General features: G+C 35.6%; 1 protein-coding gene and 2 non-coding genes across 3 annotated transcripts; 2 read left to right on the top strand and 1 right to left on the bottom strand.

Annotated features, from left to right (window-relative positions):
* Positions 1 to 75,453: 75,453 nt before the first annotated feature.
* On the top strand, positions 75,454 to 394,290 carry BAZ2B (bromodomain adjacent to zinc finger domain 2B). Its single transcript, XM_065931616.1, is given in 38 exon segments — positions 75,454 to 75,586; positions 148,840 to 148,882; positions 237,687 to 237,833; positions 259,444 to 259,611; positions 260,528 to 260,721; positions 270,538 to 270,738; positions 271,055 to 271,450; positions 276,702 to 277,305; positions 278,875 to 279,168; positions 280,355 to 280,415; positions 281,203 to 281,311; positions 281,578 to 281,679; positions 293,112 to 293,322; positions 299,607 to 299,699; positions 299,815 to 299,876; positions 309,342 to 309,407; positions 311,145 to 311,210; positions 314,387 to 314,431; positions 314,651 to 314,677; positions 315,914 to 315,979; positions 343,505 to 343,645; positions 346,962 to 347,216; positions 348,178 to 348,392; positions 349,249 to 349,323; positions 350,120 to 350,363; positions 357,520 to 357,582; positions 358,599 to 358,743; positions 365,226 to 365,878; positions 366,288 to 366,561; positions 366,725 to 366,880; positions 367,388 to 367,548; positions 373,682 to 373,992; positions 374,379 to 374,514; positions 377,667 to 377,813; positions 389,020 to 389,282; positions 389,528 to 389,671; positions 392,810 to 392,930; positions 392,932 to 394,290. Coding segments are annotated over 36 exon segments (6,447 nt in total). The 5' UTR covers positions 75,454 to 75,586; positions 148,840 to 148,882; positions 237,687 to 237,688; the 3' UTR covers positions 392,965 to 394,290.
* On the bottom strand, positions 113,822 to 113,928 carry LOC136165609 (U6 spliceosomal RNA). The gene has a single exon (XR_010662616.1). It is a non-coding gene; the product is annotated as a U6 spliceosomal RNA (small nuclear RNA).
* On the top strand, positions 207,671 to 207,742 carry TRNAY-AUA (transfer RNA tyrosine (anticodon AUA)). The gene has a single exon. It is a non-coding gene; the product is annotated as a tRNA-Tyr (tRNA).
* Positions 394,291 to 408,848: the final 14,558 nt, after the last annotated feature.

Genomic DNA, 408,848 nt, shown 5'->3' with positions numbered 1-408,848 from the left:
CAACCCTATGAACCTCATCACTCCAGACTTCCCTAACCATCACCAACTCCCAGAGTTTACCCAAACTCATGTCCATGGAGTCGGTGATGCCATCCAACCATCTCATCCTCAGTAATCCCCTTCTCCTCCTGCCTTCAATCTTTCCCAACATCAAGATCTTTTGAAATGAGTCAGCTCTTCACATCAGGTGGCCAAGATATTGGAGTTTCAGCTTCAGCATCCATCCTTCCAATGAACAGCCAGGACTGATTTCCTTTAGGATTGACTGGTTGGATCTCCTTGCCATCCAAGGGACTCTTAAGAGTCTTCTCCAACACCACAGTTCAAAAGCATCAATTCTTCTATGCTCAGCTTTATTTATAGTCCAACTCTCACATCCGTACATGACTACTGGAAAAACCATGGCCTTGACTAGATGAACCTTTGTTGACAAAGTAATGTCTTTGCTTTTTAATATGCTGTCTAGATTGGTCATAACTTTCCTTCCAAGGAGTAAGCGTCTTTTAATTTTGTGGCTGCAATCACCATCTGCAGTGATTTTGGAGCCCAGAAAGATAAAGTCAGTCACTGTTTCCACTGTTTCCCCATCTATTTGCCATGAAGCGATGGAACCAGATGCCATGATCTTAGTTTTCTGAAGGTTGAGCTTTAAGCCAACTTTTTCACTCTCTTCTTTCACTTTCATCAAGAGGCTCTTTAGTTCTTCACTTTCTGCCCTAAGGGAGGTGTCATCTGCATATCTGAGGTTATTGATATTTCTCCCAGCAGTCTTGATTCCAGATTGTGCTTCCTCCAGCCCAGCGTTTCTTATGATGTACTCTGCATATAAGTTAAATATGCAGGGTACAATATGCAGCCTTGACGTACCACTTTTCCTATTTGGAATCAGTCTGTTGTTTCATGTCCAGTTCTAACTGTTGCTTCCTGACGTGCATACAGGTTTCTCAAGAGGCAGGCCGGGTGGTCTGGTATTCCCATCTTTTGAAGAATTTTCCACATTATGTTGTGATCCACACAGTCAAAGGCTTTGACGTAGTCAATAAAGCAGAAATGTTTTTCTGGAACTCTCTTGCTCTTTTGATGATCCAGTGGATGTTGGCAATTTGATCTCTGGTTCCTCTGCCTTTTCTAAAAGCAGCTTGAACATCTGGAAGTTCACAGTTCACGTATTACTGAAGCCTGGCTTGGAGAATTTTGTGTATTACTTTACTAGCATGTGAGATGAGTGCAAGTGTGCGGTAGTTTGAGCATTCTTTAGCATTGCTTTTCTTTGGGATTGGAATGAAAACTGACCTTTTCCAGTCCTGTGACCACTGCTGAGTTTTCCGAATTTGCTGGCATATTGAGTGCAACACTTTCACAGCATCATCTTTTAGGATTTGAAATAGCTCAACTGGAATTCCATCACCTCCACTAGCTTTGTTCATAGTGATACTTCCTAAGATCCACTTGACTTCCCATTCCAGGATGTCTGGCTCTAGGTGAGTGATCATACCAACGTGATTATCTGGGTTGTGAAGATCTTTTTTGTATAGTTCTTCTGTGTATTCTTGCCACCTCTTAATATCTTCTGCTTCTGTTAGGTCCATACCATTTCTGTCCTTTATTGTGCCCATCTTTGCATGAAATGTTCCCTTGGTATCTTAATTTTCTTGAAGAGATCTTTAGTCTTTCCTAATCTATTGTTTTCCTCTAATTCTTTACATTGATTGCTGAGAAAGACTTTCTTATCTCTCCTTGCTGTTTGGAACTCTGCATTCAAATGGGTATGGAAGATAAAAATAGGAACAAAGAACAAGGACAACAAATATAAAACAGTAACAGATATGGTAGATATTAATATAAATATATCAGTAGTCATGTTAAATGTCAGTGGTTGAAATGCACCAGTTGAAAGACATGGAGATCATCATGGTGGATCAACAAATAAGACCCAGATATAACTTGTCTACAAGAAAATACTTAATGAAATGTAGATTAAAAGGAAATGGATAGAGGGTTTCCCTTGTGGCTCAGTGGTAAAGAATCCTTCTGCCTGGTCCCTAGTTGGGTTTGGGTTTGGTCCCTAATCTGGGAAAATCCCGCATGCCAAGGAGCAATTAAGGCCATGCTCCACAACTATTGAGGGTATGCTCTAGAATCTGGGGACTGCAACTACTGAGTCTATGTGCCACAACTGCTGAAGCTTGTGTGCCCCAGAGCCTGTGCTCCACAACGGGAAATCACAACAATGAAAAGCCTGCAAACTGCAATTAGAGAGTAGCCCCTGCTCACCACAACTAGAGAAAAGCCCACCCATGCAGCAACAAAGACCCGGCACAGCCAAAACAGTAAATACATAAAATTATTTTAAAAAGTAAATGGATAGAGAAAAATATACCATAAAGCAGGAGTTAGCTATTTTAATTTCAGACAAAGCAGACTTCAAAATAAGCAAAGTTAAAGAAGAGGATTACATAATAATAAAGGGCTCAGTTCTTCAAGAAGATACAACAGTTTTTAATGTATACGCATCTATTAACTCAACATCAGACGAGGCAAATGCTGATAGTACTGAGGGAAAAATAGATTAATTCCCTGTTACAGTCAATGATCTCCACACATCTCGCTCAGAAATGAACAATCCAGTCAGCTGAAAATCAGTAAAGACTATTTGAACTCAACAACACTTTCACTCAACTGGATATAATTGACATTGATAGATCGTTTCATTCAAAACAATAGAATTTACATTTACCTCAAGCTTAAGTGGAATATCTACCACTTTCTGGGACATAAAACACACCTTAGAATTTTTTAAAGACTAGAAATCATAGAGTGCTTTGGTCTCGACCATAGTGGAATAAACTAGGAGTCAATCATGGAAAGACAGTTGGGAAATTCCAAAACATATGGAGATTAAGCAATAAACTTCTACATAATATGTGGATCAAAGAAGAAATCTCAAAAGAAGTTTAGAATTTTAAACTTAAGGAATTTAGAATTATTTTAAACGTAATGAAAATGAAAATACAGCATTAAATTTGCAGATGCAGTGAAAACTTTTCTTAGAAGGAAATTTATAGTGTTGAAAGCAAATGCTAGAAAAGAAAAAAAATCTAAAATTAATATTTCCACCTTAGAAATCTAGAAAAAAAAAAGCAAATTAAATTCCAAGCAAAACTAAATAAATGGAGATAGATTCCATAGTTAGAAGTAGTCAATATTGTCAGAAAGTCAGTTTTTCCCAACTTGATCTATTAATACAATACTATCTCAGTTAAAATCGCAGCAAGTTATTTGGAATGTGAGCAAGCTAATTCTTAAGTTTATAAGGAGATGGAAAAAAACTCAGAATAGCAAACTCAGTATTGAAGGAGAAAAACAAAGTTGGAGGACTGCTGCTATTTAAACTTCAAAACTTATTCTAAAGCCACAGTAATAAGAAGAGTGTTGTATCGGTGAAACAACAGACAAATAGATCAATTGAACAGAATGGAGAACTCAGAAATAGATCTTCATAAATATAGTCCACTGACTTTTGACAAAGGAATAAAGCAATACGATGGAACAAAGTCCCATCAACAAATGGATATCTATTAATACATGCAAAAAAATAAATCTTGACACAAACTAAAATTCTTCACCTAAGAATGAACTCAAAATAGATCACATACCTATATGTAAAACGCAAGATTGTAAAACTATAGAAGATGAAGTAGGAAAAAACTTACATGATCTTTAGCATGGTAATGCCTTATTAGGTGTAACATCAAAGACATAACCCAGGAAATAAATAATTGATAAAGCAGGACTTCAATAACATTTAAAACTTCTGCTCTATGAAAGAACAATCACAAGATAATGATGGATGCCCCTGGTGGTCCCATGGTTAAGAATCTGTCTTCCAGTGGTTAAGAATCTGCCTTCCAATGCAGGGGATGTGGGTTCAATCCCTAGCCAGGGAACTAAGATTCCCACATGCCCGGGGCAACTAAGTCTGCAGGCTGCCCCTACTACTAAGTCCAGGCTCGAGTGCTGCAATGAAGATACAGCACAGCCAAAATTTAAAAAAAATTTTTAATTACAAACAAAAAAACAAGAGAATAAGAAGTCAAGCCATAAACAGGGAAAAAATAATTGCAAAAGACATTTGATGAAGATCTGTTATCTGAAATATACAAAGTATACTTAAACCTCGACAGTAAGAAACAACTTGATTTTTAAAATGGGCCAAAATCCTTAACAGACACTTCACTCAAGAAGGTATACAGATAACAATCATATGAAAAGATGTTCCACATCATATAGAAAGAATTTGTACATGTCATCAGGGAAATGCAAATTAAAACACCAGTAAAGTGAAAGTGAAGTTGTGTCCGACTCTTTGTGATCCCATGGACTGTAGCCTACCAGGCTCCTCAGTCCATGGAATTTTCCAGGTAAGAGTACTGGAGTGGGTTGCCATTTCCTTCTCCAGGGTAAGATACCACTGTATACCTATTAGAATGGTCCAAATCTAGAATACTGACACCACCAAATGCTGGCAAGTGTGTGGAGCCACAGTCACTGTCATACAGTGCTGGTGGGAATAAATGTTGCAGCTACATTGGATGATAGTTTTCTTACAAGATGAAAATGATTTCTTACAAAATGCAGTATATTCTTGTGATGCAATATATTCATGTGATCCAGCAATCACACTACTTTTTATTTACCCAAAGGAGTCCACAGGAAAACTGCATGTGAATGCTTATAGCAGTTTTATTCCTAATTGCCAAATCTTTAAAGCAACCAAGATGTCATTTAGTAGGTGAATAGAGGAATAAACTGGCACAACTAGGTAGTAGAATATTATTCAGAACTAAAACAAAATGATCAAGCCATGAAAAGACATGAAGAAAACTGTAATGCTTATTGCTATATAAAAGAAGCCAATCTGGAAAGTCTACATACCATATGAATCCAAGTATATGACATTTTGTAAAAGGTAAAACTGGAGACAATAAAGATTAGTGATTCTGTGAAGTAGGGAGTGGGGAGGGTTGAATAAGCATACCGCTGAGAAGTTTTAGGGCAGTGGAAGTATCTATATGATACTATTATGATGTATATATGTCATTATGGTGCTAAGTCTCTTCAGTCATGTATGATTTTTGTGACCCTATGGACCATAACCCGCCTGGCTCCTCTGCCCATGGGACTCTCCCGGCAAGAATACTGGAGTGGGTTGCCATTTTCTTCTCCAGGGATCTTCCCAACCCAGGGATTGAATCTGCCTTTGTACAAATCCATAGAATAAACAACACCAAGATTGTAAACAATGGACTTTGGGTGATGACGATGTAGGCTCATCCTTGGTTAAAAAAAAAAAAAGATGTGCCATTTGGTGAATGAGGTTGGTGATGGGGGGAAGCTCTGCATGTGTGAATGGTGTGTGGTGTATAGGAAATGTTTATACCTTCCTCTCAATTTCAATCCTAAATTGCTTAAACCATGAAGTCTTTTTTTTTTAATCAAGAAGTGTATTAGAATAACCATCATTACTTACCGAAAAATTTGTTACTTAGAGAAAAAGAATTAAGAATCAGCAGATTCTGTGTATCTAGAATAGTCAGATATATTCAGTTATATATGTAACTAAATTCCACTTTAATATTTGCTCTGTAAGATTTATATATATATTTACTTTACGATGGCTGTCTTTTTCTTGGTGGCTGATGACCCAGATTAATTACAATTAGTTTAATTTATAGAATACTTTATAATAATCATTCCATTAGTTATAGACTGAATGCTTATATTGCCCCCAAATTCATATGTTGAATCCCTAACCCCCTAATGTGATGATATTTGGAGGTGATACCTTTGGAAGATAGCTAGGTTTAGAATATGTCATGGAAAAATCAGATTGATTATATTCTTTGTAGATGAAAATGGAGAAGTGCTATATAGTCAACAAAGACAAGATATGGAGCTGACTGTGGCTCAGATCATCAGCTCTTTATTGCAAAGTTCAGCTTAAATTGAAGAAAGTAGGGAAAAGCACTACATCATTCAGGTATGACCTAAATCAAATCCCTTATGATTATACAGTAGAGGTCCTGAATATATTCAAGGAACTAGATTTGGTAGGGTACCTAAAGAACTATGGATGGAGATTTGTAACATTGTACAGGAAGTGGTGACCAAAACCATCCCCACAAAAAAGAAATGCAAGAAGGCAAAGTGGTTGTCTGAGGAGACCTTACAAATAGCTGAGCAAAGAGAAGTGAAAGGCAGAGGAGTAAGGGAAAGACATACCCAACTGAATACAGAGTTCCAGAGAATAGCAAGGAGAGACATTGAGTGAACAATGCAAAGAAATAGAGGGAAACAATAGAATGAGAAAGACTAGGGATCTCTTTAAGAAAATTGGAGATACCAAGGGAACATTTCATGCAAAGATGGGCACAATAAAGGGAAGAAACAGCAAAGACCTAACAGAAGCAGAAGAGATTAATAAGAGGTGACAAGGATATACAGAAAACTATACAAAAAAGTTCTTAATGACCCAGATAACTATGATGGTGTGGTCATTCATTTAGAGCCAAGCATCCTAGAGTATCAAGTCAAGTGAGCCTTAGGAAGTATTACTAAGAGCAAAGCTAGAGGAGGTGATGAAATTCCAGGTGAGCTATTTCAAATCCTAAAAGATGGTGCTGTGAAAGTGCTGCACTCAATGTACAAACAAATTTGGAAAACTCAGGAATGGCCACAGGACTGGAAAAGTTCAGTTTTCATTTCAGTGCTAAAGAAGGTCAATGCTAAAGAATGTTCAAACTGCCATACAGTTGTGCTCATTCACATGCTAGCAAGGTAATGCTCTAGGCTTTAGCAGTATGTGAACCAAGAACTTCCAGATGTACCAGCTGGATTTAGAAAAGGTAGACAAATCAGAGGTCAAATTGGCAACATCCATTAGATCATAAAGAAAGCTAGGAAATTGCAAAAAAACATCTGCTTCATTGACTACGCTAAAGCCTGTGCCTATGTAGATCACAGCAAACTGAAAAATTCTTCAAGAGATGGGAATAGCAGACCGGCTTACCTGTCTCCTAAGAAATCTGTATGCAGGACAAGAATGAACAGTTAAAACTGGACATTGAACAACGGACTGGTTCCAGATTGGGAAAGGAGTACATCAAGGCTATATATTGTCACCCTGCTTATTTAACTTATATGCAGAGTACATCATGCAAAATGCCAGGCTGGATGAAGCACACACTGGAATCAGGATTGCTGGGAGAAATATCAATAGCCTCAGATATGCAGATGATGTCATTCTACTGTCAGAAAGTTGAAGAGGAACTAAAGAGCCTCTTAATAGGGGTGAAAGAGGAGAGTGGAAAAACCTGGTTTAAAACTCAACATTCAAAGAGCTATAGTCGTGGCAACTGGTTCCATCACTTCATGGCAAATAGAAGGGGAAAAAGTGGAAACAGTTACAGATTTTATTTTCTTGGGCTCTAAAATCTCTGTGGATGGTGACTGCAACCAGGAAAGAATGTTTGTTCCTTGGCAGAAAAGCTATGACAAACCTAGACACCGTGATATTATCTATGGTGAAACACATCACCAGCCCAGATGGGATGCATGAGTCAAGTGCTCGGGCCTGGTGGGCTGGGAAGACCCAGAGAAATCGGGTGGAGAGGGAGGTGGGAGGGGGGATCGGGATGGGGAATACGTGTAACTCTATGGCTGATTCATATCAATGTATGACAAAACCCACTGAAAAATAAAAAAATAAAAAAACAAACAAACAAACAAAAAAACAGAGACATCACTTTGCTGACAAAGGTCTGTGCTGTCAAAGCTATAGTTTTACCAGTAGTCATGTACAGATGTGAGGTTTGAACCATAAAGAAGGCCGAGCACCAGAAAATTGATGCTTTCCAATAGTGATGCTGGGGAGGACTCTCGAGAGTCCCTTGGACTGCAAGGAAATCAACCCTAAATATTCACTGGAAGGACTGATTGCTGAAGCTGAAGTTTCAATATGTGGCCACCTGATGCAAAGAACCAGTTCATTTGAAAAAACCCCAATGCTGGGAAAAATTGAGGTCAAGAGGAAAAGGGAGCGACAGGATGAGAGGGTTGGGTGGCATCACTGACTCAATGGATGCGAGTTTGAGCAAACTCTGAAAGATAGAGAAGGACAGGGAAGCCTGGCATGCTGTAGTTCATGGGGTTGCAAAGAGTCAGACATGACTTAGGGATTGAACAGAAACAACAGTAGGATCCTCATAATGGAATTAGTGCCTCTGTAAGGAGAGGAAGAGAGTCATGTGAGCATACAGTGAGAAAGGAACTGTCTGCATACCAGAAAGTGGAGCCTCACCAGTCACTGAATCTGCGAGTACCTTGATCCTGGACTCCCTTGCCTCCAGAATTGTGAGAGATGTCTGTTGTTTAAGCCATCCAGTCTATTTGTCCTAGAAGCCCAAGCTAATTAAATAAAATAGAATAAATAATAATAAATAGTAGTAACAAATAAATAGCATGAAAAGATTCTGTTAAATGGAAATTACAATTAGTCACATTTACTCTTTTATAGTTATTTTATAAATTGCAAGTCTGATCAGTCTTTGGGGTAGAAATTGCCATCTGCAAATAAATTGTCAATAGCAAGTGAAGTAAAACAAAAACAATTATTTGTTTTATATTATACATACATGAATAGTAATTCATTGAATTATGATATCTTCATAAAATTTGAAAGGAGCAAAAGGACATTTAAAAAGTTTATAGATACCTGTTTTGGAAAAGATTTTTAAGTGATTCAGTTGAAGGTATGCATTCATTCTCTCAATTTCTTTCAAATAACCATTATTGGGAATTCCCTGGTGGTCCAGTGCTTGTGCAGTGTGCTCAGTTGTGTCCAACTCTTTGTAACCCTATGGACTGTAGTTCACCAGGCTTCTCTGTGGATTTTCCCTGCAAGAATACTGGAGTGGGTTGCCATCTCCCTCTCCAGGGGATCTTTCCTACATAGGGATGAAACTGGCGTCTCCTGCATTGCAGGAAGATTCTTTACCACTGAGCCACTGAGGAAGCCCAGTGCAGTGGTTAGGACTTGGCATTTTCACTGCAGGAGCTGGTGCAAGATCCCTTGTTGGAGAACTAAGATCCTACAAGCTGTGCTGAGCGGCCAAAAAAATAGTCTTTGTTATAATTTTTTCAGATGCACTATTGCTCTTTTTTTATCTTCTTTGGAGAGGTGTATTTTTTACATCTTATTTTTAAATAGAAAATGCAGGCTTTTCATAATATATGAATAAAACTTTCTAAAAAAAAAAAAAAAAAACCGGCTTAGCTTCAACTGGCGTGTCAGGGTTGCCTGAAAAAAAATAAATAAATAAAATAAAATAAAATTATCATTAGTGCCTTCAGATACAGCTATAAAATGAATAGACAGATTTTAATTCCCAGGAATATTAAAAAAGAAAGCTTTGATTCAAGGTAGTATTAAAAGTAGACTCACCATTATATAGAAATATGATAGGAAGGACTAAACATTTTTATTATGTGATGCAGCAATAGCTTCAGTTCAGTCGTTCAGTCATGTCCGACTCATTGCAACCCCATGAACCGCAGCACGCCAGGCCTCCCTGTCCATTACCAACTCCCGGAGTCCACCCAAATCCATGTCCATGGAGTCGGTGATGCCATCCAACCATCTCATCCTCTGTTGTCCCCTTCTCCTCCTGCCCTCAATCTTTCCCAGCATCAGAGTCTTTTCAAATGAGTCAGCTCTTTGCATCAGGTGGCCAAAGTATTGGAGTTTCAGGTTTAACATCAGTCCTTCCAATGAACACCCAGGACTGATCTCCTTTAGGATGGACTGGTTGGATCTCCTTGCAGTCCAAGGGACTCTTAGGAGTCTTCTCCAACACCACAGTTTAAAAGCTTAGATTAAAATATTTTATATTTAGAAGAAAAAGACTGTAGTACTATATAGTGTTTGATAGACAGGGATAAATATTTATATATATATGATAGAGGAATACCTTTTAGTGAAGTATTTTTATATTGAGAATAGTAGATTTTTGGAGATACTCTTAGCTTCGTAAGGTACCATGAATGCTCTTGCAGTGGTTGTTAGCACAGTAACATGTACTAGGCAAAATTATAATTATGGGTAATTTGCTTTGTGTCTTTTTAATATATCAGAATATTTTACAAACTAATTAAACCTTTCGAAACCTCTCATAATAGTTATCAAATTAATTACATATCTTATATGCAAAAGCTGAGAGTGGCAAAAGTATTTAGTTATGATCACATACTATGCAGCTGATAGAAAAAGAGTAGTCCCAAATTCTCAGTAATCAGTTCTAACTCCTATATGAAATAAAGTCAGTACTTTAAAAAATAAGAAAAGAAAAATCAGTACAGTGATGCCTAAGGAATGCTATTGTAGTTTCAAGTATAAGAATACTAAGTCACAGCAATTTAAGGAAATATCTTTACAAATAACAAATGTTGCAGAAGATGTGGAAAAAAGGGAATTCTCCTACACTGTTAATGGGAATGTTAATTGGTGCAGCCACTATGAAAAACAGTATAGAGGTTCCTCAAGAAAGTAAAAATAGAACTACTCTAGGCAATTCCACTCCTGGTATATATCTGGAAGAAACAAAAACACTAATTTGAAAAGATACACCAATATTTGTTAGTAGCACTGTTTACAATAGCCAAATGTAGAAGCCACCCAGATGCGCATTAACAAACGAATGGATAGAGAAGGTACGGTGCGTGTGTACAAAGGAGCATTGCTGTGCTTTGCTATGCTAAATTGCCTCAGTCCTGTCCAACGGTTTGTGACCTCATGGACTGTAGCCCACCAGGCTCCTCTGTCCATGGGACTCTCCCGGCAAGAACAGTGGAGTGGGATTGGTTGGGTTGGGTTGCCATACTCTCCTCCAGAGGATCTTCTCGACCCAGGGATTGAACCCACATTGCTTGTCTCCTGCATTGGCAGGCAGATTTTTTTTTTTTTTTAACCACTGGGACACCAGAGAAGCCTTTAGCCATTATCTTATAATAACTTTTAATGGGATACAATCTGTAAAAATACTAAATCACTATGCTATATACATGAAACTAACATAATATTATAAATCAACTGGATTTCAATTAAAAATAATAAAAGGATAAATATCTTTACTAAAATAAGTGTTTCAACTTAATTTCTGTTAAATACAGATAAATGTATGTAGGTGTTTGTATTTAAAAAGACAGTAATTTCATTTGATGGGCTCAGTGGTAAAGAATCCATCTTCACATGCAGGAGATGTAGGAGGGGTGGCTTTGATCCCTGGGTTGGGAAGATCTCATAGAGAAGGGAACGGCAACCTTTCTGGAGTATTACCTGGGAAATCCTGAGGACAGTCGAGCCGCAGCCATGGGCTCGAAAGAGTCAGACATGAGTTGGTGACTAAACAACACAGCAATTTCATTTTTTTAAATTTAGTTTTAATTAAAGGATAATTGCTTTACAGTATTGTGTTGGTTTCTAGCAATTTCATTTAATATTTTACTTTTAATATCATGGTCATTAGGTTTTTGACATGGGCTCTATTCTGGTAAGCAAAGCTCAAGAAAAGTCAGAAGTAGCTTGGACTGTGAATCAAATAGTCTCTCATATAGACAATATAATAAACTACTGATTTATTAAGCTCGAGTATTTAAAGAAAAAAATTTTTTTTCCTGGTGGAAAGAGAACGGTAAACAAAAAAATGTAGCTCCTTTTGGGTATAGAATTTTTGTTTAGTTATTTTATTTTGTATTTTAGTTTGTATTTCGTTTTGTATTTTGTATTTTAGTTAATAGCTTCTGCTGTTGTCAGCACTGATTAGATCACATCATTTATTGGTTGTTTGAATATCATGGTAGAAGTGCAGTATCTTTAATAAGAATTCACCATATAGTATATTGACCATTGAGTCAATGAAGATTAGCTATTTGCAATATCATCCTCAAGTAATATTACTTGAGTAAACATAACCCAAACCACTAAGAACCCAACAGTCCTTCACCCAGAAAAAACAAACAATGTTTATAAAAATATTAAAAGATTGATTGGGTAACTGAAGTAACAACAAATACACAAATCTGAATTTCCCTATGTATCCTTCAACAAAACAGTAAGTAAGAACATAAAGCTACATATAACCCAGGTCTTAATATAACTAGAACACAGAGAATATTCAAATTTGAGATTATCTGTAAGTAGAAAATTAATACAAAATCATTCACAGTCTGCGCAAGCCTTGGTGGAGAGTCATGGTGGTCTGGGAAAAATTGCACATGATAAGAGAGAAACTAATTATAACCTTTAAGGCTGATCTAAAATCACTTCCAGGAAAATTAATTTCTCCCCAAATACTGAAAAACATCCTGATAGACAAGAATAATACAGAAAAGGGACTTACAAGTTTGCATAGGACTCAAGGAGACAGTTTTGGAAAGTCAACTCTTTTGGAGAGAAGAGGGTTAATTAAAAAGGAAGGGATAAATGCCTTTTGGAAACAAAACAGTTAAATTTAGGGTCCTGCAAGGTAGAAGGATATTTTTAAAAATAAGAGGACAAATTGTTCACAGAACCCAGCCCCTGAATCTAATGAGTAAAGAAACCATACTTTACGTAAAGCAGAGGACATTTTTGAAACTAGGAATCTTATAAACTTCCCCAAATGGCCAGTTCTTTTCACAAACATGCAGAAGTTGACAGCAACTTGAACTATATAAAAAGAAAATGGAAACTGAGGATAAAAAGAGTTTAGTTGATGAAAATATCTATTACCTACCCCCACATTCCCTAAAAAGGCATACAAATAAGCACATAGATCCATGGAATAAAATTGAAGGTCTAGTAATTAAAAAACACTTATCTTTATGATCAGTTTATTTTTACTAAGAATGCCAAGACAATTCAATGGGGGAAAATAGTATTTTCAACAAATAGTGCTGGGACAAATGAATGTCAACATGCAAAGATAGTTTATGTGGAAAACCCTGGAGCAAAGATCAGCAAAGTAGCCAGACAGCCACATCTGGTTGTATCATTCTGTGTATTGGCTGTAGCCATTTTTGCCCTACACTGACAGAGTTTATAGCTATGATAGAAACGGTTTGGCCCATAAAGTTGAAAATATTCTATCTGATATTGTACAGAAAAGTTTGTGGACTCATGCCCTAGAGAATTAATCATAAAATTAACACAAATAATAAAGTAATTTATTAACTAGCAGGCTATAAAATTAATATTCAGAACTCAATATTCTTTATATGTGTAGATATTTACCAGTTAGAGGATTATAGTTTTAGAGAAAACCCCAGTTAAATAACAAAAAGATAAATACTTGGGAAATGTAACACATGTAGAAAAACTGTTTGAGAAAAACTTTAAAACACTTCTGAAAGACACAAAACTTGATTTGAATGATGAAATTAATGAAAACACAATTCTCCCTAATTTATAATTTTTATATAATTTCTATAAAAAATAGCTACTGCTTTTTTTTGTAGAACTAGACAAGTTGATAGAGAATTCACATGGAAATACAAATACATAAAAATATCCAGGAATTCTTGCAGGCAAGAATCATCAGTAGTTCCTACAACTAATGCCTGAAGAGATGATGACAAGAAGGATGTTTTTGCGGTGTCAAAGTAACTTCCCCACAAGGTACTTACTAATCATTAATGGAAAAAAATAGTAACTTTACAGTGGAGACATCACCTTTACTACTGTCAGAGTTAATGTTATTAATGGGACAAACAGACATCATGGATCCTAATAGAATGCACTGAAAAGAGCATAACATCATTTCTGTGGCATTCCTACAAAAATATATAACCTGAAACATGAAGCATCAGTCAACATGAAACATCAGTCAAACTCAAATTGAGGGGCATTTCACAAAATAAATGGCCTATACTCTTCAAAAATATCAAGGTTAAGAAAGACGAAGAATGAGGAACTTGTTCCAGATGAAAGAATATTAAAGAGATATGACATTAACTACAATTCTTACTTGGGACTAGATCATGGGCCAAGAGAGAAACATTTATTTTATGATTTTATTCTATTCTTGTTATCAAGGACATTAGTGAAACAATTGGTAAAATTTGAATATCTGTAGTTTGGATAGTACTATATTAATGGTGATTACCTTATTTTGATAAATGCACTTTTTAAGGAAATACACTGAAATATTTAGCAGTAAAGGGGAATGATATCTGTAGCTTGTTACCAAATTCAGAAAAAAATCTGAAGGAGGAGAAAGAGACTGATAAAGCAAATGTGGTAAAATGTTGAGGAGTTTGGGAAATCTGAAGTTTATATGAAAATTCTTTATAGTTTTTAAGAAACAAACTTTTATTTTAGAATAATTTAACGTTTACAGAAAATTTGAAAAGGTGGTACACTCTTTATCCAATTTCAGTTTCCTCTAATGTCATTTTAAATTACCGTGGTACAGTTTTCAAAACTAATAAACCAACATTGGTACATCACTGTTAACCTCAGACTTTATTTCAATTTCACCCATTTTCCATGAATTTTCCTCCAAACTCCAGACTTCAATCACATTTCACTAATTTTTCCCTTAATGTCCTTTTTCTGGTATGCAATCAAGGATACCACCTTGCATTTAATTCATCATCTCTCCAAATCTCTTCTGGTCTGTGACAGTCTCATTCCTTCCTTATTCTTCATGATTTTAATATTTTTGAAGAGTCTTGGTGAAATATTTATAGGATATCTCTCAATTTTGGTTTTCTTATTGGGGTTATTATATATATATATATATATATATATATATATATATATATTTTAAGAGTACTACAGAGGTGAAGTACCCTTCTCATCTCCCATTATGTCAGAGAGAAGATGCTATCAATAGGGTAATGATAGTGATGTAAACCTGATACCTTGGCTAAGGAAGTATCTTCTAGGTTTCTTCTCTATAAAGTTCCAATTTTTCCCTCAGTCTATTTGTAGGGGAGTCACTAACTCCAGCCCACTCTCAAAGGAAGGGACATGGGGCAAGGGGGCAGGTTTAAAATTGACCTTCCAGATAGGAGAGTTTCTGTATATTATTTGGATTCCTCTGTAGGGAAGATTTGACTATTCTCCCCTACTTACTTATGTATCTTTGGTTTATATTTGTACAGCTTCACTTACTTTTATTTTGGGGGTTATAGTCTAATAAACACTTTGTTGTGTCACTTTGATTTGTGTCAGCTTTGATTATCTGGAGTTCTGATAGACTTTTTAAAAACTTTATTCATTTATTTTTGGTTGTATTGGGTCTTCGTTGCTATGCAGGCTTTTCTGTAGTTGCAGCGATCAGGAGCTACTCTTTAGTTGTCGTTTGTGAGCTTCTCATTGCTTTGGCCTCTCTTGTTGTAGAGCATGGGCACTAGGGTACGTGGGCTTCGATAGCTGCTGCATATGAGCTCAGTAGTTGCAGCTCCGAGGCTCTAGAGCACAGGCTCAATAGCTGTGGCACACAGGCTTAGTTGCTCAGTGGCACATGGAATCTTCCTAGACCAGGGATCAAACCTGCATCTTTTGTGTTGACAGGCAGATTCTTTACCACTGAGCCAACAGTGAAGCTCCTCTTGTGGCCTTTTGATGTGTCCCCATCCTTATGGTTTGTGAGCATTCCCTTGCTTTCTGGTTGGTACACAATGCTTCTGCTTTGTCTTGTAGTTTCCCTGCTCCAGCTCTATAATCTGCTGTTTCTCCCAAACCCTTACCTTTTTTTTTTTAAATGATATTTAGAAACCACTTTCTTGGCACTGAGTGGTTGTCCTGTTTTGTAACTTTCCTTTAAGTCTGAAATTATTTCAGAATCAAAAAATTGAGTTAAAAGTTATAAAATTCACATCCTGTTTATTGTTATAAGTATTCTACCTTAGTTAAACTATTATGTCAAATATCAAATGTTATATATTAAAATTCATAGATACACATTCTTGAATAAATTATATTTTTCTTGGTGTCTATAATTATTAATAAAAATTCTACAACCTCAGTAGAACATTTTTGTATGTTTCAGTTATACCTTTTAAATAAAGTGGAAAAAAAAATAAATAGAGTGGAAACACTTTGTCATATTTCCCTCTTCTTATGAAAAGTAGAGAGTTCTGTGATTGAATTCATAAACATTTATATTGCAAAACTACTGAGCAATCTAGTTCAACATGCATATAGGAAAGGGTCGAGCTACAGCATAAAGAAAGATCTTGACATTACTCATAATTCTTTCAAATGATGATAGCTCCACCCTCAAATTCCACATTAGTGACTAAGCATGATGTGGACAGCTTGGCCTGTTTGACAGGAAATTCTATATATGATAATGTAGAATTTCTTAGGGAAGGATTTAAGATATCTCTTTTATTTATGACATACTAGAAGGTTACTACTATACCAGATGCTTCTATTTTATATCTTAGAAAGTCATTTTTAGAAAATAATTTCTTCCAAAATGTAAGAATGAATAAGAAAAATATGCAAATGAGGATATTGTTGTTTAGTCACTAAGTCGTGTCCAACTCTTTTGCAGCCCCATGGACTGTAGCCTGCCAGGCTCCTCTGTCCATGGGATTTCCCAGGTGAGAATCCTGGAGTGGGTTGTCATTTCCTCCATCAGGGGATCATCCAGACGCAGGGATTGAACCGGTGTCTCATGCATTGCAGGCACAATCTTTACTGCTGAGCCACTGGGAAACCCTTAAATGAGGATACAGCTGTGTGTAACTCTTGGTGACACTAAGAATATATTAACAACTAATGTAAAAAGGAACATGAAAAAGGATAGTTACAATGTAACAAAGGTACAATGTGTATAATCCCATTTTTATATGAAAAGGATGTACAGTGTGCATGCACATCCTTCTCTATACTTTGTCATCTCTATATTACTTTTAATACCTAATATAATTTAAATTGTATGTAAATAGTTGCTGGCACATGGCAAATTCAAGTTTTGCTTTTTGGACCTTTCTGGAATTATTTTCAAATATATCTTACCCATGATTGGTTGAGTCCATGGATATGGAACCATCAGTTATGGAAAAGTGATTATATATAGGTGCATAGATTTCTCAGTCCTTTTCAATCTGCAGGTTGCTACCATTGGTGTGTCATGAAATTAATTTAGTAAGTAAGTCACAACAAAGATTTTTTCAAGTTGAGTAAAACAGAGTGGAAAATGTCAGTGTTTAGCACAGTGTAATTACTATTACTGCAGCATATATTTCAAATATATATGTGTGGGGGGGTTGTAATTTCTGGGTTGTGATGTAAAATACATTTCCTATTTTGAGTTTGAATCAAAAAAGTAATTGAAAAATATTTCTAGAAATGCAAACCAAAAACACTAAAGATTGGACCTCTGGGTAGTAAAAGAAGGATTTTTGAAGTTAAGTTCTTTGGGAGAAGAGGTCTGGAGGCTTTAACTTCTTTATACTTGTAGTACAGAAACAAGGTAACAAAATCATGCAAATTAATTTGCAGTTTCCAGACAAAATTAGCATCGATTGTCACATCTTCCCTAAGGTGATGTCCCTAGCTCTCATAATCGCTGTGAGAGCTTCTGGAACCTATTGTCATCTCTCTTTCTCTCACCTTGCTACTTAAGCCTTGGTCCTCAGGGCTGGCTAAATTTGCTATGTAGTATACAGTATATGGACCATATTAATTTTCTTTTATTTATATTAATTTTATAGCATACTCTCTCCTATGAAATTTGAATTCTAAAATATTTCTGGTCTTAATATTTTGCATAAAAAGTTTATTTATTTATTTATTTATTATTGCCTGGCTATTGATGAAATGCCTGCTATCAGTCTTTATTTTCATTCTTTTAGGTAATCTGTTTGTACTATCTGATAGATTTAAGATTTTTATTTATCTTTAATATTCCATATTTTCATCATAATGTATCTGGTTGTGACTGTTTATTCTGTCTGTGCATTATCAATATGTGGATTTAAATATCTCCTCTGTTCTGAAAAATTTTCAACTATTATCTATTCACTATTGCCCCTCTATTATTTTCTAAGTAATATCTAGAATTATTATTAGCTCTATATTGGAACCTGTACAACTGTCTATCCTGGCTCTTAAGTATACTTTTCTATTTTTACTTCTGTATCTTTTTCTATTGAGAATTAATCCTATCACTTTGGCAAACAATGTTGTGTAACCAAGATCTATTTCCTACACTTTTTCTTTTCTTTGTTTTTTTTTTTTTAATTTTATTTTATTAGTTGGAGGCCAATCACTTCACAACATTTCAGTGGGTTTTGTCATACATTAACACGAATCAGCCATAGAGTTACACGTATTCCCCATCCCGATCACCCCTCCCACCCCCCTCCACCCGACTCTTCTGGGTCCTCCCAGTGCACCCGTCTCATGCATCCCACCCGGGCTAGTGATCTGTTTCACCATAGATAATATACATGCTGTTCTTTTGAAACATCCCACCCTCACCTTCTCCCACAGAGTTCAAAAGTCTGTTCTGTACTTCTGCGTCTCTTTTTCTGTTTTGCATATTGGGTTATCATTACCATCTTTCTAAATCCCATATATATGTGTTAGTATGCTGTAATGTTCTTTATCTTTCTGGCTTACTTCACTCTGTATAATGGGCTCCAGTTTCATCCATCTTATTAGAACTGATTCAAATGAATTCTTTTTAATGGCTGAGTAATATTCCATGGTGTATATGTACCACAGCTTCCTTATCCATTCATCTTCTGATGGGCATCTAGGTTGCTTCCATGTCCTGGCTATTATAAACAGTGCTGCAATGAACGTTGGGGTGCACGTGTCTCTTTCAGATCTGGTTTCCTCAGTGTGTATGCCCAGAAGTGGTATTGCTGGGTCATATGGCAGTTCTATTTCCAGTTTTTTAAGAAATCTCCATACTGTTTTCCATAGTGGCTGTACTAGTTTGCATTCCCACCAACAGTGTAAGAGGGTTCCCTTTTCTCCACACCCTCTCCAGCATTTATTGCTTGTAGACTTTTGGATAGCAGCCATTCTGACTGGCGTGTAATGGTACCTCATTGTGGTTTTGATTTGCATTTCTCTAATAATGAGTGATGTTGAGCATCTTTTCATGTGTTTGTTAGCCATCTGTATGTCTTGTTTGGAGAAATGTCTGTTCAGTTCTTTGGCCCATTTTTTGATTGGGTCATTTATTTTTCTGGAATTGAGCTTCAGGAGTTGCTTGTATATTTTTGAGATTAATCCTTTGTCTGTTTCCTCATTTGCTATTATTTTCTCCCAATCTGAGGGCTGTCTTTTCACCTTACTTATAGTTTCCTTTGTAGTGCAGAAGCTTTTAAGTTTCATTAGGTCCCATTTGTTTAGTTTTGCTTTTATTTCCAATATTCTGGGAGGTGGGTCATAGAGGACCCCACTGAGATTTATGTCGGAGAGTGTTTTGCCTATGTTCTCCTCTAGGAGTTTTATAGTTTCTGGTCTTACATTTAGGTCTTTAATCCATTTTGAGTTTATTTTTGTGTATGGTGTTAGAAAGTGTTCTAGTTTCATTCTTTTACAAGTGGTTGACCAGTTTTCCCAGCACCACTTGTTAAAGAGGTTGTCTTTTTTCCATTGATATCCTTGCCTGCTTTGTCAAAGATAAGGTGTCCACAGGTTCGTGGATTTATCTCTGGGCTTTCTACTCTGTTCCATTGATCTATATTTCTGTCTTTGTGCCAGTACCATACTGTCTTGATGACTGTGGCTTTGTAGTAGAGTCTGAAGTCAGGCAGGTTGATTCCTCCAGTTCCGTTTTTTCTCAAGATTGCTTTGGCTATTCGTGGTTTTCTGTATTTCCATACAAATTGTGAAATTTTTTGTTCTAGTTCTGTGAAAAATACCATTGATAGCTTGATAGGGATTGCATTGAATCTATAGATTGCTTTGGGTAGAATAGCCATTTTGACAATATTGATTCTTCCAATCCATGAACACGGTATGTTTCTCCATCTGTTTGTGTCCTCTTTGATTTCTTTCATCAGTGTTTTATAGTTTTCTATGTACAGGTCTTTTGTTTCTTTAGGTAGGTATACTCCTAAGTATTTTATTCTTTTTGTTGCAATGGTGAATGGAATTGTTTCCTTAATTTCTCTTTCTGTTTTTTCATTGTTAGTATATAGGAATGCAAGGGATTTCTGTGTGTTAATTTTATATCCTGCAACTTTACTATATTCATTAATTAGCTCTAGTAATTTTCTGGAAGAGTCTTTAGGGTTTTCTATGTAGAGGATCATGTCATCTGCAAACAGCGAGAGTTTCACTTCTTCTTTTCCTATCTGGATTCCTTTTACTTCTTTTTCTGCTCTGATTGCTGTGGCCAAAACTTCCAAGACTATGTTGAATAGTAGTGGTGAGAGTGGGCACCCTTGTCTTGTTCCTGATTTCAGGGGAAATGCTTTCAATTTTTCACCATTGAGGGTGATGTTTGCTGTGGGTTTGTCATATATAGCTTTTATTATGTTGAGGTATGTTCCCTCTATTCCTGCTTTCTGGAGAGTTTTAATCATAAATGAGTGTTGAATTTTGTCAAAGGCTTTCTCTGCATCTATTGAGATAATCATATGGTTTTTATCTTTCAATTTGTTAATGTGGTGTATTACATTGATTGACTTGCGGATATTAAAGAATCCTTGCATTCCTGGGATAAAGCCCACTTGGTCATGGTGTATGATTTTTTTAATATGTTGTGGATTCTGTTTGCTAGAATTTTGTTAAGGATTTTTGCATCTATGTTCATCAGTGATATTGGCCTGTAGTTTTCTTTTTTTGTGGCATCTTTGTCTGGTTTTGGAATTAGGGTGATGGTGGCCTCATAGAATGAGTTTGGAAGTTTACCTTCTTCTGCAATTTTCTGGAAGAGTTTGAGTAATATAGGTGTTAGCTCTTCTCTCAATTTTTTGTAGAATTCAGCTGTGAAGCCATCTGGTCCTGGGCTTTTGTTTGCTGGAAGATTTTTGATTACAGTTTCGATTTCCTTGCTTGTGATGGTTCTGTTAAGATCTTCTATTTCTTCCTGGTTCAGTTTTGGAAAGTTATACTTTTCTAAGAATTTGTCCATTTCATCCAAGTTGTCCATTTTATTGGCATAGAGCTGCTGGTAGTAGTCTCTTATGATCCTTTGTATTTCAGTGTTGTCTGTTGTGATCTCACCCTTTTCATTTCTTATTTTGTTAATTTGGTTCTTCTCTCTTTGTTTCTTAATGAGTCTCGCTAATGGTTTGTCAATTTTGTTTATTTTTTCAAAAAACCAACCTTTAGCTTTGTTGATTTTTGCTATGGTCTCTTTAGTTTCTTTTGCATTTATTTCTGCCCTAATTTGTAAGATTTCTTTTCTTCTGCTGACCCTGGGATTCTTCATTTCTTCCTTCTCTAATTGCTTTAGGTGTAAAGTTAGGTTATTTATTTGGCTTTTTTCTTGTTTCTTGATGTAAGCCTGTAATGCTATGAACCTTCCCCTTAGCACTGCTTTTACAGTGTCCCATAAGTTTTGGGTTGTTGTGTTTCATTTTCATTCATTTCTATACATATTTTGATTTCTTTTTTGATTTCTTCTATGATTTGTTGATTATTCAGAAGCGTGTTATTTAGCCTCCATATGTTTGAATTTTTAACAATTTTTTTCCTGTAATTGAGATCTAATCTTACTGCACTGTGGTCAGAAAAGATGACTGGAATGATTTCAACTTTTCTGAATTTTCCAAGACCAGATTTATGGCCCAGGATGTGATCTATTCTGGAGAAGGTTCCGTGTGCACTTGAGAAAAAGGTGAAATTGATTGTTTTGGGGTGAAATGTCCTATAGATATCAATTAGGTCTAGCTGTTCCATTGTACCAGTTAAGGTTTGTGTTTCCTTGTTGATTTTCTGTTTAGTTGTTCTATCCATAGTAGTGAGTGGGGTATTATAGTCTCCTACAGTTTTTCTTTATGAACACTTTTTCATTGTTTATTCAGTGGATGACTGTGTGCATTAGAGAAGACATAATGAGTACAGCCACATTGGAATGTAGTTTGGCTGCTTCTTAGAAAGTTAAATATACACTTATCATTCAACCTGGCAGTCCTATTCCTAGAGTCCTATCCAAGAGAAAATAAAACTTTGTTCATACAGAAAACTGCACATGAGTGTTTATCAAAACCTGGAAACAACACAAATGTCTCTCAACTTGTTAATGGATAAACATAGTATGGTACATCCATGCAATGGAATACTTCTTAGCAATGAAAAGGAATGAACTACTGATAAGTGCAATAATATGGGTGAATCTAATGTGCATCTTGGAGAAGGAAATGGCAACCGACTCCAGTGTTCTTGCCTGGAGAATCCCATGGACAGAGGAGCCTGGTGGGCTATAGTCCACAGGGTCGCAAACAGTTGGACACAACTGAGTGACTTCACTTCTTCTACTACTAAGGTGCATCTTACAAGGATGAAAGAGGAGAGTAAAAAAGCTGGCTTAAAATTCAACATTCAAAAAACTAAGATCGTGGCATCCATTCCCATCACTTCATGACAAATAGATGGGAAAAAAAAGTGGTAACAGTGACAGATTTTATTTTTTTGGGCTCCAGAATCACTGCAGATGGTGACTACAGCTATGAAATTACAAGACGCTTGCTCCTTGGAACAAAAGCTATAACAAACCTAGACAGCATTTTAAAAAGCAGAGACATTACTTTGCCAACAAAGGTCTATATAGTCAAAGCTACAGTTTTTCCGGTAGTCATGCACGAATGTGAGTGTTGGACTGTAAAGAAGACTGAGTGCTGATGCTTTCAAAATGTGGTGCTGGAAGAGACTCTTGAGAGTTCCTTGGACAGCAAAGAAATCAAACCAGTCAATACTAAAGGAAATCAACCCTGAATATTCATTGGATGTACTTACGCTGAAGCTGAACCTCCAATACTTTGGCCACCTGATGTGAAGAGTCGACTTATTGGAAAAGACCCTGATTCTGGGAAAGATAGAGGGAAAGAGGAAAAGGGGCAATGGAGGGTGAGATGGCTGGATGGCATCACTGACTCTGGACATGAGTTTGAGCAAACTCTGGGAGATAGTGAAGCACAGGGAATCCCAACTTGCTGCAGTCCATGGGGTTGCAAAGAGTTGAACACAACTTAGCCACTGTACAACAGCAAGGTGCATCTTGCTAAGAAACTAGAGTCCAAAGGCTGTGTACTGTAGTAATTGTATTTATATGACATCTGGAAAAGGCAAAGCTCTAGAGACGGAACTAAGAGACAATGGTTGCTGGCAGCTGGGTGGGACAGAAGTTTACTACTGTGGTAGACTGAATAATTGCCCCCCAGAGATATCTACATCTTGATTTGTAGAACCTAAAAATGTTGCTTTATATGCAAAAGGGACTTGCAGATATGATTACGTTAAAGGATTTGAGATGGGGCATTTATCCTGGTGAACCCTAAATATTATCACAGGAGATTTTGTAAGAGGGAGGCCAGAGGGTTGATAGAGAAGGTGGCAATAGGACAACAAAGCAGAGATTAGAGTAATGCAGCCAGCAGTAATAGATACTGGCAGTCTCTAGAAGCTGAAAGAAGCAATAAAGAGATTTTTTTTTTTAAGTCCCCAGAAGGTACCAGACCTGTCAATACCTTGATTTTCATCCTAAACAACTCATTTCATGCTTCTGACTTACAGAATTTTAAATTTGTGTTTTTAAGGCATCAGGTTGCCACATCTTAGATACTGTGAATAGTGCTACAATGAACACTGAAAGTGAAAGTGAAAGTCGCTTAGTTGTGTCCAATCCTTTGTGGCCCCCATGGACTATACAGCCCATGGAATTTCCAGGCCAGAATACTGGAGTGGGTAACTTTTCCCTTCTCCAGGGGATCTTCCCGACCCAGGAATTGAAGCAGGGTCTCCTGCATTGCAGGTGGATTCTTTACCAACTGAGATATTAGGGAAGCCCACAATGAATGTAGAGGTGCATGCAGATGTCTCTTCCAGATCCTGTTATCTTTTCTTTAGATGTATACCCAGTAGTAGAATTGCTGGATCATATGGTAATTCTATTTTTAATTTTTTTGAGAAACCTCCATATTGATTTCCATAGTATCTGTACTAATTATATTCCCATAAACAGTGCACAAGATTTCTTTTTCTCCACACACTGTGTTAGTTTAAGGATTTGTAAATTTTTAACACAGAGAAATCCCTTGCATTCCCATATACTAACAATGAGAAAACAGAAAGAGAAATTAAGGAGACAATACCATTCACCATTGCAACAAAAAGAATAAAATACTTAGGAATATATCTATCTAAAGAAACAAAAGACCTATATATAGAAAACTATAAACAACTGATGAAAGAAATCAAAGAGGACACAAATAGATGGAGAAACATACCGTGTTCATGGATTGGAAGAATCAATATAGTGAAAATGAGTATACGACCCAACACAATCTATAGATTCAATGCAATCCCTATCAAGCTACCAACGGTATTTTTCACAGAACTAGAACAAATAATTTCACAATTTGTATGGAAATACAAAATACTTCGAATAGCCAAAGCAATCTTGAGAAAGAATAATGGAACTGGAGGAATCAACCTGCCTGACTTCAGACTCTACTACAAAGCCACAGTTATCAAGACAGTATGGTACTGGCACAAAGACAGAAATATAGATCAATGGAACAAAATAGAAAGCCCAGAGATTAATCCATGTGTCTATGGACACCTTATCTTTGACAAAGGAGGCAAGAATATACAATGGAGAAAAAACAACCTCTTTAACAAGTGGTGCTGGAAAACTGGTCAACCACTTGTAAAAGAATGAAACTAGAACACTTTCTAACACCATACACAAAAATAAACTCAAAATGGATTAAAGATCTAAATGTAAGACCAGAAACTATAAAACTCCTAGAGGAGAACATAGGCAAAACACTCTCTGACATAAATCACAGCAAGATCCTCTATGACCCACCTCCCAGAATATTGGAAATAAAAGCAAAACTAAACAAATGGGACCTAATGAAACTTAAAAGCTTCTGCACTACAAAGCAAACTATAAGCAATGTGAAAAGACAGCCTTCAGAATGGGAGAAGATAATAGCAAATGAAGCAACAGACAAAGAATTAATCTCAAAAATATTCAAGTAACTCCTGCAACTAATTACCAGAAAAATAAATGACCCAATCAAAAAATGGGCCAAAGAACTAAACAGGCATTTCTCCAAAGAAGACATACAGATGGCTAGCAAACACATGAAAAGATGCTCAACGTCACTCATTATTAGAGAAATGCAAATCAAAACCTCAATGAGGTACCATTACACGCCAGTCAGAATGGCTGCTATCCAAAAGTCTACAAGCAATAAATGCTGAAGAGGGTGTGGAGAAAAGGGAACCCTCTTACACTGTTGGTGGGAATGCAAACTGGTACAGCCCCTATGGAGAACAGTGTAGAGATTCCTTAAAAAACTGGAAATAGAACCGCCATATGACCCAGCAATCCGACTCCTGGGCGTACACACCGAGGAAATCAGAATTGAAAGAGACACGTGCACCCCAATGTTCATCGCAGCACTGCTTATAATAGCCAGGACATGGAAGCAACCTAGATGTCCATCAGCAGATGAATGGATAAGAAAGCTGTGGTACATATACACAATGGAATATTACTCAGCCATTAAAAAGAATACGTTTGAATCAGTTCTAATGAGGTGGATGAAACTGGAGCCCATTATACAGAGTGAAGTAAGCCAGAAAGAAAAACACCAATACAGTATACTAACGCATATATATGGAATTTATAAAGATGGTAACAATAATACTATATGCAAAACCAAAAAAGAGTCACAGATGTATAGAACAGACTTTTGAACTCTGTGGGAGAAGGCGAGGGTGGGATGATCTGAGAGAATAGCATTGGAACATGTATATTATCAATTGTGAAACAGATTGCCAGTTCAGGTTTGATGCATGAGACAAGTGCTCAGGGCTGGTGCACTGGGATGACCCCGAGGGATGGGATGGGGGTTCAGGATGGGAACACATGTAAATCCATGGCTGATTCATATCAATGTATGGCAAAAACCACTACAATATTGTAAAGTAATTAGCCTCCAACTAATATAAATAAATGAAAAAAAAAAGATTTGTCAATTTTATATTTTTTAAACAAGAGTGCTTAATTTTATTGATCTTTATTTTTTCAGGTTTCTATTTCATTTATTTCTCCTCTACTCTTTGTTATTTCCTTCCTTCTGCTTAGTTTGTTGTTCTTTTTCTAGTTATTTAAGGTAAAAGTGAACTTGAGGGTTTTTTTTAGTTTTTTCTTATTTCTTAATATTGTTCCTTACCACATTAAACTTCTCTCTTAGAACTGCTTTTCCAGTGTCCCACAGGTTTTGATATGTTATTGTTTCATATTCTTTTTTTCAATCTGCAGGCATACCTTGTTTTATTGTACTTCACTTTATTGTGCTTTCCACATACTGTTTTTTATACAAACTTAAGGTTTGTGGCAACCTTAGCTCAAGCAAGTCTATTTGCACCACTTTTTCAAAAGCATTATTTTTAAATTATGGTGTGTACTTGGTGTTTTCAGACAATGCTCTTGAACACAGAGTAGACTGCAGTATAATGTAAACATAGCATTTTTAAAATTTATTTTTATTTATTTACTTATGTGACTATATTGGGTCTTAGCTATGACGTGTGGGATCTTCAGTTGCAACATGTGTTATCTAGTTCCCTGACCAGGGGTTGAACCTGGGTCCCTTGCATTGGGAGCATGGAGTCTTAGTCACTGGAGCACCAAGGAGACACACAATGTGAAAACTTTTATTTGCGCAAGGAAACCAAAAAATTTATGTGACTCACTTTATTGCAATTTTTGCTTTATTATGATGGTCTGGAACCAAACCAATGATATCTGTGAAGTATGTCTGTATTTTTTTATTTCCCTTTGGATTTATTCTCTGTCTCATTGGTTATTTAGGAACATATTGGTTAATGTCTGCAATTTGTTGAGTTGTACAGCTTTCCTCATGTTATTGATTTCTAGTTTCATACCATTGTGGTCAGGAAAGATATTTGTTATGGATTCTAGGTGCTTTCAGAGAAGGAAATGGCATCCCACTCCAATATTCTTGCCTGGAGAATCCCAGGGACAGAGGAGCCTAGTGGGCTGCCATCTATGGGGTCGCACAGAGTCGGACACGACTGAAGCAACTTAGCAGCAGCTAGGTGCTTTTGCCATGATCATCTTTGCCACATGCGTTTCTGCAGTGTAACTGATTGATGATAAGTCAGTTTTCCCATGAAAGATAAAATAACTGGTTGACGATTTGGGGGTTGACAGTTTGGTTTCAGCCTGTTGAAATGCATTAGCATTTCTTCCAGTTATCAACATTATTGATGATTTTATTGAGCTAACAGTGATTTGCCCCAAGAGTTGGCTTCTTGTTTTGAAGTACACTGTATTGAAGGAGAATAAGGGCACAGGCCTTGAAAGCATATAGTTGAACCCTCAGTTCCCATAGAACTTTGGAATATCTATCAAGAGACATATGCCAATAAACTAAGAACAGCTAATAGTGTAAAAGGCTTTCACTATCCAATACAAATCTCTTTTACAAATATGGAGTCTAGTATATGGAAATTGGTACCTCTCAATGAAGGGAAAAAAATTTAGTGATAAAGAAAAATACAATGCCAAAGCAGGAGATGAATCAAAAGCAAAAAAAAAAATATATATATATATACTATAACAAAAGACTTGGAAGACAAATGCTTAGGTGCAATCCACAAAATAAAATTAGTTATTTGCATAACATTGCCAGGACTCTTGTCTGGAAAACCCCATGGGCAGAGGAGTCTGGTAGGCTGCAGTCCATGGGGTTGTGAAGAGTCAGACACGACTGAGAGACTTCACTTTCACTTTTCACTTTCATGCATTGGAGAAGGAAATGGCAACTTACTCCAGTGTTCTTGCCTGGAGAATTCCAGGGATGGCGGAGCCTGACGGGCTGCCGTCTATGGAGTTGCACAGAGTCGGACATGACTGAAGCAACTTAGCAGCAGCAGCAGTCGTGAATCTATACACATTTTAAACACATTCAAATACTTTGTATTTTGCTAGGAAGTCTTTAATTTTTAATTAATTTATCATGTTTTTTATGTCATTTTTAATGCCCCTCTTTTATTTTATTGCAAAATTGCCTTATAGGCAATTAGTTATATGGCAGAAATATTTGTGGCAAAGATGTCTATGGCAAAGATGCTTGTACTGACAGTACCAGACATGCTAGATAGGATTTCAAACTTGTTAGCTAAGCCCTGCTTTTTTATGTATTTGTGATATATGCTGGAAAATGTTCCTTGTAAACTTGAGAAGAATGTGTATTCTGCTGCTATTGGATGGAATTTTCTTTATGTCTGTTAGTTCCATTTGGTCTAAAGTATGGTTCAAGTCCAGCATTTCCATGTTGATTTTCTGTCTGGATGATCTATCTTTTGTTGAAAATGGGATATTGAAGTCCCATTTCTGTTCTTGTATTATCTATTTATCTCTTTAATCCATTAGTATTTGCTTGATATATTAGGTGCTCTGATGTTAAGTACTTATATATTTATGATTACTATATCTTCTTGATAAATTAATCCCCGTATCATTATATAATGATCATCTTTGTCTCTTGTTACCATTTTTGACTTAAAGTCTATTTTGTCTGAAATATGTGTAGCTACGTCTCTTCTCTTTTGGTTTCTGCTTATGTGGAATATCTTTCACCATTCCTTTGCTTTGGGCCTATGTGTATCTTTAAAGCTGAAGTGAGTCTCTTATGGGCAGCATACAGTTGGATCTTTTTTATTCATCCAGCCATTCAATGCCTTTTGGTGGGATAATTCAGTCTAATTATAATTAGAGTAATTATTAATAGGAGAGGACTTAGTAATGCTGTCTTATCGTTTTCTGGCTATTTTATAGCACCACTATTACTTTATTCTTTTTTAATGCCTACCTTTGTGGATTAATGGTTTCCTGTAGTGATTTACTTTAATTCCCTTCTCTTTATCTTTTTCTGTATCAACTGTAGGTTTTTGCTTTGTGGCTCACATAAAATATCTTTAAAACAGTTTATTTTATAATGATGGCAATTGAACACATTCAAAAACTCTATCCTTTTACTCCCCTCCTTTTATGTTTTTGATGTCATCATTCGTATCTTTTTACATTGTATATCCCTTAACAAATTCTAGAAGCTATAGTTGCTTTTAATACTTTTGTCATTTAACCTTTATCTAAATTAGTTGACACATCACATAATACATTATTTGGATAATCTGAATCTAGGTTTAGAGAGTTTTATTAAACAGAAAAGATTGTTTTCTATTGAAAATTTGAGATGACCCTGTGAACTTGGATGTCCAGATATTTCCCCACATTTAGGACATTTTCACCCATTTTTAAAAATTTATTTATTTTAATTAGAGGCTAATTACTTTACAATATTGTGGTGGTTTTTGCCATACATTGACATGAGTCATCCATTATTTTTAAAAATAAGCTTTCTACTCCTTTCTCCGTCTCTTTCTCTTCTAGGACTGCTGTGATGTATATATCATTTCACTTGATGGTATCCCATACATACTATAGATTTTTTCTTCATTCTTTTTTTCATTTTGCTCCTTTGATTGGATAATTTCAGTTGATATGTCTTCTAGATGTTTCTTCTGCTTGTTTAAGTTTACTGTTGATACTCTCCACTGAAGTCTTCAGTTCAGTCATTGTATTCTTCAACTCCAGAATTTTTCTGCTCCTTTTTATGTTTTCTATATCCTTGTTGAAGATATTTTTTACTTGTCTCTTGTTTTCCTGATACCATGAAATTGTTTTTCTATGTTCTCTTGTAGCTCTCTAAGCATCTATAGAAAAATTATTTTGAATAATTTGTTTGGCAATTACTGCATCTCCATTTTTTTGGGGGGCCATTTACTGGGGCTTCTCTGATGGCTCAGTGGTAAAGAATCCACCTGCCGATGCAGAGGATGTGAACTCAATCCCAGGGTCATGAAGATCCTCTGGAAGAGGAGATGGCAACCCACTCCAGTATTCTTGCATGAGAAACTCCTTGGGCAAAGGAGCCTGACAGGCTATGGTCCATGGAGTTGCAAGAGTCAGAAGTGACTTAGCAACTAAACAACAACAACAAAATTGAAGATTTACTATATTCCTTTGGCAGAGATGTGTTTCCTTGATTCTTCATGATTCCTGTAGCCTTTCATAGGTATCCAAGTGTTTGAAGAAGCAGTCACCTCTTAAGACTTCAGTGACTAACTTCAGTAAGGGAAGTCTTTCACCTGGGGGGTGCAGTAGATTGAGTTGTGACCCTTTTTCTAGTGGTGTGGAGTATCAAGTGGTAGTACCAGGTACAGCAAGGACATGGTGTCTTTTTGACTCAGGGTGTTGGAATTCAGAGCATCAATAACTCTGTGGGCCTTGGTGGGCACTGTAGATGGTTTACAGTGGCATCAAGGGCTATTGGTTCTTATCAATTCTTTCAGCAACTAGGGACTAGGGCAAGCAGAGGTGGGAGCTAGAGTCAGTAGTGTGCCTACACTTGGCTATGGGGGTTAGCTCCAAGTGCCTATACAGTGGCAGGGACAGTTGCAGACATTTTAATGTAGAGACCAAGGCAGGCAACAAGGGTCCAGGTGCAGTAAGGTATGGGTTAGTGGCAGTCCTGGCAGCCCTTATTGGAGGCCCTGACTGTTGGCATGCTCTCCTGTGACTGGCATTCTTATACCAATTTGCAAATTGCGATGGATGCCAATGATGGGGGTCAGGCTGGGAGCATTCAGGTGCACAGCTGAAGGCACTCACTACAGGTGAGCACTGTGGTGCCAGCTAGTGACAGCAGACAGGGCCTGATCTGGCCCCCAACAGTTGTAGGGCCCTGGCTCTCTACGGGCTCTTCTGTGACTGCTCTCCTTGGTCATGTGCACTATAGTGGAGGCTGATGATGGGTGTCAGACCTGTGGCGTGCATGAGCACACAGGTGGAGGGTTTAGCCCTGAGCATGGCATTGGGGATCTAGGCTTACATCTTATACTTGTGTAGCAGTAGAAGCCCCAGCCAGCTGCAGATGTGACTACCAGACTCTGGCAGGGACCAGGAGGGACTCAGGTGGCTAGTGACCTAACACTTGTGCAGCTGCATTGGGCTGTTTTTAACAAATGCTAATTCCTGTGAGGCACAATCTGGTGAAATCTGCCAGGGATCTTCAAAAGCTATGCTGACTATTGACTTTGTCAATAGTGAAATTTACTTAATTTGCCTACAGAGCAGATCTATGAATCTAGATCACTCTTGCTGCTTGTCTGTTAGTACCTGCCTCTGCTTTTCTTCCTAATACCCAGCCGTCTCTTTATGTCTCAGCTTAGCTGGTCTGGGCCAAGTGAAACCAAAGCAGTACCTTCATGGACTGCTCCAAGAATCTGGAAAAGCTGGTTATTCAGCCAGCTCTTCTTTTCCTGGCAGAAGGAACTCATTCTATCTGGAAAGTTCCTTCTTGGTGCTGAATAATGCTAGCTTGGGGGATGGGATAATGCAGCCAAAATGAAGCTATCTTCTTACTCTTCTTGTGTGATTATTTTGTTCCATTGTGTTGCTAAAGCTTTCTCAGTGACTATAGAGATTTCTCAGAGCTGGTTTTGTTTTTTGATAGCTGTTCAATCTTTGATCTTTCTTGCGGGTAGCGGGTGGGAAAGCTGGTTTCTCCTATGTTGCTATTTTTTCCCACAACCTCTTAAAATTTCATCCTTTATTTTTGAAATGTAAGAAGGGAGTCCCACTTTTACAGTCTAACATTGATATCTAACAAATAGGAAGTATGAAGGTATAAAAACACAGACTCATTATCAAGTGCCAGACACAGAACTAGAAGAATTAGCTTGATACAATGGAATGACAAATAAGATTTTAACAATTTCTCAACTGTAACATTTTCCTCCCCCTCTTCTTCTTCTTCATATCCTCCTCTTCTCTTCCCATCTCCCCTTCTTTACCATCTTCCCTTTCCCCCTCTTTTGGAAAAAGGAAAGGAACTCCTTTCCCTTATATACTTTAGATTTTGTTTTGCTACTAATAGCTGCCTGGAACTACCCCGTCTTTGTTTCTCTTGCTCTGTTTTATGAAAAATCACACATTTGGAAGGTAACAAGCCTGGGATTAAGAGTGCTACAGAACATTATTTTTTCCCTAAAATAATTTTATACAGATTACATTTTGTTGAGAATAATTTCCCCTAAAGCTGGGATAGTAAATTTGTTGCAAGTGGAGTCCCAGTTCTGATTAGGTAGTGATGACAACTGAGAACTGAGTATTGAGTGCTCTGAGGTCACATAAAGGCTACACAGCCAAGTGTGCCTTCATTGATTATTGACCTATGCTGTGAGCAGAGGAAGAGGAAATAGTGGAACCATTATTTGCCAATCCCTTCCTATGTGTTTCAGTAAATTATGTATGCCTCTGTTTAAAGAAAGTTAGATAATCCAGTCTTTCTATTTCATGTTTCCCATGTATAAGTAGAAATAATTGTCCTCTTAGTGCTAATTTCTGAATACTGAAGTAATTAAAACATTGAAAGTATTTCTTTAAATTCTTATCCTTCTGAAAGTTGTGTTTTTGTGCCACATTTTCTGTATGAATAAGTATCTGACTTATGAAAGACTTCTAATAGTAAATCACTTGCATTTAAAAATTAGAAAATAACCTGGACACAAATATTTATGGACTCTTTATTCATAATGACCCAAACTAGAAACAACCCAAAAGTTATTCAGTGGCTGAATCTGTAAACAAACTATGGTCCTCCTCTTTATTTTGTTCTGTGCTATGCACCATCCCATATATTATATAGTATACTATAAAATGGCCTTCAACAATAAAAAAGGAATGAACTGTGGATACATGGAACAACTTGAATGAATCTCAAAAGCAACATATGGAAATGAGGAAGCCATTCTCAAGAGGTTAAATTCTGTATGATTCCCTTAATAAACTATTCTTGAAAAAACAAACCTATATTGATAGAAAAACAGGTCAGTGGTTGCCAGTAACTAGGGATTGTGGGAGGAAGTAGAGGGTTATAGAAATGCTCTGTATCTTGACTGTGGTTGTAGGACCATGAATCTAGACATGTGTTAAAATTCATAGAACTATTTACTCCTACGGAAAAGCAATTTAATATAATTTTAGGAAAATTTTAGAAAAGAATGTAGACTAATACTTTGAGTTAGCTTCAGGTTGTAAGTGTGCTATCGTATGAACTGGAAGGAAAATTCCGAGGATAAAAAAATCTAAGAAATTCTATTTCCAAATTCCCCCAAACTACCCACCAGTGTATAATTGGCAATTAGGATTATTACTTAGTATCTTATGAACTTGATTTGTGTTTGGTATGTACTTAATGGAAAGGGTATAAAACATCTACATTATTGACACCACTCTATCACTATCTGGTTGAATAAGCTTGAGCAAGTCATTTAATTGCTCAGGTCATCAGGTTTTGTTGGTTTTTTTTTTTTCTATAGAATAAGTTTGGATCCTGTGCTTTTTAAACTGAAGTACTTCTAATAAGAACTTACTCCAGAATATGTGTTTGCTTTAATATATAGCATTAAATAAAATAGAGGCTGTAGGAGATTCTTCATATTTTAATTTTCTGATAGCTTCACATAGTTCCTGACATCACATTATATCCTGTAGTTGAAATAGCATAAGACTAGATAATCTGTCTCTCTCCTAGCTGTAAATTTTTGGTTTATTTTAATTTTTTCCAGATACGTTTTTGAGTTCTCATTTTGTAAGTATTCAGTTTTTAAATACTATGCAGAACAGAAGTTTAAAACCACTAGGTGGGGATGTAAACAATACAGTGTTTGTTTGTCTTCTGCTCAGAAGTAACTGGATGAAGTCCTAAGTGTAAGTCCCCGAAAACAGTGGAGAAAACAAAGAGCAAAGCCATACAGATGCTTGTTTTTATCCTTCTAAATGCCAGTAATATGGATTTGGGAGAAATTAACCTTCTGAATTAAGAATAAAGTCATCTGTGCTCAAGTAGTAATTGTGAAATCACAATTTCTTTGAATGACTCTCCATGGTTACAATATGTGATATTCATTGTTTTATGGCTTTGTTTTGTCCCCTTGCATGTTTAATGATAGGCATAAAATTAGAAATAAAATGTAACAATTACAATACATTGTTACTTCTGAGTTTTTATACTCTTTTTGATTTAAAAAAGAGTGATCATTTGTCTCTTTAAAATTATGTTAATTTCATGACATCAGTAATTGTTGGTTTTCTGCATAGCTATACAAACATTACTCAGAGAAGGCAATGGCAACCCACTCCAGTACTCTTGCCTAGAAAATCCCATGGGCGAAGGAGCCTGGTAAGGTTGCTCTCCACGGGGTCGCTAAGTGTTGGACACGACTGAGCGACTTCACTTTCACTTTTCACTGTCATGCATTGGAGAAGGAAATGGCAACCCACTCCAGTGTTCTTGCCTGGAGAATCCCAGGGATGGGAGCCTGGTGGGCTGCTGTCTATGGGGTCGCACAGAGTCGGACACGACTGAAGCGACTTAGCAGCAGCAGCAGCAGCACACAAACATCAAGAGCATCTTTAAAGAACTGCTTTTTAAACAGAGTACTATATTAAATGACTGTACCAATAGTTTTTTAAAGAGTACTTAGGAGAAAATTAGGGAAAAGAGATTTTTTTTTCTTTTATGTCTCTAAAATGAGGGGAGGTGAAATTGTCTCATTTTTTGAGAATTTTCTTATCTCATACTGCATGCTGTATTTTTTTTTACTTTTCAAGCAAATGCATGTGATTTCTATTATTGATATTTATATGATCTTTGTTTTAGTTGCTAAGTCATGCAATTACTCTTGCGACCCCATGTACTGCAGCCCACCAGGCTTCTTTGTCCATGGAATTCTCCAGGCAAGACTACTGGAGTGGGTTGCCATTTCCTTCTCCAGAGCATCTTACCAACCCAGGGATTGAACCTGGGTCTCCTTCATTGTATGCAGATTCTTTACTGACCGAGCCAACAGGGAAGCCTTTGGTATCTATTGTTATTTAATCGATAAGTTGTGCCCAACTCTTTGCAACCCCTTGTACTAGTAGCTTGCCAGGCTTCTCTATCCATGGGATTTCCCAGGTAAGAATACTGGAGTGGGTTGCTATTTCCTTCTCCAAGGGGTCTTCCTGACCCAGGGATCGGGCCCAGGTCTCCTGCATTGCAGGCAGACTCTTTACCATCTGAGATAATAGGGAAGTATTTATGCATCATCACTGTTGAAGATTCTCTTTAAACACAATATAGGACTTCTATCCAATAAGGGCTAATACCTTTTTTTCTTTTATGCATCTTTCTTAAGTTTTTAGTTGTTCAGTGTTTCATCCTCAGTATTTTGTCTCGGCTAAAATCAAAAGGTTTTGGCACATTCATGATAGTTAAATGATGTATCCAACAAGGAAAACTATGCCAGCTTCTGGCATAATTGGGATGAATCATAGATTATTACATATCTGTGAAATTTTCAGGTAAAATTTAGCCCAGAAATGGGGGTCTGAGACTATGATATATTTAACATTTACATCTTAGATGAGTAAATGTAACAATTTTTATGGGAATACCCCTTCTTGTAAGTGACTGTCCACTTTTTAAGGCTGTGATTAAAATATATATAACGTAAAATTTATCATGCTACCCATTTAAAAAAGTTGTGTTGATAGACATAACATAAATTTTACCATTTTCATCATGTTTAAGTGTACAGTTATGTGGTATTAAAGACATTCAAACTGTTGTGCAACCATCTGCTGTTTCTAAAACATTTTCATCACCACAAACAGAAACTCTGTAACTATTAAGCAATAACTCCCCATTCTTAAGCAGCTAACGACAACCTCTAATCTACTTTCAGTCTCTGAATTTGTCTTGAATGACTTAATTTTAATATGATTGCATATTTTTAATTTTTCTTCTTAGATGAGTAGTAGAGACTACTATTGTCAGTTAGAAGAAATAAAATATAACACTGAACATTTCTGTGTTACATATATACAAACACACAAATACCAATAAAGCATCACAAGGAAATAAGCCCCTAATATCTGTAAGTTTACTAAACATCTTACTAATTTTTAGGATTTCCTAAGTATTTTCAGGATGAAGAGAGCTTACATTTCTTTTGTATTATGCACTTTATCTTAATTTTTTTTTGTACTTTATCTTAAAACAAAAATCAGGAAATCTGTAAACACACATACATACCTACTTATATGTATATACATACATACATGCATATATAATTAAGGTCCCCATTTTAGTCATACCAAGGTGACAAATATAATAGAATAACATAGAAAAAATAGAGGAAAAGGAATTAGAAAGATACAGGATTTTTAAAACATCATTTTACAGGTGTTTCCATTTGTTTAACTGTTTTAGATTGTACACAAGAAATGTTAGTTTAAAAATATTAGCAAAAGCAGCAAATAAATAGTATGAAAATATTTTTACTGATCTTAAGAAACTGTTTCTCAGAGGAAACTCTCTTAAAGAAAGTACTTGCAAAAAAAAAAAAAAAAAAGAAAGTACTTGCACTGTAAGCCGCACATAGCGACAGGAATTTTTCTGAACAAGAGTCATTAGTGAAATTTAGTTAGACTGGTGTCAACTATTAACTGTTCATGCCTAGAATTTTCTGAAGAGGATATTTATATATGATTCATAATTTAATCAAAGGCTTCAGATTTTGGTGCTGCTAAATGGAAAAATACACAGTAAGTAGATCAACAGGTAAAAAGAATCCTTGTAGAACTTTCTCTGCTAAAATTAATCTTTGATTCATATCATTAATGTAGAGTTGAACCATAAAGAAGGCTGAGTGCTGAAGAATTGATGCTTTTGAACTGTGGTGCTGGAGAAGACTTTTGAGAGTCTCTTGGACAGCAAGGAGATCAAACCAGTCAATCCTAAAGGAAATCAGAAATTTTACCTGATATTTTACAGATATGTAATAATCTATGATTCATCCCAATTATGCAGAAGTTGGCATAGTTTTCCTTGTTGGCTACATCATTTCACTATCATGAATGTGCCCTGATATTCATTGGAAGGACTGATGCTGAAGGTGAAGTGCCAATACTTTGGCCATCTGATGCAAAGAGCTGACTTCTGAACAAGACCCTAATGCTGGAAAGACTGAGGGCAGAAGGAGAAGGGAGCTACAGAGGATGAGATGGTTAGATAGCATCACTGATTGAATGGACATGAGTTTGAGCAAACTTCGGGAGATGGTGAAGGACAGGGAAGCTTGGCATGCTGTAGTCTATGGGGTCACAAAGAGTGGGACATGACTCAGCAACTAAACAACCATATAAATAATATATGTATAGGGCTTCCCCTGTGGCTCAGCGGTAAAGAATCCGCCTGCAATGCAAGAGATGCAGGAGACATTTGTTGGATCCCCGGGTTGGGAAGATTCCCTGGAGGAGGGGATGGAAACCCACTCCAATATTCTTGCCTGGAGAATCCCATGGACAGAGGAGCCTGGCAGGCTACAGTCCATAAGGTCACAACGAGTCGGACACGACTGAAGTGATTGAGCACAAACGCACACGTGTGTAACTGAATTACTTTGCTGTAACCTGAAAGCAACACAGTATTGTAAATCAACTATATTTCAACCAAAAAAATTTATAAAGACTATAAAACATACAGTACAGCTACTATAATGAAACAATGTTTCCAACTTGCTAATACAATAGAAAATCCATAATCAAACCTAATCTGTTAAAATAGCATCTAAAAACAATGGAGAAAAAAAGGACTTTTAGACAAGTATTGTTGGTATAAACTAGATATACATACTTATATAGGAAAAGCTAGAAGTGAAACATTTCTCAACCATATACCAGAATAAATCCAAAATTGAATTGTGAAAAATTGAAGTACAAAGAAAAGTCATACAGGTACTGGAAGAAAGCATGAATTCATTTATCACATAGGAGTGAGTGAATCTCTCAACATAATAAACTATTGATAAAGCTGACTATACAAATGTTTTAAATCAATAGTTTATGATAATAAAACAAACTATTGATAAAATTTATTATAGGAAAACAAAAAATAACATTTTTCAAAAAAATTTTTTGAAAACTAAGAAGTTCAACTTTCAAACTTATAGAGGTTTCTCCTTTATACTTCTAGCCTCAATTTGTAACTGTTAACATTTTCCATATTTGCTTTCTCTGTCTTTCTATAACAGACACATTATTACTATTATTGTTATTATTATTATTTTTTATTTTGATGGAGTATTTAATAGTAGATGCAGGCATCGTGATCCCATGGCTTTTTAAAATTTTTTTATTTTTTTCATTTATTTATTTTTTATTGAAGGATAATTGCTTTACAGAATTTTGTTGTTTTCTGTCAAAGCTCAACATGAATCAGTCATAGGTATACATGTATCCCCTCCCTTTCAAACCTCTCTCCAAACTCCCTCCCCATCCCACCCCTCTAGGCTGATGCAGAGCCCCTGTGTGAGCTTTCTGAGCCATTCAGCAAATTCCCATTGGCTCTCTATTTTATATATGGTGATGTAAGTTTCCATGTTACTCTTTCCATACATCTCACCCTCTCTTCCCCTCTCCCCATGTCTATAAGTCTATTCTCTATGTCTCTCTCTCCATTGTTGCCCTGTAAATAAATTCTTCAGTACCATTTTTCTAGATTCTGTATATATGGATTAGAATATGATATTTATCTTTCTCTTTCTGACTTACTTTACTCTGTATAATAGTTTCTAGGTTCATCCACCTCATTAGAACTGATTCAACTGTGTTCCTTTTTATGGCTGAGTAATTTTCCATTGTGTATATACACCACAGCTTGCTTATTCATTCATCTGTCGATGGACATCTAGGCTGCTTCCATGTTCTAGCTATTGTAAATAGCACTGCAGTGAACAGTGGGATACATGTGAATGTTTCAGTTTTGGTTTCCTCAGGGTATATGCCTAGGAGTGGGATTGCTGGGCAATATGGTGGTTTTATTCCTAGTTTTTTAAGGACTCTCCATACCACATTCCATAGTGGCTGTATCAATTTACATTTGCACCAACAGTGCAAGAGCATTCCCTTTTCTCCACACCCTCTCCAGCATTTGTTTGTAGACTTTTTGATGATGGCCATTCTGACTGGTATGAGGTGATATATCTCATTGTAGTTTTGATTTGCATTTCTCTAATAATGAGTGATGTCAAGCATCTTTTCATGTGTTTGTTAGCCATCTGTATGTCTTTGGAGAAATGTCTGTTTAGGTCTTTTTTCCCACTTTTTGATTGGGTTGTTTGATTTTCTGGCATTGAGTTGTGTGAGCTGCTTGTATATTTTGGAAATTAATCCTTTGTCAGTTGCTTCATTTGCTATTATTTTCTCCCATTCTGAGGGTTGTCTTTACACCTTACAGTTTCCTTTGCTGTGCAAAAGCTTTTAAGTTTAATCAGGTCCCACTTGTTTACTTTTGTTTTTATTTCTGTTACTCTAGGAGGTGGGTCATAGAGGATCTTGCTTTGATTTATGTCATCGAGTGTTCTGCCTTTGTTTTCCTCTAAGAGTTTTATAGTTTCTGGTCTAAAATTTAGATCTTTAATCCATTTTGAGTTTATCTCTGTGCATGGTGTTAGGAAGTGCTCTAATTTCATTCTTTTACATGTAGCTGTCCAGTTTTCCCAGCACCATTTATCAAATAGGCTGTCTTTTCCCCATTGTATATTCTTGCCTCCTTTGCCAAAAATAAGGTACCCATAGGTGCATGGGTTTATTTCTGGGCTTTCTGTCTTGGTCCATTGGTCTATATTTCTGTTTTTGTGTCAGTACCATACTGTCTTGATGACTGTAGCTTTGTAGTATAATCTGAAGTCAGGAAGGTTGATTGCTCCAGCTCTATTCTTGTTTCTCAAGGCTGCTTTGGCTATTCAGGGTCTTTTGTGTTTCCATATGCATTGTGAAATTTTTTACCCTAGTTCTGTGAAAAATTCCTTTGGTAATTTGATAGGGATTGCATTGAATCTGTAGATTGCATTTGGTAATATAGTCATTTTCACAGTATTGATTCTTCCTACCCAGGAACATGGAATATCTCTCCATCTGTTTATTTCATCTTTGATTTCTTTCATCAGTGTCTTATAATCTTCTTTCTACAGTTCTTTTGTGTCCTTAGGTAAGCTTATTCCTAGATATTTAATTCTTTTTGTTGCAATGGTGAATGAGATTAATTTCTTAATTTCTCTTTCTGATTTTTCCTTGTTAGTATATAGAAATGCAAGTGATTTCTGTGTATTGATTTTGTATCCTGCAACTTTGCTAAATTCACTGATTAGCTCTAGTAATTTTCTTTTTTTTTTAATTAATTTATTTATTTTACTTTACAACATTGTATTGGTTTTGCCATACATTGACTTGAATCTGCCATGGGTGTACATGTGTTCCCCATCCTGAACCCCCCTCCCACATCCCTCCCCATCCCATCCCTCTGGGTCATCCCAGTGCACCAGCCCCTAGCATCCTGTATCATGCATCGAACATGGACTGGTGATTCATTTGACATATGATAATTTACATGTTTCAATGCCATTCTCCCATGTCATTCTGCCCTCGCCCTCTCCCAAAGAGCCCAAAAGACTGTTCAATATACATCTGTGTCTCTTTTGCTGTCTCACATACAGGGTTATCATTTCTTATTTGGAGGGTTATTACAGGGTTATGCATTTCTTATTTGGAGAAATGTCTACTTAGATTCTTTGCCCATTTAAAAAAAAAAATTTTTTTTTTTTTTTTTGAGTCCCATGTGGTGCTAGTGGTAAAGGACCAGTCTGCCAATGCAGGAGACATAAGAGACAGAAGTTCGATCCCTGGGTTGGGAAGATTCCCCTGGAGGATGGCACAGCAGCCCACTCCAGTACTCTTGCCTGGAGAATCATGTACAGAGGAGGTGGTGGCTACAGTCCATAGAGTCGCAGTGAGCTGGACATGATTGAAGCTACTTATTAGCACACAGCATTTTTTTTTACATGTTCTGTATACAAGTCCCTTGTTAGATATATAATTTACAAATATTTCATCCCATTTTGTGAGTTGTCTTTTCAGTTTCTTACTTGAACACAGAACTTTTTTAATTTAATAAAGTCCAATTCATCTTTTTTTTTTTTAGTTGCTTTTGCCTTTTTGGTGTTGTATCTAAGAAACATTGCCTAACCCAGTGTAACTATGATTTACTCCAATTTTTTCTTCTAGAAGTTTTATAGTTTGTGTTACATTTAGCTCTGTTATCCATTTTGAGTTTGATCCATTTTGAGGCCATGTTTAATTTTTGTCTATGGTATGACGTAGAGGTCTAAATAAGTCTTTTGTATATGGACATCTAGTTTCTTTAACACCATTTGTTAAAAACGTTCTTCTTTCCCCACTCAGTTGTCTTGGTACTCTTGTTAAAAATCAATTTACCTTACATATAAGTGTTTAATTCTGGATTTTCAGTTCCTTTTCACTGATGTATAAATCTGTGCTTAGGCCTGTACCATACTGTCTTTTTTCTTTTCTCTTTTAAAATTTATTTGACTGTTCTGGGTCTTAGTTGTGGCATGCAGGATCTTTAGTTACATCATGCAGACTCTTAGCTGCAGCACGTGGGATCCAGCTCCCTGATCAGTTATCCAGTCTAGGCTTCCTGCACTGGGAGCAAGGAGCCTTAGCCACTGGACCACCAGGGAAGTCCCCATACTGTGTTAATACTTGTTGCTTTGTAGTTAGTCTCAAAGTTGGGAAGTGTGAGGTTTTCAACTTTATTCTTTCTTTACAATATTGTTTTTGCTTTCCTGGGTGTCTCTTTTTTTAAATTTATTTATTTTTTAATTGAAGGATAATTGCTTTACAGAATTTTGTTGTTTTCTGTCAAACCTCAGCATAAATCCCACATCCCTTTTATTTCCACATGAATGTTAGGATCAGCTTCTTGACCTCTGGGAGGAAAAAAAAGCAGCTTGGATTTGGTCGTGGATTGTGCTGAATCACTTCAACATTTTAGGGAATATTGCCATTTTAACTATGTTAAGTGTTTCAGTTTGTGAACATGGACTATTTTTCCATTTGTTTAGATCTTCATAATTTAATTTCTTTCAACAGTGTTTTATAGCTTCAGAGTGTAGAAGTCTTGCACTTCTTTTGTTAAATTTTTTTCTGGGTAGTTCATTTTTTGAGTGCTTATTTTCTTTCTGTTATAAGATTCTCTATGTGTGTCTTGTTCATTTCTTCACCCAGACTTAAAATGAACGATTTCTCTATGAAGCTTTGGTTCTGTATAATGGGTAATGGTATCTCGAAAATATCTCAGTGCTCAGTGTGTTCTAAAATATTCATTGTAGAGAGAAAGTAAGGTTCTCTGAATTTAAATACCTTGCTTGTTGGTCTTCTGCAGATACTATTGTCAACTAAAATGAGCCAGAATTCTTTGGAGAAGAATACATTCATGTTTGCCGTCAATAAATAACATTGATCTGGAATATATTATTGTTGTGGGAAAACAAGAATACTTTCCAAGATGTTTAGAAGTACTGACAAAAATGCCAGCTCAAAGACCTTTTATTGGTTGAATTTTGATCATTCAAACATGAAAAAGAAGGCCATGATTATAATTACTAGAACTAGTTGAATCTGTAAAAAACCCTAAGTCCATGACACTGGTCAAAAAGAACAGATTGTATTTCATAATATCATAACTTATATATGCCAGATATCCCAGTTACAAAATATACAAAAATATATACCTCATGGTTGTTGGCTAAATGGTAACTCATCAAGCATCAAGGCATGGACTCTGGAGAAATAGATTTGTAAATGTGGTTTTCACATCATGTTTAATATAAGAACCTCCCAAATACAAGTGTGGTGTGGTTGCACATATGTTGAGGGAACCTTCAGGAAGTCTGAGGCCTGGTTTTGGGCAAATGGTCAGGGAAACGGGATTTCACCTGTAACTCACCTACCTCCCAGTAACTTCCTCCACACTAGGTGTTTATTGTATACATGTATCAGGTTAGCTGATAAGCACTTTCCTGAATCTCAAGCAATGGAGAAGTCAGGAAGCTATAACTCTTCCCTCTCTGCAGAAGCATACTTTGCATGCTTTTCCTTGGGAAAAACCTTCTTTCTGTTTGGTTAGTATCACTGGCAACTGTGTATTTCCATGAGGATTCCAGTGACCCAGCATTCTATTAATAGGATACAATGTTGCCTAATTTCTGTCATTCCTATTTTAATGAAAGCCATATATTCCTATTTTTTGTGTTTACTGTTCCCAATTGAGACATTTATAGGAAAGAAAAAGTAGACAATTTTGACAGCTGTTAAAGATTCTTTATGTATAATGTTGAGTCTTTAGAACTAATAATTAGGTTACAATTTGTCTATTTAATTGGTAGAATAATATAAATTAACTTGTAATCCTTAAGTATATTCACTTGTCAGTTGTTATACCATTCAGTATTTTTGAAATGTGTACCATAAATCCCATTGTTTGCTTTGAGCACTCAAGATTTTTCAGCAAAATTACTATTTCTGTTTTTCTTACCACCTGGAAAACTATTCTTATATACGAAAGTTTAGAATGTTTATTTATGGAAAATGAAATAGTAATATTCACTGTAATGTGGTAATGATATATTTAAAAAAGGCAAAGGGTTCCTGGGATGAGTGTAACATGATAAATTTTCAGTTCACTCAGAAGTCTGACATGGTTATATCCTTGGGCATCTCCCAAGTGTACCATTTTAAAAGGAGTTAAGCAGTATTACATGCAGTTGGAATTTGTTGTTTAATAAAAAATTTATTGATATGATTACAGACTACATCCATGAGAAGTGGCTGTTCGTGAAGAAAATATGCTGAAAGGCAATTAGCATTAGCACATCCAGTCTTTGAACTTAGTGATATAAATGTATTATTTACTAAGAATATGTGAATGCTTTGTTTCTGTTAGTTTGACCAATGTTCTGAGTATCTCTGAGCAGTAAAAGTTCATGTTCACCTGTTGAGCAGGCCTCTGATGACTTCAGGAAGACTGGACAATTTTTTATTTCCTCTGACTGGTGAAATCACCCCTTAAGTTCTAACATTCTAGCTGATGTGCTCTCTTTTTAAAATTGAAACTTATATCTCTGAACTTACTTAAAAGATATTATGTTACTCATTTTTAAAAAGATTTACTATAGCGTCTTCTAGAAGGAGTTACTTTTTGATGTCCTGTGTAGATATTAAGTGTTTTTCATCTTAGTATATATCTGTCCTCATGTATTTTATTTCTTTTTAATTTGGAATGATCCTTTGGGGAGAATTTAGCTATTCTTCAAGAACACTGAGGAGTCAGTTGAATTATAAAACATCAGCTTGTAAGTCAGCAGTTCTGACCATTCTTTATAACGTTGATGGGTTATGAATAAAGATAGATAGGATCAGATTTAGAGCATTAATATATTAGCTCCAACAAGAAATCAAGGGGTGAAGTGTATTGCAGTTTTGTTTAGCTCCATGAGAGCTATTCTAACAAAACTATGCCTAAGACACACTACAAAATGAAACCCTCAGATAAAGAGAAAATCTTGAAGGCAGACAGAAGAAAGTGATGCTTTACATACAAAAGAATAATCATTCAAATTCCAATAGAATTTTCATCAGAAAACATAGTAGCCATAAACAAAAAAACAAAAATGAAAAGAAAAAAGAAATCGTACTGGCCAGGAGACTTTAAAACTGAAGCAATAAATCAGTCAAATCCAAATTCTATGTCCAGTGGAAATATCCTTTAGGAATGGTGGCAAAGATAGCACAACTTTAAAAATGGAAAAAGAGAAACTTATCTTCAGCAGACCAGTACTGCAAGCAATGTTAATGGAAGTTCTTCAAGAAGAAAAGGAATGATAATAGAAAAGTTGAAACTTCATGCACAAGTAAAGAGCATCAGAAATGGTACTTACCTGTATAAAAATAAAATGATATTTTTATCTTCCTAAGTTCTTTAAAAAGACCTATGGATATTTAAAGGAAAATTATAACATTGTTCTTTGGGGTTTTCAATGTATGCAGTTGTAATTCATAAATATATAGCAAAACAAATCTATAGAATTATTAGGAAATATATAAAACTATTACAGAATATGCCTGTGGTAGGTGGTTAAAGGGACGTATGTGCTTGTGAAGTTTCTGTATTTTACATGAAAATGAACAGTATTCTGGTTGAATTCTGATGTTTCTTAAATAAAACACTAAAATACAATATATATTGTATATTGTATTTTGTATACATTGTATTTGTACAAATACAAATATATTGTATTTGTATATTGTATAAATACTAAAATAAAACACTAAAAATACAAAGAGAAATATCATAAAAGCTGACAGCAATATTAACATGTAGGATTAAATAAAGAATTGAAAGAAGTCTGATGATAATAGTAGTTATATTAAATATTAAAGGTCTTATCAGGGCAATTAAGAAGTAGACATTGTGAGAGTGGATATAAAAGGAAGACCAAACTATATACACTTTATGAGAATTATCTTTTCGGTATAAAGACACACAGGTATGTTGAAAGTAAATGAGTGGACAAAACCATACCAAGCAAACAGTAAACATTAAAAGCAAGGAATAGCTATATTAATATCAGATAAAGTATCTTTCAGATAAGAGAGTATTATTATCAGAGATAAAAAGAGATATCAGTTCAGTTCAGTACAGTCACTCAGTCGTGTCTGACTCTTTGCGACCCCAATGAACCACAGCACGTCAGGGCTCCCTGTCCATCACCAACTCCTGGAGTCCACCCAAACCCATGTCCATTGAGTCGGTGATGCCATCCAACCATCTCATCCTCTGTCGTCCCCTTCTCCTCCCTCCCTCAATCTTTCCCAGCACCAGAGTCTTTTCAAATGAGTCAGCTCTTCGCATCAGGTGGCCAAAATATTGGAGTTTCAGCTTAAACATCAGTCCTTCCAATGAACACCCAGGACTGATCTGCTTTAGGATGGACTGGTTGGATCTCCTTGCAGTCCAAGGGAGTCTCAAGAGTCTTCTCCAACACCACAGTTCAAAAGCATCAATTCTTCTGCACTCAGCTTTCTTTATAGTCCAACTCTCACATCCATACATGACTACTGGAAAAACCATAGCCTTGACTAGACGGATCTTTGTTGACAAAGTAATGTCTCTGCTTTTTAATGCTGTCTAGGTTGGTCATAACTTTCCTTCCAAGGAGCAAGCGTCTTCTAATTTCATGACTGCAGTCACTATATGCGGTGATTTTGGAGTTTTCTGAATGTTGAGCTTTAAGCCAACTTATTCACTCTCTTCTTTCACTTTCATCATAGTTCTTCTTCACTTTGTGTCATAAGGGTGGTGTCATCTGCATATCTGAGGTTATTGATATTTCTCCCAGCAATCTTGATTCCAGCTTGTGCTTCCTCCAGGCCAGCATTTCTTATGATGTACTCTACATGTAAGTTAAATAAGCAGAGTGACAATATACAGCCTTTACATACTCCTTTTCCTATTTGGAACCAGTCTGTTGTTCCATGTCCAGTTCTAACTGTTGCTTCCTGATCTGCATACAGGTATCTCAAGAGGCAGGTCAGGTGGTCTGGTATTCCCATCTCTTTCAGAATTTTGCACAAGGTTTTGTTTGTGTCCTCCAAGAGTCTGTTTCCCCAGTCCTGTGTAAGTTCTATAATCAAATCTCATTGGCTATCAAAATCAAATTTCCTGGGTGTTGTCAGTCCCTTTGCCAGATCCCCAGGTTGGGGAATCTGTTGTGTGTCCTAGAACTTTCTTAACAGTGTGAGAATTTGTTTGGTATATTTGTTCTACAATTTGTGAGTTGTCTGCTCAGAGGCTCTGTGGTGAAGTTAATGGCGACCTCCTCTAATCGGGTTGATGCCATGTCCAGTACCGCTGCACCCAGAGCCCCTGCCCCTGCAGCAGGCCGCTGCTAACTGATACCTCCACAGGAGACACTCAAGCACTCAAAGACAGGTCTGGCTCTGTCTCTGTGGGCTCTCCTGGTGCACACAAGGTTTTTTGAGCCCTCTGATGGTCTCTGGCCAGTGTAGGGTTTGATTCTAAATATGATTTTGTCCCTCCTACCATTTTGCTGGATCTTCTCCTTTGCCATTGAGCATGAAGTATTTTTGGGTGGGATCCAACATTCTCCTGTTGATGGTTATTCAGCAGTAAGTTGTAATTTTGGAATTCTCACTGGAGAAGATGAGTGTAAGTACTTCTGCTCCGCCATTTTGATTAAAACAAAGCTAGTGGAACAAAGCTAATTGACATGATGGAATTCCAGTTGAGCTATTTCAAATCCTAAAAGATGATGCTGTGAAAGTGCTGCACTCAATGTGCCAGCAACTTTGGAAAACTAAACACTGGCCACAGGAATGGAAAAAGTCATTTTTCATTCCAATCCCTAAAAAAGGCAATGCCAAAGAATGTTCCAACTACCACACAATTGCACTCATCTCACACACTAGCAAAGTAATGGTCAAAATTCTCCAAGCCAGGCTTCAACAGTATATGAAGTGTGAACTTCCAGATGTTCAAGCTAGATTCAGAAGAGTAAAAGGAACCAGAGATCAAATTGCCTACATCAGCTGGATCATCAAAAAAGCAAGAGAGTTCCAAAAAAACATCTATTTCTGCATTATTGACTATGCCAAAGCCTTTGACTGTGTGGATCACAACAAAGTGTGGAAAATTCTGAAAGAGAGGGGGATACCAGACCACCTGACCTGCCTCTTGAGAAATCTGTATGCAGGTCAGGAAGCAAGAGTTAGAAATGGACATGGAACAACAGACTGGTTTCAAATTGGGAAAGCAGTATGTCAAGGCTGTATATTGTCACCCTGCTTATTTAACTTATATGCAGAGTACATCATGAGAAATGCTGGACTGGATGTAGCACAAGCTGGAATCAAGATTGCCAGGAGAAATATCAATAACCTCAGATATGTAGATAACGCCACCCTTAATGGCAGAACGCGAGAAACAAAAGAGCCTCTTGATATAAGTGAAAGAAGAGAGTAAAAAAGCTGGCTTAAAACTCAACATTCAGAAAACTGAGATCATGGCATTTGGTCCCATCACTTCATGGCAAATAGATGGGAAAACAGTGGAAAGAGTGAGAGACTTCATTTTTTTGGTCTCCAGAATCACTGCAGATGTTGATGGTAGCCATGAAATTATAAGATGCTTGTTCCTTGGAAGAAAAACTATGAGCAACCCAGACAGCATATTAAAAAGCAGAGACATTACTCTGATGACAAAAGTCCGTTTAGTCAAGGCTATGGTTTTTCCAGTAGTTATGTATGGATGTGAGAGTTGGACTATAAAGAAAGTCGAGTGCCAAAGAATTGATACTTTTGAAGTGTGGTGTTGGAGAAGACTCTTGAGACTCCCTTGGACTGCAAGGAGATCCAACCAGTCCATCCTAAAGGAAATCAGTTTTGAATATTCATTGGAAGGACTGATGCTGAAGCTAAAACTCCAATACTTTGGCCACCTGATGTGAAGAACAGACTCTTTGGAAAAGATCCTGATGCTGAGAAAGATTGAAGGCAGGAGGGGAAGGGGATGACAGAGGCTGAAGAGGTTGGGTGGCATCACCAACTCGATGAACATGAGTTTGATTAAGCTCCGGAAGTGGGTGATGGACAGGGAGGCCTGGTGTGCTGCAGTCTATGGGGTTGCAGAAAGTTGCACATGACTGAGCAACTGAGGTGGACTGAGAGGAATCAGTGTTTCCAGGGCAACACAGATTAAATGTTGAAAGTAACCTTAACTTAGATAATAAGAAAGTTGTAAGATCAATGAGCCAATGTTCCATATTAAGAAATTAGAGGGGGCGTTCCTTGGGGGGTTCAGTGGTTAAGAATCTGACTTGCAATGCAAGGGGCACCAGTTTGATCCCTGATTTGGGAAGATCCTGCATGCCACAGAACAACTAAGCCCATGCTCCACAGCTATAGAACCTGCACTGTGGAGCCCATGAGCTGCAGCTTCTGAGCCCACCCACTGCAACTAGTGAAGCTTGAATGCCTAGAGACCTTGCTTTGCAACAAGAGAAGCCTCTGAAATGAGAAGCCTGTGCACCGCAGTGAAGAGAAGCCCCTGCTTGCCACGACTAGAGAAAGCCCATGTGCAGCAATGAAGACCCACCACGGCCAGAACTAAAGAGAGTTCCCTCGTGATCCAGTGGTTAGAAATCCTTACTCTCACTGCTGGTGTGCAAGTTCAGTCCTTGATAAGAGAAATAAGATCCTGCAAACCATGTGGCATGGCCAAAATAAAAGATAAAGAACCTACAAAAAGAGGAGCTAAGTAAACCCCAAATAGATACAGGTAGAAAGAATAAACGTGAGAATAGAAATCAACCACACACACAGAGCAAAAAGAAAAAAGAGATAAATTGACAAAACCAAAAGCTGATTCTTTTAAAATAAACGAAATGGATAAACCCCCTATCGGTATTATCAGAAGGAATAAAAACTACCAATATAAGGAATGAGAAGAGTTTTTCACTGGAGATCTAATGGACACTAAAAGGATAGTGAGCAAACTATACATGGCAGAGAGGGTGTGGAGAGAAGGGAACTCTCCTGTACTATTGGTGGGAATGTAAATTGGTTCAGCCACTGTGGAGAACAATATGGCGATTCCTTTAAAAACAAACAAACAAATAAACAAGTAAAAGCTACCATATGATCCTGCAGCCCCTCCTGGGCATATATCCAGAAAAAACATGGTATGAAAGAATACATGCACACCAGCGTTCATTATAGCACGTTTACAATAGCCAAGACATGGATACAACCTAAATGTCCATTGAGAGAGGAATGGATAAAGAAGATGTGGTCCAGTGGTTAAGACTCCATGCTTCCAACTGAGGGGCCCTGGTTTCAATTGCTGATTAGGGAACTAGATGCCATGTACTGCAACTAAGATCCACTGCAGGCAAATAAATAAATGAATAAATTCTTTTTAAAAAAGAACAATGTTTTTAACATTTAAAAAACTTAGGTTTAAATAACTCATGAAAAACATAATAGTATGAACTCAAAGATAATCTTAAATAGAGAAGTACAATTTGTAGAAAAAGAACTAAATAGAAATTCTCGAGCTTAAAAGTACCTTAACTGGAATGAAACATTCACTAGATGGGCTTGAACTTGAAAATTATAACTTGAAAATTATCAGAAATACCCCAAATGCAAGGAATAGGGAGACAAATGGAAGAAATGTGAAGACTCTCATAGATCGTTAGAACAGTGTGAAGTATTCCAGCAGACATGTAAATGGAATCCTAAAATGAGAGGAAGAGTGAGGGGTGGGTAGAAAAAAATAACTGAAAAAATAATGAAAACCCCTCAATTTTGATAAGAACATTAAGCTAGATTGAAGAAACTCAGCAAACCTTATATACAAAAAGGCTAGAGACCACACCTAGATTCCTTATACTGAAACTTGAAAGACAAATAGAAATTCTTGAAAGGAGCAATAGGAAAACAGCTCATCGTGAATAAAGGAGCAACACTATGATTAATAACTATATGCTCTCATCAGAAACAAGAAGACCATCAAGAAGACAATGTAATGACATATTCAAGATCCCAGAGTTGAGTTGGGAGGGGAACTGACAAGTAAGAATTCTATATGCAGTGAAATTGTCCTTTAGTAATGAAAGTAAAGAACATTCCTTCTAAGAAAACAGAAACTAAGATTTTATTGTTTAGCAGATCTGTACTATAAGCATTATTTAATGAAATTCTTCATTGTTAATTAATGATTCTTATCAGTAACGAAATGGTATGGACATAACAGAAACAGAAGATGTTAAGTAGATGTGGCAGGAATACACAGAAAAACTGTACAAAAAAGATCTTCACGACCCAGATAATCACGATGATGTGATCACTCACCTAGAGCCAGACATCCTGGAATGTGAAGTCAAGTGGGCCTTCGGAAGCATCACTACGAACAAAGCTAGTTGAGGTGATGAAAGTCCAGTTGAGCTGTTTCAGATCCTGAAAGATGATGCTGTGAAAGTGCTGCACGCAATATGCCAGCACTCTGCCTTTTATTAATGGTACTTTGTACCTTATGCGTCCTTCGATTGTTTCAACTTGAATGTGCTGTGTGTGTCCTAAATGAGCCCTGGCTGATATAGCTGTGACTTTTTTAGGTAGAATATGTTTTTCTTTTTATTCCATATCAGTCATCTCCTTTAAATCTTTTTCAATATTATTTATATTTTTCTTTATTCTGAAAAATGCTCTGAATTCTCTTTCACATCTCTATTCCATTTTAGTGTGCCTATAATGCATAAATTATTTATTTTGTATTATGTAATTCCTTATATTGACTAATTTTCAATCCTTCTTGCCTTTTTAATTTCTCTCTTTGCCTCCTCTATTGCATGTTCTTTGAGGTAACTAAGCAAATGAAAACTGTATGTTTACATTTTCTTTAAGGGAAACCGTTTACAGAGTGTATGCTATTTTACATATTTTACATTTGCCAGTCTCTTTTCACATCTCCCTCTATCTTCCTTCCTTCTCTTCTTCTCTCTCTTTTGCTTCTCATGTAACCCCATTTGGCATTTTTTCCCAACACACAGAATTGAAGAGGGACTCCTGTACATCTTCACTTTAAAACAACTGCTGGCAAATAGCCCTCTAAGCATTAGCTTTGAAGGCAAGTTTCCACCTCATATTGAAGTATTCACTGACATTTATCTTGTATGGATTATTTCAGCTGTGTTATGTTTATTGTCCTGGGTTTTCTAAGTTAGTGTCAGGGTCTTAGTTTAGAATGCTTAGAATACATGTGCTATGTTCAAGTTTGTCTTTTCCATCCATTTTCCACTCCCAGGTATGCAAAATTTTGTAGGTTTCCACCATGTGCCCCTGCGTCTTTGTATAATCTCATGCTGGCAGGTTTAGTCTCTGAAGATATTAAAGAGAAAAGAAGCTAAGGTGGAACCTTTGGAAGCCTTCTGATGCTGCCTTTGTGTACCATTCTGTACAATTGGGAAATGCCTTTTTATTGATCAATACATTACAACATGTAGTGGTAGTTGAGTTCTTTTTCTGTCTACATTTGCCTATTCTTATTCATGGAGTGTACTACTGATTCCATTCCCATTGTTATAACTAAAAATTCCACTAAGGTTTTATTGTTTAAAGTTTCTGTACTCTTTTTTTTTTTAAGTTCTTTTCCTATGTCCAGTTATTCATATTTGTTTGTACTCCACTGACTGCCAAACAATTTTAGATGTAGAATAATTCGATTATCTAGTGGAATTTCCTATTGAAGGAAGATATAGTCAAGAGGTTAAATTAGGTTCCTCTAGGAACAACCAAGTGTAGTAAGATATAGGCAGGTCTTTTGATTGCCAGTCCACTGCCATTGGTATTATTTCACATTGCATATTTTATTTTGTTAATTTATCTTTAATTGGAGGACAACTACTTTACTTTAGTATTATGTTGGTTTCTGCCATACATCACCATGAATCAGCCATAGGTATACATATATCCCCTCCCTGTTGAACCTCCCTCTTACCTGTCACCCCATCCCACATCTCTAGGTTGTCACAGAGCATTGGATTTGAGCTTCATGTTTCATATAGCAAATTTCCACTGGCTATCTATTTTACATATAGCAATGTATATGTTTCAATGCTACTTTCTCACTTCATCCCACCCACAAATCTGTTCTTATGTCTTTGTCTCCTTTGCTGCTCTGCAAATAGGTTCATCAGTACCATCTTTCTAGATTCCGTGTACATGTGTTAATATGTGATACTTGCTTTTCTCTTTCTGACTTAACTTTACTCAGCATCGCTGGAGAAGGGAATGGTTACCCACTCCAGTATCCTGGTCTGGAGAATTCCATGGACTATATAGTCCATGGGGGTCACAAAGAGTCAGACACAACTGAGCAACTTTCACTTTTCATTTGATATAATAGGCTCAAGGTTCATCCACCTGTTTAGAATTGGCGCAAATATGTTCCTTTTTGTAGCTGGGTAATATTCCATTGTATTTATGTACCCCATCTTCCTTATCCATTTGTCTGTTGGTGGACATCTAGATTGCTTCCATGTCCTAGCTATTGTAAATAATGCTGCAATGAGTACTGGGGGTACGTGTCTTTTTCAGTTATGGTTTCCTCAGGGCATATGCCCAATAGTGGGATTGTTGGGTCATGTTGTTCAGTCGTTGAGTTGTGTCCACCTCTTTGTGACCCCATGGACTGCAGCCCACCAAGCTCCTCCATCCATGGGATTTTCCAGGCAAGAGTACTGGAGTGGGGTGCTATTGCCTTCTCCAAAAAAGTGCAAGAGGCTTCCCTTTTCTCCATACCCACTATATCATTTATTGTTTGTAGATTTTGATGATGGCCATTCTACTGGTGTATGGTGATACCTCATTATAGTATTATATATATATTATATATGTTATTATATATATTATATTATATATTTTTTTTTATTTGCTTTTCTCTAATAATGTTCAGTGTTGATTATCTTTTCATGTGTTTATTAGCCATCTATATGTCTTCTTTGAAAAAATGTCTAGGTCTTCTACCCACTTTTTGATTGGGTTGTTTGTTTTTCTGGTATTGAGCTGCATGAGCTACTTATATATTTGGCAGATTAATCTTTTGTCAGTTGTTGCATTTACTATTATTTTCTCCTATTCTGAGGGTTGTCTTTTCCTTGTTTATAGTTTCCTTCACTGTGCAGAAGCTTTTAAATTTAATTAGGCCCCATTTGTTTATTTTTGTTTTTACTTCCATTACTCCAAGAGGCGGGTCAGAGAGAATCTTGCTGTGATTTATGTTAAAGAGTGTTCTGCCTGTGTTTTTCTCTAAAAGGTTTAGAGCTTCTGGTCTTAAATTTAGGTCTTTAATCCATTTTGAGTTTATTTTTCTGTATGGTGTAGGGAAGTGTTCTAATTTCATTCTTTTACATATAGCTGTCCAGTTTTCCCAGCACCACCGTCTTTTCTCCATTGTATATTCTTGTCTCCTTTGTCAAAGATAAAGTGCCCATAGATGCATGGGTTTATCTATGGGTTTTCTATCATGTTCCATTGGTGTGTATTTCTATTTTTGTGCCAGTACCATACTGTCTTGATGACGGTACCTTTGTAGTATAGTCTGAAGTCAGGAAAGTTGATTCCTCCAGCTCTGTTTTTCTTTCTCAAGATTGCTTTGGCTGTTCAGGGTCTTTGGTGTTTCCATATGAATTGTGAAATTATTTAGTTCTGTGAAAAATATCATTGGTAGTTTGATACAGATTACATTGAATGTATTGATTGCTTTAGGTAGAATAGTCATTTTCACACTATTGATTCTTCTGATCCAGGAACATGGTATATCTCTCCATCTGTTTATGTCATCTATGATTTCTTTCCTCAGTGTTTTACAGTTTTCTGCTTGCAGGTCATGTGCCTCTTTAGGTAGATTTATTCCTAGACATTTTATTCTTTTTGTTGCAATGGTGAATGAGATTGTTTCCTTAATTTTTCTTTCTGATTTTTCATTGTTAGTGTATAGGCATGTTAGGGTTTTCCGTGTATTAATTTTATATCCTACAACTTTACTATTCATTGATTAACTCTAGTAATTTTCTGGTAGCATCCTTAGGTTTTCTATGTATAGTAAGTATCATGTCATCTGAAAACAGTGAGAGTTTTTTTTTCCAATCTGGATTCCTTTTATTTTTTTTAATCTCTTATTGCTGTCACTAGGACTTCCAAAACTATGTTGAACAACAGTAGTGAGAGTGGACATCCTTATTTGTTCCTGATTTTAGAGAAAATGCTTTCATTTTTTCACTGTTGAGAATAATGTTTGCTATAGGTTTTTTGTATATAGCCTTTATTATGTTGAGGTATGTTCCTTCTTTGCTTACTTTATGGAGAGTGTTTTTTTGTGTCGTAAATGTGTATTGAGTTTTGTGAAAAGCCTTCTCTGCATCTATTGAGCTGACCATGTGGTTTTTATCTTTCAATTTGTTAATATAGTGTATCACATTGATTGATTTGCATATATTGAAGAATTTTTAAATTCCTGGATAAAGCCCAGTTGTTCATGATGTATGATCCCTTTAATGTGTTGTATTCAGTTTGTAGAATTTTGCTGAGAATTGTTGCATCTATGTTCATTAGTGATATTGCCCTGTAATTTTCCTTTTTTGTGGTTCTTTGTCTGATTTTGGTGTCAGGGTGATGAGGCCTTGTAGAATGAGTTTGGGAGTTTTCCCTCCTCTGCAATTTTCAGGAAGAGTTTGAGCAGAAATGGTGTTAACTCTTTTCTAAACTTTTTGTAGGATTTACCTGTGAAGCCATCTGGCCATGGGCTTTTGTTTGTTGCAAGATTTTTTTTATCACATTTTTGATTTCCATGCTTGTGACTGGTCTCTTAATATTTTCTATTTCTTCCTGGTTCAGTTTTGGAAGGTTATACATTTTTAAGAATTTGTCCATTTCTTCCAGATTGTCCATTTTATTCGCCTATAGTTCCTCAGAGTAGTCTCTTATGATGCTTCATATTTCTGTATTGTCTGTTGTAAATTCTCCTCTTTCATTTCTAATTTTATTGATTTGAGTCTTGTCTCTTTTTTCTTGATTGGTCTGACTAATGGTTTGTCAATTTTGTTTATCTTCTCAAAGAACCAGCTTTTAGTTTTATTGATCCTTGCTCTGTCTAAGCCTTCATTTATTTTTCTGTTATTTCTGCTCTGATCTTTATTATTTATTTTCATCTGCTAACTTTGGAGTACTTTTGTTCTTCTTTTTCTAGTTGCTTTAGGTGTAAGGTTGGGTTATTATTTCTCTTGTTTCTTGAGGTAGGCTTTATTACTATAAACTTCCCTCTTAGCATGGCTTTCACTGCATTCAATAGGTTTTGAATTGTCATGTTCTCATTGTCATTTGTTTCTATGTATATTTTGATTTCCTTTTTGATTTCTTCAGTGATCTGTTGGTTATTTAGAAGTGTGTTGTTTATCTGCTATGTGTTTGTTTTTTATAGTTTTTTTTTTTTTTCTTCCTGTAGTTGATATCTAATCTTACAGCATTGTGGTCAGAAAAGGTACTTGAAATTATTTCAGTTTTTAAAAATTTACCAAGGCTTGATTTGTGACCCAAAATGAGATCTATCCTGGGGAATGTTCCATGTCCAATTGAGAAAAAAGTGAAAGCTACTTTTTTTTTGCTTGAATGAAATGCTCTGTAGATGTCAATTAGGTCCACTTGGTACAATGTATCATTTAAAGCTTGTGTTTCCTTATTAATTTTGTGTGGATGATCTGTCCACTGGTGTGAGTGGGGTATTAAAGTCCCCAACTATCATTGTGTTATTGTCAATTTTACCTTTAATAGTTGTTAGTATTTGCCTTATGTGTTGAGGTGCCTTTAGAAGGTGAATATGTAATTGTTATATCTTTCTCTTGGATTGAACCCTTGGTCATTATGTAGTGACCATTGTCTCTTGTAACAGTTTTTATTTTAAAGTCTATTTTATCTGATGTGAGTATTGCTACTCCCACTTTCTTTTGATTTCCATTTTCATGGAATATCTTTTTCCAGCTCCTCACTTTGTACATGTCCCCAAGTCTGAGGTGGGTCTCTTGTAGACAGTATATATCTGTCTACAAGGGGTCTTCTTTTTGTACCCATTTAGCCAATCTGTATCTTTTGGGTGGAGCATTTAGTCCATTAACATTTAAAGTAATTATTGATATGTATGATCCTGTCATAATGTGCTTTATTGTTTTGTGGTTGTTTTTGTATGCCTTTTGTTTCTATTATGTTTCCTTTCTGAGAAGTCCCTTTAGTTTTTGTTGTAAAACTGTTTTAGTGGTGTTGAATTTTCTTTATTTTTGCTTTTCTGTAAAGCTTCTGATTTCTCCTTTGAATCTGAATGAGATCCTTGCTGGATAGATTAATCTTGGTTGTAGGTTTTTTTCCTTTCATTATAAGTATATCCTGCCATTTTCTTCTGGCCTGCAGAATTTCTGTTGAAAGATCAGCTGTTAGCCTTAAAGTTATCATTTTGTATGTTATTTGTTGCTTTTTCCTTGCTGCTTTTAACATTTTCTCTTTGTGTTTAATTTTTGTTCCTTTGATTAATAAGTGTCTTGTCATGTTTCTCCTTGGATTTATCCTGTATGGAACTCTCTGGGCTTCCTGGACTTGAGTGGCTGTTTCCTTTCTCACTTTAGGAAAGTTTTCACCTGTAGTCTCTTCAAATGTTTTCTCATACCCTTTATGTTGTCTTCTTCTGGGACCCATATAGTTCAAATGTTGGTGTGTTTAATATTGTCCTAGAGGTCTCTGAGACTGCCCTCATTTCTTTTTATTCTTTTTTCTGATCTGCTTCAGTTATTTCCAGCATTCTATCTTTCAGCTTACTTATCTGTTCTTCTGCTTCAGTTATTCTGCTAATGGTTCCCTGTAATGTGTTTTTAATCTCATTTATTGTGTTGTTCATTGCTGATTGTCTGTTCTTTAATTCTTCTAGTTCTTTGTTAAACATTTCTTATATCTTCCCTGTTCATATCTCCAGTCTGTTTATCTGTGCCTCCATTTTAATTCCAATATTTTGGATCACTTTTACTATCATTAATCTGAATTCTTTTCAGGTAGATGGCTTATTTCCTCTTCATTTGTTTGGTCTTTTGGTTTTTTTACCATATTCCTTCAGCTGCTGTATATTTCCCTGTGTTTTCATTTTGTTTAATTTACTGTGTTTGGGTTCTCCTGTCTGCAACCTGGAAGGTTGTGGTTCCTCTTCATTGTGGTGTCTGCCCACCATGGGTAGGTTTGGAACTGTGCCTTGTGAAGATTTCCCATTTGAGGGTTCTCATGCCTGTGTTCTGGTGGAGAGAGCTGGGTCTTATCTCTCCGAAGATCAGTGCCACATCCAGTGTTTTGGGGGTATCTATGGGCTTGTTATGGCATTGGGCAGCCTTTCTGCTAATGGGCAGAGTTGTGTTCCTGTTTTGCTGAAGGTTTGGTGTGAGCCATCCAGCAATGGAGCTTGCTGGCCTTTATGTAAGGCTTGATGTTGGTGTTGATACGGATGCCTTTGGGAGGGCTCTAATCTATTAATGTTCCATGGGATTGGGAGTTCTCTGGTGTTCCAATGCGCTGGACTTAGGTCTCCCACCTCAGGGGTTCAGACCTGACCCCTTATTTTAGCACCAAGACTTCACAGGCTACATAACACAGAAGACAAAACCCCAAGACTAATGGTAAAACAACACTCAACAGCCAAGAACACCCAAAGAGACTCTCAGACTCATTCTGAGGAGATTGGCTTGGTGCTTAGGAAGTCTGGGGTCCTCTGCCAGTGTTCAGAAGGTATTCTGTAGGACTTGTTCCATTTGCAGATGAGTTTTTTATGTATTTTTTGGGGAAGGGTGATCATCTCATCTTATTCCTCCACCATCTTGAGTCCTCCCTACATATTTTATTATTTGAGCTTATTTGTCAATGAAGTCCATTAGAAGAAACACTAATATAGTGATCAGCTTATCTAACTTTTAGTTACAGATATGTCATTAACTTGCTGAAAGATTTTGGAAGTCACTGAACTTTATCTGTAGTTACAAAATAGATCATATAAAGTAGCTCATCTAGGTTTCCCTCAAGATCTATTTCAGTTTTAAATTCAGTTCCAAATAGTTTTCATTTAACATGCCAAGCAAAGACTACTTTAAGTTCTTCTGAGAAGGACTAATGACACAAAGCTTGTAGGATGTGAGTCTTTCTAGCTCTTTCATATATTCTTTTAAAGGAATTATAGAGTATCTATCTCAACAGTGCACTGTTGAGATTATTTGCATATTAGAACAATTTCAAGAATAGTTTAATAGGATAAATCTCACAGAAATGACATCTTTAAGAAACCTGTAATGTCAAATGTTTTTCAGGTATTCGTTAGTTAAAATTTTAAACATCTCTTATAGAGGTAGTGTAGGAGGCTTGTTGAAATGCCTGCTTGTACACTCAACATCATTAATTTTGGTGAAATGAACAAAAAGCACTTTAACTCTACACTTATTAGGGGTGATTATAATATCAAAGACAGAGAACAGCAAATGATGGTGAGAATGTGGAGAAATTGTAACTTCATACATTGCTGGTGGGAATATATACATTATAGCTGCTCTGGGCAGTAATTTGGCAATTCCTCAAAAAGTTAAGGTAAGTTTGGCAGTTTTACTCCTAGGAGCACTAAAAATAACATGTTCATGCAAAAATATATATATGAATGTTTATAGCAGTATTATTCATAATAGCCAAAAGCTGGAGACAATGAAAATGTCCATTATTGGACAAATTGGATTAGCTATACAGTGAAATATTATTCAATAATAAGATGCAATGAACTACTGATATATGTTACAGTATAGGTGAAAATTAAAGAACATTATGCTGTGTGAAAGAAATCAATCACAAAAGACCACATATTGTATGCTTTCATATATATGTAATGTGCAGAATAAACAAATCCAGAGAGAGAGCAAGTGGATCGGTGGTTTCTAGGAACTGAGTGAAGAGGGGAATTGGTAGTGACTGCTAACAGGTATCAGATGTCTTCTTAGGGTGAGGAAAACATGGAATTAGACAGTAGTGATGATTTCACAAATGTGTGACTATACTAAAAAACATGGAAATGTATGCTTTAAAAAGATGCAATTTATTATAAGTGAATTATATTTCAATAATAAAAAACATCTAGGGACTCCCTGGTGGTCCAGTAGTTAAGACTCTTGTGTTTCTACTTCACGGGGTGTGAGTTCAGTCCCTAGTCCAGGAACTAAGATCCCACATGCTGAGCAGTGCACCTAATGATAATAATAAAGATCTAAAACATGACAAGGTAGATCATCATGATATTGTTCAAAACCAGTGATAAAGGGAATATCTTGAAAGCAGTTTGAGGAAAAGAGACTCATGACTACAGAGCAACAAATATCAGAATTTAAGCAGATATATCATCAAAAACAATGTAAATAAGACCATAGACCAACATCTTCAAAGTAGTTAAAGAACATACTTTTAACCCAGAATGCTTTACCTGCAAAAATCTTTCAAACATGAAAGTGAAGTTTTTTCTAGATGTATAAAAGCTGAAAGACAAGTAGTTTTTTTAATAAAGATACAAAGTCAACTTAATCGAGAAAGGCTTGTCTTTTCATTAGTCTGAGCTCAGAAAATTGGATACCCATATGCCAGAAATGGATTTTCATCTATACTTTGCATGATATGTAAAAACTATCTAAGAATGGATCATAGACCTAAATGTAAATGAAACCTCAACTATAAAACTTCTATAACAAAACATAAGGAAAGGAGAAAATCTTCATGATTTTCTACTAAGATTTTCAAAACCTGGATATATAAAAGTAAAAATTGATAAGTTTTTTTAAACGATGAAAAATAACTCTGCTCTTGAAAATATACCCTTAAGGGGATGAAAATATATACTCATTTCACTGGCCACTCCTTAATTTATTTTTGCAGTTTTCCCTCATATCTCCAACTTCAAAGTATTGCAGTATCACAGAACTTAGTCTGTGTGCAGTCACTCATTGATGATGTCACCATTTCATATTTTAAATACTAAAAGCATGTAACTCCCACATGTGTATGTCCAGCCAGGACCTTTCCCTGGACTCCAAACTTCTATAGCTATCCGTGTTTACCATCTCCACCTGAATATTTAGTTACTATATCTTCAACTTAACAGTCTTAAACAAACTTACTGATTTATACCACACCAAACTGAAATTGTCTCACCCAAAGCAGCTCTTCTGAAGTCTCTCTATGTACATAAATGCTGACTTTTGCTTTATAGTCAAAACTATGGAGTCATCATTCATTGGAAATCTTTTTCTTATAGCACATGTGCAATCCATCAACATATCCTTTACCTCTAACTTCAACATGTATAAACAATCTGACCACTTTCTACTATTTCAGTCACAACCAGCAGTTCTAAGCTTGGTATGATCATCTTTTGCTTGGAATTTTTAGCAACCTCCTACAAAGTCTAACTTCCATTCTTGTTTCACTACAGTCTATTCTCGTACTAAAGCCAGAGAGAACGTTTTCAAAGGTAAGTCAGACCATGACTTATCACTGCTCAAAGCTATTGTGCAAAGTGGTTTCCTACTCAGGGTAAAAATTCATCATTTTGTATAATGGCTTCAAAAGCCCTGTAACACATGATACTATCTGTGGTACTCTCTTGACCTTAACTCCTGATGCTTTTATTCTTGACCACATCAGCCTATTTACTGTTTGTTGAATTGTGGTGCTGGAGTACACTCTGTAGAGTCCCTTGGACTGCAGGGAGGTCAAATCAGTCAGTTCTAAAGGAAATCAGCCCTGAATATTCATTGGAAGGACTGTTGCTGAAGCTGAAACTCCAATACTTTGACCACCTGATGCAAAGAGCCAACTCATTGGAAAAGACCCTGAAGCTGTGAAAGACTGAAGGCAGTAGGAGAAGGGGGTGGCAAAGGATGAGATGATTAGATAGCATCACCAACTCAATGGACGTGAATTTCAGCAAACTCCGGGAGATAATGGAAGACAGAGGAGCCTGGCATGCTATAGTTCATAGAGTCGCAAAGAGTTGGACATGACCTAGGGACTTAACAACAAAACAGACTAAGCATGCTCCTGCCACAGGACATTTGTAAATCTTTTCCCCTCTGCCTGAGAAGCTCTTCCCCCATATGTCTGTGTGCCTTATTCCCTCACTTTTAAAAAAGTCTAAGCTCAGATATTTCATGAGTGAGGCCCCTTTTCACCTTTCCTAGGACTTCTGTACATCTTGCTTCCCCCACATTTCTCTATAATACTTATCAAAGTTATATATAGGAGGAATGTGCAAACTATGGCCAGTAGGCTAAATTTAGCTCCTACCTGGTTTTGTATATGAAGTTTTCATGGAACATAGCTATGCCCACTTTTTTAATATGTTGCCTATGATTGATTTTTCATTACAGTGACAAAGATGAGTAATTTTAACAGAGACACATGGCCTCCAAAGCTTGAAACATTTGCCATTTGACCCTTTACAGACCAGCGCTTGGTGATCCTGATATATACTATGTGTTTGCTTGTGTGTGTGTTGCCAGTCTCTCCCCACTAGAAAGTAAGTCCTATGAAGGCAGGTTATTTTTCTTTTAACTGCTTCATCTTCAGCACCTAGAATAGTATCTGGCACATAATAGGTATTCACTAAGTATTCTAGGAACAATTAAATGATAAAGAGAATACATGATATGATCTAGTAATTAGAGGATATATTAAAGGATTTTAGGCTCTAAAGACAAAAGTTCCTTGAGATTATAAATTTTGTTATTATGTGTCATTATTATTTAAATATAATTAATATGCCTTCAATTAAGCATGTTTGCAATTAAGAAAAGAGACTCCTGTGTAAGGGGAGTTCTCTGGTGGCCAAGTGGTTAGGATTCCAGACTTTCACTGCAGTGGCCCAGCACCTGGCCAAAAAAATAAAACTCCTATGTAAAGATGATAGAAAGAAACTACAGAATTTTCCTCTGATACCTATTCATATGATCTTCAACAATTAAAAGAAAAAGATAAGAGCAGGACCAGGGGAATGAAGAAAACAAAGCATTCATCAGTAGTAATCAGAAATAAGAAACATGATAGAATCTCAATGTCATATGTTTCGAAAGATGATAGCTGTGGAAAGAAACAGATTTGCCAAAGCTTAGAATGGCACCCAGCCCCACATTTACTCCCCCAAATCTTATCTTAATGTCAAGCTTAATTGTGATCTTGAGATTTATCATTAACACAAATGAAGTAGTAGAGGAATAACTGTATAGAATCTCCTTACATTTTTTTAAAACTATGTTTAATAGAAAAAGCTGCTGGGAAGAAATGTCTGAAAGATCATATGTGAGGATTAGGGATATTTCCTAGCAGAAGCAGAGGCTTCAGGAGTCCTGAAATGAGGGAATGGTCAAAATCTCAAGGGCTCTTTCCCTAAGAAAATCTGAAAAGAACTGAACCCAGTTCCTCCAACAAAAGCCACACATAAAAGCTGCCAAAAAAGCTCCTCTCTTCTTATTCTCTGGCCATACTAAATAATTCACAGTTCATAAGTTTTTTGTTGTTGTTTTCATTTTTAAAGATTCAACATAAATTGTTTCCAGGTGCTTCTATCATTTGATTTGCCTCTTAGAGGATAATTTCTCTCTCCAATTGCCTCTCCTCAGTCAAGAATGGGAAAGAGAGAAAGGTTATAAATATATGGGGGGCGGGGAGAGAGAAGTACTGAAAAGTAATTTTAATGCACTTGGGCCGGGATATGTATATACATATATACACACACATAAATATATCTATACTTATATGTATACACAGTGTGGCCTGTGTATATGTGTGTGTGTGTGTGTGTGTGTGTGCTCTGCTGTGCTTAGTTGCTCAGTTTGGCTGACTCTTGTGACTCCATGGACTGTAGCCAGCCAGGCTCCTCTGTCCATGGGGATTCTCCAGGCAAGAATACTGGAGTGGGTTTCCATGCCCTACTCCAGGGGATCTTCCCAATCCAGGGTTTGAACCCAGGTCTCCTGCATTGCAGGCAGATTCTTTACCATAAATGGGCCACCAGGGAAGCCCATTTATACATACATACATATATATATATATATATATATATATATATATATGTCACACTGTGCAAAATGCAGGATCTTAGTTCTCCAACTAGGGGTGAACTGTGCCTCCTACAGTGGAAATGTGGAGCCCTAACCACTGGACTGTCAGGGAATTCCCTGGGCTAGGATATTTTAAGGTCATTTACTCTCTTTTAAAGAAAACATAATGACATTTTTTTCCTAAAACCTCAGTTCAGTTCAGTTCAGTCGCTCAGTCGTGTCTAACTCTTTGCGACCCCATGAACTGCTGCACGCCAGGCCTCCCTGTCCATAACCAACTCCCAGAATCCACCCAAACCCATGTCCATTGAGTCAGTGATGCCATCCAACCATCTCATTCTCTGTCATCCCTTCTCCTCCTGCCCTCAATCTTTCCCAGCATCAGGGTCTTTTCAAATGAGTTTTGTAAACAGTTCTGCTGAAATAACAAAAGCATCCAAAAAAAAACAAACAAACAAACAAAAACATCCCACAAATACAAAATAATGCCTTCCATTATTCTTTTCTCTAAAGATGGAGAAGACACTAAAGCGAAGGAAGTATTAATTTGATATTGTACTTTTCAGAGCAAAAGCAGATATAAAACCATACAGTGCCATGTTTATTAAACCAGCAGCAAAATAATAAATATTATGTTTAGCGAGAACTCAGAATCAACTATTGGCAAAATTCCTTTAATGTGGTACTTTGAGACACTATAATATCAATGATATATAATAAGAAATATCTACTCTATAACATGTGCATGCTAATTGAAACGTTATAGTCGGATGACACCTTCTATATAAGGAGCATACATGTCTTAGACAACTTCTTGTTTGTCTTTATTTTTAGTCACTAACAATTCATGCTTAAAGGGGAAGAAATTTTTAAAATTTGCTTTGTGATTATTTTTTGAACCAAAGATTTTTCTGGAAAAGGTTTGTTGGATTCAGTATTGACAGAGTACAAGCAAAATACAGAAACATAACTACACTCTTTACAGTTAGAGCGTTGACTGTTGAATATTAATTCTCATAGTACATATTCCCAGAGCACAATTGTCTATAAACAATATGGACTTTGATCTTGATTCAGTTTTTAGAGGAAATCATGAAAATTGTGCTTATGACTGAATTTTGGTCCTTGAGTGTATATTCTTCAAAATGCTGTGAGATAGAAAACTCTTGTTTTTTGACTTGAAACAGGCTAGCTGTCAAGAGGGCATGTAGTTGTAAATTTTTGAAATCAGATATGAGATTAAAATATTTCTTCATGGGAGTACCCTGGCTGTCCAGTGCTTAGGACTGGTGCCTTCACTGCCTGACCCAGGTTGTGAAACTAAGAACCCACAGACCATATGGCTAAAAACAAAATAAAATAACTTTCATGACCCTAAAAAGACTGTTTCTGTGATTTCAGACAGCTTGCCCCAAGGCATGTATCAGTATATTGTAGAGCTTTAAAACTGCCTTTCAGAGCTAAATTATTACTGAGTTTAGTGCTGAAAATAATACATTAGGACAGACTATAATGCAAAGAAGCTTTTATTACTATGAGATGGATTCTTCAAAAATGAGGATATGCATTTTCCTTCCCCTATCTCCACCAGAGAAAAATAACCACTTCTAACAGAGAAGCCTGGCAGGGTACAGTCCATAGAGTCACAAAGGGTTGGACATACATAACTGAAGCCCCTCAGCACACAGGCGCATGCAGTGTGTTCTCATTTCACTTTCAATACCTCTGTTAGAGTATTTAACATGTTGTACCATGTATTTTGGAGTATTTTCATTTCTCAGTTGGACGGAGCACTCCTCAAGGCCTAGTAACTGTTGTCCTCCCCAACAGAGGTGTACTGGTAAATCTTTCTGGACGTAAAAATATATACAACTTACAAAGAATAGCATATACAATACTATATTGTAAAATCTATATAGCCAATTGATTCTTACAGAATGTTTTGGTTGATTTTTACCAAATTCTTATTTCTATAGCCCTGTCTGTAGTTAGCCTATAGTTGTGCAATTGTTGAAGAATGTGGTGCTAACATACATAGTCATTGATATTTTTGTCTAAGAGTAAGATGAAAATGAAACAGTCCTTACTTTTTTCATCAATGATGTGACTTCTCAGAATTTGTTAATAGTTTTTAAATGGTTTAGAAAATTATTTCTCCATTTTTGTGCTATTTCAGTGATATAATTTAAATTTAATTTTATTAACTTTTTTAAAGCACTTTTTAAAGTCTACACTATTAATAAAACATTAAGCTTATGCCCTGATTTGTAGTGTTTGCTGATTTCTAGATTGTAAACATTCCCGCGATGGTCTGTTTCAAGCTACCAATGTGACGGTCACTGGTAATAGAGTTGGGAAGAGATGGGCAGTAACACACCATTGTATCATTTTTTCTGCATATTACAATGGGCCTTGAGGACATCGATACTAGTAAAGCATAATAAAATAAGTGATGAGTTGTATTTTTTTAATATGTTTGAAGATATTACTTTTAGTAATAGCTATGCTTAAAAGTTGTTGTTCAGTCGCTAAGTCTTGCCTAACTCTTTGCGACTCCATGGACAGCAGCATGCCAGGCTTCCCTGTCCTTCACTGTCTCCTGGAGTTTGTTCAGACTCATGTCCATTGAGTCAGTCATGTTATCTAACCATCTCATCCTTAAAAAGTAGCTTGCAAAATTCCTAAACACTTAACTTTTGACTACATGTGGTTGTATGATTTGGATTCATCACACTGCTGCCCCGATAGTGATCCTGTGCGTAACCTACATAGCCTTATATGACTGACTTGTTAATTATTTAATGCAGTGAACTTAATTATAGTCATCATCATGCCCTTGGCTTTTACAGAGTACTGCTATGAGAAAGATCATACAGATGATGTCTATGCATTGGCTAAAAGATTGGGTTCAAACTTCGGTATTTTACTCCAAGGTTTTAAGTTTGTCTTAATGAATTGCTTATTTTCTTATTTACCAGACAAGAATAGTATCCTGAACCCTCTTTGTTTTATTTTCCTTGAAACTCACAGGTAAATCATATGCTTGATCACAATAACTGTTAGTACAGGCAAATAACATTTCATTAAAAAAAATCTTATGTTCAAATCTTGTTACATATATGTATGTACATGTACATACATATATATACATATACACACCTTTATATATATATATGTATACATAGAAACACAATTTCAAATTAGGTTTCCTAAGGTACATTTGGTATGAAATATTGAATAAAGCCTTAAATTGTTGCCTTTATTTACCAGTTTTCAAAATAATGAGTTGGTTCCCTAGCATTCTTCAAAGGTGAATAATGAGTTTTTTTAAAGTATCATTATGAAATTATGTATTAAGTTGTATTTGTTATGTTGCAATCCATTTTAATTGTTCTTAAGGAGCTTAAATTGTCTCATCTTTGGCCAGTGGGAACCAATTCAAGTTGGCTTTTTCACATTTATTCTCAAGTCCTTTTACATTACCCCAGTAATCTTTGATAGTTTTCATGATTAATAGTATGATAGGATATTTTAGGCTTACCTTGAACATTTCCCATCCCCAAACTAGAATCAGCCTTCGCTTCAAGGAATCTGTTTCAGGGGCAAATGATGTTTACTGTCAATAATTGGATACATAAGTCTGTGCTTGTTGCTACTGCATAGTCCCTGTTTTTAGGCCTTTACAGTGGGCAAAACTAAGAAGTACATTTATTTTTAAATGTAAAATATTATAGTTCATTCTGATATATCCAGTTCAAATTCATGATCACAGAATTTTTATATAACTCATGGATTTTACATCTGTTCTTTTTTGTCCCACACCCAAACACCAACTTAATTATCCATTTGCTTTTTCTCAGACTATGCATGCAATATAATTACAAGAATGTGCTCGTGTGTGCATGCTCAGTTGCTTTAGTTGTGTCCGACTTTTTGCGACCCCATGGACTGTAGTCCATCAGGCTCCTCCAATCCTGGGATTATCCTGACAAGAACACTGGAGTGGGTTGCCACTTCTTCCTTCAGGGGATCTTGCTGCAGACTCAGGAGATTGAACCTGTGTCTGCTGTGGCTCCTGTATTTTAGGAGGATTCTTTACCACTTGAGCCACCTAGGAAGCCCCTAATTACAATATCACCACCAATTAATACCACCACAAAACTGTGGCTGATGATAACAATTAAAGTTCTTATTTTGTCATTGCTTATTTAAAGTTTATTTCTTAGTTTAAATCCTATGAGGAAAGTACTGTTAAATTAATGTGTTTGAATATGGTTTTTAAAAATTCCTGGGACTTCCATGGTAGTCTACTGGTTAAGACTCTGTGCTTCCAATGCAGGGGATGCAAGTTCAATCCCTGGCCAGGGAATTAAAGTCTCACATGCTGCATGGTGTGGCCAAAAAAAAAAAAGACAAGATAAACTACTATGTTTAAAGTCACTTAGAATATTCTCTGTATGGTTATGCCACCAACTCCATATATTATTAAGTTCACTCATTTCATTTAGATGGGATCACTTTTAAATTTTAATGAATTTCTGTTTTATAATTTGTAAATTATACTTATATATATTCTATGTTTCTGAAATCATATTTTTATGAGAAAACTTCCTGTTATTCCATCTTTGCTCCTCTGTTCCCTTTTTACAGGTAACCATTTTTAAGGGCTTCCCTGGTGGCTCAGATGGTAAAGAATCTGCCTGCAATTTAGGAGACCTGGGTTTGATCCCTGGGGTTGGGAAGATCCCCTGGAGAAGGGAATGGCAACCCACTCCAGTACTCTTGCCTGGAGAATGCCATAGATAGAGGAGCCTCGCAGGCTACAGTCCATGGAGACACAAAGAGTTGGACACGTCTGAGCCACTAACATTATGTGTTTTAAGGTTTTGATTTTTCATTTAATTTAAAAAGTGAGATAGATGAATGGTAATATGCCATAGATGCTTTTTTCCATTTTGATATTTTTACTTAACAATATATACTGGAGAGACAGTGAATTACTTTATATTGTATATATTCTTTATTCCCTTTTAAAAATTGCATAGTACTTCACTGTATGTAAGTACCATAATTATTCAACCATTTCACTATGATGGACTTGTGGGTTATTTCCATATGTTAGCCTAAAACAATGAAAAACCGGTTATTTTACCAGCAAAAGGGGGTTTCTTAGGGAGCAACACAGAATTGCAGTTTGGGAGATGCAACTGTGTGAACCACAAGCAAGTTCAACAAAGCAAAGGGAAGAAAATTCTTATAGAGGAGATGGGAGAGTCAGGAGAGATGCTCATAAAAAGTCCATTGGAGGAAACTGAGAGTGCAAAGTAGAACGGCTCTTAATTGACCGAGTTGAGACAGTCCCATTGGCTGAGCTGTTGCCAGGCAAGGAAGAGATCTCTTCCTCTTGCTGGTATTTGTAGTAAAACCATATTACTTCCAGCTGGAGATGCATGGTATGTCTCTTTTTGTTGGGACCTGTGTGGACTTTAACTAGTACATGGGTGACGGCTCCCTCTTTTGACCTTCAGACTACATTTTATTGAGGCTTTTGTATTAATTTTCATAGAAACTTTTGCTATAAGAAACAATGCTTCAATGAATAACTTCTTTTTTTCACATTGGTCAGATTCTTGGAAGTGGGATTTGCCAGACAGAAAATAAAATGTATATGTAACTTTGCTAGATTCCATGAACATCTCTTTTGTTGGGCTTTTTCTATTTTTCACTTTAACAAGCAATATTTGAGAGTGTTCCTTTTCCCCACAACTGCCTAACAGACTGTGCTGTGAAAATTTTGAATTTTTGCCAATTTGTTGGGTGAGACATAGTATCTCAGTGATTTTAATTTGCATTTCTCTTATGAAGAAGGTTGAGAATGTTTCTATTTAAGGGGCATTTGCATTTCTTTTTCTGTGAAATGTCTGTTCATATCTCTTGCCATTTTTCTCTCAGGGTGTTGGTGTTTTATTCATTTTTAGATACTCTTTATATGTAGGGTTATTAAATTGTCTCTTATATGTTACAAATGTTTTTCACATTTTCATTTCATCTAGTTTTGCCATTGCTAGGAACATTTTCCCTACTCTTCACTTACAGAGGAATTGACCCATAATTTCTCCTAGTACTTGAATGGTTCAAATGTTTATATTTAAATATCTGATCTTTTTGAAATTTATTCTTGGAACACATCCAAATTCATCTTTTTCCTTGTGACTACTCAGTTATCTCAACACCACTTATGAAAAAGTCCATCTTTTCTTTACTGCTTTGGGATACAGTTTTTATCTATGTTAAATTTCCATATGTATGCACTTGGGTAATTTCTCAACTTTCTATTTTGTTTATTGGTCTTTTTTTTTCATGTGTCAATGCTACCATTAAATTATTAAGCCTTTATAGCATATTTAATACCTGATATGACAACCCCCCCCCCCCACACTTTCAATGTTCTTTTTCAGGATTTTCTAGGCTTTTTTTTTTTTAATTCCAAATGAATTTTATAATTAATTTATGCTGGTAGCAGCATTCTTTTTTTTCTGTTTTGGCCGCATGGCTTGTAAGATCTTAGCGCCTCCACCAGGAGGAACCTGTGTCCCCTATAGTGGAAACGTGGTCTTAACCACTGGACTGCCAGGGAAGTTCCAGAACAGTGTTCTGAATCAGCAGTTTATTGGAAGTACTATCAGGAGGTTTTTTAAAAAAAATAAACAACGCCACCCAGACGTACTGAGTCTCTAGATATTGGGCCTGGGTATGCACATTTTGAAAAAACTGTCCAGTTGATTTTAATAATCCCATTTAAAAATGACCTATAAAGCATAAATTCAAGTTCTAGTTCCAGATTACCTTGTGATTTGTTTCCCTTATGTATTCTGTATTCTGGACCTTGCTAAATGCAGCATTTGCCCAGTTCCCTAAGCCAGAAATTTAGTTTTCCTTTAATCCTTCCTTTTCTTTAATTTGGTTTGTCACAAAATCTACATTTTACTTTGCTTTAAACCTCCAGTACCACTGTCTTTTACCATTTTCTCATGGTCTTTTAAGATAACTCTTCATAATATAGTCTATCATCTGCACTATCTATACAGTTAATTTTTTCCTAAAAATAATGTTAATCATGTTACTTCTTTGCTGACCTTTGTTGGCTTTCAGGATAAATTCAACCAAGGCACATAAGGCCTTACACTCACAGGTCCCAGCCTCCGTTTCCTCCTTAGTCCCTGTTATTCTACAACTCACACTGAGTATTCCTGTTACACTGAATTTCTGACTACTGGATGGACATCAGATCTGGTAGCTTTTATAATTTAAATTTATGGTTTTTTTCACTTAGAATTTGTTCCCGCCTTCTTTGCCTGGTAAGCTCTCAGTATTTGAGATGCAGTTCAAATGGCCTTTCTTTGATAAAGCTTTTATATAGACTCTTAGTCAGAATTAGTAGATCTATCCTCTTTATTCTAGCAAAACTTTATTATTTGTATCTTTATAATGTGATTTTTATGAGTCTCTGATCTCCCAGAAATTTCACACTTTCAATATCAACTAGATTGTGAGCTCTCATGTTTTTTCCAGCCTCTAGCAGAGTGTGTAGCATATAGCAAGCACTCAAATGTTTGTTCAGTGAATGAAAACAAATAAAGCTTCATTAGTCTGTACTGATTGAAACAGAAACAAGACACGACAGTGGCCAGGTGGCTCTACTATTAAGATTTCTCATTCGTTTGGCTGTCTGTAGTTCATAGTCAGCCTAGACTTTGTTCTCTGCCCATGACAGTTCTTACTCTCTGAAGGTCCATGTAACTGAAACTACCATAGGATACCTGTCCATCTTTATCTCCTCCTGTTTATGAAGTTCTGTTTTGGTCCTAAGAATAGATAATGCTTTATAAAAAAAAGTACAATTTACTCTATAGTGGTAGAGTAATTTATGGTACTAATTTAGATTAATTATTGGCATGAACAATTAGTTTAGGTATATCACATATAGGATTTTACTTATATTGGAAAAGATCTATTTGATCATTAAATTCTTTTATAATTCTGTACATGATCAAGTACTAATTTAGATGATAAACAAGTAGAAGACTAAGTGCTATGGGAGCCAAATTGTTTTATAACTTATAATTATTTCCCACCCCCCAACTCTATGACTATGTTGTAATCTTTGAAATAATCAAATGTGGTAACATGAAAAAGGGAAAGAATCATATTTAAAAATAATTTAACCATAACTTCTTAGTAAGTGGGTATCAAATACTAGAGTAATCCAGTTTAAAATTTTTAATGTTCCATTATTTTTAAAATCAGTCTTAAAGGTATAGATTAAATTGGATAATAATATTATATTTGAATTACCAAATAACACCAAATTATTTTAAACATATTTTAATATAAAAATTGGAAGTTTTTATTAAAATACAGAAATTCATTTTATTATATCAATCTATGAGTTTTTCACTTATCAACTGTATTTACAAAATATTTTTCAAACTATGTAAAGAGACCTTGATGATAATAAAAATACAGTTTTTAAATATTTTAAACACACCAAAATCAAATTCTTTATTATTACCACATTTATCCTTTATTCCAACCTTTGATGATACTCTTAATTTTAAGTTACTTCATTATTCAACCAAGAGAAAAAAACTTTGTGTTATATATGGCTTCAACTTGAAATTATACATATATATGTAAGTTAGTCACTATTTTTTTTTAAGTTAGCCACTTTCATTATCTGTGTACCATTTTTTCTATTGATTAGGCATATATTAAGGATTTTAATTACTAAATAAGTTTTCTTATGTTAAACAATTTCCCCACAGGTGCTTTTTTGTAAAAACTAGGCAATGTAAATTATATATTCTTATGAAACATTGTCTGGAAAGCCAGTGTGCCATCTTCAAAGCCAGTATTATTATTTCAGCATTTTATTGGAACCAAACTTTGAATTATGCTTTGCAGTCTATTAAAAGTATTTAAGTAAATAAAAGATACATTCTTAGTTATCTAAGTTATTCAAGTGTGCCACAACTTTATTTACAAACAAATGTTTTAAGAGAATTCTTATATGAAAATTGAAACAATTTGAATCTAGCTATTTCTTTTTATCCTTTGAAATTGAATATTTTCAGCAGTAATGCTAATGATTATAGACAAAATGTCTGAAATGGATTGTTGAAATATTAAAATACTTTATTTATACATAGAAATACTGTTTTGAGTAATGACCCCTATTATATAAAATGCATCAACTTTTTTACATGTTACTTTCCTAAAGTAATATCTAAATGCTAGCTTTCCACACTTACACTGGAATCTGTATTTTTCTTTAACATTATTAGTAAATTTTGATATTGTGGAACTGTTGACCCAGTCATACATGTACAGAACTTGGCCTTTGAGTTAATTAAATATGAGTTAATAATATATTATAAGGAAATTATTATCCTTATTACAGTTATTAGGTAGTTACTCAAATTATAGCTTCAAAGGAATGCAGAGCATGGAAAACTCAGGATTAAATTATGCATTTGAACCTTAGGCCAGCTTTTACTGTGGAGACAGTTTTCTGCTAAGACCAGAATTGTATGTCATTGAAATTAAATGCTTTTCTGGGGATGGAAGGTTCCAGTTTTTAATGAAATTACTGAGTGTGGTGTAGTGAAATGATTAAAATCTGTATTCCGGGAATGTGGCAGGGAAAAAAAATCAATAAGTGCTAGCACAGCTTTGCTGCTCAATGTGAATCCTGAGAATGAAATAAACTATTACAAAAATAATAATTAAAAACATATCAGCACATTAATTTATTTAGCATCAGTCTCCTGAGACATCATCTTCACTAATTTTTAGCATACATTTTACTATGTAATGAGCAGCCTTCTTTTCAGATATCCCTATTAGACAGGCAGTATTTCTGCCCTTCCCCCAGTGCTCCTGCATTGCAATCATTGTACTTGCACTTATTATGTTACAAATGACCGAGGTAAGGCTGACATTCTCAGTGCATGCAAAAAGACCTAGTCTGCCAAGCTTTTTTTTTTCCCCTAATGAAGCAGCTTTGTGAAATCTCCCCATGTGTTAATACTAATGAAGATCCTCCAGCACAATTAAAATCACAGCCAGTAGCTGAAGAGGAAACATAAAACAATAGCATCTTTTAAGATACATTTATCCACATATGCATGTACAAAATATACATATATGGTCAAATTATTTTTCTATAGGTTGCCTTTCACTTACTCTTCATTCTGAAAATTACATTATGTAGTTTTTAGTTATATGAACTTTTGGGACTTTTAATGTGTTCCAGGGGTAAAACACTACCTCAGTGAAAAAAAGAATTATTTATCTTCTTTGGTAATAAAGCGTTACCAAGGATAAGGCCTTTTAAAAAAAAAATTTTTTTTAAGGAAACTACAGGGTGGTGTGCTGTAGGAGGGAATGGGGTGTACTTCACCTTTAGTTTAACTTTATTGGTTTCAGGATGTTGAAATTGGTGGAGGAAAATGGAAGGGTAAAAAATAGGAAGTTAGAAGAAATTGTGGGGTAGACAAATAGTATACCTCGTGTGTAATTTAAAGATGGAGCAATAGGCTACCTAGTCTTAACTTGATTTTTTAAGTACTCTAATTCCTACAATTAGCTATCCTCTCCCACCTTTTTTGCCTTCTCAGAAGTGTGTGTGTGGGGGGGACTATTGAGGTTACCTTTTGCAGTTTTAACGTATAACTTTAAAACGACTTACTATTTTAACGTTTTATTTAAATTTTAACTCAGTGCATAAACATTACAGAAGCTTAACCTGCCCGGGTTAGGGCAGTAGCATTTTATCCTGGGACCATTTTGCATACTGCTTTTTATTTTGAGTTCCAAACATATTACATTTAGTTGACTTTTAGATTTTAACCAAATTCTGAGTTTACAGACAAAGTTTAGGTGGACATGGTTAATCTACTCTCCCTATTCGCCCGTGTACTTTTTTTAAAAAATTACGTTTTCAATCCTATTTTCTGTCTTCTCTACTTTTAAAAGTAAAACAAAACATTAGAGTTCCTTAACTTTTTCCTGGAACAAGAATCGGTGCAAACTCAAAGTTACAGGATTCTTGGGAGGAAGAAGCCACCCCCTCCCTCCCTTGGCTACTTTAGGAGCTGATGGGTCATTTATTATTGGAACTGAAATGGTATAAACAATTCTCTCTCTTTTTTCCCTTGTTAACAGCAACTTTCATTGTTAGAGAGAGGAGAGAGAGAGAAGCCTTGTTGGTTGACGTCACTTGGTTCATGAAGCCTTCGCCTAGAAGTGAAGCTGCTGAACAAACCTTGAGAAGAATCATCTCCTGCTTCAATCTGCTGCTGGATAGGAACTAATCAGAGAGAGAGAGGCGGAAGACGGAGAAGGAGGGCGTCCAGGGCTTTGCCGATCACAAATCTCACCTCCACTCCAACTCTCCTTATACTTTTCTTGCAAAAATAATAATAGAAATAAGGAGGTGGTGGGGTTTCCAAAACAAATATCGTAACCTTTAACCATCTGGGGAAGGCAAAAATCCCATCCACCGCAACTCTCAGTTCGAAAGTAAAGGTGAGTTTAAAATCCTCGGGTGTGAGGGGTGCGGGTGAAGATGAAAATTCCAAATATTGTAAAGCCGTTTGAAACCGAAAAAGAGAAGAAACTGCGCTCCAGCGAGGGGGTTAGACTCCGGAGTTGCTTATCTGGAGGCGCTCGCCCTGCCCGCCCTGCCCGCCCGGCCGCGGCTGTTTACCCTCGCCGGTCGGTGTGTCTCTTTGTTGTGCTGGCTGGAAGGCTGGGGTGGTGCTCGGGGTCCCGACTGCAGTTTGGGGGAGGAGGACGCGGAGATGCGCGGTCCTGGGTGGGAGGTGGGGAGTGCGGTCTCAGGAGAACGTAAACTTTATTCGTAGCCGCCAGTGCGGGACTTCGGTCTAGCAGGGCCGCGGGCCGTGCCTCCCCCGGCGTGGGCAGACGCTGCCGCCGCGAGTCCTCCTCCTTTGTGCCGGCCTCCCTGCTCGGCCGCCGGCGCTTCGCGTGTCCTTTTTCCTCCCTGCGGCTTCCAGCGCTCAGGTCGCCGCCAACAGTTTGGCTTCTCAAAAAAAATCACCTCTGGCACGGTTGCGATCGCCGTTCCTACCGGGAATAACCGCTGCTCCCCCCATCCCCGCCGGGGTAGTTTCAAGATACCCCCCCACCCCCACCCCAGTCCGCCTACTGCTGCCCTTTCCTGCCTCCGCCCCCTCTTCCCCGTAGGACTGATAAGCTGCGCCTGCCACCCCCACCCCCAATTCGGGTCTCTCTTGCTCTCTCTCCCCGAGTAACTTGGGGCTTGGGAGTTCACAGAAAGTGAGCTGGGTGGGGTGGGAGTAGGGGCAGGTGGAACTGGGAAAAAATCTGGATACCTGGAAAGTCTGTTTCAGTACGTAGAGATTAGAGGAGCATAGCTTTTCCTACAGTAATGTCTGTCTCTTAGCAGTTCTTCGCCGGGAGCTGCCTCCTGTTCTCAACTCTTCTTCGCTCTTTTAATCTTTTTGCTCCCCTTCCCCCCGCACCCCTTCCCATTCGCGGCTCCTCTCCTCTTAAAGTAGTTCCACGAACCCCAGAACTGGGACTTGGGAAAGGAAGGAAATGTTTGGAGAGTCAGAACTGGCCCTGCTGTTTGGAAGATTTCCCCTTCTTTTCTCTCCTTCTGTATTTATCTTTTGTGTGTTGCTTCCTTATAAAGAGAGAAGCAGCTGCAGTCCTTGGCCGAGTTGCTGAAATTTATCCCTTTGTGTATATTACAATATCCTCCATTTTTTTTTCCCTCTGCCCTCTAAACAACAAGCGTTTCGCCATCTTGGGCAATTTTTATTCCCAAGTCTCTCTCTCTTTTTTTAATTTTTATTTTTCAAGGACTGGGAAGAAACCTGAAAGTCAAAAAGTGTGTCTGGTTAAGAATCAAAGTTTAGGGAATGTTCAGGGGCCCAGTGACGTCATGTAAACTTTATGAAGAAATTTTACCAGGAGTAAATTTTTCGCTTCATTTTTTCCCTGTTTTAAGCGACCATGTGAAGGACCATGTAACTTACAGGTTAACGATAAGCTGTTCTGCTTATTTTTGTGTCCTGCTCTGAATATGAGCCCTCAGTGTCTGCACATTTTATGTTTTGTTAACAGGTGGAAGACTATGTGCGAAAAACTGGTATAAACAGTGGCCTTTGGTATTTACGAGGTTTTTGTGTATATATTTTTTATATTTTAAAGGATTTGAATATTTGCATGTTTCCTTTTTTATTTACTTCAATCCTGTAGGTTTTTCTTTAATCAGCTTGGTTACTATTTATGTATACTTATTTTAGATGACCTAGATCTCTTCTAGTAATTAACTGTTCTGTTTTTTTACATATTTCTTTGCATTTTGAAGATACAGCTTTCAAAAAAAGCTGGAGATATTGGATACTTTAAAAATATAGTAGCAGATATTAAGTAAAGTGATTGGCGAAAATATAGTGTTTAAAAGGCAACATAGATTTAAAAATATATTTTATAATCTCAAGCTACATGCTCTTTTGTCAGCCATTATGAAAAGATAAACAATAAAAACTTGTGGTGTTTTAACTTGCTTGTCTAAAATAGTTTTTCCCCTCACTGAAGTTCGGTGGGTCACATGATCAAACTTAATGATATACTGACTGGTATATAAATAAGAGGCAATGCAAATTGAATGGGAAAGTGGAATTCTGTCTCCTTTAGTCATTTTCAGTCAGCATATTTACTTCTCTTCTAACAAGGACATGAAACTGTCTGTATTTAATTTGCATTCTCTTTGTCTTCTGGGTTGGGGAAAAACATTGACTACCATTAACTAAAAGAAAAGCTAATGGAAACAATTCCAAGTACATTGAAAGATTTGTCTAACACATAAAAACTTAGGTTGTATGTGGTATGTTTCTATCTCTGTAGCAGTCTTATTTGATGTTATCTGCTATGCTATTTATTTAGAGATTTGCTTTATGTAAAACGCAATACAGAAAGCTTGACTGAATTGAATGTCTGACATTTATGTGAATCGTAGGTAGGTGAAAAATGTTTAAATAGTTAAAAGCACATAGAACAGATGGTTCTAAATTATACATGCAACAAAGGACTAGAAGATTTGGCAGATTATAAATGGCAAGCACAGTGGATAAGCAGTTTAAGAAAATGGGAGTTAAGTACGTTTGATGTCTCACACCTATTGTAAACACTGTACATATTGTCACTGTGCTGCATAATCAATAACTTCCACACATTGAGGCTCTTGTAAGTTTCAGATAGGAAAAAGCAGATTTTATAGATGTTTGAAATGAATGGTTGAATGTAAAAGTATTTAAATCCTGTGGTGATGAGTTTTTCTCTTTCTCTTTTTAAAGAAAATAAAACTATATGCTTTAAAATAGGAAATTATTTGTAAGAACTTAATGTTGTTGTATTCATATAATGGTTTGGACAGAAATAGGAGTAGATACATATTTTGAAATACAGGGGATAGTATATTTGCTGTTATATGTTATACTAGGGCTGAACTGTAGCAGCATTTACCGTTTCAAACACTCTTGAACAATATTTTTAGACTCTTCAGTCTTGAAAATGCATTTATTAGAATACTGTTAGCGTAAGTTACTAAACACATTAAATGAAAGAAGGGCATATGTTAGTAATACTTTTTGAGTTTTGTATGTAAAATAATAATAAGATTTTACTTGGTAACTATAGTTTACTCTCAGTTTTTAAAATGGAACAACGTATATGTAGTTTTGCCTTTCTAGAAGAATCTGAGTAATATTTTGCATTTTTGAAAGATTTAAAATAACTTATTCAACTTGGCAGAAATTTGTTTTTATTTTTGTAAGCCATTTATTTAAAATGCATGAGAGCCTGGAGTGGAACCTTGGAATTTTAATGCTGCTGCCCTTCTCCCCGTCCCTTTGTTTGCGTGTTTACTATAGAGCTGCAGTGTAAAGGGGCAGATGTTTTGCCAAACATCCTGATGTGTTGCTTTTTCTTATGGGAGAGCATAGCTGTTCCTTCTGATGCATCAACTTGACAGCTGGTTGATTTCATGGAACTGCTAAGAAGCCATTAGTGGCGTCATTGAATTGAAACAGAACAGTCACTCCCAGCTTGAACTGCAATTGTTAATGTCTTTGTTGCTACTTCTGTGTTACTATACAAGATGTAGGATATTACAGTTGCACAAAAGTTTAGTTTTTTGTCTTATCCCTTGAATTAGTCAAAGTATGTGATAAAACTTGATTACTTTTCAGTTTAAAGATTTATCAAAGAAAGATTTTGAGCTGTAGTTGGTGAGTTTTTGAACTAGTCCTGGCTAGAACTATCAAAGGAAGATAGGATTTAGCACAAAGTGATATGGTGATTTTGATCCCTGTAGGAAATAATTTTATCAAGGCTTAATGATTTTGAATAAACTTGATATTCTGAGGGATTAATTACCTTGTGAGGTTAAGAAATTTTTGATTCTATAAATATTTTATATCATGAGACTTTAAAAATATTGTGCTTTCATAAATGTTGACTTGTTCGATTAAACATTTCTTTAAACTTTTGTTATAGAAGATAATCAGAAGAGAGAATAGTTATTGACAAAAAGGGCAATATAGGGCTTAATTTTCTTTATGAGGAGGTAAACTAACATTCAGTCATTTAACATAACATAGCAGTCATTTAAGATTTTAAAATTTGAAATTATATTTTTGTTTTGCTAGTAACTTTTGTTGGTAGTTTCAACTATCACACTGTGGTACTAAAATGGTGTCAGATCATCCCATTGGTGCCAAAGCATTTTCAACTTTTTCTAATTACTTGCTTTTTTTTTTTCCTTCAGTGGAAGAGGAGATAGGAGAGGGGGAGAATAAGAGTGATAATCTCAACAGCAGAAAACACATTAAAAAAAATTTGTGTAAAACTCTTAAGGATGATGAGTTTAAGGATAAAAATGTAACATCACTATGTTAAAAGATATTTTCTAGTTCCAATATTTATTGATTTTTAATTTTAAAATCTTTGGACTAACAGTTTTTCAGAGCATGACATTTATAACATACTTAAAGTAGTTTACCTTTAAAAGAAATTCTTAAAATGTGAAATTGATGATTAGAATAGATAATTTGCTGAGTTAAATCCCATTAAAAGGACTTCTTACACAATATAAACAAATTTAAACACTTATAATACACTGCTGAGTGATTCCTGAAATCATAAGTTTATGAAAATACTTTTCTTTTAAATAGATCATGCATTACTGAGACTAAAGGTAAAATATATGCTTAGGTGGTAATAGTTACTTTTACATAACCTTTGATATAATCATCATGCAGTTTCTTAAAATTATTCTATTACCTTAGCCTGTGATTCAAATTTTAAGAAATAGATTTACTTATAAAATATTTGTATCATGTCATATATTCATACAAACTAAATGGTAAATTGAGTTGTATATTAAATGTAAACTTTTTAAAAGGAATATCAGTACTTAGCTCATTTTTAGAGATGATGTAGTTTTAATTGTAGTGCAAATAAGCATCCCAAATTTAAGTAGGAATTTTTCCACATTCAATTTCTTAAAGGAAAGCAGTTCTAAACAGAAGAGTCATAAAGAGTTTAAACTTACATATGTAAGTTTATTTGTTGACTCTATTAACTTTGAATAATGAGCAATAAATATATTTGATTAATTTACAACTACATATGGAGCTTAAACGAAAGTGAATTTACATGACTTTTAAATCTGTTTTAAATGTGATATGATTTGTGGCATCATAATATAGTCTGAGATGTAAAACATTTAAGAGATCTGATATTTTTAAGTTAAACACTGAACTTTTTAAAATGAATGGCTCTTAAGAGCATGAGATGAAACTACTGTTTTTATCCTACATATTTAAAAATTTACTCTGTAAGATGGTGTTTTTAATTTTTAAAAAATAAAATTAATGCTTTAAAAAGTTATATTTATAACTTATGACATTTGGCTTGTACTTTGGTTTTGTAATGCCTTTCAAATGAAAATTAAATGTTAGAGATAATAGTAATGGAGCTAATACATAGATCAGAACCTTTACTGACTTTATGTGTATACATGTGTGCATGCTTGTGTATGTAAGGAACAAGAAGCATTTTGTTTAAGATGATTATTGTACTTTAGTGATGTGTAGACATAATTGTGTGTTTTTCCTCTGTTTTCTCCTCTTAACACTTTTCCACAAGCATGCACTCATTAATCAAAGACGGTGCACTCCTGCTGAGGGCAGAGAGGTTCATCAAATTGGCAGTCAGTTTGGTGTAAAGAACGGTGTCCTGAAGCTCTTAACTCACTGGGACATAAATAAATCTAAGGTCTTTGTATGCAAACCCTGGAGGTTAATACTGTATAATTCAATGTCCTGTCTTTGTTTTTATGATTGATGTTTTTAAATGTTTCAGGCTTGATGCAAGTCTTCTTGTAGGTCAGGTCTGACAATCTGATTGGCTGAAGTCAGAAAGCATTAGGTTGTCAGAAGGACTTTGAGTATGCTGCAGAGATTTTGATTTTTTTTTCCCTACTAGATCATTGTCATATTGCCTGAGCTGTTATAGGAATGTACCAATGATTGACATCCCCTGCTGTGATAATGGACCCAGTGCATGAAATGCCAATAGTTTGGTCCTATTTGTTCGGAAGCTTACTGCTATTTGTATCCTTAACAGAGCTAACATGTAGAACAAGCAAAACTACTGGGATTTCTCTGTAGAAATAGTGCTGGGATTTGGCTTTAACATGAATTGGTTGCATATTCATAATTTAAGAACAGCTGGTTACAGCAAGCACATAGTCATTTGCAAGCTATTATAAACCATTCCACTCACACATGGAGCCTGTACTTGGTGGATATTTTTTTTTTTATTGATCTACCTGCATTTAAAATCTGGTCACTGCTGCTACAGAAGCTCTTCATTTTAGCTGTGTTTGCAACATAGAACGGCTTCAATTTTAAATATTTAAGCTAAATGCTGAATAAAATAAAGAAGCTTTGAAGGAACTAAATGTAAAGGATCAATAATGTATATTACCCATAATATGTCTCATTTTGACCCCAAACAAACAAATGTAGCTTATACAGACGTATGTTTTGGAAAGTATGTTTTATGATTTTGTCCATAGATGAATAATCAAATTATCTTTGATATGAAAATATCATTAATCATATTTTACTAGTTAGGTATAGTTTTAAGAAACAAGGCAAACAATAAGTTATGATTAATTAACCTGTAAAACAGTTTCATCTTATATGTAGAAAAATGATAGTACTTTTAGTTTTGAGTGATATGAGGCAAGATAGAAAAGAAAATCGACAAGACGTTATAATTGGATTAGAATAATGCTAACTATAAAAAAATTTAGGAGTCTCTTCCACCTTTAGGTCACTTTTGGAATATAAAGCACAGCTGTACTATTACAGTATTGAAATGACATGTGTAAGCTAGTCCAGCTTTAATAGTTTCCTACATATTGTGCTGCCTAGTAGTGACTGAAAAGAGAGGAGAAAACCACTGCATCTCAAGCTTTCAAAGAGAACTGTAGGAGGAGAAAATGTTAAATGTGATTTCAGATATCCTGGTAGAAATCACAAGGAGCTTTGCCTTGATTTGTGTATGTTAAAATAAGTGGATACCTGAGTGATTTACAATGGTGGTGATTGTGTTGAGCTTCCCACACAACATAGTGTTAGATTCACATGTGCTTGCATGTGTTTGTCCCCACACTAGATGATAAAGTGGCTTTCAGCACTTCAAGGTTGAGTACCAATCCTAAGAGTGCATTTTACTCTTTCTTGCCTTCACAAATGGCTGGATATGTTGGTAGTATAACAGAATATATGGCCAAATTTAATCTAGCTGATAGCAGGCTGCAGTTTTTTCTAAATAATAAATTGAAAGGTTATTAAAGGACGATGTGTTAAGTTTCAGTTTTGCATTTTGTAGGATAATGACTTTATATGGTTAATTTGCCATTATTTGAGTTTATAATGATCATTTTGTGAATTATTCTATCCCCGTTTTTTTTTCCTCTCTGCCTTTTGACTATTGGCCTTTCAGTTATTTCCCTGCTCTTTCACAGCTTAACAAAGAGTAAGCTGAGTTAGTGTAAAAGGAAGTAAATTTCAAATGAGTTTAGTTTCCCTTCCTTCTTTACTTCTTGGTAGACCAGATAGAGCAAAGTCCTTAGATTTTCACCAAAATGAAGGTTTAGGATTTTGTCTCCCTTTTCTGATTCTCATTATATAACAGGTAATTATATTTGGTTAAAAAGAAAAGTAAGGTAGTGGATCCATTTTTACAAATATTAGAAACTCAACAAAACAGCAGAAAATTTAGACATTACTTGAAAACTGAATTGACTCAGTACCTGCAGCTACAGGAGAATCACAGGTATTTGATGCACTTTTATTCCTCTATTACTAATAATTTGGGAAAAGGAGGACAGCTGCCTTCATTCATCAAGTTTGTACTATATGCTGCCTTCAAACATACTCTTGGTGAGCCATGGAATAAAGTTTGTGAAAGCTCATAGTAGGATAGAGATGACTTTTGTCTGGAATCATTAGAAAAGGTTATTTGGTTTAGACAGCTTTGAATTAGACCAAGAAGATGAATAAACTGAATATTCAAAGATCTGGAAGAAAGTTTCCAACTAAAACAGGACAGCATGAGCCCAGGAACAAATTAACTCAAACTAGGTCTATTGGGCATGTGGAGTACTTGTGCAACATTGTTGGGGGGTCATCCTTGAAGGAAAAGAGAATGTTATGGGGTCCTGCTTTTCCATTGCTTTCAAAATTGACTGCTTGGCTTTCTCTGGAGAAGGTGGCTTAATCAGTTTCAAATCGTCCATTTCAATGATAGGATTGTTGTTTGTGGAAGCAAGGTTAAAACTGACAAAACTGCCCTTTCTGGTCAGAGTTATTCAAATGTTGTGTTTAATGTAAGATTAACCAGAACCGCTTTCTTCTCCCTCTTTCTTTTCTTATGCTCTTATAAATGTTTTTTCTTGAAACCTAATGCATGGTCATAACTACTAAGAACATTGAGCAAAGAGAGGACATCACTGCTGTTTCCCTTTTTTAGATTTGGTGGTGAGGAACTAGCTTTCCAAGGGGATTTGATGCCTCTGACTCAGAAAACACCTTTACTTCTTTTAGTTCCTTTGGATAAATGAAGACAGCCAGACAGACTGGCTGCACTGTCAATAATGGGAATATCCATAAGGACAAAAAGTAACAAAACATAAGCCCTTACTTTAAATTACATCAGTACTGAATTTCACTTATAATAGAAAATTCCACAAAGAGTAGAGAATATGAAAAGGAAAAATTAAAAAATTCATACTCAAATGTAAAAGAAAGTCTTCATTTTCTGTGATTAGACTTTTCCTAACTTCATAGTTGTTGTCCTAAGATAATTACATTCATTTCATTTTCCTTATTTATAGTACTGTGATGAACATTTTACTGAAGGGACGTGTTAGAAGAAAACTTAAAAATTTCTCTGTAGTCATTTCTTATCTTGATGATGGTGAGTTTTGAGTAAATTAAGTGTGGAAATGAGTGGAAATAAAAGGCTATATCTAGTATTGGAGTTTAGAAAGAAGTCATGCTTGTTCCATGATGACATGATTGTTGAAGCATAACTTCTGGGCTTCCTTGGGGAAAGGGTCATTATTAACAAAAAACCATTACAGTGATGTAGGAAAGCGCAAAGCCTGTCTTGAGCATCTGAAAAAATGAGGAAGTAGCCTGTTAGTCATAGGTAATATATTTCTCCTTTTATGGGTTGTTAGTGTAGCATACTGCAAGACAAAGTAACAGAAACTGTGGATCAAATCTGTTTTAAAAGAATACTTCAGGGGACTTCCCTGGTAGTCTAATGATTAAGACTCCCCACTTCTACTGCTAGGGTTGCAGGTTTGATCCCTGGTCAGGGAACTAAGATCCTTCATGCAGCACTGTGTGGCCAAAAACAAAAGGAGTACCAGAGCTAAAGGAAATGTTTGGGATAGGCAACAACAACAACAAAAGAGCAGAGTTTTAAAGAAGGCTTTTAAATGGGGGTGTGGAGGAGTGTAGCATTATTACGTAATTGAGTCCCCTTGGGAAGTATCAAGAATTTCTTCATTCTGGGCTGAGTATCTTACCATTAAATTCTTGTATGTTGTTACTGATATTTTTAGTAGCTTGTTGAAAAAATAATTTATCTATGATCATACCTTGGGGATTTGAAGTGGGAAGTTGAAGGGTTAGGGAAGGGCTGTGTAAACAGTAAGATAGTTGGTCCAGGAAGAGAACATGTAATAACTTTGGCCAGTTAGGTAAAACCTCTTTCCACTTCCTTCTCCAGAAAGAAATGTACTTGCCAAAATTCATAAAAGAGGAGAACTGGTTTAAAGAGTATGTAAATGCTTTTGTATGAAGTGTGAAATGAGATAGTAGGAACAAGGCATGCTGGGGGGAGGAAAGTAAGGATTAGGAATGTGACCAGAATTTCCCTGTTTTTATTTTGAATAAAGTGTTCCATGACATAGTACCTTGAATTTCACCTTTTTCATTTTAGTATGAAATATGTTTTGTGAAATAGGTCATTTTTGGCAATTTGTTGCAAATATTTTATTCTTAGTAGGGAGCTTGTGATATGTTGCAGCTGAAGTTCAGAGATACAACTAAATTAAGCATGTGTGCCTGAGTAAAAATGAATGTTTGCTTCTGTATTTGTTATCTTAGCACTTAACAAGTGAGTTATATATATATATATATATATATATATAGCTACCTGTAGAAACAATCACTTATTAATTTCTCATGTTTAGCACTCTTGTGATGTGCTGATGGTTCTGTATTAGGCAGCAGTGATTAGTTAAATAAATTGGTCATTAAATTGAGAACAAGAATTGGGTCAGCTTCTATTTTTTAATAGCTAGAAATAATTCAAGGTGACCAGAAATAAAATGCTTGGCCCATAATATGCTCAAGGAAAGAATGTACTTAGAAAGGATGTACATAAAGTTTTTTGTGATTATTATATATTAGAAATTACTTTTGTCAGGGAAACAGTTGGGGGTAGGATGGGAAAAACAGCTTCAGTAGCTGTCATTAACTCAGTGAACTCATGCTGCAAGTGGGATGCATGTCAGGTGTTCTCTGTTCCTGAGTAACTTTCCAGTGTGGTGTCTCACACTCAATGTGATTCTTAATATATATATATTTTTTGTATATCATAGCTTCTGAATGTGGGCTAGCTATGGGTATCTGGTGCTCAACTACTCAAATGACATCTACTTTAATGTTGATGGTAAAACTGGCTGTGTTGGACTTAGGAGGGACAGTAATCTGTCTCCAGTGTTGTCCATGTCAATTTTATATATATATATATATATATGTGTGCGTGTGTGTGTGTGTGTATGTATACATATATATTTAAAATTTTAGTAATATTGGAGTATAGTTGATTTATGATGATATTTTTATTTTATTTTAATACATTGTACTGAATAGAACCTACCATACTCCCCAATCCACCAATAAGATGAGTTTGTACTGTATAGGAAGGTTGCATGGTTTGAGATAGTTTATATGCTTAAGTGTTCCTGTCACCAAGATGTTTAAAAAAAAATTGCTTTGGAATTGTTGGGGGAGTGTGTAATTTCCTCGCTTCTGTCTCGCCGAAGCAAAGATTTGAAATGGCGGACCAGTGTTACAGCTCGGTTATAGCTCAGAGTTTTATTTGACAGACAATTCAATCTGTCTTGGCTTCCTTCTTTTATACATTTGTCTTTTCCACACCTTGAACCTGCCCTGTGCAAATTGGGGTGGCCAAGAAGTAGGTGTATTTGTTTCACTTGAAGTTCTCACTCCAGTCTGTGGATTTTCTTTTGTTCCATTTTCGCAGGTTTTTCCCTTTCTTTGTCTTTTAGACACTGCTGTTTTGGACTCCTTTTTCCTTTCCTGTTCTAACTACCTAACAGAATTAAAACACAAATCAGTTCAAGGAGACAGTGAAATTTCAGTTGGACTTTGAAGGAAGTAGTAGCTATTTTAGCTTAGAACAGCAGCCTGAACACATAAAGAGGATAGAGGGAAACACCTGCCCAAGTAAAATTTGTTTGAAAATAATGGGAGATTAAGTAAGAAGAAAGGATTGGGCTAGCTAATAGATTTTCAAGCAGAGGCGTGACATTAAAAAGTTGTTTTAGGAAGATTTGGAAGAAGTCTGTTAAATTCATGGAAAGAAGAGGCTATTAGAAAGAATGGTAATTTATTACAGAAATTCCAGTGTTAGGTGGTAATGACTAGACTAATAGCAATGTGGAATGGGTGGAAGGATTGATATGGGGCTTCCCCAGTGGCTTAGACAGTAAAGAATCTGCCTTTAATGCAAGAGACCAGGGTTTGATCCCTGGGTCAGGAAGATCCGTGGAGAAGGGAATGGTAACCCACTCCAGTATTCTTGCCTGGAGAATTCCATGGACAGAGGAGCCTGGCAGGCCTACAGTCCATGGGTTGCAAAGAGTCAGACACAACTGAGTGACTAACACTTTCACATAATATAAAGGAATGGTGTTGAGCTAGTTGGGGGAGATAGGAGATGGTATTACCTTACATTTGAATTTATTTTGTATGACCGTAGTAATTTGATGTAGTTGAACACTTACTTCCTCCTTTTCAGATGATGAAGTGAAAACTAGAGAAATTGGCTGTGGCTTAACACTTGGAATGGTTAGATATTCGTTCTAATATATCATACAATCTCATGATGAGTTTAGCTTAAGATAAACTCTCATCTGTTTTTTAAAACCCCTCTACTTCCCTCCTGATATATCACATTATATATAAATGAATAATCAAGTTCACTTAGCCTAATATTTTCCATTTGCATTTATTTTTATAGCCTCATATGTGTTTATACCACTGCCAAACATCACTGTCTGAAAACAATTGGGAGATAGGAGGTAGCATGTTCTAGACATGTTAGAGACATACTATATGTTATGGATCCCTGACTGTAGACTTTGATGATTCCAGGTTTTGCATGATGTTCCCTGTATCCAATTATTATTTTCTCTCTTTTTTTTTTTAAATTTTCTCTCTTTTGCTTGATAGTATCTTCTTATTTTGTTATATCTTTCAGAAGAGCTACTTTTCTGAAATCTTCCCAATCTTCTACCTCTCTGCAAGATTATCTGATTCTTTTCTTGTGCCCCAGTTGAGTGCAGATGGTGGAATACATGGAATACATGGCTGTGCAAATAGATTCCTTCCTTCCTACCTTTTCAAATAATGGTTCAGTGAGCATTTTTTATTCATAATGCTTTTATTTGTTGTTGTTTGACATTATTTCATAACCTGAGTTCCCAGAAATGCAATTGTTGGATCAAGTGCTAGCAATATTTAAAGGCTCTTAATATATGTAGTGTAAATTTGGTTTTTGCAAGGATTGTATGAATTTATATTTCAGTAGCAATACATAACTTTTCATTTTTACCACACTTTCATTGGATTTGGCATATTAATTATTTTTAGCTTTTGCAAAAGACTCTACCTTGTTTTATATTTTATTTTTTTGGCAAAGCTGCATAGTTTGCAAGATCTCAGTTTCCCAGCTAGGGACTGAACCTGAGCCCTCGGCAGTGAAAGCAAGAGTCCTAACCAGTGGACTCCTGGGGAGTTCCCAAAATTGTACTTTTTTCTTTAATCAGCGTTTCTGTGACTAATAAGAGTGACCATTTTTCAGTGTCTTAACCTGTTGTGTTTCTCTTTTGTAATTTGTGTTTGACATTTACCTGTTATTGCACTGATTTCTCAGTGTGTTTATTATAAACTATTTATAAACTCTTCAAAGTATTAATGATACTATGTTTTTATTGTATTTATTTGCTTAATTTGGCTTTATGATATTGTTTTAATTTATAGAAATGTGAAATATTAAATTGTCAATTTCTTAGATTTTTGAAAACATTTTATTTCCATTTTAAGCTGAAATTGTGCATCTTGACATAGTTTTATAGTCAGTTCTTTTATTTTTATCTTATTTAATTATTTTAAAAAGTAAATTTTGGAGGACTAATATTTTATCAATGAAAGTATAACTCTTTAAATTGAAGAAAAGCAAGAGTTTTTAAATTGAAGTATAGTTGATTTGTAGTTTTTTGTTAGTTTCAGATGTACAATAAAGTGATTCAGTACATATATATATGTTTGGATTATTTTTTATTATAAGTTATTATAAGATGTTGAATATAGTTCCCTGTGATATATAATCAATCTTCGGTGCTTACCTATTTTTTGTATAGTAGTTTGTATCTGTTAGTTGCATACTTCTCATTTATCCCTCTCCCCCTCCCCTTTGCTAACTATAGTTTGTTTTCTAAGTCTGTGAACCTGTTTCTGTTTTACATATAGATTCATTTGTAGTATTTTTCATATTCCACATATAAGTGATACTATGTAATATTTGTTTTTGTCTAACTTCACTTAATATAATATTCTCTGAGTCCATCCTTATTGCTGCAAATGGCAATATCTTATTCTTTTGTATCTCCAAGTAATATTCCCTTGTATATTCATACCACATCTTAAACCAGTCATCTGTTTATGAGTGAGTACTTGGGTTGCTTCCATGTCTTGACTGTTGCAAATAGTGCTGTTGTGAACATTGGGGTGAATGTATCTTTTTGAATTAAGAGTTTTCACTACAGGACATACCTGGAATGTATTTACCCCAGGAGTAGGGTTGCTGGATCATATGGTAACTCTAGTTTTAGTTTTTCTACAGACTGTTTCCACAGTGACTATACCAATTTTCATTCCTACCAACAGTTTAGGAGCCCTCTCTTTTCTCTATACCATCTCCAGCCTTTATCATTTGTAGAGTTTTTTATAATGGCCATTCTGACCAGTATGGGCTTCCCTGGTGGGTCAGACGGTATAGAGTCTGCCTTCAGTGTGGAAGACCCAGGTTCATCCCTGGGTCAGGAAAATCCCCTTGAGAAGGAAATGGCAACCTTGTCCAGCATTCTTGCTTGGAAAATCGGTCAGTGGGGTCGCAAAGAGTCAGATACGGCTGAGTGACTAACACATACACACATGCACACACACATTCTGACCTGTGTGAAATGATTTCTTTTATAGTGACATTGAACATCTTTTCATAAGCCTCTTGACCATTTGTATGTCTTCTGGAGAAATGTCTATTTAGGTCTTCTGCCCATATTTTGATTAGGTTATTTGTTTTTGATGTTGAGTTATGTAGCTGTTTGTGTATTTTGGAAATGAAGCCCTTGTCCGTCGCCATGGTTTGTGAATATTTTTCCTAGTATATAGGTTGTCTTTCTATTTTCTTTAGAATTTCCTTTGTTGAGCAAAAGCTTTTAAGTTTGGTTAGGTTCCATTTGTTTGTTTTCACTTTTATTTTTATTGCTTAAGAAGAAATTGCTATAGTTTATATCAGAAGATGTTTTGCCTATATTCTATGAATTTTATAGTGTCTTGTTTTATATTTACATCTTTAAATCATTTTGAGTTGATTTCTGTGTATGGTTTGAGGGTGTGTTCTAAGTTCAGTGATTTACGTGTATTATGGTGGTCTAACGTTCCCAATACCATGTGCTGAAGAAACTGTTTCTTTCTTCCATTGCATGTCCTTGCTTCCTTTGTCTTAGATTAATTGACTGTAAGTGTGTGGGTTTATTTCTGGGTTCCCTATTCTGGTCATTGATACATATGTCTGTTTTTGTGCTAATATCACTGTGTTGATTACTGTAGCTTTGTAGTATTGTCTGAAGTCTAGAATGGTTATTCTTTCAAGTTTCTTCTTTTTCCTTAGGTTTAAGACTTTTTTTGTATTGAAGTGTGGTTTATTTACAATATTAGTTTCAGGTGTACAACGTACTGATTCAATATTTGTATAAATGATATTCCATCTGAAGTTATTATCAAATAAAGACTGCATTTTTCTGTGCTCTACAGTATACCCTTGGTTTTGTTTATTTTATACATAATAGTTTATATCTCTTAATCCATATCCCTATCTTGCCTCCTTTCCACCTGCCCCCCCACCCCCAATGGTAACCACTAGTTTGTTCTGTATTTTATATTTGACATATAATTATTCCCCATTCCTTTTTCCTAGAAAAACTGTTTTTTAATGCCCATGTTAAGGCCTAGCTTCCCATCAGTACTTATTATCTATCCTACGTTTCCTCAAAATATCTGTTGTAAGGAATACTAAACTAAATAAAGGTCAGCATTTTAATACATTGTCAGTTTTTTTTTCCATTGTTCTGTTTCTACCTCTTGTGGAAGTATGCTTTCTTAAATATTAATTAGTACTGAACATACAACAATAAATTTTCATCGATCAGTTAAGGTTGTCATCCTGGTAAATGATTATGTTACTTATTAGATGTCTAAGTTAAGATTACTTGAGAATATAACTTGACGTTTATTTATTTGGCTGTGTCAGCCCGTACTTGTGGCATACATGATCTTTGTTGTGTCATGTGGGGTCTTCATTGTGGCACCCAGACTTTCTCTAGTTGTCTGTCATGCATGGGCTTCATAGTGCACAGGTTCAGTATTTGCAGCACGTGGGCTTAGTTGCTCTGAGGCATGTGGGATCTTAGTTCCCCAACCAGGGATAAACCTTTGCCACATGAATTGCAAGGCAGATTATTAGTCACTGGACCATTTGGGAAGTCCCTAACTTGACCTTTAAAAAATAAATTTTCACATGATATTTGCACTGTTTGCTTGTTTAAGGTACAAGTAAATGCTGCCTTGTAATTTAACCATTATTCCTTCTTGCAGTTTATATTTATTTCCCTTTGATTTTCCTTTTTTCTTTATATTAATTTTTTTCATTTTGTAACTTTTTAAGAAATTGAAGTACAATGGAAATATTATATCATGTTAATTTCAGAAGTACAACATGACTTTTCTTAAAATTAAAAATATATTTTTTACTAAAAAAATATTCTCAGAGTTTTGAAACAAACATTCCTAAGTTTTTATGCATATTCTAATTTATTTCCTTGGGATTCATTCCTGAAGGTTTAATTGCTTTGTTGAAGCATATGAGTATTTTAGACATGTACAGTGGTGTTCTGGTAAATATTAACAACTGGTTTGTGTTTCTGATAGAGGGAGCCCTGATAGATGGTATGTGTACTTTGTTATAAATGCTTCAAACATCATCTCTTTCAATCCAGATGCTTAATACCACTGAACATATTTGAGGTGTGCAGTCATATAACCATTATACAGTATTTGCACCAAAGTAATACAATAGATTTAAGTAACCTCAACATGTAGGCCGTAATAAAATGTAGTAAAATAATGGGAGTAATTAGGGAGTGATAAATTCCAAGTGTTTATTACCTTATTTTTAATATTATTTACTGAATGGTAAGTTTATATAATTTAATTTTTAATAATGACTATGTTTAATACCTGGGTTGCAAAATTCCTGAAAATTTAACAAATATCTTCTGTGAGTAAGCTCTAGCACACCACTGCTAGGTTATCTTTTTTTTGTTTATCCTCCTCTTTGTTTTCTTTTCTCCTTACTTCTCCTTTTGTTATGTTTATGTTGTTTTCAATACAGAAAGAAATATCAGTACTTTAAGATGAATGTTTTATTCTTTTTGTTTATGATTTCAAGGTTTATCTTGCTTTACACTTAAATTTTACTATAGATGAACTCTTAAGTGAAAGAACTCAAAATTCTCCAAGCCAGGCTTCAGCAAAACATGACCCATGAACTTCCAGATGTTCAAGCTGGTTTTAGAAAAGGCAGAGGAACCAGAGATCAAATTGCCAACATTCGCTGGATCATCGAAAAAGCAAGAGAGTTTCAGAAAATCATCTATTTCTGCTTTATTGACTATGCCAAAACCTTTGACTGTGTGGATCACAATAAGCTGTGAAAAATTCTCAAAGAGATGGGAATACCAGACCACCTGACCTGCCTCTTGAGAAACCTGTATGCAGGTCAGGAAGCAACAGTTAGAACTGGACATGGACCAACAAACTGGTTCCAAATAGGAAAAGGAGTACGTCAAGGCTGTATATTGTGACCCTGCTTATTTAACTAATATGCAGAGTACATCATGAGAAACACTGGGCTGGATGAAGCACAAGCTGGAATCAAGATTGCCATGAGAAATATCAATAATCTCAGATATGCAGATGACACCACCCTTATGACAGAAAGTGAAGAAGAACTAAAGAATCTCTTGATGAAAGTGAAATAGGAGAGTGAAAAAGTTGGCTTAAAGCTCAACATTCAGAAAACTAAGATCATGGTATCCGGTTCCATCACTTCATGGCAAATAGATGGGGAAACAGTGGAAACAGTGGCTGACTTTATTTTTGGGGGCTCCAAAATCACTGCAGATGGTGATTGCAGCCATGAAATTAAAAGACACTTACTCCTTGGAAGGAAAGTTATGACCAACCTAGACAGCATATTAAAAAGCAGAGACATTACTTTGTCAACAAAGGTCCATCTGGTCAAGGCTATGGTTTTTCCACTGGTCATGTATGGATGTGAGAGTTGGACTATAAGGAAAGCTGAGTGCTGAAGAATTGATGCTTTTGAACTGTGGTGTTGGAGAAGGCTCTTGAGAGTCCCTTGGACTGCAAGGACATCCAACCAGTCTATCCTAAAGGAAATCAGTCCTGGGTGTTCATTGGAAGGACTGATGTTGAAGCTGAAACTCCAATATTTTGGCCACCTGATACAAAGAGCTGACTCATTTGAAAAGACCGTGATGTTGGGAAAGACTGAAGGCGGGAGGAGAAGTGGATGACAGAAGATGAGATGGTTAGATGGCATCACCGACTCAATGGACTGAGTTTGTGTAAACTCCGGGAGTTAGTGATGGACAGGGAGGCATGGCGTGCTACGGTTCATGGGGTCACAAAGAGTCAGACACGACTGAGTGACTGAACTGAACTGAACTGAAGTGAAAGAAGTAAAGTGTGGATTCCCAGATTTATTTTTTCCCTGAAAGACCGTTCAGTTTTCTCCCAGACTCTCTTATTGTTTCTAATAATTTTTTAGTTGATTGTATCAGATTTTCTGCATATATAATTGTATTATTCAAATAAAGATAATTCTGCTGCCTTGATTCTATTATTTGTAGCTTTATTTTTCTGTGTTAAGAATAAACTAGGTCAGTACCTACAAAGCAGTATTAACATTTAGTAGCCTTATATTTTCCCAACTTTGGAAATGCTTCGAGTACTGTATCATTGTGTATTGGCTCACAAGCTTTGACTCTTTTTGGTGGCTTTTGGCTTGTTACATGTATGGTTGGAAATCACATTAAGCAAGTATTCACTTATTTCTATTTTATTAAGACTTAAAAATTTCAGTAAGTTTAATTTTACTTAAATGCATGAGCAGCTTCATAATTTTTCATGACCTTTTCCATTTATCTTAGTGTTCTAAGTTTGTCTCGTTGTGTTTTTGTTTTCCATTTTGTGCTGCAGATTTAAATATTGATGGTCTTTGATATTTGGAGTAAGCAACAAGGTGACCTAAGCAACAGAAAACATAATTCAGGTATATTTTCCTTAGAACTTTTTCTCTGACTCTGTTGAGATCTGTGTTGTGGGTGTTTCTGTGATCCTGTGTTTGAGGGTCAGCCTTTGATTTTAGCAGTTCTACTGCTTCAGACCAGCCTACCGGGGGATGAGGCCACGGGAGGAGCCATGGCAGCAAGAGAGGAATGACCAATCTACTACTGTGGATTATGAGTTTTTTATGGTGACTCAGTCAGTGCTTACTTTTGTCTGCCTAGTCAAACTTGTTCATCACCTGCAAAAAGCTGACTTTTTTTCAACCCTAATGACTGGTCGAGGACAATCAAAACAATTGAGGCCAAAGTGTAGCCCATGATGTTTTTCTGCTATGCAGACGTGAGTCCCAAGCTCTGTGATTCCCGCTTCTCTTATAATCCCTAAAATTTAATTCTGCAAGTTATAAGTTAGAACATTTCAGTATATTCTCACTTACTGCTTCCTAAAATCTGCACCTTGCACGCTGAGGACAAACATATATAAAATAAAAATCTTCTTATAATATTGATATTTTCCCTGGCTTCTTTAATGATGGCATTTCCCTCACTAGTTTTGATCCTTTTTGGTAGATTTTTGGGAGTGATTATGTGAATGAATGCTATTTATTCATATTTTAAAGCTCTTTTCACGTATCCAAAAAATTCTCCTTAGAAAAGGTTATACCATTTTAAACGATTGCTGCTGGACTTTTGAACTTTTTCATTGTATTCTTAGAATAATTTCATTTAAATTTGTATATCCTTATTTGTTACAGATAATTGCATGTTCTTAAATATATTGGGATATGGTATTTGTGCTTGAATTGCTTAGAAGGGCAGAGACATTACTTTGCCCCCAAAGGTCCGTCTAGTCAAGGCTGTGGTTTTCCCAGAAGTCATGTATGGATGTGAGAGCTGGACTATAAAGAAAGCTGAGCGCTGAAGAATTGATACTTTTGAACTGTGGTTTTGGAAAAGATCTTGAGAATCTCTTGGACTGCAAGGAGATCCAACCAGTCCATCTTAAAGGCAATTGTCCTGAATATTCATTGGAAAGACTGATGCTGAAGTTGGAACTCCAATACTTTGGCCACCTGCTGCAATGAGGTGACTCATTGGAAAAGACCCTGATGCTGGGAAAGATTGAAGGTGGGAGGAGAAGGGGGTGACAGAGGATGAGATGGTTGGATGGCATCACCAGCTCAATGGGCATGAATTTGAATAAACTCCGGGAGTTGGTGATGGTTAGGGAGGCCTAGCGTGCTGCAGTCCATGGGATCGCAAAGAGTCAGACACGACTGAGCGGCTGAACTGAACTGTTTAGAAGTAGTGGTTTTGGTAAGATTTTTAGAGTGATGTGGTAATAGTAATCCCATAACAACTGGTCTCATTATAAGGTATGGCCGATTATTTTCATAGGTGCAACAAGAGGGTTAACTACATAGGCCTCGAGTTTGCTCTTGGAAATCTAGAGCCTGTACACTATCATACAACTATTAAGGTTATGACATTAATTTGACTGTAACTTTTTGTAGGGAATCTCAGGTAGGACATTTAAAAGCTACTGTTAATTGCTTTCTTCAGGCTAGAAATGCAAGCCCAGGAGACTACCAGATTTCACCTTATACCCTTAAATATCCCTCGAATTTCTTAAGATTCGTAGTCTACTGGGAAGTGACCTTCCTTATCACTTACAAAGCTGAGCCTTATAATCCAGGGACAAATCCAGGTTTTCTGCAACGGCTCTTAGGCATTGGATCCTTAATTAAAGCCAGCCATAGTTAGGGGCTTCCCTCATAGCTCAGTTGGTAAAAAATCTGCCTGCAATACAGGAGACCCTGGTTCAATTCCTGGGTTGGGAAGATCCGCTGGAGAAGGAATAGGTTACCCACTCCAGTATTCTTGGGCTTCCCTTGTGGCTCAACTGGTAAAGAATCTGGCCACAATGTAGGAGACTTGGGTTCGATCCCTGGGTTGGGAAGATCCCCTGGAGAAGGGAAAGGCTACCCACTCCAGTGTTCTGGTCTGGAGAATTCCATGGACTGTATAGTCCATGGGGTCCTAAAGAGTTGGATATGACTGAGCGACTTTCACTTTCACTTTTCAAAGGTCTTGACAATTAACTTCAAGCTGCCATGCTACAAAATAGTTACTGTTGTAAAAACATTTTGCCAGAATAATAATTTGATGTATTTGAGCATAGGAATTTTTCAAAATTACAAACAATTGTATGGGATTAATTTTAGCTTATTTTGTTAAAGCCATAACTTAAAAAAATGAAATTTACTAAATCAATTTACCAAAGATTTGCCTTAATTATGCAAACTTGGGTTCTTAAATGGTCCTTACTTTGTTTTTATAAGTATTTTTAAAATTTGTTTTCTAATGCACATTTAAGATATTAGAAATTCTGTTTCTTTGTTTTCTGAGACATCAGGTTTAAAGACAGTGAAAGGCCTAGAAATAGATGGTGGTGGTAGTGTACAATGTTATGAATGTACTAAATGCCACTGAAATGTACACTTAAAAATTGTTACAGTGGTAAATGATATGTTATATATATGTTTACCACCAAATAAAAGAAAACAAAAGGCACAGATAGCTTGATAAGATTTTATAGGTAGGATAACAGCAATCTTGCTTTGCTTTTGCTAAAGTCTTCCACATGTTTTCCTCTTAGGAACATTTTTATAAGAAAGGTAAGATTTGGATACACAAAACTAAAGATACATTTCAGATAAAGATGCAAAAATGTTTGAATGTTCACCGTGGAAAACAATGGTAGATAGAGTTGAAGTATAGATTTTGGACATACTCTTTATTTTCTGATGTTTACAGGTTAGACATCAATGTTTTATAAATGAGCATTAAAATTATTCCATTTGTTACAAGGAGATGAGGGCTTATAATTTTTCTTTTTCCCTTAGCAATGGTACAAGTCCATTTGGTAGGAGTTTTGACCAAACTGCATTATATTTTTGTGCCTTATTTTGTTACATATTTGTCAAGTGTTTGCTAAAAGCAAGAAACTCTTAGAGTTGCAATGGGAGAAAAGTAGATGAATAAGACACTTTATTATCTAATTAATTCTGTTTAACAAAAAATTTCTAAGATTTAGCAGCTTAAAACAGCTTTATTTCTATGGGTCAGGAATCTGGGATCAGTTTAGGTAGTTTTAGCTCGGATCTTCTCATGAGGTGTCTGTCCAATCTCCTGTTGAGATAGCAGTCATCTCCCTAGTCTTAACTGTTCTGTAGGATCTGCTGCCAAGCTTTCAGGTTACTTGCAGGGCTCAGTTCCTTTTTGGCTTTGGCAGGAGGTCTCAATTCTTTGTCACATGGTCATTTCCACAGTGCTGCTTCTGATGTGGCAGCTTGCTTCCGCTAGAGTGAGTGATGATGTTTATATCACTTCATATTAATATTAGCAGAAGGTTTATTTTCATTCTTGAAGATAGCTGTTTTGCTTGACTTAAAAAGTCATTAGAATTACTATTTATAAGAAAAATCTTGAAGTTCTATTTAGGATCACAAAATATACTGTCATATTTAAAACCCATAAATCTAATGCTATGAATTTTGCACTAGAAAGTGAATCCGGACACTTGGTTATCCTAGGTTTTACTTATTTAGTTTCTTGGCCACCCATGATGAGAGTGGAATCAAATTGTTAGAAAAGGTATAAGTAAAGTATAAATACTTTTCAGTGAAACCAATCAAGAGATGAATACTAGACTGGTAGGCTCCTCCCTTTGAGTGTCTTTAAGATTGTATGAACTGCAATTTCCTTCTTCCTTTTTACGTTTTAGATTTTCTTAAAAATAAATTACTGCATATGCTGTTTAATACTTGGCTCTCCCCATTTATCTGTTACCTTAAATTATTTGCTTCTATTTCCTAATTCTACCTTTGTTACCATAGTAACAGAAGAGGACTAGGGAATTTTCAAGACAACCAGCAACTGAAATGAATGAGCATTCTAACTCATCACCTGTGGTTGTCGTGTCCCATCACTACTCCTGTTTAATAGAAATAAGCAGGCATCATAAGGCCTGTTGACTCAGAGTGGGGAAAAAGTCAGGATCTTAACTCTCATTTGCTTCAGATTTATTTGCTAGAAAGAAAGAGCTTTTCTGATAACTTAGAAAAGAACTCTTCATCCTTGTGAAAAGGTTAGACACTTTCCACTCCACACAGCTATACATTAAAATGTTTATAATATGCTTTTCATAGGTATTAAATTAATAGATGTCTAGAGAATGAGTTTTGATATTATTTTATGTTGGCCTACCATGATCAAATTTGTTTTTTTACACATTATTTAAGTGAACCTTGAAAAACAAATATAGACCTTAAACTCTGAGAAGAAGGAATTAAAAATATTATTAAACTTAATCAGACTGTTATTTATCATTTTAATAAGTAAATATTTTGAAATAGTTAAATTTTAGGAACTTCCCTGGTGGTCCAGTGATTAGTTAGGACTCTGTGCTTTCACTTCTGGGGGTGGGTTCAATTCCTGGTCAGGGAACTAGGATCCCACAAATCACATGGTGTAGCCAAAAAAAAAAAAAAAGTTAAAATTTAAAATGTAAAATGTTGGGTTTTAAGGCTAGTTAGCAGTTTTTTAAAAAGTGTTTCTTTGCATTTTTTGTTTTCCTCATGAAATATAGATACATTTGGTAATGTCCATATTGGGAATAGATTAGTTATTAGAGATTGCTAGAAGTTTGTTTGCTTCATTTCTCCACCCCCCTCCTTTTTTTTTTGGCAGTTAACAAATAGTACACCTTTTAGAACTTTTTGCTTTAGAAACCTAAATTAAAGTTTCCTTCCTCTGGTTATTAACTTTAAAAATTTTAATTCTTGTATTAAATTATTCACAAAGAGGTGGTATTTTTGTTTGGTTTTGAAGAACTTCCACCTTGTTATCCTTTGAGTGGGTGATTAACAAAACAGTGGTTCCTAGGTTGGGCATTGTTTCTAGGCCCTTTGTGGATATCAGAATCTGTGGATGCTCATATCCCTTATGTAAAATTTCACAGTATTTTCATACAGCCCATGCATATCCTTCTGTATACTTTAAATCATCTCTAGATTACTTATACCTAATGCTATGTAAATAGTTGTAAATATGATGTAACTGCTGTGTAAATAGTTATTGGATTTGGGGCAAATTCAAATTTTTCATTTTGGAACTCTGGAATTTTTTTTTTCCAAAGATTTTTTGATCCTCGGTTGATGAATCTGTGAATATGGGACCTGCAGATATGGAAGCTGTGGATACTGAGGGTCAACTGTAGTTGTTTCTTGCTGGATGGCCTTTGTTTGGGTGTTGTCTTTAAATCTGGTTCGCTGTAATTTTTCTTAGACTACATGATTTTTGGGCTCCAGTCTTCTGTATTAATGGTCTTACTCTGAAATATTTTTGATTGTGCTTCCCTATCAGTAAAAATGTTTTGCAGCATAAATCATCAATATATGTAAATTCATGTTAATGAATCAAAAATTTAATATGATATACAATGTACTAAACAATAGAAATGAAAATAAAAGGAGATAAAGATGATATGAATAGGCTGTTGAAGTATTTTGCTAATGATGACTTTATATTATTAACTAATTTCTCAAAGTACATTGAACATTTAAGGTGATAGTTAACAATAGTCAGTATCTATATTTCAAATAATGTATTATTAAACTCATAGTTACTTATCACTGAGATCATCCTAGTTTTTTCCTCATAATGTGGCTGATACTTGGAAAAGAGGCATCAGCTTTGGCATTTTTATGTTGTTTTCTTATGATTATTATTAGATTAGATTATTATTAGATTATATAGATTAGATTATTATTATTACTAGTATTATATTCTTAGTCCATTTTGCCTGCTATAACAGAAAACCATAGACTGGGTGGCTTATAAAAAGCAGAAATTTATTTCTCTCAGTTCTGGAAGCTGTGAGATCAAGATTGAGGTGTTGGCAGATTCCCAGCTCAGCTCCCTGGTTCCATAGCCCGTGACCATCTTGTTTTGTTGTGTTCTTCTATTGAGGAGGGAGCAAGGGAGCTCTCTGGGTTTTCTTTTCACATAGGCACTAGTTCCATTCATTCATAAAGGCTCTGCCTGCATGTCCTAATGTTACCTAGTACGGGGTCACTGCCCAAGTCACATAGTAGCTGATACTATGGTTCAGGTTTTTGAGAAAAGGAAAAGATTTATCGTGATGTCAGCTGGCAAAGAGACAGGAGGCATGCAGGGCTCAACTCAAATCTGTCTCCCAGATCTGGGGGTTTGGTCAAGCTTTTATGAGTTAACTGGTAGTGTTGGTATGTGAATCTTTCATGTGGGGACTTTGGAACCTGGCTATTATGATAAAGGGGCTTTGACATCAGATCTTCCTGGATAACGGACCCTTTGCTTCTGAACTGGTTCCAGTGTTCAGGTTCCGGTCATGTCCCGGTCCTTTGGTTTCGTGGTTCCAGGTGAATTTGAGATTAAATTTTCTCCTCTTCACATGCTTCAGCTGCATGATTGGTGATTCTTTATTTTCTTAAAAAGCAGCTCAGTATGTTTTTAGAAACAGGATAGGGTCAGTTTGGACTGGTAACCAATTATCTCCCAGAGGCCCTCCCTCTAAATACCATCACACTGGGGGTTAGAATTTCAACATAAATTTGGAGAGGGTGGCAACACAGACATTTAGACCATGGTTATTTAATCCATTAACCTTTTTTTTTTTTAAGGAATCTTTTTACACCCCTCTTATTTCGTGACAGTTGGTTTAAGATACAGTCATCTCTCAGTATCTGGTGGGGATTGTTTCCAGGACTTCTATCAGTTCCAAAATCCATAGGTGCTCAAGTCCCTTAGTTAGCCCTCTGTATCCACAGATTCAACCAACCATGGATCATACATGCAGATGTGGACTGGAGGCTATGGAGGGCCCACTGTAGATGATATAATTTGTAAGATCTGGTTTACTATTGTGACTCTGGATGATGTGCTGACCAAATGATTAAGGATAACACTGTGAACTCTTCTACCATGTGCAACTCAGTCTTCCCACAGAATAGCTTGGATAACATATGTGATGCATAAGTGCCTAACATTCAATCCCATGGGGGTGTCTCTAGTCTCAATTCGTATATTAAATATTAGTGTTAATATTTAGCAAATTTTTCTTTTTTTCCTTAATAAATTGTTCGTTTTGGGGGAAGATCTAATTGACTTTATTAGGCAATTTGTGAATTGGGCAGCATCCCATTAGCAACTAGAAGGGCACTCCAAGGGGTTGTACAAAATGAAAGGTTTTTATAGGAAGAAAGGTGGGGCAAGGAAGCAACTACCAAGAGAAAAGAAAGAATGTTTTTAGGCCAGGACATCTTTTTGAGGTCAAAGGAAGGCAGGGATTTTTTATGATGCAGATTGCTTCTTTTTCTTCTGAGGGGTTGTTCGAGGGAGGAGGCTCATGTGACAGATTACCTCATTGGTGCAGACTAGAACATTATGAACTGGTTAAGATTGTATTTCTGGGGAAGTGTATAACTTCCAATGTCAGGTCTTAAGTCTAGGTTTGGTATTACGGGCTTTAGCACAAGCAGTGCCATTTTGGGCCTGTGGTTTCCTCTTTTAACAATTCCCTCCCCTTTGATCAGACTCTCAGCTTAATAGAGAGATGTGAGTAAAAAATTAATGTATTAGTGTCACTCTCAGCGAATTTGCAGCTTTGTTGATCCTTGGTGTGGCGTAAGTTTTTGCTTAATCTCCATGACATCTATGGATCACAGTTCCAGGTTATGGATTTTAAGTTGGTCGTTCTCTTGGTTACTTTTCTGACATTCCAATCTTAGGGATATCATTTGCTTGGCAGTTAGCTGCTTCAAAATGCATTTAAAGTTTTTGAGAGAGTACAGCATCAGGGAGATTGCTATGATCTAACTGTAAGCAGGATAGCTGCCGCTGTTTGGTGTGCCCTTCGGAGCCCTGATTCCCAAGACCCAAACCAATCAAAGAAAGACCTCCTTGAAGGAGTCACCCTTTTAAGTCAAGTGGCTTACTCAGTGATCTTATGTAGCTGCGTTTGAACTTGCCCAGAAATATCAGTCCAGATACAACAGGTGGTGTTGGCCATAGCACACATACCTTTCTTGCTTAGCTAGAAAGGTAATCAAGGGCTATTATATTATCAAGAACAACTTTGGCCAGAGAGTGTTAGGATCTTTTCTGGGCAGCTAATGCTTTATCAGGAACAGATTCCATAGTACTTTCAAGAGTTAAGGAGAGATTTCTGATTATTTTCTAAGTCATATCTACTCCTAACCAGGAAAATATACCCCTGCCAAATGAAGCACACCATGTATCATGAAAATCCTCCTGGTAGGTTTTTTTTTTTTTTTTTTTTCCTTTTTAGAACAGTTAGGGACATAGTTAAATAACCTGAGAAGCATTCCCCAGCTGAGCACCAGCCATCTAAGCATTCTTAAGCCCAAGGAGGAGAATAATCACAGACAAATATAAATTCTATCAGAGCATAATTATCCGTTCAAATCAGAAGGAAGTTAGAGTTTCTTCTAGCCTGAAATAAAAAGGTATTCTAAATTCCAGAGATATGCTCTGCTTAGCAGTAGCCTGGGAGGTACAGTTGTGAAGGTGTTATCTTTCAGGCCGATGTCAGCATAATGGAAAGAAAGAAAAAAATGAAAGGATTTCATGTTTAGCCAGAGTAGAGAGTCTTGATCAGGCATCTTGGCAGAAGCAGTCTACATTGATATCAACAACTTCTCTTTGTCAATTTAATTTGTAGGTCTCCATTGTTTGTTCAAGATCAGGTATCAGGTAGGCCCCTTTTCAGCTGTGTACCCACAAGGCTCAATACCTTCTAACTTTACAGCAATATCAGTGTTTAGGAGCAGTTGGCATTTGGGACTCCAGGATTGACTTTATTCTTAGTGATTCCAAGTCAGAGGTGAGGGATAAAATGGGAAATGTTTGGTAAATCTAGCCAGATATTGAGGAAACTAGAATTCAGATCTAGTCCAAAATCTCAAAGACATTACAATAACTATAAAGTCTACAAAGGTACAAAAATAATTTTTCTCTCTACAATCACTCCCACTTTTCCCCAGATATAATCATTCCCCAGAGATCTTACAAATTGCAAATTTGTATTAAACTTGGTCTGAGTAATCTATAAGTACATCAAGAATAGTGATTGACCATATAAGTTCATTTAAAAAATTACTTTGCCTGGAACCTTGTAAGCAAGATACCAGGTTGATTTTTCCAAGCAGTTCCTTGAAGCTATCTGGTCACATCTGAGTCTATGCACATCTCTCTCAAATTATATTCCAGTTAAAACCTTCGTAGATAGCCAGTATTTTCCCCCAAATTGGACTCTCTGTGATTTTTCCTGCATTTGAATAAATTGTTTAGTCTTTTTTACTCATGTATATCTCCTTAAGATAGGCTAAATATTAAATCTATACCTCATATTTGATTTAATATTAATCTTTTTATATTACATGTACTTTAAATTTTAGTTTTTAATAAGCATAGCAACTGATTTCAATGAAGTAGATTTATTTGCAAATAAAGTCAAACAAAGTCACAAAATTAAGCAGGAGTTATCATCTCAGGGGAGAATCATTCATCTAGGGGGCTCTTATAAGTATGTAGGATGTTTTGATTTGACGATGACTGAAGGGGAGCTATTGACAGTGTTAACCATCTGTAAGGTTTGGAGCAGCCTCATTCCAATGAATTGTCCCATCTAAGATAATAGCAGTAACTATGAAACACAGGGCTGAAGTCATATTTTAGAGTTATCATGTGTTAAGAAGACTCACAATTAATTCATAGCTTAGTTGCTCAGTTGTGTCCAACTCTCTGTGACCCCATGGACAGTAGCCCACCAGACTCCTCTGTCCATGGGATTTTCCAGACAAGAATACTGGAGTGGGTTGCCATTCTCTTCTCCAGGGGATCTTCCCGACCCAGCGATCGAACCCAGATCTCCTACATTGCAGGCAGATTCTTTACCATCCGAGCCACCAAGAAAGCCCAATAGGAGGAAAGAGTTATATAAATAATTACAATGAAGTATGATAAGCACATCAGAACACTTAGATTTAATGTAAAGAGGTAGCTGTGAGAGGGGTAAGGGTTTAGGGAGCAAGTCATCGTTTTGTTAAACTCTTTGAGGGAAAGGACTGCCTGTGTTTTTTCATCTAAAAGTTATATGTTTACAACAGATAGCACTGGACCTTAGAGTTGGTAGTATAATCATAGTCAATAAATATTAGTGATTATACAAGTTGATATCCTAGCATTTATTTGGGTGGGTGTACCATCTGAGCAAATTTTTTTTAAGTTCTCTTTTTTAAGTCTTTGTTGAATTTGCTATAATGTTGCTTCTGTTTTGTTTTGTTTTTGTTTTTGTTTTTGTTTGGTCTGGAAGACATGTGAGATCTTAACTCTCCAACCAGGGGTCAAATCTGTGCCCCCTGCATTGGAAGGTGAAGTCTTAACCATTGGACTTCTGGGGAAGTCCCCTGGTCAAATTTTGAAGAATTAATTGATGTATATCCAGGTAGAAAAAGAGAGAAGGCACAAGTAGTCTTAAAAGAACTCAGGCATTGTAGGAAGTGTTAGCAAATAATGTTGGAAGATGACGCTTAGATAAAGCATTGAAGAAGCTTGCAAGTATTTATAAAGGGGGGAAATATGATTAGATTTAATCATATTTAGGTTTCAACAAGGTATCTCTCTCAGCACTGTGGAAGATGTAGAGGGAGAAGAGAGAGACATTTTCATTTCTTAGGCATGAACGTAACACATGTAAGACTTTGTAGGATTGAAATATTACCTGAAAATGGCTGCTATCCAAAAGTCTACAAGCAATAAATGCTGGAGAGGGTGTGGAGAAAAGGGAACCCTCTTACACTGTTGGTGGGAATGCAAACTAGTACAGCCACTATGGAAAACAGTGTGGAGATTTCTTAAACAACTGGAAATAGAACTGCCATATGACCCAGCAATCCCACTTCTGGGCATACACACTGAGGAAACCAGATCTGAAAGAGACAAGTGCACCCCAATGTTCATCGCAGCACTGTTTATAATAGCCAGGACATGGAAGCAGCCTAGATGCCCATCCGCAGATGAATGGATAAGGAAGCTGTGGTACATATACACCGTGGAATATTACTCAGCTGTTAAAAAGAATTCATTTGAATCAGTTCTAATGAGATGGATGAAACTGGAGCCCATTATACAGAGTGAAGTAAGCCAGAAAGATAAAGAACATTACAGCATACTAACACATATATGTGGAATTTAGAAAGATGGTAACGATAACCCTATATGCAAAACAGAAAAAGAGACACAGAAGTACAGAACAGACTTTTGAACTCTGTGGGAGAAGATGAGGGTGGGATGTTTCAAAAGAACAGCATGTATATTATCTATGGTGAAACAGATCACCAGCCCAGGTAGGATGCATGAGACAAGTGCTCGGGCCTGGTGCACTGGGAGGACCCAGAGGAATCGGGTGGAGAGGGAGGTGGGAGGGGGGATCGGGATGAGGAATACGTGTAACTCTATGGCTGATTCATGTCAATGTATGACAAAATCCACTGAAATGTTGTGAAGTAATTAGCCTCCAACCAATTAAGAAAAAAAGGAAAAAAAAAAAAAAGAAATATTACCTGAAAATCAAGTTGTTATACTTTAATTTATATTACTTGGAGTTTATAGTGTGGTTTCTCAGATGGCTAGTAGTAAAGAATCCACCTGCCGATGCCAGAGATGCAGGAGACATGGGTTTGATCTCTGGGTTGGGAAGATAACCTGGAATAGGAAATGGCAACCTGCTTCAGTGTTCTTGCCTGAAAAATCCTGTGTGCAGAGGAACCTAGAGGACTGCAGTCCATGGGGTTGCAAAGAGTTGGACAGGACTGACCTACTAAGCACACATGCACAAAGTTATATTATTCTAGTCTATATTTTGTATTGAATAATTTTAATTCTTAATGCTTTTTTAGTTATTCTTTAAAACTGACTAAATTTTTTAATGTTCAAAATAATTCACATATACCAGTGGTTTTTGGATTCAGACAGGGGAAATAATTAGTGATTTTGCTTAAATTTTTTTTAAGTAAGATAACCCTAAAGTTAATAAACTGGTTCAACTAAAGATTAGTTACATTTTAAGGTAGTTTGACAATAAGCTTAGTAGTAATTCTCAAGAAAAATTCTGAGCTGTATATAGAATTAGATTATTTGATTACTTCTACTCAGCAGATTTGTGTAAAGCTTGGCATCTTCCACACAAAAACTCAAAGTCACAAAATGAAAGCAGGTATTTTTCAAAGTCAAGTAATAATTTTTACTTTTGAGATCCTCTAGATCCTCAAATCCTTTTTGCTATGCCAAATGTAACTTCTGATCATAATATAATCACCACAAACTCTAGATCCTCAATAACTTATTAGGTAAATGTAGTGGAACTTTCTTAACGTGATTTTTAATGTTAATGTTGGAACTGTGGAATAAATATCTATATTACTGTAAAAACAATAATTACATATTTGGCATGCAAAATTATTTATTAATACATTTAAATTCTGAATATTAAATCTGCTTTTGTCATACTTAAAAAAGTTTCTTAATGAGAAATGGAAAGGTGACTTTTGCTAAAATATGGGATAAGTAGGGATGTAAAGAAGAAAGCCATTTATTTAGGTCAATAATGTTAAAAAGACTTTAGGTAAGCATTCAGGCAGGAAGCAGGTACAGCTGACAAGCCTTCTCATAAGAAGAGAGAACTGGAAAACTTCAAAGCCATCTGGCTGGTGCCATTTAACGTAGGGACAAAGTCCTAATCATTAATGACAGCATTACCGTATTCTGGCCATAAAACTAATACATGGAAAGTGTTCAGATTTGTTAGGTGATTCTGAGTATCAGAAAGAGATAGACTCTTATTAAAGGAAGAAGGGAAAGTATCTTAACTGTTTTATTTAGAATATTTAAATATGGATAATTAAATTTCACTGTTCATGGGGTTCTCAAGGCAAGAATGCTGAAGTGGTTTGCCATTCCCTTCTCCAGTGGGCCACATTTTGTGCTGCACTCAATATGCCAACAAATTCGGAAAACTCAGCAGATTGGAAAAGGTCAGTTTTCATTTCAATCCCAAAGAAAGGCAATGCCAAAGAATGCTCAAACTACCACACAATTGCACTATCTCACATGCTAGCAATATAATGTTCAAAATCCTTCAAGCTAGGCTTCAACAGTACGTGAACAGAAAACTCCCAGATGTACAACCTGTATTTAGAAAAGACAGAGGAACCAGAGATCAAATTGCCAACATCCACTGGGTCATAGAAAAAGCGAGAGATTCTAGAAAAACATATGCTTCATTGACTATGTGAAAACCTTTTGACTGTGTGGATCACAACAAACTGGAAAATTCTTCAAATGATGGAAACACCAGACCACCATTCCTGCCTCCTGAGAAATCTGTATGCAGATCAAGAAGCAACACTAGAACCAGACGTGGAACAACAGACTGGTTCCAAATAGGAAAAGGAGTACGTCAAGGCAGTATGTTGTCACCCTGCTTATTTAACTTATATGCAGAGTACGTCATGAGAAGCACTGGGCTGGATGAAGCACAAGCTGGAATCAAGATTGCCGGGAGAAATATCAATAACCTCAGATATGCCCATGACACCTCACTTATGGTACAAAGGGAAGAGGAACTGAAAAGCTTCTTGATGAAAGTTAAAGAGAAGAGTGAGAAAGCTGGCTTGAAACTCATCTTTCAGAAAACTAAGATCATGGCATCAGGTCCCATCACTTCATGGTAAACAGATGGGGGAACAATGGAAACAGTGACAGGCTTTATTTTTGGGGGCTTCAAAATCACTGCAGATGGTGACTGCAGTCATGAAATTAAAAGATGCTTGCTCCTTGGAAAAAAAGCTATGACAAACCTAGACAGCGTATTAAACCAGAGACGTTACTTTGCCAACAAAGGTCCATCTAGTCAAAGCTATGGTTTTTCCAGTAGTCACATTTGGATATGAGAGTTGGACTGTAAAGAAACCTGAGTGTCAATTTTGAACTGTAGTGTTGAGAGTCCCTTGGACTTCAAGGAGATCAAATTAGTCAATCCTAAAGGAAATCAGTCCTGAATATTCATTGGAAGGACTGATGTTGAAACTATAGCTCCAATACTTTGGCCACCTGATGCGAAGAACTGACTCATTAGAAAAGACCGTGAAGCTAGGAAAGATTGAATGCAGGAGGAGAAGGGGACAACAGAGGATGAGATGGTTGGATGGCATCACTGACACAATGGACATAAGTTTAAGCAAGCTCTGGGAGTTGGTGATGGACAGTGAAAGCCTGGCATGCTGTAGTCCATGGGGTCACAAAGAATCCAACACGACTGAGCAACTGAGCTGACTGACCATACTCTACATTACATCCCATGAGGTTTATATACGATTCTCTTCACCTGTTTAAGCACCCCCTTCCCCCCCTCCCCCGCCCCTGCCTCATCTATTGCCTCTGGTGACCACCAGTGTGTTCTCTGTATCTATAAGTTTGGTGGGTTTTGTTGTGTATGTGTTGTGTTTTCTTTTTTAAAATTCCATGTATAAATGAAATCATATGGCATTAATCTTGGTCTGCCATATTTTAATTAGCATAATGCCCTCAAGGTACATACACATCACAGATGGCAGGATTTCCTTCTTTTTTATTGCTGAATAATCTTATCTATCTATATATTTTTATTTTTTTTTCTTTAACCATTGATAGACAGTTGACACAGGTTGTTTCTATGTCTTGGCTGTTGTAAATATTGCTAGAGTGGACATAAGGGTGCGTATATGTTGTCCAGTTAATATTTTCATTTTCTTTGGATAAATATCCAGACGTGGAATTGTTGGGGCATATGGTGGTTCTGATTTTAACTTTTAAAAAATTAATTAATTAATTTGGTCACACCAGGTCTTTGTTGTGGCATCCGGGATCTTTAGTTGTGGCATGTGGAATCTAATTCCTTTATCAGGGATAGAACACAGGCCCTCTGCATTGGGAGCCTGGAGTCTTAACAACTGGATCACCAGGGAAGTCCCTATTCTTTTTTTCTTAATACTCTTTTCTATTATGGTTTATCACAAGACACTGAATATAATTCTCTATGCTATACAGTAGGACCTTGTTGTTGTCTTAATTTCTCTTTCTGATAGTTCATTTTTAGTGTATAGAAACACAATAGAATTTTGTATATTGATTTTGTATCCTGAAGCTTTACTGAATTTCATTTTTCAATTTTGACTTTTTTTTTTTGGTAGAATCTTTATGGTTTTCTGTATATAATATGTCACCTGCAAGTAGAGACAGTTTTACTCCTTCCTTTTTTATTTAGATGTCTTTTTTTTCTGTTTCTTATCTAACAGCTCTGGCTGGAGCTTCCAATACTAACTACAAACTGCTTTAAAAAAATAAAGTCTAAGAAGTAATTGGCCCCCAACTAATAAAATAAAATTAAAAAAATAAAATAAAATAAAGTCTAGAAAAACCAACCAATCTATATGACAATCCTTGCAGTAACCTGTAAGACCCTGCCCGATCACCCGGGTTTGATTTCTGTGCTGGGAAGATCCCCTGGAGAAGAAAATGGCAATCCACTCCAGTATTCTTGCCTGGAGAATCCCATGGACAGAGGAGCCTGGCAGGCTCTAGTCCATGGTGTCACAAGAGCCTGACCTGACTTAGCGACCAAACCACCACTGATCATCCTTACAGCCCCTTAGCCTTTTTTCGTCATGTGACATGACTGTGCAACTACTTTCTTTCTTTCCGAAAACCTTATGGCTTGTTCTTACTTCTTTCAACCACTGCTTGTAAGGGTTGGTGATTCCTTCCTTTAATACCCTAACTAAAATTGGAAACCCTTCACTTTCACTTACTCTCTATCCCTTTTTATGCTCTGTTTTTTCTTATGGCACTTACACACTTCAAATATTTTTATTATAGTTTTTCTGCAGAAGAAGGCAAGAATTATTTTTGTTTTGGTTCACTAGCAAATAGCATCTAGACAGCACTTGGCACATGGTAGGCACTGAGTACATTTTTCGTGGAATAAATGAATCTAGTGTTGTTACAATTGATTTACTTGTCTCTATTTCACTTGACTGTAAGCTTGAAAGGCAAGTGCTCTCAGTTTGTTTCTTCAGGGTTTAGCACACATGGTTGCATGTATTTGTTTGATTCATAGAAAAATGCTTCTCATTTTACAGAAGTGTAATCATAACAAAATAACACTGGAAATTTTTCGCTTATGTTTACAAGTATGATTTTAGTTGCTATGAATACTTCATACTTGTACATATCATTTTGTTGAATTAACTTTCAAAATTCTTATGAAGCTATATAGGAATTAATAAAATCAATAGCAAAAAATTCTCTAGGGCTGATCTTTAGTCCTTAACTGTTTATTATTATCAGAATTTAAGTTTTTTGCAATTTGTATTTATTACAGATAAGGTTTTAATTAATAATTTAGGAAGGCTTCAATTCAGTAACTTGGAAATATAACATGTTATAAAAAATGCATGAAATTTCGCATTTATAAAAGAGCCAGTATATTTCTGTTGCGAAAAGATTCACTTTAAGTAGTGTGCACTGCCCTAGTGCATTTATATTTTTTCTTGGCTACTTGTTTTTATTACAGATATACTTTTATTTGGAAAAACTCAAATCCATCAGTTTATAAAGTAAATGTATCCCCTTTGGCTCTGCCAATTGCCATTTCCAAAATCACTCTTAAAAATGTTTGCTATGTACCCTTTCAAACCTTTTTATAGGCATATGACTAGGTGCTTCCCAGGTGCCTCAGTGGTAAAGAATCTACTTTGTGATGCGGGTTCGATCTCTGGGTCAGGAAGATTCCCCTGGAAGAGGAAATGGCAACTTGCTCCAGTTTTCTTGCCTGGAAAATTCCATGGACAGAGGAGCCTGGTGGACTACAGTCTATTGGGTCACAAAGAGTGGGACACAACTGAGCATGCATGCACATATATAAATAAATGTATATATATGGTTGGCCCTCCGTATACATAGGTTCCACATCCATGGATTCAACCAATCTTGAACTGAAAATACTCAGGAGAAAGAAATTCCAAAAAGTACCAGAAAGAAGAACTTGAATTGGTTGAACTGGCAACTATTTACATAGCATTTACATTGTATTTACTATTTACATAGCATTTACTTTGTGTTCGGTATTATAAATAATCTGGAGATGATTTAAAGTATACTGGAGGATGTGCATAGATTAGCAAATACTGTGCCATTTTATATCAAGGACTTGAGCCTTTTCAGATTTTGGTATCCTTGTGGGTCCTGGAACCAATTCTCTGTAGATACAGAAGGACAAGTGCATACGCAAAAACTAAACTAAAAAAAAAAGCTAGTTAATGTCTAAGTTATTCTGCAGTTTATCTCTTTGAACTTGTGTCACAGAGATCTAAAATGTCAATAAATATGTCTTCTTTGTAAAATTGCACAATGACGTTTAATTTTAATAATTTTTTGACAGTTTATCTCTAATTATATTTAACTGTAGGTTATACAAATTTAAATATTTTCTGCTGTAGAGTATATTATGAATCTCCAAAGAGGGTAAATTATGTTCAGAATTTCCTGAACTTATATGACCAGTATTTTCATGAGGCTTATAATTCTTTCAAAGTGCATGTCATATTACTGATTGTCTATTAAAAATATTTGTAGCTGTGGTCAATCTTCTTACGTTACTTGTAAGGAAATTGAGACTGAGGTAGTAAGAGATTGAAACCATACCTTTTGTTTCTTAATTCTTGTCCCATGTTGCTCCTGTTGCTTTGAATTTAATCTTCATTTAGTACTTTTTCCTGAATTCAAATAGAAAAGTTAGAGACTGGAATTTTTTATAAGAAAAATATGTTTTGTATGTTGATACTATGATAAGGTAACATTGGTGTGTCTTTAGATTTTTCTTTATGTCAGTATGCTATGTCTTGGTAGGCAATTAGTTCCAAAGTGAGGAAAAGTTAGGATTCAATGAAGTTTCTCTTTGAAGTGTACAGGCTTCCCTGGTAGCTCAGCTGGTAAAGAATCTGCCTGCAATGCAGGAAAACCCAGTTCAATTCCTGGCTTGGGAAGATCCACTGGAGAAGGGATGGGCTACCCACTCCAATGTTCTTGGGCTTCCCTGGTAACTCAGCTGGTAAAGGATCCACCTGCAATGTGTGAGACCTGGGTTTGATCTCTGGGTTGGGAAGATCCTCTGGAGAAGGGAAAGAGGCTACCCACTCCAATATTCTGGCCTGGACAATTCCATGGACTGTATAGTCCCTGGGATTGCAAAGAGACACAACTGAGCAACTTTCACTAATGCAGTTTACTGCAGAAAAGAAAATATTTAACTTTGAATAACCCACTCTTTTTCATTATTAGAAACAAAAGGAATTATGGAAAATTATGCAGCTTTCCTTAAATCACTTAAGTCCTCTGATATAAATGAGCTACTAGTTCCTTTCTCATGTTGAATAATTCTTTCAATTACTTTAAGTTACTTTATCTATTTTTTTATGCTTTTAATTTTTTTCCCAATTATTTTTATTAGTTGGAGGCTAATTACTTTACAATATTGTAGTGGTTTTTGCCATACATTGACATGAATCAGCCATGGATTTACATGTGTTCCCCATCCTGAACCCCCCTCCCACCTCCCTCCCCATCCCATCCTTCTGGGTCATCCCAGTGCACCAGCCCCAAGCACTTGTCTCGTGCATCCAACCTGGACTGGCGATCTGTTTCACACTTGATAATATACATGTTTTGATGCTGTTCTCTCAGATCATCCCACCCTCGCCTTCTCCCATAGAGTCCAAAAGTCTGTTCTATACATCTGTGTCTCTTTTTCTGTCTTGCATATAGAGTTATCGTTATCATCTTTCTAAATTCCATATATATGCGTTAGTATACTGTATTGGTGTTTTTCTTTCTGGTTTACTTCACTCTGTATAATGGGCTCCAGTTTCATCCACCTCATTAGAACTGATTCAAATGTATTCTTTTTAATGGCTGAGTAATATTCCGTTGTGTATAAAAATATGGAACGCTTCATGAATTTGCATGTCATCCTTGCGCAGGGGCCATGCTAATCTTCTCTGTATCGTTCCAATTTTAGTATATGTGCTGCCGAAGCGAGCACTTGAAGTCACTTTAAAAGTAGTATGAAGTTTGGATGTGTCTAGTAAATTTCTTAGCTACTTCTTTTGCCTTAATCTTCATCATTCAAGTTACCAGTTCTAATTATTGTGTGTATAGGAAGAGGCTAGTCAGTCTTGGTTAATTCTAGGTATGTTTTAAAATAGAGATACTGTTGAATCTCGTGACCTTAATTGGTCATACTCTGGCCTTTCCCTGAACTAAGTTCACTCCCTTTTTTTGTGGATATATTCTTGGTTAACCCAATCTCTTTATCAGGAAATAGAAGTTTCTTTTTTTTTTTTTTTCACTGTTAAAGATGTTTCTGTGGGAACTCTCTGTGTCTGATTATTTCCTTAAGATGAAGTAGAATTATTGGATCAAAGACTATATACATTAAATTTTTTATATTTTGGCAGACTTCCTTACAGAAAAGTTGTGCCAATTTCTATTTTCATTAACTGTGTGAGATTTTGTATTTTCCCACCCTTTTAACCCTTACCAATCTGATAAGGAAAAAATTATATATTGTTTATATTAATGTTTATTAGAACATTAGATGTAAATCAGCATCAATTTTCTTTGGTATTTATGTTTTCTCTGCAATTACCTACCTGTATATTTTGTCCACTTTTCTTTCAGGTGGATTTCTTATTTTATTTATTCATGAGAATGAAAATTTTACCACATATGTTGCAAATATATTTCTCACAGTTTGTTGTTTACAAACTGTTGTTTAACCTTGTGTAAATAACTGTCAATTTAATTGTATATATTGTTCTTGTATAAGATTTTCATTTTGTAAGTACTAAGATCTTTTCCCTGTATATTTTATAGCTTTGACATTAAAATGTAAGCTGACTTGCTATAGCTAAGAGACCAAAACTGCTAAGTAAGAGAAAACTTTATTTATTTTACATATAATAGGCCAGAGGGGAGTGGTCTAAGAATGGCTTTTTTATCCCTACCACATAAATTCTATATGCAGGTCCAAAGTGACTGTACTATTTGTTGCTTTGCTTTCTCCCAGCATCAGAAAGGGAGAAAGGAGTGGAAAGTAAGCCTATTTTAAGAATATAACTTAGAAGTTGCACAAAGCACTTTGTTCATATCAAGTTGTCCAGAACTTAGTTGCAGGCTACAAGAGAGCTTTGGAAAATGAAACTGACAACTGACTGTGAAGTGTCCAGGTAAAATGTGGGTTTTTGTGTAACGCTGGGGAATAGAGTTCTGTCACTTGACTAAAAAGGAAAGGTGGATATAGAGGGGATAAAAAGTAGTCTGTGTGACACAGGTACCATGCTTACTTAGCTGGAGGTCATTATTTGTGCCAAAATGATTCTGCTGATATTTTTAAATGTTTCCCTTTTAGTCCTATTTGGAAATCTGGAATTGTGTGTTATGGATTCAATTTAATTTTTCTCTAAAATTTCTGGTCAGTTGTCCCAACACTATTTATGGAACATTTATCCTTTCTTTTCACTAATTTGAAATATCACTTTAAAATATATATACTATTTTTATTCACAGGGTTGTTTTTGTATTCTTTGTTTTTTTCCAACTTACTTCTTCCCTTCACTTTTAATTGCCAGTTGTTTAAGTTTTGGTATTTCTTAGGGTTAACCTCTCATCCTTGCTCATTTATTTCAGAATTCTGTTAATTATTTCTTTTGGGACTATTGTGACTGTTTTTGTCAAGTTCCAGAAAATAACCCTTTGCATTTTGATTGGGATTAGATTAAATTCACAAGTTTGAATTCATTATGTTGTTTTATTTCATTTTATAATTTGTAGAGACAGAATTTTTCATTATTTTCCTGATAATAGGGAGTAGTCATTCATTCTTGTTTCTGGCATACATCTTTTTCATTAATCTTTCATATACTGTGTTTATTTCATGCCTTTTAATGACAGAATTTTTGTTCATCTCCCTTTTTCTCAGGACAGATTTATATAGACCTATTATTTACTTAAGAATATGCAGGTAGATTCTTGATTTTCATCCCTGTTATCTTGATACTATCTTATATCCAGAAGGGTTTGATAATATAGCTTTATTCAATCATTTAGTTCCTCATTCTATAGCCTAAGAGGGTTAAGGAGGACCTTTAACTTTGTTGATTTTTTTTCCTTTGAAACCGTCATTTTAACATCTAGCCTCATACCTTTGAAAAAATGCCTGCTGAGGCTCCAGTTCTGTTTTCATTTCCACTTTAGAGTGCCCATTTGGTAAGAAGATAGTTTGAAATTTTAACCTGCTGCCTCTACCTGGTGAGACTTTATCTATCCATGCTTCCATCCCTGTCAAGTGCAGTCTCTATCGTTGTTGTTCTAGAGCTCTGAAAAAACTCCAGGGAGATTGGTATCTACGTCTCTTATAGTATCCTCCTTATATATTGCCAACTTGACAAATTCTCCCTCTGACCACACCCCATAATCAGAACAAGCCTTAACTACTCTTTGGAATCTAGGTCAGAGGTAAACTGTGAGGACTGGCTCTATTCATTCTCTTTCAGCTGTGCTTCTGCAATAATGAATGCTTTTGATCAATGGCAAAATTAAGCATATCCCAATGTGGACAGGCCTTTTACCATGAGTGACTCTCTTCTGTCTTCATTTCCTGTTCCTAACTAATTTGATCCTTTATTTTCTTGGTTCTGGTTATAAATATAGCGAGTCAGGTTAAAACCTTCTCAGTGAAGAGCTTATCTTGAGAGTCAGAACGGAAACACCATTATTTACTGTTTGCTCTCCTGTTGTTCTTCCATACTTGCTCAAAAAGAAAAAGCTTTTAAAATCACTATCTGATTCTGTTTTTATATTCTATATATATTTTTTATTCTGTTTTTATAGTGTAGTAGAAATTTTGGAAATAGTACATGTTTGCTTATTGCAAAGCATCACAAAATGAAGTGCCAAGGTGCCTATGGTTCTATGAGGTATCTAGCACATACTATAAAAGATAATCTTGATGGAGTCACACTATCCTATTTTTGGTTCTGCATAACCATTTTCTTTTTATATTTCCCTTCATTTGCTCCTGTCACATGATCAAGAGAAGTTCTTCTAGTTGTTTAGGTTTGGAGCACACTGGTGTGTAAGTCCTCTGTGATCTGCCACTTGACTGTCTGTATAATTTTGGTAGATCATTTAATCTCTCTCTTCACTTCAATTTCCTTTCCTGCAGTGATACTTGCTCTATGTACCTCATTAATATGTTAAGAAATATGAAAACATGTGTACATTATTTTCATAAGTTGTAAAATTTCATTTCAGTAGACAAGATTAGAGCAAGGACACCAAAAAACAGTTGCAGGAGATAGTTTTGGAGTTCTATCAGAAGACTGTTTACTACTTATATCTTTTCTATAGCTAAACCAGGGCATTAAACCCTTCCATGAATATAAAGTTTAACTAACCTTTTTGTGATGTATATTGTTTATAGAGCTTATCTAGTAATGATGTAAGGCAAAAACCAAGAATAGTATAAAATGTGAGAAAGCAACAGTGCCCAATCCTCTGTGTATGATATCAATACAAATACTTTAATATTGTTGAAATGAGTTTTGTCTGAATGTATGACTCCTAATTTACTAAGGCTCAGATTGATAGAAAGTTAACATAAAAATGGATGGGAAAAAAGCACCCTCCTCTGCTTTGCTCATGTGTTCATGATTTGTGTTAACCATCTTAAGCCATCCTTCCTTTTCATTATCATAAACTGAGACTCAATGAATAATAATAAGATAAAACTTACAATTGAAAAGAAAAGTAAGATTAAAATATAATGAAAGGAGAAATAAAAAGGCTCCTGAAAAAACAATGAAGCAGCAAAAAAGGAAATAAACCAAAAGTAAGATAAAATATTTTAAATGGATAGGATAAAAATAAAGTGCTTATAGAGTCTCATAAGTATTAGACACAGAAGTTCACATTTTATTCATTCTGCTATTACTGAATTGTAGTTGCCAGTCACCACTCTGGCTGAGTCAACAGAAAACTGATTCATTTTGACCCATCAAATGTTAGTCAGCAAGAACTGAATTCAGTGACACAAAAACTTTTTTCAACATTTGTAACGCTATAAACAAATGTCAGTTCAGTTCAGTTCAGTTGCTCAGTCATGTCCAACTCTTTGCAACACATAAACAAACATAGCTAGAGGTAATTGCCCACAAGTACTGAATCTTAATCTAAATTACAGACCAAGATACAGAATACCCTTATGCAAATGACCCTATTATATTTGCCCACTTTCATGAAAGTCATGGCTCTGACATTGTTCACAATTAGGTATGATAAATTGACCATGCTTTTAAATTACATATAGTTTTAAAAATTACTTTTCTAAGAGCTGTGGTGGTGGTTTAGCTGCTAAGTTATGTCCATCTCTTGTTACCCCAAGGACTGTAGACTTGCGATTCTAGACTCCTCTGTCCATAGGATTTCCCAGGCAAGAATACTGGTGTGGGTTGCCATTTCCTTCTCCAGGGGATCTTCCCAACCCAGGAATTGAACCTAGGTCTCCTGCATTGCAGACAGATTCTTTGCTGATTGAGCTCTGAGGGAATCCTATATGTTAAAATTCCTTGTATTCTTTAGTGTTTTGAATTAGAGTTCCATATGGAGCTTCTACCTAAGCAAATTTTGACTCTTTATATGTAGTTTGAAACTGCAGAAAAGTTGCAAGAATAAGAATTCTGGAGAACACCCAACGTAGCCTTGACCCTTTTCCTAAATTCACCTACATTCTTTGTTGTCGTTCTGAATCATTCGAGTGATGACCCTTTAACCCTAAATGCTTCAGTGTTTAATCCTTAAGAATAAGGATAAAGTTTTAATCTCCTGTGCATATTTCTGTTTTGTGGAGGAAATATTGTCCTTAGTATTTTTTTTTTCCTCCATTCTACACAGAATCCATTCTAGGATCAAGCTTTGCAATTGATTGTCATTTCTCTTTGGTTTCCTTTAAGTTGTAAGTTCTCTACAGGTTTCTGTATCATCTTTAACCCTGATATGTTTGAAGAAAATACTCCCCCCACCACCCCCCACCCCACCACTTTCTTTTCACTTGAGTACTACTGATTTAGGATTGGCTGATGTCTTCTTATGGTTCGATTCAGGTTACACATTCCAGGTCAGAACACTACAGAATACTTGCATTGTTAGTGACCACCTTTATGTTCCGTTCATTGCAGTTAACTCATTGGACTTCCTTTCTGCTTTGCCCTGGTTATACTGCACACAATCAGGATATCATGTAAGTGTGCTCTTAAAAGAACACATGGCGTTATGGGGATCAACGTTGGTAATAGTTGCACAGCAGTGTGAATATATTTAATGCCACTGAACTATACACTTAAAAATGGTAAAATTTTTGTTTGTTTTGACACAATAAAAAAGAATATATGGTAGATGTAGCTTTTATATTTTTTGTGAAGCCAATCAAGAACTAGTTGCCTAGAATATAGTCCTATACATATAATACATCCTTAAAAAATACTTAGTAGATATTTGATAGTTATTAGCATCATGATTTAAATTAGTAGATATGGTACAGGAACAAATTTTATTCCGTATGTGACTTGCTTTTCTTGTGATGGCATACTGTTTTGTTTACTGTATACAGATGTTATACTGATGTTTACCAACTATCTTGCCTTTTGCAATGTGAAATTTTAGTTTTCAGCATTAAGATGTTTTTGTTATTCCTGTGTCAGGACAAAAAGCAAAAAAATAATAAAAGTTATTTGTTTAATGCATTGCTATACTTTATAAAGAAGTTATCCCGCTCTTAATGTCCCTCTCTGATCAAAATGCATTTGAAATATGTTAACCTCCATTCATTAGTTATGTACCTTTTCACTTTACTTACAATAGTTATACAGAATTTTTTCTATTAAGATTGCTCCGATATTGTGGTATTAATAGTTAGTAGAAGCAGTCATATAGTCTCGAAATATAAGAAATGTAAACTAGATTATTACTATTATATTGAATCAAAATTAGTTTATGAAGTGTGAATCCCCACATAAATATTTAGAAATTATTTTAAAGAACTTTTGTTGTTTACCTTTAAGGAAGTTGTAGATCCAAAGGATTCACCTATTGCCTGTGAGATATGACGGGAGTAGGATTAAGAGTACACCAACCTGAGGATTGATATCACTCCAAATAATTTCCTAAATCTTTTAAAAATTATTTATTTTACATTTTAACTGTGGTGGGTCTTCGTTGCTGCATGCAGGCTTTCTCTAGTCGAAGTGAGTGGGGGCTGTTCTCTAGTTGTGGTGCACAGGCTTCTCATTGCAGTGGCTTCTCTTGTTGCTGAGCACGGGCTCCAGGCATGCAAATCAGTAGTTGTAGCATGGAGACTCAGTAGTTGTGGCTCACAGGCATAGTAGTTTTGTGGCATGTTGTATCCTCCTGGACCAGGAATTGAACCTGTGTCCTCTGCATTGCTGGGTGAGCTTTCAACTGCTGGACCACCAGGGAAGCCCTAATTTCCTGAATCTTAAGCTAGAAGAGGCATAGATATTCCCACAATGGTTGCATTGGTTCTGTCATCTGTTGCAGAGATTTTGAGACTATCTATTCAAGGGCTGGATGCATTTCATTTGTTGAACATCTATTAATAGATTATTCATTGGGAAAACAAAGATGCACAAAACACATTCTCTGCCCTCAAAGAGTAGAGAAGGAATCATTAACAAATACCCACTTGAAAGATCAGGCTTCCCAGGGGGTGCTCGTTGTCCACTTCCCAATGCAGGAAACAGAAGAAACACAGGTTTGATCCCTGGGTTGGGAAGATTCCCTGGGGTAGGAAACTGTCAACCTACTCTAGTACTCTTGCCTAGAGAATCCCATGGACAGAGGAGCCTGGGAGGTTACAGTCTGTAGGGTTACAAAGAGTCAAACAGGACTGAAGCAACTTAACTAGCACACAACTGAAAAATCAGGTGATTACTGTAAGACTCCAGAGTTCATAGCAATGAGGTACATGTTCTAGTTCTGTTAAGTGTAGGGCCTTACAAAAAGTGAATTTTTATTTTATTTTGTTCTTAATTTTTATTTTAATAAATTCTAGCTATTTTCAATAGAACATTTATACAGTAATTTTGAAGTTTAGAATTTGGAAGACCTAAGAGGATTTTCATAGATCTCCTTTAAATTGTATCAGTTAGTTAATAAAATCAAAATATTTACCATTCAAATATTGGTATTAAGAATCCATATCACTTTAATTACTGTATCATTGAAAGAGATACGTCTTCTAGAATAGAAGTAACTTAAAAGTTGCTAATAGAAGCAAAATGTATCTGTGTAAATTTATATTGTGGTTTCAGAGATTTGTCTTCTATTATTATATGATTGTCTGTTTTCCAGGGTAGAGAAATTAAAGTAGAATGTTTTGTAAATAGGCATAGTTAAATGTGTTATTAAGAGACCATCTATCTAAAAAGACCCTGTTTTGAACCTATTTATTACTTCCAAGCTATCCAGTTACTGTATTTTCATTGGGAATTGTGTCACTTATTTCTGAAAAACTGAATGTGATACATTCTCCACAACCAAGATTAAATCTTTTTCACTTTTCTCAAGTTCTTAACCCCTCTGCAGTTCCTTGCAATGTTTTTTAAAACTTAAAAAGTTTTTAAACATTGCAAACATACAGACTATAAAATGATACAATGAAAATGTTTATACTGTACATGCTATGTTATTTTAATAAAAGTTAGCCTCTTACCTCATATGCTTCAGCTTATTATTTTAAATGAATAAAAGCAGATACATTTGAAACCTTTTATAATGGGAAACCCAATTTCATTTTCTTTCTTCCCTCTCTCTACAGAAGAGAGATTTATGTTGATCGCTCCTATTTTTGTACCACACATGTGTATAATATGCAGTATTGGCATGTTTTAAAACCTTGTGTAGCGTTACACTGTATAGCAATTTCCAACCTGCTTTTTTCAGTACTTTAAAAAAATAATTTATCCATTTTTATTCATGTATTTTAAATCATCATAATTGCTGAACAGTATTTCATTGTATGGCTATAATACAATTAATTTATCTGTTTGCCTAATACTGGATAGGTAGAGTGTTTATAGTTTTTCACTGTAAATGTCGCAAGGAACGTTCTTGTACTTGTCTCCTTAAGCATAGCTTTGTGAGTACTGACAGGTATGTATCTAGGACTGAATTTGCACCTTGCAGTGATTAGCTGTTGACAAATTACTCTCTCTTTGATGGTCGTACAATTCGCATTCCACAGACCACAGACAGGTCTGTATTGTGATTTGGGACATCTGTGACCTCATGACTGCTAGTGGATCACACCTGCCCGCCCCTCAAGTTGACCCCTTCACTGTTCCCAAGTGACCCCAAGCTCCCTGTTCCTGCACATGGGAGACAGGGTCTGGGGCTGCTGTTCTGGCAGTAGGTACCTGGCTTTTAAAACATCATCATGCAGGGAAGTTGCTGTGACAAAATGCATGCAAATTTCCATTTCTTTTGGTCCTGAATGAATTTGATATGCAGACTTAATTTTTTTTTTTTTTTGCCAATCTGATTGGTTATTAAGTAATAACGGGATTGTTATTTTAAATTCTCAGATTTTCATAAGTTTATGAGTCATCTAGGTTTTTTGTCTGTGAATTGCTTATGCATTTTTAAAAAAATTAAGTCTGTTTCTTACTGTACATACATCCTAAATGTTTTGGAGATATCTTCTTTCATTTGGCACCTTGTCCTTTCACTTTGATTCAAGTGTCTTTGCTGTATAGAAGCTTAAAAATTAATTTTCAAAGTTTTGTTATTTTATGATTAAAAAATTTCCCTGTTGTTTCATTACTCAGTGAGAACCCCAAACTTAGTGCCTTTAATCAACAAGAGTTATTTTATTATATCTTCTGATTCCTGTGTGTTAGAGATTCAGACAGAATATACGGCGAGGTTGTGTTTCTGCTACATGTGCCTCAGATGGAGTGACTGGTAGTCTGGGATGGCTTGACTGCTGAGGGCTGGAGATAAAGTTTATTGGCGTCTTCTGGTAGTTACTAGTTGTTGACTGGGACTTCATCTTGGTTACCTGCCAGAAATCCTACACACTTAACTTATTTCATTGAGTAGGAATTACAGTATTAGGTAAAAGTGGTAATAGCAAACATTTAGCTTTTTTCCCCCTTTTTCCTTTATTGGAAATGCTTCTTTATTTTACTTATCATTTGTGACTATTAATATATTGTCATCGTAAAGGGATTGTCTGCTGTTACACTGAATTGGATGAGAGGTTTTAATCATAGTCTACAGTTAAGTTTTATTGAATCCTTTTTTTTTTGCATTTTTGAGAAGGTATTATAATTTTCTCTTTTTAATTCATTAATACTGTGACTATAATTAATAGCTTTTCAAAAGCAGATTCATTATTTTATTCTGAGTGAAATCTACTGAATCTTGATTTGTTAACAATATTTTAATATTTTGTTTGACTTGATTTACTAGTTTATTTAGAATTTTGCAAGTAAAATTGGTTTGGTTTTGCTTTCAGAATTAAACTATCTTCATAAAGTGAATCATTTCCTCATTTTCATGATAAATAATATATTTTGCAGTTGTTGTTTAGTCACTAAATCATGTCTCACTCTTTTGTGACTCCACAGACCGTAGCTCACCAGGCTCCTTTGTCAATAGGATTTCCAAAGTAAGAGTACTGGAGTTGGCTGCCATTTCCTTCTCCAGGGGATCTTTCCAACTGAGGGACTGAACCCATGTCTCCTGCATTGGCAGGTGAATTCTTTATCACCGAGCCACCAGAGAAGCCCCTAAATAATATATGCTTAAAACAAGGCAGGGAAAGACAGAAAAGGAACAAAAAACATAGGACTAATAGAAAACAACTAGCAAGAGGTTGGATTTAAATCCAGCCTTCTCAATAATTATATTCAGTGTAAATGACTTAAATATTCTAATTTAGAGGAAGAGATTTTCAGATTGAATAAAAATGTAAGGCCCAACTATATGCTGTTAAAGAGAAAACTCATTGTAAATATAAAGACATAAATGGGTTGAAAGTAAAATGGTATAAAACGTATACTCTACAAATCATAATTAAAAGAAAACTGGATTGATCATATTAATTTCAAGAAAAGTAGATATTAAAACAAGGAATCTAAGCAGAGTTGACAAACTAATAATAAAGGGTTGCTTTCATCAAGGATTATCAAGACATAAAAATCCTAAAAATTATGTGTGCCTAAAAAGTAACAACTAAAATCAACAACTTTATCTCAGTAAGTTTGAAATTTTTTGTAAAATGTATAATTTCCTAGCAAAATTGTTTCGTGCATGCCTGTGTGCTAAGTCAAGTCACTTCAGTTGTGTCTGTTTGAGACCCTATGGACTGTAGCTCTCCAGGCTCCTCTGTCCAGGGGATTCTCTAGGCAAGAGTGCTGGAGTGGGTTGCCATTTCCTACTATTGGGGATCTTCCTGACTAAGGGATCAAACCCGCTGTTCTTACATCTCCTGCATTGTTGGCAAGCTAGTTCTTTACCACTAGTGCCACCTTCACTGTGGTGGGTCTTTGTTGATTTCAGTGGGTTTTCTGTAGTTGAGGTGAATGGGGGCTACTCTCTGTGGCAGTGTATGGACTTCTAATTGCAGCTTCTTATTGCGGAGCACAGGCTCTACAAGAGTGGGCTTCAGTAGTTGCAGCACACAGGCTCAGGAGTTGTGGCTTGTGGGCCCTAGAACCCAGGCTCAGAGGTTGTGGTGTATGGGCTCAGTAACTCTGTGGCATGGAATCTTCCCTGACCAAGGATCAAACCTGTGTCTCCTGCATTGGCAGGCAGATTCTTATCCACTGTGCCACCAGGGCAGTCCTGTTTCAGTATTTTTAAAGACGTCAATAAATGCATAATCAAGAAAGAAACAGTATCGACAATTAAAATTACCTTCCCCTAAAATAAGAAATATTAATAACCTCAGATATGCAGATTACACCACCCTTATGGCAGAAACTGAAGAGGAACTAAAAAGCCTCTTGATGAAAGTTAAAGAGGAGAGTGAAAAAGTCAGCTTAAAGCTCAACATTCAGAAAACTAAGATCATGGCCTCTGGTCCTATCACTTCATGGGAAGTAGATGGGGAAAAGTGGAAACAGTGTCAGACTTTATTTTGGAGGGCTCCAAAATTACTGCAGTTGGTGACTGCAGCCATGAAATTAAAAGACACTTACTCCTTGGAAGGAAAGTTATGACCAACCTAGATAGTATATTAAAAAGCAGACACATTCTTTGCCAACAAAGGTTCGTCTAGTCAAGGCTATGGTTTTTCCAGTGGTCATGTATGGATGTGAGAGTTGGACTGTGAAGAAAGCTGAGCGCCAAAGAATTGATGCTCTTGAACTGTGGTGTTGGAGAAGACTCTTGAGAGTCCCTTGGACTGCAAGGAGATCCAACCAGTCCATCCTGAAGGAGATCAGTCCTGGGTTTTCATTGGAAGGACTGATGTTGAAGCTGAAACTCCAATACTTTGGCCACCTCATGCAAAGAGTTGACTCATTGGAAAAGACCCCGAGGCTGGGAGAGATTGGGGGCAGGAGGAGAAGGGGACGACAGAGCATGAGATGGCTGGATGGCATCACCGACTCGATGGACATGAGTTTGAGTAAATGGGAGTTGGTGATGGACAGGGAGGCCTGGCGTGCTGCAGTTCATGGGGTCGCAAAGAGTCGGACACAACTGAGCGACTGAACTGAACTGAACTGAACTGAAAATAAGAAAAAAAAAAATCAATCATTAAGGAACTATATTGTATGGGCTTCCCAGGTGGCTCAGTGGTAAAGGATCTGCCTGCCAATGCAGTAAACATGGATTCAGTCCCTGGGTTGGGAAGATCTTCTGGAGAAGGAAATGGCAACCCATTCTGATATTCTTGCCTGGGAAATCCTATGGACAGAGGAGCCTGGTGGTCTACAGTCCATGTGGTCACAAGAGTTGGACACAACTTAGCAACTGAAACAACAACAGAACAACAGCAACTGTATTTTATATAAAATTTCTCACTTTGAAGCTATTACTTTTTTGTATTTTGGTTTCTGTTGTTGCTGAAGAATAATATGTCATTATTTCTTCTGAGGTAATTTGTGTTTTTCTCCTTGACTTCTTTTATGATATGCTATTTATCCTGATGCGTTGTGATTTTATCTAGATGTGGATATATTTTTATTTATCCTTTTTGAAACACAAAATATATTTTCAGTCTAGAAACTTATTTTTTCCTCAACTCTAAGAAACACTTAGTGATTAGCTCTTCAAATACTATTTTTTTTAAATAAATCATTTCCTTCACTTCTTTCCTATGACTCTCTTCTATTTAGTTATATGTCTGAGCCTCTTAATATTGCCTACATGTATCTTAACTTAATAAAAAAGGTTTATTGAGGTGAAACTCATATACCGTAAAATTCACTCTTTCAAATATACATACAATTCAGTGGTTTTCCATATATTCACAGAGTTGTATACCCATCAGCATTGTGTAATTTTATTATATTATTTATTTATTTATTGGTGTGCCACGTGGCATGCAAAATCTTAGTTCCCCAACCAGGGATTGAACTTGGGCCGTGGCAGTGAAAGGGCCGAATGCTAACCAGTTGACAACCAGGGAACAACTCCCTTAGAGTGTTTGCAACACGCCATGAAGAAATCTCACTTAAACCAGCAGTCACTCCCTATTTCTTCAGCCCCTAGTAACTAGTAATTCAGTTTTTAAAAGAATTATTTATTTATTTGACTGCACGAGGTCTCAGTTGCAGCATGCAGGATTTCAGTCGCAACATGTGGGATCTATTTCCCTGACCAGGGATCTAACCTGGGCCTCCCATGCATTGAGATTCCAGAGCCTTAGCTACTGAATCACCAGGGAAGTCCCTGTAATTTACCTTTTATCTCCATGGATTTCCCTGTTCTGGACATATGAATGGAATCTTATGACACATGGTCTTTGTGACTAGTTTTCTTCGTGTAATAAAGTGTTTTCTATGTTTAGTGTATATCCCTACTTCCTTTCACTTTTATTGCCAAATAATCTTTCATTGTAGGGATATACCATATTTTGTTTATCCATTTATCACTGATTGACTTTTGAATAATTTTACATATTGAAGAATTATGAATAATGCTTATATGAACATGCATCTATAAGATCTACACATGTAGATTTTTGTGTGGACTTATGCTTTCAGTTTTCTTGGGTGTACACCTAGGAATGGAATTGTTGGGTGATATGGTAACTTTATGGTTAATTTACAGAAAAATTGCCAAATATTTTCCAAAGTGGCTGCAATATTTTGTAATCCAACTAGCAATATTTAAAGTTTTCAGCTTTTTTATGTCTCCATCAACACTTGCTATTTTCTGTATTTTTCATTATGTCCATTCTAGTGGGTGTGAAATAGTATCTCATTATGGTTTTGATTTGCATTTCCCTGATAGCTAATGATATTGAGCATTTTTTTCTTGCTCACTAGTCATTTTTAGATCTTCTTTGAATAAATGTCTATACAAATATTTTCCCCATTTTTAAATTGTGTCAGTTATTTTTAATTATTGAGTTTAAGAGTTTTTTAAATGTATATTTTGGATACATTTCCCTCATTAGATATATGATTTCCAAATATTTTCTCACATTACATTAGTGTCTTTTTACTTTCTTGTCCTTGGAAGCACAAAATTTTTCATTTAGATTGAGTTCAGTTTATCTTTCCTTTGATTGCTTGTTCTTTTGACTGATTGTTTTTGCTTTTGCTGTCAGGTATAAGAAACTTGCATAATCCAAGGTGGAAAAGATTTACACCTATATTTTCTTCAAAGAGTTAAATAATTGTATCTCTTATGTCTGGGTCATAGATCTATTTTGAGCTAATTTTTAAGTATGGTGTGACATCAGTTCACTTCAGTCGCTCAGTCGTGTCCGACTCTTTGCAACCCCATGACTGCAGCATGCCAGGCCTCCCTGTCCATCACCAACTCCCAGAGTTTACTCAAACTCATGTTCATTGAGTCAGTGATGCCATCCAACCATCTCATCCTCTGTAGTCCCCTTCTCCTCCTGCCTTCAATCTTTCCCAGCATCAGGGTCTTTCCCAATGAGTCAGTTCTTCTCATCAGGTGGCCAGAGTATTGGAACTTCAGCTTCAACATCAGTCCTTCCAATGAATATTCAGGACTGATTTCCTTTAGGAAGGAGTGGCTGTATCTCCGTGCAGTCCAAGAAACTCTCAAGAGTCTTTTCCAACACCACAGTTCAAAAGCATCAAATCTTTGGTGCTCAGCTTTATTTATAATCCAACTCTCACATCTATGCATGACTACTGGAAAAACCATAGCTTTGACTAGATGGACCTTTGTTGGTAAAGTGATGTTTCTGCTTTTTAATATGCTGTCTAGGTTGGTCATAGCTTTTCTTCCAAAGAGCAAGCGTCTTTTAATTTCATGGCTGCAGTCACCAACTGCAGTGATTTTGAAGCCCAAGAAAATAAAGCCTGTCACTGTTTCCACTGTTTCCCCATCTATTTGCCATGAAGTGATTGGACCAGGTGCCATGATCTTAGTTTTCTGAATGTTGAGTTTTAAGACAACTTTTTCACTCTCCTCTTTCACTTTCCTCAAGAGGCTATTTAGTTCTTCTTCACTTTCTGCCATTAGGGTGGTGTCATCGGCATATCTGAGATTATTGATGTTTCTCCCGGCAATCTTGATTCCAGCTTGTGCTTCATCGAATTCAGTGTTTCTTATAACGTACTCTGCATATAAATAAGCAGGGTAACAATATACAACCTTGATGTACTCCCTTCCCTAGTTGGAACCAGTCTGTTGTTCCATGTCCAGTTCTAACTGTTGCTTCCTGACCTGCATACAGATTTCTCGAGAGGCAGGTCAGGTGGTCTGGTATTCCCATCTCATTAAGAATTTTCTACAGTTTGTTGCAGTCCACACAGTCAAAGGCTGTGGTGTAGTCAATAAAGCAGAAGTAGATATTTTTCTGGAACTCTCTTGCTTTTTCAGTGATCCAATGGATGTTGGCAATTTGGTCTCTGGTTCCTCTGCCTTTTGTAAATCCTGCTTGAACATCTGGAAGTTCATGGTTCACATACTGTTGAAGCCTCGCTTGGAGAGTTTTGAGCATTTCTTTACTAGCATGTGAAATGAGTGCAATTGTGTGGTAGTTTGAGCATTCTTTGGTATTGTCTTTCTTTGGGATTGGGATGAAAACTGACCTTTTCAAATCCTGTGCTCACTGCTGAGTTTTCCAAATTTGCTGACATATTGAGAGCAGCACTTTCATAGCATCATCTTTTAGCATTTGAAATAACTCAACTAGAATTCCATCACCTCCACTAGCTTTGTTCGTAGTGATGCTTCCTAAGGCCCACTTGACTTCACATTCCAGAATGTCTAGCTCTAGGTTGGTGATCACACCATCGTGATTATCTGGGTCATGAAGATCTTTTTTGTATAGCTCTTCTGTTTATTCTTGCCACCTCTTCTTAATATCTTCTGCTTCTGTTAGGTCCATACCATTTCTGTCCTTTATTGTGCCCATCCTTGCCTGAAATATTCCCTCGGTATCTCTAATTTTCTTGAAGAGATCTCTAGACTTTCCCATTCTATTATTTTCCTTGCATTTTCTTTGCATTGATCACTGAGGAAGGCTTTCCTATCTCTCCTTGCTATTCTTTGGAACTCTGAATTCAAATATATCTTTGAATATCAGGGTATATCTTTCCTTTTCTCTTTTGCCTATCACTCCTCTTCTTTTCTCAGCCATTTGTAAGGCCTCCTCAGACAACCATTTTGCCTTTTTGCATTTCTTTTTCTTGGGGATGGTTTTGATCCTTGCCTCTCCTGTACAATGTCACGAACCTCTGTTTATAGTTCTTCAGGCACTCTGTCTATCAGATCTAATCCCTTGAATCTATTTGTCACTTCCACTGGATAATGGTAAGAGTTTTGATTTAGTTCATACCTGAATATTCTAGTGGTTTTCCTTCTTTCTTCAATTTAAGTCTCTATTTTGCAGTAAGGAGTTCATGATTTGAGTCTGGTCTTCTTGTTGCTGGCTGTATAGAGCTTCTCCATCTTTGGCTGCAAAGAATACAATCAGTCTGATTTTGGTGTTGACCACCTGGTGATGTCCATGTGTAGAGTCTTCTCTTGTGCTGTTGGAAGTGGGTGTTTGCTATGATCAGTGCGTTCTCTTGGCAAAACTCTATTATCCTTTGCCCTGCTTCATTCTGTACTCCAAGGCTAAATTTACCTATTACTCCAGGTACCTCTTGACTTTGTACTTTTGCATTCCAGTCCCCTGTAATGAAAAGGACATCTTTTTTGGGTGTTAGTTCTAGAGCGTCTTGTAGGTCTTCATAGAACCATTCAACTTCAGGTTCATCAGCATTGCTGGTCGGGGCATAGCTTGGATTACTGTGTTATTGAATAGTTTGCCTCAGAAATGAACAGAGATCATTCTGTCGTTTTTGAGATTGCATCCAAGTACTGCATTTCAGACTGTTTTATTGACTATGATGGCTACTCCTTTTCTTCTAAGGGATTCCTGCCCAAAGTAATAGATATAATGGTGTGACTAGGGGATTCAACTTTAGTCTTTTGCTTGAGTTACCCAGTTTCAGCACTTTTTGTTGAAAATGACATTTTTTCTACCATTGAATTGTTTTGGTACTGATATCAGATATCAGTTGTCATAAAATTAAAGGTTTTCTTTTTGATTCTCAATTTCATTTCATTGATCTAAATATACAGAGTTACAGCAATACCACACTGCTTTGATTGGTGTAGATCTGTAGTAAGTTTTGAAAGCAAAAAGTGTGAACCCTCTGACTTTTTTTTTCAAGATTGTTTTAGCAACTCTGGGTCTCTTACTATCAGATTTCTTGCATCAAATTCTCCTTTCATGTCTTACTTCTGTGTGGTCTTGTTAACCTTTCATGTTTTCTTTTGTTTGTTTGTTTTAATCTGAAATTGCTTTCTTGAGATCTACTTAAAATGTTCTTTAGCCAAATTCAATCTACTCCCTACTCCTCTCTCCCATCCTGTCTTTTTTTTTCCCCCCAGTTTTCTAGTAACATCTTTCCCATAACTCTTTTCTTTTACAATATTTCTTTTTCTCTTCCAGCTAGTTGGTAAGTAACCTTCTTGTCCCAGTACTCTGTTAATCTCTGGAAAAGAAAATTCTTGGAAACACAGTCCTTATTTTTAAGTTGCTTTTGATAAATAATATAAAAGGTAGGTGAGTCAGACTTTGAGTTGAGTTGAGTTCAGTCACTCAGTCATATCTGACTATTCTGTTTAACAAAGGAGAATCAGGTTTTTGCTTTTGATAATATGTTTTGGAATAAGTTTTGGTAAATTTGAAAGTAATAATCAGTTTAAAACAAAATACTTACATTAAACAAACAAACATGATGAAAGCAAGCATTGTCTATATGGAAAAACTGGATATAAAGGAAGAGCAAACAGGAAAATTAAACTGTCATGTTAATAAATGTGTTATTTACTTCCTTTTTATGGTTTTCACTCCTCCATTGGTCCATAATAAATGTAGTGAGTATAATTGTTGGTGTTTTTTGTTTTAATTTAATTTATGTTTGGCCACGCTGGTTCTTCGTTGTTGCTCACGCTTTCTCTCGTTGCAGTGAGCAGGGACTTCTCTTTGTTGTGGTGCACGGTATTCTTATTGAGGTTGCTCCTTTTGTTGTGGAGTTCAGGCTCTAGGTATCTGGGCTCTAGGTATTGCAGCACATGGGCTCAGTAGTTGTGGCTCGTGAATTCTACTTTGCAGGCTGAGAAGCTGTGGCACGCAGGCTTATTTGCTCCAAGACATGTGGGATCTTCCTGGACCAGGGATTTATACTGTGTCTCTTGCATTGCCCAGTGGATTCTTTACCACTGAGCCACCAGGGAAACCCTGTTCCCCCCACCCCCCCCCCCACCCCACACCCTAAAAAAGGAACAACAAATTCTCCAATTTTCCAGTACCAACTGGGTCTCCAGGAATTTAATTTATTCTGTACACAAACTATTCATAAGTCCAGATTCCACAGATTGAGGTCTCTATCCCATAAGACTGCCCTCACTTTCAATGCCAGCTAGAAATGACGTTCTTAGAGATAGGCTAAATGTTTATTTGTTATTATACCACAAACATCTATTATATTTTAGATGTTGCTGTTTAGTCACTAAATCATGTTCAACTCTTTTTGCAACCCCATGTACTGTATGTAGCCCAACAGGCTCCTCTGTCCATGGAATTTCCCAGACAAGAATACTGGAGCGGGTTCCCATTTCCTTCTCCAGGGGATCTTTCCAACCCAGGGATTGAACCCACGTCCCCTGCATTGGCAAGTGGGTTCTTTACCACTGACTCACCAGAGAAAACCGTATATTAGACCTAATCATTGCTTATATGGAACTTGAATTCTAGTAAAGGATACATACTAACAAAAAAAATTCCTAACAATATGAGATAAGTTAGTCTTGGGCTTATATGGGATATTAAGATTACCCTACTCATCTAGGCTGCAGGGAGTGCTGGGAGTTGGAACTGGAGTTGAAGGTAGATGACAGAATTAGAAAAGGGTTTCTGGAAGGAGTTGCTTTTTACTTGACAAAAGGAAAGAAGACAGAGAGAGAAAGTGTAAGACATGTCCTGCTGGTAAAAATGACAGAAAAAGGGTAATTTAAAGTGGTGTCACTGTCCATGGGGTCACAGAATCCCACGGGATTGAGTACACACACATAATCACCATCCCCTTAGGGCGGTATATAGGGGAGATTTTCAAATAGAGTATTATTCTACTTTTTTTTAAAAATCTCTTGTCTTTTTCTATGCAGTGAAATTTTGTTTAAAATGCTGGAATGAAAAAAATAAAAAATAAAAAAATAAAATGCTGGAATGAAATTGCCCATTTTCTAAAGTGAAGTTGACTTCTAAGTAAGCACATTTTAAGTTTTAAACCAAAGAGCCAGAACATCTATCCTCCAAATAACTGGTTATTGCACCTCAGAGGAAGATGATACAGATAAAATACTAACTTAGTTTAACAGATGTGTATTGAAAACCTACTGTGTATTAGACACTATATAATGCCTATTATTTTATTATGGAACATTTTTTGTATCTATATGTATTCACCTGGCTTCTTTAAAATAAGGTAGATAACCAAAAAATTATCTCCCAGAGGAATTAATTGCTTTAAATGATGACTTTTTAAATTACATACATTTTAAAAATATTATGACAGTAAAGCAAATAGACACATGAAATTATGTTTAAATTTTGACTCAAAAAATACATTTTTATCATGAGAATTTTAAATAGTTTTGTTCTATATTTTTATTTTTAAAACTGCAAAATAATCCAGCTGTTTAAAAGAGCAGGCATTGTATTTTCATCTTATTATACTATTTCTGCTTTATATTAGAAAACTTGCTAGTGAAGAATATGATCACAGAAGTTTAGCATTAAGTCTGTTTTTATGTCTTTACTGAATCTTCTTTGCCTATTTTGTTTAGGTATATTATAGGAATAGGAAGACCACAGTCTACATATTTTGTGCATGCATATGTTTTAAATTGCTTCAGTCGTGTCCAACTCTTTGCAACCCCATGGACTGTAGCCCACCAGACTCCTCTGTCCATGGGATCCTCCAGGCAAGAATACTGGAGTGGGTGGTCATGCCCTCCTCCAGGGGATCTTCCTGACCCAGGGATTGAACCCACCTCTGTTATATCTCCTACATTGGCAGTTGGGTTATTACCACTAGCATCACCTGGGAAGCCTGCTGGTGGTTAGTCTTTGAATTGCTCTAAAAACAGTCATCACTTCATACTGAATAGCTAACTTTATAATTGTTAGAAACTCAAGGCAGCTATACATTTGAAATATGTATTATAATTTTATGCTTGTTTAATTCACTAACAGTTTTAAGAACTGTTTTCATTTAAACTGTTTTCATTTAAACTAACAGTTTTAAGAACAGTTTTCATTTAAACCATATTTTTAAATTGTTTTGAGGACAGAGTTGAATGGTATTAATGTGTAATAATTATGTATCACTGATAATATCACACATATATGTTAGAGATATAAGGCACCACTTACTTGTTATGAGTTATGATGATATATATTTAATTATTACTTGATAAATGTTGCCTGGCATTCAAAATATTGTTGGGGGTAGGTTATGGAAACCCTTATGTAAGGAAAAAAGAGGAAATAGCATAATAAAATTTATTTAGTATATCAGTAGTCAATTAAAGTTATGTTTTATAAAACTTAGACATTGAGGGCTAAAGAGCCTTTTGATGAAGGTAAAAGAGGAGAGTGAAAAAGTTGACTTAAAATTCAACATTTAAAAAACTAAGATTATGGTATCTGGTCCCATCACTTCATGGCAAATAGATGGGGAAACAATGGAAACAGTAACAGACTTTATTTTCTTGGGCTCCAAAATCACTGCAGATGGTGACTGTAGCCATAAAATTAAAAGACACTTGCTCCTTGGAAGAAAAGCTATGACAAACCTAGACACTAAAAAATAGAGACACCACTTTGCCGACAAAGGTCCATATAGTGAAAGCTATCTATAGTTTTTCCAGTAGTCATGTATGGATGTGAGAATTGGACCATAAAGAAGGCTGAGGGCCAAAGAATTTATGCTTTTGAACTGTGTGTTGGAGAAGACTTTTGAGAGTTCCTTGGACTGCAAGGAGATCAAGCCAATCAATCCTAAAGGAAATCAGTCCTGGATATTCAGTAGAAGGACTGATGCTGCGTTGAAGCTCCTATACTTTGGCCACCTGATGCGAAGAACTGACTCATTGGAAAAGACCCCGATGCTGGGAAAGTCTGAAGGCAGGAGGAGAAGGGGATGACAGAGGATGAGATGGTTGGATGGCATCACGACTCAATGGACATGAATTTGAACACTCTCTGGGAGATGGTGCAGGACAGGGAAGCCTGCTGTGCTGCAGTCTGTGGGGTCACAGAGAGTCAGACACGACTGAGCGACTGAACAACAGCAACAGAAATATTCAAGTGATGATGCTTAGTGACTCTGCACAATCTTGTCCTCTGCTCCCAGCAAATTCAGTGCTTGTTTAAAACTTCAGGTCCTAAGATTCACAATCAGGTAACTCAAAAGTGTTGTTTTCGCCATCCTTTCTCCAACCGGTGACTGAATCTGGTTAATTAGTTTAGTGATCAGTGAGGTACTTATTCCTTCCTATTCGTAGTGCTGTCCTCAGTGCTCAGTCATGTCCAACTCTTTGTGACTTCACAGAGTAGCCCACCAGACTCCTCTGTCCTTGGAATTTTTCAGCCAAGAATACTGGATTGGGTTGCCATTTCCTACTCCAGAGGATCTTCCTGACCCAGGGATCAAACCTGAGTCTCCTGAATTGGCAGGTGAATTATTTACTACTATGCCACCTGGGAAGCCGTTTCTGTTCCTAGAACTTTAAAGAAATAAGTTACCTACTCAGAACAGAGTTATATAGGCTTTGCATGTTCTTGAATGTCGCTGGATAAATCAAACTAACATTGCCTTTAGAGCTCCAAGAGAGCTTTTATTTTTTTAAGCTTTTCAGTCTGCATAACAACTCAGTGAACATTCAAGTTTTATGTGCTTTTACTTTTCAAACTCTATTTATTTTGTTACTTTTTTTTTGAACTCTTGCAAACTGTTTTAATATCCACCTTATTTTCTGATTATTTATCAGATGCCAGATTTTGTTGAATGTTAAAACAATATGCTTCCTTATGGATATCAACTGTTCATTAACTACATAGTAGTACATTTGATGGTGAGGAGGAAGAGAATTTGCAAGCAGTTAAAGGATTTAGTGTTGACCTTGATGTATGTTATACAATAGATCCTTATAATATCAAGATGTGTTTTCTGCTACCAGGTGTTAATAGTTTTAATCTGCAATCTTCATTTTCACAAATTGTATTCTTTTATATTTTGTCACTCATTTTAAAAACTGGTAACAGTTCACAATCTTTAAAATTTCATTATGAACACAACAGTGTTCATAGTGTGAACTCCACAACAGAGATGATAAAGAAACCAATTAAAGACTGGGCAGAGGATTTTAACGTTTCTCTAAAGAAGGTATACAAGTGGCAGTAGGCACTTGGAAAAGTGTACAACAGGAAATGCAAATCAAAACACAATAAGATAATACTTCAGATCTACTAAGAGAACTATAAAAAGACAAAAACAATGAAGGATAAGTTTTGGTGAGGTTGGAGTATACGGAAGTCTCATATACTGTTTGTGGGAATTAAAATGGTGCAGCTACTTTGGAAAATAGTTTTTCAATTAATAAGTTAAACAGAGAGCTACCGTATGACCAACTTATATTTCTAGGTACGTATCTAAGAGAACTGAAAATTTATATCCACATAAAAACTTGTATGTGAATATTCATAGTGTTATTTATAATAGCCCCAAGGTGGAAACAACCAAAATGTTTATTAACTGATGAATGGATAAATAAAGAGTGCATATAATGGGATATTATTCAGCCACACAAGAAATAAAGTACTGACAGAAGTCACAATATGGATGAGCTGTGAAAACATTATGCTAAATGAAAGAAGCCAGACGGGAAACGTCACATGTTATATGATTCCACTGGTATGAGATGTCCAGAATGGGCAAATTTATAGAGACAGAAAATAGATCAGTGGTTACCAGAGGCTGGGAGGGAGAGTGGAGAAGAAAATGGGTGATGACTACTTAATTGGTATGGTATCTTTTCTGGAATGATGAAAATATTCTAGAATTAAATAGTGGTGATAGGTGCACAATATTGTGAATATACTGAAACCTGAATTTTATACTTTAAAATGGCAAATTTTGTTGTTACATAAATTTTATCTCAGTCTAAAAAATTCATTGTGGTTTCTAAAATTTTAATATTTGATAAAAGAAAAACATGAAGAATACCACTCTGTATAGTTCATCTCTTATTAAACTTATGTGTGACATAGTTGAACTGTATTGTTTTAGGTGCTTAAATGCTCTTCTAGTATGATGCCAAAGGCCAGTCTCTGAGGGAAGTATAAAGAAACTGCCCTTCAGGGACTTCTCTGGTGGTACAGTAGATAGGGATCCACCTGCCAGTGCAGGGGACCTGGGTTCGATCCTTGGTCTGGAATGATTCTACATGCTGCAGAGCAGCTAAAACCTATGTGCCACAACTAGTGTGGGCCCACAGTCAAGTCAGTGACACATAGCTACTAAACCCCTGTACCACAACTCTGGGAGCCCATGCACCCTGGAGTTCACACGCCAGAAATTCTGAGCCCAACCGCCTAGAGCCTGTGCTCTGCAACAAGAGAAGGCACCACAATGAGAAGCCCGCACACCACGATGAAGAGTAGACCCTGCTCTTCACTGCAACTAGAGAAAGCTAGCACTCAGCAACGAAGACCCAGCACAACCAAAAGTAAATAAATGAATAAATAATTAAAAAAGAAATAGTCCTTGAAAACTCGTTATTTTGCTTATTGCTGGAATATTTTTGACTGCTCAATAGAATGACTTTCCTCAGGTCACAGTAAAAAAAAGAGCTGTGCTTTCTTTTAAGATAATTTCGTTTCACTTTATGAATACTGTGAGTAATACATACATACAAACAAAAGTTGGTTATGACAGTCATTTTGTCTTTGCATTGGTTACCAGGAAAGTGAAAGACATGTTTGGTCTTTCAGTAACAAAGAGTACAGGGCCTTAGGGCTCGCAGGTTTGAAACTAACCTCTTGGCCCAGTCTTACTTTTCTCATTCTCAAGTTCTTATTTTTATTATGGATATTATATACCTAATTAGTATATTACTTCATATTTTAGACTAGGTCACAGTATGAAAATATCCAGAGATAAAGGATGCTGTGATTAGAGCGAAGAAAGCCTGAAATGCAAATGTGTTTGAGCAACTTATCTAAATTAATTTACACTAATATATAATTAGTAATTGTCTTTATAACTTTCAAATTAACTTTTTCAAGGAGGCAAGGGAAAATGGACAAACTCCAGGAGATGGTGGGGGACAGGAAGACTGGGCATGCTGCTGTCCATGGGGTCATGAAGAATTGGACGTAGCTTGGTGACTGAACAAAAACAACAATAGGCAGAAAGAATGGAACTTTGGAAGTGATAAACTTTTGTATAATTGATTGATAATATAAAGTGCTTTCAGTTTTGAATAGAGTGATAAGTAGTAAAATAGAGTTGCGCTGGAAATCCAAAAATGGAGATGGTCAATACAGAGGAGGGAAAAAGAAAACTATAGTGGAGATGTTTTTTGAAATTGCTGGCTTTACTTTTTGTCTAATGTTGATCCTATTTAAGCCTCAGTGTGCATAATCAAATAGGAGCTGTGTATGGCATTATTTCTATCCAGTGCAGCTGCACATGTTTAGTTTAGAAGGACATTGCTGTCACATCATAAAATGCATCAACACTGCTTTCATATTTTTAAGCTGACAGCCTCTATTACAAGTAATATTGCTTCTAAAGAATTTTTAATTTAATTATATGTGGTGTCTTCCCTTGTGATTTTTAATATAGTCTCCATAGAATTATTAAATTAGTTTATATCTTATATTTATTGTCTTTGCATTTCCAGCAGCACGGACAGACTTATACATTTACTAGGTGCTTAGTAATCATTGATTTTGCTTTTGTAATTTTCCCAATCAGCATTTTTTACTTCCCTAAATCCTTCTCATCAGCATATCAACTTATTGTAGTATTCCTCCATTTTAATACAAAGCCTTTTAAGATCCCACATCCCCCTCAAGCTACAGTGCTATTTCCCTACAATTTTTAATAGCAAAACTCCTTCAAAGTGTTGTTCATATGTGCTGCTTCTACATCCTCACTGCACTTTCTATTACTACCACCATCACCAAACTTATTCCTACTCTAGTGTTCTCCATCTCATCCATGTTGTTACTATTAAATGCTTTTAAGTGGTTTTCTCCCCCCATCAAGCACATAGCAATAGTTGCATCTGAGCCTTATACCTCTCTTTCATCTGTGTACCTCAAAAAATTTTATAAGCACAATTAAGTAAAAGTTCACAGCATCCCTATGAAGTTGATAATTATGGTATGGCAAATTGAAATACTAAGAGATTGCCTAAGTTATCTTATGGATGTCTGCCAAAATTCTAAAAGTAGACCAGAGTAAAGTAGCATTTTGTTGACACCAACAGACCAGATTTCTTTCTTATTCTGAAATCATTTTAAGAGTTCTCAGAAAAAATGAAATAGTAGTAATGATTACTTAATATCCCTAAGTATTCATAGCAAAGTTCTCTTAATAGAGAAGAGTAAAATGTATGTTATCGGAAATTTAGTTATTAGTGATGGCAACTTTGGTGGTCGTACCTAATAAAGTTTTTTTTTTTTTTTTTGATTGTTGTTAAATTGCTTAATTGCTGCACCAAGTATTCATAGCCTTAATTTGAACTGGATATTTAAAGGTTTGGAGTGGAATATGGTATGGAGTGGCTATGGTACATGAAACCTTTATAGAGCTATGTTTATGTTTTTCTTGACTGCTGGCTTGCTCAAGTGAGGTGGTCTTTTTCAAGGCAGTTTATCAGTGGAAAATTTTGATTTGGCATTTGTTGACAGGACTAAGATGGATTCTAATTTTGATAAAAACTCAAATTTCCCCATTATTTTAATTAATGTATTTTACTTTAGTTAATAGTGATCCTTCAAAAACTTTACCTCTCTGTTGCTAAAATTTGAGTTGAATTCCTTAAAAAAAAGAACTTGGAGAAATAAAAATATTGCCAAAACAGCATATAATTTTTCTTAAATGAAGCCCTTCATTATATTACTTCACCCAAGTGATTAGTTCATTTTTGGATATTGTGTATATATTAGCCTCAAAAATATTTCAACACCTGTTGACAGTGCTACCACTCTCTTCCTCTACTGGGTGCCCATTTATGGCCCTAAAGCAGAAACCCATGAACTAGGGAGTAAAGATTTTGAGAAGTACTAATTAGTGTTGAAACAATAGGGTGGTAAACTTTAGAAAAGTATCCAGCTTTATATATGCTTAAGAAAAAATCTCCAAATCTAATAGCCAGTTGTGCTTTGTTTCATGGATTTTATTATCAGCAAGATTATGGAGTTGCTATTTGAGCGCTGCTGCTGCTGTTGCTGCTGCTGTGGCTAAGTCGCTTCAGGTCGCTTCAGTTGTGTCCGACTCTGTGTGACCCCATAGACGGCAGCCCACCAGGCTCCCCTGTCCCTGGGATTCTCCAGGCAAGAACACTGGAGTGGGTTGCCATTTCCTTCTCCAATATTTGAGCTCTAGCTAAACTTTATTGTAATAAGGCTTATGTTCAGTTCAGTTCAGTCGCTTAGTCGTGTCCAACTCTTTGTGACCCCATGAATTGCAGCATGCCAGGCCTCCCTGTCCATCACCAACTCCTGGAGTTTACTCAGACTCTTGCCCATCGAGTCGGTGATGCCATCCAGCCATCTCATCCTCTGTCGTCCCCTTCTCCTGCCCTCAATCCCTCCCAGCATCAGGGTGTTTTCAAATGAGTCACTCTTCGCATGAGGTGGCCAAAGCACTGGAGTTTCAGCTTCAGCATCAGTCCTTCCAATGAACACCCAGGACTGATCTCCTTTAGGATGGACTGGTTGGATCTTCTTGCAGTCCAAGGGACTCTCAAGAGTCTTTTCCAATACAGATCTAGGAAATGGTAAAGGATATTTCATGATAAATGCAAAGTTTAAAAACTCAATTTCAAAGTCTTATGTAAATTGATGTTGCAGAGGAATGTGATCTGTTTAAATTTAGAGTGCTGAAACAGTTTGGGTATTAACAGTTGTTTTTGGTGTGATCCAATCTTCAACCAGGATTTCCCTGGTGGTTTAGACGATAAAGCATCTGCCTACAATGCGGGAGACCTGGGTTTGATCCGTGGGTTGGGAAGATCCTCTGGAGAAGGAAATGGCAACCCATTCCAGTACTCTTGCCTGGAAAATCCCATGGATGGAGGAGTGTGGTAGGCTACAGCCCATAGGGTCGCTCAGAGTCGGACATGACTGAAGCGACTTAGCAGCAGCAGCAAAGTTTCAGTCACACAGAACATTAAGGACAAGTGTTGCACGTGAAGGATATGATATATTTTGAGGGAGTGACAGCTTTTGTAGTAAGGATAGTAAAATTATTTCTTGTATTTTAGTAATTAATGGAAGTTAATTTTTTTTTTTGGTCACATCATGCAGCACATGAGATCTTAGTTCCTTGACAAGGGATTGAACCTGGGCCCCGTGTATTGGAAGCATGGAATCTTAATTACTGGGCACCCAAAGAAGCTCCATAAATGTAATTTTATTTCATAAGAAATGTAAAATCATTGATAATACAAGAAGTGCTTTTTAATTTGATTTATATTTATTTTTATTGAAGTATCATTGATGTATAATATTGTGATAGTTTCTGGTATACAGCAAAGTATCCATATATATTCTTTTTCAGATTGTCTTCCTTTATAGATTATTACAAAAGATATTGAATATAGTGCCCTGTGCTATATGGCAGGACCTTGTTATTTGTTTTATCTTTAGTATTGTGTATCTGTTAATCCCATACTCCTAAAATATCCATGTCCCCTCTTTCCCAATCCTCTGAAGTAGGAAATGACAACCCACTCCAGTATTCTTTCCTGGAGAATCCCATGGATAGAGGAACCTGGAGGGCTACTGTCCACAGGGTTGCAAAGGGTTGGACACAACTGAAGTGACTTAGCACATCTCACACAGCACAACCATAAGTTTGTTTTGAGTCTATTTCTGTTCCATAAATTCATTTGCCTCATTTTTTTTTCAGATTCAACATAGAAGTGATGTGATATATTATTTGTCTTTCTCTGTCTGTCTCATTTCACTTACTGTGATAATCTCTGTGTCCATCCATGTTGCTGCAAATGGCATTATTTCATTCTTTTTATGGCTGAGTAATATTTTCATTGTGTGTGTGTGTGTGTGTGTGTACCTCATTTTTATCCCATTCATCTGTCCATTAAGTTGCTAATATGTCTTGACCATTGTAAATAATGCTGATATGAACATGGGGATGCGTGTATCTTTTCAAACTAGAGTTTTCTCCAAGAAGTGCTTTTTAAAATGCCAACTGTTCATGTTTGGTTTTACCTAAAGTAGTATTTGTTTAGCTGAAGAAAGTATATGGGAAGAGTGACAAAAAGTTAGAACCATGGTAAATCATCTCTTTAAAACCTTAAAGAAATGTACAGCACTTTTTGTTTTTGCTTTTGATTTTCTTTAATAATTAAAGCAAAGGGGAAGCTCACTTTGTTTTAGGTTGTGATATGACAAAGTTTGGTGGAAAATGAGAAACTGGGACTTCCCTGGTGGTCCAGTGGCTATGGCTCCATGCTCCCAATTCAGGGGGCCTGGTTTTGATCCCTGATAGGGAAGCTGGATCCCACATGCCACAGCTAGGTGTTCGCAAACCTCAACTAAGACCTGGCACAGCCAAATAAATAAAAATTCAAAATTATTAAAATGAGAACTCTCATTGGCTGTATTTCAAGACTTCGCTCTTGGGAGGCTATAGTGTTATCACTTTTGAACTTCCTGGTATCTTTAGAGTAGATAGTGGGCTTCTGGTTATTTCTGACAGCAGGTATTGAATTAGTCATCTCTTGGTGTCTAGGAGGGACTGGATTAATGTACATGGATTAATGTGCAGTGGCAGAAATCACTGGAACCCCGGCCTTCACAGCTTCTGAACGTTAAGGGAAGACAGACATCTAATATTTTACTGAATACCCTGTTTACACCTACAGGTGAAACTGAGGACAGAAAGCATTCACTGAATTTGTTGTTGTTATTGCTTAGTCACTAAGTCATGTCTGACTCTTTTTTGACCCTATGGTGATGGACTGAAGCTCAGCAAGCTCCTCTGTCCATGGGATTTTCCAGGCAAGAATAGTGGAATGAGTTGCCATTTCCTTCTGCAGGGGGTCTTCCCACCCCAGGGACTGAACCTACATTCCAGGCAGATTCTTTCCCACTGAACTAACCAATAGGAAGGCCTATTCAGTGAATATTATGCTCCAAAATGCTGCTTGGAATTGATCCTCTCTGTTCAAGCTGCTTGCTTTCCTTTCTCTACCTTTGGTATCTTCCCCCCACTAAATCAGGAAAACAACTAGCCAGACACCACCATAGTCACTGTATAGTTCAGGAAATGATTTCTATCACTTCAGAGCTTTGTTGCTTTTAAAGTATTAAATTGATTGGTGTTTTCATAATTTGACAAAACTACTTAACAAAACTTCTATTCATGTTATGTAAAATCTTCTATTTATATGTCCACTCTATATTAGACAGTGAACTTCTTTCATGCATTCCATATTACATGCTTAGTTATAACTTTTGTCCTCCTGTTAAAGCTTGCTCATATTTTTTTCTTAAAACATAATAAGAGAGGGAAAATGATTGTTGTCAAAAGAAGTTCCCAGGATCAAGACTATTAAAATTGTTAATAAAATGAATTTCTTTTTTTCTAAATTTGGTTGAGGTTTTAGTCATGCAACAGTGCATGAATAAATGAAGTAAACCACTTCTACCCAGCTGATTTAGATTTAAATTTAAAGAAATTTAAAACTCAGCTCTCCAAAACCCAAGTATATTTCCTCTTACAGGCAATATAATCCATCAAGAATTCTGCAATAAAATAGACCTTCTTCTCCACTCAACATAAACTTGAAAGTTATTTGAAGATAATTTGCCTCCAAATTTGGAGCAATGTCCCTGAATGGAACATATCCTGTCCAACATGGTTGAGGGTTATGTCTAAAAAAAAAAAAAGAAAAGAAAAGAAATTTTCAAATATTTTAGAAGGATCATTTACACTTTGATCTTAGTATAGTTTCAGAAATACCTAGTTGTGCTGTTTAATATGATAGTAGCTACATGTCAATATTTACATTTAAATTAATATTTAAAAGTCAGTTTATTAGTCACACTAACCATATCACGAGTACTCAGGCACATTTGGCTATGGGATAGGTATTGGACAATGCAGATACTAAACTTTTTCATTTTGCATTGTTTCATTGGACAGCTTCATATAGAAGCTAAGAATAGAGTTGTCCCATGATATCAGTGGGGAATAGATTCTAGGACTTTTTACGGATATCATAATCCATGGAAGCTCAAGTCCATTATATAAAGTGGCATAGTACGATCAGGTCTCCCTTATCTGTGGGATGTGGAGACCACATCCCATGGATATTGATACTGTATTCCACTAGTGGTAGATCACATTTTTACCAGTTTTCTCAGATATAGATCCCTGTTACTTACAATATCATTTCCCTCCAAAGTATTGCTTATCAAAGTATGTGATTTTTTCCCCTACCAAACAATTTCCCCAAGTAATAAAAAAGAACAATAATGCATAGGGTTTGAAAGAGCTAGATGATGATAGAAACATGTTTAGATTTTTATAAAGTTTGTTATTAATCTTAAAAACATATGCCAAATTCTGCGTAGTGTGATTCTCTAAAAAATGAATGATAGACACAGACTTTCCATGCTACAATCCAAGTTTGCAACACTGAAAGAACCTACAAGTAGCATATGGTTTATGAGATTACTTTTCGTTCATATATTTTAGAGGTAATTTTTATTATATAGCCACACCTTGAAAAGAACATAGAATACAGGGAAACTATTAAATTGATTTATAAATGAATGATTAAATATTTTAGTGACTAATACTTTAAGTGAAGGCACTAGTGGTAAAGATGGACTTTTGGTGGCTCAGATGGTAAAGACTCTGCCTGCATTGCAGGAGACCTGGGTTCGATCGCTGGGTTGGGGAGATCTCCTGGAAAAAGAAATGGCGACTCACTCCAGTATTCTTGCCTGGAGAACTCCATGGACAGAGGAGCTTGGTGGGCTATAGTCCAAGGAGTCGCAGAGTTGGACACAATTGAGCAACTAACACACACAGTGGTAAAGAACCCACCTGTCAATGCAAGAGACATAAGAGACATAAGTTTGATTCCTGGGTCAGGAAGATCCCCTGGAGGAGGGCATGGCAACCCACTCCAGTATTCTTGCCTTGGAGAATCCCTTAGACAGAGAACCCTGGTGGACTTACAGTCCATGGGTTTCCTAGAGTTGGATATGACAGAAGTGACAGTGTGCACGCATGCAGCATATATATCCGTGTTCAGATTGAGTAATGTCTCAATCTGAGACATTACATCCTCAATCTGAGGATGAAAAAATGTCAGATTTTTTAATTCATTTATTCCTTTGAATCTTTTCAGTAAGTTAGGTATGGATAAATATCCTAACTTTGTGTATATTGAAACTTAAATGTAGGGTTATCAAGTGAAGGTAAAACTAAAATTCATTATATAAGGAAAGACTTTTTCCATTTGGGGGCAGAGAAAGAAGAAAAATAGTTTCATCCTAATTAATGGAAACATATGATTGTAGCTTAAGATTCTTTTCCCACACTTTAACATTATTAGGTGTTTTCTGAGGGTAAATATAGTTGAGATTTTCTCTGTGCGTATTTACTAAAATGGTGGTTTATAGGGGAAAAGTACATAACCAATACATTAGTTGAATTATGTTTTCATAAAGTGTATTGCTAGTTTTTAATAATATGTCTAATTTGAATATATTTCCTAGTGTTAAGATGATTTTTTTAAAAATTACCTTTTCCTTGATTATAACAGCCACCCAGGGTTTTTATTAGAAGCTTTGTCTGGCTTTACCCTCTAGAATCGTTTTAATTTCAAATGTTTTTTCCTCATGTATTTGTAAATACCTGGTAAGTTATGTGTAAAAATTGCTACCATGATGAAAGAATGTCTCTGCTAGGTTTTTATACTTTGAGTATTAGGACTTTAGATCAAGTAGCATTTTACACCGTAGATTTAGTCTTAATTATCTTGTTTTTTTCCCAAAAAAATAAACATTTATCTTTTTATTCAGTTACTTACATTATTTGAATGTAGCTATTTAAAAATATTTAATATCTTTTTTAAGAGTTTTGTAAAAAAGTATAATTGGTTCTTTCATAAGACTTTTTGTATTGACTCTTCACATCACAAGCTTGTTTTTTTTGGTATTGATTGAAGTTGAGTACATAAAGGAGTTCCCTGCAGGCAGGTCTTTGGATTCAAAGAGTAAAGTGTTCCATCTATATGCTTCTGATCTGATTTGATATGGTGGGAGCAGGGGTAGTTCAGAGAGAATTAATTTCCTGTCTTATATTCTCTTATCCATCCACGCATAATTTAAAACTAACATGTTCTGCACCTTGATAATCTTTCCTCTTTTGCCTTCAGTCTGTTTTTCCTTTCTCTATTTCTTGGACTTAAAAAATAACAAAACAGAAGACATTTTCACCTCTCTTGCTTCCCATGAACCTTACTTATGCATGCTTAGTCGCTCAGTCATGTCCAACTCTTTGCAGCCCCGTGGACTGCAGCCTACCAAGCTCCTCTGTCCATGGAGATTCTCAGGCAAGAATACTGGAGTGGATTGCCATGCCCTCCTCCAGGGAATCTTCCCAACCCAGGGACTGAACCCAGGTCTCTCTCATCGCAGGCAGATTCTTTACCATCTCAACCACCAGGGAAGCCCAAGAATACTGGAGTGGGTAGACTATCCTTCTCCAGGTGATCTTCCCGATCCAAGAATCAAGCCAGCGTCTCCTGCACTGTAGGTGGATTCTTTACCAGCTGAGCTACCAGGGAAGCCCAAGCCTTATTATAGGTATTCCCTAAATTCTGCTTAATGGTCTGTCTTTACTTTATATTCGTTTCCTTGGTGAACTCATCCACTCTCTTGGCTTGAATTGTACTTTTTTATATGACTCATTTTTTAAATCTTGGACTATTCTAAATCACGATTTCTACCTGTTGTTGAGAAGTGTCTCCATTTGAGTAGCCTTTGGTAACATTGGGCTTATTTATTGTCCAACATGAAAATCACTCTACTCTACCACTGCAGGTTTATTTCATTGTATCCCCGATAATCTATCATTCTCTGATATCCTTGTTGTTGTACTTAGTTTAGCGTGAACTCCTTTTTCTCCATGTAAGATGTTGCTTGGGTTTCCCATTCTCTCTGTACTCATCTTCACTGTCCAGACCTTCATTATATCACACCTGTAACTCATTGCACCCACTTTCACACCACTCCCTGCTTTTCCCATTTTTTTCTTTTTGAACTTCCCAAACTCTGCCTGCAGTGATTTTTTAAAAATGCATGCAAAGTTGTTATGGCATATTTTTCTTAAATAGAAATTGTAAGCATTTTTATTTATATGTCCCTCTGGGCATAGTGCTAGATGCAATAAGAAATCAATAAGTAATTGTTCACTCATTCATTCAGCAGCTCTTTCTTGAGTAGTTGTTGGGTTCCAGCTATTATACTAGTGCTCCAGTGATCTTCTCTTACAGAGCTTGCAGCTGAAAAACAGTCTCTGGTGGTAAGAGAAGGCTTCTCTGAGAAACTGACATTTGTTATCAGACTGAATGAAGTAAGAAAGCCAGTCTTGTAAAGATACGGGGAACAATTGCTCCAGGCTGAGAGAACAGCAAATGTCAAGGCCCTGAAGAGGGACAGGTTTGGTATATTTGGGGAATATCAAAAAGGTCATTGTGACTGGAACGTAGTAAGGAGAGAGTGGCAGAAGTTGTAGTCAGGAAACTAGGTGACAGAGAGACCATGGTAGGTATTAGAGATTATATTCTAATTGATAGAAAAGCCATTGGATTGTTTTGAGTAAGGGAGTGATGTGAGCTGATAACATTTGTCGCTGAGTTAAGGACAGTAGATTAGAATAGTGATATAGGAGAGCAATATCTTGAACTAGTGAGGTAAAAAGCAGTAATAAGGACAGAATGAGGAAGAATGGTTGGCAGGATAGATTGGATGGGAGGTGTGAGATAGAAAAAGGAACCAAGGAAAACTCAGTTCTATGTGCTCGAACAAGTCATGTATCCTCTCCAACGTCTGTTTTCCTGTGTGTATATTAAGAAGTACCTCTTTCCCACTTTGAAGGACGTGTTATGAGGAAATGAAATAATAATGAAAGCTAATTATGAATCTTAAAACACCATTAATGTAGTATAACTTTTAAACACCAAACACTTAAAAGCTCACCTTAAATTACTTCCCTGGTAGCTCAGCTGGTAAAAAATCTGCTTGCAGTACTGGAGACGCCAGTTCAATTCCTGGATCAGGAAGACCCCTGGAGAAGGGATAGGCTATCAGCTCCAGTATTCTTAAGCTTCCCTGGTAACTCATCTGGTAAATAATCTGCCTGCAATGCAGAGTTTCTCCTGTTGATTGATAATAGGTAGTAGACCATGTTTTGGGCTTAGACTGAGCAGCTGATCTAATCACAGAAAAAAAAGGATACCTGTCTGTCATTTGTTTTATAGTATGTTTAAGACATCGTGATTCTCTTCTTGGTAAATATTTGAAAAAAAATAAAACTAACCTGAGTGACCTATTGTTTATTTACTAATATGTTTACTCTGGGGTGTTGTTGATTATAAATGAAACATAATTTGCCATGCTATAAGAAATAATGACCTATAAATAAACTCTATGTGTTTTATGCTTATTTGTGTCATGCCAATTGTACTTTTCCTGATAATTTTAGAATACTTTATGGCATCATGACAGACAAATATTCTAAACAAAGTTTTTAGTTTTTGAAATTACTTACTCAAGTATGATTCAGCTGAATGTATTTCTGTTTTCCTATTACAGATTTCTCAACAGTGATGTCACAAGATTGACCACATTGATCACAGTAAGACTAAAATGATAATTAAGCTTTTAAAGATGTTTTGTTTTCTCTGAGAATGAGAATTAAGTTAGAAAATATTTATAATTTTTAATTGTTACTCTTTCTTTCAACAGCCAATTGGATATTTACATTTAATGATTCACATCTCACACTCTATAGTTTATTTAAATAGTTCTTTAAATGATTTTAAACACTTTAAATGAAAATTATCCTTTATTTATAACTGAAATTATATACCCAATTATATATATATATATATATTTCAGTGTGAATCATAACCTGAACATCATTGTTTTTAGTTTTGTTTTTATAAAATATGGTACAAAATATTTAAGGTGAATTCACTTTAGGAAAAAGATTATAAAAATACAATTACTTGAGACTGTAATCACATATTATGAAGGACTGTGAAAACAGCCTTCTTGAAAGGATTCTTAGACTTCTTTATTAACATTTTCATTGATGTATTGAGTCTTCCAAATATGGAGAGTTGTTCAAAAGGATAGTTTTTTTAAGAAACAGATACTTTTCGCCTTTAATTTTAAAATGTTAATTTCTACTGTGTATAAGGAAATATGCTACATAAAGAAGAACCTTATCCAAGGTTTTGATCTATATTATTAGAAAATTCTAACTAGTAAAATCTGAATTGCAGTAATGAAATTTTACAGCATTTTTGAAAACGCCTTTTAAATAACAGAGGAAAAAATTGAGTATATTATTTATTCAGTGAATCTGCTTCTTTAATCCTATTTTAATTGTTCATTAGAAGCAGTATTTATCAGAAATGTTAATCTGTATATATATAATCTTTATGTTTTAACATTTTTTTTGAAAACTGGTTAATTTGTTAAATTTAACATTTTTCAGGGTCCAGAGAGGGCTTTTATTGTATTTTTAAAGGCTTTATCATCATCGTTGAGTCTACAGATTTTTATGGCATGTTCATTCATTTTCCTAAGGGAGCATTTTAAATATCTCTGATTTGTAGCTCTTTGCTTATTTGTTTTTTCTTAATCAGAACTTTATGGCCCTCACTAATGGTTTACAGCAAGATATTAACATATTTCTGTAGCATCCTTCTGTTTTGCATCTAGTGTTTTACAAGCAAGGAAGTTAAAATTAACATTGTATGAAAAAGGTATTTTTTTAATTTAAAAAATGCTGACCCTCAGTACATTTTAGAGTAATATTAAGAGAACATTTAATTGCAACTGTTTAAATTCCAGAATTTCAGGAAGAGAAGTGGTGTTCAGATTTAACACTATCAGATGATAAATAAGTTAAAACTAAGTATTCATATGAGAGTTTCATAAGTACCTGATAACAGAAACCCTTTCTCGTAATGTCAAGGTTGTGAAGCTTTCTCTAGCCCCTTAAGTCAAGAAGAGTGGATAGATGTCAACACTGATTCAGGCTGAAAGTATTGAGAGAGTAGTTCAAGTGTTGACCATGGGACTGAAATAAAATGAGGCCAGGGGAAGGCTGATATAGTCAAAGAAAATGGAGAGATTAAAGGACTAGTCAGGGTAGGTAAGATTGTGGTTGAAATGGGGATATTATAGATTTTTTCAGAGCTGAAGCTGTACTAAGTATTTATATATTATATAATATACACCTTATATATATAATTTTTTCTTCAGAAATTTTCAGAACTCAGAATTTCTGTTTTTAAGCTCCATGTTATTGGAGTCAGCAAAAAGTTTGTTTAGATTTTTCCATAACATCTTTGGCCAACCCAGTATATTCCACTGAAATGTCATTATCTTCTAAATGATCTATCTCTTCTTCCTGGCCATCAGCAATTCTACTGAAGCTTATACATATGTGATCCTCAGTTTATTTTTATTAAAGCATTGCTCTAACTCTTTTGTTTCTCTGCTTGAAGATGTTTAATGGCTTTCCATTTCTTGTATGCTCAAATCCAAACTTTCTAACTTGGTATTCATGACCCCTCCTCAGTTTGGCTGTAACATATTTCCCAGACAAATATCTTATTATTCAAGAAGAAGACCCCTACATTCCACACAATGTGGACTATATACTCCACCCTGGATATACATTTTGTCTCCATACTTACATTCATGTCATTCCCTTTTCCTAGAATATTCTTTTTCTTTTTCAGGCTTTTATGCTCTTGATGAAATCAAACCTGTTCTTGAATGTCCTGTACGCATGTAATCATTTTTTGAGGCCTTCCCTAATCATCCTAATTGAAAATAACTATCTTTCCTTAGTTGTTTGGTAATACTCAATTTTTATTAATCCTATGTAACTTATAACATATATTCCCCTGTATTTTGCATATTTTAATATGTATTTAATAAATGCATATTTTAATATGTATTTTCTAATTGTATTCAGCATAATGTGTTGTTAGTAGTCATAAATACCCACAAAGAACTGAATTAGTATATTTGTGTGCTTGTGTACTCAGTCATGTGTGACACTTTGTGAACCCCCCAAGGAATGTAGACTACCAGGCTCCTCCATCCATGGGATTTCCCAGGCAAGAGCACTGGAGTGGTTTGCCATTTCCTTCTGCAAGGAATCTTCCCAACCCTGGGATCAAACCTGCGTCTCCTTTATTCCTGCAGTGGCAGGCAGATTCTTTACCACTGAGCCACCTGGGAAGCCAGAGTATCTTTCAGCTCGGTTCAGTTCAGTCGCTCAGTCGTGTCTGACTCTTTGTAATCCCATGGACTGCAGCACGCGAGGCCTCCCTGTCCATCACCAGCTCCGGGAGTTTACCCAAACTCGTCTCCATTGAGTGGGTGCTGCCATGCAACCATTTTATCCTCTGTCGTCCCCTTCTCCTCCCGCCTTCATTCTTTCCCAGCATCAGGATCTTTCCCAGTGAGTCAGTTCTTCGCATCAAGTGACCAAAGTATTAGAGTTTCAGCTTCAGCATCAGTCCTTTCAATGAATATTCAGGACTGATTTCCTTTAGGATTGACTGGTTGGATCTCCTTGCAGTCCAAGGGACTCTCAACAGTCTTTTCCAACACCACAGTTCAAAAGCATCAATTCTTTGGCACTCAGCTTTCTTTATAGTCCAACTCTCACATCCATACATGACTACTGAAAAAACCATAGCTTTGACTGTTAGGATCTTTGTTGGTAAAGTGATGTCTCTGCTTTTTAATATGCTGTCTAGGTTGATCATAGCTTTTCTTCCAAGGAGCAAGTGTCTTTTAATTGAAGGGCTGCAGTGAACTTCAGATGTTCAAGCTGGATTTAAAAAAGGCAGAAGAACCAGAGATTAAATTGCCAACATCTGTTGGATCACTGAAAAAAGAGTATCTTTAGTTTTCTTACATTAAAATTGAAACAAGAATACTAATACATGAACGTCCAAAACTGAGCCATAGGAAGCAAGCTAGATAGGAAAGAGCATAACTCAGAACCAGAGCAAGTGCAAGTGCTGAGGTCACTGTATGTATACTGTGTCTATGACCTTTAGCAAGTCAGCCTCTTTGTGCCTCAGTATTTTCACAAAATGACTTATGCATATATTTTAAAAGATTTTTATAAATATTAGTTACCTTTCTTCCCTCTTAATTGACTTTTTGGTTTGCTCTTTTAATTGATATGAGAAGGGGTAAGACATCAACTATGAAGAATAGGGATAGATCCTAATTTACCTTACTCCACACTATGATCTTTTCATCTATTCATTTTAATATATAGATTTTTACTTTTTACCTTATATATAGAAATGATAACTTTGTTCACTCACATAAGATCCAGGAAAGAAGCTGATTAGATCTGTTGATATAATGTGATTTTTTGGGAAGTGGGGGAAGGGAGTCAGACCTCATTAGAATACCATCTTAAAAGGCCAGAATTAACTTTAGAATAGTTTAGGTTGTGCTAAATTCCCCTTATGTAACAAATGACAAAACCAACATCCGAGAGTTTGAAGGTAGGTGGCTTGCATAATTGTCAAGAAGAGGAACTGGGTCGGAAAAACCTTTACATTTGTGCTCTGATATTTAATATAGCTGTTTTCTCTTGAGTCAGTTACATAGTCTAAGATCCAGTTTGGTTTTTTTTTTCTGTTTAAAGTGGAATAATGTTTAATGCTTCAAGAGTGTTGTGAATATTAAATGAAAAAATGCTTATTACAGAAGCACAAAACCCAGACTGAAGTGGTAAATTCTTTTGACCTCTTATCATAGTCATCATCATCTGTAAAGTTACTCGCCCAAAGTCACATACTCTGAGATCTTGATCAAAACCTGGTTTTCCTTTATTCTAATTTCTACTTCTGTTTTGTGATCACTCTACTTGATTAAAAATCTCTAAACAGCATTTGTAGGAGGTACAGTAAACTAACTGATGGACTTTTTTCTTCCCAAATCTCCCCAAATCCTCTGTCTTCTCTAAGAGTTTTCATGCAGTTTCATTTACATGTAGTTTTGTTTATATGTAGTTTTATTAACACAATGGTTATATTTTATTTTAAATATTCTCATTTAACATTTTGACTCATATTTAATGACCTGTTACAAAGCAACTTTTATAATGATTGAAGTAGCTTTTTCTGTTTTATTGAAATTCCTTTTTCCTGTTGGTAATTTTACTGTGAATATTATTTAAACTTCATAGAGATTAATCTCTCCCAATAGAAATATTTAACTTAAAAATTGAAATTTAGAAGAAATTACTATATAATTTTACAGTATACACACTACTAGAAATATTGGTGTTAAATAGTAAATGTCAGTTATGTATCTACCTCAGATAACATATAACCAAACACGGCAATGATTGACTGTTGTACCCTAACATCAGTTTTCCTCATCTACTAATTTTTTCCAAGCCTATTACTACCTGGAATGAAAATATCACTTTCAGTCTCACTTACAGCTAAATGTGGTCATGTGACTAAGTTTTAACTAGAGATACATAAGAAGTAGGACTGTGTGCAGTTTGTGTGGAAAGTAGCCTTAAAACAAGAGGGGTATGCTCTCTTTCCCCCCTTTCCTCTATGCTTGCTGATACATGGATCTGATAAGTGAACAATAAGGGAAAACCACAAATTCAGAATGGGCAAAGCAGTAAGATTTAAAGTCCCTGGTAACTTCAGAATGTCACCTTGCCCACTCTTGACTTGTTTATACCCTTGACTTGAATGGGATAAACTTCTATCTTATAAGCCAATCAGTTTTGGGCTGTCACTCATAACCAAAATTTACCTTGATTTACATCAAGATAATATAACAGAGTTTACACCATTGTTTCAATGTCTTTGATTTATTTATATTTCACTTATTTCCATTGAACTCTGTTGTCACTTTTTGATGGCTTGAATTTTAGGAGAAGAATAGAATGATTCACTCTCTGTCTCGGAAAGGAGACTAGGGAAATCTTTAAAGAGAGGGTAGACATCTAGGCTAGGTTTTGAGGTATGAGTTACAAGAGAATACAAAAAGAGAAAATAAGCATATAGATTGAAAATAACATGTATTCAGGGACATTAAACCATTTTAGTTCATTATTGTTGAAATGTAAAATTTGAGGAAGTAATGAGCCTAGAAGTCATATCTTATAGGAGTTTACAAACCAAAAAGTTTGGTAAGTGCTGAGTACCTAATGAAGTTTCTTCTAATGTTAATAATTTTAGTATTACTCATGGTTTTTCCCATTAAATATTTTAAAAAAATATATATTTTTATACAAAGCATTTAGGAAGGAAGAACAAAACTATTTATTCACTCCTTAAGATACTAGATGATCTCTGTTTGAGTCTTTGACAAGTTTAGAAGACATAGTATTACATTTTGCAGGTAAATAACTGAGTTAGAAGGGTCAAGTATCTTTCCCAGTGTGCTAGTTAAGTCATTATTTGGAAATTACAAAAATCAAACATTTAAGAACAAGTCTGCTATGTATTATATGACTTTTATTTTTCTTTTTTTGTAATACCAAAAAGAGAGTTATAGCCAAATTTAAAATATCTTTGATAAAATATATAACATTGGTTAAGCCAGAATTTATGAAAATAAAGAATTTCCATATTTTATGACAATGAATACATCTAAAACATTAAATTTAAAAATCTAGCATCTTAAAATCATAAACTGTTTCTTAAACATTTTGTTTTCTAGAGTCTGAATTGTGAACATATCTTCAAAGTTAGTATATAGCAGCCATTTAAATTACTTTATACAGATCAATTTTCTGTTGCTATTGTGTATTTGAGTAAAAGAAACCTCCATTTACTACTATTGCATCTCACCAAAAAGTTGCAGTTTTAACATTAAAGGAGCTAATAGTATGCATGGTGTTCTTAGTATGAGTACCTGTAGTTAGAAATGATACCCTGTTGCAAAGACCCTACAGAACTTTCAACAAGTGAAAATGTACAATGTTACATACTTATTTGAATTAAAGATGGAAAGTGAAAGTGAAAAGTTGCTCAGTTGTGTCCAACTCTTTGTGACCCCATGGACTACACAGTCCATGGAATTCTCCAGGCCAGAATACTGGAGTTTGTAGCCTTTCCCTTCTTCAGGGGATCTTCCCAACCCAGGGATCGAACCCAGGTCTCCACATTGCAGGCAGATTCTTTACCAGCTGAGCCACAAGGGAAGCCCAAGAATACTTGTGTGGGTAGCCTATCCCTTCTCCAGCAGATCTTCCTGACCCAGGAATTGAATCTGGGTCTCCTGCATTGCAGGCAGATTCTTTACCAACTGAGTTATCAAGGAAGCCCTGATTACTTAGATTAAAGATTACTTCTTATGTAAAAATTCTAAATGAGCTACTATTTAATAGATCTTCCTAAAAACAAAAGATACAGTAACCTTAATATAACTTAGTGATATAGAGGCATGAGAGAATATAAAAGAAAAATTAATTTTCTAATTTGGTTTGGTATTTTTCATTGTAATCAGCAAAGAGTCTAGCACCTAGACTACTAGGTAAATATTTTCTGAATTAAAGTGACTTGAAAGTTAATCTTAGATCATTCTTTTCCTTTCACACCTTCTAGATTACCAGTGCACATATCTTCTGTGAGAACATTTGTTGAAATGTTGGAGTAGGTAAAATACAAATAGAGTCTACAGAAACTGATGTAGAGATTAGCAGAAGAGTGTTATAGACTGAGGTATGGGATTATGATGTTCGACTCTCATTCTTTTTCTACTAATACACAAAGGAAAAACTGAAGAGGAGAAAAGATTTTTATATAAATGGAAATAGAAAAATTCTTACCGTATTATATCTGTGTTATTGTTGTTCAGTCTCCCAGTCGTGTCTGACTTTTGGCAACTCCATGAACTGCTGCACACGAGGCCTCCCTGTCCCTCACCATCTCCTGGAGTTTGCCTAAATTCATGTTCATTGTTTCAGTGATGCCATCCAGCCATCTCATCCTCTGACGCCCTCTTCTCCTTCTGCCCTCAATCTTTCCCAGCATCAGGGACTTTTCCAATGAGTCATCTGTTCGCATCAGATGACCAAAATACTAGAGTTCCAGCTTTAGCATCAGACCTTCCAGTGAATATTCAGGATTGATCTCCCTTAAGATTGACTGGTTGATCTTGCTGTCCAAGGGACTCTCAAGAGTCTTCTCCAGCACCACAGTTCGAAGGCATCAATTCTTTGGTGTTCTCCCTTCTTTACAGTCCAGGTCTTACAACCGTACGTGACCACTGGGAAAACCATAGTCTTGACTATAAGGACCTTTGTCATCAGAGTAATGTCTGTGCTTTTCTATATATGGTCAAGGTTGGTCATTGTTTTTCTGCCAAGAAGCAATCATCTGATTTCATGGCTGCAGTCACCATCCAGTGATTTTAGAGCCCAAGAAGAGGAAATCTGTCACTACTTCCACCTTTTCCCCTTGTATTTGCCATGCAATAATGGGGCCAGATGCCATGATCTTAGTTTTTTTAATAGTTAGTCTTAAGACGGCTTTTTCACTTTCCTCCTTCACCCGCATCAAGAGGCTCTTTAGTTGCTCTTTGCTTTCTGCCATTAGAGTGGTATCATCCACATATCTGAGGTTGTTGATGTTTCTCTTGATTCCAGCTTGTAACTCATCCAGCCCGGCATTTCTTATGATGTGCTCAGCGTATAGGTTAAACAAACAGGGTGACAGCAGACAGCCCTGTCGTACTCCTTTCTTGGTCTTTAACCAGTCAGTTGTTCCATACAGGGTTCTAACTGTTGCTTCTTTACCTACATACAGGTTTCTCAGGAGACAAGTAAGATGGTCTGGTATTCCCATCTTTCTAAGAGTGTTCCAGTTTGTCATGATCCACATAGTCAAAGGCTTTAGCGTAGTCAATGAAACAGAGCTAGATGTTTTTCTGAAATTCCCTTGCTTTCTCTATAATCCAGCAAATGTTGGCAACTGGATCTCTAGTTCCTCTTCCTTTTCTAAACTCCCCTTGGACATCTGGAAGTTCTTGGTTCGCATAATGCTGAATCAACCTAGCATGCAAGATTTTAAGCATGACCTTACTAGTATGGGAGATGAGTGCAATTATCTGATGGTTAACACATTCTTTAGTACTACCCTTCTTGGGAATTGGGATGAGGAATTGGGAATTGACCTTTTCCAGTCCTGTGGCCACTTCTGGGTCTTCCAGATTTGCTGACATAATGAATGCAAAACCTTGATGGCATCATCCTTTAGGGATTTGAATAGCTATGTTGGAATTTCATTCCATCAACTGGATTTCTAACAGCAGTGTTTCTTAAGGCCCACTTGACTTCGCACTCCAGAATGTCTGGCTCTGAGTGACAAACCACACCATCATAGTAATCCAGTTCATTAAGATCTTTTTTATACAGTTCTTTCATGTATTCTTTCAATCTCATCTTGATCTCTTCAGCGTTTACTAGGTCTCTACCATTTTTATCCTTTATTGTGCCCGTCTTGGGGTGGAATGCTCCCTTGATGTTGCCAGTTTTCCTGAAGAGATCTCTAGTCTTTCCCCTTTTGTTGTTTTCTTCTATTATTAAGCACTGTTCATTGAAGAAGGCCTTCTTGTCTCTGCTGGGTGTTCTTTGGAGCTCTGCATTTAATTGGATATATGTTTCCCTCTCTCTCTTGCTTTTCGCTTCTCGTTGTTCTTCTGCTGTTTGTAAAGCCTCCTCAGACAACAACTGTGACTTCTTTTTTGTTTCTGTGGGATGGTTTTGTTTGCTGCCTCCTGTAGAGTATCACGGACCTCTGTCCATAGTTCTTCAGGCACACTGTTAACTAGACCTAGGCCCTTGCATCTCTTCGTTACCTTTACTGTGAATTCATACAGATTTGATTCAAGTCATAGCTGTCTGGCCTAGTGTTTTTCCCAGTTTTCTTTAGTTTAAGCCTTAATTTTGTCACGAGAAGCTGATGATCTGAGCCACAGTCTGCTTCAGGTCTTTTTGTTGTTGTTGTTGTTGGCTGCACATAGCTTCTCCATCTTTGGCTACAAAGAATATAGTCAATTTGATTTCAGTATTGACCATTTGGTGATGTCCATATGTAAAGTCGTCTCTCATGTTGTTGAAAAAGGATATTTGCTAAGACTAGTGCATCCTCTTGGCAGAATTCAGTTAGTCTTTGCCCTGCTTCATTTTGTTCTCCAAGGCCAAACTTGCCTGTTACTCCAGGTATATCTTGACTTCATACTTTTGCATTCTAATCCCCAGTGATGAATAGAACATCTTTTTTATGTGTTAGTTCTAGAAGGTCTTCTAGATCTTCATAGAACTGATCAACTTCAGCTTCTTTAGCGTAGGTGGTAGAGACATAGACTTGGATTATTGTGATGTTGAATGGCTTGCATTGGAAATGAATCATTCTGTCATTTTTGAGTTTGCACCAAATACTGTATTTTGGACTCTCTTATTGATTTTGAGGGCTACTCTGTTTCTTCTATGGTATTCTTGCCCCCAGTAGTGGATATAATGGTCATTTGAATTAAATTCACTCATTCCATTTTAGTTCACAAAATGGATGTTGATGTTTTTTCTTACCATCTCCTACTTGACCACGTCCAGTTTTCCTTGATTCATGGACCTAACATTCCAGGTTCCCATACAATACTGTTCTTTGCAGCATCGGACTTTACTTTCATCACCAGACCCATCCACAACTGAGCATTGTATCTGCTTTGGTCTAGCTGCTTCATTCATTCTGGTCTATGGTAATTCTCCTCTGCTCCTCCCCAGTAGCATATTAGCCACCTTCAGACCGGGGGACTCATCTTTTGGTTTCATATCTTTTTGGCCTTTTATACAGTTCATGAGGTTCTCACTGCAAGTATACTGGGGTGGTTTGCCATTCCATCCTCCAGTGGATCACGATGTGTCAGAACTCTCTGCTATGACCCATCCATCTTGGGTGGCCCTGCACAGCACGGCTCGTAGCTTCACTGAGTTATGTAAATCCCTTCGCCATGACAGGGCAGTGATCCTTGAAGTGGGTATTACATCATAAGGGTACCTAAAATTAGCATGTCATAGATGTTAAATAAGTCTAACTAATAGAAATATTCCTGATGTTTTCCTTATGTGAGTATCTTTAAAAAACATTACATCAATAAGTATAAGTAAACTTTTCCACTTGCAAAGTATGCCATTTATTTTTATGCTGCTTGGAATCTTATTTTCTGATTTTCTTTCTTAGAGGAAAACTCCTCACTTTTTTTTTTTTAATTTTTTTTTATTAGTTGGAGGCTAATTACTTCGCAACATTTCGGTGGGTTTTGTCATACATTGACATGAATCAGCCATAGAGTTACACGTATTCCCCATCCCGATCCCCCCTCCCACCTCCCTCTCCACCCGACTCCTCTGGGTCCTCCCGTGCACCAGGCCCGAGCACTTGTCTCATGCATCCTACCTGGGCTGGTGATCTGTTTCACCATAGATAATATACATGCTGTTCTTTCGAAACATCCCACCCTCACCTTCTCCCACAGAGTTCAAAAGTCTGTTCTGTACTTCTGTGTCTCTTTTTCTGTTTTGCATATAGGGTTATCGTTAACCATCTTTCTAAATTCCATATATATGTGTTAGTATGCTGTAATGTTCTTTATCTTTCTGGCTTACTTCACTCTGTATAATGGGCTCCAGTTTCATCCATCTCATTAGAACTGATTCAAAGGAATTCTTTTTAACGGCTGAGTAATATTCCATGGTGTATATGTACCACAGCTTCCTTATCCATTTGTCTGCTGATGGGCATCTAGGTTGCTTCCATGTCCTGGCTATTATAAACAGTGCTGCGATGAACATTGGGGTGCACGTGTCTCTTTCAGATCTGGATTCCTCAGTGTGTATACCCAGAAGTGGTATTGCTGGGTCATATGGCAGTTCTGTTTCCAGTTTTTTTAAGAAATCTCCACACTGTTTTCCATAGTGGCTGTACTAGTTTGCATTCCCACCAACAGTGTAAGAGGGTTCCCTTTTCTCCACACCCTCTCCAGCATTTATTGTTTGTAGACTTTTGGATAGCAGCCATCCTGACTGGTGTGTAATGGTACCTCATTGTGGTTTTGATTTGCATTTCTCTAATAATGAGTGATGTTGAGCATCTTTTCATGTGTTTGTTAGCCATCTGTATGTCTTCTTTGGAGAAATGTCTATTTAGTTCTTTGGCCCATTTTTTGATTGGGTCATTTATTTTTCTGGAATTGAGCTTCAGGAGTTGCTTGTATATTTTTGAGATTAATCCTTTGTCTGTTTCTTCATTTGCTATTATTTTCTCCCAATCTGAGGGCTGTCTTTTCACCTTACTTATAGTTTCCTTTGTAGTGCAGAAGCTTTTAAGTTTCATTAGGTCCCATTTGTTTAGTTTTGCTTTTATTTCCAATATTCTGGGAGGTGGGTCATAGAGGATCTTGCTGAGATTTATGTCAGAGAGTGTTTTGCCTATGTTCTCCTCTAGGAGTTTTATAGTTTCTGGTCTTACATTTAGATCTTTAATCCATTTTGAGTTTATGTTTGTGTATGGTGTTAGAAAGTGATCTAGTTTCATTCTTTTACAAGTGGTTGACCAGTTTTCCCAGCACCACTTGTTGAAGAGGTTGTCTTTTTTCCATTGTATATCCTTGCCTGCTTTGTCAAAGATAAGGTGTCCATAGGTTCGTGGATTTATCTCTGGGCTTTCTACTCTGTTCCATTGATCTATATTTCTGTCTTTGTGCCAGTACCATACTGTCTTGATGACTGTGGCTTTGTAGTAGAGTCTGAAGTCAGGCAGGTTGATTCCTCCAGTTCCATTATTCTTTCTCAAGATTACTTTGGCTCTTTGAGGTTTTTTGTATTTCCATACAAATTGTGAAATTATTTGTTCTAGTTCTGTGAAAAATACCGTTGGTGGCTTGATAGGGATTGCATTGAATCTATAGATTGCTTTGAGTAGAATAGCCATTTTTACAATATTGATTCTTCCAATCCATGAACACGGTATGTTTCTCCATCTGTTTGTGTCCTCTTTGATTTCTTTCATCAGTGCTTTATAGTTTTCTATGTATAGGTCTTTTGTTTCTTTAGGTAGATATACTCCTAAGTATTTTATTCTTTTTGTTGCAATGGTGAATGGTATTGTTTCCTTAATTTCTCTTTCTGTTTTTTCATTGTTAGTATATAACTCCTCACTTTTTGTTCATAAAATTGATAATTTTCTCTTTATTGCCTTTGCCAATGAATATTCCTGTCTTTTTTTTACTCAAGTTTGTGTCATATTTTCAATCTTATGGCAAAGAAATCATAGAAAACTTAAACACTTGGCACTAAACTCACATGTCACAGCTACCCTCAAATGTTACCTCCTCCATAAAACCTCTGCAGTTGGAATTAATCTCCCCATCATTTCTGCCTGTATAGTGTTTGTTATTTCTATTATAGCATTGTTCTTCAGCATTGGATCCTTGGACCTGAGTACATAGATATGTTCTCTCTGTGGGAGAGAGAGTGTTTACTACAAGAATTTACAAATTTCAACCCTAATAAAAAAGAAATATTCTTGGATCATCTAAGATGCTTACCTTATAAGCTGTTACTTCATTAGACTTTCAGGGCTATGAATGTGTTAAGTCACTTTAATGAGAAAAGAATAAAAATAGATTTGATAGGTGCAAATGGTTCACTTGTACCAACTGAGGGCCAGTTGACATCGAAATGAACTAAATTGTAGCTTTGTAGAGTTTAGTAGAAAGAAATGGTGGGAATATTAAATTGTTGATGGAACACTAGTATGTGTTGTAAGTATTCATATGTGTTTGTGTGTGTGTGTGTGTGTGTGTGTATATGTTCAGTCACTCAGTTGTGTCTGATGCTACAATCCTATAGGACTGTAGCCTGCCAGGTTCCTCTGTCCATGGAATTATCTGAGCAAGAATACTGGAGTAGGTTGCCGTTTCCTCCTCTAGGGGATATTTCTGACCCAGGGATCAAAGCCATGCCTCCTGTGTCTCCTGTATTGGCAGGCAGATTCTCTGCCACTGAGCCACCTATTAGATATGCATGCCAAACTCAAATATAACTGGAAAACAATGGGGAAAAAGCAGTCAGCACCATATTCATGTTGAGTATAGTGATTTTGTTTGAGCAAAAATATCATATTGATAGCAATTTTTTTTTTGATAGCAATTTGTAATCTGTTAGTTTTCTAGTTTTTATGCACATAGTTTGTAAATTTGTTTTGATACTATTTTTACTATAGTAAGACCTGAAAGCAAGAAGAGTTTATCCTTATCCATAATTTTGCTTTTTCAAGTATTTCAGTAATGGAATTGTGTATCTGTTAGCACCTGTCCACAGCACATTTTTCCTTCTTTATAAGGATTTATATACACCCAAGTTTCAGAAACATTCTTACAGAGCCTTTATCTGCCTGAGATGAGTTGTGTGTTTGGCTCGTTCACCTATTTGATTGTAAAGTTCTTACAGTAAAGTCATAAACTATGTTAAATTCATTCTGGTTTTTTTTTTAAAGATTTTTTTTATGTGGACCATTTTTTAAAGTCTTTATTGAATTTGTTACAGTATTACTTCTTTGTTTTTGTGTTCTGGATTTTGGGCCATGGGGCATGTGAGACTTTAGCTCCCAGACCAAGGATTGAACCCACACCCCCTGCATTGGAAGGTGAAGTCTTAACCACTGGACCACAGGAAGTCTCTGTTTTATTCATTCTTGCCAAGCAGTGCTAGTGGTAAACATCCCATCTGCCAATCCTGGAGACACAAGAGATGTGGTTTCGATCCCTGGGTCGGAAAGATTCCCTGGAGGAGGGCATGGCAACCCACTCCAGTATTCATGCCTGGAGAATCCCATGGACAGAAGAGTCTGGTGGGCTACAGTCAATAGGGTAGCACAGAGTCAAATTCGACTGAAGCAACTTAGCAACGCATGCACGCAGTTCCATTAGCATCGATTACAATGCGTTCATTCTTGTAGTCCCATTAGAGTCGATTACAATGCCTTATCCCCAGTAGAGGCACAACAGAAATTTATGCAGAAAACTGGCCTACACAGATGTTGATAGGCCAGTGTTGATAATCTGTTCAATTAAACTAGAATAGATAAATATGTAGAAAACAATATAGGAAAAATACATTTTAACAGTTTGAAAATTCATACAAGTTAACAAATTATCCTTTTAAATTAAATATCCTATAGAATTTTGGTCACTTATAGTGTTGTATGAATCACTTTAATTTGATAGTCAAAGGATCTGTAAGGTAATAGCAAAGTAAAGGTTTCATGGCAGGCTCGAACTGAATGTGGAGATGTAACCAGAGTGCTTCAGGTAGCAAGACAGTGCATCATTGCAAAATATAGTTTGTATAGTTAGGGCAACTTAAGAGCATTGGTTTCCTAGGTGAGAGGAGACAAAAGAGAGGGGAATAGAGAAGGATATGGGAAGGTACTAAAGGCAGTATATCCCTCCTTTTTTGTAATGGCCTGAAGCCACAGTGCCTCAGAAACGTTCCCTTTAGCTTAGACCAAAGTAAAACTGGCATAAATTTAAATCTTCTAGAATAATATAGCAAGTATATTTTATACTTTCCCGATTCTTTTATGGTAGATTTTTGTATAGTGTTGACAAGACATAGAGTTCAGTTGTCTTGTTAACTTCTTCAGGGTATTCCTATTTCCTGTTTAAATTGAATTACCTATTTCTAAATTTCAAAGCCATTCAAAGTTAGCCTTGTTCTATCCATGTAACTTCATTTTCCTCTACTTTTCCAACACAGTTTGTTTCCTAGTCAGAACAATCCTATAACCACAACATACAATGATGATTTTGTCTACATGTCTTTTCCTATACATCATTTCCTTTCTTGCAGTGTTGTTACCTTTCTTTCTCCAGTGCCAATTCATTCTTCAAGTGGTCTTGTCATGTTTTATGACAACTGTGACCTTCACTGAGCTTCCTTTCCTGTCAACACTTGATGTTTATTTCCTGCCCACAGACCTCTTTTTTAAATTTTAGAACCCCTATTTCCAGCTCTGTGTGTGACATTGATGCCTGGTCATCCCACTGACACTAATTCAAAATGTCTAAAGTTGACTCGTTCTCTTCCAATTCCCCAGAAACTTTTCCCTCTCTGTATATTCCCTGTGTTGGTCAGTGATATCAACATTTAGTCAGCCACCAAAGCATGTTAGTTACCTTCTTCAAAAATGCTCTTCTAGTCTGACATCAAATTCTGTTCATTCTCTGTATGCGGTGTAATAATAAGATGTTTATCTAATGTTTATGGAGTTCTTGGTCTGCGCTAGGTCCTAATCTAAGCATGTAACCTGGGATAACTCATTTAATCTCCCTAATATCTTTATTTATCATTCGTATTTTTTATATAAGAAAAATAAATTTGTTAGCAAAAGTACCCATGAAGCTGTCCATCCAAATTAAAAAAAAGAAAAAAGAAAAAATTTGAATATGATTGAGCCTAGTTTACAAGAATTAGTAAGGACAGAGGGACATACTAAATGACACCAGGGATATAAAGTCAGGAAAGTCCAAACTGAGAAACTCTAAAAGACAAAAGATGTATTTTCTTCAATTGAAAATATTAATGGAAAAAATGCCTTGCATGGGGATATATGGTAGGCACAATTCCAGATTCAAAGGAACTAAAAAGGAACATCAGTGAGTTCTAATGTACGCATCATATATGAGTCCAGATTCAAACAAACACTTTTAAAATATTGTAAGACAAAGAAATGTGTACATTGTTTGAATATTTATTATTAAATTGTTGTTAGAAATTATGTTAGATATAATAGTGGTGTTGGGCTCTTTGTTCATTTAGCACAAGTCTGTGACAAGAAATATAAGCATCTTTGTCATAGGCTGAGCTTGAGAAAAAAAAGTGTATTCACAAAACACCTTTTATTTTTTTTACTTGGCACCTCAGATAAAAGAGAATTTGCTAAAGGGACTGACAAACCATTTAGCCCAATAACCATTTTTATAAATAAAATATAATTTCTTGAATTTGCTAACCATAATTATCCTTCAAAAAAAGATCACAATTGTGTCATACTTTCCCAGTATTCAGTGTTTGTTTCATAGAGATATGGTTAAATTCAGGGGAATAAAAGCTAACATTTCTAGAACCTCTGTAAAAGTGATGATGATGATTATGATAGTGGTGGTGGTGAGAGTCAACATATAAGTGCTTAATTATGTACAAGGCACCCTTTTTTGAGTTTATTGTTTTAACTTATTTCATCTTTCTAACTTCATGAGGGAGATATCCTCATTTTACATTTGCAAAAACTGAGTTATAGAGGTGTTAAGCAAGTTGCCCAGGATCAGGTGTTTATTAATCAGTGAAGTTCAGGGTTCAAATCCAGGCAGTTTGACATGGAGCCTATGTCTTTACTGTACTACACTGCCTCTCTCTTTGCACTGGTGCTAGGTGCTATTAATATTTATTTCATTTATTTAGATATATCTTAATTTCTTCTTCTTTTCCAAAGTATAGTTTTGCCAGATATATAACCCTTGGTTAATAGTTGTTTTGGTTCTAGCACTTTAGATATGTCATTCCACTGCCTCTGGCCTCCATGCTTTCTGATAAGAAATAGGATGTTAATTTTATTGAGGACTTCTTGTACATGAAAATTCCTTCTCTCTTGTTGCTTTCAAGATTCTGTCTTTGTCACTCAACACTTTAACATTAGTATCTGGCATGATTCTCTTTGAGTTACTCCTACATGGAGTATATTGTGCTTGTTAGATACGTAGATTCTCATTTTGTTCATATTTCAACTTCCGTGTTTCCTTTTGTTCTTTGTCCATGGCTTGTTCTAGTGATTTTAGACATATTTAAGACAGGGAATTTGTTGCTAATAGACATGCTCTACAAGAAATGATAAAGGTAGTCCTTTAGGCTGAAATAAAAAGACATTAGACAGTAACTAGAAGCCATGAAGAAATAAAGAACTCCTGTGAAGATTACTACATAAATGGGTAAGGACATAGTACTTCAAAGGAAAGACTAGGCCAGTGTAACTGGAGTATAGAGAGCAAAGATTATGGTTTGAAATTAACAACCAGAAGCTATAGGACACAGTAGAATAAGATAAGAATTTTTTCCTTTACCTTAAGGTCAATGAGAAATGTTTGACTACCAAATTTAAGAAAGGCTTAAGAAATTATAAGCTTCAAATCCTGTGTCCTGAAATTGTTCTTTATTATTTCAGCAGATGATAACTCAATGCCTACTGTGTTTGAGGGATATGATTTTATCCTTTCTAAATGCAATCATAGTTATATCAATTTTGTTGCCTCTGTTTGTGACCTGTTGCTTCTCAGTAAACTGGTGAACCCACAGTGTTCAACAGTGACTATTAGAAACATATCTTTGGTCTAAAGTGAAGTGTAAGTCACTTGGTCATGTCTGACTCTTTGTGACCCCATGGACTGTAGCCTGCCAGGCTCCTCTGTCCATGGAATTCTCCAGGCAAGAATACTGAAGTGGGTAGCCATTCCCTTCTCCAGGGATTGAACCCAGGTATCCTACATTGCAGGCTGACTTTTTACTGTCTGAGCTAACAGGAAAGCCCCATTTTTTTTTTTTTTTTGGTTGCACTGTATGCCACATGGAACTTCCCTGACAAGGGGTATTAGGGATCAAATCTATAACCCCTGGCAGTGGATGCATGGAGTCTTAACCACTGGATGACCAGGGAAGTCCTATATTTGATCTGTTCTTAAGATGTCTTTCACTTTTCAATTCCTGCCCTCTAAGGGAGGATTAATAATGAATGCTATGTGTCCAAAAGTTTCAAAGTATCATTATATCTTGAACTTACTGATATTAAATGAGTGCTCCAAGTTGATATAATTAGTTATGGTTGTAACTGGGATTCAGGTTTGTATTTCTCTAACTAGAGACAGTAATGTTCCTACTATAATTTATTCAAAGAATATAAAACTAATTTGTGTTCAAGAGACTTGAGTATATATATTCAGGAATAAAGTGCATAATTCTCAATAAATATTTGCTAGCTAATTGAATGACAGAAGCAGAATTATGGGAGAAAAGAATTTTAGAATTACCTGGTATGTGTCAAGGTGATTTTCTGAGAACATTTCTTCAAACAAATCATATACTGCCTTTCTCTCTCTTACTTGTCTTTATTTTAGTATACTTTAGTTATAATATTAATACTCAGTAAGGAAAGAGACATGATGTATGCTGTCAAATGGAAAGTTGCTTGTTCTCAAAAATTTTGATAAAATATTCCCTAGATAGGGGTTGTGAGTCTGGTCACCCTGTATATTATATGCTTCAAATTTAGTCAGTCATTTATTTGTTCATTCAACAAACATTTATGGAGCACTGACTTATATTCCACCACCTAGGTACCGGGGATACTACAGTCAATAAGACAAAGCTCCTTCTCTCATTAGGTTTGCTTGATAGTAGAGAGCAGAAGAATAAGGAACATATTTTCAAATATTGATAAGATCTCCAAAGGAAGAGGAAAAGTAAGGAAAAGGTGATAGAGTACACGACGGGCAGGATGGACTTGAGAACAAAATATGTATAAAAGTTTGGGAAGGCCTCTGTGAGGAGGCAATGCTTCTGTTGAGAGGTAATACCTTAAGGAGCCAGGTACATGAAGATCTGAGGAAGTGAAATCATAGTGCCAATGAGGCTAGTACACTGTGAGCTGGGCAAATTGAGGTAGACAGATGTCACTGAAAGTAGGTGGAACTCTTTCTAATATGAAGAGAAGCCATTTTCTAATGGTTGATTTTATTTACCCTCATCCCTTGTTTAATTTGAAAATGTACCACGTTCAGTTTCCTATTGGAAACTTTTAAGGAGGAAGCCATGTCTATTACACTGGTGACATTAAAGCTTTATAAATTCTTTGTGTTTTGTATGAATTTATGTTTTTGGAGACATTCTTTTGTCTTATTCCTAAATGAAATAACATTACTATTGTAGTTAAGAAGTTTCTGTTATCTTAAGAGAAATTCTTGAATATGCATTATTCTTTGAATTACTTAGCAAGGTTATAAACAAAGAAAATATACTGTCGTTCTTCTCTTCTTTGAGAGCTTACTGTCTAGTGGAGAACCATATACACAAACCAGTCATTTTCTATGTGGTAGATGTCACAATAGAGGTACATGTATAATATTCTTTTAATATAGAAACGATGGTGTTATCCCTGGGGGTGGGAAAGCCCTCATAAAAAATATTCATTCTATGAAGATTTTCATCCTGCTTTTTGAAGCATAGTAGGAGGTATCACTATTTGAACAGAGATGCTTATGCTGCAAAAAAAAGAAAAAGACAAATCTTTACAAAGATTTTATGACTTCCAGCAATATAGCAAAATAAATAAGTGGCATCTAACTTACACACTGGAAAGTCAAATTTCTCTTCTAAATGGAGGATGAAAAAGCATTCTGGTGCTCTTTGTTACTGCTGCGTTTTCCCCCTTCTGTTTTCTCTAAGTTGTTATCTCCTATTTTTGTAAGCGTGCATGTGGTGGGACGATAAAATGCTAAAAGTTTTAAAAAGGAAGACTTCATAGAAAGTTTGATTTGTTTATTTTTTGAAGGGTGTATCATTTTAAAAAGGTAGTTGCTTTATTTCTGTGCTGGTTATAGCATCTTCTGAGGTCCTCAGTTGGGAGCTTAGATCTTTCAGTAGTGAGAGCAGGCATTCTTTTCTTCTTCGTGGTTGTAGGATGGCAGCTTTTGGTTTTTCATCATTTACTATGATATCAGCTGTGGATTTCCAGAATACCCTTCTCATACTGAGAATGTTCCCTTATGTTACTAGTCTTCTGAGTGGTTTTTTGATCACGGAAGTTTGGTGGATTTTTTGAAACTTTTACCTGTGTTGATTGAGATACTCATGTGATACCCTCCACTCTTCATTCTGATGTGGTATGTTACATTGATTGATTTTCTTATATTGAAGCATTTATTTATCTTTTTAAAAATATTTTTATTTATTTGGCTGCTCTGGGTCTTAGTTGTAGCATGTAAGATCTTTTCATTGTGGCATGTGAACTTCTTAGTTATGGCATGTGAGATCTAGTTCCCTGACCAGGGATTGAACCCCAGCCAAGTGCATTGGGAGTGCAAAGTTTTAGACACTGGACTGCCAGTAAAGTCCCCATCTATTTATTCCTAAAACTCACTTCCCTACTCAAGTAAGCCTTTTTGTCCATTCCCAAATTGAATAAGATATCACTATGCTCCTATCTAGAATGGAAAACTTTGACCACTCTTATTATTTCATTTAGTTGCTTTTTATTTATTTGCTTACATAATTTTTCATATTGTTAAAATGTCTTAAACCTTTTTTATAATAATGCATAATCTTATGAATCTCTTTAGAAAACATAATCTGTAATCAGTTTTTATATAATATATAATAAGTTTATTTTCAGTAAAAGCTCTATATTAAGTACATCAATAAATATAATATCATTTAAATTTAATCTTTGATAATTTTTTAATATATAAAGGTAATTTTCTTCTACTTTTTAAGGGATACAGTTTTAATTTATTTTAATTATATAAGACATACTTTATCAACTTTTAAACCAGGCATCTGGTTTAAATCAAGATTGCCGGGAGAAATATCAATAACCTCAGATATGCAGATGAAACCAGCCTTATGGGAGAAAGTGAAGAAGAACTAAAAAGCGTCTTGATGAAAGTGAAAGAGGAGAGTGAAAAACTTGGCTTAAAGCTCAACATTCAGAAAATTAAGATCACGGCATCCCGTTCCATCACTTCATGGCACATATATGGGGAAACAGTGGCTGACTTTATTTTTCTGGGCTCCAAAATCACTGCAGATGGTGACTTTAGCCATGAAATTAAAAGACATGTGCTCCTTGAAAGAAAAGCTATGACCAACCTAGACAGCATATTGAAAAGCAGAGACATTACTTTACCAACAAAGGTCCGTGTAGTCAAAGCTATGGTTTTTCCAGTAGTCATGTATGGATGTGAGAGTTGGACTATAAAGAAAACTGAGTGCCAAAGAATTGATGCTTTTGAACTATGGTGTCAGAAAAGACTCTTGAGAGACACTTTGACAGCAAGGAGACCCAACCAGTTATTCCTAAAGGAAATCAGCCCTGAATATTCACTGGAAGGACATGCTGAAGCTGAAACTCCAATACTTTGGCCCCCTGGTGCAAAGAACTGACTCACTGAGAAAGACCCTGATGCTGGGAAAGATTAAAGGCAGGAGGAGAAGGGAACAACAGAGGATGAGATGGTTGCATGGCATCACTGGTGCGATGGACATGAGTTTGGGTAAGCTCCGGGAGTTGGTGATGGACAGGGAATCCTGGCATGCTGCAGTCCATGGGGTCACAGAGTCAGACATGCTGCTGCTGCTGCTAAGTCGCTTCAGTTGTGTCCGACTCTGTGCGACCACATAGATGGCAGCCCACAAGGCTCCCCTGTCACTGTGATTCCCCAGGTGCTGCTGTTAGTAAAGAACCTGTCTGCCAGTGCAAGTAGATGCCAGAGACTCGGGTTTGATCCCTTGGTCAGGAAGATCCCTTGGAGTAGGAGATGGTGACCCACTCCAGTATTGTTTGCTGAAAAATTCTCATGGACAGAGGAGCTTGGTGGGCTATGGCCCATGGAATCACAAAGAGCCAGACATGATTGAGCAATTGTGTGCTAGTGTGTGCATGCGCACACACACACTTACACACACACATGTAACACCACATTTTCTTTATCCATTCATCCTCCAGTGGACACTTAAGTTGCATCCATGTCCTCATTATTGTGATATCATCATTTTAAAATGACATTTTATTTGGTTTATTAAGCATAGGTTTAAATGTAACAGTATCACAGCAATTTAAAAACTTCAAAATTGCTTTCATTGGCTAATGTTTGTACTTTTTACAGTATCAACAAATACACTGGTTTAGTTTTATAATTTTTGTCCTAAGAAAAAATATAATTTCAATCAGTTTGGCTTTTCATTTAAAGAGAATTATCATTACAGTTTTTTCTCTTCACATTGGTTTTTACAATAGTAAAGACATCTTGAGGTGCTGTATAAGAACTTTGAAGAGATTCATGCAACTGTGATTCAGTGAAGATCTTCTTGGGTTGATTTGGCTGACATAATTTTGTGTCCTCTTTGACTTTCATTTCTCTGTTAATGCACCTCATGCTTCTATTCTCTAACAACTTAAAAAAATGTAAAATAACATGAAAATCTTCATGGCGACCATGCCAGTTTTCAGGAGTCATACAGGGACTGAATATCATTAGTGTACATGTCATACATTTAAGGTTCTCAGCCTGTTCCTTTTTGCTTTCTAGGAAGTTATTATCTCTATTATTTAAAATATATTTACAAACTCACTATTTCTTCACTTAAAAATATAAACACTATGAAACAATTTATGAAACTTCTTGAGAACTTTTAACTTAACAGTATTGAATTATAAGCTCTTTGTGGACAGAACTGTCTTCTTCACATTTGTCTATTCAGTGTTGGAGCTTAACTCCTCCAACTTGTTTCCAGAATCCAAGTATTTGTTGGATTAAGGAGGTTTCTAAATGTGTAAATATAATTATTTACTCATTTCCAGCAGATCTGTATATAATGTTACTCAAACTGTGATACAGATACTTTCTATTAATTTTTCTTTTCTAAAGCACCATTTGAAGAGGGATAAATATATGAGGACTTGGGGACCAAACTAATTATCAAATCACGGTAGTAGCAGTAACTCATTTAGATCGTTGCCTCACCGATATCATCAGCATTGGTTAAAGAATCTATTGGACAATTGCAATAATTCCAGACCACTTTTTAATGTGGATTTCACTTGGAGAGGTGGGAAAAAGAGTTGATTTTATTTTAGTTAAATGTTAATAATTCAAAGAGGATATTTATATCTTTGAAGAAAGCTGAATTCATTATTATCTGAAGTAGTACTTGCCCTTTATAAGAAGTACTCTATTTCTAATGTTTTGTCTATTTTAAGTATTGTATTGTAATCATTTTTGTATACTGAATATTGGACTTACTAGGCAAACTGGAGAAGGTTTATTATCAGTGATTGTACTCTTCAAATAAAATAAAAGTATATTTTAAGAAGATATCTTCTTGAAGATTAAAATCTGTGAGTGCATAGAAATATTTTTTTCCAAAGAATAAAAATTTACCACACTGTAACATTTGTAGCACCTGCCAGTTTAACTATATCTTTAGTTGAGTATAATGTTAATATTAAGTACTGGGAAATTAATACTAATAAGCTCTGATATGCCATTTTAATTATTTATTATAAACATGCTTAATGGAAGACGGGTATAAGACTTTACTAGAAGTTGACTTCTCCCTTTTGTATGTTTGTTAAATTTAAATACTTTTTCTGAAATAAATTAAAATTATAACAATATAAAATTATTTTAGAGTACAAATTATTTCAGAATATGATTTTAGTTGCAATTTAATGTTTAGAAAAAATGTTTCATTTTGTTTTACACATACCTTTAGAAGCACACTTTGTAAATCTTCTATACATTTTTAATCATGACATTGGAATAAATATGAAATTTTTTCTTGTAATTATGAGTAATCATTGTATGAAAATTAGTATGAAATATGAATAGGATTTTGATGAGAATATGGCTTCTCTTTTTAAATAAACTTTCTAATGATATTTTCTCCTTTAACCAAAGTTTACATCCATTATATTTTAAAAATTACACTTCAGGGTTCATCTCCCCTTTGAAATGACATTAGGTAATGATTTTCTTTGCATGTGGATTAGTCTATCAAAAGGCAATTTTTATATTATTTTACATGCATTCATTTTATCTCACCAATGAAATTATAATAAGCTTAAACATGGAAACTATTCTCTTTTGGTTTTCCCTTGTGTGTATGCTCTGTTGCATCCAACTCTTTGTGACCCTGTGGACTGTAGCCCACCAGGCTCCTCTGTCCGTGGAATTTTCCTGACAAAAATACTGGAGTGGATTGCCATTTCCTTCTCCAGGGGATCTTCCTGACACAGGGGTCAAACCCACATCTCCTGAGTCTCCTACATTGGCAGGCAGATTCTTTACCACTTAGCCACCTGTGGAAGCCCTTTGGTTTTCCCTTGCTGCTGCTGCTAAGCCGCTTCAGTCGTGTCCGACTCTGTGCGACCCCATAGATGGCAGCCCACCAGGCTCCCCCGTCCCTGGGATTCTCCAGGCAAGAACACTGGAGTGGGTTGCCATTTCCTTCTCCAATGCATGAAAGTGAAAAGTGAAAAGGAAGTCGCTCAGTCGTGTCCGACTCCTAGCGACCCCATGGACTGCAGCCCACCAGGCCCCTCTGTCCATGGGATTTTCCAGGCAAGAGTACTGGAGTGGGGTGCCCTTGCCTTCTCCGTTGGTTTTCCCTTAGTTCCCAGTAAAAAGGGTTTAATAAGTTAGCTAATGAGCAGTGTAAGATCAAAATGCAAGGTTAATTCTGTAATTGCTGATTTTCCCTTTACTTTAGGGCACTTGTGATTTGGTTGTTATCTGTAGGTGAAAATAATCATTTTAATTATTTTTGGATGATATACTTTGTATTTCTCAACTTGTCATATGTACAAAAAAGCTAAATCTTCAGTCAGTCAGGATTAAGACTTTTTCAAAAGATTACCTGTACAGCTTCAATTTTGTTCAGACATTAATATGATTTGTTAAATACAAAACTGAGAAGAATCTTAAAATCTATTATGGTCAGTACTCTCATTTTAGAAAACCAAGTATTTGCCAGCGAATTTATAGCAGAGACTCCAGCATAAGGAACTAATTCCTAATGCAGTTTTTTTTTTTCCTGAAAGTCAGATGATTTTATTTCTTTTTAATATATTATTTTTTCATATTGCTTTATGACGATGATCATATTTCATATCTATTTCTGTTAATAGTATCCTCATTTCCCACATCAGTCTATGAACCCTATTGTCATTCTGCACTACTGTCCTTTCTCTGGCTCTAGATAACCAAACTTAACACTGGCTGTTTTCTAGCTTCAGTATTTTTGCCTTCTTAGTTGTCCCGTCATTTCCACCACCACCCTGATTAGGTGTGTTTAGATCACTGTATTAGTTTACTTACCAGCTTCTCTGTCTCCAGGGTCATGTCTCCTCTTGTACTCATTAAACATTGTCATATCAACATATTAACATATCTGAAATCATTATTTCTTTTTCCATGTCTTTGTTTATACTATCCCGTCTTTTGTGAAGGTTCTTTTTACCTCTGCATATGTATTCAAATGTTGCATATCCTTTAAGACCCAACAAAAATAACATTTCCTTTTCAGTGCTAGCATCAACCTAAAAGGAGTGCCACTTGAAAATCTAGGATAGTTTCTGTAGGGTTAGTGTCTATAATCATTTAATGACTAGACTTATGGTATCCTATTATCATAGAGTGCTAGAGGAGGAAGAGTCTTTAGACATGGCTCATTCTAGTCTCCTCACTTTACAAGTGAGTAAGTGGTTTTTCTAGATAAATGACTAAGTACTTGGAAGACTCAGAGCAAAGATGTAATTAGACTTGTCTCTTAACCTTTAATCCAGAATTTCTTCTTGTGTAACATACTTACGTCCTGTCACTGTAAAATACCTTGTCTTTTTATATGGTTTTTCAGGAGTATATTCATTATTTCCTCTACTTGAGGCCGAGAATCTTGTTTTAAACTTTTTTATACTCCCCTTAATGTTTTGCACAGAGTAAGTCTTAATTAATTAGTTATTTTGTAGAGAATTGCTTTTGCTTTCAGATAAAAGCAGTATTTTGTGAAAAGTTATGATTTTCATTTTTATAAATATTAATGGGATTATACTACTTTTGTTTAAAAGAAACAGAAGAAGAATTTTTTAATAGTTTTTAACAGTTTGCATCTATTTCCACTAAACAAAAATAGTAGAAAATAACAATGTAATTGAAAATTTTTCTTTCATTGCTAAATAATTGGCTTTCACTTGTTTACAGTGTTAAGAACACAGATTTGAGTGCAAAACTAGAAACTTTATCAACATTTGTTCATTGCTTTAATGTTTCCCATTTTTAAGGAAATAAAATGTTTTATATGAAATAATTTTATAGCAGAGTATATTAAATGAAAATATGATATAGTTCTGTTGTCTTACTTATTAAGCCATTACTGAAAACTATTTAATACAGTCTTTTCACATTTTAAAATTTTATGAATATATCTGATTTAAAGCAAGTAAGTAAAGCAGCAAAAATTATAGCAAATATATACAGTTTAAAATTCCTTTACAACTCTGCATGAATAAAAATGGTACATTAGAGGGTAGTTTAAATACCTATCAGGTGAATAAAGCATGGGCTTCATGCTTATAGTTGAGGATATATATATATCATCTGCATTAGATATATTACTAGAGGTGATGTCAAGGTGAAAGCAGGCTTGCAGAATGGTTGGAAATCATTGATATTCTGACTTGGAGGCTGTAAATGGCTCAGTAGCAGATGGAGTCTTTGTCAAGGAAGAAAAATGGCAGCTTTGGAGTATCATAGATGTTTTGCTAGCAGCTCAGCACACAGTCTGTGACCTTCTAGTATTCAAGAGTCTTTCTTATTCCTCTAATAAATCGTCTTCAACTTTTATTCACCTAACATAGATAAACAGTACTTATTTTAGTACAAATTGAGGTGTTTCATTATAGAGAAGTATAAATATGTTTTATTATCTGATTCTTAAATTAAGCTTTTAAGGGAACATGCATTTTTTGGAATCGGAAATCTGTCGCAGTTAGTTTGCAAGAGTGAAAACAATAGAGTTTAATTTTAAAAAGTGTATTTTTAGAATTACAGAATACTAAAGCTAGAAAATATGTTAAAAGTCCTAAACAGACTTTCTCATTTTAAATCCACTGAGTCTCATAGGCTGTGATTCTACCAAGGTCACTAAATTAGTTCATGAAAAATGTTAGGTGACTCTTACATTATGGTTTGTTACATATATATAAAATAGCTTTAGTTATAAAGGTAAAAGAAACTAGTCTTTTTGAATAAAACTTAGAATACCACAGAATACACCTACTTATTCGTGACAGCTGCATATTGAGCATATATAATTTTTCAGACTTTTATTTACTATTCAGCTGCACATATTTTTATTGGAAGGAATTCAGGTTTCTCATTTTAATCACCATCAGATTGCTGTACAGAAAAAATTTTGTTGAATGAGGAATTTATACCTGGGTCTAATGTATATTTTGTGTTGACTTATCTGTGTAGTTTTTAAAGCCCTTTATTTTGGAAATAGCATATCAGGGTTTTGTAGATTTTATACTGACATGTTTTGAAGTATTGTTGCATGTATTAGTGAGAAATCCAGTTGTTAGAGGAATATAGGTCCCCATGACAGTATACTACCATGTGGCGTGTATTCATTTGGACAGCTGACTTATACTGAAGAGTAATAAGTCATGGCTAAAATTAAAAATTGGAAGCGTTACACAACTAAAACTTAAAGCATTCAACAGTTGCTAAAGTTATAGAAAGGAAACTCTATACACCGTGGAAGAAAACTACCCTTTGTTCTAGAAGGGCAAGGTTACTGTATTCAGCACTTCAATTTGTAGTCTTCCTCAATTCAGTGTCTAAAAAAGTAGAGTTACAAAATGGATTAAAGATCTAAACATAAGACCAGAAACTATAAAACTCCTAGAGGAAAACATAGGTAAAACACTCTCCGACATAAACCACAGCAGGATCCTCTATGACCCACCTCCCAGAATATTGGAAATAAAAGCAATAATAAACAAATGGCATCTAATTAAAATTAAAAGCTTCTGCACAACAAAGGAAACTATAAGCAAGGTGAAAAGACAGCCTTCAGAATGGGAGAAAATAATAGCAAACAAAGCAATGGACAAAGAATTAATCTCAAAAATATACAAGCAACTCCTGCAATTCAATTCCAGAAAAATAAACAACCCAATGAAAAAGTGGGCCAAAGAACTAAACAGACATTTCTCCAAAACGACATACAGATGGTTAACAAACACATGAAAAGATGCTCAACATCACTCATTATCAGAGAAATGCAAATCAAAACCACAATGAGGTTAGGAGAAAAATTTGAAATATAGCTGAAAGCTTTCAAAATCTCAAAGTAATTTTTTTATTTTATTTTCTCTTTTAAAGGATAAAACTAGTTCAGTTCCATTCAGCTCAGTTACTCAGCTGTGTCCCAACTCTTTGCAACCCCATGAACTACAGCACGTCAGGCCTCCTTGTCCATCACTAACTCCCGGAGTTTACTCATACTCATGTCCATCCAACCATCTGATCCTCTGTCGTCCCCTTCTCCTCCCGCCTTCAATCTTTCCCAACATCAGGGTCTTTTCAAATGAGTCAGTTCTTCACATCAGGTGACCAAAATATTGGATTTTCAGCTTAAACATCAGTCCTTCCAATGAACACCCAGAACTGATTTCCTTTAGGATGGACTGGTTGGATCTCCTTTCAGTCCAAGGGACTCTCAAGAGTCTTCTCCAACACCATGGTTCAAAAGCATCAATTCTTCTACACTCAGCTTTCTTTATAGCCCAACTCTCACATCCATACATGACTATTGGAAAAACCATAGCCTTGACTAGATGGACTTTTGTTGACAAAGTAATGTCTCTGCTTTTTAATGCTGTCTAGGTTGGTCATAACTTTCCTTCCAAGGAGTAAGAGTCTTTTAATCTCATGGCTGAAATCACCATCTGCAGTGATTTTGGAGCCCCAAAAAATAAAGTCAGCCACTGTTTCCACCATTTCCCCATCTATCTGCGATGAAGTGATGGGACCAGATGCCATGATCTTAGTTTTCTGAATGTTGAGCTTTAAGCCAACTTTTTCACTCTCCTCATTCACCTTCATCAAGAGGCTCTTTAGTTCTTCTTCACTTTCTGCCATAAGGGTGGTGTCATCTGCATATCTGAGGTTATTGATATTTCTCCCCCAGTCGTGATTCCAGCTTGTGCTTCCTCCAGCCGAGCGTTTCTCATGATGTACTCTGCATATAAGTTAAATAAGCAGGGTGACAATATACAGCCTTGCTATACTCCTTTCCCTATTTGGAACCAGTCTGTTCTTCCATGTCCAGTTCTAACTGTTGCTTCCTGACCTGCATACAGGTTTCTCAAGAGTCAGGACAGGTGGTCTGGTATTCCTATCTCTTGAAGAATTTTCCACAGTTTGTTGTGATCCACACAGACAAAGGCTTTGGCATAGTCAATAAAGCAGAAGCAGATGTTTTTCTGGAATTCTCTTGTTTTTTCGATGATCCAGCAGATGTTGGCAGCAGATGTCTACCTTTTCTAAAACCACCTTGAACATCTGGAAGTTCACAGTTCACGTATTGTTAAAGCCTGGCTTGGAGAATTTTGAGCATTACTTTACTAGCGTGTGAGATGAGTGCAATTGTGCGGTAGTTTGAGCATTCTTTGGCATTAGCTTTCTTAGGGATTGGAATGAAAACTGACCTTTTCCATTCCTGTGGCCACTGCTGAGTTTTCCAAATTTGCTGACATATTGAGAGCAGCACTTTCACAGCATCATCTTTTAGCATTTGAAATAGCTCAATTGGAATTCCATCACCTCCACTAGCTTTATTCATAGTGATACTTCCTAAGGCCCACTTGACTTCACATTCCAGGATGTCTGGCTCTAGGTGAGTGATTACACCATCGTGATTATCTGGGTCGTGAAGATCTTTTATCTTTTTTGTATAGTTCTTCTATGTATTCCTGCCACCTCTTCTTAATATCTTCTGCTTCTGTTAGGTCCATACCATTTCTGTCCTTTGTTAGCCCATCTTTGCATGAAATGTTGCCTTAATATTTCTAATTTTCTCGAAGAGATCTCTAGTCTTTCCTATTCTATTGTTTTCCTCTATTTCTTTGCATTGATCCCTGAGGAAGCCTTTCTTATCTCTCCTTGCTATTCTTTGGAACTCTGCATTCAAATGGGCATATCTTTCCTTTTCTCCTTTGCTTTTTTTCTCTTCTTTTCACAGTTATTTGTAAGGCTTCCTCAAACAGCCATTTTGCTTTTTTGCATTTCTTTTTATTGGGGATGGTCTTAAATGTACAATGTCAGGAACCTCCATCCATAGTTCCTCAGGCACTCTATCAGATCTAGTTTGTTAACAGATAGAAAGTGGGAGTAAAAATAGTAACCATAATGTCATAAAAGAGAATATTATTAATGGAGTGGTTGACAGGTAGCTATTTCACCTGTTATCTACTATATTTAATTTTTTGCAAGGTTTTTTTGTTTCATCTTTTTCTAATTTTTATTTATTTATTTATTTTTATTTTTTGTTTCATCTTTCAATATCTGATCTGGTCTAATTGATACCTAGATTTTTTTTTTTTTTTTTTTTTAAATATTATTTTATTAGTTGGAGGCCAATCACTTTACAACATTTCAGTGGGTTTTGTCATACATTGACATGAATCAGCCATATAGTTACACGTATTCCCCATCCCGATCCCCCCTCCCACCTCCCTCCCCACCCGACTCCTCAGGGTCCTCCCAGTGCACCAGGCCCGAGCACCTGACTCATGTATCCCACCTGGGCTGGTGGTCCGTTTCACCATAGATAATATACATGCTGTTCTTTCAAAACATCCCACCCTCACGTTCTCCCCCAGAGTTCAAAAGTCTGTTCTGTACTTCTGTGTCTCTTTTTCTGTTTTGCATATAGGGTTATCACCACCATCTATCTAAATTCCGTATATATGTGTTAGTATACTGTAATGATCTTTATCTTTCTGGCTTACTTCACTCTGTATAATGGGCTCCAGTTTCATCCATCTCATTAGAACTGATTCAAATGAATTCTTTTTAACGGCTGAGTAATATTCCATGGTGTATATGTACCACAGCTTCCTTATCCATTCATCTGCTGATGGGCATCTGGGTTGCTTCCATGTCCTGGCTGTTATAAACAGTGCTGCAATGAACATTGGGGTGCACGTGTCTCTTTCAGATCTGGATTCCTCAGTGTGTATGCCTAGAAGTGGTATTGCTGGGTCATATGGCAGTTCTATTGATACCTAGATTTTGTATAACTTTATACATTCATCCTCGTATCTGGTCTTTCATTAAGTCTTGCTGATTTTTCTGTTAAAATGTTCTCACCTTTCCCTTTCCTCTTATTTTAATTGACGTGTACTTGATGCACAATGTGGTAATTGCAAGTGTACAGCAAAGTGATTCGCTAATGAATATATATTAATGATATATTATTATGTGATGTATATAATATATATTAATGTATATTAATGATCATATTATGTATATGTATATATATGTGTGTGTGCACACAATTGACTTTCTCCTTCCACAAGAACCTATTATCTACTTTAATATGAAGTAAATACACTCAGATAGAGGTAACATGATTACCAAAGCATTCAGTAACTAATTATTGAGTGCCTAGTACATTCAAGTGCTAAGGATAGGGTAGTGAAGAAAACTCTACACACATGGGGCTTACAGTTTATTAGTGAAAGAGATTAATAGTTAATAAACTAATATTTGCTATGTTAGATGGCAACCAACACTGTGAAAGAAAAATAAAGCATATTGCATCATGAGTTGTGGGTTTGGTATTTACTATAGGGTGGTTATTATAGCATGGCCCTTCTAAGATTACAGTTTGAGTTCTTAAGAATGTCAAAAAATGAGTCATGCATATATCTGTGTGATGATTATTCCAAAGAAAACAGCAAGTGCTAAGACATTGAGACTGATTGTACTTGGCATATTCCAGTAACAATAAGAAAACCAGTGTGGTTGGAGTGGTGTGAGTGATGAAAGGGAGTAATAAATGAAGCTAGAGAGATTTCGCATAGATCTACTTTTAAGAATTGTCTTTTTAAATCGAAAATGTTGAAAAAAATTATGCTGTAAGTTTCACCAAAGTTCCTGTTGCTAAATCAGTGATCCCCAGAGTAGTTTTGGTAGAGTGAATATTGCTTGATAAAAAGATTCCATGTTCAAGTAATGCAAAACCTAGGGTTAATGTTAACAATTAAAGATTTTGTTTGTGCTTAACAATTGTTTAGGCACATCTTTTAATGTGCTAAGGTGTTTTGAGAATCTCCAACCTTTCTGACCCTTCCTTTAAAGAATCTCTTAAGGGGCTAGTGTTTTTCAATGCTTTGGTAAATGCTGTATTATACAATCCTACTGATTATCTGGCTTCCCTAGTAGCTCTGCTGGTAAAGAATCTGCCTGCAATGCAGGAGACCCTGGTTCGAGTCCCAGGTTCGGAAAATTCCCTGGAGAAGGGATAGGCTACCCACTCCAGTATTCTTGCCTGGGGAATCCCCAGGGAAAGAGGAGCCTGGCAGGCTACATCCATGGGGTTGCAAAGAGTTGGACAAGACTGAGCGATTAAGCACAGCACAGCACTGATTAACTGTTGGTTACTAAAAGGATTTTTCACAATTGCTGGAAAAGGAATTTCCACAATTCATAATCTCTGTGCTCTTTAAGCCAGCATTTCTCTTTGCCTGCTTTTTCAGTAAAGACACTTCTTTTTTGTTTTCTTAAATAGTCCTTAAATCCATCCTTTTTTCTCTATTCATGATGCCTAAATCCTTATGTAGGTTTGCATCATGCCTCACCTGGACTGTCACAGTAGAATCCTTTACTCGCATCCCACCGTTGTCTGTTGTTCAGTCACTCAATCGTGTCCAACTCTTTATAACCCCATGGACTGCAGCACACCAGGCTCCTCTGTCCTCCACCGTTTCCTGGAGTTTTCTCAGTTTCATGTCCATTAAGTCGGTGATGCTATCTAACCATCTCATCCTCTGCTGCCTCCTTCTCCTTTTGCTTCCAGTCTTTCCCAGCATCTGAGTCTTTGTTAATGAGTCAGCTCTTGGCATCGTGGGGCCAAATTGTTGGGGCTTCGGCTTCAGCATCAGTCCTTCCAATGAATATTCAGGACTGATTTCCTTTAGGATTGATGAATTTGATCTTGCTGTCCAAGGGACTCTCAAGAGTCTTCTCCAGCACCACGATTCAAAAGTATCAATTCTTCAGCACTCAGCCTTCTTTATGATCCTACTCTCTCATCCATACATGACAACTGGAAAAACCTTATCTTTGACTGTATGCACCTATAGTCATTTTGTTGGCAAAATGATGTTTCTGCTTCTTAATATGCTGCCTAGGTTTATCATAGCTTTCCTTCCCAGGAGCAAGCGTCTTTTACGTTCATGGCTCCAGTCACTGTCTCAGTGATTTTGGAGCCCAAGAAAGGAAAATCTGTCACTGCTTCCACTTTTTCCCCTTCTATTTGCCATGAAGTGATGGGATCAGATGCCATGATCTTAGTTTTTTTAATGAGCTGAGTTTCAAGCCAGCTTTTTTACTCTTCTCTTTTCTTTCATCTAGAGACTTTTTAGTTGCTCTTCACTTTCTGCCATTAGAGTGGTATCATCTGCATATCTGAGGCACTGTGTCAGATCTAATCCCTTGAGTCTATTCATCACCTCAACTGTATAATCATAAAGGATTTTATTTAGGTCATACCTGAATGTCCTAGTGGCTTTCCCAGCTTTCTTCAGTTTAAGGCTGAGGTTTGCAATCAGTTCATGATCTGAGCCACAGTCAGCTCCAGGTGTTATTTTTACTGAATGTATGTGTGTTAGTCACTTTGTGTCCAACTCTTTGTGACCCCATGGACTGCAGCCCTCCAGGGTCCTCTATCCATGGAATTCTCCAGTCAAGAATACTGGAGTGATAAAAAATAAATAATAAAAATAAATAAAAATACTGGAGTGAGTAGCCGTTCCCTTCTCCAAGATACCTTCCCGGCCAAGGGATCGAACCCTGGTCTCCTGCATTGCAGATGAATTCTTTGCTGTCTGAGCTGCCAAGGAAGCCAGTCAGTTCCAGGTCTTATTTTTACTGACTGTATAGAGTTTCTCTATCTTTGGCTGCAAAGAACATAATCAGTCTAATTTTGGTATTGAGCATCTGGTGATATTCATGTGTAGAGTCGTCTCTTGGGTTGTTGAAAAAGGGTGTTTGCTATACCAGAGTGTTCTCTTGACAAAACTCTGTTAGCCTTTGCCCTGCTTCATTTTGTACTCCAAGGCCAAACTTGAGTGTTATTCGGGGCATCTTGTGACTTCTTCCTTTTGTATTCCAATTCCCTGTGATGAAAAGGACATCTTTTTTTGGTATTAGTTCTAGAAGGTATTGCAGGTCTTCAAAGAACTGGTCAACTTCAGCTTCTTTGGCATTAGTAGTTGAGGCATAGACTTGAATTACTGTGATGTTGAATAGTTTGCCTTAGAAACTAACTGAGATCATTCTTTGGGTTTTGTTTCCAAGTACTGCATTTCAGACTTTTTTGTTGACTATGAGGAGTATTCCCTTTCTTCTAAGGGATTCTTGCCCACAGTAGTACATATAATTGTCATCTGCATTAACTTCATCCATTGTCCTCCATTTTAGTTCACTGATTCCTAAAATATCAATGCTCACTCTTGCCATCTCCTGCTTGGCCATGTCCAATTTACATGGATTCATGAATCTAGTGTTCCAGGTTCTGTATAGTACTGTTCTTTACAGCTTCCCATTAGTACAGAATAAAATTTAATCCCATTTATAGGGCATGTGAAATCTTCCACAATCTGTCTCCTGTCTAAATTTTGCCTAAATTTCCCATACTTAGTATTTGCCAACTTTGAAACTATTTATACTTTCTTAAAGCAGGTAGTGTGTGTATAGCCCTTTTGCTTTCTCAGTGCTATCATTTCTTTCTGACACAGCCTTCCCTCTGTGAGTAGTCATTCTTAAAAGTTTAGAACAGACATACTGTTCTCCAAGAATACTTTCAAGCTTTTCCTGGCTAAGTGAGGTACAATGATGTACAATTCCGTCAAAGCACTTAAAGCAATTAAGTAAAACTCCACTCTCTATATCCTTTACCTTTATCTATATCTTAAGTGCTTCATAATTTTAATGGATACCCAATAAACATGGAAAATAACTCTAAGTAGTTGAAGACTTTCTGATAAACAGATCTATAGGTTTCCTTCTTTTCCGGTTCAAAGTCTGTTTGGATTATAGATATAAATGTAAAACTTTTAGAAGAAAACATAAGGGAGAATCTGTAAGTTCTACCTTGGTGAAGAATTCTTACACATGACACAAAAAGGACAACCCTTAAAAATTAGTAAATTGGACTTTACAAAAATTAAAATTGTTTAGTTTGCAAAGTACCTGTTATGACAATGAAAAAATAAGATATATACTAAGAGAAAATACTGAAAATCACATATCTGACAAAGGACTCCCATCTAGGTTATATAAAAACTCAAAATACAACAATAAAAATGCCAACAGTCTAATTAGAAAACTGGACCAAAAACATGAAGGAAAATTTCACCAAAGAGGGTAACTAGATGTCAAATGAGAATATGAAAAGATATTCAACATCATTACCCATCAGAGAAATGCAAAAATGAACTATCATTAGTCATTTATCAGATCAGCTAAAATAAAGATTAGTGACAATGTCAACCACTGGCAAGAATGTGGAGAAATCGAGCTGTTATTCATTGTCAGGGGAAGTGTAAAATGGTACAACTACTCTGGAAAAGTACTTAGCAATTTCTTTGAAAAAAAATTAAAAACTAAATATATACTTAATACATGACCCAGCAACTGTTCTCCAGAGCATTTATCCCAGCAAAATGACTGTAAATGGTTGTTCATAGAAGCTTTATTTATAATAGCCCAAATTGGAAACTATCAAAATGTCTTACACAATTTGGTGTGTCCATACCATGGAATACTACTCAGCAAAAAAAAAAAAATCAACAGTTGACACACAAATCCTAAAGGACATTAGGTTCAGTGAAGAAAAGATCAATCTCAAAAGGCCACTCAACAATTCCATTTATGTAAGACAAAGTTATAGAGATTGAGAACAAATTTGGGGTAACATGGGGTTATCGGTGGTGGGTATGACTGTAAAGGAGTAGCATGAGAAAGATCTTTATGGTGATGGTGTAGGTTTATATCTTGATTGCAGTGCTGGTTTCATAAATTTACACCTGTGATAAGATGAGTTAGAACTATACATACACGTTGTAGTAAGTTTCTTGGTTTCAATATTGATTAATTATATAAGTTGTAACCATTAGTGGGACCTGAGTGATGAGTATATGGGATCTCACTGTACTATTTTGGCAACTTTCTATAAATATATAGTTATTTCAAATTAATAGTTAAAAAGTTATCTTTATTTCTTCTACTCTTCCACCCATCTCTGAGAAAGAAATTGTTTGTTTTACCTTGCACCCCCATGTTCACTGCAGCATTACCTACAATAGTCAAGACATAGAAGCAACCTAATGTCCACTGACAAATCAATGAATAAGGAAAATGTGTTATATGTTTATAAAATGGAGTATTTTTCAGTCATAAAAGAAGGAAAGCCTGTCCTTTGTAGCAGTGTGGATGGTTTAAGAGTATTATGCTATATGAAATAAGACAGAGAAAGACAAATACTCTATGATCGCACTTATATATGGGATCTAAAAAAATAAAAACAAAAGTCCAAACTCATAGATACAATACAAAGAATAGATTAGTGGTTGCCAAAAGTGGGAGGTGGGTAAATTGTTGAGGGTTGTAAAAAAGTACAGACTTCCAGTTATAAAGTAACTCAATCCTGGTAAAAAATAAACACAGAAAAAATGTTTGCTTCCTTACTATGCCTAAGACTTCATTCATGCTTTTTGGTTTTTATCCTCTTCTGTGTCATCCAGAGACTTGTTTCACTGACCATTCATAAGACATATCCATCTTCTCCTTTCTTGATTGATTGAATTCAGATTGTCCTATCTCAAATAAAATGATAAATAGAGCTAAACAAACCAAGAAAACCTTTACATCACTCAAGTGGTTGTATATTAAAGATACATATCCGTGTTAACATGTGTAGCTCTAGTTTATTTATTTTATGTTGTTGTTCATTCGCTCAGTCATGTCTGACTCTCTGTGACTCCATGGACTGCAGCTTGCCAGGCTTCCCTGTCCTTTGCCTAAACTCATGTCCTTTGAGTCGATGATGCCATGCAACCATCTCATCCTCTGTTGCCCCCTTCTCCTGCTCTCAGTCTCTCCCAGCATCAGGGTCTTTTCCAATGAGTTGGCTCTTCATATACATTTCATTATAAAAACACACCACGACCTTCTATATTCTAGAATTTCACTACACAAATGATATTGTAGTTTATACTTTTGTATGGCTTGTTATGCATATGTATGAGGATTTTTCTGGGTTATATATCTGGAAGTGGAATTGCAGTGGCATGGACTACCTACGGCTTTGATTTTATGAAGTATTGCTTAATATTTTTCTACAGTGGTTATATGAGTTAACACTGTAAGTGCAGAATAAGTGGATAAGAGATTTCCTTGTCTACATTTTCCCCAGCCTTCAGATTTTCCTTAAGTTTTGCCTTCCCATTCCATCTATGTACATTTCATCTGTGTAGAACCTACTTTGAAGTCCAATAGATTTACTTCTCTAGTATAATTTTTTTGTTTCTTGTTCTTTGACCAGTCAAGGAGTAAGAAAAGAACTGATTCATATTATCTTTCATATTCATATTCCATTTTCCATATCTCTCTATTTCTGACTCTACTGCCACAATATTAGTTCAGACCCTTATTCTTGCCTAAACTACTTCAACAGACTGAATATTCTAATATCCATCTTGGAAATCTCTTTCTGCTGCAACTCATCCTACTTAAAACTGCTAGGTCAGTATTTCTAATGCAAGTAGTTTACTACTTTGGCAGTGTTGAATAAATTTAACACTTAAAGTGACATTCATAGTTATTTCTAATAAGGTCTTAGAGTAACTTTTCAGCCACATCTCCCACTATTTTCTATATATGCCTTATATACTAGCCAGACTAGATTATTCACTTATTATTGATTAGTTCATCAAACCATAGATATTAAAAGCTTTTGTAATGCTATGTTGTTGTTTAGCTGCTAAGTCGTGCTAGACTCTTTTTCAACCCGAGGGACTGTAGCCCATCAGGCTCCTCTGTCCATGGGATTTCCCAGGCAAGAGTACTGGAGTGGGTTGCCATGTCTTTCTCCAGGGTATCTCCCCGAATCAGGAATTGAACACATGTCTTCTGCATTGGCAGGCAGATTCTTTACCACTGAGCTGCCAGGGAAGCCCTTCCCTACACTTAGGATGTTTTTTTCCCGTAGTTCCTCCACCTAACCATCTTTGCCTTTCAAAAATCCTACATGCTTTTCAAGGCCTACTTAAGATGTTAGATTTCTATGAAGTTTTTCTAGTATCCTCAGTTAATTTTACTCCTATAGTACTATATTGCTTTTATGGCACGTACTGTATTCCATGTATTTGTCTTAGGTTTCCATTGTTAATAAGTACTTTGTCCATTCACATCTGTGTTATCCTTATAGCACTTAACACAATGTCCTGTATAAGGTAGGCAAACAATTAACTGAAATAATTTAATTGAAGATAGCATATTAGTTAAATCCAAGTTCACCATTTAGACCTATTTGAGAAAAGTTCAGCTTTCATCATTAAAAAATGCTGAATTATGTAATTTTATCTCGTATTCTTACTTTAAAACAGTATAGAATAAGCAGTGGGTTTCTATATAGTGATCTTTACAACTTGCCTTGATGAATAGTAAAGTTTATTTGTGATTAACATAATAGTGGTTCAGCTCACTTTTAGACCCTTAAGTAATTCTCTTAAATCAGTTTTTCAAACTGTACTCTGAGTAATGTGTAAGTTGGTTCTGTTGAGATGTCCTGCCTACTGCTGGGTGCTTCCTCTGCCCCAAGGAAAGTGAAAAAGAAAGTGAAAGTTGCTCAGTCATGTCTGACTCTTTGAGACCCCCATGGACTATACAGTCCATGGAATTCTCCAGGCCAGAATACTGGAGGGGGTAGCCTTTCCCTTCTCCAGGGGATCTCCCCAACCCAGGAGTTGAACCCAGGTGTTCCATACTGCGGGTGGATTCTCTTCAGCTGAGCCACAAGGGAAGCCCAAGAATACTGGAGTGGGTAACCTATCCCTTGTCCAGCGGATCTTCCCAACCCAGGGATTGAACCGGGGTCTCCTGCATTGCAGGTGGATTCTATACCAACTGAGCCATCAGGAAATCCTAAGGAGCAGCTCTTTATTTATTTTTTTACTATACAGGGCATCTTCAGGATCTTACTTAAGAAAGGATTTTTTTGCATAAGTATTTTAAAATAATTGCTAGAACTGTATAATACTTCAGTTTTATCCATTTATTTAATGTTTTCCAAGATCTTGCAAAATATATAATTCCTGCCCACTTATTTTTTTGTATTGCTACAAATTTAAAATCTGTAGTCCATGTGAATATGAAACTTCAAATAATTAAGCAAATAGTAGGAAAGTGGGTTTTGTAGATGACAAACAGTATGTTTTCTGAATATTTTGAATTTTAATATGGATTTTTGATTATTAGAATATCAGAAGTTATTGGAATTGATGTACAAATTGCTAGGTAGGCTAAAGAATTTTCTAGATCATGGCTTCTTAAATTTTAATGTGCAGAAGATTCTGATTCAGTAGGTCCAGACTAGTGCTTGAGATTATTTCTAACAAGTGGCTTCTGTGTTGCTGGTCTGTGGACCACAGTTGGAGTAGCAATGAGCTCGATAACTTTCCAAAGCCTATCACCACATTTTATTAGGATTACATCCTTCGCCTTAGTGAAAGTAGATTTTCAGTATTGGCCATAGACGTTTATTTAACTGTTTCTCTACATTTTGATTTATATTTTGCCATTTTTAATATAAATCTGTTTTTGTTTTTTTTTAGGGAAATACTTTGTATGTGGATTAATGATTGCTTTGTGACTGTGTAGTTCTTTGTTTAAAATTATCCTTCAGTATTTTTAAGATGGTTAGTCTTGAGAATTACTAGACTGTCAATGGCAACTTTCAGCAAATTTCATAAGGAATATGTATTTGGTTTACTTTTTTAGTAGAACTGTTATACTTACTAACTTTTGTTATTTTGCAGGATATTGTTTGAGGTTAGATATTGTTATTATAAAAATAAAAATGGAAATAATTTTGTTTGGCTAAAGTATGTTTTAGCTGGTATAAGTCCTGCTTTAAATTAAAAACTATTATTATCATGAAATAGTAGCAGTTATATACCACAGCAGGTTAGGCTGTTAATGTTATCTGTAGTTAACATGAAATGAAAACCTAATTTCTGTAAATGAACAAACAATAGGAGAGAGAGTCATTTAGTTGAATAGCTTGTACTTCAAAATCTGTGAATGAACCTAGGGACATTAATGCTTTTCTTAAGACATATACTGTCAAAATATTTTCATAGTTTGGGCTTTTATAGAAAATGTTAGTAACTAAATCATAAATTTAAATTCTAAATTTTAAAGAAAATTCTCAGAATTACATATTTTTGATGAATAGAGATTGGTAATTGACTTTGTAGACTAGAACAGCAGAACGCTTTTGGGGGGAAGGTTACAATTTTTGTCTAAATACATGGTTATTATATTAATCTATTATTTCACTTAAGAGTTGTCAGTAGTAGGAACTGTGGGGAAAACTACATTATTACCAAAGTGACTTTAAAATATATTATTATTTTCTTATTTCTTATTAAGTAAACTAATAAGTAATATTAAGTAAACTAATATTGCTATAAAAGTTTTTATATGGAATGTATGTAAATGATAAAAGTTTTCTTCAGACCTGCTTCAATAATTTTGTATAGAAATAAACCTCCTTTGTTTTTTCTGTTAGCATCCATTGATTTCCGCCCCCCCACCCCCCCAAAGAACATTAACAGTGCTGATGGAGGCAGAACAATTGGAATTTACATTAAAAGTAAATGTGATGAGTAAAAAGCAATATGATATAATATTATAGTCTTAATTTTGCTTTACCAAAGTTCCAAAATCTAAAGGACAGAAATACTGACAAGGTCAAGAAAAATGAAAGCAAGAACAAACGATGCAAAAAGAAAATGACACTGAGGTCTTGGTTTAATACATATGTATTCCAGGTTGATGGTTGATTTCATTAGCAAATCTCATTGTTATGCAATGTCTGTTCTTCTGCAGCAAAATGAATATTGTATTTTTACAGGCTCTGTGTGTATCTATTATGTTACAATGAATGAAAAAAATATATATACCTATTCCTTTACCCTTTCTAGTTTACTGTTTTCAGTTTGTCCTTTAGGAAAAGAAAAAAAATTGAATTATATTCTTCCTTTTGTTGTGAAATGTATTCAAAGCATTTCAGTTTATAATATAGATAAATTTCCTACTTTTGTTCCCTGAAATAAACAATTGTGAGGCAGTTAATAATGTTTAAATTATTTAAATTATCCTATAACTTTAAAAATGAATATATCTTAATTGATTTAAGCTGATAATTAATTATGATGTTAACCATATGCTTTCTCACATATTTTTAATGTTAGGATGGGTTTTCTTATCGCAAAAAAAAATACTAAGCAAGTTGTACATGTTTTGCCAAATGTACATATTGCTACCTTTGCCAATAGCAAATAATATGTTTAGATTACTATAGTTAGATTTAAATTTTCATAAAATAGGAAATTCAGAAATAACAGATTTCAGTGACTCCACATAGAAAGAGTTCATTTAATCAGGGAAGAGACTGCATGAGTCTTATGCAGTTATGTATTAGAGTTCAAATAGGTACAGATCAAACTGTACTGGACACAACTGTCATTTAATTTTTGTCATTTTGAGGTTTGACAATGATTTACAAAATCTATTTGGTTTTTAGTAGTGTTCACAAAAGTTGTCACAACTAATCCATTTTCAAGCTTGAAAATAGAACAGCCAAAGTTTTGATGTAATATGAGTTGATTGTATATCGTTTAGAAATTGCCTATATAGTAAAAATTGACTTTCTGGCTCACTTGATGCAATCCTAATAAATATCTTCTTTATGTTGGACAAGCATGAGCTGTTATGGATATGTACAGGAGTTTTTAATGTATCAACCTAAGTTAATTTTTACTTAGAATATTTGCATTTTATTGTTACGAATGGGTAATATAAAATAAGAAATTTTAAAATTTAGTAAGGGCAATCCCTAAAATAATTGGAGAGTAATACAGAGCTAAATGTTGTGGAGAAAGAAGGTCTTCTGGGCTCAGATAGTTAAGCTCTCTGAGAGGGCCTCCTGAAAGTAATGCGATCTAAGCTGATAGTGTGGTAAGGAAGCAATGGAAAACAACATAAACAAACTGGTAGGTAAGGGCACATACCCTTGGCATCTTTGGAAGACAGAGAAGAGATCAACCCAAAAATAACGGAATATATTTGCTCCTATTTACCCCAGTGCTTTTTGCATCCTTATTAAATTTTAATAGTATTTAGTCCAGATATATTGTATATTGAGGTGCTACCACTGCAGAACTTGTTTAATTTTGTATGATAAAATGGGAAATATGAAATTGCTTTCATATTAATTTTAGTCTTCCCCCACCAATAATAGAAAAAGTAAATGCTGTAAAATTATACAAAGATTCATGCTCTATAATAAATTGAAATTGATGCAGACTAACTGAGAAAGTAGGAATCTAGAAGCTCTAAGTCAGATTTCTGTACCACAATTACAAATACCAAACTGAGGAGGAATAAAAATCGTCAGAGACTGGGGCCCAGGCTGTTGAATTGAGCAGGATCATAGAAGTCACTAAAGAGGAATCAAGGAACTGCTTTAAATTAAAAAGAGATCCCTAAGTGTCTAGACCTTTCTACCAGGGTCTTCTCTTTGATCCAGAACCACCATCATCACTTGCATGTCCATTTTATGTACTCATCCAGCAGATAAATCTGAATTTAGAAAATGAAATATGAATTTGAAATATGAAAACAGACTGTGAATTTAACAAAAGATCTTGGGGATTGTTAGTGTTTTTTTAAAGATTCTACTTCGATAAATAGCAGAAACCTTCCTAGTAAGATGGCACATTTTTCTGGGTAACTTTTCATCGTGTTATGATTTCAGCTTGCCCTGAAGAAAGGAGTGTCATACGAAATTTGTTCAATTTCTGTAAGATGCTCTTGAGAAAATTATTGTTTTGTCCAGTGTTGCATCACTGAAAAGTATGAGGACTTTTCTCTTAATTCTGAGTACTAGGAAAAGCCTTGGTGCTTATTTGTAAAGTGAAGTTTTTACACAGTGAGAGTTTTATAATTTGATCTTGTTTCCTGCTTTACTTTGATTGCTAGGAAGCTCAGAGCTGAACCACCCACATCTGAGGGTTGTGCAAGACCTTATGACAGGCATTTCTGTGTTCCAGCTTTACTTTGTGTTTCATCCTTCTTGCTTCCCTTTATTCATATGAATTTGTTTTTTGAAAGCATTCTGTTTTATTCATCATATGTCTGTAAGTCATCTTATTTTAGAATAGATAGGATATAAATAATTATGGAAAGCTTCTTTATTGCCAGTAGAATGTAAGCAAGTAAAAGTAGGCGCTCTTGTCCCCTTCCTTGTCTCTCATTTTCATTTTGCGTGGATTTTTTAAGTCATGGAAGACTGATCTCCCTTGTGGTTTCTTAGACCTTCCAGGGGCAAGGGAATCCTTTCTGAAGATTTTTCTCTGTGCAGAGCTACCAGGTGCAGTTCTTTGTGCCAAGTGTATTCTACAAAGAGTGCCTGACTGAAAGAACAAGTAGGGTTGAAATATATCTAGAGGGGGAAAAGGTTTCCTTTTCTCACATTAGCTCGGAGGGGGTCTTTTTCTAATACAAAGGGTATCATGTTTGCCCTGGTTTTTGTCCTTGGCCTTTCAACTGAATTATAAACTGCTAACACCAAAATTTCCTGACATTTGATAAAAGGTGCTTTGAATGAAACAAAATTTCAAATTTATTTTCTTTACTTCAGTATTTTAATTTCCTTATCTTTTAAATTTGACCCATTCAGTTCAGTTCAGTTGCTCAGTTGTGGCCAACTCTTTGCGACCCCATGAACCGTAGCACGCCAGGCCTCCCTGTCCATCACCAACTCCCGGAGTCCACCCAAATCCATGTCCATCGAGTCGGTGATGCCATCCAACCGTCTCATCCTCTGTCGTCCCCTTCTCCTCCCACCCTCAATCTTTCCCAGCATCAGGGTTTTTTCAAATGAATAAACTCTTTGCATCAGGTGGCCAAAGTATTGGAGTTTCAGCTTCCACATCAGTCCTTCCAATCAACACTCAGACTGATCTCCTTTAGGATGGACTGGTTGGATCTCCTTGCAGTCCAAGGGACTCTCAAGAGTCTTCTCCAGCACCACAGTTCAAAAGCATCAATTCTCAGTGCTTAGTTTTCTTTATAGTCCAACTCTCACATCCATACATGACCACTGGAAAAACCATTGTGGGAAACTAAAATAGTCATGGGTCTTTAAAATAACTGAAAAAATAAGTTTCTAATTTAAAATTCTGTTTTGTTTCCATATATGAATTACATAGTCAAAGCTACCTATTCAGTAAGAATTATTAATGTATCTCAAAGTATCTGTGAAAGAAGTAGTGCTATGTTTTGCATTCCAGGTAGTTGACAGGATATTTGAATTATTTAATTGGACCTAGAAATTCAGCTGTAACTTTTAACTTCTTAGTTGTGATTTTCTGAAAATTTGCTGTTTGTTTCATGCCTCATCATAGTAAAGATGGTGGTTAGCAACTTCTTGTTTAGTATTAGTTTAGCACTGTTGAGCATTAATGTTGTTCAGTATTAAATATGTACTCCTTTCAAATGATACATATTAAATGTTTGTAAGGTGACCTGTTCTTATATTTTATATTATTAGTTTAGTTTTATCTTCTTGGGTGTCTTTTTTTGTTGTCATTGATTTTGTTATCACTTTGTTTTCTGTTTGTCAATACATTAAAGTTTTATTTTGCAAATATAATAAATATACACCTGATTTAAGTTATATAATTTAATACCTTGATTATATTACTGTGAAATGGTTGTTAAGGGCTCCTTGCATTAAAATTAAATGATACTGTGTTAATAGGACATAAATGAAGGGCCTTAGAACAAAGAATTTTAAATATAAATGAAATATTGTAGATTAAAAAAAAACCTCTCCATATTCTTAGTGAATTGGTTTATCATTTTGATGGATTGTGTGCTTGTTTTATACCTTAGTTAATTTAAGTTAGTCTTCATTTAACTACACTAGAAATTTCAAAGAGTGAAAAAGTAATTTTGGGGGGGAGAACTTTCAATTTTTTGAAACAAATTTCAAGCTCACAGCATATATTTTTAAATGCTTACTGGTAAATATTTTAGGTTTTGTTTTCTTTTTAAAATATTGAGTTTTAAGTGATGCAGGGAATAGCTTCAAGTTATATAAAGTTTCGATTCATATATTGAGTTTTTTTCCTTGGACTGCTGCGTGAATTATAGTTTTACTTTGCAAGAGCTTGTCTTTAATTATAACTCAGAAACTTTATCTTTTTTGTTGAAAGAGTTGAAATTTAAAAACTTATTCCTTATTTAGCAGGTTTTTAAACACTTAATCCTAGTTTTTTTTTTGTTTTTTTTTTTAAAGAGAAAACCTTGTTAGCTAGCATTGCCTTGTTTTTAAATTTACCTGCCAAGCAGTCATTTTTAAAACCTGCTTAAACAGGTTTGTTTCTCAAGCATTTCTTATTATAACTGTGTGCCTTTGCATGTCAGGAATAAACCCTTCTTTAAAAAAGGAAGAAAGGTAGAACCCTTTATGTCTTGACACTAATTAAAATTAAGAAAAGAAAAATTATTTGAGACATCAGCCTCACCTGGCTTAGTTTTGTCACGTGAGCTTTCACGTTTACTGGTGATCTAAGTGCTCCACCTGCCTTTCAGTTTGTTTACCAGGAAATCAAGATGTGTAAACTGCAGGAAGTACTATTTGACCCTCTCCGACAGTATCTCATTACAATAATTGCTAATCTCTGAATAAGACAGCCATGTTTTGTGAGTAACTGAGAGAGAGAGGTTGTGTTAGGTAGATTTTAGGTGTTTCAACAAATAAAGCATTGTAAATGCTTGCTTGGATTATGTTTTCATGATAGCTTTTGATAAAAGACATATGGTGACCTTTGGGGTCAGCAAAGCTAGGACACAATAGTAGGTATTCTTTCATGCCTTTTAACTGAAAAATATCACGGCTTGTTGTTTTGGAGTGCTGTCACTGCTCTGAATCGAAAGGATAATGGCTACTTCCTGATTAAATCCACTCTCCACAGTAAGCTGTTAATGTTATACTGTATGTCTTTTTCTCCTGTAAATGCAATAGTATTTGGTGCTTTCTTTACTTTTTATCATTGTCTTTCAGTAGATATATCTGTTGTAAATAAATCCTGAAGTTGAAGTTTATAATTACAGTAGAAAGTACTGTTTTAAGTTTGGATAATTTTTTTTTTAATGAAAAAGTATTTTTGTTTGGTATTAAATCCAGCCTTCTCATATACTTATTGTAGATTTTGGATAAAGAATTTAGCTTTTAAAAAAGACATTAAAGTGATAAATTATATTAAGCTGTCACTTTTTTGGCACTCTAAGCACAATTTAAAAAACAACTTATGTAGTAAATCAGATTCATTTTTTTAGGGAATATTTGGATAAACTAATTTATTTTTACTTAATATATTTCATAAATCTGTTTAAATATATTGTCAGAACTATTGATAATTGTTTTAATTATTAAGTTAAATTATTTTAAAATTAATTATGAGATCCTTGTGAGGTAAAAACAATATTAAGTACTCAGAATGTAAGAAGGGGAATAATGAGCTGCTTAGTTTTAATCCTAAAGCTGGCAGTCACTCCATCTGTGTTCTTGGGACAATCATTTAAACTGCTTATCTCAGTTTTCTTGTCTACTGCTCATATGTGTGCTAAGTAAATGTGCTTTTTATTTCTTTATGGTAGTACAAACTGTAAAGAAAATGATTATTCATAAGATTTTTAAAAAACAGACAACTGACTGAGTATATAGTAGGAAAATAGTACACAAGGAAATATAGAAAAATTATTTCTATTGTAAAATAGTGGAGAGTAAACCTTAAAATAAATTCCAGGTAATTAATTGTCTTTTTAATTTCAACAAAATTGTTATTTTTGCTAAATCCATAATATGACATTACCAGAGGATTCTACATATTGTTGGATACATGGCTGAAATGAGAAATGGAAAACCTGAAGGTGATTTAGTGAAGAGTCACAAATACACTTAATTATTTATCTTTTTTCTCTCAAGTGTTATTTCTGGAAATGAGATTATTCAGAGTAGAGGGAACAAAGTGTATATACATTATAGGCCTGTAAGTATATAGTTCATCTAAATAATAAGATGTTTTATTTTTAAACTTTATTATTAGGTATCCTGATTATATAAAAAATACTATGAAATTGTTAAACACTGAAGGCAACTATTGAAGATGGTCATAGAACCTAACATTCAGAACTAGTTTTAAAATATTCTGAGATAATGTAACTAAGTTTTGTTGAGAGAATTAAGGTAACTTCTTTTGCAAAATGCTTATCACATATTTTAACCTGGTGATTTATGTTATTGGTGCATTATAAGGAGATTCTAAAGATTATATTTAATGACTATTCTAGCTTAGTCAAGTTATTGAAGTAGGACTTATAGGAGTGCATCTATTTAATTTGTAATAACAAATAATAGATGTCACTTACTGAACGCCTAATATGTGCAAACTACTGGACTAATTTATGGTAGGAAAGGCAAACTTTTACCTTTACCCTGTTAGACTTCTATTTTGCTGGGCCTGAGAATTAAATTGGTGTGAGATAAATCAACAGGAGGAAAAAGCTTATATATTTATAATACAAATTTTATGTGAGATGAGAGTCTGCCAAAGGAATGAAGACCAAGGAAATGGTGAAATCTTCTGGTTTTATGTTAAGTTGAACAAAGAGAGGCAGTTGTGGGAAAGTGACTAAACTATGTGGGGAGACTAAAGGAAGATAAGAATTATTTTAACAAGGTCTGTTTGTTGAGAATTCTCTCAGTCTCAACTTTTCACCCTTGATGGTGAGTGTTATTTTCCTTCTGGTATAGGAAGGACATCTTTCATATAGTACTTTCATTTCCTGCTTTTAAGAAAAAGAAGGAAGGTCAGAGTGTTTTTCTGTATTTGCTAGTTTTTCAAGTGCCTTAACTCAAACAGTCAAAATGCCAGAGCAGCGTATTCTGCAGAAGCGTATTCTGAATTCTGTTATCAAATTATTTTACATTCAAGATAATTGCATGAGGTATAGGTACCATCATTATCCTCATTTTTACTGATAAGGAAACAGTTTTAGAGAATTTAAATGATTTCATCAATGTCTTTTAGCTAATAAGTGCCAGAGCAAGACCAGAAAATCTAACAGAATCCATACAGAACTCAGTCTTCAGTGTCATGCCTTTAAGCATTGGGTTTATATTTCGCACATAATAAAGGTGCTAAAGACTTTGATTTAAACAAGTTTTTAAAATCAATTTATCAAATGTTAAAATCCTTACTGTCAGGCACTATAAGGAAATTCTCTGATAGTAATGGAAAGCAAGATAAATCCCTGTTTCAAGAAACTTCCCCTGGAGAAGGCAATGGCAACCAACTCCAGTATTCTTGCCTGGAGAATCCTATTGGCAGAGGATCCTGGTGGGCTACAGTCCACGGGGTCGCAGAGAGTCGGACACGACTGAGCAACTTCACTTTCTTTCTTTTCTTTCAAGAAACTTACAGTTTAGTTGAGTTGAAGGGGCAAAAATATAACAGGCTATTACAATACAATGTGATAACTGATATAATAGAAATAAATTCAGGATACTAAATGTTGCATAAAGAAATATCTAATGTTTCCTTCTATTTATATATTTAATATATATTTTGGGGTGCTGTTCTAGGGATATAAATGTAAATAAAACTTGCAAAAGTCTGTGCTCTTGGGGAACGTGTATTGGAGGGTGGAGTCAACAGGAAGCATAATAAATAAGTATATAGCATGTTTGAAAGTGACAAGTGTTATGGAGGAGAGAAAAAGTAAGTAAGAAAAAGGGTAAGAATGCTGTGGTGGTGATGGGTAGGGTGGCGTTTGAGCAAAGATCAAGGTAGTTAATTACACAGATATCTTAAGAGCCTTCCAAGTAGAGGGCTCAAGGCAAAAGCATGCCTGGTGTGTTCAGAGTAATGAACAAAGCCCAGTGTGACTGAAGTAGAGTGAGCTAGAAACCAGAGTAGGCGGATATGACAGAGATAATTGGGGCTTTACAGAGCACCATAGGAACTTTAAAGAGCCACTGCAGGGCTTTCAGTAAATCTGGCTTATATTTTTAAAGGGTCACTCCAGTTGCTGTGTTGAGAATGGACTATAGGGAGGCACTGACCACCAGCTAGAAGGCTCTTAGAGTAATCTGATTTAAAGTAGTGGCTTAGATAAGACTGGTAGTAGTTAAATTCTGGATGTTTTTAAGGTACACTGAAAAGGTTTTCTGATGGATTGTTTGTGGGATATGAGGGAAAGAGAAGGCAAGATGACTCTAAGGCTTTTTGCTGAGCAACTAGAAGAGTGGTGTTGCCATTAACTGTGAGATGGGGGTGGTTTTCACAGGGAACAAGTTTGTGATGCAGTGGAAGATCAGGAATTTGGTTTTAGACATGGTAGATATTACGTGTTTAATAGATAAATGCCAGTGGAGATTGTGGAAAGATATTCCTGAGGAGTTATCTAAATTGAGGCTAAAGAATGAATTGATGGTGATTTATGATGAACTTTGAGAGCATTCTTTATACACTTAAATGAATCTTGGCTTTTTCTACTTTACATATTTACAAACTGGAGTAACATCTAAAGAGTAATAACATTTAAAAATAACAAAATTGTTTATCTTAGCAAAATTATTCTAAGTAGTTAAGTTCTCGGAATATTTCAGTAGCTGCTATATTCAATTGTACTGGGTGCTTTTACATATATTGATATATTGATTCTCACCATTGTGCTGTAAGGTAAATTTTATTTCCATTTTACGTTTGGAGAAACTGAGTCTTACAGAGATTGAAATGGCCTAAGATCACCGATACCTTAATATTAGGTGATGCATCTGGATTCAAATGTAGGTCTTTAGATTGTATTTCCCATGCTTCTTATTTTTAAGTTAAAAATATGTATCTTTACTTTGCAAAATTTTAAACATTTGATTAAGGTCTCAAAGAGTTGTCTTGAAAGCATGAGCTATTTTGTATTGTAGCATGATGATACTCTTGAGACATAGGGTTTGTAGATTCTTGGTCATGGAGTCAAAATCAGTCGTCAGTCTTTTTTGAATTCTTATACAGCTTTCAGTACGCTATTACAGATATTGTCTCCATTCCTAGCCCGTATTCCTATGTGCAGTGCTTATTATGTGCTTAGAAATTTACAGCTGCTATCATCATCATCTTTATTCCTCTTTCTAGTATGCTGTGACCTTGGGAATCTCAAGCCAAGCCTGTATGATCATTTGTAAATTATAAAACCTCAGAGATTAAGGGTACATTGTTGTGGTTGTTCAGTCGTGTCCGACTCTTTGAAACACCATGGACTGCAGCATGCCAGGCTTCACTGTCCTTCACCATCTCCCAGAGTTTGCTCAAACTCATATCCATTGAGTCAGTGATGCCATCCAACTATCTCATCTTCTGTCATCCCCTTCTCCTCCCTCCTTCAATCTTTCCCAGTTTCAGAGTCTTTTCTAAGTTTCAGAGTCTTGGCTCTTCACATCAGGTGGCCAAAGTATTGGAGCTATTGGGTAATTGGAGTGAGGGTATGAGAACTATGAAATTAATGAAGAATGAGTTTTAACTTATGTATTTTGTCTAATGGAAAAATTCTTTGTTTCCCTCTCTTTATTGACTTTTCTGGGGAATTGAATTTGATAAATAACTGTTATTTCTGACTGGAAAAGCAATATTCTCTGAGATGCCAATGAGTATTTTCACTGTAAAAGTGAACATCAGTTGTTCTACTTTGATAGTGAATAGAAATATAATTGTTCATTGAAACAGATTCACTTAAGGTAATAATGCCATAATTTAAAAATGTAAACCTTTTGCCTTTAGATCAAAATATAGGTTATTTCTTAAATTTTATGTGAGCTAACACTGTTTACATTTACAATACATTTTTAAAGGCATACTTAAGAGCAAATCATTCAGCTATTCTACAGGAAAGAAACATCTTAGCAAACACATGGTACATATTTTTTATAAGTACCAATTAAGAAAAGAAAACCCTGCTGTGGATTAAAATAGCCTGTAAGTCTCAAAGGTCATTTTAAACATATACTAAGGACATAGGTAGAAAATTCACCTAAACTTTGTATTTATATTCTGTAAATATGTAATTTTATTCTAAGTGTGCTATGTATTTCTCCAGATTTTATGCTACTTTCCAAAGGAGTACCATATATGTATTCATTCTTCCTATTCCTTTCTCTAAAGTCTTCCTTCTCTTTCGTCATTATACCTCAAATTCTTATGTTTAAGTTATTTTAAGATCACTGTATTCATTAAATGAGATTTTTAAGTAAACAAAATTTTGATTGGCCCCCAAATACCATTTTTGTTATTATTAAGTTATCTGTATAATTTAATGAAGTGGATGAAACTGGAGCCTATTATACACAGCAAAGTAAGTCAGAAAGAAAAACACCAATACAGTATATTAACACATATATATGGAATTTAGAAAGATGGTAACAATGACCCTATATGCGAGACAGCAAAAGAGACACAGCAAAAAAGAACAGACTTTTGGACTCTGTGGGAGAAAGCAAGGGGGGGATGATTTCAGAGAATAGCACTGAAACATGTATATTATCATATGTGAAATAGATCGCCAGTCCAGGTTCGATGCATGAGACAGGGTGCTCAGGGCTGGTGCACTGGGATGACCCTGAGGGATGGGATGGGGAGGGAGGTGGGAGGGGGGCTCAGGATGGGGAACACATGTACACCCATGGCTGATTCATGTCAATGTACGTCAAAAACCACCACAATATTGTAAGGTAATTAGTCTTCAATTAAATAAATTTTTTTTAAAAGTATCCTCCTTCCTATTTTTAATAGTTATAAAACTAAGACTGTTACATCCTTGATTAATTGTAGTGCTCAGAGAATGAATATTTGGATTAAATTTTCTCTGGAATGCTTTCCTCTTAACTATTGTTACTGAAATTTTTGTATAATGTATATGTGCAAGTGTAAAATTGAGTTATTTTTTGATGATTTGAAGATAACAGAGAGATTTTGGGTTCTGATTTGACAATTTCAGCTACTCCTAATCTCATTGGGGAAAATAAAGTACAGGCATTAAATATGAGTCTTGATAATTTGAGAAACTACTCTTGTTTGGTAAACAAAGCATAATCAAATATTAAATCTGTAATAGTAATTTTAAAACACCAGAGATTGTTTTAAAAGGCAGAATGAAATTAATTGCTAAATGAGTGATATAAACAAATAAAATATACTATGAGTTGGAAATTAGAGAAGATTATAGAATGACCAGAGAAGGCACCTTTAAGGAAAAGGGCCCTAAGCTTCAGACATTGAAGAAGGCCTTCAAACATTAATTGTGAAAACATTTTTATTGTGATATAATTTATACACTGTGCAGTTCACCCATGTAAAGTATACAATCCAATAGTTTTGAATAAATTACTATTACTTTTTTAAGTGGTGGTAAAAAATATACCATAGAGTTGAAATTTTAACCCCTTTTATGTATATAATTTGTTGTCACTGATTACATTCAAAATGTGCAAACATCACCACTGTCTATTTTTAACACTTTTTCATAGCTCTAAACAGAAACTATGTAACTGTTAAACACTAAATCTCCATTTACCCCTGATCACTCCCCCTGGTAAAGTTGAATCTACTTTCTCTCTTGATGATTTTCCTATTATAGATATTTCATATAGGTGAAATCACATATTTTTCCTTTTGTGTCACAGTTTTTTCACTCACTATAATGTTTTCAAGGTTCGTCCATGTTATGGCATGTGTCATGACTCCATTGCTCTTTAATACTCAGTCTCATATTATATGTAAATAACTATTTAATATTATATATATAATATGCATACTATATATATTGTCCATTCATCTTCTGATTTTTAAGTCTCTTCTTTGATTTTTTTTCTTTTTTGGTATATATGTGCCTTGGAGAAGAATTTCTAGTTCATGTGGTAAATTTTATGTTTAGCTTCTTGAACCACTGGCAAACTGTTTTCCATAGCAATTGCCTTATCAGGCATTAGTTTTTCTTTTATTATACTGTAGATATACACTATGTAAAAAGTTAGGCTGAATGAATATTGCCTTCAGCAACTACCATATATTTTTCTTAAAAGGAAGAGGAACAAAAAAGAAAGCCATGTGTTACGCATGAGAAAATGTGTATGTTTTATATAAAGACCTAATCCATAAAGTTAATTTAATAAAATAATTAAACCTTCTAGTTGTATGTTATCCCAACATTGTTATAATATTTTAAAAAACATGATAACCATATTTCTATTTTACAATACCAAGATACCTGCTATAAGTAGATAGTACAGCTGTTCCTATGAGTAATTAGTGCAATTTAGTTTATTTCTGCCCAATTTTAAGATACTTATTTTTTAGTTGCTTCTTTTGGCATTATATAGTAAAATCACCCTTAATTATATCTAACTGGAAAATATTCCAAATGTATGCTACTTAGAGTTTGCCAAGATAATGCACTGGTCATAGCAAATACCCTCTTCCAACAACACAAGAGAAGACTCTACACATGGATATCACCAGATGGTCAATACCGAAATCAGACTGATTACACTCTTTGCAGCCAAAGATGGAGAAACCCTGTACAGTCAGCAAAAACAAGACTGGGAGCTAACTGTGGCTCAGATCATGAACTCCTTATTGCCAACTGCAGAATTAAATTGAAGAAAGTAAGGAGAAACACTAGACCATTCAGTTATGATCTAAATCAAATCCCTTAAGAATATATAGTGGAAGTGACAAATAGATTGAATAGATTAGATATGATAGAGTGCCTGATGAACTATGGACAGAGGTTCATGACATTATACAGGAGACAGGGATCAAGACCATCCCCAAGACAAAGAAATGCAAAAAGTCAAAATGGTTGTCCAAGGAAGCCTTACACATAGCTGAGAGAAGAGAAGAAGTGCAAGGCAAAGGAAAAATATACCCATTTGAATGCAGAGTTCCAGAGAATAGCAAGGAGAGATAAGAAAGCCTTCCTCAGTGATCAATGCAAAGAAATAGAGGAAAATAATAGAATGGGAAAGACTAGAGATCTCTTCAAGAAGATTAGAGATACCAAAGGAATATTTCATGTAAGGATGGGCACAATAAAGGACAGCAATGGTATGGACCTAACAGGAGCAGAAGATATTAACAAGAGGTGGCAAGAATAAACAGAAGAACTATACAAAAAAAGATCTTCACGACCCAGATAATCACGATGGTGTGATCACTCACCTTGAGCCAGATATCCTGGAATGTGAAGTCAAGTGGACTTTAGAAAGCATCAGTACAAACAAAGCTAGTGCAGGTGATGGAATTCCAGTTGAGCTATTTCAAATCCTAAGATGATGCTGTGAAAGTGCTACACTCGATGTGCCAGCAAACTTGGAAAACTCAGCAGTGATCACAGGACTGGATATGTTCAGTTTTCATTTCAGTCCTAAAGAAAGGCAATGCCAAAGAATGCTCAAACTGCCACACAACTGCACTCATCTCACATGCTAGCAATGTAATGTTCAAAATTCTCCAAGCCAGGCTTCAACAGTACGTGAACTGTGAACTTCCAGATGTTCAAGCTGGATTTAGAAAAGGCAGAGGAACCAGAGATCAAATTGCCAACATCTGCTGGATCATCGAAAAAGCAAGAGACTGCTTCATTGACTGTGCAAAGCCTTTGACTGTGTGGATCACAACAAAATGTGGAAAATTCTTCAAAAGATGGGAATACCAGACCACCTGACCTGCCTTCTGAGGAATCTGTATGCAGGTCAAGAAGCAACAGTTAGAATTGGACGTGGAACAACAGACTGGTTCCAAATAGGAAAAGGAGTACATCAAGGCTGTATATTGTCACCCTGCTTATTTAACTTATATGCAGAGTACATCATGTGAAATGATGGGCTGAATGAAACACAAGCTGGAATCAAGATTGCCAGGAGAAATATCAATCACCTCAGATACGCATATGACACCACCCTTATGGCAGAAAGCAAAGAAGAAATAAAGAGCCTCTTGATAAAATTGAAAGAGGAGAAAAAGTTGGCTTAAAATTCAACATTGAGAAAAATAAGATCATGGCATCTGGTCCCATCACTTCATGGCAAATAGATGGGGAAACAATGGAAACAGTGAGAGACTTTATTTTTTGGGCTCCAGGATCACTGCAGTTGGTGACTGCAGCCATGAAGTTAAAAGACACTTGCTCCTTGAAGAAAAGCTATGACCAACCTAGGCAGCATATTAAAATGCAGAGACATTACTTTGCCGACAAAGGTCCATCAAGTCAAAGCTATGGTTTTTCCAGTAGTCATGTATGGATATGAAAGTTGGACTATAAAGAAAGCTGAGCACTGAAAAATTGATGCTTTTGAGCTATGACATTGGAGAAGACTGTTGAGAGTCCCTTGGTCTGCCAGAAGATCAAACAAGTCAATCCTAAAGGAAATCAGTCCTGAATATTTATTGGAAGGACTGATGCTGAAGCTGAAACGCCAATACTTTGGCCACCTGATGCAAAGAACTGACTCATTGGAAAAGAGCCTGATGCTGGAAAGATTGAAGGCGAGAGGAGAAGGGAATGGCAGAGGATGAAATGGTTGGATGACATCACCGACTCGAGGATCTTGAGTTGAGTAAGTTCCAGGAGTTGGTGATGGACAGGGATGTCTGGTGTGGTGCAGTTCATGGGACTTCAAAGAGTTGGACACGGTAGAGCGGCTGAACTGACTGACTCACTGATGTATTTAGTCATTTTTATTTGTTTACTTCATATAGTCTATCGTTTCATATTTTGTATGTCTTAGACAAAAGACTAGAGTTATTTCAGTTGACATTTTAAAAAGATGACTCTTAAAAGTATGGTTTCTGAAATTCAGTTAGAGTTACTAAAGTAACATGTATGTATCTTTTCATAGTTCAATGAGAGACCGCTAAGCCAAGAGATTATGTCACAGACTTGATGAGATCATATGACCCAGGAAATGGGAAGCAATGCTGAGATAGGGAAGCTTTTTGACCTAATTACAAATTTCCCTAGGAGAGATATGTAACAACCACAAGGGGACATACAATAATGAAGTACAGTTGTGGACTCAATATGGAAATAGCAATAGCAGATGTAATTGGTCATCCTGATATGAATATTGTTTAGGATATAAGAAAGGTAATTTCTCATCAGTAGGTGTACATGTAAATATTTGATGCATAGGGAGTTTGAAACAATTTTTAGAATATTGACATAAGGTAGCTCATGGAATAATTTTATTTCCTTTGTTCAAACCTCTGAGGCACATTCCTTAATATTGATTTGAGCTTAGTGAGTCTTTACACACCTAAGTAGGAAGCAAGAACAAGGTTGTAAATGTCTAAATTATCAATAAAAGCTACACTTAGGGAGAAACTTTAGGAAATAATTTTCCACTTAGTTAAAACTCAAAATACAATAATAGTCTGTAGGTACAGAATTGTGGTAGACTTAAAACTTTGAATAACATATTGAAAATAGATAAAATATTTTAAATGTTTCTTAGTGTGGCATTATTGTGCTACTAAGAAAGTAAAGAATTTAAAGGGATCAAAAACTATGTGAAATAGAAATTTTAAGGAGGGGTATTAGAAGATATAATCATCAAGTCAGAGAGATGAGGACAAATGAAAAGTTGATTGTTAGTGACAGCACTTAGAGTAGAATCAAGTGGGTTCAAAATCCGGATCATGACTAACAATTACACGTCTGTCCCTCTTATGGGTCCTTAATAATTGTTGTTGACTTTGGAGTGATAGATTAAAGAAAATGTAGCCCTTATTTGGTCATCATTTTTTTTCTTTAGAAACTGAAATAAACAGTTTGGGTACTTATTAACAAAAGTTATTCCTACATACAAAATTTATAAGTAGTAAGGAGAGACTTTTTAAATCTTAAGTTTCTCATTATTTTAAACTGACTGGCAATTGGTGATAGATATTAACGCAGAATTCCTCATCTGTAAAACTGAAAGAATAATGCTGGATCTCCCTACTTCAAGATTTGTCCTTAGAATAAAAATGAGAATATATGTGTATACTTCTTTGGGTCAGTTATCAAGTTCCATGTACATTTTAATGATTATTATACATTTTCATTCAAAACGTTTTATTAAAGTCTTACATTCCAGGTTTTAAGACTGTAAAGATGTTAAGCAGTAGTCCCTGCTTCTCAAGGATCTCACAGTGTAGTAAGAAGTGATATATCCAAACAGAAAATTGCTGTAAAGTACAGTGTTGTAATTAGGGACTGTATGAGGGCATCTAGAATGAAGTACCTAAGACTTGCTCACTGAATTAGAATGGTTCTCCATAGTAGGTAATAGATGAGACCTAGAATATGTATAGAAATTTAACAGGGAATAAAGGAAGAACATTTGAGGGAAGTGAACACCAAGTACCAAGTACCATGTGCCATGGATGCTTGGGAAACCATAGAGTACTGGAGTAATGGTGAGAAGTTTTGTTATTAATACTTAGTATATGAGATGAGAACAAGATCAAAGATAAAGTCCCAGGCCTCATTAAGAAGAGTTTTTTTTATGCCAAACAGAGGACCTGAAATTTTATCATATATTTCATATGGAGATAATGAAAGATTTTTAAGTAGGAGTGTCGCAGGATCAGATTTTTTATATTAAAAGATTACCATTAAAATAAATAGGATTGGAGAAGCAGAGGAACCTCTTAGAAGGCTCTTGTAGTATTTCCAATAAAACTGATTTAGTATTATTATACTAAGATGATGGTGGGAATAGAGAGAAAATATTTAGGAATTAATTAGCAGAAAATAATAATTTGTGGTTTAGAATCTCAGGCTTAGTTATCTCTATAAAATCCCTCTATTATAAAAATCTGGGAGTTCCCTGGTGGCTCAGATGGTAAAGTGTCTGCCTATAATGCAGGAGACCCAGGTTCAATCCCTGGGTTGGGAAGATCCCCTGGAGAAGGAAATGGCAACCCACTCCAGTACTCTTGCCTGGAAAATCTCATGAACAGAGGAGCCTGGTAAGCTACAGTCCATTTGGCTGCAAAGAGTCGGACACAACTGAGCGACTTCATTTTCATTCTGTACTTTCTTTCTTTTCATTATAAAAATCTAGCTAGTCACGTGACTATTGGAATTAAGTTGTGGATCAAGTCTGGTAACTTATGAACTTATATGTTGAATAAACCTGTTGGTTCCCAAACTGAATGAATGTAACTTTAGGAATTTTAGTTAAAAAAATTCACTCTATATCTATATCTATACATCTATAGAGAGGGGGAGAGAGAGGGGACAGTGAGGAGGAGAAGTGAGATAGAGGGGAGAGAGGGAGAGATGCAAAGTTAACTATATGGTTGCGTACCTGAGTTTGATTGTGAAACATGAATGGTCATACTAGGGACATTCTATATTTAGTCTTGAATTCAGAGGCTACAGTGAGAACATTGATTTTAAAATTTCAATAAAGAATACATTAAGTCATAAAAGCATTTTATGAACATGATACCCAAATGCTTTTTTAATATATCATCTTTATGGGTGTATAATTCATATATCATATAATTCACCCATTTAAAATATGTAATTCTGTTTTAAGTGTATTCACAGGGTTGTCCCACCATTATCATAGTCAACTAAAACATTTTCATCATCCCCCAGAAGAAACCCAGTACCCATTACTTCCCATTTTTCCTCAGCATTCCCATGGCCCAAGGCAACTATGAATCTGCTTTCTGTCTTTATGGATTTACCTTTCCAGGGAATTTCATATAAATGGAATCACACAGTATATGGTCCTTTATGACTGGTTTCTTTCACTTAGTATAACATTTTCAAGCTTTTTCTATGTTGTAGCATGTATCAATACTTCATTCTCCAGTCCGATCACTTTATGGCAAATAGATGGGTAAACAATGCAAACAGTGACAGACTTTATCTTCTTGAATTCCAAAATCACTGCAGATGGTGACTGGAGCCATGAAATTAAAAGACGCTTGATCCTTGGAAGAAAAGCTATGACCAACCTAGACAGCATATTAAAAAGCAGAGACATTACTTTCCCAACAAAGGTCTGTCTAGTCAAAACTATGGGTTTTCCAGTAGTCATGTATGGATGTGAGAATTGAACCATAAAGAAGGCTGAGCGCTGAAGAATTGATGCTTTTGAACTGTGGTGTTGGAGAAGACTCTTGAGAGTCTCTTGGACTGCAAGGATATCCAACCAGTCCATCCTAAAGGAAATCAGTCCTGAATATTCATTGGAAGGACTGATGCTGAAACTGAAGCTCAAATACTTTGGCCACCTGATGCAAAGAATTGACTCCTTAGAAAGACCCTGATGCTGGGAAAGATTGAGAGCAGGAGGAGAAGGGGACAACAGAGGATGAGATGGTTGGATGGTGTCGTCAACTCACTGGACATGAATTTGAGCAAGCTCCGGGTGTTGGTGATGGACAGGGGAGCCTGGTGTGCTGCAGTCCATGGGGTTGCAAAGAGTTGGACATGACTGAGCGACTGGACTGAATATTTCATTGCATACATATACCATATTTTATTTATCAGTTTATAGTCATTTGGATTATTTCCACATTTTGTACAAAGTTTTATGTGGACATAATATTTTAATTTCTCTGGTGTGTATAATTAGGAAAAAAATTGCTGGGTCATCTGGTAACTCCCAAACATTCTAAACTTTTGAACATTTGAAGTGGAATATTCATATGTGCAGACAGTTTTGTAGTTTAAATAGGTATATATGGTTCTGTCGTTGTACTACATTTATTTTAGTAATCAGTGAGTTATTTGTGTGTGTGTGTGTGTGTGTGTGTGTGTGTGTGTGTGTGTGTGTGTGTGTGTGTTAGTCACTCAGTCATGTCCCACTCTTTTCGACCCAATGGATGGTAGCCCACCAAGCTACCCTGTCCATGGAATTCTCCAAGTAAGAATACTGTAGTGGGTTGCATTGCCCTCTCCAGGGGATCTTTCTGACCCAGGAATTGAACCTGCATCTCTTCTGTCTCCTGCATTGTAGTCAGATTCTTTATCCACTGAGCCATGGAAGCCCAAACTATTTATAAAGGAGATACTTAAAATTTTTTTTATCACTTTAATGTTCGTTTTTATTTTTTTTTTTAATGTTCGTTTTTAGAATGATCATATTAGTTGAGTTGGTACTTTGTTTTACTTTGTAGAAATAAGAAATTGGCTTATACTTGTATTTATTTTATCATTATATTTAACAGTTAAATGATATTTTCATATATTTTTTACTGGTCATGTTTGGGATATATATTTGGTGTTGTTTAGTTGCTGCATTGTGTCTGATTCTTTTGTGACCCCATGGACTGTAACCCGCCATGCCCCTCTGTCTATTGGACTTCCCAGGCAGGAATACTGGAGTAAGTTGCCATTTCCTTCTCCAGAGGATCTTCCCGACCCAAGGATCCACCCTGCATCTCCTGATTGGCAGGTGGATTCTTTACCACTGAGCCACCTGGGAAGCCTAGGATGTATACTCAGAGCCTTTTATTATGAATAAATAGTTAAATTCTCTCTGAGCAATATTGTGAAGGGTCTTGAATCTTCCAAATGAAAAATTAGGAGTATTATTATGTAAATATATTGGCCTGTCAGTATATTAAGAAATGGACAAATTGTATGCAGTTCAGAATAATAAAAAATTAAGAGGAAAATAGAAGAATTATATTTTGAAGGATGTTAGTACCTAATTTGACTAAGTTTTGTAGCTAAGAGAATGGTGTAGGGAATTATTGTAATGACTTGTCTACTTTTACAGATCATCAAAGTCATAAAGGAGAAAACTTAATCTTTAAGTTACCTAATAAGAGAGTTATAGTCTAAAGAAAATTAATCTTTTAAATAATGAATATTTAAAAGTTATGCATTATCTTCTCAGGAAAAAGCAGTTTACTATTTTGCTTATCTAAAAACTAACCTGAAAATGTCACTGTTATCTAAAAAAACTTTACAGTATCACAAACACAATAGTAAACTTCAAGAAATACATGGCTAATTTGGAGTGAGCGTTTATTTGCACAATTACAACATGAGGACAAACCAGCAAGTGAGCAGGCTGACGCTGGTCAGCACAGTTTATTGCTGGTTTAAGATGAGTCAGATTATCCTTGTACTTTGAGGAGTTTCTTATTTGCAAGTCTTTTTGGAACAGTCTTAGGTCTCTTAACTTGGAAAGATAGATATTAATCTACCCTTCTATTGCTCTCAGAAATCCAAATAAAAGTGATTATCCCTCTTAAAAAAAACTTTATTGTATTATTTAAAACTAAAGTAATGATAGCATGCTTTTGAGAGGCAGATTGACAGGGTATACTCTAATAAACTTCTTTGCAATCTATTCAGGTTTACCTGTGAAAGAAATCTGCTTGAAAATGAAAATGCTCTTGACATTTTCAACTTATTTTTACTCACATTGAATATATGAAAGAGTATTGACTTTTAATGAGCTGTTCTCTCACTCTTATGTATTTAGTTTGAAGAAAATAAAGATATTTGCCTCTGAATTTTAGCTAAACACTTAAGAACAAAATACCTAGCAGGAAGTGTGCTAAGCATTCTCTTTACAATAGCTCTTTGATGTAAGTGTAATTAATCCATTTTACTGATTCAGAAACTAAGACTCAACAGACGTACTGGCTATGTCTTGATTAATATAGTGAATTCATAAAGCAAATAGAGAGTGGTAAGAAGTCTGTAATTAACAGCTTCCTGGGTAGAATCTAAAGCTCTCTGTAGTTCAAAGACGGGAAGTTGTAGCCTAGGATTAGTCAGATATAGCTTTATACAGCTTTATAGATAAAGTGATTCTTGGCCTATATTTGAAGGAATGTAGTATTTAGATTGTTGGAAGAGAAAACAGAATATGTAAGTAACAAGAGTAAAGATGAGCAAAGAAGACAGCATAACATTTGTTAGAAAGTTTTCTGCCCATCTCAGTTGCAAGTAACGGTAACCCACACAAACGCAATTAAAAGGATACCTCTTTGGAAGCCCACAGAGAAATCTCAGGTAATATAGCACAATCAAAAAGACAGGCTAAGGAAAAGGACCTGAGATTGGCTACACTCTTATCTCCCCTCTCTCAGGACCACTCAGCAATATGTACATCTATTCTTTCAACGTTGTTTCCAACCCATGTTTCTTTAGCTTGTATATCTTTAGGGCCACAGCCTTTATGATCTACCACTCAACAACAGCTTCCCTTCCTTCTATTAGGTAAGACATACCTTAGGGAGAGTCTGATTAGATCATAGCATCTTTCAGAGGCATCTAACACATAGATTTCCTGTCAGCCATTGTCTCCTTGGTTCTTGTCTGGTTCAGACAGCCTTAACCACAGGAGTGGGGTCATAGGATCCTCTGTTGAGCATCAGGATGACCTTAGTAGCAAGAAATCCTGCCTGCTAATTAGGTGGTTTGTGTAGAGGAAGCATGAGGGAAGCACAGGGAGATCGGAATGGGTTATGGACCTCCTACTTCCTGGGTGGGGATGAAGAGTAGAATTTTACTTTCAGGAAAACTGTCATCGTATAAAAATTACCTGAAGGCAAAGATATTTTTTTCTTCCTGATTATTTAGTCTATCAGTGATGTTATATCTCTCCAAAATCTTAAGATTCCCCACTCTCTCCCTGCCCACCGCTCTCATAACCCTAGCTCTTCTTTCCCACTGCTGCTGCTGCTAAGTCCCTTCAGTCGTTTCCAACTCTGTGAGACCCCATAGACGGCAGCCCACCAGGCTCCTCTGTCCCTGGGATTCTCCAGGCAAGAACACTGGAGTGGGTTGCCATTTCCTTCTCCAATTCATGAAAGTGAAAAGTGAAGTCGCTCAGTTGTGCCCGACTCTTTGCGACCCCATGGACTGCAGCCTACCAGGCTCCTCTGTTCATGAGATTTTCCAGGCAAGAGTACTGGAGTGGGGTGCCATTGCCTTCTCCGCTTTTTTCCCACTACTTCTTCATTAATCTGAGCATAAAAATGAGGAGGAATTGGACAAAAGTCTTCCGCTATCTTGAGGTTAAGAGAAAACAACAACAATACGTGTCCTATTGTCTAACACAGGTTGAAGACTTAGACGTTTTATGTGGTATGTGAGAATGTAGATTTAAAATTTTTTCTTCCATATTTTTAACATATTTTCTGAATTTAGTAAAGTTAGCAGTTATATTCTTATTTACTAGAATAAAATTTGCAGTCATTTAGATTTGGATTAAATTATGGTGAGAATAGTGTGAAACGAAAATCTTAAAATGAAAATTATTAGATGGTGAACTCTTACAAGGGAAAGATTATGAGTTATTCATTTTTATATTCTAGCAACTATACCATTATACAATTTTGAAGTAGATGATCAATAGTAGTTGTTAAATGAATTAGCAGTAGACAAGCTATAAGAGGCAGCAAATGATGAATCCTTCATGTAAAATAATTTTTGCTTGAAATTTTACTAGGATTCTCAAATTTCTCATTGTCTTTTGTATTAATTTTTAATGTATTTCTTCTTTGATTAATATATATATATAGTTTTGGATACTCATCTCTTCTCCTGCTTTACTGCAATATGAGATACTATCATGTGATCTCTGTAAATATTAAAATTTACAAGTATAGAGAAAACATAAATATAATCCCTAGAGAATAATTAAACATATATAAATATATGGGCTTCCCTGATGGTTCAGCAGGTAAATAATCCTCCTGCAATGCAGGAGACATAGGAGATATGGGTTCTATCCCTGGGTTGGCACGATCTACTGGAGAAAGAAATGGCAACCCTCTCCTGTATTCTTGCCTTGGAAATCCCATGAACAGAGGAGCCTGGTATGCTACAGTTCATGGGGTCACAAGGAGTCAGACATGACTGAGAACATGACACATCCTGTATATAATAAAACAACTGTAAATCTGTGCTTAGAATTGGACTCTAGACTGGCAGTTTATTTTAAGAAGCATTTTACTTTTTTGTACTAAATATTTTTATAGTTCCCTGAATATGTGTAGCTTTTAATATAGCTTTACCTAATCATTAACAAAAGAAAAAATACATGTGATATCTTTTCACTGCATATCTAACTTATTCTCCTATATGACTGTTTGCTCATCCACATATGTGGGCCCTCAAAAGACCACTTCATTTCCTCAGTCTATACCATCTATCAATACTTGGTATCACTGTGACGGTCACATAGCTCCATTTCTTGTAAGTAAGAATCTGTTTAATTTAGCTTTGATTAGATTTCTGCCATTGCTTCAACCTATTAGACTATAAAATCTTGAGATAGACTACTTAACCTAATTAACTTCTTTGTTATATACCAAACACCTAGCGTCCTTTGTGGTTTAATACGTACTGTCTGTAAAGGTTGAACATAGGATGTTTTCATAAATGGTTAAACTTTATATAATTAATGTCATGTCACATAGGTTCTGGGTAAAAGAACTTTGATCTATTCTTAATTAGCTGAGTATGCAGAGTAGAAGACTGGTATTTAGGTGACATCCTAAGGGCCCAGTAATACAGTGTCCCATATTTCTTTGTCATCAACTGGTAAAGTAAGAATATATGTTCCTAGGTCCTAAAGGAATTCTAAGAATTTTGTACAACTACTCTCACTTTAATGGGCTGTTTACCAAAAGCAGGGATTCTGCTAGTGTAGTAGTACGCACACAAGCATACACTGTAGTGTATATATAGTGATAATCATTCCCATGTAGCAGCTAGTATGACTAGGGATTATAAAATCCTTCTGTGCTTGCCTGTAAAAGCCATCCTTTACTGGGAAGCCAAATGGATCGCTGTTTTTCAAGCTTCTTTGACAATGACCCAGAGTATTACATTTTTATAACCCTGTGTGTGGATTTCATGACCCTCTAGATGGGTTATGACCCACAGTTTTGAAAATATGGCTGCAGCTGGAACTAAAGAATTCAGTAAATAGAAATGACTTGAATTTTGGATTGGTAGCCAGTGTTTCCTATGTATTATTTATCTTTTCTCCTCCCACTGGGGTAGTGGGTTCTTCTGAAATTCTGATAGAAGTTCTAGTATAAAGAGCAGTGATTCACCAAGTCTTTAGCATCTTTTCCAACTCTTGAAAGACCCTACCTGTACAGAGTGTCATCATTGTCAGTGGAGGGGCAAAGGCAAACCCATGCAAAGAAATCCTGTATCTACTCTTATTCTATGAAGCCACTGGTTTTTTTTTGTTTGTTTTTTTTTCTGTTAAATACTGTATGTCCAGCTAAATGCACTGAGAACTTGTAGCAGGCATATGTGTATGTCCTCTTCTGCTAATAATAACTGAACCTACAAATGTTGCAGATAGAACAATAGTCTTGTGAATTGTTTTAAGGATATTTTAATGGAGACATTTAAGAAGTAATATAAGATGTAACAAGAGAGTTATTTGAGTTTACCTTCTAAGTGAATAGTTCAAGTTTTTAAGTGAATCGTTTATGAATAGCTCAGCTCCATTTTAAGTAATCTCAGTGATTTTAATGATATCTCCAATATTTTGATAATATGCTCTGTAAAGAAACCGTGATGGCATAATAATAGTTTTAACTTCTTCAAGGAGGCAACTGCTGACCCAGATAACTTCTTGCCCACCAACCTTTCTATAGAAATCTGTAATGAGGTAATACCTGCCCTAAAGCTGCCAACTCATGCTTTAAAAGTTTTAACAGCTGTAGTTACTCAATATGAAGTAGGCTGCCTTACTAACTTAGATTTCAGTGTCTGAGGGAAGAGTATCACTTAGACAAGTGCTGTACCGCAGGAGTTTCTATAATGAAAGTGTGCTATGGCTGAGCACTTGAAATAACTAGTGTGACTTAAATTTTATTGAGTTTTAATTAATGTAATATTAGTTATCTGCATGTGGTTGGCTGGGTGAGTGAGTGAAAATTGCTCAGTTGTGTCTGACTCTTTGTGACCCCATGGAGTATAGCCCACCAGGCTATTCTGTCCATGGAATTCTTCAAGCAAGAATAGGAGTGAGTTGCCATTTCCTTCTCTAGGGGACTTTCCCGACCCAGGGATCAAACCCTGGCCTCCTGCATTGTAGGCAGATTCTTTACCATCTGAGCCACCAGGGAAGCCCTCAGTTTATGTGTGTGTATATATACACACACACATACACATATATACACTGTATTGTAATCAGATTCAAGGCCTTATAGACAATTCTGTGCCATAGTTAAATACACAATTTTAAGAGCCATCCCAATCACAACGGCACTAAAATTTTTATATATCTGGGATATACCTAATTATTTTTCTTTTCGACTCAGAAGTATCTGGCCATTACCAGTGCTCAAATTAACAAATTTCAATTTAAATATATTTGAGTCTTCATCTGTCAACCAGTTATTCTGAGTAAGGAAGGGATAAATTGTTTTCTGTACATTTTTAGTCATTTTTGAAAACAATTTATAAAGCCTGCAAGGAACATGTACTTTTGTCTTGAATAGGATACAATAGAAACTTGAAATCAGACTTCTCAAATAGGCTTTTCCTTAACTGCATAAGCTAGAAGAGCTTGTAGCTCTGGTCTACATAGCTAGTGACTTCCAAACTATTGTATGACACCCTATTTTCTACATTTTGCCTTAGATATTTAAAATCCAGAAAAGTGGGGGACATTTTAAAAAGAATTTTCCATTTTCCTTGAAATAGACTTAACCTGTGAAAATTTATCTTACACGTATAAAAATCCCTTAAATTAAGTCAGAATTAATCCACAATTTAGAATGATTTTTAGTGATTCTAAATGCCTATTTTCTTTTAAAGTTTTCATTTCTGTGACAGAGCACCAGATAATTCAAGTATAATTATTGTGATTGACTAATGGCTACTATATTGGACTGTGGTAATACAGTAGCCACAGTGGCTAGCTAATGACTACTATATTGGACCGTGCAGATTTAGACATTGCTTTTGAGACATGGGTCTTTGGTTTATCAAAATTGCTTGTCTAGTTAAATGATGTCCATAAAAATTAGAATGAAATGTAAAGACTTGATTTTTTTAATCAAGTTAAAAGATATAACCACATACAGAAGAACTATTTAAGGTGGTTTTAGATGTTATAATTTGACTGTATATCCCTAGTGGACCAAAATTACTGTGGTTTCAGTGACCATATTCTTATATTAGTTTTGATATTGTTATCCTGAGGCTATTGCTTGTATGTCATAAGTCAAATGAGTAATTCTGTGTTACATGCTGAAAGTGTCAAGGACTGAGATTTTGGGTACAAGAACCAAAGAGTTTAAGTACATGAAAAGCATGGAATGCCAATGTAAAAATTGTTAAGGTACAGTAAAATTTTATAGTCCTAAGTTTAAATTGAACGTATTAACAAAGTATTCTTTGTTGTAAAAGAATGAAATACAATTAAAACTTTTTTTTTCTATCTTCCAGGCCTGTAACTTAACTTCATATACTAACGAGAACTGAAATCTTTGTTGAGGCTTATACTCTTCCATTTTCACTCCCCACAGTTATGTACATATTCTTGATCCCTTATAATGTCTGATCCCTTATTTTTTTTTAATCTTTTGACCCTCTTTACCCATTTCTTTCACCCCTCCACACCTCTGGAAACCACCAGTCTGTTTTCTGTATCTATGAACTTGGTTTTGTTTTGTTTTTGAGATTTCACATGTAAGAGAGACCATATAGTATTTGTCTTTCTTTGACTAATTTCACTTAGCCTAATGCCCTCAAGATTTATGCATGATGTTACAAATGTCCAGATTTCATTTTTCTTATGGCCAAATAGCAGTCCATTATATATTTATATATTACAATATTTCTTTATACATTCTTCTGTCAATGGACACTTAGGATTTTCCCATATCTTGGTTATTTTAAATAGTGCTACAATGAACATGGGAGTTCATATGTCTTTTCAAGTTAGTGTTTCCTTTTTCTTAGGATAAGCACTCAGAAATAGGATTGCTAGATCATATGGTACTTCTATTTTTAAGTTTTTGAGGAACTTCCATAGTGTTTTCCATAGTGATTGCTCCAATTTACATTACAACCAGCAGTCCATATCCTTGCCAACACTTATTATTTCTTGCCTTTTTGATAATAGCCATTCAAACAGATATAATTTAATATCACATTATAGTTTTGATTTGCATTTCCCTGATGATTAATGATGTTGAGCATCTTTTCATCTAACTGTTGGCCATCTGTGTCTTTGGAAAAATGTTTGTTTAGATCTTTCACCCACTTTTTAATTGGACTTTTTCTTTTTCTATTGAATGCTGAGTTCTTTATATAATGTGAATTTTAGCTCCTTATCAGATATATGACTTGCAAATATTTTCTCTCATTTAGTATATTGCCATTTTATTTTGTTGAAGATTTCCATTGTTGTTCAGAAGGGCAATTAGTTTGAGGTAATCCGACCTATTTTGGCTTTTGTTCCTTTTGCTTTTGGTATCAGATTTAAAATTCAACAAGGCCAGTGTCAAGGAGGTTACTGCCTCTGTTTTCTTCTAGGAGATTTATGGTTTCGGATTTTATATTCAAGTCTTTAATCCATTTTGGGTAGATTTTTTGTGCATGGTATAATATCATTGTCCAGTTTCATTCTTTTGCGCATGGCTGTCTAGTTTTCCCAGCACCATACTTGAAGAGTGTCTTTCCCCGTTTTATATTATTGGCTCCATTGTTATAAATTCATCTACCATAGGATGTGTGGGTTTATTACCAGGTCAGTTCTGTTCCATTGGTCAGTGTGTCTTTTTTTTTTTTTTGCCAATACCAGGTTGTTTTAATTACTGTAGCTTTGTAATAAAGTTTGAAATCAAGTAGCATGATGCCTCCAACTTTTTTATTCTTTCCCAAGATTGCTAGTGGCTATTCAGAGTCTTTCGTGTTCCATTTTACAGTTGTTTCTTCTATTTCTATGAAAATTGGAATTTTTGTTGGGATTATATTTAATCTGTAGCTTGCTTTGGTTAGTAGGAACATTTTAACGATATTAATTCTTCCAATCCATGAGCACAGAGTATTTTCTCATTTTTGTGTGTGTGTTTTTTAATGTCTTTCTGTAATGTCTTATAGTTTTGGTGTACAAGTCTTTCATTTCCTTGGTTAAATTTATTCACAGGTATTCTATGCTTTTCAATACACTTGTATATGGAATGCTTCCTTAAATTTCTTTTTTCAATAGTTTGTTATTAGTTATAAACACAACAGATTTTTGTGTATTATCATATTCTGCAACTTCACTGAATTGATTTATTAGTTCTAACAGTTTTTAAAAAAATATTGATTGATTGATTGATTTTTGACTGTCCTGGGTCTTCATTGCTGTGCAAGGGCTTTCTCTCATTGAGGTGTGAGGGTTTCTTATTGTGGTGGCTTTTCTTGTTGTTGAGCACGGGCTCTTAGTGCTCTGGCTTCAGTTGTTGAGGCTTGTGGGCTCCAGAACACGGCTCAGTTGCCACTTCGCGTGTGGGATCTTCCTGGACCAGGGATGGAACTGATGTCTCTTGCATTGCAAGGCAGATTCTTAACCACCTGACCACCAGTGAAGCCCTTGTTTGTTTTTGATGGAATCTTTAGGTTTTTCTCATGTAGTATTGTATCATCTGCAAATACTAACAGTTTTATATCTTCCTTTCCAATTTGGATTCCTTTTACTTTTTTCCTTATTGCTTTGGCAAGGACTGACAATACACTATGGTAAATAAAAGTGGTAAGACTGGGCATCCTTATGTTCTTGATCTTAGAGGAAACACTTTCAGCTTTTCACCATTGAGTATGATATTAGCTGTGGGCTTGTTAATATGGTCTTTGTTATGTTCTTTCCATACCCATTTTGATGAGTTTTTTATCATAAATGAATGCTGAATTTTGTCAAATGCTTTTTCTGCATTAATTGATATGATCATATGACTTTTATCTTTCATTCTGTTACTGTGCTGTATCACATTGACTGATTTGCTGATATTCAGCCAGCCTTGCATTCCTGGAATAAATGCCATTTGCTCATGGTGTATGATTCATCTAATGTATTTTAGATTCATTTTGCTGATATTTTGTTCAGGATTTTCATATCTGTGTTCATTAGAGTTATTGATTTATAATTTGCTTTTCTTGTGGTGATCCTTGTCTGCTTTTGGTTTCAAGGTAATGCTGGCCTTGGAAAATGAGTTTACGAGAGTTCCTTCTTCTGTTGTTTGGAAGATTTTGAGAAGGTTTGATGTTAATTCTTCTTTGAATGTTTTGTAGAATTCACCAGTAAAGCTCGCTGGCACTGGGCTTTTGCTTTTTGGAAGGGTTTTGATTGATTACTCATTCAGTTTCCTTGCTAGTAATTGGTCTGCTCAGATTTTCTGTTTTATCATAATTCAGTCTTGGAAGGTTGCATATTTATAGCAATTTATTCATTTCTTCTAGACTGGTTGTTCAATCTGTTGTTTCATTCTTGTTGTAATCTCTTGTAGTCCCTTGTATTTCTATGGTTAGTTGTAGTGTCTCTTTCATTTCTTCCTATTTGTTTGAATCTTCTTTTTTTCTTCTTCATCAGTCTAGCTAAAGGGTTGACTGTTTTGTTTATCTTGTGTTTTGGCCACATGCACAGCTTGTGAGGTCTTAGTTCTTTGACCAGGGATCGAACCCTGGCACCCTGCAGTGGAAATACAGAGTCCTAAGCACTGGGCTGCCAAGGAATTCCCATTCTGTATATCTTCTTTATTTTTTTATTTATTTTATTTTATTTTTTTCGGGCGCCGCGCTGCGTTGGGTCGGCCCTGCTGTGGGGAGAGCGGATAGCGGTCGGCGGCGCCCCATTCTGTGTATCTTCTTTAAAGAAACAACTTTTTGATTCATCTTTCCTCTTGTCTATTTACTCTCTATTTCATTTATTTCTACTCTAATCTTTTCTCCTTCCTTCTACTAACTTTGGGCTTTGTTTGTTCTTATTATGGTTCCATCAGGTGTAAAATTTGGTTGTTTATTTGAGACTTGTTTATTGAAGCAGGCATTTAGTACTGTGAATTTCTCTTTTAGAACCAGTTTTGCTGCATTTCATAAATTTTGGTATGTTATATTTTCATTTTCCTTTGTCTCAGGATATTTTTTTATTTCCCTTTTGATGCATTGGTTGGTTGGTAGTGTATTTTTTGATCTCATATTTGTGAATTTTCAAGTTTTCCTAGTGCTTCCGTGGCTGGAAAAGTTACACAATATGATTTCAGTCTTCTTAAATTCATTAAGACTTATTTTGTGGTCTAATATGTGATCTATCTTGGAGAATGTTGCATGTACTTTTATTAAGAACATGTATACTGTTGCTTTTGGATGAATGTTCTATAAATATTTGTTAACACACCTGGTTTAATGTGTCATTTAAGGGCTGTGTTTCCTTATTACTTTTATGCATCGATGATCTATCCAATGATGTAAGTGATATTAAAGTGCCTTACTAGACTGGGACACTTTCCTGAAGATACTGGTGCTCTGGAGCATAGCTAAGGGAAAATCCAAAGATGGAGACTGCATCCCTGGTTAGTGTTCCAGCACTCTCCTAGATGTGTGTGTTAAATTGGATGCCTGGCCTTCAGGTTGAGTTTTTATTTTTATTTGTCTATTTTTTAAATAACTTGTCTAATTCTTTACTTTCAGTTGCACTGCATCTTCATTGTTGCACACAGGCTTTCTCTAGCTGTGGCAAGCGAGGGCTACTCTTTGTTGCAGTGCGTGGGCTTATTGCAGTGGCTTCTCTTGTTGCAGAGCACAGGCTCTAGCTGCATGGGCTTCATTAGTTGAGGCATACAGGCTGTAGGGCTCAGGGGCTTCAGTAGTTGTGGCATTCAAGCTCAGTAGTCATGGCTCAGAAGCCCCTAGAGCTTGTGGGCCCAGAAGTAGTGGCACACAGGCTTAGTTGCTCCATGTCATGTGGAATCCTCCTGGACCAGGGGTTCAACCCGTGTCCACTGCATTGGCAGGTGGATCCTTAGCTACTGTACCACTAGGGAAGTTCTGAGTGTTTAATATAATCAGGAAAGCCTCCTTCAGTTTTTAAGTCTGGAAACCATAGACTGTCTCTTAGCTGGGCCCTGGGGTTCAAGCACATGACCTCTTTGAGAGGGCTTTCCCAGGTCTCTATAGTCTTGTGGGTCTCAAGATAGGAACAGCAATGGTTTTCAAAGTTTGATTTTTTTTTTTTTTTAGGGATTAATCTCTGAAGTGTGTGAGATGCCCAGAGTGGGTTTCAAAACCTCAGCTGCTCAAGAATAAACTCCAGGTTTTGTGTTCCTTCTCCATTATGGCTTGCTGTACCACCAGTAGGGTTTATGGTGGGATTGCATCCCAGCCTCTTGCACCCACTTTGATATGGTTTTCTTGTGTGCCCATTGTGTAGTAATCATTCACCCAGGCCATGGGGCTTATTTGACAGGAAATTCTTGTATATAAAGCTGTAGACTTACTGTGTCTGAGGGGAGGAGGTGAGTTTGGGATTTTCTTATGTCACCATTTTGAACTGAGACTTCTGTTTAACATTTTGAAAAGATTTATAATCTCTTGCAATAACAAGCCTGTAAAAATCTCTTTAAAAAATTTAACTGTCATTAATATAGCACATTGTAAATCATTCATGTGGTTAAAAAAACTGTATAGAGAAAAAGAATTCTCCCATCCTAGATTATAATTCCCTAGTTGCTTTCAGTTCAGTTCAGTCATTCAGTTGTGTTAGACTCTTTGTAACCCCATGGACTGCAGCACACCAGGCTTCCCATCCTTTACCAACTCCTGGAGCTTGCTCAAATTCATGTACATCGAGTCCGTGATTTATACAACCATCTCATCCTCTGTTGTCCCCTTTTCTTACTCAATCTTTTCCAGCATCAGGGTCTTTTCAAATGAGTCAGTTCTTCACATCAGGTAGCCAAAATATTGGAGCTTCAGCTTTAGCATCAGTCCTTCCAATGAATATTCCAGACTGATTTCCTTTAGGATGGACTGTTTTGATCTCCCTGCTCTCCTAGGGACACTCAAGAGTCTTCTCCAACACCACAATTCAAAAGCATCAGTTCTTTGGTACTCAGCTTTCTTTATGGTTAAACTCTCACATCTATGCATGACTACTGGAAAAACCATAGCTTTGACTAGATGGACATTTGTCGGTAAAGTAATGTCTCTGCTTTTTAGTATGCTGTCTAGATTTGTTATAGCTTTTCATCCAAGGAGCAAGCGTCTTTTAATTTCATGGCTGCAGTCACCATCTGCAGTGATTTTGGAGCCCAAGAAAATAAAGTCTGTCACTGTTTCCATTGTTTCCCCATCTGTATGCATGGAGTGATGGGATTGGATGCCATGATCTGTTTTCTGAATGTTGAGTTCTAAGCCAGCTTTTTCACTCTCCTCTTTTACTTTCATCAAGAGGCTTTTCAGTTCCTCTTTGCTTTCTGCCATAAGGGTGGTGTCATATGCATATCTGAGGTTATTGATATTTCTCCCTGAAATCTTGATTCCTGCTTGTGCTTCATGCAGCCTGGCATTTCATACAATGTACTCTGTGTATAAGTTAAATAAGCAAGGTAGCAATATATATCCTTGATGTACTTCTTCCCCATCTGGAACCAGCCTGTTGTTCCATGTCCAGTTCTAACTGTTGCTTATTGACCTGCATACAGACTTCTTAGGAGGGAAGTAAGGTGGTAAGCAAGGGAAGTAAGGTATTCCCCTCTCTTTAAAAATTTTCCACAGTTTGTTGTGATCCACACTGTCACAGGCTTTAGCATAGTCAATGAAGCAGAAGTAGATGTTCTTTGGAATTCTCTTGCTTTTTTGATGATCCAGCAGATGTTGGCAACTTGATCTCTGGTTCCTCTGCCTTTTCTAAATTCAGTTTGAACATCTGGAAGTTCTCGGTTCACGTACTCTTGAAGCCCAGCTTGGAGAATTTGACCTTTACTTAACTAGCGTGTGAGATGAATGCAATTGTGCAGTAGTTTGAACATTCTTTGGCACTGCCTTTCTTTGTTATTGGACTTTTCTAGCCCTGTGGTCACTGCTGAATTTTCCAAATTTGCTAGCTCATTGAGTGTAGTGCTTTAACAGCATCATCTTTTAGAATTTGAAGTAACTTAGCTGAAATTCCATCACCTCCACTAGCTTTGTTTGTAGTGATGCTTCCTAGGACCCACTTGACTTCGCACTCTAGAATGTCTGGCTCTAGGTGAGTTATCTGTGTCGTTAAGGTCCTTTTTTATATAGTTCTTCTGTGTATTCTTGACATCTCTTCTTAATATATCTTCTGCTTCTGTTAGGTCCATACCGTTTCTGTCCTTTATTGTACCTATCTTTGCATGAGATGTTGCCTTGGTATCTCTAATTTTCTTGAAGAGATCTCTAGTCTTTCCCATTCTATTGTTTTTCTCTATTTCTTTGCATTGACCACTGAGGAAGGCTTTCTTATATCTTCTTGCTAGTCTTTGGAACTCTGCAATTAGAGGGGTATATCTTTCTTCTTCTCCTTAGCCTTTTGCTTCTCTTCTTTCCTCAGCTCTTTGTAAGCCCTCTTTAGACAACCATTATGCCTTTTTGCATTTCTTCTTCTCTGGCATGGTCTTGATCCCTGCCTCCTGTGCAATGTCACAAACCTCCATCCACAGTTCTTCAGGCACTCTGTATCAGATCTAATCCTCTGAATCGATTTGTCATTTCCACTGTCTAATCGTAAGGGTTTTGATTTAGGTCATACCTGAATATTCTAGTGGTTTTCCCTACTTTCTTCAATTTAAGTCTGTATTTTGCAGTAAGGAGTTCATGGTCTGAGTCCGGTCTTGTTTTTGCTGCCTGTATAGAACTTCTACCATCTTCGACTGCAAAGAATATAATCAGTCTGATTTTGGTATTGACCATCTGGTGATGTCCATGTGTAGAGTCATCTGTTGTGTTGTGGAAAAAGCTGTTTGCTGTGACCAGTGCATTCTCTTGGCGAAAATCTGTTAGCCTTTGCCCTGCTTCATTTTGTACTCCAAGGCCAAAGTTGCCTTAGTCCCTTTACTTAGAAGGAAGCACAGTTACCAGTTTCTTACATATTTTATCAGAAATATTCTGAGCACACATTCATAAAAATATATCCCCCCCCCCCGGTTGTTTTTTTTTAAGTGACGAAGGTTACCTGTTAAAATGGAAATTAGATAGTTGAGGAAGTTATAAATGTACTTGATGTTCTAAATCTTCTCCAAATCCCCAAGTAGTGGATCCCCAGGGTATTTTGTGGGCCAATAAGCCAAAGATGAGAAGGTTCCAAAATTTTATTTCCATTTGTTTGTGTGTCATTGATTGACCTTCCTTCCTTCAGAAAGTTTCATTTACCTGTATTTTTTGGTTCTTTTTGTCTTTATTTTTAATTGGAGGATAATTGCTTTACAATGTATTAGTTTCTGCTGTACAATGACATGAATCAGCTTAGCCCTTATTTCTTTGTCACACAAGATCAATTTCTAGTCTTCCCCACTTTACTTTTTTTCATTCAGCAAATTAGCTACTGTAAATCTACTTCATTATTTTGTAACAGTTGCATGGTATTCTGTTAGAGGGATGTACCATAATTTATCAATTTCTTACCAATAGAATTTTTTGTTTTTAAAAGTCTTTGCATTTAATATGTTTAATATTCTTTACATGTGTCTTTACCTATATATGTGATATGATTAAATTTAAGACTTTGGAACAGGAGAGTGATAATAGTTGATAAACAGAATTAGGGTGACCAAGACAAAAGTACTTTTACTTGATTTTCATAAACTATTTCCCTTTTGTTCTTTAATCAGGGTTGTTTGCCCTGTTAGATTAACTATACTTCTTCCCCATTGAAAGGGAATTTTTACTGTAGTTTATCAGTCATGTAGTACTTGGGATCTTTCTTTCCTTGGCCTCTGAGTTTTTGTAGATATTTTGCATTGAGTTACTTGATTCCAATTTTTTACCCTTCTTTATTTTCTCAATCTGTTATTCATCTGCCTCAGTTACTATACAGAAATGTCTTATAAATTTCAGGCAATTGTAATTGTGTTTCTTAATTAAGCTAAAATTTAGGCCATTTTGCTTATTCTTTAGGGTCAATTAATCAGACGTTGCCTCTTTTTATTTGTTTTTATTCTTCTAACATTTTTATCCTTTTTAGAAATCTCCAATCTCATCAATATTTAAATTCACAGACTCTACCTAAAGTTTAGTTGATCTGTATATGTTAAATGTGACTCAAATATTCCTTTAATATTCTTTTATATATAATATCTTAGATTAGCCTCTTTCTCTAGGATATCTCATTGCAAAGGAATACTTAATCCTTTGGGTGGAAAAGAATACTCTCTGAATAGATATTTACTGAGCAGTGTGAAAATCACTGCTTTACTCTTGGATGATTTTCTCATTATCAGTTCTCTTGAGGTATAAGTAAGGTAAGAGTTAATCTCTAAAGGTTTAATAGTAATCTGTAATTTAGAATGACAGATATTCAAAGATAGAAGTAAGGCAAGTGGTAGGGAGGCTAAGGGAAAGGAGAAACTAAATTATTAAATATTTTAATGCAATGTAAAGTTGGTAAAACTCTGATAAGACTTGAGGGCTAGTCTAATTCAAAGCCATCATTTTTCTGATAAGAAAAATATTATTTAGAGGTATTGTCAGAGACTTGCTCCAACTCACAGGCTGCACCCAGAGCACCTGATTGCCCCCCTACCTTTGTTTGGGGGTGTAATTGCTTGACTGTTTACAATAGTAGTTAAAATGTGTCAGACAACAAAGGAAATTTTTTTCAGTTATTAATGCAATAGCGTTTAAATTTTTTGATTGGTGGAAAATTGCTTTCCCATATTGTGTTAGTTTCTGCCATGTAGCAATATGTATCAGTCATAATTAAATATCTGTTCCCTCCCTCTTGAGTCTTCTTCCCAGCAGCCGATCCTTCCCTTCTAGGTCATCACAAAGCACCAGGCTGGGCTCTCTGTGTCATATAGCAATTTCCCACTAAGTATCTGTTTTATACATGATATATGTCAGTGTTACTTTCTCAATTTATCCCACCCTCACCTTCCCCCACTGTGTTCACAAGTCCATTCTCCGCTAGGTTCATGATTACCATTTTTCTGAATTCCATATATATGTGTTAATACCAGATATTTGTCCTTCTCTTTCCAGCAAAGGAAATTGATCCCTTTTACATATTCATATTTTAAAGGACAATATATTATACTCAATGCTTGAAATAACTATTTCTGAAAATGTAATAAAAATTTTTATAAATAGAATCATTTTCTTTCAGATATATTCAGAAAATAATTTTGTTTGTTGTCAAATAAGGTATTTCTGTGTCACCTATTTCTCTATAGCTTTTTACAGAAAAATTTTTGTTTGCTGCTTTTTTTTCTACTTAATGTTTTGAAATATTGTTTATCCAAATGTTCAGTTTCCTGGAAGTTATTTTTTACATAGTTATACAAAGGCCTTTGTCAGAACTTTGAGAAAAATAACTGATATATAGCAGCACTGCTGTTAGTGATCCTGCTAAAGCAAAAGCAGCAGTATAGTGACTGTCTCCTGATATCTTCTTAACTACTGTTTTTCGTGCGAAGTTATATTGTAAAGAAAAGGGAGGATTCACCAAATCTACTTCTGTGCTTTGAACTCCCATAGAGAACTTTTGGTATTGCTGGTAAAGATAAAGACTCTAGGAAAACTCCTTGCAGGAGAAATATGTTTGTTTATATACTTTCAGAGTCTTCGGTCTCTTCTACAGCCATACTGTTAAAGGATTCATGCAGGTGAAGTACAAGGCAGCTGATCATGTTTACATTTGGTAGCCAACTTGTCTTGCCCTTCCCTATTTGCACCTGTTCACGTTTACGCCTAGCAGCTGTCACTGTTCATAAGCTCTATGATTACACAAATAGTAACATTTGATCAGTATTATTATTGATCGGTGAATTCTTTTGGCATACATAAAATAGTACAGGGAAGAAATTGTGGAAATTCTGATTTTTTTTCTGTTCTCAAAATTGTTACAGTAAATATCATCTCAGTAAAATACAGTAAATTCAGTTATCTACTGTAAGTGAACATTATGATATCTGTTAATTTTGTATTATTCATGCTCAGTTTTAAACAATTAGGGCAAAATGTTAAATAATAAACTCTGGGGAGTGAAGTGAAAGTTACTCAGTTGTGTCTGACTCTTTGCAACCCAATGGACTATTCTCTGGCCATGGGATTCTCCAGGCCAGAGTAGTGGGGTGGGTGTCCATTCCTTTTTCCAGGTGATCTTTCCAACCCAGGGATTGAACCCAGGTCTCTCGCATTACAGGTGGATTCTTTACCATCTAAGCCACCTCTGAAAGTATGCTGATAAAGATCAGCTGAATATAATTTTATCATTTATTGTAGTGGTGATAAATCAGCTTGAAGTATCTTATAATAATAATAAAAAAATTACTACTTAACAAAAAGTTTGGCTGATTGAATTCCAAGTAATTCAGTTTTTGATACTTTAGATCAGAATTTCTCATCCTTAGCACTACTAACATTTTGGGCCAGGTAATTACCTCTGTGTGGGAATGTCCTGTGAATTATCCGATGTTTAGCAGAAACAGTAGAAACAATGGCAGACTTTATTTTTGGGGGATCCAAAATCACTGCAGATGGTGACTGCAGCCATGAAATTAAAAGATGCTTACTCCTTGGAAGGAAAGTTATGACCAACCTAAATAGCATATTAAAAGGCAGAGACATTACTTTGCCAACAAATGTCTGTCTAGTCAAGGCTATGGTTTTTCCAGTAGTCATGTATGGATGTGAGAGTTGAACTATAAGGAAAGCTGAGCGCCAAAGTATTGATGCTTTTGAACTGTGGTGTTGGAGAAGACTGCAGGGAGATCCAACCAGTCCATTCTAAAGGAAATCAGTCCTGAATGTTCATTGGAAGGACTGATGTTGAAGCTGAAACTCCAATACTTTGGCCACCTGATATGAAGAACTGACTCATTTGAAAAGACCATGATGCTGGGAAAGACTGAAGGCGGAAGAGAAGGGGACGACAGAGGATGAGATGGTTGTATGGCATCACCGACTCAATGGACATGAGTTTGAGTAAACCCTGGGAGTTGGTGATGCACAGGTAGGCCTGGCATGCGCCCACTCATGGGGTCGCAAAGAGTCGGACACAACTGAGCGACTGAACTGAGTAACTGACTGAGCAGCCTCCCTGCCTAGACTCTTCTCTATGTGATACCAGTAGCACTCTTCATTATGACAATCAAAAACGTGTCTTAAGCATTGTCAAATGTTTCGTAATAAATGAGGGGTATCGCAGTGTCACCCCTGCCTGGGAACTACTGTTTTAGACTATGGGAAAAATCTCTGATGGATCTAATCATTTAGAATCATTTCATCATCTTCTGGGCATTTTTTTTTCTCTGTTCATATCAACATATTTTTATTTTACTATAGTGTTATGTGTTAATTTTTAGTTGTAGTAATCTTTACCGTACCTGGTTAACTTTGTTATACATTAGAAGATATCCTCTGATAAATGGCCTTAAGCTAAAAGACATACCTGCTAATTGATATTCTCCCATAGGTGAGCGTGTTGTGGTGGGGGTCATGTTAGTACAGTCTGTTATTAGGTCTGGGCTGTTTTCGGCCACAAAGGATTGCTTGGATAGTGTTAGTTTAGAACCTGAGATGAAGGTAGTTTTCTTAACACAGAGAGTCAGAATGAGAGGCCATTATAGGAGTGTTTAAGTATCAGATCCGGATGCTCTGGCCACAGCTGAAATCGGGAAATAGATGGTTCTTGGATACCACTTTTATTTTAATGAACTTATTTTTCTAAGATGGTTTGAATAAATGGATTTCTACCAAGTTTTATGTAGTAGCTTGAATAATGAATAATAACTCGTGGTTATAGAGTGAAGTTTTTTCAACTGAAAATTAATGTTAATTTTCAACTATATTGGTACTTCAGCTTATTTTGAAAGTTTAAAACATCTTATCATTTATCTATACAGTTATACAATTGTGAGACATTTATTTTAAATTTTTATTGTAATGTATCTGGCTAAATGTAAAATATGTCATCTATTTATAATAATATAAGTACATGTGACTCAGAAATATTTACTTAAAATGAATAGTCTAAAAATACCTTTTACTGCCACACATACCCATCGATAATTATATGCACATTCACTTACTAAAAACAATTGTTGACAATTATTGAAAGCTAACTATTCAGAACTTTCCATGTATTATCTCATTTAATCCTCCCAACTACACCTTCATACTGCTCATGAGGGAGTAGAAAAGTTCATTGAAGTTACATAATTTGTACAGTGTCACAGCTGATGAGGTTCAGATACAGTTTTTAAATCCAGATAACATCTGTTATCAAATATCTTGCTGATACAATGTAATCTCTATCTTCATTCCTTCTAGGTTTAAGTTCACTCTCTTCAATCCCAATGCATAAATATGTGTGTGTGTGTGTATATATATATATATATATATTTAAATACTTGCTATATGCCAGACTTTGTTTTGTTTTCTTTACTTTTTATTTTGAAATTATTTGACTTAAAAAACAGTTAAAAAACAAATAGAGTGTTCATCTGTATTTCTTACTGAGATTTCCATATTATTAATTTAGATAACTGTAGTACAATTATTAAAATTATAAAATCAGAAAATTTATATTGTTACATATACTATTAATCATAAACTACATGTCTTATATGAATTTTACCAGTTTTTCTATTAATGTCCTTTTTCTGTTTTAAAATTCAATCTGAAAAAAAAAAAAACTTGTCTGATCCCACATTACATTTAATTGTTTTATCTCTTTAGTCTTCAACCTCTGGCGTTTCCTCAGTCTTTCCTTGTCTTTCATTACCTTGATACTTGATGAATACTAGTCAATTATGTATGTGATCTCTCAATTTGGGTTTGTCTGTTGTTTTCTCTTGATTCAACAGAGGTCATATGTTTTGGGCAAGAATACCACAGAGATGATATGCTCTTCTAAGGGTGTCAGAGCATACATGATATTGAGATGTTTTATTTTTGGTGATTTAGTTTCTTTACTGTGAAGTTACTATTTTGCCCTTTTTTAATTAGTAACTATCTCAAGGAGATACTTTTGAGATTATGCAAATATCTTGTTTCTCTTCAAACTTATCTAGTGCTTTTAGCATCCTTTGGTGCACATATATTTTAAACTTTCTTCTTTGAGCTCTTCTTACAATTTGGCAAGCCAATGATTGTTTTTTGGATTATTCAGTATTACACAGATATTGCCTTACTCCTCTTTAACTTTCAAGTTGATGGCTTGGATTCTTTCCAGTTTTGCTTGTGCTCAGCAAGGGACAATAGTAAATAAAATCTGAGTTCAATAATATTTAACTTAAAAAGGAAAACTTGAAAAGCCAGTCCTTGTTAATTCAAGCATATAACTTAAAATCTTCTAGAGTGAATTTGTTAAATTTCTTTCAAATGAAAAGAAAGATATCTATAAGATAAATGTGGAATAGTTGACCAAATTTTGGGTTACTGAAACTAAGAAATACCTATTAAAACATGAGAAAAAAAACTTTACCCTAAGCCCGTATAAGAGAAAAGTATGAAAAGAAAACATATGAAAAGAAAACTCAGCCACCTAGGAGATCATACTGGTTAGAAGTATATATATAAAATTAAAATACTTGAAATAAAATAATACATGAATAATGTATATAATAGAACTTCTAAGGCAAATGGCTGCATAAGCATGTTTTTTAAAAAAAGAGATAAATTTTTCCCGGGTTTTCCTGGTGACTCAATGGTGAAAGAATCCGCCTGTCAATGTAGGAAACTCAGGTTTGATCCATGGGTCAGGAAGATCCCCTGGAGGAGGAAATGGCAACCGACTCCAGTATCCTTGCCTGGAGAATCCCATGCACAGAGGACCTTGGAGAGCTATGGTCGATAGGGTTGCAAGAAGTTGGGCACAACTGAGCAATTGATCACAAGAAATTTCCCCACTTGAATGAACAGGAATAAAAGAGAAACTTGCACTTTTACTGAAACTGAAAAAGAGCCCCCAGCCTCATACTACTGGCTCTAGTTCTACTCTTTGTCACAACCAGATTTCAATTTTATTTTATTTTTGAACAGTGTTATGACAAATAAACTATTTGCTCTTTAATTCTATAGAATAGAGTCCCAAAAGTGGATTGGTATATTCAAATATTAATATATGTATATTTTTATTTTAATAAATATTTTCAGGAAGAGTGGTCTAAATGAGCAATATGTAAGAGTTTGCTGATTATGCCTTCTGGGTATTCCTTGTTTTAGTCTTGAATGAAGCTACATCAACAGAAAGATATATGCCTAGAGCTCATAAGATATTATCCTATGACAAGTAATGACTTTTATTCATTGAGCTTTTATATGCCAGGTACTCAGCTAAAGTGCTTATCTATTTTATGTCCCAAATTACTTTTGCTGTGGAGTACAAAGGCAATTTTAAAAACCCTTTCATTGTTTTTTAAAAATAATACATTTACAAACTTCTAGTTACAAAATGAATGAGTCACAAAAATGAAATGTGCAGCATGGGGAATATATTCAATAATATTGTAATATCTTTGTATGGTAACTAGATTTACCATGGTGTGATCATTTTGTAATATATAGAAATATTGAATCACTGTGTCACATACCTAGAATTCACATAGTATTGTAGATCAGTTATACACCAATTAAAAATTTCAAAACATCATTGAGAAGCCTCCATAATACATTTAAATAGAACATTTTAGAATTATTTGAGACAATAGATTGCCAGCTATAACTTTTTAAAATAGCCTTTTCCTGTCAACTCTATATTTTTATATTTTTAAAATAAATGTCTTTTTGTATATACTTAGTAAAATGAGACTTGTTGGTGAAAATAGTTTGTAAAGGAAGTTATCAACCATGTACCTTGCTGTCAAACAGCCATATGTCTCAAAGCTTATTAGTAACTGATGCCCTAAAACTTGCCCTTTAAGCATTAGTTCCATGGAGCCATCAGAACCAACTATGCCTTTCCATACTGAATGTTGATAAAGAAAGAAAAATTCTTTATGAGCCTAATAGTTATCAGTCAGTTCAGTTCAGTCGCTCAGTCATGTCTAACTCTTTGCAACCCCTTGAACTGCAGCATGCCAGGCCTCCCTGTCCATCACCAACTCCCAGAGTTTACTCAAACTCATGACCATTGATTTGGTGATACCATGCAACCATCTCATCCTCTGTCATCCCCTTCTCCTCCTGCCTTCAATCTTTCCCAGCATCAGGGTCTTTTCAAATGAGTCAGTTCTTTGCATCAGGTGGCCAAAGTATTGGAGTTTCAGCTTCAGTATCAGTCCTTTCAATTAATATTCAGGACTGATTTCCTTTAGAATGGACTGGTTGGATCTCCTTGCAGTCCAAGGGACTGTCAAGAGTCTTCTCCAACACCACATTTCAAAAGCATCAATTTTTGGCACTCAGCTTTCTTTATAGTCCATCTCACACCCATACATGACTACTGGAAAAACCATAGCTTTGATTAGACGGATATTTCCTGGCAAAGTAATGTCTCTGCTTTTTAATAAGCTGTCTAGGTTGGTCATAGCTTTTCTTCCAAGGAGTAAGAGTCTTTTAATTTCATGGCTGCAGTCACCATCTGCAGTGATTTTGGAGCCCCCAAAAATAAAATCTGCCACTGTTTCCACTGTTTCCCTATCTATTTGCAATGAAGTGATTGAGCCAGACACCATGATCTTAGTTTCTTGAATGTTGAGTTTTAAGCCAACATTTTCACTCTCCTCTTTCACTTTCATTAAGAGGCTCTGTAGTTCTTCTTCACTTTCTACCATAAGGGTGGTGTCATCTGCATGTCTGAGGTTATTGATAGTTCTCCCAGCAATCTTGATTCCAGCTTGTGCTTCATCCAGCCCACAGTTTCTCATGATGTACTCTGTATATAAGTTAAATAAGCAGGGTGACAGTATACAGCCCTGATGTACTCCTTTCCCAATGTGGAGCCAGTCGATTTTTCCATGTCCAGTTCTAACTGTTCCTTCCTGACCTGCATACAGCTTTCTCAAGAGGCAGGTCAGGTGGTCTGGTATTCCCATCTCTTGAAGAATTTTCCAGTTAGTTGTGATCTACATAGTCAAACACTTTGGCATAGTTAATGAAGCAGAAGTAGATGTTTTTCTGGAACCCTCTTGCTTTTTCAGTGATCAAACGGATGTTGGCAATTTGAACTCTGGTTCCTCTGCCTTTTCTAAATCTAGCTTGAACATCTGGAAGTTCATAGTTCACGTACTGTTGAAACCTGGCTTGGAGAATTTTGAGCATTACTTTGCTAGTGTGTGAGATAAATTCAATTATGCAGTAGCTTGAGCATTCTTTGGCATTGCCTTTCTTTGGGACTGAAATGAAAACTGACCTTATCCAGTCCTGTGATCACTGCTGAGTTTTCCAAATTTGCTGGCATGTTGAGTGCAGCACTTTCACATCATCATCATACTCACTCCACTAGCCTTGTTCGTGGTGAAACCTACTAGTTATAGCAGTACCATTTTCTATGGAGGTGATTGACAGCAATGTCAGAATATGAAGAGAAGTTTTTGAATTGTGTATGACTGGAAAACTTACTGAAATTGCCCTATTAGAGATGCTATTGTGTCAACCTGAGATTTCTTTTACCCTATGTATCTTATCTTCAAAAAATCACATACATACCATATAGATTCAATAATTTAAACATTAATCTTGCATTATTTTAATTGGCCACTGTTTTATTTTACCTTTCTAAATTTAAGTATACTTGATTTGCAATGTTGTGTTAATTTCTGCTATACAGCAAAGTGATTCAGTTATACATGTATATTTCTTTTTCATGTTATTTTCCTTTATGGTTTATTATAGGATATTGAATATAGTTCTTTATGCTTTGCAGTAGGACCTTGTTGTTTATCCATTACACATCTATATATACATGTATAATATATATGTATATTATGTATTGGCTTGTATTATGTATATGTATGTGTATTTATATAATAGTTTGTATCTCCAAATCACAAACTTCCAACTCATCCTCCCCACTCACCGCCAACCCTTGGCAACCACAAGAATGTTCTTTATGTCTGTGGGTCTGTTTGTGTTTTGTAGGTATGTTCATGTATGTCATATTTTAGATTCTACATATTAGTGATATCACCTAATATTTGTGTTTCTCTGATTTACTTCACTTAGTATGATAATCTCTAGGTCCATCCATGTTTCTGGAAATGGAATTATTGCATTCTTTTTATGACTGAGTTTTATTCCATTGTGTGGAATACTTCAGTCACCTGTTGATAGACATTTTGGTTGTTTCCCTGTCTTGGCTATTGGTTTTGTGCTAGTTTGAACATAGTGGTGCTTATATCTTTTCAAATTATAGTCTTGTCTGGATGTACATCCAGGAGTGTGATTGCTGGAATCATATGGCAACTCTGTTTTCAGTTGTATGAATAACCTCTGTACTATTTTCTATAGAGGTTGCACTAATTTACATTTCCACCCGTAATATTGGAAAGTTCCCTTTTATCCACATACTCTCCAGCATTTGTTATTTGCAGACTTTTAATGATGGCCATTCTGACTGGTGTGAGGTAGTACCTAATTGTAGTTTTGATACGCATGTCTCTAATAATTAGCAATGATGAGCATCTTTTCATCTGTTAATTGGATGATAGTTTTAAATGAAATCAAACTGTTTTTCTTTGAAAATATGTAGTGATTATGTGAATCGGCTACAGAATTCCATACAAAAATCTTTTTATGGTTAAATTATTTAAATAAGTTTACTCGTGGTTAATGTGTGAATAGTATTTTTTTTTCGTCTCTTCCTATATATGTGTACTCATTTAAGCAACTGTGAACTTCACAGTTTCCTTGCTTAATTGTGATATTAGTATATGCAGAGTATTAAAATGACCATAACCTATTCTAGGTTTTAAAAAATTTTAAGATATCACTGACATATAACATCATATTAGTTTCAGGTGTACATATAATGATTCAATATTTGTATTAGTGTGAAATGAACACCATGGTAAGTTCAGTTGATATCCTTACCACATAGTTATAAATATTTTTCCCTGTGATGAGAACTTTTAAGATCTATTTTCTTCTTGCTGTTGTTCGGGTGCCCAAGTTGTGGCCAATGCTTTACGACTCCATGGACTGTAGCACTCCCCCCCCGACCCCATCCCTTACCATCTCCTGGAGTTTGCCCAAGTTCATGTCCATTGCATTGATAATGCCATCCAGCCATGTCGTCCACTGATGCCCTCTTCTCCTTCTGCCCTCAATTTTTCCCATCATCAGGGACTTTTCCAATGAGTCAGCTGTTTGCATCTGGTGACCAAAATACTGCAGCTTTAGCTTCAGCATCAGTCCTTCCAAGGAGTATTCAGAGTTGATTTCCCTTAAGATTGACTGGTTTGACCTACTTGCTGTCCAGGGGACTTTCAGGTGTCTTCTCCAACACCACAGTTGAAAGGCATTAATTCTTTGGCATTCTGCCCTCTTTACAATCCAGTTCTCACAACCATACGTGACCACTGGGAAGACCATAAGCTTGACCATACGGACCTTTGTTGGCAGAGTGATGTCTGCTTTTCAATATACTCTCTAGGTTTATCATAGCTTTTCTGCTGAGAAGCAGTCACCTTCTGATTTCATGGCTGCCGACACCATCCACAGTGATTTTAGAGCCCAAGAAGAAGAAATCTGTCACTGCTTCCACCTTTTCCATTTCTATTTGCATGAACTAATGGGATCAGATGCCATGATCTAAGTTTTTTTAAAATTGAGTTTTAAGCCAGCTCTTTCACTCTCCTCCTTCACTCTCATCAAGAGGCTCTTTAGTTCCTCTTTGCTTTCTGCCATTAGAGTTGTATCATCTGCATATCTGAGGTTGTTTCTCCTCTATTATCAACTTTCAAATGTACAATAAAATTTTATCAAGAATAGTCACCGTGCAGTCCATTACATCCTATCACATATTTGTTTTATAATTGTAAGTTCTTAACTTTTGACTCCTTCATTCATTTCCATTCTAGATTTTAATATCAATATAAACTATTATAATAAGATCAATGTAAATAGTACCCAAAATCGCTAAGCAAGTTAATAAAAATGCTCAGAAGTCAAGTCATTATAAATGAATCATATTAAAGCCATTTTGAGACCATAGTTCAAACTAGACTCTAGGATAAACTCTAAAATGTATTTGTTTTGGGAAGGACTCACTATATTGGGGATTACCAGATCAGATTCATTAATGCACCTAGAAGTATGTTGCTATTTGTGTTTAGAAGACAGGGTTACATTTCACTATAATTTGGTCGTATTGTCTTGATTCATTGAGATAGTAGGAGTATTATGCTATAAGTGAATAAATGATGAGGTGATTTAAGAAGAATGAAAAGTTAATATGCTTATTTTCCTAAGATTTTGGCAACACATAGTTCTATGAAGTTACTGTATTTAAATGACTTATTCTTTTATGTAAGAATACAAGTTTTTTAGATTTGTTATGCTTAGTATTAAACTAACCGTACAAACTGGTATTTTAATTTACATTGTTTTTATTTACTCTATATTTTATCTTTCTGAGGAAAATGTATTTCTAAACTTATTTTCATATTTTAAATAGGTATTCCTAGAAGTTTGACTTATTTTAAATATATTTAATTCTTTTGCATAGTTCTACTATTTAATACTGAAAATTAACATTTGCCTGCTTCTCATAGATATGGAGTCTGGAGAACGGTTACCATCCTCAACAGCCTCCTCTACTACACCAACTTCATCCTCTATACCTTCTGTGGCTTCATCAGTTTCAAAAGGCGGCCTTTCCACTGGAGCTGCTTCACTTAGCTCTACAATCAACCCATGTGGTGAATACTCTTTATTAACTCTAGCACGCCATCCTTTTACTAGTTTGTATCCAGAGTGTTTTATTGAACTTTGAATAAAATGTTTTCTTTGCCTCCTTTGGCCTGTTGAACAATTGCTAGGTTAAACTTCTGGTCTGTTTTTTCTGGATTTTATCAGCACACTGGAGTAGCACTGCTTATTCCATGTTTTCTGTGATTTTTAGAAGCTCTTTTTAAGAGTTTCATTATAATATCTTACTTGGACCGTTTCAATTAATAAATTAGTACATGAAAAATCTTTTAAAACAATAGGCTCATGAGAGAGTAAAGAAAAAGAAAAGAAACCTGGATAGTAAGATTAGGCCTCAATGCCATGGACCTCTTCGCCCTAAATTTGCTTCCAGTATTTTAAATGACCTTCACCAAGCCTCAACTACCCTAGTTCATAAGATACATACTAAAACATATCATTTATTTGATGAAAAATATTTTTAAAGTTTTAAATATTTTGAAAATTATTTAAAGATATTTGACAGGTTTTTCTTAAACATGAGCAAAGGTTATATTGCTAAAGGAACTTTATTTCAGAAATGAAAATAACCTCAATTTTAGTTTTATGTAAAAGGTATTTTTTATCCTTCAAAATCACTTTTTGCCCAAACACATTTGGATATTTAATAGAGTACATTCTGTTTTTTCTTTTTTAACCTAAAGTTGATCAACTCTTTCCTTTATCATTAGGAAGATTTTTAATCTTATATATATAATTATCTTATAGATTATTTCATGTGTGTAAGCTTTAGAACTAAATAATGTTTTACTTTTTCAAAATTAGTTTATAATATTGGGTGAATGAATATGGAATGTTTGCTGACAGAATACCTTCACAAATTGTGAAATATATATTTGTTGAATTATCTGATTTTTTTCAGTCAGTGGTACGACAAGGATTTTGTTTTGTCATTTTATCAGAACAATCTTCTAACATCTTCTTAGTAATTGTAAAGTAACTAAAAAAATATGCCATTACATTGAAACATAAATGAATAAAAATTCCTGTTCTGTACCCTGTACAATCTAGGTTATTCAGCAACTTCCACTTTTCCCTTGTGTATAAAATGATAGCTATATGTAAAATAATGAATGACTTTGATATGCTGTGTTCAAAAATAGTGATACCACAATTGGCATTTTACCTTAAGTTTCTTTGTCTAAATGCTAACATACAGCTCTACTTTTGTAATTATTCTTTCAAGTTTTTTTATAACTCTTCTCCTTTCCTTTGTTGTCAACTCCTTTCACTGTGTTCTTCCAATCTGCTGTCTTACTTTATATTTACTTGTGAATTAATATTTAAAATATATAATGTTTCTAGGGAAATGTCCTTTTTTCAGTGTTGAAATTTTCAGTCCTTGAGTACAGAGCCTTGAGTTTTCTGGACACTTCGCTATCAGCTGTTTCTCATGTAGCTTTCTGAATTAGTTGCATTTGAATTGCTTACAATTCTGAGTAGTCACACGTTGAATGCTATTTTTTGGTAATGGTGGTTGGGAGTTGCAGAAAGGCAGAGTATGCTTAGTTATTGAATAACGTTAGAAATTTCCTCATCTATAAAGGATTTAATTTTTATCATTTATTTGCCAGTAGAATATCTTACAGAGTTTTTATGTGCAGATGCTTGCATTGAATGCAGCTATAATTTATTTCTGTATTTATTCTGGGATATATCACTTGTTAATTAACACAGTATACTTTTAGTACCTACGGCATGAGTTTTTTTCACTTTTTAAGAAAAAATTTTTTTTCTCTTTTTAACTTTCACAGTGTTGTGGTTTATGTTTATAGTAGAGCCTTATAATGTATGGGAAAATGCCCAGTTGTCCTACATAATTCAGTTTATCAAATTTTCCTGTCTTATCTGTTATTTTTGGCCTATTCAATGTCTGATAATTCTCTCCTTTTAAAAGTAAAATTATAAAGTGATAATGGGCCTGCCTTCTTTACCTTAAACAATTTGAATTTCCTCCATGTTCTTGATGTATAGAGACAACAAAACAGAATTTTCATCTTTAAAATGTCAGTACCTCACCAGTTCTTTAATGGTCCCTTTGAGGATGTTGTTTTAAATGCTTATTTTAATTGGCTTTTCTCTGTCATCTTCATTAATGATATGTCTATAGGAATTCCTGTGAGTTACAAAGGATTTAATTAAAACATGCTTTCAGAGTTGGAATAATCAACTAATTTCTTTTAAATCAACATCTTGTCAGAGTCTGGGATTATACATACCTACAAGTTAGCCTATTGCTGTTATGATGCTGGCAGAAGACTTGAGACTCCTTGGTCAGAGATCTTATGACTATGGCGTAGCAAACAGTCATGTTGGCATTGATTCCCCAGGTATCCCAAGTCCCACAGGGCAATACCGAGAGACAGTTGAATTTTACACATTTAGTGGGTTTGTGTCACAGCTAAGGAATGCTTAGTTTAGCAACCTACTGCTTCTGTAGTAAATAAAAGCACACCCACTCTTTGTCTGGAAAGAAATGTCACCTCATCCATCAAGATTGCTCACTGCAGTCCTGAGAAATTGCCCAGTTTTAAAGAGTGGTCAAGACCTTGCATTCTTGGCATGCCCAGCAACAGCAGGCAGGGACCATGAAGGACTGTCTCTCACAACACACCTTTAATGTTATTGCTGTAACTTGGATAGAAAATTACACTGCAACAAAGGTTGATTAATCTAAGGCTATCTGCATATAGTAGGTCTTGTTGGTCATATCAGAAGTTATATTTCTTTTCCCTTTAAAGTATGATTTAAAAAAAAAATAACTTGCCTACTTCCAAACAATAATTTGGGGTAGCTTTCAATAAATACATTGGCACAATAAACAAAACAATTAACTAAAGTATCAAAAGATAGACTTTAAAAAGTATAAAAATGTTAGCTGAAAGAAGCCACAGACATTGGACAAAAAACTAGCTGCTAAGAATAAAAAAAAAAAATAGTGAGCTACGTAGCTCACATGCTAGTGCTAGTGAATGCATCAGTTCCTCAGAGAAAAACAAACCTTTTCTTCACCTGAGTGGTTTGGGGTATACACCTCCAGAACCTTTGTATAAGACCATGGGGTACACAGTATCCTATATGCCAGTTTTATAAGTATTCAAACATTATTTCCCATATTATCTCTGAACAAAAGCTGAAAGAATAGTATTTAAGCAGAGTTCCAAAATTAAACTTTACAGAGTGGATTTGTTTGTGATTGATGGTCATTTGACCTAATGGAAAAAAAGCATAGAACTTTGAGAAATTTCAGTGATTAAACTATGCTATAGATCCGTGGATTTCAATCCATTTTTTGAGTTAGAACCCTTCAAACAAAGACTTGTAAAATGTCGAGTATATAAAACAGAGAAACTGTTTAAACTTCACGTGTTAAAGCTGGAGTATGCCTACTTTTGAAGTTAGTGACTGAATTACACAAGTATCTTAACTGCAGGCCTACCTCTGTAGAAGTGTGCCAAATCATGGTATATTGAGGAAATTGCAAATTGATCAGTAAGGCCTCAGTGTAGGGTATATGTCAGTGAATAGCAATGTTAACAGTGATTAACATAGTTAACAACAATTAACTAGGAGTAGGAACACAGGTCAGATAAGTGTACTAGTCTTTTGGTAAACAGTTCTGAGGTGGGCAGTACCATCACAGATCTGCTCCTAATTTTATTAAATGTATCCTGTCTTCTGACCTATGGGACTTGCATGCTCAATGTCTGTCTCACGACCGTTAGAAGGCTGATCCACCTACAGTACTGTTTTCCAGGAAGGAAGAGGATGGAGTAGAAGAGGGAAAAAGTTATATGTCTGATTACTTCGACTCCTTTTAAAGAGCTTTCCCAGAAACCCCATCCAGAGATTTCCACTTAACATCTCTTTTGTCAGAATTATATGAATGGTAATCTCAGCTTCCGGGAAGACCAGGAAGATTAGTTTTTAGCTGAGCATGTTGCCATCCTGAAGAAAACAGAGGTTATTAGGAAGGAATAGGGAGAGAACGGATAGCCAATATCTGCTATGGTTAAGTGGAACAGAGGGACAGGAGGTCAAGCTGGGGAGTAGGTTAAGGTCAGATCGTTTAGAACTTCACGCACCATGCTTAGGAGTTTAGACAGAAGGATATATTGTAAAAGCAAGGACTTTGCAATTGAAAGGCCCTGAAATTGAATCTTGGTTTATCCACTTATTAGCTATGTGAATTTGGATAAATTACTCACCCATTTCTAAACTTCAGTTACCTCAAATATAAAATAAATATGCTACCCATTTTATAAGGATAAATGATGCCTGACATAGAATAGGGGCCTAGTAAACTATAACCTTTATTTTTATTCATAGTTGATTAGGTAGAAGAATTTTAATGCTTTGAAAATGATAGCTCTCGCAGCATGTAGAGCGTCAGGATGGTCTGAGAAAGTGCTTAATTCATCTGAGTGAGAAATAATAAAGGCCAAAATTAGGAATTATTGGAGTTGGAGAAAGAAACAAGATTCCAGAGATATGTTGTAAGCAGATTGTTATGGGATACAGTGACTGGATTTGGGCATAGTAGTGTTTGAGCAGGGGAGAGAGAAGCCCTGACGTGACTTGGATAACTGGGAGAAGAGTGCAAGTCTGTGTGCTATACATCATGTTCTCATTAGTTATCTGTTTTATACATAGTAGTGTATACATGTCAATCCCAATCTCTCAATTCATCCTACCGTCCTTCCCCTCTTGGTATCTGTATGTTGGCTCTTAACTATCACAATGATAAATACTTATCAGTTCCTTTATAAAAATTTCAAAAAGACTTTTCAAGGATGCCAATCTTCCTATACAGTATCATTCATTTATCTCTATTTATTATCATATCCATTAGTATAAAAGTCTTCACTTAGTATCTCCCATCTTAAAAAGTAATACATATCAAAAACTCTTCCTTCTTTCACCCAAACACTCTTCTGGCTGTGACTCTGTTTTCTGCCTTCCTTTATAACCAAAATTCTCAAAATATATAGCTGTATGTGTTTTCCCTTTTTCCTCATCTTTTATGTGTATGTCAATCCACAGCAGTGCCATTTTTCTGTCCTCATCTCACTAAACTCTTGGGAAGAATTGACACAACTGACCAGTCTTTGCTTCTTGAAAACCTTTTTTAGGGAAGAATTTGTATCAAATTGATAGCATTTCTTCCCTAAAAGTTTGGTAGAATCCACTCTGAAGTCATTTAGGCTTGGAAGATTGTTATTGTTTGTTTGGTTTAATGTTGAGTGTGTGTGTGCTCGGTTGGTCAGTCATGTAGGACTCTTTGCAACCCCGTGGACTGTAGCCCGCCAGACCCCTCTGTCCATGTGATTTTTCCAGGCAAGAATATTAGAATGGGCTGCTATGTTCTCTTCTAGGGGATCTTCCCGACCGGAGGATTGAACCTGTCTCCTGCATCTCCTTCATTGGCAGGTGTATTCTTTACCACTGAGCCACCTGGAAAGCCCAGTGTTGTTATTGGAAGATATTAAATCAGGAGTTCAACTTTTTTTTTGGCCGAACTGTACAACTTGTGGGATTTTTTTTTTTTTTTAGTTCAACCAAGGGTTGAACCCTGACCCTCAGCAGTGAGAGCATACAGCCCTAACTCCTGGACCACCAGGGAATTCCTAGGAGTTCACCTTTAAAAATAGAAGTATAAAACTATTCAGATTTATCATTTTCTTTGTGGGTGACCTTTGGTAGTTGATGTCTTTCACATTTTGCCCGTATCATCTAAGTTGTATTATAGGTGCAGAGTTGTTCCAAATAATACGTTATCCTTGACTCTGTAGGATTTGTAGTGATATCTTCTCTTTTATTATTGATACTGATGATTTGTACCTTTTTTCCTTTAGAGCTTTATCAGCTTTATCAACTTTTTTGACACTAGATTTTGGTTTCATTGATTTTTTTTTCAACATTCTGTTTTATGTTTCATTGTTTTTTTACCTTTTTATTTCCTTGTTTTTCAAATGTGTGTGATTTCCTCCTTTTTTCTTCTAATTTCTTAAAGGGAAAACTTAGATTATTTATGTTAGACTTTTCTCATTTTCTCATATATGCACTTAATGCTAGAACTTTCCCTTTCCAACTATAGCTGCATCCCTCAAATTTTGATATATTTTCATTTCATTATCATTCTAGTGAAATTATTTTCCATTTTCCTTTGTGAATTCTTCTTTCACTGATGTTTAAAAGTCAGTAATTTGACATTTACAGTTTTAAAGTGCTGTCTATTTTAGTTTTATTGTAGTTAAAAAATGTACTAATGATAATCTGTGCTCTGTGTTTGGCTTCCCACTGCCACTTTTTCATACTGGCCCTGGTGGGTCTCCTCTGTGCCTGTGAGAATTGTTGGGTCAGCCATGTACTTGGCAGAGATACATCTCTTTCTCTTGTGATTTCCTTGCTTGTAAGATTAGCCCGTGATTTCCAGCTGCTCTGCCAGCTTTGGACTCTGCTCTCTGACACCTCAGGCTTTCTGCTGTCTAAGCTAATCATGGTGAAGGTATGCACTCAATTAAGAAATACATCAAACTGAACATATCTGCTGTGTGGAGCTCTTGTCTTTCTCTACGTTCTCTGCTTGCTATTTTGTGGTGCCTGGTACACAGTACTTGTAGTTAGACATTTGGAAAGTTTAAGCTCTGAATTTGAGTCTCATTCTTTCTGTGGTGTGATCATTGCCAAGATTTCCCCTTTAAATTTCCTGGTTTCCTGATGTTTTCTTAGCCTGGAGTCTGACCTCTGGCACCTTTGGTCGATAAGCCTGTTGTTTCATCTTCTACTGTTTTCTGTAGTTAAAGCTGTGAAGTTTAGACAGCATTATGGGCAACAAAGGCATACTTCTTACCCCTTCTTTTTACCATTTTTTCCAGATTAAAATTTCTCCGAGCTTTTCTCTGCTTTTCAGTATCTTATTTTTGTTGTTTTCAATCAAATTTTTGTAATCATTTTCTGTGGATGATTTTTGTGACCACTTCACTATTACCGCCTCATTACCTGAAGTTGTCAACCTCAAAATGAATCACTTTCTTTTTAAAAAAACTTTTTATCTTAGACTCCTGGGATGGCATATGTGACACAATCTAGCTAATCCAAACATCATATTTCCCATATAATGATGGTTAAATGATTGGTTAAGGAAGGCACATGAGACTAATCAAAGGCAAAGAGATTCCACTGTAGGATTTTTATTGGTATCTTTCTGTCCCATAAACCTAAAAGGGAGGTCCTATCTGAGGAAATAGAGCCAAAAGAGGAAAGAGAAATTAAATCCTAGTAAACTTTGAACCAGTCTTCTTTATCTAAAGCATCTCCCAAATGCTTTTATATTATGTGAATTAATACATTTACCTTTTCACTTAGGCATTTTGAGTTGATTGTTTTGTACTTTTCAATTTATTAATAACTAATACATCCTCAACCATTGAATCCCAACTTGAGGTCTCAAACATGTTCTTTCTTTGTCTTAGAGGAACTGTACAAGGTCTCAAACCTGTTCTCTCTTTGTCTTAGAGGAATTACATAAGCTGATTCTCATGCTTTGTCTCAGGTTACATATCCTGAAACATTAATTAGTTCATAGTGTCTGGGTAATTTCTGTTGTCTGTTTTTACACCTAGTAATTTCCTCCATAGTACTCTTCACAGTTTATAATTATAGATTTGGTGGTGTTTTACTTGTTTGTCCCTTCTACATTTAAAAGGCGGGGACCATACAGTGTTCTCTTGTCAGTGTGTGTCCAGTCAGTGCCAGGCACAAAATATGTGCTTAAGAAGCAATTGTTGAAGAAAGAGAAGGAAGGAGAGATGAAATTGCAGAAATAGGATTTGTAAATTAGACAATAAATTTACTCTAATGATTTCTAGGCTGTATTATGCTCTACTTGGGTCAGGAAGATCCCCTGGAGAAAGAAATGGCAACCCACTCCAGCATTCTTGCCTGGAGAATCCCCAAGGACAGAGGAGCCTGGTGGGCTACAGTCCGTCGGGTTGCAAAGAGTCAGACACGACCGAGTGACTAAGCAGCAGCCGTAGCAGCATGTTCTACTCTGATAATACCAAATACCTGCAGTTTAGTTGGAGATGAGCATTATAAGCCTCAGGGTAAAGAATCTTAAAAGATGAGTTGACCTTACTGAAGAGGCATTGAGTAAATAAAACTGTTAAAAATTCTTATTTAAAAGATGGAGCTTATGTTTACTGTCAGTCAAGAGAATGAGATAGACCTGTTCTTGAGGGTTTGGGGATTAAGCCAGATTTTCATTTCAGTCTCTTTGAGTGCTTATATGAACTATTATAACAATTTTCTTTTTTAGTTGTCTATATTCTAGACATCTGTAAGTCATAAATAAAGACCCTGGAATGTTCACTATCTAGCTTTTTTTTCCCTTTCAGTAGATTTATTTAATGAAGGGTTTGATCACAAGGCACCAGGTGTTTTTGAAATATATTTTACATAACTTTTATGGCTACAACTTTGGACTTTTAATTAGAATTTTAGCAGTAAATTAGTAAAGAAAGGCCATACTTTCCAATCAATTAAGTAACTTTAAAAATGAACCCAAGGTTATGGATATAATTGTTTCTTTCCTCTCAAAAAAGATATATTGAAATCCTAATCCCCTGTTCTTCAGAATGTGATGTCTTTGGAAATTGGGTCCTTAGTGAGTGAGTGAGAGTCGCTCAGTCGTGTCCAACTCTTTGCGACACCATGGACTGTAGCCCACCAGGCTCTCTCTGTCCATGGGATTCTCTAGGCAAGAATACTGGAGTGGGTTGCCATTCCCTTCTCCAGGGGATCTTCCCAAACCAGGGATGGAACCCAGCTCTCCTGTTTTATCTTCTTTTAGTTTTGCTTCCTTTTGGTCTTTACCCTACTGGGGTCTTTGGGAACTGTGCATATTTGTAACAGCATCTACCGTACCTCTTCATTTTAGCTTATGCTGAATTTGAAGAGACAAAACAGGAAAACACTTGAGACCTGAGACTCTCACAGAGAAATAAGTTAGAGCTTTGCTTTCCTGTTCTTTATTATTTATTTTTTAAATGTAATCTCTCCTTTTATCAACCTTCATCATTTCATACTGTAAGAAAGTGAAATCACTAATGGCAAATAACCTTATGAATCTGCTGAATGTAAAGAGAAAAGGCCATGGTATAGATGAATGGATTAGGAGGGAGACATCTAACTCTAGGGGTTTACAGTTGGTAAAAACTCAGGAAATATGCCTGAGGTTTCCAAATTTAGGAGAGAATAATGAAACATAATCTTCATTAGCATTTTCAGGGGCATGGCCTTGCCCACACCTTACTTGGAATTTTGTAGCCTCCAGAACTGAGACAATAAATTTCTGTTGTTCTAAGCCACTCAGTTTGTGGGTACTTTGTATGGCTGCCGTAGCAAATTAATATATGACCTCTATTGAATGCACTACTGTTTTTGATGATTAGCTGTACTTTGCTGGTTATATACTAGAAGCTGATTTTGCAATGCTGTAAAGTATGCTTCTAGTTTAAAGGACTAGAGACAGGAGTTTAAAGGTATGTTGCAACCAATTAGTGTTAGCAATGAAAGAAATGTGTTTTTCAAAGCTGCTTTTAGTAATTTTTGTTTATTATGGGAAAACTGACTTATTTATTGAAGCATAAGTAAAATAAGATTTTAGAATTAAGTTTGTTTTCACATTTTTTATAATTCATTATAAAAATAAACTGCATCTATAGTTGAATATAGGGATATATAAATATAGTATAATTTTAGTATTTTAATCTGTGAACTTTAAATTCTTTCATTAGATCTAACAAAAACTAACTTTTTTCCCAGAGGAGCAGATACTTCTGTCTTTTAAGAATAGTTATTTGCCTGGGGATTGATACATCATTGAGTGAACTGAATCAAAAGCTTGTTCACCAGCTTCAGTGTTATATAGAGTAGTAGCTTTTGTTCCCAAGGCTACCTAGACTTTTAATGATTTTTTTTCTAATAAAAAGGCTGTTTGAAAGGAAATTAGTAACTTTATATTAAATCCTGGCAGATACCAACATAACCAAGTGGTCGAAGTTAATGTTACCAGTACCACATAGCAACCACATGGACCCCAGTTGTGTTGAGAAGGAAACATTGGGTACTCTTCCCAATCATGTTTAACCTCTTCTAATCATGAGAAAACATCAGACAAACCCACACTGAGATCCATCTACAAAGCACCTGACTAGTACTCCAATGTATCAAGGTCATGAAAGACAAGACTGAGAAACTGTCACAAATTAGAGAAAATTAGGGAGACACAGAAGCTAAATGCAACGTGAGATCATGGGTTGGATCTTAACACAGAAAAAGGACACTACTGGAAAAACTGATGAGATCTGAATAAATTAATTAATTAATCAAGGTCAATTTCTTGGCTTTGAAAATTAGTTTTCATCATATAAAATGTTAAGGGGAAGTTGGAACCCTGTACTGTTTTATGCAACTCTTGTGAGTCTAAAACAATCTCAAAACAAATACTTAAAAATGAAAAGAAAGACTTTATTTCCATACCATGCTTTTTTAATGTTAAAATATAAAGGTTAACTACTGAAAAAGTTGTAAGAATAAAGGAATAAAATGAAAATTATTGGTGGGGGAATGTCTTGTCACCATTAACTATAAAATTCTTTCTGTTTGTTCTTTAATCGAAGTTCAAGTTAGCAGAATTTGTACACTGTGAGTTTCAGAATATTTAAACATTAATACGCTTAGTAATTTTAATATGTGGGCAAATAATTTTAGCATTTATTTAATTTACAGTAATTTCACTTTATTGCATTCAATTACTAGTGTTTAAGTACTCTTGTAACTTTATTTGTGCTACCATATTTGACGATTAAACATATTTTGAAGGTTGCATACTAGACACTGATTTTGCAATGCTGCAAAATGTGCTAACAGTTTAAAGAACTAGAGATAAGAGAATACATGTTGCAACAAGTTTGTGTAGCAATGACAAAGATATTTGTAGCACACAAAAAGCAGCATATGTGGAATTCTGTCCTAATAAATGGTCTCCTTGATTTTTTTAAAAAAAGATTAGATGCTTTAAGCATACTTTTAATCCTTATAATCGTTTTAATTTGTTATCTAAATTTCTCCTGATTGGTAGGAGATTTTGTCCACTCATAGTATAGGTTCAAGACATTAGTATGGTATTTATGTAATTTTGTTCCTGTCGGGCGAAAAGCCCTTATTTGTATTGTTATGTGAAGTTCATTTGATATTAATAAAGGCACTTGCAGTTAACATGCACTGTTCCTGAGACACTGGCATTTCTGTAACTACTTTAATCACTTATAGATAGATTGGCTAGTAAAATCTGTAAAACTGTGCTAAAAAGTAGTCAGCTTATTATAATGTAAACAATTTAGGCATTAGAGCTGTATATTAATTCTCATTATGCAGTAAGTTCACATTTTTACTTAGTTAAAATGGAAACCAAAAAAAGTTGCAGTCATAATATTGAAACTATGCTTGAATGTTAATATCTGTAAAAAAGAATAATTATGGTCTTCTAAAACTATTTTCATTTTATGATGTAATTTATCAGTTTTCAATTTTGTTCTCTGAGCAAAATTTGAGATTTTTTTTTTTTTGAGTAATCATGCCAGGTTTTTATTTGGGAGGATCTTCTGATTATAGGTTTATTAATGTAGAAAAATTGCTTCTCCAAAAGTAAAGCATTCTAATATTCAAATAATTTTATTTTGTACTCATAAATTTAAAAGAGTCAGTTTGGCTTGTGTTGAATTTTCTTTCTATTGGAAGATGCTCTGTTTTTTCTGTTGTTAATACAGAATATACTTTTTAAAACATGTAGTTATAGAGTTCACTTAGCCTTTTCCAGTCTATGATTAGAAATCTTGTGAACAGTAGCTTGGTGTTTCAAGACAGTTGGAGAAGGTTAAGGACATTGTCCTGACAATGAAAAAGCGAAAGTGAAAATCATCCGACTCTTTGTGACCCCTTGACTATACAGTCCATGGAATTCCCCAGGCCAGAATACTGGAGTGGGTAGTCTTTCCCTTCTCCAGAGTATCTTCCCAACCCAGGAATTGAACCCAGGTCTCCCGCATTGCTGGCGTATTCTTTACCAGCTGAACCACAAGGGAAGCCCAAGAATACTGGAGTGGGTAGCCTATCCCTTCTCCAGAGGATCTTCACCACCCAGGAATTGAACAGGATCTCCTCCATTGCAGGCAGCTTCTTTACCAACTGAGCTATGAAACCTGACAATGAAACCCAGGGTGTAATCTAAACAGCACCCCCTGCTGTATAAGAAGATTAAAGCCACAGCATAGATGTCATTAAATCAGCTTTTAATAACATTGTGAATGCTTTTTATAATTGAAACAGAGGGGGAAAGTGAGGTATATTTTTATCTCTTAAAGAATGACTTCTGGTTATTCTAGCTTTTTAAAGGAAGAGAGAAACAGAGAATTGAAAACTACCATTTTTAGAGTTATCCACAGCAGTATTATAAAGTATTGTCCCTGCAACTGTTAGCAGTTTGTTTTCTGCTGTGTTTTGTAGAGAGTAAAAATGATTAAGAAATGGCTCATTCCTTTATAACCTTATACCCTAGCGATGGTATGATAAAAGATTGTGAATAATCATGAATGTTCAAAGAGGGTCTAAAACATATCTATCTGGGAGATTCAGAGATACTTCTTGGAATATATTTTCTTGAAATTATTATGAAAGGATAGTTAAGATTATTAAAGGCAAAAGAAGTCAAAGAGCATGTTATATAAGCATGGAGGGTTTATAGAAATAATGTGACCAAAAATATAATAATGGAAAACATTTATTAAGTACTTGTATTTCAGAGTATGCCAAGTATTGCAGATTATTGAGATGATCGAGATTCAGTTTTTGCTCTCAAGGAACTAAAATCCTAGTTTAGAATTCATGTGTATAGAAGTGATAGTTAAACTAATGGAAGTACATGAAATGACTGAGGATGAAAACATAAAAGTAGAAGAAGGAGATGGTTGGACAAAATCTTTAGGAATCTTACTTATATTTACAAAAGAAAATCCAATAAGGCACACAGTAGTACTATTGAAAAACAGAGTTAAGAAGAATATCAAAATAGTTCCATGACCTGGATCTTAAGGGTGAAAATACATTTAATAAGGAAGAGGCAATCATATGCCAGATTTAGAGAGTCAGGTTAAGAATGAGAAGAGCAAAGATTATTGGAATCTAGTGGTTAGGAAAACTTAAGTTCCTTTACAGACAAAATGGGAGGGAGAATTAGACTTGGCAAGGTATTAAAGATTCTGAGAACTGAGGAGGAAGTAGACATACAAGTATAAGAATTTTCTTTCAAGGTTAATGAGGAGTGATGGTGAGGTGGGATTGAGAGGGAAGGAGATAGATTGGGTCAAGTGGTAGAAGACCGAGAGAGGCCAAAAGGCATGCTGAGAGATATGGAAATGGAAATGTGGAAACCGTGGTTAGTAAAATTTAAGAGTTTAAGATCTTGGAGTGGTAGAGTTTCGTGTGATAGAATCCAGCATGTGGCCTAAATGAAATGAAGGAGAAATAAAAGGCCAAGTGGTAATTTAAAAAAATTAGGACTCGAGGTTGCTTAAGTGTAAGACAAAAGGAAACTAGTAAGAAGGATCCTTGCAAGTTTAAATGAAAATTCAAGACAGCTTCCTGGTCTTTGGAATTAGTCCCATGCATGTGCGCCTTCTGTTATTAATGAGTAATAAATCGATTCATTCAGCAGATACGTATTATATATCTACTCTGTACAAGATATTGTTTAGGTATTTGGGATCTGTTACTTATTTCTGTATGTGACAATACCAGTTCATAATATTATAATGTTATATATAATGTTATATATAATATATAATAATATATAATATAATATTATAATATATTATATAATATAATAATAATATAATTATTATATTAAAATATAACTTATTTTATACATTGTGGTGTGAAGAAGTCTTATACTACCTAAATTATGTTCAAATCATAGAGTTCCTTAAGGCTCAGGACTATGTCTTATTTATCCTGTATGCTAACTACTAAGCATAGCACCTATACTTAATATGAACTTAAATATGTTCGTGAACTTAAATATGTTCATGAAATGTCTGAATTACTAGAAACTTTTGAATAAAGAACAGAATAATTCTGGAAGGTTTTTACGTGAAATTAGTAGCTGTTTTTATAAAAAGTGTGGAAAAAATATATTTAAATTATTAATATATATAGCATTACAAAGTCATTTAATGAGAAAGATATACTTTTTCTTATCACTGACTTCTATATTGCTATATAGGCAAAATTTAGTAAAGATTATTAAATGTAGTGTGAAATTATTTCCTTTCAGTGGTATAACTTTATCCATGTATAGCAAAGAAAGTCTCTAATGTGTGTTCTTGATAATGCATAGTATCACTATAATCAGTATAATGTGGGCCTGATCTTCACTATATTCAAAAGTGAGCCTTTTCTTATCAACACGGAATAAGTAGGTCCTATAGATTTCATTGTCACATGAATACTTTCTATGCTTTAATTATGTTCACCAGGAGTTTTCTAAAAAGGAATAAGAAAATAGAGTAAGGTAACCTCTTGTTAATTTTATCAAGCATAGATATAACTGTGTACAAACTACTTTTTTCCCCATTTGAATCTACAGTGAGTAAAGCTCATATTTTGTTGGAATCTTCTATTCACCTCTTTCTAGCTCTCACACCTTTTAGAGTTAGAAAGAGAATGATTCATGTTGATATTTGATAGAAACCAGCACGATTCTGTAAAGCAGTTACCCTTCAATTAAAAACTAAATACATTCTTTAAAAAAGAACCTTTTTATTATCAAACTGTGTAAAATTGATTCTTAATTATTGCTTCAAGAGTGACAACTGCATTACTCATGTTTTTGGTTCATGAGACTCCAAGGTTTAAGCTCATTTATTTCTTCACAATAAGAAAATTAACGTTCTGACTATACATCTAAGAATCTGCCTGCTAACGATTAACTTCTATTGTAGAAATATTTCTATCAGTTTCTGCTCCTTTATAATTTCAATCTGTTCTGAGTTTTTATAATGTATTGTGTAGTTTTGAGTTTATCTCACAAAACTTTTTGTATTAAATCACTGCTATTAATACATATATATAATTGACAAATACAATTTAAGAATTATTATTTTGTAAAATATAAGTTAAAAATGATTCTAAAATCTACAAACTGAATGTTCAGTTCATCTTGTTTATCAAGAAATCTAATATAGAGGAAAATGTAACTGACCAGAGTATGCTTATAAATAAGCAGTTGATTAAGGACATGTGATTTCAGAAGTTGAATTGATTAGTGAGAATCAGGGATTTTATAGCCAATCACATGTGAAAATAAATAATGGGTCTTCATATTATATATAGGCTCATTTTTTTAGAGAAATTAGCTGGGTCTTTGAGAATTCTATTGCCCACCCACCCCAAAATTTACATAATCTTTGAGATGCCATAGCAATACTCTTAAAAATAGTGATACTTGAGTAATTTCCCTTTTTTCTAGTAGCAGACTCTGTTTTGTTTTGGCTTAATTTTAGTGCTAATGGCAGTCTAGAATTCTGATTATATAAAAAGTACCAAATTCACAGATTTTCTGTTTAGGCTTTGATAAACAAAAACTAAGATTGACTGACTAGGAAAATATATCCAAGTGTGTGTCCTTCCCTGCCCTCCTCCCTCACAGTTTTATTTGTGGGTCTGCTAAAGACTGAGTATCTTCCCTATAAGATCTACTAACTGCTTTGTAATAGTGGGACCTCAACTTTCAATCAGAACTTTTTACCTTGAAGGCTGATTGATGTAAGGTATACTTGATATAATCATCTATTTAAATCTTACTACTTCAATGAAAATACAGTGTTATTTCGATGAAGAATTTAGAGCTTATATCAATCAATGATAGTACACTCTGATCTCTTTGATGACTTCCTCTTAGTTTACAGAGAATAAAAAAGCAAAGAGGAGAGATTTTGTTGATAACTAAGTGATAACGAAAAGTATACTTATTTTTAAGTTGCATTTTTTAATTTACTTCAAACATATTTTATTCAAACTATATTGCAATGCCTAGCCAGGTCTGATGTAAATAGGTTGATAAGGAAGCCTTATATTTTTTTTGACACAGAGCATAATAGTTTTCACACACTAAATTATGGTAGCCTAGAGTGTGAGTTTTATATTCTGCTTTCATACTATCAAATCAGGAAACTTAATTTCCTGGAAATAAAAAGAAGATTTCCAAGTATTAACAAATCTTCTGCCAAATCCCTGCAAAAAATGAAAAATACATTGTGTTTTTGATTGTTTAACACTGCAACCTCGGGTTATGACACTTAGTACCAGATTCTCTTTAGAGTAAATGTAGAGATTGAAAAAAATCACGTTTGAATTGAATATGAACTTACTATCACAGTGTTTAAAAATGATTTTTGTATTGATCACTACCCTCGAATACATTTAGAAATAAATTAGTAAGTTTATTTATTAAATGCTTATGCTGTTGAATGTATTGCTTTATCAGGCTAGAAATATAATCCTTTTTGGCATCAACTCTCCTTACCTAAACATGTTGAATAGAGACCATAGCTTCAATTCTAGCACGTGGAAACTAGGAACTCTTTGCCTAGAGTATATGACAATTTGAGTAATAACTTTGTGATGGATTCTGGATTTATTTTGTTAATTTTAAATTTTGTATTAATAGGATGTTTTTTATCTTCCTTCTTATAAGTAAAAGTTCCTGATAAAATATTAATGTACATGTATTGGCAGAAAGTTTGCCTCACTTTTGCAGGTCAGACTTTATAATTTATGAAAATTACTTACTTAAAGCATCACTCTCAATCTCAAAATTATAAATAAAATTATGTCATTCATTTGACTTATTTTTAGAGTATATTCGTGTTTCTAGAAACATCTTATTCTGTAGGGTTTGAAGAACAGAAATGCAAAAGAAAAACGGTATAATAGAAATTTAATAGATAAACTATAAATTTTAACACACTATGAATGCTGAAATCAGATAAATCTCATCTGTTTTTATAATACAACTTTAAGTGTGTTTTTTTCCCTCCCAGGACATTTATTCAGAGCAGCTGGGGATCAACCGTTTAACCTGTCCACAGTGTCGAGTGCCTTCCCAATGGTCAGCCACCCAGTCTTTGGTCTACATTCAGCCAACTCAGGGCATTCAGAATTTGGTGGTTTGGGGACACTTGGTACACCCACAGCCTTAGCCGCCCATCCCCAACTAGCATCTTTTCCAGGTAAACATCTATTACAAACAGTGTTCAAGGAAAGGAAGAAAGCTTGAAAATGTGCAAGTAGTAACTGTTTATTAAACTGAACAAAAAGAAAAGTCTTATGCCTGGTATATTAAAGCTCATGTGCAAGAATTAGCGCAATCCTTTTTATCATGTGCAAAATAATAAAACACACTGTGTGTGCTGTGTGGCCGTGTAACTAGTTATTCAAATGCTAGGCTAGAAAAAAAGGCATCTGTTGCAAAAGTGAATAATTAAGCAAGTTTTTATCATACTTTTTATTGAAGTAGAAAAGTATATGTTAGAAGTATAAAATTTGATTAATTTTTCTTTTTACTTGGTTTTTTAAAAAAATTAACTTTCAGTGAAAAACTAAAGTCCAGTTCCTATAATGAATAAATACACTTTTATTTTGAGTTCTCATTTCTCTGCGTTTGTAAGTAAGATGAGCTTGGCTCTTAAATTTCTATTTTTTTCATGTTTTACTTAAACAACCATAGATTTGCACCACTTACATGGGAGGGAGACCAGAATTATCCCAGATTAGAGGATTCAGGAGTTCAGTAAGACACCAATTAAAGCTTAACTTAGACAAACATGCTATAATTTCTCATTATACTATTTTGAAAGTCTAAGCTTTAATGTGTTTCCAGTGATTAATTTTATCTTAATAAATTTTAGTTAAGGTTACATGATTTAGTGTTACTATTAGAGCATTATTCAGAGACAAGTAGATCTGAATTTAAATCAGGCCTGTTAAGCTGTGTGACCTTGATTGAACAAGTAATCTGACCTCTCAGCCTCAGGTTTCTCATGTGAATAATGAGGATGATAATAATAATAATAATAATAGTATCTACCTCTTAGGGTTCTTGTGAAGATTAAAAGAGATAATCCATGTCCAGTGCTGAACGCAGTGTTCAGCATACATAATTAGTACATAATTGGTAGCCATCATGATTCTTTCTCTTGTTAAGAGTTTCTTTAAAAGGAATCAAGTATCTTATTTGATGGTAAGATGGTTAAATATATATTTAATATGACTCACTTTTTGAGTCATATTATTTCTTTAATTCAGAAAGGGGATGGTGAGAAGGAACAATGTGTCTAGAAAATTAAAAGTCAAACTAAGTCTTGACATTTGCTTTAAAAATACTAATAGAAATTTATTTTAGGCAGTTCTGAGCATGGTTGCTTAGCAAGATGAGTGAGTATTCAGTAGATACTTGCTAAAATATAGGTTGCTGAATAAAAAAGTGAAATAGGTAATAGTAATATAGTTGCTAGTATTTTAAATTTTAAAAATTGTTTTAACACAGTTTCTTATATTTGATATAATTTGATATATATAGTATTAATTGCTTTTGAGCATTTCTAAACCACAATGTAATTATTGAATTATTAAAATCAATTATTCTGTACTGAAAACATGGTTAACAGTTGTAAAGAATTACTTATCTCAACTTCAATAATGTTGGTATTTTCACTGTATGGAAAAATTTTATAACTTCCTGAATCTATATAAGCTATTCATTCATCCATTTATTGTACAAACTTCTTTGAGCATCTAACTGTTCTGTGCACTAGGCTAAGCACTTAGGAGTCTATGCACTAACATAGTCTGTGTTATGTTTCTTATAGTTTTTAGAAGATGGATAAATAGAAAATTATAAGACAGAGTCTTTAGTGGCAAATAACAGTATGGCTGTATAAGCATGCTTTTTTGCCAAGAGAATATGCTTTGTTTTAGAACACTCATTTGTTTAAGTTGTACATCTTATATAACTTAAATTGCCTATAATTGGCTTTATTTAAAAGAGTAACCAAAGTGCCAAAATTTTTAAATCACCTAATAAATAAAAACACAAAAAGGAGAAATTACTAGGAATTTTAAATCGGAATAGTTTATTTTTAAATATTATGCACTTCTAAACTAGTCTGCATTTCAGGTGACTAAACCAACATGAAAATTATTTAATGGATATTAGTATAATAAACTTATTTCCATTTTATATTGAAATAGTATTTCAATGGAAGTTCTTTTAAAATATTTATAATTTTAGTCATTATATTTTTATATTATATTACTATGAATTTTTGTGAAGTATTTGGCTCTATCAAATCAGGGAGATTTTTAAATTCTGCTGTCTTCTAGGTTCAAATTGGGTTTCAGTATATCCTCTGAAATAATAGACTCTTTCAATGGAATATGATTAATGTTGTTACCATGCAGTTACTGCCTTTGAATACATTTAGAAATTCATCATGTTCTGGTTTATGTAATCCTTATTTTGTAAGTTTCATTTATCAACAAGGTAGTTTGTGACTAAGTTTTTTTTTCTTAATTTGAAAAAGAAATAAGTTCATACTTAACAAAAATTATGTTATTTTTCATGAAATATTAGATATTTGTGAAGTTTGTTTTCATAAGTGCTACCATTTTCATCTTTTTATTTGATCTTATTTACTTGAATTTATAACATGTACATTTTCCAGTTGTGTTTTTTTCCTAATCTCTGTTGTGTGCTTATTTATCATTGACATTCTAAAGTACATTTTTATGTTTTTTTTTCTGAGAGTGATTATGTCTAAAATATTTGAGTCTTATTATACTTTGATTACCTTACCAATTTCTTGGTTGTTTACAAAGTCTGAACCTTCAACTATATTGCTTTAATTATAGACTCTATTTTAAGTAATATGAATATTTCAGGAAACTGGTATTTCCTTTTTTATCAGCTAAATAGAACCAAGTTTTCAAACCTATAAATAGCAATAGATTCCGGCTGTGCTGATACAAGCCCCCAAAACATAGCTTTTCTTTCTATCTAAATACAGTTCTTTCATCTTAACAGTAGATAAATGATTGATAGTTTTGTATAGTTATTCTTGGTTCAGTTCCCATCATTCAGGCACTGCTGAATATACATTGGTGTCATTTCACTAGCAGCGACTTCCTGCAGTGCAGTAGAATAGCTTTTGCAGTTTTCTGCTTATACTGTTTTTTAGACATTTCAGAATGTCAGTTACCATGAACATTTCACTTTCTTTTAAGCTAGACTTTTGTCTTTAGATAATGAAGGTGCACATAACTTTACATCTTGTTTTAATGAAGAGATGTTCTTAGAAAAACTTTCAAGATCATATAATACAATACATTGACAATGTTGAATGTTCCCATACTCTATTATTGGGATTTTTCCTCTAATTTTTTGTGATTATCAAGTCTATGAAAATGTACCATATCTCTTGGAAGATCAGCCTGAAAGGTAGTAACTGACTTGGTAATCTAGCTGGTTAGCCATTTGGAAAGTATTCTTTCCAAGATTTTAGATGGGGCAATATAAGACTGTCCTTTGATTTATTTCAGATTTCTTCTTAATCTTAACCCTTCCCTAAATAATGTATTCTATAAAATGTGGCTTCTCTCATTTTATAACAGTTTTAACTAAAAGCCACTGTTTGAATAGCTAAATTGCATTCAATGATAAGACATTATTATCTGTAAATTGTAAGAGGAAGTATAAATAAAATTCAGGCTTTTAAAATTAAGGAAAAAAACTTTATGTAAGTCTTTTATAGTTTAATGTGGCAACTTGTTTTTGGAAATTCTTGAAGCACTTTTCATTTTTTAGACCAAAAAATAAAAGATATAGACATTTTCTTCCATAAATGTATTCAAGATACGCTGAATTACAGTGGTATTTGTATTATTATTTAAACCATTAGATTTATCAAAGCCAGATTTTTGTTCTATGTAATTTAAGGAAATTCTTAACATAGATTGTGGATGGTTCCCTTACATTCTAAGGTTTTAAAATAGATTAAAATAATCCTAAATACTCTTTCTTTGCTAATTTAGAAAAATTATGATGTAAGTCATCAAAGAGTTAAATAGCTCTTTAATATTAATTTCAATGTTCCCATTTTATTTTAAAAACTATAGACTACCCTTGTTCTTCATAAACTTGAATTAATAGAAGCTGCTAAGTGAAGAACCTTGGATACTGTCTTAATGAGCAGAATGATGAATGAATAACTTTTAATCAGTTATCTTATAATTAGAAAGATGATCAGAACTATGTGTAATTCAGCAATTCTGTTCCAAGATAAACCCTGAAAATTTCTTTCAGTAATAAACTATAAAAAGCACTGTTAAATTAACTAGAAAGTTAATCCAAATATTTTTGCTTGTTTGGTGTTTGGTTTTGAGGTGCAGAATGGTGGCGAACAACAGATGTTCATACACGTGCAGGGGCAACCTTCTTTCCACCGTTACTGGGAATTCCACCACTGTTTGCTCCTCCAGCCCAGAATCATGATTCTTCTTCATTCCATTCAAGAACTTCTGGAAAAAGTAATCGAAATGGTCCTGAAAAAGGTATCCATGTTAACTTGAGTGAAGTGTTATCCTTCATTTCAGTAACCATTTTCAGTAGAGTTCAGATTTAGAAACAGTTATAAAGCAATGTGCTAGACACTTTCACATTGTCTTGCTTAATCTTTATAATAACTCTGCGAGATTGAAACTGTTCCATGTTTTGCAGTCAAGATTAAATAAATTATTCAAGAAAGTACTGTTTACATGTTGACATTGCATAGCAGAATTTAACCCAGGTTTTAACTCCCAACTCCACTGCTTTTCCTCTGTATCTCATTACCTCCCTTATGTTGCTCAATAAAATATATTACTTCTTCTAAAATTAAGCATTAAATTTATATGTTAGCACACCTTTTTTCTTTTACATTTTCATTAATATTTCATAGTTGATAACTGTTTTTAGAATACATTTGCAAGCTATAATACCATTTTTGATGGTTTGTTATTATCTGTCTTTTCATTTAAGTAGATGTTTGGGAGTTTGCCCTGAAAGAGGGAATAGTTGTATTTAATTACTTTTCTAAAGTTTTTTTAATTGAAGTAAAATTCACATAAATGTAAAATTCACCATTTTAATCAGAACAATTCAGTGACATTTAAGGCACTAACAGTGTTGTGCAACAGCCACCTGTATCTAGTTTCAACACATTTTCATCACCCCAAAAGGAAACTTCATACCAGTTTCTCCCTATTATTTCCTCTCTCAGTCTCTGGCAACCACTAACTTGCCCTCTTTCTCTACAGATGTACCTGTTGTGAATATCTCATATAGATGGAATCACACAGTTTGTGTCTGGTTTATTTCACTTTTCATAATGTTTTAAAGTCATCCCCATTGTAGCATATGCCATTATTTCATTCCTTTTTATGCTGAATAGCATTCTTTTGTATAAACATATTTATTTTAACTTTCAAGGTGTAAATGGATCAATAAATGGAAACAGTACATCATCTGTATCTGGTATCAACACATCTGTACTGTCCACTACTGCTTCAAGTTCTGTGGGACAAACTAAAACTATAAGCTCAGGTGGAGGAAACAGAAAATGTAATCAGGAACAAAACAAAACCCAGCCTTTGGATGCTAGAGCTGACAAAATCAAAGATAAGGTAAGTTAACCTTCAGAGGACAAATATAACAGATCTACATAAGTATTCTAAAGGTCAAAGCACCCAAATCTATGGAATAATTTTTTCTGATTTACCAAACCCTGTTTTTACAGATATTTATTTTTATTGAGTAGTTTTAGTATTAAACATCTAAAAAATTAAAAACATCAGCACCAGTATTCATAACACAAATAGTCATCATTCAGTTCAGTTCAGTCACTCACTCGTATCCAACTCTTTGGAACTCCATGGACTGCAGCACGCCAGGACTCCCTGTCCATCACCAACTCTCACAGTATACTCAAACTCATGTCCATTGAGTCAGTGATACCATCCAACCATCTTATCCTCTGTCATCCCCTTCTCCTCCTGCCTTCAATCTTTCCCAGCATCAGGGTCTTTTCAAATGAGTCAGCTCTTCACATCAGGTGGCCAAAGTATTAGAGTTTCAGCTTCAGCATCAGTCCTTCCAATGAACATTCAGGACTGATCTCCTTCAGGATGGACTGATTGGATCTCTTTGCAGTCCAAGGGACTTTCAAGAGTCTTCTCCAACACCACAATTCAAAAGCATCAATTCTTTGGCACTCAGCTTTCTTTATAGTCCAGCTCTCACATCCATAGATGACTACTGGAAAAACCATACCTTTGACTAGACAGACCTTTGTTGGCAAAGTAATGTTTTTGCTTTTTAAAGTGCTGTCTAGGTTGGTCATAGCTTTTCTTCCAAAGAGCAACCATCTTTTCAACTCATGGCTGCAGTCACCATCTGCAGTGATTTTGGATCCCAAGAAAATAAAGTATGCCACTGTTTCCACTGTTTACCCATCTATTTGCCATGAAGTGATGGGACCAGATGCCATGATGTTCGTTTTCTGAATGTTGAGTTTTAAGCCAACATTTTGCCTCTCCTCTTTGACTTTGATCAAAGGTTCTTAAGTTCTTCTTCACTTTCTGTTATAAACATGGTGTCATCTTCATGTCTGAGGTTATTGATATTTCTCCCAGCAATCTTGATTCCAGCTTGTGCTTCATCCAGCCCAGTGTTTCTCATGATGTATTCTGCATATAAGTTAAATAAGCAGGGTGACAATATACAGCCTTGACATACTCCTTTCCTGATTTTGAACCAGTCCGTTGTTCCATGTCCAGTTCTAACTGTTCCTTCCTGACCTGCATACAGATTTTTTAAGAGGCATGTCAGGTGGTCTGGTATTCCCATCTCTTTAAGAATTTTCCACAGTTTGTTGTGAGCCACACAGTCAAAGGCTTTGGCATAGTCAATAAAGTAGAAGTTTTTCTGGAACTTTCTTGCTTTTTTGATGATCCAACGGATGTTGGCATTTGATCTCTGGTTCCTCTGCCATTTCTAAATCCATCTTGAACATCTGGAAATTCACAGTTCATGTACTGTTGAGGTCTGACTTGGAGCATTTTGAGCATTACTTTGCTAGCGTGTGAAATGAGTGCAATTGTGTGGTAGTTTGAGCATTCTTTGGCATTGACTTTCTTTGGGATTAGAATGAAAACTGACCTTTTCTAGTCCTGTGGCCACTGCTGAGTTTTCCAAATTTGCTGGCATGTTGAGTGCTGCACTTTCACAGCATCAACTTTTAGGATTTTAAATAGCTCAACTGGAATTCCATCACCTCCACTAGCTTTGTAGTGATGCTTCTTCAGGCCGACTTGACTTTGCATTCACATTCCAGGATGTCTGGCTCTAGGTGAATGATCACACCATCGTGATTATCTGGGTCATGAAGTTCTTTTTTGTATAGTTCTGTGTATTCTTGCTACCTCTTCTTAATTCTACTTCTGTTAGGTCCATACCATTTCTGTCCTTTATTGTGCCCATCTTTGCATGAAATGTCCCTTGTTATCTCTGATTTTCTTCAAGAGATCTCTAGTCTTTCCCATTCTATTGTTTTCCTCTATTTCTTTGCATTGACCACTGAGGAAGGCTTTCTTATCTTTCCGGGCTATTCTTTGGAACTCTGCATTCAAATGGGTATATTGTTCCTTTTCTCCTTTGCCTTAAGCTTTTCTTCTTTTCTCAGCTGTTTGTAAGGCGTCCTCAGACATCCATTTTGCCTTTTTGCATTTCTTTTTCTTGGGGTCGGTCTTGATCCCTGCCTCCTGTACAGTGTCACAAACCTCTGTCCATAGTTCTGCAGGCACTCTGTCTATCAGATCTAATCCCTTGAATCTATTTGTCACTTCCACTGTATAATCATAAGGGATTTGATTTAGGTCATACCTGAATGGTCTAGTGATTTTCCCTTCTTCTTCAGTTTAAGTCTGAATTTAGCAATAAACAGTTCATGGTCTGAGCTACAGTCAGCCCCCAGTCTTGCTTTTACTGACTGTATAAGGTTTCTCCATCTTTGGCTGCAAAGAATATAATCAATGTAATTTCGGTTTTGACCATCTGGTGATGTCCATGTGTAGAGTCTTCTCTTCTGTAGTTGGAAGAGGGTGTTTGCTATGACTAGTGCATTCTGTTGGCAAAACTCCATTAGCCTTTGCCCTGCTTCTTTCTGTACTCCAAGGCCAAATTTGCCTATTACTTCTTGTATTTCTTAACTACCTACTTTGTCATTCCAGTCCCCTATAATGAAAAGGACATCTTTTTTGGGTATTAGTTCTAGAAGGTCTTGTAGGTCTTCATAGAACCGTTCACCTTCAGTTTCTTTAGCATTATTGGCTGGGGCATAGACTTGGATTACTGTGATATTGAATGATTTGCCTTGGAAACGAACAGAGGTCATTCTGTCATTTTTGAGATTAAATCCAAGTACTGCATTTTGGACTCTTTTGTTGACTATGGGGCTACTCCATTTCTTCTAAGGGATTCTTGCCCACAGTAGTAGATAGAATGGTCATCTGAGTTAAATTCACCCATTCCAGTCCATTTTAGTTCACTGCTTCCTAAAATGTCGATTTTCATCCTTGCCATCTCCTGTTTGACCACTTCCAGTTTACCTTGATTCATGGCCCTAACATTCCAGGTTCCTATGCAGTATTGCTCTTTACAGCATGAGACTTTACTTCCATCACCAGTCCCATCCACAACTGGGTGTTGTTTTTGCTTTGGCTCCGTCTCTTCATTCTTTCTGGAGTTAGTTCTCCACTAATCTCCAGTAGCATATTGGGCACCTACCGACCTGGGGAGTTCATCTTTCAGTGTCCTATCTTTTTGCCTTTTCATGCTGTTCATGGGGTTCTCAAGGCAAGAATACTGAAGTGGTTTGCCATTCCCTTCTCCAGTGGACCACGTTTTGTTGGAACTCTCCACCACGACCCATCTGTCTTGGGTGGCCCTACTCAACATGGCTCATAGCTTGATTGAGTTAGACAAGGCTGCATTCAGATTGGTTAGTTTTCTGAGACTGTGGTTTTCAGTCTGTCTGCCCTCTGATGGATAAGGATAAGAGGCTTAAGGAAGCTTCCTGATGGGAGAGACTGACTGAGGGGGAAACTGAGTCCTGATGGGCAGGGCCATGCTCAGTAAATCTTTAATCCAATTTTCTGTTGATGGGTGGGGCTGTGTTCCCTCCCTGTTATTTACCTGGGGCCAAACTTTAGTGGAGGTAATGAAGATAATGGTGACCTTCAAAAGGTCCCACTGCATGCACTGCTTCACTCAGTGCCCCCCAGCCCTGCAGTAGGCCACTGCTGACCCACGCCTCTGCTGGAGACACCTGGACCTCATGGCCAAATCTGGGTCAGTCTCTCTTGGGGTCACTGCTCCTTTCTCCTGGGTCTTGGTGCGTACAAGGCTCTGTGCCCTCCAAGAGTCTGATTCCCCAGCCCTGTGTAAGTTCTGGCAGCTCTCTGGTGGGGTTCAGGGCCACCTCATAGATAAGGTTTATTGGGAAGTTAACATATACCAGTTCTGCTGTAATTGCTTTGCATATAATATCGATTTTAACCCTCCCTATACTCCTAATGAGGTAGGTGCTATTATTATAAATCAAGAAAAAGAGTCCTCAAGTAGTTGGCCATTAAGTGGTTAGGATATGAAGTCAGGCAAGTTGACTCCACCGCCCATGCTTTTGAAAAACCAAAACAAGAAACTATTTATTATGGAAATTTTCAAAATGCATAATAGACAGAATAGTATAATTATTTGTGTACCCAATATTCAAGTTTAGCAGTTACCGTTCATGGTCAATTTTATTTCATCATAACCCCAACTGTGCAGGTTAGCAATTTAATGCTTCTCAGCTCTGAATTCTCCTTTGCCAGTTGGCACAATATTAGACCTTGCAAATAGAGGGTCCTGGAGAAACACTGGAAGAGGAAAGGGCTTCTCTTCTTGGTTCAGGTGTTCTCTTATTGGTCTTATGCTGTAGCTGCCAGTGAATAGCTTCCTCACCAGCTGGCAGCTGTCCTGCCACTTGTGTTCAATAGACCCAGTAGTGCACATCATTTAGTGAGTTTCACTGACATCCCAGCAGGCAGCTTATTAGTGAGTTTTGATAGCATGCCTGTGGTTGGTTTTCTAGCTAATTTTTCTGCACCCCACTCGTAGATCCCTAGCAACGTTTTCTGGCACTCCAGCAGGTGGTATTTCCTGTGTGCCAACGCTGATCTGTGATGCTTCGTGAATTTCTCTGCCATCCAGTGGGCAATAGTCACATCCTTTCCAACAAATACTCCTGCTTGGACCTCCTGACAAAGCTTGTTTGCCGTAGATGGAGTATCAGGAATAGGGTGATATTGTACAGATTGCACATAGTAAATTCACTCCAGCATTCTAGACACTATAAGTCTTTGGATTTCCTCTTCCACATTGTCCTAGGGAAGTTGTGACACTTCAGCTATACTAAATATAGTCCACCACTGTGTCCAGATTTCATTCACCCTACTAAGTAAGCTGAGAGACCTCCAGCTATGTGAACTAACACATTATATCCAGAATTTCTAGTAAGTGCACCTGTATAAGTGTATTTGACCTGCTTTCATTTGTAATTTCTTCTTGAGTGAGAAGTCTTGGTTTATTCTGAGTTCAACCCTAGCATCAACTACAAACATTTTGGAAAGACAGATAATAACTAAAACATTGCCTTTTTGTCTACATTTTATAAAAACCATTCTCAGGGCCTGACATTTCTGAGGGCAGTGAGTCAAAAGTTTGTGATCCTGTTATACAGAGTGAAGTGAGTCAGAAAGAGAAAGATAAATACCGTATTTTAACACATATATATGGAATCTAGAAAAATGGTACTGAAGAATTTATTTACAGGGCAACAGTGGAGAAACAGACATAGAGAATAGACTTATCGACATGGGGGAAGAGGAAGGGAGGGTGAGATGTATGGAAAGAGTAACATGGAAACTTTCATTACCATATGTAAAATAGATAGCCAACTGGAATTTGCTGTATTGCTCAGGGAACTCAAACAGGGGCTCTGTATTAACCTAGAAGAGTGGGATTGGGGGGGGAGTTTCAAAAGGGAGGGGATATATGTATACCTATGGCCAATTCACGTTGAGGTTTGACAGAAAACAGCAAAATTCTGTAAAGCAATTATCCTTCAATAAAAAATTAATTAATTAAAAAAGTTTGTGATCCTGTAACATCACTTGCTCTATTATCTCAGCTATAATATGAGGGGATTGAGAAACTTCTGACACACCACATTAAGAGCATGTAATATATCTAGTGCCTGCACAATGTGCAAGGCGAGACTTTGGAGGAATGGATATGAAACAGATTCTGTCCTTCGTTCTAGTAAGGAATCTGTAATGACATTCCTAGGGCTTCCCTGGTGGCTCTGATGGTAAAGAATCTGCCTGCAATGTGGGAAACCTGGGTTCGTTCCCTGAGTCAGGAAGATTCCCTGGAGCAGGGCATGGCAACCGACTCTAGTATTCTTGCCTGGAGAGTCCCTATTGGACAGGGGAGCCTGGCGGGCTACTATCCACGGGGTCTCTAAGAGTCAGACATGACTGAGTAACTAAGCACAGCACATTGACATTCCTAAACAAAATAAGTGAAGGTAAAGTGGAAAATATTTCCAGGAGCAGCTATTAACAACTTACAGAGGTACCTATTTAATGATATAAGGAAAGAAATTCTGGGTACCATAGGGGTGTCTTGGAGTAGGAAATGACAACCCACCCCAGTATTCTTGCCTGGAAAATTCTATGGACAGAGAAGACTTGTGGGCTACAGTCCCATAGGTTGCAAAGAGCAACTGAGCATAGGGGTGTCTGTTTATGTCTACATAGGAGTGTCACTAGAGACATACCGACTGTCAGTGTGAGGGGTACTAGAACTTAAGATTTCAGAAGGCTACTTCTAGATATCAATAATACATGGTCTGGAATGAATCTGTGTTAGTGGGTTGTTCAAGTATAATGAAGATGAAGGGAGCTGAAACTAAAAAAGAAAATCCTGTACTTTTTTACCCCATATTTTCAGTTTTAAAAACTTATAAAAAGAACTACTTCATCAGCTCTTTTCATGTGAAGTTTGAAAAGTGTTCAGCTAATTTTGATAATTCCTCCTAGAAGGCAGGGTTACTTATATCAGCGATGCTCACTTGAAATCATTAAGTTTAATTCCCTACATGTATTTTCAGAATAAATACAGGTATTTTAAATTTAGCAAAGTAAGTCAATAGAGACTAAAATATACAAACATAAAGCCTATTGAGAAAAAAATAAATAAGACAATTCAGGGTTAAGTTCCACTCTTGTTGCCATACAAGTTATTGTTACCACAGCAACCATAACAGTCTTATAAAAACACAAGTGATTTTTTTTTATCACTTTAAATATCATGTTATCACTCTCTGTAATAGTTTTCTCTCTTACTCAGAATAAAATCTTTGCCATGGCCTGTAAGACCCTGCATGGTCTGACCCTTGCCAGTCCGTCAAGCCTTATTTCCTGTGGTTCTCTCCCAGGAAGAGAGAAGTTTCTGTGCTCTAGCAGGTCTGGCTAACTTTTCCATTCTTTGAACATGTCAAACTTGTTTTCAGCTCATGGCTTGAAAGTCTCTTTTATCTTTCTAGGATGGGCTCTTGCTGTCCATTTAGGTCCCAACTGAAAAGAATCTTACCTGACAGTTACATCTACATCTTCATCCCACCCCCAGCACATACTGTCTATCCAATTATCTTGTTTTAGTCCTGGTATTTATCACTAAAAACCCTTACTTACATTGTTTGTTAATTCTCTTCTCCCGGTTCCCATGACAGCGGAGTTGCTATCTGTGTGTCACACCCTTGTATCCCCAGAGACTAGGACAACTCTGCCTGGTACAGAATAGTCTTGAATATGTATTTGTTTTGCTATTGAAAGAAATAAATACCCAGGGAAATGAAAGTTCAAGGAGAGAGTTCTGAAAAGCTTTCCTAGAATGGGTTGGGGGCTGCTGCTGCTGCTAAGTCGCTGTAGGGGGGAAAGGGGATAATTTGTAAAATCTCCTTTGATTATTTTTTATGAATCTAAGAAGACTCATTTTTAAAATATTTAAATGACAGAAAAAAGACCTACTACCTAATTGTAAAAATTCAAAAGAACCACTCCCCCCCACATACACATTAATAGGGACTAAGGAGATGAAATTGGTGATATTGAAACTCGGTTTTCTATCTTTCCCTGATACATGGACTTGTCTACTCACATCTACTTTTTCTTTTTAACGCAGTGACTAAATTTGTTATAAAACAGACTCTTTGCATACTGTCAGAGTATGCTCTGCCAAGACCACCTGCATCAGAATCATATTAAGTGCTTGTTAATGCAGATCCCTGTGCCTTGTTTAGAATTGGGATCCGGGAATCTGCTGGCTACAGCAAGTTCTACAAGTGAATATTTTATGTCTCTGAAACTTTAGAACTCTCACCTCTCGACCCACTCTCGAGGAGTGTAAGACCATCTGTCATAACAACTGTAGATGAAAACTACACAGATTGCTTGGACAATGAAATGGGAGTTGTTGTTGTTTCTTTTTTTTTTTTTTCCTGCTGAATCAGAGTAGCTCCCTTATTCCCTTCCTTCCTTGGTTTCTTCTAAAACTGAAAGTGGTAATTTCAGTTTAGGTTCCTTACGGTTTTCATAGTCTTGCTATGCGTGTGTGCCTATATACTCAGTCATGTCTGACTCTTTGCAGTGCTGTGGACTGCAGCCCACCAAGCTCTTCTGTCCATGGAATTTCCTACTCCAGGGGATCTTCCTAATCCAGGGATCAAACCCAAGTCTCCTGCATTGTTAGGAGGATTCTTTACCTCTGCACTACCTAGGAAGCCCATACATACTTAGAGACTCAAAACAGATTTTGGTTGCAAAGAAAGAACTGTTTCTCTGCCCCCAAAATGGTAGGCTTAACATTACTCTGTTAGTATTATTTCCCTTTAACCTCTGCTTTGGTCTTTCTCATCCTGTGATTTCCCTTATTTCAAATCCCTTTCTGCTTTACTGTAAGGGAAAGAGCTCAGGGAATGATGAGACTATTAACTTATTGAAGGGTATGTCTGTGCCACTTTGGAGCAGTTAACACAGTATCATGGCAAGCAGAATATAACAGGAGTGACTGTCTTCACACATGTAGTTTATATGATTTAAAGTTTCAGAAGACACAAAGGAAAGTATGTGTTTGCCATCTGAAACTATGACTTCAAAACCTGGCCTCAATAATACAAAACCTGTATTATTATTCTCAATAATAATACAGAGGTGTATTATTATCTTTTATTCCCAAACCCCATAGTTATGAAAGACTTCATTCCTTCTAAAGCCATAACTTGTGTAATTCGTTGCTTTTGGAATTCGTTGCTGATTTTTCTCTATTTTATCTACCAGCAAACACTATAGAAATGTTCTGAAATAACTTTGTAGTCAGTCTTGTTGCTTTGTTGTTTTGACATTTATCCCTTTTAGTCTTCCTATTGGCAGAATTTTAACTTTTTCATTATTGTATAGTTATTTAGTTACTGTTTTTATCTCATTATTTTTCCTCTTTTTATCCACTACCATTGTCTGTCCTTTAAACACAAAACTTTCCTTTTATATGACCTCAGGTCCCTTTTCAGCTTTGAATTTTCTTTGTCCTGTAGGGTCTTAAATGTTCCAGAAATTAATCTCTCTTTTTATCATATTTTTATGTCTTTTCTGATGTGGAAATATACAAAACTGAAATTCCTTGACACTTAACTAAAGCCGCTCTTTAAGCCTTTTTCTGCCTGTTTTATCTTCTCTACAATACTTTTTACTGTATGGAATTGCTTTTAAAATAATCATCTGTCTAGTCTATCACCACCACCACCACCACCACTGGAATGTAAGTTTTCAGAAGGCAGAGACTCTATCAAAGACTTTATTGTAGTCCAGCACCTAGAAAGGTGTGTTTGGCTACTGATTCACTGTCTACACAAAGAAAGATTAAAGCTAAATGTAGAACTCAATGTGCATATCTGGAACTGTTGTTTTCTTTATCATAACTGGAATGATCTTTCTGTAAATTGCTTTTTTAATCTGTCATACATTTTGAAGCATGGCAGTCATATGAGAGTGTACATATATATATATTTATTACACATATACATACTACATTGTATACTGTTTTCACTATTCTATACATGACAGATGTCATACTTTTTTACTGGAGATTCCTGTCAGATAAGTTAATGTGATCAGTTTTTTTAATAATTACTTTTGAAACATGTGGCTTTTTACTTTTTTCTAAAATGATATTTTGAGATTGAAAATATCATTTAAGAATTAAAAGAGCATACCTCTTACTGAAACTTGAATTTTTTCCAAAAAGAAAAATCTTATTTAAAAAATCTTGTCTTTATCCAGAAGCCAAGGAAGAAAGCTATGGAAAGTTCTAGCAACAGTGATAGTGATTCAGGCACATCATCAGACACGTCAAGTGAAGGCATTAGTAGTAGTGATTCAGATGACCTAGAGGAAGATGAAGAAGAAGATCAAAGTATTGAAGAAAGTGAAGATGATGATTCTGATTCAGAGACTGAAGCACAGCAGAAAAGTAACAACCAGGTAGGTATAAATCATTTCATTGGGTGGTATCTGCACATTATTCATATTTAGGAATTAACTGGCTCCTCTTAACTCTCAAAGTCTATATAGTTTAAAGTTTATTATTGCCTTTAGTTCTTCCTTTTGCACAAGAATAAAAAGGAGATAGAGAAACATTTTTAAAGGGACATTTTGTGAATTTTTTAGTGAACTTTATATATTTATCAATCATTAGAAACACCTTTTTTAGGTGCCCTTTTTCTCCCCCATGATTTACTGCTTGATGTTCTTTGTTTTAACAGATGTTAAGAAGTTGCCTTTTAATTTGTATCTACAGGTGCTATTACATGGTGTTTCAGACCCAAAAGCAGAAGGACAGAAAGCAACTGAAAAAGCCCAGGAAAAAAGAATTCACCAGCCATTACCTCTTGTGTCTGAATCCCAGACTCACTCATCATTCCAATCCCAGCAGAAGCAGCCTCAGGTTTTGTCACAGCAGCTTCCATTTATTTTCCAAAGCTCTCAGGCAAAGGAGGAATCTGTGAACAAACACACAAGTGTAATACAGTCTACGGGATTGGTGTCCAATGTGAAACCTTTATCTTTGGTAAATCAAGCCAAAAAGGAAACTTACATGAAACTCATAGTTCCTTCTCCTGATGTACTTAAAGCAGGGAATAAAAATACCTCTGAAGAATCTAGTTCTTTGACCAGTGAATTGCGTTCCAAACGGGTGAGTTGAAAATAATTTATAGAAGAATTTTATTATTAGACAAAGAGCTATTATATAGTCTTACAGTGTTTACATTTAAACTGAATTCTACTCTTAAATTTATACTTTCTTAGTCAATAGAAATAGAATATTTGCACCAGAAAACTAAATTTCTGTGATTTTATATTTACCTACACACCTGTTTAATGTACTTTTGTAAATGCAATCTTGTCATTTTTCCTAGTCTTAATAATTTAGCAGTAAGAGGATAAATATATTTGCACTGGACACTTCACAGTTACTTTTGTTTAGAATCAATTTCTTTTTTTTCTAATATTAGCATATTCTTTTTTAAAGAAATGAAATCTTGAATAATTTACCTCTATAGTTCTATAATTTATCAATTTTAAGCAAAAAAATCCTTTCTAAGAATTGTTTTCCTCTACCATTCTTAATGAATTATACAAAACACAAAATATTTTGAGTAAATTTACTTATACAAACACCGGAACCACTCATCAGAAAATTTTTTCATATTTATTTTTTTGCTGTTAATTTTATATTATTGTATAGTCTACAGTCATATGTTCAGAAGAATTCTAGTAATTAAATGACCAGTGCTTTTTATTCTTGAACTTACCCAGACTGGAGAAAAAATATTCTGTTTGAACAGTCACCTGACTTTTGTTTATAAAAACCATCATTAGGCATCCTAATCATTGGAAAAGACTTATTGTTTTGCCAATCATTCATTATTTTAAGTGCTGCATATGTATTTAGTTATTGGATAATGACATCTGTAAGTGCCACTAATAATATCATGTACATATTCATATGGTCAAATTGAGATTTGTATGACTTAACTCACCCAAGATCACATGCTAGTTGGTGATGGAGCTGGAATTCAAACTTAGACTCTGTAACACTAGAGTCCTTGTATCTCCTCTTTTTTGGATTTCCTTCCATTTAGGTCACCACAGAGAACATAAAGTTCCCTGTGCTATATAGTAGGTTCTCATTAGTTATCCAGAAAAGGCAATGGCACCCCACTCCAGTACTCCTGCCTGGAGAATCCCGTGGACAGAGGAGCCTGGTGGGCTGCAGTCCATGGGGTTGCTGGGAGTCAGACAGGACTGAACGACTTCACTTTTACTTTTCACTTTCAGGCACTGAAGAAGGAAATGGCAACCCACTCCAGTGTTCTTGCCTGGAGAATTCCAGGGTCGGGGGAGCCTGGTGGGCTGCCATCTCTGGGGTCGCACAGAGTCAGACATGACTGAAGCGACCTAGCAGCAGCAGCAGCAGCATTAGTTATCTATTTTGTACATACTAATGTATATGTGTCAATCCCAATCTCCCAGTTCATCCCACCTGCCCTCCCCCCATGGTATCCATATGTTTTTTACAGTGAAGAATTTGATGTGAAAGTGAAAGTCGCTCAGTCGTGTCTGACTCTTTGCGACCCCATGGACTATACAGTCCATGGAATTCTCCAGGCCAGAATACTGGAGTACGTTTACCAGCTGAGCCACAAGAGAAGCCCAGGAATACTGGAGTGGGTAGCCTATCCCTTCTCCAGCGGATCTTCCCAACCCAGGAATCGAACCAGGGTCTCCTGCATTGCAGGCGGATTCTTTACCCAACTAAGCTATCAGGAAAGAATTTAAGAACAAGGTCAAAGAAAAGTGAGAAAATAGAACTGTTTTGAGAATCTAAATGAGTAGTTCTCAAGCCTAGGTGTACATTAAAATCACCTGGAAAACTTCTAAAAAGAACTAACCATTTCAGAACAATTTAAAATCAGAATCTTTTGTGTTGAGATTGAGATATTGCATGTCTAAAAAGTATCCCAAGTGATTCAAATGTGCAACCAACAGGGTCTCCCACTTTGCAGGCAGACACTTTACCCTCTAAGCCACCAGGGAGGCCCCCAGTCTAAATGGAATGACGAGTGGTATCAAAATATCACACATATGACAACTTGTAATGGACTGATCAGTTGTTAGGAGTTATTGGCACCACATTATTGACTGTCTTTGAAAAGTTAAGCAAGTTAAAAATTACTTTGCATTGGTTACTTTAATTTTTTCATGAATGTATATTCCACTTTAAGACAAATGAAGAGCCACATCAATAGTTACTTGCATTTTGAAAGTTTTCTTAATTTTTTAAGTTTCTTAAATGCCTATTTAAAGATTTTTATGTGACATCTATTAGAAAGTCATTTATTAAACATTTGCTTTATAAATGTAGCCAAACTAGACTTTCTACCCATGTGATCTTATGTAATCCTTACAAAATTGTGTGAGGTAAAGAAACTAAGGCTCAGAGAGGTTAAGTCACTTTTCAACATCATATAACAAGTTACAAGAACACAGATTTTTAAACCAAGATCATTCTGATTTCAAAGCCCATGATAAAGGTGAAATAATTTGGTATTTCTGAAATGATATGGTAGTTAGTAGGAAATGTTTTATGTAACTGCACATTCACAGTAGATTCAACTGTGAATGACTATCTATTTATGGGTATCTAGAATTGAGTTAAGGACTTACCAGGTGGCACTAGTGGTAAAGAACCTGCCTGGCAATGCAGGAGATGTAAGAAACACAAGTTCAATCCCTGAGTAGAAAGATCCCCTGGAGAAGGGCATGGCAACCCACCCCAGTATTCTTGCCTATAGAATCCCATGAACAGAGGAGTCTGGCGGGCTGTAGTTCATTGGGTCACAAAGAGTCGGACATGACTGAAGCGACTTAGCAGGCAGCAGGCAGGCATTGAGTTAAAGGTTATTTTTATAATTACTTCTCTTACATCAGCTTTCCTTCTTTATGTGACAGTCTAATATATTTAGAATTTTGCTTGATTTCTTATGACAGTTTCCATTATTTCACTCTTCCATGTATCTGCTTTCCACACTAGTTGATGATTTTCTTCAGTGTTATTTAATTTTTTGGATCCTTTCAAACCTTATACTGTAGACATTTACTTTAAGTCAGTACACATTAATTGTAATAAAGACCAGGAGTTTTGCCTAGAAGATTTATTGTGGTCTCCAGAGAGTCAGGTAAAGACTAGGGGAGCAAGAGCTTAGAGGTAGGACAAAACTTTGCACCTCTCTCTTCTCATACTCCAGTCACCCAAGGGGTATATTGAAGTAGCAAGACTTTTGTTACCATACAGGTCTCATTTTTCTCCCCTCCTTCTTAATGCCCCACCCCTAATATCAAAAAGGATAACACATTTGCTGTAAAAGAGTAACTGATGCTAGTCTTGGGATAAAATACAGTCTTTTATGGTTATTTTAGAACACCTTCAGATGTCAATATATGAGAAGTAATTCTTCAGAGTTATAGAATGAGAAGCAATTTCAGAAAATTAAAATATGAAACATAAAATTAAGGGGAAAGTTATTGATTTTATGACTCTTGATCCTATATATTTGGAAGGAATATTAACTATTAAAAATATTAACCACCTATTAGAATGCAAAATTTTGTTCTAAGAAATGAAAATACACTAAATTTTTCTGCTGAAAATTTAAATCAGTATGTATATAAAATATGAAGTATTGAGTACATTACATATATACTCATATACTATGCAATATTTATGTTGCATATAAATATTAAGTAAAATTTAGTATATTAAAATATTTTATGTAAAAGTTTGCTATAAAATTTTTTTAAAAAGATAAACAATTATATAGTATAATATTCAATATTTTATTCACTGAATAAATACCAGTGAAGCCCTTTCTCTTTGTGAAGCATTGCCTTATGTACAAATATTATATTTCAGTCTTTGTTTACAAAAAGTTAACTTAATTTTCTAAACAAATACCATTAAGATAAGTTAAATAAGATAAAAAAGTTTATATGGGAATTGCTTAATGCTTATTAGTACTGGTACTTTAAAATATTTAATAAGTCATTCTGTGTGGCATTCCATCTCCATTTATATTTATGAAATAACCCACCACAAGTCTTTGCTGACTTGTGTATTAAGAGTCCAGGTCCAGTGCTGACAATAGTGTTGATTTTAATTTTAAGGCAACCATTTTCATTGCAGAATTTTACCTTTCAAAATTTAACTTCTATTTCTATCAACTTCAGATATTTTAATCATTCTACTTCAGTTTTCTTTTTTACATTTTAGTTATACAAGTTTAATGAAATTCATATGATGTTATTCTTTTCATGAAGATCCTGATAGTCAAATAAATTTTTGTTGCTATTTACAGATGTAAATTTTTTGGTTTGATGGTTGACAAATGAATTTTTCCCAAAAAAGTATAATTTTTTTCTAAACTGTTTTCTACGTTCTTTCCAATGCTAATGTGCTAAAGACACCCCAAAGTAGATTCCACAGAACATTAAGCCAGCCTTTCTACTAACTTCAAATCATGGTTACTGTAGAAAACTACAGGATGGACTATGAGTGGGGACATAAAAGAGCTCAAGGATAGGAGAGATGAGTGCTTTAGGCTGGGACAAATATAGGAAACATCTTGAGTTGGATTTTGAATAATGAACAGGATTTCATCAGCTTGAAATGTATTAGAGGAAGACATTTTATGCAAAGAAAATGATTATAACAGAATGTAGAGGTGATAAAAGTAGTGTATGACATGCATTGGACATGGCCAATAGTTCAGTTGGACTACAGAGGTATGTTAGTGTCTACCTGAAAAGTAATTTGAATATCAGATATAAGTGTTTAAGGTTTATAAAGTTGGCAGTGGAGGAAGAGGCACTAAAGGTTTTAACCAAAGAGCTAATATAAAATATAGCTTATTTTATGAGAAAATTGCCCTTGGCATATGCATATGTTGGGAGTTGGGTAAGAAGTGATAGTATGGCTTAAATTTGAGCAGTATTTCAATGAAAGAATCCAAAATACATAGTATTAATGTGGCTGACTTGAAAAAAAATAAAAGTAAAGATGTTTTTAAGGTTTCAAGTTTGGGTCATTGAGAAAAATGGGAACTGCAGTAATAAGCAGTAGGGAAACATATTTTGAAGGGGAAAGACTTACTAAATTTTTATTTATTTATTTTTTATTTTAAAACTTTTTTTTCCAAATTTTTAAATATATTATGTCTAGCCAAGGTTCAGCAATCAACTAGTCATTACTTCTACTGCGTTTATAGCACTTAAATATCATGATTTAAATTTGTATATGATTAGTTGTTGTTAGATACAGAAGGCAAAAAGTAGTCTTTATTCTTATGATACATTATTGTTTTGTATTCTACTTTATGTTTCAACAGGAACAATATAAACAGACATTCCCAGCTCAGTTAAAGAAACAGGAGTCATCTAAGAGCCTAAAGAAGGTTATTGCAGCTTTGTCAAATCCAAAACCAACCTCTAGTTCACCAGCACATCCAAAACAAACATTAGAAAACAGCAACCCTAATCCATTCTTGACAAATGCACTTTTAGGTAATCACCAACCAAATGGAGTTATTCAAAGTGTCATTCAAGAAGCTCCTCTGGCACTTATTACCAAAACTAAAATGCAGAGTAAGATTAATGAAAACATTGCTATTGCAAGTAGCACCCCTTTTTCCTCACCTGTAAATCTGAGTACAAGTGGAAGAAGAACCCCTGGCAGTCAGACCACTGTCATTCCCTCTCCCTCTCCCATACTGCATAGTCAAGGGAAGGAAAAATCGGTTAGCAACAGTGTAAACACAGTCAAAACGCAGCATCACTCTCATCCTGCAAAGTCTTTAGTGGAGCAGTTTAGAGGAACAGATTCAGACGTTCTTAGTAGCAAAGATTCTGAAGATTCCAATGAGGATGAAGAGGAAGACGATGAAGAAGATGAGGAAGATGATGAAGATGATGACTCTGATGACAGCCAATCAGGTTGTTTTCTGTTCTTAAGTTTAAAGTGTTTCTCTAAATGCTATGTGAACCAAAACATTTTAAAGAGGTTCTTCAAATCCACAGATTTGAAATTGTTGTCATTCACTGTTTCATGCAGCTCTGTGCCTTTCTATACTGAGTGGTAAAGTAAAGGAATAATTGAGATTGAAAATCCTAAGTTCAGTTCTCAACTTATTCATTTAACACTAAACAAATAACTTTAAAATGAATATAAGTAATTCATGAATTAAGAACTTGAGAAACTTGCTTAATTTTCATTTAATTCATGACCACTCATTTGTCCTTTCTTTTTCATCTCTTCTGCTACTTGTTAAATTGTGTCACTGGATATTTTGAAGAAAGGCAAAATATTACTCAGTCATTCAGAAAATACTAAAAGGCCTAAATCTCTATGAATATTTCTTAGCACCACAGAATTTATTTAATAACATATAGAGTACCCCCTGATATTATTTCTTTTTTTTTTAATTTCTTGTTTTATTTCCCTTTAACTCTCTTTCTTGTTCCACAGAAGATTGAAAAATAAAATATAAGATAGTTTAAAATTTAAATACAAAGATGAGATACATATTATAAAAGTTTTTGAATTTGCTCCTGGTCAGCCACAAATCCAATTTTAAATTTTCTACCTACCAATATAAGTAGGAAAATATAGTCAATTATACAATTTTAAAAATATCTATAAGGTAAAAACAACCTACTTGCTCAGGGTAAGAACAACTTTTCCTAATAATATATTTTCCCAGGGTTCCCATAAATACAACTTTGCATGATACATAGTATTAATAGCTTTCAAAGGTAACTTTTATAATGAACTTGGATGTGGGTAACTAGTACTACACAAAACACAATTCCACAGAAGCTGTTGTTCTGGGAACCATTAAAACACAGGCCTAGTATCATTTGTGTAATTAGATTTTACATATCTAGAGGAGTAGATGCAAATTTATAGGACTACATTGCTAGCACAAACTTAAATTATTAAATCATTAAATTATTCCACACAGTTTTTTCTGCAATACTATCTTTTGTGAAGCCTGAGAAGCTTGACAAATAGAATAACTGCAGCCCCAAAGCCAAGTATCTCTCCACCAAAATTGTTTTTTTTTTGCCTCAAAACCCAGAAGAACGGATGATGATAGTTCTAGAGTTCTCTTCTGCATACTGAACCTTGTGTCCTTCTCAGATTATTGACATCTATTTATTTAAATAATAAAATTCTGTTTCCTCTATCTTTATTAAATTGAAAATAATTTTGAAAACTCATCATATGAATAGTGTCATGTGAGAAGAACTGTTTTATGATTCAAGTTTTATGATTTGAGTAAAACAGTTACTTTAATGAAGAATTTTAAGGATATATGGCCTACATACCTTGTGCTCAAATAGCTTTTAAGATAGTAATTTTTACATTTACTCTTCAGGAAAGTTGCTCATTTGAGTTCTCAGTCACAAATGCTGATTCCTGAACTATTCCATTTAGATACAAACTGCAAACTGTTGGTGATTATCCAGTTATAATATACAAATGCTTCTTTTACTTCCCAGAATCAGATAGTAATTCAGAATCAGATACAGAAGGATCAGAAGATGATGATGATGATGATAAAGACCAAGATGAATCAGATAGTGATACTGAAGGAGAGAAAACTTCAATGAAACTGAATAAAACAGCTTCCTCTGTCAAAAGCCCTTCCATCAATCTCACAGCTCACTCAACACCTCGTAACCTCCACATAGCAAAAGCCCCAGGCTCTGCTCCTGCTGCCTTATGTTCTGAATCCCAGTCACCTGCTTTTCTTGGCACACCTTCTTCCACACTTACTTCAAGTCCACACTCTGGTACCTACACTTTATTTTTATTATTGTGAAGTAGAAATCAAACCATAACAAGAATTCTTATTTATACAGTGTTCTGGGGATGATCTCATTGGAATCAAGGGCTAGATTTTAGGTTGACTAAGAAAGGTCAGTGTGTATTTTCAAAGGATATGACTCACTAGCATTTTTTTCTCTGTGCTTCCAATTTAAAAACCTGATTGATGGCAGCTCTTGAGTTTAAATACTCTCCTGTTTTTATGTTCAGTTTATACTTCTAGAATTTAGAATTTGACCGACAGTTGGACTTTTTTTTTTTTTTTTTGGTAATTTACAAAAATGAGCTCACTTTTTTTCTTATGATACAATTGCATGTCTGCCCAACACATAGCCAATGTCATTTGTATTAGTGAGTAGTAGTAGTATTTTATTAACATGCCATATCTTTTTTCCTATTTGACCTTTTATAAACTATTAGAGTCTTCTTTAAAAAGTTTTGCATTATTACTCTCAAATTAATCTCTATTCTCAATTCAATAACTAAGAAAATATAAGCATGTATTGTAAAATAATATATTGTTTTACACATGTCACTCTTTTCTTGAAAATTCCTAGTTTTGTTTTCATTTGCCATGAACCAATATGATATCCAACTTATTTAAGATGTATCCATTTTTATTGGTGAAGCTTGATCTTTGTCATGAAAAATTTTCCATGTAATTATAATCCTATTCTTTGTACTTTAATTAAAGTGCTTTTGGCTATGGATTTATACGGCTATAGAAGTTATATTATTTTTAAATGTATGATCCAACTGTTGAAATTTTTCAACATCTTAAAACTCAAATTTTCAAAGAAAACAACTGTACATAGTTTCCTAAAACCTCTATCTGCTATTTTCCTCGTACTTTAGCCATTTCCTTAATAACAAGATGAGAGGAAAGCTTTACCTTTTTACTTTCATCGTCTTTTCATTAGAGAGAAATAAATACTAGCTATTATGTCATACAGACCAAAGGAAAAAAAAAACCCCTCTACTTTATACAGTGTTTTTTTAAAAATAATCTAAAAATAGTGTACAAACTGTAGAAATACACTAAATAATTCAAGTCATTAAGACACATTATTCGAAGAAAAGTTTCAAAACTATCAAAAATTTTTCATATATATAAACTAATCTTTTATGTTAACTGGTTGAATTTTCTTGAAGGCACTTCCAAAAGGAGAAGAGTAACAGATGAACGTGAACTGCGTATTCCTTTGGAATATGGGTATGCAAAATAAGATTTATCTTTATGCTTTTGCCTCACATATTTATGCATGTTTTGATTTCTCATTCTCTACTGTTACTAACAGAAGTGAATATACTGCATAGTATTTATTAAAGCAGAAGAGCAAAGCTGATATATCTGAGGTTGATATATCAGAAAACTAAAATTAAGCCTAACTGCTGGGTTTAGGTGTGGTAGAGCTGGGATGGGATCATATGCACCCAGGTGGGAATGTGATTGAAAAAGTTGCAAGAGCAAATCATTCGGCAAAGAGCAGGGACACAGTTAAGAGTGTCAGAAGTTGTGAAGATTTAAAGGATGGTAAAAACCACTGTAGGTAAAACTGAAAGATTTGAGCAGAGTTTGGCTTAAATGGGTGAATAGGAACTGAGAATTTTCACACTGCAATTTTGTGATCCCCAAAGAGCAGAGAGCCAAGTTTGCTCTATTCTTCTCATTTAAAGCTTTTCAAATATAAATTCAATACACCCTGACACTTTACTGAACATGTCCAAATACCCAGAGTCATGCCAGTGTGATTTCTGGCATATAAAAAAAATTTTAATATTTGTAAACTGAATTTGATTAAATTTAGTTGAATTACTTAGTAAAATTCTCCATTATTTTAATAGTAAATGTATCTGTATTGTATGGCTGGCTGTTTATATTTTTCTTTGTATATTTTGTGTTGTATAAAGAGCATGTGTTCTTAAGTTTTTTAAATTTTTATTTTTAAACATTGTCTTAAAACTAAGTATGTTATAACCCTCATTTCTATTATGTGTAGCTGGCAGAGAGAGACAAGAATAAGAAACTTTGGAGGGCGCCTTCAAGGAGAAGTAGCATATTATGCTCCATGTGGAAAGAAACTTAGGCAGTACCCTGAAGTAATAAAGGTACATACTTTTCACCAAATAATACACATTTGGTGCCTATTAAGCTTGCTTATGGGAAAAAAAGTACACTCCTTTCTCAAAGTTCTTTAACACAAAATATTCTCTCGTGTGAGACTAATGAATGTGCTTAACCTAAATTGATCTCCTGTTAAATCCATAGCCCTTTAATAGAGTATACAAAACCATAGTGTCCTGAAGATAGCTATACATCAAAGCTGGGTTGTAATTATTAAAACCTGAAGTGGAAAAATATGTGATTTTTTCAGTATCTCAGCAGAAATGGAATAATGGATATCTCAAGGGACAATTTCAGCTTCAGTGCAAAAATAAGAGTGGGTGACTTCTATGAAGCCAGAGATGGACCGCAGGTATCCACTTTTTAAAAAGTACAGTCTTTGAACCAAAAAGTAGTAACATAACCTAAATGAAGTAAATTTCACTACACTCTGGAACATTGCCTTTTGTTAGTTAATTCTTATAACTATACATATAACTTTGTGGTAGACACTCACAAGGCCTCAATATACTGTGTTTCAATAATGAGCTTTGACTTTTTTTTTTCAAATTTAAGTAAACTTTTTCTCGTTTGTTAATTCTGTCATTAATTTTGATAGTTTATACAGGTATAGAAGTATCTGCATGTTCATGAGAAATATAGGAAAACATTAGTTCCCTGAAAGGTAAACATTAAAAAAAATTTGAATAGGAAAAAATTGTTATAAAGTCAGTCTAAGAGAGGATAGATATGCCTTAGTTTTGGGGAGGAACTTATCCATTTTATTATGCCATACTACATGATCCATTGTCACAAGTATGATAATTTTTTGATGGCGTTAGGGGGAATTCCACAATAGTGGATGAATGAAATTTCTTTTTGCAGAAATTGAATTTTTAAATAATTATACACATTTATGAAAATATCACCACAGCTTTCTTTGAATTTAAGGGTTAAGTACATAACCTCACCAATCACCACAAAGAACTTACAACTAAAACCTCATTTCCTGTGTTTCCTTTAATGATTTGCCTTTATTCCATACTTAAATTCAGCTACATGTGCTTTTTATTCCCTCTATTATCTCCATTGAAAGAAGTCCTAGTTATGGAGTGAGGAGATCTAGATTCCTGTTAATCCATGAAATAGTTTTATGATTTCAAACAACAAAATCATGCCCTCTTTTACTTCAGTTTCTTTATCTGCAGAATAGAGACAATCATAATTTTCCTTCTGCCTCATAGGATGATGATGAAGTTAAAATGAAATCATATGGATGAAAATGTTTTAAAGGGTTAAAATGCTCAGCCAGCTGAAGTTGGTATTTTCCTTCTTGATTGAACTTTTCTTTTTTCCCACTATAATGCCCAGAAAGATTTTCTTCTGGTGATGAATATTTTCTATTATGAATGGGCAAGTTTCTCCATACTATCTTACCCTTTATTTTATAGTTGTAGAAGTAGAAAATTACTTACTAATTCTTCAAGAGATTCATTCATTTTGAGAGCTCAAAGATTAAGGGAGTTTTCCAAGATTACACAATCTTAACCAGGTAGAAACCTAACTGAACTCAAGATTTCTGACAAGTGATCTTTTACATTCATTGTGTAACCTATTTTCCATTGTCATCCACGACTTTTTATGAAGCAAGTTACGTCCACATCCACTTGTTTCTTTACTAGTAATTCTAAAATGCCAAAACAAATTCATCTGAGGTTTAACTTGTTTATAGAAATATATTGTAGGACTTTTCTTTTTTCAACTTATAAATCTGTGTAACTTACCAGATTCTTAGAGTTTTTGTGAACTACAGTGTTATTTTGTACACTTCATATATAGCAGAATAGTTTTTAAGTCACACACATCAGAAGGCAATAATGATTTTATTTAAAAATTCCCATTTTTTAATCTTTTCATTCATGTTAATATAACTTTATCTCATTTAAGTATGCCAATGATATCTTTATGTTTTTAAGTTAAATAGAATTTTATTCTAGAGAGGAAGGCTAATTGCTATCCAGTACATAAAGGACTTTAGTTTTGTTATCAGTGGTAATTAGACTCAATCTATGAAGCCTTATTAGGCAGAGCAGAATGTTCTTTGACATCCATTCAGTTTTTATTAAACATATTCAGTGTTTTCCAAAGCATATTGTCTTATTGAGGGATCAGTTCCAATCAAGGAAATATGATGAATTATTAGATTGAGACTACGTTAAGCTGCCAACATTTCAGCAGCCTGCTAAGGGAAAATATTAGCAATTTTGAGAATACTTCTCTCAACTTAAAAAATATAAGTTGGTTTTATTTCAGGATACTTTTAGAGAACAACAATTAAAGGTAAGTAATCAAAATAAGTTTACTTCATTAAAGATGCGTGTAGTTAAAGAAACATACTTTTTTAGTGTATGATCAATATGTGTAAGCATATGGTTAATTAGAAATGTATATAATTATATAGTAATTTTATGTGAAAATGAATAAAGATTGCATATCTTTGTTAAAGTATCTTAATGTGCAATAATTTTGATTGGCTTAAATTTTGTAGAAGATATAAAATATAATTTGAGACAAAGACCCTTTTTTCAAATAGTGATGATCTATATATGTTTATAATAGGTCAGCCTTTATACAAATTGTATAAATGGTCTGATGGTGTACGTAAATTGAAAAATAAAACTATGCATATTTAAAGACTGAAAGGAAATGTGTCAAAAATTTAATAATGGATGTAATGGTTGGTGGTACAGTGGATCTTATTTTTACCTGTGTTCTTACATGTTTCATAATTCCTAAAATTTGCTTGTGTTGCATCTATAATGTGAAAAACAATTTCCTATTTAAAACTAATTACATCTACCCATATAATCCAAAAAAGCTAAGCATTCAGTTTTCGAAATACATGGAAATTTTACATAATGATTTAAATGTTACTGCTACAGTTTTCCAAGCTACATATATTTATTTTGGGTGTTTCATTACAAATGTAATGCTATATTTATAGATTCATCAGTATTCTTAATCACTCTCCTAATAAAATATTTGCGTTAGAAAATATATTTCTTCCATCATATTTTTTCTCTTAAACTTACCAAAACCAAAAAGCAACTGCAACAGCAGTTCTATAAGTTCTAATTTTGTTCAAGATATTTCAAAAACTTGCAGCAGTGATACTCTATGTTTTGCAGATGAAATTTAGGAAATGATAATTTTTTTAGACAATAATATCTGCAATAGAGAAGCAGAGTTATTTAATGTTAATTATTTTGACAAAGTATTTCTGAGCTTAAGACAATGATTATACATATATTTATTAACAGCAAACTTTTTTGAAAGTATTGATTCATTGTGTATAGTATAGTAAAACGAGAGGTCTGAGAGTTCATGGGGCTTCCCTGGTGGCTTAGTGGTAAAGAATCTGCCCGCCAATGCAGGAGACACGGGTCCAATCCCTGGGTCAGGAAGATCCCCCGGAGAAGGAAATGGCAACCCACTCCAATATTCTTGCCTGAGAATCCCATGGACAGAGGAGCCTGGCGGGCTACATTTCATGGGGTTGCAAAAGGGTTGGATATTTAGCGACTAAACAACACCATAAGAGTTCATATTTATTGAAATTTAGTAAATTCATCCTTAAATGACAACAATCTAGCGATTACCTTTTTAAAATTAAAATATTAAAAACAACAAAAGGGTTGTTGTTTAGTGACTAAACAACAACACCATGAGAGTTCATATTTATTGAAATTTAGTAAATTCATCTTTAAATGACAACAATCTAACTATTACCTTTTTAAAATTAAAAAGAGAAGCCGTTAATTAAATAAGAAAGAAATTGGAGTGTATGTGTGGGGGGTGGGGGGGTGGGGTTAATCTATCCATTATCAGTTTTGTTTATTTCAGTCTACAAATGTGGTGAGAGATTTGTAAAACTGGCTACTTGTTAGTATCTACTGATCTTAGATACCAAACACTTCCTACCAGGTTCCATAAAAATCATGATTTTAAGGATGATAGATTACATGAAATAAAATGAACCATAAACTCTTTATAGTCACATGATACCGTAGCCTGGCTACCTTCTTTATGAAATTTTTTTAACTATTTTAGGCAGTGAAACTCCTTCGAAAAGGCAGTATGGTAAATATATTTCTTGTAGACTTCTCCATCATATTCTAAGGATTGGTTGGACCTAATGTCTATGATTGTTTTCATTTTATTTTGTTTTTGAGTGTCAGAATAAAAGACAGTAAGGTTGAGTAGGCAGATTTTGGTAAATATAAAATAGGGTTTCTTTTATTTCCCTTAATACGATTGTTAGGTAAAAAGGTAAAAAATATTCACATTTTTATTAGAAATACATGATGGTTCCAAAATGTTAATGGCAAAGATTATTTTGAAATATATGATAATCTACATTGCAAAGTATTTTTGTGAATTGTAGAAAACAAAACATTTAAGCATAAATATAACAGTTAAGTTTATTTTTTTAAACCAGGAAGTTCACTAGCAAAGGTCATTGAATGTCTACTGTATTCAGGCCAAAAAAGCAAAGAAAAGAAAACATGCAAAGAAGGATCAAGTTAAAAGTGACTTAGGAAAAACACACTGCTTTCTCTGTTTGAGATGTACTTTTTTAAGATTTTTTTTTAATGTGTTACTTCCTTGAGAAAAGAGAAATATCATTCATACTGAAAACAGCCTTTTTCTTATTTAATAAATTAATATTTTGGCAGATGTTTAATGTTCCAGGCATTTTTTTCCCAAATAAATTTTCCCTAAATAGATTTTCCATAAAGAAAGTATGAACACATATCAGTACAGAAATGAACTTGAAGGCTTTGCTTTCAGGAAAAACTAATATACATAGAAAAACTGAAGAGTACAAAAGAAATAGAAGTTATGATCACTGGTTTAAAGAAGCTTATTGTCTGAGAAAGATAAAACACTAAACAAAATGTTCTTCAGCTATAGTCAGGGTTTTGTTGATAAGGAATAAGGGGAGACTTCACAAAAAAGTGGGCAACACAGAGCCACGGGCAAGACAGCAATGCTGTTAATTTTTTCAAATACTTCAGTTAGTCGCTCAGCCGTGTCCGACTCTTTACAACCCTGTGGACTGCAGCACACCAGGCCTCCCTGTCAATCACCAACTCCCAGAGTTTACCCAAACATTCCATTGAGTCAATGATGCCATCCACCATCTCATCCTCTGTCATCCCCTTCTCCTCCCGCCTTCGATCTTTCCCAGCATCAGGGTCTTTACATATGAGTCAGTTCTTAGCATCGGGTGGCCAAAGTATTGGGCTTTCAGCTTCAACATCAGTCCTTCCAATGAATATTCAGAACTGATTTCCTAAAAAATGGACTGGTTGGATCTCCTTGCAGTATAAGGGACTCTCAAGAGTCTTCTCCAACACCACAGTTCAAAAGCATCAATTCTTCGGTGCTCAGCTTGCTTTATAGTCCAGCTCTCACATCCATACATGACTACTGGAAAAACCATAGCCTTGACTAGACGGACCTTTGTTGGCAAAGTAATGTCTCTGCTTTTTAATATGCTGTCTAGATTGGTCATAACTTTTCTTTCATGGATCAAGGGTCTTTTAATTTCGTGGCTGCAGTCACCATCTGCAATGATTTTGGAGCCCAAGAAAAATAAAGTCTGCCACTGTTTCCATTGCTTACCCATCTATTTGCCATGAAGTGATGGGACTGGATGCCATGATATTAGTTTTCTGAATGTTAAGTTTTAAGCCAACTTTTTCACTCTCCTCTTTCACTTTGATCAAAGACTCTTAAGTTCTTCTTCGCTTTCTGCCATAAGGGTTCTGCCATCTGCATGTCTGAGGTTATTGATATTTCTCCCAGCAATCTTGATTCCAGCTTGTGCTTCATCCAGCTCAGCGTTTCTCATGATGTACTCTGCATATAAGTTAAATAAGCAGGGTGACAATATAAAGCCTTGACGTACTCCTTTCCCAATGTGGAACCAGTCTGTTCCATGTTCAGTTCTGACTGTTCCTTCCTGACCTGCATACAGATTTCTCAAGAGGCAGGTCAGGTGGTCTGGTATTCCCGTCTCTTGAAGAATTTTCCACAGCTTGTGGTGATCTACACAGTCAAAGGTTTTGGCTTAGTCCATGAAGCAGAAGTAGATGTTATTCTGGAACTCTCTTGCTTTTTCAGTGATCAAACAGATGTTGCCAATTTGATCTCTGGTTCCTCTGCCTTTTCTAAATTCAGCTTGAATGTCTGGAAGTTCACAGTTCACATACTGTTGAAGCCTGTCTTGGAGAATTTTGAACATTACTTTGCTAGTAATGTTCTCACTGTGTGAGATCAGTGCAATTGTGCGGTAGTTTGAGCATTCTTTGTGATGTCCTTTCTTTGGGATTGGAATGAAAACTGACCTTTTCCAGTCCTGTGGCCACAACTGAGTTTCCAAATTTGCTGGCATATTGAGTGCTGCACTTTCACAGCATCATCATTTAGGATTTGAAATAGTTCAACTGGAATTCCATCACCTCCACTAGCTTTGTTCGTAGTGATGCTTCTTAAGGCCCACTTGACTTCACATTCCAGGATATCTGGCTCTAGGTGAGTGATCACACCATCGTGATTATCTGGGTCATGAAGATCTTTTTTGCATAGTTCTTCTGTGTATTCTTGCCACCTCTTCTTAATATCTTCTGCTTCTGTTAGGTCCATACCATTTCTGTCCTTTATTGTGCCCATCTTCACATGAAATGTCCCCTTCGTATCTCTAACTTTCTTGAAGAGATCTCTAGTCTTTCCTATTCTGTTGTTTTCATCTATTTCTTTGTACTGATCACTGAGGAAGGCTTTCTTATCTCTCCTTGCTATTCTTTGGATCTTTACATTCAAATTGGTATATCTTTCCTTTTCTCCTTCTCCTTTAGCTTCTCTTCTTTTCTCAGCTATTTCTAAAGGCGTCCTCAGACATCCGTTTTGCCTTTTTGCATTTCTTTTTCTTGGGGGATGGTCTAGATCCCTGCCTCCTGTTCGGTGTCACGGACCTCTGTCCATCGTTCTTCAGGCACTCTATCAGATCTAATCCGTTGAATCTATTTGTCACTTCCACTGGATAATCATATGGGATTTGATTTAAGTCATACCTGAATGGTCTAGTGGCTTTCCCTACTTTCTTCAATTTAAGTCTGAATTTGGCAATAAGGAGTTCATGATCTGAGCCACAGTCAGCTCCCAGTCTTGTTTTTGCTGACTGTATAGAGCTTCTCCATTTTGGCTGCAAAGAATATAATCAGTCTGATTTCAGTTTTGACCATCTGGTGATGTCCACGTGTAGAGTCTTCTCTTGTGTTGTTGGCAGAGGGTGTTTACTATGACCAGTGCGTTTTCTTGGCAAAACTCTATCACCCTTTGCCCTGCTTCATTCTGTACTCCAAGGCCAAATGTGCCTGTTACTCCAGGTATTTCTTGACTACCTACTTTGTCATTCCAGTCCCCTATAATGAAAAGGACATATTTTGGCAGTGTTAGTTCTGGAAGGTCTTATTGATCTTCATAGAACCATCCACATTCAGCTTCTTTACCATTACTGATCAGGGCATAGACTTGGATTACTATGATATTGAATGATTTGCCTTGGAAACGAACAGAGATTCTGTCATTTTTGAGATTGCATCCAAGTACTGCATTTTGGACTCCTTTGTTGAGGGCTATGAGGGCTACTCCATTTCTTCTAAGGGATAGCTTCTAAGTAGCTAGATATCCACAGTAGTAGATATAATGGTTATCTAAGTTAAATTTCACCCATTCCAGTCCATTTTAGTTCACTGCTTCCTAAAATGTTGATTTTCACTCTTGCCATCTCCTGTTTGACCACTTCCAATTTACCTTGATTCATGGGCCTGACACTCCAGGTTCCTGTGCAGTATTGCTCTTCACAGCATTGGACTTTGTTTCCATCACCAGTCACATCCACAACTGGGTGTTGTTTTTGCTTTTTCTCCATCTCTTTATTCTTTCTGGAGTTAGTTCTCCACTGATCTCCAGTAGCATATTGGGCACCTACCAACCTGGGGAGTTCATCTTTCAGTGTCTTTTTTTTTTTTTTTTTTGCCTTTTCATGCTGTTCATGGGGTTCTCAAGGCAAGAATGCTGAAGTGGTTTGCCATTCCCTTCTCCAATAGACCACGTTTTGTCAGAACTCTCCACCGTGACCCATCTTTCTTGGGTGGCCCTACTCAGCACGGTTCATAGTTTGATTGAGTTAGACAAGGCTGTGGTCCATGTGATCAGATTGGTTAGTTTTCTGAGATTGTGGTTTTCAATCTGTCTGCCCTCTGATGGTGAAGGATAAGAGGCTTAAGGAAGCTCCCTGATGGGAGAGACTGACAGAGGGAAACTGGGTCTTGTTCTGATGGGCAGGGCCATGCTCAGTAAATCTTTAATCCAATTTTCTGTTGATGGGCGGGGCTGTGTTCCCCCTGTTATTTACCTTGGGCCAGACCATGGCAAAGGTAATGAAGATAATGGTGACCTCCTTCAAAAGGTCCCATGCACCCACTGCTACACTCAGTGCCTCCAGCCCTGCAGCAGGCCACCTCCAACCCACTTAGTTTTCAAATCAGAACAAAAGATTGCGAGTCAACAACCAGGATTCTAATCAATTCTGCTGTTAACTGTCACGCCTAGTAAGTACAGCATAGCTGTGGGCATATATGGACACTGAGAACATGAGAGATCAGTACCAAAAAACTAAAAGTCTGGAGATTTATGCCACTAATCTACCAGGTAGGATTTTTGATGGCTAGGCAAGGGCCTATACTAGGAAGCCAACTGTATGAATCCAAGTGTAGAAAGGAGATATTTGACAGTCCTAAGTCTTTGAGGGTAACATACTATGAGTAACTGGAAAGCATAGTCAGCATTGTGGAAACAATTGTATCAAACCATGTCTTTCTCAACTGATTTTAATTGGTGACACTCATCTCCACGCATAGGTAACTGTTCTTACTCTTTAACATCTTTCAAGTGTTGTTCAGTATATGATATTAATAAACTTTGTTATTAAAATTAAGAATCCCTGTGCTGTAAAGTTTATGGTATATAAAGCTCTGACACCATAAAGTAGGCACAAATAGACATAATGCTAAACTGTGAGTTAGTTGTATGGAAATCCAACAAAATTCTTATTTTTCTCATGAAAATAACTAATATTATTCTTAAACTAAGAAAAAAAGTAATACTTTAACTTTCTTTTGTTGAATAAGTTTTGGCTACTCAGTGAATTAAATCATACACTTCAGATTCCTAACAATCCATTTCTTATTTTCTAAAATCCAGGAATCAAAAGACATTATATGTAGTCCAATATATGCAACTCCCTTAGAAAGCATTTACTTTAGAAATGTCAAGGGCAAAAATGTAAATGACAATGTCACTATATTGTCTGGTAAGCTTGGGCACCAGCATATTCTGTTTCTTTTTTGGCACTAAACTGAATAAAACATAAGTGTAAAATTGTACCTGGATAAAAATAGAGAAACAGATCAAACCCCTTTAAATCTTGGCTAAAAGTTGATTTTATTATTAATAAGGTACCTTAAAAACTGAATGCAGATTCCTTTACAGACTCATTTATTAGTCTTTCTCTTCTACTTCCAAGTGTCACAAATGTCACTTTTATATTTTTCAATTTATGTGATGCTTACTGCCTTGGTGCCTAACAGCATAATAGAAAAATGAAAACCTGAACTAATAAAGCTTCCCATTGTGGTGAACATAAAAATGGTTTCATGGCTTCCTTCTTAGTGGTTTATGGTATGAAAATGGAGCTAGTACAACGCTTGTTTCTGTTGACTTCATTGAAATCTCAGCAAAAATAAATCCTTATTTTCCTCAGAATTAATTTGTGAAATTATTTTTACCTGGAAATTACTGAGAAGGGTTAGTATAGATATTTTTTTATACGTGGATTATATTCATTAATTTTTTTTCTGACTCAGTTCTGCTTTGCCATAATCTTAGCTGTGTTTTAATGACTGAATATTGGGTTCAGTCATTTATCAAGTTTAATAACATCTTTGTAACATCAACTAAAAAAGTACATGTGGTAGTTAAGAGCACACGTTTTAGAGTGAGAGAATTGGGTTCAAATCATAGTTTGGTTCCTTGTTGCCTCCATACCTTAAGAAATTATTCAGGTGGGCTTGAATTCTCTCAGTTGTAAAGTAAATACAATAAAATCCACTGTATTAGATAATACTGTTGTGAAGATTAAAAAACATAGTATAATCGAAATGCCTGGAACTAAGCACAGTGATTGAAATGTGGGATGTAATCATCATCCATTATGGCAGCAGAAGTGGTATTTATATTTTTTGTACCTCTTGAGTGAGATATTCTTAGAATCCTTGCTCCAAGTTTAGGTATCATGGCATAAAATATAACTCAAGAACTTTTGATTACTTTTGGTTGCAGAATTGCCCACAGCAGTTCAAGCTAAATTCCTAATTTGAGATTCTTTTTAAGAAAAAAAGGCACATTTAAAACATTTTCTCAAATTTTACACTAGAAGAGTTATTTCTTTAAAAAGAAATAAGAAATAAGTGAATTATTTTAGGATTATTTTTAAAGGGTGCCTTTCTAATATCTGAACCTATTGATTTGAACTATAAATAAAGTAAAATAGTGTTGTTTTTTAAGAGAAAATCAACTCATCACAAACAATAATATATTTGTTTTGATTGACATACAAAGGATAATGAAAACCAGATTATGATGGTATCTACACACTGCACAGGATTATTCCTATAATACATTAGCATTATGCTGGTAAATGTGTTTCCATCAGCTGGCTTACAGTGGGAAATCTCAAATGTACCTTTATCACACTTTAAAACAGTAGTTCCTTGATTTCAAATAATAGTCACTGTTCAAATATTAAATTGTCCTTTAATTGCCATAATTTTCTGAACAGTTTGTCTGTTTAAATCAATATCTAGATAAGGTCTACACATTGGGATTTTTTGGTACTTTTTTTATCTTTACTTCTTGAAATGTATTTGTTAAATAAATTGTTGAAGTTTGTAGAATTTCCTAGACTGGATTTGCTGTGTAGTTAAACATATACTTCTCACCCTTTTTTTCCTGTGAAGTTATAGTAATTAAGTGTAATATATATTTGATTTCCCTTTGTGAGAGGGCAAGACTAATTTATAGGTGATGAATTGAATCTCCATCAGGAGACTTATGTCTGTCTAGCTGTCTTTCTTTTTGGTGGTTGTCAACCATTCAAGTTCAATACTTTGATTAATTCATCAAGTATTGCAAAATTCTGACATGTTAACTCTTAGATTCTTTCTTGGATGTATTAACTATATTGTTTCTATAAAGAGAGCTTTCATCTGTTGTTTGGATAGCTTAATGTTTGGTTTAACTGATAGTCCATGAGAAAAATCCATAGAGGTATCATCACACAACTAATATTTTTAAATATCTGCCAACATTATGGTCATTATAGTTCAGAAATGGTGATTTTTAAATATGTATCTATTTATATGTTCATACATGTATATATATATAGAGAGAAATCTCTGTATTTAAAGTTGAATTTATTATAAATATAAAAAATGTGCCAAGTCCATGAATAATTCTAAAGATAAATTTGTTTTAAAAAGTAAAATCCCTAAATGTTGTAATAGCTCTATAAACTTCAAAATATCTGCGAATTTTCCTAGAATTATTTCTGACATGTTGACCACTTGTGTTTATTTTGCTTATAATATATTATTTCTGTAAAATGTTAATTAAAAGGGAATGCAGTGGTGTCTTTTGAAAGAAGAGGATGTCATTCCCCGTATCAGGGCAATGGAAGGTCGTAGAGGAAGACCACCAAATCCGGATAGACAGCGAGCAAGAGAGGAATCCAGGATGAGACGTCGGAAAGGTCGGCCTCCAAATGTTGGCAGCACTGAATTTTTAGATAACACAGATGCCAAATTGCTAAGAAAACTGCAAGCTCAGGGTAAGAAACATAATGTATTTGACATTGTAATAATCACATTAAAAAGTATAAATATTTCTTATATTTTTGACTTATGAATGATTGACACTGCTCACAGTTTCTGAAAAGGAGATATTTGTGTTAGACTAAAACTAGGAAATTAAGAAGTCCCACTGGTAACTGGAGTTCTTTGATTAGGTAAGCTCCTTTGAAGAGCCATACTCATAAACACAACATACTATGTGTTTAGAATTACAAAGGTGGATGATAAGCTTTTAAGTGCTGTGTGCTTAGTCACCCAGTCATATCTGACGCTTTGTGACCCCACAGACTGTAGGCTCCTCTGTCCATGGGGATTTTCCAGGCAAGAATATTGGAGTGGGTAGCCTACCGTTCTCCAGGTGATCTTCCTGATCTAGGGATTGCACTCCGATCTCCTACATTGCTGGCAGATTCTTTACCAGCTGAGCTACCAGGAAGCCCAAGCTTTTAAGGCTTGCACTGAAAAGGAATCTACCAGTACTTGGCACATGCCTTAAGATTGTGCCAACCTTCTGGAAATTCTCATTTTAACAGCCCCCAATTTCTTGCGGTGGTACAAGGGAATAACTCCAAGATATGTGGATCTGTGGAGTAAATTTTCAGTCAGAGAACTCCAATTACTGGTATGTAACCCCAGTTTTTGGGTTCTTCTATAGTGTGCACATATTACATATATTTTCAAAATGCCCAAGTAGTAGTTTTAATTCAAAAATATTTATTTTAAAACCACCAGAAGGTATCACTATCAAGCACAAGGTACTCATAATAACCTCAGATGTACTTATGAGTCAAAATTGTACATAAATTATTAACATTAAGTTCCAAGGCTATGTCTGACACAGAAAAAGCTGAGTAAAAGAAAATAATCCTGCTTTAAGTTACTAGTTACAACTGGGAAGCCTCTTCTTGTGAGGACTGTCTGAGTGTACATCAGCATACATGTTGGTGCCTTATATTAACAAGCATATATATACACATATGTAAATGTAAAATACAGAGAAGGCAATGGCAGCCCACTCCAGTACTCTGGCCTGGAAAATCCCATGGACAGAGGAGCCTGTCGGACATGACTGAGCGACTTCACTTTCACTTTTCACTTTCATGCATGGGAGAAGGAAATGGCAACCCACTCCAGTGTTCTTGCCTGGAGAACCCCAGGGACGGGGGAGCCTGGTGGGCTGCCGTCTATGGGGTCACACAGAGTCGGACACTACTTAGCAGCAGCAGCAGCAGTGTAAAATAAAGGTTTGGTAATAAGAACTGACTTAAAAGACATACAGGATTTTACTTCTCATGGGTTTTCTCTGAGGGAAAAGCATGACATTTGTTTATTGTAAACAGCAGCATAATATTGACTTCTTTGTAGCTCTTTTGTTTTTATTACAAAATAAATGTCTATGACAAAAACTCATAGAACAGAATGGCTTCTGTAAAAAATATTAATGAGTGGAATCATTACTAACAATTATTTCATTAGTCTATCCAGTAATATGTACATACACTCCTACACACACATGTCTTCAAATACTCATATGTGTACATATGCATATAAAATATGTTGTTTTACATATATTGGGCTTCCCTGGTGGTGTGGCAATAAAGAATCCACCTGTACTGCAGGAGATGCAGGTTCAATTCCAGGGAAGATCTCCTGGAGAAGGAAATGGCAACCCACTCCAGTATTCTTGCCTCAGAAATCCCATGGACAGAGGAGCCTGGTGGGCTACAGTCCATGGGGTCACAATGAATCAGACATGAGTTATCGACTAAACAACAACAACTACATATATATCCTTTTTGATGTCTAAGATAAATGGCTTATAGTGTATATACTATTCATCTTGTCTTTTTTCCAGTTAATTTATCTTGAACATCTTTCTGTATCAGCACTTAAAACTCAACCATATTCTTTTAATGGCTGAATAGTAAGTGATACTATGTATGATTCTACCATACTTCATTTAAGTAGTCGTCTTCTGATGACTGTTGTAGCTCTTTCTTGATATTTGTATCACAAACAATGCTGCAGTAAGTACACATTACACGTATCTTCACATCCTTCTAAAGGTGTGCCTATGTATAGTATAAAATTCTAGAGATAGAATCTCTGAATCAAAACATATGTTCATTTTCACTTTGGGTAAATAGACAAATATTATCTCCAAAAAGATTGCACTAATTCATACTTCCACAAATGGCATATAGGTTAACTGCCTGGCATTTAACTTAATGTTGTATAAGTTTTTATCTGCCATAGTATGTTCATTAAATATTTTTCACGTTACTCTGCTTGGTTCCTTTTAAGACCTATCACCCCTGAAAAATTGCTGCTACTGCTAAGTCACTTCAATCATGTCCGACTCTGTGCGACCCCACAGATGGCAGCCCACCAGGCTAAGTTAATATGTTAACTAATAGAGCCATACTTGATGAGTTTTTAAAATTAGTATTGTCAGTAAACCACTGTCTTTTCTGAAGAACGTGTAACACTGGGGAATGTGCATTGCTTTTTGTGTGTAAAATAAGAAAACTTGAAATTAACTGATATCCAAAGTATGGACTCTTCATGTATGTTTTGCATATCTTATACAAGTAGCAATTAATACTTAGTATCCAAAATGGCAACTTTATATTTGTAAAATGAACTAAATTTTTTCTAATTGGAAGTTAATTATTCAACTTTTACTCAGATGTTTTTTCTCCTTCAAGATTTCAAATTGGTTTGTATTCTATTACATAGTTTTTCCCTTGTTGTATTATGTTGCATTTTGCAAATTCTTTTACATTTGATCTTATTGTGTACATATGTTCTTTCTTGCATGCATATAAATGTTAAATATTTAGCAGTAAATAAATAATTATTAATATATACAAGTAAATGTAGTATAATATGCATGCTTTTTCCTTGGGAAGAAAGGAAAATAGCAATGAATCACTATCCCTCTTTTATTTCTAAAAGGTTTCTACATCAACAATTTGAGGGGGTTACCTGAAGGGATTCTGTATGATTCTGTTTCATACAAGGATTCAACTAGGCTAAACAACTGGACTTAATTTGGAGAAAGATTCAAAACAGAGAAAAAAAAAACAACGTGCAAACTTTGTACTTTTAAGCATTGTGAAATGAGAGGTCTAATTTCTCAGAGAATACATATAGGAATTTGACAAAATCTGAATGTAAAAAAAAAACTTTCAACCTGTCTAATAAACCTGCTTCTTAACTGGTCAATACCATTCATATCTCAAATTTTCTAAGATATCTAGTAACATCTGTCCATTTCATACATTATGGAATCTGAGATGCCCTAGTCTATATAATAAAGTCCTGTTATTTCAGATGTTCCACTAAGAAAGCAAAATGCTGCCAATTTTTAGACACATTGTGATTTTAGACATGTTTAAAAATGCATCTTAAAATCAAAGAAATGTGGTATACGTAGAGTAGCCCTAATTCAAAGTGAAAATAAACTTTATTTCAAAATAAGTTTTTTCTTTGAAATTTACAAATTCTTCATCCATGAAAAATATTTTTCAAATTAATATTTCAAGTGTTCATTATAATTGATAATATATTCAACAAACATAAACCAAATAAATGAGAAGATATTGGAAGCTGTTTATTCCACAGAGCCTGAGTGAATTTTATAGGTCTCTGACTCATTCTCCTTCCTTCATAGTGTCCCTAATTAACTTATTTTTTTCTTTTTTTTTAATATGCTTTTTTTCATATTTTCTCTAACTGTTTGTAATATAAAAGTTAAGCTGCATACATTTTAAATGATTAATCCAAATTGTATCTTCCTTGCTAAAATGAAAAAATATCAGTTGAGCTTTCTAGTTTTTTTTTAAATTACTGTGAACTTTTTTGGAGTTTGAAATTGATACATTCATATACAAAAATACACCTATATAGATGATAAAAATTTCCTTATTATAAGCCAAACTGCTATTAGAGAGCATCAGTTTAGCTGAGAATAAAGCATCGTACTTATGCCACATTTTCTAGAAAATATATATTTTTTAACTACTTGGCTTCCATGGAGGCTCAGATGGTAAAGAGTCCATCTGCAATGCAGGAGACCCAGGTTTGATCCCTGAGTTGGGAAGATCCCCTGGAGAAGGAAATGGCAACCCACTCCAGTATTCTTGCCTGGAAAATCCCATGGACGGAGAAGTCTGGCAGGCTACAGTCCATGGGCACAGAGTAGGACACAACTGAGTAACTAACACGCTTTGCAACACACCTTTACATTTTATGGCAGATTTTGGTCTTTATAGCAGAGTTTAGTGAAAACTTTCAATTCTTAAATGTAAAAAAAAATGTTTATCTGGATCTGTCATAGATGAAAGCAGTGTCCTTCATATGTATTATTATCAGAGTTTGCTAATTCTGTAGCCCAGTTTATACATACATATTGATTTCCAAGAGTGTTTCATGAACAGGAGACTTCTTTTTATGTGGCTCAGAAATTCTTGATGAAGCTCAAAACTACTTAATATTAAAACTTATTAAAAGGTTGGAGGCATATTCTGAGAATCATGGGGTCGCAAAGAGTTGGACACAACTGAGCGACTGAACTGAACTGAACTGATGTGCTAGCATCAGCTTCTATCCTTCAAGTCTCCTGGATAAAATCAAACCTTCTTATATCTTGCCTCCTTTTTTAAGTGTTAATGATAGAAAATCAGCCTTAGTAAGCAACTTCATCTTAGCTGTTACAAGGACATAGAGTTATGTTTCTTTTGAAAATCTCAAGATACTCAAATTGCTTTAAAGGTTTTAGAAGTAGTAACATACTTCTAAACTTTAGAAGTAGTAATATGAACTATGAAGTCAGAAAGTCCAGGGTATGTATCTTAAGTCTGCTGTGTAACTTTTGTGACCCTTAGTGACCCTGGGCATAATGTTGACTGTCTCATAGGGTTGTTATGAAGATTAAACAAAATCATGTAAATTTAATACGACAGTTCAGTAAATGGTAGAAATTATTAGTAGAGCTCAAGTAATTTAGATGTTACCTGATCATATTCACTATTGGTGAATATAATAAATAAATTTCTTAAAATTAATCATCTGCTACAAGGTTGAAAACAATGTCTCATGTAGAGGGGTATTTTCTAAAATGATTTTATGAAAGATATTATGATCCACCACTTTTATAATTAGAAATATTCTGATCAAGTTTGCCAGCAGAAGAAAGCATGACATTACATACCTTCTGTATCAGTTACCTCTTGCAACAGTAATGCTGCGAAAGAACCATCAACAAAACCTCAGTGGAAAATACAACCCTAAGCATTAATTGTTTGTGCAGATAGAATCAGCTAGTGTTAAATTAGGCAGTTAGACATCTCTGCTGATCCTGACTGGACTTGTTTACATTTGTGGAATCAACTAGCTCCCAATCTCTAGCAGCCTAATCCAGATATGTCCTCACAATAAAGGGCAAGGCATAGGAGTAGTGGTATAAAGAGTTCAAGTACACTTTCAGACTTACGCTTACATCACATTGCTAGCATTTTATTGGCCCAAGCAGATCACATGACTGAACTCAAAATCAAGGTCCAAGAAAAAATGTTCCTCACACATCTTGGTGAGTGGAACCACAAAGCCACATTGCAAATGGCACAGATAGAGGAAGAGATGAAGAATTGGGACCATTAATTATGTAACTCTATCCCAGTTTCATACATTTGTCCTTAAAAAGTATGAGAACTAGGTTGTTCTGAGAAATCAACATTCTCTCTTTTTTAGGAGATTTAGTCTTTTTCCTTCACTAGTGAAAGTATCAATAGATTCATAAACTTATGCCATTTATATAACTAGTTGAAATGCTTAGTTTGGGAGACTTTAGTCTATATTGGATTCTTTTTCTTTTTCTATATATTACTGTTAAGATTGAAGCTAAATCACTTTTTTACATATTAGCAGCTACTTTTCTACTCAGTGATGATTACACGAAATGTGAAAAAAATGTTTGTATATTAGCCTCTGTGATGAGGATTAAGAGAAGCATCATTCTTATTCTATATATAGGGTCATATTGATGAAAAATTGGCAATTTCTAGGGGAAACGAATGTGACATTTTCTGCCATTTTCCTCCTGAGTGGCTAATGTTACGTTTGACAGTATTCTTAAAAATCATGTCCTTCATGATGATACCAGTTTTGCAGTTTTTGTTTTTAGGAGAGCACTTATGTTGTTATTAATTTGCTGTTATTAAGTTGTTAATAACATTTCTTAAAATTTTGTGTTTTTCAGAAATAGCCAGGCAAGCAGCACAAATAAAGCTTTTGAGAAAACTGCAGAAGCAGGAACAGGCTCGGGTTGCCAAAGAAGCTAAAAAACAACAAGGTTCGTGATTTAAATGGTAGCATCAACTTGGAGAGTGAGTATTGGGTAACTCACAAGAGGCATCTCTTCTTTTTTCTTTTTCTGATGCTATCTGTGCTTTGATTTTTCATCATAGCAATAATTGCTGCTGAGGAGAAGCGAAAGCAAAAAGAACAGATAAAGATTATGAAACAACAGGTATGTTTATTGACTGGAACTGATTTTTAAAACACAGGCATTGTCTTGCAGTCTATATGTATATTTCTGTATGTGTATTGGACTTTCCAGGTGGCTCACTGGTAAAGAATTCACCTGCCACAAAGAAATTGGATTTATGGTCTCTGCCTCCAGTACTTGTGGTACATCTCAAGTGATTTTGTTATAATCGATACATGAGAGACAAGTTGGATACCTTAGCTGATTTTCCTATCAATGATTTGGATATGTCAGAATTCCTAATTAATCCAAATGCAGGTCCTCGCCATTATAATTTGATTGCTGTTTCCAACCACTATGGAGGAATGGGAGGAGCACACTATACTGCTTTCGCAAAAAATAAAGATGATGGAAAATGGTACTACTTTGATGACAGTAATGTCTCAGCTGCATCTGAAGACCAGATTGTGTCCAAAGCAGCATATGTACTCTTCTACCAGAGACAAGACACTTTCAGTGGAACTGGGTTTTTCCCCCTTGACCGAGAAACTAAAGGTGCTTCAGCTACCACAGGCATCCCATTAAAAGTGATGAAGATAGCAATGATAATGACAATGATATAGAAAATGAGAACTGTATGCACACTAACTAATGAAAGTCCTAGAAGCCATAAAAGAGAGACTTTCCTGCTGGTGGTGTCTATTGAAATGATGAAGTTACCCACCACATTAAACAAAAGTCTGAGATGGGGAATTTCTGATCACTGAATATAAATCCTTTATCAGATTTTAACTTGTGCAGTACTTGAAGTGAAACACAATGAAAACTTTAACAGAAATTATTTCTTAATACATTTACAGTCTTGTATTTACAAGCTAAATATATATGAAGTGAAGTTGCTCAGTCGTGTCCGACTCTTTGTGACCCCATGATTGTAGCCTACCAGGCTCCTCCGTCCATGGGATTCTCCAGGCAAGAATACTGGAGTGGGTTGCCATTTCCTTCTCCAGGGGATCTTCCCAACCCAGGGATCATACCCAGTTCTCCCTCATTGGAGGCAGACACTTTAACCTCTGAGCCACCATAGGAAATCACAAATAAATCCCTTTTAAGTTTGAAAAAAAAAAAAAGAATTCACCTGCCAATGCAGGAGACACAAGTTTGATCCCTGAGTTGGGGAGATCCCCTGGAGAAGGAAATGGCATTATTCCCATTATTATTGCTTGGAAAATCCCATGGACAGAGGAGCCTGGTGGGCTACAGTCTATGGGGTCACAAATAAGTCAGACATAATTTAACGACTAAACAACAACAAATATGTACATTATTTTCATTTTGATTTCTGAAATTACTATATTTCACAGTAATATTATATATCTATATTAGAAAGTTCTCTTTCTTGAATTAAAATTCACTTCATTTTAAAGCTAAGTATTCTACTTCCAAGTTTTTAAGAATTGATTCAGTTCAGTTCAGTGCAGTTCAATCACTCAGTCGTGTCCGACTCTGCGACCCCATGAATCGCAGAATGCCAGGCCTCCCTGTCCATCACCAAATCCTGGAGTTTACTCAAACTCATGTCCATTGAGTCGGTGATGCCATCCAGCCATCTCATCCTCTGTCGTCCCCTTCTCCTCCTGCCCCCAATCCGTCCCAGCTTCAGGGTCTTTTCCAGTGAGTCGACTCTTCACATCAGGTGGCCAGTAGTATTGGAGCTTCAGCTTCAGCATCAGTCCTTCCAGTGAACACCCAGGACTGATCTCCTTCAGGATGGACTGGTTGGATCTCCTTGCAGTCCAAGGGACTCTCAAGAGTCTTCTCCAACACCACAGTTCAAAAGCATTAATTTTTTGGTGCTCAGCTTTCTTCACAGTCCAACTCTCTCATCCATACATGACCACTGGAAAAACCATAGCCTTGACTAGACGGACCTTTGTTGGCAAAGTAATGTCCCTGCTTTTTAATATGCTGTCTAAATTGGTCATAACTTTCCTTCCAAGGAGTAAGCGTCTTTTAATTTCATGGCTGCAGTCACCATCTGCAGTGATTTTGGAGCCCCCAAAAATAAAGTCTGACACTGCTTCCACTGTTTCCCTGTCTATTTCCCATGAAGTGATGGAACCAGATGCCATGATCTTAGTTTTCTGAATGTTGAGCTTTAAGCCAACTTTTTCACTCTCCTCTTTCACTTTCATCAAGAGGCTTTTTGGTTCCTCTTCACTTTCTGACGTAAGGGTGGTGTCATCTGCATATCTGAGGTTATTGATATTTCTCCCAGCAATCTTGATTCCAGCTTGTGCTTCTTACAGCCCGGCGTTTCTCATGATGTACTCTGCATATAAGTTAAATAAGCAGGGTGACAATATACAGCCTTGATGTACTCCTTTTCCTATTTGGAACCAGTCTGTTGTTCCATGTCCAGTTCAAATTGTTGCTTCCCGACCTGTATATAGGTTTCTCAAGAGGTGGGTCACCAAACAATAAATTGTCTAGATAATTTGAATAGCTTGATAGACTTTGAATATAAGTTGACACCATGAATAGCTTTGAAACTTTTTAAATTAGTATATCAGTAAATGAGGGCTTCCCAAGTAGCTCAGTGGTAAAGAATCTTCCTGCCAGTGCAGGAGATGTAGGAGATACAGTTTAATCCCTTGGTCGGGAAGATCCCCTGGAGAAGGAAACAGCAACCCACTCCAGTATTCCTGCCTGGATAATCCCATGGACAGAGGAGACTGGTGGGCTACTGTCTATGGCTTCCAAAGAATTGGATACGACTAGCAACTGAGCATGCATGCACATCAGTAAATGTAGGATATTACCTAAGTATTCAAATTTTAATAAGAAAAGCTTATTGTCCTAAAGCATGTAAAAATACTAGTAAAAATTTAACTTCAAATTATATAGAATAAGGTTTGCTTCTCTTGCTTCTGATTGCCTTACAGTCGATGAAAAATTACTGCAGTCATCCCTCGGTATCCACAAGGGATAGGTTCCAGGACTCCCGTAGATACCAGAGTCCATAGATTCAAGTCCGGTAAAACAGTTGTGTAGGATTTGCATATAACCTATGCGCATCCTCGGGACTACTTTAAATCATCTCCTGATGACTTGTAATACTTATAATGTGACGGCTACATAATAGTTGCCAGCTTGAGGCAAATTCAAGTTTTACTTTTGAGAACTTCCTGGAAACTTTTTTTTCTGAGTATCTTTGATCCATGGTTAGTAGAATCCATGGATGTAGTTATGCAGATCCACCTACAATGCAGCAAAATGAAAAAAGCATCATTTCAGCAGCATTCTATTGCATATCAATAATACCTCTCCTGTGTGTAGCTTTCAAAATTAAATATAGGTAAATGAAGTAACTTTAACATTTTTATAGGTAAAGTGACATGATATTCAACTTTATTTAACATAGGAATATGTAAACTGCTTTCCCATCACCATATATTCACTATAATTATGAAAGTAGAAAGGAATTGGGGATAAGTGCTATCCTTTTTAAAACCCATGAAATGAAGTCAATTTTGTTATTATACAAATAGCTGAAAAATAAAATGGCTTGGGTTGGATTCGATATGGCTCTCTCTAAGGGTCTTTCCAGTATTGATTAAAGCAGTATGATAGAGTTGGTACAGAAATGAGTTTCAGAATTTAGTTTGTAGTCAGGCAGCCTAGTGTTGAATTATGGACTCTGCTAGTGAAGAAATTTGTAACCTTAGATAAATTACTTAACCTCTAAGTCTATTTCCTCCACTGTAACAGAAAACAGCTGCATCCTCTGAAGATTAAATGAGGTAATGAATGTAAAGTTCCAAAGACAGTGCCTGGCACTGACAAAGCAAATGCTCACTTTTTAAAAGATGATAAAGATAAACTCATTTACTGTAATGTAAAGTACTCAGGAGTAAACTTGAATTCCTTACTTAGTTTCCTAATTGTCACAACTAAGGCTGACTTCTAAATATATATATATCTGTCATATATAAATAAATGTTTTTATTAAAAAATATTTACTGTATGTTACAATAGGTAAAAATAAGCTTATATCTCATTTAAAAGTGAAATACAGCTGTTTCTATTACACTTTTTTCATCAGTCAGTTCAGTTCAGTTGCTCAGTTGTGTCCAACTCTTTGCAACCCCATTAACTGCACCACGCCAGGCTTCTGTGTCCATCACCAACTCCCAGAGCATGCTCAAACTCAAGTCCATCGATACAGTGATGCCACCCAACCATCTCATCCTCTATTGTCCCCTTCTCCTCCGCCTTCAATATTTCCCAATATCATGGTATTTTCACATGAGTCAGTTCTTTGTATCAGGTGGCCAAAGTATTGGAGCTTCAGCTTCAGCATCAGTCCTTCCAGTGAATATTCAGGGTTGATTTCCTGTAGGATTGACTGGTTTGATCTCCTGCAGTCCAAGGGACTCTCAAGAGTCTTCTCCAACACCACAGTTCAAAAGCATCGATTCTTCAGCACTCAGCTTTCTTTATAGTCCAACTCTCACATCCATACATGACTACTGGAAAAAGCATGACTTTTGACTAGATGGACCTTTGTCAGCAAAGTAATGGTTCTGCTTTTTAATATGCTGTCTAGATTGGTCATAACTTTTCTTCCAAGGACCAAGCATCTTTTAATTTCATGGCTACAGTCACCATCGACAGTGATTTCAGAGCCCAAGAACACAAAGTCTGTCACTGTTTCCATTGTTTCCCCATCTATTTGCCATGAAGTGATGGGACTGGAAGCCATGATCATAGTTTTTTGAATGTTGAATTTTTAAGACATCTTTTTCACTCTCTTTCACTTTCATCAAGAGGCTCCTCAGTTCCTATTCACTTTCTGCCATAATAGTGGTGTCATCTACATGTCTGAGGTTATTGATATTTCTCCCAGCAATCTTGATTCCAGCTTGTGCTTCATCCAGCCCAGTATTTCACATGATATATTCTGTATATATGTTAAATAAGCAGGGTGACAGTATACAGCCTTGACATACTCCTTTCCCAGTGTGGAACCAGTCTGTTGTTCCATGTCCAGTTCTAACTGTTCCTTCCTGGCCTGCATACAGGTTTCTCAAGAGGCAGGTCAGGTGTTCGGTATTCCCATCTCTTGGAAGAATTTTCCAAAGTTTGTTGAGATCCACACTGTCAAAGGCTTTGGCATTGTCAATAAAGCAGAAGTAGATGTTCTTCTGAAACTCTTGCTTTTTCTATGATCCAAAAGATGTTGGCATTTGATCTCTGGTTCCTCTGCCTTTGCTAAATCCACCTTGAACATCTGGAAGTTCTCGGTTCATGTACTGTTGAAGCCTGGCTTGGAGAATTTTGAGTGCTACTTTGCCAGAGTGTGTGATGAATGCAATTGTGTGGTAGTTTGAACATTCTTTGGCATTGCCTTTCTTTGGGAATGGAATAAAAACTGACCTTTCCCAGTCCTGTGGCCACAGCTGAGTTTTCCAAATTTGCTGGCATATTGAGTGCAGCACTTTCACAGCATCATCTTCCAGGATTTGAAATAGGTCAACTGGAATTCCATCACCTCCACTAGCTTTGTTCTTAGTGATGCTTTTTAAAGCCCGCTTGACTTCACATTCCAGGATGTCTGGCTCTAGGTGAGTGATCACACCATCGTGGTTATGTGGGTCATTAAAATCTTTTTTGTATAGTTCTTCTGTGTATTCTTGCCACCTCTTCTTAATATCTTCTGCTTCTGTTAGAGCCATACTATTTCTGTCCTTTATTGTGCCATCTTTGCATGAAATGTCCCCTTGGTATCTCTAACTTTCTTGAAGACATCTCTAGTCTTTCCCTTTCTGTTGTTTTCCTCTATTTCTTTGTACTGATCACTGAGGAAGGCTTTCTTATCTCTCCTTGCTATTCTTTGAAAGTCTGCATTCAAATGGGCATATTGTTCCTTTTCTCCTTCACCTTTTCTCAGCTATTTGTAAGGCCTCCTCAGACAACCATTTTGCCTTTTTGCTCTTCTTTTTCTTGGGGATGGTCTTGATACCTGCCTCCTGTACAATGTCACAAACCTCTGTCCGTAGTTCTTCAGGCACTCTATCAGATCTAATCCCTTGAATCTATTTGTCACTTCCACTGGATAATCATAAGGGATTTGATTTAGGTCATACCTGTATGGTCTAGTGGTTTCCCATACTTTCTTCAATTTAAGTCTGAATTTGACAATAAGGAGTTCATGTTCTGAGCCACAGTCAGCTCCCAGTCTTAATTTTGCTGACTGTATAGAGCTTCTCCATCTTTGGCTGCAAAGAATATAATCAATCAATTTCGGTATTGACCATCTGGTGATGTCTATGTTGTAGAGTCATCTCTTGTATTGTTGGAAAAGGATGTTTGCTATGACCAGTGTGTTTTCTTGGCAAAACCCCCTTAGCCTTTGCCCTGCTTTATTTTGTACCCCAAGGCCAACCTTGCCTGTTACTCCAGCTATCTCATGATTTCCTACTTTTGTATTCCAGTCCCCTATGATGAAAAGGACCTTTTTTTGGTGTTAGTTCTAGAAGGTCTTGTAGGTCATCATAGAACCGTTCAGCCTCTTCGCCATTAGTGGTTGGTGTATAGACTTGGAATACTGTGATATTAAATGGTTTGCTTTAGAAATGAACAGATCATTCTGTCAGTTTTTAGATTGCACCCAAGTACTGCATTTTGGACTTTTTTGTTGGTATGAGGGCTAGTACATTTCTTCTAATGGATTCTTGCTTTAGTAGTAGATATAATGGTCATCTCAATTAAATTTGCCCATTCCAGTCCATTTTAGTTTGTTGATTCCTAAAATGTTGAAGTTACTCTTGCCATCTCCTGTTTCACCACTTCCAATTTACCTTGATTCATGGATCTAATATTCCAGGTTCCTATGCAGTATTTTTCTTTACTATTTTATAGCTTTCCCTATTTCCTGATGGCTAGAGATCCTTCAAATCTTATCAGCACTTTACCATTTGTCCCCAAGGGAAGTCCTTTGGGGTGAATTTTATTTTATTTTATTTTATTGTTTATTTTTATTAGTTGGAGGCTAATTACTTTACAGTATTGTAGTGGTTTTTGTCATACATTGACATGAATCAGCCATGGATTTACATGTATTCCCCATCCTGATCCCCCCCTTATCTGCACTTTAAATTCAGCTTTGTGATCCTAAACTCTTAAGGTGGCTATAACCTAAATATACATAGTTTTTAACTTGTCATCAAAGAAGCATCGTAGTTCCAATGTCCCAGCAATGTTAACACCAATGAGTTTTCATCAAGATATTTACCTGAGGGTAGTTTCAGAATGCCATGTAACTTATTCCTTATTGCCAGTAAAGTCAATCAAAGTAGAGCCTAGGTCTGTTCACATAGTCGGTTACATAATGCCTATTTTAAAGTCAGCATTAGTTCTAGAATAAAATAGTAGCATGTGCTTCTGGATCATTTATTCCACCTAGTAAGCCAATATCACCAGATAGTTTTCAAGGAAATATTCTGGAAGCTTGCAAAAGTATTATTATGAAACAGAAAGAACAAAGGCATTGGAATATAAAATACAGAGCTCTGTAGTTTCCTTTTAAGGCAAAATCTTTCTACGAACTTTAGTTTTCTTTTAGTAAAATTTTATTTATTAGAATTTTTTTTTTTTGCCACACCATGTGGCATGCAGGATCTTAGTTCCCCAACTAGGGATCAAACTCATGCACCCTGCACTAGGAGCACAGACTCTTAACTACTGGACTGCCAGGGAAATCCCTAGTTTTCTATTAGGTAAAAAGAAGAAAAGTTCAATTCTTTTTATGATAAAAAAGATATTTTATGTAAAGAGCTCAGTTCGGGTATTGGATACCCAATATTATAAGGTAAACCTATATTAAAGAAAGTAATAAAAATGTTTATCTCTGCTAATGCTAATAACACCACTACCAGATATATATATATATATACACACACACACGTATATGTATTACATATATATGTCATATATGTGCATGATATATATATCTCAACTTCAGAATAAAGCTTTAGATTGAGTATACATAAGATGAGGATTAAAAAAAAAGATGAAGATTCCATACCTATCTATGTACGTAAGAGAACAGTGAATGAGTTTTGCTGACTTGAGAACATACCTCATTATAGGATTGACAAAAGTGGGAAAATTAAATAAAGAGCATGCTTTACTTAGGTCTCAAGTTCCAATCTGAATAAATACTTCAGATATGGATCAAGTACAGCTTTCTCTTGGAAATGAAACAAAAGATACATTAGGGCTTTTATTTTTTGCAAGCTATATTTAGTATTCAAAACTAAGATAGGGTCACCAATAGCAAAATCATAGAATGTGAACAGTCTTCTAAAATCAGAACAGTAATTCCAGAAATCTCATTACCCTGCAGTAGACTGCTGTAGGGGATCGGTAACATCAGTGTGCAAAAAAACCCAAAGAAATGTTTAAAAACACATTGACATGTAGCTTGAAATGATACAACTAGCACCTGGAAATTGAAGCAGGTAATACAATTTTTCATCAGTATAAGATGTGTTGGCTGTGGAAATAGTACAACAAATGCAATTTGCTAGTAGGAAAATTTGGGTGTTTGGGGAAAACTGTATTATTATCATAAGTGCCAATTTGAGACTTTCAAAGGGGTTTATGAACATGAAATTTTTAACATTGTGCTTATAGCATATGAGATAATGTTTAAATCAAAATGTAAAGTTTTATCAAACATTAGGTGATCCTAAATTCTAAAACAATAACTAATACATTAAATTAAGACAATGGAAACAAGAATTTTGTCATGTGAATAATTTTCTACAATGTTGCATTTTAATTAATCCTTTTAAAATTATATTACAGATTATTTCTGAATCTATCTTATTGTAGTAGTTAAAAGCAGTGTATCAATAATATGTTATTCACCACCTGAAGTAAGAAATTATAGTATGGAAATTGTTAATAATAATCTATTATAGTTGTGTGGCACTGCACAGTTTTTTAAGCATTTTAATTTATTCATGTCATAGTGAGAAAGGACAAGTACCTCTCCCTGGTTTGTGCAAGAGTAGTTATTCTGTGCTCAAGATTATCCAGTGAATGACAGTAACTCCGGATTAGCCTTATGTTTTCTCACTCCTGTTTCTCATTACTCTTTCTCTCTTATTCTGTCCTATATTTATTTCAAAATAGTTATAATTGCAAATATTTATAAAAATCCACAGGCTAAATGAGTTTAATCATATTGGTTTACCTGATTTCTGTACACTTATGTAACATTTATATTTTACAAATGGTTTTAAGAAACTTGATAAAATCACATTAATTTGACATGAACATACATATATGATATTAAACTAAACAGCTAAATTTTATATCCACCATGGGAAAATTTAGTAATTCTGCACTAATATCTTAAATTATTTGATTCTACTTAAATACTTTCCACCTGGATATTTAGTTTATTATCTTCAATTGTTATAATTTTTTCTACAGGAAAAAATTAAGAGAATACAACAAATCAGAATGGAAAAAGAGCTTCGAGCCCAGCAAATTCTAGAGGTAGAATTCTTAAATGTGATATGATTAAAGTAAATATAGTCACATATTTTAAAGTCTGAAAAATTGAAAATCTTACCTGTGTAGTCTCTCACTCTTACAGTATGTCCATCAGAAATTCTTTTCAAACATGATGCATAGAGTAAGACCTTATTTAGCAAACTCATCTTATCCTAATAACCCGGGAAATAAGACAAAAGGAAAAACTTCTGAACAACCAGTATAGGTGTCATAAAGTTCATGGCTCAAAGTCATGTTCTTTACTTCTAGAAAAGTCCTTCGGACTAATAGGTATTTACTTTTAATTTAGAAATAAAACATTGCAAAAGTGAAAGTAAATTTTAGATATAGGAATAGTTTAACTAGCTGGTTTTTCTGGTTTCTAATACACCTTGCTTCCCTGGAAGCTGATGGAATAGGACTAGAGGACATATATTGGAATCAGTAAGGTAATAGCCACAAGATAGCAGGGAAAAATACAGAAAAACTCCAACCAGCATATATAGGGATTCAAAAGCCTAACAAGATTGTCTGTAATCTTTTAGTTGACTAGCAAGCAGTTTTCAACACCTTATTAATAACTGAAAGGTATTACTCTGTTGAACTGTACAGTATAATAACTGGTGTTCAGAATAATTGCCCCAAGTCATCAAGAAAAAGTCAAGTTATATTTAGTATGCTGTGTCTAAATAGTATATATCTCAATTATTTCCATCCAAAATCGTGAAAATAAATAAATATTCAGGGTTGAACATTGGTGTAGCCTCCCAGCTAGGCTTCCCTTTTGGCTTATCCTCATGCAGTGCGGGAGACCTGGGTTGGATCCCTGGGTTGGGAAGATCCCCTGGAGGAGGGCATGGCAACCCACTCCAGTGTTCTTGCCTGGAGAATCCTCATGGACAGAGCCTGGTGGGCTATAGTCTGTGAGGTCGCAAAGAGTCAGACAAAACTGAGCAGCTGATCAGAGCACAACCTCCCAGCTATTCAGGAAACTATTGCTATATAGATGATTTATTCCCTGAGGGTGTCAAATAGATGAAGCTTTCTTTTGTATGATTTTTCCTTCTGGAAATGTATACATATTTCCTAACCCATTTTAAATAAATTTTAAAAATCCAAATAAAAGTACTAATATCTTAGAGTAAATTAATAACTACTGAATAATTATGAAACTACTAGATAGTTAATGACTTTAGGATTTTGAAGCTCAGATTTGGCATCATGGTCTTGATATTCAAAATGTACTTCAAGAAAGATTATAAGTTTCCATTCTGTCTTTCTTGAAAACCTTGAATTTAATCACAATAAACAACTAGAGAAAAATAGCTTATATTTACTGTTTAAAATCTACCCCGTCTTCCTAATTTTTTACAGTGATCATGTTTTACTTTTAAAAATCAGAAAAAAGCAAATATTATATAAAAAACTTTTTTTCTGTGATTGTTTTAATGTAAAATAAACAATTATTTCAGACTTTCAGTAGAATTGAAAAAATCAAGAAAAGCTGACATTCTTAAAAATTTTAAGAATTTTTTACATCTTAATGCTAATCTTTACATTAGAAATGAAAATTAGTTTGTAAATATAATATTAACTGTGAGAAAATCTGTAATTGTCTACATATATGTCACGTGTTGTTTTCTATCTTGTGAGTCATGTAGCTCCATGTTCAAGTCATAGATTATTTTCAGGTTGCAGTGGTACCGTTGTATGACTTTGAGACCTGTTTTCCATGCACAGGCAAAAAAGAAAAAGAAGGAAGAAGCAGCAAATGCCAAATTATTGGAGGCCGAGAAACGAATAAAGGTTAGTTTAGATGAGAATCTGTTTTCATTTTTTAAGAATAAAAATTATATGGTATTATATTAGTATCAATTATCACCGACTCAAAGGACATGAGTTTGGGTAAACTCTGGGAGTTGGTAATGGACAGGGAGGCCTGGCATGCTGTGGTTCGTGAGGTCGCAAAGAGTAGGACACGATTGAGCGACTGAACTGAACTGATACTAGTATCAGTTATATTAAAAATAGCCCTCCTCAAAATGACTAGCTGAAAAAAATGTTGAGCACAGATAAAACGTGCATAATGTGTGTTTTTAGTGTATATATATTGTATATATATTTTTATATATTATTATACAGGTTCTGTTTGATACTTTGAGCTCCTTAAATAGCAGATATCAAATCAGAAATATAAACTATCACATAATACATGTATATAGTTTTAATGGATAAGATCTCCCCAGAGCTAGTTATGTTCCAAATTCAGTTCTCTCCTTAGATTATAATTTTCTCTTTGTTAATGTCTAGCAACTGTTTTTAGCTATTAAAAAGTGAAAAGCCTGCCAAAACCAAAACTTAACTTTATCAGCTATAACTTACCAATACTAAAATTAGCCATTGCTATTTACTGTAACTTCATATGTTTTGGTTTTGATTTTCTGGCATGAAGCATGAAAGAAGTTGGACCCTCATGCCCCTTCTAACCACTGCCCCCCGCCCCTGCATATACACATTCCATCTCTTATCTTCTACTTTTTCTGATAATTGTTTACTGAAATTGAGCAGCCACGTGGGCCTAACAGTTCAAGAAATAGCCACTACTTTTCTCCACACCCTCTCCAGCATTTATTGCTTGTAGACTTTTGGATAGCAGCCATCCTGACTGGCATAGCCTCCAACTAATAAAAATAAAAAAATAAAAATAAAAAAAATAAAAACTAAAAAAAAAAAAAGAAATAGCCACTACTATTACATCCTATTACACGATGGTGTGATCACTCACCCAGAGCCAAACATCCTGGAATGTGAAGTCAAGTCAGCCTTAGGAAGCATCACTATGAACAAAGCTAGTGGAGGTGATGGAATTCCAGTCAGGCTATTTCAAATCCTAAAAGATGATGCTGTGAAAGTGGTACACTCAATATGCCAGCAAATTTGGAAAACTCAGCTGTGGCCACAGGACTGGAAAAGGTCAGTTTTCATTACAGTCCCTAAGAAAGGCAACGCCAAGAGTGCTCAAACTACTGCACAATTGTACTCATCTCACACGCTAGTAAAGTAATGCTCAAAATTCTCCAAGCAAGGCTTCAACAATATGTGAACCGTGAACTTCCAGATGTTCAAGCCGGTTTTAGAGAAGGCAGAGGAACCAGAGATCAAATTGCCAATATCTGCTAGATCATAGAAAAAGCCAGAGTTTCAGTAAAACATCTACTTCTGCTTTATTGACAATACCAAAACCTTTGACTATGTGGATCACAACAAACTATAGAAAATTCATCAAGAGATGGGAATACCAGACCACCTGACCTGCCTCTTGAGAAATCTGTATGCAGGTCAGGAAGGAACAGTTAGAACTGGACACAGAACAACATACTGGTTCCATAGGAAAAGAAATACATCAAGTCTGTATGTTGTCACCCTGCTTATTTAACTTATATGCAGAGTATATCATGAGAAACGCCAGGCTGGATGAAGCACAAGCTGGAATCAAGATTTCTGGGAGAAATATCAATAACCTCAGACATGCAGATGACACCACCCTTATGGCAGAAAGCAAAAAATAACCTTAAAAGCCTCTTGATGAAAGTGAAAGAGAAGAGAGAAAAAGTTGGCTTAAAATTCAACATTCAGAAAACTAAGATCATGGCATCCAGTCCCATCACTTCATGGCAAATAGATGGGGAAACAATGGAAACAGTGGCATATTTTATTTTCTTGGGCTCCAAAATCACTGCAGATGGTGACTGCAGCCATGAAATTAAAAGACACTTACTCCTTCAAAGGAAAGTTATGACAAACCTAGACAGCATATTAAAAAGCAGAGACATTACTTTGCCAACAAAGGTCCATCTAGTCAAGGCTATGGTATTTCCAGTAGTCATGTATGGATGTGAGGGTTAAACTATAAAGAGAGCTGAGTGCTGAAGGACTGATGCTTTTGAACTGTGATGTTGAAGAAGACTCTTGAGAGTCCCTTGGACTGCAAGGAGATCCAGCCAGTCCATCCTAAAGGAGATCAGTCCTGAGTGTTCATTGGACGGACTGATGTTGAAGCTAAAATTTCATTACTTTGGCCACCTGATACGAAGAGCTGACTCATTTGAAAAGACCCTGATGCTGGGAAAGATTGAAGGCAAGAGAAGAACAGGACGACAGAGGATGAGATGATTGGATGACATTACTGACTCAGTGGACATGAGTTTGGGTAAACTCCGGGCGTTGGTGATGGACAGGAAGGCCTGGCATGCTGCAGTTAATGGGGTCACAAAGAGTCAGACACGACTGAGCGACTGAACTGAACTGAACTGAACTGAACTGATTACATCTTATAAAGCTAGGGAACCAGTTGTCACCTTTTCTACATTACTTTGTTCTTTAGGTTCCTCCTCCTTTTCATAACTGCCCTTCATATTAATTTCATTCATATTTTAACTTCATGAAATACTCATGTAGTGAGATTCACAGAATTACGTGCATTAAGCTCTACCCTTTTGAAATAATGCCCTCAATTGTAGGTGGACATAAAAATCTCAAATTTATCCCTTTGTCTGTTGTCACTCTCATTTCTGTACAGTGTGTAGAAATGACATAGATCCTGTTAGTCATTGAGATTTTAGGAATTTATATTCAGTGTGGAGAGAGTTTTAATCAGCTAGACATGAAGGTTGTTTATTATGTTTTTTTTTTAAGTGCCATTTGTATGTGATATACTCTGTCCATCTAGCTAGTCAGTTCTGTGAACATGCCATTGAAGTGTGCTGTTAAGTCAGATGTTTGCTCTTATCATATAGTTTTTATACATTAGGTAACCATATGAAGTTGCCACTTTATAAGTAAAAAAAAAATTGGATATTTGAAATTTCATGTGGTTCAACCTAATAGAAGACTGTAGAATCTCAGAAAAGGAGCTTTTAATATTTGCAGCATGTTCTAAATTGTTCCTAAAAATCATATATTAAAAGTTTCTTATTTTTAAGGAAAAAGAAATGAGAAGACAGCAAGCTGTTCTTCTAAAGCATCAGGTCTGTATACACACAGTTATACAAATTTTGAAATGTACATTTTATAATTTTTCTTAAATCTATTTTTTGAAAAATCTTCAAAATTTTTTCTTAAAAATTTCTAATGTAATTCCTGCTTAAATTCCTTGCTTTGGTATTGGTGTCTTTTGGGGGGTTAAAAATTGGTTTCATGACTCTGTGATTTCTATTTCATAATGTTGTGCCAACTCTTTCTACCAGGAGTTGGAGAGGCATAGACTAGATATGGTATGGGTATGTTTATTTTTGTACATCTAACACCGCATTGTGATTTGGTTGTGATATGGTTGTCATAGCAATGCATAAAGTGTAGCACTGGCTGCTGTCATATTACATACTGCTGCATGGCTTACAGCACAGTGCATTGCATACATCTGCTGTCTGTCTATAAAAGAAACATGGGATGTGTCCAAGATTGGTAATGGAATCATGCAAGCCTTAAAGAGGCTGCTGTCTAAAAGTTTACATTACTGATGTCACAGTGAACGTTCGATCACTATACAATTAGATACAATTATGACCCATATTCTCCCATCATTCTAGATGCAAAACTGCCATTGAATACAATGGGAATTTTGGGTTAGTTTGATGAGAGAATATGAAATATATTCTGGTTTTATGGACAAATTTTAGAAATTTTTAGAAATATCCCTTTGGGTGAACCACATATATTTAAACAAAAAGATCTGTTTCAACATTATACCTATGTGATTTTTTTTTTTAATTAAAGGAGACTATCAAAGTAAGCTAGTGCTTACTTTATTTTCATACTATGCCTTTTAGATTTAACTTGTGAGCCCATGGTGCAGCTTTAGTGGCTTTCAATACTGCATCAAGGGACAGACATCAGTAAACAGGAATATCGCATTTCATTGATGGTGTTATATGAACCATGACTAGTTTAAATTGGTATAAAAACTTTAAAAAAAAACTTTCTAATTTGTCGGTGGATTATTGGATTTATAAAATGATAGTGTATTTGAATAAAAGTAATTCTAAAACCATGAAGTAAAAGTGATTTTAAAGCAATTTCTGCCTGATCTAAATAAAAATTTAAGAATACAACCTTCAGTTTAATTGGCTATAGTACATATTTGTGGTTTTTCTAATAGCAGATGTAAGGTAACTGACCTGTTCCAGCCAACCATTATGCTTTTTGTTCTGCCAGCTTTTGAAGGAGCATCACAACTGACCATAAGTAAATCTTGTATGCTTCTGTTTACACTGTCTCCATGTTCATTGCTTTACCTTTTTGCTTTTGATTGTTCTTGTATTTGCTTTCTAAACCTGAACTAAAACATGCACAGACTGGCCATTCTTGTCTTATATTTAGTATTTACTGTGACTTGTCTATAAATGCTAAACATGCTATACGGAGTTTTTTGTTTTGTTTTGTTTTTCCATTTGAAGATCAAACTATTAACTATGATTGAGTTATATTCCTAATTTTATCTGGCTTAATAGGAACGAGAGAGAAGGCGACAACATATGATGCTTATGAAAGCTATGGAAGCTCGTAAAAAGGCAGAAGTAAGTATATATTTCTAGAAAAATATTATCTTGCCATAAATTAATATTTTTCTTAAATGTTGACTCTTTTAAATATAATTGTTTTGGAGTATGGGTTTGTCATGGTTTACTGATTTTCATAAGCAAACCAAAGGTTAGAGATGGTAACTGAGTGTTAGAACATAAAAGAATGTAGGAAGGGTTCCAATGTATGAGTTAATTTTCTTGGCTGAGATTTTAATTACCTTTTTTCAATACAGTGAATGGCATTCATTTGGATCAAAGTAGGGGGAGCCTGGTGGGCTGCCGTCTATGGGGTTGCGCAGAGTCGGACATGACTGAAGCAACTTAGCATGCATGCATGCATTGGAGAAGGAAATGGCAACCCACTCCAATATTCTTGCCTGGAAAATCCTGTGGACAGAGGAGCCTGGTGGGCTGCTGTCCATGGGGTCACACAGAGTTGGACATGACTGAAGCAACTTAGCATGCATACATGCATTGGAGAAGGAAATGGCAACCCACTCCAGTATTCTTGCCTGGAGAATCCCAGGGACAGAGGAGCCTGGTGGGCTGCCATCTATGGGGTCGCAAAGAGTCAGACACGACTGAAGCAACTTAGCAGCAGCAGCTATTTCTTACTGTGACCAGAGTTTCACAAAATTTATGTTACACATGCCTAGACAAGTTCTATATGTCCTCATTCAAACATCAGTCAGTCATGGACTTTTGCCCTCAAAATTATTCTTTAACATTCTATGTATAAAATTAGGCCTGGGTACTATCCTTGAAATAAGACTTTTACCATTTAATTCAGAACAAGAAAATTATTGAAATGTCAAAATGAGCTTATATGGATTTTAAAAGAAATCAGTTAAAGGTTAAAAAATGTTACAAAGGGATGCATTATAACAGTTGAATAGAGGAATGGCCGTAATAGCCAGGCTTCCCAGTTGGCTCAGCGGTAAAGTATCCACCTACAGGAAAGGCAGGTTTGATCCCTGGGTCAGGAAGATCCCCTGGAAAAGGAAATGGCAACCCAGTCCAGTATTCTTGCCTGGAAAATCCCATTGCCGAGGAGCCTAGTGGGCTACAGTCCATGAGGTCACAAAAGAGTTAGACACAACTTAGCGACTAAACAATATTATAACCAGGGCTTTGAAGTAACAGAGACTCAGATACACATGCTAACTCTAAACCAACTTGCTTTAGCTCTTCACGTTCTTTCTTTTTTAAAACTGATATAATGATTCTTGTATCTCCTATGATTATAAGATTAACTGGGATAAGCATTTAATAAATAATAATTAATGAAAATCAGACAGTTTGGTCTAGAAGTTGAGAGCCCTATATTCCAGATTTTGCATCTCAGCTCTGGCTTAAACTATATATTTTTGATATAAAGACACAGTATATGTATTGTTTAGGAACTTGGACATTGTAACCAATGATTGGGATTTGAATTCTTGTTTCAATACATTTCAGCTATATGACCTTGGGCACGTTATTTAACCTCTCTGTGATTCAATTTTTTTGCCTTTAAAATGGAGATGACACTACTTCCTATTTCATCAGGTTTATAGTTATGATTAAATGGGTGTGTGTCTAGATGAGTGTAAGTGTAAAGTTCTTGGAACAGTGCCTGGTACCACATAGTGCCTACTTATTATGATAAGTTACTTATTACTATACAGGTGGTTTTTTCCTTACATGTTAATTATCCAGGGCCACTGACACCCTCTACATCTAACATCATAACATGGATTTATAACTATAATCTCTGAAAAATGATAGACAGTGAAAGAGAGAGGTAATGGATTCCAGGAATGGGCATGAAATGTGAACTCTGTTGCCTTCTGAACACAATGGTGTGAAGAGTAGGGAAGGGGATTAATTAAAATCCTGAGAGCTCAACCTAATTTTCTCCTATCTGAAGAGATGGGAACTAAGGGAGTAACTCAGGGAAAAGGCCTGGAAAATTCCTCAAGAGACAAGTTCTTCCCTGGCAAGTATTCTTTTTACCAGAAGGACTAAGAAAAATTAGGGCTTGTCATTCTGATTTTTCTTGTTGGAGAAGAAAGGTTAAAGAAAGGCAGAGCATTACCTCCAGATATATGGGATTTAGTACAAGAGGACATCCAAAGATAAGATCATCCAAGTGGAAAAAAAAAAATCATCCAAGGGAAACAATGCTCAGGTTAAGAGACACCCAGAAGACCCAAAAGTCTTGGTTTCCCATATTTGCTTCTGTACCTGAGAAGAGAGTAAAGAAAGCTGCTGAAGAGAGGTGAGTAAGATCTGCATTGAGTAGAAGGTAGCAGCCACAGGATCAATGAAGATAGTTAAGATGAAACCTTCTAAGAATCCCTCAAGAACCAAGAGCACTTTTCATGGGAAAAGAATATTCCCTTGACTAGATAGAGTGAAATCAGGTACAGTGCTTCCAATAAAACTTGGAAAGGGATATGAAGAACCAGGTACGGCTCTCCCTCTTCTAGCTACCTTCCTTCTCAGAAAAAATAAATATTCATAGCATACAAAATGACTCACTCTTCAATTTAAAGTACTTATGAATATGAAAACAATTATCAGATAAAGTGAGAAGAAACTAAAGAAAGATTAAACCACCTGTATTGGAGCAATACAAGTTCTTGATTGGGCTGCCCATATCAAGCATGAGTAACTGGGAAAGAAATGTCAAGAAAACCATGCCAAAATATTAAATATTAAACCAAAGACTGTGTGTGTGTGTGCACATGTACATATATACATAAAGTAATAGCTTAAAGCATAATAACCTAAAGGAACTTGCTTTCTCTGCTTTCATTCTTGCTTTTCTCAGTTCTCGCTATGCATTCTCCACAGAGCAACCTAAGTGATCTTTTCAGAATATAAAACAGATTATATCTTAACACGAACCAGTGGCTTCTTATTATAGTTGTAAAAAGTCCACCATACAGTTTGTACGTGATATAGTATATTCCATCCATTTTTACCTTTTTATTAATCCTAAACAAAGGATCTTTCCTATTTGATGTTCTTCCACCAAATATAGTCACAGATCAAATTTTAACTTATCAGAGAGGCCTTCCCAGAACACTTAATTTTGCCTTTTCTTACACTTAACCTCTAGAACTCCATACCATTATTTTATTTATTTTATGCTTGTTTATAGTTTATCTCCTCCCAGATTGTAAAATCTATGAGGACAGGAATCTTGTGTACCATTGTATCATAAGTGTTGTGATTAGAGCCAGCTATATAGTGGTGCTTAGAAAATTGTTGTTGAATAAATGAATGAGGTGAAATGAAAGTGACAGTTAAAGTACTAAGAAAACAAGTTGAGGATGAAGCAAAATCATTAAAGAAAGAGTGTATTATATGTTTCTGTCTATATAATTTTCTTTATGTAATAAAAAATTACTTTATTCTCAGTGATTTTTTAAGAGTATACACTTAAGGAATTATTATTTAAAATAATACAATAACATGTCATAAATAATCCTTATCAGAATGTTTGAGAGAATCCCACAGGTAAAACTTCTTAAGATGTTAATTATTCTCTGATTACTATGAACAGGTGAACAGGATGAGGTAATTTTACCATTTTACGAGTTATTCAGATTGTTTTGGCCACACAATGCAGCATTCAGGATCCTTGTTCCCAAACTGGGAACTGAATCCTCACCCCCTGCATTGGTAGCACAGAGTTTGAACCACTGAACTACCATGGAAGTCCTCGGTTACTCAGATTTTAAATTGTATTCCACGTACTTTGACCACCTCATGCGAAGAGTTGACTCATTGGGAAAGACCCTGATGCTGGGAGGGATTGGGGGCAGGAGGAGAAGGGGGCGACAGAGGATGAGATGGCTGGATGGCATCACCGACTCGATGGGCATGAGTTTGAGTAAACTCCAGGAGTTTGTGATGGACAGGGAGGCCTGGCATGCTGCGATTCATGGGGTCGCAAAGAGTTGGACACGACTTGAGGGACTGAACTGAACTGAACTGAACTGAATGATACCTATAGATTTTAGAAATCAACTAAGTATTTTTAAAAATTTCTTAAAATACTATTATGTACACAGCATTCAATTAGATGCTGCAGGAAAAGCAAAGATAAGGATACTTTTTATCATATCAGAGAGATAAAACTTTACAGTATAAGCAGTGACTAGGTGTATGTTTGTACTGATAATCCAAAGTTTCACCATATCTTTTATATAAACTTACCCCTTGGTGTGAATTTATATAAATTCACCTCTTGGTGAATATTAACAAATTATTACTAAATGTACTTATTCATTTCTTCATTATTGCTTAACATTCCCAAGGTGTGACTGGTGTCATGCCAATAATGGGCATATCTTGGCTTAATATTCTGCATCTTATTACCTCCTAATGGCTCAATTACATTTTTTCTTTTACTGACTGTTAAAAGAACAAATTTTACTGTAAGTTAAAGCCATATAATACTTAGGCAGGGCCAACTCAAAATTCTGAAATTACCTAGTGTAACCTTTAATTCTAAACTTTAATACTTTTAGAAGTTAATTATTAAGTTGTAAAGAAAAAATAAGATGTTATAGGTGATCTTTAAAAAATTGAGGTTAAAAAGCTAATTGCTTTCACCTTGTTAATCAGAAATCTCCTATAACATCTGAATTTTTTCCAAGAAACTCCTCATAGTGATCAAAGTAAAAATGTAACACAAGCACCATTTTCATGTTTCTTTGTGTACACTACACTGATCTTATTTTTTGATTTAGTATTAATATATTTTTCACTAAAAATATCCCAAATTTACTAGTCCCCTAACTTAGAAATGTAATTTCTATAGTTTTTCCTTTAATTAGGAATAAGGAATAATTAATAAGAATATACAGACATATAAATTACCTTGTTTTTCTTATATTAATTTTAATATATTATCATAGTTCATAAATATTTTTATAACAACATAAGAAAGAATAATTTTTAGCCTTGTGAAGGTTTATATGCTAATGTAACTCAAGTCTTATGAAATATATGTGCTTTAATTATTACTAGCCATTGGAAACTCAAGTTGGTTTCAGCAGTGTGACAAAGTAGCTCAAAATCTATTGTTTTCATTTATAAAAACTTCAAACTATGTCAATCACAAATTTATGAACACTTTACTCATATTATCTGAATAATCACCAGAGGAATCTTAAGAGTCTTTTGTATATCTCCCCAAGGATCAATAAACTCAAAAGGTAGTTAAACATGCATCTATTACAGAATAACTATGTCAGCACTTTAGGCAACAAAGCCATGAAAACAGAAGAGAGTAGTTCAGGTTTCAGAAGTCATCTAATAATTTGAATGCAGAAAAAATGTATAACCCCTCAAGTCATGAGAATATTTTTATAATCCTATATTTATACTAATCATTACTTAGTGAAAAATAAAGTAGAATTGCCCGTGTACATACTGTTGTTTACACAAACCCATTTTTCTGTTGAAGATGTGTGTATTTATATGACATACTTCTGTATTGTACTTTATATAATCTACTTAATTTCAATTTTAAAATTCAGTTACCTTTATTTTTTTTTCAGCAGAAGAAGATTTATTTCTCTTATAACCACATTCTTATAGAACCACGTAAGACAGTTCATACAGAGATCATGATTTAGGAAGGTCTTCCTCAGTCTGAATCTTTAGATCAGCAGAGACAAAAGTATAGCCCTCAAGACCATATCACTCTGTCATAGGCAATAGGATCTGTCCTGTTAGATTTGATTGTACTTTTTCTTTTTTTCAGGTACATCTTTTTTTTTTTTTTTTGCTGCATTAGGTGTTAGTTGTGACACGTGGGATCTTTCTTGTGTCATGTGGAATCTTCCCTTGTGCCACTCGGCCTCTCTAGTTGTGTAGCATAGGCTCAGTAGCTGTGGCGCACATGCTTATTTGCCCACTGGCATGTGGGATTTCAGTTCCTGGACCAGAGATTGACCCACATCCTCTGCATTGCAAGGCAGATTCTTTACCACTAGGCCACCAGGGACGTCCCCTCAGGTACATCTTAAATTTCAAAAATTTAGAAACTATTATCCTTCATCATTGATTTTTGTCTCTTTCCACACAGTCAAAGGCTTTGGCATAATCAATAAAGCAGAAATAGATGTATTTCTGAAACTCTCTTGCTTTTTCGATGATCCAGTGGATGTTGGCAATTTGATCTCTGGTTCCTCTGCCTTTTCTAAAACCAGCTTCAACATCTGGAGGTTCACGGTTCACATATCGCTGAAGCCTAGCTGGGAGAATTTTGAGCATTACTTTACTAGCGTGTGAGATGAGTGCAATGTGCAGTAGTTTGCTCATTCTTTGGCATTGCGTTTATTTGGGATTGGAAGCCTTCGACTGTGTGGATCACAATAAACTGTGGAAAATTCTGAAGGAGATGGGAATACCAGACCACCTGACCTGCCTCTCGAGAAACCTGTATACAGGTCAGGAAGCAACAAGTTAGAACTGGACATGGAACAAGAGATTGGTTCCAAATAGAAAAGGAGTACATCAAGGCTGTATATTGTCACCCAGCTTATTTAACTTATATGCAGAGTACATATTGAGAAACGCTGGACTGGAGGAAGCATAAGCTGGAATCAAGATTGCTGGGAGAAATATCAATAACCTCAGACATGCAGATGACACCACCCTTATGGCAGAAAGCAAAAAAAGACTTAAAAGCCTCTTGATGAAACTGAAAGAGGAGAGAGAAAAAGTTGGCTTAAAGCTCAACATTCAGAAAACTAAGATCATGGCATCCGGTCCCATCACTTCATGACAAATAGATGGGGAAACAGTGTAAACAGTGGCTTACTTTATTTTGGGGGGTACCAAAATCACTGCAGATGGTGACTGCAGCCATGAAATTAAAAGACGCTTACTCCTTGGAAGGATAGTTATGACCAACCTAGACAGCATATTAAAAAGCAGGTGTTACTTTGCCAACAAAGGTCCATCTAGTCAGGGCTATGGTTTTTCCAGTAGTCATGTATGGATGTGATAGTGGACTATAAAGAAAGCTGAGCACTGAAGGATTTATGCTTTTGAACTGTGGTGTTGGAGAAGTCTCTTGAGAGTCCCTTGGACTGCAAGGAGATCCAGCCAGTCCATCCTAAAGAAGATCAGTCCTGAGTGTTCACTGGAAGGACTGATGTTGAAGCTGAAACTCCAGTACTTTGGGCACCTGATGTGAAGAGCTGACTCATTTGAAAAGACCCTGAGGACACGAGGAGAAGGGGACAACAGAGGATGAGATGGTTAGATGACATCACTAACTCAATGGACATGGGTTTGGGTAGACTCAGGCAGTTGGTGATGGACAGGGAGGCCTGGCGTGCTGCGGTTCATCGGGTTGCAAAGAGTCAGACACGACTGAGCGACTGTACTGAACTGAACTGATTCATCTTGCGCCTTTGGAACACCAAGAAAAGAACTATAAGCTGTGATAATATTTCTTGTAGGAGATTATAATATAACAGCCTCATGGTTACTTTGTAATATTACCTGGAAGTCAAAAAGCAAAGTTTCTTTCAATGTACCAATTTCTTAAGTTTGACTAAAAGTCTGTGATTTTTTTTAAATTTTATTTTTATTTTTATTGGAAGCTAATTACTTTACAATATCATGGTGGTTTTTGACATACATTCACATTAATCAGCCATAGGTGTACATGTGTTCCCCATACTGACCCTCCCTCCCACCTCCCTCCCCATCCCATCTCTCAGGGTCATCCCACTGCACCAGCCCTGAGCACCCTGTCTCATGCATCGAACCTGGACTGGCGATCTATTTCACATATGATGATATACATGTTTCAATGCTATTCTCTCAAATCATCCTGCCCTCACCTTCTCCCACAGAGTCCAACAGTCTGTTCTTTACTTCTGTGTCTCTTTTGCTGTCTCACATATAGGGTCATCATTACCGTCTTTCTAAATTCCGTATATATGCATTAATATACTGTATTGGTGTTTTTCTTTCTGACTTACTTCACTCTGGAAATAGGCTCCAGTTTCATCCACCTCATTAGAACTGATTCAAATGCATTCTTTTTAATAGATGAATAATATTCCATTGTGTATATGTACCACAGCTTTCTTATCTATTTGTCTGCCGATGGACATCTAGGTTGCTTCCATGTCCTGGCTATTATAAACAGTGCTGTGATGAGCATTGGGGTAGACATGTCTCTTTCAGTTCTGGTTTCCTCAATGTGTATGCCCAGCAGTGGGATTGCCGGGTCATATGGCAGTTCTATTTCCAACTTTTTAAGGAATCTCCACACTGTTCTCCATAGTGGCTGTACTAGTTTGCATTCCCACCAACAGTGTAAGAGGGTTCCTTTTTCTCTGCACCCTCTCCAGCATTTATTGTTTGTAGACTTTTTGATAGCAGCCATTATGAACAGCATGAGATGGTACCTCATTGTGGTTTTTATTTGCATTTCTCTGATAATGAGTGATGTTGTGCATCTTTTCATGTGTTTGTTAGCCATCTGTATGTCTTCTTTGAAGCAATGTCTGTTTAGTTCTTTGGCCCATTTTTTGATTGGGTCGCTTATTTTTCTGGAATTGAGCTGCAGGAGCTGCTTGTATATTTTTGAGATTAATTCTTTGTCAGTTGCTTCATTTCCTATTATTTTCTCCCATTATGAAGGCTCTTTTCACCTTGCTTATAATTTCCTTCGTTGTGCAAAAGCTTTTAAGTTTAATTAGGTCCTATTTGTTTCTTTTTGCTTTTATTTCCATTTCTCTGGGAGGTGGGTCATAGAAGATCCTGCTGTGATTTATGTCAGAGAGTGTTTTGCCTATGTGTTCCTCTAGGAGTTTTATGGGTTTTGGTCTTACATTTAGATCTTTAATCCATTTTGAGTTTATTTTTGTGTATGATGTTAGAAAGTGTTCTGGTTTCATTCCTTTACAAGTGATTGACCAGTTTTGCCAGCACCACTTGTTAAAGAGGTTGTCTTTTCTCCATTGTATGTTCTTGCCTCCTTTGTCAAAGATAAGGTGTCCATAGGTGCATGGACTTATCTCTGGGCTTTCTATTTTGTTCCATTGATCTGTGTTTCTGTCTTTGTGCCAGTACCATACTGTCTTGATGACTGTAGCTTTGTAGTATAGCCTGAAGTCAGGCAGGTTGATTCCTCCAGTTCCATTCTTCTTTCTCAAGATTGCTTTGGCTATTTGAGGGTTTTTGTAATTCCAAGCAAGTGAAATTATTTGTTCTAATTGTCTGAAAAACACCATTGGTAGCTTGATAGGGATTTCATTGAATCTATAGATTGTTTTGGGTAGTATACTCATTTTCACTATATTGATTCTTCCAATCCATGAACATGATATATTTCTCCACCTATTTGTGTCCTCTTTGATTCCTTTCATCAGTGTTTTATAGTTTTCTATATCTAGGTCTTTTGTTTCTTTAGGTAGATTTATTCCTATTTATTTATTCTTTTCGTTGCAATGGTGAATGGAATTGTTTCCTTAATTTCTCTTTCTTTTTTCTCATTGTTAGTGTATATGAATGCAAGGGATTTCTGTGTGTTAATTTTATACCCTGCAACTTTACTGTATTCATTGATTTGCTCTAGTAATTTTCTGGTGGAGTCTTTAGGGTTTTCTATGTAGATGACTGTTTGCATGTCATCTGCAAACAGTGAGAGTTTTACTTCTTCTTTTCCAATCTGGATTCCTTTTATTTCTTTTTCTGCTCTGATTGCTGTGGCCAACACTTCCAAAACTATGTTAAGTAGTAGTGGTGAGAGTGGGCATCCTTGTCTTGTTCCTGACTTCAGGGGAAATGCTTTCAGTTTTTCACCATTGAGGATAATGTTTTCTGTGGGTTTATCATATATGGCTTTTATTATGTTGAGGTATGTTCCTTCTATGCCTGCTTTCTGGAGGGTTTTTATTATAAATGGATATTGGATTTTGTCAAAGGCTTTCCATGCATCTATTGCAATAATCATATGGTTTTATCTTTTAATTTGTTAATGTGGTGTATCACATTGATTGATTTGCTAATATTGAAGAATCCTTGCATCCCTGGGATAAAACCCACTTGGTCATGATGTATGATCTTTTTAATATGTTGTTGGATTCTGTTTGCTAGAATTTTGTTAAGGATTTTTGCATCTATCTTCATCAGTGATATTGGCCTGTAGTTCTCTTTTTTTGTGGTATCTTTGTTCGGTTTTGGTATTAGGGTGATGGTGGCCTCATAGAATGAGTTTAAAAAAAAGAAGAATGAGTTTGGAAGTTTGTCTTCCTCTGAAATTTTCTGGAAGAGTTTGAGTAGGATAGGTGTTAGCGCTTCTCTGAATTTTTGGTAGAATTCAGCTGTGAAGCCATCTGGTCCTGGGCTTTTGTTTGTTGGAAGATTTCTGATTAGGATTTCGATTTCTGTGCTTGTGATGGGTCTGTTAAGATTTTCTATTTCTTCCTGGTTCAGTTTGGAAAGTTATACTTTTCTAAGAATTTGTCCTTTTCTTCCAAGCTGTCCATTTTATTGGCATATAGCTGCTGATAGTAGTCTCATATGATCCTTTGTATTTCTGTGTTGTCTGTTGTGATCTCTCCATTTTCATTTCTAATTTTATTGGTTTGATTCTTCTGCCTTTTTTCTTGATGAATCTGGCTAATGGCTTGTCTATTTTATTTATCTTCTTGAAGAACCAGCTTTTAGCTTTATTGATTTTTGCTATGGTCTCTTTTGTTTCTTTTGCATTTATTTCTGCCCTCATTTTTGTGATTTCATTCCTTCTACCCTCTTCCAACAACACAAGAGAAGCATCTACACATGGACATCACTAGATGGTCAACACCGAAATCAGATTGTTTATATTCTTTGCAGCCAAAGATGGAGAAGCTCTATACAGTCAGCAAAACAAGACTGGAAGCTGACTGTGGCTCAGATCATGAACTCCTTACTGACAAATTCAGACTTAAACTGAAGAAGGCAGGGATAACCACTAGACCATTCAGGTATGACCTAAATCAAATCCCTTATGAATATACAGTGGAAGTGAGAAATAGATTTAAGGGACTAGATCTGATAGACAGACAGCCTGATGGACTATGGACGGAGGTTTGTGACATTGTACAGGAGACAGGAATCAAGACCATCCCCATGGAAAAGAAATGCAAAAAGGCAAAATGGTTGTCTGAGGAGGCCTTACAAATAGCTGTGAAATGAAGAGAAGCTAAAAGCAAAGGAGAAAAGGAAAGATATTCCCATTTGAATGCAGAGTTCCAAAGAATATCCAGAAGAGATAAGAAAGCCTCCCGCAGCAATCAGTGCAAAGAAATAGAGGAAAACAACAGAAAGGGAAAGACTAGAGATCTCTTCAAGAAAATTAGAGATTCCAAGGGAACATTTCATGCAAAAATGGGCTCAATAAAGGACAGAAATGGTATGGACCTAAAAGAAGCAGAAGATATTAAGAAGAGGTGGCAAGAATACACAGAAGAATTGTACAAAAAAGATCTTCAAAACCCAAATAATCACAATGGTGTGATCACTGACCTATAGCCAGACATCCTGGAATGTGAAGTCAAGTGGGCCTTAGGAAGCATCACTACGAACAAAGCTAGTAGAGGTGATGGAATTCCAGTTGACCTATTTCAAATCCTGGAAGATGATGCTGTGAAAGTGCAGCTCTCAATATGCCAGCAAATTTGGAAAACTCAGCAGTGGCCACAGGAATGGAAAAGGTCAGTTTTCATTCCAATCCCTAAGAAAGGCAATCCCAAAGAATCCTCAAACTACCGCACAATTGCACTCATCTCACATGCTAGTAAAGTAATGCTAAAAATTCTCCAAGCCAGGCTTCAGCAATACGTGAACCGAGAACTTCCAGATGTTCAAGCTGGTTTTAGAAAAGGCAGAGGAACCAGAGATCAAATTGCCAGTATCTGCTAGATCATAGAAAAAGCCAGAGTTTCAGTAAAACATCTATTCTGCTTTATTGACTACGCCAAAGCCTTCGACTGTGTGGATCACAATAAACTGTGGAAAATTCTGAAGGAGATGGGAATACCAGACCTCCTGACCTGCCTCTCAAGAAACCTGTATGCAGGTCAGGAAGCAACAGTTAGAACTGGACATGGAACAAGAGACTGGTTCCAAATAGGAAAAGGAGTACGTCAAGGCTGTATATTGTCACCCTGATTATTTAACTTATATGCAGAATACATCATGAGAAACGCTGGTCTGGAAGATGCACAGGCTGGAATCAGGATTGCTGGGAGAAAGATCAATAACCTCAGATATGCAGATGACACCACCCTTATGGCAGAAAGTGAAGAGGAACTAAAAAGCCTCTTGATGAAAGTGAAAGAGGAGAGTGAAAAAGTTGGCTTAAAGCTCAACATTCAAAAAACTAACATCATGGCATCTGGTCCCATCACCTCATGGGAAATAGATGGGGAGGCAGTGGAAACAGTGTCTGACTTTATTTTTTGGGGGTCCAAAATCACTGCAGATGGTGATTGCAGCCATGAAATTAAAAGACGCTTACTCCTTGGAAGGAAAGTTATGACCAACCTAGACAGCATATTAAAAAGCAGAGACATTAATTTGCTATCAAAGGTCTGTCTGGTCAAGGCTATGGTTTTTTCAGTAGTCATGTATGGATGTGAGAGTTGGACTGAATAAAGCTGAGCACCGAAAAATTGATGCTTTTGAACTGTGGTGTTGGAGAAGATTCTTGAGAGTCCCTTGGACTGCAAGGAGATCCAACCAGGCCATCCTGAAGGAGATAAGTCCTGGGTGTTCATTGAAAGGACTGATGCTGAAGCTGAAACTCCAATACTTTGGCCACCTCATGCAAAGTGTTGACTTGTTGGAAAAGACCCTGAAGCTGGAAGGGATTGGGGGCAGGAGGAGAAGGGGACGACAGAGGATGAGATGGCTGGATGGCATCACCGACTCGATGGGCATGAGTTTGAGTAAACTCTAATGGTTTGGTGATGGAAAGGGAGGCCTGGCGTGCTGCTATTCATGGGGTCGCAAAGAGTCGGACACTACTGAGCGACTGAACTGAACTAAACTTCCTTCTACTAACCCTGGGGTTCTTCATTTCTTCCTTTTCTAGTTGCTTTAGGTGTAGAGTTAGGTTATTTATTTGATTTCTCCCCTGTTTCTTGAGGTAGGCTTTATTGCTATGAACCTTCCCCTTAGCACTGCTTTTACTGAGTGATAGTTGCTCAGTCATGCCTGACTCTTTGCAACCTCATGGACTGTAGCCTGCCAGGCTCCTCTGTTCTTGGAATTCTCCAGGCAAGATTACTCTGTGGGTTGCCATTTTACTGAATCCCATAGGTTTTGGGTTGTTTTGTTTTAATTTTCATTTGTTTCTATGCATATTTTGATTTCTTCTTGATTTCTTCTATGACTTGGTTATTCAGAAGTGTGTTGTTTAGCCTCCATATGTTTGTATTTTCCATAGTTTTTTTCCCTGTAATTAACATCTAATCTTACTGCATTGTGATCAGAAAAGATGCTTGAGATGATTACAATTTTTTTTTAATTTACCAAGGCTAGATTTATGGCCCAGGATGTGATCTATCCTGGAGAAGTTTCCTTGTGCACTTGAGAAAAAGGAGAAAGTCATTATTTTAGAGTGAAACCTGCTATAGATATCAATTAGGTCTAACTGGTCCTCTGTATCATTTAACGTTTGTGTTTCCTTGTTAATTTTCTGTTTAGTTGATCTATCCAATGGTGTGAGTGGGGTATTAAAGTCTCCCACTATTATTGTGTTATTGTTAATTTCCCCTTTCATATTTGTTAGTGTTTGCCTTACATATTGCTTTGCTCTTATGTTGGGTGCATATATATTTATAATTGTTATATCTTCTTCTTGAATTGATCCTTTGATCATTATATAGTGTCCTTCTTCGTCTCTTTTCATGGCCTTTATTTCAAAGTCTATTTTATTTGCTATGAGTATTGCTACTCCTGCTTTCTTTTGATCACCATTTGCATGAAATATCTTTTTCCAGCCCTTCACTTTCAGTCTGTATGTGTCCCTAGGTTTGATGTGGGTCTCTTGTAGACAGCATATGGGTCTTGTTTTTTAATCCATTCAGCCAGTCTTTGTCTTTTGGTTGGGGCATTCACCCCATTTACATTTAAGGTAATTATTGATAAGTATGATCCCATTGCCATTTACTTTGTTGTTTTAGGTTTGAGTTTATAAACCTTTTCTGTGTTTCCTGTCTAGAGAATATCCTTTAGTATTTGTTGGAGAGCTGGTTTGGTGGTGCTGAATTCTCAGAGCTTTTGCTTGTCTGTAAAGCTTTTGATTGATTTCTCCTTCATATTTGAATGAGATCCTTGCTGGGTACAGTAATCTGGGTTGTAGGTTTTTCTCTTTCATCACTTTAAGTATGTCCTGCCATTCCCTTCTGGCTGAAAGAGTTTCTATTGAACGATCAGCTGTTATCCTTATGGGGATCCCCTTGTGGGTTAATTGTTGTTTTTCCCTTGCTGCTTTTAATATTTGTTCTTTGTGTTTGATCTTCATTAATTTGATTAATATGTATTTGGGGGTATTTCACCTTGGGTTTATCCTGTTTGGGACTCTCTGGGTTTCTTGGACTTGGGTGGCTATTTCCTTCCCCATTTGAGGGAAGTTTTCAACTATCATCTCCTCAAGTATTTTCTCATGGCCTTTCTTTTTGTCTTCTTCTTCTAGGACTCCTATGATTCTAATGTTGGGGCATTTGACATTGTCCCAGAGGTCTCTGAGGTTGTCCTCATTTCTTTTAATTCTTTTTTCTTTCTTCCTCTCTACTTCATTTATTTCCACTATTTAATCTTCCACTTCACTTATCTTCTGCCTCAGTTATTCTACTGTTGGTTCCCTCCAGAGTGTTTTTGATCTCAGCTATTGATTGCATTATTCATTATTGATTTACTCTTTTTTATTTCTTCTAGGTCCTTGTTAAACTTTTCTTGCATCTTCTCAATCCTTGTCTCCAGACTGTTTATCTGTAACTCCATTTTGTTTTCAAAATTTTGGATCATTTTTACTATCATTATTCTGAATTCTTTTTCAGTTAGACTCCCTATCTCCTCCTCTTTGGTTTGGTTTGGTGGGCTTTTATCATGTTCCTTTACCTGCTAAATATTTCTCTGCCTTTTCATCTTGTTTAGGTTGCTGTGATTGGGGTGGCCTTTCTGTATGCTGGAAGTTTGTGGTTCCTCTTTACTGTGGAGGTTCCTCCCTGTGAGCGGGGTTTCATGAGTGTCTTATCAAGGTTTCCTGGTTAGCCAAGCTTGTGTTGGTGTTCTGGTGGGTGGAGCTGGGTCTCGTCTCTCTGAAGTGCAGTGAAGTGTCCAGTAGTGAGTTTTGAGGTGTCTGTGGGTTTGGTGTGACTTTTGGCCTCCTGTATTTTTGTGCTCAGAGTTATGTTCCTGCTTTGTTGGAGAATTTGCATGGTATGTCTTGCTCTGAAACTGGGGCTCTTGGGTGAAGCTTGGTTTCAGTGTAGGCATGGAGGCTTTTGGATAAGCTTTTGTTGATTAATGGTCCCTGGAGTAACTTAGGCCTCCTGCCTCTGACTTTCAGTCTTATTCTTATAGTAGCCTCAAGACTTCTCCATCCATACAGCACCGATGACAAAACATCTAGGTTAATGGTGAAAAGATTCTCCACAGTGAGGGACACCCAGAGAGGTTCACGGAGTTACATAAGAAGAGAAGAGAGAGGAGGTAGATAGAGGTAACCAGGAGAAGAGGGGGAATCAAAAGAGGAGAGAGCAGTCTAGCCAGTAATCAATTCCCTATTTGCTCGCCACAGTCTGGAACACTCAGAGAGGTTCACAGAGTTCCACAGAGAAGAGAAAAGGGAGGAAGGAGATAGAGGTGACCAGGAGGAGAAGAGGGGGAGTCAGAAGGAGAGAAACCAATCTGGCCTGTGATCAGTTCCCTAAGTTTTCTCCATACCACAGAACACCCAAAAAGATTCACAGAGTTAAGTAGAGAAGAGAAGGGGGAGGGAGGAGATAGAGGTGACCTGGAGGAGAAAAAGGAGAGTCAAAAGGGGAAAGACCAATCATGCCAGCAATCACACTCCTAAGTAAAAATGGGTACTGAAGATTGGATTCTTAAAGGTAGAAAATTGATAACAAATACCAAGAAGCAAAGATTAAAAATGTAGTGTAGAGGTTAGACTCTCAAAAATGCAATATTAAAAAAAAAATCACAAAAGTTATATTTAAAAAATATGAAATTTGCTTTAAAAATGGGGTGTTTTTTTCCCAAGGTAATAGGTTTTAAAAATTAAAATTAAGAGATTAACAAAGAACTTAAAAATAAAAAAATTAAAAAGAAATCAAAAAATGATAATAGTAAAATATATCGAGGAATTTTCTCTGGAGCTGTTGCGGGCAGTGTGTGGTCAGTTCAGTTTCAGATAGTTCCTTGTTCCAGCTTATATTTCTCAGGGTCTATGGGGCCTTTCCAATGTAGCCAGTGCTAACTGCAGGGTTTTCATCTGTTACACCTGTCACTTCCGGAGCAGTTCCATCTTCTTTATTTATTTTGGCTTTCTCTGTTTTCTAGTCTTTTCAGTATCTAACTTGTGCCCTGACACAAGGGGGCGAAGGTGGTCACTTAGTTAGGCTCATTTGTTCATTTGTGCTGCGGGGAGGGAGGAACACTGCAGACAAACCTCACTGGCGTGTGTGGGGAGTGCGCGCAGTGCCTGGGCCACACTGGGTTTGCCCCAATCACGGAGTGCGTGCTTTCCCAGTCTCCTCTGCTCAGGCTCCAGGTTGCTCCGCCGGAGAACTGTCTGAGGCGGGCCCTGGGCTGCGTGCACTTCCCAGATCTACACCGCTCAGGTTCAGGTTCTCAGGTACAGACGCAGTTGGGCCTGTGTTCTGTGCCCTTCCCGGTCCAAGCAGCCCAAGCGACCAGGTGCTTGGCGAGCCACACTCCCCAGGTGCGGTGCATCTTCGCACCTCCCTGGTCCCGGCCGCCTGGCTTCCTGGGTGCGCAGCAGCGTCTCAGGTGTGCCGCGTGTCTCTTCTGGGGAGCTGAGTTCGGCTGCGACCCTCCTGACGGATGTCATCCGTTCAGGATCCCAGGAAGAGTTGGTTAGAGACTGGAGAGCCTGCTTGCAGTTTGGTATGGGATGCCGTCTCTGGGGCCGAGTTTGCCCCTTTCCTTCCAGCTCTGGCTGGCGCCCGCCTGCCTCCCTACCTCCAGCAGAGTCTCCTCTGGTATTTGCTCATTCCTTTGTTCTGTGAGCGGGCAGGGCAGTGCCTTAGGTTAGAGCTTTTAGCGGGAAAGCTTCTCTCTCTCTCTCTCTCTCTCTCTCTCGTTCCTCTTTGGTTCCCTCCCTCTCTCTCTCTCTCTCTCTCCCTCTCTCCCTCCCTCTCTCTCTCTCTCCCTCTCCCTCTCTCTCTTTTAGCAGGAAAGCTTCTCTCTCTCTCTCTCTCTCTCTCTCTCTCTCTCTCTCATTCCTCTTTGGTTTTTGTTTGTTTGTTTGTTTGTTTTCTTCCCCTCTCTGGCTATCCCACGGTTTGGGTTGCTATCTCAGTTAGCTCCTCAGATTACCCTCGGGGCATTCATGCCGGTCCCGACCCTAAGCAATGCATCCTGCACCTCCCTGTTCAGCCCCTGCTGGCTGGTGGTGGATGCCAGTGTCTGGGCTACTTCTCTGCTGGGAGTTTAGTTAGACCTGTAATCTATGGGTTTTATTTATTTATTTTTTCCTCCCAGTTATGTTGCCCTCTGAGATTCCAAAATTCCCCACAGACCCGCCAGTAAGAGGGTCTCCTGGAGTTTGGAATCTTCTAAGATTCCCTCCCCGGGACGGCTCTCCATCCCTAACTCTTTGTCTCTCTTTTTATCTTTTATATTTTGTCCTACCTCCTTTCGAAGACAATAGGCTGCCTTTCTGGGTGCCTGGTGTCCTCCACCAGCGTTCAGAAGTTGTTTTGTCATATTTGCTCAGTGTTCAAATGATCTTTCAATGAATTTGTGGGGGGGAAGGTGGTCTCCCTGTCCTATTCTTCTGCCACCTTAGGACTGCCCCCCTCAGTTATCTGTAAAAACATGAAAAATGATTTCATTTTAACTACTCAGAAAAATATTAAATATCATACACATTTAAAAGATACATGCACAATTTTGGAAAGAATTATTTTCTATGTAATTTAGATGTATTAAAATCTCTATTTGACAAGAATTATTAGCAATTTTTATTTTAATTTAGAAGACATTTGTTTAATTATAGCTGGCTTTCCTCATAGCTCCTTTGGTAAAGAATCCACCTGCAATGCAGGAGACCCAGGTTCGATTCCTGGGTCTGGAAGAGCTGCTGGAGAAGGGATAGGCTGCCCACTCCAGTATTCTTGGGCTTCCCTTGTGGCTCAGCTGGTAAAGAATATGCCTACAAGTGGGGGACCTGGGTTTGATCCCTGGGTTGGGAAGATCCCCTGGAGAAGGAAAAGGCTACCCATGCCAGTATTCTGGTCTGGAGAATTCCACGGACTATACAATCCACGGGGTCCCAAAGAGTTGGATTCAACTTCACTTTCACTTTTCACTCTAAAAATATTTAATGATACTTAATCTAAAATAAGGGCTTCCCTGGTAGCTCAGTGGTGAAAGAATCTACCTGTAATGCAGGAGAGATTGGGTTGATCCCTTGGTCAGGAAGATCCCTGGAGAAGGAAATGGCAACCCACTCCAGTATTCTTGCCTGGAAAACCCCATGGACAGAGGAATCTGGTGGGCTACAATGGATGGGGTCACAGATTAGTCAGACACGACTTATCAACTAAACAATAACAATCTAAAGTGCAGACTTTTGTGTAATACTTTGGTAGATTTTATGAAAATGTGATAACTGGAAATTTTCTTTTTAAATAATATTTTATACCTGTAGAATACAGTGATATATTTTAATTCAAATAAGGTATAATTTTATTAAAATTTGAAATATAAGGATTTCTTTTACCATGGATTCATAATTTTTAATTTGTTTAAACTTAAATTTTTTATATTTTAATTGTAAAAGTAGGCCCTTAAAAGTTGTCCTGATTTTTCTACTCATAATCAATATATAATATAAAATAGCACCAGTTTTATTCTTTATATCTGTCTTCTGTAAATGGCTTGTGTTATTAATCTTATTTACACTTATATTCCTCTTGTACCCTAAGGTAAATCTGTGTCTCTTAAATAATATTTATATCTTTGAAATTTAAATACAAGTTGCTGTCAAAAGAAATGTATTCTCCTAATTATGCCCAGAGCAAATACCTAAGAGACCCAGTAGAATCGTAAAATACAAAAAAAGGCATCATTGCAGCATGGCCTCTTAAAAATGGCCTGTTTTGCAATCTAATAAGTTGTAAAACTTTATAATAGCAGATCCTCCTACCACACTCATTGTTTAGTTTTTAAACTTCTGTTACTTTAAAATAGAATACATTTATTTCATACCTTTGTTATTTTGCTTTGGATTTCTGGAAGTACTTTCATTTATGCTTTTAGAGTCCCTATAATAATCTTTTTATGTGAGTAAAAAACTGCTTTTAAAATTGTCACCTTATGTATCTTTAGGCTCTTTAATATAACCTAAATTTAATGCATTTGCTATCGAAAGGTGTTTCAGTTTTGAAATGAAATTCAACTGATTTGTTAACTATTAGTAATATTTTAATATAGAAAATTTCTTTACTATAATTAAGATGATAAGATGTTTTATTTTAAATTAGATATATTCAAAGGATCTATATTTCATAAATCTCTGCATCTAGAACTGGGCGAGGACAGGAATAGCTGAGAATGAAAGTCAAAAAAATTGGAAGGAGATAATCTAATTTGCTTGTAATTATTTATAGTCAATCTAAAATATAGTCAGGAGCTATATACCATAGTCATTTGTAGACAATTAAGTTATTGCCTTGAAATTTAAATAATGTGGCCTTTGTAGATTTATTCATTTAACAAGTTATTCAATGCTTAAGTAATTTTTATATGCTAAAGCACATTATATATGTCATTAGAGACATATGATAACTATTATAGTTGGAAATAAAAATAATATTTAGACCAGTTGGAGAGGAAAATTGAACTGATACAGGCTTGAGTGTCAAAGACATAGAATATCATTAAAAACTCTCCTGAATGTTTTTGGCAAAGTATACTGCTTAGAGTCAGTAGGCTCATAAAGAGGTGGATAAGTTTGTTCTTCTGACCTTTAGAAACTGACACTACAGTGGAAGAGATCAACTTTAAACAAATAGTTGTCACTCAGTGCAATGAATGCTATAGTAAGTTATGTGGAAGCTCAAAAAAAGGGAAATATTAAAACTCCTAAACTAGTTGTGGGAAAAATAAAAACACGGGCTCTAGTTTTGTGTAAAGGAAGAAGGGCTATGCATCACAGGCAGAGGAGCTGACAGGTACAATGAAATGTACCTGTATTAAGTACCTGTATTAATGTACCTGTATTAAGTAAATGTACTAAGTAAAATAGACCTCTGGTTTCTAGGGGGAGGAAGGTGAGGAGAGAGGGTTAGTGGATTTTAACTCTGTGTATATACTTCTTTCTGGAGAAGGAAATGGCAACCCACTCCAGTATTCTTGCCTGGAGAATCCCATGGACAGAGGAGCCAGGCAGGCTACAGTTCATGGGGTCACAAGAGTCGGACACGACTTAGTGACTAAACCACCACCACCACCGTATACTTCTCTTGACTTTGTTGGTTCTCGTCCTCTTCTTCTCTTTCTCTTTCATCTCTCCTCTTCATTCTTCACCTTCTTTTTTTTTTTTTTTTTTAATTTTATTTTATTAGTTGGAGGCCAATTACTTCACAACATTTCAGTGGGTTTTGTCATACATTGACACGAATCAGCCATTGAGTTACACGTATTCCCCATCCCGATCCCCCCTCCCACCTCCCTCTCCACCCGACTCCTCTGGGTCCTCCCAGTGCACCAGGCCCGAGCACTCGTCTCATGCATCCCACCTGGGCTAGTGATCTGATTCACCATAGATAATATACATGCTGTTCTTTTGAAACATCCCACCCTCACCTTCTCCCACGGAGTTCAAAAGTCTGTTCTGTACTTCTGTGTTTCTTTTTCTGTTTTGCATATAGGGTTATCGTTACCATCTTTCTAAATTCCGTATATATGTGTTAGTATGCTGTAATGTTCTTTATCTTTCTGGCTTACTTCACTCTGTATAATGGGCTCCAGTTTCGTCCATCTCATTAGAACTGATTCAAATGAATTCTTTTTAACGGCTGAGTAATATTCCATGGTGTATATGTACCACAGCTTCCTTATCCATTCATCTGCGGATGGGCATCTAGGCTGCTTCCATGTCCTGGCTATTATAAACAGTGCTGCGATGAACATTGGGTTGCACGTGTCTCTTTCAGATCTGGTTTCCTCTGTGTGTATGCCCAGAAGTGGTATTGCTGGGTCATATGGCAGTTCTATTTCCAGTTTTTTAAGAAATCTCCACACTGTTTTCCATAGTGGCTGTACTAGTTTGCATTCCCACCAACAGTGTAAGAGGGTTCCCTTTTCTCCACACCCTCTCCAGCATTTATTGCTTGAAGACTTTTGGATAGCAGCCATCCTGACTGGCGTGTAATGGTATCTCATTGTGGTTTTGATTTGCATTTCTCTAATAATGAGTGATGTTGAGCATCTTTTCGTGTGTTTGTTAGCCATCTGTATGTCTTCTTTGGAGAAATGTCTGTTTAGTTCTTTGGCCCATTTTTTGATTGGGTCATTTATTTTTCTGGAATTGAGCTTCAGGAGTTGCTTGTATATTTTTGAGATTAATCCTTTGTCTGTTTCTTCATTTGCTATTATTTTCTCCCAATCTGAGGGCTGTCTTTTCACCTTACTTATAGTTTCCTTTGTAGTGCAGAAGCTTTTAAGTTTCATTAGGTCCCATTTGTTTAGTTTTGCTTTTATTTCCAATATTCTGGGAGGTGGGTCATAGAGGATCCTGCTGAGATTTATGTCAGAGAGTGTTTTGCCTATGTTCTCCTCTAGGAGTTTTATAGTTTCTGGTCTTACATTTAGATCTTTAATCCATTTTGAGTTTATTTTTGTGTATGATGTTAGAAAGTGTTCTAGTTTCATTCTTTTACAAGTGGTTGACCAGTTTTCCCAGCACCACTTGTTAAAGAGGTTGTCTTTTTTCCATTGTATATCCTTGCCTCCTTTGTCAAAGATAAGGTGTCCATAGGTTCGTGGATTTATCTCTGGGCTTTCTATTCTGTTCCATTGATCTATATTTCTGTCTTTGTGCCAGTACCATACTGTCTTGATGACTGTGGCTTTGTAGTAGAGTCTGAAGTCAGGCAGATTGATTCCTCCAGTTCCATTCTTCTTTCTCAAGATTACTTTGGCTATTCGTGGTTTTCTGTATTTCCATAAAAATTGTGAAATTATTTGTTCTAGTTCTGTGAAAAATACCGTTGGTAGCTTGATAGGGATTGCATTGAATCTATAGATTGCTTTGGGTAGAATAGCCATTTTGACAATATTGATTCTTCCAATCCATGAACACGGTATGTTTCTCCATCTGTTTGTGTCCTCTTTGATTTCTTTCATCAGTGTTTTATAGTTTTCTATGTACAGGTCTTTTGTTTCTTTAGGTAGATATACTCCTAAGTATTTTATTCTTTTTGTTGCAATGGTGAATGGTATTGTTTCCTTAATTTCTCTTTCTGTTTTCTCATTGTTAGTGTATAGAAATGCAAGGGATTTCTGTGTATTAATTTTATATCCTGCAACTTTACTATATTCGTTGATTAGCTCTAGTAATTTTCTGGTAGAGTCTTTAGGGTTTGCTATGTAGAGGATCATGTCATCTGCAAACAGTGAGAGTTTCACTTCTTCTTTTCCTATCTGGATTCCTTTTACTTCTTTTTCTGCTCTGACTGCTGTGGCCAAAACTTTCAAGACTATGTTGAATAGTAGTGGTGAGAGTGGACACCCCTGTCTTGTTCCTGATTTCAGGGGAAATGCTTTCAATTTTTCACCATTGAGGGTGATGCTTGCTGTGGGTTTGTCATATATAGCTTTTATTATGTTGAGGTATGTTCCCTCTATTCCTGCTTTCTGGAGAGTTTTAATCATAAATGGGTGTTGAATTTTGTCAAAGGCTTTCTCTGCATCTATTGAGATAATCATATGGTTTTTATCTTTCAATTTGTTAATGTGGTGTATTACATTGATTGACTTGCGGATATTAAAGAATCCTTGCATTCCTGGGATAAAGCCCACTTGGTCATGGTGTATGATTTTTTTAATATGTTGTTGGATTCTGTTTGCTAGAATTTTGTTAAGGATTTTTGCATCTATGTTCATCAGTGATATTGGCCTGTAGTTTTCTTTTTTTGTGGCATCTTTGTCTGGTTTTGGAATTAGGGTGATGGTGGCCTCATAGAATGAGTTTGGAAGCTTACCTTCTTCTGCAATTTTCTGGAAGAGTTTGAGTAAGATAGGTGTTAGCTCTTCTCTAAATTTTTGGTAGAATTCAGCTGTGAAGCCATCTGGTCCTGGGCTTTTGTTTCCTGGAAGATTTTTGATTACAGTTTCGATTTCCTTGCTTGTGATGGTTCTGTTAAGATCTTCTATTTCTTCCTGGTTCAGTTTTGGAAAGTTATACTTTTCTAAGAATTTGTCCATTTCATCCAAGTTGTCCATTTTATTGGCATAGAGCTGCTGGTAGTAGTCTCTTATGATCCTTTGTATTTCAGTGTTGTCTGTTGTGATCTCACCCTTTTCATTTCTTATTTTGTTAATTTGGTTCTTCTCTCTTTGTTTCTTAATGAGTCTTGCTAATGGTTTGTCAATTTTGTTTATTTTTTCAAAAAACCAGCTTTTAGCTTTGTTGATTTTTGCTATGGTCTCTTTAGTTTCTTTTGCATTTATTTCTGCCCTAATTGTTAAGATTTCTTTCCTTCTGCTGACCCTGGGGTTCTTCATTTCTTCCTTCTCTAACTGCTTTAGGTGTAGAGTTAGGTTATTTATTTGGCTTTTTTCTTGTTTCTTGATGTAAGCCTGTAATGCTATGAACCTTCCCCTTAGCACTGCTTTTACAGTGTCCCATAGGTTTTGGGTTGTTGTGTTTTCATTTTCATTCATTTCTATACATATTTTGATTTCTTTTTTGATTTCTTCTATGATTTGTTGGTTATTCAGAAGCGTGTTATTTAGCCTCCATATGTTTGAATTTTTAACCATTTTTTTCCTGGAATTGAGATCTAATCTTACTGCACTGTGATCAGAAAAGATGACTGGAATGATTCACCTTCTTATTCCTCCTCCTCATGATCATATCATTGTCATCCAAGCAATGCCTCAAACTAGTTACACATCTCTTCAACACAGGTGTATCACACAGTGAGCCTAGAGTGTGAGAAATACACTGAGAATCATGAGATGTGAGACCGAAATTTGTGTGAGGTTGGATTGTGACTGTCATTTTAAATATTAGTTGATCGTTGAGGGGATCCTAGAAGCTCTGGTTCCTTGAGAGTCATTTTATAGCAGAATCACAAGATTTGTATCAGTCCTATACAATCTAATAACAGTCACTAGATAAATTGGTGGACAAATTAATTCAATGTAGAGACTCCATGTTTCCTTTTCCTGTAAGTTTCTAAGATTTCTTGCAAATCTCCATTTTTATCCTAAAATGTAGGTGTCATTTTTACATGCCACATTATGCATTGCTTTTTTAATTCAAAAAATACTGCATATCACTAGGTAAAAATGATATTCAAGAATACCTTTATCTCATGGCATTAAATGTACTCTAACTCATTGTCTACATATCGCTGAAGGGTGTTCATACCCTCAGATTACCATTGCTGTGAAGTTGGTGTAGTGAAAAGAGCATTAGTGTCACACAGTTCCTTTCTTTTTGAAAAAAATTACAACCATTTTAAACAGTTCTTAGTGTATAGTAGAGAAGTCTCAATTATTTATGATTACTATTAAAACATCATTAAGAATTCTGGGTTAGTCCTACATAATAGAAAAATTTACACCAGTTACTTTGAAATTTATGAGACATTTAATATATTTTCCCTATTAGTGATTATAATTCATTATTCTGGTAAGTGACCACGAAGTTGTCTTCTCTTCTTCAGAAAAGTACTTAGAGCAACATTTTATGCATTTAAAAATTGGAAATCTAATTCTGGAAAACAAAATTGTTCTACCAATGATAATTTGATTTGAAAATCTGTATTGCGTTGTGGGATTGTTACACATTAATTGTGTATGTTTTAAAGCTTTTTTTATCATTTCCTTCCCAAATGTCTGCATGACTCAGTAATCCAGAAATTTAGAAGTAGTATAAAAATGAGCAGTAATCTGAGCATATCTTATAAACAAGTCCTCATGACCTGACCTCCATGTGTCACAGTTCCCAGCAACTATTCACCATGCAACCTACAGTCCCGTCATGCTCTCTCCACTCTTGGCTGGGAGTATATTTCTCCATTCCTCTGTCTGCGCCTTGTCATGCCCTGCCACAGCAGTCAGGGTGCTGTCTTAGCAGTGGTAATTGAAATGGAGATGGCTAAGTTATGGGCAGAAATGCTAGCATACTATAGGAACCAATAATGCTAGGTTAAAATTATAGGTAAGAGCTATAATTAGGTATGAGAAATTGGAAGAAGGTGGTGTTTTTTAATTAGAATTTTGACATGCAAGATGAGATCAATATATATTCCTCAATATATTCCTCACCAATATAAGGAGGTGAGGAAACAATATATGTTTATCCGGAATAGTAAGTAGTTTGACTAAATTTACATAGAATATAAAAGTGGGAGATAAGTTTGGAAAAGAAGCGAGTCCAAATTCAAAAGTATTTAGACTTTATTTTGGTAAAAATAAAGAAAACTGAAAGATGTATATAATAATGACAAGTTAGAATTGTCATTATTGATATTTCTCCTCTAATAAGTAAAAATATTGATTGGGCCGAGGACAATAAGATACAGCCTTATACCTGTCAAAATGCAATTTATCAAAAGATAAGTAATGGTTCCTGGCAAGGATGTGGAGAAAAGGGAATACTTGTGCACTTTTGGTAGGAATATAAACTCATGCAGCCACTGTAGATAACAATATGGAGGTTTCTCAAAAAATTAAATATAAAACTACCATATGATTCAGCAAATCCACTTCTGGGTATTTATCCATAGAAATTGAAAACACAAATTCAGAGAGATACATGCACCCCCATGTTCACTGCAGAATTATTTACGATAGCCAAGACATGGCAGCAGCACAAGTGTTCAGTAAATGAATGGGTGAAGAATGTGTGGTATATATATAAATGGAATGTTATTCGGCCATAAAAAGAATGAAGTGTTACCATTTGTTACAGTGTGGGTGGACCTAGAATGTAGTGTGTTAAATGAAATAAGTCTGCAAAGACAAATGCCGTATGATTTCACTTGTATGTAGAACCTAAAAAGCAAAACAAGCAAACATAAGACAGAAACAAACTCATAGATACAGAAAACAGGCTAGCATTTCACAGAGGGGAGGGGAGATTGTGGGAACTGGTTGAAATAAATCCAGTTATAAAATAAGTAAGTCATGGGGATATAATGTACAGCATAAGGAGCAGTCAATAATACTGTAATAACTTTGGAGACACAGTAACCATATTTGTTTATGGTGATTATTTCATAATGTGTAAAAATATCAGGTCACTGTATTGTACACCTAAAACCAACATAGTATTGTAAATCAGTTATACTTCAATTTAAAAAGAGAATTGTATTTGAGATATGATAATAAAGTAATGACACCAGTATTATGGAAAATCACTTCTTTCAAAAGAATGTCATCCTCTATAAGAAAGGAAACAAGATTATTTCCATATTGTTGCCATTACCCAAAATATTTTTAATGCTTCTGGAATTGCATTCAGAACCTATTTGATATTCTTTTAAGTGTTGTTTAGAGTGGTAAATAATATTTTTATTTCATCATAGATGCACATGTTCAGACTAGCTAAATCACTTTTGAATTATTTTTTATGCAAATTCAAACATGTTTCTATTTTCATGCTGTAAATGTTATTTCCTGGAGCTACACAAAAATTTTCGCTAATACTAATTAACTTTTTAAAATAAATATTTACTTGTCCATGTTTATTTTATATACCTGCTTTTATTAATATTTTATTCTCATATTATAATCTGGGAAAAGATTGAATAAATTTTGAATAATGAAATAATCAGGATTGAAACTAATACTGATATTTTGTCATAAGGTTATTTTCAAACTTCAAAGGGTGAAAACACGGAAAAGCAAAATGTCAGTATTTCTTTGTAATTTCAAGTCTATTCCTAATCATTCCAAGAGAATTTTTGTTCGTGGAAACAACACTTTGATTACCTTTTAAATTTTAACTGGAGGTTTTTTAAACATACACAGTGATTAAAGAGAATATGTGGACATGGTTTTCTTTTTAAGGAAAAAGAACGATTGAAGCAAGAAAAACGTGATGAGAAAAGATTAAATAAAGAACGTAAACTAGAGCAACGAAGATTAGAATTAGAAATGGCAAAGGAACTAAAGAAACCTAACGAAGACATGTGCTTAGCAGACCAAAAGGTAATTTATCATGTAAACTATTTCATTAATAAATTTAAATTTTTCTGTGTTCTCATCTAATTCCTTTGCCAGAGCTGCCATTATGAAAGCCTTGTGTTTTTAGCTAGAGGAGTGGATTTTCAAGTCTAGGTCATCTGTCTCTCCTGGTACAAGTAAACCTCTCTAGAGCTCTGTGCTGATAACAGCAGTTCTTAATATATAAATGGAACACCACAAACCTTTTTAATATAAGTAGTATACTGTAGAAATCTATAAAAATGAATTATAGAAATAGTATTTCTGTGTTTCATTTGGTCTTTTCGAGGCATTTTAGGAACAGAAAGATCTAACTCCTCCCTCAGACTTCCATAGATATTTAAATAAATTAGGATTTGCAGTATAACCTCTTTCAATGCTTTAGTGTGGTAGCTAACTCTTGAGTATGTTTGGTTTGTGCCAGGCACAATGCTAAATGCTTCAGATGAATTTTCTCATTTGGTCCCATCGCAATCCTGTGGAACTGGTATTTTTGCCCATTTACAGATGCAAAAACTTGAAACACAGAGAGGTTAAGGAACTTACTTGAGATTATACAACTTATATAGCAACTTGGATTCAGGCTTCACCTTGTTAAACTCCAGAGCCCATACTCTTTATGACCCTGAAAGCCAAGGAGTGTGTCCTGTCAAAGTACCTCAGGTGTATGTTCTCTTCCATGATGCTTCACAGCTTTGTAATATTGCTAAAATACATAAAAGTAGCAATTTGGAAAGAGCAGAAGCATAGTAACAGCTGGTATGATTTCACATACTAATGAGTAGAAGTCAATTATGTTTGGTTATAGTTAAGATAGTATTCCTGGAAAATTGTGTCAATGCATATCATGTCTATAATAGTATCTCAATGATATAATAGTGATACTTGGTCAGTAGCATCTATATTTACTCATATGCCATATGACATACAGATAATGATTATCTCTTATTTTTGCAAGCTCTTTTATAAAGTGCCTAAAGCAAACTTCTAGTGTTGCTGTTTAGTTTGCTATGTCCAACTCTTTTGTGACCCCATGGACTGTAGCCAGCCAGGTTCCTCTGTCCATGGTATTTCCTAGGCAAGAATACTGGAGTGGGTTGCCATTTCTTTCTGCAGAGGATATTTCTGACCCACGTATTGAACCCATGTTTTCTGCATTGCCAGGCAGATTCTTTACTGCTGAGACAACAGGGAAGCCCAAACTTCTAGTGCCCAAGTGGAAAATTAAATTTACTAATATTCTACTTACTTACTTAGCGTAAACGCTTTTAAATAAAGATGAAAGTATGCACATGTTGGTAAGTTACTTCAGACTCTTTGCAATCCTAGAGACTATAGCCCACTAGGCTCCTCTGTCCATGGAATTCTCCAGGCAAGAATACTGGAGTGGGTTTCCTTGCCCTTCTTAAGTGGATCTTCCTGACCCAGGGGTTGAATCTGGGTCTCCTGCATTGCAGGCAGATTCTTTACAGTCTGAGTCACCAGGGAAGCCTGTATATAATCTAGTTTTAGTTAATTGGATGTTTAAAATTTCCTTAGCACAGAATAGGTATAGTGGTTAGTTAACATGTTTTAATAAACTCATACCAAGCAATTTTTTTGAATCCTAATAAACTTTATTTTCTTGCTAATCCTTAATGATCTTTTTTAATCCTAAATTTTCATAAATAACCTTTTATTTTCATTTAAGTACATATGTACCATATAAAATATTTGTAAGTCCATTTTAAGACTTGGGCTTCCCTGATAGCTCAGTTGGTAAAGAATCCGCCTGCAATGTAGGAGACCCCAGTTCAATTCCTGGGTCGGGAAGATCCGCTGGAGAAGGGATAAGTTACCCATTCCAATATTCTTGAGCTTCCCTTGTGGCTCAGCTGGTAAAGAATCCGCCTGCATTGCAGGAGACCTGGGTTGGATCCCTGGGTCGGGAAGATCCCCTGGAGAAGGGAAACGCTACCCACTCCAGTATCCTGGCCTGGAGAATTCGATGGACTGTGTAGTCCATGGGGTCACAAAGAGTCGGGCATGACTGAGTAACTTGCACTTTCAATTCACTTTGTACTTTAAGACTGACTTTTGTTGGTTTGCTTTATAAATTTTTAGAATCATATGGAATTATGTATATCTGGTATGATTCAGGAAAAAAGAAGACAGAATTAAATGGTTTTCATATGTAACAAAAGATTTGTATTATGTCAGCAGTTATCCATAGTTTGTGTTTCTACACACTATTAGTGGAAGAAGTCTTTAGTTTGTTATTACACCAAGTGCAGAGTAGCAGACACATTTTTGAACAGGGTCCAATTCAGATAATGTTTATAAGCCACATATTTCCCAATCATAACTGAAAGTATATTTATTGAATTGTATTCATGGATGAAAATGTTTTTAGATTACTTATTTATTTAATTTTTTAATGTCCATGAAAGCTGAAAATATAATTTAGTCATTAAAATGTTAATATGTGAGCATATTTGAGAAATAGCAGAAGAAACAGCTCTCTCATTTTGATACTGAATCCGTGTTCCACTATATACAGGAAACCTCAAGACTGACAGTTGCACTCTGACTGGCTTCTTGACATGGTTGTAGGTTCTTGTCATGTGGACCTAGTAATTTATCTACATTCATTACAAAGATGGTACCTCTTTCTCCAAGCATACAAGCCACAGATGTGTACATGGTTAGTTTCTGAGCTCCCCAAAAGTGTGAATTATAAATCAGTTGACATCATTAGAAGAAAGTGTTGCACGTGCCCTACTGAGTTGGTCCATGGTAAAGTAATCATGAGATACTTATTTCTTATGTTATCTAATTTTTTCTCCAGTTATGTAACCTGTGTTTTGTCAATATTTAAGTTAAAATTAGTATTCTCTTGTGTAGAGATCTAAGGTCATGTTGATTTTAACCAAAATTTATTAATGGTTACTTGTGTTCAGGATTTTATGATTAGGTAAAGAATCTACCTGCAGTGTGGGAGACCTGGATTCAGTCCCTGGGTTGGGAAGATCCCCTAGAGAAAGGAAAGGCTACCCACTCCAGCATTCTGACCTTGGAAAATTCCATGGACTGTATAGTCCACGAGGTCGCAAAGAGTCAGGCAGGACTAAGTGACTTTCACTTTCACCACGGCGTTATAGAAATGCCCTCATGGAATTTACAATCTACCGGGGAAAACCATTGGTACAAGGCAGAGAAAAATAACAACTTACCTTACTTCCGAAGGTATAAAATCATTTTAAAATGATTTTTTTAAATGATTTTTAAAAATTATTTTCCCTTTCTTTTCTTTTATTTTCAGCCTTTGCCAGAGTTGCCTCGTATTCCAGGACTTGTTCTCTCTGGAAGTACATTTTCAGACTGTCTCATGGTGGTGCAGTTCTTACGAAACTTTGGTAAAGTTTTGGGCTTTGATGTGAATATTGATGTTCCAAACCTGAGTGTTCTTCAAGAGGGATTGCTAAATATAGGGGACAGCATGGGTGAAGTACAAGACTTGCTTGTGAGGCTCCTCTCAGCTGCTGTATGTGATCCAGGTCTAATTACAGGATACAAGGTAAAAAAAAACAAAATACATCTTTTTAATTTGTACTATCAGTGCATTAATAGCTGGCTTTAGCATGTTAGCAGAAGATTGTATAGACTTATTCAATTTTTTCTACATAGCTTCTCACGAAGTTAAAGGTAGATTTGCTTCAGTTATAGTTGGTACAAACTTAGAAAAACCTGGTTCATAAAGCCTAAGGAATGTAAATCATTCCCAAATTACTTTTATTTTCCTTTAGCTTTTGGCAAAAAACAAACTTATTTAAGGAATTCCCAAGTAATATTTAGCAAAACAGAAAATTCTAAATTTGTAAAGAAGTTAGAACTTACGTGTGTCCTCTGAAAGTATACTGTGTTCTCTTTGAAATCACTAAAAATAACTGAGGCTAATCAAGGCCCCTGTAGAACAGCATGTTAAGACTCTATATTGCTACGTGGATACTCAATAAGTTCAAATTTATCTTAATTCCAATTAAGATACATTTCAGTCAGTTTTACTCTAGGTAATATTACAGAGAGAGAAGTTTCCAGATATACCTGTTACTTTTTCTTCTATCTCCCTATTCATTCAGCATACCAGGCAATAAAATCCATGACACTGTAGAACCAGAAAACACAATAATAGTACTCTTCAACCCCTCTCCCACCACTACTGATGGAGATAGCCTGTAAAACCTTCAGATAGTTTCTATTGCCAAAGAAGGTATGATTTTTTTAACCACAAATTTACATACTCTTCTCCACACCTAACTTTTAGCCAAGTCTGAAGAAGGAATGGAAAAATTACAAGTACTTGAAAGCTTGTCTGATCATCCGTTGACTGTTTTTATCTCCATTTCATCAAAAATTGTGAATAAAGCCCTTGTCAGTAATATCTAAATCATATAATACCAATATTTAAAAGTCTTACTGTTTATATTTTATGAGTCAGTATCAGTCCTTATACTGATAAAAACGCCAAACTTTTATAGGCCAAAACAGCTCTTGGAGAACATTTGCTGAATGTTGGTGTGAATCGAGACAATGTTTCCGAGATTTTGCAGATTTTTATGGAAGCACACTGTGGACAGACTGAACTTACTGAAAGCCTGAAGACTAAAGCTTTTCAGGCTCACACCCCAGCACAGAAAGCCTCAGTTCTGGCTTTCCTGATCAATGAACTGGCATGCAGCAAGAGTGTGGTGAGGTAAGCACATGTCTGGACTTTTCTGGTGATTATTTTCTGTTTTAAATTTGTCTAGTCACAAAGTAATACAAATTGCTTATAGAAAATTTGAAAGTAACAGACTACCACAAAGAAAAAAATTAAAATTATACTAATCTCACCATTCAGAAATGACAAATGGTATTTTAATGTATTTCTTTTCAGCCTGTTAAAAAGAAATTTTGAATCATACTGTGTATAGTCCTTGTAACACCTCTTGTTTATTTGGTATTTTTATTATTTATTTGTATACTGAAATGTGAACAGTTTTTTGTTGCTATGACTCTAGAATCCAGTTCTGTTGTAAGAACTCAGAATTTTTCTTTTATCTTTGGTGGCAGATGACTACCTCATTTTTTGCTAGAAGCCATTTGTAGAATTATCCACCTACTTTTTATCTCATATGCTGATACAATCTTAATATTATTTGTTTATTGCATGTTAGTTTGCACTTTTTAAAAAAATACTTAATCTCATTTAAGAGTCAAAATAAGTTCTCGACTATAATATTTGAAGATTTGGTGAACAAATTCCTCATTCATCTTGTTCTTGCTATTCATTATTTTACAGATTTTAATTATGTTACTTTTATTCCTTTACCTTTCTAGGGAAAGAATCAATCCAAATATTTCAGAGCCATGCGTTTCTACCATTGCTGGATGTTTTAAGTTTTCTGTACATCTCTTAGCTATGTATTAGTATAATTTTTCATTTGTTTTTGCTATTCATTGGCAATCATCATTTGTACTTAGCAAAAATCTGCATCATTTTATTTACCAAATTAATGTATCCCATTATGTATTAATTTATGTCTTCTAATAAACTTTTGCTTTGGCAGTGAAATCGACAAGAACATTGATTATATGTCAAACTTAAGGAGAGATAAATGGGTGGTAGAAGGTAAACTCCGCAAGTAAGTCCTATTTTATTAAAACTAATATACTGTTTTCCTTCTTCACAAATTTCTGAATAAAGCATACTAAGTGCAAAGACGGAATTTAAACTTTGTTTTGTCTAAAAATTAGAAACGGCAAACTTTAATTAAGCTGAGATATAAAATTAATAAAACTCAGAGGCAGAGTTTTCAGTGGACAAAAAATATAATGAGATTCATTGAACTCACATACTTCAAACTTAAAAGAAAGTCAATTTATCTTTCTTTCAAAGAAGTCAAGCAAATATATATTCAAAGATTGTTGTTTCTATCAGGTTACTTTTGTCATAAATAGAATCTGTTTGGAGCTACCATATTTTTCCTTAATTGCTTTCTAATTACGGTTTGCTTTTACAGAGAGTCTAACATATCCAAATATATTCAGCATTAAAACTCAATTAGCTTCCTGCCAGGAAATATAATGCTGAAATTATTCAACTTCTATGTTAAGAGGATAGTTTCTTTGCAGTGACTTGAATTGAAATTTACTCAGTCAGATAATATAGGATCAAGAACTATCACTTGGCCATTCCTGAGTTAATCTCAGTTTTCTGTGTTTTTAAAAAAATGTATTCTGATTCCAAAGAGATAGTATAACTCTTAAAAGTTAACATATTTTATAATTTCTGTGAACATATTTCTTCTAATTTTTATTGTCATTGATATATTGGTTACTTTGAGAGAAATACCACATGCTTAAAACTCATGGTATGATATTTAAAAAGTACAGAGGGAAGCCTTTTCTTCCATATCATCATTTTTTTCATATTTAAAGGCTCAGAATCATTCATGCTAAGAAAACAGGCAAAAGAGACACTTCAGGTGGCATTGATCTTGGAGAAGAACAGCATCCATTGGGCACACCCACTCCAGGACGAAAAAGAAGGAGGAAGGGAGGAGACAGTGACTATGATGATGATGATGACGATGATAGTGATGACCAAGCTGATGAAGATGATGAAGATGAAGAAGATAAAGAAGACAAAAAAGGAAAGAAGACTGAGATCTGTGAAGATGAGGTAATCAAATTTATACTTGACTAATACTGTATGAAATTTTGAAAATAATACAGAATTTGAAGTCAAATGGATTTGGGTTTGAATTCCATTGTGAACCTCAACACAGTTTATTCATCTGAAAAATGAATATTATAATATTCACCTCAAGGTTTTTTGTGATGCTTAGGTAAATATTGAATAGAACTTCTACGCATAGAAGGTACTTACGTTGAATAAAAGAAGTTAAATTTTTCTGTTTGTATAATAACTTGAGCGTTCTCCAAACAACTATTCATATTCTTAATTTTAGGTATTTTTAAAATTCTATTAACGTGCTGTCTTATGTTTATTTTGTACAGTACTTAATGCCTTCAAAGTGTTGTCAGGTGTAGTGAAACTGATGTATTTCTCAGATCCTAGTTTATTGAGTACATGGCTCTAGCACTTTTTTAACTTTTACTTTTATCACAGTATAGTTGATTGACAGTGCTGTGTTAGTTTCAGGTGTAAAGCAAAATGAATCAGTTACACATATACATACACCCACACATGTGTAAGCTTCTTTTTCTGTGTGGGCCGTTATAGAGTACTGAGCGGAATTCCCTATGTTGTTCAGCAGGTTCTCATTAGTCATCTCTTTACACATTGTAGTGTGTACATGTCAATGTCAGTCTCCCACTTTATCTCTCCTTCTTCCCCTTATCCCCCTAATAACCATGCATTTGTTTTCTGCATTGGCTCTACTTTTTTTTTTTTTTAAGATTCTTTTCTCTGTGTAGACCATAATCCAAGATGAACAAAGCACTGAAACTCTCCTTTCAATTTACAGTTTCACAGAGAAAGACTTAGAGTAAGAAAGAATGATGTGTTAAATGTTAACTGCTTTGCTATCAGTATTTACAATGTATTAGGCAGGTACAAAAGAAGGACATTGAATCTTTCTGAAGAATAAATTATCACAAAGGCTTTCTGAACTCATTAGCTGAGGCTACAAGCTGGGCTAAATGCTAACCTAGAGAGAATCCAGGAATCCATGGAAAAATCTTCCAAGCAGAGAAAATAGCATGAGTAAGGACTCAGAAGCCTTGAAACCATAATGTGCTTTACAAGCCCTATAAGTGCTTCAGTAATACTAGACAGCCTCATATACAACAACTGTGAACTAGGATTTTATAGTTTTATGGTGATAGGAAGCCATTGAAGGGTTATAAGTGACGGAAGGACCTGGCCAGACTTGATTTTTCAGTGGCTCACTATGTCAACTCTGTGGAAAACAGAAATAGATTTGGCTAGAGCAAGATCAGAAGTGGGAAGATCAGTCAGAAGAGGCTGCTCTGGTTTAGGTGAATTGTGACAGGTCTGAAAATAGACCAATGGAAGGAAAAGACTCAATAAATATTGAGAAGGAAAAATGAATAGTCTTTGAAGATGCATTGTGCAGGTTGATGGAGGGAGAGATAGGATTGATTCCAGCTTTCTGGTAGGGGACTGCCTGCTTTTGTTGCCACTACCTGATCTAAAGAATTCCGGAGGGACTTCCCTGGTGGCACAGTGGATGAGAATCCATGTGCAAATGCAGGGGCCATGGGTTCCATCCCTGGTCCAGGAAGATTGCACATGTTGCAGAGCAACTAAGCCCATGTGCCACAACTACTCAGCCCATGTGCTGCAATTACTGAAGCCTGTGTGCCTAGATCTTGTGCTGTGCAGCAAGAGAAACCACTACAATGAGAAGCCTGTGCACCACAATGAAAAGTAACTGCCGCTCGCCGCAACTAGAGGAAGCCCACACAAAGCAATGAAGACCCAGTGCAGCCAAAGATAAATAAATAATGCTTTAAGAAAAACAAAACAAAAAACTGCATTGGCCATTAAAAAAAGAGAAGAATCCAGAAGGAAGCAGAGTAAATAGATGATAGCAGAGTAGAGGAATATAGAACAAATATCTGAAGTTGGGAAATGATACTAGGTTGTATTTTGAACATGTTGAATTTGAGGTGCCTGAGCAGATTAGCAGTCAGTTGGATTTAAAAACCCAAAGCCTGGAGAAGAGTTCGGTCTTGAAAATGTAGATCTGGAGGTTATTAGTACATAGACAACAGTTTAAATAATGAGTTGGATTAGTTTGCACAGAATTGGTTTGTTAATGAGAGTAGTAATGAGATTGGAACCTCAGGGAATGTCAGTGTTTAAGAAGAGCCTTCAGGACTTCTTGTTGAAGAATGAACAAAGGTAGAAAATTTCTGCAGTGGGTCAGGGATTGCCAAGACCAAGACCGCCTCCAAAGTCTGACTCACTAGGATGACTCACAGAAGTCAGCTTCTGGTCATGCTATGGCTACAAGTTATTGCAACAAAAGGAAAAACAAAGCAAAACCATTAAAGGGAAATGGCATATGGGTCAATGTCCAGAGGAAATCAGTCCCAGCTTTCAAGAGTTTTTTCCCACTAGAGTCACAAAGAATGGGCTTAATTCTCCTAGCAGTGTGTTGTGACATTTAAATTGTGTTGCAACTGAAATGTTTTGTTCTAAGGAAGTTCAGTAGATACTGTGCCCAGAGTTTTATACAGGGATGGCCACATAGGCACCCTCTGCATAGAAGGTGCCAAAACTCCAGCCTCCCCACCTCCACAAAAAAGTAGGTGTTTGGTATAAACCACACTGTTAGCGCAGTTTAGGTCCAGCAAGCTATTCTTGTCACTCTGGGTTGGGGAACCCTCCAAAATTCAGGTTTCCAGATGCTAGCCAAGGGTCGGCTTTATAAGCCAACCTTTCAATGCTTTCAAAGACCTACAATGTTAACTCTTTTCCACACATGTAATAATAAAAATAATCAAGAAAATTAAACATTTTTAAAAAGAGGGAATTATAAACAGTGTTAAGGGAAGGCTTCCCTGATTGCTCAGTGGTAAAGAATCTGTGTGCCAATGCTGGAGACACGGATTCAATCCCTGATCTGGGAAGATTCCAGATGCTGCAGAGCAGCTAAGCCTGTGCACCACAGCTAGCGAGCCGGTGCTCTGGAGCCCCTGAGCCACAGCTCCTGAGCCCATATGCTCTAGAGCTCGTGCTCCACAAGAGAAGCCACCGCAGTGAGAAGTCTGCACGCTACAGCTAGAGAGTAAGCCCCGCTCGCCGCAACTATAGAAGACCCACACAACAACAAAGATCCAGGACAGCCAAAAATAAATAAATAAATCCAATTGTCATTATTATTTTTTTTAACGTTAAAGGAGCAGGAGGGTAATGTGAGAAGGACTGAATGTTTGTTGTATTCGCCATCACAGAGGTGTTTGGTAACCAATGCCAGCACCATTTCATTAGAGGGGTGAGAGCCAAAGCAAGGCTTTGAAAAGTGAGAAACAATGAAAAGTGAGAAAGTGAACATGAATGTCTCAAGCATTATACCTCAAAAGAAAGGGTAGTTCCTAGAGGAGGACAAAGACCAGGGATTTTTCAGATGCAGAAGTTTTGAGACTATTTTTGGCTGAAGGGAGAGTCAGTAAAATGAGAGATAGGTGTGGATGATTAGAGCAATAAAAGAAAATAATTAATAGTATAAGGTCCCTAGAGATATTAGAGGGATTCTGTTAAGGTGAAGACAGGTGGGATAACTTTGAAGAGTAGGCTAAAGGGAAGAAGGCAAGGTAATGGAGGAGTATGTGTTTTTAAGGAAAGCTACCATAAGCCATGGAAATGGACATGTATAAAAAGGAGATAAAGGTTGATGTTTACCTTCTACAAGGAGAGAATGCTAGAAATATTGATAGGGTTGAAGAAATGGCATTCCAAAAACAAATACAGCCAAGTACTCTTCCTTCAAAGCCAGGATTATTTAATGAAGGAAGTCTAGAAAAAACTCTTTTCCTTTCTTGTATCAACTCCATATTGCTGGAGAAATAAAGCTTAGAAAGATGGATTAGTGATATATTATGTGAAAATAATATCTGATCAAGACCAATGATATTACTAAATCAAACTTTTACTTAATCTGGATAATAGTGTAATTTATAAAATCATGTGCTATACAATTCTCTTAAGTGAAAAATAGCATAAATGTAAAATATTTTCACAAATTACATATTTTAAACCAGAATGATTTGCTAGAGTGAGCTTTACTTATTTTAAGAGTAGCAGGCTGAAAAGGAGACTACTGTGAGATCCTTGCAGGAATTACTTCATAATGTTGTTCTTCTGAAATCACTTGATCAAATACTCTCATGCTGTGACAAAAGGGTAATAATTTGGGTATCAGAACTGTAATTACCCAAAGATACTATTTATAACCAGTTTGCTTCCTTTGGCAAGTGGAGCTGTTTAGCAGAAATTAAACTTTTTTGATCAATATTAATCACCTTTTTAAAAAACAGAATTAGCATAACATTTCAGCACTTAATATTATAATTATTTTAAAGTGTTAGCTCTCATAAATGTGACAACTTTGTGTTCGGATATCAGTGCATTCTAATGGATAGTCACGCCATTAAACTAGAATTTATTTACAGAAATTGTGTTTCACTTGGCATTTTTCACATGGAGAATTAACAAACTCTAAATTGTTTTCTTTAAGGGAGATAAAAGAACTATTAAAAATCAGCATTAATGATTTAAAAATCATTATTGACATTTTAAGACTGGATGTGTCATTTAAAGTAGTATTTTATTTTTATGAACATTGAATTATAGAATTAATTAGATTGGTCAAAATCCTGGCAAATGTGTATCTTGTTATTAAAGTGAGAAAACAGTTTAAAAGTGTTTGAAAATAAGTAATATTTTAGGATCAAGGTGGTGTGTAGGAGATTATGTGGACAATTAAACTTTGACATAGAGGGACATATAACAGCCTTCTCTTCTGATTGGGAAAGCATGACAGGCATAGATTCTGTATTCTTAATTTTGCTGTTAATGCCTTTCTCTCTGGCTTTTCAGATTCTTCATATCTCTTAAAATTATGAGGAATATTAACCAAAACTCCTTTAAATAAAACCTTAGTAGATATTTTACTTCTTTTTTTTTTTATAAGAAAAGTCTTAGAAATGGTAGTTAGTTAATTTGAGTAATACATAGTTAGTTACTTTGATGTCTTATTTCAAATATTTGTTGATTGAATTGCTTATATAACAAATTATCAAACATTTATCATGCTGGTCAAAAGATCCCTACATAGTCATACAGCAATTAAGTATCTATTTAATTAAACAGTCAAGATTTAAGGATCATTAGGCCTATTTTCTTTTAAATAGAAATGATGTTATTATTACTATAAATAATATGCCTAAATGCCTTTGGAAATCGGGTCTCATAAATTTGGGTAAAGCATAGATAGCTAATGGTAAAACTATTGAAGTTTTCCTTTCCCTTCCTTTTATTGGGGAGATAACTATACTGGTTTAGAAATATCTGTTTGTGAGAATGGTTGATGGCATTATGACTTTTAAAAAAAGCCTTATTAAAAGTGAATACCAAAAACAAGTGCTTATATTTTTTAAATCTGAGATGTACCTGCAGTTTCTCATTAAAGTACATCTTTCAGAAAGAGAAAATAACCTTATTTATATGTTATGTACCAGAAAATTTGCTAGTTGCTTTCAGATCTGTTCTTTGTTGTTGTTGTTTAGTCGCTAAGTCATGTCCAACTCTTTCATGGCCCCTTGGGCCTGCCAGGCTCCTCTGTCCATGAGATTTTTCCCGGCAAGAATACTGGAGTGAATTGCCAGTTTCCTTCTCCAGGGATCTTCCCAGCCCAGGGATCAAACCTGCATTTCCTGCTTAGCAGGCAGATTCTTTACCACTGAGCCACCTGGGACTCAGTTCTAAGTTCTCACAGAAGTCCCATTACAGATAATGTTATCACCAATTTACAGATTAGGAAAAAGTTTTGGGAGAGTTAAATGATTTGCCTATATATGTAGCATATGCTGCAGCTGAGGTCCAATGAAGTACATAAGGACTTCCTGGTGGCTCAGACAGTGTCTGCCTACAATGTGGGAGACCCGGGTTCAATCCCTGGATCAGGAAGATCTCCTGGAGAAGGAAATGGCAACCCACTCCAGTATTCTTGCCTGGAAAATCCCATGGACGGAGGAACCTGGTAGGCTATTGTCCATGGGGTCGCAAAGAGTTGGACACAACTGAGCGACTTCACTTTCACTTGAAGTACATATACCTTATATTAATTCATGCTTTCCCTCTAAAACATATACTTTGGGTGTTGCTTTCCCATATTCATTTTTTAGAATGAAAAATTTCATATAATTGCAAAATTTCTATTTATGAAATCAGTACCATTTATAGAAGAGATGATTATTCTAAAAGTTCAATGTGTTCAGAGTACAACTTACTCTTTTTTGCTGTAAAATGTGACTCTTTCAGTTAATGTACCAGTATCTTTGCAGTCTCCCAGATTTAAAACCTTAATATCATAGTTTACTCCTTCCTTCATCTCCTTCAGCCCTCTCTGCCTCACACGCATGAGTTGCCAGAATTTAACAGTTCTAACTATATCTCTTATATCCATTTCCTTTTCTCCTTTTCTATTCCTTTTATCCTAGTAAGACCCACATCCTGTTTTCCTCTTGAATTACTGCAACTATCTACTAACTAGATTTGCCAGTTGTAGTCCTTTCCCTGCTCCAGGCCATCTTACAGCTATTACCATACTAATCTTTGTAAAGCATAGTTCTGATATTTAGTCTCCCTCAAAGGATCATATTATTGTCCATTGCCAAGCATTTACAGCTCTAGACAGTGTAGCCCCAAAGTCATCTTTGCCTCATCTTCCTCCTTATCTCTTCACTTCAAACTCTCCATGTCCTCTTTTCTCTGATGAATTGATGCCTAACAAAGCTAAAACACAACTTCTTCCATATAGCCTTCCTTGGTATAGGTTCCCACTAGAAGTAATCTCACCCTTCCCTGAGCTCCATGACTCTTAATCTCTACCTCTCTTGAGGTTCATAGAGCTTTCTGCTGTTTGGCAGTTTTTATTTATTAGTGTAATGTTTTATGTGTCTCCCTACCAGGTTAATGCTTTATCAAGACCAAGAACTGAGTCTTTTTCATTTCCATTGTGCCTGTCCTTGTACTTTGCATATAGGAGGCTTTCACTAAATATTTGCTGATTGACTAAATAAATCTTAAAAATGTAAATGATACTGTATTTTGTTATGTATAGGATGAAGGTGACCAAGCAGCAAGTGTGGAAGAGCTAGAAAAACAGATTGAAAAACTGAGTAAAGTAAGCATTTTTCAGACTTTTTTTTTTTCTTTTTTTTGGCAGCACTTCAAAAATCCACCTTGAATGGAATTAGTTTTTCTGGCTGCTAAATAAAAACAGGCTTCTTGTAACTAATTAAACTGAGATTTAGAAACATTCTTTAATTATACCTTAAAAAGTTAATGCCAAGGTTAAAAACCTGTCTCTTAAGACATGATACTAAACTTAACCAGGGCCTATATTCTTCAGCTCTTCTTTTAAATACAAAATACCAACAATTGCATGGTTTTATATCTTGGAATTAATTACTTCTAAAATTTAGTCGAACTTTATAGTAATAGTTTCTGCATCTTATGTTTTATTTTATATTAATATGTTTGTAGATTTTGTTTGCTTTGGATTTATACACTATACATATTTATGAATTTCATTAAAAATTGAATTCAGTAGAATTAGTAAAGTTTTAGATGAATTTTCTGTTAAAAAATGAGTTTTTAAAAATATTATGAGACTGATATTATGATATACCTGTATATTATATCCATAGGGATATATATTATAAATTTATCCCTAAATTTAGTCATATGTTACCTAAGTTTATAACATGAATATAAAAATAGGCAAATACAGGTCTGGTCAATTATGTATATGAATATTATTTGTTATATATTGTAATAAGTAGAAGTAAGCCAAAATTCAGTGAAATACTTGATCACATTGCATTGTTCACTGTCAAGTGTAAGACATGCTTTACTGTATGACACTTGATAAAATAAAACTTATCTTTTTAATCCATGACAACAAAAATATTCCTCTTATCCTCAAAGTGATTTCTGTCGTTATAAGTGTTACTGAAATTGAAGTCAGGAATGTAATATTTGACTCTTTTTGCTCTCTTTGCTCACTAGTGAAATTTATCTGCTTTTATTTAATTTATCTGCCTTTATTAAAGGCATAAGAGTGATAAAGTCACTTACATATTAATTTTTACAGCACTTAACACTCAGAGCTTAATTTTATGCATCATTTTTTAACAGCAACAGAGTCAGTACAGAAGGAAGCTCTTTGACGCTTCTCACTCTTTACGTTCGATGATGTTTGGCCAGGATCGTTACAGACGCCGGTACTGGATTCTTCCCCAGTGTGGGGGGATTTTTGTAGAAGGCATGGAGAGTGGTGAAGGTAGGAACTATTAATCTGTTACAAAGTAATACAAGGAACCATATTTTTTAAAGCCCTGTTACTCCTCCAATATGTTTTGTGCTTCCAGAATCAAATTTCCTTTATGGATAAACATTGTAAAACCTTGATTCCCATTCCTTTTGAATTCATAATGCCCCATGCTCTGATAAATATTCCTTCTCTCTCCATGATTTTTTTCTGCCACTCTCTGACAGCAAACATAAACTATTCTTTTTCTTATTTAGTGAACAAAGATCTTCCACTATATTATCTTTTATAACTGCTGCTTTACTTCTGTTCCTTTCCATTGTCAAGTTTTCCAACATGTGGTTTATTCTTTAACTTCTGCAGCAAGTATCCATTCTGACAGTATCCCTGGAGGTAACTTGCTTCAATCTAAGACCCTTATTCATCATCACTCATCTTAAAATCTTGTTCATATTTGAAATCTGTGATCATCTCCTCCTCCATGAAGCTTCCTTACTTGAGTTTCGTATTACCACACAATCCTACAGTCTACCTTTGGACTATATTTTTTGCTAGCTCCATTCCTGTTCCATTAACTAGCATATAATAGAATGTATATATTTTCTCAGTAAACCATCTGAATTGAACTTTTCAGAACTTTGTATCTGGATGGTTCCAAATGTTTAAATTCTGATGGGGCCAAAAGTGTTATGTCAGTGTTTATAGGTTCTGGGATATAGCTATTGCCCCATGGTGGCACATGGAGGCAAAATACTTCTTTCAACACAGTTTTTTTTTAAATTCCTAGTATGTGCCAGGCATTTCTAGGTACTGCAGGAGATTGAAAGATATATAAAACATAATACATACCACATAGAAATTTAACAATCCTTTGAAGAGAGGGGGTTGATTAATCACATAGACATCTAGATCTAGAACACAAATCATATAAAGCAGTTGTTTTTAGCAATGGAACTACACTTTTTTAAAAAGGGTGGGAATGCAAGTTGACACAGTCACTATGGAGAACAGTATGGAGGTTTGGCGATTCCTTTAAAAATTAGGAATAAAACTACCGTATGACCCAACAGTTGTACTCCTGGGCATATATCCAAGGAAACCAAAATTGAAAAACACACATGTACCCAAGTGTTCGTCACAGATAGCTAGGACATGAAAGCAATCTAGATGTCCATTAACAGATGAATGGATAATGAAGTTGTGGTACATATAGACAATGGAATATTAACCAGGAAAAGGAATGAATTTGACTCAATTCTAATGAGGGGGGTGGATGAACCTAGAGCCTGTTATACAGGGTGAAGTAAGTCAGAAGGACCAAAACAAATACTGTATATTAATGCATATATATGGACTCTAGAAAGATGGTAATTATGAACCTACTGCAGGGCAGCAGTAGAGACGTGGAGCTTCCCTGGTTGCTCAGCTGGTAAAGAATCTACCTGCAATGCAGGAGACCCCACTTCAGTTCCTGGGTCCGGAAGATCCCCTGGAGAAGGGATAGGCTACCCTCTCCAGCATTCTCAGGCTTCCCTGGTGGCTCAGACAGTAAAGAATCCACCTGTAATGCAGGAGACCTGGGTTCCGTCCCTAGGTTGGAAAGATCCCCTGGAGGAGGGGTTGGAGACCTAGTCCGGTATTGTCTCCTGGAGAATCCCAGAGGAGCCTGTTGGGCTGCAGTCCATGGGGTCGCAAAGAGTTGGACACGATTGGGCAACTAAGCACAGCACAGCACAATGGAGACGCAATCATAGAGAACAGCCTTGCAGACATGGAGGGTGGGGGCAGGAGTGGGGGACAGATGGAGAGAGTAGCATTACAACATATATATTACTAAAATATATATATATGTTACTATATGTCAAAATTTTGAGACTCCAAAATCACTGCAGATAGTGACTGCAGCCATGAAATTAAAAGGCGCTTGCCCCTTGGAAGAAAAGTTATGACCAACCTAGACAGCATATTTAAAAGCAGAGACATTACTTTGCCAACAAAGGTCTATCTAGTCAAAGCTATGGTTTTTCCAGTAGTCATGTATGGATGTGAGAGTTGGACTATAAAGAAAGCTGAGCACTGAAGAATTGATGCTTTTGAACTGTGGTGTTGGAGAAGACTCTTGAGAGTCCCTTGGATTGCAAGGAGATCCAACCAGTCCATCCTAAAGGAGATCAGTCCCAAATATTCATTGGAAGGACTGATGCTGAAGCTGAAACTCCAATACTTTGGCCACCTGATGCAAAGAACTGACTCATTTGAACAGATCCTGATGCTGGGAAAGATTGAGGGCAGGAGGAGAAGGGGATGACAGAGGATGAGATGGTTGGATGTCATCACTGACTCAGTGGACATGAGTCTGTGTAAATTCCAGGAGTTGGTGATGGACAGGGAGGCCTGGCGTGCTGCAGTCCATGGGGTCACAAAGAGTCAGACATGACTGAGTGAACTGAACTGAACTGATATGTCAAATTAGATTGCCAGTGGAAATTTGCTGTGTTAACACAGGGAGCTCAAATCCAATGCTCTGTGACAACCTAGAGGAGTGTGTAGGGTAAGAGGTGGGAGGGAGGTTCAAGACTTAGGGGGCATACATATACTATATGACTGATTCATGTTGATATATGGAAGAAACAAACACAATGTTGTACAGCAATTATCCTTCAATTAAAAATAAATAAATTTAAATAACAATAAAAATTTCACAAGGAAAAACAAAAACAAAAAATCTTATGGAGACAAGGAGGTTCATGAAATATGCATTTAATGTGCTTAGAATAGTGACTGGAATGTAAGCATTGATGGCATATAGTAAACAGTGTTGTTATTGGTTTGCATAGTAATATATTTCTTATGAATGTAAATTGTATGAATTAAGAATATAAAATAAAAAAAAAAGAATATAAAATCATGTGTTGGAATGATGTATATAAATCATGCTCTGCTTCTCTCAGGGCAGAAGTAACTACCAAATGGAATCAGGGAGGGGTATAAGAAGGCTTCAATTGTACTTTATTTCTTTTTCAAAATTGATGTCAGTGTTGACTTAATAGGGTAGTGTGGTGGTTCTTTTTTTAACTTTTTGCTTAAAATATTTAAAAATAAGCATGGAAAATTAATTAAAATCATAAGTTAATATAACCAACCAAAATAAGTGGTACTAATCATATTAAAAAACTTCTGTATAACAAAGGAAATCTTGAATGAAAGGCAACCTATTGAATGAGGATAAATATCTGCAAATTATATATCTCATAAGGGACTAACATCCAAAATTTATAAAGATCTTATGCAATTCAACAGGAGAAAAAAATCTGATTTTAAAATAGGCAGAGTTTCTAAATAGACATTCTCCCAAAGAGGACACACAGATTGTACATGATCAGATTCTCAACATCATTAATCAAAAATCAATCAAATCAAAATCCTCATGAAATATCACCTCTTACCTGTCAGAATGGCTGTTATCAAAAAGACAAGAACTAACAAGTGCTGGTGAAGGAGAATATTGAGAAAAAAGGAACCTTTTTTTATACTGTTGGTGGGAATGTAAATTGGTACAGGCACAATGGAAAACAATATGTAAATTGATACAGCCATTATGAAAGAGAGTATGGAGATTCCTTAGAAAACTAGAAAAAAAAAAAAAAAACTAGAAATAAAACCACCATACAATCCAGCAATACTACTTCTAAGCATATACCCTGGGAAAACCAAAACTGAAAAAGACACATGTACTCCAGTGTTCATTGCAGCACTATATATAATAGATAGGACATGGAAGCAACCTAGATGTCCATCAACAGGATGAATGGATAAAGTAGCTGTGGTACATATATACAGTGGAATACTACTCAGCCATAAAAAACAACACATTGAGTCAGTTCTGATGAGATAGATGAACCTAGAGCGTATTAAACTGAGTGAATTAAGTCAGAAGGAGAAAAACAAATAGTGTATATTAATGCATCTATGTGGAATCTAGAAAGACAGTACTGATGAACCTATTTGCAGGGCAGCAATGGAGATGCAGACATAGAAAACAGACTTATGGACAAGGGCAGGGAAGGAGGAGAGGAGAGGTTAAGATGAATGGAGAGAATAGCATGGAAGCATATACACTAACATATGTAAAACAGATAGCCAATGGAAATCTGCTCAGTGACTTGGGGAACTAAAACCAGGGTGCTGTAACAACCTAGAGGGGTGGGGAAGGGTGGGAAGTGGAGGGAGGTTCAAGAGGGAGGGGACAAATATACTCCTGCTAATTCATGTTAATGTATGGCAGAAATGAAACCAATATTGTAAAGCAATAATCAATCAATTAAAGATAAACATAATTAAAAAACAGATTTAAGAACAACAACATGGAGGCTCCTCAAAAAATTGAAACTAGAACTACCATATAATCAATAGAAATCTAATTTAAAATGACAAAATTGTGAGTCACTTGAAGGTACAAAGCCTTGTTGAAGCTAAAAAACAAAAAAATATCCCAGAGTGGCTTTCCCTTAACTGTAATAAGAATCATCTGAGAAGCTACAAACAAAAATGAGCACAGCCCCAGGCCAGTTAAATATCCCCCCTTTCGTTTTATCATTCACAAAACATTTACTGAGCTTCTATTTTATAGCAGCCACCATATTAGGCACTTGGGATCCAATAACAAGCAAGATAGTAAAGCTTGTCAATTTAAATTCTGGTGTGTGGATGGAGGTGGAGAAAAGAAACAAATAGATTATTGTTTATAATGATAAATTCTGTGAAGGAAATATATAGAATGATAACCTAAAGTGAATGGGTAAAATAAGATACAGTGGTATAATGCACAACTGAGGGAATATAGCCAATATTTTTAAATAACTATAACGGGAATATAACCGTTAAAAATTGTGAATCACTACATTTTATACCTGTGACATATAATATTGTACATCAGCTCTATGTCAATAAAATAAATAAAGTGAATGGCTAGGGATTCTACTCTAGATAAAGTGAAAACCTTTATCAGATCAGAGAAACCTATCTTGATCAGAGAAAACCTCTGTGAGGAAATGACTTGATCTGAGACATGAAGGATAAGGAGCCAGAAATGGTATCCCACGCAGAGGAAGCGGCAAGTGCAAAGTGCCCCAGAAAGCAAAGAACTGGGCATGTTTGAGAAGCTGAAGAAAGGGGAGAGAAGAGCAAGCTTTAGCAAGTACAAGAATGGTCAGAGGTTATAGAAATTTTCAGCATTGTAGGCCTACATTGTAGGCCTTGCTTAGAAGTTAAGATTTTATTCCAGGTTGCAGAAGAGTGAGTAGTAGTGTCTCATTTCTGTAATAGTGCAAAATGATAGTCATATTGATATATATGCATATAAGATTTCTAGGATACATAGCTATGATTGATTAACCACAGTTACCACTGAAGAATAGAAATAGGGACTGAGGGAGTAGGGCAGGAATGGTTTAATTTATACCTGTCATTACTGAATATTTTACCTTGGACATATGTTACTTTTCAAATTGAATAAAGTACTGAATTTATATTTTTAAAATAATTCTTATAAATTATTTTTGAAACACTGTTCAAAAATATGAACCAGAAGTTCACAAAGGAGAAATGCCAATAAACCCATGAAAAGATATTCAGCCTTACTGGCGATCAAGAAAAAAAAAGGAGGTTTTAATTTTTATCTCCCAGTTATTGGCAAAAACAAAAAAACATTGATAGTATTTAGTTTCCTTGCAGGTGTAGGCAAACAGATGCTCTTACTTCTGGTATAAATGTGTGTTGATTTAAACTTTTGGTTTGACAACGAACTTCAAAAACTCTGAAAAGTATATATCTTAGTACTCAGTAAATATCCTAAGGAAGAAAATTTTTTTTAAAAAATGTAAGACCAAAGATACAGATGCACATCATCATTTATAGCATTATTTATAATAGCAAATAACTGGGCCCTATTAATAGCCATTAGTAGAAAATGGATTATTTAAATTGATGATGTATTCCACTGAGTATTCTATAGCCATTAAAATTTATGTAGTTATGTATTTATTTATGTATGTATGTATTATTTATGTATGTGTTATGTATTTATTTATTTATGTAATTATTGATATATCAGGATGTTTACAGAGCAAAACATGTAGGTTAGAATATTATGTATATAATAAGATTTACTTTTTTTTTAATTTATAGGTTTAAGTGTATATGTATGTGCATATAGAAGGCCTGCAAGTGTTATTCAAAAATATTAATAGTAATTTTTGCTGTATATTAGGGCTTTTAAATTTTTTTAAATTTTAGTTTTTTGTAATTATTAGTTGTAAAATTATATTAATTTTCCAATGAGCAAAAAATTTAATCTATAAAAAAGGGGGAAATGGAGAGTATTATGTAATCTATAAAGGTTTGCATGTAACTTGATTAGTAGTAAAAGAATATAATTACATAGTATTGGTTTGATCTGGAGTAATAAAGTTTTATAATGCTTTTCAATTTTTTAGGACTAGAAGAAATTGCAAAAGAAAGAGAAAAACTAAAAAAGGCAAAAAGTATCCAAATCAAAGAAGAAATATTCGAGACTTCTGAGGACACTTTAAATTGTTCAAATCCAGATCACTGTGAGCAAAAGGAAGATACTAAAGAAAAAGATAACACAAATCTGTTTCTTCAGAAACCTGGCTCTTTTTCAAAATTAAGCAAACTTTTAGAAGTAGCGAAGATGCCTCCTGAGTCAGATGTAATGACCCCCAAACCAAATAGTAGTGCAAATGGATGCACATTGTCATATCAAAACAGTGGAAAACATTCATTGGGCAGCATTCAATCAACAGCAACACAAAGCAACATGGAAAAGACAGACTCTAATAACCTGTTCAGTACCAGCTCAGGTGGTCCAGGGAAGTTCTATAGTCCTCTCCCCAATGACCAGCTGTTAAAGACATTAACTGAAAAAAATAGGCAGTGGTTTAGCCTTTTGCCAAGGACACCTTGTGATGACACATCACTTACCCATGCCGGGATGTCAACTGCTTCTTTAGTGACCCCTCAGTCTCAGCCACTATCTAAGTCACCTTCACCCACCCCAGCTCCTCTTCTTGGATCATCTGCTCAGAATCCTGTTGGCCTAAATCCATTTGCTTTATCGCCTCTTCAGGTTAGTGCTGTTAATTGTAACTCATGTTTATGTTGCTTTGGCTAATCTTTGATCCCGTAAATGTTTTCTCTTAAGGGAAATCAGTTCAATGTTATAATTACCCCTGCCATGGCTTGAAAACTGAAGAGCCAAAATTGTTATCACCAAACTTTATCAGAACTACTTATGTCTAAGTTAAAGACTTCTCTAACTACTTTTTAGCTTATTATTATTACATTATCTAAAAAGAAATTACTTTGAGGAGCAAACAAAACATGAAATTTAACACTGTTACTGTTGTATTTAGTCTGCCTCTAATTGTGATATGTGAAAGAATATTTTTTCAGAATTTTAAAAACAATTTCTGGTTCTAAACACTTTTTCTAACTCCTTAGATTGTCCTACTTCTAAAATGTTTTGTTTCTTGCAGGTGAAAACTGGAGTGTCTATGATGGGACTTCAGTTTTGTGGGTGGCCTGCTGGCGTGCTTACTTCCAATATTCCATTTACATCACCTTTACCTAATCTGGGATCAGGGTTGGGATTGTCAGAAGGAAATAGTAATACATTCGTGACTCCTAATGTTGCAGCAAGTAAAAGTGAATCTCCAGTACCACAGAATGAAAAAGTCTCTTCAACTCAACCTGCAGTTGTTGAAGTAGCAAAACCAGTAGATTTTCCTAGTCCAAAACCCATTCCAGAAGGTATGGTTTATAGTCACTTACTTAATTTTATTGTTACAGATTCCACATGATAACTGAATCTTTGAGGATTATATGTTTAGTTATAAATCTTTTGATTTGCATTGTGCCATTAATTCATATTCAATATATTTATAAAAAGATCTACATATTTATTTTAACTTAGAAATGCAGTTTGGTTGGTGGAGAATTATTGACCCAGAGGACCTAAAAGCTTTGCTCAAAGTGCTCCATCTCAGAGGAATAAGAGAAAAGGCATTACAAAAGCAAATTCAGAAACACTTGGATTATATTACTCAAGCTTGCATTAAGAATAAGGATGGTATGTACTTAGGAGAGATTTCTGTTCTCTTGCATAGTTATGATAATTAATCCTTTAATCTTAAAACATTTGAGTATATCACAATGCTTAATTTATTACTAGTAAGCATTTGCTCAACAAACAGTACCTCCTTAAATAGCTATTACTTTCTTATAATTTGTCACAACCTGTAGACTTATTGTTTTATTCCTTAGAAAAGGATGTTCCTACTTTAAAGAGTAGTTTTCTGGAAATTTCCTGGCAGTCCAGTGGTTAGGACTCTGTGCTCTCACTGCCAGGGCCCAGGTTTGATCAATCCCTTGGAAAACTAAAAATTCCCACAAGCCACATGGCACAGCTTAAAAAAAAAAAAAAAAAGAAGAAGAATCTACCTATGTTTACACAAAAAAAATACATTTTTATGTTTTAAGTTATACATATATGTTATCCCTGGAATCTTATTCACTGTCTAGAAGAAATTATTACAGAATAAAGCAGATATTAAAATTAATTTATTTTCAACTATAGTTGCCATTATTGAATTAAATGAAAATGAAGAAAACCAGGTAACTCGAGACATTGTGGAGAACTGGTCAATAGAAGAACAAGCAATGGAAATGGATTTGAATATTCTTCAACAGGTAGAAGATCTAGAAAGGAGAGTTGCATCAGCAAGTTTGCAAGTGAAGGTAAAATTGACTTGGAATGAAATCTGTTTTTAGGATGATGGAAGGTAACTGTTATTTGTTATATGCCTGATATGTGCCAGTTACTCTGCTAAATGTTTTCATTTTATCTCATTTAATTCTCAAAATGATCCTGAATTAATTTCCCCCATCTTACAGGTAAGGAACAAGACTCAAAGTAAGTAACCTGCCAATGGTCATATAGTAAATGGCTAAATGTGAATTCAAATCAAATCTGTCTGACTCCAGAGCCTGTGTTCTTTTTTTTACTAAATCTTTCTGCTCCTTAATGATACTCAAAACTGTCATTTCTAGTATGTGGTTTTTTACCACAAGCATTATTTCACCTTTTTGCCCATGATACATATAATGCTCTATCAAATTCCTGCTATACTTTTTCATATAGACGAACTTCCTTATATCCAAGCCATGTTATACGTCAAAATCTTATACTATATAATTTAAAATTAGAGAATATATATCCAAATATACATTATACTATGATATACATATTCATGTGTACTCCATATATATGTAAATTTTAAATTAATTTATTTATCTACTGGGCATTACCATGTCACAAGTATTTACCGTGAACAGAACTGACTTCTGATGGACAGGGAGGAGGAAGGCTTTATCTTTGCGCAAGAATTTTCAGTTTTGGAAAGAGGGGTGTAAAGGTTTTCTCAATTGATAATAAGGTGATGTCTCTGAATAAATGGATGGATGATGAATAAGTGTGAAATACCTGGAAAAGTTTAGGAAAATGTAGGCTCTGTGTAATTTGATTTGATATTTTGTGTTTTATTCAGATGAGAAATTTATGAAATAACATTATCCTGTGATATTTTGAAATTTTTGAAGCGCTCTAAAAAATGTCACTTTGCAGTTCTAATATCCCTTCTTGCCTCAAACATAATTAATTACCAACTTCGGGAGGCAAAAATTTATCATTTGTTGAATCTATTTTGCTAGCAAACTATATCTTCCTCCTAGTACTGTAATATAATATAAAAATGCCTCATTTACTTGGCATCTTTAACAAATGAACTCTTCTACCAAGTTAATTTTCTAGAGAAATGAAAATTATTCCATTTAGTGCCATAATTTTTTTTAACATATTTGTTGTATTGCTTATGTTATGCATTATACTGCCTTCTTAAACTGAGAATAATGAGTTTGATTTAAATTATCTTGATGACACAGGATCATGAGTGTGAAGACCAATTATTAGATAATGATTCCCTAAGGAAATATGAAGAGGTTTGGCCCCTACATTAAATGAACCTAGTGCGCTTTGCTGTTCGTACGACCGTGACTGCTTTTCATAGTCTGTTTTGGTCCTCTCTCATGGTCAATTGCTACTACTTGCTGGTTTAAATTTGATTGTTTCTACTTGCCCAAATTTCCTCGAACTTCATTCATCTAATTTGCTAGTTCTAATTGACTGTTGGCTGGGAAAGCATATCTTCATGGTTTTTAATATTAAAGTCAGTGTATGGGCCTGAAACATTTTCCTGGAGGACATACTCATATTTTTGTGCATTAACCTTATCACATTACTAGCTGCTTAGACGTTCTTGGCTGTGTTCTAAATATATAAGAAAAGTAGAATTTGTTTTTTCAAGTGAAATGTTTTAACATTCTGTTATAAAATAAGCATTGCTGAAATATTCTGTATTAATCTAATAAAATGAATTATATTCTTTAAGAGTCTAAAAACACAAATGATGAAAATAACTGCAAAATATTATTTTAATATCTATACAAGATTTAATGATTTTTTTTTAAGAAAATAGAGTTATATGTTTAATGTGGGGAGCTTGCCACTGTGAAGACACAGTAAACAGGTGACCTGTGAGACTACTTAGGTGCATTCATATATTTTTTTAATATTACTTATAATTTGGAAATTATTATTTTGTAGAAGAATCTGTAGATCTCTAGTCCTAGTTCTGTTGAGAGTTTATAAAACAACTACTCTTCCAGTTCTTCATAAGATAGGTCCTATGTCTGTTTCTTAGTTTTCTCTTTTACAAGCTAATTAATTCCTTCAACCAGAAATAAGTTCCATGTACAAAAACACCAGTGTCAATATCCTTCTTAAAATGTTGTATCCATAGCTGTACATAGCGCTGTCTGAATGTGTGCATGGGACTGTTACTTTCCTTAATCTGGCACTATTCTTCATTAATGCTGTTTGAATTTGTACTAACTTTCTAGCATCCACATCATACTCTTGCTTTGCCAAGTATGCATAATGAAAAAACAAAGCAAAAAACAAACAAAAAGAACCCCTCCTAGGCTTTTTGCAAAGAGGTTTTAAGGGAGTTCTAGCACATGTAGTATTTCTGTTATTAGTTGCTTAAACTTCAGATCTAAAATGTACATTTATCATTTTTTTTTAATAAATTTCATTTGGGTTATTTTTCAGTATTTGGAACTATTTTTATTTTGGTCCTGTCATATGGAATATTAAACTTTCTTTCTAATTTTAAATCATCTGCAGATTTAATAGCAATCAACAAAGTTACTCCTAGTGTATTAACAGGACAAACCAAGTGCAGAACCTTTGACCATTAGCACTGGGGACCTTTTCGGAGGTGATTCAAGTTCTGACAATCACCATTCTTTGGAAACAGTTTTCAACCCTCAGGGGCTTCCCTCATAGCTCAGTTGGTAAAGAATCTGCCTGCAATGCAGGAGACCCCGGTTCAATTCCTGGGTCAGGAAGATCCCCTGGAGAAGGGATAGGCTACCCACTCCAGTATTTTGGCCTGGAGAATTCCATGGACTAACTCCATAGTCACAAAGAGTCAGACACGACTGAGTGACTTTCACTTTCACTTTCAACCCTCTAGACTTCTTTAATCTAGTCTTCATTTTTTGTCTTGTCAACTGCTTTGCAGAGATCCAGATATACTATGCATACAGGGTTCCCTTGATTTGGCAAATTTAGTACCCCTTTCAAAATCTAGGAATGAGGTTTATTTGACATGATTTCTACCTAATGCACTTATGTACACTATTCATAATTCTATCCTTACTTCACAAATATAAATGTTCTACTGAGTAAAGAAGAGGATTTGATTGTAATATATAAGATAAAATAATTATCTCTGAAAATGTGTAATAAGAAGGATAATGCTTATTCTGTTTTGCATTTGATATGCATTTACTAAGTACCTAGTCCGCATCAAACAATAGACACCACAATTTTGGCTAAAAATACGGTTTTTGCCCTCAGAAAGCTTGTCACCTAATAGAGACATAAGACATGTATACATCTCTGCAGAATCTGTTAAACTGATCATAGAGAAGAGTCATGCATGAATTTAGAAAAAGAATACACAACTTCTGGTAGAGACATGGAAGAGATGAAGGGACATTCATGCAGAAGTTGAGATAGAGGTTGAGAAAGTGAGTCAGCTTTTGACAAGGAATGCCATACTAGAAAGAGTAAACAGCCTGAGCAGAGCACGAGGATCTAGAAGATTAGGACATGTTTCGTGGAGTTGTAAATTGTGGAATATGACTACAGTGTAGGATTTGTGATGAGAACACTAGAGGAAGAGGTAGACAGGTACGTGAATGTCATAGTAAAAATGTGGACTTTGCTAAGCAGTAGGGAAATTCTGAAGAATTTTGAAGAAGAAGATCAATATAAGCAAGCTGAGTTATAAGATCATCCATTTATTCAATCAACATGTAAATATTGAGTGCCTACTATTTACCTTCACTGTGCTGGAGATAATATGAAAGCAGACGTGGTCCCTGTCCTCATGGAATTTAGAGGTAGAAAGATTAATCCAATAATCACAGTAGTATAAAGTTGCAAGTACCACCAGTCTTGCTGTTGTTCAGTCACTCAGTCGTGTCTGACTCTGCGACACTATGGTCTGCAGCACGCCAGGCTTCCCTGTCCTTAATCATCTCCCAGAGATTGCTCAAACTCACATCCATTGAGTCGGTGATGTCATCTAACCATCTCGTCTTCTGTCATCGCCTTCTAGTCCTCTATCATCTCCTTCTCCTCCTGCCTTCAATCTCTCCCAGCATCACGGTCTTTTCTGAAGAGTCAGCTCTTCGCATCAGGTGGCCAAAAGTATTGGAGTTTCAACTTCAGCATCAGTCCTTTCAGTGAATATTCGGGACTGATTTCCTTTAGGATGGACTGGTTGGATCTCCTTGCAGTCCAGTGGACTCTCAAAAGTCTTCTCCAACACCACAGTTCAAAAACATCAATTCTTCTGCACCCAGCCTTCTTTGTGGTCCAATTTTCACATCCATACATGACTAATGGAAAAATCATAGTTTTGACTAGACGGACCTTTGTTGGCAAAGTAATGTCTCTGCTTTTTAATATGCTGTCTAGGTTTGTCATAGCTTTTCCTCCAAGGAGCAAGCATTTTTTAATTTCGTGGCTGCAGTCAATGTGATTTTGGAGTCCAAGAAAATAAAATGTCACTGTTTACATTGTTTCCCCATATATTTGCCATGAAGTGTTGAGACCAGATGCGATGATCTTCATTTTTTGAATGTTGAGTTTTAAGACAGCTTTTGCACTCTGCTCTTTCACCTTCATTAAGAGGCTCTTTAGTTCCTCTTTGCTTTCTTCCATAAGAGTGGTGTTATCTGCATATCTGAGGTTATTGATATTTCTCCCAGTAATCTTGATTCCAGTTTGTGCTTCATCTACCCTGGCATTTTGCATGATATACTCTGCATATAAGTTAAATAAGCAGGGTGACAATATACAGCCTTGACATACTCCTTTTCCAATTTGGAACCAGTCCATTGTTCCATGTCTGGTTCTAACTGTTGCTTCTTGACCTGCATACAGATTTCTCAGGAGGCAAGTGAGATGCTCTGGTATTCCCATCTCTTGAAGAATTTTCCAGTTTGTTGTGATCCACACAAAGACTTTAGTGTAGTCAATGAAGGAGAAATAGATGTTTTCCTGGAACTCTTTTGCTTTTTCAATGATCCAACAGATGTTGGCAATTTGATCTCTGGTTCCTCTGCCTTTTCTAAATCCAGCTTGAACATCTGGAAGTTCTCGGTTCACGTAGTGTTGAAGCCTAGCTTGGAGAATTTTGAGCATTACTTTCCTAACATGTGAAATGAGTGCAATTGTGCAGTAGTTTGAACATTCTTTGGCACTACCTTTCTTTGGTTGGAATGAAAACTGACCTTTTTCCAGTCCTGTGGCCACTGCTGAGTTTTCCAAATTTGTTGGCGTATTGAGCACAGCACTTTCACAGCATCATCTTTTAGGACTTGAAATAGCGCAGCTGGAATTCCATCACCTCCACTAGCTTTGTTTGAAGTGATGCTTCAAACTTGACTTGACTTCACATTCCAGGATGTCTGGCTCTAGGTGAGTGATCACACCATCATAGTTTTCAAAGTCATTAAAGTCTTTTTTGTATAGTTCTTCTGTGTATTCTTACCACCTCTTCTTAATATCTTCTACTTCTATTAGGTCTATACCATTTCTGTCCTTTATTGTACCCATTTTTGCATGAAATGTTCCCTTGGTATCTCTAATTTTCTTGAAGAGATCCTTTGTCAGCTTGTAATATGGAGATTTAACCTCTTAAAATAGGTCAGGAAAGAATTCCCTGAGGATGTTTAACATGAGAGCTGCAGGATGAGTGGAGTTAATATGTTAAAAAAACAGATAAAGGCTATACACAGACAAATGTAACACCTCATGTAAACTCCTGCTGCTGAAAGAAAAATGGTGAGTACAAAGACCTATACAGAAGAGTAGTAGAAGGAAAGGAAGAACTAAGTTCAGAGACCACTGAGAGATTTCCATTGAGGTGGTTCCATGAAATGAATAAGCATTTAGTCTAAAGTTGCTCAGAATACTTTGCTGATTTTCATTTTACCTTTCATAACATCAAAAGTTCTTAAATTTTCTTCCCCAAACTTCTCTCACAATTGTTTCTTTTAATTTTTTGTTGTTGTTGTTCTTATTTCTACCTAGCATTAGGAAACACATGGTAAAAACTTTTAGTAAAGATCCTTGAGATCTGCTGGTGTCTGCTGCTATATTTTAAGTAAAGGTAATTCACCCATCAGGCATTTCAAGAGGAAACCATAGTAACATTATTCTTTTGATATATAGGGTTGGATGTGTCCAGAACCTGCATCAGAAAGGGAGGACTTGGTATATTTTGAACATAAGTCATTTTCTAAATTGTGCAAGGAGCATGATGGAGAATTTACTGGCGAAGAAGAAAGCAGTGCACATGCACTGGAACGGAAGAGTGACAACCCCCTAGATATAGCTGTAACCAGGCTGGCTGATTTGGAGCGGAACATTGAAAGAAGGTATCTGAAGAGCCCCTTAAGTACCACCATTCAGATCAAACTGGATAATGTGGGCACAGTTACTGTCCCTGCTCCTGCACCATCCATTAGTGGTGATGGTGACGGGTAGGTTATTGAGATTAACTTGAAAAATTATTGTGCTTCTTTGCTAATTGGAGCCTATTTTCTATTGCCTGTTATCTATGTATCTTCTTGTATGTCTGTGATCCATATGGATCATGCTACTTGCATGGTGCTTTGTAAAAACTTTTTTTTTTTGTTATGTGCGTTGATAATCCTGCAAAGTGATCTTACATTTACCTGGTTGTGACTAAGCTTTGAGGCACGTAGCCACAGTCTGTGCACTACATCAAGTTTAGTTGCTTAAACCTTATACTTATTGGCTGTTACATGTTTTTGTCATTGCTTGGCTTTCAGTGTGATGATTGTTTCACATTCAGTAACCATAAATGTGGACATGACCTACTTAATTTTTCTATATTTCAATGCAGAATTGAAGAGGATATTGCTCCAGGGCTCAGGGTATGGAGAAGGGCATTATCAGAAGCTCGCAGTGCTGCACAGGTAGCTCTGTGCATTCAGCAGTTACAGAAATCAATAGCATGGGAAAAATCAATTATGAAAGTTGTAAGTGTTTTTATTTAAGAAATACTATAGCTAAATTACTTTGTCCTGTTTTTTTCCAATCTTCAGATATTTCTTAGTTATACTTTATTATCAAAATAATGTATGCTGTACTTGAGAATTTGCTTAATTTTTAAATACTGTATAATTTGATACTTTCCTCCTTATCTTGAGCTTTTTGAAGGAATGGATCAAATATTACCTTTTGTTTTTAAGATCTTCTTTTTCTCTCCTTTGAATATTGCTTGTAGCTCCAACTGAAGTTATCTTCTGCATTTTGTCAAATAATAGTTGTTAAGCTAAATGTTTTGAAGGCTCTTTCAATCTTGTAAACATTCCAGTTGCTAACATTACCTGCTATATACATTCACTGCATTCCTGAAATGTCTTTATATTTGTATCAATTTTCTTTTTTTAATGCTAAAAATTCTTAGATAAGTAAATGAAATAAACAGAGACCTCTTCTTTTATGCACTTTTGATAGTGTTTGATATTGCTGGCATTAAGCATGGATATTTTAGTGTTTCCTCTAACAATTAAAACTATTTCTTTACCTTCTTTGTTCAAGTCCAGTTAGTTATCACATAGAGGCCTCTACTTTGTACTAGGCAACAAGTGCTATATATTCAAAATAAAAGCTATATTTCTTACATTTCCCACAGATATATTTATTTTAAATCATATATGTGTCCCCTTTCCTTTTATTTATTATAGAAATATATTTTATATGTTGACTTTTATGAATTATTTTAACAGTTGCTTTTGAATTGCTGATTAGCTTTAAAATTCAAACACTCGAGTTTTGTTTTCATGAATAAGGGTAAAATTCCTTTATTTAAATAGTTGTTCCCCAAAGAAAAAAGGTGATCCTTAAATAATTTGCACTTTTTCCTTCCTTTTTACCTCTCTGCCTAGACTACTCAAAATTTTATTCATTGTATACAAATAAATTTGATTTCTGCTATAGTTTTTCACTTCTTTCTAAAATGTCCATAGAATATGAATCTACAGTTTACGTATAACCTATACACAGAAACCCATAACTTATACCAAACTCTGCCTTTATATTAGTATAGTTACTTTCTGCCATCTTAAGTTTTATTTCAGTTTTTTGCAAATTCCTTTTCCATTGTTATTAATAAATTAATATGCATCCATCATTATTTAACTCCATTTCTCATAATTTTCATTTCTTTTTTAATGTTTAATAATACTATATTTGCTAAAAAAAAAAAAAAAACCACTTCTTTACAAAGAAGGCAGAGTTTTTTATTCAAAGATTAATGAGCTCTTTGTAACCTTTAATTAGAAATACAACAGGACCTATAAGAATCCTCATGATAAGAAGTATCAGAAAGTTAAAGTGCTCAATATCTTTAGAAATACCCTCTTTGCCAGAAACCAAGCTCTCTGAGAAAGAAGGAGCGGCCGTAGTTTGCCTTTAGGTACTTCTCAGTCCACTACCTACTTCCTGTTGTTTCTAATGTTAAGCCGTCAGCGACATCCTCTGTGGCATTCCCTGTCTTGTTTTTATTATGGTAGCAAAGTAGTTAAAACCAGAATGCTCCAACACACTGTGAGCTATTGATTTTCCAAAAAAGCTCAACATATGTTACCCTTTGTTAATAAGTGTCAGAAAATAATTTTTAAATCATAAAGAGATGTAAGATGGATTTTTTAGTATTTTTACCTGTCTCTTATAGAAGATTGTGAGAATTACTTAATGTTCGTGAACCTGATTTTTAAATTTTGTCATTATAGGGAATTAAATATAACCTTCAAAATATTATTTCTCCATGAATATTCTTATAATAGAAGTTTTAAAGAAATAACTCAGATATGGAGAAATAGTACCATAGTAAAGTATTTAGTGATATGGTTATTAGGAAAGGTCATAAAGTAAATACTTACTGTCAGAATATTAAACTCCTTTCTCTTCTAGTACCCGTGCCAATTTTAGTATTACGTGTATATTACATATATTTGATAGCTATTTATTAAGGTGAATAGCATGTATCTGCTGTTTTGGTAAGATTCTTAAGCTATCATTGGTGTACATGTTGAGCTATGAAAGACTATTTTAGACCTTCCCAGGTTAAGATTTAATGTTTTCTTGAAATTAAACAAATTAAATTTGAACAATTAAGCTTTTTTGGTTTTAAGAGTATTTAAATACATAACTTAAAATTAGTATAAATGATTTATAATTTACATGCTTTAATTATTTTAAATTGAAAAATAGTAATGTTTTCAGTTTTGGAATATTGATTACAGGACATTTTCTACTGCTACTGGAAATAAAAATTAAGTGTCAGAATATAATGTCAGTACTTACTGTTTTTTAAAGCTTGAAGTTTTTACTTGTCTAATCATCCTTCTTTCCTTTGTGAAACTTGTTATACAGAATATGTGTGCATGAGAAAAAAACTTCTCTCTATAGATTTTTAAATTCTTAATAGTATTAGAAGTTTTTCCACAGAGAAGAAATTATTTTTACTCCTAGAAAGTAACTAATGACCTCTAAATTCTTTAGTTTATTGTAACAGTTTTTTTCCCTTAGAAATCATTTTGTAGGATCCATTTTCTACATTTGTGACACATATTTGATTTGGGTTGATTTTTGAAGTTTCCTGGTTTAGACATAGTCAAAACATAGGGACATCTTATTATTATTATTTATGATTCTGATACTAATATAAGTTTCCTAATTTTGATCTTAAAAATTACTCTAACTTTTACTTATTTCTTTCTCAGGATGTCATGAGGATGCTAAGATAAGCAAATGATGAAATATATTAAAAAATTAAAGTACCATGTATTAAAGCTATTCATTGCTTTATGTGCTCTAATGTCATGTTAATTATTTCATATGTTAATGTGTACATGCTTCTGAAGTGTGTGCAGGCATTCAACCTCTAGCTTTGTTCTTTGCAGTGTACTTGAAATGTGCATTTACCCCAATTGAACTGCTCACCCCGTCATGTGGTCCATATCTGTGTAACGAGAGATACATAGATGTGTATGGCTACTGTTTATTTGTTAGCAAGCGGAATGTTCATTACTAATATGAATTAGGAATTATGGTGTGTTTAATATCCCAATACCTATCATTCATAGCAGAGTCTTAATTTTAAATGATTTTTCATGTATTATAGTACTGCCAGATCTGTCGAAAGGGAGATAATGAAGAACTGCTCCTCCTTTGTGATGGCTGTGACAAAGGCTGTCATACATACTGCCATAGACCCAAGATTACAACTATACCAGATGGGGATTGGTTTTGTCCAGCTTGCATTGCTAAGGTAAGACTGATCTAAAACTTATTTTTTTTTATTATACAGCAAAGTGATTCAGTTACACATATATATTTTTCAAGTTACTTTCCATTCTAGGTTATTAGGAGATTTTGAATATACTTCCTTTGCTAAACAGTAAATCCTTGTTGCTTATCTATTTTATGTGTAGTAGTTTGTATCTGTTAATCCTGTACCCCTAATTTATCCTCCCCCCTCTATCTTTCCTCTTTGGTAACCGTGTTTGTTTTCTATGCCTGTAAGTCTCTTTCTTGTTTACATAAAGATTCATTTTTATTATTTTTTAGATTCCCCATATAAGTGATAAACTATTTGTCTGATTTCACTTAGTATAATAATTTCTAGGTTCATACATATTGCTGCAAATGGGAATATTTCATTCTCTTTTATGGCTGAGTAACAGTCTGATATGTATGTATACCACATCTTCTCAAACCAGTTGACTGTCTGATGTGCACTTGAATTGTTTCTGTGTCTTGGCTCTTGTAAATAGTGCTTCTGTGACCATTAGGGTACATGTATCCTTTTGAACTAAGAGTTTTCATCTTTTCCAGGTTTATGCCCAGGAGTGGGATAGCTGGATCATAGGGGAGCTCTATTTTTATTTTTTTTAAGGAACCTTCATACTCTTTTCCATAGATAGCTATACCAATTTACATTCTCATCAACAGAGTAAGAGGGTTCCCTTTTCTCCACACCCTCTCCAGCACTTATTATCTGTAGACTTTTTGATGATAGCCATTCTAACTGGTATGAGGTAATACCTCATTGTGGTTTTGATGTACGTTTTTCTAATAATTATTTAAACTGACCATCTTTTCACATGCCTGTTAGCCATCTATGTATGTCTTATTTGGAAAATATCTATTTAGATCTTCTGCCCATTTTTTGACCGGGTTGTTTGTGTTTTTGATACTGAGTTGTATGAGCTGTTTGTGTACTTTGGTTATTAACTCCTTGTCATTTAATATTGTTTGCAAATATTTTCTCCCAGTCTGGTAGGTCTTTTTGTTTTGTTGTTGTTTTCCTTTGCTGTGGAAAACCTTTAAAGTATGATTAAGTCTCATTTATTTTTGCTTTTAAGGCTTCCCTGGTGGCTAAGATGGTAAAAAGTCTGCCTGCAATGAGGGAGAGTGGGGTTTGATCCTTGGGTTAGGAAGATCCCCTGGAGAAAGAAATGGCAACCCACTCCAGTGTTCTTGCTTGGAGAATTCCATGGACAGAGGAGCCTGGCAAGCTACAGTCCATGGGGTCGCAAAGACTCAGACATGACTGAGCAACTAACAGTGACACTGACTGATTTTTGCTTTTTCTTCTTTTGCCTTGGAAAACTGGACTAAGAAAATATTGCTATGATTTATGTCCAAGAATGTTTTGTGTATGTTCTCTTCTAGTTTTATGTGTCAGTCTTATATTTACATCTGAAACTATTTTGAGTTTATTTTTATATATGGTGTGAGGGAATGTTCCAATTTCATTGATTACTTGTAGCTGTCCAACTTTTCCAACACCAATTACTGAAGAAACTGTTCTTTCTCCATTATATATTCTTGCCTCCTTTGTTGTAGATTAATTGACTGTAGGTGTATGGGTTCATTTCTAGGCTCTCTGTTCTGTTCCATTGATCCATATGTCTTTGTGCTAATACCACAGTTTTGATTACTGTAGCTTTGTATTAGGTTGGTGCAGAAGTAATTACCATTTTGACTGTGAATTTTAAATCATTATAACTAGGTTCAAACACATCTTTATTCATCAAAATAGGAATCATTACAATCAACACATTTTGCCAATAAGAAATATGTTGGTTTATTCCTGTAGTGTAAAAATCTGTGCTTCGGGATTCGACAAACTCTTGGAAAGCATTTTCTGCCTCCTCCTGGTTGTGGAAGCGTTTTCCCTGCAAAAAGTTGTCAAGAGATGCTTGAAGATGTAGTAGTCAGTTGATAAGAGATCAGGTGAAAATGGAAGATGAGGCAAAACTTTGTAGCCCAATTCACTTAACTTTTGAAGTGTTGGTTGTGTGACATGTGGTTGGGCGTTGTCGTGGGGAAGTATGGACCCTTTCTGTTGACTGATGCCAGCTGCAAGTGTTACAGTTTTGGTGCATGTCATTGATTTGCTGAGCATACTTCTCAGATGTAATGGTTTAGCTGGGATTCAGAAAGCTGTAGTGAATCAGACACCACCAAACAGTGACCACGACCATTTTTGTTGCAAGTTTGGCTTTGGGACTTGCTTCAGAGCTTCTTTGGTGAACTGGTCATCACTGGCTGTCCTGTAAAATCCACTTTCTGTCACATGTCACAGTCTGATTGAGAAATGGTTTGTTGTTGTTGCGTAGAGTAAGAGAAGACAACACTTTAAATTTTTTTGATTTTCAGTCAGCTCATGAGGCACCCACTTATCGAGCTTTTTTCACCTTTCCAATTTGCTTCAAACGCAGAATGACCATAGAATGGTAGATGTTGAGTTCTTCAGCAAACTTCTCATGTAGTTGTAAGCAGATCAGCTTTGATGACTGCTCTCAATTGGTCATTGTCAACGTCCAGTGGCTGGCCATTACACCCCTCACCTTCACGGCTTTTGTCTTCTTGCAAAACTTCCTGCACTGCCAGTGCACTGTATGTTCATTACCAGTTCCTGGGCTGAATGTGTTGCTGATGTTGCAAGTTATCTCCACTGCTTTATAACCCATTTTGAACTCGAATAAGAAAATAGCTAAAATTTGCTTTTTGTCTAGCATCATTTCCATAGTCCAAAATAAATATAAAATAAACAGTAAGTAATAAGTCATTAGCAAAAAAAAGCAAGAAATGCACATTAAAATTATATATAACATAACCACATTAATTAATAATGTACTCCAATATCAAACAGCAAATTTCAACAACGCCAAAACCACAATTACATTTGTACCAACCTAATAGTATTTTCTGAAGGCTGGGAAGGTTATACCTCCAGGTTTCTTCTTTTTTCCTCAGGATTGCTTTGGTAATTCTGGGTCTTTTGTGATTCCATATAAATTTTAGTATTTTTTAGTAGTATTAATAAGTTTTAAACTTCCAGTCAAAATGAAGCATTTTATATGGATTTTTGAGATACAATTCATATATGATAAAATGCACTTTAAAGTGTGCAATTCAGTGATGTATAATATATTCACAAAGTTGTACAATCATCACCACTATCAAATTCCAGAACATCTTCATGACCCGCTTAAATAATCCTAATACCCATTAGCATTCACTTCCAATTCCCCTTCTCTTCTCAGCTTTTGGCAACCAATCTACTTCCTATCTCTATGAATTTGCCAATTCTGGTCATTATAGATGTATTAAATCACATAATATGTGGCCTTTTTCTTTCACCTAGCATAATATCTTCAAGGTTCATCTATGTTTCAGCACTTCATTTTAAAGTCAGATGATATTTCATTATGTGGATAGACCATTTTGTTTATCTGTTCAGTTGATAGACTTTTTCATTATTTCTACGTTTTGACTTTTATCAGTAATGCTGCTAGAAATAGTCATATACAAGTTTTTTTATGAATATGTTTCCACTTTTTTTGGTTATATACCTAAGAGTAGAATTGCTTGGTCATATGGTATTAAGCATATGTATTTTAAGTCACTTCCATGTCTATGCTAAGTTGCTTCAATCATGTCCAACTCTGTGCAACCCTGTGGACCATAGTCCACAATCTCCTCTGTCTATGGGATTCTCCAGGCAAGAATACCAGAGTGGGTTGCCATGCCCTCCTCCAGGGGATCTTTCTGACCCAGGAATTGAACCCATGTCTCTTATGTCTCCTGCATTGGCAGGCATTCTTTACCACTAGCACCACCTGGGAAGTCACTTTCCAGTCACATATAAATCGGAAACCTATGAACTCTCATACAAATTGATTAAGGAGAAGCAATATGATAAAGTAGAAAGAGATGAGTTTTAGAGTTAAAATGTAAGTGTGAAAGGGTTAGAATGTATTGAGGCCCAGACTCACCGTTAGGTTTTCTTTATCTCACTCTCTTCCATGTTTAATCTCTTGACTTAATTATTACCAGTAACTGCCACCTCTTCATAAACTCAGTTTCAAATGTCCATCTATCCACTGCCTCCTTTCTTTCCCATTCACTCTCTCTAGCACTCCTACTCCAATAATTCTTTGATCTCATCAGGACCTTCAGTTCATTTATCTTAAGACCTTCTCACTGTCCCTCTCCACCTTCATGTCTTCTTTTTGCTCCTATAATCACAGCATCTACCCTTAGCTTCTGTTCCTCTCTCTCACTTGGTAAAGCCGTCATTCTGGTTAATCCAATTCTCTGACTTCTCTAGTAGCTTAATATTCAGATACAAAGGTGTCTTAAATGTGATTGGAGAGAACACCCAGCCTTTTAAATTTAAGGCTAAGAGGGCCTTTAATGGTGCCTGATAATTTAGTGTCTCCTCTATTCTCAGTCTCAGCTGATGATGTTACTCTCATTTCACTATGAACATGGAAGCCATCATAAGAAAATATCACAAAAATCCATCACACCTACCATACTTTCTATATCTGGGCTAGCATCCTCTACCTTCTGTCCTGTTGCCACGAACTGCTTGTGCCCCTAACTAAGCCAATTAGCCAACTTGTGCTTCAGATCCCATCCCCATCTCACCTCCTTAGGAGAATGAGGAACACCTCTAGCAGTTCTGTCTTCTCCCGCACCATCAGTTTCTACTTCTGCACTGGGTTCTTTCTCATAAGACTACCAACATGATACGATTTCTCCCATCTTACAAAAGCTAAACAAAAACTCTCTTTTAGCCTCACTTCTCCCTTGATCCACTTCCCCAATTTCTCCCCTTCCCTTTGCTGAAAAGCTTTCTGTAATGGTTCTCTCCAATTTCTCTCCTCCGATTTACTCTTAAACTCATTCCAGTCATATTTTTACCTCCACGACGTCTCCAAAATTACTCTTACAGTGCCCACAAAAGATTTCCACATTGCTCAGTCCAGTGACTACTGCTCAGATCATCTAACTTAATATTTACATTTGATAAAATGGAACTTCCCCTCCTCCTTGATATCCTGTCTTCACTTGTCTTCTAGGATACCATATTCATCTGGTGTTCTTCCTGACTTTGCTCCTTTTCAGTCTCCTTTGCTGGTTTTTCTCACCTCCTAGATCTATAAATATTGGAGTACTTTTCTTAACTTCAAAGTTACGTCTATAAAATGGAATAGAATATCTGCTTTGTGGGGATTTGTGAGGATCAGATATGCTTGTGTGTTTGAAGTTTTTTATAACTTCAAAAAATTCTCTGATATATTTATATTCATACTTTATTATATTTTATATTTATATATTATATTTTCTATTTACAAAATAGCAGAAGTCTCACATGGCATGGTATTCACTAATAATTACTTTTCTATTTCTTGTTGCTTGATCATTTTTGTCATATAGAATTAAATGTAGTTTAATAATAATCTTCACTGGTTGTACATAAATTATCTTTTAGTTTCAAACTGTCAAGTGAAAGAAAGTTTCTCTTTTTGTGTATGGTGTTAGAAAGTGTTCTAGTTTCATTCTTTTGGTTGACCAGTTTTCCCAGCACCACTTGTTAAAGAGGTTGTCTTTTTTCCATTGTATATCCTTGCCTCCTTTGTCAAAGATAAGGTATCCATAGGTTCGTGGATTTATCTCTGGGCTTTCTATTCTGTTCCATTGATCTATATTTCTGTCTTTGTGCCAGTACCATACTGTCTTGATGACTGTGGCTTTGTAGTAGAGTCTGAAGTCAGGCAGATTGATTCCTCCAGTTCCATTCTTCTTTCTCAACATTACTTTGGCTATTTGAGGTTTTTTGTATTTCCATACAAATCGTGAAATTATTTGTTCTAGTTCTGTGAAAAATACCGTTGGTAGCTTGATAGGGATTGCATTGAATCTATAGATTGCTTTGGGTAGAATAGCCATTTTGACAATATTGATTCTTCCAATCCATGAACACGGTATGTTTCTCCATCTGTTTGTGTCCTCTTTGATTTCTTTCATCAGTGTTTTATAGTTTTCTATGTACAGGTCTTTTGTTTCTTTAGGTAGATATACTCCTAAGTATTTTATTCTTTTTGTTGCAATGGTGAATGGTATTGTTTCCTTAATTTCTCTTTCTGTTTTTTCATTGTTAGTATATAGGAATGCAAGGGATTTCTGTGTGTTAATTTTATATCCTGCAACTTTACTATATTCATTGATTAGCTCTAGTAATTTTCTGGAAGAGTCTTTAGGGTTTTCTATGTAGAGGATCATGTCATCTGCAAACAGCGAGAGTTTCACTTCTTCTTTTCCTATCTGGATTCCTTTTACTTCTTTTTCTGCTCTGATTGCTGTGGCCAAAACTTTCAAGACTATGTTGAATAGTAGTGGTGAGAGTGGGCACCCTTGTCTTGTTCCTGATTTCAGGGGAAATGCTTTCAATTTTTCACCATTGAGGGTGATGCTTGCTGTGGGTTTGTCATATATAGCTTTTATTATGTTGAGGTATGTTCCCTCTATTCCTGACACAAAAATAAACTCAAAATGGATTAAAGATCTAAATGTAAGACCAGAAACTATAAAACTCCTAGAGGAGAACATAGGCAAAACACTCTCCGATATAAATCTCAGCGGGGTCCTCTATGACCCACCTCCCAGAATATTGGAAATAAAAGCAAAACTAAACAAATGGGACCTAATGAAACTTAAAAGCTTCTGCACTACAAAGGAAACTATAAATAAGGTGAAAAGACAGCCCTCAGATTGGGAGAAAATAATAGCAAATGAAGAAACAGACAAAGGATTAATCTCAAAAATATACAAGCAACTCCTGAAGCTCAATTCCAGAAAAATAAATGACCCAATCAAAAAATGGGCCAAAGAACTAAACAGACATTTCTCCAAAGAAGACATACAGATGGCTAACAAACACATGAAAAGATGCTCAACATCACTCATTATCAGAGAAATGCAAATCAAAACCACAATGAGGTACCATTACACGCCAGTCAGGATGGCTGCTATCCAAAAGTCTACAAGCAATACATGCTGGAGAGGGTGTGGAGAAAAGGGAACCCTCTTACACTGTTGGTGGGAATGCAAACTAGTACAGCCACTATGGAAAACAGTGTGGAGATTTCTTAAAAAATTGGAAATAGAACTGCCATATGACCCAGCAATACCACTTCTGGGCATACACACCGAGGAAACCAGATCTGAAAGAGACACGTGCACCCCAATGTTCATCGCAGCACTGTTTATAATAGCCAGGATATGGAAGCAGCCTAGATGCCCATCCGCAGATGAATGGATAAGGAAGCTGTGGTACATATACACCATGGAATATTACTCAGCCGTTAAAAAGAATTCATTTGAATCAGTTCTAATGAGATGGATGAAACTGGAGCCCATTATACAGAGTGAAGTAAGCCAGAAAGATAAAGAACATTACAGCATACTAACACATATATATGGAATTTAGAAAGATGGTAATGATAACCCTATATGCAAAACAGAAAAAGAGACACAGAAGTACAGAACAGACTTTTGAACTCTGTGGGAGAAGGTGAGGGTGGGATGTTTCAAAAGAACAGCATGTATATTATCTATGGTGAAACAGATCACTAGCCCAGGTGAGATGCATGAGACGAGTGCTCGGGCCTGGTGCACTGGGAGGACCCAGAAGAGTCGGGTGGAGAGGGAGGTGGGAGGGGGGATCGGGATGGGGAATATGTGTAACTCTATGGCTGATTCGTGTCAATGTATGACAAAACCCACTGAAATGTTGTGAAGTAATTGGCCTCCAACTAATAAAATAAAATTTAAAAAATAAATAAATAAATAAATAAATAAAAGAAAGTTTCTCTACTACTTTGTGAATTACTAACAAATCAGTGTCTTCAGGCCTGGGGGGTACCATCTGGTAGGCTATAGGATGTCTTGTTTTCTGTCAGTTTGCTTAAATTAGCCTTCTGGTGTCTGTCATTTCAGTACCAGACTAGAGGTCTGTAATCCTATCCAAGCACTTCTATGTAAATGCAGCTTTCTAAGTCTCTCCCCTGTTTTGTTTTGGGGTTTTTTTGTTTGTTTGTTTCTTGGCCATGCTGTGAGGCTTGTGGAATCTTAGTTCCCCAGCCAAGGATTGTACCCAGGCCCACAGGAGAGAAAGCACAGAGTCTTAACCACTGGACCACCAGGAAATTCCCTTTCTATTGTTTGGTTTTTTTTTTTTTGTAGTGGTTTTTGTCATTCATTGACATGAATCAGCCATGGATTTACATGTATTCCCCATCCCTCTACTGTTTTTTTTAAGTGATGTATTACATGTTAGTCGCCCAGTCATGTCCAACTCTTTGCAACCCTGCCAGACTCCTCTGTCCATGGAACTCTCCAGGCAAGAGTACTGGAGTGAGTAAGCCATTCCCTTCTCCATGGGATCTTCCTGACCAGGGATTGAACCCAGGTCTCCTGCATTCCAGGCAGATTCTTTACCATCTGATCCACCAGGAAGCCCATGCTTCTTATAGCAATAGAAATACTATAACCATTTAATTTTGATATATATAGATTTTTAAAGTTAAGGTTTTAAAAATCTTTCCAGTAATTCAGTTATTTTCAAATATTTATATTATACAATTTGCTCTCAAATGGCTATTTCTGCATACATCATTGTGACTAAGTGTATACACACACACACACACACACACACACACACACACGTACACTGTATTAAAGATATATATATATATTCTCTCTGTCACAGAATTAAAGACTTGTGTGTGTATATACATACATATTTATACACAATCATATACACAAATAAGAAATTCTAAATTCTGGTGCCTAAGAAGCCAAATCACACAAAAGCATCAGGCAGGACTGTAGCAAATAGGAAAGTCAAGTCGCACCCCTATTTTTATGTAACAGTCATCACTCAACTCTGGCAAATTGTTACCATGTAGACATGTGGGCCCAGTGTTCCAAGATCTACTAGTATTTCAAGATTATGGATTTTATGCATATTCTCGCAAATGTTAAATATTGGCAGCAAATTCAGAATTTATATAAGCATTATGGCCAAACTACAACACATTCTGTGGGCTGTTTATAGTCTGTGAACCACCAGTTCACAACTTCTGATATATAATTACACAAACATAACAGAAATGGGCTCTTATATGTGTGTAATCTGATAGATTCTACTTAAGACTTACTAAAGTTTCTCTTTGGATTTGGACTCTACTAAGATAGAAAGAGTGGGGATGGTGGGGAGTCTGTGCAAGAACACAGACATCTGGTAATACCGGTTCTGTATAAAAGCTGCTTGTAAAAGTATATGTATGTGCATAATCCAATGAGGTAAGTGCGATAAACATCATTTATCAAAGAAATAGAGAGGCTCCATTATCTTTTTAAAACATCACAAGAGTCTTTTATTTCTGTGGATTTAAATTTCATGTTTTCTTACTATGAGTATTAATTTGTTAGAATATGATCCCAAGTAATATTTTAGTTCACATAAGAACTAGAAATTATTCCTGTGCTTCTTCTCTTTTTAAGTAACACAGTTACTCAGTCTAACTTAATCTTCATTAAACAGACCTTTTCCTCATGAATTAAGCTTTCTCTTTCTGTTTTTCTAGTGCTGAAAACTTTCAGGGCATAGTATTAAAACAAAATAATTAGATTTTAGTAAATAAAAATTAATAAACTAAATGCAGAAGAGACTTAATAAAACATTTTAATTTTATTCCAATTTCAAGAGGTCGTGATTCTTTGATACGGTATGGGGAAGGTGTTAGATTTATGGTTTGTCTTATTATTTTAGCCAATTAAAATATCTCCTTAATTATACTTTTACCTTACCAACAGAGAACCAAATACTTTTAATTGTTTGATTAAAAGCGATTTTTCAAAATAAAGATAGAAGAGGTCCTGAAATCCTCAAAGAAATTGATACGAAATACTCCAGAAAAATGTTTTTCAGCCAAATTCATTCCAAGAATACATCTAGCTTTAAACTATCGCTAGATTGATATCTGACTCTTAAGTGTTAAGTCTATGATTTCTTAATTATCTGGTTAAGAAAGAAGATTGTTTTCTAAAAGAGGACAACTATCCTGGAAAATTAAAACAAAAGCCACACATTACCAGTATCTTTGCACTGATATTCGTCAGTGATCTATTATATTTATTGTAACATTTAAGTCTGAAAGCACAGATTTACTTCCCTATTTCCAAACTGAGGGGTAGGAAGGAGCTTAATCATTGTATCAATGTGCTGCCTGTAAATTGTAGTTAGACTGCATGAGGTCGTGTTGAGCTTTTTGTTTTGTTTTGTTTTTTCATACAATTTTAGAGCTAGAATGACTTTACCAATTGTGTGGCATGTCTTTTTTATTTTACAAGTGAGATAATGGGGACTCACAGATGTTTTTGTACAAAGTTCCATAGCTAGTAACTGACAGAGTCATAGCTACAATTCATGTTCTTTGAGTCCAAATATAATCTCTTTTATACTATTTCTTTATTGTTTTCCTCAAATATTGACATTTTTTTATCTTCCTTCACCTTTGCTTTGTTCACATCTGGTAACCACAACCTGGTGGAACTCTATCCTTGTAGAGACTGCCTTTTCTCTTTAACTATTTAGTAGAAAGAAGTATCAATTTCCAAGTATATTTGATTGCTTACAAAGGACTTCTCTGTTTAACACTTCATGAGCTATTTTCCTTATTTTGGTCTAGCTTTTTAATTATCTCTTCAACTTGCTTATTATTAAGATCTGTATTTTTGTTTATATTCATCTTTGTTAAAATTATATTGTGCTCCAAAAAGTAGCACTTTGCATCTTTAAAGTCATGCTGCTGGTGACCTGGACTCAGAAACAGTGCTGCCAAGTTCTGTGGTACCAAAGATTGATTGCCATGTGACCAACATCATCAGATCTTAAGAACTCCTAAAATAAATTGTTCATGCTTTATTAGATTTTTTGCCTCATATTATAGGAGAAAAAAATTCATAGATCTCTCTTGAAATTATCAACCTTCTAGATCAGAGATAATATTCTTTTTGTTTGCCCTGTCAGACTTTCATAACATAAAATAATAAAAGGCCTCTCAACAGTTATTTTTCTTACACCTCATTTCCTTTTTTTTAAATTACAGGCAAGTGGTCAAACCCTAAAAATCAAAAAACTTCATGTCAAAGGAAAAAAGAGTGAGTCAAAAAAAGGCAAGAAAGTGACTTTACCAGGGGATACTGAAGATGAAGACTCTGCGTCAACAAGCAGTTCACTGAAGAGAGGAGTCAAAGACCTGAAGAAAAGAAAAATGGAGGAGAGCAATTCTGTTAACTCATCAAAGCAAGAAAGTTTCACTTCTGTTAAGAAGCCTAAAAGAGATGACTCCAAGGACCTAGCTCTTTGCAGGTATTATTATTTCAGTTCTCATGTACTGTAGATTTACAGCTTCCCATTTTATTTGCTTAGAAATCACCTACCATAGTAAGACAACTTTTTGACAGTTTGTATAAATAGGAAATGAAAGTCTATAGTATATCTTTTTTAAAGAAATCAATTTGCATTTTTTACTTGAAAGATTGGAAAGCTAAATTTTTAATAAAAATAGATGTTTCTAAAGCATAGATACTGATTTCAGACATTATTTTCTTTAGTATGATCCTTACTGAAATGGAAACTCATGAGGATGCATGGCCTTTTCTACTTCCTGTAAACTTGAAACTTGTTCCTGGTTATAAGAAAGTTATTAAGAAGCCTATGGATTTTTCTACAATTAGAGAGAAATTAAGTAGTGGACAGTAAGTAAATCATTTCAGTTCAATATCCATTGAATGCTTTGTATATGCTGGGTACTTTTCTAGTGAGCCAAAAATACATTAATTAACAACAAAGACATAGGCTCTGCCTAAGGATCAGGGTAGCAGAGTATGTAAGACAAATCAATTAAGATTATTTAAATATTTAAAAAGCTGTGCGATAAAGCTTTCTGACATTGGAAAGGCACTAAACCCAGCCTGGAAGGTAAGGAAAAGTATCAAGAAAATCTCCAAAGTAAATAACATGTAACCTAGAGCTTGTATTGTATATCAGTGGAACATTGACACTATCTCATGTGACTTTAATGAAAATTGACCCTGTAATATTTTTCAGAGTATTACAGTGGAGAGATAGAAGATCACTGGAAATGTTAAATAGTAAAAGCCTTATTGTGGGTTGTTGGAGAATACTGAAAATGCATTTATTAAATGTGGAAGAATATTATTATCTGCTCTTCTCTACCCTATTATCTTTGTGATCCTATCCAAAGAGCAAAAGGACTTCTGGCCACAGTTAATGATCTTTACTAGATTGCCTCAGACTTCTGCCAGAGTAGCAGCTGTTAGATAGTGGCATTTAGTTGGTTCTGGACATTGGACACTAGTTCTAGACATTTTGGAGCCACAAGAATAAGGCTTACAAAACAAGCCCACATAAAAGCACTCTTCGTGTCAATGGCCAAGCTGTGCATCTACATTCTCCATTCTGCCTGCTCCCTTTAATCCTCCATACCAGTTTAGCTAAATATATAGACTATGCCCATCACTTCAAGCAAAGTCATTAAAAAATATGGACAAATAAGGAAATTTATATTTTAAAAAACTATAAAATATATTTAATTGCATTATTGTATTCTTCCTGGATATTCTTTTGGTTAAAATCTCTGTAGCCTATAATCTACACTCAATTTAGAAGAGTTGCATAGAACTTAACTCATAAAGATCAGTGACTGTCTTCTATGTATGAAATTATTTACAAGATTGACCAAATGACTAGTTTATTTCTCTGGAGGCTGAACTGTCAGTTTTTTAAAGAATTATATCCATTTCACTTTACTATTTTTTTTAATTTCCAAAGGGACCTGCTTTGACTCAGAAAACATTAAAACTATTGATTCTAATACAATCCAAATAGCAGAAACTTCTGTCTATATATGAACTAGTCCTTTTGCTTTCTCTATCAAAATACTCAGACATTACGGAGGGTAGCATGGACTTTGTAGTCATCATGACCAGGACAGAAACATGCAGGAAAACCTTCCCAGTGTTCCATAATTCTCCAGTTCATGGATAGAGGATGAAGCTAAACCTCAAAATAAGCAGGCTTATATATTAACACAGAATTACCAGAAGATCTGCAAAATCAAAGCTCCCTTTTGAGAATGGGTCCTGGTGAATGCAGGAGGTCAAAGCAGAGGCAAGCAGATAGAAGCAGTTCTTTATAATCTTATTTGTGATGTCAGCCATATGGGAGGCAAAATTCAGAGAATTCAGGCTCTTCCAACTTTGAGTTGTTTTATTAAACCCAAATTAATGAGTAGGGACTCAAACTCATATAATATTTCAATTTTTAAACTAAAAAAACTTAAGAGAACAGAGGGGAGGAAGTACCTTACTGTAATGAATCTTTCTGGGTTCCATAGGCTGCCCCTTCCTTTCATAAAAGAAGGGCCCAGACGTGGGAATTGCACTTACTTCACTAGAATCTCACCTAGAATTCTCTCCTGGATTTGTCTCCCTAGCATTAATCATTAACCTTTTCTTGTAGTAAGGAACAGTATAAAGAGAGAAATATTTCTCAAGGTAACTTTAAAATATTTTATAAAAATTATTTCCACACATGTTACCTGATTGCATTTATGTAAAATGTCCAGAATAGGTTAATGTATAGAGACAAAAGGAAGGGTTGATGGTTGCCAGGGGCTAGAGATAGGAAGGAATAGAGTATATGCTTAACGGATTAAGAGGTTTGTTTTGGGGTGATGACAGTGTTCTGGAGTCTAGGTATTACAATGTTTTGAGTGTGCTAAATACCTTAATTATCTACTTTAAATGGTTAATTTGATGTTATGTGAATTTCACCTCAATTTAAAAAATAATAATTCCTAGAACTGGAAAATAGATGAGGTTACATAGGGCTTATAGCTCTGTGAACTCATTACAGATAAAGAAATTTTTCTCTTTTATTGTTGCACTTATTAGAAGGTAGAAGTGAAAAGACTGTACAAGGTATTTCATGAAATAAATAATTCCACTTTTACCAGGTCTCAGAGCTTCAGTGTGTGCTCCATATGTATTTCTAATGGGTAAATTATTTTAGTATCCAATTAGTATACTCTTGCTTTGGCTTGGGTTGGCTTGAAAGGCACTACTCTTTCTTTACCAATAAGTTTAGGCATATTCATGCAGCTTTCATTCTCTTCTCTGGGTTCTTACAGGGAAAGAGAAATGGGATTATCCTACCAAAGAAAGCGCTGAGTGCTTTTCATTGAAAGGCAGTTCCTAATGTTATCTCCAGTAAAGAGATAGCACGTGCTTTTTCTGCTTATTTTGGATCATCATACTCTAGTGTTTGAGCAAGAGTGTATCTGAAGAGGGAAGAAAAATGGAAAGGAGCAAGGTTTAAACAGAGGGACCAACCCTGGGATGTATGTAAAAGCTCCAGGGCAGATGTCATGTTCATAGTGCATAGGAAGCATTTATATTATTTTTACTGCAGCTAAATATTTTTGAATGTGAATAATAGAGCACTACAAGTGATACAGTTGGTCAGAGTTAATAAGTCAGTTGGAATGAATCCAGTAACAGAACTGTGATACAGGTTCAACAGGAATTTGGATGTAAGAAAAATGCTAGTTTGTTGAAATATATCATGATCCTCAAGAGAAGTCTGTTCTGCATTTAACCTGCCTTTAAATTCTGTAAGTTCAGAACACATGCAGTTTTTTAAATGTCCCATTTATAAGATGGTATAATGTGTTTTATATCAGTTTAAAAGCAGTTACCCTATTTTTTTCATTTTGCTTTCAGTTTTACATTTAATCTTTTATTACCTCTTTCTTTGTCTGCAAAATGAAACCAGTCTACAAAAGCAATCTCTAATCGTGTGTTTTCTTCCAGGTATCCAAACCTTGAAACTTTTGCTCTAGATGTCAGGCTTGTTTTTGACAACTGTGAAACATTTAATGAAGATGATTCTGATATAGGCAGAGCTGGCCACAGTATGAGAAAGTATTTTGAAAAAAAAGTGGACAGATACTTTCAAAGTGAGCTGAAGTTATAATAATCTTTTCTTTTTTTTCCCTTTTAAATAAGGACGAATGAGACCAGCAATGTGAACTGTATTTACACACATGTGCAAGGCACATACATAATGACTTTTTTTCCCTTAAAATAAGTATCACGATAAAAAAAGTATCAGAAGAATGATACCATTTTTAAAGGCTTCACTCCTACAACAACCAAGGCCTTTGGTTATGGGTTTGTGTGATTTATCAGCTAATTTAGGTAGAACAGGGAAGCACACCCAAAGAATTTTCAAAGGAAAGGGTGTTATAGTGCAATAGCAATTAAAATATATCAAATCGCACTGAATATTCAACACCAGAGCTCTAACATGGGAAATGGTTCTTTCCCTCTCAATAAATATCTATTTTTCATTTTTTTACTTTGTAGTTTATTTTTTAGTGAATGTATTTAATTTTATGAATTATTTATGATTAAACCACATCCAGAATCTTCGTTTTCTGTGAAAAGGAAGAACTAGAAAAATTGCTTTAAATCTTGAAAATACAACAAGGAATGTTTTAAAATATAAAACAAAGCCAAGTTAAACTGTTTACACTGATGTGCTATAAAAGCACCAAAAATAAACTTTACTGTAGAGTTACAAGTACATTTATATATATATACATATATATATATATATATATATGTTGCTGCATCACTTGTGTAGTTAAATTGTATTTCAAAACAGTGAAGAAAAATTGACATGTATATACTGTTCATTATTGTTTATATTAAGTCTTGTTTTAAATATGTATTATGTGTATATATTGTTTGCAGACATTATTGTTTATGCCTTAGAAGGATTGTAGCATTTTATTTTAGTCTGAAGGTAATTATAGCTATACAGCTTGTACAGTAATTATCCTCTACCAACACTGTGGCGTCTCCTTGATCTTGGTAGTGCCTGCCTTTGAAACAGGGTGTAGGGGATATTAGTTTTCCATTTTTTCTATTTTGTTATATAATTTTAAGCCACCAGGGCCTAAATTAAAGTATAATCATTTGTATCCATGTGGAATAAAATTGTGACAATTTCCTACGCACACAGTATTTTTTCATAGAAACATTTCCCTCCCATTTGCCTTGCCTCAGAAATAAATTTACAAGACATTTGTAACCACTGTGTTTTATCTACTGTGTGTTGTGGTGGCCTGTTGGAGGCAAATAGATCAGAATTTTTTTGTACCTATGTAAGAGTACTTGAAGTTTTATTTAAAATAAAATGTTGTGGAAAAGGTAGCATTCTTTTTTTTAGGAGTGTTATTTTTCACTACTATGTGTGGCACGGATACAATAAAAACTTTTACAAACTAGTTTTTTAGTTTTTCTTAATGAACTTGGAAATATTAAAACAAAGCTAGTTAATTTAATTTGCTTTTTACAGAATCATAAAGGAGGAGCATCAGAACACTGGGTGGGGTGGAGGAAGGTGGTCTTACATAATGTGACTTTCATTAGTCTCTGAACCTCTCTGGACCACGTTTTATTGTTTATTTCACACTTTCCATATGAAAAGGTTAGAATATTTTTTAAGGTCTGGTTCTGATAGGTGAAATGTCTCTATTGTAAACATACAACCCAGTTGTCAAGAAAAATTGGTCATATAAATTCATCTAATAAGTCATGAGGTACAAGTTCAAGTGTTTTATGATTTGATGCCTTACTGGGGTCTTAGGAATCATCAATGAACAAGATAGGCATAGGCCCTGCTTTCATGGACCTTACAGTCTAGCGGAGAAGTGATCCTTAGATAATGTCCTCAGTACAGGGCCTTTAATAAGTAGTGCAGGGAGAATAGAAGAGTTTTGAAGACATATTAAACTTTAAAATGCTTCATAGACACAGAGTATTTTCTAAAATTCCTAGATTGTTTGTGAAGGTTTATATGAAAATCAGCTGTTATTATGTAAATATGTCAGTTACTGTTAACCAAATATTACAATGATGCCTTAAGGAGCTGGTGCTCAATCAAAAATACCATGTGGAACAGAGAACAATGTGGGGCTGTGAATTAAGTGTGTGGTTTTTATGTTTATAGAATTGGCTGCCAGATGCTCCATGGGGAGTTGTCTTCATGGGAGTGTTTTGCCTAAGGGATCATACATGCTTAAAGATCATACGTGCTTACATTACTTATATTAGATGGCATATAAGGACTTAATATTAACATGTCTGATGTCTGAGGGACAAATGAGAAATAGAATACACTCACACAAAGAAGAATTTTTCAAGAGTGATAATATTCTTTTAAAAATAAGATACCCCTAAAAAAGGAAAGCTTGGTGAATATTGTCTGCTTTGGACTGGTAGCTTCTGTTGTTACTCAGAAGAAACAGCTGTTCTGTAATAGCAGAAGTAGCGGCTGTGGTCCCCAAAGGGCCACAATTGATCCCTGGAAAAATTGTTATAGTACACATGTCTTTCACTAAGATAAACTAGGCTTTAATCTGAACCTTCTACATTTTAGTCCTGATTGGTCTATAAATGATAAAAAACTGACCTGCCCTCAAGTTTAGATTCTTATTTATCCTAAGGATAAACCACTACTACTACAATCCACTACTACTAAACCCCAAAAGTAGTCATCAGTTTGAAACAACACCAGAAGAGTAAATAAATATATTTATTTAGTTGTTAACCATGGTGAAAATTAAACAAAATTGAAAATTTATTTATCGGTGTACCTTGAACTGAAAATAAACTAGATTACCATAAATGTAAGGTGATCTCTTTTTCTTACTTCAATCCTAAAAGGAACTTTGTTAAAAGCACTAGTTTTAATCAAAATCATGAGGGATTTGATCTGTCATCTTTACTTAAATGCACCCTCTGTGCTCCTTCTCGGAGAAGGCAATGGCAACCCACTCCAGTACTCTTGCCTGGAAAATCCCATGGAGGGCGGAGCCTGGTAGGCTGTGGTCCATGGGGTCGCTAGGAGTCGGAGACAACTTCACTTTCACTTTTCACTTTCATGCATTGGGGAAGGAAATGGCAACCCACTCCAGTGTTCTTGCCTGGAGAATCCCAGGGACGGGGGAGCCTGGTGGGCTGCTGTCTCTGGGGTCACACAGAGTCGGACACGACTGAAGCAACTTAGCAGCAGCAGCAGCAGCACTCCTTCTCTTTTCCATCTCTCCACTTCGATACCTTTTCAAGAAATTTAAAATCCTGTTCATTTAGCCTCCCAAGAGACACATTCTTAACAAGGAAATCTGATGTCAATGACACTCTTTTGTATAAATTGTATTTATAGGCTATCTCTCAAGGTTATTTGCATTTGAGAAATGAAAGAAGTTTGTGTTCTGTTAAGAAAACTTCATTCCAGGAACTGTTCTGGTGATCCAGGTGGTCCAGGTGGTTAAAACTTTGATCCCTGGTCGAGGAACTAAGATCCTAAATGCTGCACAGGAAGGCCAACAAAAGAAAAGGGGGAAAAATTTCATTCCAACAAGGAGATAAGAGAGGTATTTTAAGAGAATTGACATTTTTCTTCCACAGGAATATGACATAAAAAATACAACACAAGGAAACTAGTAGAACCTTAGCTATTAGGAATTTTGCCTCAGTTAGGTCTTTCAGGCCCACTTGAACCATGTTACAACTCTACCTTAACAAAAATTTTTTTTAAAACCTCAACTACATAGAATTGAGATAATTCCTCTCCTCAGTTCATGAGACACTGTTCACATTTTTCTTGCAAAGCCCCCTCTTTTTGACTTTCTTATTCCTTCAGCTCCTCTTCAATTTCCTTCTCTCCTATATGCAACCACATATATCTTTCCAGTCAGCCTTTTTTATATGTATTTAACGACACATACATCTTTAAAAATATATAATGTGGAAAGAAACAAATATATCCAGTGTTTTTTAAACTTATATCAGTTGCATTATGCTTTACATCTCATTTTTTCTAATTTTGTTTCTTTTGAGTTGAAAAAAGACATAAATTTAGTTCATTACATTTGATTGCTATAGGCATATACCACATTTTACTTTCAGGTTTCTCTCAGAATGAAAACACAAGTTGCCTGTAATTCTTGTCATTGCAAATAACACTACAGTGAATGTTGTCATACATGCCTTTTGTGGACCCATGTGTGCAAGCCTGTTAACTAGAGTGTCCAAAATGATTCATGCCCCTGTGTAATCCCTTCCCACGCTGTATCAGGTTTCGCCTGTGTGACCAACATAATATGGCAGAGTGATGTGTGAATTCCCAGACTAGGTCATAAATACACTACTGTTTCCACCTTGTTCTCTCGGATCACTTACTTCTGGTAAAGCCATCTACTGCATTGTGAGGACACCGTAGCAGCCCTTGGGGACAGCGAACAGCTAATGCCAACGTGAGACCCATTTGACAGCAGTTTCTTAGAAGGATCCTTCAGCTCCAGTTAAATGACAGGAGCCCCAGCCAGCATTTGGACTGCAGCTTCACAAGAGACCCTGATACCCTCCTGAATTCCTGACCCATAGCAACTGTGGAATAATAAATGTTTATTATTGTTTTAAACCACACAGTTTAGAGTAATTTGTTACAGGGCAGTAGATAACAACAACAACAACCACAAATAGTTAACAGACCGTGAGAGTTTCTCTAGGATCTGTACGTAGGAGAGAACGCCCGAGTTGTTAGGAGGTGCACGCTTAACTTTGCATGCTGTTGGCATACTACCCTCCAGATGACTGTGCCAGTTTACTCTCCTAGCAGCAGAAAAGAATTCTTCCCACACTTCTCACCCGGTGTTCAGTATTTGTTTGGATTATTTTTCACTAAAAATTTATTATAGATTTTGAATCTGAATACCATATTTTGAGTATGGAGCAGTTTCTCTAATCTGATTAGCAGCTTCAACTTTGACTTGACTTTTTGTAGTTTTGTTTTATGTAGATGCCATATCTAACTCTGTCAGCTTTTTAAGGACTATAAAACTGCCCCACATTTTATTTTCAGCCAGTGATATTCAGGAGACAGAATACTCAGGAGATGAGCAGGCAAAAGCTCACCTAAATGGAGGTGAGTAGAAAATATCAAGGGTTCTCAGGTATTTGGGAGGCTTATATAGACTTAGGAGTTACTGTAGCAAAACAGTCCTTGGTAGTATGATGGGTAATGAATTGGTTAAATGCAGGATTAAAAGAAAAGGTGATTTGGATCCTTTGGGCATTCACTAGAAGAGAATTTTGCACCTTAACATTATATCCACAGAGAGGGAGTAGCAAAATTAATATCTGAGATCTATTTGTACTTCCTCTACCCTGACCATACACATGAAGATCATTTGGCTTGTTCTCATTTGGATGACTAAATAAAAGCACTGTGGGATATACTATCAGGTGTATGTAGTCCATTCTTGAAATTAAAAAAAAAAAATTTTTAACTGTCAAGTGGACTTCTAAGAGTGCCCTATTCTCCCTGAGCAAACTCCATACCTTGTCCTTTAATTTAAAAAATAGCCCCAATAATCATGGTAATGGATATCAAAGAATGTGGTGGAAATCAGTAGTGAATGAGAGGCCTAAGGCTGGCAGCCAGTTGGGAATAAATCTTGTGTTGAGATGAAAGAAAAACTCAGCAAGGTCATTCATTAGATGGCCAAAGGCTAATGAGACATTTCCATGGCAGGATCACAAAGGAGACTGGAAGGCTTTAAAAGGTTTGTACTCATTCTAGTGATTCTTACAGTTCTCCAAACATGTTTACAACTCCTTTTTCAATATTGCTTTTCTGAATATCTTCATTATAGTAAGTCTCAATTGTTTTGGGTATAGAAGTGACTTTAAAAAAAAAAAAAGATTCTATTCAGCCAGTAAAAATTATCCTGGAAATCTATGTTAATATTGGTAAATTAAGTGAAAAGGCTGGCTATAGTATAGAATGTATAGTAATTCTGTTAAAAATATATTTAATGTACTTGACTCCATTCATATAGACCAGGATATAGCCCATTTGGGGCTTCCCTGGTAGCTCAGATGGTAAAGAGTCTGCCAGCAATGCAGGTGATCCAGGTTCAATTCCTGGGTCAGGAAGATCCTCTGGAGAAGAGAATGACAACCCACTCTACTATTCCTGCCTGGAGAATTCCATGGACAAAGAAGTCTGGCAGGCTACAGTCCATGGGGTTGCAAAGAGTCAGACACGACTGAATAACTAACACACACACAAACACATTTTACAGATGAGAAAAGCAGTACCAAATAAATTGAGTAATTTACTCATTGGCACCAAACTTAGACTTCAGTTGGAACTCACTTCTCTTTGGCCTTCAAATAGAATTCCTTATAACTTGATAAGACTGATTTTATTGATTACTTTGAACATTATTCGAGTGCATTTTTCCCACCAAAATATTCTAAAACGAATTTGAACATTGGTGGCATTATGAAATATATCAAGATGAGAGATGAATGCATTCTAGTTTATTAGAAATAGTTTCATTGCTTTGGAATCAAAATTAAAAAGAATATTAAACACTAACTTCACTTCTGCACATGAGGAAAGAACTGGAATTATCTTTAGCTTCCTGCAGTAAGCAATCGGACAACAAAGTACATGAAACAAATGTTTTTAAACATTAGACTACAACAAGATTCTAATTCCTGAAATAGAAGTTAGAAAGGAAACTGGCCTTACAATTACCCTGGCTAAAGATTTAGTATCTAGATATGCATTCTTAATTTTATCTTATCCATTATTTTTATTTATTCAGGACTTTATAGCATATGATGCAATATCCTCCACAGGTAGAAGATTTTTATTGCAGTTCTTTCTTTTAGTGTTGATGTTTTTCAATATGGAACTGGTGCTATGATGGCATAAAATATGTCTAAATCCTTAAGGTAAGTTAAGAGTCCTATTATGTGAAAGATAAGTGGAAAATAATTTTTTTTACAATGTGGAATAACCCAGCTTTGACTATAAGAGATCAATGCCTTATGTGAACTGGGAATAAAAGTTGCATTCCTTACTTATCTTCATATAGACTCCAGGATTACCTCTGTAGTGGTTTGCAATCTTTTCACTATTAAGTATATCTGGTGGTGGTGTAATTTCCGTGTTGCCATGCCTGAAGAGCTTTATTTACAAAGCAATGGCATTTTTAAAAACAGTACCTTATGCATCATAATTACAGGCACACATACTATTCACTTGAGACTATTTGGATCATTAAACTAGTATTAAAAAAAGAAACCCTTAGTTGTAAGTCTTTTAGAAGTTTGAAAACCTCAGGCTTACTTATCATCAGTGATTCCAATATCAATAAATATGTGCTATATCTTTCTTTTGACCTCAAACCCTTATTTTAGGATATGACACAGATAACACAAAATCAGCTCATCTATATTTGACCTCATTGTCATCCTACTTTTCACACTTGCTCTTTCTCCTTTAGTCCATACCGTGGTTAACAAGCAACATACATTTAGCTGCCAAATGTAGGAAACTTCAGAATTCCTTTGGACTTCTCATTTTACCCATCCCTCTGTGACATCCTGAAAAGTCTTCCTCTAAAATTGCTATGATGTACATTTATTTCCAATCTTTCATCCCCACTGTCACTAGATTGGTTAAGGCCTCATCATTTGTTAAGTATCAGTATCTCATTTTTTCTAGCCATTCTCCTTTTTTAAAAAAATGTGGTTAACTATACACCATCTTAATCATTTTCAAGAGTACAGTTCAATGGTATTCAGTATATCCATGCTATTGCACATCCATCACCACTATCTGCTCCAGAACTCTTCATCTTGCAAAACTCTATATCCATTACACAATATCCCATCTTGAAACTATATCCATTAAACAATACCTCCTCATTCGCTCTTTCTCCCAGCCCCTGGCAACCATCACTCTATTAATACTTTCCATGTTTACAAATTTGATTGCTTTATGTACCTCATGTAAGTGCTATCTTACAGTATTTGTCTTTCTGTGCCTGACTTATTTCACCTAACATGTCTTTCAAGATTCATCCATGTGGTACCATGCAGCAGAATTTCCCTCCTTTTAAAGTCTGGATAATATCATTGTATATGTATAGACCACATTTTATTTATCTATTTTTCTACTGATGGACATTTGGGTTGCTATTGTGCATGATGCTGCCATGACTGTGGGTGTACAAATACCTCTTTGAGAGCCTGCTTTCAATTATTTTGGATGTATACCTAGAAGTGGAATTTCTGAATCATATGGTAATTCTGTTTTTAATTTTTTAAGGAACCACCATTATATTTTTATAGTACCTACACCATTTTACATTCCCTCCAATAGTATACAAGTTTCCAATTCCTCCACGTCTTTGCCAGCACTTGTTTTCTTTGGTTTTGTTTTTTGATAATAGCATCGTAACAAGTGTGATGTGGTGTCTCATTGTGGTTTTGATTTGCATTTCCCTGATGATTAGTGATGTTAGGTATCTTTCCATGTGCTTGTTGGCCTTCTGCACATCTTCTTTGGAGAAATATCAAGTCTTGACCATTTTAAAGTCAAATTGTTTTGTTGTTGAGTTATAAGAGTTTTTTATATACTCTAAAATATTAAAAACCCTTATAAGATACAAACTGATTTACAAACAGTTCCTTCCATTCCATGGAGTGCATTTTCACTCTGTTAATTATGTTCTTTGAGGCACAGAGATTTATAATTTTGTAATAGTCCAATTTATCTATTTTTCCCTTTGTCTATGTTTTTGTTGTCCTATGCAAGAAATCATTGCAAATCCAATGTCATAATCATTCTATGTTTTCTTCTAATAATTTTAGCTCTTATATTTAGGTCTTTGATCTATTTTTACCTAATTTTTGTACATGGCATTTGGTATATGTCCACCTTATCTTGAAGGTAGACATCCAGTTTTTACTTTAATATTTGTTGAAAAAACTTCTTTCCCCATTTAATAGTCTTGACAACCTTGTTGAAAATCATTTGACTAGATACAGTAGGGTTTGTTTTGGGGCTCTCTTCCATTGCTATAGCAAGTTTTGAAATCAGTCTAGTCATCCCCCTTTTGTCCACCACTCTGCTATCTTGAACTGAAATCTGATTCTGTTAATCTCTTGCTAAAAATGTGTTTATGTAGCATTAAAGGTTCTGCAGAGCTAGACTCAACCTAGTCTTAGTCTTTCTCCCTATCGTAACCCCATTCTCTCTTTCCTACATTGTCTACTCATCCCACAGAATTACTCCAAAACATAATATATACCTACACAACATCTACTAAATTCTATCCGCGCCTTCCTCTATTCTCTTTCCCACCCTCCACCCACACATGGCAGTTACTTTTTACTCCTATAGAATTTTGTTACTATCAGAGTCATTATCACATCATATCATAACAAATTATATATGCATACCTGCCTCCTACCCAGTAAAAGCTGAGCCTCTTGATGGCCTTTCAAAGAATAATTTCCTTGTGCTTACCTTACCCAGAGATATCACCCCTATTGCAACTGCACATAGAAAGTGGTGTTAACATGTATACAACATAAGGCTAGATATTGCATGTGCATTTCATTAATCTTCAGAACAGTCCTATGAGACATGTGACATATGACAAAACCAAGGCTTAGAAATGTTTGGTTACACAGCTAATTAGTTGTCAGAACTAGGATTCAAACTCATAGTCATCTGACTGTGAGCCATGCTGTGAACACGAAGCTATGAAGACACTAAAGAAAGATGGGTTGTTAGTGAAATATAATAGGGTATGGTGATTAACCTACTTTCTTTTAGGCCTGAACATGATTTTATCACAACCTCCAAAGTTGATCGGACACAGGGTTACCCATGTAAGTAAAGCCTAAACCAGACTATCTCATTAAGTAAAGCATAAACCAGAATATCAACTATATTATAACGGGAGAAATTCCTTTCTATCAGTATCACATCCAGGTTTCTAGTGTCATGGTACCTAAGAAAAAGACCAAATTATCTGACGTATACTAGGTGAGCATATAGAGTCAACCCAATGAGAATGAGATGTTTAGTTGGGAGTGTTTTATCCAGGCTTGGCAAGGGCAGGCGAAATCAGCCTTTCTTCACAACAGAGCAAACCACAATGGAATCTCCCTCTGACCACTTCTGGGTTCGCTCCCGGACAATATATACTAAACCGCATATTTTACTCCTCAAACTCCCCTTTTACCTTGTTCCATCATGCTTATCTCCATTTTTTGTTCTGGTGAAACTGAAATATCTCAGCTTTTTAAATTAGCACTTTTTCTAGTTCTGCCTATTTCAAATTATTTCTAGTCATCTGATTAGAATTCTGCACATTTCATGAGTCACGTGTCTACTAACATGCTCTTATTAAATGAACAGATAATTGTCCATCATGTATGGACTTAACTGATTCTCACTATTTAATTACCTGACTGTGCTGGGATACAGCATGTGGGATCTTTAGTTGTGGCATATAAACTCTTAGTTGTGGCATATGGGATCTAGTTCCCCAAGCAGAGATTGAATCCAGGTCTCCTGCATTAGAAGGAGCATGGAGTCTTAGCCATGGACCACCAGGGAAATCCCTTAATTGGTTTTCTTACTCCTCCACTCAAAATTCCTGTGAGCAGCTAGAATTCAAATCTTCAATTACTAAGGGTATTGCTGTTATGGATTGGGTATCTCCCACTCTCACCTGAAAGTTCTTCAAGAGATTGTGTCTTACACATTTTTAAACACCCAGTATCTAGTATAATGCCTAACATATTAAAGTAACCAGTAAGACTTTTGTCAGTAAAGCCTTCCCATTAAGGAAGATATTCAAAGGAATGAGCCACACTATCTGGAAACAATGCCAAAATCTAGTTCTAAGTATCTTCTAGGTAGCAGCTATGCTGGAAAAAATGTTTGAATTTCCACAATGATTTCTTTGAAAAGGATAGCTCTTATTGCCTGTATATGTTGGATTATATTTCCTGAAATATATAGTTATATTACTTTATAATTCTATCTTGAAGCTTAGTTATATTCGGATAGAGTACAGCTGCTTCCTGGGATGTGTTAAAGAGGCTTATGCCTATAATAAAAGGCCTTAGAGGTCCCAGGTGAACTAAAGAGGTCAAAAAGAATGGATTATCTGACACAAGTGAAATTCTTTGTAATTCTCCAGATTGCTTTCCTGTGGTATCTAGCTTTGATCTCGTTCCCTCTCAAGGGGACTCTGACTTTGTTCTCATTTCCTTTCTAAGGGGACAGCATATACCATCTGGTATAGTCATTAAAACCATAAAATCAAAGACTTCTAGCTTTCCATCTTCCTAGGCACATGATAGAATTGTATTTCCTATACCCCTTGTGGTTGAGTGAGACCATCTGACAAGCTAGTTCTGGGCAAGGAGAGCTGAATGTAAGGATCGTGTACATCTTGTTGGCTAAGTAATGTCTCTCTTTTCACTCTGGCATAGCTACTATTAAGACTCAAAATGGTTCATGTTCTGTTAGCCCAGGCCTCTGACTACCTTCATTGAACATAATCCCCTACCAATTCACAGTGAACACAACATAAGCAAGAAATAATCCTTGCTTGTTTTAAGTCACTGAAATATTGGGGTTCATTGTAGTTGCCCCATATCCTAGGCTATCCTGATACTCACAGACCTGATTACTTAACCATTGGATTAGAAGAAAAAAAATAGGCCCAGTAGGGCTTAATATCTTACCTCTCTATATCCCATCACTTATGAAAGGATCCTAGAAAAGAACGAAAATGCACAATTGAAAGTGTGATAAAAGAGTAAGAGGGTCTTGGGAAAGTAAGTAAACTGACCTGTAGTAATCTGTCATGGTCAGGAAAGACTGTTCATGTACTTTACCTTAGGTTCAAAGGAGAGACACTGCTTTTGAGAAACCTCATGATAAAAAACACAAGAATAAGAAAACGGAGGGGCTGGAGTACATTTTGACCCAAAGAAATTTTGAATTGTCATGGATTTTTGTAGACCATGCTTTATGCTGTTATGGAGATCCAAAATATGATATACCTAAAGAAGACTAGTAGATTTTATTAATACAAAGAATTACAGGGCTTTAACCAAAGCAGTGATTAGAGGGATATTTATAGTTGTAAATACTATATGTAGAAAAAAATCATAAATCAATAACCTAAACTTTCAATAGAAAAAGAACAAACTAAACCTTAAGCAAGGAGGAGGAAGGAACTAATGATTATAGAGTGGAAATTAATGAAAAAGAGAATAGAGAAAATAAAAAATTGGTTATTTGAAAAGATCAACAAAATTGACAAAACTTTTGCTGAATCAACTGAGAAAAAAGAAAACTGAAATTATTAAAGTCAGGAATGAAAGAGGGGACATTACTACTGACTTTACAGAAATAAAAAGGGATTTTAAATGAATACTGTGAACAAGTGAATGCTAACCAAATAGATAACTTGGGTGATAATGGACAAATTCCTAAAAGATACAAACTACTGCAACTGTATCAATAAGAAATAGAATGTCTAAATAGACCTATGACAAAGAGATTGAATAATAATTCTGTAAGTTGGGCTATTGTTAAGTTAGTTTGATTGTACAGTGTCTATCATATGTTATAAAAAAGCCATGAATCAAACTAAAAATGTGGGTTTCTTTTTCAAAAACACATTTTAAATCTTGAGTTCTCTTCTGAAGCATTATTAATAAGATAGTAAAAAATAAAGAATTTGACAAGATGAGACAATATTTTTTAATTATAGGAAGTTGAAATTTAAAAATCCATATACAAGAAAAATGTTTCTCATACAAAAGAGGAAGAAAAGGGAATAGATGGAACTGCAAAATTTCTTTAGCATGTACAGATGTGAAGCGTCATCACATTTCTTTCTGGTCTTCCTATTTCCAGCTCCACAGACATTAACATCAGGCAATTTTCTAACATCAGGAAAGCCCAATATGAGCTTTCCTCATTCTCTTCATTTGGTAGCCCCTGGGTCTTTCTTTTATCTGTATAGAACAGCAACTCAAAGAACTCTATTCAACTTTTATTACTTGCTTGGCACCCAGGACTATGGATGGATTAATGAAAACATTGCCAGCTAGAGGGTGTAAAGTTTATATAATGGCAAAGGATAAGGGAAACTCAGAGACTATTCCACAATGCAGAAGACAATGTAGCTTGCTCCCAGTTATAGCTTCTCAGATTCTGAGTTCTTTCTTTACTGTGGGTAATACCAGGTGTGGGAAGTGAATGATTGCATTTGTATGAGAGACTCCCTGGCCTGTTCTCATAGGTGTTTTAAACAATTTTTTTAAAGTTTAAGTTACACTACATACAAATGCTTGTATCATCTATTAAGCTTGATATATTTTTTGCAAACTGAACACTTCCAGGGTGTTTTTTACAACTTGTACTCTCCTTTGCCTGATTTTTCTGGAAACTCTGACTGATGTTGAAGCTGAAACTCCAATACTTTGGCCACCTGATGCAAAGAGCTAACTCATTTGAAAAGACCCTGATGCTGGGAAAGATTGAGGGCAGAAGGATTAGGGGAAGACAGAGGATGAGATGGTTGGATGGCATCACCGACTCAAGGGGCATGGGTTTGGGTGGACTCCAGCAGTTGGTGATGGGCAGGGAGGCCTGGAGTGCTGCGGTTCATGGGGTCGAAAAGAGTTGGACACAACTGAGCGACTGAACTGAACTAAACTGGTCTCAGTTTGCCTGCAAAGCAGAACAACAAATACATTCCTGAATATTTACTGTGAAATGGGTATTTCCCAGGCTCATCCCTCAGTTGGCCAACATTTCAAGCCTGTTTATACCATTCCTCCAACCACCTTTTCTAATTACTTCAGTTTCTATCATCTCTCTCTCTCCTTTGAGTTCTTGGTTGCTGCTGCTGCTGCTAAGTTGCTTCAGTCGTGTCCAACTCTGTGCGACCCCATAAACAGCAGCCCACCAGGCTCCACCGTCCCTGGGATTCTCCAGGCAAGAACACTGGAGTGGGTTGCCATTTCCTTCTCCAATGCATGGAAGTGAAGTTGCTCAGTCGTGTCCGACTCTTCCCGACCCCATAGACTGCAGCCCACCAAGCTCCTCCATCCGTGGGATTTTCCAGGCAAGAGTACTGGAGTGGGTTGCCATTGCCTTCTCTAGAGTTCTTGGTTACTGTCGACTAAACATTTGAGTAATCCTGACTCAACTAATTCACACCTATTCTTTTCTCACTGGGTTGTATTTTGAGAGCATGTATTGCTTACTATTTAATTGGAAAGTTAACTTTCCTTTAAATGCATCATTTTGTTTACTGTATTCCCCAAATAGCATTATTATTATAAGGAACAAACTAGAAATTAATAATGAAATAGGATTAATTATTGACCACAGTTACATATTAATAATTAGAGCAAAATATATAAAATATTCAAATCTTTAATATTACAAGTCAAAGTTCCAACTATTAGTCCTACAAGGTAAGATAACCAATTCACGCATGTGATCAAATATCTCTGTAAATTCTTACAATGTTTTTCTAGTATATTGACAAGATATGTTAATTAACATCTCCCAAATTGTAAAGTTGTAGACTAGAGACCAGCCACAATAAAGCTTCCCTCTTTGAAATTCTTTTTCTTTCAGACCATACTGGGCTTGAGGTCTCTATGCTAAGTTACTGGCCTGTGTATCAGAGGTTTCTTTTACATATTTCACTTGAAGAGTGTTATAATCAATCTTACCTATCAAATTAGTGAAAACTTTAAAAAAATTAATCTCTCAAGTATATGGAGAGACAGGGACCACCATATGTTTCTGAGAGTTAAAACCATTAAACCTCTCTGAAAAGCGAGATGGCAACTATTTACACCCTGATGCCAAGTAATTCCATTTCTATCAGTTTACTCAGCAAACATCACTGAAGTAATTATGTGCAAAGTCACTGAATCCAGTATTATTTACAATAAGCACAAAAATATTGAAACAACTGGGAAAATGTTAAATAAATTATGTTTCTGGGTCTGTGAACCATTAGGCAGAAAAAATGATTACTAAGATATTTTAGACATGGAAAATGCTCAGGATACAAGTCTAATCTGAAAAAGGTAGTTTACAGGTCTTTTTGTAAAATTATTGGTATTATTCATGAAAGGTTGAGTGGCTGGTTTTTTAGTGGTGCGATTGTTAGTTATTCTCATTATTTGTAGTTTTTATGTTTCCTACAGAGAGCTCTATTATCTATACAATGAAAAAGTTATTTCCAGAAAAATACTGTTTTGGCAGTACTTTGGCATGTAATCAGGTTTCAAAGTCTCAATCATAATGCATTCGTTAAAAATCACAAGAGTGTCTCAAATCATGAATTTTTATTTCTCCTTTTCTCTATTATATTAAAAATCTTTTCCAGCAATCTCAGTTTTATGTTTAAATTTGAGTATTTTAGTTTGTGTATGCTTAGTCGCCTCTGACTCTGTGCAATGGCATGGACTGCAGCCTGCCAGCTCCTCTGTCCATGGAATTTTCCAGGCAAGAATACAGAAATGGGTTGCCATTTCCCACTCCAGGGGATCTTCCTGACCCAGAGATAAAACCTCTACCTCCTGTGTTTCCTGCATTGACCGGCGTATTTTTTTTTTCCACCACTGAGCCACTTGGGAAGCCCTTTATTACTTGTCAAATACGACTAGTTTCCTCGCTGAAGAAAACACTACAATTTTTATTTTAATGTGAACATGGTCCTATACTGTGACATGTACTTAAGTGTTATACGCCTAGGAGCTTTTTTCTGGTCAATTTTTTTTTTTTTAACCTCAAAAGGGGTTGGCAAGACTACTTGGTAAACAATTACACGTGGAAACCACGGTGTAAGCGCCATGTGAGTTTAGGAGATGCTTGGAAACGCTAGGAAAAAATGCATATTGGGTTCACGTG

This window comes from Muntiacus reevesi, chromosome 3 (genome assembly GCF_963930625.1).
Source record: "Muntiacus reevesi chromosome 3, mMunRee1.1, whole genome shotgun sequence".
In the NCBI taxonomy this organism is placed as follows: domain Eukaryota; kingdom Metazoa; phylum Chordata; class Mammalia; order Artiodactyla; family Cervidae; genus Muntiacus; species Muntiacus reevesi.
This window is presented reverse-complemented; position numbering and strand designations above follow the sequence as displayed.